The sequence below is a fragment of the Mus caroli genome, unplaced genomic scaffold, assembly GCF_978045245.1.
Source record: "Mus caroli unplaced genomic scaffold, Mus_caroli_1 scaffold_1, whole genome shotgun sequence".
Classification (NCBI taxonomy): Eukaryota; Metazoa; Chordata; class Mammalia; order Rodentia; family Muridae; genus Mus; species Mus caroli.
The window spans coordinates 165,800,064-166,376,779 of record NW_028227256.1 but is presented as its reverse complement, the minus strand read 5'-3'; the positions used below and the strand labels follow the sequence as shown (position 1 = coordinate 166,376,779).

At 42.9% G+C, this 576,716-nt stretch overlaps 1 protein-coding gene across 5 annotated transcripts; it reads left to right on the top strand.

Annotated features, from left to right (window-relative positions):
* Nucleotides 1–211,102: 211,102 nt before the first annotated feature.
* Pbx1 (PBX homeobox 1) lies at nucleotides 211,103–523,316 on the top strand. 5 transcript variants are annotated; one of them, XM_029480163.2, is made up of 9 exons: nucleotides 211,103–211,777; nucleotides 215,114–215,187; nucleotides 434,293–434,537; nucleotides 440,454–440,644; nucleotides 448,314–448,449; nucleotides 452,708–452,867; nucleotides 459,053–459,165; nucleotides 460,481–460,570; nucleotides 522,895–523,316. In XM_029480163.2, exons 1-9 carry the CDS (start codon nucleotides 211,587–211,589, stop codon nucleotides 522,913–522,915), a joined length of 1,221 nt encoding a protein of 406 aa, XP_029336023.1. In that variant the 5' UTR covers nucleotides 211,103–211,586; the 3' UTR covers nucleotides 522,916–523,316. The 5 variants fall into 5 exon arrangements, with proteins under 5 accessions (XP_029336023.1, XP_029336024.1, XP_029336021.1 ...); XM_029480164.2 differs by lacking the exon at nucleotides 522,895–523,316 and adding an exon at nucleotides 485,491–490,796 and having other exon boundaries at nucleotides 452,708–452,756; XM_029480161.2 differs by lacking the exon at nucleotides 522,895–523,316 and adding an exon at nucleotides 485,491–490,796.
* Nucleotides 523,317–576,716: the final 53,400 nt, after the last annotated feature.

Sequence of the window (576,716 nt, the reverse complement as noted above, 5' to 3'; positions counted from 1 at the left end):
AGCTTCTGGGACAGGCAGAAGCCACAGAGCTTCTGGGATAGACCACATTTCTGGCTCCAGACATCCTGGCACCTTCCGTGCCAGAGGAGAGGTGTCCTACTCGTCTGGTAGAGCTTTGCCCCAGCACCTGGGGGAGCCATCTTGGTTCCAGGATCCTGCTGAGACTAGTCTGCACAGGTGAGAGTGTGGACTACAGAAGCTACACAAATTCTGGGACAAGCCGTGTTTCAGGCTTTCATCTTCTGCCAGGAGGCCAGTCCAAACGCCAGATATCTGTCTGTAAGAGGAGAGCTTGCCTGCAGAGAGTACTCTAACCACTGAAACTCAGGAGAGAGGCTAACGGAATCATGAAAGGAACAAGCTCTAACAAGCTCTAACATTGGACTTGCAAACTTTATATGCCCCAGTACAGGGAAATGCCAGGGCCAAAAAAAGGGGAGTGGGTGGGAAAAAAAAAAAGAGAGAGACAACTATAACAACTAACTCCAGAGATTACCAGATGGCGAAAGGCAAACGTAAGAATCTTACTAACAGAAACCAAGACCACTCACCATCATCAGAACCCAGCACTCCCACCTCAGCCAGTCCTGGGCACACCAACACACTAGAAAACTAGACCCAGATTTAAAAGCATATCTCATGATGATGTGGACATCAAGAAGGACTTTAACAACTCACTTAAAGAAATACAGGAGAACACAGCTAAAGAGTTACAAGTCCTTAAAGAAAAACAGGAAAACACAACCAAAGAGGTAGAAGTCCTTAAAGAACAACAGGAAAACACATCGAAACAGGTGATGGAAATGAAAAAAACCATACTAGACCTAAAAAGGAACACAATAAAGAAAACCCAAAGTGAGGCAACACTGGAGATAGAAACCCTAGGAAAGAAATCTGGAACCAGAGATGCAAGGATGAGCAATAGAATACAAGAGATGGAAGAGAGAATCTCAGGTGCAGAAGATTCCATAGAGAACATGGGCACAACAATCAAAGAAAATGCAAAATGCAAAAAGATCCTAACTCAAAACATCCAGGAAATCCAGGACACAATGAGAAGACCAAACCTACAGATAATAGGAGTAGATGAGAATAAAGATTTTCAACTTAAAGGGACAGCAAATATCTTCAAGAAAATTATAGAAGAAAACTTCCCAAACCTAAAGAAAGAGATGCTCTTGAACATACAAGAAGCCTACAGAACTCCAAATAGACTGGACCAGAAAAGAAATTCCTCCGGACACATAATAATCAGAACAACAAATGTCCTAAATAAGGACAGTATATTAAAAGCAGTAAGGGGAAAAGGTCAAGTAACATATAAAGGCAAGCCTATTAGAATTACTCCAGACTTCTCACCGGAGACTATGAAAGCCAGAAGATCCTGGACAGATGTTATACAGACACTAAGAGAACACATGTGCCAGCCCAGGGGTAAACGAGCAAAACTCTCAATTAGCATAGATGGAAAAACCAAAGTAGTCTGTGACAAAACACAATTCACACACTATATTTCCAGGAATCCAGCCCTTCAAAGGATAATAACAGGAAAACACCAATACAAGGAGGGAAATTATGCCCTAGAAAAAGCAAGAAAGTAATCCTTCAACAAACCTAAAAGAAGACAGCCACAAGAACAGAATCCTAACTCTAACAACAAAAATGACAGGAAGCAACTATTACTTTTCCTTAATATCTCTTAATATCAATGGACTCAATACCCCAGTAAAAAGACATAGACTAACAGACTGGCTACACAAACAGTACCCAACATTTTGCTGCTTACAGGAAACCCATCTCAGGGAAAAAGACAAACACTATCTCAGAATGAAAGGCTGGAAAACAATTTTCCAAGCAAATAATCTGAAGAAACAAGCTGGAGTACCCATTCTAATATCGAATAAAATCGACTTCCAACCCAAAGTTACCAAAAAAGACAAGGAGGGGCACTTCATACTCATCAAAGGTAAAAATCTTCCAAGAGGAACTCTCAATTCTGAATATCTATGCTCCAAATGCAAAGGCAGCCACATTCACTAAAGAAACTTTAGTAAATCTCAAAGCACACATTGCACCTCACACAATAATAGTGGGAGACTTCAACACACTACTCTCACCAATGGACAGATCATGGAAACAGAAACTAAACAGGGACACAGAGAAACTAAGAGAAATTATGAATCAAATGGATCTGGCAGATATCTACAGAACATTCTATCCTAAAACAAAAGGATATACCTTCTTCTCAGCACCTCATGGTACCTTCTCCAAAATTGACCACATAATTGGTCACAAAACAGGCCTCAACAGATACAAAAATATTGAAATTGTCCCATGCATCCTATCAGATCACCATGGACTAAGGCTGATCTTCAATAACAAAATAAATAATAGAAACCCAACCTTCACGTGGAAACTGAACAACACTCTTCTCAATGATACCTTGGTCAAGGAAGGAATAAAGAAAGAAATTAAGGACTTTTTAGAGTTCAATGAAAATGAAGCCACAACATACCCAAACTTATGGGACGCAATGAAAGCATTTCTAAGAGGAAAACTCATAGCTCTGAGTGCCTCCAAAAGGAAACTAGAGAGAGCACACATTAGCAGCTTGACAACATACCTAAAAGCACTAGAACAAAAGGAAGCAAATTCACCCAAGAGGAGTAGACGGCAGGAAATAATCAAACTCAGGGGTGAAATCAACCAAGTGGAAACAAGAAAAACTATTCAAAGAATCAACCAATCAAGGAGCTGGTTCTTTGAGAAAATCAACAAGATAGATAAACCCTTAGCCAGACTCACTAGAGGGCACAGGGAAAGCATCCTAATTAACAAAATCAGAAATGAAAAAGGAGACATAACAACAGATCCTGAAGACATCCAAAACACCATCAGATCCTTCTACCAAAGGCTATACTCAACAAAACTGGAGAACCTGGATGAAATGGAGAAGTTCCTAGACAGATACCAGGTACCAAAGTTGAATCAAGATCAGGTCAATGATCTAAACAGCCCTATATCCCCCAAAGAAATAGAAGCAGTCATTAATAGTCTCCCAACTAAAAAAAGCCCAGGACCAGATGGGTTTAGTGCAGAGTTCTATCAGACCTTCAAAGAAGATCTAATCCCAGTTCTTCACAAACTATTCCACAAAATAGAAACAGAAGGTACTCTACCCAACTCATTCTATGAAGCCACAATTACTCTGATACCTAAACCACAAAAAGACCCAACAAAGATAGAAAACTTCAGACCAATATCCCTTATGAATATTGATGCAAAAATCCTCAATAAAGTTCTTGCTAACCGAATCCAAGAACACATCAAAACAATCATCCATCCTGACCAAGTAGGTTTCATCCCAGGGATGCAGGGATGGTTCAATATACGGAAATCCATCAACGTAATCCAGTATATAAACAAACTCAAAGACAAAAACCACATGGTCATCTCCTTAGATGCGGAAAAAGCATTTGACAAGATCCAACACCCATTCATGATAAAAGTCTTGGAAAGATCAGGAATTCAAGGCCCATACCTAAACATGATAAAAGCAATCTACAGCAAACCAGTAGCCAACATCAAAGTAAATGGTCAGAAGCTTGAAGCAATCCCTCTAAAATCAGGGACTAGACAAGGCTGTCCACTTTCTCCATACCTATTCAACATTGTACTTGAAGTCCTAGCCAGAGCAATTCGACAACAAAAGGAGATCAAAGGGATACAAATTGGAAAAGATGAAGTCAAAATATCACTCTTTGCAGATGATATGATAGTATATATAAGTGACCCTAAAAATTCCACCAGAGAACTCCTAAGCCTGATAAACAGCTTCGGTGAAGTAGCTGGATATAAAATTAACTCAAACAAATCAATGGCCTTTCTCTACACAAAGAATAAACAGGCTGAGAAAGAAATTAGGGAAACAACACCCTTCTCAATAGTCACAAATAATATTAAATATCTTGGCGTGACTCTAACTAAGGAAGTGAAAGATCTGTATAATAAGAACTTCAAGTCTCTGAAGAAAGAAATTATAGAAGATCTCAGAAGATGGAAAGATCTCCCATGCTCATGGATTGGCAGGATCAACATTGTAAAAATGGCTATCTTGCCAAAAGCAATCTACAGATTCAATGCAATCCCCATCAAAATTCCAAATCAATTCTTCAACGAATTAGAAAGTGCAATCTGCAAATTCATCTGGAATAACAAAAAACCTAGGATAGCAAAAACTCTTCTCAAGGATAAAAGAACCTCTAGTGGAATCACCATGCCGGACCTAAAGCTCTACTACAGAGCAATTGTGATAAAAACTGCATGGTACTGGTATAGTGACAGACAAATAGACCAATGGAATAGAATTGAAGACCCAGAAATGAACCCACACACCTACGGTCACTTGATCTTCGACAAGGGAGCTAAAAATATCCAGTGGAAGAAAGACAGCATTTTCAACAAATGGTGCTGGCACAACTGGTTGTTAACATGTAGAAGAATGCGAATCGATCCATTCCTATCTCCTTGTACTAAGGTCAAGTCTAAGTGGATCAAGGAACTTCACATAAAACCAGAGACACTGAAACTTATAGAGGAGAAAGTGGGGAAAAGCCTTGAAGATATGGGCACAGGGGAAAAATTCCTGAATAGAACAGTAATGGCTTGTGCTGTAAGATCGAGAATTGACAAGTGGGACCTCATGAAACTACAAAGCTTCTGCAAGGCTAAAGACACCATCAATAAGACAAAAAAACCACCAACAGATTGGGAAAGGATCTTCACCTATCCTAAATCAGATAAGGGACTAATATCCAATATATATAAAGAACTCAAGAAGGTGGACTCCAGAAAGTCAAATAACCCCATTAAAAAATGGGGCTCAGAACTGAACAAAGAATTCTCACCTGAGGAATACCGAATGGCAGAGAGGCACCTGAAAAAATGTTCAACATCCTTAATCATCAGGGAAATGCAAATCAAAACAACCCTGAGATTCCACCTCACACCAGTCAGAATGGCTAAGATCAAAAATTCAGGTGACAGCAGATGCTGGCGAGGATGTGGAGAAAGAGGAACGCTCCTCCATTGTTGGTGGGATTGCAAGCTTGTACAACCACTCTGGAAATCAGTCTGGTGGTTCCTCAGAAAATTGGACATAGTACTACCGGAGGATCCAGCAATACCTCTCCTGGGCATATATCCAGAAGATGTCCCAACCGGTAAAAAGGACACATGCTCCACTATGTTCATAGCAGCCCTATTTATAATAGCCAGAAGCTGGAAAGAACCCAGATGTCCCTCAACGGAGGAATGGATACAGAAATTATGGTACATTTACACAATGGAGTACTACTCAGCTATTAAAAAGAATGAATTTATGAAATTCCTAGCCAAATGGATGGACCTGGAGGGCATCATCTTGAGTGAAGTAACACAATCACAAAGGAACTCACACAATATGTATTCACTGATAAGTGGATATTAGCCCAAAACTTAGAATACCCAAGATATAAGATACAATTTGCTAAACGCATGAAACTCAAGAAGAATGAAGACCAACGTGTGGACACTGTGCACCTTCTTAGAATTGGGAACAAAACACCCAGGGAAGGAGTTACAGAGACAAAGTTCGTAACTGTGATGATAGGATGGACCATTTAGAGACTGATGTATCCAGGGATCCATCCCATAATCAGCTTCTAAACGCTGACACCATTGCATACCCTAGCAAGATTTTGCTGAAAGGACCCAAATATAGCTGTCTCTTGTGAGACAATGCCGGGGCCTAGCAAACACAGGAGTGGATGCTCACAGTCAGCTATTGGATGTATCACAGGGCTCCCAATGGAGAAGCTAGAGAAAGTACCCAAGGAGCTAAAGGGATCTGCAACCCTATTGTTGGAACAACATGATGTACTAACCAGAACCTCGGAGCTCTTGTCTCTAGCTGCATATGTATCGAAAGATGACCTAGTCGTCCATCAATGGAAAGAGAGGCCCATTGGACTTGCAAACTTTATATGCCCCAATATAGGGGAATGCCAGGGCCAAAAGAGTGGGAATGGGTGGGTAGGGAAGTGGGGGGCGCTATGGGGGACTTTTGGGATAGCATTGGAAATGTAATTGAGGAAAATATGTAATAAAATTATTAAAAATAAAAAAATAAATAAAATAAAATAAAAACCAAAAAAAAAAAAAAAAGGAATCACCATGCCGGACCTAAAGCTTTACTACAGAGCAATTGTGATAAAATAGTGATGGTACTGGTATAGTGACAGACAAATAGACCAATGGAATAGAATTGAAGACCCAGAAATGAACCCACACACTTATGGTCACTCGATCTTCGACAAGGGAGCTAAAACCATCCAGTGGAAGAAAGACAGCATTTTCAACAAATGGTGCTGGCACAACTGGTTGTTAACATGTAGAAGAATGCGAATCGATCCATTCCTATCTCCTTGTACTAAGGTCAAGTCTAAGTGGATCAAGGAACTTCACATAAAACCAGAGACACTGAAACTTATAGAGCAGAAAGTGGGGAAAAGCCTTGAAGATATGGGCACAGGGGAAAAATTCTTGAATAGAACAGTAATGGCTTGTGCTGTAAGATCGAGAATTGACAAGTGGGACCTCATGAAACTGCAAAGCTTCTGCAAGGCTAAAGACACCATCAATAAGACAAAAAAACCACCAACAGATTGGGAAAGGATCTTCACCTATCCTAAATCAGATAAGGGACTAATATCCAATATATATATAAAGAACTCAAGAAGGTGGACTCCAGAAATTCAAATAACCCCATTAAAAAATGGGGCTCAGAACTGAACAAAGAATTCTCACCTGAGGAATACCGAATGGCAGAGAAGCACCTGAAAAAATGTTCAACATCCTTAATCATCAGGGAAATGCAAATCAAAACAACCCTGAGATTCCACCTCACACCAGTCAGAATGGCTAAGATCAAAAATTCAGGTGACAGCAGATGCTGGCGAGGATGTGGAGAAAGAGGAACACTCCTCCATTGTTGGTGGGATTGCAAGCTTGTACAACCACTCTGGCAATCAGTCTGGCGGTTCCTCAGAAAATTGGACATAGTACTACCGGAGGATCCAGCAATACCTCTCCTGGGCATATATCCAGAAGATGTCCCAACCGGTAAAAAGGACACATGCTCCACTATGTTCATAGCAGCCCTATTTATAATAGCCAGAAGCTGGAAAGATCCCAGATGTCCCTCAACAGAGGAATGGATACAGAAATTATGGTACATTTACACAATGGAGTATTACTCACCTATTAAAAAGAATGAATTTATGAAATTCCTAGCCAAATGGATGGACCTGGAGGGCATCATCTTGAGTGAAGTAACACAATCACAAAAGAACTCACACAATATGTATTCACTGATAAGTGGATATTAGCCCAAAACTTAGGATACCCAAGATATAAGATACAATTTGATAAACGCATGAAACTCAAGAAGAATGAAGACCAAAGTGTGGACACTGTGCCCCTTCTTAGAATTGGGAACAAAACACCCAAGGAAGGAGTTACAGAGACAAAGTTCGTAGCTGTGATGAAAGGATGGACCATTTAGAGACTGCCGTATCCAGGGATCCTTCCCATAAGCAGCTTCTAAACGCTGACACCATTGCATACACTAGCAAGATTTTGCTGAAAAGACCCAAATATAGCTGTCTCTTGTGAGACGATGCCGGGGCCTAGCAAACACAGGAGTGGATGTTCACAGTCAGCTATTGGATGTATCACAGGGCTCCCTATGCAGAAGCTAGAGAAAGTACCCAAGGAGCTAAAGGGATCTGCAACCCTATTGTCGGAACAACATGATGTACTAACCAGAACCCCGGAGCTCTTGTCTATAGCTGCATATGTATCGAAAGATGGCCTAGTCGGCCATCATTGGAAAGAGAGGCCCATTGGACTTGCAAACTTTATATGCCCCAATATAGGGGAATGCCAGGGCCAAAAGAATGGGAATGGGTGAGTAGGGAAGTGGGGGGCGCTATGGGGGACTTTTGGGATAGCATTGGAAATGTAACTGAGGAAAATATGTAGTAAAAATATTAAAAATTAAAAAAAAAAGTTTTTGACCCACACACACAAAAAAAAAAATTGGAGGAAAAAATATCTACAGCTTCCCACATTACATGTTTTCCGCACATTTTTCAAATGCTATTGTCTGTCATGAATGGCATGGCAGGCACCATTTCCCATATTAATTTGATAAGGAAATTCTGTTTTCAGTTAGTGGGGATTAATATCTTGGAGAGCATTAGCCTATGAGGACTACACCTGGTAATTATCATTTGCCACTTCCTCAATGTCCACTTTCTGTTCCTAAGTGGCCTTTTTGTCTTTCTTTAGCACACTTATCTGCACCTGTATGGGACTATCCTCTGAACCAAATGATGGTCATGTTTCGGGGTTCAGCTGTGCAGTCTTAAAAAAAAAAATCAACCTAGCTCAGGTTGTTGACTGTTTACATTCCCCCACAGGAGGAGAGGCAGTGGTGTCATGGGATTGTCACTAGAGTACCCAGCATTCCATATCATTGGCTCTCTGCACTTCTGCCCTGTTACATATGTGGTTTTGGGCAAGGGCTAGAGTATAAATCTGGGGAAGACCAGGGGAGGGGTTCTATCTATCTGGCTATGGGGAAGGCCCCATAGCAGCCTGGTGAGGGCTTTCTCGTGCAGCCTTTTTGGAGAGGAAGACCCACAGTACTGTAAGTAACCCATTCCAGATGCTTTGTAAGGAAGTCTCTCCCATCCACCTGTCCCACTTGCCCCTAGCCTTCACAGCCAGAGTTGTTGGCGACAAGGAACCTTTATGTTTTGAGAAGCACCATTCCATGCTTGTTCTACACTACTGTACTCATCAGATACTTATTCATTTTTCAGTAGCATTTTCTTTAATCATCTTCCTGATGAATACCATTTAGGTGAATCGCAGCTTCTGGGTTTGGGGACTAAGGTTGCTTTTATTAAAGAAATATCCCATTGGCCTTACTGCCTCGTTATAGAGCTGTCTGTATATTTCAGTTTGTAAGGCTTTCCCAAGTACTTTTACTATTTTATACCTCACTCACAGTATGTGAGAAGTTTCCATTTTCCTAACGTTTTTATTGACATTTCTTTTTAAGTTTTAGTAAATGCGACATGGTATTATATTATTGCCCCTACGTTTTCTTTTGTAAAATGCCTGTTCATGCCTTTCTCCCATTTTTATTGAATTGTTTTTGAATATTATTTACATGCCTTTTCTGTATTCTAGGAAAATTTTGACAGAATTTGTATTGTTGCCTTTTCCGCCAAGGCTGTAGCTTGACTAGCCATCCTTATGTCATGTGCTCATGAACTGAAATTCTGGTTTCTTACAAAGTCTAGTCTACCAAGACTTTCTCTTCCAGTTTTGATTTTAAGACCCAAAGAAACTTTTGTTCTGCTCTGTTCATACTTCCTTCATGTTTTCATCTAAAATCTTTATTGTTCTTGCTCTTAACATTTATATTTGTTTTGATTGCAAGTCAGCTTGTGTTTATCCAGTGGGTAAGGCTTGAGATTCACATAGCTTCCTCGATGGCTAGCAGTCACTCAGAGCTGTTTATTAGAAACTTTTTCTTTTCCATTTAATTTATTTGGTGCCTCTGGCAGTCATGCTGGTGTTATAAGGGTCTGTCTCTAAAGCTTCAACCATCTCAACTGGTGGGACAAATATATACATTATACCAATACAATCCAAACTTTATTTTCAATCAGATCTCTGTAAACACATGGCAAAATGACAGATGACATTTTGGAGAGGGAGGGAGGGAGGGAGGGAGGGAGGGAGGGAGGGAGGGAGGGAGGGAGGGAGAGAGAGATGGGGAGAGAGAGGGAGAGAGAGAGAGAGAGAGAAAGAGAGGAAGAGGGAGAGAGAGAAGGAGAGGAAGAGAGAGAGAAGGAGAGGGAGAGGGAGGGAGAGAGAGGGAGAAGAAGAGAGAGAGGGAGGGGGAGAGGGAGGGGAGAGGGAGAGGGAGGGGGAGAGGGAGAGGGAGGGGGAGAGGGAGGGGGAGAGGGAGGGGGAGAGGGAGAGAGAGAGAAAGGGAGAAAGAGAGGGAGAAGAAGAGAGAGAGGGAGAGAGAGGGGGAGGGGAGAGGGAGAGAGAGGGAGAAGAAGAGAGAGAGGGAGAGAGAGGGGGAGAGAGAGGGGGAGGGGGAGAGAGAGAGAGAGCGAGAGAGAGAGAGAGAGAGAGAGAGAGAGAGAGAGAGAGAGAGAGAGAATGATCTCTGTGGTGTAGTAGATTTAGAGCTTATTAAGGTTTTCTTTCCATAGCATCATCAGGGTCTTGGGGAGAGGGTCTTCATCTCCAAGTGCTTCCATCCACACTCATACTTGTAGCATCTTCTGGATGACAGAAAGATGGTGGTTGCAGTTTCTAGAGTTACCGTACAGAATGATACCCAGAAATAGAAGAGAACTTACTGACTCATCCATAGCATGACTCGTGGGGACTGAGGTTCCTTCCTCAGACTCTCACGCATGCGCTAGTGAGAGAGTTGACTCGTGGGGACTGAGGTTCTTTCCTCAGACTCTCACGCATGCGCTAGTGAGAGAGTTGACTCGTGGGGACTGAGGTTCCTTCCTCAGACTCTCATGCATGCGCTAGTGAGAGAGTTGACTCCTGGGGACTGAGGTTCCTTCCTCAGACTCTCACGTATGCGCTAGTGAGAAAGGTGGAGTTATGTCCCATTCAAGAGCAAAACAATGCTGAGAATTCTAATGTGACTCTGAGATGATCAACCCTTTTCTTGTGACAAAATTTTAAGATGAACAATGAAAAAAAGAAGAAAACCCTCATCTTGGGGCCTGGTCATAGACATTTCAGCTTGTGCTCTCTTGACATCATGACTTTGAGGCTCTGGGGAGGCAAACCATCATAGTGGAATCTCATCCCAAAGCAATGTTGTTCCCCCTCATGACAGTTTAGGGGGAAAAAAGTGACAGACATTTGTAAAATTCCTTTAGGGACATGTCCCTAATGATACAACTTCCTTTTTCAGGTCCTTTTTTTCCAGAGGTCTTTTGAAAGTGCTATAGGTGGGCAAGCAAATGCTTGCTCTTTGTGTACATTTAAGATCGAAACTACTGAGGGTTCTTATACCAGAATGACATCTAGACCTGGATGAGTTTCTGACAGTGCAGCTTGAGGGAGGGTGAGGTAACGGGAACAAATAAGACTCTGATAGTAAATCAGAGCTCTTTGGTGGGAATCTAGCATGGTCATGCTCAATTAAGAAAAATGGATGTTATCCAAGTAAATGAACCAACAGGAAAAGCAACAATTACATTGAGATGACTATTAAAATGGAAATGAAATAAGTAGGGTGTGGTGACGTCTGTAATCCCTCTACTTAAAAGGCTGAGGTAAGAGGGTGGGGCTTGGAGAACAGGCAATGATATATGGTGAGACCCCTCTGGGAAAGAGGAATAAGAAAGAAGTGGAGGAGGAGGAGGAGGAGAGGAAGAAGAAATTAAACAAGGTCCCATGGCAGGGAATATAAGGCATGAATGGTCCAAAAATTCCCATTTAAGGTAGAATATGCAAAGTTTCCTGGAGGCTATAACATTGAAGGGGAGATACATCTGAGAGAATGAGCCAATTATAGCCACATTGTGTGGAAGATTTTTTTTTTTTTTTTGTCAGTGTGAACATTGAGTCCCCAAGGAGATAAAGGACTTACCATTTTATAAAAAAGCAAATGGTAAGTGTGCCAAGAAAAGACAGGAGGGGCATGGTGCAAAGATAGAGAAACAAAAGCCATGTATACAGAGGCTAGGAGGCAGGCTGTATGGAACACACAGTTAATCCAATGCCCACGTTTTCTCCCCTAGGACTTTGAAACACGGAACTACAGAATGTGTTTCAATCAGAACGCTCTCCTGAGTTGGAGGGTTAATATCTGAGGAGTTGGAGGGTTAATAATCAAGGCGCTGAAGGAAGAGCAGGAAGCTGGTGGATAATTTGCCTGCCCTGTGGAATAAGAAGCAAAGACGGCTGCCTGGCAAAGAGAAAGAAAAGCATATGTATAGAAAGAAGAGGAGACAAGGCAGGGAGGAAACCTTGATTGCTTTTTGCTTCTTTGTTCCAGCACTTTTCACGAATCCTTCCCTGCCCCCCATTCTGCCTTTAAATTGCCTGAATGAGCCTGGTCCATTTAGTCAATTCACCTTTCCTGCTTAAGTTAACTTGAATTGGATTTTATTACCCTCCACTAAAAAGCAATTAATCAATACACACAGAATTTCTGTGAGCTGGACATTCTCTGGAGCAGGTTAACTACAATCAAGTCATCTATGAGTCAATCTCTAATAATGGTTTCTCAGGATTCATTTTCTTATTTTGGAGGGGCAGTGAGGATTCTGGGAGAGAGAGCCAGAGTGAGAAGCAGAACACAAAGCCCTCGTGACCACAGTTAATTCCTTTCGCAGAAATATGTCTTTCAGATGTCCATAAAAAAAACTTCTTCTGTTTACATTTTCTTCTCTGCTGTTTACTTTGCTCATAGTTTTGAGACTCAGTCACACTTTGTTTTTGAACATTCCTCTCCCATCTTGACAAGTTATTAATAATTATCAGGGAATTGAGTGCATGGGAGATTAACCATTTCGACTGCTGTGAGCAGACTAAACAGTTCTTAGCGACCATCCACTTCCTTTCACCCCCTGTTATTCTTTTCATCACATTAGCTGTGAGCAGGCTCTTTGGTCACACTTGAAAACCTACACCGTTCTTTCCCTACAGGGATAACACTCACGCATACTCCAGAATTTGTTTTGTTAATTGTTTCCTCCTTTCCATGAGGCATTTCTGCACCCTTTATTGCTCTCCCTCCCTCCTGCCTACCTTCCTCCATCTCTCAACGTGTCTCTGTTTCTGTCTGACTTTGTCTCTGTCTCTTTGTCTTTCTGTCTCTATCTCTGTCTCTGTATCTATCTTTCTATGTCTCTCTGACTCACTCTCTGCCTCTGGTCTCTGTTTCTGTGTCTCTCTCTGACTCATACTCTATCTGTGTCTTTCTGTCTTTGTCTCTGTGTCTGTGTCTGTCTCTCTTCCTCTCTGTATCTCTGCCTCTGCCTCTGTTGCTCTGTCTGTCTCTGTCTGTCTCTGTCTGTCTCTCTGCTTCTCTCTGTCTCTCCCTGTTTCTGTTTCTCTCTGTCTCTTTGTCTCTCTGTTTCTTTCTGTCTGTCTCTGTGTGTGTGCGTGCGTGTGTGTTTGTGTTGCTACTATGTTCGTGCAAAGGTCAGAGGAAAGGTTGAATGTTTTGTTCCATCTTATTCTCTTGAGGCAGATGAGGCAGAGTCTCTCACTGCACCTGAAGCTTGCTCTTTTTGTTAGGCTGGCTGGACAGTGAGTTCCCTAGACTCAGATTTGCCTTTCTATACCCTGTGGTACGGACGTTACAGACACAAAACTATGCCTGACCTTTTCACATGGGTGCGGTAAATTTAAATTCAGATTCTCATGCTTGTGTTGCAAGCAGTCTTATATACTGAGCATCTCTCTGGCCCCTTTGTCTTGTCTTTAATGGCTGTGTTGAGAGTTCCTCCCATTCTTGTCCCCATTTCCATTCCCCTGCTTCATCTAAGGTTTGGCTCAGGTCTCAATTCTTATCTCACCCCTTAGCTAGTAAGACCTGTGCAGATTTTTGCCTTCTTTTTTCTTTCCATGACCAGTGCCAAAGGATTATGTGGCAACTCCATACAGACCTAACAAAGACATGAGAATTGGGACGAGAGACCTTGAAAGATGAAGGTTTCCTGTATCTGCTGAAATGTTAGGGTCGCTCATGCTAGGGGAGATAGTGGCTGTCAGTGACTTCCTTAATAACTAAAACGTGTCCTGTTAACTCTGGTGTTAACTGCATTCAGATACTGGGCTCATTCTTACCATTCAGATAAAGCTCTGGCCTTAATAGTCATTGAGGTGACAGCAGAATAGGCTGTGCTGTACAAAATTCTGTGTACTGTTCAGATCAAATAAGCTGAGTTTTCCTTCTTCATCTCTGCAGCAGCAGCCTGTCCTGTGCAGGTGGAAGTTCACCTTTCTAATTGGAAATATACTGTGTACCTCTTACTTGCATTCCAAAGATTTTGCTGATGCCACAAGCTGGGACATATGCGATACCTACTTGACATTTGTGCCTCTGAAGCTACCCTTGGCAGTGGATACATTTGTCTCCTTACCATATCTGAAGTGGTGAGCATCAAGACTCACTTTTGGGAGAGATCCTTCAGCAGTCTCAGGGGAGTGGATCCTAGATGCCCATTGAAGATGCTGTGGTTGCTTTCTCTCCTTTGTTAATTCTCTCTCCCCCTGCAACTTATTTCCTCCCCAGAGCATCACTTCTCACATAAATTAGCTGGATGTCAGCCTTTTTCTTAGCTTCTGTAGCTGGGGAAATGGGCTACACTGAAACAAAAGTTAACAATTTTTTTTTCCTGCTTGAGGTGAAAATACCTGACAGCATTTTGATGTTACATCGACCAGAATGTTTGCTGTTTAACAGATTTAAGAAAAGATGCTGTGCTTCAAGTACTGACTCTTCCTATGAGTTTTTGGACAGTAGTGACCCCTGATAAGGTGCTTTTGTGGCAGGGAAATCTTTCTTGCGTGTTTATTGAAACCAAGATAGGATCTAGAAGCAGCTAACTGACTTGGATTTCGTCTTGGGCTCTTGGAGGTTTCTGCTTAGGCTTCTAGCCACTAAATCGGAATAAACTCCAATGACTTTTCCTGAAGAGGTCACAGCTTGAGATAAAAATGCCAAAAACCATGTGACTATTAGGCTGCTCCGCTGCCTTTCATAGCATGCTCTAGGAAAATGTACTTATGTTTATCTAGCTGACCCCTGACTTCATCCCACCAGGGTTGCACCCATTTTAGCTCGTATTAGTCCTTCATAGAAAGAGCTAACATGTCCCTGCGGCGACTGCAGCTGTATTCTTGGTGTTATGTTGATTTTATATAGAACTTAAAACACTCCATTAATTTGGTTCATACTGCTTTGAGACCTAATTTACTATATTTTATCTGACTCGCTCCTACGTGTCAGCACAGAGAAATGTACTTAAAAAAACAAAACAAAACAAACAAAACAAAACAAAACAAAACAAAACAAAACAAAACACCCCAATCCAGTCGAAGGAAAGGAATGGCCAGAAGCTCTGGCTTCTCCAGGAGTCAGAAAAGGAAGAGTGTCACAAGGATATCACTAAGAAGACAAGTCACTAGGATGAAAAGGTCATGAAAGACTCAAAACTCCCAAAGGGAGGCACTTACTCAAGCCTCGGGTCAGCCGCGCACCCAAGAAGACACTGAGACCGGTACTTAAGATGTATAGAGTAAGATTTAATACAGCAACGACAAGAAAGCAAACAAAACAAACAACAAGCACATATACCAGATATCTGGGGCCGGACCTCATGCAGCCTGCAAGGTGCAGAGGAGATCCGGCCCCTAGCCCAAATTTTCACAGGCTTTTATAAGAGGAGGGCAAGGGGGGAGCAGGGCAGGGAAAATACAGTTTTTACGTCACTAAGTGATTCAACCAAGGGTTTTTCCAAAGTGCTTTTGCAACCGCGTCCCACACTTTGGCCATGTACTTGATTCATTGGAACTGAGGTTTTTACTCACACCCTTATCTCAAAAATGTCCCTGGCACAGTCCTTAGTTGGGAGGGGTAGGACTGGGTTCGTTCCAGGAAACCCTTATCTCAGAAATGTCCCCGGAACAGTTCTTAGTTGGGAGGGGGTCTGACTCTGGTGTGAGAGTTCAGAATGTACTCTGGGGTGAGAGTTCTGGTGGTCAGTAATTTTCCTCTTTCATTCCCCCCTTCTTTTAGTAAATAATTCTAATCTTAGAATTTCAGATACTGCATAATGCACCAAATGAAAGACTCTATTTTAACATGGGAACAAAAACAGAACAAGAAGCATTAGTAAACAGAACTAGGCAGGGGCCCTTTTAGCGAGGCTTGAGGGTCTGGGCACGATGTAGGTGCACGTAGATCAGATCTCTGGCTGGAACTGGTGAGATGTCCTTGGGGTACCCAGCTCGTTCACTGTCTCAGCTGTTGGGATCCCTGGAGCAATGTCGTCCGCGTACTCAGTCCAATTTTTTCCAGTTGTGACCAGACCACCTGCAAGCCTTTTAACTTAGCATACAGATCATTATTATAACAACATAGGTTTAAACACATCATTTAAGACTATGATGGGCATAGGAGTCTCATAAAGGATTTTAAACAGAGTAAAACTGAATCAAGAGATAGGGCATAGGGAAGGAACACCAAGTCTGTGCCAGTCTCCACGATTAATTTTGTCAAAGTCTGTCATAGAGTTTTAAACTAATTTTTATCTATCCTGAGCTCTGAGGTCTATACACACAATGTAATTTTTATTTGACCTCTAAATGCTTGGCCACACCCTGACTTACCTGGGCAACAAAGCAGGGCTATTATCTGACACTATTGCTTTTGGCACTCTGAACCTTGGAAAAATTTTCTTCAATAATCTTCTTGATGACTATGTGAGCAGTCTCATTTATCCAATTTGAGAACGTTTTTTTCTGCAGATGTCAACAGCTTTCTTTGTCTGTATATTGTTCCATACAGTGGCAAAAGCATACCTGCTGTCAGTGTAGACTTTTATAAAGCTTGTATCAAAGCCACAAGTTTAGCTTTTTGGGCTGAAGTCCCTTTAGGGAGGCTGCTGGCCTAGATCGCTTGTTTTTTGTCCACCGCTGCACTGCTGTCCCCGCCTTTCACTTACTTTTAACACGGATAGCTACTGCCATCCGTGTACCAGCTCAAACTCTCAGGCCAAGGCTGATCTGATCTTTACTTGCCGAGGTAAGTAGCCCCCTCTGTTGGTAGATGGCTCCATGGATATGAGCTGCCTTCCATCTACTACTGCTGCTCCTGTGACAAAGCTGCTGCCATCTGTGTACCAGGCAGGCACACCTGGCCAAGGCTGATCAGTCAGATCTCTCCTTGTTCCAATTTTATCAGCACATTGATGTACAGGAGTGGAGTCATCCACCAAGGGGCAGCAAACTCTGGTAGTGGGTATAGTCACATGCTGACCCAGAGTAAGCTTGTCAGCGTCTTTAACAAGCAGGGCTGCCTTTATGCTGTCAAAGGCTTTTTGGTGTTCCTCAGTCCAGGTGAATGGGACTTTTTCTTTCTGCAAAAGCCCGCCGTCCCCAGAAACTCACGTACTTGGCGCGGGGTGGTGGGGGTTGGGATCAGCATCACAGTCTTTTTTCTGGCCTCGGTGAGCCACCGCTTTTCGTCGTCTCGGCACCTCGGTCTCTGCCTTTAGCCAACCGCAGGGCTTGGGTTAGTGCCAGGAGTTCATGTTTTCCAGAGCATTAGTCAGCCATCGGTCAGGGGGCTGAACCACACTTTTAGGGCATGTGCCAAGTTTTGTCTCAGAGTCAGTTTATCTGCGTCCTTGACCAGAAACCACTATGTGCAGACAAGCAGGTCATCTTACAGTCACCAGGTCTAATTTTCACAAGTATGCCACCGTGGGTCTTTTTCAGGGTCCCAATCTCTGAGTAAGAACCTCTTTGGCAATACTTTTGTTCTCAGTCACATCTAGGAGTCCCAAAGTTAGGGACAACATTAGGGCAGTCTCAATAGCATCTAAGGCCATCCAAGGTTGTTCTTTTATTTTTTATACGAAGGGCTGTTTATCTTTTTAATTCAGCAAAACCTGGAATCCACAGTCTGCAAAGGCCTGCAGTGTCCAGGAACCTTTTAAACTTGCTTTGCACTGGTCAGTGGAGGAATATGAAACACAGTCTCTTTTTAGCTGCTTTTAACAGGTAGGCCACCGGTCTCTTTTTAGCTGCTTCAACAGGTAGACCACCAGTCTCTTTTAAGGACTCAGCTTCTGTGTTAGCACCCCTTCTGCTTTTTCTTTACTTTCAGCCACAAACAGGTGAAGGGTTTGGTCATGAGGGGGGGCTCCTTTTTTTTTTGTTAGGGCAGTCTCTCACTCAGTGCTCTCTTTCTTTAACAGATAACAGTAAACACTTTGATCTTCAGCCAAAAGCTTTCTTTTTTCTGTTGCCAGGTACTAAGTTTTCTAGTCTCCCTGACTTTTGTGACCAGCATTTCAATTTTCTTATCTTTTTAGAAAATTTTCTGGCTCCTTATTTCTTACAGATCATCTCTAAGTGCTAGTATTATTAGCAAGTGTCACTTTGCTAGGTTCTAGTCTTTGTCAGTTATCTCTCTTTACTCCTGTTTCTTAACTGTAATGGAGATCTCATATAATGTCTCTCTTTCTATCTATATCTTTTTGTGTCTCTTCCCTGTCCTTGCTTACTTTGAATGTTATCTAATTATTACATCTATATTCTGTCACTTAACTTTTTTCATAGTTCGACTACCCTGGTTTATTTTTCTGTCTTACAGCACATTTCTGATTCTGACTCTGGTCTCTGTACTTGCCAGCCTCATTTTACTGGTTCCTCTTTTAAATATTTCTCATTTAGAGTATCTTTCTCATTTCAGACCTAATTTTCTTTATCTCTATTTTTACCTCTTTTCACTGTTAACCTATCTCTTCTGAGTCTGCTGAAGCTTTGCTCTCAGCTCTTTTTTTGCAGACCTCTATCCTTTTCTTAACTTTTATAACTTTTTATTACCTATTACCTAGGTCAGATTGATGGGACATTTACTAGCCCCACAGACATGAGACCCTCAACAGAGCCTGGCAGTCAGGTGCTCCTTACCTTGTATGTCTCCCTCACCGGAGCTTAGAACAAACTCACACAGCTCAGGGCAGTGCCTGAGAGGAGAAAACACATGGGGCAGAGAAGGGAGTGTAGCTCTTACATCAGACCACTGATATTTCAAAATGAACACAATTTTTTCTGTTAACAGTTAGCAAGAGACAGGATACAGGGGACAGGAGAATGAGCCTTCCTCCCACCCAGGAGGCAGGCAAAGGCTGAAAACAGATTTTTTGATGTGAAGAGCCCAGCGCCCGAGTCTCCGCTGCGCGCCGGAATGCAGCGTAAACTCCTGGGAGTGGCAAACAAACGCTGGCAGGCAGAGGCTGCAATTTAACTATTTAACTACCTGATAGATTCCTGGTGCTCTCTGCACTGTCTTTGGGGAGGGAGCACGCAGCCAGGCCGGCACAAGGGAGTGCGGGTAGACTCTGGGGGGGGGGGGACCAAAAGAGGGACGCTGTAGTCGGCCCCTCCCCAGCTGTGGCAGGCTTCACGGCCACTCCGGGACTGGCAGGCGGGGGCCGGCAGGCCGCTGCACTCACTATCAGCATTTCACAACTCGGGGCACAGACAGCCTCTGCTTCTGCCGTGTCTGCAGAACTCAGAACCTCAGCACCACTGCTGCTATCAAAGCCCTACCCGCGCTGCCAAAGCCGGAAATTCTTAGCCCAGCTCTGCAATCTCAGAGCTCTTTTGAGCAGTCTGGGACTCACCAGCACTGAGTTTTTTTCCCTTTTTTTCCTTTTTTAAAACTATTGCTGACAAATTTTGTCCTGACGTCAGTCCAAGTCTACAGTCGACAAAGGGTTAACACACACACACACACACAGTCTTGTCACGTGACACAAACACAACCAGCCAAACGCCACTTTTTGACGGGGTCGGATTTCACATTGACTCTTTTTCCTGATAGGGGTGGGATTCCACATCCACTCCCGCTCTGGCAGAGAGAACTCTCTCTCTCTTTCACTCTGCCAGGCAACAGCCAGGTCTTTTTAACTGTTCTGTACCCTGGGCACTCCTTCCAGGGTCTCCCTTGGAACATCTTTTTGGGGTGCAGATAGTGAGGCCATAGACAGTCGTCCTCTCACAGCCACTGCCAGAATAAACCCACAATCTCAGAATACACAAATGCAGCAGTTCCACACCTACACACCCAGCAGATTGTCCCATTTCTAGAATAATAGCAGATACGACAAAAGCAGACACAAGACTTGAGACAAACAGAAAAAACCAAAGCACGAGGTGGGACTCGAACCCACGATCTCGCACCCTGAAGCACGAGGTGGGACTCGAACCCACGATCTCGCACCCTGAAGCACGAGGTGGGACTCGAACCCACGATCTCGCAACCAGAAGCACGAGGTGGGACTCGAACCCACGATCTCGCACCCTGAAGCACGAGGTGGGACTCGAACCCACGATCTCGCAACCAGAAGCACGAGGTGGGACTCGAACCCACGATCTCGCACCCTGAAGCACGAGGTGGGACTCGAACCCACGATCTCGCAACCAGAAGCACGAGGTGGGACTCGAACCCACGATCTCGCACAGAGGGGTCCACTAAGCGTCCTTAGTCCTCCCCTTGTCCTCCTGGGACGTCTCCCAGGGCGCACAGACGGTGGAAACCTGGACACGTCTGTCTATCCACACCCTGCGCTCCTACCCGGAGCGCGGTCTCACTGTGCACATTGCACACTGAGCGTCTGCAAAACCGAAACAGCGATCGCACCAGATACAGAATGGCCTTCAGAAACTAACAGAACACAGACACCAGACCAAAGCAGAACAGTAAATCTTACTTCTGAGCGGGTCCAGGACTTCTGGGTAAACGCGCTGATTCCCGGCCAACGCACCAAATGAAAGACTCAAAACTCCCAAAGGGAGGCACTTACTCAAGCCTCGGGTCAGCCGCGCACCCAAGAAGACACTGAGACCGGTACTTAAGATGTATAGAGTAAGATTTAATACAGCAACGACAAGAAAGCAAACAAAACAAACAACAAGCACATATACCAGATATCTGGGGCCGGACCTCATGCAGCCTGCAAGGTGCAGAGGAGATCCGGCCCCTAGCCCAAATTTTCACAGGCTTTTATAAGAGGAGGGCAAGGGGGGAGCAGGGCAGGGAAAATACAGTTTTTACGTCACTAAGTGATTCAACCAAGGGTTTTTCCAAAGTGCTTTTGCAACCGCGTCCCACACTTTGGCCATGTACTTGATTCATTGGAACTGAGGTTTTTACTCACACCCTTATCTCAAAAATGTCCCTGGCACAGTCCTTAGTTGGGAGGGGTAGGACTGGGTTCGTTCCAGGAAACCCTTATCTCAGAAATGTCCCCGGAACAGTTCTTAGTTGGGAGGGGGTCTGACTCTGGTGTGAGAGTTCAGAATGTACTCTGGGGTGAGAGTTCTGGTGGTCAGTAATTTTCCTCTTTCAGTCACAGGTCCTGGGTTTGAGGAGAACCAGAGCAAACCTGGATTTTTCCTAGCCACGTGATTCTTTAAAAATATTTATTAATTTCATATCTTGTGAGTTTTGATCTTCTCATCACTATCGTTTTGAAATGAAAACAAAAAACAAAAAACCAAAACAAAAACTGAGGCAGCATCAGGAAAAGTTACTATTCCTGCCTCAGTCATAGGAAGAGGACAAACGCGGAATATGAATCTCCAGGCCAATTGTCCCTGGGCCCAAGCAAGTTCACTGGCAGGAATTTGAATCTTCTAGTGTCTTCTCTTTATTCTACAGAGTTTAGAAAGTTTGGATTAAACCTTGTCATATGTATGTATGTATGTATGTATGTATGTATGTATGCATTTTTAGTCTCCTGACCACTTATTCTTAGACTTCTAGCTGCTAAATCAGAATAAGTTCCAGTGACTTTCCCTGAAGGGGTCACAGCTTGAGATAAAAATCTTGAGAACACGTGAATGATTGGATGCTCCACTGCCTCCCACAGCACGCTTTAGGAAAGTGTACATATGCTTAGTTAGCTGACCTCTGACTGCATCCCACCAAGGTCACCAACACACACACACACACACACACACACACTCACACATTTCGGGAGCAGTGATAATATGTTAGAGTTTGAATTCTCTCTGTCCTTATCTTTCCTCCTGGTGCTTTCTCCATCACAGGCGTCCATCATTACTCCTGAAGCACTATGGACTTTGGAGATTTAGCACCCATGGCTGCAAGCCATTTGACACGTGGCTTGGAGGCTGGGGCTGAGCGTTGAGTGTAGTGTCCATTGGATTACAACGGCTGCATATAAAAACAACGGCTATGAAATCTCAATGCATTTTATATTGATTGCACTTGGAAGTGATAATAGGTTGAACCTTTTAGGCAAAATAAATGCTAATTAATGTTGACGCTGTGTGTATGGTAGTCTGCTGTGCTTGGCATGTGTATGTTTACTCTGTGCCCCTGGTGCATGGGTGTGGAGGTTAGAGTAGGGCATGGGTTGTCTTCCTCTGCCAGTCTGTACCTTATTACCTTGAGACAGGGTCCTTCGATGAACCAGAAACTTGCTCTTTCAGCTAGGCTGCCTGGCACGTGAGCTTTTAGGATGTGCTTGTTTCTACTTCATCCTGTGCTCGACTTACAGACACATGGCCATGTGCTTCCTTTCCTATGGGAGTCTGAAGACTCCACTTCTGGTCCCCAGGCTTACAGAGCAAGAGTGTTCTTGCCCATTGCTATCTCTGCAGCCATCCAGTTAAATATGTTTTCTAAAGTAATTTCTACTATTTCACTTTACACTGTTGAAACCGCCAGGCAATGTAAAATCGTTTATATGACTTTCTCTCACAAATTATATTTCCATCAGATAACACTGCTCAATAGCTTGTCAATAAGGAAGAGATATAAGTTAAGACTCTAATGAGCATGGACAGACAGAAGAGCTCTTGTATGTCTTGTATGTCTAAATGATAATATCTCAGAATTCATGTGGACTGTAGTCTACATTGCAGAGTGTAGAAAATCTCCTTTAGCCTGAGAACTTCGTGAAGGGGAAACCAGGAGTAATTTTATTCATGAATATAGCCAGTGGTCATTATGCTTGTGCCTGGCATAGGGGAAATCTCCTGAGTCTGGGGATATTATGGCTAGAAGAAATCCTAGAAAAGCATAATATAGTGCTGTAGTGGATCTTCCTGGTTGTCAACTTGACTATATTTGGAATGAACTACAATCCAGAATTGGAAGGCTCATCAGTGACCTTTATCTGGAGGCTTGGAGATAGAAGTTTCTGATCTGGATCTTGGTATGGAGATCTTGAGGCATAGTGGTTATGGATTCCAGAAGATTAAATCTCCGAGTTCAAGGTCATCTGGGATTAAAGGTGTGGTGGAACACACCTTTAATCTGGGCCACACCTTCTGATGGAGACAATATAAGGACATTGGAAGAAGGGAGTCTCGCTCAGGAGTCTCGCTCTTGCTCTTTTGCCTGCTTGCTGTGTGAGACTGAGTAACTGCTAGACCCTTGAACCTCCATTCACAGCTACTACTGAACCATTGTTGGGAATTGGGCTGCAGACTGTAAGTCATCAATAAATTCCTTTATTATATAGAGACTATCCATAAGTTCTGTAACTCTAGAGAACCCTGACTAAGACAGAAGTTGGTACCGGGAGTGGTTCTAGAGGAACAGAAGTACAAGGATGAATCTTTTAAAATACTGGAATTGGCTTGTTGATCCACCAGCACTTTTAACTACTGAAACCTCTCCAGATTCTCTCCCTCCTGGGAGCTCAGAGAATTTTGAAGACCCATGGTTGAAACTATATTTCAAACTTAAAGAAGCTAATGCCCTTGATTTTCTTGATGAATTAGGTGATTCAGTGTACAAAGCTTTCTACAAGATGGGGAAAAAAATCAGAAAATGATTTTACTGGCTGGTTGATCTTAGTATCTCGGGAAAAAATGATGAATGAAAGGAAGGAGTTGTGTGATAAAATCGAAAGGCTCCAGACACAACTAAACGATCTAAAAGTTGCTAAATGTGTCCTTGAAGAGAATCTTCTCTCCTGCAGCCATAGAGCTCAAGTTGCAGAAAATCAAACTGAAACCCTCATTGTAAGGTTGGCTGAACTACAGCAAAAATTCAAGTCTCGGCCTCAGAGTGTGTTGACAGTTAAAGTAAGGGCACTAATTGGCAAAGAATGGGATCCTATAACTTGGGCCAGGGATGTGTGGGAAGACCATGTTGAAGCTGAGAATTTTGAATCTTCAGATTCTCAAGGGTTTGCCCCACCTGAGGAAGTAGTACCCTCAGCCCCACCTCTTGAAATAATGCCTTCCCCACATGAGGAAATTAATTCTGCAGAGTCTGATAAACCAGCAATGACTTTCACTGAAAAAATGCCAGACAAGACAATACTGATATTTCTCAAGGCCCACCAATAGTTTCTTCTAGACCTGTAACCAGACTCAAAGCATAACAGGCTCCTAGAGGGGAGGTAGAAAGTGTAGTCCATGAGGAAATTCGCTACACTGCTAAGGAGCTTAATGAGTTTGCTAATTCATTCAAGCAGAAACCTGACGAATATGTGTGGGAATGGATTTTAAGGGTGTGGGATAAGGGTGGAAGGAACATAAAACTAGAGCAGGCTGAGTTTATTGACATGGGCCCTCTGAGTGGAGATTCTAGGTTTAATATGGAAGCTTGAATAGTTAAAAAAGGTGTCAAAAGTTTGTTTGAATGGTTGGCTGAAGTGTTTATCAAAAGATGGCCTATTGGAAATGACTTGGAGATGCCTGATATTCCGTGGCTTAGTGTTGATGAAGGGATTTTAAGACTTAGGGAAATTGCAATGCTAGAGTGGATATATTGTGTAAAACCTAATCTTCCACAATGGGAAGGTTCAGAAGATATACCCTTTACCAGCTCTATAAGATGCAAATTGGTGAGAGGGGCACCAGCACATTTGAAGGGTTTTGTTCGTTCCCTTTCCCTTGTGCCAGACCTTAGCATTGGAGATGCTGCTGCTCAATTAGATGAATTAAATTCAATGGGTTTAATTGGATTCCAAGGTAACAAGGGCCAGGTGGCAGCATTGAATCGCCGGAGACAAGGTGATCCTAGTTATTATAATGGACAGCATAGACAAAACAATGTTTATAATAACATACCCAGTAATGGTCAGCACAGGAGAGGTGAAATTTATAATGGCATGACTCGCTTGGACCTTTGGTACTGGCTTTCCAGTACCAATCATGGTGTTTTCAGGAACAAAATACATAAGAAACTTACTGCATGTTTGTTTGATCTATATAAGCAGTAAAATTAGAAAATTCTCAAACAAATGAAAGAAAGGCTACATTAGATCGTGGAAAACGGCAATCTCGGCCAGTGAATCAATTTCCAGATTTGAGCCAGTTTGCAGATCTGGAACCCCTTGAATGAAGGGATGGCTAGATTCTGCTGAGGAAGGATCTTGATAAGACACCCAAAGGTTTTGCTGTTACCCTTTCTCCAGTTCTTCCCCAGAGGGACCTACGGCCTTACTTGATCTATGTTGCTTTTAATATGTGTAGATATGTGTTTTGAGTCCCTGATCTCTCCAATACTTTTAACATGAAGGGATGTTGGATTTTTGTCAAAGCTTTTTCAGCATCCAAGGAGATGATCATGTGATTTTTGTCTTTTAGTTTGTTTATGTAGTGGAATACATTGATGGATTTTCACATAATGGATCATCCCTGCATCCCTGGGATGAAGCCTCCTTGATTGTGATGAGTAATATTATTTTATAAACAATTTTTTATTTTAATTAGGTATTTTCTTTATTTACATTTCCAATGCTAACCCCAAAAACCTCATACCCTCCCCCCCCACTCCACTCCCCCCCCCCACTCCCACTGCTTGGCCCTGGCATTCCCCTGTATCCCCATATAAAGTTTGCAAGACCAATGGGCCTCTCTTTCCACTGATGGCCCACTAGGCCATCTTCTGATACATATGTAGCTAGAGACATGACTCCAGGGGGTACTGGTTAGTTCATATTGTTGTTCCACCTATAGGGTTGCAGACCCCTTTAGCTCTTTAGGTACGTTCTCTAGCTCCTCCATTGGGGGCCCTGTGATCCATCTAATAGCTGACTATGAGCATCCACTTCTGTGATTGCTAGGCCCCGGCATAGCCTCACAAGAGACAGCTATATCAGGGTCCTTTCAGCAAAATCTTGCTAGTGTGTGCAATGGTGTCAGCGTTTGGAGGCTGATAATGGGATGGATCCCCGGGTATGGCAGTCTCTAGATGGTCCATCCTTTCTTCTCAGCTCCAAACTTTGTCTCTATAACTCCTTCCATGGGTGTTTTGTTCCCAATTCTAAGAAGGGGCAAAGTGTCCACACTTTGGTCTTCATTCTTCTTGAGTTTCATGTGTTTTGTATCTTGTATCTTGGGTATTGTAAGTTTCTGGGCTAATATCCACTTATCAGTGAGTACATATCATGTGAATTCTTTTGTGATTGGGTTACCTCACTGAGGATGATGCCCTCTAGGTCCATCCATTTACATAGGGATTTCATACATTCATTCTTTTTAATAGCTGAGTAGTACTCCATTGTGTAAATGTACCCCATTTTTTGTATCCATTCCTCTGATGAGGGGCATCTGGGTTCTTTCCAGCTTCTGGCTATTACAAATAGGGCTGCTATGAACATAGTGGAGCATGTGTCCTTCTTACCGGTTGGGACATCTTCTGGATAAATGCCCAGTAGAAATATTGCAGGATCCTCCTGTAGTACTATGTCCACTTTTCTGAGGAAATGCCAGACTGATTTCCAGAGTGGTTGTACAAGCTTGCAATCCCACCAACAATGGAGGAGTGTTCCTCTTTCTCCACATCCTCGACAGCATCTGCTGTCACCTGAATTTTTGATCTTAGCCATTCTGGGTGGTGTGAGATAGAATCTCAGGGTTGTTTTGATTTGCATTTCCCTGATGATTAAGGATGTTGAACATTTTTTCAGGTGCTTCAGAGCCATTCGGGATTCCTCAGGTGAGAATTCTTTGTTTAGCTCTGAGCCCCAATTTTTAATGGGGTTATTTGATTTTCTGGAGTCCACCTTCTTGAGTTCTTTATGTATATATATATTGGATATTAGTCCCCTATCTGAATTAGGATAGGTAAAGATCCTTTCCCAATCTGTTGGTGGCCTGTTTGTCTTATTGACAGTGTCTTTTGCCTTACAGGAGCTTTGCAATTTTATGAGGTCCCATTTATCGATTCTCGATCTTACAGCACAAGCCATTGCTGTTCTATTCAGGAAATTTTCCCCTGTGCCCATATCTTCAAGGCTTTCCCCCACTTTCTCCTCTATAAGTTTCAGTGTCTCTGGTTTTATGTGAAGTTCTTTGATCCACTTAGATATGACCTTAGTACAAGGAGATTGGATCAATTCCCATTCTTCTATATGGTAACTGCCAGTTGTGTCAGCACCATTTGTTGAAAATGCTGCCTTTTTTCCACTGGATGGTTGTAGCTCCCTTGTCAAAGATCAAGTAACCATAGGTGTTTGTGTTCATTTCTGGGTCTTCAATTCTATTCCATTGGTCTACTTGTCTGTCAATAGACCAGTACCATGCCGTTTTTATTACAATTGCTCTGTAGTAGAGCTTTATGTCAGGCATGGTGATTCCACCAGAAGTTCTTTTATCCTTGAGAAAAGTTTTTGCTATCCTAGGTTTTTTGTTATTCCAGATGAATTTGCAAATTGCCCTTTCTAATTCGTTGAAGAATTGAGTTGTAATTTTGATGGGGATTGCATTGAATCTGTAGATTGCTTTTGGCAAGATAGCTATTTTTACTATATTGATCCTTCCTGTCCATGAGCATGGGAGATCTTTCCATCTTCAGAGATATTCTTTAATTTCTTTCTTCAGAGACTTGAAGTTCTTATCATACAGATCTTTCAGTTCCTTAGTTACAGTCATGCCAAGGTATATTATGTTATTTGTGACTGTTGAGAAGGGTGTTGTTTCCCTAATTTCTCTCTCAGCCTGTTTATCCTTTGTGTAGAGAAAGGCCATTGACTTGCTGGAGTTAATTTTATATCCAGCTACTACACTGAAACTGTTTATCAGGTTTAGGAGTCCTCTGGTGGAATTTTTAGGGTCACTTATATATACTATCATATCATCTGCAAAAAGTGATATTTTGACTTTTTCCTTTCCAATTTGTATCACCTTGATCTCCTTTCATTGTCGAATTGCTCTGGCTAGGACTTCAAGTACAATGTTGAATAGGTAGCGAGAAAGTGGACAGCCCTGTCTACTCCCTGATTTTAGTGGGATTGCTTCCAGCTTCTCACCATTTACTTTGATGTTGGCTACTGGTTTGCTGTAGATTGCTTTTATCATGTTTAGGTAGGGGCCTTGAATTCCTGATCTTTCCAAGACTTTTATCATGACTGTGTGTTGGATTTTTTCAAATGCTTTCTCTGCATCTAAGGAGATGATCATGTGGTTTTTTTAAAAAAATTCTATATGCCCATTTGTTATAATTTTATTCAGTCATAAAAGATAATCATGTCATTTGAGGAAAATGAATAGAATTGTAAATCATCATGTCAAACAAAATAAGAAGCTAAGACATAATATACTAGATCATGTGGTTTTTGTCTTTGAGTTTGTTTATATAATGAATTACATTGACTGATTTCCATATATTAAACCATCCCTGCTTTCCTGGAATGAAACCTACTTGGTCATGATGGATGATCATTTTGATGCGTTCTTGGATTCAGTTAGCAAGGATTTTATTGAGTATTTTTGCATCGTTATTCATAAGGGAAATTGGTCTGAATTTCTCTATCTTTGTTGTGTCTTTCTGTGGTTTAGGTATCAGAGTACTTGTGGCTTCATAGAATGAATTGGGTAGGGTACTTTCTGATTCTATTTCGTGAAATAGTTTGTGAAGAACTGGAATTAGATCTTCTTTGAAGGTCTGATAGAACTGCACTAAACCCATCTGGTACTGGGCTTTTTTTTTGGTTGGGAGACTATTAATGACTGCCTCTATTTCTTTAGGTTATATAGGACTGTTTAGATCATTAACCTGATCCTGATTTAACTTTGTTTTCTGGTATCTGTCTAGAAATTTGTCCATTTCATCCAGGTTTTCCAGTTTTGTTGAGTATAGCCTTTTGTAGAAGGATCTGATGGTGTTTTGGATTTCCTTAGGATCTGTTGTTATGTCTCCCTTTTCATTTCTGATTTTGTTAGGATGCTGTCCCTGTGCCCTCTAGTAAGTCTGGCTAAGGGTTTATCTATCTTGTTGATTTTCTCAAAGAACCACCTCCTGATTTGGTTGATTTTTGAATAGTTCTTCTTGTTTCCACTTGGTTGATTTCACCCCTGAGTTTGATTATTTCCTGCTGTCTACTCCTCTTGGGTGAATTTGCTTCCTTTTGTTCTAGAGCTTTTAGGTGTGTTGTCAAGCTGCTAGTGTGTGCTCTCTCTAGTTCTTTAGTGGAGGCACTCAGAGCTATGAGTTTTCTTGTTATAAATGCTTTCATTGTGTCCCATGAGTTTGGGTATGTTGTGGCTTCATTTTCATTAAACTTAAAAAGTCTTTCATTTCTTTCTTTATTCCTTCCTCTACCAAGTTATCATTGAGAAGAGTGTTGCTCAGTTTCCACGTGAATGTTGGCTTTATTTATGTTGTTATTGAAGATCAGTCTTAGTCCATGGTGATCTGATAGGATGCAATAGGGATAGGGACAATTTCAGTATTTTTGTATCTGTTTAGGCCTTTTTTGTGACTAGTTATGGTCAGTTTTTGAGAAGGTACCACCAGGTGCTGAGAAGAAGTTATATCCTTTTGTTTTAGGATAAAATGTTTTGTAGATATCTGTTAAAACCATTTGTTTCATAAGTTCTGTTAGTTTCACTGTGTCCCTGTTTAGTTTCTGTTTCCAGGATCTGTCCATTGGTGAGAATAGCATGTTGAAGTCTCCCACTATTTTTGTGTGAAGTGCAATGTGTACTTTGAGCTTTACTAAAGTCTCTTTAATGAATGTGGCTGCCCTTGCATTTGGAGCATAGATATTCAGAATTGAGAGTTCCTTTTGGAAGATTTTACCTTTGATGAGTATGAAGTGTCCCTCCTTGTTTTTGTTTTTGTTTTTTTTTTTTTTTTATATAACTTTGGGTTGGAAGTCGATTTTATTTGATATTTGAATGGCTACTCCAGCTTGTTTCTTCAGATTATTTGCTTGCAAAATTGTTTTCCAGCCTTTCATTCTGAGGTAGTGTCTGCCTTTTCCCCTGAGATGGGTTTCCTGTAAGCAGCAAAATGTTGGGTCCTGTTTGTGTAGCCAGTCTGTTAGTCTATGTCTTTTTATTGGGGAATTGAGTCCATTGATATTAAGAGAAAATTAAGGAAAAGGAATTGTTGCTTCCTATTATTTTTGTTTTTAGAGTTGGCATTCTGTTCTTGTGGCTGTCTTCTTTTAGGTTTGTTGAAGGATTACTTTCTTGCTTTTTCTAGGACGTGGTTTCTGTCCTTGTATTAGTTTTTTTCTGTTATTATCCTTTGAAGGGCTGGATTCATGGAAAGATAATGTGTGAATTTTGTTTTGTTGTGGAATACTTTGGTTTCTCCATCTATGGTAATTGAAAGTTTGGCTGAGTATAGTAGCCTGGGCTGGCATTTGTGTTCTCTTAGTGTCTGTATAACATTTGTCCAGGATCTTCTGGCTTTCATAGTGTCTGATGAAAAGTCTGGTGTAATTCTGATAGGCCTGCCTTTTTCCTTTAGTGCTTTTAAATATTCTATCTTTATTTAGTGCATTTGTTGTTTCTATTATTATGTGTCCGGAGGAATTTCTTTTCTGGTCCAGTCTATTTGGAGTTCTGTAGGCTTTTTGTATGTTCATGGGCATTTCTTTCTTTAGTTTTGGGAAGTTTTCTTCTATAATTTTGTTGAAGATATTTGCTGGCCCTTTAAGTTGAAAATCTTCATTCTCATCTACTCCTATTATCTGTAGGTTTGGTCTTCTCATTGTGTCCTGGATTTCCTGGATGTTTTGAGTTAGGATCTTTTTGCATTTTGCCTTTTCTTTGATTGTTGTGCTGATGTTCTCTATGGAATCTTCTGCACCTGAGATTCTCTCTTCCATCTCTTGTATTCTGTTGCTTATGCTCGCATCTATGGTTCCAGATTTTTTTTGCTAGGGTTTCTATCTCCAGAGTTGTCGCCCTTTGGGTTTTCTTTATTGTTTCTACTTTTATTTTTAGATCCTGGAAGGTTTTGTTCAATTCCATCACTTGTTTGGTAGTGTTTTCCTGTAACTCTCTAAGGGATTTTTGTGTTTCCTCTTTAAAGGCTTCTAGCTGTTTACCTGTGTTTTCCTTTATTTCCCTCTTAAAGTCCTCCATCATCATCATGAGAAGTGACTTTAAATCCATGTTTTCTTTTTCTGGTGTGATGGTGTATCCAGGACTTGCTAAGGTGGGAGAGTTTGGTTCTGATGATGCCAAGTTACCTTGGTTTCTGTTGCTTCTGTTCTTATGCTTGCCTTCTGCCATCTGATTATCTCAAGTGCTTGCTGCCCCAATATATTGGATTGGAGCCTGTCCTTCCTACAATCCCAGTTGATTCAGGACTCCTCAGAGTCCAGCTTTCTCTGTGATCCTTTGATTGCGGGCTCCTGTGAACCTGAGATTCTGGGTGTGTCAGAGTTTTAGGCAGTCAAGCTTCCTCTGAGACCCTGAAATACTGGTGTGACCCAGCTCTTGTTATCCTGAGATCCTGTCATCTTAAGATCCTGGGCATGTTACAGTGCCTGGAAGTGGTGTCTCCTTTGAGGACCATAAAACTGTCTGGTCAGTGATCCTAAGATCTGGTGGAGAGTCCTCTGGGGACTATGGGGGTGTCCGCTGTTTCCACGCCCAAGGTGACCAGGTGCTGGTGCCAACCGGAAGGGATTTGTGCCCCTCGTCAAGTCGGTTTTTTGCTTCCCTTTTGCTGTATCAGGTCCTACGCGATTGGATTGGAACAGATGTTTTGTTCCACTCACCAGTGATCCTAAGATTGTGAGGAGAGACCTCTGGAGAACTTGGCAGTGTCCACGGACTCTGGGCCCTAACTGACCCGGTGCTGATGCTGACCGGAAGGGCAAAGCTGTAGATTTTATTTAACCAGATTTTCCCCAAAAGTATTTCATCCTAGTTTTCAATAAGCAGCAGCGTTATCCATTTTAACTCACATTTCTCTACGTCTTGTTTTCCAAGGAATTTTAATAATGAAAGGCGAAGACATTCAAAATTTAGCTGTTAATAAGTCTATTAGATAATTAGCCTGTGGCAACAGAGTTCTTGTTTTATAATAGAACTCAAAAATGCAAGGTAATATTCTACCCTGCTGTCTGCCTTCTTGACTTCCCTACAGATATTTCTGCTGGAAGTGCTAATTCTTATTCGCCGTCTTGAAACTGCCTTCTAATGTTTGCTTACTTCCTCCATGACTTCCATAGTTGATTCTTTAGAATACTGTCCAGAATGCACTTTTTAATATCTCATTTTGCAAGGCCATATGATGGATATTTTAAAAAATATATTGTGTCATAAATATTTTAGTGTATTTTGTGAACTATTTGGGCCATTTATGGTAAAAATATATTGTTTGCCATATTTGTGTCTTAGTTCTTTTTTAATTTCATGAATATTAGTTGGACACCTACTATGTGAGATAATTTGGAACACAGCTTTTCCTGTGTTGTTGTTGTTGTTGCTGTTGCTGTTGCTGCTGCTGCTGCTGCTGCTGCTGCTGCTGCTGCTGCTGCTGCTGCTGCTGCTGCTGCTGCTGCGGCTGTTACTGCTGCTTCTGTATTGGTTCTATTTGAGACACAATCTCACAGACTGGCCTGGAACTTACTCAATACCTAAGGATGACTTTGAGTTCCAGAGGTGTCTCACCAGACTCAGCTTCATTGTCTATTCTGAAAAACTCCTTCAGAAAAATAAACAAGATAAAAATGAGACCTATATCTCTCTACCATCCTTCCATTCACTTTGTTTTGTTTTCTTTAAATCTGTCAAGTTCAATATAAATCTTACATACAGACTTGACCATGTTTGTTTGGGCACATATTGCTCTTCCAGAGGACCCTTGTTCCATTCCCAGCACCTACTTCAGGGGGCTGACAACCACCTGTAACTCACACTCCAGCAATTCTGATGCCCTCCCCTGGCCTCTGAATGCATATATAATCATGTACACATACCTATGTACAGCCTCATACACATACTCACACACAGTCATATACACATACTCACACACAGTCATATGCACATACTCACACACAGTCATATACACATACTCACACACAGTCATATACACATACTCACACACAATCATATACACATACTCACACAGAACCACAAGCACATAATTTAAAAGACAAAATAAATCTTTTTTTATTATCTTTTGAGTACTAAGTTTTAAATGCCTTTTAGACACTCAATGGAGAAGTAGGGTAGACAGATCTCAACCCCACCAGTGCAGACATAAGTGTGAAGAACATTACAAGAGACATTAACTCTAAAGTCATGGAAATAGAGAATAAGAAACAAGAAAAATACCCCAATTCAACCCTGGGTCCCCACAGCAGATAGAAGGGGGGGCATGCATATAGCAATGAAAGTTTATTTGAAATAGAAAACAATATGCATAGTAAGCCTAGAAATATATTCTAAGATACATGTATTTCAAAGGCCAAGAAAATATTTGTTAAAAAGGAAGAAGTGCCATTAATACTGCTCTCTGGACCACTAGATTGGTGCCATTCTCAGACCTCATTGGAAAAGCTTTTTCTTGAAGTAGATGCTGGTTAATCTAGAGACCGACAAGCAGTCAACATGGAAAAAGCAAGAGACTGTGGCATGTGTGGCTCTACTAGGATATCTGCATCATGTCCTATTCCAAGGCTCAGGGGTCATCCCAGAGTGGAGGCAGAAAGGCTGTAGGAAGCAGAAGTAAAGGGAGACTCCTACAAACAGTTCTTTCTGGATATAACAGAGTTGTTTCACACAGGAATCCACAAAAGCTGAGACGCTGGACACAAGTGTAGCCAAACAAAAATCCAGTATAGACGGGATAAGGGGATCATGGAGTTCTGCCCCATGGTTGAGGAGCTATTGGCAATTGATGGTTGTAAGAAGAGAACTCAGGACCCAGAGGCAGGGAAATTAGAAATTCAAGCTCATCCCTGGCTGTATAATTACTTATAGCCTGTCATAATTTCTACATGGGAAGAGACACCATGACCATGGCAACTCTTATAAAAGAACACACTTAATTGGGGCTGGTTTACAGTTCACAAATTCAGTCCATTGCCATTGTGGTGGGAAGCACAGTAAGCTCCCAGACAGACATGATGCTGGAGAGATATCTGAGAGTTCTACGTCTGGATCAGCAGGCTGGCAGCCAGAACAGAATAAGACATTGGACCTGGCTTGACTTTTAAGACCTCAAAGCTGACCCCTAGTTACTTACACACCTCCACCTCCACCTTCACCAACAAAGCCACATCTACTCCAATAAGGCCACACTCTCATTCCCTGGGCACCTATGGAGACCATTTTTATTCAAACCACCACACAGGATAACCTGACACATAAGATACTATCTCAAAATATATAAAATTAAAAATAAAAGAGGGAAAGGAAATAAAAGGAAAATCAGAATTCATCTACCAAATAAAATAGTTGATAGAGAGATGGAGGGCAAACCTAAGTCCATGACAAAGCCAGGCTGTGGTGGTAGGGAGCTTGTGTGAGTCCTTAGCTGAAGATAGCTACTTCTTTCAGAGAACTAGGAAAATGCTCACTCTCTGAGACCAGTGGTCATGGGTACACATTAGTGTCTTGAGACCGGAAGAAGGTATGGGATGCATGTGTGTCAGTGACCTGAAGATGACTGGAGGAGAGGATGGACTGCAACCTGGCAGCCCAGCTTTGCTTAGCTACTGTAAGTCTAAAGGCAGGAGGAATGGTCTATGCTGTTCCCAGATGTTCCGTTACATGTGTTCAGTACAGTGAGAGGGAACACAAATCTAGCTAGGAGATGTTTTTGCCCCAGTGAATAATTGTCAATAATTAAACTTTCAGATCTCAGTTATGTCACTGGGTATGGCAGCCACGGACAAGGAGAGGGTAACATGGGAAAGGGAAAGTAGCATTCGCTACAGTTCCGCCAACAGTTGGGAAACTTCCAATCCCCTGGGACTCCCAAGACAACCATGTGAAGTAGATGTGTTACACATACTTCATATTCAGAAACTGAGGCTGTGAGAGATGCATATCCTCTCCCAGCCTCACCCCTACACCCCCCCCCAAAAAATAAAAGAGAATACATCTAGGAGAAGAGAATGAGTTTTTCTCAGACCCTCACAGGTTGGCCTAGAGAAAAAATTTGGTGTGGCCTTCTGGGGAATATCAGTGCTTCAGGGACCACACTGTGGCTGAGTCAGTTGGCCAGATACCAGGACACAGCTTCCTGCCATCAAAACCCCAGGTGGCAGACACAGTCACCAGTTTGGCTAGGAGTACTCGGCGCCACCACTCAGAAAAGCACTCATTTGCTCCTATAAAACAGTCATCACATAGCAGGATGCCAAGGAAATCAATCATGACTAAACTCCCAATTTGGTTTGATTCACTGACCACGTGTAGACATGATCATAATGTTTGCTTATCATTCTTCATACTAGTCATCTGCAAGTTGGCTGTGGCTGGGGCCTGAGCAAAGCAGAGATTTTTCAGGTGAATCTGCTTGGGAACAAATGTGGCTCTTAAAAGCCAGCCATTCTAGTTAATAAGGGACTCCTAAGCAAACAGGGGTTGCTGATGTCAGAGTGCTAAAGGAAACTTTCAAGAGCATTGGTTCAAGTCTCCTCCTTTGAGGAGTTCCTTGTCAATTGTCAATAATTAAACTTTCAGATCTCAGTTATGTCACTGGGTATGGCAGCCACGGACAAGGAGAGGGTAACATGGGAAAGGCAGATGAATATGTGCATGTTATTTTGGTGTGTGTGTGTGTGTGTGTGTGTGTGTGTGTGTGTGTGTTGCACGTGTATGCCTCTTTTGCATGTGTACCAGTATGCATATGAAAAAGGACATGTAGAGACAGGGGTTCTTGCTGAGAAGAATCCTGGATGGTGCTTCCACCAGAGGTCGTGTCTCTCAGTCAAGCCTGAAGTGCACACATATGGCTACTCTTGTTATCCAGCTTGCTCTGGGGAGCCCCTGTCTATGAAGGCTGCCATTACAAACATGCTGGAACACCCAAAAGGTATCTTCAATAATCCAAACTATGATCTTAACCACTGAGCCCTCTCCCCATCCCTGTTTACTACATTCTTAAAAGAGCCACACAGGGAAGAAAATGTGTACATTCTCCTCATCTAAACACTATGCTATAGAAATAGCATGGCTGTTAATTATTAACTGACGAACAGAACTAGATAGATGAAATGGAGCCATAGAAGGCCTATTGGCTTCAGCAGTCTTCTTTGCCTAGTCTCTTGCACCCAAATAAGGATAGTGTCGGGAAAAACAAACAAGCAAACAAAATGAAAAAAAAAAAAAAACAGTATCAGGTAGTAGATTTCATACAAAAAAAAAAAACAAATAAAAAGCCTGCAAACCCCCCTGTGTCTATGAGACAGACTTACAAATTCCTAACCCCAAGCCAGCTGAGCCTGCAGCCCCAGTCGTGACTGCATATATGTAGCTAAGTCAGAGACAAGAGAAGCTCAGTTGTAGCCATCAGAACAAGATCTGGAAGAGTGGTATGATCTACCTGAACCTCTACCTTAGAAAGGGTAAGACAAGATGATCTGAGGACACATGTGTGCACAAATGCGTGCACACACATACATACATACACACACTCATACACACACACACACACACACAGAGCAAGTGAGAGAGAGAGAGAATATAATTTTTCATTAGAAAACTCACTAAATGTTCACTCATTTATCTCACTTTCCTCATTGCTTTTAAGTTAGTGAAGAATATTAATTAGATGTGCACCTTCATGAGGTTAGAGCATGGAGTCTTGCATAAATAGAATTTATGCAAGCAGGCTTGCTAAAAGTGGCATGTGGTAAATGTCACATGAAGTAGAGTGAAGCAAGTGGCTAAAGGTCTGAAAAGCAGTTTCTCTCCATTTATCCATGCTGACAGTGACTCCTCAAGACAGTGTCATCATCCCTAATCCACAGACAAAGCCACAGGAGAGAGTCAAGTGCCTTGCTTCAAATCCTCTAACTAGAATAGCTGGTGAGTGAAGGGCTGGCTCAGGAGGGAGGCCATCAGTGGAACAGAAGAGGGGGAGGGGAGTGTGAAAGAATGAAGAGTGTCAACCAGATAGACCATAGCAGTGAGGAATGAAGTGATGAGAGGCCTGCAGTTGACCACTGTTCACAGCAATACAAGGGTCAAGCAGTGTGAGATAAGGTCTGAAAAGCACAATGGGTCTGGGACTAAAGCAATAGATGGTCCCTCTGTCCTTTGGAAAACTGGAAAGAAAGGTATTCTGGAGATCAGTGGAGAGTCAGCTCGAGGACATAGAGAACTCTTGTAACAGGATCCCAGATGACTTCCTAAGTCACTCAACCAATCAGCCTCAGTAGATGTGACGAGAGTGCCTTAAAATCTCTCCAGCTCATTTTTCTGGGTTTCCAATATGACAGGTATAGCAGCTCTGTGCCTACCATAATGAGCCACATTACTGTGGGATTCTAGGCTGATGTGGCTACTGTTGTTCTACTCCAATGTTTGTGCTCTCGCCCTCTGAAAGCACAGACTCAAAGTGATGGCAGAAGCACCAAGCAAGCACCAGTGGGAAGATCTGAGTCTGCCCTGCTATTGATCTGTCTTCCCCCCAACAGACACAAGCTATTGCATTTGGTGACCAGAACTATGTCTCTACTCTCCTCCTCAACATTATCATACTCCCCAAATCAAAGCCTGTGGTCAGTAAAAGGTATTTAATAAGTGATACAATATCAGAGAAGGAAATGGATTTACAAATTTATCAAGTGGTTTGGGGGAAAAGATATGCAAGGGGAGTTAAAACCATTTTACCCACAGGAGGTTTTATAGATTGAAAACTTGGAGGATAGAGTAATCAGAACTGAGCAAGTTGAACAACACACAAGGCAGGATGGAGCACACTGGCTCTGGGGTTGGAGGACCTGTCCAAATAGTAGTTTCCAAACAGCTATATGTTTGGAGGCTAAAATCAAAAGAGCGAAAAAAAAATTACCCAACAACCACCCTAGGCTGTAGACTTGGGTACTGACAAGAAACCATGGGCTTCTTTTTGTGTTGCCTGAATTGATTTCTGAGCCCAATCATGAGACAATTAAGATTGAAAATTTTATAATATTTTTAATAAGTATATCATTTCCCGAAATGTGTTCGTTGGTGCTCATTTGGGAACTGCATTTTATCTAGTAATGAAAAAAAAGTTAGACGAATTTCTAAAATTATCCAATGATATGTAAGAAGTAACTATTCTAGATACAGCATAATAAAATTTTGTGAAATTCATAGCACACAATAAAATTCTATCATATGACACCATGACACTAAAATATTTTTAAAACTATTGCATCTGATAAAACAAGTCACTTGATAAACCAATGACCTGATGGCAAACATATTTAGAATTGAAAGATTGATGCAAGTGACCAGCCTTGTCCCTGTGGTTTAACTCAATGCTTCTTAAGAGCTGTGTGTGATCCTCTGTTTAGGGTTGACAGCCACACCTCCCTCCTAGCTTTCTGTGGCAATTAGCAGAAATAACCAATGTTCAAGTGCTATTATGATAACTACTTTAATAAATAGATATCTTTTTAGTTTTCTGACAAATAAAGAAGAAAACAAGAACAGCAAACGGTGACCCAAATTTGGATGGTTGAGAGTCAACTTGGAACCCAAATAGTTCTACGTTTGGGTCCTGGTAAACTCCCTGACAAGGTGAAAGCCAAAGATTCACTACAGTGCATCTTCCATCTGCAAAGCAGAAAGAAAAGGGCCACTTTAAGGCAGATCTCTTCTGAGAAAGGTAACAATGAAATGCCGGAAAGAAACCAGTGCACAGGAGGCAGCCCGCAAAGATGGCTGCTGCCTTGTAACCACCTTCTTCTCAGCATCAGCAATTTGCAGCTCTAGCTTCTGAAATTTCCAAATATCAGTAAACAAAAGGCCTGTTCCTAACCAGGAGCTTACAAGGAAGCTTAGCATTTCCCACAATATGCTCTTGACCTGCTGAGAGGAAGCCCCACTTTAGAACATAAAGAAAGTAGGGGAATGTAGCTTTGAGGTTGATCGCTCCCTTCTATGTATGTGACCCTACATGCAATCCCAAACACCTCTCTCTCTCTCTCTCTCTCTCTCTCTCTCTCTCTCTCTCTCTCTCTCTCTCTCTCTCTCTCTCACACACACACACACACACACACACACACACACACACACACACACACACACAAACAGAGAGAGAGAGAGAGAGAATACAAAAAGAACTTTTCAATTTCTTCATCTTGTTGCAGAAATTCTTCTAAAGTATATAGTCTGAATTCTTTTGTCTTAAAAATAAATAACATGTGCCCATATTAGTCACAGCTTTATGAAAGTGGCCATTTCAGGAATTGTTGCCAACTTATAAAAAAGTCAAAAGATAGCATAAATAAATAAACGTCCAAAAATAAACAACAACAACAACAAAACTCACAAGATTTTAATAATGCAGAGGTAACATCATGGTAAGGGTGATATTTTCAGGGTGTAACAATCAAGTCATAAATTTCTTTGGCACTCAATCTTAAGGCCAATGTTTAATTCAGGATTTGATTTACATACTTAAGATCACTGTGCAGAAGGTGCTAAATAAGTAGGAACTATCATATTGGCAATCCTAATGACTGGTACTTAGTGTTTGAGCACTGAACAATACTCAGAGAGTAAGCAATTTAATAAACTAACAATTGCTCATGCAAGGGCAATTACCCCCATTTTAGTTTAATTATTAATGTGAGGTTTTTTTTTTAATGTTCCCAACTTTAGCAAGCAATCTTTTTGTAATAAAAAAGAAAGTAGGAAGTGGTACATGATATGGTGATATATAATGATAATTTCGTTACTATTATGAGCTTCTAGTAATTTCAGTTAATACTCTGTCTCAAGATCCTGCAATTCTCTGTCTCCATCCACAGGGAAGACCTAATGCTAAAGAAGTCCTATTTATCCTGACAGCATCAATGTGTACCAGAGGCTCTAAGAATGCATATCGGTCTTTCAGAGACCAATATTGCTTTTATAGTGCCAAGGAAGAAATTCTCATGAGCAACTCCATGTTCTAAGCAAAGGAGGACTCTGAGGCTCCTTGGCTATGGGAAACTAAAGACATTTACACCTGTGAGCTGGTGAACGAGGTGAGAGAAACCAAAAGGTGGAGACAACTCTTACAACCACAGCCATATCAAGACGATTCTGTAAGGCATCCACAAAAGACTAAGAAACCAAGTAGCATCTTCCCTGGACAGCACTTTACTATAAACTGGAGCCAGTTTTCCAGCGAACCTCCCTAAGTACCATCCATTTACTAAGGCATCCGTTAAAGCCATAAATCAAAGCCTCTTATGCTATTCTTTCTCCCCAACTTTAGGTAACGTTTTCTGCGAATCTGCTGATCTGACCCAATATTTCACTCTGCTTCTTCTTCTCCTAACCTTCCCCGCCATCACTTGGAAACCCGAGTCTGCACTCAACTTTCCTACATCTCCGAATGTCACGTCACATTCTTTACCAGAAAGTAACTACACCCCAAAGTCCCCAGGCCTCCTACACTTTATGCTGGGGTAAGCTTTACATCCTGAGCCAGAAGGATCCTTCAAGAGGAAGGATGAGGTCCTTTTCCTTGTAACCAACTTCATTTCTGTTTCTCATGGAAACCCCCTCGTGCCCCACCCCCACCCCACCTTCATCTCCCTTCTATCTCCCACTCCTCTCCACCCTTAGCCCAACCCCATCGCCCACCTCTCTACCCAAGAAATTATCAGAAACGAGAGGTAAGCACTAATCCTGACCCTTTAGAGATAAAAGTTATTATAAGGAAATATTATGAGCGATATCATGCTAGCAACTATATAACTTGTATATAGCAGAATATTTTTCTAAAAAGGGAACACAATATAAAACTGACAAAAAATAAGCCATCTGAATATTTATCAAATATATTAAACTGATAGGCACAAAGTCATGCCATCCCCCTAAAAATTAAAAGCTCCAGATAATTTGATGACACATTCCACCAAACATTCAAATAATACCAGTTTTTCATGGGCCTGTAAAATTGAGAAGAGAAAATATTTCCTAGATTTTTTTAAGGGGACATTATTTTGACATAAAATAAAACATATGACAAGAAGACTATGTCTCTTATTTTGGGGTAGGACTTGTTGAGGCAGGGTTTCCCTGTGTAGCTTTGGCTGATCTGGACCTTGTTCTATAGACCACACTGGCCTTGAACTCAGAGATCCACTTGCATTTGCCTCCTGAGTGCTGGGACTAAAGGAATGTTTAACACTGATGGAAGGTTTCAGAGCTTGGAGTCTAGTACAAGGGCCTGAGGTCATCATGGTCATGCCCTCACAGAGAACTGTGGGTTTGCAGCTGCCTCCTTCTTGTCTTTGTTCTCCCCTCACAGCATAAAGAATTTTTCTCTGCCCAGTGTCCCTGATACACAGTGTAGCCCTGCTACAGGCTAACACAAGGAGCCTGATTCACTACCGAATGGAACCTCAAAACAATGAGACAAAATATTTTATTACAAATTAATTACCTCAGATAATTTTTATAGTGATGAAAATGTATTTAACAGGATCATGTGATCATCTCAAAAACATATTTGAAAAAGTTAACCTGATTTCATGATTTCAAAAAATCTTTTTCAACAAACTAAAAATAGAAGTGAATTTCTACAGTCTTATTAAAAACATTGAGGAAAACATTTAAGCTAACATCATATTTAATTAGGAAAGACTAGATACTTCCCCCAGTAGAATCACAAACATAACAATAATTTCCACTCAAAATTCTTCTGTTTAATACTGTACTAACAGATCTAGCCAGAGCAATAAAAAGTCATGAAGAATTCACTAAAAGACTGTTAGACCTAACCAAGAAATAAGAAGGAAAACAGAATAGAAAATCAATACATAAAAACTAATTGTGTTTCCTTATACTTGCAATAAATAATTCAAAACTTAAGAAAACAATGCCAATTAAAATAGCAACAAAGAGAATAATATACTTAGAATAAAATTTCATAAATTATAAGTTTCCATACTGACATTACAAAATGTGTCTGAAATCTCAATGAACAAATGGATAAAATAAAATAAAATCGATTTTTAAAAAATCTCAATAAACCAAATAATAGCTCATGTTCACAGAACGGAAGGACTTTATGCTACCTTAGATTCTAAATACAATTCAGTAAAATCCCTGTCAGTATCTTGGCCCACTTCTCCGTGGGGACGGACAAGCTAGTACTAAAAGGCAGATGAAATTGCAAGGGACAGGAAAGCCAAAAAACACCCTTCGAAAGCAGAGAGGGAGTATCCACACTCCTCCGAATCACAGCTCCCCACAGAGCAATAGCAATCCGAACCCGGCACTGGGGAAGCTGGACATATAAATCAGTGGAATTGAGTTGAGAAATCAGAAATGAAACCATGCGTCTGTGCTCCCACTTTCAGCCTGGACGTGAAGACAATCCAATGATGAAATGACAGGCTTCAAAAGCGGTATGGGCACCACCGACTGATCAGCCATGAGTGAAAACGATACAACAGATGTGAAATGGACAAAATAGAGCGAGACATACATGTGACTTCTCCTAAAACTCCACAGTCCTTTAGGGAAAGTTATATGTAAAAATCTCCATGGCCTTACGCTAAAATGACATCAAGAATTAATGGCAAAAGCATAAGTTATGAAAGAAAAAAAAAAGGTAACTTTAATTTGGATTTCACAGAAAACTTATCAAGACAACAAAAGAAAGAAGACATCTCAAAGAAAAAATAGAATTGATCACCATATACAATAAGGTATTCTTATCAAGAATTTACAAAGATGGTTTAAACATTGTTAATGAAAAGACATAACCCAACTCTAACTCCTCTATGTGGAGGCTCTGAATATAAAGAGAAGATAAACCAATAAACAGCAAGCACCTGAAAAGCTCCCTCATCATCAGTCATGCTGGCATGACACACAGTGATGACTAAATTGAGAAAGTCATAATAATTATCTTGTGACATCAAGAGGTCTTTGTAATGCGTGCATTAATGGCAGGAGAGTAAGTGGTGCAGTCACTTCAACAGTTCGTCATTATTTCAAAAATACTAAACCTAGAGTTACCACAAAACCCAGCAACTATACCCTGTTAGATAGATAATAGCTATATGTTAGGTAAATGGCCAAGAGAAATGAAAACATATGTCCATGTAAGGTTTTATATATAAACATTGAAAGTTTATATATTTAATACATATGGTTATCAAATGATGAACAAATGAATAAAATTTTCTGTAATAAAACTAAGAAATGAATTATTATTCATTCATAAACAGTAAGTAGGTACTAAGAACATGCTAGACTGTGAACAGTGGAAACATCATATTAAATTAAATTAAATTAAATCAGAGTCTTGTCATTCTTTTTCTATTAGATAGCCATATTAGATAAATCTACAGAAGCAGAGAGTAGAACCATGTTTCTCTAGTACCAACAGGATTTGGGAGTATGATTGATGGGTAAAATGTGGAGGAACCCACTTCTATAGCAATGAGCATGTTTTTGCATATGGTGATGATATTTGCCCAGAGCTCTGAAGAGGCTGAAAACCTTCTAATTACGCAGTCTAAAGGGGGATGCTGCATATGAGGATGAGATCACAACAAAGCTGTGACTTTAAAAGTAGTTATTATAAGAAACTTAGTGCAACCAGAGGAACTCTATCCACAGCAGACTCCAGAGAAATAAATAGAGATACATGAAAATAAACAAAGGGCTTTCCCCTAGATATGCCATGATGATACATAATAACTCATCAGGAAGTCATAACAATCCTAAGTATGTTTGTTCTAAACAACATTGCTTCAAGATACGCTTCAATGGCTTGTCAAACAGAAAAGAATAATAGAAAAAGCAATAACTGAAAAATAGCTTCTGTGGATGAAGAGATGGTTCAGTGGTTAATAGAACTTGCTGTTCTTGCAGAAGACCCAGGTTCAATTCCCAGAACCCATATGATTATTCACAACCATCTAGTTGGAACTTTCACTCCAAGGGATACAATGCTCTTTTATTACGTATATGGACAGGAAGCATGAATGCAGTATACACACACACACACACACATGCATGCAGGAAAACAGTTATAGGTAAATAGATAAATAAATAAATAAATAATGTTAAACTTTAACAAATTAAAAGTAGCTTCCTCTTCCTCCTCTTAGCTAGGTTTCATAACACTGAAAGATACTACGAAAGCTGCTGGGAGAAATTAATGGTCTTCTCCAACACTGGACACTGCCTGCTGTAATATCAACCAGCCATGCAAGATGTGCCCACTGCTGCAAGACTGACATCACAGTTATAGAGTCATTAGACACTTTCAGGTTAGACTTGTAGCATGCTCCATAACGTGAAACTACACTCTTGATCCCCTAAACTTGGTCAAAGCTTCATGGACGTGGAGGTCATATATCCTTCTATTGCTATTTTGCTAAAGGACGGTGTTGTCAAATTGCCTTCTTCATGTATCTTCATGTATACATGGATATTCAAGTATAAACCCAGAGAGTTTGGCCTTGGTCAAAGAAGCCTCATTTTTTCAGTGAAAAACAGTCAATGCAGAGATGCACAGTGGGTTAAGATGTTGAAAAGAAACACTTGAGTATGTAGCCCTGAACATCTTTGTCAGCCTGCTGTCCTCCCCACTACCAAAGCTCAGGGAACATTGTAGAAGAGGTGGCAGAAAGAATGTAGAAGCTATGGGACCCATGTCTCCAGCTGCATGTGTATCAGAGGATGGCCTAGTCAGACATCAATGGGAGAAGAGACCCTTGGTCCTGTGAAGGCTCTATGCCCCAGTGTAGGAGAATGCCAAGGCCAGAGAGCCAGAGTGGTTGGGTTGGTGAGCAGGGGAAGGAGGAGAGGATAGAGGGAGGGGGTTTTTGGAGGGGAACCCAGGAAAGGAAAGGGAATAACATTTGAAATGTAAATAAAGAAAATACCCAATAAAGTATTTTAAAAATGCTGAAGGATGGGGAGGAATCTTGAGAAATGTTGTCTTCTCTACATGGCCTGGCTATTGCACGTATGAACTCACAGCAACCGGTGTATCCACAAAAGACCCATTCAAGATCAAGCCACCCAAAGCCTCCGCGTAGATGAGTAGACCATCTCCAGGCTCCACCCATTACTGAGGCACTATTGACAGTTGATATCTGCTGAGAGGGTAGAGAATATACTTTGAGGGTAACCACTGATAAGTTGCCCATGTTCCAGGGGATAGCCCCCATATTTATGCATATGGAGGCAGCATTAATTGGACTTAGTGGGTTATCAGAGTTAGGCACAAAGTTATGAGAGAAGAGATATTGGGAGCAGATAAAAGATTGAAATGGGCAGTATACATGGTATTACTTAATCGTATACATGCATGAAGTTCTAAAAAAGTAAAAAGTAAGTAAAGGGAAAATAAAATAAGATTGGCCTCAAAAGCTGGTGAGATTATTCAGCAGATTACATGTTTGTATAAACACACACACACACACACACAAACACACACACACACACACACACTATGTCCACACATATTCAGCCCTCACAAATAGGCATCATATACACACATATATACACAAATTCCCACATATATTCACATCATGCTCCCATACACAGACATGTGTGTATATGTGTGTGCATTGTATGCACACACACACACACAGAGATGCCGTGCCCCCACAACATGTCCACACACATAAATTTAGAATCTTCAAGTGATTAGCAGTGTTCCTATTTCAACAATGCATAGAACACGAAGACCAAAGGCTGTAAGGTTCTGAAATAATTATTCCTATTAAGTAACCTAAACTGATGACAATTTTTTAGTACACTTTGCCCAACAATAGTAAAGTACATACCGCTTTCAAACACATGTAAAACATCTATCAAGATCGGCTTGATGGTGGGGAATAAAACTTTAAAATCACAAAGGCTTCAAATCATGGAGAATTTGTCCTCAGAGAAAGATCGAATTAGATTATAAATAAAATTTTACCTAGAAAATCTATAAATAATTGGGAATTAAATAAAACAGGTTGAAATAACTGATGCTTATAAAGCTAAGTCACAGGGATTTCAAAACAACATTTGGATATGAATAAGTGAAAAGAGTATGTATCAAAATTAAAAGAAAGATCATATGATCATTTCTTTTATCTGAATCCCCGGATTAAGAAACTGGATAAGGAACAAAGTAACTAGAAAGAAAGAAAGAAAGAAAGAAAGAAAGAAAGAAAGAAAGAAAGAAAGAAAGAAAGAAAGAAAGAAAGAAAGAAAGAAAGAAAGAAAGAAAGAACACAAGAAGGCATCCCCAATCCGGATGTACATGTTAAAATCCTAACACCCTCTATATATAATAGGAAGGCTTCATGTAGGTAGGGCCCTCTAGAATGTGATTAGGGCCTTAGTGAAGGAGACTCAGAAAGTAAGTCAATCCTTTCCACCATATAAAAACTTCACCAATCATCTGCAATCCAGGGAAGATAGCCTTCAGCAAACACTGAATCAACCACTGTCCTTACCTTAGTATCCCAAGCCTTCAGAACTGTGAGCAGTTAAGTTTCTGTTTAGAGGCCACTCACGTGCTGTCTGTAGTGCTTCACTGTGGGAGCCTAAATAGGCTTAGAAAATGAGAATGAAGCCCTGTGAGGTGATCCAAGCTTCTTCTGTGATCCCATCACCCCAGAGGCTGAGAAAGGAAAATCCACTTATCAAGTCCAGGATCGCAGCCAGGGGTCAGTGACACCCACAGTGGGCAGTCGCACCATCTCAATCAAAAAAATCAAGATCAATGCTGAGATCAATACATGTTGACAAATGATAGTACACTATTAAAGGGGATGAAGATATTTCAATATTATGACTTTCTGATATCTGACTTTGCTTAAAACATGAAAATGATATATACATTTAAAGTTGGTTCATTTAGTTTCAATACAGTTAATTTACAAGTTTAAATTATGTGTGTGTGGTGTGCGGTGGGGGATGGGGAGGCCTGTCTCATAGATCCATGAAAGATCCATGCATATTGTTGCTGGGCTTGGGAAGATCTTTGGGAATGTACTTTCTAATAGTTCCCAGGGCTACCTCTCGGCCTTTAGGGCCAAGGTTCCTTTGATCGTCTTAGTAACTAAGTGTCTACAGTAGTAGAAGTTGCTCTTGGATAAACTGTGTCTCTAGATGGAGATGACATGATTCTTGTCTTCAAATCTAGAAATGCTCCCCAGCCATTTCACTTTGAACATTTTTAATCTCCCAGAGTCTTATTTTACTTATCTTCTAACAGAAGCACTGTGACAATTCAGAGGTAAAATCTGTGAAGAATCTAGATTGATATGTGATTAATAGACATTGTGTACCGTTCCATGTCTTGACTCTCTCTCTCTGTTTTGGGATGGTAACTTGCCTTCTGGAGCTTAGTATGGGCCTCCTCTTATATCTGGACCCAGAATCTTGACATTAGAAAAGTGTCTCTCTTTAGAGAAACCCTGCTATTTAAGGTTGCAGTCTATCATGGCTGGATAGCTACCCTAAACTCAATGCAAAATGAAGGGCCTCATTTTCCAGCAGGGATTTCACTTCTCTGCAGACCTCCACACCCTCTACCTGAGAAAGGCCATGTCATCTTTGGCAAACCTACAAGTTCAACTTCTTCTTTCCCCAATAAGAAATCCCCCAACCCAAGTACCTGGGGTTTCTGGAATGCCTCTCCATGCAAATAAGGCATTCCCAATGCTTTATACTCCAGCCAGTGATTTACATTCACCCTGAAAAGTCCTTCCCACTCTCCAAGGTTTATATCTAGCCCTTGTTCACTCCAAATAATGTGTACGTGCACACAAGCTTTAACACTGAAGATCATCTAAGAGAGCCGTTGCACTGGGTGCTTTCTAAGACAGCTATAACACTAAAATTCTCAGAGAAGGCATTCCCCAGTACCCCTGCCCACCACACACTCCTAGCTGGACTCAGATACTGCAGACCCCACCTGGCAGCTCTGCTACATCCTTCCAGCCCCATGTGCAGCAGCATCCGGACACCCTGGGGGCGGAGCATATACTCAGAACCACACTAACCTACATGAGATAGAATCGAATTCCCTTAGGCCTTAGGTCTTAGAATACTCAGTTAAGCAATGTTTTGAAATTGCACTTAAAAAAAAAAGTTTATTTATTTATTTTATGTATATGAGCACACTGTCACTGGCACACCAGAAGAGGTCATTGAATCCCATTACAGATGGTTGTGAACCACCAAGTAGTTGCTGGGAATTGAACTCATGACCTCTGGAAGAGCTGCCAATGCTCTTAACCCCTGAGCCATCTCTGCAGCCCCAATTTAGATAGTATTTTATGCTTTGTATATGAGTTAGTTAAATATATGCACACATCATTGTATGGTTCACATACCTGTGTGCACTTGCAGAGGCTAGAGGAGGGGCATTGGGTGCCCATCACTTTTCTTCACATTCTTTTGAAACTTATTCTCTCACTGAACCTAAAGCCAGACTGGCAGCCAGAAACCCCCAGAGATCCCATTTCTGTGTGCCACAGTACAAGGATTATGGCACCATGGGCTGTGACCAGCTTCTTCCCTCCATGTTGGGATCTGAACTCATGGCATAATGCCTGTGCAACAAATGCTCTCACTCAATGAGCTGAACCACCACCCCCCCCAGCCACCTAGAAGTATATATACATTTATAAAGATTCCTAGAGTCTGACTCTAACAGCTTTAAAATACACAATTGCTCCTGATTTGGAGTTTATATTGTCTTAAAGAATATTCTTTGGTGTGACCCAGAAATCATCACGTCACTGTGATCCCATTAGAGAACAAAGTTTGAGCCTCATGATACATTTCAGTTAAGCCCACAGACTGCATCTAAGCCTGCTGGTGGAGAAAAGCACAGAGCTGACAGCTTTCATCTCAGGAGAAAGGGATCAAAAGACAAGGGGCCTACTAAAGGCGCAAGTTACTAAGGAAAAGTAGGTAAATTGTACATCAAAATTAAGGGCTGTCGTGCTTCAAAGGATCCCATCAAGAAAGTGAAAAGACAAACCAAGAGTCGGGGTAGCACTTAGAAAGCATATAACAAATAGAGGGTTTGTATCCAGACTATGAATAATGCATACAACCCACAGAATAAAGACAAAGAACCTTATTAAAAATGAGTGAAGAGTTTAAGGAGACACTGTTCAAAAGAACATAAACAAATGCCCAGAAAGGACATAGAAGGAGGGTTAGCAATATCAGGCTTTAGGAAAATCCAATCACGATTACAGTGAGGTGTTAGTTCACACCCATCATGAGAACTATGGTTAAGAAGACAATAACAAGTGTTTTCTAGAAGCCGGAGAAGTTTCTAGAGCCTTCACAAACTATCAGTAGAAAGGTAAACGAAGCTGTGGAAAGGGCTCAATGGGTGAAGCACTTGCTACTAAAGTGAGATGACCTGAGTTTGTGTCACCAGAACCCACATAAAGCAGGACAGAGAGCAGCCTGCACCACAATCCCAGCACTCCTACAGTGAGTGGAAAGGTGGAGACAAGAGAACCCCTAAGAGAGTACAGGCCACCTACCCCGGGCTAAGAGGTGGCAAACAACAGAGACCCTTTCTGAAACGACATAAAGAATGAGGACCAACACATTAGGTCATCTTCTAAGTTCAACATGTGTGCCATGATACATGTACAGACACACACACACACAAACAAACATGCATATACATTATATACATGCATACACACAATTTTTTTTTCAAAAAGATAGGATGGTAGCAAATGTACCCAGTTTGGACAACAGTTCAGCAGTTGCTCAAAATATTGAACAAGTTGCCATCCATCACACTAGGGATACATGGGTGATCAGCAATGTCTGTTTATGAGTCATAAACCCAAGAATAATAAAAACACACACACAAAAAAGTGAGTATGAATATTTACAGCAGGATTATTCTTGCGAACCAAAACCTGCACACAATGCAAATATACCACAATGGAGCATTCGATTTTTTTAAAATATATGCTGGAATCTCTACATGCTGGCATCACATTCGGCACAAAAGGAAATAGAATGTTCATGCACAGGGCAGCCCAAACAAGCCTTGAAAGCAGTGTGCTTAGAGACAGGAAGTGATCGTAAAGGTACTAAAAACAATGCACTCTCCCATTCCACCTCTATGAAACGGCAAGATGACACAAATCCATAGATTACTGGCTGCCTTGTTTGCTGTAGCAGCAAGAGGACGATGAATGGCTTGGGAGTTCTGACAGTTTCAGGAGTTTTACTCTAGACTGATGAAAGTCCCCTAAAATGAAATAGTAATGTTTCACTGTTCTATGAATATAACGAAAATACTCTGAATTATACACTTTACCAGGGTGAATTTATGGTATGTGAACTAAATCTCAGTAAACCTGCTGTAAAATGTATTAAGATGGAGGCTGTTGCTCAGAAATGCTGAGACCTCTGATTTAAACAGCTGAATGAGAAAAGAGGATGTTTGGCTGACAGCAGTGTGGGATTCTGAACTTGACTCCCAAGCCCTGCTTTCTTCTAGCCCATGTGTGCTTATGTTCTCTGCTTCTATGTCTAACACTAGATATAGGTCAGTGGGGGAAACAGCTCTGGGAAGTGGAGCGGGGAAGCAAGGAGGGCAACTCAGGAAATGTTGGCTCCACACAGCGCTGCTCATTCTTACAGGCCACTGGGTTTTCAAATAATGAAATCACTTATAAAGAGTTTACCTTAATACCTTCGCTAGTTTCTAGGTGGAAAGAAAGTTACCCTTTTTTCTGCTAGGGTTAATCAAAGGTACACAAGTGAAATGAAGAAGGAAAAATGTGTCCCCAAGAAAGATCCAGAGGTGAACCCCTAGTAGTGGTTCTGCATAATTGTAGAGACCTCCCCCTCTTTACATCCCTCGGCTCATCAACTTCAGTGCAGTGGTTCAAAATGATGCACAGAAGACAATAGACCAAGAAAAGGCCTATCACGCAGAACTTCTCCCCTTAATACTTCATTTATTAGGGCTGGGGAGACTTGGTGGTTAAGAGCGCTGACTTCTTGGTGAAGACCAGATTCCATTCCCAACACCCACTTAGCAGCTCACAGTCATCTTTACCTTCAGTTCCAGGGGATCTGGTGCCCTCTTCCAATGCCCACAGGCTTTGCACATATTTGGTACAAATACATACATGCAGACAAAAGACCTATACACATTAAGTAAAAATATAAAAGAAGAAGAATGTGTCAAGGTCTGCCATGGTTATTCTTGCATGATAAGCACCATGAGTAAAAAGTACAGAGATACTTATTCACAGTGATTAAAAAAAAATACTCTTTTATTCATTTTGGGTCACAGGTGCTTCCTCACTTACCACCTGGAGCTATATTGTTCTCATTTCACAGGTGAAGCCATTGCAAAACAGAGTGACTCTTTTTCGTGTGTTGCTCATGGAACATCAAATCACTTATGAACAGAGATCATTATGTTCTTTCAATCCCAATTGGCTTTTAGTTGGTTTTGGTGATTAATTTTTCTCACTAAACTTTCCAGTTTGTTTTTTCCACTGATGGTGACAGTCTCTAAAGTTTTCCACATAGGGCTTTCAATTTCTACTGAAGTATTAGTTTGAGTCATGAAGAGTTAGGATGAATCATGAAACGGTGCTTGTCTTAGTTAAGGTTTGTATTGCTGTGATAATGCACCTTGACCAAAAGCAACCTGGAAAAGAAAGGGTTTGTTTCATTTTTCACGTAGGGAAGTTGAGGCAGGAATCTGGAGGCAGGAACTGAAGTACAAGTTCTGGAAGAGTGCTTGCTACTTCATAGCCTGTTCCTCCAGACTTGCTCAACCTGCTTTCTTATACATATGACCTGCCTACAGGCCAATCTTACAAAGATATTTTCTCAATTAATATTTCTTCTTCTTCTCCTCCTCTTCCTCCTCCTTCTTCCTTTTCTTCTTCTTCCCAGAAGTCTATGTCTGTTGGCAATAATCAACCGTCACGGTGTTGAATTTTTCATTGTTTTGTATGTATTTGAGTACTCTATCTGCATGTACACCTGCATGCCAGAAGAGAGCATTAGATCCCAGTATAGATGGTTATGAATCACCATGTGGTTGATGAGACTTGAACTCAGTACCTCTGGAAGAGTAGGCAGTGCTCTTAACCACTGAACCATCTCTTCAGCCTCACACTGTTGAATTCTGTGAAGTGCTTTTCCTGGATAAATTCATATGATCAGATACTTTCCCTACCTTGTTCTGATAAGATAGTGATTACACTGCTTTATTGACTGATTCTCTTTGCAGTCCAAACATAAATTTTACTTATTATACATTGCTTTTTAATGTACACTGAATTCAGTTTAGCTGAGACTGTCTTATTAATATCATGAGATTTTTTTATATAGATTTCCTGATTTGGATATCAGGATGAACCTTACACAATGATATAAAATATATTTCTTTCTCTCCCAGTTTTTGGAAATGTTTGGCAGTGATTATCATTTGCCCTTTCAATGTTTGGGTGAATTTGCCAGGAAATCCACAAAGTCCCAGAATTCTTCCATGTATGTTCTTTTTTGCATATTTTATTATAGCTTTAAATTCCTTAGTCATACATCTGTTCAAATTTATTTCTCTTTTGTGATTCTCTATTGGTAGGTTTTGCGATTCTTAGATTGTCCATTTTATCTATCTTATTCACATTTTGGCGAGTTATTGTCTACCATGATCTCTGATAATCCACTGCATTTCTCCATAACTGGTAGCAATGTCCCAAATGTTATTTTCTGATATTAGTGAATTCATTCTCCCATGGTTTTTTATTTATTTTTTTAGGTCTAAAAAAAATTCCCAATCATGCTGATTATTTCAAAGGCCCAAGTGTTGGTTCCACTGATTTTTTTTCTATTTCATTTATTTCTTCTCTAGTCTTTAAATCCCCCATGGTTTCTTCATTAGCCCAATGGTTGTTTCTTAGTTTGTTAGAAATGTCTCACTATCACTTCATAGATCACACTCAAACATTCTTCTGTGACTGAAGAAAATGATGCTCAAGGTAGTTTCTGCTCAAATCTACTGAACTAATTCATGGCTAGAAACTTGATTTGTTCTGTAAAATAGTCCATAAATACTTGAGAAAATGTGTAAGTAGACCATTAGGTATAGTTGGTGAATTATCTTCATTTATCTTCTAATATTTGTATCCATCAATGAGGACAAAGAATTGAAGATTCTCAGCACACTGTTAAAGTATTTCTCACTTTAATTCTGTCTGCTCTTGCTTCATCTATCTAAATGATCTGTGGTTAACTATAAAACATTTATAACTGTTATATCTTTTGCCTGAATTAAGCTTTTCCTTAATATGTGATGTCTTTTGTCTCCAAGGCATTATATGTGACATCTGTTTTTTCTGATGTTAGTATGTTCATACCTGCTGACTCTGATTGCATTTTCATGAAATATATTCCTCTGTTCTTTCAGTTTTAATCTTTCACATATATGTCCTTGGATCTAAAAAGATACTCTCAAGTATTGAACCACATATTTCTATCCAGTGTGTTGATTGTTGTCTTTTGATTGCAATGTCTGATCTAAGAAAATATAAAGGAGCTACTAATAAGGACTTATTTCTGTCCTTTGCTCTTAGTTTTTCATTCACTTTTCCTGTGCTCCTGACTTCTTTTGTGGTTAGCAAAACTGCTAGAGTGAAATATTCAAATCCATTCCCTTTATCTTCTCTATATTCTAAAGCTAATTCTTGTGGTTATAATGGCAATTACACTTAGCATCCTATAGTAATACTTTATTTTTAAATTTGTAAAAAAAAAAAGGTCATTTAAGACATAAAAACATGTCTGCCTCCATCTATCTCATCTATTGAGATTATGAAGTATATTTTGATAATGTATCCACAATACACTAGTCTTCTAAATCATACAAAACAAGAAGATGTAATATAGAAGTTAGTTAAAATAATGCTACATCTCAGAATGATATTTTTATTCTCATGAATTGTATAGAAATCAAACATGGAGATAAAATAGTTATAATAGTGTTGGCCTTTATAACCACTCATATGTCTATCTCATTGTAACTTTACACAGCTTCTTGTTATTGTCCATTGTCTTTGGACATTTTACTCTGAAAAAATTCCCTAAGAATTTTCTAATTATAACACTAGTACCAGACTCCCCAGGTTTTGATCATCTGAGAAATTTAAGAATTTGAGATAAAGTATTTTTGGTACATGATTTTTGGTCCTATTATTTTTGTTTTGCTTTGCTTTGTTTGGTCTTTCTAGCCTTTAGGATGGAACCTAGAACCTGGTACACTGGCACATGTGTTGTACCACTGAGCAACTAACTCAGCCTCACACTGTTATTGCTGCTCCTATTCCTGGTTTAGACATTAGTGCATTGACTATATCAGCATATTGCCTTTTGCTATCAAACTTATTAAGGAATGTTTCTATATGACGTTACTTCTCTCCCACTGCTTTGAAAATATTTTTTTTATCTTTCTAGAATTTGGTTATAATCATTTCTACATGAGTCTTTTCATGGTCTTTCTTGAAGTTTGTTACACTTCTTGGGTGTTAATGTTTATATATTTCATCACATTTTGGAAGTTTTAAGCAATTATTTTCTTAAATGTCTTTCTGTGTTTTTTCTCTCTCTCTCTCTCTCTCTCTCTCTCTTTCTCTCTCTCTCTCTCTCTCTCTCTCCCCTACTTCTAAAATTTTTATAATTAGGAACATACCCCCACAAACTCATGTTTTTACTCTTTGATACCTGTGATGGTTTGTATATTCTTGGGCCAGGGAGTGGTACCATTTGGAGGTGTGGCCTTGCTGGAATAGGTGTGACCTGGTTGGAGTAGGTGTGTCACTGTGGGTGAGGGCTTAAGATCCTCACCTTAGTTGCCTGGAAGTCAATCTTCCACTAGCAGCCTTTGGATGAAGATGTAGAACTCGCAGCTCTGCCTGGATACTACCATGCATTACCTTGATGATAATGAACTGAACCTCTGAATCTGTAAGCCAGCCCCAACTTAAATGTTGTTTTTATAAGACTTGCCTTGGTCATGGTGTCTGATCACAGCAGTAAAACCCTAAGACAATACCGAACTCATGATGCTCATTTGAAGCCTGTGAACCTTGGGAAGTTGGAGCCTGGCTGGTTGAAGCTTGTCACTAGTGGAGAGCCTTTGAATATTATGCTGACGACCTCTGGTTCCAACCCACATTCTCTGCTTCCTGGTCTACTATCACTTAAACACCTGCCATCTTACATTCTCACCACCAAAAGCAATGATGCTCAGCCACGTTTTATGAAAGCCTTCTGAAATGGTGAGAATCAAGATTAACCTTCGCCACCTCAAGTTATCTGTGTGGTGTGCTTTGACCACAAGTGGCACATGAGTTACGAGCACATGGCATCCTTGATATTTTTCTTGGTTACTACTTTTCTTTGCTTTGCCTCCTGTTTCTCATTCTCAACAATTTCTACTGTATTCTTTTCAAATTCACTGTTTCTTCCATATGCTCAGAACTTCTTTTCAATCCTTTCCCAGACATTTGTGACAGTTACTGTACTTCTCAGCTACACAGTTACTTCTGGCTTCTTTTGAAATTTATTTTTTATGTTCATGTTTTGTTCTTCCATCATTCTCCTGGCTTTCTCCATAGGTTCCATTTGCTCTGTGGATATTTAAGACAGACATTTTTAAATTCCTGTCAAATTTATCTATCAAGTCATTTTTGACACATAATTTATTGGTATTTGTGGTAGTTTGAATAAGAGTGGGAGGTACAAAGGCTTATAATTGAATGCTTAGTCATTAAGGAGTGGCACTACTTGCAAGAAATTATGAGGTTTGGCCTTATTTGAGTGGGTGTGGCCTTACTGAAATAAGTGTTGAGGTAGGCTTTGAGATTTGAAAAGGCAAGACAGGCCCAGGATCCTGTGGACCTGGATATAGAATTCTCAACTGCTCTTCCAGGACCATATACACACGCTTCTGTGCTTCCCACCATGAGGAGGATGGACTAAATCTCTGAAAGTGAAGGAAGCCCCAGTGTAATGCTTTTTTTTTTTTTTTTTTTTTTTTTTTTTTTTTTTTTTTTTTTTTGGTTTCTTTGTGTAGCCCTGGCTGCCCTGGAACACTCTGTAGACCAGGCTGGCTTCAAACTCAGGAAGCCACCTGCCTCTACCTCCCAAGTGCTGGGATTAAAGGCATGTGCCACCACTGCCCGGCATGCTTTCTTGTATAAGAGTTGCCATTACATGGTGCCTCTTCACAGCAATAAAACGTTAACTAAAACACTATTTTCTCCTTGGGATGGAACACACCTTCTGCTAACTTAAGCAAGCATTAGGAATAGTTTACTAACACAGAACTTTACTTGATTTGGCCTGTGCACATATTATCTTTCTAATAATACATTTGCCATCCTGAGAACATTACATGCATGCATGATGCACATACAGTCATCTCTGAATAATGCATCTAGAAACCTGTTTGCAATCTAGAACCCCTATCTATGTGGAGTTTCAAGCACACCTCACTCTTAACAATGTTTTTCCTCACCTTACTAACCATTAATCTTAGACAACATACTCCCAATACATCCTGGTCCTAGGGTAACAAAACCAGTGCAACCTGAAATGGCTTTGGATGCATAGGCAATTAGATAACTGTCTCTAAGGAAATATTTAGAGATGATAGTATGTTTATTATCCTTTTGCCTATACCTAATTGGTTATTAATATAATTAAAGTTGGAGATTTTAAAGCTTAAAGCGGAGCATGTACAGTGAGCAAAAACCAATATAATCCAAGCCTGTCAATCAAATTGTCACTCACATTACATCCCTAGTAACCAAATTCCTCTTTTCCTTGAATCCCATAAACTGGAAACCCCAAACAATAATTAAAGCCCCTGAGAGCCCATGAATATGTATCCCTTTATAACCTCCACTGTTGCTTTATTTTTGAGTAAAGTTTCCTGTGATTTTGCAACAAGTGTGGGCTTTTATTTATTCTTGATTAAGATTACTAGAATCTTAAAACACACAGCCTAGACCCGCCACTGGTAACTGTAATGACAATTTTGGAATTTTGGTTTCTTTTTTAAAAAGACACAGAAATATAAGAAAGTGTTTTTGTTTTAATCCCAGGTGTGGGGATATGGGCTGCTTTGGACTGTTCCCAGCAGCTGACTATGATTTGTCTCAGAGTCTAGCAGAAACATAGTTTTGCCACATGCAGATAGTTTCTGCAATTGTTTGAACTTTGGAATTCTGGGGATTTTTCAGAGGGTATATAAATGCTAGGACCCCAAAAGGTAGGGTTTGTGGTTGGTGGTCATTTTGAGAGGTGCAGTCTGGTGGGTAAGGATTGTTGATTTCAGTTTGTTAGTAGTTATGCTCAAAGACTAGACAAATGGAATGAAATTTGATTCAGGGATCTCTATCTCTTTCTCTCCCCCTCTATTATTCTTACTCTACTATCTAGTGATAGAGGGTGAAACATGAGGGCATAAAGGGTAGGGAAAAGAAAAACCCACAATTAGCAAAGACCAGCCCCAGATGACATACTTAATTATTTCATTTAAAACCTTGTGAATTGTTTAAAACATTTAAAATCACTCATGTCACCCAAAACTTTTGAGGTGGAGGCAGGGTGATGCCATGACTTTGAGGCAAACCTGAGTTACATAGTGAATTGGGGGTCAGCCTGTACTAAAAAGTAAAACTATCTAAAACAACAACCAAAAAAACCCTCCTGTACATTTGGACATAATAATTACAAGTATAGATACTAAATTCTTCCTCATACTATCTCATGAGAAGCTGTTGTTGTTATATAATCTTGTTTTGTTTATGTTATAGTTTAATGCTACAATAAGGATCAGCCTGAAGCACACATTGAAAGTCTTTTTAGGTCGTTTCTAAATCTTTCTCTTGGTTGCACATACAAGAGAACATCCTCATTTTCTTGGTTTATGTTTCTGAATACTCTGGTTTTTAATGTCTAGCTATTAAAGTGAAGAAGAAAAAAGTAAATAAAAGCCACTCAGGCAGAGAATGTGGCGCTTTCAACAATACGGGGAACTATCATAGCCATGGCTGTGCACCTTTTCATCTGGGCAGAAGTCACAAGCAGTGACTATGGCACAAGTGCCCCATATTTGGAAGACAGGCTTCTTCTGCACTCTGATTCCCATAAACTAAAACCAAACATCACTAGGAGCATATGTGTAGTTTCCATAGCTTCCTGCCACCAGGGTTGGGAGAGGGGAATGAATTACTACTATTGGACTAAAATTTGAAATTGACCAAAATTAACCATAGTGTAGGTCCAAGCAAAAGCCCATGCATTGGTAGACCACAGAACCCACCTGCCAGTGCAACTATGCAAGTCTGGTCAAAGATCTGTGCTCCCTGTGCTGCCATCATCCTAGCATCCTCAGATGGGTTTTCCTCAAGGGTGAGTTTTTCTCTAGTGATCTGAATTCTAATTCATCACTTGGTGTTTTGTTTCAGAACATCCTTGATGACTTATTTCCTCTTTGTTAAAAACAAACAAACAAGAATAAGATAAAATAATAAAATGTTAGGCGTGTGCAGATGATTGCTGTGGTGAGAAATGTTAGCATTTCTCATTCCTCACAATTCTTATCATCAATGTGATAAGACTAAGATGTATGGACTTTCTGAGGCCATTAAGTACTGAAAGGGCATTCTTCTTAGGAAATTGGAAGCCTAACAAGGAGGCTACAAGACTGAAGAGAATGCTCAGCAGTTAAAAGTGCATATACTTTTTTTATTGAGGACTTGAGTTCAATTCCGAACACCTAGACTTGGCAGCTCAAAACTGCCTACAACTTCAGCTCCAAGGAACCCGAATCTTCTTCTGAACTCCATAGGTGCTTACATTTAGGTTCATACACCCATGCACAGATATATATTTTAATGGTGGATTTTTATCAGCTTGACACAAAACCAGACACATCTGGGGAAATGAAATGTTAATTAAGAAGATGCCTCCACAAGGTGGGTCTGTAGGCAACTTGTGGCCATTTTCTTGATTCGTGATTGATATAGGAAAGCCCAGACAATTGTAGGTCACACACTCCTGAGGAGGTGACCCAGGGATGTATAAAAACTGGGCTAAGCAAACCATTAAGAACAAGACAAACAGTTAGTAATAGGAGTAACCCATGGTTCCTGCCTTGGGTCCCTACCCTAACCTCCATTCATGATAGACAACTGTAAGCTAAAATGAACCCTTTACTCCCTAAGGTACTCTTGACTGTGGTGTTTATTACAACAATAAAGTCCGTAATTTGGACATATACATACATATAATCAAAATAATAAATATTTTTAAAACAAGAAGAGACTTCTATGTAAGAATAAAGAAAGTAGAGACTGCAAGCTCTCACCAGACATTGAATCTGTTGGTAACATGACCTTGGTCTGCTGCTCCAGAACTGTCACAGTAAATATCTAATGTTTATGAGTTACCCAGTCCAAAGGGCATCACAGAACAGGCAAAGATGGTGTTGAGAGTGAAAAATAGGTATTGTTATAACAAATACTTAAAACTGCAAAAGCATCTTTAGAACTGGCCAGAAGGCAGAGACTTGAAATCACAGAAGAAAGAACAACCAAGAAAAGACCTGGACCATAAAAGGTGAGCCTGATGAGGGCTCAGAAGAAGAGCAAACCTGCAAAGAAGATCTCCATTATCTCTGCCATCACCCAAGCCATCAGTATGATAGTCATAGGAAAACTCTGAGTGATAAAGGCATTCTGTCAAGGATCCTGTTGTTGGAATCCGGATGAAAAGCCAGAAAACAGCAAAGAACTTCTATAACCTGTGTCTGTGTCCTGGTGTTTTATGGAAATAGATATTTAAGAACAATGAAATAAAATTTTGAAAGAAATAGTCTCTAAACAGTTGAGAGTATAACACAGCTCCTCTTGATTTCCTTTTAGAAAAAAAAATAGAAGAAAACATAAAATAGAATTTCTCACCAAAAGGTAATCAGAACATGAAGATTTAAAAAGTTAGCTTTCACAGGTTAGCTGTGTTGTGTAGAATGAAATTTTGTTTGGAGAGAACACCAAGGGTTTAGTCAAGTGACTATTTGATACACCATGTTAGTATAGACAGAAGTGAGGCAAATGCTAGCCACCCAGTCAGTAAAGGAGTTATCGTGAAGACATCTCCAATATCAGGGATCCCTGCCCACTGTGCACACAAAAGGTCAGGATCCTGAGAGTGGAAAAACTTCAGAGAAAGAATCTGGATGCCTACCAAGCATGCAGCACTTCAGTGGAGCTCCAGTGCACTCAAGGGCAATGAAGGTCACAACAGCTATCCTAGAGGATCCAAGTGGTCAACTTTGGTGTCATTTGCATAGAGGCTTGTTCTTCAGTTGTATGGGACTTAAAGTCTGTGGGGATGTAGCTGCTTCTATCTAACTTTCAAAAGATTCTGTAGAGAACCTTGAGTTCAGTCAAGCAGCTACTTCATGGGTGTGGCTTCCTTGGATAATATCTACCATTTACAATTTCTACCATCTACAGTGCTTACAGGGCTGTAGGATTGAAACCATTTTAGAGGGTCTCCATGAAGGTAAAGCCCATAATAGACACGGTATTGTCTAAGCTATTCACATACCACCATTGCATCTTGAAATCGTATAATTTATTTGTTTTTGCAAGTTCATGGCTAGACAAAAATGAGCTTCAGGATGGAATTTGCCTTTGATAAATGGTTTAGATACTATATAGATAACATTGTGTACTTTGAGTCAATATTAGAATGAGTTGGGATGTAGGGTGCTATTAGTATATAACTATTATAATTTATATAATAGAAGGACATGAAATTCTAGGACATGGAAACATAATCAAATACTGATGTGCCCTGTCAAATTATTTATTACAATTTAATTCCCAAAGTGATAGGATGAAGTGGGAATTCTGGGAGGTGATTGTCATGAGTATTCTATGAAATGAAATAAGTGTCCATTTAAGTAAATTGAAGGGAATGAGCCTTCCCTTCTATGACATAAGAAGACAAAGGGATGGAATCTAAATAGTGAGTGCAGGCTTTCACCATGGAAGTAAATCTAATGAGTCTTTATTCCACAATTTCTCAGCCTTTGAGAAACTATGAGAAACAAATTGCAATGCTTATGAATTACTCAATCTAAGACATTTTGCTATAGCAATAGGGATAAACTAAAATAATACATTACATCACCCATTGTTTCTGTTAAATATATGCATATTTCTTTTAAACTTCTTTTTAGGATTTATTTTTAATATGCATATGTGTATATGTATATCTGTATCTGTGTATGAGTACCTGCATATGAGTGCAGGTGACTATGGAGTTCAGAAGAGGACATCAGATCCCCTGGAGCTAGAGTTACAAGTGGCTGGAAGCTATCCAAAGGGGGTTCTGGAAACTGAACTTAGGTCCTCTGCAAAAGCAGTCTACACTCTAACTACTGGACCATAACTCCCACTCTCCTTTGATATCTAACACAGCTACAGATGGCCTCATAATTGTGGTTACCATGGTAAAAGCATCATTTCCCAGGGCGTGTTTTGTAAGCTTGCCCATCTAGTGATGGAGGATGAGGTGCAGATTTCCTAACATTCTTTTCTTTTGCCACTAAGTTAGAACTTAGTTACCAAATCTGTTTCTTTTAAAAATGTGTCCTTGAGTCTAGTCCTTTGTAATTCTGCCTACACCTTTCTACATTGTGCAACTATTTTGATTTTTCCATGACAGGAAGAAAAGATACTTCAACTTTCCCACCAGATTCTTATAAGCATTTATGTTCATGTTTCTCTCATGTTTTCTTGATTTCCTTTCTCTTAAGATGCTAAGGCTCCTCCTCCAGAAGGGAGACAACCTTGCCTAATGTTCCATCCTTCCATCACCAATGATCTCCCCATAACAGATCTGGTTACTGGGTTACTGAGTTTTAGAGTCATCTAAAAGCTTAAGAAGATAATAATAATTAATAATAATAATAATAATAATAGCTATTATCATCAACATGATATAGTATATCCCCAATTATATTATTATATTAATATATAATAACATATTGTGTTATTAGTAATTATGTTAATGATTAATTATGTTGATATGTTAGTGTTAAATATATTAATGTCCTAATGTGTTGGATGTAATATTAAATATATTGACATAATTAATGTATTAATATATTATATTAAGTCATATTTTTATCATTAGTGATATAAGAATGTTAATAGCATTAATATATAGTAATATATTATATGTGATATATAATTATATTATATATAATATATAATAATATAATCCTAATTATATTATTATATAATTCTATATCCTTATATAATTTAATTCTATATTATTATATAATATAATTCTATATTATATAAAATAATCCTATGTTATCATATAATTCTAAAACAAGTTCAGGGCCTATCTTCCTTTATATCCATCTTAAACCAATCTGGCCATTCCATTTGTGATTCACCTCTACTTCAAGGCCGTGCCTGGCAAGCTCTGCAACTGGATTTATTTTTCTCATCACTGTAACAAAATGCCCGACAGCATGAAGAAGGAAGGCTTTGCTTTGACTCACAGTTTCAGGGACTACAGTCCATCAAGTCAGAGATGATAGGGAAGAGCAGCTTGGTCCTAGGCCCTGAGCAGATGTGCTTGTCCCTTCTCTCATTGGGATGGACTGAGAAGCAGAACCTATAGACTAAAGTCTGAAGCAATATATCTTTCAAAGGCTAATCTGGTCTGCTAGCTAAACTGCACGTCCCAAAGTTTCCCTAACTTCCCAAAACAGTGCCCCTAGCTGGGACGCAAGTGATAGAACATTTGGAGGGTGTGTGACACCGCGACATTCAAACCATAACACTGGGCTGACCTGCTACTCCAACTTCACTGCCTGAGAGCCAGGCAGGCATCAGAGTGTGCACTCATTTGAAGCAAGACACACAATTTCTGTCGTGTTCACCAATCCAGCCAAACCAATTAAAAAGCTAATATTGCAACTGCTATTTGGCTCCTTGTCTGTTCTTAATTGCTTAGAAGCCAAAACAGAGACCAGTGAGTGATTAGCAGCCCCTGAACACCAGCATCTCCTCCTCTTCTGTTTCTGTCTCTTTGCCTCTTACTCTTAATTAATTCTGCGCAGCATAATACACCCTGACCTTCTTTGAGTGAAAGAAGCCACTTGGAGCTAAATCATGGTTATAAAGAATAATTCACGAATAACTCCTGAATAAGAGTACTCTGACCTTTCTTCCCTAGTGTTAATATATGAAATAAATACAGAACATATTGTGGGTCTAGCATGATGCTTGGCACATAGGAAGTATAAAATAATTATTTCTTGAAATAATACCAACTGCAGCAATACTTTCTTAACAATACAGTCAAGGATCTACACAGAGTGGCGTGTGGGATTATTTATGGATTTTCCATCCAAAAGTACCATGTTTCCTGAATTTTAATAACCAATCTTCAGTTATTTTAAGTATTGGCCATATGAATGCTACAAATGAGTGTGGAAAAAGTCTGCCTTGCTTGTCTGGCTGGAGATCTTCTGGCCAATCAGCTCTCCTTCAAAACTCATGTTCTACCAAACTCAGACAAATGTCAGGGGGAGGGATCTGTAAGTCACCCATTCACTCACTGACTGAAATGACCTCATTGCTGATGTAACCATATCTTGCATAAGAAATTGTTCTGCTTTTGAGACTTTATATCTAATAGTAAAAAGAGTTTGCAGGGATACATGGTTCTCGTATAAGGCAGCACTTGGGGGCACTTCAGATAGATATTAGGAGAGTAGAAACATGGAAAGTTTTGAGAGACCAGCAGGTTTATTCCCAGGAGGACAAATCTAAGCTAAGAGTTAAGAAGTCTTAGGGCAGAGCTGGAGAGGAAGAAAAATCCAAACGGAAAACACAATAAAGAATATCTCAGGCGCAAATGTTCTTATTGAGACATTTTTTTTTTGCATCCCAAGACTCTGAACAATTCACATGTCTATCAACAGAATAATTGATATGCTGTAGCTATATCATGGAGTAAATTACTACCATGGATAATTTTGAGCTAAAGAAACCAGACACAAAAGAGAATATCATAATATAGACACGGGGAGGGGGGTAGAGAGACAGAGAGAAAGAGAGAAGGAGGAGAGAGAGGAAGAGAGAAGGGAGAGAGAGGGAGAGAGAGAGAGAGAGACAGAGAGACAGAGAGACAGAGGGAGTCAGTCTAGTGTTTTATTTGGGCTTCTGTCTTAGAGTTCACAGGGCTATATTTGCTGGAAGATTGGTTAATCTGCATATTCAGGCTGTCTGCTCCTGTATATGTACATCGATCGTACTGCAATTAGAGCTAAGCAAAAGTCTGAACAGGGCTGAAAATCTCACTACATAAGAAGAGACTGAGGATTGGAAACAAGTTAATAAAGGGAGATGTAATTTCTAAACCTGCAAGTATCGTGATCAGAAAATTAAAAAAGGAAAGAAAACACCACACAGTCATGATACCTTTTGAGTCTCATGTACCCACCTGAAGCCTCCCCTAATTCCTAAGTAATCCGAGTCACATTTTCTAGAGTTTATGAGTTTCAGGAAATTCACAGAGAGATTGAGACAAGATGTCGGTAAGGGCTTGGTAGAGTTTAAGGCTGCTTTGTACTGTGGAAGTAATCGAAATCCAGCTTAGCCGTGATACAATTTACCTTGTTTGAACAATTCTCTCTCTCCATCTACAGGCTGATTCCATACAGAGGGACTGAGAGATTTGCTGGGGGGTGGAGGGATGGAAGGGTATTGTTTCCTTTGGCTGAGCTTCCTCAACTATAAAGCAAGCAGAAAAAATAGACAGAAAATTAGCTTGTCCTTAGCATTAGTGAAGTCCCTCTGTCAATACTTTCTCCCTTTAATGACCACTTCAGGAGCACCTACTATGTGCCAGGGCCCATGATGAGTTCCGACAATATAAAGTCAAGGAAAACATCTTTTAAACAAATATGGTAAACTAAGCTATGTTAAACCAAATATGTTAAGCTAGCTCACATGGAAGTGTGATTGTCAGAAAGATAGAAAATATCTCAGGTGTTGTGAGAGTTGGGTGGGGTCTGGGACAGCCCAGCTACTGGAATTGCAGACTCTGCTGCTCTGGACTGTAGTCAGCGAGGCAATAGCCTGTTTCTTAGAACATCCCTAATAGGATTTGCCTGTAATGGCACAGAAAGGATTTGGCAAGCAAATTACAGATGGAAACAAGGGAAGTGTTAGCCTAGTTAAGACTGGGAGCTTTGGAAAGAGCATTTGCATTCAGACAAAGAATATGCTAATTATAACTTAATCTTAGCCACTTGTTAAGGCAGTTACAAGATTTCCCAACATAGATACTGCTGTTCTCCCCTTCCCTATTAGGAGGCAGCGTGACTGTGGGCACCTTTCTTTAATAAAACTGTGCATATATTTTAAATGCTCGTGCTGAGGCTTAGCATCTCTCCGAAAATGTTAACATTCTAAACCAACCAGACATTCCTTGGAAACCTCACCACTTCCATCTGGCCCCACTCTTACACTGCCAGACTCCATTTCTGGCCACTTGATTCCTCAAAGCAGAAATGGAAAACCTCTCTAGATTCTCATTTTTACCTCATACCAAGGTGGTCACCAAAACCAGTGATTCTGTTCTACCCCCTAGCTTTCTTCCTCACCATCCCAAGACTATAATTTCTAGTCCTTGTCATGTCCCACGGACCCATTCATATGAATTCTATTCCTCTTTGTCCTGTTCCTTCCTCCTGGCTTCAATCCACTACCAAGGCCTCTGAAATAAAACTTCTGAAGATACAAATATGGTCACATCATCTCTTCAATAATCCTATGGTTCAAGGAGGAAGAAAATAAAGGTCAGGTCAAAAAGCTTACCAATAAACAACTGGACAAAGAATATGACCAGATGTTTCCTTTGGAGGGAAGGAAAAGAAATCTTCCATGCATATCTCTGATAAGAAAAATGTATTAATACATTAAAAAATGGGGTTCAGAGCTAAACAAAGAATTCTCAACTGAGGAATACTGAATGTCTGAGAAGCATCTGAAAAAATGTTCAACATCCTTAATCATCAGGGAAATGCAAATCAAAACATCCTTGAGATTCCACCTCACACCAGTCAGAATAGCTAAGATCAAAAATTCAGGTTACAGCAGATGCTGGCAAGGATGTAGAGAAAGAGGAACACTTCTCCACTGCCGATGGGATTTCAAGCTTGTACAAGCACTCTGGAAATCAGTCTGGAGGTTCCTCAGAAAATTGGACATAATACTACCTGAAAATCCAGCAATACCTCTCCTGGGCATATACCCAGAAGAAGTTCAAACTGGTAATAAGAACACATGCTCCATTATGTTCATAGCAGCCTTATTTATAATAGCCAGAAGCTAGAAAGAACCCAGATGTCCCTGAACAAAAGAATGGATACAGAAAATGTGGTACACAAGCCTCTTCCGGTCAGAAAAGCACCGGGGCAGCTGGGGCGCAGGGTCGGCTGACACTCGCCAGCTACCCACAACACCCGCCACAGGATCTTAAGACTTCTGGAGAGTGGAACACAGCTTCTGCTCCAATCCAATTGCACGCGGGACCAGAGACTGCATTAGTTAGGGAAGCAGAAAACCGGCCTGAGTAGGACCACAGGCCTCTTCCAGATGGACCAGCACCGGGGTACCGTCAGCTACCCACGACCCCCGCCTCAGGATTTAGAGACTGAGAGTGAGTGGAACACAGCTTCTGCTACAATCTTTAAACAGTGACAACGATAACAACTAACCCCAGAGATTACCAGATGGCGAAAGGTAAACGTAATAATCTTACTAACAGATACCAAGACCACTCACCATCATCAGAATCCAGCACCCCCACTTCGCCCAGTCCAGGGCACCCCAACACACCGGAAAAGCTAAACACGGATCTAAAAGCATATCTCCTGATGATGGTAGAGGACTTCAAGAAGGACTTTAATAACACACTTAAAGAAATACAGGAGAACACTGCTAAACAGGCAGAAGACACTAAAGAGGAAGCACAAAAATCCCTTAAAGAATTGCAGGAGAACACTGCTAAAGAGTTACAAATCCTTAAAGAAAAACAGGATAACATAATCAAACAGGTAGAAGTCCTTACAGAAAAACAGGAAAACACATCCAAACAGATGATGGAAATGAACAAAACCATACTAGACCTAAAAAGGGAAGTAGACACAATAAAGAAAACCCAAAATGAGGCAATACTGGAGATAGAAACCCTAGGAAAGAAATCTGGAACCATAGATACGAGCATCAGCAACAGAATACAAGAGATGGAAGAGAGAATCTCAGGTGCAGAAGATTCCATAGAGAACATCGGCACAACAATCAAGGAAAATGTAAAATGCAAAAAGATCCTAACTCAAAACATCCAAGAATACAGGACACAATGAGAAGACCAAACCTACGGATAATAGGAGTGGATGAGAATGAAGATTTTCAACTCAAAGGACCAGCAAACATCTTCAACAAAATTATAGAAGAAAACTTCCCAAATCTAAAGAAAGAGATGCCCATGAACATACAAGAAGCCTACAGAACTCCAAATAGACTGGACCAGAAAAGAAATACCTCCGGACACATAATAATCAGAACAACAAATGCTCTAAAGACAGAATACTAAAAGAAGTAAGAGAAAAAGGCCAAGTAACATATAAAGGCAAGCCTATCAGAATTACACCAGATTTTTCACCAGAGACTATGAAAGCCAGAAGATCCTGGACGGATGTTATACAGACACAAAAAGAACACAAATTCCAGCCCAGGCTACTATACCCAGCCAAACTCTCAATTAACATAGATGGAGAAACCAAAGTATTCCAGGACAAAACCAAATTCACACATTATCTCTCCACGAATCCAGCCCTTCAAAGGATAATAACAGAAAAAAACCAATACAAGGACAGGAACCACGCCCTAGAAACAACAAGAAGGTAATCCCTCAACAAACCTAAAAGAAGACAGCCACAAGAACAAAATGCCAACTTTAACAAGAAAAATAACAGGAAACAACAATTACTTTTCCTTAATATCTCTTAATATCAATGGACTCAACTCCCCGATAAAAAGACATAGACTAACAAACTGGCTATACAAACAAGACCCAACATTTTGCTGCTTACAGGAAACTCATCTCAGAGAAAAGGATAGACACTACCTCAGAATGAAAAGCTGGAAAACAATTTTCCAAGCAAATGGCATGAAGAAACAAGCTGGAGTAGCCATTCTAATATCTGATAAGATTGACTTCCAACCCAAAGTCATTAAAAAAGACAGGGAGGGACACTTCATACTCATCAAAGGTAAAATCCTCCAAGAGGAACTATCAATCCTGAATATCTATGCTCCAAACACAAAGGCAGCCACATTCATTAAAGAAACTTTAGTAAATCTCAAAGCACACATTGCACCTCATACAATAATAGTGGGAGACTTCAACACACCACTTTCACCAATGGACAGATCATGGAAACAGAAACTAAACAGGAACACAGAGAAACTAAGAGAAATTATGAATCAAATGGATCTGGCAGATATCTACAGAACATTCTATCCTAAAACAAAAGGATATACCTTCTTCTCAGCACCTCATGGTACCTTCTCCAAAATTGACCACATAATTGGTCACAAAACAGGCCTCAACAGATACAAAAATATTGAAATTGTCCCATGCATCCTATCAGATCACCATGGACTAAGGCTGATCTTCAATAACAAAATAAATAATAGAAAGCCAACCTTCACGTGGAAACTGAACAACACTCTTCTCAATGATACCTTGGTCAAGGAAGGAATAAAGAAAGAAATTAAGGACTTTTTAGAGTTCAATGAAAATGAAGCCACAACATACCCAAACTTATGGGACGCAATGAAAGCATTTCTAAGAGGAAAACTCATAGCTATGAGTGCCTCCAAAAGGAAACTAGAGAGAGCACACATTAGCAGCTTGACAACACACCTAAAAGCACTAGAACAAAAGGAAGCAAATTCACCCAAGAGGAGTAGACGGCAGGAAATAATCAAACTCAGGGGTGAAATCAACCAAGTGGAAACAAGAAAAACTATTCAAAGAATCAACCAATCAAGGAGCTGGTTCTTTGAGAAAATCAACAAGATAGATAGACCCTTAGCCAGACTCACTAGAGGGCACAGGGAAAGCATCCTAATTAACAAAATCAGAAATGAAAAAGGAGACATAACAACAGATCCTGAAGACATCCAAAACACCATCAGATCCTTCTACCAAAGGCTATACTCAACAAAACTGGAGAACCTGGATGAAATGGAGAAGTTCCTAGACAGATACCAGGTACCAAAGTTGAATCAAGATCAGGTTAATGATCTAAACAGCCCTATATCCCCCAAAGAAATAGAAGCAGTCATTAATAGTCTCCCAACTAAAAAAAGCCCAGGACCAGATGGGTTTAGTGCAGAGTTCTATCAGACCTTCAAAGAAGATCTAATCCCAGTTCTTCACAAACTATTCCACAAAATAGAAACAGAAGGTACTCTACCCAACTCATTCTATGAAGCCACAATTACTCTGATACCTAAACCACAAAAAGACCCAACAAAGATAGAAAACTTCAGACCAATATCCCTTATGAATATTGATGCAAAAATCCTCAATAAAGTTCTTGCTAACCGAATCCAAGAACACATCAAAACAATCATCCATCCTGACCAAGTAGGTTTCATCCCAGGGATGCAGGGATGGTTCAATATACGGAAATCCATCAACGTAATCCAGTATATAAACAAACTCAAAGACAAAAACCACATGGTCATCTCGTTAGATGCGGAAAAAGCATTTGACAAGATCCAACACCCATTCATGATAAAAGTCTTGGAAAGATCAGGAATTCAAGGCCCATACCTAAACATGATAAAAGCAATCTACAGCAAACCAGTAGCCAACATCAAAGTAAATGGTGAGAAGCTTGAAGCAATCCCTCTAAAATCAGGGACTAGACAAGGCTGTCCACTTTCTCCATACCTATTCAACATTGTACTTGAAGTCCTAGCCAGAGCAATTCGACAACAAAAGGAGATCAAAGGGATACAAATTGGAAAAGATGAAGTCAAAATATCACTTTTTGCAGATGATATGATAGTATATATAAGTGACCCTAAAAATTCCACCAGAGAACTCCTAAGCCTGATAAACAGCTTCGGTGAAGTAGCTGGATATAAAATTAACTCAAACAAATCAATGGCCTTTCTCTACACAAAGAATAAACAGGCTGAGAAAGAAATTAGGGAAACAACACCCTTCTCAATAGTTACAAATAATATAAAATATCTTGGCGTGACTCTAACTAAGGAAGTGAAAGATCTGTATAATAAAAACTTCAAGTCTCTGAAGAAAGAAATTATAGAAGACCTCAGAAGATGGAAAGATCTCCCATGCTCATGGATTGGCAGGATCAACATTGTAAAAATGGCTATCTTGCCAAAAGCAATCTACAGATTCAATGCAATCCCCATCAAAATTCCAAATCAATTCCTCAAAGAATTAGAAAGTGCAATCTGCAAATTCATCTGGAATAACAAAAAACCTAGGATAGCAAAAACTCTTCTCAAGGATAAAAGAACCTCTGGTGGAATCACCATGCCGGACCTAAAGCTCTACTACAGAGCAATTGTGATAAAAACTGCATGGTACTGGTATAGTGACAGACAAATAGACCAATGGAATAGAATTGAAGACCCAGAAATGAACCCACACACCTATGGTCACTTGATCTTCGACAAGGGAGCTAAAAACATCCAGTGGAAGAAAGACAGCATTTTCAACAAATGGTGCTGGCACAACTGGTTGTTAACATGTAGAAGAATGCGAATCGATCCATTCCTATCTCCTTGTACTAAGGTCAAGTCTAAGTGGATCAAGGAACTTCACATAAAACCAGAGACACTGAAACTTATAGAGGAGAAAGTGGGGAAAAGCCTTGAAGATATGGGCACAGGGGAAAAATTCCTGAATAGAACAGTAATGGCTTGTGCTGTAAGATCGAGAATTGACAAGTGGGACCTCATGAAACTACAAAGCTTCTGCAAGGCTAAAGACACCATCAATAAGACAAAAAAACCACCAACAGATTGGGAAAGGATCTTCACCGATCCTAAATCAGATAAGGGACTAATATCCAATATATATAAAGAACTCAAGAAGGTGGACTCCAGAAAGTCAAATAACCCCATTAAAAAATGGGGCTCAGCAATCCCTCTAAAATCAGGGACTAGACAAGGCTGTCCACTTTCTCCATACCTATTCAACATTGTACTTGAAGTCCTAGCCAGAGCAATTCGACAACAAAAGGAGATCAAAGGGATACAAATTGGAAAAGATGAAGTCAAAATATCACTTTTTGCAGATGATATGATAGTATATATAAGTGACCCTAAAAATTCCACCAGAGAACTCCTAAGCCTGATAAACAGCTTCGGTGAAGTAGCTGGATATAAAATTAACTCAAACAAATCAATGGCCTTTCTCTACACAAAGAATAAACAGGCTGAGAAAGAAATTAGGGAAACAACACCCTTCTCAATAGTTACAAATAATATAAAATATCTTGGCGTGACTCTAACTAAGGAAGTGAAAGATCTGTATAATAAAAACTTCAAGTCTCTGAAGAAAGAAATTATAGAAGACCTCAGAAGATGGAAAGATCTCCCATGCTCATGGATTGGCAGGATCAACATTGTAAAAATGGCTATCTTGCCAAAAGCAATCTACAGATTCAATGCAATCCCCATCAAAATTCCAAATCAATTCCTCAAAGAATTAGAAAGTGCAATCTGCAAATTCATCTGGAATAACAAAAAACCTAGGATAGCAAAAACTCTTCTCAAGGATAAAAGAACCTCTGGTGGAATCACCATGCCGGACCTAAAGCTCTACTACAGAGCAATTGTGATAAAAACTGCATGGTACTGGTATAGTGACAGACAAATAGACCAATGGAATAGAATTGAAGACCCAGAAATGAACCCACACACCTATGGTCACTTGATCTTCGACAAGGGAGCTAAAAACATCCAGTGGAAGAAAGACAGCATTTTCAACAAATGGTGCTGGCACAACTGGTTGTTAACATGTAGAAGAATGCGAATCGATCCATTCCTATCTCCTTGTACTAAGGTCAAGTCTAAGTGGATCAAGGAACTTCACATAAAACCAGAGACACTGAAACTTATAGAGGAGAAAGTGGGGAAAAGCCTTGAAGATATGGGCACAGGGGAAAAATTCCTGAATAGAACAGTAATGGCTTGTGCTGTAAGATCGAGAATTGACAAGTGGGACCTCATGAAACTACAAAGCTTCTGCAAGGCTAAAGACACCATCAATAAGACAAAAAAACCACCAACAGATTGGGAAAGGATCTTCACCGATCCTAAATCAGATAAGGGACTAATATCCAATATATATAAAGAACTCAAGAAGGTGGACTCCAGAAAGTCAAATAACCCCATTAAAAAATGGGGCTCAGCAATCCCTCTAAAATCAGGGACTAGACAAGGCTGTCCACTTTCTCCATACCTATTCAACATTGTACTTGAAGTCCTAGCCAGAGCAATTCGACAACAAAAGGAGATCAAAGGGATACAAATTGGAAAAGATGAAGTCAAAATATCACTTTTTGCAGATGATATGATAGTATATATAAGTGACCCTAAAAATTCCACCAGAGAACTCCTAAGCCTGATAAACAGCTTCGGTGAAGTAGCTGGATATAAAATTAACTCAAACAAATCAATGGCCTTTCTCTACACAAAGAATAAACAGGCTGAGAAAGAAATTAGGGAAACAACACCCTTCTCAATAGTTACAAATAATATAAAATATCTTGGCGTGACTCTAACTAAGGAAGTGAAAGATCTGTATAATAAAAACTTCAAGTCTCTGAAGAAAGAAATTATAGAAGACCTCAGAAGATGGAAAGATCTCCCATGCTCATGGATTGGCAGGATCAACATTGTAAAAATGGCTATCTTGCCAAAAGCAATCTACAGATTCAATGCAATCCCCATCAAAATTCCAAATCAATTCCTCAAAGAATTAGAAAGTGCAATCTGCAAATTCATCTGGAATAACAAAAAACCTAGGATAGCAAAAACTCTTCTCAAGGATAAAAGAACCTCTGGTGGAATCACCATGCCGGACCTAAAGCTCTACTACAGAGCAATTGTGATAAAAACTGCATGGTACTGGTATAGTGACAGACAAATAGACCAATGGAATAGAATTGAAGACCCAGAAATGAACCCACACACCTATGGTCACTTGATCTTCGACAAGGGAGCTAAAAACATCCAGTGGAAGAAAGACAGCATTTTCAACAAATGGTGCTGGCACAACTGGTTGTTAACATGTAGAAGAATGCGAATCGATCCATTCCTATCTCCTTGTACTAAGGTCAAGTCTAAGTGGATCAAGGAACTTCACATAAAACCAGAGACACTGAAACTTATAGAGGAGAAAGTGGGGAAAAGCCTTGAAGATATGGGCACAGGGGAAAAATTCCTGAATAGAACAGTAATGGCTTGTGCTGTAAGATCGAGAATTGACAAGTGGGACCTCATGAAACTACAAAGCTTCTGCAAGGCTAAAGACACCATCAATAAGACAAAAAAACCACCAACAGATTGGGAAAGGATCTTCACCGATCCTAAATCAGATAAGGGACTAATATCCAATATATATAAAGAACTCAAGAAGGTGGACTCCAGAAAGTCAAATAACCCCATTAAAAAATGGGGCTCAGCAATCCCTCTAAAATCAGGGACTAGACAAGGCTGTCCACTTTCTCCATACCTATTCAACATTGTACTTGAAGTCCTAGCCAGAGCAATTCGACAACAAAAGGAGATCAAAGGGATACAAATTGGAAAAGATGAAGTCAAAATATCACTTTTTGCAGATGATATGATAGTATATATAAGTGACCCTAAAAATTCCACCAGAGAACTCCTAAGCCTGATAAACAGCTTCGGTGAAGTAGCTGGATATAAAATTAACTCAAACAAATCAATGGCCTTTCTCTACACAAAGAATAAACAGGCTGAGAAAGAAATTAGGGAAACAACACCCTTCTCAATAGTTACAAATAATATAAAATATCTTGGCGTGACTCTAACTAAGGAAGTGAAAGATCTGTATAATAAAAACTTCAAGTCTCTGAAGAAAGAAATTATAGAAGACCTCAGAAGATGGAAAGATCTCCCATGCTCATGGATTGGCAGGATCAACATTGTAAAAATGGCTATCTTGCCAAAAGCAATCTACAGATTCAATGCAATCCCCATCAAAATTCCAAATCAATTCCTCAAAGAATTAGAAAGTGCAATCTGCAAATTCATCTGGAATAACAAAAAACCTAGGATAGCAAAAACTCTTCTCAAGGATAAAAGAACCTCTGGTGGAATCACCATGCCGGACCTAAAGCTCTACTACAGAGCAATTGTGATAAAAACTGCATGGTACTGGTATAGTGACAGACAAATAGACCAATGGAATAGAATTGAAGACCCAGAAATGAACCCACACACCTATGGTCACTTGATCTTCGACAAGGGAGCTAAAAACATCCAGTGGAAGAAAGACAGCATTTTCAACAAATGGTGCTGGCACAACTGGTTGTTAACATGTAGAAGAATGCGAATCGATCCATTCCTATCTCCTTGTACTAAGGTCAAGTCTAAGTGGATCAAGGAACTTCACATAAAACCAGAGACACTGAAACTTATAGAGGAGAAAGTGGGGAAAAGCCTTGAAGATATGGGCACAGGGGAAAAATTCCTGAATAGAACAGTAATGGCTTGTGCTGTAAGATCGAGAATTGACAAGTGGGACCTCATGAAACTACAAAGCTTCTGCAAGGCTAAAGACACCATCAATAAGACAAAAAAACCACCAACAGATTGGGAAAGGATCTTCACCGATCCTAAATCAGATAAGGGACTAATATCCAATATATATAAAGAACTCAAGAAGGTGGACTCCAGAAAGTCAAATAACCCCATTAAAAAATGGGGCTCAGCAATCCCTCTAAAATCAGGGACTAGACAAGGCTGTCCACTTTCTCCATACCTATTCAACATTGTACTTGAAGTCCTAGCCAGAGCAATTCGACAACAAAAGGAGATCAAAGGGATACAAATTGGAAAAGATGAAGTCAAAATATCACTTTTTGCAGATGATATGATAGTATATATAAGTGACCCTAAAAATTCCACCAGAGAACTCCTAAGCCTGATAAACAGCTTCGGTGAAGTAGCTGGATATAAAATTAACTCAAACAAATCAATGGCCTTTCTCTACACAAAGAATAAACAGGCTGAGAAAGAAATTAGGGAAACAACACCCTTCTCAATAGTTACAAATAATATAAAATATCTTGGCGTGACTCTAACTAAGGAAGTGAAAGATCTGTATAATAAAAACTTCAAGTCTCTGAAGAAAGAAATTATAGAAGACCTCAGAAGATGGAAAGATCTCCCATGCTCATGGATTGGCAGGATCAACATTGTAAAAATGGCTATCTTGCCAAAAGCAATCTACAGATTCAATGCAATCCCCATCAAAATTCCAAATCAATTCCTCAAAGAATTAGAAAGTGCAATCTGCAAATTCATCTGGAATAACAAAAAACCTAGGATAGCAAAAACTCTTCTCAAGGATAAAAGAACCTCTGGTGGAATCACCATGCCGGACCTAAAGCTCTACTACAGAGCAATTGTGATAAAAACTGCATGGTACTGGTATAGTGACAGACAAATAGACCAATGGAATAGAATTGAAGACCCAGAAATGAACCCACACACCTATGGTCACTTGATCTTCGACAAGGGAGCTAAAAACATCCAGTGGAAGAAAGACAGCATTTTCAACAAATGGTGCTGGCACAACTGGTTGTTAACATGTAGAAGAATGCGAATCGATCCATTCCTATCTCCTTGTACTAAGGTCAAGTCTAAGTGGATCAAGGAACTTCACATAAAACCAGAGACACTGAAACTTATAGAGGAGAAAGTGGGGAAAAGCCTTGAAGATATGGGCACAGGGGAAAAATTCCTGAATAGAACAGTAATGGCTTGTGCTGTAAGATCGAGAATTGACAAGTGGGACCTCATGAAACTACAAAGCTTCTGCAAGGCTAAAGACACCATCAATAAGACAAAAAAACCACCAACAGATTGGGAAAGGATCTTCACCGATCCTAAATCAGATAAGGGACTAATATCCAATATATATAAAGAACTCAAGAAGGTGGACTCCAGAAAGTCAAATAACCCCATTAAAAAATGGGGCTCAGCAATCCCTCTAAAATCAGGGACTAGACAAGGCTGTCCACTTTCTCCATACCTATTCAACATTGTACTTGAAGTCCTAGCCAGAGCAATTCGACAACAAAAGGAGATCAAAGGGATACAAATTGGAAAAGATGAAGTCAAAATATCACTTTTTGCAGATGATATGATAGTATATATAAGTGACCCTAAAAATTCCACCAGAGAACTCCTAAGCCTGATAAACAGCTTCGGTGAAGTAGCTGGATATAAAATTAACTCAAACAAATCAATGGCCTTTCTCTACACAAAGAATAAACAGGCTGAGAAAGAAATTAGGGAAACAACACCCTTCTCAATAGTTACAAATAATATAAAATATCTTGGCGTGACTCTAACTAAGGAAGTGAAAGATCTGTATAATAAAAACTTCAAGTCTCTGAAGAAAGAAATTATAGAAGACCTCAGAAGATGGAAAGATCTCCCATGCTCATGGATTGGCAGGATCAACATTGTAAAAATGGCTATCTTGCCAAAAGCAATCTACAGATTCAATGCAATCCCCATCAAAATTCCAAATCAATTCCTCAAAGAATTAGAAAGTGCAATCTGCAAATTCATCTGGAATAACAAAAAACCTAGGATAGCAAAAACTCTTCTCAAGGATAAAAGAACCTCTGGTGGAATCACCATGCCGGACCTAAAGCTCTACTACAGAGCAATTGTGATAAAAACTGCATGGTACTGGTATAGTGACAGACAAATAGACCAATGGAATAGAATTGAAGACCCAGAAATGAACCCACACACCTATGGTCACTTGATCTTCGACAAGGGAGCTAAAAACATCCAGTGGAAGAAAGACAGCATTTTCAACAAATGGTGCTGGCACAACTGGTTGTTAACATGTAGAAGAATGCGAATCGATCCATTCCTATCTCCTTGTACTAAGGTCAAGTCTAAGTGGATCAAGGAACTTCACATAAAACCAGAGACACTGAAACTTATAGAGGAGAAAGTGGGGAAAAGCCTTGAAGATATGGGCACAGGGGAAAAATTCCTGAATAGAACAGTAATGGCTTGTGCTGTAAGATCGAGAATTGACAAGTGGGACCTCATGAAACTACAAAGCTTCTGCAAGGCTAAAGACACCATCAATAAGACAAAAAAACCACCAACAGATTGGGAAAGGATCTTCACCGATCCTAAATCAGATAAGGGACTAATATCCAATATATATAAAGAACTCAAGAAGGTAGACTCCAGAAAGTCAAATAACCCCATTAAAAAATGGGGCTCAGAACTGAACAAAGAATTCTCACCTGAGGAATACCGAATGGCAGAGAAACACCTGAAAAAATGTTCAACATCCTTAATCATCAGGGAAATGCAAATCAAAACAACCCTGATATTCCACCTCACACCAGTCAGAATGGCTAAGATCAAAAATTCAGGTGACAGCAGATGCTGGCGAGGATGTGGAGAAAGAGGAACACTCCTCCATTGTTGGTGGGATTGCAAGCTGGTACAACCACTCTGGAAATCAGTCTTGCGGATCCTCAGAAAATTGGACATAGTACTACCGGAGGATCCAGCAATACCTCTCCTGGGCATATATCCAGAAGATGTCCCAACCGGTAAAAAGGACACATGCTCCACTATGTTCATAGCAGCCCTATTTATAATAGCCAGAAGCTGGAAAGAACCCAGATGTCCCTCAACAGAGGAATGGATACAGAAATTATGGTACATTTACACAATGGAGTACTACTCAGCTATTAAAAAGAATGAATTTATGAAATTCCTAGCCAAATGGATGGACCTGGAGGGCATCATCTTGAGTGAAGTAACACAATCACAAAAGAACTCACACAATATGTATTCATTGATAAGTGGATATTAGCCCAAAACTTAGGATACCCAAGATATAAGATACAATTTGATAAACGCATGAAACTCAAGAAGAATGAAGACCAAAGTGTGGACACTGTGCACCTTCTTAGAATTGGGAACAAAACACCCAGGGAAGGAGTTACAGGGACAAAGTTCGTAGCTGTGATAAAAGGATGGACCATTTAGAGACTGCTGTATCCAGGGATCCGTCCCATAATCAGCTTCTAAACGCTGACACCATTGCATACACTAGCAAGATTTTGCTGAAAGGACCCAAATATAGCTGTCTCTTGTGAGACGATGCCGGGGCCTAGCAAACACAGGAGTGGATGTTCACAGTCAGCTATTGGATGTATCACAGGGCTCCCAATGGAGAAGCTAGAGAAAGTACCCAAGGAGCTAAAGGGATCTGCAACCCTATTGTTGGAACAACATGATGTACTAACCAGAACCCCGGAGCTCTTGTCTCTAGCTGCATATGTATCGAAAGATGGCCTAGTCTGCCATCAATGGAAAGAGAGGCCCATTGGACTTGCAAACTTTATATGCCCCAATATAGGGGAATGCCAGGGCCAAAAGAATGGGAATGGGTGGGTAGGGAAGTGGGGGGCACTATGGGGGACTTTTGGGATAGCATTGGAAATGTAATTGAGGAAAATATGTAATAAAAATATTAAAAATCAAAAAAAAAAGGAAAAAAAAAAAGAAAGATGGCCTAGTCGGCCATCAATGGAAAGAGAGGCCCATTGGACTTGCAAACTTTATATACCCCAATATAGGGGAATGCCAGGGCCAAAAGAATGGGAATGGGTGGGTAGGGAAGTGTGGGGCGCTATGGGGGACTTTGGGGATAGCATTGGAAATGTAATTGAGGAAAATATGTAATAAAAATATTAAAAATCAAAAAAAAAAGATAAAAAAAGAAAATGTGGTACATTTACACAATGGAGTACTACTCAGCTATTAAAAACAATGGATTTATTAAATTCTTGGACAAATGGATGTATCTGGAGGATATCATCCTTAGTGAGGTAACCCAATCACAAAAGAAGTCACTAGATATGCACTCACTGAAAAGTGGTTATTAGCCCAGAAACATAGAACACCCAAGATACAATTTGCAAACCACAAGAAAATCAAGAAGAGGGAAGACCAATGAGTGGATACTTCATTCTTCCTTTAGAATAGGGAACAAAATATCCATGAAAGGAGTTACAGAGACAAAGTTTGGAGCTAAGAGAAAAGGATGGACTATCCAGAGAATACCCCACCTGGGGATTCGTCCCATAATCAGCCACCAAACCCAGACACTATTGCATATGCCAGAAAGATTTTGCTGTAGGGACCCTGTTATAGCTGTCTCATATGAGATTATGCCAGTGCCTGGCAAATACAGAAGTGGATGCTCACAGTCATCTATAAGATGGAACACAGGGCCTCCATGGAGAAGCTAGAGAAAGCACCCAAGGAGCTGAAGGGGTCTGCATCCTTATAGGTGGAACAACAATATGAACTAACCAGTACCCCCAGAGCTCATGTCTCTAGCTGCATATGTAGCAGAAGATGGCCTAGTCGGCCATCACTAGGAAGAGAGGCCCTTTGGTATTGCAAATGTTATATGCCCCAGTACAGGGGGATGCCAGGGCCAAGAAGCAGGAGTGGGTGGGTAAGGGAGCAGGGCAGAGGGAGGGTGTAGGGAACTTTCAGCATAGCATTTGAAATGTATGTAAAGAAAATATCTAATTAAAAAATACTGTAAGAACATTTAAAAAAAAGAAAAATGTGTTTAAACTACATAGGTTCACCTATCAGATTTAAACAACAATGACTCAGAATAATTTCTGCTGGGGATGCTCTAAGGGACAGATACTTTCATGAAGCCCCAGTGGGCATGAGACTTAGAGGAATGCAGTAGAGCGCTATGTTACACCACACCTCAAAATCATAAATAGAGCCAGAGTTCTATCTCTAGTGACTTATCATATACATAAAGAAAAGCAAAGTAATTCTCCTAAAATAGGAGAATGACAGAACACTCTATTAAACATCCACATAATGGAATTCAATGGAGCTGTCTTTAAAATGGAGGAGAAAAAGATAAAAGGGGAGAGGAGAGGAAGGGGAGAGGAAACATTAGATCTCTGATTCCTGACCCACCAAGATGGATGGAGCTACAGCCTCACACGCCTACTGTGATGAGCCTAGTCAATCTAGCTGCCATTTGCCCCTCAATGGTGGGCAATAATTTGAAAGGATAAGCTGAAAGGAAGCCTCTCTTCCTTTAAGTTTGTCCTACCAAGTATTTTGTTAACACAATGAGTAAAATGATCAATATGGAAAATTTGTAATACAGGGCAGTGCTGTTGCTGGGGTAACAATGACCATGGAATTCTGAGACCTTCAAAATGGGTTTACAGAACGGCTGGAGGAGACTTTAGGGCTCTGAGCTAGAGAAGCCCAACAATGCTGGGTATAGAGATTAATGGAACTCTATGGAGGAAGTGTACAAGACCAGAATGCTACTAGAAACAAAATCTGTACGTATCACGCTCCTGACATCCACCATAGGAGGAAGACTCTACAGGAAAATGAGATATAGGCCATTTGTAGATATACTCTAGGAAGAGATAGTCTGGCTATATTCTGCCCACATCCTGGACATTGACCAAGGCTGACTTGAGACTTGATAGAAGAGTCCAGGCATTGTGGTGTAGACCTTTAATACTAGAGTTCAAGAGTCAGAGGCAAGGCAGTTTCAACAAGTTTAAGGCCAACCCAATCTCCATAGTGAATTCTAGGTTATCCAGAGATACATGCTGAAACTTTGTCTCAAGAAAGCTGATTAAACAACCAGACATGTTGGCGCATGCATACCTTTAACCCCAGCGCTCCAGATTCAAAGGCAGGGCAATCTGTGGGTTCAAAGCCAGCCTGGTCTACAAAGCAAATCCCAGGGTAGCCAGGGCTACAACACAGATGAACCTTGTCTTGAAAAACAAAAGAGGAAAAAGAAAAAAAGAAAGGAAAAGAAAGCTAATTAAACGCCTTTCAAGATGGCTCAGTGGATAAGGTCACTTACTGCCAAGCCTGATGATATAAGTTCAACCATCAAAACACACACTGTAGAACACAATTAACTTCTTCCACTCATGTGCCATATATATTCATTTGTGTGGGCCTGTACACACACACACAATGTAGTTGACACAATGTAGTTGATTTTTTTAAAAATAAGTAGTGGTATACTGATTTAAATATATTGGACACAGGAAATTTAAGACAGCGTATTATTCAGGCTTCTCTACGGTTGTTATTCATTGTGTTTTGCTGAATTTATAGTGATAATTCTGAGTATCGCATGAAGCATAATGATGCAAATATTGCAATTGGTGAGTGGGCACATTTTGAGTTGCAGAAAGGCAGCTATAGACAAAGAAGCAGTAGTTGCTTAAAAGAGATAATCACGCTTTGCAGTGGGGCGATGGGAATGGTGCGTTGAGGGTAAGACCCATCCAACCAAGGAGCTACAGGGATGCCTGAGCAGGCAACCTAGGGGAATGTTTTATCATGCAGTCACTCAGAGGTGATGACAGCTGTACATCACGCTACATATCAAGCTGGCAGCAGAACTTGGCATCGTCCATGTAATGATGTTTACAGATATATAGAATGTAACAGTTACAGGGTCATAGAAGCTTTGCCAAGTTTCCAGGGGAAAAAAAAATAGAAGTGGAGCAATGTGTAGCAAGGTTTGAATCCTTACAGGGAGGTGGGAGCATGAGACAATAACTTCTTACATTGGTAGATGAGGAAGCAAAGTAACACTTCTTATGTTGGTAGATGGGGAAACAGGCTAAGGCTATCCCTTAAAAAGTGCTATCCCTTCAAAGCACTATCCCTAGTGCTATCTTCCAGCTAAAACCAATGTTTATATTTTCTCAAGTGCACCGATAACTAGAAACCTAGTGTTCAAAACCATGAGCCTATGTGGGGACTCTGCAAACTCAAACCACAGCATTCTGCCTCTGGCTCCCCTAGGCTCACGGACACTCTCATATTGCAGAACAAATTCTGGTTTCTAGAGTGCCTACAGTTTTACCAATCATAACACTATCCAAAAGTCTAAAGGCTCATCTGGGACTCAAGGCAAACTCTTAGCTTGGGGCCTGCAAAACAGGTTAAACTCTTCCCCTATACTCCGGCACAGAGTAAAAATGTCCATTCCAAAACAAGGAGTGGAGATTAGCAGTGGAAGATTAGGTTAAAACAAAATAGAAACCCAGGAAGGCGAATCCTGCACCTTGTGCCTGGCACTTGTCACTTCTGATGGCATCACCTGTGCTCTAGTGGACTTATATAGCACCACGCCTATTGCTGTCCTGACTATAAGACACCCAGGCTGTCTCCTGAGTCAACTCCACTCAGAGCCTGCAGCTTTCCTTGGCAGATGTTCCACATACATTCCAGGAATCTCTCACATCCTGGCATCTACACTGAGACTTCAGACCTCATTGTTTAGTTTTATTCCATTGGGTGTGTCTACCACAATTTGCTTATCTATTCTCCTCGTGACAGACTTTGGACTGTCATGAGTGCATTTTGAAGAAATAATAGAGCTAGCACGATCATTTTCTTTTTTTAAAATATGCAACTTCTTTTGCTAAATAGCTAGCAGTAAGATCTCAGAGACACTGGGAGGTATACATCTGACGTCATGCAAAGCATTCTATCTGATTTCCAAACCCTGCTATTCTACCCTCCAACAATGAATCAGAGCTCTGGTTGTCCCACATCCTTGTTTGATTTTGTTACTATTTTCGCTTTTAGCAACTATGTAATGGTACCTCATGTGGTTTTACTTCCATTTTCTTAATGACCAAAAATGTTGGGTCCTTTTTTGTGTGCTTATAATTCACTTACATATTTTCCTCCTTGGAAACACTATTTTTGACTGTTGCCTGTTTTCCATTGACTTCTTTGTCTTTTTTCCAGGAGCTCTGCGTAGGGTCTGGGAAAAGCCCTTTGTCACAGATGGATCAGGAACATTTCCCAGTCTAATGCTGTCCTATTGATTTCTTCTTTTTTTATTGAATTGCATTTATTTATTCATTTGGTAGTGTTTTCTGCTGATGAATTGAAATGTTAATGATTGTTAATTTTTCAGTCTCCTTTTATAGTGATTATTGTCAGTCCTATCATTGAAATACCTTGCAAAAAAATTCTGTTCCTTTTCTAGATCTCTTAAAGCTTTTATAGTTTACTCTGAGCAAAAAGTGGATCTCTCACTTGTATAAAGTTCTATGATTGACTAAGCATTGAAATATAGTAGTGGTCACAGTATCTGCAGCCAATTTGTTTGTACTGGGAATGGCCTATCTGAGTGTCCCCTTCCCTGATGGCTATAAGGTAGAGTTGGTCAAAGGTGAAGTCTCATTGGAATATGGGAGTAAAGCAGCATCCACTATTTCGCGGGGGGGGGAGTTCCCAGCAAATGCTTGGAAGATGAGAAAGATATAAAGATATAGACAGGTCCCAGCTTCCCTTCTGCTCTCCCTGTTCCAGGTTCAGCCCTTTTTGACAGCTTGCCCATATGACCGGTTCTCACCACAATCCCACAAGACTTATTAGTTCAGAGATACAGTGGCCTATAAGAACAACCAGCTCGAATACATTCTCTGCCAGCATTCTCTAGGCTTTGGATCCCTAACCAGGGTTCTCCCTGCAAGGCCCTGCATTTTCCATGGTGCCATTGCTGACTGGTCATTTCTGTCCTCTCCCTCCTCGCTGGACCTTCATTTCCCACCTCCTTCCCACATGCTACTTGCACTGGTGCATTCCCAGTTTGGCCATGCTCACTGCAGCCCAGCTTCCTAGACAGAGTCCTTCCCAGCACAATGACCAAGTGGCATGCATACACAGCAAGTGGCTAAACAAAGTGACTAAAGAGTCCGATGCTGCAGATTCTGAGACCAGTGTTGCTTAGCTACATCAATTGCTTCTCAGAAGCTACACAGCCACGCTGTAGGTTTGGGTGGTGCTGAGGACAGAGCACTGCATTTCATTCTTACTACTTGTTAGACCAAGTTTTAAAAAAAAATCATTGTCATGTTCATCTGCAGACTCCACATGGATTTTTTTCTATGCTTTTTCTTTCTCCACTGAGTGGTTTTAAGGCTCCCGTTGAACGCAGCTGTAGTGCTCTCTGTGAACTTATGTATATTCTCAACAAAGAAACATTAGTAGCTTCACCATCACCACCATCGACTCATCATTTTTGTGAAGTAAAATAGGACCACAGCTTTATAGAAGCAGATAAAATTGGTTTTAAAGAAAGATACTAGCGTTCAAGCTGCCATGAGGTTTTGAATTCTCTATAGATTTCTATTATTTTTCTTATACCGATTCCCCTTGACCACACAGTCAAGAGCTGGCTGAACCACCCCCTCCCCTGAGAGAATTAATGCATACATGGCTTAGGAAATTTTGTCTGGGTTTTGCTAAGCATCCTGTCTTGGGCACACCGCAAGGTATCCCGTTCGGGATAGTGGTCTGTGAGAGAGTTCTTCTGACGACAGAAGCTCAGTCACGTGGGGCTGCCCCTTTTAAACTAATTGATGTGGCTGTCCACTGCCTTTCATTTGCCTTGTTCGTGGGGAAGGAGAGGAGCAGGGAGTGTGGGGGCAGGGTCGCTGAAACAACTCCAGAACAAGGCCAAAACATGATCAAACTGAAAAGCCTGGCTCATTCGGCAAGTCAAGAGCCCATCCTGGTTGGAGAATTATCTCTAAAGGTTCCGACAAAGTTGAAGGCTTCCTCTGTAAATGGTGCAATTGCGCTGCAATGCTGCTTTTCATCCACTTTACATGCAGATATGAGCTTCTATGTCAGGAGCAGAACTCTGCACCTGCCACCGAAAAGCCAGGGAAATGGCTGGTTGCTGGGCTGGTCCATTTTATACTCATTTACCCCATATTCTATAAAGTTCAAAGTCATATTTTATTAAACTCTGAATGACTTTGCTTTTTACAAAGCAGTAAAGCTTTGAAAGGGACTACTATGCATTCACTAGGATCTATTTATAGCTTAAAATGATGTAAAAATATGCTATTTACAGTTGGTGCTTCATATCCTAAAAGAAGCCATACATGTAAAACCTTATGTATTCATTTATATATTAACCTTGTACCATAGTTAACATTATGAAATATATATATAATCTGAACCTAAGCAGAGTTAGGAAATGAATTTTAAAACTCTTCTTTTATCATTGGCTCTTAAGGGCCTTGGGGTCAGACCAACCAGAGAAAGTGTGATAAATGTCACAACAGAATTTGGGGGAAATTGCTATAGGAATGTAGCAGTGAGTTCTTGCTACACTGCTTTGTGCTCTTGGCAGGCAGTGTTTCCAATCACCCACCCAGGGAAGCGTTGGATCCACAGCTGAAATACACACACACACACACACACACACACACACACACACACACACACACAAGCTTATTTTTAACATGCCTTACTAGCTCAGTGGCTGGGCACTTTTAGGCCTCCCAAGGCTAGCATTATCTTCCCTCCAGTACTCCTGGCTCAAGACCTTCAAAATCTACTTTTAACTTTGGTGCCCTGTTAACCTTCTGTGAAGCCCATTGGTCTTTGCTGCCTGAGCCGCTTCTGGGCAGCCCTTCCTGAGCCACTCCTTTACTTCTGCATTTTAGATGACCTCCCCTCTGCAGATCTAAATCTGTTCCATCTGTCTCTCTTGGTTATGGCAAGTTTCTCTCCTCTCCTCCTTCTGTACCTTCGCCCCACAGCTCTCAGGATCCCGCCCCATGTCCCTCTGCCCAGCCATTGGCTGTATGGCACATTTTTATTGCCAATCAAATCTTTCTGAGGCAGGCTTCCTTTAGCCTGCTGGTGGGACTCTACAAAGGTTTTTGGGGGGTATGGGGGGGGTAATACAATTAGCAAGAGAACAGCAGCCGCTACATAAGAACATAAAAGAATCCATTCCTTCTGCTAGAGGGCTTTGAAAATAAATGCATCATATGATAGTTTTCTTTCTTTCCCCTCTGCAATAGATTGACTTACTTCCATTTTATTTGGGTCCCTATGCAAATTATTTCATCAGGTGTTTTTCCTGTGTGTTTGGGTGTGCTTGTGTTTGTACTGTGTGTGTGTGTGTGTGTGTGTGTGTGTGTGTGTGTTGTGTCATGTATCTTCCTCGATTTTGAGACAGTCCCTTTCCATGAACATAAAACTCATCTATTGAAATAGGATGACTGACTTGTGAACTCCAGGGACCCACCTGTCTCTGCCTCCCAGAACTGGAGTTATAGATGGGAGTTGTAGTACAGTCACCGACTGACTCTTACAGGGTGCTGGGGATTCAAACTGAAGTCCTCGTGCTGTTCAGCAAGTATGTTACCCTCTGAACCATATCTTTAGCCAATTTCTTTATTTTTCAAGCAGGATAGACAGTCCTAGGATGTGCTGAGTAACAGGGTAAGCCATCAGAGTTGGGAACTATGCCACAGAGAATTCACAACAGGGAAACTCCACATATGGACCCTTCTGAAATGGTCATATATCGTTTTCCTGCCAAGTTGAAGAAAATCTTATGAAGATCGTCCAAATGTGTCCTTTCAAGTACTCCATCAGCACATTACTTTAATATAGAAAGTACGTATAAAGCAGGAAAGGCTATGTTTTCCAGGTGCCTAAATCATTGCTTCAAGTTCCTCCTGAACTATGAAAAAGGGTCTCAGTGACTCTCAACACATATTTTACTTGGCTTGTTGACAGTTTATGAAGGACGAGAGGAATTTCTCCCTCTCATGTGTGATCAAGTACACAAAGTGAATGCCAGCAATTAACTTAAAACTTTGGCAGCAGCAGAGCCCCATGCCTCATTTAACAATAGGTCTGCAATTTCTGACCCCTTGATGGTGCTTTTCCTCGGCGTCTTATTCCCTCAGTTACCCTCCGTGCGCTTGTCAGGAGTTCACAGCCTCCAACCCTTTCTTGAGTCCATAAATTTCCCAGAGCTTAAGCCTTCGTGCCATTCCAAACTGTTTTAGTACAAAGCATAAATGTCTCTAGAAAGTTGGCATCCTAATCTACATAGAACTGCATAAAATGTAAACATTCAGCAGTAGGGCAGAGGTTTTTTGGACTAAATAAACTCTCTATGAACAGCAGTCTATAGACACCATTTGTGTTTTAATTAGTTCTGGTGATAATACTAATAGAATTCACTGAATGCAAATTTCATGCAGCTCCGGTGTTTATCTTGTTTCATTTTATAATTTTTATTTATGAAAATGTCACATTAAAACACATTTTATGTACTAACTAAAAAAAATAATAAGTATTTTATTTATATTTAGTTTCCTTTCATTAGCAAACTTTCATCATTTTCCAGTTAGAGTTACTATTTTAGTTCAATGAAAACTGGATAACTCAAAATTTTGTAATCCATTTTAATTGGTGCCAGTTGTCAAGTTTTTATGAATATACTAAACTCCGACTGAATCTTTTAGATACACCTATGTTAAGTACTTTCAGCTTATTTACCCACAATTTGTGTTTTAAATGCATGATGGATAAGGTCTTGGGCCATATGCATAGAACCTTGGGTTTGTTCTTAAACAAAGAAGAAGAAGAAGAGAAGGAAGAGGAGGAGATGAAGAAGAGGAGAAAGAAGAAGAGCAGAAGGAAGAGGAGCAAGATGAGGAAGGGGAACAGGAGGAGGAAGAGAAGGAGGAGGAGCAGGGCATGAAAAGAAGATGAGATTTTAAGGAAATGAAAATAGAGAATATGGTACAGTAAAAGAGAAGCAGAAGGTGGGGTGACTAGGGGAGAAGGGAAGCCAGCTAGACAGGAAAGAGACCGTGAAGCAGGAGAGTACGGAGTTGAACATTTTAGAAACAAAGCATAATGACACATACGTATAAAAAAAGGCCATGAGAAAACCCTTACTTGGTATACTAACCTAAAAAAATATTTTTTTAAGCCTGACTCTGGTTTGGAGAAATTTAATAAAAAAACAAAACAAAACAAAACAAAACAAAAACAGTGCATACCATGTCTTGGCATCATTCATTGCCTGTATTCTTGGGTGATTTCTTCATAGCAAACAGAGCAGCAGCCATCATTCACTCAACCAGCCCTGCACTCCTCTCACAGGTAACCAACGAGCCAGTGCCCCAGCCTCAGGAACATAGAAGAATAGACTAGTGTACGTGTAGAGGGAAACGAGGCAGCAATGGTTATGATGACAGGAGGATATGGAAATCCTTGGGAAAGTTTTCATTGCAATGGCAGCATCCTGAAAGACTTATGGGATAAAGAGTGTATGGACTGTATTTCAGCTAAATGAAAAAGCAATAATCTTTAAAAAGAGAAGATTCAACACTGTACAGATAGATACAGATTATCCAAAAATCCCTTATCAGTGGAACAAGAAAAAGAGAAGAAAAATATAAGTACATTTCACATTTTCTCCATTTTTAAAACCTTCAAAATACATTCAATGTCAAGTTCTCAGTTAAAAATCTTTGGGAAACCATAAACACAAATAAATTAATTGCTAAATGTTGGGTTCATTGCTATAGAGTACAAATAAAACTCTCATTGGGAAAAAAAAAAAAAGCATTGAAGCATTGATCTACCTGAGGCAGCTTGCTAATATAAAGAGCCAACCATCTTTATTTCCAAGGACGAATACCTTTTTCTCAGAAGAGAAGACCTGATTACATCTTTCTCTTCTGGAATCCCTGAGAGCTGGGTCATTCCGTAACGGTGGTATTCTCATTTACTCTACCAACTGTGTCTATGTTCAGGGGGCAGGAGAAAAGGAAGAATCAAGTAAGATACTGAGGACTATACTCAACTAAATAATTGCATTTCTTCCAGGGCTCAGAAATTTCCAGCAAAAGGATTTCCTGAAAGAAACCAACCATCTGAATATGAAACGCCATCCCCTTGTCTTGGTGCAAGCATGTCAGGAAACAGCGGTAGCTGATGGTGATCCTTTCACTGGGACTGAGGAGTCGGTGCAGCAGATAAGAACGTTTGCTGAACAAAAATGAAGAAGTGAGTCTGAATTCTCAGAACTCACGTGAAAGTCTGAGGGCAAGGAGTTGAAGAGGTGGCTCAGCAGGGAAGAGCACTGGCCTCCTTGTAGAGGACCTGAACTTGATTCCCAGCACCCACACAGTGGCTTACACCCATCTGTAACTCCAGGTCCAGGTGATCTAATGCCTTCTGGCTTTGGCAGACACTGCACATACACGGTGAAGAGACATGTGTGGAGACAAAACACCCATACACGTAAAATAAAAATAAATAAGTACTTTTATTTTTGTAATTCCTGTGCCTTCACATACCTAACATCCCCAGTGATGGTTGCCAGGAAATGGTGGTAGAGAAAAGAGAACTTTGGGGGTCTGCTGCTCCCTTGCCTGACCCAGAAAAGGTAACCTCCAGGTCCTGTAAGAGACCCTGTCTCAAAGGAGTAAGGCGAGAGCGAGAACAGTAGAAGAAGACACTCAGTGCCCTCCACTGGTTTTCTCATGTATACACACGTGTACACACATTTGTACCCACACATACATACCCCACACATAGACACATACATGCTTAAATAAATACATTTTTAAAAATAGAAAAATATTAAAAAAAATATTTCATATCTGAAGTCATGCTAAGTCATGATAATTTTTATCACAACAAACCCTAAAGTTAGACATGACTATTATCCAGATATTCAATAAATGCCTTTTTAAAAGAGTAAATAAACACTTCACTTGCCAAATTACTGTTAAAACTACTTGATCCACCTAAGCTGACAACAAAAGTTAATAAACACCATGTGTACCACAGTTAAAACAAAATCTTATATTTTTCTAGTTCTTACAATACAAAACCTACCCATAGAACATGGTGGATATTAATAGCTCCTAAATGTGGAATATATGCATGGATGGGCAAATGAATACACAGCTGTGTGTGTATAAAAGACAAAGGCATTCCAAAAACAATAGATCAGGGAATCTAAGACCGAATAGGGACTTCATGTGAGATCATTCTGAAACAAAAAACTAAAATATGCATCTTTCCCTCAAGGTGTGTTGGGAAAGATGTTCATTCTCCACTTCTGGTCTTTTCCACCCTAAAGCCAAATGGAAGAAAGAATGTAGGGAGGGGAGAGAAGCTGAGCCTTACCAGTCCAAGTCTTCACAATAAAGGAGTTGGGACAAATTCAATGGATTTGATCAATGGATCTAACAAAATAATTTGAGACTTTATGGCTTATTGATCATGGAACTATGCCTGAAAGGTGCCCATCCATCACCTCGGAGGCCAGAGAACTCCCAGAGAAAACACTGTTCCTACCGCAAATCAGTCACCCTTTGGAATTCAAAAGTTCAATGGCTTCATCTACCAGCAAAGCCTCCGCAAGGCCTAACAAGGCATTATTCTTTCTGCAGGAGCAAAGAAAAGAAGGGACAAGTGGCAGAAACAATGCATTAGGAAGCAAATGTATACCACGAGCGTCACCCTCACCCTGACCTTGTCAGTAAGTGATGGAAGCCTTATTCAAGAGATAAGAAGAGTGTCCTGGAACATTTAAGTCACCTGACTCGGAGCCCGATAGTCTGCTCCGCAATTTTCCCATCTCTGCCTCCGTTTTGCTCTCCAGCCAACTAGCTGGACTCCATGAAAAGGTGTCACCTGCATGGTAAGTCAGAAGTCCTCTGTAGGGAAGAATTGTGAAAACGGCTGAAAGAAGCCCAAAGTGTCAGTGTTCTTCTTAGTGGTGGGACACAGCAGTGAACAAACAAAAAACAAATTCTATGGTTTTGGGATGTGCATCTTCTGGTACAAGAGACAGAAAATACCCGATAAATGAGAAGGACAGGAAAGTTCACTTACTAATCTAGACTCAGTGGGGTATGAAGCAAAATCTTGTTTTTGAATCACCACAGCCCCTTTTCAGTTGATTGTGCTGAGGTTTTGTCGTGACCCCGTTTGGAATCTAGGATGCCAGCCACAGACTTTTCTCTTCCTTTTCAGGTATTTTGGATAATCTTCTTTCAAGGAATATTAAATTCTAATCTCATCTAATAATAATGAATTGGGGTTGTTTTATTCAGCTGTTTTATTATTGGGGCTTTAGAGTGTCCCCTAATTTAAGCTAAGAAATCCGGAGTGGGGAAAGGCCAGGGGAGTTTTCTCTGAGTCACTGATTCAGTCCTCACTTGGTTGCCTGATTCCTCCAGGTATCAGAAGCATTGAAGAGAAAGCTGAGAACAGTGAAGCACAGGCCAGGACTTACTTAGGGAGAAATGTAATCCGGGTCTTTCTTTTGTTCAGGAGTTTATAGATCTTCTGTGACCTCTTCTCTGTGGTGACCTCTTTTAGAAGCAACCTTTGGTAAGAGTTCTGCCTGCAATCAGATCATTCATGACCCCACTTGCCCAACCATTCATCCTCCTAACCCCCAGCCCTGATGCCAGTCAACAAGAGAGCTCCCGCCTCCTGCCCAGTGCAGATTCCTGCCAGTGCCAATCTACAGGCAGGAAATGTGGGCCAGCAAGGTCTTCTACAAGACTAAAGGTTATAACGTTGTGTCTACCTAACCCTTTGGAAAGCACAACCATCCCTGTGTACCAGGAGTGGATGAGTTTGCTCTCACTCTAGCTGTTTTGGATCCAAATAGGATCCAGCCAGCCTTTGTCTGTCTAACAGCAGCAATCTCCTATCAATTTTTATGTTTTACAACTTTCCAAGGGTGTCTCAAGTATTTGCTGAGAATTTTTCTTTTTCTTTTTTTTTTTTTTTTTGTTTTTTTGTTTTTTTGAGACAGGGTTTCTCCGTATAGCCCTGGCTGTCCTGGCACTCACTTTGTAGACCAGGCTGGCCTCGAACTCAGAAATCCACCTGCCTCTGCCTCCCGAGTGCTGGGATTAAAGGCGTGCGCCACCACACCCGGCTGAGAATTTTTCTAATAAGCCTTTTACTTGGTTTGTGTTAGAATAGTTTCTTCCATGGGTGGAAGTTCAGCATCAGCAGCACTTCTGAGCTGTTTCTTCTCCTGCCGCTCTTCCATCCACTGTCTTGACTCTGCTTTTCTATCTGCCTTGGGGGTGAACAAAGGGCTAAGGGTCACTTCACATGTTTTTATCTTTCCCATGGATACACTTAGAAAACCTAGACCTCCCTTTATAATAGATAAGCAATTAATATGCCTTGTCTTCACCTTTTTAGCCTCAGATTAACTTTAGACATCAGAATAACTTTCATTGCATGACCTGTAGCATACATAATGTGACTTCATTTAGCAGTCAGTGTTTAAAAAAATATATCCAGGGAGCATGTTGTAGGCACAACTCCAAATAATAAGGGTAGGACACTAAAATGAAACAATAACGTAGAAACCTGAATGGGTCTTGAAGACAGGTCTTGAAGGGATACGGAGAAAACATGAAGCCACAGTACACAGCAAAGGCACAAAGGGGAAATGAGTTATTGACATTTAAGAAATAAATATGCAGCCAGTGCAGTCAGAATTCAGTAGAGGAATGGAATAGTATCAGCAATATGAGAGAGGGAAGTGGGGATTAAATCAGGTAGGCCTCCGAGCCCATAGAAAGGCTTGAATGGGATCAGAGTAGCAGAAGATACCGGAGCACTTAGAACTGATGTTTCAGGGATCACTTTGATCACTGTGTGATTTGTCAATACTGGAGTTATAATCATACATATGAAGTAGTATGGGTATGTTGAAGACCTACTAAGAGTATCATGCTTGATGTGTATATTCTGTGTAGTTATAAAAACTCTTGCACTCAGAGCAATGAGAGAGCAACACGGAATTCTATGCAGTGCCTTTCCCACTCTTCTTTGTCATCTACTGCAGAGTGTAGGTTCCTGGGGCTAAATGTAGAGCAGATGCATTGGAGAGCACACAGTCTCATAGGATGCAGTAAGGTTAGTAAGGAGAAAGACCTTAAAGATAATGATTGGGCACTTTGGTTGTATAACAAGCTATTCCAAATAAGAAAGCCCAAGCCTCATTTTCTGATATCTAGCTGCTTCGATGGGTCAAGATTTCAAGTTGAACTTAGATCAGGTTCTGGTTCAGGTCTTACTAGAGTGATAACTTTGTCTACTCATGTTGTATAAGAATCACTCCATGTGTATTCTTAGACTGGATCACTTTGACTTCCACCATAGCATGGTGACCTCACAGCAGTTAAAATACTCCCATGAAACCTTATGACCTTTGCTGAAAATACGAGCTAAACCTTCAGACTCTGGTAACTTCCATCATATTCTTCTAGCCATAGGAAACCACAGTCCCTTCCAGATTCCAGAAGAAGGCATGTAGACATTACCCAATCTTCAAATGGGAAAAAAACCAAAGTCATATCGCAAGAAGAGCAAGTTGGAGCCAATGTCAGAGAGTACAATTTGCTTCGCAGCAACTAACATGGAAGCAGTATTTCAGGAAAATCTTAGTGTGTAAGAATAAAGAGAGAGGACACAGAAAATAGCTTCAATAGTCAGCAGTATTCGGTGGTAAATGAAATCTTTAATGAGGCTAGGATCAATGCACTTCTTTCTCAAGCCATAGAGACAAAAAAAATCCCTGCTTGTGTTAGATGCATCCGGTCACCCACACACATTCAGGCACAAACAAACATGCAAGTGTACCTCTAGAACACTTGCATAAGTTGTGTTTCTATTGCTGTGACAAAATACCATGACCAAAAGCAATTTATGGAAGGAAGGGTTTGTTTGGGTTTACAGTTCCAGAGACTGAGCATGGAGAAAGGGTTTGACAACAGCCAGGGGAAACACAATGACAAGAACAGAAAGCTGACTGCTTGTGTTCTCATACACACAGGGGAAACTAAAAGACCAGGAAGTTGGGAGAGGCTACAAACCCTCAATGTCTGCCACATTCTACCCCGGTGATATACTTTGCCAGCAAGGCTCCAACTTCCTAAGGATCCATAACTTTTCCAAACAGCGCCACTAAGCCAGGACCAAGTGGTTTAATGCATGAATGAAAATGATATGTTTATTCAAACCACTACCACACTCTACCCTGAAACCATGATTGTGTCCACCGTGACCAGCACTCTACCCAGCGCTAGTGCAGAGGCAGCAATGGTATGCGGCGGCAGCTGCTCTGCACATCCATGTATTCTTAAAGAACTACCACTGAACTGCCAGGGAAGATTGTTGGTGATGGTCCTCTCAAGTCAGGGCAGAATAATTTCTTTGCAATCCTGTTGTCATCTATCCTCCTCACACAAGCAGCCTGGAGATGCAAAGTTGCAATGAACAAGGCTTTGATCCCGGGATTGGACAGGCTCCAGCTTCTTTCTCTTTGAAACCTTGCTCTGCCATTTGATGTTAAATATAAAATGTATACACACAAAGCGGGGTGAAAACTCTGGAGTCCTGGACAAATTCTAATCCTTCCTGTCTCCCCCATCTATCACCATCTGTTTATCATCTATTTTATGGTGTTAACACCATAGTATTTAATTATTTCTAGTTCCTTTCTTCTGCTGCAAATACATCCACCCTTTCACTGTCAGATATTATGCTTTGGAACATCACAGCTACTAATGATACAAGAAAATTCCAGAATTCACCTTACTAGAATCCCTAGGAAGCCAGGAAGTAAAGTTAAAAACAAAAACAAACATACAAAAATCACATTGCAGAAAGCGTCATATAACTTTGAGAAGATGGAGAGGAAAGAGTATAAGAACCAGAAGACAAAGAGAGAGGCTGCAAAATGGTCTCTTTGGGACATGACACAATCATTGCAACCATGATCTCACCTGCACCAGGACTGCACAGGACTGGGCCTGTCAACAGCCAACCGTGGGCCTGGGAGGGGCTCTGAAGGCCTTGGCTTTACCTGTAAACTATTGGCAAAGGATGAATTCTAGCGGAAGGGCAGGCATTGCCTTCATTTGTGTGCCAAATCATGAGCTCATCAGGCTCCAAAGGAGAGTTGCAAAAGCAGTGGATCCCAAAACCAAACGAAATGAATACAGGAAGGGGGCCTGTGGGGAGGAGGCATAACAGGATGGAAGAGATGAAAGAGGGCAGGGGGGAAGAGCAAACAATGCGCTAAGTGCATGTATGAAGTTGTCAAAGAACAAATGTAGTTAATACAAAAGAGGGTTGTCCCAAAGAGAAAGCTCCTGGGGTTGGGGAAGAACGCATACACTCTGTTCAACTTCCTGTGTCCTTCATATCTTTAGATGCTTGGCAACAATATAATTCTCAACAGATTTGACAAGTAAGCGCTAGACGAAGAGCTGTATCAAACCTGGGAGATTCTGCATGGAAATGTGTCTCGTCCATCACTCCTTTGACAGCAAGGCCACTGAAGCTAGCTCTGCAATCTTCGCCAATCAGCATAGGCCTCAGTTGCCTGGTCTGTTAACAGAGAGACTGAAGTAAGATGTTCTCTGTTTCTTTGTAATTTGTATGATTTAGAACTCCCAAATCCTATGAGTGTTATAACTAAGTTAAATAGATGATTTGGTCACTGAGGGTAAAGTGGACATCCTTTTACAGTAGACTTAAGTGAGGCCTACTGTAAGCATAATAGATGTTCTTCTAAAATGCCTTGTTTCTTTGATCTGGGTATTATTACACTTCCTATGGATTTTCATACCAGTGCTCTCATTGTAACTTGAATTTTTATCCAAAACAATTAAGTGTATGCATTTCTATGCTATATTAAGTAGATAAGACTGATGATATAGATATAATTGACTGATAGGCAAATAGGTTCTAGTTGGAACAGTTTATATCATTATTTTTTTCTTGATTAAGAAAACATCTCACATCATTGAGTAAAGAAAAACTACAAAAGCAAGTTATTCATTATGTTCTTTCACTGAATGATTGTAATAATTACCCAAGTAAATGTAGAAAAAAATGTCTAAGTTCAACTACAGGCTACATCAAGACAGTTGGGAAATCTAAAATTAATACCTCAAACCACGAGAAAACTTTTACACTTAGAAATACTTCACGCACTATTTCGCCCCTCACCCTCCCGGTGTCGTCCCAAGTCATTGCTATATGATGTAGAACAGCTCCCTCCATGTATAAATGAAGCGACTGAGGACCAGAGAACAATCCAGAAGCATGGAAGGAGTTTTGTGCTGGCAGCACTTGTTTCTGGAGTTGAATTGCCAGCTCCTTTGCAAACCTTGCTTCATTGATGTGACATGCATCCCCACTCCTCCCCCCAGCCCCGGATATACAAATGCAATCCGAATGAACCATGCGAGATAAGTTCCTGTGACCCCTGAGTCAGACTACCATGGACCTGGGACAAACAGATCTATGTAGTTGATCAGATTCTGAAGGGTGCTCATAAGAGTGGGTGAAAGTGCTAGAACTCTTCAAGCAAGCAGCCATAATCCTGCCTCAGTCATTTGACGCTTGTGTTTTGTGTTCTTACACACAAAATGCAGGCATTGGGTTCAATACTCGGTAGCTTTTTGAGCTGACATCGACAGTACAGGTGAGCTTCGTTGCAGGCAAGAAAGATAAAAGGCAATAGAATTAGAGAGGCATTATCCAAGCCTTAGCCATAGATAAGGGGCTGTGAACTCTCCGTTGTGGTCTGAGAAATGGATTCCAGAATTTATTGTCGACTTCTGAGAACATCAGCCCAATGTGTTGTGGCTTCCAAAGGTCAATAAAATGATAAGTATTATCCAAAAGGGTATTGTAAAACACAAAGAAGAACACTTTCACCGTTTACTAGGAAACAGGCCGGCGTATTCCCTTCTGAAATGCCTCGTTCTCTCGGTTGCTGCCCCTCTCAAAACAGACTGCAGGATCTGAGCACACGTAGATAGGGGGAAATCCAAATTGCTTTCAGCATGGGAAGCAGTAATCACTGAAGGACAGCCTAAAATGGTTTAAATTACACTACAATTATGAAAAAGCAATTCTGTGCCATTAGCCCTCCATATAATATTTAATAACATCCTTTAATTTAGTTATGCATACATATTTAAAGTCTCAGATTAAATAAATTAAAGTGTTACATTAGGAAGAATGCGTCTTCTAGTGCTCACGGTTCACGAAACAATTATCCTCCAACTCTGCACGCGCACCTTGAGTGTAGAGAGGTTTCCATCGTGAAAGTCGAGTTCTGAGTCATCGGACACAGTTTTGCCTAGTACACCCTACTGCCAGCAAAATCTTTTGAGGTGCAATGGTTTTAAATCCATGCATCATGCCTCATCACAAATTACTTTCCAACTCACAAGTGCCCATTCAACAGCACTTGGAAAATGGACCATTTCATTCATCTTATAATTATACTTAAGATAATTATGACAGTATTTGATATGCTTCCCACAGCATATCCACTTATCTGAGCTGCTTTTTAAATGTGTCCATAATAACATCAAATACTTGAAATTCTGTTATTATACCCCCAGAAAAAAAGTGACTATACCCAATGTCTTTGACTTCTCATATTTTCCCTAAATGTTTTCTCACAACAAAATCCAGCATTGATTGAAGTGAATTAAGGATAGTTTATCTAGATTTTAAAAGATAGAATTATTTTTAATTTCAGAGTGTTTGCCTTTCACATGAAGAAATGAAGATTTGAAGGCAAAAGCCACACCTTCTTCTCCAAGAGATAGAAGATAGCTAAAATTTTAGCTAATTTTATAAATTTATATTTACATATTTATTATGAATGCTGACATGATAGTTAAGGCTAACCTTTGATTATATCTTTTAAATATTGTTACACAGCACACTAACTGTGAAACAGGTTGAACAGTATTCCACATATAGATATATGATAAGCAACCATATTTTAGTCAATGCCAGAACACAAATATAGCAATGGTCCTATATGACAAAGAGCCTGAAGTTGTCTTACTGACTGGAGGCTTGCAAGCTGCTGTAACACCACAAATGGCACAGACTTTTGCAGTCCCATATCACCAACTGTATACACATTTAGCACTTAGGATTATGTCTCTAAGATACTACTTGACAATGATAAATTATATCATCGCTTTACTTATATATACTACTGTGGTGGTTAATCTCAGTTGCTAACTTGATGAAATATAGAGTCATCTATAAGATGGACCTCTGAGCATTCCTGTGGGGAACATCTTATGCTAATCAAGATGGGAAGACAGGCCTACCATAGGTGACACCTCCCCTAGGAAGGAACCTTGACAATGGATCAACATTAGCTTCATCATTCACTGCTTCCTTCTCATGGGTATGAGAATGCCAGCTACTTCAAACACCGGCCATCTTGCTATACCTACCATAATGGACTGTACCCTGGAACTGTAACCCAAGCTAAACTCTCCCTTCCTCAAGTTTCTTTTGTAAGGATATTTCATGGCAGAAGCATGAAAAGAAACTACCACAGTTATCATTTTTATAATTACTCTTGGTGATACACATTATTTTTCAAAACAGTTTGCTATAAAATGTTTGTCATATGGTCCTGGTAGCCACTTGGTTTTCAGTTCATTATCTGACTTATTTGTATTATATCTTTGTTTTTTACTTAATCATATTTTGCTTTGCTTCTCAAAACCCTAGAAAGTTTAAGACACACACACATTATACAACCTATATTTAGTAAAATCATATAGGTTTGTGTAATATAAGCTATTATCTTCTTACATTGATGAAGTTGCCTAATAAGTCTCTCAGAATGAACCCCCATTATTGAGCATTCCTAGTCAGGCAGGCAGTTCCAACCTGAACTAAGGGCCTAGCAACCAGAAAGTTAATAGTGTAAGCCTTAGGCAGAGAAAGAAAATTCTTCCTTCATTTTTAAACTCTATTAACAATCTCAACAGATTATATAATGCTCACCCGTACTAGTCAGTCCAACCTGCTAACTCACTCTAGAGATCCAAGTGTTAATTCCATCCAAAAATACTCTCTCTAGTCTTTCTGTTTTTGTTTTTCTTTTTAGAAAATTCTCTTGAAAATGTTGTCCAACTATAATACTACTTCTTTTATTCCTGTCTCTCTCTTTTTGAAACTGTATAGGTGGCATATTCTCTGTCTTTGTTCCTTGAAATCCCTATTTATTTTGTGAGGAAATTAATTATATTTTGAAAGTGTTTATCCCCTTATCTACATGTTTCTGTTTCCTCTGGGTCTTCTTTTTTTTCCTTTTGTTAGCTCCTTTCTTTCATATTGGACTATTTCCCCAACTGTCTGACAATATTTGGCTTTCACATGTAAGAATGATCACAGGTTTGTGTGCAAAGGTTGAACTCGCCCTCAGAGGTTTGTTTGTAAGATGATAGGAAAGTAAGGTTGACATTCAAGGAAGAAATAAATTTCAATGTCTGAAGAGCCTTTCTCCAGAGGCAAATCTTCCATTTACTGTGAGCTTAACCCAGACAAAATAAAGGGATAGGGTGCCTGCTTCTGGCGCCTATCATCTACACAGTGACTATCACACACAAAACATATGGATCTATTGTAGTTTATACTGTATATGTTTAATTCCTTGGTTTTAGCCCGCATCTGTCCCATCCCTTAATATAGAGTCTTGTCTGAGAGACTGATATGGCTGCTGTGTGATTTCTCCACAGTATATACCTTTGTTCTGCCAGGAAATAAAGAGGGATGCCACCCAGCCCCTAATGAATGGGCAGGATGTGGACCTATGAGTCCAGTTACTCCATCTACAGATTCTCAACTCTGTGATTAATAGGATGTCTCAAGCCCATCTTCAAAATATGCTTCCAAAAGCTGTGTGTCGCAGGGTGTCCCTGATATTTACTCTATATCAGTGTCCCAATTAACAGACATTGGTTTCAACTTCACACAGTCCATACAGCCCATCAACACTTGGCTTTCTACTTCCTTCTTCCAAAAATGTGCTGAGTTCTACCACCTAGTGTTTGCTACCGTCTCTTCTATTTTTTCCTGTGGGTAAATAATTTTAATTACATTTTACTTTAAAAAAAAAAAGATTTCTGTTAGGGGCTAGAGGGATGGCTCTGTGGTTAAGAGCACAGGCTGCTCTTACAGAGGACCTGTGTCTGATTCCTAGCATCCACATAGCAGCTCAGCTGATACAACCATCTCTAACTCCAGTTCCAGAGGATCTGATGCCTTCTTCTGGCCTCGTTGGCTCACTGCATAGATACACAGAGTGCATTGGCATATATGTGTGTAAAACACCCATATACATAACATTAAAATAATCAAAATCTTTAAGATTTATTTTAAGACTGGAAAGGTGACTCCGTTGATAAAGAACAAGCTCACAATGAAAATTATAAGAGTTCAGTAGCCAACATCAACTGTTGTCTCTCCAGCCACTAAATAATAGTTTCTTGTTGTTGTTGTTGTTGTAGTTAGTTAGTTAGTTACTTAGTTAGTTAGTTATATAAATATGTGTGTGGGGGTTAGACAGATGGAAGTGGGAGTTATGTGCATATGTCAGTAGAAACTTGAGATGTCTCTGTAACTGGAGTCACAGGTGTTCACGTTTGGCCCAACAAGGGTGCTGGAAATTAAGCGTAGATCCTCAGAAGAACAATGTGAACTCTTCACTGCTAAGCCATCTCTTCAGTCCCACCTTTTACCTTTCTAATGGAGTTTAAGTTGTAGGTGTGTCTATATCCATATTGTGTAAGTACATATTGTGCACTTGATGTGTAAGTACATATTGTGCACTTGATGTTTGACTGGGCCGGTTGCTTAATTCTAGCCTACTTCACAATTTTTCTGCCAAAAAATTAGGGTTTAAAGTCAGGGCTCAGGCGCTTTAAGCATGTTATTTTATCAGGTACAGATGAATAGGTACAAAGAGGAAGAAAATAAAAAGAATAGTATGAAATTATTATTTAGAATTAAGAAACTGCCTGATTTGAGGAGTTTACAATTTAATGTAAGCTTGCTAATTTGTCTTGATTTTTGGTAACCACACAAATCAGGGGAGATAAATAGACAGACAGATCCAGAAAAGACAGAGAGAGAGAGAGAAGTGCACCTCTGTTACCCTATCAACAGCGGCTGGAGACCACACTGTAATACTGAGTCTGAGAGGAGCGTGCTACTCTCACACTTTAGCAATCACCATGCTTTGCCCAGATGCCACACCGCCAGGGCACACAGTGCACCCCCTTGTACTCAGCACTTCCCTGGACAATAGCATTTTGAGAATAACAGGGAAGAAGAGTAGTGAGAGGGCAATATTCAGAATCCTGTACGTTTTGCAGGGGAGTACTTAGATGCTCTCAGTGGCCAGAAGTTTGGGCCCCTACAACCGCCCAAGTGATATACAGGACAGACAACTGGAAATAGTTCTGACTTGGGAAAGAAATGTGCTCCAAGCCTGCCACCAGACACTACAAGGCTGAAAAGAGCCATTTCTGGGGTCTCCAGTTTCTGCCCACAAATGTGGCATATACTGAGCCATTAGTATATTTGATTCTAGCCACAGACTATTTCCCTACCGTAGGGTCATAGATGGTTAAGCTCTACTCAAAAGCAGGCACTTTGCAGCTTCTCAGTGGCCTTTAATTTTCTGAACCGTTATCCAGGAAATGCTTAAAGAATCTGTTCTGCTCCCATCTGAAAGTGTGCTGTCATGTAAACACAGTCTGTCTAATAGTCAGAAAGTGTTGCTTACCTTTGGTGTGCCATTCACTTTTAAATTAAAGTGTCAGGTGATGGCAGATAAAGCTCCTTGCTTCTTCAGTGTCCTTGTCACTTGGGCTAGTGCAAGCTCTCATTCCTGCCAGTTTACAAGAGCAGCCTTCTGTCTACCCTCCGCAGCAACCTTCTCCCTGATGCAAATCTTGTCTGTCTGACTTGAAGCTTGCGCTCTTTTCATTACACAGCACTGTCTTCCTCTGCCTTGCTGGTCAGCTCCTCTGATGTCATACTGGAGAGAGTACACCTCAGGGTGAAACCCACTGCCGCCAATCCATCCATGTTCTCTAAGAATTAACCCCCCACCACACACACATACATACACAAAGGAGGAGAGAGGGAGAGGGAGAGGAGGGAGAGGGAGAGGCAGAGGGAGAGAGAGAGAGAGAGAAAGAGAGAGAGAGAGAGAGAGAGAGAGAGAGAGAGAGATTCCTTCCCTCTGTAAGCCATGCTGAACACAGACCATAGAAGTCCTTTTGGCTTATGTTTGTGTGCTTCCTATAGGATCTGGCACACAGCAAATGCTCAACCAATGTGTGCTTTATAAAAGCAAAATACAACTTTTTAGATGCCATAATTTATAAATATATTATTCTCTTGAATATCCATGGGACAGAGAGGGCAACTGGAGTGGGTCTTGGTGGACCCATGCATGTGAGGAAGATTAAGAAACAAGGTAGCCAACAGTGCTCGTGAAGAACAGCGGACTAGGTAAGGCATGACCTAGTCAACTACTGATTTAGAAGAAAGATGAGTTGGAAGCTACTTGGGTTTGAAGCAAATGGAATACACAAAAGCATGGACAGCAGATACATGGTGCTTCCTGTGAGGTCCTGCCATCAAAGGGACATAAATAATTTACTGTTTCTGTTCACTTCTCACTGCCTGCTCGTTCAGACTGTCCATGTGCTGTGGCTTCTTGAGAGCAATCTTGCATTTTTAGTTGCAAATGTTTAACTTGGGGATGTTATTAGAAAGCCCTTTTTGAAGGTCAACTGTGAACGGCTAAGTCCTGTTAATGCAATCTCTGGGGGGGAGAAAAGGAGATGGTCTTAATATGTTCTTGGATTTGGTTTGCAAGTATTGTATTGAGTATTTTTGCCTCAATGTTCACAAAGGAAATTAGTCTGAGATTCTCTTTTCTTGTTGAGTCTTTTCATGGTTTAAGTATCAGGGTGACTGTGGCCTCGTAGAATGAGTTTGACAATGTTCTGTTTCTGTTTTGTGGGATAGTTTGAGTAGTATTGGTATAAGCTCTTCTTTGAAAGACTGGTAGAATTCTGCATTAAAACCATCTGGCTCTGGGAATTTTGGGTTGGGAGACTTGTAATGACTGATTTTATTTCCTTAGGAGTTATAGGACTATTTAAATAGTTTACATGATCTCGATTTAACTTTGACAAATGGTATCTATGTAGATAATCATCCATTTTATTTTGGTTTTTCAAGTTTGTGGGGTACAGGCCTTTGAAGTGAGACTCAATGATTCTTTGAATTTCCTCAGTGTCTGTTTTTATGTCTCTCTTTTCATTTCTGATTTTGTTAATTTGGATACTGCCTCTCTGCCTTTTAGTTAGTTTGGATTAGGGTTTGTCTATCTTGTTGATTTTCTCAAAGAACCAGCTCTTTGTTCTTTGTTTCTAATCTACTGACTTCAGCCCTGAGTTTCATTATTTCCTGCCATCTACTCCTCTTGGAGGTAGTTCCCCCCTGCTCTGGAGCTTTTGGGTATACTTTGAAACTGCCAGTATGAGAATCTTCTAATTTCTGTAGGAAAGCACTATTAACTTTCCTCTTATTACTGCTTTATTGTGCTCCATAACTTTGTGTATGCTGTGCCTCTAGAAAGTCTTTAATTTCTTTTTTTTTTTTATTTCTTCCTTAAGGCACTGATCATTGAGTAGAGAGTTGTTCAGTTTTCATGAGTGTGTATGCTTTCTGTTGTTTCTGTTATTGTTTTAGCCCATGCTTTAATGTTTATGTTGTTGTTACAGCTTTAATCCATGATGGTTTGCTAGGATAGAGGGAGTTACTTCAATTTTCATGTATCTGTAGAGGGTTCCTTTGTGACAGAATATATGGTCAGTTTGGGAGAAAGTTCAGTGAATTGCTGGGAAGATATATTCTTTTGTGTTTGGGTGAAATGTTCTGTAGACAACTGTTAGGTACAATTGATTCATAGCCTCTCTTCCATCTAACACCCATCAGAATGGCTAAGATCAAAAATTCCAGTGACAGTACATGCTGATGGTGATGTGGAGCAAGGGGAACACTCCTCCATTGCTTGGGGAAGTTCAAACTTGTACAAAAACTTTCAAAACCAATTTTTTGGTTTCTCAAAAAACTAGGAACAGTTCTACCCCAAGACCCAGCTATACCACCCCTGGAAATATACCCAAAAGATGCCCCACTATGCCACAAGGACATGTATTCAACTATGTTCATAATAGTTGTATAATAGCAGCTTTATTCATAATAGCCAGAAACTGAAAACAACCTAGATGTCCCTCAACTGAAGAATGGATAAAGAAAATGTGGAACATCTACACAATGGAATACTATACAGCTACTGAAAACAAAGACATCATGAAATTTTCAGGCAAGTGGACAGCACTTGAGAATATCATCCTGAATGAGGTAACCCAGACCCAAGAGGATATGCATGGTATGTACTCACTTCTATGTGGACATTAGACATAAGGTACAGGATAACCATGCACAGACCCAAAGAAACTAAGTAATAAGGTGGGCTCATGGGAGGATGTGTTAATCTCACTCAGAAGTGGAAAGAAAATAATCACTGGAGGTGGATGAAGACAGGGAATTGGTGGGTGAAGAGGTGAGGAGGGGAACAAGGATGAGGATCGGGTGTGGGAGAGGGAGCAGGAGAGGGAGCAGAAGAGGGCTGGGACTGAGAATGGAGATGCACGTGTCCATCACTGAGACTGTCTGTCTACGTGAGATAGAAGAGGTTCCCAGAAGTCTGTGGGGATGACCCTAGCTGAGACTCCTGGCAACCAGGGATATGGAGACTGAAGTGGCCAACTCCTGTAGTCAAGCAGGACTTCCTGTGGAGGGAGGAGGTATCAACCCACCCACAAAATCTTCAACCCCAAATTTGTCCTGCCTACAAGATATATGGGGATTTTAAAAAATAGAGCATAAATTGAGGGACTGGCCAGCCAAGGACTTTCCCAACTTGAGACCCATTCCATGGGAGAGAGCCAACCCCTGAAACTATTAATAATACTCTGCTTTGCATGCAGACAGGAAACGAGTTTGTCTTCTGAGAAGCTTCATCCAATAGCTCATGGAAACTGGTGCAGAGACACACAGCCAAACAGCAGGCAGTCCTCAAGAAGTCCTGTGGAAGAGTGTGGAATAGGATTGAGAGAGCCAGAAGGGTCAAGGACACCACAAGAAGACCTACATAGTCAACTAACCTGGGCCCATGCAGGCTTACAAAGACTGAATGACCAACCAAAGAGTATGCAGGGGCTGGACGTACACACACACACACACACACACACACACACTTATAGCAGATATGCAGTTTGATCATCATGTAGGTTTCCCTAACAATTGGAGCAGGGCCTATCTGCAACAGTTACCTGTCATTGGATCCCCTTCTTTAACTGGACTGCCTGGTTGGGCCTCAGTGAAAGAGGATGCACTTAGCCCTGCTAAGAGCAGAGTGGTACCCAAGGGTTGCTTCCCCTTCTCTGAGGAGAAGGAGAGGAGGAAATGGGGGGAGGGGGATTTGTAAGGGTGGGACTGGGCAGAGCTGAGATTGAGATGTAAATTAATTAAGCTTCCCTGACCCACTATGGCACACAGTGAAGAATGATGACAGCAAGCTGAAGATAGGAAACTACTTCACAAGGTCTTCTGGGACCAGTGAGATTCAGAGAAAGACAAGATCAGAGTAGGCTCCTCTGTGCTCGGTGTCACTGGGGCCTATGGTGCTTATTCTTCTCAATGACTTGTGCACTAAGCATGCGGGCTCATCCCCCACTACAAACAGAAGACCGTGGTTTTCTTTTGTCCTGATGACTTCATCCGCTGAACTCACAACAACAACAACAACAGAAAGAGAAGCCAAAGTGAGTAGCAAGATGAAGTTATACAAGTACTTCCCACTTAGCATGAATGCTGGCCAATGTCAAAATTCTCTGTTATAAAGTTAATTGTAATGTTTATATTGTCCACCCTGGCTTTTGCTAGACTTGCTCTTAACCAAAAGGCTGAAAAGCACTACCTTTCTTACCAGTCTCTATCTTTATCATTCCAGTTTTCTCATACTTGGATTTAAGGTAAGGTTTATTTAGGTGTAATGCATACACAATACGTCCACTTTAAGTGTGGACTTTGACAAGTTTGGACAAGTATGGACCAATTGACACTACAACAATCACATCAAGATAAACCACTTACCAGTAAATCATACTCCAATCATCCTCAAAAGCCTTGTACCCATTCCCAGGAAGTCCCTGTATCTCTGACACAGGTAACTATGAATATATCTTTTGTCATTATAGATTGTATTGGCCCTCTCTATCTTTTCCTGTACCTGGGATCAAAAGAGATCTTCATTTGCTTTTGCTCCCTTACACTGGACATAATACAACTTTAGACTCATTAAATGAGCCTTCACATGTCAGTTTCTATCTTTTCTACAGAATAATATTTTGTGATATGAATTTATAGATTACATGGTAAGTTTGTGTTTACAAGAAATGTCCAACCTGTTTCAAAATGAGAACACACTTTGACTTCCTCTAGTACAGTATAAACATTCCATTTACGTCTTACCTTTGTAAGTTCTCCATATGCTAGTATCTGCTCAGATTTCAGAAAAAAAGTCTTCAAAGCCTTTGACAGGTTTAGAGTCTATAACAGTCCCTTCCTTGAATAGGTGATTCGTGAATCTATGATGGAAAAACCTAACCAGAAATAGAGACCCCCTCCCCCATAATACTGAAAATATGACAGGTAGGAGATGTCTACCAAGAAAAACTGAAGGCACCAAGCAAGCCAGCTGTATCAGCTATATACAGCAAAGGTCTAGATATAAAAATGGCCCAAGCAGATCTGCAACCCTATAGGTGGAACAACAATATGAACTAACCAGTACCCCAGAGCTCTTGTCTCTAGCTGCATCTGTATCAAAAGATGGCCTAGTCGGCCATCAGTGGAAAGAGAGGCCCATTGGTCGTGCAAACTTTATATGCCTCAGTACAGGGGAACACCAGGGCCAAAAAGTGGGAGTGGGTGGGTAGGAGAGTCAGGGGGGGGGGAGGGCACGGGGGACTTTTGGAATAGCATTGGAAATGTAAATGAGGAAAATATCTAATAAAAAATATTTTTAAAAAATGGCCCAAGCAAGCCTATGTGCATGTGGAAGCCCTGAGGATTTAAAGATTGAACTGTTAGTTACTTTTGCAAAGCTGTGACTAAAATTCCTGACATAAACACTGTAAGGGAAGAAGTATTTAGTTTGACTTGTGCCTTCAGAAGATTCAGTCCAGGATGGCCAACTCTGTAATTTCCTAAATCTATGCTGAGAGAAAGTATCATGGTAGGGCAGTGTGTCCTGGAACCCACTCACCTCCTATTAGACAAGAGGAAAAGAGTCATGGGGGAGCTAAAGCTATCCCCAAGGTCTCAAAAGCCTTAGAACGATACTTCCTATCCAAATCACCAAAATGTACCCACATTCTACTGTTTTCTTACTGACCTATTTCTAGTTTATTACTACAAACCTTTGCCAGGTATTTATTTTTATAAGATTTAGTTTCAATTAAACCAGTAACTTTAAAACTAGTATCATTAATATAAAGCCTAAAATTTTTAAATAAATGTCTCAATAAACATTGGCTTTAAGGAAATAAGAGTTTAAAAAAAATTACTCATTTTCTTAGAATCAGATTTTTCTGTTTCATCTTTTGTGCTTAATATTTTTACAGGAAAATGTGTTTAAATACATTGTGTACTAAATAATAAAATCTTGCTTCAAACAGTTTGTTTTATAAGAAAATCACCTGTAAGGTAGTTTTGTATATCATACCTGCAATGTAAGGATCCTTATTTTTTCCATGAAGGGCTTGTTATATCAGTCAAGATTTTCTTAGCATTTAACATCCTAAGCTTCCTATTGTAACTACTCAAGTATACCATTTAGGACAAATTATATTGTCATGAACAATAAATAGGCAATATGTAAATGAATAGATTGGGTAGGTTAAAAACAAAACATATTTTTAAGGAAAATAAGTGAGCTGTGTTCAAAATCCTGGCCCAAACTGTAGTACACATACACAGAGACAGAGAGAGGCAGAGAGAGAGACAGAGACAGAGACAGAGACAGAGACAGAGACAGAGACAGAGACAGAGACAGAGACAGAGACAGAGACAGAGACATGCTGTAAAAAATAACATTAATAGCTTTTTTTTTTTTTACAAATTTTATTCCCATCACTTTACTTACAAAAATGATTGAATTTTGTTGCTCTTTGAGTCAATTTTCATGTGTAATTTCAGTGTCCTTCAGTTAAATTTACAGAGGAAAAGAAAAAAGAGAAGAGTAAGAAAGAATTTTATCAATAAAAAAATATATATTCTATTATTATTTATTTATTTTTCTGTTTGTTTTTTTTTTACACTCCAGATTTTATTCCCCTCCCAGTCCACCCTCTGACTGTTCCACATCCTATACCTCTTCCCTGCCCCACTGTTCACAAGGATGTCCCCACACCACCCCAACCCCACCAGATTTCTAAACAATATATTTTAAGGCCCAAACTGTGGTTAACTCTCATCAGATACAATATCAATCCTAGTCAACTGTCATAATGGAAACTGGGTGGATCAATTCAACCTTGTCAGTCCCATCAGAATGATCATTCTAAATGTGTGCGAGTCAAAAAGCAAAATTAAGACCTCTGTATGTAAAGAGCATCCCAACATCTATAAAAATGCTACTTTGATTTAAAAAAAAAAAAAACCTGCTATTAAGAACATGTCTATAAGCTTGCAAACAAATTTCTCTTTGGGGCTAACCTTAATGTGATATAACACCTGCAGGTATTTAATGACTAATCATTATTAATCCTTGAATGTAAAAATATCTAACATTCATAGCGCTGAACATATGATGAAGAATTTTACTAATTTCATGTTAGCACCCCAAATTAGTGGCCCTTAATTTTCTCAATTCTACCACTATTCTTTCAAACTCTTCACAGAAAGCTTAGCTATTTCTAGAGCTCAATAGGCATGGTGGGGCATGCCTGTAGTCACAGGACTTGAGAATCAGAGGGAGAATAATTGCAAGTTAGAGACCAGCCTGGGCTATGCTGGCCAACCTATGGCACATGTTGAAACACTGCTTCAAACACCAAAGCAGTAGAAAAAAATGTTTAAGTGAAAAAATAGAATAAACTAGGTATGGTGGTACACATCTTTAATCCCAGCAGACACAAGCAGGATTTGTGTGAGTTCAAAGCCACCCTGATCTATACAGGAAGTCCAGCCCACCCAGAGCTACACAGATTCTGCGCACGCCGCGCGCGCACGCACGCACACACACACACACACACACACACACACACACTGTTGAAAAACTGAGATTGAGGCTTATTGGAGCAACTCATTAGCTTACTGGTCTGGAAACATCAGTCTAACTAGAGGCATCTCTTCCCACTATCAGTTTTTTCTTCACCTCTGACTTAGATTCGATGTCTGCTTTTCCTTCTCATGACAAACATCAGTGATATTTCTGACAGTGAATCGCTTGTTTTTATAAGCTTTATCTCCTTTGATCTTTACAACATAAAGACTTTGCCCAATGAAATATCTAACTTGGATTCTAAATTTCACATAAGGAACATGAAGTTCAGGACAGTGAAAGGCTGTGCTCACATTTATGCAGGTTTTCTGAGTCACGCTTCTAAGTGTGGAATGGCAATGCACAACAACATAAAAAATCCATAGTCTTATATAAAGATGCAGACATGTGAATTCAAACAGGAAGATGGAATCCACACCATCAGTGATGCATCCAGAGAACAGTGAGCACCAAACAAAAGAAGCTGAAGGACTAAGGTCTCAGTTTGCCCTTTATGTCAACATAATTTCCAGGACAAAATTCAGCTTGGTTTTTGCCCTGATGTAGGTGCTGAACATTCAGGCACTATGAGTGCATATCAGGAAAAGCAGTTCAAAGGGAGGATGAGAGAGAGAGGCCTGTCACAGCATATCAAAGGAGAGGGGACAGCTAAGGACAGCACACAGGTGAGCCAGGCAACCCTTTGCAGTGTCAAACTGCATCTAGTATGGTCACCATGCTATTTCCCTCTTTCACACAAGTTCACTAAGATGCATGTAATATATGAAAGAAAGAAAAAAAAAAAGGTCCGAATTACATTAGGGGACAGCCTTCCTGTTCCTGTTCATTATGTCTTGGTTTTGATGTTTTTACAAATATGTTTAAAACAGGCACAAGAAACTGTTTGAACTACTCAAAATGAAAGAGCTGTGGGACACAAACACCAGGACCTTGGGCGTCACTAGACCATACCTTGAAACTGACCACACCACAGCAGCCGGTTTCTGCCAGTTCCTCTCCGAGCCTCCTTGTGCAGCCTCTTCACCCTGCAGTGGCACCTTCTGTCAAATGCTTCCCACGTTTGTCATCAAAATGTTTTGGCAGGAGCATCATCTTTAGGTTTTGACATAATTCCGAAGAGAGACTTTTTCAATTATTACTAATGGAACATTATGCTCCTCTTTGGGAACTTCTGCATGAATAAAAAGGGTCATTAATGACAGCTACTCTCAGGCGGAAATATGAGTCAGTACTTGGTGCAAGGTGCTTTTTTAAGAGCACCTGGTAATTTCCCACTCCTTCACCACCTCTGCAACTCAAACAGTAAGTTATTGAGGTGACTATTATAAAGTCAGCGGTATTGATTCTCTGCAGGTGAGTGCTATTTATTCTCCAGTGTTTTGTTTCTCATATTACATAATAATGTGTCACACACTTAGAACCCTTTTCATTCTTAAGTGTTTTACCAGTTTGGATACTTTTTGGCATGAGGTAGAAGGAACAGCTTTTGTAATTCCTCTGTGACTCACTTTCAAATGGACAAAAGACGCAGGCTATTGCAACAGCGTGTGAGGAAGGTTCACCTATTCATGGTGACCTGAGAGGTGACCATTGAACAGTACTTATGCCTCTGAAGTTGTCAAGTGAACATCCAAGCTCAAGTCAGAGAAAGAAAAATAATTTTTAAGGACATGCTTAGTATAGCTATATAAGGATTCCCACCTCTGAGCTAACACTAAGTTGAACCTATGAAACTATAAAGTGTTCATCTGGCTGTCATGTCCCTGAGACAGATGAGCTGTGGCCCACTGCTTACACCAATGACTCATAATCTCCTTTTCCTAATGTGATGAAGAATGCAAAAAAGGAAAAATTAATATGTACATATAATACATATAAAATATGTACATATTCATTTTCCTTTTGCATATATTTATGTATTATATGTACATATAATATGTATATATACATATGCATATATATATTAATGTGTGTTAAGTACATATCCTGATAGTCGTAACCACTTACATTATAAGTTAATTACAGCTTATAAAGTATATGTGAATAAGGAAGATATAATAGGATAATGCTACACCAACAATAATCTATAGAAAAAGGATACCAGTTGGCCACACACCACTAGTAACAGATTGTGTTTGATACAACTCTTAAAGCGCCAATCAAAAAATAACATTTTGCCAAAATTGTCTAGTGATCTTGAAAATGGTGGGCATGTTTAGTTCATTGCTAAGAAAACTCATGGGTCTCTTCCCCCTACTGGCTTTAGTAAAGAGTTTTGTATAAGAGAACAAAAAGATAATTTGATGCACCTACAGTTCAGCCGCAATTTGGGCAGATAAAAACAGTCTAGGTAGTTGTGACTTTCTTAATAAATATTAAAAAGACATAAATATTCTGGAAAGAACTACAGAGGATGAAAGACAAGTCATGTCGAGAGGACATAGAGTGGTATAGTCGATAACAACACAGACTGGAACAAATCACTGTGGATTTTGAAGATTAACTTTGACACTGAATAGCTGTGTGGTCTTACTTAACCTTCTGTGCATCTTCCTCCTCCCTATGGAGCAGGCTGGTAATAGTTCAGATCATACATATTTGATGTATGTTCTGCATGTAGAGCACTAAGCTACTGGTCCATACAAAGCAGACAAGCACCCAGTGCTGACTACTTCCATTGTTGTGCCATGTTGAAATTAACTGCAAAAGATGAGCAATGTTAACAGTTTAGTGTCTTCATTAACCTTAGTTGACAATCTTAAATACCTGTGAACTGAGACTTCTTTAAAAGACACTGAAAAATATTAAAGCTGAAAGTCACATTTTTCATTCCTGAATTTATCCTCCACCTAATAACTAAAGAGAAGCTCTACAGATAAACGTAATCGCTAGGGATTGAAGAGACAGGGTAAAACAGTGGGTATCTGTGTGTACTTGGTTTCTTCTCTGTGTTGCACCATTTCTGGAAGCTGTTATATATATACTATGAAAAGGCTGAGGAAAACAAAGACTGAGGAAAACAAAGACTCCATGGCATGCTACAGACATAGTACATATGAATAAAACCTTGAAATGCAGAAGACATTCCCCGTCAGTTAAGGACATCTACCACTTACTAACAGTGATTGAAAATATGTGGTGCAAATAAGGTAAAAGCTTGTTTTCCGCCTATCTATTGGATCCAGGTCAGCAAAGAAGCCCAAAATGTGAAAGTCATGCTTTGGATCCCCAGGTCTTTCTAGCTTTCCATTCCATCTCACTTAACATGCATCCTTTCATGATGACTTCCTAGACAGAAATGGCAGCTGATGTTAAAGCCATTGTTCTCAACAGGAAACACAGAAGTGGGTGGAAGAAGCAAAAACACCAACCCAGTCATTTCTCTTGGAATAACTTTCTCACTGTTCCAACATCTCTGGACAGACCTTAGCTGTATCGTCAGGTCACAGCCAACTCCAAGAGAAGCCAGGAAATATAGTTCATTGTCTTTGGAAGCACAATGATACCTAGAACTTTGGACTCTCTTGCAGAGGAAAAGACAAAATAAGATCTGAAACACAAAATGCATAACCTCTGCTCCAGTAAGAATTGTCAAAGAAATTGTCTACACTAAAAATGTTTGTTTATCAAATGTTACATTTATAATCTGGGGTCTGTGACAATATATTCCAACCATAGATATAAATATAGAGATGATAGTTTTGACAAAATATAACCAACAAATGTTAATAGAATAATATATATTATATATTACACTATGTTAGAAAGGAGTAGACTAATTTGTTTGGCAGAGGAGATTTCAAGACAGGGTAGCATGAATACAAAGGTAATAAAGATTCATTGAATCAGCTTAGAATTTGAAGAATCATGTGGGAAAATCAACTATTAATCAAAATTTCTAAATGTTAAAAAAAATGAGAGTTCTGCTTCTGCACAACACTAGGAATTTCATGACTATAGAACTGTCCCATAGGTTCATATATTTGCAGGGTTAGTCCCCAGTGGATGAACTGTCAGGGAAAGTTTAGGAGGTGTGGCCTCGTTGGAGTAGGCATGGACTTGTCAGTGAAACTGTGTCACTAGCTGTAGGCTTTGTGGTTTCAGAAGCTCACAGTAGGCCCCGTGTGTCTCTCTCTGCCTTCTGCTTACAGATTGGGATGTAGTTCTCATCTATACATGGCTGCCTTTGTGCCACCATGAGTGCTGCTATGATGATGAAACTAAGCCAGCCCCCACCTAAATGCTTTCTTTTGTAAGAGTGGCTTTGTTCATGGCATCTCTCCACTGCAACAGAACACTGATTAAGATAATTGGTAAAAGTAACTTGAATTATAACAGAAAATATAAATGTCCTTCCTTACTTTCTTCCTTACTTTCTCTTAACTGACTACACAAAGCAACTCTAAAACAAAACACAGAAAATATTTCATGATTACTAAAATACATATAAAGGTGATGCATACAAATTTCTCACAAAGGAGAAGGTGGAGGCTAGGTCATAGTACACTAAGAAAATTATCACAGTAGTATCGTGAATCCATAGAAACCAGTGAAAAGAAGCAGAAAGAAAAACTAGGGGAAAATATTTGAAAAACATGGGGTATCCTTGCTTTCATTTCTTCTTTCATCTTAAGGCCAAAGAATTTTATATATATATATATATATATATATATATATATATATATTATCAAATTTATAATATTCATTGAAAATGCACATATAAATCTAATTATAGTAATAGCTAAATTGAATTTGAATGGATTAAATGATCCAATCTACAGACAGAAATTGTCAGGGGAAAAATTACATGTACATTATATTTAAAAATTCAAATAGACTTGAAGAAAAGGGATGGGAAAATATTACCCAAAAAGAGACCACAAAAATCTGAAATGATTATAATAACAAAGTAAGAAAATTTTAAGTTATTAAGAATTTAAAAGGCTATTTTAAAATAATTAAGAATTCAATCCACTAGGGAAATATGACAATTAAAAGCATATTGACATATAGTAAGAAAGTACCCAAGTAAATGAAAAAAATTGGGCAGATGAGAGAAGAAATCACTCCATTGACTGATACATCTGCACATAAGATCAAAACAGAAATGGAAGACAGACACAACACTGCAAGAAATAGATCTGCAAAACAAGCCTTCAAAAATGGCAAGGTAGATATCTCCTTCCAAACAAAAATCAGAAAATATCTTCTTATAAATGAGAACAAAGACTCAGCATACCAAGTGTAGACCAGTTGGGGGGGGGTGTCTTTAAAGGAAATGTACCCTTTTAAATGCCTCTATTAAAGCAGAAAAACTGAACCCTAACATTCACCTTAAAACACAAGGGAGAAAAGAGTAATCTGTACTTAAAGCAAATGCAAACGAAAGAATTAATAAATATTGGACCAAAAATAATAAAAGTGCATAGCGAAAACAGAAAAGAAAATAGTAAGTGAAAGTTGGTGTAAACTAAACATGTTTAGCTAGATGAAGGAGGAAGAGAAAACAGAGAAGAGCCCAATTGCTCAAATCAGAACTAGTGAAAGGGTCATCACTACCAACACTACAGAAATAAAACTTGTATAAAAAATATACATAATTGCATATTAATGAGTTAAGTAACTCAGCTGAAATGGATGAATTCTTAAAAACACCCAAATTACCAAACTGGTTCAAGAAGTAACTTATTTAAATAAGGCTTTTAACAGTTAAAAGATTTAATCATTAAAAATTATGTGCGCACACACACCACCCTGGAGCCAGATAGCCTCACAGTTGTTATCTATTATACATTTACAGAAAAGGTCACAGAAATTTTTCTCCAGATCTTCCAAAATATGTGAGAGAAGTCACTAAGTACTTTGTTCAATAATAGAGTATTACTGAAACCAAAACTAGACAAAAGACTAGAAAACCGTAGGCTCAGGCTCGAAATGCATGTGAGCATGCTCAATAAAGTATTAGCAAACCAAATACAGAAACATACAAAGAGAAGTATACATAGTGACTGAGTGGAACTTATCCAAGGAATCCACTTTGGCAAGTTTCACATATGGAATAATGTTAACACAGTAACATTATTTCAGACTGCCAAAACTCTGAGTGATAGTCCTGTACCCATGCACACACCAACAGTGTTGTGTGAACTCAGTAAGTTTTACAAAATGAGCTTAGATGAAAAGGTAGTGAAGGGGTGAGAAGAATTAGAGGGATGGAGGGTGGATTTGGTCTATCTTAGTCAGGGTTTCTATCCTGCACAAACATCATGACCAAGAAGCAATTTGGGGAGGAAAGGGTTATTTCGGCTTACACTTCCATACTGCTGTTCATCACCAAAAGCAGAAGCTGATGCAGAGGCCATGGAGGGGTGCTGCTTACTGGCTTGCTTCCCCTGGCTTGTTCAGCTTGCTCTCTTATAGAACTCCAGACTACCAACCAGCCCAAGGAGGACACCACCCACACGGGGCCTTTCCCCCTTGATCACTAATTGAGAAAATGCCTTACAGCTGGATCTCATGGAGGCATTTCCTCAACTAAAACTCCTTTCTCTGTGATAACTCCAGCTGTGTCAAGTTGACACAAAACTAGCCAGTACATGGTCAAAACACATTGTACAAATGTATGAATTTTTCAAATGATTAAAACTATATTAAAATTTCATTTTAAAATAAAAATGTAATCTCTACAGATAGGGGAAAGATAGTTTGCTGAAAGCTCAACATCCTTTTGGGATTAAAAATTATTCAATAACCAAAAAACAGAACTTGTTCAACCTGGAAAAGAAAATCTAAAAGTCCACAGTTCACAGCACACATGATGAGAGGGTTGATTCCTTCATCAGAAACCAGACAGACATCTCTGCTCTTGCTAATCTACATTTACTGTGGGTTCCAGTGAGAAAAATTGAGCAAAAATGAGAAACAAAGACATTCACATTGAACATTTCAAAACATGAAAGTTATTGCTATTTCTAGACAATAAAGTATTACTTAAAGAAAACCCTAAGACATATATACACATTATTGCAATCGCTTTGTGAAGCAGGGAGGCAATATGCAATCCTGCTGTATGAAAAACAATTATATTCCAATACATCTGGAGCCAGAAACCTCAAACAGAAACTAAGAAGATAATTCTATTTATCATAACATCCAGACAGAATAAAATATTTTCAAATCTGCTTAACATAGTGATTGTGACTCTTACACTCTGCAAAGTACAGGGCACTGTTGAAGGAGACTAAGGAATAAGTCAATGAAAATCACCCCAAGTTTGTGGAGCTGAAGAATGCATACTATTTAAATGAGTGGACTCTCTCCATTACTATACAGACTCAAAGGAATGTCTATCAAAAGCCCAGATAAACACAGAAGAGCCAATTCTACAACTCAAGAGAACTGTTAAGGACTTATGCAGGTCACTTCTGACAAAGAACATAGCTAGAGACGTCACATAGTTCAGTATCAAATTCAATACAAAGTTTTATAGCACTACTGGGAAGCAATAACCCATCAGGAGCTGTTTTGCTACATACAAATAAATTAAATGAATAAACAAACAATAAATAGATAACAATCTATCAGAAACTGTTTCTCTGAGTATAAATAAATGATATGGATGATGGATGGATGGATGGATGGATGGATGGATGGATGGATGGATGGATACATGATAAATAAAATTCTCCAGTTTGTGTAAGAAATGGATGTTAAAGTATAGCAACACCATGATCCTCATTACTGAGACTTACTAAAAACTTTATATTGTACCTGTTTCTACCACAGGCACCTCTAGTATCATTGACTGCATCTGTTGCAGAACTCTTTCCTAGCCCAAGCCACTCCCATCTGTCAGTCTTCTGTATCAGAGTCTATAGGACCAGAAAAGTCTTTCTAAATATGGAATGTGATATAATTCAAAGGCCTGTAAAATACTGCAGAAGACAATACATTTATTATTTCAATTTTGATCATGGAGGAAAGGCTGTGTCTGAAGTTCTTACCACTGTCCCTTAAGGACAATTTTATTTTTTTTATTAGATATTTTCTTTATTTACATTTCAAATGTTATGCCCTTTCCTAGTTTCCCCTTTGAAAATCCCCTATTCCCTCCCTCCTCCCCCTCCTCTCCAACCCACCTACTCCCATTCCTGGTCCTGGCATTCCCCTATTTTGGGGCATAGAGTCTTCACAGGACCAAGTGCCTCTCCTCCCACTGATGACTGTTTAAGCCATCCTCTGCTACAAATAGCTAGAGCCACAAGTTCCACCATGTGTTTTCTTTGCTTGGTGGTAGAGTGCCAAGGAGCTCTGAGGGTACTGGTTAGTTCATCTTGATGTTCCTTCTATGGAGCTTCAGACCCCTTCAGCTTACTAGGTATTTCTCTAGTTCCTTCATTGGGGACCTTGTGCTCCATTAAGGACAACTTTAATTCCACAGGCCAAAGACCCAATATGAGAGTTATCTCTGCTGCCAAATAAGTCTTTCTCAGTCACAAGCAAGGACATTTGAGGATGACCATTGGGTGGAGCCATAGTCATGGCAGTTTACTGGGTAAAGGAACTTTTCTAGAACTCTATTTGTAAGTTCTTGACCTAATAGGAGGTCGTGGTGATTCTTTGGATGCCTTGGGACTAAAAGCACATCCTGAATTCAGTAGTCTTAGAAACATCTTCACAGATGATGATTCCATGGGTTCCCTCATCTTAGTTGATGGCTGTGGGACCATTCCTGAGGGAGGATGTGGAACCAAGACAACATTGCCTTGTGTAGTGTCTTCAAGGCTTTCAACTAGAAAGCCAGCTTCCTTGCTCCCAGTAGCTCTGAGATCTGAAAGCTGACTTTGACACAGAAGCTGAATAGGAAATAGGTACTTTTTAAAATTATATTTATTTTCTTATCTTATTTATATATATGTGCCAGCCTCTGTGTATGTGTGTGTATGTGTGTGTGTGTGTGTGTGTGTGTGTGTGTGTGTAAGAGAGAGAGAGAGAGATTCCTGCAGATGCCTGTAGAAAATAAGGCTTCAAATACACTAGAGCTGCAGTTACAGATAGTCGTGAGCTTCCTGATGTTGGTAGTAGGAACCAAACTTGTATCCTCTAGAAGAGCAGCAGGGGCTCTTAATCACCCTCCAGCCACCCTTCCAGCCCTGAAATTGGTACTTTCTACTGAGGCGAACATTCTCACTACTCCATTCCTGTTTCATTCCCATTGAAGATGTTGCTGAGCGGGGAATTTGTGGGTTGACCATCTATTTTGCCTCTAGCTATGCTATGCTTTAACAACCATCTCAGCTCACTGATGAGTAAGGTATCTTGGCTGTCCTTCCAATGTCATTATGGTCCTTACAGTCTCTGAGTATATAGAAGTTAAGCACCTCCACTTTATCTCTAGTTCTGCAGCTCAGCTTGACATCATGATGGTCAATAATGAACCTAGATATGTGTTCATTTTCCAACCATGAGCTCAAGATATCTGGGAGAGTCATCACCCAGCTTCTTGGCAATGTGAGAATCCTCACCTCTGCTTTCCTGATATCCCCAATAAATGATAGGTCAGTCAGTCTTCATTGCCAGCTTGATGGGATTTGGAATCACCATAGGAATACACCTCTGGTCGTAGAGATAGGGGTGATTGTAGAATGGTTTAATTGATCAGGAAAGACCTATACCCACTATAGTTGGCCCCATTTCATTAAGCTGTGGGAGGGTTGAAAACAGACTAAAAAATGAGAATCCAGGCTTAACAATAATATTTCTCTGCTTCCTGACTGCAGATGCCCTGTGTTCCTGCCTTCACAATGTTCTCACTATAGTGAAACATTGAAGTGAAAAATTCTAGATTTTGGAAAGTTAGTTATATCAAATGATGTTTTGCTGGGGCACACAGGTTAAAGAAAACAAATAAAAGACTGTTTTCCTGAAGTAGACACAACTGAAAGGATATTTGAATATAGTAAACACATGAAAGGATTTTTGATAAAGGAGTTAAAATAAGACCCCACCAGAGAGTGGAAGAATACCACTGAGCCTTGGTTTGGTTAGGTTTGCTCCACCTTGCTATTCTTCACTAAAGACATGCATGTATTGGTTCACAGCATTGCTGAGCTCAACTTGTGATAACTCCAACATTGACAGAAACTCACCTTTCTGTGAAGTTCCTGTAGCAGCTTGCTGCTTCAGTGGCCTTGTCTCAGGCCAGTTGGTGAGCCTGGCAGTTTCTTCAGGATTGAACTGCAGCTGCCTGGTGTCTGCTTCCTAAAAGAACTGGACTGTAGCTGCCAGTTCGTGCCTGGTGTCTGCCTTACTCCAGGACTGGTCTATAGCTGCTGAATCATATTTGGTGTTTGCTATGGGACTGAACTGCTGCCCAAGAAGATGGAACTGGCTCCCAAAGAACTATTGCTGAACAGGTTCACTTCCCCACATCCTAATAACTTTCCTCTTCCACTACCTCTGCTGGGTGGTGGCCTAGAGGAGAAGTTGAACCCTTATTAAAAGTAAGTTGCAAAAATTTTATGCCTACAGACCATACTCTCAAACTGTTAGCCAAAGCTAGCCTTCCTTGCTTCCTTAAGTTGCTGTTATAAAATGTTGTGTCAGTGCAATAAGATAAATAACTAATACCAGCAAGATGTCAATCATGGGTGAAAGTACACACTGATGTGTCCCCTGGATTTACCTAATATATTCATGGCAGAATCCCACCTTCCCACAGTCTATTTCTTCCTCTACCAACAGCTGATGTCACACTTCTTTCTCAGGCCTTCAGAGGGGCATTTTACCTTTAGTTTTTCTTTTTCTTGGGTTTTCATCAAGAATTAAATGGAACATCCTAAAAATTAACTCCCAGAAGTCATCAGTTGATGGTGGCACATGCCTTTAATCCCAGAATTTGGGAAGCAGAGGCAAGCAGGTCTCTGAGTTCCAGGCTAGTTTAGTCCAGGATAGCCAGGGCTACACAGAGAAACCCTATCTCAAAAAAAAAAAAATTTCTACAAGTCAATTAATTCTTTCTCATCTATCCTACATGGTCAATTCGATTGTGAGAATTCCTCTCAGTGCCTGTGCACCTCCTGATTAATCCCATGGGGTTCTTCAAATTGTAATCTCTTTCCTCACTTATTAAGGCCAGCAGGTTGCATTGGCAGATAGCCTAAGCTTAGACTCTGGTGCTCAAGAGAGGATGGGTTTAGCTCTGAAGAGGAAGATTTATCCTTCAGAATGGGGAAGTCTCTGCAATCACATGGCAGAGGTATTACTACTTGATTCTAAGGATAGGGATATCATTTTAAGAATAAAGGTCCTCAGAAATGTCTACTCAAACATCCGCATCCCATGTCTTGGTGTCTCAGGTCATCCAAAAGCAGGTCCCAACATCAGCAGAACAGATCTGTTTAGTCCATTCTTCAGATCTCTCTGCACAACACCAGATCCTGACTCCATCATCTTGCTTTGTAAGGTAAGGGCATCTTCATAAATCATTCCCAGCCTTTTAACGCTATGCCCTATCTACTTACTATTCACTTTCAAGAACTTAGTCACAACCAGTCAGTATTATTACTTTCCTTACATTTTTTGCTTTCTTCACAACTTTCAAAAAAATAAGTTGACAAGTGCAAGAAGTACTTTCATTTTTAGATATACAGAAGAAAGATGTATTAGTTGGGCTGCACATTAACCTAACACTGCCCTCACCTACACAGAGTGGGTTTTTCCTCGATACCTAAGCAGAGAATAGACCTGTCCTTAATTCTCTAGAGCACCCATACTCAACTCCCTAATGCTGTAACCCTTTAATACTCATGTTGTAGTGACCTCCCCCAACCATAAAATTATTTTCATTGCTACTTCATAACTATAATTTTGCTGCAGTTATGTTGCTGTTTTCTGATGGTCTTGGACAACCCCTGTGAAATGGTCATGTGACCCTTCAGGGGAGGCCACGGCCCACAGGTTGAGAACCACTCCTCTAGAGCATCTCCATTCCTGCTTTGATCCATCAGGGGCCCTGCAAGAAGCAGATGTCAAAATGAGATGGGAGGTTTAAAACCTTTATCAGAGGAAGCAACTATGGAAGATGGAGGAAGAAGGGAAGCTCATACATGGCACAAGATACCTACAGAGGAAGTGAGAGGAGCTGGTAAGAAAGACATGGGCAGTAAAGAGGTTCTTCAGAGTATAATGCAGAGTATCATGTTGTCTATTAGGGGAATCCCAGGTCCGGAAGGAATGGGCTGGTTGTAGCATCACGTCTCTGCTCAGTCAGAGGCTGGGGCCACTTCTGACATGATATTCCAGTGGTTGCAAAGGAGCAGGAAGTGAAGGAAGTCAACCAGCTGTGCCCCTTGCAGCTAGTTCTTTTAGGAGATCCAACAGGGCATTCCCATTGCTTACCACATTGTAATTTTCTCTATTGTAAAAATGCTACAATTCCATTAGTAAACCTATTGAACTGCTACCCATTGCTTTCTCCTTAAAGTCAGTTACACGCCAAAGTCATAGTCAATCAGCATTTGGAAAGTCCATCCTGGGTTTATAACAAATGAAGAAAATGACAGTTCATTCAAGTGCCTATGAGGATTTGAGCTAAGCTCAGGACAGTTGATCCAAAAGAGACAGAGTATGGTGCCAGGATCAGACAGACATGAATGCCCTGTGAGAAAGTCAGTGGCTATCTCACTAATACATGCCCTTGGTCAAAAGAATGAATGGCAAGGGGTTATTCTATTGTAAATCTTGCTAGTGCCAAACCAGTAGCAAAAATTGAGTCTATTGGTGGCTAATGTTATCAGTCTTTCTCTGGTTTCTGTTCTCAAACATGAATGCAGATAGAGTACCCCACACCCAAGCTCTTTCCCTTTCAATGACTGACTGTGTGAGCCTATTAATAGCTACCAACAAGCAATCATACGGGGTGAAAGTATATTTTATGGTAATCCTCCATCAGTTGAGTGTCTTTCATCATTACTGTGCATCTTAAGTTCACAGGATGTTACTCTGTGTGCAGCACGCAGGTCCCATTCTCACAGAAGGAAAATGGCTCCTTATTCCAGGATGGCATTAGGCAGCCCTGATAGCGTTATGTGTTAATGACCTCATTAGATTAGAATCTGTGCTAAGGGGCTTAATTTAAAATGACTCTGATTGTCTTCCAAGTCCTTATTATGAAGAACTCTCAAGGGAATGGCCAAAGTCAGTTTGCCTGATGGAAGAGTGAGCAGAAGGAAATGGCAGCCCTCTCTTACCAGTCCCATGAGGCCACAGACACCATGGAGACTCCAGGTTTAAAGTCAGCTCTTAAAGTTACCACACTGACATAGTCTCCACAACGCTTTGAGTACGAGTGATAAAAATAATAATATATTAACTAGAAAAGAGAAATCCAGGGACACAGCTGACTTCAGACATGGCTGGATTACAGAAATTATTTTAAGCCCTTTCCTTTCCTCATGCTTGTTTCCCCTCCTTTTCCTCCCCCCCCCCTTCCCTCTTACACCTTTTCCTCTTCATCCTGCCTCAAACCCCCAACTCTTGCATGGAATGAATGCAGCAGTCTTAACACAACATCATCTCCACTTAAGCCAGTGATGGCAGCCAGGAAAAAGAAGTAGGAAGTTCTTGGTACTTAGGAGCCTAGCCTGAGTTACATTCTCACCACCTGCTAGAGATGCTTGAAATGAAACATGTCGTAAAAGAATCCTGGCTAAACCACTCAGAAGAAAAGTGAATGGGAATGAAACTGTGAAAGAATGAATGAATGAATGAATGAAGTCATAAAGAAGGTCATTCGAGAAAAAAAGATGACGTGAAAGAAAATGTTTGCTGCTCTCTAAAGTAGTCATGGGAGGCAAAAGGAGTCTTGCTTCTCAGGGAGTTTGGGTCTCATAAGGGAAAACTTAGCACATTTAAATAACAATAGAATTCAGTAAGCTCTAGAAAGCTAAAGATATTGCTTTCGGCTCAGCAAAGGCTGGTGGGCTCTGTTTGAAAAAGGAATCCTGTCTGAGAGGTAATCCCCAATTGTAACCTAGGGGATTGGAGCTGTGCATTATAAATTTGTTCAAAAAGTATCTTTTAAAAGGATAAACTTGTGCTAATAAGTTAGAACATGAGAGGCTGAGACAAGTGATAGCAACAAACTCAAGGTAACCTGGACTATCTGGCAAGACCCTATCTCAAAAACATAAAATAAACATACATTTCAGCCCTAAAATCCTAGTTCCATTCCAGTAACTTCTTCTTTGAATTAACACAAACTTAAATACAATAAGCTAGCCTTTGTTCAATTCTTCCTTTGAGCCCAGATCTGGACATCATAGTTTCCACACATTTACTCATGAAATAAATATTCCATAAATATGTCAATTCTTAGAGTCAGGTATTCTTATTGTCAGTTGCTTACAAATGAAGAGAGAAAATTTCCAGCTATTAAGTAAAGAGGCAAATACCCTAAAGCAGATGAGGGACATTCGAGCACATGCTGGCTGACTAGACAAGCCCTTTGGTCTTCTTGCATATAGCTGTTCTCAGGCTCGTTTGCATATATAAATGGAAAGAATAATGCTGTATTCACCCCACAGGAATTTTATGAGAATTAGATAATCCCTATGACACATGGAAGGTATCCAATGAATAAACAAGACATGAATATGTGTGAAGGAATTATAGTGTCCTTTTGTGTGATGAGTAAAGACAATGAATTTTAATTAAAAGGGTTTGGTTCCACCACATATGTGCTCGCTTTATTAGTTGTGTAACCACGGACAATTCATTTGACTTCTTGAACCTTGTCTGCCTTTTATCTGCAAAGTTGAAGTTATGACAATGTGAAAAACTTAGGATACCCAAGATATAAGATACAATTTGCTAAACGCATGAAAGAATGAAGACCAAAGTGTGGACACTGTGCCCCTCCTTAGAATTGGGAACAAAACACCCATGGAAGGAGTTACAGAGACAAAGTTTGGAGCTGTGACGAAAGGATGGACCATCTAGAGACTGCCGTATCCAGGGATCCATCCCATAATCAGCTTCCAAACGCCGACACCAGTGCATACATTAGCAAGATTTTGCTGAAAGGACCCAGATATAGCTGTCTCTTGTGAGACTATGCCGGGGCCTAGCAAACACAGAAGTGAATGCTCACAATCAGCTAGTGGATGGATCACAGGGCTCCCAATGGAGGAGCTAGAGAAAGTACCCAAGGAGCTTAAGGGATCTGCAACCCTATAGGTGGAACAACATTATGCACTAACCAGTACCCCGGAGCTCTTGACTCTAGCTTTATATGTATCAAAAGATGGCCTAGTCGGCCATCACTGGAAAGAGAGGCCCATTGGACACACAAACTTTATAGACCCCAGTACAGGGGAATTCCAGGGCCAAAAAAAATGGGAATGGGTGGGTAGGGAAGAGGGGGGAGGGTATGGAGGACTTTTGGGATAGCATTGGAAATGTAATTGAGGAAAATACGTAATAAAAAAAATTAAAATTAAAAAAAACTGATTGAGAGATAATAGAGTTTTTAGACTTGTATTTTATTACTTATAATAATGTTACTTAAATAAAAAAGACAACTTTTAAAGTCAAAAAAAAAGAAAGAAAAATGTATATGGTTTGTCTTAGGAAACGTTATCTAAAATAAAATCTAAGGTAAAGCCTTTTAAACTCAAAAATAATACACATATGAAATGCTGATGTGACTGTACAAAACAATGTAGGACTTGAGGGTCATGTGATGACACTTGTACTCCAAATCAAAGTATGTTTGGTTGAGAACTCTGCTCTCATCCATTGCTGTGCAAGCCTCTAAGTCTAGCCCATTCGTTCAGCACGCAAAGCTAAAACTATAGCGCTTGATTGTGGTTTCTTTATCTTGGTTGGTTCAGGTAAGTTAACTATGCTTAAAAATGGTGTCCTGCTTGGCCTGAATCTATTTGGACTCTGTGGTAGAATTTGAAGGGGCTGGGCTGAGAAGAAAATTAGGTTAATACCCAGCCTTAGAGCAATGGTTCTCCATCTTCCTAATGCTGCAACCCTTTCATACAGTTCCTCATGTTGTGGTGACTGACTCCCCCCACCCCCAACCATAAACTTATTTGGCTGCTACTTCATAACTATAGTTTTGCTAGTTATAAATGATAATGTAGATGTCTGATGAGGAATCATGACCCACAGGTTGAGAACTGCTCTCTTAGGACCTTAAAGACGGGGAGGGACAACTCACCTTTTCCTATCTTGTGACTGTGCAGTGAGACCCAAAAGAATCACAATGTTTTATCTGGGGTAAGTGTGGGGCCATAGACTTACTCTTTTGTGTACTGTCCCCATACAATACTGAAGGCATATTTATCTAGAAGAAAACATATACAGGGCTTATTTGAAATACAAATTTAAATGGGTAGGTGGTATTTTTATTTGATAAGCCTGGCAACCATAATGTACACGCAGCACAGAAGCCACTGGGACAGCTTGTGTATAAAAGAGCCATGTTGAGTAAAATATATGAAAATAGTTCCTTGTTTAGAGAGTACCCATGTCACCATTACATGGACCCAAGCCATCAGACCAGGACTGCTTATGTGATGAAGGAAGTCACTGCCACACTCAGCTGTGTGAGGTGGCCTAAAATGGGAACTCTTCTACCATTTATGCCAGAAATGAATGGGTAAGAACTTATACTCATCTAAAAAAATTCTGAAACTGTCCACAACACAGCTGTCAAGGACATTGAGAGATGAAAAACTGCAAACCAATGGTGTGGAGATTTAGAAAACATGAGTAAGCAAAAGCCAAGGAGAGATAAGGAAAGGAAAAGCTGGATAGTCATCTACATTGAGTAAAAAGAGGCAGAAGCTAGGCCCTTAAATGGCATTGTCCAGGCTCACTTCCAGCAAAGGCTGAAGTTTATACAACAAACATTACAGAATGCTTTTGATCGTCTGGTTGCAATTGCTGATATATGAACCCCACTCAAAATCAATGGAGTTTAGCTTTGATAGCCAAGAGACACATTTTAGTGTGTTTCACTGTGTGTCTCAGGAATAAGTCTATAGACAGAGATTACCTAAGTGCATCACTATTTCTTGTAATCAGAGATAACAGTATATCCATATGACTCTCTTAGAGAAAAATATCTTTCAACAGATACTACAGGTTGCATCAGCAGAAAAGGTGGTGTTGATAATAATGGTGGTATTGATGGTAACAGTGATGATATAGTGATGATGGTAACCATGGTAGTGATAGTAGAGACAGTGATGGTAAGAACTTTGGTAGTAGTGGTGGTGGTAACTGTGGCCATGATGGTGGTTATGGTGGTGATGATGAATCTGGTGTTCATGATGAGAGTGTTGGTTAGGAGATGATGCACATGGTGACATGGATGCAGCAATGGTAGTGATGTTACTGGTGGTGGCAGTGATATTGTAGGAGTGGTCATAGGTAGAGGTAGATGATGTTGGACAGTGATAGTAATCACAGAGATGATTGTGGTGCTGATGGTTGTGATGGTGCAGATAGAGATGGTGTTTTTCACAATGATGGTTACCATAATCATAGTAGTGGTAGTGATCATGTGGTACTGACTTGAGTACTGGCCCCTGCAAACTGAAAGAAGCCCAAGCTCAGATGACAAGATGACCTCCCCAGTTGAACATTTACAGAAGTAGCAAAAGTGAGTGTCCCCCTCATCTTACTCTGTGCATTGCATCCATGCCCAGCAGCACAATCATACAAAGGAATAGGGGAATCAGTCCACTAATGTGGTTTGAGGAAGCAGAAGCTACTTTGTGGGGAATAAAAGAAACCAACCCAGCACCAGAGCATAGAAATGTTCCCTGGAACAATACAGTATAGCCATTATGAAAAAGGAAATTAAATTTCTAGTGGAAAAAAATGTGGCCAGATTTTAATTATTAACAAGTCTGTTACTCCGTATGCCCAGACATACAACATGAACATAAGTATAGAAAATATCATCCACATAGTGCATCATGGTCTGCCGTGAGTCCCTTGAAGCCAGTGTCCTGCAGTGTTCTTTGTGTACAAAATCTTCCAGGGTTGTTTAGAATCCAGGATTGTCCTTGTGTGGCAATCTCATCCCTGCCTCCCTAGCTTATCCGAATTGAGGTAGAACCAATTAAATCTCCTCCGAGAGCTGATTTCCAACAGATATTTGGACAGGTAGGACAATATTACGCCTGGATTTGACACCAAAGAAATGTCATCCACGTTCCAGCTGCAGCCTAGTGGCAGGAAAGATCATGGCCTGTAGCCTGGCATCAGCATTTCTCCTAATGACCCCACGTGTTCTGTGGAGAGGAGGATGACAGCCCAGAGCTCTGTGGAATCGAGGGCCTTAAGGGCAAAAGAGCCGTTAGTCTTGTCAGGAAGGAATGACTTCAGCCATGTTAGGCCTGAGGCCATATCGTTATCTGCCTTGCTCTGCTATATCTGGCTCACTTAACTGGCTCGGCAATGCACACCTTTATCCAATCTACCTTTCATAGCGGAAATATAGATGGCTGCGATCCACACACACTGGGAAGCTTGTAATTGCTCTCCAGACCATAACCGGTATGGCTGCAGGGAAGAGAAAAGGGAAGTTCAGAAAGAAAAAGAAAAAAAATGGAAGTTTACACTCTCATCCACATCATAATGTCGCAGCAGAACTCAAGTAAGTCATAATTGATTATGAAGTTTATTCAAAACAGTCTGCAACTGAAAAGGAAGTGCAAGGGACTAGGGAGATGGCACAGTCAATAAAGTGTTTATTGCTCAACAGGTCATGAGGATCTGAGCCTGGATCTCTAGAAGCTCCGTAAAAGCCAGTGTAGTGCTGGAGCTGGTGTACTGCTGTAAGCCTCTAACTCCACCATGGAGCTAGCTGGGTCCCTAAAGCTCATTTGCCGGCATTTGCCGGCATTTGCCGGCATGTGTAGCAAATCGATCAACTTCAGATTCACTGAAAGACCCCGTCTCAAAACTTAGAGGTAGAAAGCATACCAGTCGTTCACTGCTAAGCAATCAGCCCTGAAAAGCATTCATATAAGTAACATATGAACTGAAAAGTTTATATTTAAGAATATACATGCATAAACATATAAACAGATGCATGAAATATCAATTAGTGAGAAAAATTTATTAATTTAAAAGAGAATGAGGAGAGGTGTTATAATTGTTTTTACAGGGAAAAGGAGAAGTGTTATAATTGAGTTTTCATTTCAAAAATTAGAGGTAGAGAAAAATTAAGGAACGGCATCCCATGTTGACTTCTGACCTACTGTTTACATGAACACATACATTCACATCCACCAGGGCACACATCTACCTATACACATGCCATGCAACACATACACAAAGCAACACATACACACATACACATCAAAAATATAAAATAAAATAAATTGAGGATAGGCATGTGCAAGTCATTTATTGAAAAGAATACCTGCAAAGTTATCACAGTCACTGTGTGAACTTAATCCATTTTATTCTGATAATTAATCCTAAAATGAAGAGAGAAGAGTAGAAATTGGAGAAAACCTGAAAATGTATATAAATCATGCCCTGTTCTTACCTGTGTAGCTGCTTCAAAACAAAAAACAAAAACAAAACAAATAAGCAAACAAAAACCACAAAGAGGCGAAAATCACAGATCATGTTTCTCAGAGGAAAAAGCCGTGATTGGAGGTCCCAGTTACTTTAGGCATATAATCTACAGCTTACCAATGAGTCACCATCTAAATATACATTTGTAATTCTGATATTTGCATGGTGGAAGCTAATTTTCCACAGGTCAATGATATTTATGGTCACTAAATTCAAACTTCAGTTAAGTATATCTTAGGTTTTGAATTGATAGAACCATACAAGGTTGTCTTGCTTTGAAGATCAAAATAGAATATGGAGGAGACAAAGAACAAGGGACTGATGTTTCTAGCTTTTGTATCTCCACAGTTCTGGTGCCAACCTCATCAAGGCATTGCCAATTGCTTATGGAACAAGGTGAAAAGATTTGTGTGTGTGTGTGTTCCATGAAAAGTACTCACATGAGAAGTGGGATAATAGGAAATCAGTCAACAAGGATGATACAGTGCATGCATAGAGTGCCCTGACAGTGCACATGGCAGAAAGAGGAGTATTTATTCTGAGCTGGAGAAATACCTCACCAGTTTACAAATGGAAGCAGGAGGGGAAAGCAGGCTGGTGGGTTAGAGCTGTGTTAAAGATAAGAAGGATTTTCAGTAACTCATCTGTATAGAACTTAAGAAGAAAACGCAACACACAAATTCTTTTCTGAGAGGTGTGTGTGTGTGTGTGTGTGTGTGTGTGTGTGTCTGTGTCTGTGTCTGTGTCTGTGTCTGTGTCTGTGTCTGTGTAAAACAATAACTAAAGAAGAGATCAGGGACTTGGTGAACAGTAACATGGAAAGAACTGGGGGGGAGGAGGGATAGAAATTATATGGAATTCTCAAATTTATAAAAATCTAAACAAAAAACAAATACAATAGAAAGGTAAAATAACAATAGTAATACTAGGTAGCCACTCTTCCTAGGAAGCTTGCCTCATGGTACATTGGCTAAAGTCCTGGGTCAATCCCTTGCAAAAAGAAATTGTCAGTAAAGCTTGATGTCACTCTTCAAAGTTTTTAGAGCTGGAGTTGTGCCTTTATATCCCCTGACTACAGAGGTCAGGCCACTCTGGCCATTGGCCACAATGAGATCACAGAGAATTGATTCATGAGCCCACTTATTACAAGAAATAAAATAGTTTCCACTTGAATAAGCGAAACCTCCTTGGACGTCTCTTTATTGCTGGACCCTGGCAGTGTTACAGGCTTTGTCTTATCAGACGTGCCTGAACTTGGAATTAATTACTAAGGAAAAAGGAATGTACCGTTCATAGGACTTGGTACGTATGAAGCAACAGTGCAGGTTCCACAAGGTTGGCGGCACTGTCCCAGCCTGTGCCTCTGCGGCAGCATGAGCTTTCAGGAATAGTTTTATCTATGTTGTCTTTGGAAACCTGGGTATAGGTAAGGTCAGGGTCACAGGAAGAAAACACTTAAAATATGCAAGGGATATGGCTTGCCAGATTCACTGTAATAGGGTGGAGAGCTGGGATAAAGTCCATTGTTATTTACTCCAGACATGAGAGAGAGAGAGAGAGAGAGAGAGAGAGAGAGAGAGAGAGAGAGAGAGAGAGAGAGAGAGAATGAATCACAAATGGGAAAATTTAACCTAGGAGCTGAGGGAGGTAGGCAGCTGTTGTGGACAGTAATTTAGCACAGACACTGGCTAGTACTGTGCTTTATCACACATTACTATTGAGACAGTATCAGCCCAAATAGACAAAACAGTCCACTACTGTAATAAAAAAAACAGGCGGGAGGGACTTATGAGAGGGAAACCAGGAGGAGAAGGGCACAGCAATCAGGATGTAAAATGAATAAATAGATTGAGAAAAAAAAACTTTCTATAGAGCTCAAAGAAAGAAAAAGGAGAGGGAGAGAGAGAGAGAGAGAGAGAGAGAGAGAGAGAGAGAGAGAGAGAGAGAGAGAGAGAGAGAGAGAACAGTTCTGCTCAGCATGGGGAACACTCATGGTTCCTCTGCCTTACACACTCAGGATCATGTGTCTGATAGGTATCTCTTCCTAATCCCTCCAGGGGAATGGAAAACGATCTTTAAATAACTGAGTTAAGAGTTAGGAATTTTGCTCAGTTACAGAGCACTTGCCTAGCAAGCACTAGACCCTAGGTTAGGTCCCCAACATGGAAATAAGAGAGGGGAGGGACAGAATTTACACAGTGAAATTCCTAATGTGATCTAGAAAATCATATTTGATCAAGATTGAATGTGAAAGTAATGTCACACTGATAATGAGCAAATGTCTTAAGCATGGGTGTGCTGTTTAACATATCTGAATGTCTTTTAGAATAAAACTCAAAACTGTAATTTACTGAGTTCATATATATAGTCTTACATAGATCAGAAGCCCAAGATTTTCCTAGGTAAATCTCCAAAGGCCTGTGGGTTTCAGTTTCTCCATATATTAGCAACACAGTAGCCAGCCAGCTTGAAAGTTCACATATACTTTACTGAACTCATATTTATAAGGCTTCTAAGACTGAAATATATATATCCTGATTCAGGATATATAGAAAAATGTGACATAGGTAAGATGAGGTAGATACTGTACCACACTTCTTATATGTATGTATTATGTATGTGCATATGCTTGTGTGTATATACATATATATGCATATATATATGTGTATATGTATATATGTATATATATAGAGAGAGAGAGGAGAGAGAGAGAGAGAGAGAGAGAGAGAGAGAGAGAAAGAAAGAGAGAGGAGAGAGGTCTTACTATGTAGCTCTAGCTTTCCTAGACCTTGCCTTGAGACCAGGCTACCTCAAACACACAAAGATCTGCCTGCCTTTGCCTCCAAAGTGCTGAGATTACCATATCCAGCCCTAGATTTTCCTCAAGACTGAGGAACTGATTATTTCTGACTTAGGAAGAAATGACTGATATGTTTGACAACTGAGGCCCTCCTTGGGAACTGTCACCTTTCACAGAATGTACTCGATTTTCACTTTAATCCTGAAGTTGTATATCAGTGGTTAGTCAGCTTCTTTTCTAGGAATGACATGATGGTAAATACTAGATACTCTACAGAGAGTATGGGTACTGTCACAATTGCTCAACATTCCCACTGTGGTGGAAGAGTAATCATGTACATATATATGCAAATGTCCATGGCAATGAACCAATAAATCTTTATTCCAAAAACTGCGTAGTAAAAAGTTTTAGTCCTTAAGCTATAGCTTTCTAATTTTTTTAATTTGGATATTTTCTTTCTTTATTTTTCAAATGCTATCCCCTTTCCCGGTTTCCCCCCTCCTGGAAACCCCCTTTTACATCCCTCCTCCCCCTGCTTCTATGAGGGTGCTCCTCCACCCACCCACCCACCAACTCTTGCCTCCCCGCCCTCAGTTCCCCTACGCTGGGGCATCTATCGAGCCTTCATAGAACCAAGGACCTCTCCTCCCATTGATGCCTGACAAGGCCATCCTCTGCTACATATGCAGCTGGAGCCATGTGTACTCCTTGGTTGGTGGTTTAGTCCCTGGGAGCTCTGGAACGTCTGGTTGGTTGATATTGTTTTTTCCAATGGCATTGCACACCCCTTCAAGCTATAGTTTTCTAGCTGTTTTTTTTTTTCTGTTTTTTTAAAAACTTAATGCTTACATAATTAATTTGATATTGCATCAATAATAATAATCATCTTACCCTCACTGTCCTCTTTACTCACCTAAGAACTGGCTGAGTAACTGTTTATCACTATGAGTTTCTGAAGGACAAGTTAAGAAATTCTACAAATGTTAAGCTAGGTCGAATTGAGGGTATTTACTCAGTTACAGGGGATCTGCCTAGTGTTCAATCTCTAGCACACAAAGAAGCTAGATCGTATTTATTAGGCTTGTTTAATTAACCAGACCTAGAAGCATGGTGATAGAAGGATGTTCGAGTCCTATAAATTAAAATTTCAGTCAGAATGGCAAATATCAAGAAAACAAATGTTAACACAAGTTAGTGAAGATGTGAACGGAAAGGAGCCTTTCTTGGCTGTAGATAGGTATACTTACTGTGGAAATCACTTTGGATGAGCCTCAAAACTAGAAGGAGAGCTTGCATAACACCAACTACACCACTCCTGTGCATATACACAAAAGATCCCACATTCTACCACAGTGACAATTGCTCTTACTCACAATAGCCAGGAAATGTAACCAGCCTAGGTGTCAATAGGCTGATGAATAATGAAAATACAGTGTGTGTGTGTGTGTCTGTGTGTGTGTATGTGTGTGTGTGTGTGTGTGTGTGTGTCTGTGTGTGTCTGTGTGTGTGTGTGTGTCTGTGTGTCTGTGTGTGTCTGTGTCTGTGTGTGTCTGTGTCTGTGTGTGTCTGTGTCTGTGTGTGTCTGTGTCTGTGTGCACATGTACACACATGTGTGTAAAACTTACTCAACTGTAAGCAAAACTGAAATGTGTGGGAAAATTGTTGGAACTGAAAATTATACTGAATGAGGTAACTCAGGATCAGACAAAGAAAAACTATGTTCACTTCTAATATGCAGACTAACATCTAATGGTACCCTGTTTAACTTGGAATGTGTATAGAGACCAAGAAGATAAAAAATGGCCATTAGAGTGGATAGAGGGGAAAAGACCTTAAGGGAGGAAGGATAGTAGAACAGAGATAAGATGAGAATAGAAAAGATTTAAGTGTGTTGGGATTATAGGGTATGACACAGAAAGAGATTGTGGAGGGACCAACACTAACCATGTCTGAAAAAAAAAAAGCCATATGGAGATATACTTTGTAAGCTTATTATAAACATAATTTAAAAAAAAAACTGAACATGACTACCCTGCCTAGGTGGATGATGCTCCACTCTAAAGACATAAAGCTATTTAACAAAAATCCCAGTGCCATCCGTGAGATAGCTACCTAGGAGTTGTTGGTCAAAGAGGCCCCGGAGATACCCAAAGCAATACAGCCTGCTGCCACTGCTCTGAATTTCACACCAGAACTTTACGGCAAGACTCTATGACTGAAGCCACCATACATTCCTGTCACGGGAAAAGCTGGACTTGAACTGAACTGGAAGCGTTCTCCATGGTGTCTCCATTTCATGGTGCCAGAAGGTTGCTATGCAGGCTGCTGGGAGAGAAAACCCATCGACAATTTTACTAAGTTGTGAACCCTGGAAGCCACAATAACAACCTACCAGGTATGATATACTCATCTGGTACGATTTGGGCATGAATGTTATAGAGGCAACCAATCACTTTGTATTTGAGGCCTGCTCTACAAAAGAAAATGCATAACTGATTCTGTGGAGCTCATAAAGAGCTAAGAGCTGGGAAGGTCGTTAGTCTTAAGAACTTATTACTATTCTTTTGCTAAATGGGTTTATGTTCAGACTCGCTTCTAAATGCTCATGTTTATACCCAATAGGAAAACACTGCTCTAGGCCTTCTTCAGAGACTCTTAGCTACAGTGGACAGCAGCTCTGCAGAGACACATAACTGGTCAAAGGTTCTAAAGAAAAAGAACTGGGGAGTGCTCATCTCCAAATGATGCATCCATATTATCCCCTCCAAAGCTCAGGGGACATTGTAGTAGAGGAGCCAGAAAGAATGTTGCAGCTAGAACACTGGGCGGTGTGCCACAAAGCACATCTTCCAGACATAACAAGACCTTTAAACTCATGAACTTACTGCAACTACAGACGCCTACACAAGATTTGCTTAGTATTGGGCCTGTCAATATTTCACTGTGGAAGCAGAATGGTTTCATGTGGCCCTATCCTTCCCTGAAGAGTCTAATAGTTAATGGTTAGTCAGGCAGACAGTGTCATTTTCTTCTTTGGTTTAGCCACTATTATGTGGCCCAGTTCCAGAAAATAACCCCGACCTATCTGTGTAAAAGCAAATAAAATCAACCCCAATAGGTCACACAAACAAATAGAAACAAAAGTAGGAATTATTATTAAAAAAAAGAAAAGAAACTTTCAGCTGATTGATAGCGGATGAGAGGAGGATAGTATGGAGTGAAATAGCAAACATTCATTCTATGTATGGAGGAAACTGTTAGAAATTGTTAGGAAGTAAAACATGAACCCCTGTATTAAAATACAATTAGATATACAAGTTAAAATGTAGAAATCAGGTCATAGATATTTGATAGATATAGATTGTTAATAGAGAGATGAAAGATAATTGATAGAAAAATAGATTATATAATAGGTGATAGAAAGATAGATAGATAGATAGATAGATAGATAGATAGATAGATAGATAGATAGATGATATACACATTCATAGGTCTTCTGTTACAGGAGGTTTGTATTCCAGGAAAAGGAAAACAAGCTATTCTTGTTTCCACATATCAATTTGCTTGTTCTACTTGACAACATCTGCAGAGACTAACTCCTACTGGCGTCCCCTTTTCAATAAAAGGGCTGAGTCCAGCCTACTGTGCATACCTTGGAGGAGCTTATGCAGCACTGAGCCACTGTCTTGCTCCCCCTGTCTCCCAGTGCTTCATGTACTCTTCACAGACAGAATGAGTGACAGAGTTTAAATGAAGAAGATCACAGCAGTTATTACTCAGTACATGGACTTCTTCTAAAGATCCCAAATACCCTTTGTCTTTTCCAAGAATGTTTAATTGTTGAGACCCCCCAACAAAACAACTGTATTGTGTCTACATGAGCTCTTTCAACTCTTGTCCCAGAGAAATAAATGCTGAAAATAAGAAGACTCAGCCTTGGCTGAAATCTTATGAGATCTGTGTTCTCTTCTTAGCTATGCTGTTTGGTTACATGACATTGGCTATGTTTTTTATGTTCTGACTTAGTTTCCTCATTTATAAAATACATTTGCAGAAACACAGTGTCTGCAGAGTGCCTTGTAGGTGTTTGGCAGGGTCACCAGCAAAGACCAGGCATCAATCTTTCTTTCAATGACCTCTGCCCAAGCACCAGAATTGGCTTGGGACCCTGAAAGGACATGGCCACTAAAGCCTGACCACTCTTTCCCATCTCCAGAAGTCCAGCTCTCTCTTTAGGCTGGGAGCCTTCGAGCAGCAATGGGTTTAGAAGTCAGACGCTTAGAGAGTCTGTGGGACTCCTCTACAGTATGAGGTCCTTGCTCTGAGAAGGAAGCATCCTCCGCACTGGTGTCCTGGGCAGCAAAAGCCCATCAGTCATTTCCATCTATCTCCCTGGGAGAAATGGGCCAACTTCTGGGGCTGAAGTGAATCTCCATGGGGCCAAAATAAGAAACTGTTAGCTTTTTTTTTTTTTTTTTTTTTTTTTTTTTTTTTTTTTTTTAGTCACAGGGACATACAAGAAAAGAGCTGCGGCAGAATAACTCGGAAGCTAGATAGGGGGTGGGTGGCAAAAAATGGAAACACGGAGAGTAGTAGCTGGGGAATACAAAAGACTTAATAGAGCAATGATTTAAAACTATATGCCTTTTTAGGGAAAGCAGATTGAAATTCCACAGAGCTTCAATTTTCCTCTAAATGCTTGTGATTTCAGAGACTCCCTGGGGTACACGCTTCCTCTGGAGAACTTGCAGCACGAAGGAAGCCATGCCCCCACTTGCTGCAGAGGGAGATGATTTGTATGCTGGGACAGACTAGGGCAACCCCACAGTATTGTGGAGGAAAGTGAACCCATGCTTCTAAAAGGCAAGACAGAGCCACAGAACCTCAAGCCGTCTCCACAGGAGGTTTCTACACAGAACCTTCTGTGTTCCAGACAGTCCCCCTTTCACGGCAGTTGTCAAGGTAACAGCACAAAGTAAGAATCAAAGGACACTGGATGTGTCAACCTTTACCTATCAGCCACGTGCACTAACAGTCTCTTCTCCTGCCTGGCAACGGCATCCCAATCTAACCCCAGGTGCACAGACTGCAGGGTGCACACACAAGCACAGACCTCCCATGGCTTCTACAGCCAGAGCCTCTCCATAGGCTGATAAGGAATTTGGAACCCCCTAAGGTATTCTCAAGTAGAACAACCTTTAAAAATAATCTGCTATTTTTACCCATTCCTGCAATTTGAGTGTAGGTACCAGTTGAAGTAAATGCCAGCCAAAGAGCCTCAGAAAATGAAGTTTTCTTTGTTTCTAAAATAGACGGATCATCCCTAACATTTTTTTTTCTTATTCCTAACTTTTGAACATTATGAACATTTAAATTAAAGTGGACCCAATATCACGGACCCATGTCCAGAACAAAGCAGATGGCTTCAAGTTTACCAAACTGTGTAGAAGGAAAAAAAATATTATACAGTTTGCTTCCCGGGAGACTAGTTCCAAGACCCTAGCAGAAAAGCAAAGCCACAGATGTTCCCACTCCTTCAGGAAAATTGCATAGCAATTGGTTCTATCTATGACTCTCTTCCCATATACACTAAAGCACCTCTAGATTGACTTCAAGTACTTGATACGAAATAAATGCTAAGGACAAATTATCTGTACTATTATTTAGGTAATAACAGTAAAGGTATCTATACATATTCATTATGGATATGATTTTGTTTTCAAATAGTTTTCACCCAGTGACTGGTGGCCCTGCATTCCTCTGTGGGCGAACTCACAGAAAGAGGGCTGGCATAGTATGGTACCTATAGTGTGGTGCAGCTCTTGAGTGGAGAGCTTGAGTGAAGAGCTCTGTAGCCTAGGTAAAGGGATTTGTGTGCTTTTGTGGATGCTAGAAGGTGCCACAAGATGCATCCCATTCGTTGTCTTTGTAGTGAAGAAAGGCCTGAGGAAATCGTACAATTGATTAAATACTAAAGTAAATAATTTGCTTTTAATTCATCTATGTGATCTAAGCACTTACTAAGAAATACCATAAAATTTATAGGTTTGCTTTTTAGGTTCAGTGACAAAGACCATCAGAGGCCTGGCCAGATGTGCTAAGAGACTGGCCCCTCTCCTCTGCAGACTGATGACCACCACATTCTAAGTCATCATAATATTTTATTTTTTAATTAGGTATTTATTTCATTTACATTTCCAATGCTATTCCAAAAGTCCCACACACACTCCCCGACCCACTCCCCCACCCACCCACTCCCACTTCTTGGCCCTGGCGTTCCCCTGTACTGAGGCATATAAAGTTTGCACGACCAATGGGCCTTTCCACTGATGGCCCATCATTTTAAAGCATCATCTGTATTCTACCAAACTGTCAGCTGCTTTTTGAGACAGTTTTAACTCTCTGCTAGATCACACATTTCTAAGAGGCAGGGACAATGTATAAACCATTTTTGAAGCCCTCAACTATATAGTTTCTTGTGGATATTCTTCATGAATTTATTCACCAACCTCCGATGTGGCACATACTAGTGATACTGATACCTGAGATGGGAGGATGAGTGTGGTACAGACTCTGTTTCACCACTGTACTTTCTAATGAGACAAACAAATCAATGAATGATTGACATTTGGATGAAAACAAGGCATGATAACAACAGCATGAAGGAAGTTATTGGATGAGAAGGTTTGTCATAGAGAGCTTCAAATAATAGCCCTGGAGATAGAACTTTTTAGGCCAGGCTTTAGCATACCTACCTTCCTGGTGTCCATGTTTCCTATCCATGAAAGGTAATTACTAATATCCATGTACCTCTCTAACTGATAGGCCCATGCTTCAGTGGAGAATTTCTCATCAAATCAGCCTCTGTCAGAACTAAGTTTGATGTTGTGAGATTCAGTTCTCCAATCATGATGTGGCCATTATCATCTTGAATTAAGAATAGATCCAATTACTCATGCAAGACCCTCACAAGACTGGGCCCAGTAACATCATCCTCTTGTGGAAATGAGAGAGAGTATGCAAGCCCCAATACCTGTCTTAGTCAGGGTTTCTATTCCTGCACAAACATGATGACAAAGAAGCAAGTTGGGGAGGAAAGGGTTTATTCGGCTTACACTTCCATACTGCTGTTCATCACCAAAGGAAGTCAGGTCTGGAGCTCAGACAGGTCAGGGAGCAGGAGCTGATGCAGAGGCCATGGAGGGATGTTCTTTACTGGCTTGCTCCCACTGGCTTGCTCAGCCTGCTCTCTTATAGAACCCAAGACTACCAGCCCAGAGATGGTCCCACCTACAAGGGGCCTTTCCCCCTTGATCACTAATTGAGAAAATGCCTTACAGTTGGATCTCATGGAGGCATCTCCTCAACTGAAGCTCCTTTCTCAGTGATAACTCCAGCTGTGTCAAGTTGACACAAAACTAGCCAGTACAATTGACCCCTTGTCAACTTGACACACAAACGCATCACTAGTAAGCCTCAACCCTTACATTCTTACTCATCCCCAAGATCTAAATAACTTTAAAAGTCCCACAGTCTTTACATATTCTTAAATTTTCAATCTCTTTAAAATATCCATCTCTTTTAAAATTCAAAGTCTTTTTACAATTAAAAGTCTCTTAACTGTGGGCTCCACTAAAATAGTTTCTTCCATCAAGAGGGAAAATATCAGGTCACAGTCACAATCAAAAGCAAAAATCAATCTCCAACCATCCAATGTCTGGGATCCAACTCATGATCTTCTGGCTCCTCCAAGGGCTTGGGTCACTTCTCCAGCCATGCCCTTTGTAGCACACGTGCTGTCCTCTAGGCTCCAGATGCCTGTACTCCACTGCTGCTGCTGCTCTTGGTGGTCATCTCATGGTACTGGCATCTCCAAAACACTGCGTGACCCCTTCAGTCCTGGGCCTTCAATTGCAACTGAGGCTACACCTTCACCAATGGCCTTCCATGGCCTCTCACAGTGCAGAGCCTCAGCTGCTCTGTGTGACCCCTTCATGCCTTCAAAACCAGTACCACCTGGGTGACCCTTACACATTACCAAGTCCCGCTGCAGCAGGAGTACAACCTTGGCCGTCTCTGGAACACAGCCTCTTTGTGCTTTCAGAAAACACTTCCCAGAAGATGTCACCTCAATGATGCTGGTCTCTTCTTAATCACCGCTAATTTCTTAGCTCCATCTAACCAGCATCAATAGTCCCAGTAATGCAAAGTTTTTGCTTTAGTAGTTCTGGTATCTTGTTAATCACAGCTGATTCTTCAGACCCAGCTAACCAGAACCACAGAATCTTCACAACCAAAGTAACAATGGCCCTGAAAAGAGTCTTTAATTTTCTCTCTGAAATTTCACAAACCAGGCCTCCATCTTCTGCACTGTTCTCAACATTATCTTCCAAGCTCCTACACAACATCTGACGTAGCTCTTAACAACAAATGGATCTTCAAGTCCAAAGTTCCAAAGTCCTTCCACAGTCCTCCCCAAAACATGGTCAGGTTGTCACAGGAATACCCCACTCCTGGTACCAATTTGTCTTAGTCAGGGTTTCTATTCCTGCACAAACATGATGACAAAGAAGCAAGTTGGGGAGGAAAGGGTTTATTCGGCTTACACTTCCATACTGCTGTTCATCACCAAAGGAAGTCAGGTCTGGAGCTCAGACAGGTCAGGGAGCAGGAGCTGATGCAGAGGCCATGGAGGGATGTTCTTTACTGGCTTGCTCCCACTGGCTTGCTCAGCCTGCTCTCTTATAGAACCCAAGACTACCAGCCCAGAGATGGTCCCACCTACAAGGGGCCTTTCCCCCTTGATCACTAATTGAGAAAAATGCCCTACAGTTGGATCTCATGGAGGCATCTCCTCAACTGAAGCTCCTTTCTCAGTGATAACTCCAGCTGTGTCAAGTTGACACAAAACTAGCCAGTACACTCCCCCATGTTGGATAAGCAGTTGAATTGCCAAGAGGGAGTGTGGCATGTTAAGGTAGAAAGACTCTCTGCTCCAGTGGCTCAGCTGCTGGGACGTTCCTGCTAAATAAGCCCTCATCTGTGTTTCTACAAGTCACACCAATGAAATCATTGGTTAGCCAAGGTATACATAGGTGGATTTGTTTCCTTGTTCTGTTGCTGTCCTCTCCATCTGCAGTGCAGAGAAACAGTGTCCCCAGGAAAAGCCAAGCAACTGTTGCTCCAACAGAACACACATGAACTATGTTTGGCATGTTTGTCTCACTTGGAAAAACACCATGGTGAGTGCCATTAGTACACTGAAGATGGCACAGTGGGGGGGGGATGATAGATAGATTAGATAGATAGATAGATAGATAGATAGATAGATAGATAGATAGATAGATAGATAGGATAGATAAATAGATAGATAGATAGATAGATAGATAGATAGATAGATAGATAGATAGATAGATAGATAGATATGACAGGTAGATATGACAGATAGATGATAGAGAGAGAGATGAATTGGATTGATGGATAGATAGACAGACAGATAGACAGACAGGCAGAGGTAGATTAATTGGATGGATGGGTGGGTAGGTAGGTAGACAGATACATGGAGATAGTGCAAAAGAGTATGGTTTGAATACAGAGGACATTTAAATGAACTGGGTTCCCTACTCTGGCCCCTGCCATCTGAAGATCAATGAACATGTATATCTCAATGAATGCAATCACAAGTGACTGTAGAGGCCACTAAGGAGAACAGCAGAACAAAGCTGATTTGCAGACTTGGTCTTTTATATTTTCTGTGAAATACATGGGCAACCCAGTCATTTGTGCTCTCATTTCAGAACCTCCAAAAAGTCCCACAAAGCTCTCCAGGCTTTTCTCCTATCCAACGGCCCTGTGGTGTGGCCACCAGGTCTCATCAATTATACATACTTTATTGTATATGTCTCTCAACAACCAAGTAAGAGTGGTCCAACTATTCTCGATGCTGGAGGAATATTGTTTAGGTTAATTGTAAACTTTGTATAAAGTTAAAAATACAACCCTGTTGTATTGAACCATGGAGCAGCTATGGCTGCTTACTCTGCAGTGTGGTCTGACTTACTTTGGTTGCTCTGTTGCCATTTTGCAAATAAAGATACAGGAACCCAGGTCTGAGATTCTTCCTATCTGAGCCCCAAACCTACGCTTCCTCACCTGTAATAATGTGTGAGTGAGATGTCCATTGCTGTGACAAAGTACCTGAGACAATGCACTGGCTCAAGGAAAGCTTTCCTGTGGCTCAGAGTCTCAGACATTTCCCTTTGCAGTCATTTGGCTTTGCTTGCCCGGGGCAACTCAGTATGTCACCATGTTGGCAAATGACAGAAGAGGCCCATTCATTTCTCAGAAGCCAGAAAGAAAAAAGGAAAGAGGAGATAAGATCAGGGTCCCAATATCTATTTTAAGGACATATCCCCAATGACCTAACTTCCTCTCAATTGGCCAGCTTTCTCAAAAGTTCAATATTGTCACAGGTTATAACCAAACCTTGAATCTATGGACCCTTGGAGTTCTCTTATCCCAACCCTAGCAAATTCTATATTTGTATTAAGGAAAAGTATTGATGAAAACCATTGTGGGGCTTATAGGTATGGATCTCCAATCCCAATAGGTCAACAACTTCAACAGATTAGGACCCTAACTGGTCCCTGAGAAAGTCATGAATTATCTCCAGGAAGGGGTGGCTCTATTGAACCTCCCCTCTCACAGCATTAAAGGAGTGCTGGAGGCAGAAAGATAGTGGCTGAAGCCAGAGGACTGACAGGTGGTAGGGTTCAGTACAGCATCAGCAATGTCAAGAGGGCTTCTGTGGGGAGTTCTCAGAGTCGTCCTAAAACACATCCCACTTTCCCTGCCTAGTTTGGAATCAATGGAAAGGTAGCTGGGCAAATGGGGACTGAAACATCAACTTTCCAAAAATCTGGATAGGAAGTTGTCAGCTGGTCCACAAGAACAATAGACTGGGTAGCAATTTATACAAGAATTAAGCATTCTCATCAAATCACAAGTAGACAGACAGCTTCAGGCTCCCCGCTTCACTTCCTGAGAAGGAGAGATTTATCCAAGGACCCCACCCAAGGCAGCCAGAATACACACACCTTATAAAGGCTGAGTGAAGTACATCTAGTTCCTCTGCTACCATCAGGTGGCCTGTTCCTTCTACACAAAGCCCAGGACTAGAATGTACAAACCACCTTTCCTTTTGTGCCTCAGCTAATCAGAGAGAGATTAAAAGAACTATTCGGATCTTTCTAGTTCTGTAAATCTATAGATACTTAACATTATCACTAAGAGAAGTGGTATCCTTGTTGGGCTGCCAGGGTATTTCCTGAGCATTGACAGAAGTCAAAAATAGGAAGGCTCTGTCGTTCTTTGCTGATTCCAGTGATGCATAAGTGGAGGCAAGGATGGTTATAACAAGCTCTGCAGAGCCTTTGGCTCCAGAGGTTAAGGAAAGGATTTGACCCAGAGAGTCACAAGGCCTGGTTTATGAACCAACCCTAAAGAAAAGCTCTTAGCCAGAACACAGCCCAGTGGAACAAACAGAAAAGAAAGACGTTTTGAAATCTTTTTGATTTATGAGCCACTGCAAGACATTGAGACATTATTTACGATCGATATATGTGCCTGCTGGCATCCCACGGGAGCTGTGGATGCTGCCTTACGTTGTGGAGGTGGTCAGCCCTACCCAAACACATACTATCTGTATCCTGTTGGTGCAGGCAATAAAGCTAGGAGTAGCCATCTATCTCCCTGAAAATGGTGATGGTTACTCCAGCCCTTCGGAAGCTGACCCAAGGAGAAGGATGTAAGAAAAGGATGGACTTAACAAGCTAGTCTCTATGGTTCCCATTTGAAATACCTTGTGGCACCATCGCTCTCCAATTCACCTTCTTTATGGATTAATGCACAATAGCTTTGGGTCATTTGCACATTCACTATAAACCTTCTTCAACATATTTCTAATGCTGAAACAGTTGGAATGCCTATAAAGGCAAACTCAAGTCTAGACTGGTGTTCAGTCAGTCAACATCTGCAAACTTATACCATGATAAGTGATATGTGAAATGTAATGGGGGAAGGATAAAACACTAAAAATGTTCTTTGTATAAAATGTGAAACTGGAATTTCCTTGTCCTCAAAGGGCTCCCTCCTTCCTAGGGGTATAAGAAAGACATCATCTGCCTAGACATTTACACCCCAGTCATATTTCTCTTCTTCCTTTCAATCTAATGCATAGGCCATAAACCTCTCAGGTTTATGACTTTGAGCATCCTACCCAATTCCTGAGTCACTAGCATTGCATAAATATATGCTTCTTTTCAAAATGACCACACACACACACACACACACACACACACAATGGCATCCCCTTGCCTTCCTAAGGACAACTTTTATGCAAATCTCAACTTAAATACTAATTTTTAAAAAGGGCTTCCTGAAGCCTAAACAAATTCAGGTTTCCCTACAATACGATATTGTATACCCTCTTTTCCCAAGCATTGCACTCATGTCTATCTTTTTTTTTTCTTTGATGGTTAAATTATAAGCCCTATGAGATGGGGGCTAATACTGTCTTAGTCAGACCACGAAGTCCCACATGACAACTATTTCCCGCATCCTCTAGTACAGGTACAAGTGCAGGTGTAGCCTTTTAGCTTCATGAAAGTTGTCTGGGTTTGTCAGTCTCTTGGCAGGTTGACCCAGAGATTTGGGTTGAGTAGGAAGAAGATTGTGTTCATGTCCTGTGACTAATACTCTCCCATGTTGAAGGCATTCTATAAAAATATTTATTAAAGAATCAACTGGGCAATGAATGAATGAGTAAACTGATCATGAAATAATCAAGTACTTGACAGAGAAGTGGCCCTGAATGCAATGGTATGTACAAAAAAAAAAAAATGAAGCTTCAATGAGACTTTACATTCTTATTCTTGCTCTGTTAGACAGAAAAGTTGCCGATATGCCCATAGGTACAACAGTGGCACAAGCATTAAAGGAGCAACGAATTACTTTCTGATTAGATTTGAGGCCCACTCTACAAGACAGAACTAATTCATAGTACTCTTAACTAAGCTCAAAACTCATAGCCAACTTTATCATAGCCCATCAAGGAGAACCTCACACTGTTATTCTGCTAAATGTACAGGTATTAAAATACTTCCCTAAGTCCGTATCTTTATATGTAATGATTAGTGCTTCCTTCAACTCTTATCAGAAAAGCTTCTTTTTGTAATATATGGTGATTATGACAGAGACTCACAACTGGTCAATGTGCAAAATAGTAAATTGTAAAGTACTCGGCTCTATAGAGAATATTTGAAACTCATGCATTCATATATATGTATATATGTGTATATATATATATATATGCATACATACATACATACATACATACATAATTTTTTTTGAAGTTTTGGACAGGGAAAACTGACCTAAGATCACTCTGGCGGCTTGAGAATAGATTGTAGAAATGGGAATGGGTGCAAGGAATCTAGTCAGGATTTTGCTGTGTAGATAAGGTTACAGGTTTGTCAGCAACTGGACTCAGGCTAGAGGCTATTGAGGCCAAAGGGAGTCAACATGAAGATGCTATGTGGAGGCTGGACTGATAGATTCCCTCAGACACCATTTCCCCCATCTCCCAAGAGTTACAGGGTCTGCTTAAGTAATAGATGCCATCATTCAAATAAACTGTTTCAAGGGAAATCGCCTCACAAGGCTGTCCAACAAGCATCTCAACTCTCCAGCAGTCTGGTTAGTTTGCACAGGAGAGTGGGGGGCATAGCCTAAGTCTCATTCTAACTGTAGACTGAATGTCAAAGCTGGCTTACATTGGACCAGATTTTCTTCTCCCTATTTCGGTGTGTAGGAGTTCTCTCCTTAGGAAGCAGTACAGAGAGAAAACTCTGACCATATGTAAATAAAGTTGGGTATGTAAGGACAAAATACAAGATTCTTAAACTGAGAATTCTATGGTTGGTTTCTAATTAATTTGTGAAGCTTTCTTTCCAGGCAGACCCAGTTGGCTAAGACCCTGAAGTGAGCGAATCGCTTGCTTCGTGCAGGCATCATGTCCATTTCAGAATGTTTGCTATGGATTTTCCCCACGTCATCTATTAATTACCTAATTACATCGTCTAATTATGGGATTCTTCATGTATTTACACTGATTACGTAATTGAGTGCAATTACACTAATTAGGTTAATGATACAGGATAACAGACTACAAATTGCTTTAAAGGGACAGTGGGAAGGCTGGTAGGCCAAAAACCCTTTGGAGGTAGGTCAGAATTTGTCTGTTTGCAGCTCAGAGGTTCTCTCAGACTCACCCTCATGCTGACCTCCCAGGTCCACTCAAGGCAGCAACAGAGAAGCTTCACCACAACTGTACCATCCAAGGTCACACTTCACTGAAACAAGGACAGTTGAGGGGAACCAGAAGGCTGCCCTCTTTATGAAGAAGTCATAATAATGCCTCCCCACAAAGATTCTCATCTCCAAATGTCCTGAACTTTAAAAAATATACTGCCTTCTATTGAGAAAGGATTCTGCAGACATGACTAATGGAAAGGGCCTTGGGATGAGAAGAGAATCCCTGAGAACAGAATCACAGGAGCCTCTAGAAGTGAAGGTTCTTTTCTATTGGATCCACAGAAAGCACAGGACTCTAAGACAGAAGCTGGAGAAAGAGCCAATGGCCTGTTGTTACTGTTTCTGAGAAGGGGAATTCGTAAAGATCAGAAAGGTTCTCTGGACATTATCCCCAGCAAACAACCAATAAGGAAACCTGCTTCAGTCCAACAGACTCAAGAGAACCCAACTGAACCACGTGAGTAAGAAAGTAGACTCTACAGTTAAGCCTAAGGAAAGGAACCAGCCCAGCCAAGACCTTCACTTAGTCTGGTGAGACTTCTTGTTTCTGATCTACAGAAATGTAATTGGATAAAAGTGTGTCCTTTAAGCCACTAGGTTCCTGGTCATTTCTTACAGTAATAGTGGGAAATGCATCTACATATTGCTCCTCCTTCTCCCCATCCCTTCTCACATTCTTACATCACTGCCATGTAGTCATGATTCAATCGCTTTCTTACCAAGGCCTGTTTCTAAGCGAAGGTTTGATGGTCTTATCCCCCTAAAAACACAAGTCATCATCATCCCTCCCAGTGACATTTGCATTTTCTGTTTCGATCTCACTTTGTAATAAAACAACATTTTGACCACAAAAGTAGTGAGAACTTGATACTTGGAGCTAGATCACAGTCGTGTCAAATCTCAGCTGACTTGCATGCTGGTTCTGCCAGTGTAGTGCGTGGCAGAATCATCATAAGATGAATTTAATGACCTTATAATCAAGTATGGATCATAGTAGCCATTACATATGGCTGTTGCAGAAATGCAGCAAGAAATAATGCAGAAATGCGGTATGTATGTTAATTACCTAGAAGAACCTTTGACAATGCATTTCCACACTTTTTCCGAAGAAGCTAATCCACCAATGACCAATTTAGAGAAATAACAGGAGTGCAAAGGAACATTTAATTTTTGGACACAGGGTTTCACTATGCAACCTTGGCTGTCCTGGAACTCATTCTGAAGACCCAGCTTGTTGCCGTAAATCTCCTACCAAATATGCCCCGGCAATGAAAACACAACACAGTTAATATGATTACATGCTGTGCACCTAGATTGGGCAGATCTACTGCTACACTACCATCTTCCACAGTTTATGAGACCCTTTAGAACTTGCGGTTTCTCCAGGCCATGAGCTTCTGCTCCACTCTTCTCCCTCTTCCTCCTCCTCTGCATCCTCTCCCTCTTCCATTTTCTCCATCTTCTCCCTCCTCCTTCCACTCCACCTTCCCTTTTTTCTGCCCAATCATCAGCTCTCCTTTATTTAACAAATTAAGGTGAGAAGCAGGTTTACAGGAAGTCACCTGAGTGCTGATGCATTCCTTGTTCACAACCACTCACCGGAGAACAGAATTAACCTCAAATATAATTAGCCCCAGGGCTCTCCACAACACCAGCTAGACTCACAGAGATTTTCCTGCCTCTAGCTCCCAAGTGCTAGGATGAAAGGTGTGTGCCATCACCACCCACTTTACAAAAGAACAGTCTTATGTCTAAGGAAACACAGGTCCCAGGACCCAAAATAAAACACTAGGTGATTTATTTCACGTAACTTTGGAATTATCAGTAAGACTACAAAAAAAGAAAAATTAGTAAGATCATTGTGTAAAGGAAACTGGCTAGTAGAAGTCACCCCAAAACATTCGCTACACCAGAGGTGCATGAGAGATTGGGTCTGAGCCAAGGGAACAGGTATGAGTGAAGGCACAGAGGTAGACTTAACCCCTGTTTGTTTTGTCCATGGAAGGCACACTGTTCATGACAGAGGTGAGGGGAAAACAGATCAGCATGTAGATTCATCCCTGTGGCTCCTGCCCATTTTTAAACATGTGACCCTCAGTGGTCTCAGAAAAGGCTTTTGCAGATGCTATGGAAAGAAGAGCGGGAAGTGCCTGAGGAAATGACTCTCTTTTCCATAAGTTCTGGGGAAAGCCTCATCTAAGCATGCTATAAGCATGAAGTCATTAAATCCATCCTCCCAATAACTGGGGGTGGTGGTGTGCATTTCTTATTTGTATTTATGGAACACATGGGAAGTAATTATTCTGAGCTTAGGTTGCAAAGCTGGGTGCATTTAAGCCTCCTGGTTCAAGAGATGATGTTGATGATAGTAAGTACTTTGTGCCCAGACAATGACAGGGCACCCAGCATCACAAGAAGGAGCCAGTTTTTCTTTTTTTTTTTTTTTAATTAGGTATTTTCCTCATTTACATTTCCAATGCTATCCAAAAAGTCCCCAATACACCGCCCCCCCAACTCCCCTACCCACCCACTCCCACTTTTTGGCCCTGGCGTTCCCCTATACTGGGGCATATAAAGTTTGCAAGTCCAATGGGTCTCTCTTTCCAGTGATGGCCAACTAGGCCATCTTTTGATACATATGCAGCTAGAGACAAGAGCTCCTGGGTACTGGTTAGTTCATATTGTTGTTCTACCTATAGGGTTGCAGATCCCTTTAGCTCCTTGGGTACTTTCTCTAGCTCCTCCATTGGGGGCCCTGTGATCCATCCAATAGCTGACTGTGAGCATCCACTTCTGTGTTTGCTGGGCCCTGGCATTGTCTCACAAGAGACAGCTATATCTGGGTCCTTTCAGCAAAATCTTGCCTGGTGCTGGTCCAGGAGCCAGTTTTTCATTGGAAGCTTTAAGATGTATTCTTCCAATTCATACTGGTGTCATCAAAGGGCTCTTTGTAGTCAGATAATCAAGCCCAGAACCCCAGAGGGAATCTGTACATTTGGTGCAGATTGAGCAGGGAGAAACACATGAAGACCTCCTCTCGTCCTAGCTTAGTTACCGACTAGCTACAGGGTTTTGGGGGAGACCATTTAACCCAATTACCACAGGTAAAACACAGCTAGCAGTGTCTTAAAGGTGACAAGGGATAGTGGTGCTCACATACCCTTAGGATACTGCAAATTATGTCTGTTAAATATTGCCTATGACTACTGAGCATCCTAATTTGAGAGATGCCAGGCAATCATCACCACAAAAACCCTGGTTTGTGGCTGATGCTCTATCTGCAATTCAGATTGGATTCAGATCGCTGAGTCAAAATACTGACCAGTGTTAAAACACATTGACTTCTGGACTGGCTATAGATCACATGTCCTTGCTGGCTACGGACATCATACTGTGAACTACCTGGTTCACTTTATTTCCTTCTTAATATTATTCCGAGTGTGAAAACTGGCATTGGGTTATTCAGTAATGTCTATTTTGAGGGTTTCCCTCAAAAACTTTCAAAATTGTGTCTGTGGAAACGAGTACTTGAAAACAGCTATCTAATTTTAACTTTAGCACTTACAGGGCACTGTTTATATGCCAAGAACATGAGGGAGAATTGTCACTTATTTAAACTGAGTTGCCTCCAATTCTCTTTTGGGAGTATTACACAATAAATATAAAAAATATAGTAAGTATTAAAGTATAGAATTTGAGGAAGCACATGTACACATTGCCATCATTGAAGTGATCCTGGTGTTTTACAATTGCCAGCTTCAGTTTTACTTTCAACTCACTGGCTATTTGACTCCTAAGGACAAAGACTATGTCTTCTCCATTTTCTTGGCGGATAATAAGTCGTGTGACAGAGAATAGGTGTTCGATAAGCATTCACTGAGCAGATGAATGAATGAATGAGCCCAGTCACCAACCAGAATTTCTCCAGAGATCCTTTGATATCATCTGTGTTCTCTCCGGTTTGCAGACAGCAGGCTTGTGAGACTCTCTCCCCCAGACTCTAACACTCTCCTCAGCTCCAGAGTGGCTGTGCAACCCTCCCCCACACCTAGCTGTATCCATATCTGTCTCAGCCAGGAGCCGCCCTCCTTACTTCTCTTGGCCCTCTGGGCAGCATCCTGTGCTTCCTGGCGTCAGAGCTCAGACACCAGTGACATCACTTACCCACCGCCTCATCAGCTGCGGCTGCTACCTGGAATCCCGCACATAGCATCGTCCAGCAGCTATTGATCGGCCTTTTCAGGACCTCAGCAGAGCAATTTCACTTTCAACTAACTAATTGTGTAGGGAAGAGGTTTTAAAACAAGAAACAGAAAGAAAAAAAAATCCATTAAAGTCTCTAAGAGAAAGCCTAGGTCATCCTGCTAAGTATTGCATCCATACAGATGTGCTATTAAAACAGATGTTTGTGCAGGCAAGCCTAAACTGCTAACAAGATTGCATCTCCCCAAGGACAACTTGCTTTGTAAATGACATTGTTTTGTATGTTGCTTTTAATGGTTTTGTTTGTTTGTTTGTTTGTTTGTTTTTAAAGGTATGGAAAAAAGGCTGGGACATGAGGCAGACTGTTCCACTCATTTCCTCCTTGACTGTTGTCACACTGTCAAGGGACATAGCCAGTGAGCTCAGAGGGAAGGAGCTAGAGGGCCCTGAAGTTCACGATTATGGAGTCCCACCACTTTAAAGATAAAAAAGATTAGCTAAACCACATCTTTCATTCTATTTTCCTGGGAGAGGGATGGGGTCTCAGATCTGAGCATGGGGCCAGAAAGAGTGTTATCAGCATGAATATTTAAGGCCCAGTCCCAAAATCGTATGTTGCATTCTATTCCCGGTTGTGAGGATCTGAAAAGATGGGGCCTTTTGGTGGCTTTAGGTTCTGAAGACAGAGACCCTTATCTCCTGAGAGTCTTGAATTCACTTCACAGAAACTGTTGTTACAAAGTTTCTTTCAGTCACAGTTTTCAAAAAAGAAAAAGGAAAAAAAAAAAAAAAAGAGCTCAGGGTACACACACTGTTTTTTAGACCCATGTTTCAGCTAGATAGCTACAACCTTAGGGTCCTTTCTAACCACCAAGCTACAATGTTACAGGTAGAATTTCTGCTTAGTAGACATGAATCAATTTGACCTGATCCAACCTTAGCTCCTCCCCTCTGATCATGTGTCCTCAGTATCTCTCCCAATGCTTATCCTCAGATTCCTGCTGGACACAGTAGGAAAGTCAACTAGCTCTTGAAGAAAATGTTGCACATTTCCTCGTGATCCACAATGTGTGTCTCACCTCAGTGGCTCATTGAGACTGGAATCTAGCTAAAGATCTAGAAGCAAATGAGTAGGTAGCATGGTGGCTGGGTCCTAAGGTCAATCAACGCCATCTTGCTTGGCGCCTGCCTCGGAGGAAGCAAATAGGATTTTCTCAAACAATACAGTCAAGTTCCCTCCAACTACTACCGCTGTGAGACCTTGTTGTCACCAACATTTTGTCTGGGCAGCTCTTAACTCCAATTGGCCAGCCCTCAGGGCCACGTTTTCATGACTCACCTACCCATGGCAGTTTCTCCTCTTCTCCTTTCCTCCTTCACCTTCTTTCCCCTTGTGGTTCTCCTCCGACCCCAAGCCTAGGAATCCTAAACCCTACCTATCTCTTCTGCTCTGCTATCAGCATCTTTATCTATCAGTCAGACATAACTTGAGGCAAGGTTACAGTGTCACTTGGGTCTACCTGCAGACTATAACTCAGGGTTATCAATAGGAAAGTAGATTCTAATAGTATAGAGGGTAGATATGGCTTATTGTAAATAATAAAAGTTGAGTGTCTTTTATCTGGGAGCTGATCACAATGGGGTAGAAATCCTGGTTGGGATTAAAATTTTCTACAACAGATAGTGGGAAGGTCACTTACCCAGGTTTAAGGGTACAAGATGCTTGCTTTCCCTGGACTCTTCACAGGTGTCCATTCTGATTTGCCACAGCCCAGCCTTTCCCAACCACTATCATCAGCTTAACAGTAGGTACCTGCTGCCATGTCTACCCCACCGTGATGAACTGCACTGTCAAATTCTAACCCACAATAAACCTTTCTTCCCTCACATTTCTCCAGTATTTGGTCTCAGAAATTAGAAAAGTATTGTTCTGGCTCATTTTGTGTGTGAACTTGACACAAGCTAGGGTCATCAGAGAGAAGGGGGCCTTAGTTGAAGAAGTACCTCCATGAAATCCAGCTGTAGGGCATTTTCTTAAAAGCGATTCATGCAGGAGGACCCAGCCTATTGTGGCGGTGCCCTGACTAAGCTGGGGGTCCTGGGTTCTGTAAGAAAGCAGGCTGAGCAAGCCAGTAAGCATCGCCCCTCCATAACCTCTACAGCAGCTCCTGCCTCCAGATTCCAGCCCTGTTTGAGTTCCTGTCCTGCCGTCCTCCAAGTGTAAGCTGAATCAACCCTTTTCTCCCCAGTTTTCTTTTTGGTCATGGTGTTTTCATCACAACAATAGAAACCCTAAGACAAGGAACGAAGACAACATTTGAAGTAACCACTGGCTCATGCCAATGGCTTCTGCAACTCCATAGGCCTGGTTTTGAAGTCAGGTTGCTTTCTTGCTCCAAGTACATACACTTCTTCAAATCTTTCCTCCAATAGGGGATAGAGCTCAATCCAAAGCTGTAGACCCAGCTACTTCTCATTATCCACCTTAATATTAACTCCAAGCCACTCTATCCCTCACATGCACTATGACCACAGCTTTGCTCTCATCTCTTCCCTTCACTTTTCGGTTCCATGTTGCCCACCTGATCCCAATCTGTCGGTGAGGTCCAAGTGACAGGACTCCAAATCCAGAATCCTAGCGTCACTTATGACATGTCCCTTTGGGAAAGCCTAACCCTCAGATTTATCTTCTAGAATTTTCTTCTTTCTCCTCTGCATATCTGTAAGCTTTCATGCTCACCTGCCAAACCGCTCATCTCTGAAGAAGGCTGGCCCTTGTGCAGCCCAGACAAACTGACCCTCGAGATGAGCCAAACATGGAATAAACGCATCTGCTCTGAGCCCTGATATGACGAAGAAGCTTGATCCTCATCTTGGTGAATAGTTTTAAGTGTGACCAATGCCACCCTTAAGGCAGATCAGAGATGGCTCTATGCCTCAGCTGCAGGGCACAGAGGTTTCATGGAAGACTGACTTTTCCATGCAGCGATCATAAGAATTGTCTTCGTCAGCAGTGTTTCTTACATATTCTCTCTGCTCTGGTTTTACAGAGTGTGGTCTTATCTGTATTGCCATAGACACCTGATGTAGTCCTGTTTCTTTGATCCCTTCTCCTTAGCTGATAGGTGGTGACTCTCGGGGAAGAAAAAATGCTATCATAGCTTAGGATTCCGGACTTCAGAAAATCACAGTGTGATTCTGTCAGTCTTCCCACCAGACCTTGAGAGTTGTTACCTCAAGGTTCAGGGGAAATAACGATGCCTGTAGAATAGAGCAAGTACTGGATTCAAGAACTCAGATTCAAGCTCAGACCTACATGTTGTCCCCAAAAAGAAAAATCACTCTTAACCTTTTGGGCACGTATACATTTTTATCTGTTTATTTACTGCCACTGAAAACCTTTCAGAGAAGAACTCAAGTTTGGTCAATCAATCCAAGTTAATCACTTTGACACAGAATCCTGGGAATCAAGCAAGCAGTTGTTAAATTAGAAGACTGTGGTAAAGAAAATCTAGAAGAGCCCATAACTATTGCAATATAAATTAAAACAAACCTTTCCCGGCGCTGATCTCAGAGTGGCGTTTTGAGGATGAAGTCATTGAACTTCACAAGCTTCACCTTTCTTGAACGTGAATCATCTCCACACGTCTCTAAGCACCTGCCACGTACCATTATTTCCACACAGCAGAGAAAGAAATCTAGGTATCTTACAGAGGTAGGGTGCCTAACTTGCAGCCACACAGCACATTGTGGGAAAAATTAGAATCAGAATCCCAGCCAACTAATCTGTGGTTATGGAATCAATCTGCCAAATGAAGCAAGATGTAATTAAATAAACGCCTATGCACATGGCACGGTGCATTTAGTAGGCGCTCAATAAATTTCACAGAATGAGTGGAAACAAAACGCAAAACAAATATGCTACTATATGATCCCAACCTGTGCACCACAGTGAGGCCCTAAAGAAAGCCGGTCAAAAAAGCACACACAGGAAAAAGCAAGAAGGCTGTGATCTATATCTATGTCAGTTCTGTTTCCTTTCCTGAGGACAGGATCAGATTGCCCGTCAATCTGAGTGGACGCCTCATCTGCTCAGCTATTCAACAAAACTTAGACAACTGAGCCTTTCTTATGACATGTTAAGGGCTAGTTACCGCTCTCTCGAGAAATTTCAGGACAGTAAGAGGGGATAGTTATCAGACAGGAAGGAATAGGACCTGGTAAACCCAGGTGTCACACACAGATTGTGTCTTTTGGGATTTTTAGTAGCCAGTTTGGTGTTTTGCTATATTTTAATGGCTGCTTGAACCTATACAGCGATTGCTATTAGTTGTATTTAAAATAGTCAGTTCGTTGTGGAACAGACAGAAAATAATGCACTCTGTGTATTTCCTGGGGATATATGATGGTGACACATGCCACACGCCCATAAAAAAACTTCTTACTAATACCATGAAATTTGGGGACCATCTTATAATAATCTTTAAACAAACATTGGGGATAATCTCTTTTTGGACATGGCTATGGGGTGAAAATGAACTGTTCTTTCTGTCTAGTGTTTTGAATGATTGGTCCCCAGTAGGTGGCACAATTTGGGGAGGTTGTTGAAATGTCAGTAGTTTGGCTTAAATTGAGGAAGTTGATCTCACAAGGGGCAGGCCCTTGGAGATGTAGATTATGCCTGGCTGTTTCCTGCCTGGTCTCTACTTCACAGTCAGTCATGAGTGACCAGCGGTCCTCCCCTGCACGCCCCTGCCTCCATGACATTTAGCACAAGCACATAGAACCAAGCAACTGTGGTCCAAATCCTCTGAAACTGAATGAAAATAAATGTCTACTTCCTTGAGCTTTCTGTCAGGTATTGGTGACTGTGCTAGAGAAGTAACAAATAGGCCCATTTTCAACTTCCTGTCCCCCTTTCATAGGAAACATGGTCTTTGAGGGCTTCCACAGCATAATATAGAATGGTGCTCACTTCTTCAGCCAGGAAGAGGGCAGTTGACCAGAAAACATAGAGCTGTGGAACTAAAACATGTTCAGTGAGCCATGGGGAAAGACGTACTCAGCTGCTCTTCTCTGAGGACAAACTTGACTCTCTCTTGCTGAATTCTGGGGAACATTCTACAGCAAGCACTTCCCCTTAGAGCTGCATGAAGACAAAAAATAACAGTCATTAAAAATATGTATATAGTCAGGCAATGGTGGCGCATGCGTTTAATCCCAACACTCAGGAAGCAGAGACAGGAGGATCTGTGGGAGTTCGAGGCCAGCCTCAGCTATAGAGCAAGTTCCAGGACAGCCAAGGATATCCAGAGAAATCCTATCTCAAAAAGCAACCACAAAACAAAAACAAACAAAAATTTATTTACCCAACTATTCCAACTATTTTTCTCTGGGTATGGTGTTTGCATATGTGTATATATAGTGGGTGGGTATATAAGGTGGGTATGTGGTTTGCATATGTGTATATACAGTTGCATGTGGGTGTTTGTGCAAGCATGTAGAATTCTGCCAGAGGTCAGTATCAGATCTTTCTTAATCTTCCATTTTTGTTGTTGTTGTTATTTAAGACAACGTTTTTCATGTAGCCTTGGCTGTCCTGGAACTCTCTCTGTGGAGACTAGGTTGGCCTTGCATTTACAGAGATTTGCCACTGCTTCCCTCATGCTGGACTTGAAGATGTGTGCTACCATGGCCTGGCTCCTTGTTTGTTGTTTGTTTGTTTGTTTAGTTTGTTTTATATTGTTCGTTGTTACTGTTGTTTTCACACAGGGTCTCCCAAAGGACCTGGAGCTCACCAGCTAGGCTGACTGACTTTGAAGTACTATCTGCCTCCGCCTCCCCCGCCCCGACATTACATGCCACCATGCTGATTTTTTATATGGCTTCTCGGGTCTTCACGATTACACAACAGGTACTTTACCAACTCTCTCTCTCTCTCTCTCTCTCTCTCTCTCTCTCTCTCTCTCTCTAGTCCTGATAACAATAACAACATTTATAAAACCATTCATTTGGCTGTTAAACAGAAAATTCTTACTTTGTTGGGTGCTTATTGGAAGATTTGAGGAGATTTTTCTATCTGGTTTTACACTTTCATAATCAAACCCATGGCTGTTAGTTGATTTGGGATGTATTGGGTGAGCAGGAAACACACATCAGGAAGCATTAAACACAGCGTGGACAGTCTGAAAACACAACCACGACAAAAACCCTGTTTCTCGACTGAAGGTTGGCATTCTGTGATCTTTTGAAATCTCATTTCAAGAAGATTAATTTCTTGGGGGACTTCCTGACTCTTTTTTTTTTTTTTTTTTTTGGTTTTTAGAGACAGGGTTTCTCTGTGTAGCCCTGGCTGTCCTGGCACTCACTTTGTAGCCCAGGCTGGCCTCGAACTCAGAAATTCCCCTGCCTCTGCCTCCCGAGTGCTGGGATTAAAGGCATGCGCCACCATGCCTGGCTACTTCCTGACTCTTAAAGAGAAGCCATAATGTCTTCAGAGACATGTTGTCTTTCAGGCCTCTCCCTGCCAAGCAGGTGCCTGAAACCTGTCCTTCATGAGAGTAGCCAGCAAAGCAAAGGCCTGGGAGCCCCACAGAAGGACACAGAGCCCAGGCATGCATGGCTCAAGTCCATGTAGACAGCAGCCTATTTTTAATCAGGCAGCAAGGGGCTAAGGACTGTGTGATTCTGATTCTATTTATGGAAATGTGCTATGTCAGCCTGAAAAGGAGGCTAAGATTGCTGCTCTGGTCCTGTCCCACCCTTGGTACTCCAGGGGCTGGATAACCTATTCAGTCTCCCCTTCCGGGTTTCCTCAGCCACTTCAGCAACTGCCTTCCCAACCCATGAGACTCTCTCCAGGCCCCAACTACAGAGAAATTGGGGAGATGAAAGAGAGCTATAAATGGAGTCTGTGGTGACTTCCAGAAGGCCATGCTTTGTAAAAACCATAAAGGAAAGAACGGTATAACAGTCGCTGTCCAGGAAGACAATTTTTGTAACCGCTGTATGCAAAATCAGCCTTTCATGAAACCTCTGGGTCCTGCAGGTGGGGGTTGTGCAAAGCCATCCCTGAAAGTCATTTGATCTGCCTTAAAAAATGGAGCTGGTCACAGTTACAATTGTGCCATTTACCATGGAGAGGATTAAGCTGCCCCGATGTACCAGGGCCGAGAGGGGACGTATTTATTCTTTTGTTGGCTCGTTCTGAGGGTGAGTTTTTGTATGCAGAGTGAGGGCCAGCCTTCTTTGGAGGTGAGCTAATGGGCTCTGTGGCCGGAGAGCATGTTGTCGTGAGGCCTCACATGACACTGAGGACTCAAAGCCGTGCCCACTCACAGGGGAAAAAAAAAAAGCCGGAGCCCCTGACCTACTGGGAAAGCTTCCAGGAAGGCTAATGACATCTGATCCTCGCCCTTGCTCGGCTATTCCATCTCAGTTGCATTATCTTGGCAACCAGGCCTGGTGAAAAAAACAGTTCCCCGGCCCAGTGCTGCAGGAGACTCCAGCATTCAGAGGGACCAATCCGGGATACACAGAAAGAACCTATGAATTTCAGACTCTTACCAGTCAGACACATGCATGTAGGCATTGCACAGAAGTCGCTCCAGTCAGCTGTTCTCTGTGGGTGGATGGGAACCCTTTGCTGGACCTTGGTTTTGTCTTTGCAGATTGAGGAAGTGCCTGTAAAGTCCTTGAGGAGAGGCCCGCTGCAAGCATGTTTACTGCTGCGTTATTACAGACAGTGCTGCGGAGCCCCCCACACGGCATCAAGCCATTTGCTAGATTGGATGCCACTTTCGGTGACAGGTCAGGGAAAGACACTGGATTTGATGCAGACTGACAGGTCCGTAAATTTGGTTTCTAATTTTATGTATTTATTTCTTTTAAAGAAAAGAGGGAGAGAGGGAATACTCAGAGCCATGAAATCATTAAAACCAATTCCCTTCCTCTCCCCCAGCCCTCCCTCTCTGGAGAATGTGTGTGAAACAATCTTCGCAGCTCCTGAGCCCTCCGATGGTATCGATCCAGATGTGGAAATTGGTATTGACTGCAGCTGCTGCTCAGCGCACTTCCCCGGCTTTTAAAGACACAGCGTATAGGTGATTTCACTTTGCACAGGACACAGCTCGGGAGACATTTGCTGATCCAAACTAAATAATACAAATTAAAAAATTGGGTTCTGCGTCTTGCATTCTCCATTAAGCCGCATGGGAACCGGAAGAGCTCTGGAGCAGCTGGCAAGGCAAAGGACCCACGGGCGGGCGGGCGGGCGGGCAGGCTCTTTCCCAGGCAAGGAAGGAAGGTTTCCTTCGCACTCTGCGTCCATCCTGATTCCTGGGCAAGGCCTAAGTGCAAAGAACCTGGACATGTGATGAGCAGTGCTGGTTGGAGATGCTGTGTTAATTCTCTATTGCCACCCTTAACAATTATCACAGACAATGGTGTCAAGACAGGCATATCTATGGTGTTTGTATCCAGAAGTGTAGGATGAGGCACACCAGATGAAAATACAGCATCAACAGCTTTTGCTCGCTGCTCTTCCAGATTCTTAGCAGAATTCAGTTCCTCACCACTTGGGTCTGGTATCCCAGCCTTAGGAGACGACTTAAACTTCTTGGCTTATAGCAGCTTTGTCCATCTTCAAAGCCAGCATGTCATATCACTCCCAACCACTCTTTTACCTTAATTTACATTTTTAAAGATTCATATGGTTAGGCAGGAGTACGCAGAATAATCCAGAACTTGTCCCCCCATCAAGGACTTTCAATTTAGCCAAGTCCTAAAAGTCACTTGGAAGGTGACATAGTCAAAGGCTCTGGCAGTTAGAACGTGGGCATGCTTATGGAAGCAGTCCTCTATTCTGTCATCCCAGTCCCCACACAGTTTGGCATCATTTAAAGATTAAAAAGTGGGCATTTGCTTTTGCCTATGTGTGTGTACATGCTCATGTGTGTACATGTTCATGTGTGTGCTCATGAGCACACATGCACCTATGTGTACATGAAGGACAGAAGATGGTGCATACTCTACCTCAATCATGTTCATCCTAGTGTTGGAAGGAGGGCCTCTCACTGAGCCTGGATCTCAGTGCTTGTCTAGGCTACTGTCCAGCAAGTCATGGGCACATCTCCTGTCCTTAACCCCCCCTGGGACTACAAGTGCATCCTCCTGAACTTAGACTTTATTCCTGAGGGAACCAGAGATCAACCTCAGACCCTCGTGCTTGGACAGCATACACATTGCTGAATATGCCATCTCTCCAGCACTGGATATTTGATTTTCAGCAATGGACAAGAAAGTCCCTCATGTACTTTCAACCTTCATGGTAGATAAACATTCCCACCATGATTCAACTGTCTAGCCATTTATGATACCATCCAGCAGGCTGGGTGCTCCAGAGACAAGCCCTTTAGAAAAAAAGTTACGGAATGCTAACACAGGGTTAATTCAGGTAGCCATGATGGTCTGCATGAAAGAGCCTGAGACCTCAGAAAAGAGTTGTGCTGAATAAGTAATTGCCATCCCCGGAATTACTGACTCCACCCCTGCCCCACCCCCATCTGGTCCTTCAAGAGAAGACACTTTCAGTCTTATTTTCTAGACTAATACATCTATATTTGAAACCAGCTCAGCCATTGCCTAGCCTCACCATGGCAGCTAAGAAACCTGACAGAGGTGTCAAGAATCCTCATTCTAGTTCTGTCCACACCTCACTGTTGCTTCCTACAGGAGACTGCGTGCCCTTGGCAGATGTTTCTTGCACCTATATCTACTGCTCCACTCCTGAAAGCCATCCTGTCTGCATTCTTGAAGGGTCAGCCAAGACGGCAGCCTCAGCTGGACCGTAAGCCCAGTCTAGGGCACCTCTGTTTCCCTGTTGCTTCTGCCTACAGACAAGCTCGTCTGCTTGCGGCCCATCGCAGGGGAAGGGGCCCCTTTGCTGAGAGGCTGTCAGCCTGAATGGCTAATTGAGACCTCCCTTGTGCTGAGCTGGTGCAGATGGTCATGAATGAAGCACTGTTAGACAAGGAAGGAGGCAAGGCATCATGAATATTTAATCAGATATAAGTAAATATTAATGAAACAATTGTACCTTTAAATGGTTAAAGGACTTTCCATGTTCCAGTTCATTTTTATTCCAATGTGCCTACACATGCATACACACACACACAAATGCACACACACACACACAAACAAATGCACACACACACACACACACACACATACAAATGCACACACACAAATGCACACACACACACAATATACATTTTTGCCTCTGAGCTAGTAAGTTCCAGTTTGGCCTTCTAAATGTAAGAATCCCCATTATGCTAAAGCTAAGCCTCCCTGAATTCATTCCTGAAGTTGAAAAAGCCGATTCCGCCCTGAAATGTAGACTTCACAACTTTCTGGAATTCCAATGACACGCCTGAGTCTTGTCTACTCTGATTTCATGGCACGAAGCCACGCATGCCATAGGGAGGCAGGGAACCTTCACTTGAGCTCATGTGTGGTAATTGCTTTATTCTGCATGAACTCGCTCTAATTCTCCCCCAAAACAAGAGAGAGGCTTAATCTTGCAATATTAATGACTGAATCATTTACTCCTCTGCCTGGATGTTTTCAGGAACATTTTCCTCTGGTTACCCTCCTTACTCTGTATCAAAACCTCAGTGAGTTCCCTGCCTGTATTGCTCAATACCGTCTGCATAGCCTCTCTTTGGAAAAGGGAATGTTAAGAGGGAAGATTCCTTAACACTTTTAGTTTACTCCGTACAAATTATGAGACGTATTAATCCCTGAGACTTATTTTGTCTATTCTTCCTCTTGATTGCCTCACAGTGGATTTTTGTCTTCTTTGGTTAATGTCCAGTTTTTCCTTTTGTAATTGGTTCTTTAATTGCTGAATATTAACTTTTTTAACCCCTCTTTTCCAGTCCCATGTTGAACCACAGCATCATCATGCCCTTCGCATGATTGAGGTACCCAGCATCTCCTGCCTGACCTCAGAAACGAGGTCTCCCGTTTCCCTCTCGGTCCTGATGGCCTCAGCAGGGTCTTTGTCCACAGCTGAAATGTTCTGCTCTTTCACCTAAATTTCATGATCATGGTTGTCTGGGCTGTCTTCAGACTGCTCACCCCAGCTCGTGTGCTAACGACCACACCCTGTTTCATAATCGAGATAAAATAATTCAGAGAAGCAAATGGACCCTTTCCACAGGCAAAGCCAATGGATTCTGAACCTAATGTTTTAATAAATTCAAGTAAAACATCTTTGAATCCTTTTTGCAAACAAGAAATCTCAGAATTCCACAATCATGCTTTATAAGACATATAAACTTCATGTCTTTCCAACTGAATTTAAAAACCAACATTTAGTAAGTCTTTGAATCTTGTTTGCAAACAAGGAATCTCTGAATCCCATAATTGTGTTTCACAAGTCATATAAACTTCATGTCTGTCTTTCCAAGGCCTTGGCACAACTTCTCTTCATCTTTTTATTTTTCTTTTTTTGAAATTATAATATAATTACATCATTTATCTCCTCCCTTTTTTTTCTCTCTGAACCACCTTCCATGGCTCTTTCAAATTCATGACTTCTTTTCCTTGAACTGTTGTTAAAATGTGTGCCTCTAAATATATAAATACCCACTGTTCTGTCTATAGAGTCTTACTTGTATACCTGTTTTCAAAGCTGACCACTTAGTTCTAGATATCCAATCGGTCAGCTCTTCCCTGAGGAAGACCATTTCTCCCCCTCTCAGAATTCCTTCCTTACCTGTAAATCTTTGTTTAGGGTTGAGGCCTCAAAAGCTCCCCACTTCCAGTTATTAGCATGTCTATTGGTGTGCTTTTGCTACAGGTTATATTTAGGCAGCCATGTTGGTCAGAGTTCATAGTAAGATTCTCTTTCTACAAAAAACATAATTTAAAAGAAGAAAAGAAGGGAGGAAGGGAGGGATAGTTATAATAATCATCAGATCAAGAACCTTTGTAAAATTGTTTTTAGGCTTGTTGTATACACACCTTTGGCTCCAGCACTTGGGAGGCAGAGGCAGGCAAATCTCTTGAGTTCAAGGCCAGCCTGATGTATAGAGCAAGTTCTAGTTCAGCCAGGGTTACACAGAGAAACCCTGTCTCAAAAAAAAAAAAAAAAACAAAAAACAAAAAACAAAAACTAAAACAACAAAATTTGTTTTACTTTTTCTTTTTTAATTTATATGTGTGAATGAGCACATGAGTGCAATTGCTCTCTGAGGCCAAAGGAAGCCATCACTTCCCTTGTAGCTACAGATGGTTATGAGCCTCCCAGCACAGATGCTGGGAAATAAGCCCTGGGCCTCTGCTAGAGCAGTGTCTTAGGGTTTCTATCCCTGCACAAACATCATGACCAAGAAGCAAATTCGGGAGGAAAGGGTTTATTCAGCTTACACTTCCATACTGTTGTTCATCACCAAGGAAGTCAGGACTGCAACTCAAGCAGGTAAGATGTTCTTTACTGGCTTGCTTCCCCTGGCTTGCTCAGCCTGCTCTCTTATAGAACCCCAGACTGCCAGCCCAGACAAGGTCCCACCCACAAGGGGCCTTTCCCCCTTGATCACTAATTGAGAAAATGCCCCACAGCTGGATCTCATGGAGGCACTTCCCCAACTGAAGCTCCTTTCTCTGTGATAACCCCAGCCGTGTCAAGTTGACACATAAAACCAGCCAGTACAAGCAGTATTGTGCTTGTAAGTACTGAGCCATCTCCACTGCCCACTAGATCTAGGACCTTATTAACCCTAAAGTGAGAAAACTCTCCTCAAACAAACTTAGACAACAAAACCTCCATTAGAAGATAAAGTTCAGCAACTGTACATTGCAGGACAGATGTGCCATGAGCTGTCAAGCAGACTCTTGCACATCCCATAGGGGTCCCCTACTAAGGGAGTTCCTCAGGTCAGGGTCTATAAAACAGACAGTACCAGGGGCCAGTTTTGACAACATGTGTTTCTATGCAAACTGTGGCACGTGGCAATCACACAGGAACATTCACATAGTTTTCTTTCTTCTGTTCTTTGTTGTTGGTGTTGCTGAGGTTGTTTGGTCTTTGTTTAGGTTTTCGTTGGTGACAGAGACTGACCAGAGCACAACCTGGTTTCCTCATCCTCCTACCTCACCACTCTCCTGCCTCAGCCTTGTGATACTAAGACTGTAGTGTGCATCACTGCTCTCAGGTTGAGTTTTCCTTCTGGAGTAGACTACCTGGTGCATTCTTTCAAGAAGATCTGTATCTTGCTTATTGGACCATACAGAGCTGAGAGTTGTGTTGCTTTCAGTTCAATAGCTCTTCGGGTGATGGCAGCGTCTCAGATAGTATTTCTCCAAGATGTGTTCAGCAAGAAAAACTTGGAGTCCCAAAGAATAAAGCTTAATTGTTCATTTAGGCCCATGGTCAAGTCAAACAATTCATAGAATAAAATGTGAAAAATTATGAAAAAAAATGTTATGGGTGGATTATAATGACTTGTCTTATTTTCACCTATTCTACTACAGAAGACTTTCCATGATGGAAAATGCACAGTCAAAGCTAGATTTTAGGGGCTGGAGAGATGGCTCAGTTGTTAAAAAGCACTTACAGCTCTTCTGAAGGTCCTGAGTTCAATTCCCAGCACCCACATGGCAACTCACAACTACCTGATGCCATCTTCTGATATACAGATGTACCTGCAGACAAAGTACCCAAATCCATAAAGTAAATAAAAAAGAAAATTTTGAGAAGAGGTATTTTTAAGCTGTATTTATAAAAGCCATGCACTGTGAAGAACAGGTAGATTTCAGCCTAAGGAGTTGAGGTTGAAAAGTCAGAAGTTACATTTAGCAGCATCATGCACAGTACTGAGACAGAACATGTACTGATTCCATTGAAGACTGGGAAGGAAAAGTGGCGAAAGCAAACACTGGTAATAACGGGGTCCAAAAGAGTAGAACAGTTTGCAGAGGTGGCTGTGAAGAATGACGTAGAGAAAATGTAAAAAACACTGTAAATTAATCATCTTTAATATAAATGCTGCAGTGAATTAACCCAGAAACGGTATTTATTTGTCTCATGTTCACCCAATAACTTCACAGAAAAACCAAGATTTGTTCAAACTACATCTCAATACCTGAGCAGTTAAATGATGTACCTTAAACATCTATGTGAATCTGGCTACCCCCAGCCCCATCCCATGACACTTGCATATTATTATTGACCTGGCTCTTCAGACTTGAGGTATGTTCCCATGATTCCATGATCTCTCTCCAACCCCTTCTTCATGACTCCAATTCCTCCACCCAGCCTCTTTCCTGATCTGACTCTCCTCTCTCCCTCTCTCCTTCCTCTGGCTGGTGGACATCCCACCATATTCTTAATTCTGCACAGCCATTGTGTAATCAGCAGTTATTGACAAGGCAGAGAATAAATGGTAAAAACTGTTTGCACAAACTTGAGACAGGAGATTCTTAGTATAAGCATTACAATGCTGTGTTCGGATTAAAACAAGATACGAGGGCAGAGAAATCAGCATTTGCATGGCACAAGAGTAAACTTTACACAGTGTATAAAAACATTATGCCTACAAAACATAGTGGGTTTTCCTTTTAATATATTTTCTTGGAAATGCTTTCAGTTATTAAAACTGAGATGTGCAGAAGTCTTGGACGTACCTTACTGGATAGTGTGAACATTGCCCTAAGGGGATAGGATCAAGAGTTAGAGAGATGGAGCTATTGTTTGGTACTAATAGCTAAGTTGGTTACACAGACAACAGGGAATTCAGAATTTGGTAAGTTGGATCATGCATGAAAGACAAAGGAGATGGGGTAAGGCCAAGAGACTGATAGATGGGGTGAGAAACTGTAACTACTGCACAGGACCATGGTGAGAATTATGAGGTAAGTCAGGCGTTCAGCATATGGCTGCTCCAGAACAAGGCTGAGTCCTGCACTGTAATTATACACAGTAGCCTCAAAGGACTCACAGACCTAATGTCATCTCTGGCATGAGAGAGCCTGAACTTTCTACTCACTAGGAATACACCTCACATAACTCCTGATAAAATTACTCATGCAGTTGTAGATACGTCCTTGGAGGCCACACCGTCAAATATGGTCCATGTGATGTGATCATCGTGGTAGTGCCAATCACTTCATTGTCAATCTCCCCAATTCATCCTTCTTCACTCTAAGAAGAAAACATTTCTATTGTACTGCCTGGCATTTATTCTTTTGACATATAATTTATTGCAAAATCTCTTATTCTTGAGATTTGCTTGAAGTATCATTTGAAATTCTTCTTCTTCCTCCTCCTCCTTCTTTCTTCTTTCTTCTTCCTTCTTCTTCTTCTTCTTCTTCTTCTTCTTCTTCTTCTTCTTCTTCTTCTTCTTCTTCTTCTTCTTCTTCTTCTTCTTCTTCTTCTCCTTCTCCTTCTCCTTCTCCTTCTCCTTCTCCTTCTCCTTCTCCTTCTCCTTCTCTTCCTCCTTCTCCTCCTCCTCCTCCTCCTCTTCCTTCTCCTCCTTCTAAATTTTTAATTTAGATGTATGCCTGTGTTGCGTGCATGTATGTCTATGCAACATGTGTGTGCCTATTGCCTATCAAGGTCTAGAGACGGCACTAAATTCTCCTGGGCTGGAGTGAGGCAGTTGTGAGCTGTTGTGTAGTAGCTGGGAATGGAACTTGGGGACAGCTGCTAGCATTCTTAAGCACTGAGCCATCTCTCTAGCCCCTAAATTACTTTCAACCATATGCAGAATATAAAAACAAGCCAGATGTTGTAGTACAAACATGTAATCCCTGCACTAGAGAAACTGAAGTCAGGGGACTGGAAGTTCAAAGCCAGTCTGGAATACATAGCTAGATTGTGTGTGTGTGTGTGTGTGTGTGTGTGTGTGTGTGTGTGTAATACATAACTAGATTGTATGTTGTTGTTGTTATTGATGATGATGATGATGATGATGATGAGAATAAGGAAATTCAAGAACATATGCCAAAAAAAGAGTAAAGACGCCCTTTAAAAGTATTTTAACTAAAGAAACAAATAAAATCAAAACATACAGGACTCCTTAAGGAAGTCATAAATATAAATCTTTTATTTCTGAATACAGGTAACTTGAAAAACTTCTTTCTTTCCTGTTCAGAATTCCTGTTGATTTCAGATGAATCTTTAATTTGGTTTGCTTTTACGTTCATCTGGAAGCATACTTTTAAAAGGATGACATTGAGTCCAATGAGAAACACATAATAGGAGGAAGGAAGGGAGGGAGGAAGGAAGGAAGGAAGGAAGGAAGGAAGGAAGGAAGGAAGGAAGGAAGGAAGGAAGGAAAATGAAAGAAAGGAAGAAAGGAAAGAAAAAAAGGGAAGGACGGGACAGAAGCAGATTTTCTTTGCTGTTGTAATCCACTTGCAGATGTATGTCTTGGCTACATAACAAACAGTTCGTTGGTGCACACCAGCTTGGCCTCCTTTTATTCAATTCCATTAAAAGGAATCTTAATTCCTTTACCTATCTACCTGAAAGGGTCACATCCTGTAGGTCACACTCTCTGTTCCAAAATCCTCTCCCCTATTTCAGATGCCAACCGGAAATAATGGGTTGTCACCTAGATTTCTGAAAGAATGTCTATAAACTGATACCCCCGCTCACACCTCTCCTTGGGTCTGATTAATTTGCTATAGAGGCTCACAGGACACAGGGGGAAACATTTACTAGCTCACTATAAAGTATACAGATGAGCAGCATTATGGAAGATATGTTTAGATTCATGTATGGAGTCTTCCCTACTCTCCCCAGGCCAATCACCTGCCCAGCCTCTCTATGTGCTTAACAACCTGGAAGCTGATGAACAAATTGCCCAAGACTTTCTTAGAAAGGTTGTTCCAACCAAATATCTTTCACATTATACCACATATGCAAAACATGCCTGGGAATGTAGTTCATTGCTGCAGAACTTACCAAGCAAGCCAAAGGATCTAGGATTCAATCCCTAGTACTAATATATATATATATATATATATATATATATATATATATAGAGAGAGAGAGAGAGAGAGAGAGAGAGAGAGAGAGAGAGCTACCAGGTCTCCTCTGGGTTTCTTGTTTTTTGTTATTGCTGTTGAGGTTGTTTTGGGGTGCTTATGGAAAAATGGTCATTCCGAAAATTGAAAGAAGATCTCTATAAAGCTTGGTGTTCTTGTACCTTACCCACTCTGAGAAGAGAACCAAAGTCTTTGGACCAAGGATATCACAGGGTGGTAGAATTGCTTGCCCAGAATATACATAGCTCTGAGTTTGATCCACAGCACTGAAAATACAAAAGGAGAATTTTTTTAAATAAGTTTAGCATTTAAGATACACGGCAAGATTATGATGTTTATCATCATGAACAATAAATTCACAAGCCTAGGATAATCAAAAGGTCAAATTAAAGATTCGATTATTATTTGAATTGACCTTGAAAGAAGATTGAGCATGAAAATAAAAATCCAGCTGCGGAGGTGGAGTGTGATCGATGGTGTGTAACCAGAGCTGGAAGAAGAAATGTCAGGGACGTGGGAAGGATGTTGCTGGTTGCAGACCTGAGAGCTACTGGGATGCTCTAACACCATGCAGGTCACTAAAGGATCGTAGATGGTCAAGTGTAACAGAGGGGGAGGGAGAAAGAGAGAATGAAGAACGAGAGAGGCTCTGGGAGTCAAATGGTCAAGAACAGACTTTACCTGGACTTAGTAGGTCAGAGACAGGAAACTACCAAAGATGACTAAATGTTTTAGGATTCAAGAAAGACCTATAACATATTGTTTGAGACCAGGCCACATCCTCAGTTCTTCTTTGGCAAGCTTATAATATCAAGATTAAATCTAAGCTCTAAGAGTTTAGGAAATTGGTGCACTTCACAACAGCCAAACATCAATGACAGAGCTTCAGACTCAACATACCTTATCAGAGGCTGGAGTGGAAAGGAAAAGGGGGAAACCCAGTCTATGAGAGAGTATACAATTAATATCATTATAATATGGATCATATTCCCGCAAAGCTTTACAAGTTAAAGACTAGGGTACCAGCTAGAGACAGACACTATTGGAATCAGACAGGAACTAGGAAGGAAATGTCCTGTGTGAAGTATGTTTTTAAAAGTACTTTTTATGGTTTTATTTATTATTATTTTACTATTTTGCCTGCATGTATGTCAGTGTAACACATTTGCCTGGTTCTTAGTAGGCCAAAAGAGGGCACTAAATCCCATGGAACTGGAGTTAAGAATGGTTGTGAGCTACCATGTGGCTGCCAGGGATTAAACCTGTCCCCTGTCCCCTTTTCTCTCTCTCTCTCTCTCTCTCTCTCTCTCTCTCTCTCTCTCTCTCTCTCTCTCTCTCTCTCTCTCTCTCTCTCTCCTTCCCACCACCATGAGGTAAGTTTCTTTGCTTTATAACATGGCCCCAATACAGTGTCCTGCCTCACCAGAGCCTGAAAACAACCGTGAAGTTTTCTCAGGTCTCCAAAGTCACAGACCAAAATGAATCTTTCCTTCATTAAGTAATTTTCCTCCACTACTTTGACACAGGAAGTAAGAGCTGCCTAACACAAATAACAAAGCTGAAGATAGTAACAACCACCACAAATATAACAATTTCATTCAATGTCCCTCTACAGCGCACCACGTAGGCTGTCAGAGCTACATACAAATGCTCATCCCTCTGACTGGGTCACATTCATGTCATATACACTTTTATCCTCTGCATTTCACTGATGGGGAAACTTAAATTGTCAGAGCCTAAATGGCTCTCCTCAAATCACAGAACTGATGAAGGACTAGTCCCAGTTCAAACTTCACATGAGGCAAAAATCCCAAATGTAGATCTGAAGTTACACTGGGACCCTACAAAAAGGCAAAGCCTAAAAATCATTTAGTCAGTACCATACCTAGTATAAAGAGCAAGGCTGAAGACAGAGACAAGGTCAACACTGGAGACACAGAAACTCATGAGATTATAAAAGTAAGACTCAAAGAAGAGGAGACATGGGAGAGAAAGTCAGCTGGTATGGAATCTTCCTGAAACAGGACTACATCACAGAGACAAGGAAAAAGAGTAGGAGGAGTGATCACCAGATTGAGAGAACCCAAGAGTGATGGAGGTCTACAAGTACCCCGGTCAGTTATTTCTTACATCATCTTTGCTTTCATTTTCCCTATTGAAGACTCTAAACCAACCTGATGATAAGGTCAAGGGGAAGATCTGAAGTTTGAGAGAAAGCAAGGGTCGGGATTAATGGAAAGTTTGGAAGTGGAAAGGGAAATGACGTCGTTATATTTTAATTTCAAACATAAAAACAGAAGAAAAAAGGGAAGCTCTAAGAACAGTACAAAGAAGCATGGCCTGCTCAGGACCACGCCCATCTGGAAAGGACTTGGCTGAGCAGTGTTAGCATCTTTGATGCCTCTGTTTGCCCTGTTCCTATTTTCTAACGCTTCACCTCATCTTTGGATTCCAATTTCTCTCTCATCTTTGAGGTCAACCTGACTTGATCTGGTGTTGTCTCTCAGCTGCAATTCCCAGGACTCAGCAGCATACAATGATCTATCGGGTTCTGATTCTTGATGTCACCTGTCAAGGGCTGTTTGATTTCAAGAAACAAAAACCATCGAAATGTAGCTGAAACAAAAAGAATGTTCTTTCATTGAGTGGTACCTCACTAACTGAGGCCAGGGACAGTGACCAATGAACAGATACTCTGTTAAGCAGATACTCCTCCCTCCCCCCTCTCCCTCCCCCTCCCCCTCTCCCTTTCTCCCTCTCTCCCCTTCCCTTCTTCCCTCCTCTTCCCCCCTCCCCTTCCCTCCCCTCTCCTTCCCTCCCCTCCTCTCTTTCCCCTCTCCTCTCTTCTTTACTCTCCCCTCAGCTTTGTATGTTTACATGGTGATCCTCCCACCTACAATATCTACATTATTTTTCTGTTGAGAAAGTCTTCTCTCATCACCCAAGAGCCGCAGAAGCATCCCAAGCTTGTGCCCTTACTCTTTTGGAGACCATGTATTTTCTGGTCTCTTGCTTCAGATTCTCAAAACAACAGAATCAGATGACGACAACTTGATTCATTAGTTCACTTCAGTCTTCAGCTGTGACCAATGAAGAGCTTTACAAGGTAAATTGTGGCTGCTTCAGCCCATACTTTCTATAACAACAGCAAGACAATCTAAAACCAAAGAACTGGACAGTGGCTCCCAGACAGCGGACTTCTGCCTTCATCCCTGTGGTCCACTGATCTTACAGTCTATTGAACACAACTTAAGGCTGAAGAGGGAATGTTTAAGGCATGGTGTACCCAGGCAAGGCCTGCCAGAAGAGTTGAGACACACACTGTGCATTTCGGCTATCTGGACTTTGTCAAGATGGAGATACTGAAGAGGAGAAAGACAAGTGGCAGCAAGGACAGCAGTACGATACTGTGGTGGCCATACTCATGAAAGAAGAGAAAAGTCCACATAATGTTCACCTTCTCCTTCATTCAAACTCGCATCCCATTGCAGTCCCTGTGGCATCAGCACCTAGCAGGCTCCAATTTCCCTTTTTTCACACAAAAGCAAAATAGAACCAACAGCCTGGAAGAAAGTTTTTGCCCCAGATAGTTCTTGGTACCTTATACCTCTCTTCCCAAGGCAAGCACAATGAAAGAGTTCTCTCTACATAACATCTCCAACTTCTTCTTGGTTTTCTTCTGCAAGCCATTCTAGTCTGACTTCTTCCTCCCTGCTCCTTGACGCTGTTTGCTAGAGACACTAGTACTCTCTACCCCTGAGACCAGTGGACTCTTTCTAGCCATTGTCTCCTCTGATCTCATAGCTGTATTCGATTCTTTTTTTTTAATTAGGTATTTTCCTCATTTACATTTCCAATGCTATCCCAAAAGTCCCCCATACCTTCCCCCCCACTACCCTACCCACCCACTCCCACTTTTTGGCCCTGGCGTTCCCCTGTACTGGGGCATATAAAGTTTGCAAGTCCAATGGGCCTCTTTCCAGTGAAAAACCAAAGAACTGGACAGTGGCTCCCAGACAGCAGACTTCTGCCTTCATCCCTGTGGTCCACTGATCTTACAGTCTATTGAACACAACTTAAGGCTGAAGGGTATGGCATACCCAGGCAAGGCCTGACAGAAGATTGAGACATACACTGTGCGTTTCGGATATCTGGACTTTGATACATATGCAGCTAGAGTCAAGAGCTCCAGGGTACTGCTTAGTTCATAATGTTGTCCCAACTATAGGGTTGCAGATCCCTTTAGCTCCTTGGGTATTTTCTCTAGCTCCTCCATTGGGGGCCCTGTGATCCATCCAATTCCTGACTGTGATCATCCACTTATGTGTTTGATAGGGCCTGGCATAGACTCACTAGAGACAGCTATATCAGGGTCCTATCAGCAAAATCTTGCTAGTGTATGCAATGGTGTCAGCATTTGGAGGCTGATTATGGGATGGATCCCCGGGTATGGCAGTCTCTAGATGGTCCATCCTTTTGTCTCAGCTCCAAACTTTCTCTCTGTAAATCCTTCCATGGGTGTTTTGTTCCCAATTCTAAGAAAGGGCAAAGTGTCCACACTTTGGTCTTCATTCTTCTTGAGTTTCATGTGTTTTGCAAATTGTAACTTACATCTTGGGAATTCTCAGTTTCTGGGCTAATATTCACTTATCAGTGAGTACATATCATTGAGTTCTTTTGTGATTGGGTTACCTCACTCAGGATAATACCCTCCAGGTCCAACCATTTGCCTAGAAATTTCATAAATTCATTCCTTTTAATAGCTGAGTAGTACTCCATTGTGTAAATGTATCACATTTTTTGTATCCATTCCTCTGTTGAGGGGCATCTGGGTTCTTTCCAGCTTCTGGCTATTATAAATAAGGCTGCTATGAACATAGTGGAGCATTTTTCTTTCTTACTAGTTGGAACATCTTCTGGATAGATGCCCAGGAGAGGTATTGCGGGATCCTCCGGTAGTACCATGTCCAATTTTCTGAGAAACCGCCAGACTGATTTCCAGAGTGGTTGTACAAGCTTGCAATCCCACCAACAATGGAGGAGTGTTCCTCTTTCTCCACATCCTCTCCAGCATCTGCTGTCACCCAAATTTTTGATCTTAGCCATTCTGACTGGTGTGAGATGGAATCTCAGGGTTGTTTTGATTTGCATTTTCCTGATGATTAAGGATACTGAACATTTTTCAGGTGTTTCTCAGCCATTCAGTATTCCTCAGGTGACAATTCTTTGTTTAGCTCTGAGCCACATTTTTTAATGGGGTTATTTGATTTTCTGGAGTCCACCTTCTTGAGTTCTTTATATATATTGGATATTAGTCCTCTATCTGATTTAGGATAGGTAAAGATCCTTTCCCAATCTGTTGGTGGCCTTTTTGTCTTATTGACGGTGTCTTTTGCCTTACAGAAGCTCTGCAGTTTCATGAGCTCCCATTTGTCAATTCTCGATCTTACAGCACAAGCCATTGCTGTTCTATTCAGGAATTTTTCCCCTGTGCTGATATCTTCAAGGCTTTTCCCCACTTTCTCCTCTATAAGTTTCAGTGTCTCTGGTTTTATGTGGAGCTCCGTGATCCACTTAGATTTGACCTTAGTACAAAGAGATAGGAATGGATCAATTCCCATTCTTCTACATGATAACCACCAGTTGTGCTAGCACCATTTGTTGAAAATGCTGTCTTTTTTCCACTGGATGGCTTTAGCTCCCTTGTTGAAGATCAAGTGACCATAGGTGTGTGGGTTCATTTCTGGGTCTTCAATTCTATTCCATTGGTCTACTTTTCTGTCGTTATACCAGTACCATGCCGTTTTTATCACAATTGCTCTGTAGTAAAGCTTTAAGTCAGACATGGTGATTCCACCAGAGGTTCTTTTATCCTTGAGAAGAGTTTTTGCTATCCTAGGTTTTTTGTTATTCCAGATGAATTTGCAGATTGTTCTTTCTAATTCGTTGAAGAATTGAGTTGGAATTTTGATGGGGATTGCATTGAATCTGTAGATTGCTTTTGGCAAGATAGACATTTTTAATATATTGATCCTGCCAATCCATGAGCATGGGAGATCTTTCCATCTTCTGAGATCTTCTTTAATTTCTTTCTTCAGAGATTTGAAGTTCTTATCATACAGATCTTTCACTTCCTTAGTTAGAGTCACGCGAAGATATTTTATATTGTTTGTGACTATTGAAAAGGGTGTTTTTACCTAATTTCTTCCTCAGCCTGTTTATCCTTTGTGTACAGGAAGGCCATTGACTTGTTTGAGTTAATTTTATATCCAGCTACTTCACCGAAGCTGTTTATCAGGCTTAGGAGTTCTCTGGTGGAATTTTTAGGGTCACTTATAAAAACTATCATATCATCTGCAAAAAGTGATATTTTGACTTCATCTTTTCCAATTTGTATCCCCTTGATCTCCTTTTGTTGTCGAATTGCTCTGGCTAGGACTTCAAGTACAATGTTGAACAGGTAGGGAGAAAGTGGGCAGCCTTGTCTAGTCCCTGATTTTAGTGGGATTGGTTCCAGCTTCTCACCATTTGCTCTGATGTTGGCTACTGGTTTGCTGTAGATTGCTTTTATCATGTTTAGGTATGGGCCTTGAGTTCCTGATCTTTCCAAGACTTTTATCATGAATGGGTGTTGGATTTTGTCAAATGCTTTCTCCGCATCTAACGAGATGATGTTCAATAACAACATAAATAATGGCCACATTCATGTAGAAAATAAACAACACTCTTCTCAATGATACCTTGGTCAAGGAAGGAATAAAGAAAGAAATTAAAGACTTTTTAGAGTTTAATGAAAATGAAGTCACAACATACCCAAACTTATGGGACACTATGAAAGCATTTCTAAGAGGAAAACTCATAACTCTGAGTGCCTCCAAAAAGAAACTAGAGAGAGCACACACTAGCAGCTTGACAACACACCTAAAAGCTCTAGAACAAAAGGAAGCAAATTCACCCAAGAGGAGTAGACAGCAGGAAATAATCAAACTCAGGGGTGAAATCAAGGAAGTGGAAACAAGAAGAACTACTCAAAGAATCAACCAAATGAGGAGCTGGTTCTTTGAGAAAATCAACAAGATAGATAAACCCTTAGCCAGACTCACTAGAGGGCACAGGGACAGCATCCTAATTAACAAAATCAGAAATGAAAAGGGAGACATAACAACAAACCCTGAAGAAATCCAAAACACCATCAGATCCTTCTACAAAAGGCTATACTCAACAAAACTGGAAAACCTGGACGAAATGGACACATTTCTAGACAGATACCAGGTACCAAAGTTAAATCAGGATCAAGTTAACGATCTAAACAGTCCCATATCCCCTAAAGAAATAGAAGCAGTCATTAATCGTCTCCCAACCACAAAAAGCCCAGGACCAGATGGGTTTAGTGCAGAGTTCTATCAGACCTTCAAAGAAGATCTAATTCTAGTTCTGCACAAACTATTCCACAAAATAGAAGCAGAAGGTACTCTACCCAACTCATTCTATGAAGCCACAATTACTCTGATACCTAAACCATAGAAAGATCCAACAAAGATAGAGAACTTCAGACCAATTTCTCTTATGAATATCGATGCAAAAATACTCAATAAAATTCTCACTATCTGAATCCAAGAACACATTAAAACAATCATCCATCCTGACCAAGTAGGTTTTATTCCAGGGATGCAGGGATGGTTTAATATACAGAAATCCATCAATGTAATCCATTATGTATTCTATTCTGTTGGGTGAACACTTTGTCGGAGCTCATTCCTATCAGGGATCATAGACTGTGTGCACTCTGAGAATCACTCCTCCTCTGTGGTCTCCCTCTAATGAACTTGATGATCTTGGCTTCACAAACCTCAAAACTACCATCTCTTTCCCTTACCATTCTGACAACACTTTCATCTACATAGTTATCATCCATCTATCAGTGGCTCCAAACCCCAACCTGGATGTTGCTTTGAGTCCAATACTAGTATGTCTAACCATCTACCTAGACAGGTGTTACTGTTATGTACATCATACCACGGATGTACATTAGTCAGGGATGTGCTGACACAAGGTGATCTATAAGATCCCATGCAATGGATCTTTGCAGCACTACCATATACCTCCACCACTATTTCTTCTTCTTCTTCTTCTTCTTCTTCTTCTTCTTCTTCTTCTTCTTCTTCTTCTTCTTCTTCTTCTTCTCTCTCTCTCTCTCTCTCTCTCTCTCTCTCTCTCTCTCTCTCTCTCTCTCTCTCTCTCTCTCTCTCGCATGTGCACATGCACTCTCTCTCTCCCAATCTTTTTAGAGAGACTGTCATAATCATTGACAAAACTCTGTTGCTAATGTTCAATTGAAAATGGAAGACACACTCCCCTCCTCCCCTCCCCATCTTGGCTCTCCCCCAGTGAGTGCTACCTGATGTGACCTCACAGGCCCAGGTCATGGGGAAGCTGACGGTATCAGTCTTCTAGCCTCTCAGTAGCACATAATATTTATTAGTATTTCAGTTCTCAACCCTCGAGTCTCCCTCAAGTATTTCAATTTATATTTATAGCCCCCTTGTCAATATCACCATTCCAAACATACTGAAACAGTTTTTAAAATGCTTTCCTTTGTCAAGCTCTCTGTCTCTCTTCCATGCCTTCTCCATATAACAGCCAGTGCTTTTAAAAATTCAGCTCTGATCATTTAACCTTTCTTGAGTTCACAGTGCGTTTTGGTTTGTTGGTGAGAGGGTTTTTTTGTTTTTGTTTTTGTTTTTGTTTTTGTTTTTGAGGAGCAGGTAGCATTGAGACAGAAACTCACTATGTAGCCCTGGTCAGCCTGGAACTTGTTATATAGACCAGGCTAGCCTCACACTCACAGAGATCTGCCTCCCTGTACCTCCCAAGTGCTGGGATTAAAAGGATGTGCCACCAAGTCAGGGCCAGGTTTTCACTGTTTTGAGGTAAAGATCAAATCTGAATTTGTGGCCTTCAGTCTTCACTAGGCAAAACATCCTTTCTTTCCCTAGTCTCAGACCCAGTTCCCCTCCCCTTTGCAGTCAAGCAACATGTTCTTTCTTTCATGGCATCAAAACACACTGCCTCCTCAACCTCAGGACCCGTGCAAGGAAATTCCTTCCACCTAGAACTATCTCTCCCTGGTTGACTGCTTTGAAGTCCTAGGTATCCTTCAAAGTTTGGCCCAATGGTCCTTCTTCAAGAAGCCTCTTGAGCCTTCTCAGAGTAGCTCTGACACATTAGTTCCATATTCACAGAACTGTCTGTGTCTCTCCTTTCCTATTCATAAGTGGGATTAAATAGGAATCATAGATTAATTATTAAATCTCTGTCTCTCCCATTAGAATGGGCCCATGTGCATGGATACTTGGTCCAAATCAATGAACTTGTCAGTGAGCAAACTTCATTGATGTGTGCACATCCTAGTAATGAGTATGTTCAATGATAAGGCCAGGCATGGTGGCACATGCCAATCCCAGCACTCAGGAGTCAGAGACACATCGATCTCTGTGAGTTTGAGATCAGCCAAGCCTACAAACAGAGTTTCAGGCCAGCCAGGGATACAGAGATAGATCCTGTTACAAACACATAAGGTGCATGTTCGGTGAGTAAGGACTGTCTGCTCATCTTTCTGATTTCCTGATAGTGATCAGAATAACAAAATAACCCAGTGAGCTCCTGAGGCCAGCTTTGGGGAAAATATTGGTCACAAGAATTTAGGTAGATAGATAGATAGATAGATGATAGATAGATAGATAGAGATAGATAGATAGAGATAGAGATAGATATATGTGTGTTTATTTGTGTGTATATACATATATATATATATGTGTGTGTTTATTTGTGTGTATATACATATACATATACATATACATATACATATACATATACATATACATATACATATACATATACATATACATATACATATATATATATATACATATTTCTCACATCTGAAGCAAACACAATACAAAATCTAAAATATAGACACTCTACTGCCTACAGAATTAGAAGAAGATCGTGAGGTAGATAATTCAGTTAGTGGAAACTTGACAGTCTAAGTGGGAGAAACATCAGTGAACTCCGGAACAAAAACACCATCACAGGATGTGGCAGAAATGATCCATGAGTCCACCCCACCTGACCTACACCCAAAGATCTGTAAATGGGGCCACTCCTAGCATCCGTTCCAAAGGAGCCAACTCAGACTGCAATGCCACGAAGCAATTCTAAAATATTCTGCTTTACAATCTAGATAACTGTTTTACAATCACACTTTTGGTATCTTTCTGAAAAAATAAAAGCCTAAGAGATTCTGGGAGGACTTGGCCAGTCTCTCAGAGATCTGAGCTCCCCTGCGTGTATGTTCAAAAGGGGAGAGCACCCACCCCTGATTGCTGGCTGTCTTTGTTTGTTTGTTTGCTCCAGGATTTACTCAGAGTCAACCTGCCCTCAATTCTTTAGAACCCTTGACAATTCTTTAGAATACAAAACAATGATGACAATTCTAATAAGCACTGCATCCCTAATGGCTTTCTTTTTCCCACAGGACAGGTGGGCCCTTTGTAGGTGCCTTCACATGCCACCATGTCTCTCTTGCAGTAGCTCCAGCACTGTGTTTTACCATCATCTAGATAGGTGGATAGCCATACATGCGCACAGAGTGAGCAAGACAGTGGCTGAAGTTCACTCAGACTCCCCAAATGTGTGCAAGTCCAGACAGAGCTGAGAATTGACCCCATGCTTGCTAGCTGCCGTGCATGCATTCCTCGGTACACTGAAAGATTCTAGTTCTGTCACCAGAGTTTGTGTTGGATAGAATCTAGAGTTATTTTTTTTAAGTGGTATGTGTCTATAATTCTAGTGATTTAAAGACCGAGGCAGGGAGATGGTTGGGAGTTCAAGGCTAGCTGAAGTTACAGAGTGTTTGAAGCCAGACTGGGCTACATACACAGCAAGACGTTATCTTAAAGGGGAGGGGGATAGGAAAGTGAGAATGAGAGAATATTCATAGCAAGAATGAGAGGGGGAAGAAAAGGAGGAGGAGGAGGAGGAAGAGAGCAGGGAAGGGAAGGGAAGGGAAGGGAAGGGAAGGGAAGGGAAGGGAAGGGAAGGGAAGGGAAGGGAAGGGAAGGGAAGGGAAGGGAAGGGAAGGGAGGGGAGGGGAGGGGAGGGGAGGGGAGGGGAGGGGAGGGGAGGGGAGGGGAGAAGAGAAGAGAAGAGAAGAGAAGAGAAGAGAAGAGAAGAGAAGAGAAGAGAAGAGAAGAGAAGAGAAGAGAAGAGAAGAGAAGAGAAGAGAAGAGAAGAGAGCATGGGCTGATCATTTAGAGAGTTCTGATCTCCAAGTCATTAGCCTGAACATGTAAGATCCCTGGCATCACTCGCCTGCTCAGCCTGTTTGTTTGAACATTATCAGTCCCAAGATCTGTCCTTTCTCTTTCTTTCTGCATACCCTGTTCTCCATCACCCTGATGTGACAGTTAATAGCTTAAGTGTGGAATCTAATGCTCAGATGCCCAGAAAGGGCTGGGCAGGCTATCCAGAGGGTGCCAGGCAAATGTCAGGAAGGGCAGGTGCCAGGGCTGGTCACAGAATTCCTCTCCTGACACCTCATGGCAGTGGGAGGCAAGTATATGCAGTCCTTGAAGCCCTTTCCTTGCTTAGTTTAATCATTCAGGAGTGAACTGCATGTATTGTTAAAATACCCAGTGATGGGTTAAAAGAATAGCACAGTCTCCAGGGAGTCTGAAAGGTCTCTGCTTTCACGTGCTTTTAAAGTGGAGCAGGCTGGGGCTGTCTGGTGTAGTGCTTTTGTAGTCCGAAGTGTTTATGTGTTTTGAAGAAAATGATGTGTGTTCTGCTTTGTAGTTTTGCTAAACATTTAAAAGCACAACAGAGAGTCTTCTAAAAATGTAACTGCGAAAGAAATACCTGGAGAACAGAAGAGGCGAAGACAGCAGGCTCAGGCAGAGTCCAAAGCTTTGAGAGTGATGTTCAGGCTGTGGGGTTGGGGGTGGGGGGCTTCAGCAGAGCCTGCTGGGGGTACCAAAGCACAAAGCATCATTCCAAGATGCAGCAAGCTGTGAGCCAGTCATATGCATGCTGGTGCTTTAGTACAGTATTTGCTGATTCTTCACATACTTTTTTTTTTAACTGATGAATATGGCTACAGTGGACATTACACACTAGATCTGAGGTCATTAGCAGTTTGAAAGCCTGTGTGTATACATGCATCATCAGATACATGTGTGGGCTAAGTACATCAGAATTCCTGCTCAACAGTCCTGGAATCACATCCATGAAATAGTCCCACACTTTCAATCATGTCCATGGGCATATTCAAATGCACATGGCTCATGGATAGAGTGATTGCAGCACAAACACGAGGACCTGAGTTCAGATCCCCGGCACCCTTGTGATAGCTGAGCAGAGTGGGTACATGCCTGTGACTCCAGCACACTAGGGCAGGCTAAAGAGATGCACATAGACCCTGGAATCTCACTGGCCAGCAATTATAGCTGAAATGGGGACCCTCAGGTTTACAGAGATAACCTACCTTAAAAATAAATGATATCAACCTGTGTCTTCTACCCATGCCTGCATGGGCAAGAGCATCACTACATACACACACACACACACACACACACACTAAACACAAGTTTACCAAAAGAAATACAGGTATAAGGGAAAATTTTCTCATCTTTTTTTTCTCAACTTTTTCATTTATTATTTAATTTTTTTAATTGTATATCTGGGGTTTGGGAACACGGCATGCCCCACTGTGCATGGAGAAGGGAAAATCTGTGGGAATCAGCATTTGCCTTCCATTGTGTGAGTACTGGAAACCTAATTCAATTCATCAGGCCCAGACCCACTAAGCCATCTCAAGAACCCCTTCTCATCTTCTCATTCAACGATCGAAGATTTGGAGGGCAGACCAAACTATAAGACCTGGGCCCGAGATCACAACTGTGTCAAGAATGCGAGTTTTTTCATTTCACGTGCCCGTTATGTTTGGGCATCGTCTCCCATCCCTCGAGCCTCACCCACCCAGTTTCTTCTCGTTTGCTGTGTTGGTTATGAGAAGGATAGATGCGTATCACCCTCTCTCTTTCCCGAACTGCCTCTGTCTACCTCCCTTGTCTGTCTTGGGTTTTCTCAGCCTCTTCCTCTACACTGCATCTCTTTTAGTTCCAAAATTAGAACATTCAATTTAGAAAGAACAATTAAGTGTGCGGGGGGGGGGGGGGGGGCGCGGGGGGCAGGGTGTATCTGAAATAAGGAAAGTCATTTCAACTTCTCTGTTGGGCACAGGATCACTGGCAGTGCCAACAGCATCTTCACTGGAGATTCAGTCCCATTCTTAAATATCAGCTTCAGGAAAATGCAGGTCTCAGAAAGGTCTACAAGTTCCCCAAACTCCCCTGTCAGCGCGAAACGGCCCCAGAACGCCGACCCCAGAGGCTGATCTCACTAGCGCGTGTGCAAGATGTGCTCCATAAAGCAGTGGTTGGTGTTTTACGTGATTTCTCACCCAGTAAATATTTATTATCTCCTCAGTACTTTGACCTGTCTCTTGAAACCTCGTATACCTGGAGCCCTCTAACTGCTCCAAGGAGCTTTTCCTTCGAGACGACAGTCCCTTTAAAAGTGATCTTTTCAAACTGGGGAATCAGAACCACCTGGGATCCTGTCCAGAAGGCACACTGCTGACCTACTTTTCTTCCAGAGGAGCTCCGTGAAGCGAATGAGTCTGAGAACCGCTAACATAAGGATTCTTCAGGAAGGCATGGCCTAGTTTATAAAGTTAAAGACCCTCCAAAGCAGTAGGTCTCTGCAGTGATTTTATCATCTGGGCAGTATCTGCGGGTTCTTTGGCTTATTCTAACTGAAAGGAATGGTGGGTATTACAGGCTTATATAGGTAGAGGCCAGAGACATTGAAGACGCGGTACAGTGGACAGGAAATCTATCCATTGCAAAGAATCGTGTCACTAGTACCAAGACTGAGGGATTCTTCTGAAAAACAGACACTTGTGGTCCCAGCCTAAAATTCCCAGTCTCTTCCGCACAGGAACCCCAGTGGGTGTTTGTTTATTTGGTTTGGTTTGGTTTCATTTGCAGATATCCTCTACACATAGCCATCAGTTTCATGAAGATATTTACAGTGAGGTAGGTCACATATGGGCTATTCCCAGACAGGACACCATTCCCAGATAAGAGTTTGTGCTTTCATGTTATATGTGTGTGTGTGATTTTATGTATATATATATATATATATATATATATATATATATATATATACACTTTATATGTATATAATCTAGGATCCACATATGAGAGAAGACATATGATATTCCTTTATGGTCTGGCTTATTTTATTTAATATTATCATCATCAGTTCCATCTATGTTCCTCTAATGAGATAATTTTATTCTTCTTTATGGCTGATGGCAACAGCATTGTGCACATCTTAGCTGATTCCATAGTGGTAGGTAGTAGTGGACCAATGAATATCCTTTAGCTATGGACAGAGATCCCAAAGTAATTCTGTTTTTAGGTTTTTGAGGCGCCCCCCCCCCCCCCCCGCCGCCATAGTAACTGGACTCAAGCATTTGTTTTCTAATGGCTTGGAATAATGCTTTTCATACTGAATCATTTATTCAGCTTATTGATTTATGGTCAGCATATTTTAATGGAATTAGATAGGGTGGAAGATAATAGAATGAGAGAAAAGGAATCTATGTCAGGGCCTGCTTTGCGTCAGGGGGACAAGTGTTCATGAAATTTTCATTTCGGTTTCATAGGTGAGCTTAATCGTGGTGGAATAGATACAAAGGAATGTAAGATGTGTTTCTCTTGCATATTGTTTTATTATGAAGTCCGATAAATATCCAGACGTGGGTGGTACCTCCTAAATGTGAAAAAAATAAAATGACCAAAGTCCTGAAAGATGGTGCTGGAACACAGTGTCCTGACCTGGGTGTCCCCATGTGGAATATGCGAGTGGTAGCAAAGGTGCAAGATGTGCTCTAGGTTTCCAGTAGCAATGGGAAATCGTGATTTAAAACTGTAATGTGACATATGTTTAAAAATCCCAGAATGTCTGAAAAAGACAGACAATGTCAAGTGTAATGAGAACAGGAAGTGTAGGATGCTTTACACATTCCTAGTTGAAAGTGCACATTAATATACATATTTTTGGAAAGCATGATATGCTGAAACTAAGTGTTCAATTATTTTAAAATTCACCAGTCCTACTTCCACTCTGATTTTCCTAACAGGGCTGCCCATGTACCAATAAATGCAGAAGAATGACCACTTGCCACAAGTTACAGCCTCGTGTTAAAAAATGATCCAAATGTCCAAATAATAGGACAGATAGATTATTAATGTATTCATACACCAAATGTTGGATCATGCCTTTAATCCCAGCATTCAGGAGGCAGAGGCAGGAGAATCTCTGAGTTTGAGGCCAGCTTGGTCTAGAGGGTGAGGTCTGAGACAGCCAGATCTACACAGAGAAACTGTATCTCAATAATAATAATAATAATAATAATAATCCAAAGATAAAGTTGAATTAAATAAATCAGACACATAAAATACCATTTGTATAAATGTTAATCTGTGAAAAACTAATTAGACTCATACTTAAAAGACTATAAGAGCCAGGTGTGGTGTTGGATACCTTTAATTTCAGTCATTGATGGGGCAGAGACAGACAGATCTCTGTGAGTTCAGGACCAGCCTGTTCAACAAAGAGAGTTCCAGAACAATCATAGCTACAAAGAGAGACTCTGTCAAAAAAAAGGGGGAAGGATAAAAAATATGATATTATTATTTAAAATATGCTATTATTATTATTAATTGTTAGATTTTAGAGAGATAACTAGCATTATGGCTGTAAAAAAAACCTTGAGGAGGAAACATTTAGGATGTAAATAAATAAAATAATTAATTAATTTAAAAATGCCTTGAATGGGCTGGGAAAAAGGCTCAGCAGTTAAGAGCACTGACTGCTCTTCTATAGGTCCTGAGTTCAATTCCCAACATCCACATGGTGGCTCACAACCATCTGTAGTGGGTTCCGATGCCCTCTTCTGGTGGAGACAGCTACAGTGAACTCAAATAAATAAATAAATTTTTTAAAAGATGCCTTGTAGCTCAGGGATGTTAGCTCAGGGCTAATTTATAGCAATCAACTGTGTAGCATCACTGAGGGAAGTCAGGAAGGGGTTAAATGTAGCAACTTGAAGGCAGGAACTGAAGCAGAGACCAAAGAATAAGGTTTCTTCTTGGCTTGTTTCCCCATGACTTGCTTAGCTTGCTTTCTTATACAGCCCAGGTCCACCTGCCTAGATAGGCTGGGCTCTTCTACATCAAATAACAGTTAAGAAAATGCCCACACAGACATACCCACAGGTCAATCTGATTGAGGCAATTTTTCAATTAAGTTTTTTTTTTCCAGGTAGGTCAGGCTGACAACCAAAATTAACCATCACAAGTCCACTCCTTGTCACCCTGACACACAAATACATCTGTAAAACCAAAACGCTCCTTGTCTCACTTACCCCCACATTCTCACGCCAACTTTAAATTTTAAATTTTCTACCACCTTATAAAAATTCCAGTGACTTAAATGTACAGATACTAAGGAATCTGTCAGTCTGTCTATCTGTGTGTGTGTGTGTGTGTGTTAATCTGAATATGTAAAATACCATGGTACATATACAGAGGTCAGAGGACAACCTTAGGTGTCAGCCCTTGCTTTTCAGCTTCTTGTGTTTGTGTTGTCTACCCCCAGGATTACCGGTCCTCAAGTTCTCAAGGATTCTCCCGTCTCTGTCTTCTATCTCCCCATATGTGTATGGGGATTGTAGACACCCATGCTATAGGTCCAGCTTTTGTTTGGACTCAAGGGATCTGAACTCAGCTTCTAACAGCTACATGGCAAATTCTTTTAGTCCCTGAGTCATCTTCCAAGCCTAACTTTTAAAATACATTTTTGTACTTTACTTCTGAATAATGGTGGTCATAAACCCCACCCCCTGAGGATTACCACCACCCAGAAATGTGAAACATACTAAGATAGGAGATATTGTGGGTCTAACTTTGAGAATATTCTGGCCACTGTTTGCTGTACAAACTGGTTTGGAGACAGGATCTCACAGTTCTCTTCTACACACCGGAGTAAAGATTTCTGGAGCCAGCACTGAATTTAAACTGATAGTGAAGCTGAGACAAAGCAAGTTCTTAAGAAGAGCAAACTCAATTGGAAGGCTACAGCTGTCTCTCCATGCTAACCTGACTCCAAGGGCATGGTAGAAAGAAAGGTTACTGACAAGGACAAAGACACAGTATCCAAGAGAAGAGGACAGCAGATGAGACATGTGGACCTCGGTGAAGGAACAAAACCGGCATGAACCTGGGCGATGGGGAGCTCAGGTAAATCTGCTTTGAAACAGTGAGTTTGACTGTCAGGGAAGAAGTCACGGAAGGTTCTAGAATGGGAGGTACCCCACAAGGCTGAAGACAGACATGTTTAAAATTTTGTAGAGTTATACCATGCACATCTTTGCAGTTCATGATGGTATCCACTAGCCACATATGGTGACTTAAATTTGAATTAATTCAAATTTAATAGAACTTATAACTTGATGCCCAGTTGTGTTAACCACATTTCCAAAGCTCATGGTTGCTTTAATGGATGCAGGGATAAGAACTTACATCATCACAGAGCATTGGACAGGATAGTACTGCATCCTTCTCCATCTCCAGAGAAGAGACCCAGGTGCAGTGTCTCAATGGACACAAAAGAGAGGCGACCACCTGAGGAAAGAAAGGGGTACTCGAAAGCCAAGGGTGTTGTCCCCAGAGTTCTTCATGCGGAATCAGAAGCCCACAGTTTCCTTCTTAACCTCTTTTCTAGAATGTCAGCTTGAAAGATTACACACTCCGTTTGAAACTTGAAAAATCAGAACTTTAATTGATTCACTCATAGCCCAGGAAAAAAAAAGGGAATGTAGCTTGTGAGGGTTCCTAGCAAGAGGCCCTGGGAGCTTGATCATTGTCTAAAACTAATCAAGCAATGAGCCAGTCCCAAGCATTTTTGAATCAACCTCTTAGTGCCTCATGAATAGCTGTGAGCAGCAGATGAGTTCCAGAAGTATAGAAAAATCTAATATGCACAGAAGTTTCCAGCGGGAAAAAAATACGAGAAGGAAAGCTATAGAAAGGGTCTATAAAGAAAGCATAAGTTATAAACATTTAATAGGAGCTATCATACTTGATACCTTGAGAGATGAGAAATTGATGAGTGGAACCACACAGTTAAAAAGTAAAATAAGTTATCAGAAAATTAAAATATGATAAACGTAAAAACACAGATTTAATGTTCACAAAAGTATGTTGAGGAAATCTTCCAAACAGCTCAAGCAAGCAAATAAACAGGCAAGATGCCACTGCTACTAACAACGACATCATGAATAGATTTTCTTCTTGTAGTTCAAGGACTCACTCCTTGCTTCTATTTCATGATCTGTTGAATTCAGTGCTGACTCCAGAATTTCTGTTTGTGATATTATTATGACTATCATTATTATTGTTGTTGTTACTATTATTATATTGGGGGCATTGTGAGGAAAGACATCCAAAGAATCAATTTGAGGAGAATAACTTCAAATGCATAAAAGTTCCATAAAAGAGAATATATGTGGGCAGGGGTTCAAAGAAACAATAGAGGAAAATTCCGCAGACCTGAAAGCTGTAAGATTTCAGCTGTAAGAACTTTGTGAATCCTCGAGACTGCCCGTGTAAACCACATAGGTGTGCCAGAAGTAAAGTCAGTATTTGAAAGGGAAATAGAGAAAAAGACAGAAGGGGAGGAAGGAAGAAAAAGAAGGGGGAGAGGAAGGAGTGGGGGTGGGGGTGAGCGAAGAGAATCATAAACCGATGTGCTATATCGAAACCTGAGAGACATTACACAAAAGGGTAGGATAATCACCCAGAAGGCATTGCATATGTCAGCTTTGTGATAAAACAAAAACAAAAGGAAGAGGCAAACAGAAATCTTCAGCATCAGAGAGAGAATATCAAATGTGAAGCTGGGCCTTAGCTAGGAAGCAGGGCTGTGTGTGCAGCTTGAGTTTGTTTCTTCCACAGCTGGAAGAAACAAATTCTGTTGGAGCCCAACCAGCTTGAGTTGCTTTCTTCAAGACAGTCCTTGGGACAGAAAACCAGGGGCTGAAGAAATCTCTCTAGCCCTCACAACTAAGATAGATAGATAGATAGATAGATAGATAGATAGATAGATAGATAGATAGATAGATAAAGTGTGACCACCATTAAACACTCCAAACTTCAGCATCAAAAAGCCATCAATTTCATCCAGACAGTGATTAACAATTAATGAATGATTCAGCACCTTCAAGTTATTTGTATTACCAAAGTCTTTTTAAAAATATTTAACTTTTTATTTGTGTGTATGAAATGTACATACACAGAAATATGTGTGTCTGAGTGTATGTGCTTGTGGGTGCAGTGAGAGAGGAGGCCAGAAGAGGGCGCTGGATCTGGACAGACAGGCAGTGGTGAGCTGCCCAGAGATCAAACTCAGTCCTCAACAAAAACAGGAAGAGTTCTTGACCACTGATCTATTTCTTGAGGTCTGTACCAGAGTCTTTTAAATGCTGATCTCCTCCAGGAAGCCAAGAGGGTCGGGATATAGTTTCTGCTTTCAAGAAGCTCTCTGACTTCATGTGTTTCCGGAGATCATTCTAGGTACCATTTTCCCTACTGTGGTCTGCATTTGTTGGGCCCAAAGATGATTTCTTTTCTTGGTGGAGAAGCCTAGTTAAGTCTCTGATTTCTTTCAGTGGTTTACAATCACCATGACTGTCTTCTGGTTTAAAATGTTGCTATGAAGAAGTTGGCTATCGTCTTACTTTTGAAAGAACTTAGGAGGCAAAAGCAGGTGGATTTGTGAATTCTTGGCCAGCCTGGTCTGCAGAGCAAGTTTTCAGGACAGCCAGAGTGTCACACACACACACACACACACACACACACACACACAAACCCTGTCTCAGATGGGAAGGGAAAAAGAAAGAAATGAGAGAAAGAGGCAGAGACACTCAGAGAGAGACACAGAGAGAGACAGAGAGACAAAGAGACAGAGGCAGAGGCAGACAGAGATAGAGAGATAGACAGAGACAGAGAGGCATATATTTCTCCTAACTGAACTTTAGCTCTTGCCATCAGTTTTCAGAAGAGATGTGATCAGGTCGGTGCCCAGTGATGGCTTCCATTTAACTGAAGAAGTTCAGAGGTTATCATTGATATTCTCAAAGTGTGGCTGTCTGCTTTTCGATGGCTTTCTGGAAATTTTAGCCAGGTTCTTTACAAATCTGCCTCTTGCCCTAACTCCCCCTCTTCTCCCCATTCTCCCTGCTGTCTGTGTGTGTCATCCTGGATAATCAGGCCTCTCTTGAACTCTATCTGCTTTGCTGGTCAACTTGTCTATGTCATGTACAATTGTAGTTATTTCAATATTCAGCTCAAATGTTTCTCTTTCTGCAGTTTGCTTATGGACTACAAATATCTGTTGAAGTTGTAGAGTGTTTTCTATTTTTCTTGAACATACAAACCATGGTTACTGTGATGTCCATGTGTAGTGATTCACACTTGAACCCCTTGTGTACAGGTTTCATACGCAATATTTCCCTTGCATCTTCCATTTTTGGACCTATTTATTAGCATGCCTACTAATATTTTTAATAATTGGGAGTGTTGCACATACAAAAATCATGTAAATTGAGACTCAGTTGATAGTATTTACTTCTAGGGAAGGTCTTAATTAGCATTTCCATTGCTGTGAAGAGACACCAAGACCAAGGCAAGTCTTATAAAGGACATTTAACTAGGGCCAGCTTGCAATTAAGAGTTTCAGTCTGGGCGCGCAGGATCTGCTGACACTTGCCAGCTACCCACAACACCCACCACAGGATCTTAAGACTTCTGGAGAGTGGAGCACAGCTTCTGCTCCAATCCAATTGCGCGGGACCTGAGACTGCATTAGTTAGGGAAGCAGAAACCGGCCTGAGTAGGACCACAGGCCTCACCCGGCTGGATCAGCGCCGGGGTAGCGGGAGCGCAGGGTTGCCTGACACCCGCCAGCTACCCACGACCCCCGCCGCAGGATTTTGGGACTGCTGGTGAGTGGAACACAGCTTCAGCTCCAATCCAATTGCGCAGGACCTGAGACTGCATTAGTTAGGGAAGCAGAAACCGGCCTGAGTAGGGCCACAGGCCTCATCCGGCCGGATCAGTGCCGGGGTAGCGGGAGCGCAGGGTTGCCTGACACCCGCCAGCTACCCACGACCCCCGCCGCAGGATTTTGGGACTGCTGGTGAGTGGAACACAGCTTCTGCTCCAATCCAATTGCGCGGGACCTGAGACTGCATTAGTTAGGGAAGCAGAAACCAGCCTGAGTAGGGCCACAGGCCTCATCCAGCCGGATCAGCGCCGGGGTAGCGGGAGCGCAGGGTTGCCTGACACCCGCCAGCTACCCACGACCCCCGCCGCAGGATTTTGGGACTGCTGGTGAGTGGAACACAGCTTCTGTTCCAGTCCAATCACGCGGGACCTGAGACTGCTCTGGTTGGGGAGAGAGAAATCCGGCCTACATAGGGCCACAACCCTCTTCCGGTCAGAAAAGCACCGGGGCAGCTGGGGCGCAGGGTCGGCTGACACTCACCAGCTACCCACAACACCCACCACAGGATCTTAAGACTTCTGGAGAGTGGAACACAGCTTCTGCTCCAATCCAATTGCACGCGGGACCAGAGACTGCATTAGTTAGGGAAGCAGAAAAACGGCCTGTGTAGGACCACAGGCCTCTTCCGGCTGGACCAGCACCGGGGTACTGTCAGCTACCCAAGACCCCCGCCGCAGGATTTAGAGACTGCTGGTGAGTGGAACACAGCTTCTGCTCCAATCTTTAAACAGTGACAACGATAACAACTAACCCCAGAGATTACCAGATGGCGAAAGGTAAACGTGATAATCTTACTAACAGAAACCAAGACCACTCACCATCATCAGAACCCAGCACCCCCACTTCGCCCAGTCCAGGGCACCCCAACACACCGGAAAAGCTAGACACGGATTTAAAAGCATATCTCCTGATGATGATAGAGAACTTCAAGAAGGACTTTAATAACACACTTAAAGAAATGCAGGAGAACACTGCTAAACAGGCAGAAGACAATAAAGAGAAAGCACAAAAATCCCTTAAAGAATTGCAGGAGAACACTGCTAAAGAGTTACAAATCCTTAAAGAAAAACAGGATAACATAATCAAACAGGTAGAAGTCCTTACAGAAAAACAGGAAAACACATCCAAACAGATGATGGAAATGAACAAAACCATACTAGACCTAAAAAGGGAAGTAGACACAATAAAGAAAACCCAAAATGAGGCAACACTGGAGATAGAAACCCTAGGAAAGAAATCTGGAACCATAGATACGAGCATCAGCAACAGAATACAAGAGATGGAAGAGAGAATCTCAGGTGCAGAAGATTCCATAGAGAACATCGGCACAACAATCAAGGAAAATGTAAAATGCAAAAAGATCCTAACTCAAAACATCCAAGAAATACAGGACGCAATGAGAAGACCAAACCTACGGATAATAGGAGTGGATGAGAATGAAGATTTTCAACTCAAAGGACCAGCAAACATCTTCAACAAAATTATAGAAGAAAACTTCCCAAATCTAAAGAAAGAGATGCCCATGAACATACAAGAAGCCTACAGAACTCCAAATAGACTGGACCAGAAAAGAAATACCTCCCGACACATAATAATCAGAGCAACAAATGCTCTAAATAAAGATAGAATACTAAAAGCAGTAAGAGAAAAAGGCCAAGTAACATATAAAGGCAAGCCTATCAGAATTACACCAGATTTTTCACCAGAGACTATGAAAGCCAGAAGATCCTGGACGGATGTTATACAGACACTAAAAGAACACAAATTCCAGCCCAGGCTACTATACCCAGCCAAACTCTCAATTAACATAGATGGAGAAACCAAAGTATTCCACGACAAAACCAAATTCACACATTATCTCTCCACGAATCCAGCCCTTCAAAGGATAATAACAGAAAAAAACCAATACAAGGACAGGAACCACGCCCTAGAAACAACAAGAAGGTAATCCCTCAACAAACCTAAAAGAAGACAGCCACAAGAACAAAATGCCAACTTTAACAACAAAAATAACAGGAAACAACAATTACTTTTCCTTAATATCTCTTAATATCAATGGACTCAACTCCCCGATAAAAAGACATAGACTAACAAACTGGCTACACAAACAAGACCCAACATTTTGCTGCTTACAGGAAACTCATCTCAGAGAAAAGGATAGACACTACCTCAGAATGAAAGGCTGGAAAACAATTTTCCAAGCAAATGGCATGAAGAAACAAGCTGGAGTAGCCATTCTAATATCTGATAATATTGACTTCCAACCCAAAGTCATTAAAAAAGACAGGGAGGGACACTTCATACTCATCAAAGGTAAAATCCTCCAAGAGGAACTACCAATCCTGAATATCTATGCTCCAAATACAAAGGCAGCCACATTCATTAAAGAAACTTTAGTAAAGCTCAAAGCACACATTGCACCTCATACAATAATAGTGGGAGACTTCAACACACCACTTTCACCAATGGACAGATCATGGAAACAGAAACTAAACAGGGACACAGTGAAACTAAGAGAAATTATGAATCAAATGGATCTGGCAGATATCTACAGAACATTCTATCCTAAAACAAAAGGATATACCTTCTTCTCAGCACCTCATGGTACCTTCTCCAAAATTGACCACATAATTGGTCACAAAGCAGGCCTCAACAGATATAAAAATATTGAAATTGTCCCATGCATCCTATCAGATCACCATGGCCTAAGGCTGATCTTCAATAACAAAATAAATAATAGAAAGCCAACCTTCACGTGGAAACTGAACAACACTCTTCTCAATGATACCTTGGTCAAGGAAGGAATAAAGAAAGAAATTAAGGACTTTTTAGAGTTCAATGAAAATGAAGCCACAACATACCCAAACTTATGGGACGCAATGAAAGCATTTCTAAGAGGAAAACTCATAGCTCTGAGTGCCTCCAAAAGGAAACTAGAGAGAGCACACATTAGCAGCTTGACAACACACCTAAAAGCACTAGAACAAAAGGAAGCAAATTCACCCAAGAGGAGTAGACAGCAGGAAATAATCAAACTCAGGGGTGAAATCAACCAAGTGGAAACAAGAAAAACTATTCAAAGAATCAACCAATCAAGGAGCTGGTTCTTTGAGAAAATCAACAAGATTGATAAACCCTTAGCCAGACTCACTAGAGGGCACAGGGAAAGCATCCTAATTAACAAAATCAGAAATGAAAAAGGAGACATAACAACAGATCCTGAAGACATCCAAAACACCATCAGATCCTTCTACCAAAGGCTATACTCAACAAAACTGGAGAACCTGGATGAAATGGAGAAGTTCCTAGACAGATACCAGGTACCAAAGTTGAATCAAGATCAGGTTAATGATCTAAACAGCCCTATATCCCCCAAAGAAATAGAAGCAGTCATTAATAGTCTCCCAACTAAAAAAAGCCCAGGACCAGATGGGTTTAGTGCAGAGTTCTATCAGACCTTCAAAGAAGATCTAATCCCAGTTCTTCACAAACTATTCCACAAAATAGAAACAGAAGGTACTCTACCCAACTCATTCTATGAAGCCACAATTACTCTGATACCTAAACCACAAAAAGACCCAACAAAGATAGAAAACTTCAGACCAATATCCCTTATGAATATTGATGCAAAAATCCTCAATAAAGTTCTTGCTAACCGAATCCAAGAACACATCAAAACAATCATCCATCCTGACCAAGTAGGTTTCATCCCAGGGATGCAGGGATGGTTCAATATACGGAAATCCATCAACGTAATCCAGTATATAAACAAACTCAAAGACAAAAACCACATGGTCATCTCCTTAGATGCGGAAAAAGCATTTGACAAGATCCAACACCCATTCATGATAAAAGTCTTGGAAAGATCAGGAATTCAAGGCCCATACCTAAACATGATAAAAGCAATCTACAGCAAACCAGTAGCCAACATCAAAGTAAATGGTGAGAAGCTTGAAGCAATCCCTCTAAAATCAGGGACTAGACAAGGCTGTCCACTTTCTCCATACCTATTCAACATTGGACTTGAAGTCCTAGCCAGAGCAATTCGACAACAAAAGGAGATCAAAGGGATACAAATTGGAAAAGATGAAGTCAAAATATCACTTTTTGCAGATGATATGATAGTATATATAAGGGACCCTAAAAATTCCACCAGAGAACTCCTAAGCCTGATAAACAGCTTCGGTGAAGTAGCTGGATATAAAATTAACTCAAACAAATCAATGGCCTTTCTCTACACAAAGAATAAACAGGCTGAGAAAGAAATTAGGGAAACAACACCCTTCTCAATAGTCACAAATAATATAAAATATCTTGGCGTGACTCTAACTAAGGAAGTGAAAGATCTGTATAATAAAAACTTCAAGTCTCTGAAGAAAGAAATTATAGAAGATCTCAGAAGATGGAAAGATCTCCCATGCTCATGGATTGGCAGGATCAACATTGTAATAATGGCTATCTTGCCAAAAGCAATCTACAGATTCAATGCAATCCCCATCAAAATTCCAAATCAATTCTTCAACGAATTAGAAAGTGCAATCTGCAAATTCATCTGGAATAACAAAAAACCTAGGATAGCAAAAACTCTTCTCAAGGATAAAAGAACCTCTGGTGGAATCACCATGCCGGACCTAAAGCTCTACTACAGAGCAATTGTGATAAAAACTGCATGGTACTGGTATAGTGACAGACAAATAGACCAATGGAATAGAATTGAAGACCCAGAAATGAACCCACACACCTACGGTCACTTGATCTTCGACAAGGGAGCTAAAAACATCCAGTGGAAGAAAGACAGCATTTTCAACAAATGGTGCTGGCACAACTGGTTGTTAACATGTAGAAGAATGCGAATCGATCCATTCCTATCTCCTTGTACTAAGGTCAAGTCTAAGTGGATCAAGGAACTTCACATAAAACCAGAGACACTGAAACTTATAGAGGAGAAAGTGGGGAAAAGCCTTGAAGATATGGGCACAGGGGAAAAATTCCTGAATAGAACAGTAATGGCTTGTGCTGTAAGATCGAGAATTGACAAGTGGGACCTCATGAAACTACAAAGCTTCTGCAAGGCTAAAGACACCATCAATAAGACAAAAAAACCACCAACAGATTGGGAAAGGATCTTCACCTATCCTAAATCAGATAAGGGACTAATATCCAATATATATAAAGAACTCAAGAAGGTGGACTCCAGAAAGTCAAATAACCCCATTAAAAAATGGGGCTCAGAACTGAACAAAGAATTCTCACCTGAGGAATACCGAATGGCAGAGAAGCACCTGAAAAAATGTTCAACATCCTTAATCATCAGGGAAATGCAAATCAAAACAACCCTGAGATTCCACCTCACACCAGTCAGAATGGCTAAGATCAAAAATTCAGGTGACAGCAGTTGCTGGCGAGGATGTGGAGAAAGAGGAACACTCCTCCATTGTTGGTGGGATTGCAAGCTTGTACAACCACTCTGGAAATCAGTCTGGCGGTTCCTCAGAAAATTGGACATAGTACTACCGGAGGATCCAGCAATACCTCTCCTGGGCATATATCCAGAAGATGTCCCAACCGGTAAAAAGACACATGCTGCACTATGTTCATAGCAGCCCTATTTATAATAGCCAGAAGGTGGAAAGAACCCAGATGTCCCTCAACAGAGGAATGGATACAGAAATTATGGTACATTTACACAATGGAGTACTACTCAGCTATTAAAAAGAATGAATTTATGAAATTCCTAGCCAAATGGATGGACCTGGAGGGCATCATCTTGAGTGAAGTAACACAATCACAAAGGAACTCACACAATATGTATTCATTGATAAGTGGATATTAGCCCAAAACTTAGGATACCCAAGATATAAGATACAATTTGATAAACGCATGAAACTCAAGAAGAATGAAGACCAAAGTGTGGACACTGTGCACCTTCTTAGAATTGGTAACAAAACACCCAGGGAAGGAGTTACAGAGACAAAGTTCGTAGCTGTGATGAAAGGATGGACCATTTAGAGACTGCTGTATCCAGGGATCCGTCCCATAATCAGCTTCTAAACGCTGACACCATTGCATACACTAGCAAGATTTTGCTGAAAGGACCCAAATATAGCTGTCTCATGTGAGACGATGCCGGGGCCTAGCAAACACAGGAGTGGATGTTCACAGTCAGCTATTGGATGTATCACAGGGCTCCCAATGGAGAAGCTAGAGAAAGTACCCAAGGAGCTAAAGGGATCTGCAACCCTATTGTTGGAACAACATGATGTACTAACCAGAACCCTGGAGCTCTTGTCTCTAGCTGCATATGTATCGAAAGATGGCCTAGTCGGCCATCAATGGAAAGAGAGGCCCATTGGACTTGCAAACTTTATATGCCCCAATATAGGGGAATGCCAGGGCCAAAAGAATGGGAATGGGTGGGTAGGGAAGTGGGGGGCGCTATGGGGGACTTTTGGGATAGTATTGGAAATGTAATTGAGGAAAATATGTAATAAAAATATTTAAAAAAAAAAAAAAAAAAAAGAGTTTCAGTCCATTATCATCAAGGCGGGAAGCATGGCAGCGTGCAGGCAGACATGGTTCTGAAGGAGTCAAGATTTCTGAATTTTGATCTGACTGCAGCCCGGAGAGAGTGTTCATGGGCAGCTAGGAGCGGAGTCTCTTCTGCGCAGGGCAGAGCCTGAGCACAACACCTCAAAGCCCACCTACACCGTGACACACTTCCTCCAACAAAGCCACACCTCCTAATAGTGCCATTTCACAGAAGCCAAGCTTATTCCAACCTCCACAGGGGAGGGTGTGCTTTCTTGTGAAAACAGGGCAAGCTGACCTAGTCTAGAACTGTGCTAAGTAGAACCTGGAGTTTAGACTTTGTGCGGCTGGCCTACTTTTTGGTGTGCCTCAATTCCTCATGTAGTCCTGACAGGAGTCAAGGAGCTCACCTCTTCAAAGGTCCTGAAAGAACCTCGCCCAGCCCTGGGAGAATAGTTACTCGGTCTCTTAGCTTCTGGATTGTGACTTAAAAGTAAGCAGATGACAGAAAGGAAAAACACAGTAGGGAAAAGGCAAATGCTGGGCTAGCCTTCTATCTCCAGGCTCTCGGCTTGTAGGGCCTGGGGTCAGCCCTGATTCAGCTCTCAAATGCTTCAAGCATAAATACATTTATTTTTAAGAAGCCCTTTCTAGTGTTTTCTCACAAGTTCAAATCTCAAACTGTTTTTTTTGTTTGTTGGTTGGCATTTGTTCTGTTTGTTTGTTTGTTTGGTTGGTTTGGTTTTTTTACTTCTTAGGGGCAGGGGTCTCACTCTGTAACCCGGGCTGACCTGGATCTTCCTGTGTATCCCACACTGGCCCCAGTCTCATAATGATCTTCCTCTTGAGCTTGCCAACAGCAAGGATTAGTGGAGCAAGCCAGGACACCCAGATCAGAACTGTTTTCCTTTTGGGTTTCAGAGTTTGCTCAGTGGTTAAGCACACCCACGGTAACGCAGATCACAACTGTATGTAACTCCAGATACAACAGACCTGATGCCTTTGGCCTCCGTGTATGTCTGTGCCCATGAGTGTGTGCACACACCACACACACAGAGACATACACAGACACACACAGACATACGCACACACTCAGACATACATGCACACACATACACACACAGACATACACACATATGCACACACAGACATACACACACACCACACACACATACACAAACACACAGACATACACACACAGAGAGACACACACACAGACACACACAGACATACATACACACACATATACATACACACACACATTAAAATAATAATAATAAAAAAATAGTTTGGAGTGGTAGAACAAACTTTTCATGCCAGCACTCTGGCACAAGAGGCCAGCCTGGTCTATATAGTAAGCCACAGGGCAGACAGAGTGACAGTGAGATCTTGTCTAAAGATAATATTGTTACTACTAATACATTTTTAACTACTTTATTTTTTATTTATTTTTATTTTTATTTTTTATTTTTTTTGGTAACCTTGGAGAATCAAGCCCAACCTAACTTTCTGGTTTTGCTGTTGTTTGTTTGTTTGTTTGTTTGAAACGTCTAAGTAGTCAAGGTTTATCTCAGCAGGTAAGAAGACAAAAAGTAGAAAGCAGACACCTGTGCAGTGCAGAGAGGACCTAGTTCAGCCACAATGGGCAAGGCCTTGCTTTTCCAAGAGAAAAAAAACAAGTTTCATTTCTTACATTCATAATAAAGCCTCCACCATGGAGTGCTTCGGCTGGTTGAAGCAGGGTGACCAGAGAGACTTGTGCATGAGCATCGGGTGCTGTGAGTTCACAAGGCTTTGTCTACACAGGAAGAACCCCATCTAACCCAAATCCCAGCCCAGCCTTCCTTTGCTAGCCTCTGCTCTGAGAAGTCGCATCTAGCTGTCAACTGCATCATAATTTGGGAAAGTGTCAGATAAAATAATCTTTTAATCCCAACTAATGGGCGCACTTAATATTGATTTACAAAAGACGGTTGCTATTAACTTATATATTTAATATTGACTTTATGAAATGTGACGCAATGAAGAGAAACATAAAAATTTTCCATCATTTTGTCATCATTACTTAGTCTATTAAACTGTTTTATGCTGCTGTGAGATTTGTTGAAAATCAGAGTGCCAATTCAGAAATGCAAAGTTCATTGATTTCTCTTCACTTTTATCTATGTATAAATTCAACGTAAGGGGAAGGTTACAGGCAACTAATTGTGTAATTGAATTCTACTAATTTTTATCTTAAAATATTTTGAGGCAGCAATTTTGAAAAAGGGAGGCATTAAATTTTAAAGCTAGAACAAATCTTAGTTAACTTTCTCTTGAAACATTAATTTCTTTCTTAAAACAAAATTGTATAAAAATACTTCACTTTGCATATGAAAACATAGACCCAACTTAATGTTAATGAGAAGTAATAAGCAAAAAAAAGAAAAAAGATACTTTAAAAACTATAGTGTGAGCCAATTGTGGCAGTGCACACCATTAGTCTCAGTACTTGGGAGGTAGAGGAAGGAAGATCTTTGAGTTCAAGGCCAGCCTGGTCTACAGAGTAAGTTCTAAGATAGCCTGAGCTACACAGAGAAACTCTCTTTAAGCATTCCCTCCCTCCCACCAAAAGAAAACCTACAATGTAAAGCCACTCTTCTGTCCCTGTCTTAGATACACTGAGATGTTGCCATATGCCAGGCAAACAAACACCCATCACCCATCAGACAAACACTCAAGGTACCTGCTTCCTGAGGTAAATACACAGCCAGAAACAGAGAGTAATGAGAAGTGTACTGGAGACCAAAAGAATAATTTTATCTAAAAAACTCAGAAAGGAATAAAAAAAAAAAAAAAGCACCTTGGGGGCTGGAGAGATGAGTTAAGAGCACTGGCTGCTCTTCCAGAGGTTCTGAGTTCAATTCCCAGGAACCTCACGGTTTACAACCATATGGGGTCTGATGCCCTCTTCTGGCACGCAGGTGTACATGCACATAGAGCCCTCAGATACATTAAATAAATTTTTAAAAAGGGAGTGGGGGGGCTGGTGAGATAGCTCAGTGGTTAAGAGTACTGACTGCTCTTCCAAAGGTCCAAAGTTCAGTTCTCAGCAACCACATGGTAGCTCACAACCATCTGTAATGGGATCCGATCCACTCTTATGGTGTATACAGTGTTCTCATATAAATAAAAATAAGTAAATCTTTTTTTAAAGGAACTCAGAAAAGAATTTGTGTTGGAGTTAGCCAATGAGAGGAGAAAGGTTGAAATTACTGGGGCTAAGTTCAATGTAAAAACAGAGGGCTGGAGATTTAGCCTGGAGATAGCGTTGGAAATTAAGAATATACTAAACAAAGGGTCTGGACATTATGTGACAGAGAGCTGCAGATGTACCAAGTGAGAAGAAACATGATCTGCTTGGTTTTTCAGAACACATCCATGGGGGGCTGGAGGGATGGCTCCGCATGCGGATCAGGAGAGTACTACCTAATTCCAGTACCAAGGAGGTTGGAACCAGGAAATTCCTCCAGCTTGCTGGCCAGTCAGTCCAGCTGAGTCAGTGAGCTCCTGGTCTAGTGAGAGAGAGTGTCTGTGTCAAAAGAGAGATGGAGGGTAATTGAGAAAGATATCCCAAGCCAATTTAGCCTACACATGCACCCTTGCACATGTATGTGCATGAGCGTACACACACACACACATGAAAGATACAATTATGCCAACATATTATATTGGTGATAGAATATGGATATTCTGGTGGCTGGAAGCAATACAATTGTCTAGATAAGATAGTCTGAAACAGTGGCATCATTATCTGTGTGCACCTATCTTTCTCCACTGATACACACATGAAGGCTCTAATTTAAAGATGGATGGTGAAGAAAAAAAAAAAGTAAGTTAAATAAAATGGGTAGCTGGTGCATCCCTTACTACAGATAAGAGATGAGGCGGACTTACGAAGGGAAGGGGAAGTGATAAGTCCCAGATGGGTCCTCTGAGTGACATTCAGAGAAAAAGTTTTGATCTGGACATCTGTGAAATGGCTGACCAACACTTCCTTTCTCCAGAGATCGCTTTAGCCCCCTCCCTTGACTACTGAAAGACTTTCCCAGTTGTATGTGAGTGTTTATGTGATTCCCAGGCACTGGCCTTTCTGAGCAGCCTGAATACCTAGGGAGATGCAGGGGAATCGTGATGGTAGCTCATTTGGAGAAGGAAATGACTTCATTTCTTCTTCGGAGTCCCCGACGTCTCTAGGTCTGTGAAGGAATTCAGGGGCTGTGCTGATTAAAATAGAGTTTGTAGCAGTGAAACATTGGGCATCACTTCAGAAAACGCGGGGTTACTTTCTTCACATACTAAGTCTAGAATTAGATGTTCAAGGATTGATATGCTTTTCAAGGGAACGGCCACAAAGTCAAAGCATTTCATTGCCATTTCTATCTGTAACAATCCTTTTTATCCCCACGGTGCAAAGATGACTCTGTTATCACCAGACATTACATCCTTATTACTCCATCCCAGCCAGTAATAAGAATGTAAAGGGAATGGACATCAGCGTTCTGTCTGTCTGCTTCTGAGCTATGAAGCAACAACAATACACAGCCCCCATTCCACAAACCCTACACAAGAAACTTCTTTTTGTTCAGAATTACGACAAATGACCATGCACGCATGCAAAATAGTCTGGGATATTAAGTGATTTAGCCCAGGTACATTGGAGTCAGAATAAATTGTGATTTGTAGGAAAGAATGAATGTTATGGGTACAGAACTAGCTGAGCCTGCCAGTCAATTTTCCAATGAAATACAGGGAGTAGAGTATGTCGTCTGTATGTACTATAGTTTATTGATCATTTTGATATAGAGGTACTAACAAAGAAAGATACAAAGGCTAAAGAATTCCAAGGGCAGGGGAATCTCCTGAGAACAGAGGTTAGCATACCACCACCGGCGCCTTTACTCCACCAGCACACACCCCATTTTAATTTCTCTCTTTCACCGGTGGGATGAAGTACTTAAGATTCCAAGACAATATTGATCCACAAGTCCAGATTTGAGGAGGACATTGCAAGCGACACAAGTTTTACTGCTAAAAATAGTGGAGATGAAGCTTTCTTACTGACAGAATACAGAGGTGATACAGTTTATCTAGGTTTAGTGGAGACTATAAGAACACTCCAGGTAGCCAGGTGGTGGTGGCGCACGCCTTTAATCCCAGCACTTGGGAGGCAGAGGCAGGTGGATCTCTGCGTTTGAGGCCAGCCTGGTCTACAGAGTGAGTTCCAGGATAGCCAGAGCTAAAAGAGAAACCCTGTCTCAAAAAACAAAAAAAAAAAAAAAATATTAAAAAAAAAAAAACAACACCTCAAGGACCTATCTTGATTCTTCATTACAAAAGTGTTCGCATATGCCAACTACATCCTTTGTAAGGGAACTTCATAGCTTCTGCAGTCAAGTCCTGGAGTACGGTGTCCATTTCCCACACTTTGAATCTAAGTTGGCCGTGGGAACAGTTGGTTGTGCTTGATAAAACATTGTAAATGTGCTCCTAACGTAGAAGACATTCTACACAGTCCCTCTTGTACATATGTCTCCTCTGTGTGAATCAAATAAATGACAAGAAAGCCAAGACCCAGTCACTTTCATTGGCCTAGCCCATACCAGTCTGTGATTAAGGCCATCTTTACCACATAGGTTCCAGGTGTCATGACCCCCGTGTGGATGTCGGAGGGGTTGTCTGCAGTAGGAAGTTTTCTCCTCCCATGATGTGCATTCTGGGGATATAACTCAAGAAATCAAGCTTTGCAGAAGAGTTTTTTTTTCCCCTTCTGAATCACCTCATTAGCTCTCCTAAGTCCCCATGAACCCTTATCAGGTCTTCTAAACAGACCTGGGCCAGAAGAACTGCCTCCATAGCTTGTGGAGTTAGGAGCAATAAAATTTGTTGTGGATTGGAGCCAATAATCTGGGAATTGTGTATGATGAAATATGAATTCCCTAAAAATAAAGCTCACTTTGGACCACACAACTATCTACAATTATTAGGGGATTACACTGATGTTTTAGCTGTACCTTAAGCTGAATTGCTTTAGTCAGCTCAACTGATGACGTTTGATTAAGAAGATAGAAAGGAGACACTGCAAACAGGTGAATTCCTAGGAGACCGCTGTGATTTAGGAACTGCCAATGACATGGCAAAGTGTCTCTCAAGTCCCTCCAAGGACCCTCAAGCTAAGGGCTCGTCTCCCACATCTTTGCACCATTGGGAGTCATGGAAACTTTAAGAGGCAGGAACTAATCAGAGGAAGTTCAATTGTTATGGATGTAGGTGTTTTTAAGCTATTTCCTGTGAATTGAAACTTTCCCTCAAAGTTGATCAGAATTTTCTAGCCCAGGAAATTTGCAAGACTTGAGGCGTTCAGAAAATGTGTCACCTAGGCAGATGCCAACAAGAGCCTGCTGACAGGAGCCTGATATAGCTGTCTCCTGCGAGGCTCTGCCAGTGCCTGGTAAATACAGAAGTGGATGCTCATAGTCATCCATTGGACGGAGCACAAGGTCCCCAATGAAAGAGCCAGAGAAATACCCAGGGAGCTGAAGGGGACTGAAGCCCCATAGAAAGAACATCAATATGAACTAACCAGTACCCTCAGAGCTTTTTGGAGCTATATCACCAATCAAGGTAAACACATGGTGGAACTTGTGGCTCTAGCTATATATGTAGCAGAGATGGCCTAGTCGTTCATCAATGCGAGGAGAGGCCCTTGGTCCTGTGAAGGCTCTCTGCCCCAGTATAGGGGAATGCCAGGACCAGGAATGGGAGTGGGTGGGTTGGGGAGCAGGGGGAGGAGGGAGGGATATAGGGGATTTTCAGAGGGGAAACTAGGAAAGGAAATAACATTTGAAATGTAAATAAAGAAAATAGATAATTAAAAAAAGTGTGTCCCTATTCATAAATCTCTTCTGCGAGGCAGCAAACAATTGCTAGGGAGGAGGTGACTTTCCAGTTGAAGTGTCCACAGGTTGGGCAGGAGAGCTCCAACTGTCATGAGTTCCACAAATACTTCCCTAAGATTGGGCTGTAGGTTAGCCTGTAGAACATTTTCTTAATTAGTGATTAATTTGAGGGGGGTCAGTTTGTTGTGGGTAGGGACACCTACTGTGGTCATTGAGAGAGTGATGAGCTTTTTTTGGTGACTTGCTCCCCTTTGGGTCACCAAAGTTCTCCCTGCAAATCACCTCTCATTCATGCTATTCTAAAGCTCACTGTTTCGCCAAGCTGGACCTGGTACAATCTTTTCTTCTGTCTGTATTCAGTGCCTTATCTAGAGGTAATACAACACAACTGATACCCAAATAGGTCTCCAACAAGAACCATAGATAATTTAGAGAGAAGTAGTTAAACAGACCTTGCAACGGGCAGTAAGCAATCTCAATATGGATGCCATTTTCCATATGATAAGAGATGGTGTGCTGGCTGGTTTTGTGTCAATTTGACACAAGGCAGAGTCATCAGAGAGGAGGGATCTTCGATTGAGAAAATATTTTCATAAGATTGAGTTGTAGGCAAGCCTGTGGGGCATTTTCTTAATTAGTAATTGGTTTGAGAGGGTCCAGCCCATTGTGGGTGGAGACAGACACCCCTGGAATAGAGGTCCTGGGAGCTATAATAAAGGAGAAAGGGCAAGCCATGAGGATCAAGTATGTAAGCAGCATTCATCCACGGCCTTTGCATCAGCTCCTGCCTCCAGATTCCTGCCCTGCTTGGGTTCCTGTTCTTACTCCAATGATGATGTGGACGTACAAGACAAACAAATTCTGTCTTCCCCAGTTTGCTTTTGACCATGGTGTTTCATCACAGCAATAATAACCCTAACTGATACTGATGGCTTTCCTTCTTAGTGTATTGGCAGCTGCATGCACCCCGATATGGATGAGAAGACATGCCAACTAGGTAAAGCTCTGTGCTGGAGAAAAATCTTTATGAGGAATCCCAGAGTGGCCATCTTCCTCTATGTCATTTGAGATGACATTCCTCCTTAATAAGTGGGGCCTGCCAAATGAGTACCAGGACAACCCCTGAAAGGCCAAAGAATTAGAAAATATATTGTAATTCCAAAAGGCAGTACATGCATAGAGTTAGAAGGTCTCTGCAACCAGTTGAGTGGCCTCTCTGCTCTAGATGGTAAAAAAAGTTGAGCTGTCTCTCTAGAAAGGATTTGCTTTTGTAAGGCAGGAGCTACCAAGAGATGTGGCTGATAGCTCCTGCTTTACCTTCTCATTTGCCAGGGGAAATGGGGATTATAGGGGAGAAAGGAGGATGAGATGAAGTTGCTGTTTTGCTGGTTTTGTTTCTCACTGTGGGCAGTGCGTAAGAGGAAAGGCATATAAAATAGGTCTGTGCTAAGGAGCCCTTGCAAGGATCCAAAAGCAGTGAGGAGGGAGAGAGCAGTCACCCCTGAAATTCAACTCTATCACAGAGGAAGGGAAAATTCTGGATTCATCATGGAGGTAAAGGCTTTGATAGTGGCTCAGCACAGGGAAGGAGGATACTCAAGGGATACTTTGCGTTGGGACTGCTAAACTTGGGGATAACTTTAAAGCAACAGATGAAAGGACCCTCACAGCTGGGCTTGTGAGGCTGTGGAACATGGGAGTGAGTAGATGAGACTGGCTGCTATGGAAATTAACAAATGTGGTAGTATAGGCACCCACTCCTCCTAGGACAAGGCTGAGTAACCTGGAACAATGCAATGGAAACCAGTCATGATACACTGGTTCATGTGAGCCATTGCAGATACTTGGTTATCGCTGGGGGGGGGGGTGCAATAAGGAGAGGAGGAGGAAGAAGAAGTGGAAGAGGAGGAGGAAGAGGAAGGGAAAGGGGAAGAAGAGGAAGGGGAAGGATAGGAAGGGGAAGAAGAAGGAGAGGAAGAAGAAGGAAGAGGAGGAAGAAGAGGGAAGAGGAAGAAGAAGAAGGAAGAGGAGGAAGAAGAAGGAAGAGGAGAAGAAGAGGAGGAGGAGGAGGAGGAGGAGGAAGGAGGAGGAGGAAGGAGGAGGAGGAGGAGGAGGAGGAGGAGAAGAAGAAGAAGAAGAAGAAGAAGAAGAAGAAGAAGAAGAAGAAGAAGAAGAAGAAGAAGAAGAAGAAGAAGAAGAAGAAGAAGAAGAAGAAGATTAAAGAGACTGGTGGGATGGGGGGGTAGGGGGGCAGTGCTTTAAGCCCTGCGGTGAGATAAGAAATAAAGAGGATCTGGCCAATCTGAACAACTTAGAGCAACATGTAAATATTTGTTGACCACATGCTAATGAAATCAGCAGTGGATGAGAGAAGGGGTAAGTTGATGCTGGCCCATCCAGGTTACTCAAAAGCAAATGTGCCAAGATTGGCGTTGAGTTGAAGTTTCTAGGGGAATGTGTTGCAAGAGGCAAAATTCAACACTTGGAAGTCTTTCAACCCTGAACAACAAACAGTTCACCCAAGAGGTGAAGCAGTGAACAGAAGAGCAGGTCAGCTGAACAAGAGTAAAAGCTCATGGGCACTGGCAGCCTTGCCCCCAGAGTATGCTGCTCACCTTTCTCCCCTGCAAGAATGTATGCTAAGAATAGAGGAGTTTTTCATTTGTTTTTTTTTTTTTTTCTAGAACTGGTGCCTCTTAGAATCCAAGGGTGGTTGATGGAGAAACAATAGGTACTGTGCCACCTCAGACCCTTTCCTATACAGGGAGCAGGCTTGAGCAGCAGGTGAAGCAAGGAAAACCATGGTCCCATTCCTCCTTGGCCCTGGATAGGGTGAACTACCCCGGTATCCTGTCATGGGTGAGAAGAATTGGGACATCCCACAGCAGCACCTGGGAAGGAGGAAGCAAGGTCTCATAGAGAGCTGGCTGTAGTTTACAGAGAGCTAAAGAAGATGGCACCTCCTCATCCATGTCCCTGTATACAGCATTATTTCTGTAATGAAATCGCTAGTTGATGTGCCGTTATCTCTTTGTACTGTCTGGGCCTTCCCGATGTGTAGCTTTTAGTGTTCCCCCAGCTGCTGGATCTCAAGATTGGTGCCTGTTGGAAAAGATGGAAGTGGCTCTTCAGAGCTCCTTCCCACCCTCTGTAAAAAGTTTTTGTCGTATGGACAGTAGATGGTTGAACTCTATGTGTCTTGGGGATGTGGAAAAAACACCCTAAGAACAGTAAAAACAGCAGTTAGGGGCCAAATGAAAGCACCGTGCATAGGTGAAGCAGCCCTTCCCAGAAGCATAAATGAAGGTAATGAAGATCCCACTGCCAAGGATGGCTTTTCTTCAGGAGAGCAGAAAGAGTGCCCAGGGTGTCTGAAACCAGCATATTCTCTGCTGACTAGACAGTGCCTAGTCCGATGCAGGATGCTGTCATAAAACATTTGTCAGGTCAAAGTTGGATGTCAGATCCCTGGTTAGCATCCTCTGTGAACTTCAAAAGCAGTTAGAATAAAATCCTAACTCTATCACGTGGCTCAGCACCGAATTCTGTATGCTGTCTCATCTCAAAAGCCACATTCCTGCTTCCTTTTCACTCTCCTTCCTTCAGCTCATCCCAGAAGAGGTTCTTAGCAGTAGCTGTTTCCTGGTTCCACATCTCCTATCCCCAGCATCTCTGCATCATCTCATCTCTGCATAATTGTCTCTGCATCATCTCATTGTTCAAAACCAAATCCGCGGATAGCTTGGAAAAAGACTTTATGTAAAAATTCCTATTTAATTCTTTGAGAATTTCATATGGTATTGTTTTAATCATATTCTGTTGCCATCTCCAACTTTTTCCTAGCTCTTCTCCTCTGCTATCCAACCAGCTTCATGTTCTTTCTCTCTCTAACAACAACAGAAAAGACACTAAAAACATACAGGCCAATTTGTGCTGGGCAATTTCTGAGCACGGGTCCTGCCCTGGCATATTGTTGATACACCCAGTGTTACTCCATGAATAAAACTGATTTCCCCCCTCCCAGCAGATATTATTTTCAAAAAACTTCTTGTCTAAGGGTGGGACTTTGTGCCCACTTACCAGCCTTTGTTCTGGGAGGAACTCTATCTGCTTTGGGCTTGTACTGGTCTTCTTCATACTGTCATATCCTCTATGAGTGCATACATGTACTGTTTCCAGATGCTGTTCTCTCAAAGCCGTTCACCACCTCTGGATCTTACAGTCTTTGCATCCAACTCTCTTCCTATTCAAAGTTGAGCTCTGAAGGTGGCTCTACTTCCCTGATCATTAGACTGAGTCATATTATCCACAAAATGTTTGCGTCTCTGGGCTTGTGTGCTTCCTTACTCATACATTAGAGTGCAAGTAAAAGAATCCAGTCTGTCTCTTCATTACTATGTTCTCAATGCCTTAAAGAATATGGCAATGACCATGATGATGTAAAACATCAATGCTTCCCTACACCTTTGATTGGCATTCCAGGGTCTGAACTGTTGGCCGTTTAGTCCTAACATTGATAGTATATTGACTATCATTCAGTAGCTACTCCTAATGAGCCATTGACAGTCTGGGAACTAATCCTGAATAAAAAAAAAATTAAAAAGTTATTTCTTAGAAAATAGAACCATGTGTGCGGTTCTGAATCTGTCTCTGAACATGCCAACAGATTCAAGTCCTCGTTTGCCAGGAAATGGAGTGGGATCCTTTCACTCATGCCCCACACCATGTTCTTTTCCCTTCAGTGAAGAGAACTGTGTCCTGCTAGGTTTGAAGAAGTTTGAAAGAGAACCCATAGTGTCACCTAGTCTTGCCACAGAGGTCAGCATGGTGGGGTGACTCTGTGGCGCGTTAGAATTAGGTTAGATGAAGAGAAAGCTGCTTTGTTACTTGGTAAAATTTTGATAGTGACTCACATCCGGAAAGCAGGACTCAGCAGGCCTCAGCTCCTCTGATGTTCAGCATGGTCACCAGAGTTATTAATTCTTCCAGCACAATTTATAGAACAGCGAGATTATAAGGAAAATGTTGTCCAGATAAGAAAGGAATAAAAACCAGTATCCATCTTCTGTTATGCTTCATAAAGTTGAGAAATTGCACGTAGGATTTTTTTTTCCCTCAGAACCTACTTTTATAACTTCCCTAATGTAAGCCTAGACATTTTATTTCACCTAAGGTGTTTTCTCCCTTTGACTTCCTTTATTTGCATTAAAAAATAAGGTCAGAAGGCAGGATATAGTGATGTTCACACAAAATCGTACAATCTAGTGACAGAACAGTTTCGTATGTTCAGTACAATCTATGTCCATACAACAAAACATCCACAGAAGGATGGACTAAATCCTAGCCAGTCACTGAGTGATGCTAGTCTGTACTTGTCTAGGAATTTAAGGAAGTTTGCTTCTTTACCATAGACTAGGAAGGTGTTTAAATTGGGTGTTAAATGAGTCAATTGAAGTGCTAGTGTATCTGCACTGGATACATTGTATCCACAGCTCTAATTATGACTGTATCAATGCTGCAATATTCCACACTGGAAGCCATTGCCTTTATCTTTCTCCATCACACCAAGTCGGCTCTCACAGTGGTACCTGATACCATCTCAACCTTGTCCTTGCCTTCCTGTTTCTATTGCCTTTTGGCTGATGGGATTTAACCTGGTCTCCCCTTCTCAGACGATTTGTGCAGCCTGAGTCATTGACCTGCTAGTTTTGGACAACTGTATAACTAGCCATGTCTCCTGCTCCCATGCTTGAAGCAGTCACTCATGTGACCTCAGTTTTCCACGGGAGAAAGCACAACGCTGCCTGGGCAGTCACACCTCCTTAAAGTTAGTTCCACTGTGTCCACACCCTGAAGCCTCTGTGAACCCCGCCCGCCTTCCAGATCCAATCTGTCCTTCAAACCGCCTCAAAGCCCACTTGGGCTTACTCTAAGTGGATCTTCACTTTCTTTCATCTCTTCTGCAGTGTGTGCTTTTTCCAGTGTATCGATGATTTAGATTGAAATGTATTTGGGCAACAGTATAGACTCACAGTTTAAAGCATAAGAATTGAGACCAGTGAGTTATAGTGACCTAAGTACCCTGAACAGGAAAAATAGCATGGTAAGCAATAAATATTAGTTATTTGTTCTATTAATATTGTACACATCCTTAATTCCCATAGCAAAAATGAGCCTCGATGATAATGATCTTATGGTATTAATGATACGTCTCTCAATACTTGACCTGGCAACACTTTATGAGATTCACGACTCAGAATCAATTGCTTCAAAACTGATTTCTTTATAGGCTCTGCTCCTACCTCATGTTGTAAGAGACAAGGGATTTATGTCTCGGCCCACATGGGCCGAGATTGACATGTGACTTAAGTACATAGTTTTACTCAACTTCTGATAAGTGTTGATTAAACCAAGAGTTTACAAGTTGAGATATGTGTGTGAATAAAGCCATTTTTATTAAGTAATATGGATTTGTCAGTACAGTTAATACGCACTATTGCACGCCCTTGTACCAGTGGTGCCAATGCGCATGCTAAGAGCTGCTTTGAGGTGCTTCCCTAAGGGCCCTTCCTTATCTTGCCAAATGATTGCATAATGATTGATGAAAAAGATAAAATTCTATTTGAGGATCTCCAAGTGCTTGGCTAGGTGGCTGCTTCCCATTCTGCTGATTGGTGCCACTGAGGCTGGCAGTGGCTCCTTTGGCAGTATATCTACGCCAGAAAAGGGATGATGGCTACACAGAAGAATATTCCCAAGAAGTCCAGAATTTTTCTAAATGACTAGAGTGTTATTTTATCTTATGCGTATTCAGACCACGTGCCCAATCAGGTTCTCCTGTTGGCTGGAATAAAGGAAAATAAAGGTAAAAATGTGGATTTACCCCGGCTCTAATTCCTTATTGGCTTCTCTTAATTCATTTACTTCCTGTTTACTTCTAATCCCAGCCTTCTTGTTTTCAGACCTGTTCTTCTAAGTCTTAACCCTGTTTTCAAGCTAGACAAACAACAGACATGCAAGTAACTTTTATCACATTCACGTGGAGCTGTTAAGTGTGAGGCCTGCTAAGAATCCACCCAAACTTGGGTATGAATTCTAGCTTCGATACTTTATAACTATGGACTTGGAACAAATTCTTTAACCTTTTTTGAGTTTCCTCTCTGTGAAATGAGAATAATAATCCATAATTCACAGAGATGTCTTGGGGATTAAATACAATAACTCAAGTAAATTACTTTGTGCGTAGTAGGCATTCAATAAATGTCAGTTTCCTTCTTCTCCCTGTTATTAATGCTTATTAGACTATATTAAAAACTAGAACCAGACTGTGATAATGCAATCTCTTATTAAGTGTTTAAGCCAAATAACCAACTTCCCTCAGGGGGAAGAGAAATGTTGAATTCGTTTTTTTTGGGGGGGGGGTAAACTTATTTATTAGTATTTTTCTCGAGTTTTATTCTTCAAAGTCCACACTTCAGCTACTGTTTATGCCACAAAAATGACAATTTATATTCTCCTTGCTGGCATAGAGTTGAAGATTTGCAAATTACCCACTACCTAGACTTTGATCTATTATTCATTATCTTAGCAGCCCGATTTTATTTACTAACTACGTCATATAACAAAGTTTTGCTTTCAACAGTTTCCCTGAGGTCTAAGGATTTCAGAGAATCAAGTTTACTACCGCAGCGTCAACGCGTAGACGAATGAGGGGTGGGGCGGAGGGATCCACACCGTCTGTGTGCTTTCGTGTTAATTTTACAGTCTTGCATTTAAGTGGAGCCACGTTTCCCTCAAGGACGCAGCCTAAGAGAAGCAGACAAGAGCCGAAGCTAAGGTCTCTCTGCACCTTTAAGAACTGGAGACTGGGTCATAGCTCCGCCTACTTCCCGGCCCACCTCTGAACTCTGATTGACAAGACTCCCGGGCTAGGAGGAGCTGAAGGAGGCCGAGGAGGAGGCGCTGGGTGGAAAGTAGGGGAAGGAGGAGCCCACTTTCAGGACTAGCCAATCATGGAAGGGGGCGGGGCTCAGGAGCCCGCCTCCCTCCTCTGACCCCCGCCTCCTGGCCTCTCCGCCCCCTCCCCCCTTCCCTCGGCCCCCTCCCCTCTCCTCCTTCTCCTCCTCCTCCTCCTTCTCCTCCTCCTCCTCCTTCTCCTCCTCCACCTCCTCCTCCTTCTCCTCCTCCTCCTCCTCCTCCTCTCAGGCTGTGGTTTTTCTGTATATGTTTCTGGAGTCCTGAGCCTGGGCTAAACAAAAGCAGGAGGCTGACGGGGCTGCTGGAGTTTGCAGAGACACGGAGGAGGAAAGAGCTCGGGCTTTGCCTGCCGCCACGGCTGGGGGTGATCTGGCTTCTGCTACAGCCCACCCCCTTTGAGATCACTCTGGCCCGGAGTGGGGGTGGGGGGCAGCGGGGGGTGGGGGGGAAAGTTTGCATTGCAATCCCCCTGCCTTCCTCTCCTTTCTCCCGATCAATGCATATTTGCAAAAGGATTAAGCCACAGATTTAAGCGCCGGGAGCCCATTTCTGCCTTGCAAAGGAGATCGGACTGAAAAACCCAAAGGCGGCTCTGATTTCTTTTCGCCAAGTGGGAAGGTGGTTTATTTTTCTTGCTTTTTTGGAGTCAACACCCTTCCCCACCAGCCCTTATCCCCACCCTCACCCCGCAACCCCTTCACGCCCCCCTCCCCCTCCCCATCCTCCCACCATCCTCTAAAGAGGCAAAGAGATTTTTTTTTCCCTTTTGGTCTTCTTCTTCTTTTTTTAAAACCCTGGTCCCTGTTTATCCTGAAAAGGATTTGAAGACAGCTTGAAGGATAAAAAGCCTCGGTGCTTCCCAGGCGCCGAGCCGAGGAGCCGAAGAGGAAGAGCCGGGGCTACCGGAGCCTTCAGAGATGGAGGAGCAGCCGAGGCTGATGCATTCCCACGCTGGGGTCGGGATGGCCGGACACCCCGGCCTGTCCCAGCACTTGCAGGATGGGGCCGGAGGGACCGAGGGGGAGGGCGGGAGGAAGCAGGACATCGGGGACATTTTACAGCAAATTATGACCATCACAGACCAGAGTTTGGATGAAGCGCAGGCCAGGTGAGATGGAGGCTTTTCTTTGCCTTTCTTGTTTTTTTTTTTTTTCCCTCCCTCTCGCAGGGGGAAACAATGGGAACCGAATCACCACAGCGCTTTCTTCTAAAATGTTGTTTCTTTTCTCATTTTGACAAACAACTCTATGGCGGAGGAGTAAAATTTAAAGAAGCGTTGTTATCGAAAGTGTGATCGCCCGTGCTGAGATATGGCTGTGTGTAGATAGATATTGTGCGTGTGTGTCTGTTAGAGGTATTTGTATGAATGCACAGAAACACGCAGCCACGCCGAAAATACTGCCAACTAATCCGAAAGCGGCCCTCGGCACTTTTTTTACAGCTTTAAAAAAGTGTATGAAGGAGGCAGAATTGTCAAGTTCCGAGCCGCATTCCATGCCTTCGGTAGTTGAGGGACTTCGGAACATGACAAAATAAAAAAAATGTCCCAAGAACACTATTTGCAGATCCCGCTGACTCCTAAGCTAATTCAGCAAGTTTGATTTTTTTTCCTTCTTCACTTACCTTTCCGTAATAATAATTATTTGGTCTTTTCTTTTCTTTTTTCCCTCACTCCCCACTCAAAACAAACAAACAAACAAACACAAAAAGCAAGGTAGCTCTGTGTTAGTAGATGTCAGATAGTAAGAAAATACCTTGCCGTCACTCCATTCTGTTTTTAGAAAAAGGAAATGGGAAGAAAGGAAAGACAATTTTGCTTTTGAGGGCTGTTTGTTAGTTTTAAGAGACTCCGATTTTTAGTTTAACTTTATTGTCTCTTATTTGACTTGCTGTTCTCACAGGACAGAGGCGCCTATGTGTGGTCCTTTATAAAGGGGTGGGAACAAATACCAACCATATTTTCTGCCCCATGCCTCTTCCAGGATCACTAAGAGTACTCCTAAATTGAAATGGAAGCTGGTGGCTTTTATGTATTTCAGTAGGACAGGGTATGAAGAAACATAATTATGAAACTGGGACTTCCTTAACTGAACCCACCACCAGGTATACATAGTTCTCAACTCTAGGATTTTTACAGCAAGTCCTCTTTCAAAATGAAAACACAGGTTAAGTGGCAAAGCCACTAACAGCTTGCCCAAGGCCCAACTCAGTTAGGAAGGATTTAAAAAAAAAAAATCTAATGGCCACATATGTCCACACAATCGCTCAGCTTTGTTAAATCTCTGAGTACTTTTCTCTTTTGCTTTGGAATTCTTTTAAACATATTACAGAGTGACCTGACCTTATGTGACTTAGTTATATGGTTAACAAGCAATGTGGATTTTATGTAAGAGAAACACAGCCTTGAGAAAGTAAGAGGAAGCAGCTAAGAGCACGCATGCTATGAATTACATTCATTTTAGCTGCGGACACATGGAACATGTAAACTTAAATGCTAAGGCTTAGGATGCCTGAAAAACTTGAGACTGTTAAGGACCCCCCCCCCAACTATTTTCATGCTTTTAATGGCGGGGGGAGATTTTTTGAAAAATTAATTGGTCCTCTTTTCCAATGTTATTATCTGAAGAAAAGCTAATGGGTATGACAAACGAGAGGCTCCCCACTGGCAACTCTCTCTTGAATTGGAACAGATTTCTCCATAACATTGTTCCAGAAAAATACACTCAGACAGACACCACTGATCAACTGGCTTGATCACAAGTTCTTGAAGTGGAAGAGGCCAGGGAGCGTGGGTCCTCACCACTTTTCTGCTCTCTCTTTTTGTGAAACTGACGACAAACTCTTCCCAGCGGGTATCCCCTTTAATGGCCTAGATGCTGAGAAAGATCAGATGCAGTTTGGGGATGGGGAAAAATCCAGTTGTCTCTCTCTAACCCCATTTGTGTAGCGTGGGGAGGCAAAGCTTCTAGATGAGCTGCCAATTCTTTGCATTTGGGCCTGTGGGTGAAAAAAAAAAAGACTAGTGGGAAGTATTTTTAAAGACCCATAAAAGATCTTAAATACATTGAACATTCTGTTTTTTAACCCCTTCTGAGAACTAGGTTGCTAACCCCCCACCTTTTTTTTTTCTTGAAACAATGTAACTACTTAGACTATTAAGCTCTTTTTCTTTCTTACTAGTTCTACATTTGTAGTGCATATTTGTTAATTCAGAAAGTAAGCCATAACTATTTTAGATGCTGTGTGTATGTGCATTTTGAATTTCGAGTTTACTATTCCCCTGTTACATTGTATAGAGCATGTTTGTGATGTGATCCCTGCTTCTCTGGAAGATGTGGGGTTTTGTTTTTGTTTTTGTTTTGTTTTGTTTTTTTCTTTTGGTTTGTTTTGTTTTTTAACTTTAAAACTGATTGTAAAAGAATTGAATGTGTTTTGAGTGCCCGGGGTTTCTGCTTATCTTTACACATACATTTAGTTAGTAAACAGAATTCCCTTAGCTAGTAGCTGATAACATCAGTATTTTGTTTCCAAAACAATATCATTCTGCTAAGTGAGTCTATAGTAAACTAGAAGGAAGGGCATTGTTCTGTCCCTCAAGTGCATTCCCAGTACATACATGCACAACCACAGGAACCAGGTAAATCACTAATCTAAAAGGCAAAATTGTATTTATTTTTTCCCCAGTGGGTGCAAGGTCCTAATTGTAAATAATTGAATTTCAACACCTGCAAATAAGCCGTGTGCGCACAAGAGCCATAATGTGAACACAGAGAAATGAATTTATTCCCCATCTGGGTATGTTTGCCCCCTGGCAATGCATTTCCATACTCTTTAACTTGGGGACTGAAATTTTATAAATTGACAGTTCTACTCACAAGGCCTTTCAAGTACCTCACGTTTATGAGAAGACAGGGGCGTCTGCAGAATGAATTCGAACACATGGATGAATTAAATTTGAAAACACACGCGCACACACAGACACACAGAGGGAGAGGCACAGCTCCTAGGCTATGGCCCTTACAGAGATTATACAGAACTGTTAACCTAGGCATTTGGCCTTGATGCATTCATTGTCTTGGGTAGGATTCTTGGTTGAAGAATTCCACTTTGGTTTTAACCACTTACTAAGGGGTGGAGGGGAGAAAGAAAGAAAGATGAAAAGAAAAACCCTTTCCCTAATGGGCATAATTTAGGTTATTTCTGCTCTGTAGTTAAATCCCTACCCTCACTGCTAATTACCATTGCTTCTTTTGCTATGGTGGGACTTTGTATATTAAGTCATAAAAACAACTGAAGCATGCCATAGAGTTAGGCTTAGTGTATAATTTTTTTTTTCTTTTTTGGCTAAGTGTTGAGGTCCCCTCTGTACCTTATCAGTTTGATCTTGAGTGCCCACCTAAGCTGTTGTGTTTGTTTTTTGTTTTTGTTTTGTTTTTTCTTGCAGAAAACATGCTTTAAACTGCCACAGAATGAAGCCTGCCTTGTTTAATGTGTTGTGTGAAATCAAAGAAAAAACAGGTAGGAATGAAAACTCCAACCTTTGGGCCTTTTTCTTTGGCTAGTTAAACCCGCTGAGCCTGCAGCTCTCCTGCTCTTCTTGGGACCTTAGTGTTTTTAGAATGCCAGCGCTACCAGGGAAGTCCATGGCTGCTTTCTCTAAAGGGAAGCAGCTTTGACAGACGCTTTCATGCACTATGTTGTCTTTAAATCTGGCCCCAACTCTTTGAAATTGGGGCTAAGGCAGAGGTTTGGACGGGAAATTTATAGAATGATATGCCTTTGGGGGAAAATACAGACGTAAAATTCCATTTCCTGAAGGGATAGATTTTTGTCTACAATGACTGACCCCCATCTCTCACCCCTGCTGTTGGGCAGGGGAGTAAGAGCTAAGCTGTTGTTTCCTTTCTTTTTTGGCCACTTTGTTCTTTGTATTTACACAGAGTAACCAACTTGAGGTTCTCAAAAGAGTGTCTTGGAATACCTTTGTGGAAGGTCCAATTCAATATTAGGTGAACGGGCTTTTGAATGGCCACTGATTTTTCTAGCAGGGACACTCTTTAGATTTAGGGCACTATATTATCCAGAGATCATTCCCTCTGTTGTTTTGCTACTTTCTGAACCTCATATCATAGACTAACACACTTATAACACATCCCAGGAGGGCATTTAAATTTTAAAGCAACAATTAAAAAATCGCAGTCATCAATCAGAGGTGTTCTTAAACAACAGATGTGCGGAGAAAGGCCACTTAGCAACTGTCCTCTTGTTTCTTTATCTTGGTCTTTAATTTTCCAAAGTGGGTTAAATCGCTCCCTTGTAAGAAGAAAGGGTGGGGAAGGCGATCTAACGCTAGGGCATAAAGAGGGACTGAGGGGGTGCATGCAAACAGGGAGCGGCTGCTGGTCTCTGACTTTCTCGCCCACTTTAAAGCCGGGCAAAGTACCTGCCATCCCGTATATTTATTTATTTTTTACAACAAGGTGTATAACAGTCAATAATTCATATCTAAACCATATAAGCAAGGGCATGACATAAATGAAAGTGACAATAGATATGATTGCATGCTCGGTTGATATACATTGATAGTTACACATGGGAAGGGGGGAGGCCACGGATGGTGGCTTTCCTTACGTCTCTCCTTTTAAAGGTCTCTCTAAATGTCTCTCTGGATTTCTCTGTTAAGGAAGAAAAAAAAAAGAACCTTTTCAAGAGGTCACTGTTGATTGAATATGCAATTACTCAGGTCTTTCAAATGTCTGTGAAATTAGTAAATAGTTCCTTTGTTGGATGGTGCTTGTGGGGTATGGAACACGAAGACAAAGCACCTGAGACAGGCTGCCCAGACCTCTGAATCATCCAGGTGCCTGTGCCAGCACCTAACCTTATTGCAGAGCTGATAATTGCGTCGTTTTAGCCATGAGAGGCGCCTTTTGAGAGATGTATTGATTGTGCATACCGATATCAAAGGAGCTCTTCCTCAGTGTGCCTCTTAGGTTTTTGTTGTTGTTATTTTGTCTTGTTATTTTCTTTCTTTCTTTCTTTCTTTCTATTAGCTCAGAGAAGGAAGCCGTGGGCTTGTGTGCCTATGTGTCTCCTTCTCTCTCCTAATTTTCCTTCTCGTTTGAAGTCTTCTGTGGTTATTCACTTTGAATGGCGGATTTTGTTTCTCATCCAGTTGGAGTTTTGTTTTGTTTTCTAATCTCGGTTCATGAAATGTAGAGTCACAATAAGAAGGAATCAGAACTAAAGGGACCGAAGGAGAGTTTCTCTTTAAAGATACTGTATTCTGTATTTTTATTGGGAAGGGTACCACTGAGGTCACCGACTTGTACATCATGGCCCAAGTGTTCAATTCTCATCTCCTAATTAAAACCTGCTGAGGTAGTGTAGATCAAACTGGGTGGGTGTGAAAAGAGGTCCAATTCAGATGCGCAGTGAAGACTTCGCCCCTGATTAATATTGGCTACAGTGCCGGGGGTGGGGTGGAAGTGGGGGGAAATTGTGGAATTGGCCAAAATGATGTTCTTATGGTTGGGAGATAGTAATCTGTTTGTTGGTTTTTTTTTTTTTAATTACTGTCAATATGAATATGGTTGGCGTCTTAAAAATAATCTTATTTGAAGTTTTGTGTTATTGATACAGGATGCCTTAAAGGATGGTTTATGAAATAATGTAATTGGTGATTGTTCCGGTGTGAAGAGGGGTACAAAACAAGATTCTATGGAGAGGATACTGACTCGGAGGAGCAGGAACTCACTTTTATTCTTCCAGTTGAGTGTTGGGAGACTGGAGAGAGGGAACAGACCGAGGTGTCAGTGGTAGAGCAGACAGTACTGTGTTTAAAATAAGCTTTTATTACTAAGAACCGTGTGATGTCTGTGTTCAGGATCTGGACTGCCTGTGCATCTTCATGCCTTTGATACCCTGGGGGAATGCAGTGTCTGTAAAGTTGCACAAGTCTTTCATTTCAGTGCCCGTTTCTGTCTGTCTGTCTGTTTCCCTCTCTTTTTCCAAAACTAGTAAAAAGAAAAAAAAAAAAAAAGGTGGTCTAAAAGACCAGGTCACACGCTTCTGTGCTGTCTGGGAACTTTTCTTATTAGGACTATCAAGGCCCACAGCACTGAACAAGTGGCCTTGCTGAGGCCATTCAAGGTAGAGCAGATCTGTGTTCTCTGGCCAAGAGCTGGTGTGTGTGTGTGTGTGTGTGTGTGTGTGTGTGTGTGTGTGTGGTGTGGTGTGTTGGCTTGCTGCTTTTGTTTCTTGGGTTTTATTGATTTAGTTGGAAGATTGAGGTAAATAGGGAAACTTGCAGAGATGCCTGATCAACCTTTTTGGTATTTAAAAAACAAAAACAAAAAACACGTGCATGATACCTAAGGAAGGCTGCACGGACTGAATTATAGTTGATTGATGGGTATTTAAGTCAGAAATTACTTTGGGATTTTTGAAAAGTAGATGAACTTGAGTGTTTTGCTTTTGAGTGTGGGGAAGTGTTTATTTTGATACTTTATGCTTTTAAAATATAAACGCTAAGGTAAAAAATAAAATGCCAACAAAATATTCAGGTTACAGCTTGCACTCAGCCTCATGCAGACCCTGTTGAGAGCCACGGCAACAAACTTTACAGATGTGCCTTCCAGCCGTATGGTCAGCCTGGGACCATAGCTGCTTTAAATGCAGAATTTGGGTCATTTACAATCAAATTTCCTTTTAAAGAACTGTCACTTGTCCTTTGACATGTTAGCGATAGGCTGCATTTTGCCTGTGTCTACGTGGGCTGGAAAATGGGTTTCTTGGGACTGAAGAATAGGAGAAAAAAAGTCAAACATATTGACTTTCTGAGGGAGGAAAAAAGACCTGCAATATTTAATAAATACTTAAAATTTTTCTTTTTAAAAAATGTTTACACTTCTCTGTCCAAAAAAAAAAAATCACATAAGTTTAAAAGTCAGAAAAGGTGAAAACGGAGCCTTATTTACTAAAGAGAGGAGTCAGAGACACCTGTGAACAAGCTGCAATTGTGAGTGAATTTGAATTTTAGCACCTAATAGCTTTCTCTGGCACTCCTCAGCTAAGTTTATACCGGAGTGTAATCTGCTCTTGAGTTCAAACAAATAATTGGAGGAAGGTTTAAAAACCGATCCCCCCCTTTTTAATCCTCTTTTGTCTCTCTGTCTGTCTGTATCCAATTAACACCCCCATCATGGCACTGCCGGTTGGCTTTTTACCCTTCCCCTTATTTCCCTTTTCACTCCCACCCTTCTCCATCCTGCCTGCCGCCGCCACAGCAGTTATAGGATGGGACACTTATTTCTCTCCCTGCCCTATGAAGAGCTAGAGAGGTGTGTGTGTGTGTGTGTGTGTGTGTGTGTGTGTGTGTGTGTGTGTGTGAGAGAGAGAGAGAGAGAGAGAGAGAGAGAGAGAGAGAGAGAGAGAGAGGACTGACCGTGGAAGGAAGCTGTGTGTGACTTCAAAAGACACAGGTGACCTTGCTCCTTGAGCAGAACTGGACTGAAATAGCTGTAGACAGTCTGGAAAGGCCTCCGATCGGGTCCCTTTCCGAGCTGGGTGGGAGTATTGGAGATGCTAGCGTTCAAGGCCTGGCAACTGCAAAACCTTTTATTAATTTTTGTTTTTTGAAAAGACATCTAAGGAGTGGAGAATTTGGTCCTTTCAGGCTGCATGCCAGGGAGAATGAGCTAAGGAAAGGAAGGAGCAGCCACCATCCCTCCCCTCCCTTACAAGATACTGGCTTTCCATGTGAGGCACACGTGCTGTAGACTCTGAGAGTGTCGGGCTGTATGTGTGTGTGTGACTCTGAGAGGGTGTCGGGTGGACTGGAGGGAAGTCAAGTCTCGTCTCCAGGCATTTCACTGCCTTTCCATTCCTTGAAAGTGGGTTTCCAGACAGCTGAGCTCCCGAGAAGTGTGAAGAGGGGGTAGCGTATGATTTGCTCGTAGCTTCTCAAAAGAGATCGAGGGCAATAGTGTGTTACTTGTTTCCTCACCTGGATAGAACTTGAGAGACAGTTTGCGTGGAGACTCTGCAAGAGGCCGTGTGCAAGGGAGAACACTAGACCTAGAACTGCGGGAGATGCAGACTAGGGGCTGTGTGAGTAGTTCCAGAGGGGCTGAGACCAACCGGAGATTCCAGGACTCCACTCTCAACCGGGGCTTGGCCTTTTAAAGGCTTTGCCTCTGTGTTCTGTTGATATCCAAAAATGTTCTCTCATTCTTGGCAAAATTACAAAAATACCCTTGAACCAGTAAACAAACCCAAACCTAGATATTGGCCATACGTAAACACGAAATCATGGGAATTTTTAAAGTAGAGCTCTGGCACCTTTAAAACATTTTATTTTTAGTTATACTTCTGTATTTATTTGTGAGGGTGCAGGGTGGGGGAGGTGAGGGAGGAGTGCCATGACAGATGTGTGGAGGTTAGAAAACAACTTTCAGGAACTGGTTCTCGACTTTCAACGATGCAGACCCTGGGGATCGAACTCAGGTGTCAGGCTCAGCTGCGAGCACCTTTACTGTCAGAGGTATCTCACAGGCCCCTGGCTTCTATTGTGACCTACCTTATGTGTGTCCCTTAGGAAAGCCAAACCTCAAGTTTTGTTCTGAATATCTTTTAGATGGAAGTGGTAATGTCTGAACACACACACTCACACACACACACACACACACACACACATATGTTATATGTATGTATGTATGTATGTATGTATGTATGTATGTATGTATTTACCCAGGCTAGTCACAGACTTGCTATATAATCAAGGATGACTTTTTTCCCCCTTGAGACAGGGTCTCACTATGTAGCCCTGGAACATGGTATGTGTTATGTATACCAGGCTGGCCTTGAACTCACAGAGATGGACCTGCCTCTGCCTCTGAATTCCACTGCTGGGATTAAGGGTACAGACAACCCCCCCTTTTTTTTCTTTCATCCAGAGCATCCACTCCTTTCTCTTGCCTTCCTCACCTGGGTCAAGGGAAGCCGCTGGTTCTCACGCCATCCTGCTCCTTCACTGAGGTTGTGCGGAGGGGTCTGGGAACACAAGAGTGGGTAAAGATAAACATGGGGTTCCTGAGCTTCCTGTCAGCAACTCTCTCAGGGTGCCTTTTCATCAATCCCTGTACACGCAGAAACACATACCTGAGGCCCTCTAAAGATGGTGGAGGAGGCTTAGTGTTCCAGGGAATGGAGGTGGGCACGGGAGTGTCTGGGTTTTGCTCGCTTGGCATCTCAAAGACAGCAGTTCTTAGCAGTTTGGAAAATGGCTCTCTGGGCATAAAAAGTACAGGTGTAGATTGTCATGGGACTGGAAAGCCTGCCCCTGGGATGACAGAGGAAGGTCACTAGTGCCTAAAGGCTCTGTGGGGTCAGAGTCCATCCTTTTTTGCATATGATTTATAGTTTTACCTACATCTGCCCCTGAAAGTTTTGTCAATAAGTGGGTATTGGGGTGGGTGCCTCATGCTTTTTGCTCTTTGTATACTTCCAACTGAGCAACTTTCAGACTACAGATAGATTTCTTAATTTTAGGAGAAACTGTAACAGTAGCTGGTAGGTAACTACTTGGTTTCTATAGCCAGCCCCCTTGATCTACTACTCTTTGCTGTGTGACCTTCTTTAGGTTGCTAAACTTCTCTGAGGCCAATTTTCCTTTTCTATAAAATGAAGGTCACAGTGATATTTATCTGAAAGTGTTGCTATGGTGACTCTCTCTTGAGATGCTGATACCCACACTTGGGTGTGTGTCATCCTTTTCCTGAGTACCTTCCCAAGCTTGACTGTATGGTGAAGGGTCACTGGGAGGACTAAATGATGTAGTATATGCCTAGTGGAAACAGACATGGCTGGTGGGTTTTATGGTTTCTGGCCCTGATTTCTTACACGAAAGAGAGAGACCTCCACCAGATGGTCCCTAAGGGTGAGCCAGTTCCAAGGCTTGAAAGAGAAAAATTGCTGAATTTAAGGTTAGCTTCTTTTGTTTCTCATGTGTTTTCTGCAAGTGAGAATTAGATGTGTTTCATCAGAAGATGGGCATGGAGCAGAGTGATGACGAGGAAGGTCAGGGCCTTTTAATTACGTTCTTCCTGGACAACCGCCGCCTAGCCAGCTAGAATTGCCTGCACGGTGGATAATGTTTGCCCAGCAACACCAACCGGAAACAAGGCATCCTCAGGGTTAAAATGTTTTCTCTGAGCATGCCCAGTTGGTGCCTGTCAATCTACTGAGCTTCAAGGTGGGAACTTGTTAAAAAAAAAAAAAAAGAAGAAGAAGAAGAAGAAGCCAGAGTCACGTGACCTCTCCCCAAATGCCCAATATGTTCTGTATTTAGGAGAAATACTATCTTTGTCATAGAGATGGGCTTCATGACACACAGCAGGCTACTGTTTCTTCATGTTATTTTTTTTAAACATATGTTTGAAATGTATTTTATATACCATGAAATTCACCCCTTTGCAAAATACAGCTCAGTGATTTTTAGTGTATTCAGGGAGTTCTCAGTGCCACAATCTAGGTCCGCCCCTGACCTAATATTTATCACCAGTCCGGCCATGTCCCTCTCTCCCAGGCCTGGACCCTATCAGCCCTTCATCTCACAGTCTGCCTCTCTGCATAGGGCCATTCTACAGGAATATAACCATACCCCATGCCATGCTTTGTGACTAAGCTCTCCCACTTAACGTGTTTTCAAGGTTGGTCTACCTGTTCAACACACATATGAGAACTCTTCCTATCTTTTCTCAGCCAAATACTATTTCGCTGAGTGGATCTCTACATTTGTTTCATCCACCGCCAGCTGCTAGACACTTGGGTTCTTTCCCCCTCTTGGCTGTTGTGGATACTGTTGCTATTCTGTGGATACTGTTGCTGTTCTGTGGATACTGTTATTGCTATTCTGTAGATACTGTTGCTGTTCTGTGGATACTGTTGTTGCTGTTCTGTGGATACTGTTGCTGTTCTGTGGATACTGTTGTTGCTGTTCTGTGGATACTGTTGCTGTTCTGTGGATACTGTTGTTGCTGTTCTGTGGATACTGTTGCTGTTCTGTAGATACTGTTGCTGCTCTGTGGATACTTACTTACATTACAGTGTTTGCTGTTCGTGTCTTCTGTACACATAGGAGGGGAAGTACTGGGTCACTTGGTAACTCTATGGCTAGATTTTGAGGGCATGCTAAAATAATTTCCAGAGTTCCTGCAGTGGATACAGTATTTGAAAATAAACAATAATAATAATAAATCAACAACTCCAGGTATACTTCATGGACTGTTGCTGTAGACATATTCTTGAGTCCTTGTTATGCTTGGTGCTGGGTTTTGTCCTCAGCGCTCCTGGGCATCCACTTGTGCTACCCTACCCCCTTCTCTAATTGGAGCTCTTTCTTTTCCAAGTTTAGGATCCTGTTCCACTTGTGCTACCCCCCCGCCCCGCCCCGTTCCTGGGGTCAGTCAGTCTTTAAGCTCAGTGAAAAGACATACTGTGAAAAGTTTATTTCACCTGAAAATATGCACAATCAGGAATTCTGTGGCTATCCTCTCAGGACAGTTAGCACGCTAAAGAGTTAGAAGGGAAAGCCAAAGCAATGAATCTCGAACTCTGGAGTAAGGTGTGCCACATCCTTGGGGAGGAAGACATTTGGCAAACAACCATTGGTGGTAACCTAGGATGCTAGACCATGGGCTTGCAGTCAAACCAACCGGGTCAAATAGCATTGGTTATTTGATTTCACAGGGCATCAGTTTCCTCATCTGGAGTGAAAACAATACCCAGGACCCAGGCTCTCTTGACAGACTAAACAAGACAACACCAGGAAGCACGGCGTGCAGGGTTTAATGCCTGTGCTCAAGGAACTGCCGCTTGTCCCTCTGGCCCTTTCATACCCTCTGCACCCAGTCCTAGAGTTCTCAGACGGAGCACTGCTGTATATATAATTTTAAATTTCTCCATCTAGATTGGCTAGGCACCCCATTAAAAGAACAAACAATAAAAAAAAAAAGCAAGCAAAAGGAAACAAGGAAACTAAACATCAGGATTGCATCTCATTTAACCCAAATGTACCTGAGTAGTTCAACTAGCAATTGTCTTAAATGTTAGGGCGGTATTTGGTGCTCTGCTGTGTTGTACAGCTTAGATATTGAGCATGTGTGTTCCGTGTGGGATGTGTCTTAATTCACCAGGTTGTGTTTCTCAAGCTTGCTGGCTACGTGTTACTACCATATTGGTTGGACAGCCAAGCCACTAAATGGCTATCTAGAAGGAATACTTCCTTCTCTGTTTTGGCAAATTAAGACACGTGTGGCTATTGCCTTTTCAAAGAGGATCTGGTGGATCTGTAGCTGGCTGCCCACATATGGACAGGCTTGTGAGAGCATTCTTGTACCCTGAACCCTCTAGAGGGTGGCACGATGAGCAAGAACGAAGCCAGCCCCCACACCACCTCCTCTGTCTTTCTAAATCACTTCCCTCCTTAACTGCTCATCTGTGGTTCTCTACCCCTAACAAAATCTCAGAGGTTCCCTAAAATAACCGAGTGGGCCGAACAGCCATCTCGCTATCTTTAGCTGCAAGAGAGTGGGAACTAGTCGGCGGACTCCATATTTGATATAATCGCTAGACTAAACTGCTAGACTGCACTTGAAGCCTGGTGCTCTCACTGTCTCTGTGTCGGCATGTCATTTCGAGAATACCAGTTTCTCCTTTGGCTCTCAGCCTTCCTGGTCTGGGTGGATATAGAGACTCACTAGTCTGACCCTACATTCTGCAGGCTATGAGACCCTACATAACCCACTGTCAAGCATAGGCACACACACTTGGAGGCAGGCGGAGCTGAGTGTTTATGAGAGAATTCTCTCTCATTAAGATGGCAGTTCTAATTTAGCCTGGGAATCCCTGTATCTTTTCTAGGCGGTCACGTAAATCTGGTTATGGTGGTGCTACGGCTACTTCCATCAATCAAGCTGAATTGGATAAGACAAACTGAGAAGGGGGGAAAGTGGTGGAATTTGAAGCAAAAAAAATGTTTATGACGGAAGCCTTCGGCTGGGGGCCAGTGTGCCGTCATCTACCTGTTGGCTTGGCAACGGCAGCAAATAATGTTGCGTGTGTACTATGTATTTGTAACTGTGGGATCCTAGATTGGAAATCTCATGGAATGTATTAGGAAACATGCTCTACCTTTCTGTTGCTCATGAAGTCAAGCCCAGAAAGTTTGGAAGTCTTGAGTTTGCTTCCACAATAGACCTGTAGACCTGTAGTGTGACTTGGTGATCTTCTGCCGTTCCTTGTAACTGTCAGTGAAACTTTTTGGAAATGTTATTAAAGTGAATTTTGTTTTTTGGGTTTTTTTGTTTGTTTGTTTGTTTGTTTGTTTGTTTTGTTTTTTGATTATTTTTTTTTTAAAGAAAGATGCTTGGTTTTGCCTGCAAATGCGTGGACAGCCAGAGGAAAAAGGAAAGTTGACATTTTTGTCTTGCTTTCAGACCAGTTGAATCTGCCAGCAGCAGCTCAAAGGAATACATTTACCTGGTGGTCTGGGCTAAACTAAACCTGGAAAAGAGTAGCAGGTTTTTTTTCCACTGAAGGTTTTGGGTGATTTGAGATCTCAAGTGTTGCCACTCTCAGGAGATTTCTAATAATTACCACTGTTAATAGGGCTGAAACTTGGCATTTATATTTCGTCCCTAACAAAGAAAGCCTCCTTGAGAGAACCCGGCTGAGCCCAGCTGGCATCCTTCTGGAAGGCGGGAGCAGCTAGCTCTGAGAGCCCAGAGCTAATTCTTTGCCACACAGGGCAAGCAGAGGCTGGAGCCTCCTCCTAGCAGCCCACATGAACACACAGTTAAAACAAAGAGCAGGCACCTGGTCTCAGCTCGCCTTTGTGTGGCCCTCTTGCTAGGGAGTCTGTAATCATCTCCAAGGCCTTAGGAGGATAAATCCTGAGTAGGTACCGGTCGGTGGTGATGCTGGCCAGATAGGAGTAAGAAGTCATGGTGTGGTTTGGGGAGCTGAATCCTTTGCAGGGGTTGGGGGGAAGAATAAAGAACGGGGGGGGAGAGAGAGAGAATATGCACCCAACAATAAATAAGAATATTCAAGTCATAAGAAAGTGTGTTTTGCCTTAATCAGGTAGAAATGAGAAATTGAGGGTGTTGGGGGAAGTTGGGGTGGTAAAGGAGTTTGATGAAGAGCCTGGTGTTCAGGGGACAGATCCTCCCAAGACACAATCTCACATGAGGATCTGAGCCTAACAGAGGCACCAGGGTGTAGTGGCTGAGTCATCACAGATCCACAACAGACTAGCCCTGGTACAGCCCTGCAGCAGCTGGGAATGTACAGGGAGACTGTTAGGCAGACACTCAGGGTCACTCGTGGGGTCTTGTCTCAAGTCCCCAGTGCAGATCTGCAAGGCTTGAGCTGAACTTTGCTACCCCGGTGCTTGGCCCTGGAGGCAGAGGATCAGCTGGGAGCACTGCAGGCCAGGCTCCTCTCATTCCTCCAGGCTGACCCCAAGGGTGACAGGAGAACGGCCTCCACGGAAAGCATCCTCTTGCTCTGGAGTCTTGCTTCCTTTACCGAACACTTTCAGTGTGGGGCTGGATTCCCCATGAAGCCTGCAGGGCCCCCAGGCTTCCTATTCAGGGCTGTGCCTGTGTTGTTTGTGCTTCCAGCAGTGGGGGCTGCTTTCTCAAATGCACGATGCAACCCTGGAGGTTTTGCATAAAGAAGTGAGAGTCGGTAGGGGGTGGGGTAGGTGCAGCTCTTTCCTTAGTTGCCTCTGTTTCATCTCTGATCAACAAATAGCCCAGTTGTTGCTTCATCTATGGAATTGGATTAAATCGCAGAACATGGAGTTACTCTGAAATCCCTCCCATCCTGCCTTCTTTATCTCTCAGCTATTATGGGGAGTGCAGCACCTTCCCCTGGGGAAATTTTTAACCCAAAGAACCTTGATGTACTTTAAACAGCTTTGACATTTGTTAAGCTTGGTGTGATTTCTTGAACACTCAGAGAAGGCTCCAGGCCTTCTATGCTACCTAGTTTCTTGTATGTCCCCTTGCCTTGTTTCAGAGACTTGTGTGAAGAGGCCTCTAGCCACCTGATTTTTGCCAGCTTTTAGAAACCGGACAACTTCTTTGGGGTACTGTGAACACAGTTGTGTCTCCTCCTCCACCAAGCTGGCTGGAGCCAGGGCAGGAAGGGGCTGTCATCAGGCTTCTGCTGAAAGTCCCCGGACTTTATTTTTCTTCTTCGAAAGTTACACTTGGACAGATGCACTTGATGTGAAGTTGTTATTCTTCAATGGATCTGTGTGCTTTTCTGTGATTGCCCAAGTACAGCATGGTGGAGTGGCACCCCCTTACCCCTGAAACTTAGCATTGCATTGTTGTGGGCAGGCAGAAGCCAGCCACGTTGGAGTGCCTCACAACTAGGAAACATATCTGTGACTTAGTTCTCTCCATAAATTTTCAAGAGCCTAGTGTCTGACCAGTCCACAGAAGAACTAGGCTCATTGTCAGCTCCATAGGATCTTTCTCTTCCTTGTGCCCCTGGGGTAGAGGATGGAAGGGTTCTTTCTAGTGCAGGTCAGGCGTTCCCTGTGTAATGTGAATTGGCACAGGTGCAGCTAAGATAGAAGGAGAGCAACACTAACAGCTGTCTAGTGACAGTGAAAGAGACAGGGAGGCAGTTGCTTATCCTTACCTCCTCTCCTGGGTGTCTCTGTCCTGGCTGGGATGTTTTGGTAGCATCGTTGATTGTTTTTATCAGTACAAAGGAAATCTCGCTGGCTCTGGTTTGGCCTAAGTATGCATAGGCTAGTTGACATGCTAAGATCCCCGTGTCATCTACCCCTTCACCTGTAATGCCACCTCATGAATACTGCTTGTGTGGAGGGCATACGAGGTTATATTATTTACAAGCAAACTTTACCAAATATCTATAGACATCATCTGTTGGGGAACTACCGGCTGAGTCGAGAAAAAGCTCAACTCTCCTCTGGTTGGATTGATGTATTCAGTGTAGAAGTATATGTGTTGTGGGGTCTTTGTGTGGCTTGACATGGCCAAAGAAGAATCCCATATTCTGTCTCCACCTTCTTACTGCTTTAGTCATGGACAAATATGTATGTCTCTTGCCTGCTGGCCAGATCACTGTGAAGGAGGAAGAACAAGGCTGTGCCAACCACAGCGCTTACATTTAAGAAGCTCACCGTCCCACAGGGTGCCTGAGTCACGGTCATAGTCACTGTACCATGGGACACTGACTCAAGCCTGTAGACAAGAGTGGAACATGTTTCTTAGGACCAGGAACGTGGCTATAAAAGTCTTTAGAACCAGGTTTCATGGCCACCCTGGCCGCCCCATGGAGAAAGAAGCATGCTGGTTCTTTTGAAGCAAATGGTTCTAATTTTATGCTTAGGCAGTCTGAGAAATTACTATGTTTGAGGCCTTGCCTGTTGTTTAAGTAACCTCTTTCATTTCCGCCTTGCCTTTCCCTCTTCAGACGCTCTTGTTCTCTTCCTCCCCTGGGCCAGCCCCTCCCCCCCACCCCCTTCCAAATTGCTATTTGCCAAACTTGTGACCTGAGACCACTTGGCATTTCCCTGGGATGGCTGGAATTTACCACCCTCCGAATAGGTATTCCGTGACATTTGTTCACCTGGGCAGCTTAAGCTTCGTGGCCTCCATCTGCCAGGGAGGAAGCTTGAAATTTGCCTCTGTGCTCCAGGGTTCTTGCTAGCAGGGAGACAAACAATGGTGTGCCCTGGAAGGTGGAATTAATTTTTATCATGGTGAACACGCACGTATAATATGTATATACTCATATGCACATTTATTATGTGTTTCATAAATGCATGTAGACAATTGGCGCATTATCTGTCATTCTCTAGTCATTATTTTAACAAATTCAATTTTCATGGTTAGCTTCATCTTGCACATTCATCCCCTCCCCTCCACTGCTCTTCTGTTTCTTCATCCCCTTCCATGCTAGGAGAAGACTTAGGATTCACTTATGGCTCCTTGACGCCTCCTACTTTAGACCACCTGTTTATGATCCCTGTTTATAAGGTTTATAATACTTGGAGTGATGGCTTTCCCACTGTGGCCTGCCCTTCTGCTGGTAAGGAAATAGCTACCTGTCTCTTTACATCAAACTGGTCTGGGAACCTGTTCAATGCAGTTACCAGGACAGACTAGCCCTGGAGGCTTCTCTGACCCCAAGAATGTGAAAACTCACCGTCCGTCTGTCTGTCTGTCAACCAAGGTAGAGAAGTGGGCTGTGTAGCTAGAGAAACTGTTGTGCTTGTGTCCTCTAAGTGATCCCGGGAAGTGAGGGATGGGGCAAGATGGCAGGCAGACAGGCTGACATGGCTCATCTCTGAGTGAGACTGGGTAGAATACATCAGCAGAAACAGAGTCCTCCCTTTTCAGTGGGACGGAAACTTCTGTCCACACGTCAGTGACTGGATGTGCCAAAGCCTTTGCTTTACCTGGAGCTACTGTCACTATTCCAGTGTTTGGAGACAGGGGATTGAGGCTCACAGTTTAAGGAGGGTCCCTCAATGCACAGTGCCTGAGAAGCTGAGGCAGGACCTGTTTTACCCAATGGAAATTGTTCTCCACAAGCATCCATCTTTAGGAAGTGGCCCTTCAGGTAGGAATTCTTCTGGGAGGCTCAGGAATCCACACCCAGTTGTATAAATCTCAGATGACTTCCTTGAACTCTTTTCTGGTCCTGTTTCTTGACTCAAAACAATTGAGCTGCCCCAGGACTGTCCTCGCAGACACAAGTGCATAGAAAGAGGGTTAAGGTAAATGCAAAAAAAAAAAAAAAATGTAAGTCTAAATTCTTCATAGGGCCCACTGCCCATTTTCATTAGGCCTTTGGCCATTTCCATTCAGGCAATGAGTGTGACTTTTAACAAGTGGTCTCTGTCTGGCTTGACCATCCTAGCTGTGTGTACTACCTATTGGCTCCTCAGAAACGTACCATTTGGACAGAAACCCATCCTCAGGAGGCCCAGGGCATTATTCATACAAACGTTTCTGGCCTTGCCTTCTTCCTGCTCTCTTAGCCTTCTGCATAAGGGCCCTTCCATCATCCCTTGGCACCACTGAAGAGCCCTGATTCCTCAGTTCCACAGCCACCCTTGTCTCGAGACTAAAACTCTCTTTTTCCCACATGGCATGTGTGTGGTTTGTGTGTCTGAGTTTTGGAGATGGAAAATCTGTTTCCCAAGAAGTCCGAGTGGTCCAGAGAGCAGCCTGCTAGACACTGTGGAGGGAGGTGCAACTTTGTCATGGTGTCACCTCCTTCATCTCAGGTGTAGTAGGAAGGGGGCAGATTAGTAACAATAATAATAAATCAACGCATCTATGTGTAACGTTATTGTATAATAAATCAAGTCATCTCTGTGTAATGCTATTGTTCAGAAGACCTTCAGAAGGGACATGAAATAAATTCACTTTTAGTCAAACTACCCAAGCTCAGAACCCAAGCTCCATTTGGGGTTTCCTTGTCTTTACACCTGTTTCCTGTCATTTTCTGATGCTAGGCTCAGGGACCAGATTCTCTTCTTTTTCTGAGCACGCATGCATCTTGTTTATTCATTGCTCACCTCACATCAACGAAGGCCTCGAGCAGCTAAGTAAGATGTCCGAGTGGTCCAAGGGACTTGGCCTGATAGAGGTGAAAAGCATTTAAAATAAATGCAAGGGATAGTTAGTAGGTGAAACGGTGTGTTGGCCATCCTTCCTCTTTACCAACTTCCCAGGCTGTCCTTTAGATGAACTTAGCAGCTTCTTCACTTTAGATTCTAGAGACATTGGCTATGGTTTTGACTTAGCCTTTCTAAGCAACAATAGCAATGGAAAAAACAAAAAAGATTTACTTCAAATTTTTAAAAAGTTAGAATCGAATATATGAATAAGTTGTGTAGGGAAAGCAGAATCTTTTTTTTTTTCTTCTGCAAAATTTCTTTCTTATTGTATAGCAGAAAGGATTCCAGAAGTGGCACAATGGGTGTCATTCTTGAAGATATAATAAACTATTACATTTTACTGAAGCCCTTAATACAGACTTCCATTATAATTATTGGTTTACGATCCATTTTCCTCATTAGACTGTGGATTTCTTAAAAATAATTTGTGTAGATTTTAATGTCCACAAACCAGAAGCTACTCAATATTCTTGGCCCAGATACCATTAAGAAACTTATGATCTGCTACAAACAAACACAGGGATAGATCTATTGGGTCAAAAAGTGCCATACAGAGATATAAACATTTTATCTTTTGTAAAATAGTTTGTAAGATTGCTTAAAATACTTGCTCAGTTCATCTTGCCGTAGCTTGTGGGTTGAATCCTTTTGGTCATGAGAGATGGGGAACAAACCACCAAAATGAAGTTACCTCTAACAGGACATGTGACTATCATAGATTCTTTTTTTCCTTTCACATCAGTCCTATTATAGGACGTCCGTCCCATGCCTGAGGGATGAGAGTGGGTGGGGACATTTTTCCAGTCTGCTGTTAACCTAGCATATTTGAGTATTTGACGAGGAGACCTATGGTTCAAGGCATCTTGAACAGCAAGGTGCTTCTACCTCTACCTCCTCCCCATAGATAAATATGAATTCCAAGACCAGGAAAGCCGTTTGACTTGAACATACATATGAAAGAGAAACGTGAGAAGCAAACGACGACTATCGTAAACATGTAATTTTTAGTTGTTTGTTCATACTTTTACAGCAGAGAGTTTTCACCTTATTTCCTTTTCTCCTCCTTTTCTCTTCTTCGCCTTTTCATCTCATTGCAGTGGTCAGCCAAGCATATGCAAGACTGGACCTTGTCCTTAAATTGCTTACTTTTGGGAGAAAAGCATTTGGGGCAGCTTTGGTCAAGTGTGCTCTTAAGGTGTGACCTGAACCAGTCTCTCCTGAGATTGTGAGCTTCACCTTGGAGATGCTGGACTAGCTAGTCAGGCTGTAGTCCATTGCTTGTCTGAAATGGTGCATTATGTATAGAATCTCTGTCTCTCTCTGTCTCTGTTTCTCTCTCTCTCTGTATATGTGTGTCTGTTTAAATTATTTGATTTTGTTATATGTGTATGGGTGTTTTGTCTGCATCTTTACACCAGTTATGTGCTTGGTGCCCTTGGAAGCTAGAAGAGAGAGCATCATATCTTCTGAAACTGTATTCACAGATGGCTGTGAGCCCCCATGTGGTTGCTGGGAATGGAACGGGTATCCTCTGGAAGAACAGCCAGTGCCCTTAACCGCTGATCCATCTCTCTAGACTCCCAGTAAATGTTTTTTGATATTCAGCAAACGTTCCTAGAGGAAGCAGAGAAGGGGGGGGGGGAGTCACAGATAGTTTATCTCTATCTACTTTGGGTTTAATTATTTTAGACTGAGTGAGCATCTTACGAAGTTGTTTTTAAAGTCAGTGTTCTCTGCCCTAAGGGTGCCAGCTTCGAAATTTTGCGTAGGGTTTGCACATGATGAGTGGAAGCGAGCCATGGGATGGAAATGCCTCTTAGACTGGTTGGATCCCTTCAGTGAAGTGCACACCCAGAGAGGTTTGTGGTTCAATCAACCTGTTAGTGAATGGCGGGTGGGTGGGGGAGTTCATGAATAGCGTCTCTGTTTTCTGAGCTGTGATCTTGGACTTTGGGATTAGGAAGTGTGAGAGGGTTTCTGTGGAGGAGATGATGGGGTGGGAGGTATGCACACGGGGACACATGAGAACCGTGTAAAGACAAGTGATAATCAGATTTAGGAAGCCGGCTAGACAGACCCTTTCAGTTGAGAGGCGGAGGTGGGAGGGAAAGCTGCTTCTCTAATGAGGGGCTCGAGTTTCAGTGCCTTCTCCTTTATCCCCATTCACAAATGGTCTGTCTTTCCCCTTCTGTAAAACCTATTCCTGCTCCACAGATTACACTAACTTTCTGTCTGCTTCTGCTAATTTTGTTTACTTTTCTTTCCTGTGCAGTGCATCAAACTGGAATGGTGGAAAAGGACTCCTCTGTCTTGTAATAATACTTAAAAAAGAAACCCAAAAAAAAACCCCAAAAACCAAACCCTAAGAAGTGGAAGTAGGAATTTATTTATTTAAGGTACAGCAAACACAGAACCTTATGCTAGGGGAATATTGTAACAGAACAGGGGACTCTCATCAGCAGCCCACACACCCCACTCTGCTGTGAGCATGTGTAATTTAAACTTCTCCCTGGGGATGAGTCAAGGAAAGATTGACCCCCACCTTCCCTGCAGTCCCCCAACCCCCCACCACTGAGGAAATTCCTAGCAGGGACAGAGTCTGTGATATCTCAAAGCTGGCTGTCACTTGTCAGGGTCAGGTCCCGGGGACACCCTTCCCCCAGTCCTGGGGTAGTTCTAATGATTCTGAGAGGTAGGAAGCAGCTCTGTGTGCCCCACTAACCTCCCTTCTCAGCCCTCTTCAATGTTGACTCCTACATTCCTTTGTGGGGTCATTGTAGAGTCTTGTCCTAGGGAGGATCTTGAGCAAAGATCTTTTGGGGAAGGCTTTGAGAAGGTCGTGTCCTTTGGCTGGCTTTGGAGACAACTAGAAGCAGGTCTCTTCCGGGATTCTTTGTAGTGCTAGGGGCGGGGGGGGGGGAGGGGGTTCAGTTTCTTATTCCTCAGAACCACAGGCTCTTGAGATTCCTCCTCCTCGTTCTCCACTGCTATGAAATGCACCTTAATTTTGCAATTCCAGGAGCTAACATCTGTACATGTCTATCTGTAGATATTTATATATGGAAGGAGTTTTTATATATGTCTCTGTGGCCTTTCAGTTTGCTCATGTAACTAAATACATTTCAGCACCTAGGCTCTTCTCTCTAGCATCCTTTGGAATAATGGCGATACAGCGATACATTCTTTCAAACACCCAACACAAGGATCCTTGTGGGGTATAAAGTGGAATGGGAAGCAGGCAGTCTAACTTGATGGGTACATGGGAGGCATGTGCTGCCCTCAAACTCTAGGGGATTATAGGGTCTGTTGATATGTCTGAAGAACCCTGATTCCCTCATTGTTTTGCTGCCTAAACCAGACCAGATAGGAAAATGTATGCACTCTACAGTTTCTAAGGATTCCATCTCTTATGTTTATATTGGTGGAATGAGTTCTCGGATGGATTAAGAGAAGCAGGCAGGAGACAAAGCGGGTGTGCTACCTACAGAAGGAAGGCGTGCATTTCATTGATGTTTAGGAGGCTGTGCGTGGTTGGAAATGCTGACGTTCCCCCCCTTACAAGAAGCAGTCAACACAGTAGTATTAGCATAATGAATGTTCAACAAATGAACGTCTTCCCCTTTTCATTCCCAAGGAAGAGTGGAAACACAGAAGCCCATTTAGAGCACCCTCATGAAGCCTGCTCTGCAGAGTTCGTAAATAACAAGGGTCACCCCGCTCAGGACAGTTTCTTGTATGCCACACGAGTACCGACTGTATTCTTTATTCAGTCATTTTTCACCTTGGGGAGCTGTGAATCTCCTCAGAGCTGTGCTTGTAATGTGCTTTGTAAATTACAAAGCACCACACGACGTTAAAGTTTCTCTTCTAGCCCGTGCTGTCACAGCTGCCTGTGACTCTTGAGGGAGAGAAAGAAGTCGCAGGGTGGCAGGCATGTGGAGGGCGCAGATGTAGAAACCTTGCAAAACAGGGAGTTGGTGGAGCATACAGAGGATATGGAGCTGGGGATCCCGGGAGAATCAGGCAGAGAGGCGTGATTGAGGGTTAGCTGATGGGAATGGAGTTCGTTCCCCGTGGCAGAAACTTGAATGTAGTGCTTACCTGTTCATAGGGAGGCCTCTACAGCAGTCCACGTGGATTCTGTAGAGAATGAAACAGTTTTAATCTCACACCTGATTTAAAAAGAGAGAGACAGAGACAGAGACAGATTTATAGAAGAATTGAATGATGAGGTACTGGGGCAAAGGGAAATTCTTTGCCGGAGGTTAGGCAGCTATGCTCTGCTTGTAAGTGTCCCCACGCCACGGTCTCTGGGCTCATGTAGTTAGAACATCAGATGCATGCATGCTCCAATGTCATTTCTTTGGGTAAAGTATACTAGTGTCTTTCCTATTTTTCCTCTTAGTAGAATGTTTAAACAGTATGAGCCATAGTTCATGACGGTGAAAGCCAAAGAGAACCTGCAGGGTTGGTTCTCTCTTTCCATCATGTGGGTGGGTTCTGAGGACCAAGCTCAGGCCAGCAGGCTTTGGTAGCAAGGCCTTTACCTCCTGAGCCACTTCTCCAGCCCTGTACTGGCTGGCGTCTGACTGTTTTTTTGTTCCAGAAATGTGTGGGCCTGATTTTGGTAACTTGTATGGCATGTGCTAAGAACACTCCTTCGTTATAATGTGTGGTGCTGCCAGGAGCCCTGGAGGAGGTGCTTGCATTCCCACTCTGAGGAATTGATCTCATTTCTAAGGGACCAGGCTCTGCCGCATGCTTTGTAAGATCCTTTCCAGACCTATACTCCTGGAACTCCCCTTTCCAGGGTGAGGAGCCCTTTGTAATGTGAGTTCGAGACCTGCTTTCTGTCTGTCTTTTCTGTTGCTTGTTAAGGGACCTTGGGGTATCCAGTTTTTGTAGGGCTAGGACATCATGAATTCTCCTGTGTGTTCAGTTGGTTCTCTTGCTTAAAAGAATGCAATGGTAGAGGTTTTAATGTGTAGGACTCACTACCTAATTGTTTCTCAGGGCACTTAGTGAATGGTCATCTCACTGGCCTACTGATCCGTCTTTATAGGTGTGTGCCCTTGAGGATGTGTGTGCCTATGCGTGCATATATGTGCCCCAGTGTGTGTGTGTGTGTGTGTGTGTGTGTGTGTGAAGCTGAGGAACTAAGGCTGCACTCTCGTGCAGCAGGTCACATGGGAAGCAGCCTTGCCCACACTGCCCCACAGTGTTCTCAGGAGAGGCAGGGTGACAGGTGACAGGTGTTGGAAGCACCATTTCTTCCAGCTTCCCCTTCCTACCTTTCTCTGACTCCCCTACTTCTATGCAAGAACAGAGGGAAAAGAGCTCTGGGGACACAAGGGTGCCATGCCACCAGTCCCTGTCCTGCTTGGATGGATGGGCACCTGGGTATCTTGAAAATTGAAATCTGAAGACCAAAAGAAAGAGAGAAGACAGACAACAAACATCTTCCCCGCTACCACCACCACCAAACAACAAAACACTTAGCAGTGAAGACACAACCGCAGGCCTTGCTCATGGGCCCAGAGTGCTTGAGCTAAGACGGCCTGTCATCCCTAGAAGCTGGAAACCCTCCTGGCCACATGTGGTCCGAGAGGTTCCAGACTGAAAGGCCAGCAGGTGAATGGGTGAGACACAGGCCTGTAGTGCACAGTACAGAAAGCAGTAGTTTGTAGAGGTGAAAATTTTAGCCCCTGTTCTACCAAGCACAACAAAGACAAACTGGCTTTCCCTATGGTTTCTGCTCTGTGCTGGTGACTTTCATTATTATTATTGTTGTTATTATTTTAAGAAAATATAGTTTGGGATTCTTGGGATCAAACCCACCATCATAATTACACACAGGTACTGAGGAAAAGGTAGACTTAGGATTAAACACCCTGAGCTTCCAGGCCAAGGGTGGCGGGTGCTGTGATTTGTAACTCTCAATGTTATGCAGGGTACTTTTTTTAAATTTAGTTTTTGACTTTTAGAAAGCAGTAAGTATGATCTGCCTCCTGCTGCCCCTTACCCCCACCCCCACCCCAGCTCCTTGCTCTTTTTGTCCTTCTCTTTGTCTACAAGTCTACTATGGCTTTATTAGGAATTCCCTTTGGTTTATGAATGAATGAACGAACAAACGAAGGAACGAGGGAGGGAGGGAATGGGAGATGGAGGGAAAGACTGACTGAAAGGACAAAACAAAACTAGCTCTTGTCTGGCAGTCTGTAGTCACCTTAAGGAACTCAGTCCCTACCTTCTGTTTCCTTGAGCGGACCCCCCAGTTTTTTCCTTTTGCTCCCATGGAGCAGAAGCTGCCGGCCCGCCCGCCCGCCCGCCCGCCTGCCTGCCCATTTCTACCCTCTAACTTCACTTTTGCCTTTCCTGTTGTTTAAGGAGAATCTTGCTCTCTAGATTTTTTGTGTGTGTGTGTGATTGATACTGGAGCCTCCAGAGCTGACTATTTCTCCCTGCTGGCGCCTGCCCCCCCCTCTCTCTCTCTCTCTCTCTCTCTCTCTCTCTCTCTCCTCCCCCCCAACCCCCTCCCTCATGGAGGGTTCATCCAAAGTTCGAATCCAGACTCTGAACAAAGTGGCGCAGACCTTTTCCTGACTCCTCACCCTTTGTCCTCGTCACCCTGTGACAGACAGGAATCAAATGCTCAGGACCCAGCAGTGAGAGGGGCAGTGGGGGAGGGAGGAGGGAAGTTCGCTTAACTGGCTGGGCCTTTAACTTCTCTGGAAGGGGGGTGGTGGGAGAGGGAAAGAGGAGGAGGAGGAGAAGGAAGAGGAGGAGGAGGAGGAGGAGGCTGGCAGCAGGAGTAGAGGCCCCAGAAAGGATTTTTTTTCCTGTTGTTTAAGTTTCCCCAGGCGCGTACTGAGCATTCCCAACCTTGCAGACAGTTTCATCTGGTTTCTGTTTGAGGAGAAGGGAGAGAGGGTGAACAGCTAAACGAAGGGCCGGGGAGGGGAAAAGAACAGACCTGAAAATGGTACCTGTGCGGCTGTCTTCAGACATCTGGATTCTACAGTGAGGGAAAAAAACAAGTCTCTGAGATCTCAGGGTTCCCGTTTTGGAGGTGGATTACACATTTCAGGACACCAGAGGACTATAGAGCAAATTACTTCTTCCACAGTGCTAAATGGTCCCCTGGTGCCCTGGGAAGAGCCCGTTTACCTCCAAAAGGTGAGTTGTTTATTGCCAGAGAGTAGAATATTGGCTGTAATGCAGGTCCATCCATCCTCCCTCATCCCTGCGAGGTATTTAGGGTGTAGGTGATATTAGCCACCTGTCACCACCAGGAAGGGGGCTGACAGATAAGTTCTGATTTTCCTTCCTCAGACTGAGGTGCAGGGGTGGGGGTGTGGGGGTGGGGGTGTGTAAGTGACTTTCCCAAGGTCTTAGAGTGAGAGGGGACCGAGGTGGATGCCATTCCTGTGTGTTGTTTTGGTGTTTGTGCACACGTTTGTGTGTGGGTAGGTACATGTGTGAACCAGCTACTTCGGCTGCCATTTCTTTAGATGCCCTTCCTCTGTTGGAGACAGGGTTTCACACTGGCCTGGGGCTCACTAAGGAGCATAGGCTGGTCAGAGAGCCCCGAAATCCTTCTTCCTCCCGCCTCCACTTCTTGAAGGCTGTGCTTACAAGCATTGGCTACCATACCTGCCTTTTTTTTTTCCTTTTAATTTTTAAATAATAGGAGTTCTGGGGCTCAAATCCAGGTCTGCCTGCTCTCACGACAAGCGCATCAACTGAGTTGTCTCTCCGGCCTTTGGATTCAATTTCCATTCCACTTGCAATGACTTGTTTCTTGGATTAAAAATAAAAACAAAACAAAACAAAACAAAAAACAGTACCCTAAGCCACTTGTTGGCTTGAGCCTTCCCTGCAAAGAGTGGGAGGATAAAAAGATGGGGACACTGTTATAGCTGTCTCTTGTGAGGCTATGCCAGTGCCTGGCAAATACAGAAGTTGATGCTCACAGTCATCTATTGGATGGAACACAGGGCCCCCAATGGAGAAGCTAGAGAAAGTACCCAAGGAGCTAAAGGGATCTGCAACCCTATAGGTGGAACAACAATATGAACTAACCAGAGCTTGTGTCTCTAGCTGCATATGTAGCAGAAGATGGCCTAGTCGGCCATCATTGGGAGGAGAGGCCCTTGGTATTGAAAACTTTTTATGCCCCAGTCCAGGGGAATGCCAGGGCCAGGAAGTGGGAGTGAGTAGGTTTGGGGAGCAGGACAGAGGGAGGGTACAGGGGACTTCAGGATAGCATTTGAAATGTAAATAAAGAAAATATCTAATAAAAAAAATTGTTAAAAAAAAAAAGGTGGGGACCGACCAGTGAGCCCAGAAGCAGAGTATTGTCCTGATTCTGCTGGACCATCTGAGAGTGTCACAGGGGCCCATCTCTGAGCTCAAGCAGGCCCTGAGCTCACCTACTTGAACTGCTGGCTTTATAGACTCTTCCCACTGCCCTTCCCACTGTGCCTCTGAGGTCAGGACTGCTGGGCCCCCATAAACAAGCTGCTAGTGGAAAGTGAATAATGGGGCCTAAATTGGCGAGGAGGAAGTTAAATTGAAAGGTGCTGTTTCTGGTGAGCAGTAATGGGGAGAACAGCCACGTGAACTACCTCTCTCTCTCTCTCTCTCTCTCTCTCTCTCTCTCTGGAAGTTGGGACCAGGAGAGCTATTGCCTTTCCTCATCTGATGCTAAACATCACTGGGAGGAATAGAGACTCCTGGAATGTGGGGGGTGGGGAAGGTATGGCTTTCATATGGCCCTGGACCATGGGATGGTGGAGGAGGTTGGGAGTGTCAGTGGATGGGGAATTGATTTATCATGTCAGGACTCCTGGGCCCCATTTCTTCTTCTGATCACAGATGTCCAAACTAAACAAAGAAGGTTAGCGATAGTGACTGTTTGGATGTGTGATTACATTCCTAAGTGCTTGCTGAGGTTTTCTGTATCACTGACAAGGTATTGCATTTCACTGGAATAATCTCATAATAATATCCCGAGGTGAGAATTACTACTCTTTTAGCATGGGAGGAAACGGAAGCATAGAGCGATTAAATGAGTCTGTTCAGTGAGGAGTGATGTCCCCTTGTCCTACCAGTGAGAGACTCACCAAAATGGTTGCAATCAAAGGAACATCTTATTCATAAGGGTGCTAGGTGGATTACTTCTTGAGCATTTCATGCAAATAAGCATAAAAAAAAAATGAGTCCGGCCTGCCTGGTGGAAGTGATAGCCAAGCCAAGGCAGATCCTGGTTAAGAAAGTTGGCTTCTCAGAGGTAGGAGGTCCCATTTGCATACAATAAATGTTTTAATTACTAATGATCCTTTCCAATTAATTAAAAAGTATGTCTGTCATGGCACTGCTTTCTTGGCAGCGTTTTTATTGGTGATGAGTTTGTACGCATATTTAAGCGGTACGGTGACATGTCTCCTCAGTGTTTCCTAACCCAGGTTCTGTGTAGCTGAACATCTTAGCAGACTTGTGGGTGTTTTCCTATCCTAGAGGTTAAGAAAGGAGAGAGCTCCGTGCCCCACCCTGGGCCTGGGAGTAACTTGCTGAGCCTGCCCACATTCTAACCATGGCGGCTACCTTCCCCTGGATCTGTGCATCCTGTGATATGGAAGAGACAATTTGCAAAGGTGGGGCCCTCTGTGAACAGGGGTACGGTGTTGCTGCTGTTAGATGCAGTCTAGACTTTCCACCTCCCCTGTGGCACTTTTGGCAACTTGACAGGTATAATTGATGAGTTATTCTAAGAATGTGATTCCTGAGTAACTCAGAGTGGGGTGACTATGTTTCTGAGGAGTTAATGCGGCTGGGGTGGAGGTGGGGGCCTGGGGGGGGTGGGGGGGTGGAAGGCGGATGGAGGGTGGGGGCTGGGAGGATGGAGGGAGAAGGGAAGGAGGGTCTTTGTTCAAACCAAGTGAGGTACTAATTCAGATTCAGAGACTGGGAATCCTCACAAAGATGATTGTGACTGAGCTATGGGCATTGGGAAGTGACTTTGCCAGCTCACTCCAGCATCCTGGGAAAGGGAATGTGAGTAGCTTGGACTGCTGAGCCTTTGTGCCCACTCTTCATGGGTGTCTCATGAGAATTCCCAAAGCCGCTTCCACTGGGTCAAGAGTGTGCGGCCCTGTCTCCCTCTCTCTTTCCCTGACAGCTATTTCTATCCCAAGGGTGTGCAGATTTGAAAAGGAGGAAGCAGCTGAGGTCCTGTTCTTGAGCCTGTTTTCTTTCTCACTGCACTGCCAGAGGGCACAGGGGGTGGCAGCCAAGGCTCTGGGGCATGACCTCCTCAGCTCCTAGGAGCAAGAAAGGATTTGCAGTTGTTTAAGCTTCTGGTCTGTAAGGTCTGTTTCTCAGCCCTCTTCACACACCCATGTCAAATCTCTGTTTCCTCCAACAGTCCCTTCCCCCCAATCCTCCACAGCCTTTCTGATTATGAGCACTGTCCTCTGCTCCTAGAACGTTCTCCCCTGAACATTCAACTCAACTATGGCGGGTTCTGCCATCCTCCACTTCACAGAGGAAACTTGGAATTCCTAAACCTAACACTTATTTCTTGATCCAGATACCATTATACTATTGGTTTTTTGAATATCAGTAGATTACTGGATCATCCAAACTTATTCAATTTTCAAATGATGGATGGACCCCCTAGATATCAAGGTTACTCCAAAATAATTAACTTGTGACCCCCCAAAAGGCTAAGGGTGCTATGTCTGTCCCAATACTCTCTCCCCTTTCCTTTTGGGAAGAGTTTATCGGAATCTCTGTACATTCCAGTTCAGTGGCTACCTGAGAGGTGCTTTAGTTTGTGTGAAACTTTGTTTTCATCCAAAAAAAAAAAAAATTGGCAAATCTGTAAATGTAGTTCTGAGGTCTACAAGATGGGCTAAGTAAGAGACCAAACATCTTTATAAAGAACTGCTGTTTCTTTCCTTTCTTTTAAAGGTTATTTTATGATTTTATGTGTATGGGTGTTTGGCCCATATTTATATCTGTGCACCTCTTGCGTACCTGGTGCCTTTCAGGGCCAGAAGAGGGCATCAGAATACCTGAAACTGGAGTTATCGCCAGCTGTAAGCCACCATGTGGGTGCTGGGAATTGAACCCCTAGAATAATTGCCAGTGCTCTTAACAGCTAACCTGTCTCTCCAGCTCCTTGTCCTTTTTTCCTCTTAGCTTTTTCCTGTAAACTATACCTTTGTGCTTTGGGGAGAAAGATGACCCCTACCTACCTTGGTGCAGGCGCTTGCTTCCCTTGTCCTTAGTGTCCCTCTGGGCTTTCTGGGGCTCTCGGGGTCTCCATTGCTCTTACTTTCCTCAGTGTTGTGCGTGTGGGATTGCTGCTTCCTTCCTTGGGACACCTTGTTCTTCTCACCTTCCTCCTGTTCTCTCTCCCCTGCTGTTCCAGGTACTGGATCTCCTGGGAGCTCATGGCACAGTGTTCTATCTATACTAACTCAGTTTGCACAGCAAGTGGTTATTTCAAGTTACTTCTGCTTGTCACCACACATCAAAGGTGACTTGAGCCCCATGTAGATATGCGGATCCTAGGTCTGCAGAGGTGTAAATCCCCCTTACACCTCTGCTTCCGCTGGGGAAAATCACTGCAGAAAGGACAGCAGGTTTCTTGAAACTTAAGTTGAAACTGCAAACTTGGAAAACTTTAATTGCTGTATTCCCAAAATGAAGGCAACGTGGGAAATCAATTTTAATATATATTACAATACATCTAACATATTATTAACCTTTAACTATGATAGAAGTCATTCAAGAATATTTGTGTTCTTTTCTGGATTAGGATTTTAAAATTTGGTGTGTATTTTTACATAATCTCAGCTATTTTAAGTACTTAATAGTCACAAGTGGCTAGAAATTCTTTTACTGGACTTTATAGTATTTAGACACTGACTCTCAGAAGTATGGTGAACTCACAAAAACTTTTATTGTCTTGAGTCATGCTGTAGTTCTTTATTTTTTGTATGCATTCACTCATCCTTTGTCAGGAAGACCAAGAAGCCAGGCCTGCCCGTCATTTTTTGCAGGGCTCTGAGTGTGTGATACTCTGGCTCAGGCTAGGGGAGGGCTTCACTCTTAGTCAGTCTTGTAACAGCCCTATGTCTGTGCCCAGGATTCTGTTTTATTCTTTGCAGTGACTGAGAGAGCTTGCTGATTCCTCACCATACCAGTGATGTCGGGTTGTAGGAGGCCATGAATTTTCTGTCTTGCAGAAAGCCACAGAATGGAATCATCACGGCCCTGAACTTCTCTTGCACGTTGCTATGGATTTAAGTCTTTTTTTTTTTAACCCCAAATCTCTGGAAACCATGAGAAGTGCCCTTGGGAAGTTATTCTAGTATGCCAAGTGGGCAGTGCCAGGAGAGCGATTTTCAATAATGGTCCCATGGTGATAAACTGGCCATAAAGCAATTGAGGATGACATGAACAATGCTTCTTCCAGCTAAGATGAGCATGGAAAACAAGGTCAGTTACCTGGCTGGATGATGACGGTGGGCACCTTTTTTTCCCTAAAGAGATGATTAGCCCTTCGCTCATCCCCATCTTTGCTGTGCTGCTGTTGATTATTTGGTTCAGGGTCACCACCCAGCTGAGCTGAGCTGAGCTGAGCTTCGCCTAGGAGATCTCCAAACCCATCCAATCGTAGTTAGTGTCTGCACTGTGCTGGCTTCGGGAAAACTCCAGTGGGAAGTCTTATTTATGACAATGATGGTCAAGGTTATGATTATTGACAGCCATTATTATAACCATCATTATTATTTAGTGTTAATCAACAGCTGGATGAAAGGTGCACTAAAGAACACAGAGTTAGTCCTTGTCCCTCCAAATGGCCTCATAAGAAAAGGATGACAGGAAGAGATACCCGGCCTGGCCTAGCTAGGAAAAATACATCCTAGGGAAATACAGCTGACAAAATCAGTCCAAAGGTTATAATTTTTAGGGCTTTGGTAGAGCACCCTGAACATAGATTAGCAAAATGCAAAGTACAGTTTCCCAAGAAAGAAAGTCTGTTGCTTCTGCCCAGTTAGAAGGAGTTATAAAGAACAAATACAGGAAGAAATTGGTCACAATGTTATGTTTTGGTGTGTAGGTAATTTTAGACTTGAAACTCATGGGTACATCCCATATCTTTAATGGCTACAGTAGTCCCTGAAATTTTTTCCTGTGTAGAAAGGTCAAGGCAGAGAGAACAGAAGGGTTTCAAATTGACCCACAAATCCAGGTTGTTACCTGATAAAACTGGGCTACATTCCTGCATGATGAAAATGTGCCCAGTCAGTCAATAGGACTGATTTTTTTCCACAAATAGACTATTTGACAGTGTCTGGGGACATTATGTTTTGGTGAATATGCTGACCTATTTCTATGACATGTGTATTCTTTGCATTTTTTAATAGACTGAATATTATCAGTATCATCAATCTAGACTCACAATAAGCTAGGTTCTTTGAGTCAGCAGAAAGAGTACCAGTTTAAGGAGCAAATGTTTCATTTGCCTTGATTTTAACAACTGAGTTAACATTTGATCTTCGGTGTCTGCATTATAATATAGGAACAGTAGTGATCACCTTCATAGAATATTAAGAATTACAGTGTTCTTTCTGTCATTATAGGCTGCCACATTCTGTCACTGCATTAATCTCTCTCTCTCCCTTAACTTATGTTGCTCAACTTTTCTAAAAAATTAAAAGAAATATATTATCTAAGAGGAACACAGGGCTGAAAGAAAGTGTGTTGGCCAAGACAGCACTGTGCAGGTGGATAGTGTAGCTAGGGTATGAGACCAAAATGCCTTGTGTGCATTGTTTCTGTGTGTGTGCATCAGGCCTTTGATTCCATGCCATTCATTGTTATAGGAAGGCAGTTAAGTCTTGTTCTGGGGTTTAGGCCTTGAGCTGGACTTCTCTTCTCTTCTCTTCTCTTCTCTTCTCTTCTCTTCTCTTCTCTTCTCTTCTCTTCTCTTCTCTTCTCCTCTCCTCTCCTCTCCTCTCCTCTCCTCTCCTCTCCTCTCCTCTCCTCTCCTCTCCTCTCCTCTCCTCTCCTCTCCTCTCCTCTCCTCTCCTCTCCTCTCCTCTCCTCTCCTCTCCTCTCCTCTCCTCTCCTCTCCTCTCCTCTCCTCTCCTCTCCTCTCCTCTCCTCTCCTCTCCTCTCCTCTCCTCTCCTCTCCTCTCCTCTCCTCTCCTCTCTTCTCTTCTCTTCTCTTCTCTTCTCTTCTCCTCTCTTCTCCTCTCTTCTCCCCTCCCCTCCCCTCCCCTCCCCTCCCCTCCCCTCCCCTCCCCTCCCCTCCCCTCCCCTCCCCTCCCCTCCCCTCCCCTCCCCTCCTCTCCTCTCCTCTTCTCTTCTTTTCCTTTCTCCTCCTCCTTCTTCTTTCTTCATCTAAGTTTTCGGGTTTTTTTGAGACAGGGTTTCTCTGTATATCCCTGGCTGTCCTGGAACTCACTCTGTAGACCAGGCTGGCCTCAAGCTCAGAAATCCGCCTGCCTCTGCTGGGATTAAAGGCGTGCACTATCACTGCCCAGCTGAGCTGGAGTTCTTGTTGGTTGTGCTCTCTTTGTTTGCTTCTATAGATGGCCTGCGTCACATTTCTTTCAAGGAGTGATTCTTTATGTGAAAAGTGGTCTTTGTCACCTCTACTGCTTCTAGTAACATACCCAGGCTTTCCAGGATGAGGTCTCCAAGAACCTTCTAGGTTTTATCTTCTCTCAACTTGTCTTACATGGAAGGAATGGAGCTGGTGGCTTTCTCATTGAAAGGAGCTACTTGCAAAAAGACCAGTGTAGTTTCCTTTGTCTGATGGTTTCACAGAAGAGCATTTTGGGAGTTACAGAGCTCATTTTCTTTTCTTTTTTGGTTATATATATATATATATATATATATATATATATATATATATATATGCATGCCTTGGTGTTTTGCCTGCATGTATGTCTATGTAAGGGTATCAAATCACTTAGTGTTGGATTGCTAAAGTTGTGAGCTGCTATGTGTGTGCTCAAAATTGAACTCCCAACCTCAGGAAAAACAACTATGAGTGCTTTTAACCGCTGAACTATCTTTCCAGCCCCAGAGATAATTTTCTACCACACTTCCTGATTTTAACCAAAGAATAAGAATTTGCCTAATCTTCCACTGGCCTTCGGAGTGTCTGTGCACTCTTGTTGTTTCCTCCACCTGTAATGACTCTGGTGCCATTTCCATTTTTCTTCCTTCCTTCATTTCTCCCTTCCTTCCTTCCTTTTTGGAGAAAGGGTCTCATGAGGCTCAAGTTGGCTTCAAACTCTTTATATAGCCTAAAATAACTTGGCCTTTCTGATCCTCCTGCCTCCATCTCCTGAGTGACATAGGTGCATACTCTGTGCTGTGTTTCTGAAGTGCTGGGGACTGAGCCCAGATCTTATGTATGCCTAGAGTCTACCAGCCAAACTAAATCCCTAGGCCTCTGAATGTTGCTTTCTTGAAAAGAGGCCATGGTGTCTGCTTTCCCCTCTTGAATTCTTTAAGTATTTTCTGTTGCTGTGAAGCGACATCATGACTAAGACAACTTACAAAAGAGAACATTTAACAGGGGGCTTGCTTATAGTTTAAGAGGGTGAGTTCATGTGCACCATGGCAGGAAGAGTGGCAGCTGGCAGGCAGGGGTGGCATTGGAGCAGTAGCTGAGAGCTTACATCATCTTATCTGCAAAGTGAAGGCAGAGAAAGAGAGACTGGGCCAGGCATGGGCTTTTGGAATCTCTAGGCCTACCCCCAGTGACATACCTCCTCCAACAAGGCCACACCTCCTAATCCTTCCCCATTCTAGTTCTAACAACTAGAGAAACAAGCATTCAGGAGCCTAGTGGGGTCCATTTTCATTCAAAGGACCTCAAGGATCTTCCACGTTTTAGGACTTTATTTTTCAGAATTTCAAATTTTAGCTGAGTACAGTAACACAGGTTTCTAATTCCAGTATTCTAAGGCTGAAGTACTCAGGTGGATGAGAGTGGCTATCCTTGGCTACAAAAACAGCAAGGGAACAAAACATACCAACTTTGTGTGGTCTTTGTTTTGGGGTCTTTCACCATGTTGTAAAATGTTATGCTTGAGTTGAATTTGTGGCTTATAAACTCTGGAAATCATCTTTGGGTGTGTATGTGTGTTTTCACGTGTTCTTGCATGTGTGTATTGATGCACGTGTGTGTGTGTGTGTGTGTGTGTGTGTGTGTGTGTGTGTGCCTGTAGAGGCCAGAGATTAAGATCTGCTGGCTTCCCCAGTCACTCTCCAATTTATTGGCTTTTTGAGAGAGTCACTTACTGAACCTGGAGCTAGCAAGGAATCTTTCTATTTCTGCCTCTCCAGGATTGGAATTACAGATATCAGTTGTCACACATGGCTTTTTATATAGGTGCTGGGATCTGGAGGGGCTAAACCATTGCCTTCAATAATTGTAAGATTCTGGTATGCATCTCTCTGCTCCAACACATAAAGATGGTCACTGGACACTCTCTGAGCTCATCCTTAGAGGTCTGTCTCAGGAGCATAGAAATGTCCCATGACCTTTCTAAAGACTTGGAGCCTACCACAGTCTGTGGTAAACTCTTGGAAAAAGCTGATCCCATTTGGCCATGGCATTCATTCCTACCCTTTCTAGGCAGTGAGCTCCACCCTTACCCACAATGCTCTGCTGCTTTTATCCTCCCCACTTTTGAAGGGCTACCTGGGCAGCCACATTTTTCATCAAGAGCCTCGTGCCTGAAATAGCTTGACATTTGTGTGGTGCCTTGAACTACACAGCACATTTCATTTATATGCTTGGATTTGACCTTTAAAGCCACCTGGAGGTTGGAAGGAGAGGTCTCATTATCCCCTTTACATAAAAGGAACTCAGCTGGATTGCCTGGGGTTAGCCACAGGGACATGCCCCTGCTTGTCTTTGAATACTGGTTTGTCCTGGCTCTAGCCTGTCCCACCTACCCCTCTTAATGGGCCATTTGTCCCTCCAATCCCCATATACATTCCTTTTTTTTTTTTTAACTTTTGATTTTTTTTTTGAAAGGTATTTTTGCAGGTAGCCAAGCCAGTCTGATTTCTTTTCCAAGATTCCTATAGAGACCATATTTAACCTCACTGCATACCTTTGCTCCTCTTTGATGCTACTATGAACCAGTTCTAGTTCCTTGTTGGTGGATCCACAGTCTCCTTTTCTTTAGGCCTCCTCAAGTGAGTTTGTCTCTCTTCTCTTTCTTTCAGGAGAGCTCACAAGTGCTGGGCATATTTTTATCATGGTATTCCTATGTGAATATTTTGTCAGTGGCTTCTTTTTATTTTCAGTCCTTTCTGAAGAAGAGCTAATAGTTCAAACCCTTTATATTATTATTATTATTATTATTATTATTATTATTATTATTATCATTATTATTTTGGAGGGTTCAGTCTTATAGAAGCTGCCTTGAGTGGCTCTGTCCCTCTATATCTGAGGAAGGCAGGAGGGGACAAGTAAGGATGAGGACAAGTAGGAATGGAGTTCAGACAAGGTGACTCACTTTCTAGACCTGTTAAATAGTAGCAATACTTGGGAAACTCGGACCCAGTGAGCACAACCGTTCCGAAGGCCTGCTGCCCAGGTTGAGAGGCTAGGAAGTACATTCTGAATGTCTCTTCTTTGTTGTTTCATTTTTCCTGCTGCTTTGCTAGCCTTGGACGCTCCTCCCTAGCCCATTTTCTCTCTTTTCTTAACAAGCTTCTGTATTCTTTTGATACCAGTCGACAAAAGTTGAAGGCAGTTATGTACGCAGCTTCAACTCCAGGAAGAAATTCTTTTCCAAAGCAAATTTTAACTCCCAGCTGCCAGATAAAGGGCACTGCCAAGCCTGCCGTCATCTGAGCAGTGTGGGCAGCCTTTCCCAAGGTGAACGGCTCCCGGTGTTCTTGCTTCCTAGAGCTCCAGAGCTGTTTGACCTGATGACCCTAGGTATAATCGGGAACACTTTTACATCCAATACACAAGTCAGGACTTCCCTAAGTGAGGAAGAAGGACTCTAAAGGTAGGGCTAGGGAGAAGTTCACTTGATAAAGTACTTGCCTGGCAAGCACGAGTTTAGTCTCCAAGACCTACGTAAGCAGCTGATCTCAGTCAGTAGCCTTAGCCAGGCAGTCCTGGGAGGGTAGACACTGAAGATCATAGAGCTTTGGGTAACTAGTTTTGCTGCCTTTGTGAGCTTCAGAATCAATGGGAGATCCTGTCTCAGAGTGACTGGGGGGACATCAACTGTCTAGATTCCAGGGTACACACACATGTGCATATACACACAAGTACCCACTGTCTTACTATTAAGAACCTAACTGGTCTGCTAAATAGCAACAGCAACAACAACTCAGCCAGTAATCCTTCTCTTCTTTGGCTATGCAGGGCAAACAGGGCTGAAAGGCCTTTGCTTTGCTGAGGTACCACAGGCCTTCTTTTCCCAGCATCACTCAACCATGGTTAAGGGCTTGCTATATGTAGGACCCTTTGCTTGTATTTCTTGACTCTCAATTTCTCCTCTAAGGTGGGGTGGCAATCTCCTACACGTTCCCCTCCAGTCTCAGGATAAAGGACAGCCCAGGTATGAACCAAACCACACAGCTAACATGTATGCAGTTGATCCTGCAGAACTTTCACATTCTTTAAAATTGGATCTTTCTGCTCATGGGACAGACTTGGAGGTGAATATCTGTGGGTTAAGACTGCTTTTTAACTGGGTCAGATTTGGAGTTCAGCAGCTGGCCCTAGGCTAGTAAAAGCCCTGTGGTTGCTATGAAAGATAATGAAAGGGGAAAGTAACAGGGCTCTACTGAGGCCCTGAATAACCACTAGAGATTTCACGAAGTCCCAGTTTACTCTCAGCTAAGCCAGTACTAAAAGGCACAGTGACTTTGCCAAGCCTTTGTCTTATCTACTGGAAAAGGACATCAGTTGCAGCTGGGAGCCATCTCTCAAGAGCAGAGTACACACAGGCTTTCTTGGAGACGAGTTGGGAAAGAGGGAGACCGTGCGTGATCCTACTGCTGTAGAAGGACGGTTTGGAGTCATTTGGAATCAGATATGGTGTTGCCTGGCTCCAGGTGGTAGTCAAACCAGGCTACTTGCTTCACTCTAAGCTATTTTTTACATATTTCCTAGTTGCTCTAGAAAAGACATGGGTTTACACACTGTATACTCAGAAGATTAGCATTCTAGAGGGACTGGAAACAGCTCCTTCCTCCTGAGGGGCTGAAATCATGTCCTTCCTTGACTGGCTGAGACCTGCCTGACTCCATTCAGCTGCCCCAAGGATGGTGATGTAGCCCTCAGCCTTTAGAATACTAATCCACAGACCCATTTAGGAAAGCTGTTAGTTGAAAGGTAATCTGGCTAGCTTCCCTTTCCCCCATCCTCCTGTTGCTGTCAGAGGAGAGGGACTCCAGTCTGTTTTCCCAAACTCCTGAGTCTTTGCGGAGATCCTTTGGTCCTTCACTTTTTGGCCTTGGCAGAGAAAGCCACCTGACCTGATCTAGGTCCTGCTTCATTACATGCTGTGATGTGCACCATGCACATAGGCAGGACGGATGAGGAGGAAACTTGAGAGAATGATAGAAATGATTACTGAGGTTGGCCTTGGTGGGTACCACCCTGCCTCTCCCTTCACCGGATTTCAGGATCTGAGTTTACTTCTGGATCCCACTTTTTTCCCCCTCATTTCTTTTTTTCTTTAAAAATAATAAAAAAAAAAAAATGGTCTCAACACTCAAGGAAAGCATCCTCTTAATTTTGTTTGTGTCCTTTTTTGTTTAAATTACTTTTAAAAGTTTGGTCACATGGCCAGAAACCCCTGCCTACAGCTACATATATATATATATATATATATATATATATATATATATATATGTGTGTTCCTTCACATAGACACATTCCTTGCCCCACTCACGAACAACTCTCACAGACAGAGAGCTTCTGTCCACCTGTCCTGTGTCCCACATCTCCAGGCTTCCCCTACAGCTATCACTCCCCACTGGCTCTGTGTCTGTTGCAAGTCCCCAACAGACACCATAAAAAAAAATGCAACTAAATTGTTGCCTTGCACAGGAGGGCTTTCGCCTTGGAGAGAGCTCCCTGGGCATGTAATTTCTCTTAGATTTCTTCTGTCCTCAGAGGTCCCCGAAGGTACTTGTAGAATGTCTGCCGTTAAACGGCCGTAAATTAGGGACCGGGTATATGAAGCGTTAATGAAGGCTGGGATTGGAACCATTCCACATCCCTCAGGCTGGCAGGTTTTCAGTCCATGAAGTTGCTTGCTAGAGGCCTGAGTTCCTGAGTGTCAGGTTTCAGCTCTCTTTGCTTCTTTCTTTTTCTTGCCCCTCCCCCTCTGGTTTGTTCCACAGCCATTAGGGTTCTTTTTTTTTTTTTTTTCCCCTCTTACCTTCTTTATTGCTCACCTCATTCTGTCTTCTAAACCTCCTCCTCCCCCATCCTTTTGGGTTTTTCGAAAAGCAGCTAGGAGGAACACAGTGTTTAATGAGGCCAGGAAAGCAGCCTTTCATTCTTTTCCTGCATGAGACAGAGCCAAAAGAGTTTATTCTATTTTTCCTTTCTTTTAAACTTTCTTCTTTGTGTATGTTTGTCTCATTTCTTTCTCTTTAAGCCAGGGCTGGAATTAATGCACGTAAAAGACAGTCATTCTGAGTAAATGCTTCAGCTAACCGCAGCAGAGACCTTGCAGCTCTGGTGCGTGGAGTGGAAATTAATAGGAGAGAACAGTGTAGCTGTGTCCTGGCGTCTGTCCAGATGTAAGACCGTCAGAGGGCTGATACATTTATACCATTAAATGAAAATAGAAACTCAAAGCAAGATATGAAGGAAACGTAGGCACGTATTTCTCAGAGAGCGTGTGAGTCACTCTGGCATGGTTTTAAAGCTGCAGTGTATGGGGCACACACAGCACTACATACTTTAAAGGATAAACTTCCAAGTTAAAATATGAGCGTTACTGAAAATTCTTTTATAACCAAGAATAGGCTTGTGATGATGAATCGTATGAAGAATATCTACATGTGGCTTCATTGGGTTCGGAGTATTTTCTAGAAGCCTCAACTCTGTACGTGTTGAGTTTTAATCTGGATATGCCATGTGCCTTGTCATTTAGGAAACATGCAGCTGTACCTGTACAGGTGATGTTATGACGACACTATTTACTAGTGACTGTGCAGGACACTTTGGGCACCCTTTGCTCCCATGATACTCCCATTTTACAGTGAGAGAGGCTGGATCGCACATGCTGCCTGATGCGGAGGGCCACACTATGTGTGCTCTTTGCCTATGGGCTTACCTGTTTTATCTGCACTGCGCCATGCAGATAAATCCATTTCCATCGAAACCCTGCCGTGCTCTCATTCCTCCACATTTTCCGTATGACATCTGATGTACCTTTCACTCTGATAATAATTCATTCACTCGTTTAGTAGTAGTATGTATTGAGTGCCTGTTATATGTATACTAGGCTGTCCAGCTATTCAAGAAAGGACTCCATGACAGCGGCTTGCCACGGGAGCTAACAATTCAGTCCTCCAAGAATCAGGAATGGAAGTGGCATCCTTCTCTGTCCTGTAAGGCATTGCTTAAGCAATCCACTTATGACTGGAATAAATAACTTATCAAAAAGGACTTGGCAAACAAAATGAGCTGCCAGAGAAGACTGCATTAAGTTTTAATAGGAAGAAGTCTTAGCAGTAAGTAGGAAACAGGTCTTGGCACAGAGCTGAGTCATTCCTTTGAGACTTTTCCTATGACCCCCCTCCCCCTATGAAAAAGGACTGAGGTGGCTTTTTTTTCCTCCCCCATTTGTGAGATACTGCATTTCCAGAGGAAGCATGGTTGCTTCCCACCTAAAGAATGAAAAGCACTAACCAAGGGAGATTGATGAGAGATGCACCCTCCTGCATTCCACAGTGGTAAAAGGCCTGTTAGCACTTGAAGTGCCATGTGGGAACACACATGTGCACACATAAGGACACAGGTCTCAGGCATCTGAGGGTGAACAGGGGTTTAGCCCAGTATAGGGATAAGAGTTGGAGAGGGGCAGAGAGGCAAAACATTTGCTGAAACGCCTTTGTTTTATAGTAGGATGGCATTTCATCCTCTCGGAATCACCAGCCGGGTCCTGGACCATCATATGGATAATTTGGGCAGGCTGGATTGTGACCTTAGCTTCTGCTTCTCTCTTCAGAACAAAATAGAAACACCTGTAGCAAGGAAGGACAGGTCTCTCGCTCAAGGGGATGTGCTGGGATGGCAAGCACAGGCACTACCAGGTCTGACCTTTTCAAATCTCGTTTTGAATGTGGATTCTCAGGCTTGAACTCAGGTCCCAAGGCTTGCAAGTTGTCCCTCTAGCGTGCTTCCTCTTCTCTCAACAAATTGTTTATTTGCCTATGTGTCCCTCCTCCCATCCATCTCGTGTGCATGGCCTTTTATTCTTTGATTATTCTTATTACAGATATACATCCATAAAAACTTGGAAGTGCAACCTGCTGGGTCTGTTTAGTATGGCGTCTATGAATCTGACCACTTGGTATTGGATAACCAATTATGAGGTTCATCCTTGGGAAAGACTGATTCTCTCTCTCTCTCAGCAGTCATCACTGTCTGTAAATTTCCATTTAGGTGTGGGGCCTTGTGAGAGTTCCCCATCCGTGGACGAGTCAACAGCTATTGTCATAGTTCCGGTTTTCTTTAGGCAGCCATATTGATGAGATTATATGGGTGTGGACTTCCTGTCATATATAGGAGATACAACCTTACAGCAGATGTTCTGGTCCTCCAGCTCTTACAGTCTTTCCACCTCCTCTTCCACAGTGTTCCTTGAGCCTTGTGGGTAGAGTTCTGTTGTAAGTGATTCACTTGTGGCCGGTTACTATATTCTCTGAACCTATGTGGATTTCTCTAATGATCTCAGTTGGCTTCAAAAAGGAATTTCTTTGATAAGAGGTGAGAGCTGCACCTGTGGCTATAAGAAGAATTAGTATTTAGAATGCTGTTAGAAATTATACTGGTTTGGGAAAGAGGCAATGGTGTGTTCTCTGCTGGCCTTACTTGCTACAGGTAGCTGGCTAGCTTTACAAGACCAGACCTGAATTCCTTTCTGTTAAGTGTGTCTCCAGTCCAAATAAGCAGCTATTGGCGACTGTCAAGATATACGTGCTGCTGTTGAACATTTAGGAATGTCTTGCTGTGCTGGTCGTTGCTGCAATTCATAGGCATCATAGCCACGGCTGATTGTGTTTCGCTGTTGGCAGCTTGCATAGTACCTTGAGGTTCTATGAGAAGTCAGAAAGGAGCCTTCTAGGTCAGACTCAGCTAGGATGCTTGCAAGTCCTGATGTCTTCAAGAACATGGGTACCTTCAAATTCTGGGGGGACAGGGGGGCAGCCAAGGGCAATGGCAATTGTGTGGGTCTCTAGGACTTTACTGGCCAACAATTCCGAAGGAGGTTTTTCATGCCTGGGGCTGTTGTTTCTGTTAGACAGTTTCCTGTTCTGAGGGGGAGCATTAGCACCCGGAGTGGATGGTGTAAAGTTCATAGATCCTTGCTTAGCCATGTTCACTGCTGCTTCCTTCACAATAGCTAGGAAATGGAAACAGCCTGGGTGTCCTTCAGCTGACGAACGGGTAATGAAAACGTGGTGTGCACATAGAAGGAATTCTGTTCAGCCGGAAAGAAAAAAAAAATGGAATCATGAGATTGGCATTTAAATGGCTAGAAATAGAAAATATTGCATTGAGCAAGGTAGTTCAGAACGACAAACATGGTGTGTTCTTTCTTGTTTGTGGGTCCTAGTTCCAAATCTTTAGATATGTGTATGGAACCTGAAGTAACTGCCGAAACCAGGAAAGGAAGTATGAACCACGGGGATGAAGAAGGAACTCTAAAGAAGGGACTAGCAGGACCCAGGTCCTATGAAGGGGATAATATGGAAATGAAGGTGGGGAGGTAGAGGAAAACGTCTTTAACTGAATAAGGAGGGTAATACAGAGGGAGAGAAGAAATATAAATAACAGTAAGGATGCATGAAAGCATTTGTGAAAACATTATTTTATGTTTACCTAAAATTAATATAATATGTAAGTATATATTATATATGCACATATATATATTATATGTTATGCTTTTCTCTTTTTTTAAAGTAGGCACCATATAATCCCATCAATTCAAGCCCCTAGGTTTAAAATGTTGGTGATTAATAAAGCCTTTTTATAAAAAGCAGTTGACTAGGTCTATAAATAATACAATGATTAAATTATTAAATAAATATTGAGCATTTAAATGTGTAGGGTGCTGGGTTTATGTACTCGAGGTAGCTCCAGGGTGTATAGAGCCAGTTGAAAGAAATAAACTTCAAAGGCTTTCTAAAGTAAAGAGCATCTATTTACATACCAAGTCTAATTTATACCCTGAACTGAAAAGCAGGTCTTGATGGTGCCTCTTTGTAGATGCGGTTTATTAGTGATTAGTGTTCATGTCTCATAAAGTTTTAAGATTTTATTTTTCACTGAATTTCTATAAACATAGACCCCTTTGGTAATTCACGCCATTCTCCTAATGTCCCTAAATTGTTTAGGTTTTATTGCCCCTGTCTTTTTTATAGCAATAAACAAATTGCTGACTGCAAACATGAAGACTTGTGTGTAGGGTCAAACCAATCCCTTGCAGCTTTAAAGGGTTTAAAGATTGTCTTTATTATTCAAGAGTTATAACTCCTTTTTTAAAGAATATGTAAAATGTTTTTTTAATCTTCCAGTCCCTGTAGCAAATCAGTGGACCTATCGAGCCTTGTAGTCATACATTACATTGCCTGTTGTCTGCCATTCCCACTGTGACAGCAGGGACTTCGTGGTGTTGCTCCAACCTTGCCCCATGACAAGGACTTCATATTTATTGAATGAAGGTTACTGTTTTATTTGCACACAGAAACTCAAGATACTTGTGAATTTTATAAGACAACTTGTGTACATATCAACTTTGACATATATCTGGAACAACCTTTTTTATTATTTTTTAATTGTAAAGTAATCTGTATACAGAGATGGGGTAGCTCATTCTGCCATGGGGTATCAGAAAAGAATTCCAGGGGGACATGGAATGGGGTTTCTGGATTATGAAGGTTGTTATAGAAAGGGGAACTAAAGGATGGGTAGGTAGCACATTAACCTGAGTATACAGCATGGACAAAGGCAGTCACATGACTGACAGCTCCAGGGAATGACAGGCACAAGTTGATTGGAGTCACATTGTGCCAGTCTTAGCATGCCATTTTGAAGGAAACGGGATATTGAATGAGAGGCTTGCGGGAAGAAGGTGGTAGGGCCAACACAAGTCGGGTTTGTGCTTTAAGGTAATTTTGGGGTCTCCATGTAAGACAGATTGAAGTAGGGGGTGATACTGGGGTATGGAGAAATCAGTTAGAAGTGAGATGGTATGGGGCAGTAAAACAAATGAATTACAGAAGCTGTTTTAGAGGCTCTACTTAGAAGGTTTGCTGGTGGGGGGGTTGTTGAGGGGGAAGAAAGCTGAAAGTTTTGAATGCTAGTGCTTTGCAGGGTATAAATGAAGGTTGTCAGGGGCTGAGGAGAAGCTGCAGAGAAAGGGCAAAGGGCTTCTATGAGTCTGCTGTTGAGTGGCTTGTGAGATGCCCATGTGGACATGTTTTATAAAGAGCTGGTAATGACTGCATTTGTATTCTTGTGGAGGTGAGAGTCAAGGCTCTGATATTGTCTGTGTACGTGGCCACTGAGTGCTTCATGGGGACTCTGATGATCCAAGAGTGTCTATTCCAAGAAGACAAGGACAGAACAGGTCCCCAACAATGTAGAAATAGCAAGGAGGGTAGTGGAGTGAATGAAAAAAGGATTCTCAGAGATGCAGGAGAGATACTTGAGGAGCCAGCACAAACAGAGTTAGAGAGCTGTGGCCTCAGCCACATTTTACTAGAGAGGCCACAGGCTTTCACAGGGCTCCTCTGTGTCTCTCATAACACCTATTACAACCGCCAATTTACAGCCTTTCTCCCAGTAATCTATAAGCTCCTGAGAACAGGGGCAAAATGTACTTGATCTTTGTGTCAGGAAGGGCAGGTTAGATTTCATGCTATGCATCAAATCTACGTATTCTGAGTCCAGAGTCTTCAGAGAAGCATATTTGAATCCATTAGTGGATTCTGATGTGGATTCAGGATCTGGGGCGGTGGCAGCTCGCCATGCACTTTTTCTTCTCTGTGATGGGTACCCGTTCATTCATTATTCACTAGATATTTACTGAGCACACGGAGGGTGCCAAGGACTGTGCCAGTCGCTCAGTAAATGTTGATTGAATAAATACTGAATGATTAAAGGCTTTGATATCTTTTATGCAGAATGGAAAAGGACCTCACATAGGTTGAGAGGGCTTTGAGAATATAGCTCAGGCTAGCTTAGTGTGGTGCACCACTAATGTTGACCTTCACATGCGAGGCAGTCTAATGGTTACCACAAAGGCTTGTTAGTACAACGGGCAGCTGTGAATGATTTTAATTGAATGGCCTTTATAGTTCTGGAGGTAGCTAGCTCACTAGTGGGCACTTGCGTCTCTGCTTGGGTACAAGAGAGATGGTTAAATAGTCTTGTGTCACGTGGGTGAGGTCCTGGAGATAAACTAGCCAGGAGAGCAAAAGATGGAACCCAGCTTAGAACTCCGGCTGACTCCTGCTTCCAGCTCTTGGAAATTATGGCCCAGGGTTGGCATCTCCGCTATGAAATATGGTGAAACTCCCGGGTAGCTGCAAGAGCTGCCTGCCTGCACTGGGTTTTTTTTCCCCATGGAGCCCACTGGGCGGCAGGCAGAGGACCTGCCTCGGCAGTGAAAACTTGCTGGGGGGATGACAGAAGCCATCGGCTCCCAGAGGCACTGTAGGCTCCTAATTCACAATTATTTTTTTTTCTCTGTAGCTAATTTTTGTTAAGTATAGGAATTTCAGGAATCTTTCAGGAATTGGGGGAGAGTGCTCTTTCCTGAAATATGAAACATCTGCTCTTGGTCTCCTCGGACAGCCACTGTCTAGAGCAGGGGGAAAAAAAACCCCACCCCCACCCCCAAAAAAGAGGAGAAAAGAGTTGATATAAAGCAGACAGACATTGCTTCCAACAACACCCTGCTCCCACTGCATTTATTAATGAGAAAATAAATTTAGGGCCCAAGGTGTCAGACTGGTCACCAGGCATCTCTTACCATTGGCTTTTGCTTCTTGGCCCTCTGAGAGAGGAGAGAAAAAAAATTCAATCTTTCAGAGTGTGAAGGCTACTCCCTGCCATTTACCATGCTCCAGAAAGTTAGGAGATATTTCTTACTCTTCTTTGTTTGTTTGTTTGTTTTTTATCTGTTGCATCAGTGTCTGTCTTCCTATTAGCCATAGGCACGAGCACCTAGGGAATAGGTTGCAGACAGCTTGTCCACTCTAGGTATACAAATTCTGAAAGTACTATTTACAAGTCCTGCCAGCCTTCTCTCCCCTCTCATTGGAGCCTTGCCATCCTCTACCACACATTATTTCTCTCAGCGCTTACATACACGCACCTATGCACGCACGCACACACTTGCGCACGCGCACCTCCAGTGCCCTGGATTCCCTGAGGTCCTGAGCTCCTCCAATTGTCTGGGGACTGCTCTTTGGTTACATCAGTGAGAATCTTGTGAATTTCGTGAGACCCTCCATGGCCTCTTGACTGGGCTTGGCGAGCGTTTGGGGCCAGGCAGGAAAAGGAAGCCACAGAGACTCTCCCTATTTGGTTTTGGTACACCCTAACAGCTAATGCAGTGTCTGACACACATTGGACACTCAGTTTGTTCAGAGAAACATCGTGAGCAGCTGGAAGATCCTGTGAAGGAGAAGGAAGGAAAGACGGCCTTTGGGCATTTAGAGCAGAGAAAGACAGCTCATGGTTGGTCAGGGCAAAGGCTTCCAATCTGGTGGTAGAGACACCGGACACTTTCCACTCCTGAAACTCTTTGAACCAGAGGCTTGGCACAAATTCCTGGATCCAAGTTCAAGGGTCCAGCCTTGCTCCCCTGGACAGCTCCCTTCGTCTGTGAGATTTGGTATTAAGGCTGTGGCTGCCTCCTCTTCTGTTTGCCTTCCTGCTCCTCTCTAATGAGCATACTCTGGCGCCAAGAAAGCTCCCAGCCACAGAGAAAAAGACTCAGGGGACTGGATTGTGAGGGACAAGCAAGCTCTGAGCTTGGAGGGTGGTCCGGGTGGGGGGGGGGCTCCCTTGTCTTCTTTGAAGCATGGAGGGGCTGGTTCCAGGGCTCTGTGGGAAAGCCTTTTGAAGACTGGTACTCTTGGGCCATGGGGCGCCACTATCCTTTAAGTTGAGGGGGTCCCTGTTTTGTTCCAAAGGAGATGTGGTAGGGTTAACATAAAAGCTGCAGTTAACTAGGAACCCAGTGGTCTATGTGGCTGCTCTGTTAATTGCTTGGTGAATTAAGCCCAGGAGGCACGAGGGGTGGGTGGAGAGAGCTGTTTTGAGAGGTTAAGGTCCTTGTAGACAGACTGATGCTAGGGTTATACTTGGGTGGAAACAAGCAAGCTGAATACCAGGAGAGCTACCCACAACCAGCTGACATGCTGAGCCCCTGTGACCTCAGTCAAGGCCTGCCCTGAGGATCACAAAAGTGGTCTCTCCCCTGAGCAAGACTAGCTGGCAGGCTATACCCGCCTGGCTCCCAGGCCACAAGTATCTGGGCACATTTTGCCCTGGAGGGTCTGTTTGTATGCTTTTATTTCCTTCAAGCCTGAGCTGAGAGATGGGGAAGAAAGAAAAGAGAAAAATCAGATTAAATGTGTATCCAGGACAATGAACTGTATCTCCAGTCAGGCTAGCTTCTATTGTCTAGCTTTTTGTTTTCTGAACTTTCGCTCATCATAAATCCTTTCCCGTCTCCTTTTGTGTGTTAAAATTTCTTTTTATTATTATTATTTGTGCCAACTCTTTGTCCTTTGGCCAGTCCATGTCTGTCCCTCCTGACTCTGTAATACACACCACATTTTATCACTTGGGTCCTGATCATAGCCCCAGCCCGGAAACTTCGTATCTTTAAGTTTTCAAAATATTGTTTCTTCGGAATATTGTTGTGGGTAAGAGGTCCACTTGACTCTTTCTGAGGTGGTCTGTCTGTCTAGCTTTGAAACAGGCTTCCATTTCTGTCTTTCATATAAAAATCTCAACCCTGTGTGCTTATAACCCTCTTCGTTCCCTCTCTGGTTGTCTGCTTAGGAAAACAGTCTTGCTCCAGAAATTTAAAAAAAAAAATGCCCCTGGACTTTCTTGTTTTTGGGTTAAACATTCCTTTACTTTGAGGTACAGAATAAAAATTACTTAGGAGAATAAAACCTGGGGTGACATACCCCACAGGAAGTGGGGACCTGGGCCTGCCTGATTCCTTAGCAGACAAGGGAGTGGGGGGGGGGGGGGGCTGCACAGCGGCTGGCCTCCTGCTAATGTTTCTTGAATCTCACTTTACCTCCAGCTAGAAGAGAGCTGACAGCCTCCAACAATGGCCTTCTTTCTTCCAGCAGGGCCCGTGTTTTGATAGTGTCAGGTTACACCCCTGCCTCCCCCTGGCCCATTTATAAACCTGACACAGGCAACATGATGTCATGTTACTTTTTTCAGAGTCTCAATGAGGGAATTTTTAACCCCCCAGGTCAGGAGGATGATACTTGGTTCTTGCTGAAATGAACCATGGCATGGTATAATTAATATGTGGGCTCCTAGTTCAAGCTGGTGGGAATGAGGAGTGGGGGTGGGAGCTGGGTGGGGTCTTGATCTCTCTAGTGTGGGTGAAGGGTGAGGTGTTTTCCTTCTTGGCTCTTAAGGCTCCCAGCCACCTACTGTTTGCAAATGCAGCCTTGGGAGCTGCCCCGGATTGGGCTGTCTTGCTGAGATCCTAATTTCCAGCTCTTTGCCTCAGTGGCTTTAGGAGTTGAACTGAACAGGGAATGAAAGGGGTCCCTGGGGAGGTTTCCCTGTAGTGGGTCTGAGGGGACTGCATTTCTGGCCTGGCCTATGGTCTCCTCCTTCTGCCTCCCCTCTACCTTTCTGTGCTCAGTACCTGTGACTATGAAAGCACTCAGCATAGCTCCGTGTCTTTGAGCTTACCATTTGTTTCTTTGGAATCAAAAGGCACAGCATGTTCTATAATGAATGTCTGCATGGCATTCCCCAGGAGCACCCCCCCTCCACCCACCCCCACCCCCTCCTCAGGGGGTGGAAGAGACGAAAGGTGATGGAGCTTCCGTCTCTGTCAGGGTCTCCCTTCCAGGAGTGACCTTGGCACCAGGGTCTCCTGAGAGGTGGGTGAACGTAGTGGCGAGGAACACTGGCCACAGAGTCTTCATTTTCTAGTCCTGACCCCGATATTAACTGGCTGATTAACTCTGGCAAGTTATTTGATACTTCTCTGCCTGATGGGTTAGGTATGAGGAACAAGAAAGACTTTACCTTACTGGATTACTGGGGAGATCAAATGTATCTAATAAACACAGTGTGTTTATAGCAGTGCCTGCCATGTAGGAAATACCACATGAGACTTTCCTTAAAGAAACCTTTCAATGTAGATATCCAGGCATACATGTGTATGTAGATATATATAGATAATATTTCAAGCATTTTTTTTCTTTCTACCTTAAAGAAATGCAAATTGGTAAAACAAAGCAAAGCAAACAACAGGAATCCTGTGCGCTAGTTTCTCAGCATCTAGAAGATGTAGGTGGGGCCCTCATTCAAGCCTTATGCTCCACATTTCAAAGCATAATGTTTTATAACCATATGTGTAGGCACGCTGTAAGGGCCATCTCTTAGACGTGTATTTCAAACACCAGGCTGGACTGAATCCAAAACCCAACAACTTTTGAACTTGTCCTTCTTCTGGAAGCAGGTCACACCCTTGGTGGACTCTCAGCCTTTGCACAGTGTCCTTTGCTTCATGTGCATTCCCGCGGCTCCGTGCAGCCTAGCGAGCTTCTTTAAGCCACCTGCTCAAATGTCAGGATTGCAGTAAAGCTATTCTTAACTCCCTCCAGGATCATCCTGGGATCCCCAGAGCAGGGTCTGTGTGTCTGTGTCCTAAGGTGTGCACACTCTGTTTTTATGATCTCCGTGTAGGCCAGCTCTGACTCTCCCCTGGGGAAGGGGGCAGGGACGAGACACAGCTGTCAGCACAGTGCTAGTTACCTAGTCCATGCTATGCATGGGTTTTGTTGTTTGTTTGTTTGTTTAAATAAATAAACTAGTATGCATAATTAGTGGATACAATGCAAATATCTTCCCCGTCTCCATCTCTAGGGAAAGCAGGGAAGAAATGCAGAACTCAAACCCCACTTTAGGACTTGACCAATTTTGAGTGAAAGGCAGGCTTTCCCTAAAGCACACTCCATTTAAGCCTGCCACAAGATAGACCCCTTAAAGCACTTGGAACCAGAGAGGTGATTTCTAGGGGATCTGTCAGGCCTTGGTGTCTTGCTGATAAAGTAGGATCTGACTAGAAGACCCCTATATACTCAAGAGATAGCTGTCTGGGTGGGATGACCGATCTGAAGCCAAGCACAGTCCAGCCCATGCCCAGCAGTACATAGGCATTTGATTCCTAGAGTTGAGGTGCTCCCTGTTGAGAGGTGTGGTCCCGTCCCTTCTCTGTGTGTGTGTGTATGTATGTGTGTGTGTGTGCGTGTAGATTTGTAAAAGCCCTGTGGGGCTGCTTTTGTTGTTTTATGGACCAGTGGTTCAACTGTTCTCATTTTACAGTGCATTACATGTCCTAACCAAGGACACACCTCCTTTTATGGCAGAGGCTCAAGGAGTCTAAAATGAGGACACTGATGGCAGCTCTTCCCTAACTGGCTGTGATTCCTTCTGTGCTCAGGGTTCACAGGCAGCAGCAGGTCAGCCCACAGATACCTCCCTTTGCTTCCTATGTGGTCGGGTTGTCCTGTCTGTCCCCCAATCTCTCTTTCTCACTCCTTCCCCCTGTGCTCACCCCACCCCCACCCCATTCCCTCACTTCTTTTGACATGTGACTTGTAGCATTGGCTGACTTCCTGCCTGCATCTTGATGTCTGCCAACTGGCCGATGATGGGTCTGCGATCCCGCTTCCCTCTGCCTGTTTTCACCCTCTGAACTGTGGAGGCAGCTCATAAAACATGGGCTCCACACATTTTACAGCACTCGGCCGGGCTTCTCACAGCACACATGGTAATGACAAGCAGGTTTCCAGGGGGCAGAGCCAACTGGAGGCTCAGGCTTCCTTTGCATGACATGTCAGGTGGACTGTGAGCATCTCCCGAGATGTCTCAACAGTTTTCACTTCTCAGGAGGTCAAAGGACATGTGTGGACACGGTTCTTTTCAACCGGTGGCCCCTTTCTGACTATAATAAAAATGTGTGGAGTTTGATCCTGTTCCTTTTATTGGCCGGCAAGTGTTACCTTGGTCGTGTTGAATGCAGTATTATATACACACACAACCACGGGGAATTTTTAAAACAGTGAGTGCGCTATCTTTGCCCCTCATTCAGCTTTCTTCATGCAAGTAAATATAAGAACATTAAAGCCATGACTTTTTTTTCAGGATCAATATTTCCTTCTTTCAGGTAAGGAATTCTGCTCCGGAGTAAGATTCCTGACCTTATGTGGCACTGGTCCCCAACAGATGCCAAATGCTCAGGTCCCTACATTCTAAATGTTAGGTACCAAATTGACCTTTCTGTAATCGATTTGTTTAATCCAGTGTTATTAAGAGCCAGCTGTTCCAGCATTGATTGGATTGATGCGATGGCCCTGGGAAGCAGTCACTAGACATGGCCAAAGTCACTAGACTAAAGTGTGTGTGTATGTGTGTGTGTGTGTGTGTGTGTGTGTGTGTGTGTGTGTTCTGGGCAAGGACTCAGTTAGTAGCAGCATTGGATTGTGTACATCACCAATAAGTCAGACCAAAGAGACAATTACAAGTGGCCTGTCACCAGAGGAGGGGGTCAAGTAGGAGAGGGAGGGAGGGAGGCATGTCTAGCACTGTTGGCTTTGGAATTTGGCTACCTTTGACCCCACATGCCTAAAAGAGCTCCTAATCTCGGAGCTTAAGAGCCAGGCGTCTGGAAAGGCAAAGAATATGGGTATTGGTTTCTAAGATGCCTTCTAGGTGGTCACCATGGCAATCTCCAAAGATGAGAGCCCAGGGGGGAAGGATGAGAAAGAGAATTTCTGACTCCATTCAGGCCTTAGAGCTGCTGCGGAGAGTTTCCTAGTAGCCTTTAAATGGCTCCCCTACAAATTTGGGCTGCTACCATGTATGAACAGGTCGGGCAGCAGCAATGCCAAGGGCAGTAGGCATACTATTCCTGTCAGTGTCCTTGGGGTCCTCATGTATTATCTCCTGTACCTCGTGAGATTTTTCTCTGCCTCCAAGACTTCTTCTCCACTCTTCATCTGTCTCCTCTGATGTGTGGTCGGGAACCCCATCTTCCGATCTGTATTTTGGTTTTGATAGGAAAAAATTAGGCTACATAATAACACCTTGCAAGGATTAAGCGCCGTGTTGGGTGTATCTCCTCTGAGAAAGGTATTCCTGGGAGTGTACCAATAAAATGAGTTTAGTTAGTTGAATCATGTTTTGCAGACATTGAAGTTCTCAACTTAGAAATCTCTGTTAAGGATGGAAACCTGACCAAAGTCGTTGCAGCCTCACACTGAGATTTTTCAGTAAGGTTTAAGAAGCATATGTTTTTTTCATGAATTACAAAATGAAAAATAAGAGAGAGAGAGAGAGAGAGAGAGAGAGAGAGAGAGAGAGAGAAGAAAAAAAAATCACATTTTGCTAATGCTAGCTACTATATTCTTGACATGATTCGGTTCCTTTAAATATAGCAATATAGTCAGTCCTGGTACACAGACTGATAATCCTTGCTACTTGGGAAGTGGAGGCAGGGGGATTGTTGAATTCAAGGACTACCTGAGATACAGAGCAAAGGCTAGTTTAAGCAGCTCAGTTAAGATCTTGTCTCAAAATAACAAATTGAAAGAAGACTAGGAGTGGAGGTCAGTGGGAGAAATCTTTGGGAAGCATGCGGAAGGCCCTTAAATCCAAGTCCCAGCCCTCCCCCCAAATAAGTAACTAACTACATACATAAATAAGTAAACAGGTCAATAAATGGGTAATTATGAGTGTTATTGGTTCTTATCCTGGGGTAGGCACAGTGCTAAGTTCATTGGCAAACATCATTTCCTTGCATCCTCATCAAAGCCTTTGAGGAATGGGGTCTCTTTATTGTTATTGATAGATTTTTGAGACTGAGACTCAGGTAAGTAATCTGTTAAATTCAAGACCGTATAGCTGTTAAAAGATGGACTTGGAACTTGATCTCTTGGAGGCCGGATCCCTAGGCCTTGATTATAAAACCTCCTGAGAGTCCAGCTTTCCTGATAGGATAAAATAGTTGACCTTCATTAATTCATTAATTTTTTTTTGTGTGTGTGTGACTTCTTCAACATATGAGGTAGAGCCCACGGGTTCTGTGTTGGTGAAGATATAGTTCCAGTTCCCTTTGTGATGGTAACTAAGGCTCTTTTCTGTGGCTCCTAAGCTCACTTGGGTAGAGCTAATGAGAACGAGGTGATGAGGTCCAGCCCCCATTGGCGTCTGTTCACTGGACTGAGATTCAAGGCCACGAAATTAACCTTTCACCTTAGCCAGCTGCCTCTCAAACACGTGCTGCTGCTAATCAGAGAGAATAAGGAGGGTATTGTAGCTAAAATGCTATAGTCCCCCAAGACCTTGACCAGTGGTTCAATGACATTAACTTTCCAAATCAAAACTAGTCATTATTGCCATTCAAATAAATAATTTTAAATGCCATCTACTTGGTGTGTGTGTGTGTGTTTATTTGTTTGTGTGAAAGGAGAGAGCATTGTCAAGTGAGTTTGTAAGTTAGACTCTTCTTTACCACAAGCATTTTCTGAGTGTTAATATAATGTCTGTTGTATATCTGCCAGAAGGGTGTGTATAGTGTAGTAGCGTTTTTCAGAATTAATTCGACCCGAGGACCATCTTCCTTTACTACAATCCTTAGAAACATCCTTTAAAGACTGGTGATCATGATACATCTCTTTAATCCGAGAGCTCAGGAGGCAGAGATCTCTGTGAGTTCAAGGCCATCCAGGTCTACAGAGTGAGTTCCAGAACAGCCAGGGATTTGCAGAGAGATCCTATTTCTAAAATCCAAGGAAAGGAAAGGAAAGGAAAGGAAAGGAAAGGAAAGGAAAGGAAAGGAAAGGAAAGGAAAGGAAAGGAAAGGAAAGGAAAGGAAAGGAGCATACTGCATTTAGTGTGCCATTATACCTCAGTACTGATTCCAAGAGCTCCAGACTTTTCCATGATACCCAATCCAAGGATGCCCAAGTTCTTTTATACATAATGGCATAAGTATTTGCATATCACCATATGATCCTCATATATTTTAAATAATCTCAATCTGAATTTTATTATGCAAAAAAACCCAATGGCGATGTTCTGCATATTAATAGCTGTTTAGAAAGCAATGACAAACAAACAAACAACAACAGCAAAAGCCCCAAACTATATTTGGCAGCCATGATTTTCATTCTACAGTGGATAATTCAGTTCCAAATCTGCAAATGTGGATGCGCAACTGTATTTGCTTTGTTCTAGTCTCATTGACTATCTGGTAGAGGTGTCTTTCACACTGGGGGAAAGTTAAAAAGTTCAAATTTCTGTTATGTGTGTGTATCTTCTTCCTACAGCTTCTATCTTTACCACCTAAGTGCTTCGTCATCTCTTGTTTAATTTTCTCTTTTTTTTTCTGCCCTAAGTTTTAAGCAGGATTCTATGGCTGGCCATAGTACACTTGCCAAGATACTTACTAAGATAAAGATACTGCAGGGACTAGAACCCAGGTCTCCAAGCTCGGGCCCATTTCTCTTTCTGGCAGCCTTTGCTGCCTCCCAGTGGACAGAGCACTTTCTGGGAGCAGGAATCTTGATTTGATTGTTCTCTGGAAGCCCTGTGCTAGGTGAGCTGTAACCACTTCCTGTCATTGCTGTCCATTTATAAAGTGACCTTGTCTTAACTCTTTGAGAAAGATTAAACACTCCTCCCCCACAAATAGAGTCGAGCACATTATTAACCAACATTTAAAAGCACCACTTATGGGTTCTAAGAACAGACTTTAAAGTTGACTTTTTCTAGAGACAGTAATCCCGTTGCTGGCAGGAGAAACCCTTTTCTTGGGAGCACTGAGGGCTGAGTAGGTTCACGTGCCTGAACCTTGAAAAGAACTGTGTCCAGCCTTACCGCCTTACTGCACATTTTTTTCCTCTCTCGTTTCTCTTTCGTTCTATAGGTCTAGTGCCGAATCTGATGATCTTATAATTTGGAAAAAGAAATGTAGGAATGGGAGATAAATCTTCACTTTCTCTTTTCTCAAAAAAATTATACCCAAGTGAACAATCTTTACGCTTTCTCCTTCAGTACTACTTAGATGCTGCTCCAAAGAACAGTAGGGCTGCCAAATTCAGCTGGGGTTTTTAACTAAGCTCTGCTTCGGTGATCCTCTCCGTTGCCTGAAGAATTCATTATAAGGAAATAAACACATTAGCAACTCTTTGGTCTTTTACATCTCTAATATTTATAAAGTGCCAAGTCTGCTGAGGAGAGAGCAGGTGGTTCCCACCCGTCAACTGAATAGGTGTTTGGTTATGTTACAAAACGAGGTGCCCCATTAGCCTTGACTATAGATTGTATTGCCCTTCCTCCATTTCGAAAGCTACCTAGTTATGAATATTGAATGGCCTGGCTTTTAACATAAGGCACTTACCTTTTAATTGGCCATTGGTTTGTCTTTAGCTCCTAGGTATCTTCACTGAGATTCAGATGAAATAGAGAGGTACCGAGCAGGATGGAGGGTAGGCAAAGAGTAAAATGATCAGGGATAATTAAGTGGAAGCTGGCTAAGTTAGGGGTAGGCCAGAGCTAGAGAAAGAGGTGGCTTCATGGCACTGTGCATAGCTTTTGGTCTGTGCTTGGTACTGACCTCCCCCAAAGCTCGTTTTAACTCTCTCCCTGGCTTCGTACATATGCACACATGTTGACTTCTATCAGCCCAATCACCATCATGACTCCCGTGTTCCCAAACCCAGAGCCAAACAGCAGGCGGGGGCTTGGGGCTCTCACTGCACAAACTTGGCAGGGAGAAAAAGACTGTTAAGTGAGAGCTAATTGGAAGCTGCCTGAACTGTACTCTCTCAGAGCTATTTACAATATCTTTTGGGCAGCAGCTTACTGGTTATTCGGCTCTTGGGGGAGTGAGTGTGGAGAATCAGAGGACAGTGTTCCAGGCGACAAGGCAGTGGCAGTTTGTGAGGCTCCTGACTCGTGGACTGTATTCAGTGTTCATCCTTGGTATGAATTCTCGGCTCTCCCTTTTGTGGAAAGAACAGGTCACTTCCTGTGTATGACACATCCCTTCCTGTTCTCATGTAAGCCATGCCCTCCCTCCGGAGAAGCACTTAGATGCTCATTCTTGGCCCATGTCATTCCCATAAGCAAAAGGAATACCGGAAGGTGTTCTATGGGCATGATAGGTGTTTTGTGTTAAAACAAAACCAAACATCCTTACCTGGGATCCCAAAGTAGGGCAAGGGAGTTTTCTCAATTAGAAAAGTCGTATTGTTGGGACCTGGGATGCCTCTGTGAGAGCTCGGTAGCACTGGGGCTGTTTGGCTTGTTCTGTGTTCTAATCTTTCCCTCCTACTCCACAGACATTGGTTTTAAGCTTCCCCCCATGCATCCATTTGTAAGTGACAAGCCTCTCCCCTTCTTTCTTGAGGCAGGTTCTCACTGTATACCCTTGACTGGCCTGGAACTCATTATGTAGACTAGGCTGGCCTTGAACTCAGAAAGAAAGATCCATCATCTCCTGTATTATCTGAGTACTGGGATTATAGGCATCTATCACCACATGTAGCTAGGTCATTTTATAAAACGTGTGTGTGTGTGTGTGTGTGTGTGTGTATGTGTGAGTGCAGGTATGTACATGCCACAGGACATATGACATATGTGGAGATTCGTGGATAGCCTTTAGAAATCAATTCTCTCCTTCCATAGTGGGATCCAGGAATCAAATACAGATGGTCAGGTTGACATAGCAAGTACTTTGACCCACTGAGCTATTTTCCCACCAGCCTGCAGGTCACTTCAAAATTGTCCTGTTTAGCTGCTGCTCCCAATCCATGAGGTAGATTAAGATCATCTTCTCCTCTCCGTCAGTAATTGCATTCTGGATCATCTCCACCATCCTTCTGTGTGCTGGGTTCAGAGCAGGGCAGGATGAGGGTGGACAGAGCGGAGGGAGCAGTAGGCTCCAAACAAGTAAAGCTGGGCAGGTTGAACCACTACCATGACTCAGAGATGTAGGGCCACTTCTGCTTCTCAGCAAGATGAGAACCAGCCTTACAAAAAACCCAACTTAAATAGAATATCGCTATCTATTTACAGATGTTGAATTTGTGGCCATCGTTACAGGGACACTGTTAAAGTTTACTTTTTGTTTCATTTCTAAGTCAGGGCTTGTGGAATAAGAAAACGCATTGTTGCCTTAGGCAAACAGCTGCATTGAACTCCTTCTAAAACACCCAGTGTTTTATAAAAAGCCACACTGCACAGACCCACTGTGTTTATTTGAAGAGGGTGTCCGAGAGGTGCTGCTTTGAGGCTATTCTTTGTCAGGGTCGTTCTCCTGAGTTCTGAGTTTTGCATGCTTCCAAACACTAGGACATTCTGTCACTTTACAAGTAACCCTACTAACTAAGCCTTTGTCTGTATGACTTTGTATCCAGGCAACACTGTGCATTTATATTTATCTCTTCGTCCTGTCCCATTGCCTTGCCCACCAGCTTGAGTTAAAGAATTGCCTCTAAGTGCATCCCCAGAGCCTGGGTACAGAGTGAGATAATGAATGTATGATTACTTTTGTCATTACCAACTGAAGGTTTTGAGATTCAATTTTTTCCCGGTTTTTAATTTTTTTTTTAAATATACCTTCTCCTTGTATTTTGCTTTTTCTTTCTTTTCTCCAGTGGGAAAAGAGCTAGCTTCTGAGAATCTATCTATGAGGAACTTCATCTGTCTAACAGGGCCGAGAAAGCTTTGTAAGGGATCACTCAGGGGTGTTCTGTGGGACTAGGCTGTGGGTATAGCTTCTTGCAGGTTCTGCAGTAGGGGCTGAGCTACCCCATCCTTCAGACCATCTGAATGCAAATAATGGTGAAAAAACCATCTTTTCTGGTGCCCATTCTGTTTCCTGCCACGATGAATCCATTCAGACTTCACCTCAGGCCTTGGGAGTTTCTTAACTCCTTTGACACATAGGTGGAGAACCATACCTGACCAGAAAAGGTTCTGTGGCGCTGAAATATAAGAATTGTACTTGAGGTTCACAGAGGGCGTCTCCTGATTCTGCTAATAGGAAAGGCTCTTAAGGTGACACTTTCTGTCATTGTCCTCCATGTGCCCTAATAGTGAGAGATCAGTTTTTCCCACCCACTCTGATCCAGAGAAACAACTGCTTAGATTCATCCTCCCTGAAAATGAGCCCTGGTGGCATATCCTTACATTGTCAAGTCATAGACTGGATTCTTAACCATTGGCCATTGGGACCATTCATTCAGATATTAAATGAGCTGCATACTCTGGAAAACTTCCATTTAGGGGCCACCTAAGTTTACTAAGTCTGTCTTCTGTGATGTTTCTGGCCTTGATACTTGAGGGTGCACAGATTTTTTTCTTCCACTATGGACCTGGGAGACAAGGCCAGCCTGGAAAGGATCCCCCAACAGGAGGAGACAACATACGAGGAAGTGCTAGACACCTGTGTCTAGTGGGATTTTTGCTCAAGTCATTCCAGGAGAGCCACACACTTTTCTTTCTGTGCTGCTCTGTGAGTCCACTGGGTGCTTCCAACTATCTGTCTGAGATTCCAAGTCTCGGAGATTAGCCTAGAATAGCTGTGCTGAGCAAAACCGGTCAGATTGTAAACTCTCAAGTTCTCAGTTGATCATCTCACAAAGGCAGACTAGGAGTGACATCCTCTTGCTTGTTTCTGGAGCTGCTCTCTTATGCCCTCAACCTGTAACTATGACACTGTCCAGTAGGACTTAGCCCTTCCTTCTTGAGGGTGAAATAAAGACAACGGTGTGCACATGCAATAACGTTGTCTCTCCTGACTTCTTCAAATTCCCCACCCATCACAAGCTCACAACGTGGCCAAACCAAACACTTTCTTTTCTTCTTGCCCTGGGAATCCTATCAAGCACAGTTAGATACCTTTCTGTGAATTGGGAAATGTAGTCTTAGGTGGCAATTTGAAACCGCACCCTTCAGTCCACATGCCTGGTGTGCTCAATGGCATCTGACATGGTATATACCAGTTGCCACCTTATTCTATTTCTTTAATGGCCTCCATCCTCTCTTCCCTGCATATATACAGCCATGCTCTCTCTTCAGGTAAGCTCTGTCCTACTACATATGTCACCATCATCAGTGATACAGGTATGTGCACACATACACACACACACACACACACACACACACACACACACACACACACACACAAGAGGAAGTAGGGGAGAGGTCTCAGAGACAGTGTTAATAAAGGCCCTCCTGAGGGTTAGACGAGAGTTACCCTGAGTAGTTCTAATCTCGTGCAGCAGTGATTGCCTGTTGCCCCCTGTACTTGGGAATGAAGAGGAGATGGACCAGAAAAGAACCTATGTTCATCTATGATTTTAGTCTCTGGGAAGATTTCTCTATATTATTTTCTTCTTGTCTGGGAAACTTTAAGGATTTCTATTTAGGCTAGATGAGAACCTTGGGCTAGGTTCCAGGTGCCTTAAAGGTAGGAAGAAGCCTTAAGGGTCACCGTATGCTAAGCACCTATGTAGATGCCAGCTTCATTGGCTTGCTCATGTCCCTTTGGCATGGACTGTGTGTGCTCTTCACATTTCGTTTTTTTATTTCTGTGTTTGCCTTTGTCACAGTCATCCTCTGTACCTTTGTCGAGTGGAGCCTTGGTGCCTCTGTGTTCCCCACTTCTCCATGCCTCTCTGCGGAGCCTGCCTTGTGCCTCTCATTACCACGTTAACAAACTCGAGTCGTGCCTAACGAGGACGCCTCATACGTTATGCTAATGATCAAGAGACATGTTAATGATATTTTAGAAGCCTAATTAGTGGAATATATAACTATATGCAATTTGGTAATGGACTGTGACAACAAGTTGCTAAGAGGGGACTTGACAAATCCAGTTGCATGTGGCCTCAGACAAACAGGAGTTCAGAATGGATGAGTGGAAATCAGACAGGAAGGTGGAGGGAGGAGGTGTGGACTGGGAATATGGATGTCCATGAGCACATTTAGGTCAGGGTCAATAGTTCTTCAGGGTAAGGCCTTTTTCTTATCATCCTTCAACTGTCCTAAAACCACAAGGCTGTCTGTATCCAAAGAATTATTTTCCAATGTTTCTTAAGCAATTGCTTTCCTGTCCCATTGATCATACTCATGTACCTTTGTTCCAAATGTTATTTTGATTATGTTATCCTCCACAATATCTGTACTTGCGATTTGTAATGGAAGATATACACACAGAAGATAGGTTCTTGTGCCCGAAGGAGATTTTATTGTGTTATAAACCAACAATCAAGACTGTGTGAACTGGGAAATAATCAGGATTGTGTCTATCAACGTGTTGATCTTGTTGGTGGGAATAATACAAGGGGTGGTGTGTGTAAAATCAGTCAGCTGTGGGAATGTCATTTTCTCTTCATGAATGAGTTGGTGGAGACATAGATTTCTTCACTCTGAGTCTTTATCTCTCACAGTGATTCCCAATCTAGATCCCAGGAGGACCATGGATTGCTGAAAAGATTTGGGGAAGCTGTGCATACACCAAACATTGTCATTACACCGTACACATGTGCAGTCATACGTGCACATGCATGCAAATATACGGATAAATAGCCTTTGGATGTATGAAGCGTTTTTTGGTTGACCAAAAGCACCTTCACATCTAAAAAGGAGTTTTCACCTTTCTTATTCCCTCTCCTGTTTTCTTATGTATCATCGGTCCATTGGTAAAAGCTAGTTACAATGATTTCTTCCAAGCTGCTTCTAAAACTGTAAGCACATAGCTTTTACTTTTGACTATGGTTTTAATTCTAAATTGTATGTTTCTGAGACTTTCCATGATGGCATCTGTTAATTACTTTACTCTCTCTCTCTCTTTTTAGGAAAAAAAAAAACAAACAAACTTGGAGCTATATTTTCACAGAGTAGGAACACCACCCCGACCTTGCCCTCAGAATCGAGCAGTCTTTTTTTTTTTTTTTTTTTTTTGGTTTTTTGAGACAGGGTTTCTCTGTGTAGCCCTGGCTTGTCCTGGAACTCACTTTGTAGACCAGGCTGGCCTCGAACTCAGAAATCCGCCTGCCTCTGCCTCCCAAGTGCTGGGATTAAAGGCGTGCGCCACCACGCCCGGCTCGAGCAGTCTTTATAGAAAGTATGCTAACCCTAGGACTCATCATGAAGAAACTAGGGCCCTGGGGTACCTTGATGGTACCTGCTTAGAGGCTTCAAATGCCAGCAACGGGCTTGCTTTGGTTTATTTATTTATTTTTCTATGATTAAAGTGACCTAGAGAGGTAGGCTCACAGCATCACACTTGAGCACCCAGCAAAGCTTTCAGAAGCACGCACTCGGTTAGAAAATGTCTCAAGTCTTCAGCTCCTTGATGGATAAAGACAGTTACAGACACAAGGAGAGTGTTTTGTGCTCTTGAAATGTATTTTATCAGGTTATTGGCAGCAGGGCATATTTGTCATGTCTTCCCAGCAGTGTACCCCATCCCCATCACAGACACCTCTGCTTTGGTTTAAATGTTTATAGAGCTCTAAGCCTATGTCTACCATAGTTCTGGAGTGCTGAGTAACTGTCCCTTGCAGTTTCCTTTTTTATTTTTATTTTTTAAATATCACTCCTAGTATAGTCCTAGGCCATGAACCTGGGGGGCAGAGGTCCCTCCCCAGCTGCGACCTGAGCCCTCCTTCTTTTGCCTTGCTGTGGTACCTTAAAGGATTCATTTTGAAAGTAAAGAAGAACAACTATACATCACTCCACTTATTAAATAATGCCCTCTTGACATCCAAGACCTTTCGTAGTCTTTATTTAGATATGGCCGCCAGCCATGCCTGTGCTAACCTCTTGGATGGGGAGGAAATTCATCTTCTAACGGGCAGCCACAGGTGTCTCTTGGAGAATGTGCCAAGGAGATCTGCCCGAAAGCCCCATTTAAATGAACAGATTTTGGGAAAAAAAATGGCCTTGTTCTGTGGCATTTTGTCTACATCTTGTCCTTCTCTCTCCTTAACCCCCCTAATGGGCACTTTCTAGACATGACTAAGACTTGGCTTCAAAAACTTTGTGAAGTTTCTCTATGTAGCCTTTAATTTTAAAAAATCACTCTTTATAATGCATATAGGTGTTTTTCTGTCAAGTGAATGTGGATTGCCCAGTGAGGTCAGAGGAGGGTGTCAGACCCTCTGGACGTAGAGTTACAGTTGTGAGCCATCATGTTAGTACTAGGAATTGAACTCGGGAAGAGGATCCTTCTACACAGTATGCCTTCCACTCCCACATCCTCAGGCTTCCTATAACCATCATAGTCCATTTCCTCTCTGGTCTCTTTCCTGGGCGATTGTACTGATAAAGCTCTCAAGGCAGAGTCCTGTTGGGATTCGAGATTCTTCTGTTCTGTCTGCTCCTTGTCCCTAAATAAAAATGAGAACCTGTTTTGTGGAGGAAGACGGGAAGGGGGAAGTTTTATCAGAGAGCCTGTGGAAAAAGCACATTCATTATCAATGTCTTCCTCACTGAGTTGTTTGAAGCCAGGAAAATTAGCAGTCACTTTGAAGCTCAACAGACCTTTCATCTTTGTGTGTGTGTGTGTGTGTTAATATTAAGTTGAGATTCTTTTTCTTGCCACTTATTTGGTTTTTCTGCTAATAATGAAATTATAATGAGATCCCTGATGGAATTAAATTAAAAAAAAATTTAAAAAAACCACCTCACAAGGATTCCCCCCACCCCCCCTTCTCCCTCTCTAGGAATCTACTCTGCATAATAGGCCTTTGTTTCTGTGTTTCAGACATAAGTGAGAGAGGCCTGGAGCTGGAAATTTACTCCTGTTGTTCTCTTTTAAGGAATAGGACATAACATTCTCTTAGGCAGAAAGTCTTGTCTTTCCTATCCACTTATCCCTAGGCCAATATCTCCAGACCTCTGTTGTCCCTGTCCCTGCCACTCCCGAGTGTGGTAGGGAGACAAAGCTAAGTACTCGATGTTTTACAGCGTCAATGATGACTGTATTTCAGATGTGTCAACCCTTCTACTTTGAGGATTCATGATAGATGACAGCCCTTTGTTAGAAACGTGTGTGTGTGTGTGTGTGTGTGTGTGTTTTCCTGAAGGTCTCCAGGAGACAGCATCTGGAGTTTGAACCCTTCCCACTGCCTTTACCCACTGTGACTACCAGGGTATTGATTGAGGTAGCCAGACTAGCTGTGTAGTTAAAGATAACCTTGAACTTCTGGTTTTCCTACCCCTACCTCCCAAGTGCTGCAATTACGGGTATACACAACCATGCTCAGTTTATGCAGTGCTGGACCATCCATCCAATCTAGAGCCGCGGGCACGCTAGGCAAACACTCTCCCAACCCACTCACATCCTGAGTCCTCTGAACAAAAACATTTGGATAGCTGTTTCCCTCTGTGTTAACTGAGACTCCCTCCCTCTCTCCCTCACTACTCCTTCCTTACCAATGCTAGCTTTTGACAGTACCATTGGTTGGTTGAAGAGAGGCCTATTCCCCAGGCCCGAGCTGTCATTATTTAGACCTGGGTTTCTTCACATGGTCGAAGCTATGCAGGGGTTCTTAGAAGAACGATCATCATACAGGGTGCTCAGGGCAGATGCACACTCAAATTTCAAAAACTCTGAGTTCTACTATGTTCCACACTACAGGCCTTGACTAGCCTCAGATTTAGAAAATTCTTTCATCATCCAGCCGAAATCTCTTCCACTTTAGTATTTTGTGTTAGGCAAAAGATGGCCTCCCACAGTTTGTTCTTAATACTAGAAACGTGGGTATAAAGAACAAGCAAGGCCGTGGTATATGCACCAAGACAAGGGCTGGTTTCTGCACCTGGCTTGCTCAGCTTTTCGAATCGATGCTAGTGACCAGTATCAGAGTCCAACTCCCCACCAAGTCTTGTGTTCCCCCTCTCCTCCTTCCATCTCACCATTAAACAGGTGTGATAAAGCTGCGGAATCTTTACAGTTGGTGATTTTATATCATAGATCAAAGATCAAAGCAGAAGAATACACAGCAACCATAAAATTAACTGCTTTTTCAATTTTACAATGCTTTCAGTGATAGAGAATCTTATAAATTTAATATTAATTAAACACTTAGCTTTTAACCTCCTCCTGCATCTACTTTTGGCTGGTGGCTGGAAAAAATTAATTGGGCATCTTAAATCTTGCATTACTAACGCCTTGACAGGAGGGGTTTCAAAAGCACTTAGAACTCCAGCAGAACGCACTCAGCGTATGCGTCCTTCCACTCACCTAATTGAAAATGCCTTTTTTTCCCCTTCAGGAAAAATGAACCATTTGCTAATTTTTTTAAAGGAAGTGTAACTTACAGTCCCTTTTCATAGCCCGAGCTTTAACTCTGTCCCTTGGCACATTTAACACTTCACAAATGAAAGCCGTTGAACTTCGATTATTATAAGAGCCCTATTGATTTCTGAGAGCTCTGGTACAGATGTGTGGCTGGCAATCACTTGGCCTGACCACTGTGTCATCTGCAACCCTTGTGTGCTCCAGTCAGCAGGAGTTGTGTAAGTCTCACTGAGTTTGGTAGGAGCTAGGATTCATCTTGACCTTGAAGCATCAGAAATGGTGACCTTTGAGAACAGACCCTGGTCATCACATACAATGCAGATTGGCAGGGAAAAGAAATCACATATCTCTTAATGGAAGTTTTAATAGCTAGGAAACCAGGGCTGGGAAGATGTTTCAGTTGGTAAAGTGATGGCCATAAAGCATTAGGACCTGACTTCAGTTCTCCAGCAACTGTGTAAAATCCAGATGAGATAGTGTGCCTCCGTAAGCCCAGTTCTGAGGCATCAAGGTAGGGACAGGAGGATATCCAGGATTGCTGGGTAGCCAGTCTAGCCTGGCCGTGAGCTTTAGGTTCAGTGATAGATCAAAAACCAAAGTGGAGAGCAACTGAAAAAGATACCCAACATTAACATTTGGCCCCCAAATACATATGCACACGTACATAGGCCCATACATATATGCACACAGAAACGTGTGTATATATATACACACACACATAAAAGGTAGGAAGTCAGTGTGATGGAGAAGCAATGCTATTCACATATTCTGATCTCTGAAAGGGGACTCCCATGACCATTTGTAGCTGGACAGATATCTCTCTAGTAACCAGGCAGACATGTATCTATGCTTAGGCTTTAGATTGGCTGAACAGGAGCAGTCATACCAATGCATTGTGTTTTGAGAGCCTTGCCACCTCCCCGATGAGCTTTGGACACCTCTCCAGGCAATTTCATTTTCCCCCCTCCCATTTCATTCTGAAGTATTTAGAGACGTCCAGAACCAGGCCTCGGAATGGACCCAAGCTGGTTCCCTGCTGGGACCACAAATTGGAAATAAGTGGCTGGGAACCACAGTAAATAGAGCGTGGACTCCTGCAAGACACCACTCTGCACCTGTTCTGACTCAGGTGACTCTGAGAAGAGTGTGCATTGCTTTTCGGGGTGGGGGAAGGGGAGGTAGGGGGCGGGGGTGGGTACATACTCCTAGCCCTGTGCCAATGAGTTTACCTGGCTTGTGATTGCCAACACTTGGAAAATTTTACTCCCAGTGTTTAACTCCCTTGCTTCTGTTCTGGGCTCTAACCATCTCTCTGTTCGGGCCTCTGGCAGTCACCTTGACGGTCCCTAATAGCAGCAGGGACCGTTTAATCCAGCCGTGAAATCATAAATGACCTGTGGAATCCCCACTCGAACCTGGAATTCTAGCTCTCTGCACCTGGTCTGCCTGTACTCCCTGGGAAACCCTCCCGTTCCCTTTCATTACAGCTGAGCTTCTGAACCTTTTAAGAACTGAATTGATAGGATGTGGAATTTGATAGCCGATAAATTGAGGATATTGGTAAATTTAACGACTCTATTAGAAGGCAGCATGGCTAGGATAGGGCCCAACATTTGTTTGTGTTTGTGAGTGTATCTGTGGAAGTCCTTTATGTATGTATCTTGCTGTTTCCCTATCTATCTGGATATATTTGATATGTGGGGTGCTATAAAATTTTTAGTGCCTGAGTTTGGGTTGACCGCCTTATTACTCACGAGTGAGCTATACAGGTCTTCCTTAACAAGTGGCAATAAAGGCTTTACAGCACCCCTTGCGCAGTCACATTTTTGTTTAGGCCACATATTGTCTTTTTCTTTTTAAGTCTCCCTTTGCTCATGTCCCTCTCAAGTACCTTTGTTGCCATGGCAACGGCTCCATCCTTTCTTAGGGTGGAGTGGAATGACATCCTCACTCAAGATCCTCTTGGTCAGGCGCCTGTTTGAGCTGGCCACAAATACTCAGTTAGGGGTCATGGCTGTGGCCCCTACTTTGGCCATATGTGGCATTTCTCCCTCTCTTTGATGCCAGGCATCCTGTTTATCAGACTGCTGTGGCTGTTCCTACATTAATCATTTGCCATGTCTCTGTGACCCAATCCTCCAAAGACTGGGAAGAAGCTGGCACCCGTGTTCTAAATATTAGGGGAAAATAGGTTTGTGTTAATCATTTTGGGTTCAGGTCGGAACTGTGTGTGACTGGCAAGGATACAGCCTGTGCTGTGTCCATGGGAGTGAGGAGGGAAGAAGTTGTTTGGTTTGTCTAGGTTTGGTTTGGTAGGAACTACAAGGCAGATTCTGAGTTTTCCAAGTAATTTGTTTTGGGTCTATCTCTGTATTCCTAGGTTTGTCCCTGGCGTGGACTTCCCATTCTTTGATGCATGCAATGTTATTTTGCAAGAGAAACATAAATCCGGTCTAGTCCACTGACTACATCTATAAGGAGACTGAGGCCCAAAGATCATGTGGCTTGCTGAGGCCACATGTCATTTTGTCCTGCAGATCAGAAAGCACATCCCCCTGCCTCTGCTGAGACTTCCACTGTACCATGATTAGTTATTTCTTTAGAACAGAAATTACTATCAAGTTAATTTTTTCTTGTGCCCGTCAGCATTTCTGTAAGACATAGATGGAGACTTTGGGAAGGGCCCATTAGGCAAATGTTGACAGGAGGTGAGGTTGTACCACGTAAATTTCCAGTTCGTTTTCAGGAAGAGGTCTGAGACACTTGCCAACTGCTAGGTAAGAAGAAGTGGACCTAGGGATGTGTTAGTCATTTTGATGCTATTATGTGAAAGTACATCTCTTTATCTATTTTTTTTCCGAGCAATATTTTGATTGCTTCTTTTATGAAAGGCGGTATGAATGACTGTGCCCAAGCCCACAGATGACACGAGAAATATTACAATCAATGCACGTTTTTCTGGAAGGTGACTAAAAACAACTCCGAAACAATGTACATTTTTGTTCTGTTTTGCAAACGTCACTGAACTAGCTAGTGTGTGCGACCGACACGGCTGTATGGCTGCCATGAGTGGATTCAGATGGGAGAGTGCACCTGTACAGATGGAGACGGAAAGAATGTGTGCTTCTTTCTTGGATGGTGTGAATGAGGATCCTGAACAGTTTTCTCCCCCCCCCCCAAGTGTCCTAAATCTGAGTGGGAGGTTTTTGGTGGATGAGTAATACAACATTTGAGGAGCTGGAGCAAGCCCTGCTTCGCCATTGCTTGGTCTTTTCCACTCTCCGGCTCTGATGTGCTTGTTCTCAAGTCTGCTGGTTTCATATATGGGTTGCCTGCAGCCATAAGCAATTTGCCATTCATACTCCTCTCAGCCTGGGAAATAGAAACCATGTGCTGAGTGTCTCTCTTCTGTTACCCGAACACAGAGGAAAGAGAAAGCCAATAGCCACTGGGTCCCCACCAAGCAGGTGACATGAAATAATATGTGTAAAGGGCAGAGAATGACTCTGACAAAGGTTCTTGTTCCCACTTGACAGATGGGGAAACTAAACCTTAAAGATATTAAATGAATTGCCCAATCTCCTACGACTAGTAAATGACATCCAGGCGTCTCTGATTTCGTAGTCCATATTCTTTCCTGTGAGTCACATTGCCCCACTGGGTACTGGGCAATTATTCTCTTGTGCAATCTTTGAATCTTTGCTTTGATAATGGGCTTAATCATCCCTCTACAGCTCGTATCGAAATGAGAGTGACGTGCATTTGGCATCATCTCGGGAAAGTCGCACTTGGCAAGACTCTAAAGCCACCTTTATCAGCTCCAGCAGCTTTCCTAGTAGTTCCCTGTCCCTCCCTGACAGTGTGGATTATGAAATAGCACTCAGGCTGGGTCAGGGCTCTGAGGACCTGGCAGAAGTTATAGCTGTGGGCTAGAAGGAAGAGAAATGGGAAGAAACAGAAAATACCCTTCCTAATACACAAAATGGATAGTTCTGTATCTTGCAGGTTGATGTGTGTGTGTGTGTGTGTGTGTGTGTGTAAGTAAGTAAGTGTGGGTGAGGATGCATGTGTATGTGTGTAAGTGTATGTGTATATATGTGAGTGTGTGTGTAAGTGTGGGTGAAGGTGCATGTGTGTATTCACATGGGTACACATTTGTCCTTTCATGGAGAAGTCAGAGGACAGCCTTGTGGTCATTCGTCATTAGCTGTCCATCTTGTTTTTATGAGACGCATCTGTCACTGGCTTGGAGTTCACCAAGTAGTCTAGTCTGGCTGGCCAATCAAGCCCCACGAATCCATCTGTCTCTGCCTCCCCATCTCTGAGATTACAATCTGTGTCATCATGCCCAGCTTTTCTGTACATAGGTTTTGCAGATGGAACTCAGATTCTGAGGTTAGCCAAGCAAGTAGTTTCTCAACCCAATGAGTACAATTCCTCTCCCCTCCCCTCCCCCCTCCCTTTCCCTCCCCTCTCCTTCCCCCCCTTTCCTTTCCTCCCCCCCCCCTTTTCTTTTTCTTGCTATTCTAGATACCTTTAAAAAGCCACCATCTGGCTAGAGTGCTTAAAGAAAGTTCGGGTTTAAAAAAAATAGTTTTATAAATGTAGGCAGAAGAACAAATTATTCTTTCTTCAATATTCAAAGTGTTTTTTGGAACAAGCCGCATTGTTTGGATACAAACACCACAGAGGTACCAAAAAGCAAAGCTCTCAGATTCATCTGACAAAGGCATGCGGGGGTGGGGGGGTGGGGGGAACAGAGTAGGCAAAAATTTAAGTAAGAGAGGAAGGTAAAAGCTGTCATTCTGCTGTGACCCTTTTACAGAGATAAATCCCCCACCACGGAGAGGGCCAAGTTCACTTACTTAATTCATTATTTATTTTAGTTATTGGAGAAGCTCATTGCTACTTAGCCTCGGGGCATATTTGCAAGTGTGATAGGAAAAAGACAGCCCCTGCCATTACTGTTTACAGTCGACCATAGATAATATATAAACAAGACATATTGTTTTAGTAGAAAGACACTTGCATCTGGGTATTCCTTTAAACAAACAAGAATAAAACAACGTGGACGTAAAGTCAGTAACTTAATAAAGCCTTTGTAGCAAATCAAGGTGGGAAAATCAAATGAAAGCATTGAAAATGTGTCTGGTCCACATTTGATCCTTTTCATGTATTTAAAAAAAGAAAGAAAGAAAGAAAGAAAGAAAGAAAGAAAGAAAGAAAGAAAGAAAGAAAGAAAGAAAGAAAGAAAGAAAGATCCTTTGAAGGGCGATCCACTGTAGCAGAGTCGGGGACCAAGCCAGCGATGCTGTGACTTGCTTGTACTATGAGCCAAGCCCGGGTAACAGTCAATAACACCCCTCACCTTCATGGGCCATCAGCCGTAGAGAGGCAAATTAGAGCAGCGGCATGGCCACAAATCACAGACTGTTGTTAGATTCGGTCTGACCCTTAGCATCATTTTATCTGAGTCCTCTTGGATTTAATGTGATTCCCTTCACGCCATCCGGTCGTCTCTGGACAAATACAGATACTGTTATTGTTATCATCATGATTACTCGGCCTGACCTATGACCGTTCTGCCCCGAAACCATAGGACCTTGCCATAGCCAAAGCATTCATATCCCTCTCAGCACCTTCCTGACATGGCTGGACTAGGGTAGATGTTGTCAAGAAAAGGAACACGTGGCCCTGCTCCTCCTGATCTAGCTCCTTCCTCTTAGATCTGCATCTTGCCTCTGGGGATGCTACCCATTTTCCCTAGGGGCTAGGAGGCTCTTGTGATTCCAGTGGTGGAATGGGGGGGAAGCCAAGCTCTGAATGAAGATGGGTAAGAGCTGGTGCACCAGCCCTAACCTTCTTCCTCCTGGATATGGAGTTGACAGAAAGCCATCTTCACTGACCTTTCTTATAGATATTTCCATCATCTATGAAGAAATGTCATATTAAGGTGGAACATGCACTTTGACCACCATGGGCTTGACAGTGTCAACCTCCTTCTTTTCCCTTCTCTCAATCTATAACTTAAACCCCCATCCAAAACCCAAAACTGAAATAACAGACAAGGCGGAATCTGTAGCATGGACGCTTTGAACACACGTGGGATTCCTGGACTGGAGAGAATCACCCTCATAAGCTCATTGGTACTGGCTCCAAGCTTGGCGGTAGTAGAAGAGGGAAACTTGATGACATCAGAAGATACCATTAGGGTGATTCTGGAAATCATCTGGGGAGTCACTGAAAGTCTCGGGCTTGGCCTACTTATATGGGAATTAAAACTGGGGAGAGACTTAAAAATCCTCCAATCTTCTAGAGTCAAAGAGTTGACCAGTAATGTGTTGTGATTCAGACTTAGTATCTCTAGTGCTCTGGGTACATTTCCAATGTAGGGCGTCATGTTCAAATGATTGGTGTCACTTCCTCTTTCTTCAAGACCTTCCTGCCTTTGCCTTCAAGCGTGCTCTGCATAATCCCATCATTTCTTATTGCCAGCATTTTCAACACCCATTTCTTCCCTCTTATCAAGGGTCTCATCATAGCTGTTTCCTGGAACTGGTAGAACTTGAGTGAAGTGCCACAATGTGCCACCTGGGTACCTCCCCACATGTGTCACACAGCCCAAGGGACAATGGTGTACAGTGCACAGACCCTGCAGTCTGCCCGGATTTGAATCCCAAGTCTTTCCTTCGCATGTGGGGTGACTTGGGTGTGCTATGGCTTCAAATCCCTAATCCCCATAGAATAATGTTGGAGTCTTCTGTATAGGTGCACACCTCATGGTGAGGCACTTCTTACAGTGACTGTCACTGTCCCTTCCCCTAAGCACCCATCAGTTTATTGAAACACATACAAAGCAACTTAGATGGTATCTGACCCATGTTCAACTTCATAATGGATTTGCTTTTATGATTTATTTTCTTTACCCTTAGCAGTGACTTGGAGGTGCCTTAAATGGCATGTTAGTTACTTCATTCCCCATTGCACTAAGGATGGGACTTCTTGGAACTGTTCGGGGAGACATTACCCGTTTCTTTATAGTGTGGCCTTAGGTGGATTTTTTTCTCTTTTTCCTTGAAAACTCCTTCTTTATCGTGTGAGCACTCCATTGGTCCCAGTCTTGTCTTCTGCAGTGTGCACAGAATAAATGTTTCTTTTCTTATTTGGGGGCAGCTCCTAGGCTGCTCACCGAGTGTCTCTTTTCTTGGGTTCCTGATCTAGGACTGGGACTTTCTGAGGTAAAAGGGACTTCCTTGGGACTCACTTACTCTCACAGATGGAGCCTGTGCTAGTGGCTTTCTGCAGAATCCTTCCCAGTCCATGGCAGTTGAGCTGCCCAAGACAATAGGATGGCTATAGTAATGAAATCCACAGGGAAAAGCTATGGAAAGCCAAATCCACACTTCGATACCTAAGCATTTCCCAAGGCTCTGTGGAAACAGTGCATCCTGAGTTTGAGTTGGAACTGTCAGGACCAGCCTTACAGGGCAGCCCTGAAAGTCTGTTGCTTCTCTCTGCTCTCTCAGAATTCTGGTCAAGTTCCATTTCTGGAATTGTCCAAGTCCACTGACTTAATGCATGGGAGGACCAGAAACTCCCAAGAGAAGAAATATCAGCTCTCTGTCTATACACCAACACCACCCCGTGATGCAAGGTTTTTTGTTTGCTTGTTGTTTTTTTGTTTTGTTGTGTTTGTGTGTGTGTGTGTGTGTGTAACACACCTATGGGAAGCTAGTTATCCTCATTCTATCACTGACATTGAAGAACAGTTCTGTGGAGAGAATATCTCTCATTTATTTCCTAGCCTGCCAGGGCTTGAAAAGACCCAAGCTTGGGGCTAGGGCATGCTGCTGGCAATATCTCTCGCTTGGTGCCCTGTCCAACGAAGAACAGGCATGGGTTTCTTCATGGATCTGTCTGCTGGTCCCACTGCCCGCTGACAGCATCCTAAGTGACCAGAGGCCTTGCTGTAGGTCTGTAGAGACAGCAGTCATGGGCTGGCGCAAACTCACAAGCTGTGTCAGCTCCTCTTCTTTCCTTCCCCTACACTGAGGCAAGAGATGCAGCTTAGAGAAGGGTGAAGTGTGTATGGGGGAGGGGGGTTTATTGTGAAGGTGGGGGTGGGGAGAAATGGAGGAACAACTGTAAAAAATGTTAATTTATTAATCACTGAATATATAGCAGTTCATCTGCAATGCTGTTGCCATGCCAACACCCTGGGAGTTTACTTTCTTAATCCAAGAGAGGAGCTCTCAGTCCCCTGCTCCCCTGCTGTGCCATTTGAATTTGCTGCTGCCACCGCTGCCACTGTGGTATCTGTTTTAGAAAACGGGGGTGGGGTTGGGGGGGGAGGGGAGGGGGATTAAGGCTCAACCACCAAAGCAGTCAGATGCAAAGCAGCGAGAGGCCTTTCTCAGCGCGACTTAGTAAAAATGACACAAATTAATATACTCTACTTAAACCAGACCAAGATTAATGGTTCTCTTTCAGTGCAGCTTAGCCCAACTGTCACTCGACAGGCGTTTGTCGGACAAAATCAACACTAATCAACATTTATTCGTCTCTTGCCCTTGGGTCTGAGGAGCGCAAGCGGGCTGCGCCATTCTCCCGCTCATCTCGCCACGCTTTTCACCCTCCATCCAGCTCCGCCATATATCACCCTTCCTCCGGGTGCCTCTGCTCGTCCGGATCCACAGACTCAGCTATCAGGGTACATTAGAGGCATGATAGATTTTCTGTTTTAATTTACATCTATTATATTACAACATAACAGAATTTTGATTCAGAAGAGACCTGTGTCTCCTATAGCCAGACTCCTTGGGAGGCTTTTTGCATTAACTTATTAAGGCTTGTTATGGTACAGCTTCAAATAGAGTCAGTGTTTCTCTCTCTCTCTCTCTCTCTCTCTCTCTCTCTCTCTCTCTTTCTCTGCCTGCCATGCTTAGTAAAGATGTCTTGGTGCGCCTTATTCACAAACACAGCTCATTTTCTGTACACTTGGCTTCCTGTACAGATCACATGAGGCTGGCGGAGTTCCTCCCTTACTTTCTGATTGGACTTTGATCAGCCAACAATGGCAGCCGCGAGGGAGCTCCCCCTTCCCAGCCTGGCCTAGGGAAACGGCCTCCACAAACCAGCAGCTACCCCCTCCACCCAGAGCTGGTCTCCAGCATCTTCTTTTCCTCTTCCTTTCCTCTTTGATCTCAGTTACAGTTAGCTTTTATTTGTGTTGAAACACGTGTGTATGTCCACGTGTGTATGTGTGTATTGTGTGTGTGTGAGCGCTCGTGTGGTGGTAGGGGGAGGGGTGCAGAGAGGAGGGAGAAAGGGAAGTGGCTGGGTTAGCCACAGATGATCCTGTTGAAAGGATGACTGAGAGGTGTGCCTGGAAGGGGCTGCTTGCTTTCTCTGTGGCCTCCCTAAATGAAGCTTCTTTCAGCTTGGAGTAAGGTGTCTGTGTGTGCCTAGCTAGCGCACAGTGTGTGTGCTGCTCCACCTCGGTAGTGTTTATCCTGCTTACAAAGTTGGATTTTTAAATTCATTTTAAACAATGCGTTCGTTAATGTAAGATGTGTGTAGCAATGGGTTTGGTGTTGACCCTTCCCGCTTTCATCCATTTCCCCAGGATTGGGGATTGTGGCTTTGGGCACACGTTTTATTTTTTGACATAGTATTCTTTGAAGTGTTTGGTAGAATTGCTTTCTGGCTTTTGACTGTCAGTGGAGACGGATTACACTTCAGCTATCGGATCACCTGGGGCCACTCCGCACACCTGTGGGGGACAAAAACCCTCCTCTCCGCTTGTACCTTTTAACCTTATAACCTATTTCCTGCGAACACCATGACTTTGTCCGGCACTCAGAGTGACCCCGCCTTCCTCTGAGTTCTGCATTTCTTCCACTAAGCTGTCCCTTCTAAAGAGCAGTGAGCTTATCTTGTGGCCAAAAGACAGAGAAGCCTGGGGGCTGAGTTGGGGGATGTGTGGTCTGTGTATGTTTGCATGTGGTTGCTGAAGTGTAGGATGTGTTAGGAGGGTGGCTTAGGCCTTCCATTTTGGTTTCTTATTACATAGCAATAAAGTAAATGACGCTTAGTATAACTCTGCACTTAGAGAGCTGTAGCTCAATTTAAGAAACAAAACCCCACCACCCGGAGTTGCTTAGTATCTTGAGCTTGGGAAACTGACCTTGTTAATTTTAATGAGGGGAAAAATTCTCCAGCTGGGGCTGAGGAGAAAAAAACGAAATACCAATGAGGTTATCACGTTGGGTGATCTCACTGAATTCAGCGTGTAATCAGAATGGGTGCTTAGAGAATTTTCTAGAGTTTACAAGAAACTGCAGATGCCCTCCCTAGTATTGAAGGTTGCTTGTCCCAGGAGGCCAAGCCGAGCCGTATATGGTTTCTTCCTTGTGGAGCTATTTGAGAAACTAACATTAAAAAGTTGGGTGCAAATAAAACTGAAGTTGAAAATGCATCAGTGTGTTGCTTTTGTGGCTCTGGCAGGAAGGCAGCGAGGCTGATAGCAACTACAGTCAGTTAGAAGCAAAGGCCTCCCAAGTTCAAGTGCTTGCAGATGCCCGGTGGGACCCAGGCATCTGGCTCTTTATCCCCCAAGCCAGAAGGTGAGTTGAGGGAGTCCCATTATGCAGTAGGCAGCTCTTCAGTCCAAGCAGCAAGTTGATGGCTTTGACCTGCTCTTGGGGAACTGACAGATTGTGACCAAGGAGATTCAAGATGACTAGAGGACAATTTTGCCCTCAGTTATGAGACGTGTACTAAACTCTAGTGACATTTTGTTGGGGACAACAGAAAGAAACATCACCCATTAAGGTGTTTGACTGACCCTTTACTTTATCCTTGTCTACCAGATGGCAGATTCTTGGGAGACCACTGTATTAACAGGCTTTTCAGGAGTCCAGGGCACGTAGAGCAGCTTTGCTATCCTCCAAAGTTTCAGCCTGCTGATTCAGGCACTTTCCACATCTCTCTGGCATGTCCCTGAACTCCGCAGATTTGTGCAATTCTCAGGTACAAGATGTTCACAGGGACACTTTCTGATTAAATGGGAACATCTCACTCTAGGGACCATCTAAGCATCAGTGGATTATTGATGAGAGAGGTGTTTGTCCATGAATGTGCATAAGTTCCCTTGAAATTCAACCCCTTCCTTCGAAAGCTATAAGATAGCAGTTAAGGGCACTTGGCTGTGTGTGTATGGGATGGGAAATGCTGGTTGCCAAGCAGCAGGGAATGGACATAATCACGCTGCCTAGCAACAGCGGCAGCGTGGTCACTTGCACAGATTTCTGGGCTTCTTCCTGTTTGATCTGTAGGAAAATGTAGATGGCTTCTGTGGGTTGCTCTCTGCCCTAGCTATAGTGAGATGCAGGGAAAACGTGCTGGATCACAGAAGGCAGATATTCAAACGTGATGACTTGCCAGACCATCTAAGGCTGAGTGCTAACATTTGCATGACCTCCCTTCCTCAGTTTCCCCTCCTTTAAATTAGTGTGGCACTTGCAGCTTGACTTCTGAGCCTTGAGGGAATCTTGGAGACATGCCAGACTCCTGTGGGTGTTGCCTCTGTTGACCCTGGTGGGATTGAAGTCTACAAGTATGAATATGAAACAGCCAGCTTTACACGTGCATGCTTGTGCACGCATGCACACACACACACACACACACACAAGCCGTCAAGTGAGAGAGGCAAGTGGAGCAGGATCAGAACAAAGCACCAGGCAGAGTATGATCAAGGCGGGTGATCCTTGCTGGTCTGCCCTTTATCTTGGCTCTGACTATCACTCCTAAAATTTGACACCCAACCGTGAGGCTACCTGCTCAGTGCAGAGTCTGAAGAGGTGTGGTCTGCAGAGGCTTCCTGGGTCAGAGTGTTGGACTTCCTGGGTTGTGGTGGTTCTATTTATGGAGAATTGGGAAAGCTTGGAACGGAAGGCTGATGGGAGATAGATGGCAGTGACTGAGAGGGACTGAGCATCTCCCCACTACCAGCCCTTTCCTCTTGTCACGGGGTGGTGACAGCCAAAGTACATACAGGCTTGGCCTAGGAAGGCAGTCTAGTCTAGCATGTGGCTTTTCCCAAGTGCCTTGTTCCACCTGAGCATTGGTGCTCTTGACTATGATGGGTGGCAACATCAGCCACACCGAGTGGGTTCAAAGGCAGAAGATTGTAAGTGTAATTGTCCACAATTCCTGTAAAATGATAGTTTCTCCCAAGCTGCTTCCTCCATGCAGCGTTATAGAGCAGGACCTCAGAAGAGAGGTGGGTTGCCTCAGCTACACTTATTACAGACGTCACCTTCCTAAGTTTCCTCTCCCATCTTTGATGTAAAGTTGGTTCCCTGGCTGCCAGGGAAACATTTGTTTATTTTTAGTTGATTCTTTGTGTGTATCTCTCTCCATACATGTTCATATATGTATTTCTATGTATATGGGTGCACGTTGAGTATAAGTGCAAAACAGGCCAGTGGTGCACCCTGGTCGACTTTCTTAATCATTCTCCACCTTAATTTTTTGAGACCTGGCCAGCTACTCACTGAACCTGGTGCTCAGTAGTTCAGCTAGTCTGGTTAGCTCGTGACCACCAGGTATCCACCTCTCTCTGTCTTCCAAGTGCTGGGATTACATGTGTGCCCTGCATAGCCAGCCTGAGTGCCCGGCTTGTCATACTTACTTGAGTTCAGGATATCTGAATCAAGTTCTCTCAGGCTTCTGAGACAACCTCTTAACAGGCTGAGTTATCTCTCCAGCCCTTCAGTGGTTTCTTTACCTTTATTTTTTTTTCCTTTTCAGAGTCCATTAGACTGGGGGCCTCTGTCATTTCATGGGTGATGGAACAGTTATAAAGAACAGTGATAGTTGCTTTGATTCCTAGATACTCTTGTTTTTTAAGATTGGACCAGAATCCCGTGGTCTGTAGGTAAAAATGAAGCCCTTGGTAAAATCGGAAGGGGTTGGGCAGAGTGCCACTGTGGAGTCAAAACTTTTTGGACTTTAGAGTGTTAAGCTCAGTGTTGAAAACTCTCTGAATGATTCACAACATGGCCTCTGCTGAGTCTGCAGAGGTGAAGCACAGCCCTTAAGGCACTTGTAGTATACCTGTTGTGTACTAGTATGAAGAATGACAGATGGATGCAAAGGGGAACAGCCTGGTTTCAAACAGCCTCTTTCACTGAAGTCCTGCTATGAGCCCTCAGTCTGCAGGTTCCCCAGGGAAGCTTTCCTGACCTATGTATTTCCCTGAGTAGGGTAGGTTTACAATTCAGAATTGTCAGAGCTGGAGAGATGGCTCAGCTGTTAAGAGCATTGGTTGATTTTTCAGAGGATGCAGGTTCAATTCCTAGCACCCTGATGGTGGCTCAAAACTATCCATAATTCCTCCAGTGGATATGATGTTGTTGTCTGGCCTCCTGGGCACACAGGCGCTTTATAGATATACATGCAAGCGAAATATCTATACGCATAAAAATTAAACTTCAAACAAACAGAATTGCTAGTCTTGGCCACTGGAAAGGTTCTTCTTTCACAACACAGATTATTGGAAATGATATGGCAGGAGTGTCATGAAAGCTAGGGTTCACTCACTTGCAGCAGTCTTAAACATAGGTCTTAAACATAGGTATGGTGTTCTTTGGGCCAGCATATGTCAGTAGCTTATTCTCTATATCAAAGGAAGGGACCTGAACACTCAAAGCTATAACCTCTCTAAGACAACTCACACCCTGAACCACTCCTCATTGTCTGTGCAGGGAGGGAGTAGTCTTAATAGTTCCTTCCTAGCAGCCGTTCTGGGGCTTAGCATGGAGCAGTGTGGTTCTAAAATTCTACACCACCTGTTCCTTCATTCCGCCTACCCCCCCCCCCCCGGGTTTCACATTCCATGCTACTGCAGACTTGTGATTCTGATCCTCGGAAGGAAGAAAGGAAGGAGGGAGGAGAAAGGGAGGGAGGGAGTGATGGAGGGAGGGGGAAGGAGAGGAAAAAGGAGGAAAGGAGAAGAAGAAAGAAGAAGAGGAGGAGATTGAGAAGAAGAGATAGAAGAGGAGAGAGAGCAGGAGGAGTGGGAAGCAGAGGGGACAGGAAATGGAGGAGAGGAGACATAAAGGGTGTGATCTTCTCTGCCCATCTCCTTGTCTTTGAAGATACTGTGGCACCTCAGAAACTACATCTCTAGACCAGTAGAGGAGTGAAGGTCTGTCTCAGTCTTGCTTCCTCAGTCGCTCCACTCCTTAGCAAGGGAGGAGGTGAGCTGACTCCTGGCTCTTGCTCCACACAGCTCTTCTGTTGCCATTCTGAGGTTTGGCTGTCACCAGGAGTGGTTTATGGTGAGGGCTCAGTTCTGGCTTGACTCCATGATGGTTCTTCGGCTGTCTATAGGAAGAAAGGAGGCAGCAGACATGAGGGGTAGGTTTAATGTCTCTGGGCTGTCCTGGTGGTTCTTCCTGTGACGCTGGAGAATCCCAACGTTTATGGAAAGTTGTGGACAACCAAAGGAGAAGGTTTTATTGCCTGGCAAATTTCCAAGTGTCCAAATGGTAAGAGAGCCTTGAGTGTATTTACAGCCTTTCTATGACAGAGTTTCCAAATTGGCTTTGATTTCACATGGTCAGCATGACTTGCTATTCAGGTAACACCCTTCCTTTAAGGAAGGCAGACACTTGACACATTTTAAGCCTTTCATCCTCACAAATATCCCTGAAAATGGAGGTCCAGGGATGTCAGAGCCTTGATTATTGTGTAACCTGCTTATTAGTTTGGGGTTATACTCTCTATCTCAACAAAAACCATCTGAAGATTGGAAATCTATAGCTCAGTAGGTAGATTCTTTTTGCCTGGCATTCATGAGGCCTTGGTCTCTCTATTCCCAGTAAGTACGACATAAATTTTGGTGGTGGAATCCTAATGTCCTAGCACCCTGGCACAGAAAGTCAGAAGAATTAGAACCTGAAGGCCATCCTTGGCTGCATAGCAGATCAGAGCTAGCTCTGGCTACAGGAGACATTGTCTCAAACAAACAAACAAACAACCATCTCAAACTCCAAATAACAGGAAGTAGGAAATTAACAAGTACAAAACCTCATTTGAATGTGTAAGTTGGTAATAGTCAGCCTTCCAATGAAAAGCCCCATAGCTCTATCTGCTCCTGTCCATTGTGCTTGTTTTCTATGGCATTTCCATGCCATAGCCACCACTCTCTCCCCGAAAGGGAAAGCCTGAGAAATTGAACATAGCCACCCTTTAGAACATAGGGAACCTAGGACAGGCAAAGTCAGTCTTGACAGACTCATTACTATGAAGTGAATGTGCCTTGCCAAGAGGCTGTGACTACTAATAAGAAACATCACTAACAGCTGCCCAGGTATGTGGCCATGCTGTTTGACACCCTTCCTCCCTCCACACCCTCCCCCCCCCCCCCCCCCCCCCCCCCGCCAACACCACATTTCTTCTTGTGTGTGCTGCAGTTGGGGATTATCACAGAATAGGATATCCAGGGCATGTTTCCTCTCCCCCCACCCCCACCCCAGTCTGAGCAGAATCCAAGCATTTCTGTGGCTGATTAGGGGATCAGGGCTTTTACGAATGATCCCTGAACCTGCCAGAGCTGTTCCTCGGGATAAGGCCTGGAAGCTTGTCCTAGACAGTCTTTGGCAGATAACAAGTGTTTGGTCTGCATTTATCGATCTGATCAGGTGTCTGGACCATCAGGACTCTAGGATGGACTTAGCGAAGATAAACTGTTTACCCCACAAGTTCCGATATTGAGAGGAAAGGTAACCAAAGCTACCTGTGCTTGAAAGTGCAAGCTGTCTACTTGCAGAGACAGGACCCACAAGTCCACTGCTCCATGCTTGGACTGTCAGTGCTGTGATGATTCCAAGGCAACAGCCCACCCCTTGCTCTTTTCCCAGTCTGGCTGGTTCAGATGAAAAGACAGAGAGGCAGACGTCTGCTGTAGTGACGGTGGTGTTTTATTTTAAGATAAAGTATGGAAGCCGCTGATTGATGGATTATAAACTGGGAGGTCCAGAATAAAGCTTCATTCTGGGGGCATCGGTATATTTCACAGGGAGCCTCCTGGGCATTAATTTTGCCGTTAATTTTGTTATTAGAGACCTAGGCAAACAAAGGGAGGTGGTGAAGCTAGGGGCTGATTTAACCTTGATGAAACAGTGATCTCACCAAGGATGATGTTCCCCATCTATCTTCATCCATCAAGGCGATGCTGAAATATGCTAATGAATCCCGAAGATAGGAACACAGAGCAGTGAAATGGGGCGTTGCAGATGCTCTCTGGACCCCCATGACAGGGTGATACCACTGACTGTCCAGATTGAGCAGAAGATCCAGAGCCACACGGACATGCTCCTATGGAGCAAGAAAGAGCATCGGATGAGGTTTTCCTTGGAGACGGGAAGGGCACACATCATAGAATCGGTGGGAAAGCCTGGCTTTTGGTAAAAGGGCTTGTTTCCTGAATTCTTCAACTTGTTTTCAAGCCAGCCCATTGGGGAACCAAGTAGATGGTGTACTGCACCTGGGCAAGGAGGTTTATTTGTAAATTCCAACCTAACTTAATGCCAAATCAAGTTATCAGTTACCATGTCAGTTCGCAGTTCTGAGTTTGTTTCCAAGGAAAAATAAGCTAATACTAGTTTGTGATTTTTAAGCTACAACCTGTTGGGTACTTACTACATGCTGAGCAAACTATCAAATTATATACCCTCAAATTATATGAGGAAGTAACATAGCATATGATTTGCACATGGGGCTTGAGGACTTTTCATATTTAGAGTTGTATATTGTTAAGTGGCAGGATTCTGGTACAGACCCATGTCCATCAGACCTCTAAGCCCTGACACAGACAGTAGTGGTCCAAGGACTATTATGTAGGGGGTATCCAGGATCCCTCCATGACTGTCAGGAGTGTTTTTGCCTACCGTTTATCTGTGGCTTGGCGATAGTTCAAGTTTAACCTCAGGATTCCTTGTCCATTTACTTTCTAAATACACAGATCTCTGGGGACAGAACAGGGTCCTCTATAGATCCCTAGATGATATTCCTCCCATTTATTAGTGCCGTTACTGAGCTGTTTTCTGGTTTTCACATAGTAGATGACAGACGCTGGGTGTTTTGTTTCTCTAAGTTAATCTTACAGGGATCACAATAAAACGTCTGTCAGTTTAAATTTATTGGTAGATACACCTGTTTCCTCCTTGTTCATCCACTCCAGCCTATCTGGCCACTCAGAGAAAAGAAAACAAAGTCAAAGAGTAAATGAAATTTCCTTCTTCTTGATTTGATGGCAATTCAGACAAGCTGATATTAGGAGCTGTGTTCCCCAAGCCTGATAATCCCAGGAGACTTGACAATACCTCTACTGAAGTTGAACCTACTTCAAGGATGGGGACCCTGAAATGTGGGGTGGGATATTAACAATACAGTTTAAGTTGCTATTCAGGCAAACCAGGCATAAGGATCCCCAAATCTAAAATGTTTGCCATCTGTTTATCTTGTTCTGCTTCTTTTGGGAATAGAGAAGTAGACACTAACATGAGAAAAGGAGCCTGTATAGAAGACAGTGACATGGGATGCTAAGTCACACAAGCTCCCTGAGATGCACTGGGCCATGCACAAGTGCCACATTGGCTTTAGAGTCTGTTGGCCATTTCTGAAGCAGGCAGGCCTGCAGTTGGCTGTTATTAAAGAGTTAATCTCCTAAGACCAGGCCTGTGGAGGAGGTTGTACTAGTCTTTGCATCTTGCCCAAAGGTGGCATTAGCCAGTGAGCTCAGCCCTGGCCTTCTGTCTGGTTAGTCCGTCTCTCAGCTGCCCCTTTCTAGGCTTTCTAGACTTGGAGTTCATACACAGTAAATCTTTCTCTTAATAAAGCCGTTTTTCAAATCTGACTTTGGACCAGGGACTGCTTTTTCTCCGAATGCAACAGCTGTTAAACATGGCGCCTTGGGCATGGTGTAGATTTCTTTGTTTAGTTTTGGGTTTTCAATATGAGCAGAGACATGAAGGAGCAAGAGGACTCAATTTTTTTCTTTTTTTCTCCTACCTATGAGGCAGCCAGTACATTTGGAAGCTAGGCTTCCCTCCCCATCAGCCTTCGGGGCTCTCTTAAGGATGAAGCCTATTGTCTCTTAATAGCCAGAGCAGGGTGCCCCTCATTCTGGTGAGACAGAATGGTGGAGCCTGAGGTGCTGGCCAGCAGAGGTCCAGGCCTAACCTTTGGCCTTGGTCTGTCCTGGCCAAATGGGGAAGGTATTTCTATACCCTTGCTCTTTGGCCTTCTGTCAATAGCTCTGTTCCCAATGCGCAGGGAGCATGCTCCCTGCAGGGGAAAAAAGTTCACAAAAGAAATGAATTATGCATATGGATTTCATTTCCTTGATGAATAGGGAATCTGAAGGCTTAGGGAAGAAGGGGGGTTAGGGATAGGGGAGTTGAGGCAGGGGAATCAAAAAGACTTTGGTGCAAAGAAGGTTTGGAGGGAAAAGAAGACAGAAAGACTTGGGGTGGGATATTAAAGAATAAACCAGTGGCCCTTTAACGTATTGATGGCCCATTATTCCTACCTACATATAGGAATACATATTCCAGTCCTGACTGACAGGCAGATTTGCCCCCTGAGAAATCGGGAGTGGTGCTGTAGTGATCTGACCCTCTTGTGTTCCAGTTTTGGGAAAAATCCCTGCTTATCCTTGAAGTGGGAAGAATCTTACCTTTGGAAGTAGAAGGCTTGGCTCTAGGCTCCCTGCTACACTGGCTGCCAGACCTTGGGCAAACTGTTTCACCTTTCTCAACCTCGATGATCTCATCTGCAAATGGGGACTATGACAACTGCCCTGTGGGAATGTCACAGGGACCGACCACATCAAAATGCTTTGATAAATAACTCAAAATGGGAATCTAAAGGTGTTTTAGATTTTTTTTTTCCTATCAGAACTTTTTTCCTTTTTTTTTTAATAGTTCCCCTCCTTTTTTTTTTACTTATTCATTATTTGTAAAAAGAAGTTATTTTTTTATTCACTTCTAAAAAATTGTTTTAATGTGTATGAGTGTTTTGCCTATGTGCATATATGTGTACCACCTGCATTCCTGGTACCCACGAAGGCTGCAAGAGTGCATTGGCTCTCCTAGAGCTGGAATTATAGTGGCCAAAGGCACTTGCTGCTCTTCCAGAGGACCTGAAGTCAGTTCCTAGACCCCACATTGTGTGGCTGGCACACAAAAACCTGTGACTTCAGCTCCAAGACTGATCGGAAACCTTTGGCTTCAGTGGGTATTTCCACATTTATATACCAGTGCACAGACCCATACAGTTCATTAAAAAAAGGTGGGGGGGAGTCTTTTGACAAATCTGACTACTCGGTCCTTGGTCAGTAGTTGCACATAGCTGGTTTGATTAGCAGTAGGAAAAGCCTGACATTGTCAACCACTCAAAGAGTAGACTGGAAAGATTTCCTGTGTACGCTCGCTCACTACTGTTACTTCTGGTTGCTGAGAGCCTATGATAGGAAATGTGACCAAAATGACTTCTTGCTCCCCACAGTGTTCTCCATAATTCCTTGCTTCTAGGTGGGAGGAGTTATACGTGCATACACACTGATTGGGAATAGCCCCCTGTTTGCTAAGAAGATGTCTCTTCTGACACAAGGCTTTATTCTGCAGCCTACGCTGGCCTAGACCTCACAGGCATGCTCCCTCCGGTATGAGCCTCCAGAGTACTGAGTTTGTAGGTATCAGCTCTACACCCAGCTCAGCTTGAGAGAGAAGTTTTTCCTAAAGATTTAGTCATAAAATAAATACTGTAACAGTATACTGTTGCTGTCTTCAGACACACCAGAAGAGAGATCAGATCCCATTACAGATGGTTGTGAGCCACCATGTGGTTGCTGGGAATCGAACTCAGGACCTCTGGAAGAGCAGTCAGCACTCTTAATCGCTTTGCCATCTCTCCAGCCATACGTTATCCCTCCAAAGATAAGTTTTGATAATTTTAGGAGACCTAAATCTTACCTGAGGATGGAGTTGCTTCAGCAGGGCCAACTGCTGCCATGTTTCTTGCGTTTTTCAACAGCCGATTGTACAGCCTGCTCTTTTCTCTAGAGTGTCCGCCTTCTTTCACACCTTACCCTTCTGGAGGTGAGTGTGCTCAAAGTGATGGTTTTGCTTCAGGGGGTGGGGTGGGAGCTGCCCTCCCTCCACAGCCTCCGTACCACCAAGTATTCCATGGAACCATTTTGTATTTTTGAGTCTGTTTCCCACTGGGCCCTGGGACAGGTGTGGAGGTGCTCAGTCTTAACTTCCAGCCACTGAGATGGTTCTGCCTTGGAGGCTCTGGGCCTCTGCCACCCCAACTTCAATCCTTATACTGCCGTTTCATGGATTTTATTGGTTTGGCTTTATGGGTAAGAGTCTGCTTTTAAGAAATGTTTAAAACCCAGTGGTGCAGAGAACAAACCAATACCTACTATGAATTATTTATTTGTTTATTAAGATTTTCCACGGTACCTTTTTCTCTCAAAGCTCACAGTACTGTATAGAAAACTTCAAATAGCATTTAGTACCAGAGGAGAGAAGAGGATGAGGAGACCCTGAGAGGATAAGAATGGAGGAAGAAGAGAGACAGGGGGAGCCCTCGAGGTCACAGAGCTGACACTGTATCCAAAGGAGGCAGGCTGGGAAGACCCGAGGCCTGGGTCAGCACTATGCTGGCTTTCTTTCTGAGCCTCCTGGGTGCTATGGAGGTGACCTGGTGACCTAGGAAACCCCTCCTAGGTATGATATTCTAGGGAGGCCAAAGAAGCTTTTCTTTGTAGGTGAGTCGGCCTAACCCTCCCACTAAGTTGTTGTTGCGGCAGTAAAAATGGCAATAAAGATGTTTTTTTTTAAATGTTATACATAAACCTTTCAATAACAAGTATATTTGGTATAGAGTGCTTTTCAACCCCGGCTGCACATTAAAATCACCTAGGGAACTTTTACAAAATACCACCAACGCTTGGGTTTTACCTTGGCACAATGAAATCAGAACCTCTAGGGGCTGATGCTGAACGTAAGTATTTTCTCAGAGCAGACCAGCTTATTGTGTTATGCACCAGAGTGGGTGAAATACTGCTCAGGGGACTCGGGGAGGGCGATGAGAGGAGGTGAGGCTGAGGATGTCTGAGGAGAGAGATTATGACTGGGGCTGGGATAGAGAGTAGGAGAAGGATCTACGCTTCACGGTTACCAAGTCATAGGTTATTTGTGTGGTGCTCAGAGTCCATTTGGCTCGTGCTGTTTTTTTTTTTTTTTTCCCACAGACTGCAAGGCTGGGAGAATTGTTGCAGTGTCCTTTGACTGCCTCCTCCCTACCTGGCTTGCATCCCAGCAGCGCTTCTCAATCTGTGGGTCACCACCCCCCCCCCCCAGGAGTCACACATCAGATATCCACATTACGATTCATAGCAGTAACAAGGTTATAGTTATGAAGTAGCAAGGAAAATGATTTTATGGTTGGGGGGGGGTCACCACACCATGAGGAGCTGTATGTAGAGTGTTAGGAAGGTTGAGAACCACTTCACTGGAGCCTTGATAGCAGGCCAGGCATGTTCTAGGGATGGCACACTTAGGCTAGTTTCACAAAGCAGAGGTCTGTTTCTCCTCCCTTTAAGGAGGGGGAAACCAAGGCCTAGAGGGACAGGGACGACGTAGTCTGAGAAAAGTCTGCAGGCTTATCAATAGTGGAGTAGACCTGGAGGCAGTTATCTCCCTCAAAATCTCCTTTTCTTGGCTCACACTGTCTTTCTCAGAAAGACAAGGGTCTTGTTAGTCCACACCCTCTCTGATGGGAAAGACTTTGACTTTTTTTTTTTTTTCAAATGCCCCAGAAAAGATGAGAAAAGAAAGCTAGTTCTGCAGTGATTACCACAGAGAGGGAGAGAGCCTCAGGGCAAGCTTGTAATTAGACCCGGGCCAAAAGAAATAAAATCCTGTGAAGAGCTTGGGAAACATGATTTTTGTGACAGTAACTGCTATGCCTTTGGAGTCACAGATATGCTGCTTTCCTTTTGGTGTGTCAGGCTTAAGTAAAGTCATCATTGTGTTCCTCATGGTCTCCTGGACGCTTCTTCAGGTAGTGCTAGAATGTTCTAGAATGTGCTAGAATGTGATATCCATAGCTAGCCTGCAGGTCTTACATAGCCCTGTCATATATCTGTAATCAATTTACCTTCTGTCTTCCCGAATAAATGAACTCTCTCTCTCTCTCTCTCTCTCTCTCTCTCTCTCTCTGTGTGTGTGTGTGTGTGTGTGTGTGTGTGTATGTGTGTGTGTTTCCCTTAACAAAGTGTAATATGATCACATTTTTAATTAGTCTTTTAAATGTAGAATACTTTTATAAATGGACGGCTTTCCTTCTGGGATCACAGTGCTTAGGATGGGAAATCAATTTATTTGTGTACATACTGTCTAGAGAAGGAAGTGGACACAGGGCAGAACTAGGCCTTAAACTTGGGACTTCCTTGACAAAGTCGACAGGCCCCTGGGTTGATAGCGACTGTCTCCCAGTCTGTCAAGTCTATCTAATTTGTGAAACAAATGGGCAGCTTTCTTGTGTTAGCTTTTTATATCCGTGGCTTGGAGGTGTTGTATGTGACCATCTCTTGGTGGGAGGGTGAAATCTCAACCAACATCCCTGTGGCAGACCCTATATCCAGCTTTCAGTTTGGCTTCCTTTGCCCCTACAACAGAGTAGACTTACCATCTGCAGCTCAGATTGACCACCCTGGGTCTATGCTGTGTTTGCATTGTGACCTCTATCCAGACTTCATATTTTTTTTGTTTGTTTTTGTTTTTTTGTTTGTTTTTTTTCGAGACAGGGTTTCTCTGTATAGTCCTGGCTGTCCTGGAACTCACTTTGTAGACCAGGCTAGCCTCGAACTCAGAAATCCGCCTGCCTCTGCCTCCCGAGTGCTGGGATTAAAGGCGTGTGCCACCACGCCCGGCCGACTTCATATTTTTTTTTTCCCTTTATGAATTCCCTCATTATGGCCAGTCATACTCCTTCAAAAATTAGCAGGGCTTCCTTTCTCTTCCTAGTGGTCACATGGCTAGCGGCAGAGGAAACTCTGATATTTGCTTTTTTTTTTTTAAAGATTTATTTATTTATTATATATAAGTACACTGCAGCTGTCTTCAGACACTCCCGAAGAGGGCGCCAGATCTCGTTACGGATGGTTGTGAGCCACCATGTGGTTGCTGGGATTTGAACTCTTGTCCTTCGGAAGAGCAGTCGGGTGCACTGAGCCATCTCACCAGCCCCCGATATTTGCTTTTAAATTTGGAACTGGTCTTGTTCGCCAAAGTCTTTCCTAGAAGTAGGATCAAGAGTTACGAGATTCGGGGAAAAGGCCTAGAAGACCTAGTCTCGGGTGTGAGTCTGCACACCAAATGTGAGGAGATGTGGCTTTAGGGAGTGCAGAACGGCTTTCACACAGATGCCAGTGCATGCTCGGGGGATGGATGGAGATACGTGGGAGCAACCAGAGTCTTAGGTAAGTAGAAGAAAGGGCAGCTTTATCTTGACTCCTACGGAGAGACTATTTCTATTGGAAGGGAAGGTAGCCCTGATTTAGGTTGCAGAGAGCCATTTTATTCTCTCTGCATTATGTGGAGAAGAGGCCATCTCAGTCACCACACCCTTCCATGCCAGGTAGCCAGCCTGTGGTACAAACTGGCTTTGTGTCTCGACAACTGGTTACTGGATACAGGACCACATATACACTGAGGGCCTTGCTCAGCACGTATGTAACTTCTGCCTCCGTTTCTATTACATGTCTACTACACGATGATGGACTTTTCTTCAACATACCTACTACATTGTCTATGTCATGGTGCTGCCCTTTCTACTACAGGTCTACTACTATATGACTACTACTGCACAGTTTTTGAATTTTCTTCCCAAGCCTCCTCTCCTTCTGTCACTACGTCAAATACACACACACACACACACACACACACACACACACACACACACACACACACACACAGAAAGAAAGAGAGAGAGAGAGAAAGAATGTATTCCCCTCCATTGCCCATTTGTTGTTGCGTTTCTTTTTTTTCCTTTCTCCGTTCGTTGCCTCTGCCCTTTCTCTCTTCTCCTCCGCCCAGGATTTCCTTTAGTAACAATCCAGGAGCAATGGAGTTATAGTGGTTGAATGAAGGTGAGGGAAATGCTGCTGCTCAGGAAAAAAAAAATCAGTCAAGAGAGCATCATGGTGTGGGAGGGAGGGAAGTCGCCTGTAAGCATCACCAGGCCCGGGCATGTCAGCCCCCAAAGCACCTCCTTGTACCTTGCCATGGTGGAGGAGGGTGATGAATTTGGTTTCCGCCAACATTAAGCTGATAAATGAAATTTGTATGTTAAAACAATGATAATTTAATTGTGTTTTCTTTTCTTCTTTCTCATCCACACTTCTGTCTCTCTACTCCACCACTCCCCCCCCCCACCGCCTTCTCAGCTTTAGGGAAAGGAGGGGGTGAAGACTGTGGGGAGGGGGGGGGCTCTGCAAGCTGTCGGTTTGCATTGTGCGGACGGGAAAGGTCTCTACCTGGCTCATTTTGTCCCCTTTGCTTAGGCTGTCACTGCTGACAGTCCTCATGTTTATTTCATCTCGCGTGGTGGCTGTCTCGTTTCCCTACCCTCCGATGTCATTAACGCACAGAGAGCGGGCCCTGCAGTGTTGAGCCTAATGAATTCCGCTGTGGCTGCTCTGCTCCCCACCTTGTTACCAAAGCTCAAGGTGTCAAATTAAACCAGCCCAGAGAGAAAGAGAAAGTGCGGGAGAGAACTGAGCAGGGGAAGAGGGAGGCGCTGAGAACACAAAAACAACCTTCCCAACAGTTGACTGTGGGGAGAGAAGCAGAGGGAGAAAGAAGTGGGGTAGACAGGGACCCCAGGAATGGGTGACTTCCTGCTGCCAAATCCAGTCTCTGCATACCCCAGGACTCTCAGCAGGATCTAATGACCTGGTCCTCATGGGTGGGGTGTTTGGCCTTGGCTGGGTCTGGTTGCCTTTTTTCTCTTCCGTGGTTGATTTATTTTCATGGTTTATGCAGATTGGACGCCTTGCAAAGCTGAATTGAGGAGCTGAAGCAAGGGAAAGCAGTGTGTGTGTGTGTGTGTGTGTGTGTGTGTGTGTGTGTGTGTGGCACACGCGAATGCCGGTGAGGAAAAGTGGAGACCATCTATGAGCTCCTGTGTTCACTGTCTCCGATCAGCTCCAAGGAGCCGGCAGTCATGACAGGCAGCTGAACTGTCCTGCTGGTGTGTTCCAGAAGCTCCTTGGTCTGGGACACCTTTTTTATACAGAGCCTTATGCCACTGCCGGAGGAACCTTTGTGTATATCTAGGTTAGTGATTGAATGAAGCATTTTATTTGAGATGCCCATTAGTAGAGTTTTTCTATTTTACAGATAGGGAAAAAGGAGGGGGAGGATGAGGAGAAGGAAGAAGAGGAGTGGGAGGAGGGAGGAAGGGGAAGGAGGAGGAGGAGAAAGAGGTAGAAGGTGGAGAATAGGGCTGCATTTCAGGTCTGTTGTTTCCGTAATTTGATGACTTTTACTCAGACTGCTGAACTTTAGATTTTAAAAGGTGATGATGATGCTTATGATGAAGAAGAAGAACAAGCAATGGGTTTAAACAATGCAAGTAATATATGCACAACTGAATTTTTTTTTCAAAGTGATACACCCTTATAACCAAGACTTTAGTTAATATCCAGAGCTCTTCTACAGTTGTTCTCCTTTGGCCTTTCCTATTTCTGTTGACAGCCACTTCCCCATATGCACTCAAAACCACCACTCCGTTTTATAGCTCCGTTCATTGTGCCCGTTTAAGCATTCTGGGAATGGAATCATATAAGTATTAATTACTTCTTTTGTCTCTATAACCAAATGCTTGGAAAGGAGCAACTTAAAGATGTCTCCAGTCAGTAACCCACTTCCTCCAACTACGCCTATCACCCAAAGGTTCATTCTATAAAGTCCCAAACATTGCCACCAGTTGGGGACATTGTATTTACATTCAGACCATATTGTGAAGTGTATAATCTTTGGTTTCTAGGTTTCTTGAGAATTTTCCAAATTTATACTACTATAATAATATTTATAATAATGTAATAAATTTATGCTAATATAATATCAGTAACTTCGTTTTTTTTTACTTTCAAGTACATGTTCTATTGTCTCTATAACATAATGTGTTTATTCAGACATATTTGTAATATTTTTCAGAAAAAAACTTTAAAATAATACTTTGATATTTAAAATACAAAGTTTCAAACATGCTCTGAAGCACTGCTGTGAACTTAGCTAGGCTCCTGTGGGTTCAGTGGCACCAGGAGGGAATGGCTAGGTCAGAAGCAGGGTTAAACAAGGCTTTCTGGTCACACTGTGTAAACCTCAGTCCACAAATTGGTACTTGCAGTGGTTTGGGACCTATGTTCTCTTTGCTTAGAGTACATTCCCCAGTTCTCTGTCCTCTGCTGCTTATGACAATGGAACAGCATTTCCCTCTTTTATTTTATTTTATTTTATTTTATTTTATTTTATTTTATTTTTGAGAATTTCATTGATTATTTGATTTCTAAAAATTCTCCTTAGTCTCCTCAGGATGAAAGTAGAATTTATTTTATTTTTGAGAGATCTACATCATTTCCTTTCCAACTAGTAGAGTCAATTCGAGGATGTAGACATTTCTGGCAAAGTCGCTATAAACACGTTGACGTAGGGGAAGAGTCCAGCATGATATCCTCATTTGCAGATAGGAAAAACCAGTAGAACTCTCACGACACTGAGACTTTTTGACATTTAAGTAGGCAGAAAAAAAAATATCCAATTTCCTGACTTACAACCCAGTATAGTAACCTGAAAGAAGTGTGTGTGTGTGTGTGTGTGTGTGTGTGTGTGTGTGTGCGTTCACTTGTGCTGACAGGAGAGACCTAGTCTTTGACATTCTGGTGAGGCTTGACATCATAACACAACATCCATCCTCCATCTTTGTTGATCTCAAACATTCTGTGTCTTGTGCTTATTTCCCTCCTGTTGCCCTCCCTCCAGATTCAAGTTACTGATCATCACGCTCTAGTTGGAGTGGGATTGAGAAGCGTTGGAAAGATAGAGGCAAGAGAAAGAGCAGAATGTAAATTCTGCCTATAGACCTTCCCGGGGGCATTCATGTTTCCTAAAGAGTCAAAAGGGGAAGAAGGGCAAGAGATTTGGAGGCAGCACCAACAGCTCTGTTTACTTCTTCGTCCACGTGCATAAAATCTACCTGAAAAGAAGCTCAGTCATGTAGGTGTCACCCCCCCCTTTCCCGCCTACCCACACCCCCACCCTCATGAAACAAGGATTCAGTTATGGTATGTCAATGGAAGAATGAAAGAAGTTAACCAAATCTCATTCATTTCACTTTGTGACATCGTTGGATTGGATATAAGAAAAAACTGAAGCCTCCTCTGTTCTCAGTGCTCACAGGAGGGACATGGTATATTATAGGAGTTACCATTGAAGGCACTATGGGGTGATAGGGAATAGAGTCCTTAGCATGGTCTTCATGGGTTACAGATGTGAACCTTTATCCAAAGGTATCGTTTGCTAGTTCAAGGTGTCTTCTCTGCCAATCCAATCTGTGGTTTTATGTTTGTTTGTTTGGTTGGTTGGTTTGTTTTGTTTTCCTTACCTGTCTGTTTTGGGGTACGTGCTGTAAGAGATTGGCCTGTTTAGGTCAGGGAGCAGAGAAGTCCTGTGTTGAATGAAGAGACATTGATGAGAGGGTGTGGCTGCTCTCTACTCTTGATCACCCATAGATGAGCTTCTCTGGTGTCATCCCATAGGATTAATCAAGAAGATATGAACGTTTCTGATAATGATCAGTAGGTTCTTCTGGATATTGACCTAGTGTTCGTGTGCTGCCTTGGTGCATTGGTTAACTGTCTTGATGGTCATCTGTTTCTGTTTTGCTTGTTGGCCCTGGGCCTTGGGTTTGTAACTCTATACGCAGTGTGCCATGTAACTGCCCGCTCTGTTAGTACACATGATCTTACATAAAATGGACATATTGGTTTTATAATAAATGTATATTATTATTATAATAAAATATAAGGGTTTGTTGAAGTAGATTTTTTAATATTTATCAATTTACCTATTTATTTATTATTTACTTATTTATGATACACAAGTCCATGGTTGTCTTAAGAGTCAGCAGATAATTTGGAATAAGAAGCAATATAGTTATTTACCATAGTACTTTCACTATTGAGGGTCATACACTGCTAGTTAACCACCAACTACAGGTGAAGAATGAAACTGCTCCTTTAAGAGAATCAAAACAAGACGTATTTATCTGATTATCTGATTAACTGGCCAGAAACGGGTCTGTTTAGTTTATTGCATTATTTTTGGGGTCTGTTGGTAGAGGAACTCAATGCTGAAATAGGTCCCAAAAATACTGGTCTCGTACCTATGTAACTATGTAACTGGCCAATAGCTGAGACTCATATGGAAACTGCAGAATGTCCAGGGAAGTACAGCATCTGGATGAAATCTCCGACTTCAGTAGTTACAAGAATCAAGGATCTTTTTAAGGTACCCATAATTCAGAAGGGAAATATACTTAGTACATCTGTGAGGAATTCTTGTCCTCACCATACTTGCCTGTTAGAACTGGTTTCTTCTGGTGCATTTAACTAGTGATTTACTGAGTCAGAAAGCTCAGGTTGTAGTCATTCATTTCACTTAAGATAGCCTTGATCAGTCTCCTGCTAATAATGGGCACGTTTCTTTCTTTCCCATCATTGTAACCACATAATAAAAGTGCTCCTCCTTCGTAGATATTCAAGGGTAAGGAGGTGGGAGCTGAATTGATGGTCAGGGAGCAAGAGTGTTTGCTGCAGGAACGTGAGCTTCTGAGTTTGGATCGCATAACTCAAGAAAAGAGCCAGTGCGGCTGTGCAGGCACCTATAACCCCAGCGCCAAGCAAGGCAGAGACAAGGGAGTTGCTAGGCATGACTGGCTTCCAGCATGGCTCTAGCTCAGGAGAGACCCTTCTCAATGGAATAAGGTAGGCAGTGACAGAGGGGACAGTCCATTTGAGAATGTGCATAGAGGTACTCTGTGCACATAGACACAGGCAAACACACAGATGCATGTGCGTATACAGCATACATCCAGCATACACACCGTACCCCTAGACAGAAGGGTAAATAGACTCCCGAGACTGACAAATGACGAAGCGAAAACTGTCTAGAATTCAGCTGAAGTATGACTTGCCCTTTGATGTGACTGGAAGATTTGCTGTGTCAGTTTAAGATGGAGAAATGAGCACAGAGGAAGTGATGACGAGTGGGGCAAGAACCCTTGAAGTTAAAAAGTAAGAAACAGTTATAATATGGAGGGCGTTCTTATAAATGGACTAACTGTTTGAGATTTGTAGAGTTCACTTCTGTTGCTGATCCTATTATGTCTGTGATTTGTTATCATTATTCTTCCCATTACATCATGTTACGTCTATGCTGCTGTTGGATATGGAGCACAGGCAGTAGGATTTTTTTTTCCAGCTAGTAAGCAGAGTATGAGTTTGTGAGTGGGTCAGCTTTGGATTATGGGGTTCATGGTGGCAGGCTTTTGTTAAAAGAAAATAAAATGAGATTCCTCTTGAGGTATTTGATGAGAGAGATAAAACTAAGACAACACACTCTAATTCCAAGGAAGGTTGATCTTCTCTTTGATAAGACAAGGTAGCAATGAATGTATTGGCAGCTTTTTCTCGGAGTCGAGAAATCACAGGCATGCATATAAAAGAGCTTGTAAAGCCAGTGGCTCTGAAAGACATGTCACATCTGTAGGACATCATAGTGAGTCCTTGTTTCCATTACTGGGGTACATCCACTGCTGCAGTTAAACATCTCAGGACTGAGAAGATGTTTCACACACTGGTATCTGTTCGGAAGGTGGGGACATCTGCTGTCTGTCATGCAATTGGGAGATGTTTTGCTCAACAGTAGGCAATAATAATATAGTAAGCCAAACCTCATATTATCATGATGCATTAAAACTAGATTAATGAAAGCTATAAAATCAAAGAAACAGTGAATGCTTATGCAACACATTAAGTAATATTTACTCCAATATTGGAATGAAGCAATCATTTCACAATTAGAGCATATTTCGAGATACCTGTTCCAAGAAGGAAGAGACAAGATTCAAAATTGGTTCAAGATACCACTAACAAGTGAGCTGGGCAGAGATGAGCGCATCGGTTGTGGAGCACACAATACACTGCTTCTTCTTGTGTGGGTTGCTTGAGCTAAGTGGTCCCGACATTTCTTTTGCCATCCCAGCTTTTACATTTGGAAGAAATGTTCTCTCCTACGGTGTTAGAAGTCGCTGTCTCCTGTTCATTTCCTCTTCTGATGTGTGTGGCTTTATGCCCTGCTGGTGGAAGCCACTGTATCCCACATGCTGTGTGAGGAGGAAAGGTGATGGACAGATCATCCCAGACTGAAGCAACCTCCCGGTGTCCCTGCCACTGCATGGCTGGCCATCTTGTCATCCTGGTAGCTTTTAGGATGGCCTCCTGCTACGACACCTCTGGAGTGGTGCATCCTGGCAGCTTGGATGTTATGGGGGGCATTTGTGTCCCACTGTTAGGTGGATTCCGGGATAGGCGAAGAGCAGGTGGGTGGTATGTGAGGAAACATGAAATTCAAAGGCTGGATGCTTTGTGTGCTTGGACTCTATAAAACTCAAGTTATCATTGTGTCACAGGTAGCAAATAGAAAAGAAGAGGGGGCCCAGAGCTCCCAGGTAAACAACTGGGGTACATGATGAAATCCTAACATTGGGGAACCTGAGACTGGAAGACCCTAGCTGAGTTGAAGTTCAATAAGAAACCAACCCTACCCCCCCGCCCCCCCCCCCCCACACACACACAAATAAGGTTAGAAGTGATAGAAGAAAACACCAGACACCAACCTCTGGTGTTGGGCACACACACACACACACACACACACAAATAGGTAAATGGTAGTTGAGATTTGTGTGATGAAGAACTGAGCAGTCTGGAAAAGTGCATCCTCCTGTCCTTTCAGAGGACCTAAGCATTTTGAGGACACTGGCCAGCTGCAAAGCCACGGCCGGCCATTGGTCCTCACTTCTCTATCAGCTTGGATGAATCCTTAGCATTTGGCTAGTTGGGGGGGTCTTCCCAGCCTTGAAATTTAAAGGAGATAAACAGAGCAGCTGGCTCCAGATGCTTTGGAGGTGGCAACAGAGGTGGCATCTCCAAGGCTTCTGAGGTGGCCTAGGCCTGCTGACAGGCTTCCTGTAGCAGCACCTTGGCTGTATCCTTCTTGCCTGTGCTTATTTTCCTGAATCTGACTCTCAGGCCTTCCTGTTGACTCTGAGGCTCTGCCTATCTGTCCCATAAATCCCTTTCCTGGGTAGGTGAGCCAGAGTCCATCTGGGTTGTTTGCAACCCCCAAACCCCTTGACTGATGGAAAAAGTTAGGACAGAACAAAGGCGCTCTCAGAAACTGCTGCCCAGAGGAAAAACGAAGAAGGGAATTTTCTTCAGGATGGGTTTTGGGACAGGCTTTTCGGGTGAACTAAATATTTCTGTTAGAAAATCAGTTTGGGGCAAACTGGAGAGGGATTGCACTTGGCTTTGAAACAGAGGAGAATGTTGTCTAAACCTGAAATACTGGTTTTGGCTTTGACTGGAGCCTAGTGGGGATCTTGCCTAGCTGGGACATGCTGGGGCCTGGAGCTTTGGGGAACTAGCACCAGGCTTGCAAAGCAGCTACCAGGAGGCCAGGAGACTTAGCTGAGTTTTAGCTCAGACTCAAAACACTTGTGTAGGGAAACCTATGAAAGACCAAGAACACTTCAAGGACCTCATCCAGGAACAAAAACTCTAGCATCTCTGCCTGTACCCTGTACTTAAGTTTCCTTTGCATTAGCCCTGCTGCTCTTGACTGGTCTGTTTGCCAGATAGAAATGGAGTCAGTTTTAGGGACATCAGCAGAGGAAGGAGGAAGTGGTCTTGTCTTCCTGGTCGACATCCATGCTTTGTGGGTGGAGCGGCACTTGCCACAGTTGCTATGCCTTTGTTGGTTAATTGATTTTTTAAAAATCATCATCTTCATCTTTTTAGATTCCTTCACTTATATTTCATGTGTAGAAGCTGCTTTGCCTGCGTTTCTGTCTGTGCATCCTATGTGGGTCATGGAGACTAGAAGAGGGCAGATCCCCTGAACCTGTTGTGGATGCTTGTGATCTACCGTGTGGGTGCTGGGAACTGAAGCAGAGTCCTCTCTGCCAGAAACAAGTGCTCTTAACTTCTGAGCCATCGCTCCAGCCTACTTTACTTGGTGGTTTGTTAAGGGAGCAGGGTGGCTTATATGTACTTGGAACAGTTCTCTACTACCTGTTCAGTTCATTCGGCTTGGAAAACAGTTCACTTGGCTTGGAAAAACCAAACAAACACAGATTGATGGGATAGGGGCACAAACGAGGGTATAAACATAACTGTAGTGCGTACACATGTGGAGGCCAGAGGTCACTGACACACTCCTTCCTCAGTCTCTCTCCCCAGTTTCTTGTGGAACCTGGACCTCCTAGATTTGGCCAAGCTGGTTGACCAGCAGGCTCAAGCTCCTGTCTTGTGTGGTTCCTTCCACCTTCTCCCACCCCTCCCCACCTCCATCCCCAGTACTTGGATTACAAGACCAGGCCACTGTGCCTGGTCTCTATGTGAATGCCAGAGACCCAAACTCAAGCTTCCACAACTGAATTTCTGGACCAAGCCACCCCCAGCCCTGGATGATTAGATTTGTTTGTTTGTTTTGTTGTGTTCCCCTACCCCCCCTAATGTGTTTAATCTGAGTTCTAACTATAATGCAGTCTGTGGTTTGCACCTACAACTATAAACACAGAGCCATGGGTTTTGCTAATTGTCTTTCTAGAGACATGTACTGCTCCCCACAAAAATCTTTTCAGAACCGGCTTCCCCCGTGGGTACCGCACACCTTGATGAATATCTCCTTTGTCCTCAGGCAGGGGAAGGAACTCCTGTCACACTCAGACACGAAGGCACCATGCTAGTTGCTTGACTAGATGCCTCATGGTCTTACTGTATTTAAGCAATTTTAGTTTCTTGCATATGGATTTGTCCTTGTGAACGTGCCGTGGTACAAATGTAGAATTCGGAGTGTGTGCCAACTTTGTGGGATCAGTTCTCTCCTTCGAGCCTTACATGGGTTCCAGAGATAGCACTCGGGTTGCCAGTCTTCCGTTGCAAGTGTCTTCACCTGCGGAGCCACCTTGGTGGCCTCCAGGAGCCTTAAGTTAACATTGACTGTGAGCCGCCAGGAAGAGAAAGAAGATCTGGCTTTCATGTTTCTACCAACTCTTCCTCACTGGATAGTGTTTCTCCTTTGCTTCTTTAGCATCCATAAGGATGAAGAGGGAAAGGGATGCCAGTGTGCCAAACATCCATCTTTATCCGAATCCCTCTAGTCCAGGTATCTGAAGGACATGCTGTCTGATGGTACAGGCACTTTCTGTCAGAGAGGCCTCCACATCCTCAGGAACAGAGCTCTGATACTGTCTTTTCAGTAGGGTTTAGAAGGTGCTAGAAGTTTCACCCTAAACTGCTCCTGGCCAATATTGGGCATTGTAATATGTTTGGGTACCAGCTGGTATAAACATAGACGTTATCAATTCATCAATGCTGGCACCTTTGTTAGTCCTATTGCCAGGCAGGGATGGCTAGATTGCTTGCAGAGTGAAAGGGGCAGTGAGCACAACTAACTACCCCGAATACCTGAATCTGGGGTACACAGAGAGCATCAGTTGTCTGAATGTTTCCTCCTGAGCACTCTCCAATTCCTAGGAATTAGGTTGTTCCCAGAGTTGAAAGAATCTTTCAGGAAACAGCTTCCTTAGCCTGCTTTTGTAAATTTCGCCCTGACCAGACTTCAGGACTTGTAGGAGACAGAGGTTAGGACCTGTGCATCTCCTGGTTCCTTATAGACTTACCATTTTGTTCCTGCAGGCTGTAGACATGCATGTGTATTTGTTCCGTTTGGTTTTGTGTGTGTGTGTGTGACTGTATGGGGTTGGTTGGGGGGACTCATATGCAGATGTTTAATCAGCAATGGTTTTTCTTCCTCTTAGTCTGGAAATACCTCCCTCCCGCCTTTGTACTCTTGTGAGCATCTCTACCAAGCTCTACATCTCTGGAACACAAATGTTTTAAAGTTCACTGCAGTGTGGCAGCCATGCATGGACACTTAGTGAGCCCAGCTTGCGGAAACGAGTTCCGCCCAGCTTTGCAGCTTCCTTGTGGTTTCCCAAATCCCACAGCATTATACCTGTGCCAGCCCAAGGAATGCAGAGGCAAAATTCTATTCCCATCCCTTTCTTCTCCCCTCCCTCCGGTCTTCCCTCTTCTCAGCTTCCTCTCTCCAGGAAGTGTTTCATTTTAAGATTTAGTTAGAGAAGACAGTACCTTTGTGGACACTTCTCCCTGTGCTTGCACTATGGCCTGGGGTAATGCTGGTTCAGCATTAATGTGCTTTGGGCTCTGGCCTGTAAGCCGGCCTGTTCCAGATCTCGGATGTAAGATACTTACCACCGACATGCTGTGTGTTCTTTAACAGTACAGCTATATCAAAGATACTTACATTTAATGAGATGATTGCACCTGTCTGTCATTGCAATTAAAACATTTATGAGCTCCTCAAACACCTTTCCGAGGGCTCCTGGATGTATTGCTCTTGGTATGAAATCCTATTCATCACAGCGCTCTACAAATAATTGTATTAGCAAAGCATGGTGAAGTATGTTGGCACCTGAAGTAAAATATCAATTGCCAGGTAAGTTTGGGGTGAACCCTAGGCCACCTGTCATAGTACAGTTATGACTAATCGGGGGGGTTTAAGTTAATTACTCTTCCCAGAGGTGGAATCCTGAGGAAGGTAGGGATGCTGGTCCACAGTGTGGAAATTCATACACTTGCTGAGCTGTGCCAGAGCGATATGCTGAGAGCTTTCAACAGGCTTCCATGTGTGACAGGCAGAGCCAAGGCGGTGCGTTGTTACCAGAGACTGAAGAACCACTTGCTTGTGTGTGTTAGGTCGCCAGAGGTGGTGGTGATGTGACAAAGAAATAGATGCAGACGTCTGACGTGGAACAGATCAGTGGAGGTCAGGTGACCCCTGTGGTGAAGTCTCTCTTTCTCACTATCATCTGACATGAAATGAGAGGGATCTGGTCTGCTGTAGTTGTTTGTAAGTTGAAGAGGTTTGTCAGCTGGTGGCTGCCCTTCTATTCAGATATCCATACTGGCTTTGGCGTCAGGTGGTGGCAGTGTCAAGGGCAGCCATACTCTGAACTAGTCAGTGGGGAGGCTTTGGGCTCCAGTTGAATCTCCCTCACAGGACAGAGGTCTGGACATTTTTCTGAGTGTTCTGTGGTTTCTGGTGGCCTTAGAATCTTTAAAAAGAGACTGGTGATGTTTGAAGATTTAGAGTGAATTTGTGGTCAGCTTCATCCTAGGATTTTTGTCTGCGCAGAACGAAATGGATTTCTTGGACACTGGACATTTGTCCCATAGACATGTTGCTCAGGAATTTTAGTTCACCCAAAAATAACCCATGCTGGATAGGTGAAGCAGAAGAACAAGTTTTATTAAAAGACAGAGAGTGTAAAACTTTTTCAAAGGTAAAATACATGGGCCACTGATAATCCTGTAGACTATTTGGAGGCCCTGATGGTTTATGTCTAGAATAATGAGTTTTACCATGGAGACATTTAAGTGCAAGGGCCCAAGTGTAACCGCTAGAACTCATGTTAAAAAGACCCAAGCCTGGTGATGCATGCATGTAAACTCACCCCTAAGAAATGGGGACAAGAAGAGCCCCGGCAATTGTGGCCACTCTTGACTCTCTGTCTAAGTAGCTAGCTCCAGCCCATTGAGAGACCTTGTCTCAAAAATAGAAAGTAGATGGTGTCTAAGGTTGCCTTCTGTTTGCCACACACATATTTACATATGTGTATGTGCACAAAAACATACATACATACCCTCACACTCATGAACTCATACATGTGAGAACAGACACAAGGACTGTATGTCTGGTCATTGTGGCTACCTGAAGGAGCCTCTGCCATTTGACCACTGCTCTTTGTGAATACACATCTTATGGGGCCTTGTCAGATTGGTGAGCTCCATCTTCTCTGACTGAACTTAGTTGCAGGAGTGTCTTTGGTTTTAAATTTTGTTGCTGGGGATGCAGGAGATTTCTAAATATGTAATGTCTTAAAGACATGGGACGGCTATAAAATTTAAGGCACAGCATGGGATTCTCATTTAGTTAGGGTAACTGCAGTAGCGGTGCGCAAGGACAGGCAGAGTTAAGGAGACATGGGTGCAGGACTCCTGAGTACAGTTACGATTCCCATGAATCCCACACCTCCCAGAGGGTGTTCCCACTTGGCATACTCTTGGGGTATATGTCTCACTTAGTGGTCTCTCCTGGGGCTTTATCAGCTGCCATGTGGCATCTCAGCTCTCCTTTTCCGAAGCTTGCTCAAGCTGGGTGAAGATTAGAGAGACTGGCTATTCATTTCCGTTTTCAATGGACACACCATGAAGTGCTAAGGGGAGGCTGAGGCACATTGTTATCATCATTCTTATTTGATGCTTTTGCATATGAATATGCCTAAGGTTTCAGAGACTCGGTGATGTATTTAGCTAATGCTTATGTTGTTGTTATAATAATGCACTAGTGTGTTCGTTTCTTGGATTAGTCTGAGAAAGAAAAATGAAGTAATGATAGCTCCTTCAAAAAGCCCGATAACAGATAGACTGGCTGAGGGAGCAGATACTCAGCAGCTTGATAAACTCAGGGGACAGTGGGCCTTTTGTTACTGCCATCGGAGAAATGGAAATAGCCCCAGACAGTAACTAATGCGTGTGAGTCTAGGAGAGGAACTGCAATAACCACAGAAGGGGGCGGGGGTTGGTAGAGGATGGACCACCTCAGAGCTACTGAGCTTCAGATTTAAGAAAGACTTCAAAGGTCCTGGCAATTGTCAAAAGAAGCAAAACCCAGTAATAGAAATGAATAATCACTTAATACTTGCCTCCTTGTGTATGCTCGTATATGTGTGTGTGTGTGTGTGTGTGTAAGACAGAGATATCTGTCTTCCTTCCTTCCTTCCTTCCTTCCTTCCTTCCTTCCTTCCTTCCTTCCTTCCTTCCTTCCTTCCTTCCTCCCTCCCTCCCTCCCTCCCTCCCTCCCTCCCTCCCTCCCTCCCTCCCTCCCTCCCTTCCTTCCTTGTGTTTTGCATTTTGCTTTTGTTTATCCAAACAGGGTCTCTCTGTATAGCCCTGGCTGGCCTGGATTTGTAGACCAGGCTGGTCTCCAGTCTGCAGAGATCCGTCTGCTTCTGCCTTCCAAGTACACATGGGGATGAGCTAAGTAGAAAGCAGAGTGGTCATTTTAGTTAAGGTCTGCACTTCACAGAAGTTTAAATATTGGAGGAGCACATCCGCTGGGTACAGAGAGAAGCAGAGGACATTTGGGTTGAGACCAGGAGTGTCTTGTATTATGGGTCCTGGGTTGTGCTTTAGCCTCAGGGTATGGTGTGCAGGAGGCCCCAGTCACGATTTGATAGGTAGCTTCAAGGGATCACAGTAGGCCATTGGTATTCAAGGATGTAATAGTCTTCCTTTCATGTGTTAAAAAATGACTGTGGACGGTAGTATGCATTCAGCTGTAATTTTGCTAAGGCACCAATGGGAAATACTTGTACCAGAGTAAGTCACTCAGCTAGCAAGGAAACCTAACTGGCCGCCATCAGCCCATGTCACTGAGTGGGATTCTTAAGAAGTGTGGAGTATAGATGACTTAGGACAACGCAGTTTACGTGCCTTTTGTCTTTGTTCTCTACCCTGTCCTAGCCTTGGAATGTTTAAGCCAGTAGGCCCTCTTTCTGTTCCCAAATGGCTGCCCGTTCCTCTCTTCACCAGAGTGGGCAGAGCTTATTTTCTGGTCTCTTCCTGACTGGTAGGATTTGTCTGTGGGTAGAGAGTGATGGATGCCCACCTCTAAGTGCATTTCCTAGGTGAGCTCCACCTTCTCTATTAGACAAGAACCACCATGTGATCCTCCTCCTATTACCGATTCCCAACAGTCAACCCATTGCTTCAAGGTCCTGTCCCAAGCCTGCCTTTGCAAGACGCTGCAGAAAACAACCAGAGCCTCACCCAGGAGAGTCAAGTTTCCTGGGAAGTCTTTTGTTGTTCACCTAGGCCACTAGTAAGGAAATTGGTGGACTATAGTCAGTGCTTCTCCCCAAAGCTAATTAGATCTTGATTTGGGGAGATGATTTTGCTGCTGCTCAGAAAATCTCCAGTTCCGAGGCAGATCTCAGACAAGTGTACACAAATCCTCTCTCCTCTCCCAGGCCAGCGTCTTCCTCCACCCAGCCTACCTCCATCATGACTCACTCTTCAGAGTGAGAAACTGATGGGTTTCTGAGCCAGGACTCAGCTGGGCTGGGCCCTTAGGGATCTTCAGATAGGCGTCAATAGTTGGGGGGCCCCTAAGCCCTGCCAAAATCACTTGGCTGCAACCCCAAGATAATATTTGAAGCCCCTGTGCTTGGTAAGTGTCAAGGTATGAGGTATTCTTCCCCCTCCCCGGTTACCTTCCCTAGGCACAGCCAACACTTGACATCTTTTTATCAGATGAGCTTGGCACTGCCAGGAAGGGCTCCTCGCGCCAATGTGGCAGCAGCCACAGCCCCTCAGCTTGTTAGACTGAAAGAATGTGCCGTTTTAATTAATGATATGTAAATATCCTTGAATGGGCCGCATTTGCATATTAAGAGAGATTTGCGGAATCTGCGGAGTAATATATTTTAATTAAGGATTAATTAAAAATAATGGGAATTTCATTTCGCCTGGCAGAATCCGTTTAGATTTTAGCACACGTCTGCTTGGGAGTCTGGTAGGAAGGCCCTGTGTTACGATTCCCGCAGATGAGAGAGGCACTCCTGTGTTTATCATCCTGGAGCCCCTGCTCTGGGGAGCGAGGGGAATGTAAAGGGGCAGAATGTTCCTCTCGCCTCCCCATCACCCACCCCTCATCTTCCCTCCTCTTTGTGATTTTAGGGCTGTTTTGGTATTCTTTATGGTGAAGTAAGTAAATGGTTCTGAGACACGGAACACTAGTTGTGTTGGCAATTATGTTAATGGGATGCTATTAGGCTATGATTCTATATGAGCAATTGGGGAGAAGAAATGCCTTACTGAGAGAGACTGATACAACAGACGTCTGTCTTATTGATATAGCTCCAATGGTGCTTTCTGCATAATTACACTCGGCCACTTTCTTTAGGTGGGGGAGAGGCCGCTGCATTAGGAGTTAGGAGGGAGAGGTTGGGGGGTAAGGGGTCCCCCCCCAATAAATACCAGGAGTGGGGTAGACTTTCCCAACAGACCTGGGTATTGCAGGTGAGCAAATTTTATTCCTTAGAAAGACTAGTCTCTTCCTTTTCCTCCGTCTGCTTCCTGGAAGTTTCCTCAAAGTTCCAGCACCAACAGTTGTGTCCAGAAGTTGAATGTTCTGGAAGAGCTGCACCTGATCTGCTTTTCTATCCCCCGGCCCCCACGCAGCAAACCCACATGTTCTTAGGACTTTCACTGTCTTACACATTTGCTCCAAACACATGTTCAAGCCTCCTAGGACCTCCAGTCTCTCCACTTGGTTTGCATGTGTGCCCACTGGGGGCTTGTTCTGGGGATTCACCAACTCCTACCATTATTGCACTGTTGGCTGCTTCCCCCTACAGCTATAATAGTATTTGCTTTATGTATTAAGTAAGAGGCTCTATATCTGCATCTTTATCTCTATCTATCTATCTATCTATCTATCTATCTATCTATCTATCTATGGGTGTGTATGCTTCCAGTTCTTAACTCGCTCTGATGGATTTTCCCAGATGCCCATGATCTGAGCCGTTTCTCCCCTCCCAGTTCCAAAGGTGCCAGCCACACAGAGTTGTGGTGATCCTTGTCCTGTTTGGACTGCTGTGGGGTGACTAGTCCCCCAGGAAGGCAGACTCTGCCCTCAAGTGACCAAGTGCTTCTACAAACTGTAAAGACTGTATCTGGTTTTCTTCCCTCTGGTCACTTACTCTTTGAGGGGGATGCAGGGAAATTGCCATTGTTCTTGTTTTGAGGGTATGGCCCAAGGCTTGCCTCTTTAAAGCAAGTTTCCCCATTGTTTGATAACTGCTGAGGAGGAGAGAGGCTGGGGGCCAGCATTTAGCAATTATGCTTCCACACCAAGTCCCTTTCCAGGAGGATCCATCCCCTGGTGTAAAATTTCAGCACTTCCACTGGCAATCCTAACCCTGTTTTCCCATCCTCTCATTAAGAAATATGGATGTCAGCTACCCGCTTCTCCTCCCCACCCCGTATGACTGCTGATCCACACACAAATTCAGGGCACACAGACCTCCAGGCTCTGCTAGGTGTCCTTTCCTTGTGGGCATTCTGACTCTTCTCTAGCCAGCTTTCTGCTGGGGCTGGTGTATGAGCATGGTGTGTGTGTGTGTGTGTGTGTGTGTGTGTGTGTGTAGGTTAGGTTTGAAAAGACAGTAGGAGGTAGAAAGGAGAGCCTTTGTAGCAAAGTGTTCTGAGACTGCTGGGAAGGAAAGGGGACTTTTGAGGCTTTTATAACCACAGAGCAGCTCTGAGCTACCAGGGAGGGGAGGGCTGGGGAGGTAGGGGAGGTATGGGGAGTTATGGAGTGCTGAAGTAGCCTGGGAGAGAGGGAAAGTGGTAGGGAGAACTGTCATCGTGTAAGCCAGTCTCCAAGCTACGAAGATTAAGGGGACAGCAGAGAGAGAGCGCGGGGGAGGATCTGAGGCCTGTCCCCTCCTGCGTGTGTCTCTGCCTGTGTGCACTTTGCAAAGGCAGCCTTGCCTTATCCAATGCAAATGGAGAAAATGCAGTTTCTGGTAAGTGTTCCCTAATAAATAACATCATTCCCTATCAGCTGGTGACATCCCGCATTCCTCTTCCCTATGCACCAGCCCAAGACATTTAATGATGTGGTGCTCCTTCTGGGATGTGAGGTCCATGCTAATATGTTTCAGCACTCACAAAATGGTGGGGACAGCTTCCAGCTCGGCTCAGTTATTTTACACTGAGAGAAACCGTAAAGGAACATATACATGTAAACGTGTGTGTGCCAAATATGAAGGTAGTCCTCTTTTTTCCTCTTCCTTTTTTTAAAAAGAGAAGTCACTCATTCCCCCTCATTTCATTATGTAGAAATTTGTTCAGGCTTAGTTTTTGGTTGCTGGAGGATTTCATTAACGAAATGAAGTAAAAATAATCAATTTCAGATGTTCCCAGTGTTTGTGGTAATGGTTTCTGTAACAATTCTGATTAGCTGTGTGAGATGGAATTTTTCTTCCAAATTACTGCATGTTGACATTAAATATTGGCCAACATTGTATGTGTCCATGCCTGAGTGTGTGTGTGTGTGTGTGTGTGTGTGTGTGTGTGTGTGTGTGTGTGCATGTGCCTGAGAGTGTGTCCCTGTCCATGTGTATGCCTGAGTGTGTGTCCCTGTGTGACTGTGTGTGTCCGTGTCCGTGTGTGTGTGTCCCCGTGTCCGTGTGTGTGTGCATGCGCGCATGCCTGAGTGTGCCCACTTCTCTGCAGGTATCTGAGCCTGTGTGAAGCTGCGCAGGAGGCATACATTATCCCCACACTTTTCACCCTGCCTCTCTTCATTTTCCCTGTAGTAACCCCTTCTCTCCACGAGCTGTTGGCCGTGCTTCACTCGGTCTCTAAGTCTAGGCCATTTCTGGGAACATGTGTAGAAGACTGATTTTTTTTTTTTAATTGGTGGGGGGAGGGTAGGCAAAGCTGGCTGACTACCTTCAAATCAATAGGAGACTGTGCCACTTGAAGTCAGGTCTTGTGACAGTGGGGTGGCTTGCTTATTGGTGTCTGTTACCCTGACTTCTCTGCCAGCCCATGGGAAAGTGCCTGCCTGCTTGCCTGTGTACCCCAATCACTGCTCAGTCTCCCTGGTCTCCCCTTGAGCTTGGAAAGGAGAAATAAATTAAATTGAAAAGTTCGTAGTGGGTTTACCATCATTCACTTGTTTCTTTTGACTTATTTTCCATGCATTTTGGATTTCCCCCTCCCCTCCCCTGTCCCCTGTGACATGCTATCCTCAGTCCCACTGTCCATCTGCAAGTACAGTCACAGCCATTGATTTTCTGCAGCGTGAGTGTGACTCTACACAGATACCCACAGATGTAAACATACCAGAGAGGGTCACTGTGTGTATTTTATTTGTACCGGTCCTCTTTGATAAGCTGTCATCTATGGGCACTGCTCAGGGATTTGATCCTAGTAATCTTCAGGCCCTTTGGAAGACATTAAACAGTCTCCCAGACCCTCTGCTCTGCCTCTGTCTCTGAACCTTTCACTCTCCTTTAATGAGAATTTCTCCTAATTATTTCAGTGTCTGCAGCAGAGGGACTGCAGTGTACTTAGATCTCGATACTGGGACGTGAGTGTTATGCTGATAGAGGCAAGAGATCAATAATTTAGGCCCTGCTTTAATGGCAAAGCTGAGAGTTTTAGTGTCTGTATTCCGGCTTACTCTTCGTTCTAAGGTATTAGTAATTTCTGTTGGATTTTCTCTCCTTTCTTCTTGAGCCGTGGTCATTCTACATGCTTTTCTTGCTTAAATGTGTTTATGAAAAGGTCTTTGCCTCCAAGGCTCAAACCTAGGTCTGACACACTCTTGACTGTGCAGGGCTATGTTTGTGCATCTCCTGTGTACGTGTGGTCACTCATATGTATGCACATGTCAGTGCTTGGAGATTTCTGTAGTCACTCTACCGGGAGCGGCCTTAGTCATATCATCTTTGGCCTTGGGACTGCCCCTAATTCTTCCTTTCGGAACTCAGCTAGTAAATCTGCAGCCCCTTCAGAGACAAGGGTAAAATGTCACCCCTTTCTTCCTGTCATTTATCATTTTCCCCTCTTTTTTTTTTTCCTCTTCGTTCTTTTGTCCTTCTGTCTGTCACAATGCAACCATTGTTATCAGTCCCCCAAAGTCAGCACTGGATCCTTGGCCTCACGCAGGAGTGGGTGGACACATGCATAGGGCTTACCTGGAGCCCTTTTTTTTTTAAATTAGGTATTTTCCTCATTTACATTTCCAACGCTATCCAAAAAGTCCCCAATACACTCCCCCCCACACTCCCCTACCTACCCACTCCCACTTTTTGGCCCTGGCGTTCCCCTGTACTGGGGCATATAAAGTTTGCAAGTCCAATGGGCCCCTCTTTCCAGTGATGGCCGACTAGGCCATCTTTTGATACATATGCAGCTAGAGACAAGAGCTCTGGGGTACTGGTTAGTTCATAATGTTGTTCCACCTATAGGGTTGCAGATCCCTTTAGCTCCTTGGGTACTTTCTCTAGCTCCTCCATTGGGGGCCCTGTGATCCATCCAATAGCTGACTGTGAGCATCCACTTCTGTGTTTGCTAGGCCCCGGCATTGTCTCACAAGAGACAGCTATATCTGGGTCCTTTCAGCAAAATCTTGCTAGTGTATGCAATGGTGTCAGCGTTTGGAAGCTGATTATGGGATGGATCCCTGGATATGGCAGTCTTTAGATGGTCCATCCTTTCGTCACAGCTCCAAACTTTATCTCTGTAACTCTTTCCATGGGTGTTTTGTTCCTAATTCTAAGAAAGGGCACAGTGTCCACACTTTGGTCTTCGTTCTTCTTGAGTTTCATGCGTTTAACAAATTGTATCTTATATCTTGGGTATCCTAAGAGCCCTTCTTGGAGGGATTACAGTAAACCCAGTGAGTGCCAGCCAGTGTTGTGTGCGTCCTACTCAGATAGTGTGTCCTACTCAGACAGGACGGGGTCTATGATGTGTTTCAGATTAAGCTTAAAAAGAAAAAGAAAAGAAAGGAAAACAAAACAAAACAAAGAAACATTGCCCAGCGACTGGGTGTCCTCAGAGAGTTAGCCTTGGAATGTTCGAACAGTGTAGGGCTGCAGGGAATAATCATGGCTGTCCTTCAGAGGCTAGGGGGAAGCTGAAAGCACCCAGGTTCCCCAGTCTAGAGTCTCCATTTCTCCCCATTTTTCTCAGATCAACCTCTGCCTTCTTCTTCTTTTTTTTTTCTTTTTTTTGAGAGATAGTGATATTATAAAGTTCCTTTATACATGTAACTCCTATGACTCTGCTTGTATTTTGATATCATAAAATCAGTAAAGATAACTTTGTTTTCCTGGGTAAATCTCCAAACTGGGAGGAACTTGCCCAATGTGTCATTCCTTACAGATATCAGCATGTACCACCTTGAGCCACTAGGGGGCAGAGCGGCAGGATTATGGTTTGCATGGACCAGTGGGGAGACCTGTGGACCCCCAAAACCCAGTGTTATTTGTTTTTCATTGTAGGGGAACACAGAGGGTCACCAGGAGTAGCTTCCAGTGTTTTACATGGTAGGGAAAAGAAATGGAATGTGCTGGACACAAGACACCAGTTTGTGTAGTTCCAAACATGACTCCGTTTCCCCATCCAGTTGACTTTCTCTCGAGGCTAAGGGTTTGTTTGTCCCCTTATGCAGCAGTCTTTTTCATGTCTCTGCCTCAAGTGTTCATTCTAACTTCACAGGAGATGGCATTGCTTGTGTTTTGAGGAAAGTGATTCCTGTACTTGCATTGTCTGGCATCAAGTCTGGCTACGTCCGAGGCATGGTTTACAGGAACAGGTGGAGGGAGGTTAATTAGCACCAGGCTAAAGAGCTGTGGCATCTTTGTGTCTGTCCTGTAGTTCTACTTAGTAGTTTAGGTGTCCCTGTCATTTTCTTTGGTTCTCTACGCCAAGGTCACCATTCCATTGCTAGTTTGGAAAGTCAAACCCAGTTGTTGGTAATTTTCACCAATGCCCATTTTCCAGTAAGGAACAGCCTAGGGATCCATGTTGAAAGCGAAGAGGCATGGAAGCCTTGGGAAAACTAAATGGCAGAGAAATCAATTCCAGACCACTAAGTACCATGAAGAACTTGTTGCCAAATAATAAACAGGCAGCCATTTTTACAGATCCTACCACAGCTGGATAGCCATGCAGTTTGCCATATTATCTTCAGAAGGGCAAAAACCACAGCTAATAAGAGAAAAATGGAGAAAAACTTCCCAATCTCAGTCTGCTTGGTCCTGGAAGTGAAGCGGCCTGGCCTCATGGAGACAGAGAGATAATAGATTGGAAATTGTTTAGAAAAGGAACCACAGTCCATCCCACAAGAAAGGATCCTTAACTTGACAGAATGATGCTATGATTTCAAGGTACCAATGTAAACAGCCATTCCTTTAGCATAGGGATTTATAGTTTACCAAATACTTCCATGTGTATATATCTAAGCAACTGTCAAAGCAACCCTGTGGGATTAGCAAGAGAAATGTATTTCATCTCATTGAAGGTAGGGAAACTGAGGCTTAGAGTCTAATATAATGTCATTACATTAACCTAATCTACCTATGTTACATTAAACTAATTAACTAACCTATGTAACCTAATGTCAAACAGCTGGTGTGATGGAGCCTTTCCGTCTTCATCCTTGAATGACAAATGGCATCATCAGATCTATGCCCTAGGAATTTCACTTGATAGAGTATAAACCCATTTAACCTACAGAAATGGAATAGAATAAAGCCTTCTGGGCCTAAGATACCAACTCTTCAAATGGAGTATATTGATGTGTTTAAGAGGAAGGCTTCAGGAGTGGGATAGCCTGGTTCAAAAGCCTGCATCCAAACTTGCTAGTTAAGTGATGCTGTTGCTGTTGGGTGCCTTATTCTTTGGAGAACCCAACTTTTTCACTCCCCAGCTATCAAGAATTCCTTTCCTTAAAGTGTAAACCCTGATTCTAAGCACAGGGCTGGGAGGGCTGTCTATAAATGGTCAGGCTGTTCACCATGGCGCTTTCAACCCAGAAGCACATAAAATTTGGATGTTTTTATTTTTGCATAGTACAACTGGGACAGCCACTTTTGCGGATGCCTCTGATCACTCTCGTCCATTTTGATGATTCAGTTAAGATTCTTGCCCTAGTTTCCATTTCTTTCCCAACTGGGAGTAACACTAAGGTCTCAGCATGACTTACAGCCACATCCTCATGGTTCTGACAGGTCAGGATATCTTCCATGCATAAATTGCTTTAGAATTTACAGAGCGCTTTTATCTATACCACCAGATGATGTGTTGAAGGTGCTGTCTACTCAAAAAAAAAAAAAAAAAAAAAAAAGAACTGATTTTTGCCTTTGGCAAGGTTCTGATTTTTTATTTTGTTCTCTCTCTCCTCACCCCCGCACCCTCTTTTGTGTGTGTGTGTGTGGGGGGATGCACACAAGAGGTTAAAGGAAGACATCCATTGTCTTCTTCTGTCATTCTCTGCCTTGTTACCTTGAGTGAGGGTATCCTACTGAACCAGAAGCTTGTGGGTTTGGCAAGATTGGCTGGTCAAGGAGCTCCTAGGGGATACATATCTCTACCTTTTAATGTTGGGGTTATAGGCCCTTGTGGCCATGTCTGGCTTTTATGTAGGTGCAAGATGTTGGAACCCAGGTCCCTACACTTGCACAGCAAATACTCTTACCGACAGAGCTAACTCCCCAGCCCCAAGTTCCCAGTTTTGAAATACTAAAATCCATAAACCATAGATAATATTCAATGAAGTTGCTAATGGCATGGTATGCCTTAAAAGTGCAGTAATGCTTCAGAAACTGGAGCAGTGGCTTACAAAGCAGGATAGCTAGGTTGGTTTCATAGGGAGGCGGCTGCTGGAGGGTAAGGATGAGCAGGGTCAGATAAACAAAGAGAAGAGAAAGAAGTGGTAGTCAGTACCCAGGAGATGGGGACATAGAATTTATTGGGCAAGGGAAAGGAATGGCCACAAGGAGACAGACCCGCCAACTATGTAGGGTTTGGTTTGAATAGTGATGGAGTAGGACAGTGTAAGTTAGGTTCATGTTATGGAGAGGAGACTATAAAGTGGGTAATTTATTCATTCTCAGAAAACCCTGTGCATTCAGTATCGCTGGCCCCATGTCTCAGAAAATATGTCTGATGGTGAACACACCCATGTCTGTCTAAAGCAGAACTTCTTGAATGCCAGGTGGGATTCTCAGGTTGGGGATGGTGAACCTTCTCAGACTTGAGAAAGACAAAATATAAGTGAAAGGCGGTAGCCAATACAATTGTTCACCTCATGCAAAATCATCTGTTTATAGAGGTGCTTGTAGAATTAACCCACAAGGCAAGGTGGAACATCCCTAGCTCGAGTAATCTCCTGGCGTCTGCATTCTCCCTATTGATGCCCAGCAGTGGGAGCCTCGTTCTAGCGACACTGGGTTTTCTGTTGCTGCAGCCAGCCTCAGAGGCGTTGTCTTTGTCTCTATAATTTGTTACGTTTTCAGATTACCAAGCACAATTCATTTGCCAGAGAAAGAAAATAGTTCTGTGTGGTTTCCATTTGGAGGAACTGCATTCCTGACGAACAAAAGTGTTGGCTTTCTTCATGTGACCACTTGGGAGCTTGAGCTGGTAGCTAGGGCCTCTTTGGAACTGCTCATTCTCTTGCCATGAGCCCTTTCGGGAGAAGCCAACCCCATCCCCATGGTACTCTGAATTGTAGTTTATATATATATATATATATATATATATATATATATTTTTTTTGCTTTTACTGGACAATTTGTACACTAATAATTATCTGAGCCAAGTATGTATGACAGATTTTTTTTTCTATGTAAGATTATGCTGTCTGGAAATCCGCTAATACCAACACAGTGTTGATGGACAATAAACATCCCCTCTACACAAGCTCTGACCTAGGTCTGCAGGGTCATTTTTATGGACTTCTTTTTTTCTTCTGAGGGAATGACAGGCATTGCAAATTTCAGAGGAAACCTGTCTGGAAGTGTCAGAAGAAGAGCTATAAGTATATTTTCCTTCCAGTCTTCCTGAAACTACAAAGAAGACAGTGTGGGGGCAAACGTCTTTACATAGTCAGTGTAGGGAGAAACTAAATTCAAATTCTGCGTCTATCTTCTTATATCAAAGCCAATGTTTTGAGAAATGGCTTGCCAATAAGTGCAGAAACCACGCATAGATTTCCCTCCCACCGTTCACCCTCCTCCTGAAGTTTACACAGGTCTTCACACTCTTAATTAACCACATCAAATAATTTGTTTCCTAGGCAGGGCTAGCAGGGCGATGTCTTTTTATTTGGGTGATGAATGATGAACGATGATTCAGCAGGAGATGATTCCAGTGGGGAGACGGAGGGCTACAAAGCCCTTGCCAAACGCTGTGCTTTCTGTTTGTTTGCACTTTGGAAGGGCTAAGGTAGTTAATGAGACCGTTAATGAGACAGTCTGCTGCTCTGGACACTGGAAGAAGATGTCTAAAGCAGGGGTTGGGGACCTCGGGAGACTTGGGAGATGGTGATAGGGTGCAAAGGCTCCTTGCAAAACTGGTCATGGGACACGGTGTGTACAGTCCTCTGGACACTCAATGCAGGGGGACAACTCCCTTTGGTCTTTTTCTTTATAAAGTCCCAACCAGAGTCCAGCAGATTATCAAGAAAAGGCCAAGCCGGGCGTGGTGGCGCACGCCTTTAATCCCAGCACTCGGGAGGCAGAGGCAGGCGGATTTCTGAGTTCGAGGCCAGCCTGGTCTACAAAGTGAGTTCCAGGACAGCCAAGGCTACACAGAGAAACCCTGTCTCGAAAAACCAAAAAAAAAAAAAAAAAAAAAAAAGAAAAGGCCAAATGCAAAGCCCTTGTACCTGACACATACTGTGTTTTGTCTGTATTAAGACAGTTTGATATGGTCTTGTGTTTTACAGTTATTTTCTAAAGTTACTTGGAATGGATCTTCCTTCGTAGCCCTGGAGGCCTTCTTATGTTCTCATTGATCTTCACCCCGGAAATAGTCTCTTAGGGAAGTGCTGATCTCCCCTCATTTTAAAGATGGCTCTGTTGAGGCTTGGGAGAGGTGGTTGGTACCTGATTCCAGAAATTCTTGTCTTTGACTCCCTGCTCTCCTGGGTGCTGGTGTTTTTAATCCACTGTTCTGATCTGTGATCTGATATGTTAGAAATACCAATGGCCATGTGATGTCAATTAATGGCTCTTCTTTCTGAATGTGAGACCACATGGTATAAGGAGGATTTATTAATCCTTCCCTAGTGTAAGTCTGGTCTCTGCCAGATGGTGCTGTTTGAGTCAACCTGGATGCGGGATAAACAGATCAAACTGTTTTGTAGGAATCTAGGACTTTTTTGCTTTTAAAAAAAAAATTAAAATTTGAAATCGAAGATCATAAGGCAAATAGTTGTAACCTTTGTATTTATATTTTTACAAAATTATTTTTATTTTATGTGTATAATGTATGTGGGTACACACACTTGTGCTGTGGTACTTGTGTGGAGGTAAAGTGACAAACTTTGTGGCTTTCCTTTCATGTTTACATGGGCTTCAGAAATCGAATGCAGATCTTTAAACTTACTCGGTAAGAATTTTATCTGCTGACCTATTTCTCTGATTCCTCATATTCATTTTTTTCTTAAAGCCATATCTATACCTAGGGATTTGGATGATATCTGAAAGGACTGAAATTTAGAAGTACAGGTTCTATTTGCTGTTTTTGAAATTCCCTTTACATTAATTTTATTTCAGTGTATGTGTGTGCATTTGCTTGTCTGTATATGCACCACATGCACGCAGAGCCTGAGGGCATCAGATCCCTTGGAGCTGAGTGGTTAGGAGCTCATCATTTTGGATGTTAGGAACTAAACCGGAGTCCTCTGGAAGAGCTGCAAGTGCTGTTAGCCACCGAGCCATCTCTCTTGCCCCCAATTTATAGCTAGTACTGTTGCTGCTGCTGTCTCCTCCTCCTCCTCCTCCTCCTCCTCTTCCTCTTGGTCCTCCTCCTCCTCCTCCTCCTCCTCCTCAAGACAGGGTTTCTTTGTAACCCTGTCTTCTCTCCTCGAACTTGCTCTGTTAACAAGGCTGGCCTTGAACTTAAAAAGATTTGTCTGCCTCTGCCTCTCAAGTCCTGGCATTATAGGCATGTGCCACTGCTATCTGGCAAATTATAGGTTCTTAAGGGATACTGGTACTGGTACTAAACCAGTCTTGGTGGTCCTACCACTGTCTGTGCACACTGGCTGATGCTCTTTGGATAGTGTCTAACAATAGATCATCCAAGTGTATGGATGATGTAGCTCAGTAACAGAGTGTCCACCTAATGAATTTGAGGCCCTAGGTTTGATGTCTAGCACCACCTTAAACACACACACACACACACACACACACACACACACACACACAGAGAGAGACAGACAGAGACAGAGAGAGACAGAGACAGGGAGACACAGAGACAGAGAGAGATAATACTTTTTTATCTTTAAAGAAGTCTTCAAGATTATTAATTAACAGAAACAACCACTAAGCTATTATATACACCAGACAAGCTGTCCTAGTCATGATCAACTGAGTCTGTGCCTTTAAGTTTTCCCATCAGTCTGAGGTCTCCCTTTGGACCTAGCAGAGAACAGGTCCATTGCTTTTCTCTGCAAAAGCCACTCAAGAATTTGCAGACCATTATTTTTAGTATTTCTTCTTCTTTTCCTTAGGCTGAACACTCCATATTCCTCGTGTTTCTCTGTGCTGTTCATGCGTCATTCTCGATTTGTAATTCTGCAGACATTTATAGAGTGCCTACTGTGTGTGAGCTTGGCGTTTTAAATCTATGCCTTTTTCTTGCAAGATGAATCACAACCCAAGGAGAAGGGAATGGGAAGTTGATAGCATTGGTTTTCTTTCTGTTCTCATAGTAGAACATGAATACATGTGTGCACGTGAATGCACCCTAGTCACATATATAGCACATACTGATATAAGCAGATGTATTTATGTTTAACCATAAAGAAGTGAGCACTAGGAAGTGAAACCAGTGAGGACAATATTGATAAAGTAATTAACAACAGTTCAAGCCTATTTATTTTTATATGTGTGAGTATTTTGCATGTGCACACTGCTTGCATGTGTGACAAAGGTCAGAGGAGGATGTTGGATCCCCTGGAATGAGAGGTACAAGAGGTTATGAGATACCCTGTTGGTTGTTGGGAGTGTATCCTGAGCCCTCTGCAGGGACAGTCGGTCTTAGGAGGAGTCTTCACAGCAGCCCCAAGGAGGCACTTTAAGTAAGTCCTTTGACTTTGGGTGATTTAAGGCTGTAATTCTAAGGTGAGTGGTTGCTGCCTCTTGAGTCCCGGTTGCCTGAGACACATTGCAGCTCATCCCCAGGCCTAAACACCTGTGAGCAGAGAAACTCACTCAGCAGCTGCAACATGGACTGTGAATGACACCCTACTGCAAAAACAACACATGCTTTTAATCCCAGCAATCAGGAGGCAGAGGCAAGCAGATCACTGTGAGTTCCAGTCCTGCCTAGTCGACATTGTAAGTGCCTGGGCTACCTAGAGAGACTTTGCCTCCAAAAAGCCAAAACTCAACCCAGCCCAAGCCAACCCAGCCCAAGCCAACCCAACATAAACCAACCCAACCCAAAACAAAGCAACAATGGCAATGCAAACTCATACCCCTTGTGCCGAGGACCTCACGTCTACCTTTCCATTCATTGGTGAAAGTCTTTACCAAGAGGTGAAGAAACCACCTAAATAGATGAATAACGTGATGGCATCAGAAGGGTGGATCCCAAAATTTTGGGATGCAAAACAGCATTCTAAGAATTTCCATAGCACATGCTTTTATTACTTAAAAACTGCATTTCTGGTTAACACAGAATTCACAGGTAATGAAAATATAATATGATTTTGTAACTTTTATACCGGTTTTTAAACATGATATACCATATATATTGTAGAGCTTGTCTGAAGAATTAAAGTGAGATGATTCTAGCTTTCCTTTAATGTACTTTGTAATCATCCCTAATTTTGAAAGATCTGTTTACTCTGAGGTAGAAAGACAGGAGTAGATTTGGGAGTCTTCCTCTTTTCTTGGTGGCATTTTGAAATTAGTGTAGGCTTTTGTCTTGATTTTTGGAATTTTGTTTATTCATTTGGGGCATGAGGCCTGTCTGTGATGCTCAAGTGGTCTTGGATTCATGAGATCTACTGATCTTCCTGCTTCTTCTGCCTTCCCAATAGGGGTTGCTTTTGTTCCTTCATCCATCCACCCATCCACCCATCCATCCATCCATCCATCCACTGTTTACATTCACATTTCTTGTGTATATATGCCTATTAAGTATATACTAGATGCCAGCACTATTCTTCATTCTTAGGATACATATATAAACAGCAAAAGAAAGATCTTGACTTTAAGGAACTTTTACTTCAGGAATGCTGACTTCAGTCATTTCATTGTTGTTCAATTTGTCAACAATTAAATTTACCCACGAGCCAGATATTTTGTAACTTAAATCTATTAAGCAACCATATGCCCCGGGGATAGTGTTATGTCCTCCCACAAGTCTTTTTTTCTCCTCCTATTAATTCTTTACATCTTTCTTTGAGCTCCTACTGGGGTCAGGATGAGTGAAGTGCAACCAGTATGATCCAGGATATCTATGCTTAAGCAGCCTCTAATGACTGGTCTGTACTGGGTCAGAAACAGTCACTGGGAACAAATGGATTGAAGGCAGAGATTCCCATTTTGCCTGCCTCATATCCTTCTTCCTTATAGGTGGCACCATTGCTAGAGCATAGCGGTTCTTGGAGATGCCAGCTCTTATCTTTCTTTGTACTTGGTTTCCCATAGGCCCGTGCTGCTCAGAGCCCAGGCTCTCAGTTCTATCACGGGGAACTGTTCCCTAAGGATGTCTGAAAGAAGGTGGATGGAACAGAAGCTTCCAGAGCCATGGTGATTTTGGGATCATCGTAAAATTTGTTGTTGTGTGTCAGCAAACCCATAATAGGACATTTTGCTTGATCCTAACTGAGTTATTAGCATTAACACTAGGGCAGTGTTATACAGCTTTTCATGTGTTATAGTGAGAATGGTGCTGTTTGATTAGTTATGAAGCCCTAAAGCAGAAGAGGTAACACCACTTAGAGAAGAGGAAACCAGAATTTCAAGAAGTCTGCCCCAAAGTCAAGTGTGTGAGATACTGTGAATGGTGGCAGGCTAGGACTCCAACCCAGGTCATCTGAACTGCATCCACCTCTTTCTGCTGCTTTGCTTTATTGCCGTGTTAGGAGCCACCACTCTCCTGCCCACGTTCACATGCACCCTGGTGTTTACTCTGGGAGGACTTGGGGACCTGGTGCAAAACCCACTCTGATGCTTCTGCCATTGCTTAGGTTGTCGTCTTCACCTCTTCCTTGGGGAATCACTTTTGAAAAAAGACTAATTGCAGGGCACGGTGGTATATGCCTTTAGTCTCAGCACTTGGGAGGCAGAGGCCAGTCTGCTCTACATAGCTAGTTCTAGGACAGCAAGGGCAATACAGGGAAACCCTGTCTCAAACCTATTTGTTTATTTATTTATTTATTGTTTGTTTGTTTAATGTATATGTACATTTTGACTATGTGGGTTTATTAGTGTATCACGTACAAGCAGGAGTTCTGTGGGGGCCAGAAGAGGGAGTTGGATTCTCTTATCATTGAAGTTAGAGGTAATTGTGAGTCACCACATAGTGCTAGGTTTGGGTCCAGCTTAAGAGAGGCAAGTGCTCTTAACTGCTGAGTCATCTCTCCCTTTCAAGATGTATACTTCATCTCCAGATTCTGTTGCTGTTGTTTGTTATTGTTGTTTGTTGTTGTTGTTCTGTACAGAATAGCTTCAGCTTGACCTACATTTAATAGCACTTTAAAAATCCACTTTAAAATCTATGTTTGTGTGAGCCATCGTGCTCTAGCATGCTCTGCCCTTTGCCCAGGTCTCTGAAGGTAGATCTTACCTATCTCTGGCAAATTATGGTTTCCTTGTTTCTTAATACTTTGCAAAATCATTGCTTCATTCTTTTGATTTTTTTTTTATGGTCTGTGAATTATGAAACATTGAGGAAGAGAAAAAGAAAGCCATGTTTTACTATTTTTTTCCCTATATTTTGAGAAACAATCTCAAAATGTCTTTAAAAGTTTAGAAGTTGTAATAGGTGAAGATTGAAAATAAGGATCCTGGGCTGGTGAGATGGCTCAGTGGGTAAGAGAACCCGACTGCTCTTCCAAAGGTCCGAGGTTCAAATCCCAGCAACCACGTGGTGGCTCACAACCATCTGTAACGAGATCTGGCGCCCTCTTCTGGAGTGTCTGAAGACAGCTGCAGTGTACTTACATATAATAAAAATAAATAAATCTTTAAAAAAAAAAATGAAAATAAGGATCCTATCACTACAGACCTGGCTTTTGCTCTGACCCCCACCACTTGATTGACAAAATGTGTTTAGACACTTCTCCATGATTTTTGATTGTATTAGGAGTCCTTTTGCAAGGACTCACATAGTTCTTTAGCCCACAAACTTGAGGCTTCTCCTGGAGTTGCAGATGGGAGGGGCTTATCATATCTTATCTTCCAGGGATGGAAGGAATGGAAGGTCAGCTTCCTCTGCTAAACACCTAATGTGGGTGGAGCCTCTTATCTCCGCTCCCACACTCTACTCTCTCCATTTACCTCTCAGAGCCGAGAGATGATAGGATAGCTTTTCTGTTTTGCCTCAAAAGGAAAGGGATTCAGGGAGCAAGAGGGGAATTCATATTCATCAAAAGTGACAAAGGCAAGACTTCATAATCATCTCCTCAGCGGCCACAGTTCTAGGAATATATCGATATTTGCATTTCTCAGATGGAGACACTGAGCCCTAAGCAATGTTTCCAACAACGCTGTGAGAGTCAGATCATGGCCAGAAGCAGTGAATGGTGTGATTCAGAGGCCATGCGCATTCACTATGTACTCGCTATTCACTCTATTGGTATGGACCACACCCTCTCTTCCTCCAAGGCCATAATACAAACACTGCAGGAAATCTCAGTCCTCGGATATTGGAAAGCCTTGGGTGCCTATCGCCTGTGGTGAACACTACTAAGTACGTACCTCAAAAGAACCTGGATGATTTCCTCTGATCTGAGTTCAAATCCTGCCTCAGACATTGGCCATTCGTAGCTTCAGTATTATTATTATTTTTTCAATACTCCAGTTATTCACTTATAAAAGATGAGATCAGAGGCTTTGTAAGCACCAACCAGTCTTTATGTGTTGTTCAGTGCTATTCGATGTTCTTAGTTTAACTCTCACTTAGTGTACTTGCTTTAGGTAGGCATGTTAGCTCACCTGCAGCCTGTGTGTGCTGTTCAACACTTAAGCCTTTTGACTCGTGAATGAACTGTTTGTTAGTTTCCTGGTGCCTTGCCCCGTTTTCTGTTGCTATACTGGAATACTAGAGACAGTGTAATTTATACATGAAAGAGGTGTATTGACTCTGTGCACACAGTATTAACACTTCACCTGCTGGATGTATGTGAAGTGTGGAGGAGAGGCAAAGCAGGGGCTTGTGGGTAGCACTTGCCCACAGGGATGATGATACAGACTGATCTTGGAATTTGAGTATGGCTGGCAGGGTTTGCATTGTGACTTTAAATGCATCCAAAAACATGGGCACGGTATTTTATACTTTACAGTGGCAACATGAGACAGGACAGCCAGATAGTAACCATAGCCAGAATTGGCTCCTGGTCCTTAGCTCTGAGTTCATTTTGAGAAACTTATAGAGAGAAATTATAGACTTGTCATCAGGGCTTCTATTCCTGCACAATACATCATGACCAAGAAGCAAGTTGGGGAGGAAAGGGTTTATTCAGCTTACACTCTCCACATGGCTGTTGATTACCAAAGGATGTCAGGACTGGAACTCAAGCAGGTCAGGAAGCAGGAGCTGATGTAGAGACCATGGAGGGATGTTACTTACTGGCTTGCTTCCCCTGGCTTGCTCAGCTTGCTTTCTTATAAAACCCAGACTACCAGCCTAGGGATGGCACTACTCCCAATGGGCCCTCCCCTCTGGATCACTAATTGAGAAAATGCCTTACAGCTGGATCTCATGGAGGCCTTCCCTCAAAGGAGGCTCCTTCTTCTGTGATAACTCCAGCTTTTGTCAAGTTGGCACACAGAACCAGCCAGTACACACTGGCTTCAAATAAGTCCTCTTGATAAGAACTAATCAGGGCGTACTTTTTATTGATGTAATTTTTTTCATATCTTACTAATTCTACTTGTGTTCTGCTTTGGGGACCTGCTTGCTAGAATATTCCTGAATTACTGTCTGGGCCCTGTGGCTTTTCTCCTTTGGAATCCCCCCATGGTTGTTTATAGGAACAAATCTTTGGGTGAGGACACCTGCCTGTCAGGTCCTTAGCCCCACAGTCCAAGGCCAGGCATCCCAGGTCATCTTTGCATTTTTATTTTCTCAACCGAAGTCACGTCTGCATTGGTTTGTTGTTTGTTTGTTTTTGAGATAAGATCTCTCTGTCACTATGGGGACCAGACTAGCCTCAAATTCATAGAGGTCCGCCTGCTTCTGCCCTGCCAAGTGCTGGGATTAAGGCCTGAGCCCCCATACCAGGTTAGAGTTTCATTACTTTTAGAGAATTTGTTATTGATTAGAAATTGCTCTTCACATAATTATTCATATCCTCAAAAAGGCTCCTAGGTTTGGATGAGTGTTTACTAGCTGCTCCTGTAAGTGCGGGGACTCTTTGTTGTCAGGTATGGACATCAGTAATGGGTTTATAGTCCAGCATTGAACATCACTTCAAACTTTTCCATAGCAGTGTAAGTACCATCAAAAGTGAAGTATCAATGAATACTGTTTACCAAAATCCCCATCCTCCTCCAGACTTGCAGATCTCATCCTGCATACAGGAGCTCCATAGACATAGGAAGTGTCTGTGTGTCTAGTGACTGATGGATGGGTACCTGCATGGCACTTTCATGTGTTGCAGCTCTGTCAAGGTCAAGTTCTCTTAGAGATCTCTTTAAAACATATTCATCAAAAGACATGGTGGTGCACACCTATGGTCCCAGTCCTGGCGTGACTGACTCACGATGATCATATGTTGAAGTCCAGCCTGGGCTACACAGGAGATCCTGACTATAAAACAGTGTAACTGTGGCGAGTGTTCCTAAAGAGGCATAGCCATTCTATCACCCCTCCCACTTCCAAGGCCGTGCTTGCTCTTCCTTCCTCCTTAATGGTTGGAGTCATCATATGTAGTTAGGAAAATCTATTGAATTTAGTTTCCCGAACTCGTGTTTGTACACAGCTCTTCACAGGGATGGCTGTAATGTAAAGCTTGTAATCTGCTGAAGTGGCCCTTGCATGTCTCGTATTTGTCTAGCTGAGGACTAGAAAAGGGACAGTCCCATCTTACAGCCCAGTGGAGCTAGCTGCACTGGCTGGAGGGTGGAACCCAGTCTCCCCCTGGCTTGGTGGGCAGCACGGAGAGCCAGCGACCTTCCTCTGGGGCTCCAGATATTGAGCTGGGGGATGAGTAATTGGGACTCGCCAAAGTGTTTAAACACCAGAATTGAAATTAATGTCCCCTCATTGCTGGGTACGCTGACAATACATTACAGCAAACACCTTCCCAAAGTGAAATGAATGTTTGTTTATCCTCATGAAATATACATCAAAACATGTTGGTAGAAGAAGGCGCTAATGAGGGAAGTGGCTGAGTTTCCTGTTAATTCCGGACAAAGTTAACTGAGATAGAGGTTTGCTAAGGTTGGCTCTATGCTCCTGTTCTGTGCTTCTGTTCTGTTTTCTTTATCCTTCTTCTCTTTCTTTTTTCTTTTCTTTTCTTGCTCTTTTTTTTCTTTTGAGTGTAACCTGTCCACAGCTGTGTAACTAGGACATTAATATGGGTTTAATGAAAACTCCAGTTGATCTGTCCAAAGATATTGATGAGCAGGGCCCAGCCATATTAATCATCTCCTTGTGGGAGGAAATGAAGGGAATGGGTGAGCAGGTTTCTGTCAGATGCCAATCCTGACCAAAGAGATGTAGGGGAGGAAAAATATTTTCTAACCGTCCATAGCTACATCCATTTCCTGTGCCAAGGGCTGGCTGGGCCAAGTGGGAGTGGGAAGGACCTGGGACAGCACAGGAAATTCTGGGACACACTTAACGTGAGGTCATTAAGTGTCTGCCAATAAATCCATTACTGTTAATTATATTGAGATGGCCAACGATCCGCTGACAATATTCCGTCATTGATTTTCATTCACCAGGGATCGATGTGTTGGCTGGAAAGTCTTTGGCATTTTCAATTTTTCCTTTCTTCTTCTCATTCCTCCTCCTCTCTCCCCATGGCTGCTTCCCTCCCCTCCAGTGTCTGCAGTAATGCAGTTCTCCTCTCTGGAGATACAGTTCTCTCCCTAAGTGCCAAATGTTTCTTGATAGGAACAAGCTACATTTCTTTATGGCTTATGGCAAACTGCCTTGATTACTTCTACTGCCGTACCCATTATGTGAATTAAATATGTATTCAGTTGCATGCTGCTTGCGATGTTATTGCAGGGTGACATATGGTACCGACTCAATTAGAATGAAGCAGCATTAGATAACCCTGTGATTACATGCCTCCTGACCGGCTCCTCCTCGGCCTCCCCTCTGTGTGCCCGCTCCCAGTGTCTATGGGGCCGCAGGTTTTCATTATGGGTTATCATCTCTGCAACCTCACATGTGGGCTGGGGCCCGGAGGGGGAGGGGCCTGTGGGCATATGGGGAAAAAAAACCAAGGCATATTTGGTAGACAGATCATATGAAAGAGTCATGGGGAAGGGTCTCTCTCTCTCTCTCTCTCTCTCTCTCTCTCTCTTTCTCAAGATGGCTGTCTGTCCTGCTATGAAACAAGCCCCAAGGCCTTTCTGCCATTGTTTAGTAGTGTCTTCCTTATCTTGAAGATGACTTTTTTTTTCCTTGCATGCTGATACCCTTGTCCCACTTTATAGGTAAAGCTGTGAATACTGCACTAGGTCACACACAGTTCAAGGTCACAAAGTCACTTATTGTCTAAATGAGAAGGAATGACCTGGAGGCAGATTGGAGATACGTTGTAGAGTGACTGAAAATACGCAGCTCTTAAAGAAAGGGGCTTCCGGTGGGCTCCAGATGTCCAGAGAGGCACTGGCTATGCAGGAAAATGATGAAAGCAAGTTACATCTCTCTCAAGTCGTCTCTCTTTGCTAGTTTTCACTGTCTTAAGTTGTTCTAACCTCCTTTCCTTGGCTCTTTACCTCCACTTCACTAAGAGAGCCTGAAATTCATTCTCCTTGGTCCCACCTAGCCACAATCTGGGGCTGACACAGCTGGAAATGGCAGGGACTCCTTTCGAGCTGGATAGGCATCAAAGAGTCTTCAGGGAGCCCAGTGTTCTCCAGGACTATAGAAAGCCAGCTGATGATGAGCTAAGATTGCAGCATCCACCATTCATGGGACTCCTTGCACAGGGCCAACTCAGGTCGTCCGGCGTGAGCATCTGCAATATATATTTGTGTGCACAGACATTATGGTTAGGAAATGTTAGCATTTGTGAAGCCACCAACCCACAGACAGCTCAAACTCAGACTTGGCTAGAGGCAGATGCCATCAAGGCTGGGGTTAGTGTGCCTGAGGACAGCATGAACCCAGATGGCTCTTAGTGTTCCTCCAGGTTGCCACTCAGGCTGCCTTTTGAGGCCAGCCACACTTAGCAAATACAGATACAATAGATGAATAAAGGATTCAATGAAAGAGCAGTGTGAGGCGCGGCGATAATGAGGCGGGTTTGCTTGGAGGAAATGGGGCCCCTTACAGATAACAGCCCCCTCCGCCCTCCGACCCCCTTCCTCTGACTTTCCCATTACAATAATGATAACACACTTTATATTTAAAGCCAACCTTTCAAGAACCACTGAAAAGATAAACAAGAAATGAACAAAAGTGCTTATCTGTAGAGGCCAGGTGCAAGAGTGGGAACCGGGTAAATGGGGACAGGGGTGGGAACAAGACTTGATGGCCAGTGGGAACCACAATGGATTTATTATAAATATATCTTCTATCAGAAATGTATTACCTGTTTGAAAATAATATTAGAATGAAAAAGACTTCAGGCTCGCCTAATCTTCACAGCTATGCGAAGGGGAGCATTTTATTAGATTCTAGTTTTACATAAGGAAGCAAAGGCACAGAGTTCCAACCCCTCACTTAAGCAGTGAAGTCAGCGAACTCATGGTGAGACAGAATTCAGGTTGGGTTCTTTCTCCTTATAGCGTGGTTTCTGTGATCACAGCCCAAAGGTGTTAATCCTGGCTGATTTCTGCTGACTCAGGGATCTAAATGGGGCAAGTGTGTGTGTGTGTGTGTGTGTGTGTGTACGTGTGTTTGTAGAAGACAGCACTTGAAGTCTGGACTCTCCTCACCTCCTTTGCCCCAGCCCTACCAAGGTCAAGCCGGAAGCTGTCTGCTCTGGGCCTGCAGATCCTGCTGGCTGTTTCTGGAAGGAGGAAGCTAAAACAGATGGCCTATACCTTGTCCTGAGTGTGGGCCTGAGTTACTCTGGGGACTTGCTGGGCAGCAGGGGGCTATTACCATTATTGTCGTGCCACAGTCAGCCCAAGGAGAAATCTGGCATTGAAATAATGCCAAAAATTGTTGTCCTTGTAAATGCTGCATACAAATGACCTTGAGGGCAAAGAGTGACATTTTAATGACCTGCTTTGGGTGATTGTCTCCCTTGACTTTGCAGGTACTCCCTCCTGAAGCTACATTTAAGTTCTCTTCTTGCCCCCCTGCTCACACCTTCCCTATTTGTTTTTGACCCCACTGGGCAGAGCAGGACAGGGCCCATGTTGGTGATTCTGAAGTATCATATCACCTGACACACCTGTTCCTCTAGCTACACCTGTGTTCTCACTTGGCACACCTGTTCCTCTGGCTACACCTGTGTTCTCACTTGGCACACCTGTTTCTCTAGCTACACCTGTGTTCTCACTTGGCACACCTGTTCCTCTAGCTACACCTGTGTTCTCACTTGGCACACCTGTTTCTCTAGCTACACCTGTGTTCTCACTTGGCACACCTGTTCCTCTAGCTACACCTGTGTTCTCACTTGGCACACCTGTTCCTCTAGCTACACCTGTGTTCTCACTTGGCACACCTGTTTCTCTAGCTACACCTATGTTCTCACTTGGCACACCTGTTTCTCAGGCCCCAGCTTCCATGTACTCCTGTTCTCCAAGCCCAGTTAGTTTATAGCAAGGGCTTTGTTGGTCCAGCCAATGAGGATAGACCCCCAGAAGGCAATCGGCTTCTTTAGTAACTATGGACTCTGCTCGCCAGTGGGACAGTCTTGGGTATTCTTGTGTTCATATTTGTTTCTGGGAAGAGTGCAAGTCTCCCAGTCCAAGCTCCATGGGTCATGTCCTGCTTTGATTTCATACATTGCTCTCCCCTGCATCTTCTGCCTTTCTGTTCTAGGCCCCATCTCCATAGAACCTTTGGAACTCCTTCAGACTTCCCCATCCTTCCCATGTGAACTCTTAAGAATTCTTGTGTTCTACAAAGCTTTGTTTTTACTGAGTTCAGAGCTCCCTATTTTCTGATGATCAATGACAATTTAGCCCTCACTCAGTGGCCTTGCTGCTTGTGATGCTGAAGACCTTATACTTCCTGTCTCTTTATTTCCATCTTTCCCTCGTCTGGTCCCCAAGGATCCCTGGATGGGTCTTCTCAGTTGATGTCAGTGCCAATTTTTCCTTAACCCACCACTAAATCATCATCCAGCATCCACATGCCTCCATTTGTCATTTCTGTCCCAAGTACATGGGTAAATATACCCAAGTATCATCTCACCAAGCTCAAGGGCCTTTTTCTTCCCTGACAACTTCTATAAGCCCAGCAAATGCACAGTGTTTGGATTAAAGCAAGTAGCCAATGTATACGTAAATTCAAACTTGTGTTTTTATCCTCAATTGACTTTTGTGAATTTCTGATTTGTAATATAACTGGCTGGCATCTCCCTCTGTAGGTTCAACTAACTCCAGACTCAGCATAACGGCAAGGACCCTCCTGGTCAGACCTTCTTCCTATAGATGGTTCTCTCCCCTGTGTTCTTTCCTTCTGTCTTATTCCTAATGTGGATGTGTCATGTTTGTACCAGACTTAATTTTTCCACACACCCCCTCCCCCACCATCAATAATTAACCAATTTGTATTGATCCTACCAGCAAGCATTTATTGAATGCTTCATGCCTGGTTGTGTACCAAGTTAAGAGATCAGAAAGGCAAACATACTCTGTCTCTCATTCTGCCCTCTCTCCATCTGCTACACTCCCAGGTCAGACTCTCACTGTCTCTCACCCAGACAGCTCTGTTGACCTCTTCACTAAGATCTCTGCCCTTGAAGTAGTTCATCTCTCCCGAAGCCCATCAAGATAGTCAAACCAGGCAAAACCCACTTGACTTTAACCCCGACTCAGAATTCATGGCCTGCCATCTCACTTTCCAACGCTGTGATCCTCCATCTCAAACTGGCATGCCACAATCAGTTATGCTGTATCTCACAAGAAATTCTGATACTCACAATGGTCCAAAACCTGAGTTATTTGAAATTTTAAGCTAACTCTAATTATAAACACAGACCGTCACTTTCATTCACTTGAATTGCCATGAGTAGAGTTTGCATTCAGCTGGGTAGGGGCTGTGAATTCTTCTAGGGTGTGTCTCAAGTCTGGTCATCACCATTACATGTGTCTGTGCAATGAGTGGATGCAGGTGGAAAGTCTACAGGCTGAGGTCTAAATTCCTTACTATAACCTATGCTAACTTTGTTGTCTAGTTCTCAATGACCTAGTTCCCAGCATTCTCTTCTACCCCCTTATACACTACAGACAGTTACCTGCAGTACCTTAAACATGCTACATTTAAAAAAAGAATGCTTTTGGAGATTGTCTGTTCTGCAGTAATTCCCACACCTACCATCCCCATAGGAAATCACTACTAGTCATGTTGATCTTAGCAGAGGCCCTGTCTCAGCATTCTGCCCAAATCACAGTTATGTATTTGTTCCTGTCCCTTAGTGTCGCTTTTTTTCTTATCTATGCCTTCATTTTAATGTATGCAACATGGCATTTCTTGTACATTTATTTTTTCATTATTGAGTGTATTTTGGGGTTAACAACTTTGCAGTATCTTACACATTTCTAGGACAGGCTCAGACACATGACAGGTACCTTATAATCTTGTCTGATGAAGCCAACCATCTTCAGAGGCAAGAGCTGCAGTGCCATGTAAAGTGATGGGCCCGAGGATGGGCCTGTCAGGAAGATGATGGAGTCAGGCCTAGTACATCCATGGTGGCTTGTGGCCTTTGATGCGTTACAAAAAACACAGACACACTTTGGGTGTTTTGTTTTTGAGCATAAATTACACACTGAAATCACATTTAAGGACTTTTGGTCTGGCAAAAAATATATATATAGAATGTATTAGATGGGAGACTTAATGAAAATGGAGGTTTCATCTTGGACAGAAAAGTACACAGGTCCCAACAGAACAGGATTGTTTGGGAATGGAAAGACATTAGACCATTTTGATATTAGTTCTTCTCTTCTTCTTCATGTGTGCATATATAAGCACAGAGCATACGTGAAGATCAGAGGGTAGCTTATAGGAGTTGATCTCTCTGTCTACCACCCGGGTCAAGGGAATTGAATTCTGGTCATTAATTAGGCTTGGCAGCCAGTGCCTTTACCCGCTAAGCTGTCTTGCCAGACCTAAGAAAGTTATCTTAAAGAATAGCAGAGCCTGGTGAGATCTGAGTTTAGACATGATCTGGGGAAAATTTTGAACGGGGGAGGCTAGACCACTTAATACATTTACTAATTTAGATTCCATAAAAGAGGGAGGTGACTCAGTACAACATTAAGCTGAATGACAGCATCTGTCTGCAGATGGTAGAGGATGTGGTCGAGATGTTTGCTACACTGTATGCAGCCTTGAACTGGACTCCGAGATGTGGTCCAGCTCTGTGTGTCAAAGCCTATAGGTTCTCTTCTCTGGTTACCTGGGAAGGATGGGTTGGTATTAATAGGAATAAAGAAATGAGGTTTGAGCAGTTTTGTTCATTTCAAAATGTGGGAGATCAGTGACTGGTTTCATATTATCTGGATGCTTTTATTTGGTTTATTTCATTCTTCTAACTTTTATTTTTAATGTTCCTGAGGGTAGAACCCAGGGCCTCATGCATACCTCTGGGCAGACCCAACTCTAATTGTTGATTTTCTCCTTGGCCTTGCCTCTCTGACAATCACCTGATATTATCTCTAGAGACTTCTGTCTCCTAGAATCGGGCGGTGTTTTGAAGAGGTTCCTAGGTTTCCAGGCTGAGTTCAGTCAATCAAGGGCTTTTCTTTTGGTAAGAGGTTAGAGTGCAGTGACTAGTAGTGAATCGGAATCTAAGGACAGGGCAAACTTTATATTTTGGGTCTTTCATATGTTTGTCGGGTTACCTAACTTTTCTAATATCTGCTCTTTTAATCGAGTGGAGACTATATTACCCACCTCACATGGTTGGTTCAGGGATAGGTTATGATAACAATCCTGAATGCTAATTCAGGATTTATGTTCTAGGCCTTGGTTTCTTATTCCCTGAGAAACCTGTGCACTTTATTCTACTATTTTCCCCAATACATTAACCAGCATTATAATGGGAATGTCTGCATTCTTGACAGTAGATAAACTAGGAGTTAGCAGTATAGAGCTCAGAGTCTGGTTAGAATGGCCACACTTGTTGAGCTTTTAATGTCATTGTAAAAACGTGGTGGTGTCCCAGATCTGCCCCTCCTTAGGCAAGCCACACTCAACCACTTCCTCAGATTAGTCATATCTTCCACTCTGTCCCTCTAACAAAACACCTGAAGCACTAGTTAGCATCCTTTGTTTTCAACTCTGTGTGTATGTGTGTGTGTGTTTATGTCTTGGCACTTCTTTGGAGGTCAGAGGACAGCTCTCAGGTGTCAGTTTTCTCCCTCTACTTCATGGGGTCTAGGATTCAGACTCAGGCTCTCAGGCTTTGCAGCATGCCCTTACTGGCAGGACCATCCCACAGACTCATTTGGGTGTTCCCCGCACCCCCTTTGTTTTTCTTTTTGACCTTTTGTTAACCCCTTAATTTCAGTCATGAATTCATATGGTCTTCTCTCTTCAGTAATTGCAAACTTTTGAGGACATGAACTTGTGCCGGCCCATGTAGTTTCCCTCTGATGCATTCCTTACACACAGGAGTCCTAAATGTCAGTTTCAAGGAAAGAAATATGAAACACTCATTTCTACCCAGGGGACACCTTTAGCCATTTAATGCTCTAAGGTCACCTTTGCCTTCTGTCACCAGAATAGACAAATGAAGGTGTTAAGGAGAACTATTGGCAGTGGTTGTGAAATAGGACGTTTAGAGTAATTAAATAATATCATATAGCCTGGTTGTGGTCTTTAAAATCTGACTGCCCCCAAATACACATACCTGAAAGAAGTCAAAAAACAAAAATGATCTTTGATTCAATAGGTTAGATGGTTTGTGGCATTTGGAAGTGAACCAGGCCAGAAAGGAAGTGTTGGGAGTGAGTTGATTTTGCTTCCAGGTATCAGACTTGCTATGTCCCATTCTCTCTTAAGGCTCTGTCATTTATAGTTTTATTGGTGTTAGGGTATTACTCCCAATTTTTGTAGTAACTGGCTTGAATCTGCAGGAGACCTCCCCTGCTTAGGGATGGGAGAAACAGACAAGTGTAGGGAATCTATGCCATGGCCCCAAGTATAGTCTTTGCTCTGTCTCACTCTAGAAGAAAAGGAAGAAGAAAACGACAAAGGCAAAACAAAAATCCAACACAAAACTGTGGCCTCGAGTTAACAGTGGCAGGTGAGAGCAAGATGTTCCCAAGCTGATCCTCAAGACACAGAGAGGAACCGTTTAACTCTAGGGTACGGGTCCTGTTGGCAAATGTAATAATACACAGAATAGTTCTTATTTACCAAAGTATGTTCTACACATAGAACCTCCCCGTGTCCTCTGAGAGCAGCGAAGTGAACTGACAGGAGTTCCTGATTTCTGTTTGGCAGTGGTGGATGAGAGCCTGTTTCTTTCCCTCCTTTCCCCGCCTTGCCCTCTGTTTCTCCATACTTGTGTCTTAACCATTCAGAAGCAGGTGTTGACAGGATCGCCATGTTTGAAGCCGCTGAGCACGGGCCAGTCACACAGTGAAGGCCCAGGCTCCTAACCCTGGGCTACCGACTTATCAGAGTATCTGAAGCAGACTCTGCAGATCTTTCTTTTAGGTTCGCTTCTATTGTTTCGATGTTTTATTTTCCTATTTTCTGGAGTATGCGCATGATAACCTCTAATAGTCTCTGAATTCTTACTGACCAGAGATAGCATCCTAAACTTTTAATACATGCCATATGGCCAAGGGTCTACTCTGTTCTCCTCAGGAAAGATAAGAGCAACACAGAGTGTTCCCAAACAGGGACCTAGGATAGTGTGAACCATCAGACATGCCTTCCGTGTGTCCTTAACTGTGGTCAGAACTGAGGGAAACTTAGGAACCCAACAAATTAGGAAGAGGAAACTTTACAAAGCCTGGCGAACCAGGTGTGGCTAGACTAGGCCTGAACATTTCCCGTAGTGCTCCTGACTGCTAGGGCCTGAGTGGTAACTGACATTCATTCTGTTAAGTGACTCCAGCCATGAAAAAGAGGCCAAATCATATCCAGGACTCTCTCCATCTCTCCCATCTAGGTGTTTTTAAAAGAAGATAGATAGAAACAAAACCCATTTTTAAAAGATAGCCATCCAGCCTGATGGAAATAGAGCTCGTTTTGACAAAGCCCCAGGAACAGGAAACAAATCTTCCAGAATGTTTTATTTCCTAGTAGTGAAGATTGTCTCACGTTCTGACCAGCTCCTGGGTGCCAGGGTGTTCCTTCCTTCCTTGCTGTCTTCCCCCAGAACAAAGGCAGAAGACCAAGGACTGCCTCCAGCTTCTCTTAGGACCCCAGCTCTAGAAAAGACCACAGTCAATAATCCCCCTCTAGGTAAGCAGGCTGCTGCTTGCTAGCTCTGCTCTGGGCTGCTTTGCGTCCCCGTGCAGGTAGATTGAGAGCAGTGTAGTAAATATCAGTCTTTTGCAAGGCACGGAGGCGCGGGGCATCAGCCACAGGACGAGAGAGAGCGAAGAGGGGAAATCGCTCCTTTGAATGGGAAATAAATGCCTGGATGGAGCCTTCAGTTCTCTTAAGCATCTATGGTATGAGAAGGGAAATTTCTCTCTCCTCTGCTCAAACTGTTCCTCATTCCTTCTCTCTCTCTCTCTCTCTCTCTCCTTTCTCTTTGTAGAATAATATTAAAAAAAAGGGGGGGGGGAGGAGGCCCAGCAGGACGGGAGCTGTGATGCTGTCGTCGCTGGCGTTGATGTTATTTATTTTCCTCAGTTGCTGCTCTGGAAGCCTGGAGTTGACAGAGCGGTTTTGTAGAATAGAAACATTATAGACTGTTACTGTCAGAGTGTTAAATGTGATGGATAGAGAAATAGAGGCGAAGGAGGGGACTTAATACTGAGAGCCAGGGTGCTCATGGGAAAATAAACCATCCGCATATAAGAAATGAATGAGGTAATGTGGCGGGAGGTAATGGGCTTTCGCAACACGCCAGAACAGAGATGCTTATTACAGGGTGTGCTTAACCCCTGGCATGCTGATTTCCCTTTGTGGGTTCCAGGGCACTTTGCTGGGTCCCTCTGTGGGAACGTGTATGGGGCTTTCCTTCAGGCAGGGAAGCCGCGTGCTTAGAGGAGTAGAGACAAACGTGTTCTTAATAATGCTGCATTAGCAGCCCGTATATCAGAGAGCTTGGCAGCTCTTGAGGGGGCCTTGCATCCCTGTGGCGGTGTGAGAGAGAGTGTGCCAGCATGGCTGGGTTAGGAAGAAGTGGGGTGGGCATGTCACGGGAGCTCCAGCCTCTGCTGGCTTCTCCATGGCAGACTTGAGATGAGTGTTCTGGTCACTCAGGAGTGTCGCCTGGATCCCTGGTGATTCACTTGATAGAGCAAGTGTCTAGTGATGGGAGTGAGATGGTCTCAGTGGTGAGCTAGGGCCTAGGACCCCCTGCGGTCTTCTCTCCATTCCCAGTTTAGTACTTTGCCTGCCATACTGGTGTCATAGGTGACCATTTTGGGGTGACCTGTAGCCAATGGCATGATGCAGGGGCCCAGACAGTCTGGGTGGCACGAATGGAGCACATCAGAAGGCTGTCAACAGGGGACTGGAGCAGCAATATTCATTCTGTCTGGTTGTGAATTTCTTCATCAATGACACAAATATAAAAGCATTTGATAAAATTATTAGCAAGAGTAAACATATGGGTCAAAATGTGGCAAGCCATGAGGGGTGCAGAGATGTTATTTGTGTGCATTGCCGCAGAAGCAAGGCTTTCTAACCTACGGTCTGGCTGCTTTCTTTCAAAGGCAGTTGTCCTCTGATGTCAAAGGTGCCCATAGCAGAGTGTGCTCTGTTCTCTCCACTCAGGAGGTGAGGTGTGGGAGTCACCATTATTAGTATCTCAGCTCTATGCCGGCCTAGGCTACGTATAGCAAGTTCCATTCTGGGTCATGCCAGGCTATAGGGTGAGATGCCACTTCAAAGCCAGAGCAGCTACAATCAATGAATGATCAAAAATGAAACTCCTCAGTTTTGCCCTGCTGTATGTAACAGCTATGTAGAGGTTTTTGATGGCCTCGGTGTTTCATATTTAAGTGTACTTATGTTCCTATATTCAAGTTCAAGGGATTTTTTTAGAGAATATAATACTTTTATTAATTCTTTCAAATTTTTATGAAATGTATTTTGATTATATTTGTGCCTCCCAGGTGCTTCCTAGACCTCCATATCTACTTCCAGCCTCGTGTCCTTACTATTTATATTTAAGAGGTGTTTATTTTATTTATGTGAGTTCCTCGTGCATGGATATTTGCATAGCACATGTGTGCCTGGTGTCTGTGAAGTCAGAGTAGAGCATCAGATTCCTTGGAGCTAGAGGAATAGATGAGTTTGAGCTGCCATATGGATTTGGGGAAGGAATTCCCAGTCTTCTGCAAGAACAGGAAGCGCTCTTAACCACTGAGCCCCACTGAGCGGTCTTTCCAACTCTGTTTATTTATGTATTTGTCCTTTTTAATAACTTACTGAGTCTAGTTTGAGCTTCCCACATACATGTAGGTGTGGGCTTGTTCACTGGAACCTGGTAGCTCTACCAGGGGCCACATCCTTCAAATAAGCTGACACTTGCCCTCCCAGAAGCCGTGAATTGCTAGTGGTTCCTCAATTTGGGGAGGAGGAATATAGGAACCTCTCATTCTCCAGGCTAGAATGTTTACAAATTTGATCTTCTTTTGATAGGCAGCAGTAGTTGCTGGGAGTTCACAGGTACGGCGGCCTGGTCCTTTCCAGAGGACACAGTTTCCCCCGGTGGGCCTGTCTACTTGACTGGCCCTTACGCTCTTTCTGCAGTAATTCCTGAGTATTTCGAACCAAGTGATGTCTACATCTTATTTGTAGTCGACATTTATTCTGTGCACTTTGATCAGGTGTGAGTTTCTACGTGAGCTATTGCCTATTGCACAAAGAAATTTCTCTGATAAGGACTGAGAGCGGCATGTGTTCAAAAGTGTAGGGTTACACATTTAAAAGATTGTCTGATAATATGTTCATTTAATAAAGTATTAATAGGTTCGCCCCTGGACTTGTGAACTCCCTAGTGTGAGTTCTTGGTTAGATTTGCAGTTGTGGGCATGTGTTTTCTCTTGTGGAATGGGCCTTCAATCCAGTGAGAAAGTGTTTGGTTACTGCCATGTCTGTGCCACTATTGCATCTGTCAGCCTATCTTTCTGCAAATATTTGTTGATAATTTGAAAATAGGCATATGTTCTGTGGATCCCTGATAGCCCACTGCTTTCTGCCATCATCTTCCACAATGCTTCTTGATGCTTCTTTCTGGCTTCCCTCATGAAATCTTTAGATCTAGTCAAGAACCTATTGGATGGCAAACACTTAGTAAAAGTGCATGGAGCAGACATAGAGAAAAGCTGAAGTTTATGATCATGGAACCTTACATTTCCAATTGCAGCTGGAATTTAAGACCCGTTAAGGTTGACTAGAGTGTGCTTTTGCTAGAAGGTACAGTTTATATGGCTCTTGTGTTTTGAGGGCTGTGGAGAGTGTTAAGGGGAGCAAGGTATGCCTTTCCACCATAACATGATTGATTGATTGATTGATTGATCGATCGATTGATTGATTGTTGGGCTGATCTGAAAAAGTGCAGTGTGTTTTTGTGACCCTGAAGCCATGGAGGGGGAACATTTAAGAGGATGGTGTCCCAAGTTCACGAGCATAAGTCTGAAGCTCAGGCTGAAGGATGAATGCGTTTGCTCCATTACACTTGGCACCAACTGATTCTGTGCAGTTGCTCTGTTCATAGATGCGTTTTAACATGTAGTCTTCATACCAGAGCTGTCATATGGGTGAAGTTGTATTTGAGTGTTTGTATGCACATGGATGTGGATACACACACACACACATGTAAGTATATATACTGTGTATGCATGTGTATATGAATACATATTCATATAACTAACCTTGTGATCTCAGAGAGAGCTTGCCTATTTGTTGCAAGGAAAGAACTAATGTACTGTGATGTCTGTATTGGTATCTAGCCATATATTTGTCTTCTGATTTTATGAATTCTGATGTTTGCAAATACTCATTCTTAGTCTTTCCCAAAGAATCCCCCCCGCCCTAGTCTTTTGGCTGAAATCAAAGGCAAAGGGAAGAAAACAGGAAGCATCAGACTCTTGGTGTGGGAGTGTGAGATTAGGGTGGATGTATTCAGCATGTTTGCTTCAGGGAAATGGGTTCCTGGGAACAGGTCTATGTATCTGCTGTTGAACCGTCGTAGAGAGGGACTACAGAGTAAGGTCCATGCTTCCCCGCCAACACCCCCCCCCCCCCCCGCCCAGCTCCCAAACATACACATACAGCATGGTGATTTATTAACATAAACCTAAATTTCTTCCAGCCATAATGACTGGTTAGCCAAGAGTCCAAGTATATGGATGACAACTTTATTACTTTTCATACTGATTGCACCCAGCCCCCTCCCACTGGTTATTAATCGGAGCCCAGGAAATACCCATTTAGTTCTATGTAGTAGCAATGCTCTTAGATCTGGGAGAGGTCTTGAGGAGGGGGGTGAGCCCTCCCTCCTCCTACCTCCCCTCCCTCCTCCACACAGATCCAATGGCACCCGAGAGGACTGAAGCACCATGTTCCACTGGCTCTGCCATTCAGTGCAACTTTCCTACAAATCTCTTTTTATTGGCATTTCCTCCAATTTAACCAGCCCTGAATTGCATTTGAATCAGTTGAGAGAAAAAGGGGTGGGGGGGAGGAGAAGGGAGGAGCCCCACCCCCCCTCCTGGAAAAGCAGTCACAACCAGCTTTATTTGGTAAAATGCTGCAATAGATGCTTGTCAGAAATAATTTATTCCTGTTAGCTGTAATCTGAAGGAAAACAGATACAAGTCCTATAGTTTAAAAAAAAAAAGGCAAGTAGACTTGCTTTCGCTGACAGTACAAAGGTGTCATATACAAGAAGGATTGACACAGACCAAGGGGTCTTGTGGGAAATATGATAATAACTATAAAGAAGACAGATTATTCCCCAGTTGCCAACATTCAAACCTTTTTACAGTCAGTTCAAACATATAAAACTTTATTGCTGTAGCAGAAAGGGGAACAATTTCTGGTCGCACAGCTTTCCCAGGGCTGGGTTTATACTGTCTGTGTTATTGCTCTATAGTGGCATTTTAAAGTTTATTGAACAAGACTTTTACAATTGAAGGAAGTATATAAAACTGTAAATTTATTAGATTTTTCAGGATAAGTGCCCTTTCTACTTGTGCTCAAGAATTCGGAGCTACGAGAAACTGCTAGTTACAAAACTTATTAATATTAAAGACAGAGCACGCACGATTTAGACCCTAACTGATCTCAGAAATAATATTATTGGGTTACTGAGTGCCAGAGATCTAGTGCTATAGGATTGGATGGGCACACACATATAGGACTGGGTAAGCCAGACATTTTTTATTTTTTCATTAGCTACAAAGTTAACGTTTGCATATCTTAACTTTATTAGATTTCAATGCATTTGGTCAGGATGCCCCTCTTTTCAGCCAGGGCTGTCTCCAGGTAAACATTCCTCCTCCTTAGGCTCCTGCCAACTGGCCAACATATCTGAATGTGTGGTACAAGGCCAGTCCAAGCGGAAGGCTTTAAAGCACATTGGATAATGTAGTAGTAGAATTGAAGCTTCTACAAATAGCAGCTATACCTTTTGTTTTAGATATTTATTTATGTTTATTTTATGTGTATTAGTGTTTGCCTGAATGTGCGTCTGTGTCCTATGTACATGCAATGCACACAGTGGCCAGAAGAAGGTGTCATCCTAGAATCACAGGTATTGATGAGCCCCCTTGTGGGTGCTGGGAATTGAACTCTGGTCCTCTGGAAGAGCAATCAGTACTCATAACTGCTATAAGCCATCTCTCCAGGCCTCCAACTATACTTTTGATAAGCAAAATGATATTAAAAGAGTTCTTTGAATCTGTTCCTTAACCCCCCTCTTTCTTCCTCCCCCTTCGTTCCTTCGTTCCTTTCTTTCTTTCTTTCTTTCTTTCTTTCTTTCTTTCTTTCTTTCTTTCTTTCTTTCTTTCTTTCTTTCTTTCTTTCTTTCTTTCTTTCTTTCTTCTCCTTCTCCATTTCAATGGGGACCATGAATGACTTGAGATATCTTTAATGCTGATGATAGTCTATATAAGTATTTTGTAACTTCAGCAGGATTAGTGTTTGAGGTCACCCCGTTTCTTGTGGTTCTGTACACTATAGGTTGTTCAGCTGCATTCCTAGGTGCTATCTACAGATGGAAGCAGCATCCCAGGACCCCCAGATACCACCTGCTGTCCCCCTAGGAGACACAGTCTTCCCAGTCCTAGTTGAGAACCACTCACCTATATAGTACTAACTGCCCCCCCCCTATAAAAAATAACCTCCTGTAAATAGGTAATATGGACTGTGTTTAATAATAATAAAAATTAATCAACACTCCAAAACTAGAGTTACCATAACTTAGATGAGTAATTACTTCCAGATATATCTGACCATACTTTTCTTTTTATGACTGTTCCCTGGGGAATACAGTATACCTGTCTCCAAAAGACTGTGTGTAGCCTTTCAGTACTATGTTAAAGTATACGAAGAAATAAAATGTCCTGCTGACCCGCTTCAGTCTGCAGACTTTGTGGGCATATCTCCTTTCGAAGGCACAGTTCATATTATCTGATGACTAAGCAGTGATATGCTTTCCTTTCTGATTTTCATGTCTATGCAGAGCGGCGTGTGCATATCATGTGACTAAACACAGTCAAAGACTTGAGAAGCACAGAGATGATTTTGATTATAATTTTCTTATGTGACAAGTTTAATTTTGAGATACCATCTACTTGCCTTTAATTTTCAATTTGTATTCTAAGATTTTTTTTTTCAACCTCTTCAGAAGGTTTTAGAAGCAGATAGATTAAAAACACCCAAATACATTGCCGACAGTGCCCCATCACCCTCTTGTCACCTGACTTGCCAGTACCTGTGTGTGAGAGGGATCTGGCATTCAGTGATAATGGGTCTAATGGCCACAGGTAGCATCTTCTGAGATAATTATGCGAATATGTTGTCAAAAGAGATTAAGTTATAATAGGCCTTTGGCTTTTGATTGCCTGGTTTTTGGAGTTTTGCTTTTGTTTTTAGAAAATACAAGACCCTCATGGGTTTACTGAAGGCCATCTCTGAAATATTTTTGTGGAGTCCCCATGCCTCTTTTTTTTGTTTGTTTTTTTGTTTTGTTTGTTTGTTTGTTTTTGGTTTTTCGAGACAGGGTTTCTCCGTATAGCCCTGGCTGTCCTAGAACTCACTTTGTAGACCAGGCTGGCCTCGAACTCAGTAATCCGCCTCCTCTGCCTCCCAAGTGCTGGGATTAAAGGTGGCCCTGCTCTTTTTTTTTTAAAATCTATCCCTCCTCCTTTGATTGCTTGTGTTGTTAACCTTGTGACCATGTGTCCGTTTTCTTCTTACCATCCATGTAGGTCACTGGGCTCTTAACTTGTAGATGTAGCTCAAGTTTCCTTTTGTGAATTCCACAATGGGTGCCACCCCTTAGAAATATGATATAATCCCTTTACTTACTGTCTTTCTGATAAGACAGGCATGTGTTATATGACTGAAAAGCAAACCTGTACAGCCTGCTGCTGGGTTGGACTATCACACCCATGGTGAGCCTCACAGTGGGTCAGAACATGTGCTCTCTCAAGTACTTCTGGTTTTCTTTGATTATAATACACCTTGCATGACTCTTGCTACTGTATTTGTGGTTGCCCTGATGCCCATCTACAAACAGCAGAGTGGATTCTCAGGGGTGCACACACATTTTTAATACACTCAGTTTTGACCACAGGTCATTGGAGAGTGTATTAGTCAGGGTTTTACTGCTGTGAACAGACACCATGACCAAGGCAAGTTTTATAAAAAACGACGTTTAATTGGGGCTGGCTTACAGGTTCAGAGGTTCAGTCCATTATCATCAAGGTGGGAACATGGCAGTATCCAGGCAGGCATGGTGCAGGAGGAGCTGAGAGTTCTATGTCTTCATCCAAAGGCTGCTAGTGGAAGACTGACTTTCAGGCAACTAGGGTGAGGATCTTATACCCACACCCACAGTGACACACCCATTCCAACAAGGTCACACCTATTCCAACAAGGCCACACCTTCAGATGGTGCCACTCCCTGGTCCAAGGATATACAAACCATCACAGAGAGTGTCCTTAGATTGCATTTTTTGAACTGTCATCCATATAGATTATGGTCTCTAAACTTCATAAGGTTAAATAAGGCACCCCCAGATTTAAGTAATAAGGAGTAGGAAGATTTGAGCACACTGAGTTGAGGTCAGACTACTCAGCCTTGAGTAGCATTCTGGAGAAGGAGTCTTTATTAAGACTGTTTACTGCTGCGTGCGGTGGCACACTCCTTTAATCCCAGCACTTGGGAGGCAGAAGCTGGTGGATTTCTGAGTTCGAGGCCAGCCTGATCTACAGAGTGAGTTCCAGGACAGCCAGGGCTACACAGAGAAACCCTGCTCGAAAATCCAAAAAAAAAAAAAAAAAAAAAAAAGATTGTTTACCCTCCCTCATCAGTAAGTCCCACTTCCATGTAGTATGTAGCAGGAATGGAATCTTATAAAACCACTCAAGAAAAAGAAAGACTCTACTTCACAAAAATAAAAACCTTAACCCTAGACTCGGATTCAAGGGGTGAGCTGAGTCCTGTCCTTCCTTGTCCGGAGTTCTCCCTTCTACCGTTTGACATCTGCAAAGGTGAGCTGGAAGAGGCTGCAGGGTCTTTGGAGGCTGAAAGGGAAGGCACTTGGGCAACATGAAGCAGCAAAATGTCAGGGAAGTCAGTAAGCACGGGATTTTTTATGCGACCTTGGATATTCTGCTCACAGCTCTGCCAGTGCCGAGATTGGAATACAGATTACAGAAGGGAGCGTCTGTGACATGAGGCCGAGGTTTAAATCTTCCCAAGGTTTTAACTTGCCTTACCAAAAGAGTATTTTGTTATTTTATTTGGCAATATTCCCACAGGAAGCCAGGAAAGATAACGTCGACTAAGCTGGGGTTGGGCACACCGATAGAGCACAGATCTCAAAGTAGTAGTGTATTGATGAGACTAATACCTGTGTGTATATGCACAGGTGTATGTGTGTGCGAGAGTGTGTGTATGTGTGCAAACGTGTGTGTGTTTGTGTTTTGTGTGTGATGGGGGAAGGCGCCATCTCCTGTAATCCTGTCTCATGTTCAACTCCAGTGCTAAAACAGTAGAGCTACTTATGAATTCACCCCAGCTTCTTGGCGAGAGGATAGAGAGAGAATAGAGGACCCCCACGCTGAAATGAATTTATGCCTAAGAGCTTGTCTTGGGAATGCAAATGGGTTTAAGAATCTCTTTCTCCAGGAAAGGAATAGCTAAGCAGACCCCGAGACTGCAAGGACAGGCGGGGAAGTGTAGATTCGCCCAGCAACTCCCAGAGAGAGGAGCTGTGTGTCCTGCTAAGACACTGCCACAGGCAAGACCAAGTTTCTGGGTGTCAGTCATCACATAACTCGGCTTAATGTCTAGCCCAGCCAAAGCTGAGGAGACAACAAACCAAAGTTATGCTTTGGATGGCGATCAGAGCAGGGACACTGGAGTGGCCGCAGACACGGAGGTCCATGCAGTGACAGCACAAGCTACAGTGGCTCTCCCAGCGTGTCTAGGTTTTGCTTTGTCACATTTGATAGTTCACATGGCTCATAGCCAGGCGAAGCAGCGTGACCTCAGCCTGACGCAGGCCAGAGACTCAAGCAACAACAGTAGCTGTAACAAAGCCACAGTCCAAACCAGGGGCTTCCAAGGCTGCCAAGGCTTCCTCACTCAGGGCAGCTGGGCTGGCTATAAAGTGGCAGGAGTAGATGAACAAGAGCTACGTGTTCATAAACTACTATTTATCAGGTGGCTGTCATGTGTCAGGAGTCAGGCTGAGTAATTTGAGCATATATAACCTCCACAACAAATCTCTGGCACCATTCCAGAGGTGGGAAAACTGAGACTCATAAGAGAAATGGCCAAGGCAGATCTAGAGCGTTGTCTGGGCCTTCGTTTTAAATGTGGACTCCCTCCAAGTCTTTCTTGACCTTGGTCATCCATCTGGGTAGATTTAGGTTACCTTTGGTCTTTCTCTTCACCCAGTATCTCCTGTATCTGAGCACCACTCTGAGTGTTGGGGATGCTTACAGCCTGGAGGAAGTTAGTCCTTCAGGTGCTTCGCTTTATGAGGATCCCCAAGAGGATCAAGGATAGCACTGAGGCGTAGGTGCTCTGAGAAGGCCGGACACAGCCCTCACGGACCTGTCAACCCACAGCATCAGTTACATGGCAGAAGCATGATGGCAGCAGGCCAGCAGATAGTCACTCTCAATTTTGCTACCATCTCTACCTTGAAAAAGCTCCATCAGATCCTACTCTGTGGCCCTGAATAAGCCAGTCCTGTTTCTAAGAAAGCGGATGTCAATCAGCACAAATGAGTTATGAATGAAACTGAGAAGCTGGCCCCAGAGAAGCAGGCCTGGCTGCCCGCTTTGGAGGGGGAAAAAAAACCCACCAAAACAACAACAACAGCCAATAAACAACAACAAAAAAACCCTTCTGTGAAGGAGCAAATCTGGGTTCACTGAAACAGAAAGTAGACTAGAAAAAGGAAGGGAAACACTGTAGTTTGAATCAGCTGCTGCTGAGCCCCACCTGCTATCTGACAAGGGGCTCCCATGTTCCTCGGATAGTTTCAGATACTAGTGACAATTTAGGAAAGACCTTCATAACCTTGAGAAGCTGTCAGGGCACTGAGCTAAGACCACCAGGATGGCGTGTGTGGAGCACTGCCTCAGCTTGCATGGTCCACTGGCCAGCCCCTTAGCGAGTTTGCAAAGCCATCTGAGCTCTAATTTGTCGGGAAAGTGGTAGCACAAATGCAGGTGTTCAACAGCCATGGGAAAAATAAAAAAAAGAATTAAAACAAAAACGTGCCTCGGGCTCACTTCAATCGTTACTAGTATGCCTTCTTTCCCGTTTGAATGTGATGTTATTGCAAGAACATTATCAGCAACTCAACTTTCACTTGACACTGAAAGGCCACTAGTGTCTCAGGGCTAGAGTGTTCCATGTGTCCTGAGGGACTGAGTGGATATGGAGTGGGTAGATGAGTTGGTCACATACCTCTAGAAGCATGGCATAAGGGTGGTGCCTGGATGTGGGGTGTAAGGGAACAGAGACACTCTGGAATTACAGGGATTCAGCAGCCATTGGGCTGCCTCCAAATGAATCCCAAAATTATTTTGAGGATCACACGAGTACGTTTATATCATGGCTAAAACAACATGGCTCATTCGTCAATGCTCAGAGCTTGCTGGGTCTTGCTCATATTTCTTCCAGGGCAAAGTAATATCATCCTATCTCAGCAGATTGGGAAACAGAAACCCAGATAAGAGACAGGAAGCCTGTGCTGGCTTTTGGGAATTCTTCATGAACACACAGCTTTGTCTTTATGGCCTCTGCGATTCTTACCTGTTTATACTTCTTAGAAAGCCACCAGGAGCTGAGCTTCATCTGGGGAAAACTTCTCCAGTCTACTGAATGCACCGAGTCTGTGAACTGTTAGTGAGAGGTGCCGCTTGCTTTTTCTGATAAGATGGACAAGATACTTGGGGAGGTGGAGAGGAAACTGGGAAAGTATGTGAGCATAGGAAAAGCCACTGGAAGATCTTTAGTTACTTGAGGTTTGAATGCAGGAAAAAGAACCAACGTGGCCAGCTGGTACAAGGTAGGGTGCTTATCTGCCTTAGAGCCCCACCTGTTCTCAGTGACCCCATCTGGCCAGCCAGGTGTGAGATGTAGCACAATAACAGTGAGGCCCTGAAGGGAGCCTAGTGGCGAGGCGAGGTGCACCTGCTCTCTGGACCCTTTAGCCATGGCCTGTGCTTCCATGTTCTTCAGCCCCCTGCTCACCACTTTGCGTCAAATGTCATGCAAAGGGGGAGTAAAAAAACTCATCACTCCAGGGAAGAGCACGGTGGCTGCTGGCTTCGTGCAAGAGCTGAGGTCTCTGCCATCAAGAATTCTGTGCAGGCCTGGAGACAGACAGTGCGACCGACCTTTGACCCCAGCCTTCCAGACGCAACACTTCCACTTCACACTCGGCCTTGGCTAATAAATGTCTGCACCGGGAAGGCAGAGGGAAGGCTGTGAATTCTTCAGAGACATTCAGGTTTAGCCCATGAAGGCCCTGGTGTTTAAAAACAGGGAGGTGGAAGTGGGCTGAGCAGAGGGTCGCCTTATGGACACCTGGTGTGAGGGGGGTCAGAGGAGGTGAGCCAGGTTGAAGTGTGCCACCAAATTGGGAGGCTGAGGAACAGAGAGCTGTATGGGTTCCCTTGTGACAAATTTGTTTTTTCTTCTTCTTCTATAGAGTAAAATCAGAAACGCCCCATCTGCCTTTTAGGGAAAGGTCATTCTTGGTGACTGGTAACATCTGGGGTAGGGGCCAGTTCATTATGCCACCCAGAATATCAGTAGCTTGGGCATTGGGACCTAGGGAAAGAAGAAGGGATAAAAAAAAAAAGAAAGAAAGAGAAGAGGAGACCCCTGCTGCCAATCGGGCAGCTCTGCCTGTCTGCAGGCTGCTGCGACCCACTCGTTACAATTAAAATGAAGTGTCCGTCAGCGGCTATCTTCTCTGTGTGGTCCATATGTTTCTGAGCTGATACTGTCCGGATTATTCTGTTCGGGAAAACGATAACGGCTGTTTATAACCTTGGCAAAGACTAAGGCCTAATCAGGCTGGAGCACATTTTCACCGACTGGCTGATAACAGGCTGTTAGCGGCCTTATCGCTGGGGAGAGATAGGCCAAAATAAGCAGAGCTGTGAACACAGGAGCCCAATCGAGTGGTACACACTCTGGCCCCGGCTTTATTTTTAGATTCCCTTTTCCCGGTTGATAGCAGAAGGCACAGAGGAAGGAGGTGGGGTGGGTGGTAATGTGTGCCCCGATGGGGGTCGGTGTGAGGTGGAGGGGATGTTAATCAACACAGGGAGGCAGAGGGTCAGCCTGGCTCCTGGTGCTCTGGGCTCTCTTCAAATGAGGGAAAAGGCAAGCAGGTCTTTGGAGACAAAGGAAGGGAAGCGGCTGTGTTTCCTGGCCTGGTGTGTGGGCTCTTTGCCTGTTCAGCTCACCGGCTTCTGCTGTGGTTGGAGTTTCCATCCTGGCAGACAAACCTAGGTGCTGAGGTTCTGCGAGTCTATTCTTCCAGACTCTCCCCAGTGGCGGGATCTGATGTGGCTTTTCTGTCTCAATCCACACTGCCTGGAAATCTTCATGGCATCTCTCTAGAGGGACTTTTCTTTGAAAGTCACACACATCCCCACTCATGCAAAGACCAGACAAGGAAGTAGGATTTAGAAGTAGGGACACAGACATTCTCAGCTCGTTCGTTCTGATACTCAGTGCGGCTCAAGGCATCCCGCTCATTCCATATTCATAACCTCAGGGAGGGGTTGTAAGTTCTCTGAGAGGAGCCAATTTCAGATTCTTACTAAATCTTTCATGGAAAAGCCCCCTTGAATTTGCCCCTACAAGCCAAATCTGTAGCTAGCTTTGCCTTCCAGATTAAAGCAAAAAGAGGAAATACAGTGTGGTGAGCTATACATAAAGCAGGAATCCTGGTAGGTGTTATATATGTTCTATTATTGTTGCTTCGGTAATTGCAGTGCTGAGACTCAAAGCCAGAGCCTCGTGTACGTTAGACCAACACACTACTACTTAGCTATATTCCCAGCCCCAAACAGTGAGGTCTGGCATTTTCTTTGTCCTTACCCTGTTTGCAAATGCCCTCATCTTTAAATGAAACAGATTTTTAAGTATTCTCCATTCTCCATTGTGTCTGTCTGATTCCTTCCATCTCTGTCCTCCCCATTCCTTCTTCTCTCTCTCTCTCTCTCTCTCTCTCTCTCTCTCTCTCTCTCTCTCTCTCTCCAGCTGCCTGTTTCAGAAGTCACTTTGTCTTTCTAGGATTCAAATAGGAGAACTGAGTGGTGGGAAAGAGGGGAAAGGGGTCCCGAGCTTGGGGGAGGGGAGGCAGTTTCAGGGCACGCAGACCAAAGTAGGCACAGAAGGCAGCAGAGAGTATTATGACCATTATCATGCTAATCTATTTACAAGGCTCTCTTTATTCATTAATCTTTCAATAGCAGAATCTCTCCTACAGCTTGGAATAAGAACCACCTGTGTCTCTTGGACCCAAAAATAAAAGTAGAGAGGACAAATGACAGTGTCAGAGCAGGAAGGGGAAGAAAAAAAATCAGATAAATACAAAAGGATTCAGTCCCAGGCCTTCTGTCGGATCTCTGCATGGATGATCTTGCATCTCACAGGCTACAAAATGACCCCATCACTTGGCAGTTTAGGGGCCAGCATCCTCCATTATCTTAGTTCAGAGTCAATGGGATGGAGTCATTAAATGGTCTGGTTTTAAAAGTCCAAACTCTTTTTTTTTTCCTGTATTACTCTGTATTGTTCTCTTTGGAAATTAGTGCTACTATTGATATAAGTGATTTTTATTAGCAATTCAGCATCACCAGTTAGCTCAATACAGGGAACTTAGGTTCTCAGAGAAAATTCATAGTAACAGAAAGCAAAGCTGGGAGAGAATTTCCATGCTATCTGTGGAGAGCCTGTTGTCGAATACACCCATAATGAAGAGGTGTTTACAGCCCTATCTGTTGCATCAGCATAGATGGGTTACCCTACCTACATAGCCTTGGCAGGTCCTTATTACCCTGTGTTATGGTACTGAGTAGAAGACTTAGGACCTGGAGATAGGACACCAACTTTCCTTGTCATTATTGCTAAGGTGGCAGAAGTGGCAGTTGTCATATGTACAGAGGATGACATGCTCAGGTTGGACCTGAGTATTATACATGAAGAAAGACCTCGGGACTCTCGGAATGGAACAGCTTTCCTAAAGCTCTCCACAGGCCTTACATTCTCCAAATAATAATTCTAACTCAGGCCTATGATCCGGAGTCTTCAGTTCTAGTTAGCAAACCTTCTTGCTCACAAAGCGATGGAATTTCGCCATCCTAGAGATGGAAGGATGAAGAGGCTCAGCCTCATGGCAGGGGCCTGGACTGGCCCAGGTGAATCTCAACCCAAACTAACATATTTTACGTTCTAGTTCTCTGCTTTCTCATCTTTTTGATGATTTTATATTATGATTTCGTAATAGGACGAAGCCTTTAAAATGAATCCCTTGACTGTGCCCATGACACTTTTTGTTCGTCTGTAAAGTAAGCATTGTAATTTCCCCCTTGAATTTTTTTTCAGTTTCTCCTGAGATGGGACTATACCAACCATCTCCATATTTCCCGAGGCACCTAGCTTACCCAGTTCTGCATACAGAACTATCCGGTAAACATTGACTGTAGAGGCTGTGAACCAATGAGTGGATATATGACTTTTAATTAGGCTTCACAAGTGGTGACTCTTTTCCTATAAGGTTTTCCTAAGTCACATGCAAGTGCACAGCCATCCAATCCTTGTGTCTTCAGTAGAAACAGGAGAAAAAGATGAGGGTTTTGGTAGTAGCAGTGGAAGGAGACAGTCCTAAACTGCAGAGGGCTGGTTCCCAGCATCAGATTGTGTCATTTGTTTTTGTTGGGGTGTCTTGATCATGATGACTTGGGAGAGCCTAGTGGCCTTATGGGTCTGCAAACCTTGAGGTTGAAGCTATCCCTTGCAGAGGTCAAGGCTTCTTTAGCTGCTCCAAGAATCTGTTCTCGGTGTTGGAGTTGTACCCTCTGTCTGGAACAGGAAGTAACCTCTCTAGGACCATGGGGGCTATTTGATAAGTATTTGTCAAACGATGAATGTGTAACTGTAGCTTATACACAACTGGTCCATGCTTTCAAAGTACAGTAGTGGAGTGGCCAACTTCTGGTTTCCCTTTCAAAATATATGGTTCTTTGAATTGTTTGAGACGTATTTTGACTCAAGAATGTTAGCCAGGATAGCTCTTGGCCACTCCGTGCCTACATTCTGCCTTGAAGACACTGGGTCTGTAGATCTATGGCTTCAACTGCCATTTGTATCTGTATTCCAAGCCTCTTCTAATCTTTACAGCATGACATGATTATCCACTAAGGCCTACGCTGACTCCAGTCTCTCAAAGCAGCCATTCAGAGAGGTCAGAGGCCACAGCACAGATTATTTTGGTGGGCGGAGGAGGAAGGTTAAGGAAATTGCTGTTTTGTTCAATCCAACTTGCTTCACAGAGGCACGTGCATGGCATATTTGGGTCATTAAATACAAAGACAGTCTGCTTAAGAATTATGCCAGCAAGACGTTTTCAGATCATACCTAAATGGGGGTGTGTAGCGACTGCCAAGTAGTGTTTTTATGTGTGTGTGTCTTTGTGCTCGCCACCCACTGTTCTATGTTAGGCAGAGGTGCTCTGCAGTAAATGCAACATCGTTCATTCTGGGATCGCAGACCCTTTCATAAACACTCAGTCACTTAAGACTCTTGTGAGTTAAATAAATAATAAGCTCCTTACCCTTTGAACAGAACATGAAGCCTAAATATTGAAAAATTAGGCAATTTAGCCCAAGGCAGACTGTGCAGAGAAAGCATGACCTGGTGAGACAGACCTAAGTGCCAGCAGCAAGGGTTTTGATCTGTAAACATTTCACTAATGGCAGATTGCGGAAGAATTGAAAGGGGTCTTTCAGCCAGTCTGTTAGCTTTTACTCAGCACCTGGTGCGTGCCCAGTACGAAGTTAGGAACCAGTGAATGGGTCCAAAAGGGCTAATAGATGCCCCGTTTCTTTCTTACAAGACCCACAAAGCATTCTTTCAATTTGCTGAGCACACTCTGGGTACCAGACGGATCAATGTGAGCTATATATAAAATATTAAATACTGAAACGCAGACAGCGTGTGATCCTAGAGGCCGAGAACAATTGCTCTGGGGGTAGTGATGGTAGAGACTGATAGTAAGGGACAAAAATTGAGGCCAGGAGTTGTGATCAGAAGTGTAGTCAGCAGAAGGTCACAGGGTGTCACATTTGAGGAGAATCAAGTGAGCCCGCAGACAGAGGATGCCATTTCTGTAGTGCCCCCCTCCCCCTTCTCTCTGTGTGACTTTTTCTACTGGCAACAATAAAGGAAACCATATTGGGTGACAATATGCCACCGCCGGAAATACAGCGGAGGGTGACTAATACGTCAGTAGCCTCCAGGCTGAGGTGTTCTTTGGTCATGTGCGGTGGCAGGGCATCTCTCTCTCTCTCTCTCTCTCTCTCTCTCTCTCTCTCTCTCTCTCTCTCCTCTGCCCTTCTTTCCATCTCTCTTTCCTTAAAAACTTTATTTTCTTTTTTTTCCTCAATGAGTTTATTTTTTTTACTCACTTTATATCCTGATCACAGCCCTTCCCTCCCTCCCTCCTCTCCCCTGACACTTACAAGTCCCCCCCCCCCATACTTGTTTGAGATTATAATATAATTACATCACTTCCTTTTCCCCTCCCTCCAAGCACTAGTGTTTCTTGAGAGTTTCTGTGTGAGACAAAGCTTCCAGCACATTTCTTTGGAGGTTTCTATCTACTGTTCAGGGCCAGTCTTTGGAAAGAGTGAGGCCCTTATATGTCATGGCAAAAATAATGGTTAACAATGCTTAGGTCCCTTATATGTCACGGCATTGATAAAGACTAGCAATGTTTAGGTGTCCCCACTACCCCTCCTCTCTCAGACTGAGCTCTGTCTAGAATTTTCAGGCAGGTGTTCCCATAAATAATGCAGCTAAAAATATTTCAAGCAGCAGCTGGGGCCTTCTTAGCTCTGGGATGGTGGGACTACAGCATCCCAGCTCCTTGGGCAGGTGTGTGTCATCCCTAGAAAGTAGGGACTAAAGGACTCCAGTTGCATTCTTATGTAGACTGAGATCTCCTTCCTGTTGGAGGGAAGAAACAAAACATTTATTTCATCTAGCATTGCCTAGACACAGGTGCTCTTGACTTGAAGGCACGAGAGTTTAAAGGCAGGTAAACTACTAGGCCTCTGCTAGGGCAGGCTTGTGGCTTCAGAGTTCGTGTTGTTGCTGTTCTGTCCAGATTTTGTCCATTATACACCAGAAGCCCAGCAGAACTTCAAAGAAATGAATTTGTATTGGTGATCCTGTTGATAACTGTTAGCACACTAGCAGTCTTTTATTAAGTAACTACTGTATGTCAGATACCAGGAATGTTTATTGTTTTATGTGGCCCTTAAAAGAGAATTGATATAGAGAATAGACATTCAATTTGATTAGAGTCGGAAACCAACATTTGAAGAAGCATGCATTGCCTGAGTGCATACATGCTTGTTGGAGCTAGAGACACGGATACCTTATTATAAATGATATTTGTGTTCCCATTAGAATTTACATATGCTTTACTTTTTCTCCCTTGCTCTAATCTTGCCATATACATCAATGTATGATATATAATAATTAATCTGTGTTATTGGCATCATAGTACATCCAAGGTGTAATTTGAGGACACTTAAAATTTTTGTTTGTTTTGTTTTGTTTTAAGCAAGAAAACATATCATCTCAGCATATATAAAATCATCCCAGGGTGAATGTCTTCAGCTTTTCACCCATTCACATTTAGAAACTCTGAGGATGTAATTCTGGGGTGAGATGCTGAGGGTAACATTCTTATTGGGCATTCTTATATTCTTAGCTATGATCCATATAAGTAAGAGACTATTGGACACCCAGGAAACATTTAGGATGTGGGTGACAAATACAGTTTCCAATACAAATCTGTGTTCTTTGTTTCTGTCACTGCCACATGATGAGGCTCTGAATGGCATTTGACCTCAGAAATTGAGCAGCCAAATTCTGAGTTGCCTAGGCTTTGAGGGTGAGCCCAGTCTATCCCTTTGGCTTTGTGAGATCAAAGCTAATGCCAGAATTTACAGGGGATTGAAACCAATTTAGACTCCTCGACCTTCATATGGGTGTGGTGGAGGTGGAGACACTGTATCAGGATGTAGTTTAGAGGGTAGGGTTAGTTTCCTGATTTCCACTTATAAAAGTGAATCTACTGGGCTTTGCAAGGGAGGCAGAGTTTGAGTCTTTTGCACCTGAGATTGTAGCCCAATTTTCCCAGTCTTCATAGTTCATCACCCAGCCCCAAGGTGCTTCACACTTGGTCTTACTGAAAGAGGAGGAGCTTGCCCCAAGGATTCAGCCATGTGACATTTTTGGTTGGCAACAAAAGTGTTTCAGAATTGGACTCTCTTGCCCATGGGCAATGACCACATCAGATCTGATAAACTGAACAAGCTGGGGGTGGGGGAGGGGGCTGGTAGCAAGAGCTGTGAAGGCTCTTGCCCCTGAACGCTAGGCTGGGAGAGTCACCAAATAGGCTGGTGTCCCAGGAGCAAGCACTGCCTGATGAGCTGTTTGTTTCCCCATGCCTTCTCATTGCTGTTGAAATCTCAGGGAGGAAGGAGAGCGAGCAGTTCTGCTGTTTGCTCTTCTCTCTTCTGCAGTGAAGGCTAGGAAACTCCAGTTTGGTCTCTAGCACAAAAGGTAGAATCCAGAGCACGATTTCGAAAACTATCGAAGTTCCCGGACAGTTAGAGAACACAAAAGTAGCCATCAAAACGAGTTTGCCATTTTTACTTGGCTTGAATATATGAGAACTTTAAGCTTTAATCCCACATTGAAAACACTGTGTTTGAAGAACAGGGAGTTAGTTTGTAGAGTATTGGAATCACTGGGGGACATTTTTAAATTTTGTTCGTGCTTTGGGTCAGAATTTCAGGATGTGGAGAAACCTCTGCGCATGCCTCATTGCTCCTCCAGCAACACTATGCTATCTCCTACTAAACCACAACCCTCCTGCCATAGAGAGCACTATTATTTTTGTTTTCAACCAGAGCACATCCCAGCAAAGTACACCATTCTTGTCACTGGAATTGCAAGTGTGTGAGTTTCAGGAAGCTCACCTGGTCTGTGAACGTCTAAAGAGTGTATATGTTCCCACGTATGCACACATGTGTCTGGTTTTCTGTGTTCACGGTAGGCTTTTCTGCTGCTGGCCCAGTGGCATGTGGTCAGAGGAGATTGTCCATGGTAAGCCTGGGCAAACTGACTCTCCTATGTCACCCTGTCTGCACACAGAGTTAACGTCCTCGAGGTATAGCTCCGAGTCCCCACGATGACCTTTTCGTGAAACATTATAATCAAGTTGAACATTTCCAGTTTTACCACAAATGTTTGCCCCGTGGGAAAATACTTCCCTACATTTTTTGACAATTGATTCTGAGTTTAAGGAACTAACTTGTATTGAATGCGAAATGTCCAGCTTCACATGGAAACTGGAAAGTCCCTAAGTCCAGACTAGTCCAACACTGAGTGTTTATTGTAAAGACAAAGGAAACAATGAAAGATTATAATTTCACTTTTGTTCATTTTTTTTTTCTTTTTCACCAGCCTGGTGATTTTAATGACCACAGGCTATTATGCAGATATCTGGGCACATAGGAAATGCCACCCTGTCTGGATTCTATGCTCCTAGATGGCTAGAAAAGCTTGCTAACCTTGTACTGGATGTGAGATGCTCCTCACAGCCCCCACTCCATTCTGAATTGTACACACTGACATCTTATTGGAACTCGTGGAATCATGATATCAACTCTATGATGTCAATGTCAGCATTTCTTTAGTCTCTAGAGTTTGTCCCACAAAGGATGAGATGCTTCAGAGCCTCTTTGGTGTGCCTAAGAGCCCCAGAGACTTCTAACTTCATTTGGGAGAAGTCACCTACACAAAAGCTGCCCTTTCTCAGCCCCTCAGGGATGATATCTTCTGCTACTGCCCCAATAGAGGGCTTACCTGGATATATACTGTCATTAACCAATGAAATCTGCCTGTAGGAGTAAGCTAATCTCCCTTCAGTAAACTAACTGGTCTGTGGGAAAGTGGGTGTTGAGATGCCTATTAAGGCAGTAGAGATGCCCAGTGAATTACTGTAGCCACCATGGGTTCCTGGGTTCCTGACAGGAAAGCTGGGGATGGATGGGAAGGATGGTGAGAGAAATAATGAGCCAAGACAAAGTTCTCTGATCAAGACTTTAATTCTAGGGTCTGATTTTAAAGGGGGAACCCATCCCCCACTATGCCAGGATCTCATCAGGAAAACAAGCTCAGCTGCTCAGCAGGTAGCTTCTTGCAGGAAGCTGCAGATGTGGCACACAATAGACTTTACCTAGGTCAGAAGACTCCACCCTAGATGGGCAAGGATTGTGGCAGAAATAGGTCTGACTCAGCCCACTCTAGGCTGGGAGGAAGAGCACAAATTACTGGTGGTGCTTTGACCACTCGTTCCTGGGAGGTAACTCTGTTGCCTTGGATGTAGGTTGGCATCAGCTCTATGTACTTTCCCTGCTGAGGTATATACAGTCTTTTTTTTTTAATTAAATATTTTCTTTATATACATTTCAAATTTTAAATGCTATCCCAAAAGTTCACTATACCCTCCCCCACCCTGCTGCCTTACCCACCCACTCCCGCTTCTTGGTCCTGGTGTTCCCCTGTACTGAGGCATATAAAGTTTGCAATACCAAGGAGCCTCTCTTCCCAGTGGTGGCCGACTAGGCCATCTTCTGCTACATATGCAGCTAGAGACACGAGCTCTGGGGTTACTGGTTAGTTCATATTGTTGTTCTACATACTCTTAAGGACTGCATGTGATTGCCACAAAGGACACATTATGAGTCACCTCTGGCATATTGATGGTGCGGATTGTGTCCACTGTCTGCAAAGGACCATCAGGACGGACATCTTTGGTAGCGTCATGTCCTGTTTACCTAAGTGGGTAAGAAGGGTGGTTGGATAGGCAAAGTCAAGGTCAGATGTATATAAAGCATCTTCTAGTCCAATAATCTGGATGGATTCTGAAGTTCCTGGTGACTGTCTTCTTCCGTGTCTGCAGTTGGCCTCTTGGTATTGTCACTCATGTGGTTTTCCCATTCTACCATGTTGTGGAAAGATGAGCCAAGCACAGAGGAATTCCTGGTTCACTACTCTTCTCCCTCTACAGCCCTTTTGCAGGCATCTGACAGTTGACTGTGGACTTGGGAGCAAGAGGGCCTTAAGTCTTTACACTTGATTCTCAATGCGCTTAGAATCTGGTGAGGGCACTCTTTCTAAGACTCAGTGACTGTAAAATTGGCTGGCAGAGTGTTTTTCCCATGGCGCAGGGCTGGGATGAATGGGGGCGGAAGAAGGATATGGACTTAAAAGCAAAGCCAGTTGAGTTGAATGCTTGAAGCTACGGTGCATTGTTCTTGGAAATGCAGTCATTCTAACCTGTTATGCCTTCTCTAACATTTGATGTGGGGCCCCTCACTTCCTCATTTGCTGGCATTATTGTTATTTAGGGAAAAAAACCATTTGCTAAAGGATTATCCACATTCCACAGGTATGAATGATGACGTTTTTATATTTAGTGACTCATTAAGAGGCAGCCAAGGCTCCTTTTTCTCTCTGGATTTGGCTTCCCCAGTCCCACCCAGGGACTGGCAAATGGGTGCATATCTTTTTTTTTTTTTTTTTAAAGACAGACTTATTTATCTTATGAATACTGTAGCTATATACTGAACACAGTAGCAGTCTTCAGACACACTAGAAGGCGGCATCAGATCTCATTACAGATGGTTGTCAGCCACCATGTGGTTGCTGGGAATTGAACTCAGGACCTCTGGAGGAGCAGTCGTTACTCTTAACTGCTGAGCCATCTCTCCAGGCCCCATGGGTGCATATGTTTAGAATGTGGCAAATAGGTCTCACCACTTTCCTATTCCCTGCATGCAAGTTTATGCATCCTCTCTTCATGATGACAAGCTGTATTCCAGGAACCAAAGATATATCAGTGAAGACACTAGACAGGAGCCTTGCCTCCTGGTGCTTCCATTTTAGTGAAGGAAATAGGTAATAAATATGATATAGCACAATATAAAATGATAAACTGCCTTCTAAGGTACTTACATAATTTTTAATTTTTATTTTTCATCTCAGTTTTTTTTTTTAATTCATTTTACTGGACTTTGACTCTTCAGCTTTAGGCTTGCTGGCTTGTGGTTCCCTGTCTGGCTGTGCCTTCCTGTCACTGATTATAGATGTGTGCAGGGTTTAGACTCTTGCTCTGTAGCCATTCCTGTTACAGAATCTTCTTGCCGCTCACCCAAGCCTTAATCTCTTATGCCTCAATCAATGGGCTGTGTGCTTTTCCCATTCGGATGCTCATTTTTTAATTCCTCTGCCTCCCTCAATGTCATCCCATCCCATTTTTCCTTATAGACATTTGGGTCTACTGTACCTGCTGATTACTTAGTGGAGGGCACTGGACATCTCCCTTAATTAATTCCATCGATCTGAAATCCCACAAGGTTCAAGGTCCTTAGATTTCTGCAGTAGCTAAATGGAATGTCTAAATTCCAGCCTTTTCCCTCTACAAATTGTTTTGCCACAAGTAACTGGGAGGAAGTGCTGTGGTTCTATTTGTTGGAAGGAGTATATCAATCTACAGAGGATTCTGCAGGGTGTGTGTGTGTGTGTGTGTGTGTGTGTGTGTGTGTTTGTGTGTGTGTGCAGATACACACAGCTGTGGAAGAGGGAGAAGAATATCCCAGGCATCCTGCTTTATCAGTGGCCACTTTATTTCCTTGAGACAGGATCTCTCATTGAGCCTGGAATTCACTACTTTTCAACTAGGCTGGCTCAGAGACCTACCTGTCTCCATACCACCACCCTTATCTCTAGGAGCACAAGTATGCATGACCGCATCCAGCTTTTACATGTGTGCTAGGGATCCAATTTCAAGTCTTTATGAAACTATCTTACCTACCAAATCATCTCTCTAATGTAGCTTCTGCCCTCGGGCAGGATCAGGCCTGTGTACACAAGATGGACAAAGAAAAAAAAATACATTTGAATCAGTTTTCTTCTATCCTCCTTCCTCGGCCCCATTAGGAATCTATGCACAATTCTCTGCTTTTGGTCATATTACTGCTTTGTCCTTTATTTGCACACTGCTTCCTGGCTCTAGTGGATGTGTATCTTAGTCCCGGGTGACTCCTTCGTTTCCTTGAAGATGAATGTGGCCATCACAAAGGGTGTACAGCCTCTGCCCAGGTCTTCTTTCTTTGGACCGGAGGTCCATAATCTATACCTAATGGCTACAGCCCAACACAGTGGCATGGACCTTGAAGAGTTATACATTGATGGCTTTCTAGTGACCCTGTAAGTAGTGAGCAGAGAATTTCTATGGGAAAAACCATCCAGTCTGTCTCAAGGGCCTGTGATATGCAGGAATAGTGAGCCTTCCTTGAAGAGGCTCATAAATCTGTGCTGGAAATAATTTAAGATGTTATGAGCTCACTTGTTTCATTGTATAAATGTGAAGGTGAAATTTGTGAACTGGTACCAGTGAGCTCTGGCTTTGTACCAGGTCTAAGGCTAGACTTTACACATGTATGTTCTCAGAGTGGGAAAGTATTTATGGTGACCATGGTAAAAGCTGCTACTAAATCCCGGCCTCATCCCGAACCCCACACTCTCCTTTCTTAAGCCAAATGGCTTAACAAAGGAAAGAGCAATTGACTTGTTACCAATGGTTCTTGGCCTCACTCTTTCCAGACCTAAGATCTACTCTGCTGCTGTTGAGCCTGCAGCTTGTGTAGACCCTTGCCAGAAGATGCTTCTCTGGAAAATGTCTGGAGTAGCTGATCTGGTTGTTATTGGTACGTTGGCAGTCATCAGAGAGTTAACGTTGAGTGAATATGGATGTAGGTGGATGGAAGGTGTCGGAGAGAAAGACAGACAGACAAATATTATTCTTTCTCACAAGACATTACATTTGACCACCTGAAGTTGTGTATGTGGTAGAAGACCAAGAATCACGTTCTGAGAAAGGAATGGGTGTCTCTAAAAGGACTTTTATCTTTCTGCCTGGATCAGCCCAGCCGCAGAGCTTCACGGCGCCTGCGGCTGAGGAAGACTCTGTTGCTATGCGCCGGAAGCTTAATTTTATTATTGCTCTCCCCTATTTAATGTCTGTCTCTCAGGCAGCTGGTGATGTTTTAATGAACCTGGAATTGTATAGTCTGTAGCACTGGATAATCATAAGCTGCCGAGTCAGAATCAAATTAATAATTCATGAAATTAAAGTGTATAATTAATTTGAACCGTGCAGATGAGAAGAAGGGCCAGAGCCCAGAACCTGCAAGGAGCTGAAGTGTGAGGCGTGTTTATTTACTGAACTCAGCTTCTAGTCTCGAGCAGTATGAATCTGCACACAGGTCAGATGGAACATTCTGTGGGTCTCCTTGGACTTGTGCGTCCCCAAAACAAGGTGCTTTCACATAAAACTGGAAAGGATTTTTTTTAGAGGCTTGGCAGCATTTTAATTAGTTTTAGGTTACACTGTGCAAAGTGACACTCCCCCCCCCCCAAAAAAAAAAATCATGTTTAAGGAGGAATGAGATGGCCAGGGTTTTATGGGTTTATGTAAATTCCTACACACTGTGAGGCCTACAGAAAGTTCGTTTAAGAACTCCAGATTTTTGCAGGACTGAGGGACATAAATGGAAATTTAAAACCCAGTCTGTTAACAGACTCAATAATTCCCCACTATCACTACCACATATACATGCCAAGAAGGGGGAAAGCTGCGTAAAGCAAAAAGATGCCAATACCTTCATTCCTCTGGACAACGTAGTGATATGTTTTATACCAAGTAACTTTGTGTGTGTGTGGTATATGACGTGCACATGTGCATGCAGAGGGCTATTTCGTGCAGCACACACACATTTTAGTGCTATTATAAATGCATCCAAATGAAAGATAAGCAAGGTGCTCATGGAATAGAAGTGCACACTGCTGAAGTACTTTACCCTTCTTGTAGTAATCCTTTCGGCCACCATGCAGTGTTTGTCTCTGTTGTATCTCTTAAAGTGAGATGAGGGCCTTCTCCTTAGTAATGGGGTTTGTAAAACTTGCTGGAGGCTCTGGCTCATGACAGATGCCTATGTAGGTGGGTCCACTTTGGCTTTTGGATGATGAGTTTGGCGGTTCCTTGGGTTCGGCTATTTATTTGAGAAGCCAGACTAGAATTTAAGCCTCCTAATGAAGTCAGCTTCTCCCAGAAGAGACCTACAGACAGAGAGAGCGGTAAGACTGGAGTCTGTGGTTGTCCACTCCTCCTTGTCAGGCCTTTGAGAGTTCTTGCTCTAAAGGGACAAGTGACAGGAAGCTATGATACAGACTAATGATGCATAAGCCCCCAAAGGACTGGACAGAATGGAGGCTCGATTGGCTTCATACACTTAGGTCTTAAGAATGTTTATTTCAGAATGTTATTTGTCCCTCACATAGGGGCCTTTGCTTTCTGCCTTTCTGTTGACATGTTTAATCAGGAACACAGCCTCACTTCCAGCAGTGTGCGTCACACAATTTCTCTTCAATTCTTTATCTTTATGGTTTTCCCATCCTTGTTTGAGTTGATATCACTTTGACCTCCACAGTGACATTCAGACATTGGTGCTTTGCCAGACAGCCTGGTGACCCAGGAAGGCATCACGAACATCTCTCTTGTAGGGCTGCTTCCTCTTGTGTGTTCTCAGGCCTGTGCCCAAAGCAAAACGCTGCCCACATACAACTGATATCAAATGCTATTCAAGATCTAAATAATGGCCCTCTAATATGGTCTTGTCTTCAAACCTCTTTGCTTATGTGATCAAATTCTCATTGGGAAGTTGATACTCATCATTTGGGACAAGAAAGTCAAGGCACAGGAAAGCAAAACAAGCAAACAAACAAACAAACAAACAAACAAACAAACAAACAAAGCATGGTTTGCCCTAAGCAGTGAGGTATTTGACATGATAGTGATGGTAATATTTGTTGTCCTACTTTGCACTGGGTAGATGGAGTCTTTGGTGACCCCAAGATCTAGAAATAAAATGTCGCCACCTAGAAGCTTCTGGAATTTATTTCTCTTCTCTGTCTCTCTTCTTAATGGAAAGTTGCTTATTGTCTTGAGTGAATTAGATGCTGCCTCAGTGGAAAAGAGCTATGCTACATGGTTGTTTTGTTTGGCCATTTTAACCTTCAAAGGTTAATCTGCTTTGGATGAAATTTAGAGGTTATTGAGATTATTCTAATCACAATTGCAAGTTGGTGGGATGTTAACCTGTGAGCTTTTCCTTTCTACATAAAGACAGGTCAACTCTTAGTTGCCTAACCTCTGGAAATAGTATATTTGTTATTCAGATTGTGTTTTTCTCCTGCTATGGGGATTCCGGAATAAAGACCAGAGATAAAACAGAACAGTGATTAGCTCTGATTGGCGTGTGGTCAATTTCCTCACCCACGTGCCATTTAGCTGTAAACATGGCTAGAGCCAATGAGCTCACCAATAAATAAGCAAACAAACAAAATCTCCAAACCTGGTCAAGTCAGGATGGATGAATGAAGCCAGAGAATTATATGACATAGTTAAAATGGCCACTTATGTCATTTCCAAGTCAACACCATGTGTGACATTAGTATGCACAAGATAGAGGATATTAGATATAAAATGGTCTTTAGAGTGTTTGGTGTGGAGAGAAATACCTACTAAAATCTGTAAGGACCAGATAAAATAGTGTTGATAAAAACAGCCCCTACAACTTACACTCATGAAACAGGTCTACAAGTTGTCAGAGGGGAATTGGAGTGGGTAGAGAGTCTGTTCTGCGACTATGGCCTTCTCAAAACTCTCTGTACTAGAAGTAGAGTAGAACTCCTATTCCAGGAACCATTTATACTTCTACAACACTGAGTGAAGCCACACTCCAATCTGTGGACCTCGGCTTTGGGTCACTTCTTTTGATCACATGCTCACACACACAGACGCTTACTAGCTTACTCTAGCAATGCAAAATGCTATGCTTGCTTTTTAAGAACTCAACACTAAGGTTAGGCTTAGGTAAGTTCCAGGGAAGAGGACTGAACCCTTAAGCAGCTCCTGAATGAGTTATAACAATCACCTCTGGGCATGCACATATGGAGCATATTATGAAATCTAGTAATTAACATACTTAATTTATGTATTTGTTTAATGTGTACCCTTAATGTTTATCTTATAGTCTCCAGAAAATCTGTAGTCGGTCACGTTTTTATCTTTAAAACTTTTAAACAGTATTTATTTATTGCATTGTGTTCACACATATGAATGCCAGTGTGCATGCTGTTATGTGCATGCGAAAGTTCAGAGGACAAGTTGTGAAAGTAGATTCTCTGCTTCCATTAGGCAGGTCTTGGGGTATCCAATTCAAATCATCAGGCTTGGTAGCCTGAGCTATCTTGAAAGCCTAGTATTCTGCCTGTATAGTTTTATTTACTGTTCATTGTGTTCTACTAATAACGTTTGATTGACATTCAGAATTATACAGCTCTTATATTGGGCATTTAAATAAAGTAGTTTTTGCAGTCATGTACTTTAGGAAGTAAAGAGGGAAATAACCTTTATTGAGTAGTCTGTGTCTTAAAACATGTACAGTTGCAATTATCTTCTGCTCTTAAGTGTTAGGGATCATTTAGTGTTATACTTAAGCACATACACACATACACATCATAGTAAGGGAGCTTGGGCCTAGTAGGACAAAGACTTCTCATACACTGGAGATGACTCATGACCTCTTTGCAACCTGAAGTGGTGGCTTCTGCCCTTGTCTTTGTCAGCTACTAGAATTGGGATATGGTTCACAGCAGATAGGCTTTTTGTTGGAATGCCAAGGTCTTCATGCCAACATCCATGTAAGGAATGGGTACCACCTTCTCCCAACCTTTATGGACAACTTGTGATGAGGGTCTGTTTCTGGTCTGACTCAGAGGCCCATTCCTCCCCAATATTTCTAGTATGACTCATCTACATTTGATTTCTTCTTGTGTTCTTCTTCTGAGGGTAGAAGGAAAGAGACAGATTGACAATGGCAATAACAAAAATAGAGGATACTTCTTCCTGTTCATCCTGGTGGGAACTGGCATGGCTGTGGCCAAACTAGGCAAACTTGCAGAGCACGTTAATCAGGAACACAAACCAGAAACCCACAGAAGAGGTTTTATTTCAAATGCACTTTCCCTTCCTTACAAATCCACAATTTACATGTTTTCCAAAAGGCTGGAATTAATTCCTAGCTTTCAGAAATTATTTATTATCATTATAACCATTTCACCACAGGCGGCAGATAACACATTATTCAGAATTATAACACATTTTGATTTAGACAAGGACAGAATAATGAAATTGAAAGAAGTGTAGCAAATGTTGAGTATTAATGCTAGCTGAACATATTTCCCTCAACACACAGGGGAAGGGAGCATTCTCAACCAAGAATTGTTCATTTCCCTCAAAGGGCACTTTTTGTTTTTGTTATTGGTTTTCCTTGGCTTCGTGGTCTCACATCACCATGACTGGTCAAAAATATTGAGTAATTTTTAACTGTAGGACATGTCTATATCCTTATAGGCCTCCCCACCTACCACAGCATAGCCTTGTCTATGCAGGGGTGGGAACTGCAAAACCAGTCAGAGGAACTGGATAAGCCAAGTTGGTCAGTTCCTTAGAACTTCTAGGAAACCACAAGATAATTGAAGGGTTGCTGCTGGTAGGCGCCTTGGCCTTGTGTGAGCCATTGGTGTTCCTCAGTGCTCAGCTGACCGTGGCTGCTTCTCCTTTTGGTTCATTTTATATGAAAACTGGGTAACAGTGACTGACATACATTTTCCAGTTGAATTTTCAGGTAACATCCAGGAACACATGGGAACTAATCTTAGAGAGTTAAAACGCATATGTAGCTGAATTCTCACAATGAACAGGAAATAAATCTTAAATAATCTGCGTCAAGGCACTGGGATGCAGCTATTGATTAAAAAGTGAATCTTCCCTAAATGATAGCATATTGATGGATTCATGCACCATGAAATGCACAGTTTTGACCTACTGAGTCATATTTTGTCATTTGTCTGTGTGATTTTATTTATGCCTTCATCTTTTCCTCCTTCTTTTTCTCATCTTTATCATCAAAAGTATTTATTAAGAACTCACCTGTGAGGGTAGTAGTAGGCTGGCCCTGCTCTCTAGGGACACACCAGTTATTATGCATACTGTTAACGTGCTCATAAACACATCAGCATTATATAAAATGCTCAGGTTTCTACGCGGGTGTGCATATAGTTTAATAATAATGGAAAACACTTATTCAACATTTCCTGTGTCTGGGTCTGTTTCAGCACTTTCAGGCAACTCATTTAACCTTTTAAAAGAAGTAGATGAGCCAGGTACAATTATTACCCTTCTTTTACAGTTAAGGAACCCCAGGGCCTAGAGAGGTTAACTAACTTGCCCAAGGTCACATGTCTCGGAATGGTATACTTAGTCAACTGACACAGGCATTCTGACTCGTGAGTCTGTGCCTTACATCAATACACTGTGCTACCTTCCCAATATAAGTGTAATAACTAACTGGGAGATAAAAGAACCAATGCTAATAATTGTAATTATAATTGTAATAAGTAATTATTACCAAGTGTTCCCTCTACAGGAGTCCCTGAAGCAAGCATCCAACATCCACTGTCTCATCTAAGACTCTTGGTAACCCAAGGATGCAAATGCCAACACTATCACACATCAAATGTTTAAAAGTGGTCCTAGTTTTATTTCTTGCCTAGGTGAGAGGCCTTTGTCTATCCAAATGAGATCAGAGAAACAAAGAGATCTGGATTTTTAATTTTTGCTAGTGTGTATGTTCGTTGCTCATGCGTGTGTTTGTGTGTGTGTGCATATGATATGAACAATGGGTCTTCTGGAATCTGGGCTCCTTTTGGCGTGCGATGGGACTCCTGTACAAGATGGCCCACGTGACCTATTTTTGTAAGCTTTCTGCTGCTTCCCTTCCTCATCAGACGTGATGATCGCTCATAGCATCTTCTCTTTTCATCAGCCAAAAAAAAAAAAAAAAAAAAAGCCCAACTCTCTTGGCTTCTTTGATTTCAGCCTGTCACTTGATGAGGTCTCTGCTATTTATATTTTTGTTTGTCAGGAGGGAGGGGGGAAGCAGATAAACAAAGCCCAGGCAAACCAGCAGTTCTGCTGGATATGAAGGGACTTGCTCACCCCAGAGGCAGCAGGACTGCCTAACTGGTATTTAAGAGAGGACCAAGAGGTCCACACTGTGAATGCCAATGAAAGGGTTACTGGGAAATGCAAACAAAAACAACATGCAAATGAGGCTGCCAGCAACAGGTAGACTTAATCAGATGCTGTCAGATGAATTCAGCATCTCCCCGATTGTCGCCTCTCTTTGCCTCCCATTCGGAAGCCCTCATCTGCTCCAGATGTGGTTTAATTTACTGCGACTTGGCTAATTACTGTAATTAAGGATTAATTACTGTTAATTACTTTCACATAAACTCAACGCCAGTCAAAGAGCGGAGCCTTATGAAGTCTGCCACAGAAGTGAGCTCGGTTCCAGGGCCTATGTGAGCTCTGCAGGTCTCCATGTGTTGCCCGAACCACCACTGCCTGGAAGCAGTCTGCCCCTCCTATATCACCAGTGGGATTAGAGGCCAAAGGTACACACAGGGTCAGTGCTCAGGCCTGCACAGTGTGCCAGGGAGCAGGCACTTATGTGCACAGTGGGCAACCTGAAGGCTAGGGCCATGTTGGGGAGAAGGCCTGGGTGATCTGCATAGACACCAGCCTTCGGCAGAGAGCCTGAGAGCCAGCCTTGTGTTCTCGTCCTGTGATTACACTGCAGGCCCTGGGAGCTGGTAAGATGCCAGAAGTCCATGTAGGTGTTGAGGCACAGGAGATATCCACCATAGGCAACTGGAACAAAGAGAAAGCAGGATGAAAAGTATCCCTCTTCTATCTCTCTGACTGCTGACTTCTGTTCTTCAAGAATGCTCTTAGATTTGAAGTTAGAAACAGGTTTTGTTGTTGTTGTTGCTGCTGCTGTTGCTGCTGCTGCTGTTTTGTTTTAAAGGTCGTGCCTGCCACATATCCCTAAACATACAATCAAGTGGTCCAAGAACACTTCCTCTCCAACTCCAGTGCACACCAGCCTGCTGGTGCATGCTTGCACTTGCCCATGTGTCTGCAAATCTTCCACTGTCAAATTCTGAATTCCACCTCCTCCCGGCAGAAGATATGGTGCAGCAGTTCTTGGAAGAAATGAAGTCTTCTGTGTCAAACTCCCTCCCTCACCCCTGCACTGTCTCTTACTTTATTGGCATTCTTTCTTCTTCTCACTGAGAGAAACTTTTTGAGACTCTTCCACTTGGGCCCCACACTAGTTTCTTCTGTCTCCTTGTCCTTCGCTTTATCTGTCATCCTGCCCTCGAGACCCATGGGCATCCTCTTCTAGGCACAGAACCTATGGAAACCTTCCGTAGACTTCCTCCTCCTTAGCTCCATACCATCTTTTTGTTTTTGTTTTTGTTTTTCGAGACAGGGTTTCTCTGTGTAGCCCTGGCTTTCCTGGAACTCACTCTGTAGACCAGGCTGGCCTCAAACTCAGAAATCCGCCTGCTTCTGCCTCCCGAGTGCTGGGATTAAAGGCGTACACCACCACGCCCAGCGCTCCATACCATCTTAACCTTCCTGCATTCATTGCAATTCTCAAAGGCAAACTTCCCCTTCGTAATCCACCCAAGTCTTCCTTTGACGCCTTTGATGGTTTTCCGTCTCGTGTTCCTGTGGCTTCCCAATAGCTTAATACAGTGTGCTTTCTTTCTGTCCTTGACTTATTGGACCACCTTCTTAACTGCTTTCCACAGTTCTACATTTAACTTTTCCCAAGTTTTGCTTTCTTAGCCTCTGCAGCTCTGGGTACTTTTGTTCCCCGACCGGGCAGGCACCTGTGCCCTCAGGTCCTGAGACATTGGTGTTTATGAACAGTTCGAATCTCAGGTCAGCTATGCCTGGATATTTCATTCATCTCCTCTTTCACACCCCTGGTGTCTAATTTAGCCCTAGACTGAGAACTTCTTGAGGTGAGACCTTAGGCTTCATTCTTTGTTTCATCTGTTAGGGACCACATGCCATCAACAGCAGAATGGGTGTCATCTGGACACAGGGCCATAGCACCCAGGGTTCGCCAAGGGAGGTTTAAGTGACCATGCCTGTTTTGTGTACTGCTTTTGCCTTTACCTGGGGCATTTTTGTCTGTTGGGGTAGAGCAGATCTTTGTTATTTAAAGAGAAACCTAATATTTTAGACTGTTGCAAAAAAAAAAAAAGAAAAAGAAAAAAAAAAAAGGCCCAAGAAAGATGCTTTTTGACAGTAATCCCAAGCATTGTGGATACAGAGAAGGAGTAGTAGGAAGAGTGTGCAGTGTGTGCTTGCATAATATGGTATCGCCCGTTTACCAAAAGAACCACATGCACATCAAGGTCGCTCTCTTCACATCGAGTGGGTGAAACCACTCACGTGGAAAGGGAACTTTCATTAGGTCTAAAGGAACGCCACAATATCTCATCTGATGAAATCAACGAATCAACAAAATTCACCTTGAATAAATGATGTTTAGTAGAGAGACTTTTATTAAATCTTGACACTAACTTTATTGACCAACTAAAGGAAGATATCTTTTGTAGAGCTGTTTTGTGCGTAGGCCCTTCCTGTGTTTTTTTCTCACTGAGTCCACAAATGTCTTTTGGAATGAATATCAGTAGTTCACTTAGCAAGCATTTACTGAATGCCTGTTGTATACCACACACAGTAAAAGACCAGAAGCATAACATGGCATTAAATTGTTTGTACAGGAGACAGAATGATCATATCAATAAAGCACCATCACCCTCAGTAACAATATGGTTATTAGATGTTTCCCTCCCTTTTAGCTCATATTTACTTAAGTTCTTGAACAACGTGTAAAAGGAAAGAACTGAAAGATATTTTTTATAAGATACTGTCCTTTGGCCAATAAAGTCAACTTTGATGGGCCTATCTTTGAAGGAAAGAGATGTGGAATGGAGAGATAATATTATGCTAGTGTTTTGATGAGCTGGATAACAGGGGCATCTATGAAGCAAAAGGTGGGCAGAGGACATTTCACGTATTAATGTAATTCATTATCCAATACATGTCTCTGCTAAGCGTTACTAGAAATGCTCCTTTGATATTTTGAAGTATTCACATTATATATTTCATAAGCTATACATATTTATAGACATAGGTATATATATATATATATACACACACACACACACAAATACACACACATATATACACTCTAGGTAAGAGCACATATATTTCAGTTATAGTCCAAATGTAATCCATATTCTATTGCCATAATTATTGGAAAAAAATGCAGTATTTAGATACAGTTTTCCTTTCAACTTTTGGTGGAATTCAAATGTATTGACTCCTTAAAGAGCCTGAAAACAAGTATGGGTAGATCAGCATAGCCCATATATGCAATTATAGACGTGTAATCCACCACCAACTACACATTTCTGAGGCTTGCGTCTATATGGATTTGCTCATGTGTGTGCTTCTGTCTACACACACTTATGGAATTATGCACGGAGTAGTTCATGCCTCAGGCATCATTGGTGTGAGTGGGAACACGGCTGAGGAGAGGGAGAGTGTGGGGGGGGGGGAGAAAAAGAGAGAGAGAGGGGAGGGGGAGGAAGTGCAAAAGGGAGAGGAAGGGAATGGCAGTGATTAAGCCAGTATTGTTCAGTACTGATCACCGGCTGCCTGCGATTGTTTTTCAGCATTTGAAGATGAAACATATTCATTTAGCTTTCAGAAAGAATGGCTTTAATAAGGGCAGAGCGGAGAGGTGGGGTAGCACTGATGACTAGCGAGACCCATCAAGGCTCCCCCTAAGGCCATTCCTTCAGTGCGGAGGACCACATGACCATTAACTCCGCAATCAGGACAAGTTTTCAACATTCCTGGATATCCTTCAATGGCAGAAAGAGTCATTTGGAGTCAAGGGAAGATGTATATCAGCAGTAATTGGATTCTGGCCAAGGCTTTTAGGACAGTATTATCTATGGTGAGGGAATAGGGAGGGGCCGGACAGAGCCAAAGGGAATACCATTCAGGCCTCAGCCAAGAGAGCAGCAGCCACTGCAGGCCACAGGCTGCATGAGGCTCTGGCTGCACAGAGCCTGCCTACAAGTCAGCCTTGCCTGTCTCTGGCTTGAAGACATCCATCCACCTCCCTGTCCCCAGTGGAAGTGGGTTTTTGAATCTCCTGCTGGACTAAACTTTGGAGTCCACGCGGAAGCTGCCTCCGCTGTACTAGACTTGACCAAGCCATTTAAGGCCTCAAAAAGCTCCAACCAGCCCGTTCCTACCATGGCCTCTCTCCTCCCCTTGGTCCTGACTACTTCATTACAGTCTGCCTCCAGGCCGCAATTGCCCTGCTTAAGCCTCAAATCATTATAATTACCATTATTAGAAATAGCTGCGGGGGAGGCATTGGGACACCAAGAGAAAATCTATGAGTGTGCCCACTGTCCCTAGAATTACTCCTTTGGAGCTCAGGGGACCACAAGGCATGAAGGTTCTACCAAAGCCAGTGAATGCGACGGCTGTCAGGTCCACTCACCCCACCTGTCAAGAAGGGGATGCAGTGGGGTTCATTTTTTTAATTGACACCTTCCCCTCTCGTTCCACACTCTCCCATCTCAACCTAATTCTCCCTTTCATCTTTCTTTTTTTTTTTTTTTCTCTGAGGGGGGGAAAAAAACCAACCTAACCCTCTGCTACTTGAATAGAGCAAAGGAAAAAAGCCACGCGGGGAACAATGATATATACATTAACCTCTAGAAAGTACACAGATCGGAACAAAGACACCCATCAGCAAATGCACCAGAAGTCAGAAAAATAATTGTCAGCCAAGCACATGACAGAGAAAATAAACCAAGGGGCCACTCTATGGAAAGAAAGTGCAGCAAAGCAGGATGCTCAGAGAGGTGGGAAGAGAGAAAAACTTGTCTAAAAATCAGCCGGAGAATGAGCCGGCAGTTAGGGAGTGGTAAAGTCAGCCGTTTCTGAGCTTTGTTGAAACGCCTAAACGGAGCCTAGAGTTCTGTTCACTTGAAAGAAAAGAAACCTGGAGTACGGATGAGCCAGAAAGTAGATGAACCCCTTTGGTTGTTGGCAATTGAGAAGCATTTTCTGCAGGTGTTCTAGGAGGGAGCTTCCAGGTTAATGGCAGGTGTATCTGTGCTCTCATTGACAGAGATCCCAGAAGACATGGAAAAGAAGGCTATGTCTAAGTAGATGTACCCACTATGTGCCTGGGCACTCCCACCCTGACTTGAGCAGTCTTGAGAAATCTGCCCAAACTGTTCAGAGCACATGAGGCCCCCCGGGGAAAGCTGCTTCCCTGAAGGACTCTTTGGTAACTTTTCATTGGTCATTTATTTGAGTAAGCTTGAACGGGATCCCATAGGACCTTTGAATAATTTTATAATGAGTTGGATCAATTCCTGAATCAGGGTGCTGGAGAGGTGTCTCTGCGGTTAAGAGTACACTTTCTTGAAGAAGTCCCAGGTTTAGTTCTCAGCACCCACATGGTGGCTCACAAACACCAGTAACTTCAGTTCCAGGGTATCCAGTGCCTTCTCCTGATCTCCTTGGGTTTCAAGCCTGTACATGGTACACAGACACACGCAGGCAAAACATTCATATACATAAAATAAATCTAGACTTTAAAAAAATAGTAAATCAGGATAAAATGGTGGAAATGCATCTGGTTTTGGTATTGATGCTTGATTTTGATCAGTTGAAGGTGTCATTTACATAGGCAAGCATCCCAGTTTTATGCACATGATTTGATGAGTCTTAATAAGTATTTATTTATTGGCCTCTTCTTTACCACCATCCTCATCTCCATCTTAGATCTCAAATGTCCCTCAAAGTCTTTGTCCCTAGATCGTGTTTTTAGTGATGGTGAGATGGATCCAGCAAGAGGTTTTTGGGGGGATGTTCTTTCAAAGCAAATGATGGGAGGCCAGTCTCATGTCCTTTTTGTCTTCCTGACTGCTACACAGTGAGGTATTGTGTACAGACAATACCCATCCCAATATTCTATCTCGAGAAGTCAACAGATCATGGCCTGGACCAGCCAGCCACCTGAGCTCCAGCAGTCCATTATGATAACACAAAGCTGACTAATGCAGAAAAATTCATGTTTCACATTTGATGAGTTTTCACAAATACGCCTCTCGATCCTTACCAGCCACGCTGATCAAATGGAGGCATTTCCTTGAACACCACAACATTCTCTCCTGACTTCACTTAATTATCGCCCACCTCTTCTGTACCCATTAGTCTCCGAGTAAAATGTGGGCAAAGCTAAGACTCTTCTGTTGCTATAGAGGAGCTTTTCTAGCACTTTATTCAATAAATGAAATTATGCAGAGTGTAGGTTTCGTGTCCTGACTACTCTGAGTGTCTGATTTGTGTGTATCTTATCATCCAAATAGTATTTTGAGATGTTTTCCCTTGCTGTCTGGCTTAGCAATTTGTTGCCTTTTCTGGGCGAGTATTATTTTATTGTCTTGGCACTTCAGAACTTATCTATCTGCTCATCTATTTTTTTCAAGATTTATTTATCATTTATTTTATATGTAAGTACGCTGTAGCTGTCTTCAGACACACCAGGAGAGGGCATCAGATGTCATTAAGGATGGTTGTAAGCCACCACGTGGTTGCTGGGATCCGAACTCAGGACCTTTGGGAGAGCAGTCAGTGCTCGTAACCGCTGAGCCATCTCTCCAGCGGCCTCTGCTCATCTATTGATAGACATTTGGATATCTGTGGCTTAAGGTTCTTACATGCACACCTGTATAGAAGGTTGTAAGACTGTTTGCTTTCACTTCTCTTAGATAAATACCCAGGTTTTATGGTAGCTATTTATTTAACTGCATATGAACCTGCTGTACTATTTTCCAAAATGTCTTATCCCTAGATGTTTGTTGTGATTATTCTTCCAGTTTTATGTATACGGTGGACTTCAGTCATTTTCTCCTCCTACTCTCCCACTCCTCCCTCTCACTGAAACCCGTCTTCCCAGCAAGACCCCATCCTATTTTCCTGTCTCTTTTGTGGGTGTGGCCCCCTGAGTTCTATTATAGTGACTTACAGGAAGTGGCCTGTGGTGGGAACTGAAGGTCCTCTGTATGATCAGTGCCTGCTTCTAGCCACTGAGCCGTCTCTCCTGTACCAGGTAAAATGCCTTAAATGTCACAAAGATTCTGGTGCAGGCTGGTTCTGCATACACTTACACACAGACAGGCTGCAAATCCTCTGTCAAGGACCAATCACCTGTCTGCTGCTCCTGTGGCCGGAATGAGCCCCACCTTCAGCTGTCTGCCTCTGAGTAAATAGCACCATATAAAGTGAGAGAAACATTTGGTTGTGGGTTTTATTTTATTTTTTGATGTTGGCTGCTGATGTGTTTCTGAGCAGGCTGTATTCGACAATGCTTGATGCTCCATTCCTTCTCGTAGCTTACTCTGAGATCCAGAGAGCACCTGCTGATGCGTGTGCTTCCTTAACTACCAAAGCACTCTGGTGTTCGTGGTTATTGAGAGCATTGAGCCGGGAATTGACCTAGTCCGTTTTATTTCAAAACACACAAGCATTTTCCTACCTTGTCATTTTTAAAAGCAGATACAGTGATTTGCTTACACTTGCTGTCTTTAAAATTAGTTTAGATGGTTCTCCCCCACCCCCGTTTTCCGCCAGTTGTTCTGTTGTTTGTTTGTTTTGTTTTTTGTTTTTCTTCTCTTGAAAGCAGCCAGTTCAGTGTGTTTCCTCTTTCTGGGATTGGGCAGAGTCCTCCTGGATGTAGTGTTTGTGCAATGACTGTGATGTCTGTGTGTGTGTGTGTGTGTGTCTGTGTTTACATATTAGCAAGGTTCTGAGTGGCAAAATATGATACATTAAGCTCTTACCATCTTATATTTTAACTCCAGGGTCCATTTACTTGCTAGGCCCAAGTGACAGCTATTCATGGTAAATAAATATATAAATAATAAACAAAATTCAAATGATCTAAATGTAAAGTATCTGGTTTTGTGAAAGAAGACATACATGATAGCAGCTAGCCTTGCAGACTCGGGAAGAGGCAAGACAGGTTGCAGTTAGAGAAAGAATGAAATTTGATATAAATGTGGGGAGAGGAAATAAAAGGTGACGTCAGAGGAGAAGAGACTGGAGTTTAGGAAATAGCAAGACAGTGAAAAAAAACCTGTGGCCAGGTGAACTAGACCTTTAGAGCTTACTGCTCCTGGATCCATCACAGCAGGTCCAGTGCCCCTGGACCACAGTTATTATTATTGTGATCTGTGACCATGGCAACAGAACATGCTAAGCCATCACTTGATGCCGTGTGCTTCATATGTGATGACTATACGATGAAGCAAAATCATTTAAAATTAAAATTTACCTCTGAAACATTATCAAAGACTCAGTTGTTCTTTTCAGGTTGCTGCAATTTAATTAATGAAGGGTTCACTTCTCTTTTTCTCCTCCGTATCCTTCTTTCCTTCCTTCCTTCCTTCCTTCCTTCCTTCCTTCCTTCCTTCCTTCCTTCCTTCCTTCCTTCCTTCCTTCCACAGAGTAGCCTAGGCTGGCCAGTGAGCCCTAGGGTTCCTGAGATTGTGAGCACATGCCTCCATACCCAGCTTTTTGTTGCTGTTGGAGGGGGTTCTAGAGATCAAACTCCTAGCCCCTATGCTTGCATGGCCAAACCCTTGACTAACTAAGCCATCTCTCCAGCCTGAGTTATATTTTGTAAGGCAGAGATGCTGGTCCAGTTTAACACATCCTTCTCTGAGGGTGTGAGGTTGGTGACAACATCCATGGGGTGTGAAAGAGATCTCTAGCTCTGTTGGCCAGGACCACTTTTTGGGTAAAATTCTTTTGAGTGACTCAGAACTCATATGACTTAGATGTATTATTCAGTATTCTTTATTACTGAAAACAGGCTGGGACAGACTTTTCAAGATTATAAATTACAATTTCTATTACGAAGCCACCATCTCTGAGCAGTCATAAAGAGGCTTGTGCATGAAATGCCCTCTAGCTCCAACAGTGCTAGAACACTGCTATACTGAAGCACATGGCCCCTCGCCCCTGTCATTTGCATACAAGGGACTGTAGATAAGGAAGGAATTGCAGAAAGGCCCGTGGGCCCCACTGGTTGTGCTGGTGGGATAGAAGCCAATCTTTTATTTATTTATTTATTTATTTATTTATTTATTTATTTATTTATTTTCATTTTGACAGTGCCACTCCAATAAATGGTGAGAGTATTTTAATACATCCCCTGGCCTTCACTGTAGTTACAGTGTCTAGATGAAGACAAGTATGTGTGTGTGCTATCCTAGGAGGCTAGTGTGTGTGTGTGTGTGTGTGAGAGTGTGTATGTGAGTGTGTATGTAAGTGAGTGTGTGGGGTGTGTGTGTGTGTGTGTGTGTGTGTGTGTGTGTGTGATTTCTGGACTGTTGAGCTACAATGGAGTGGCATGATTGAATCCACCTACATTAACAGGAAAAAAAAAAAAGAAAGTCACCATCAATTCTAATAGGAACTGTAAACCTGAAGCTAACAGCCTATGGTTTAATTCTTTTACTCTAGAAATTTCTTTAACCTTTTTAGGTGAAATTATATCCCATCTGGAGATACACAGATTTATAGGCAAGAGGAAAAGCTGAGAGTTGTAGTTTTCATCTAAATGCAAAATTTAAAAAAAATATATCTGTCTTCAAAAGACTGTTTTCCGGTGGTTCCTGAAGAGAAGAATTCCTTTGGTCTGCATGCTGCAGAGGCAGTTCTGGAGAAACCTAAGCCAGGAAACCCATGGGTACTCTGTTCTGTCTCAGGTGAAGAGAAGACTTCAAGGCCTTCAACTTTAGGGTATCCGCACTACTTGTGGATTGGAGGACTCTGCCTGCATCAAAGGTCAGAGGCACACAGCCAGATTGACAGTTCCATAGCAGGCCCATTTTGGATCTGTGATACAGATAGATAGATGACAAACAGACAGACAATAGGATGAACACATTGAGGACAGTAGTACCTATATTAGAATTTGTGTATCTATCTAAGGACACTCCTAGATAATAGTCTCTTCTTAAGCAACTTTGTCCTAAGCTCTGACTTCAAAAAAAGAAAGAGGGAAAAAAAATCAGGTAGTTACAACTTCATCCCAAAAGGACCCCATGGAGATCAATTTGACTAAAGTTGAGCTTTTGTTTAGCTATCTACAGAACAGCAGTTAATGGTTCCAGGCCAGCGTGCTGCTTGAAAAGACCAGAGGCATGGCTTCTGAAAGTGACTTGGAGCGAATGACAGTGACGAATGTGCAATGGTAATGAGTGACTTTATAATGGGAGCTGAGACGGCTCGGCTTGCATACTAGTCAGTGAGCTAAGGACTGGCACAAAGCTTTGACTCCCGTAGGGTCTCTGGCAAATAGCAATGGAAGGCAGTGAGGAAGCCCCCTACTCCAGGGCATTGCTGCTAGCTCAAAGTTAGTGCCAGGTCAGGAGTCAGGGGGCAGAGGGAGTCCACAGGCTTTCTACACAACTGGTCATCAACAGGCAGCATGCAGGCTATGGTAACTGTTATTTATTGTCCTGTTCACCTGTTCGTTCACCTACTTTTTTGAATTCACATTCTTAGAGTTGGTTGATTCTGACACACAGAGTTGCTGCTTAACACCCCAACCCCCCTTCAAGGAATCCTTGGGACTCCAGGAGCCAACTCTCCTAGCCATCTACTCTTTTGATATTTTTCATCCAATCCTACTTCTCTCTGCTACTGTTGGAGGTGATGTATGTCCAGCCTTTGCTTATGCGTGGACCTATATGCTCTATCCCTTACAATTTATGAGGTACTGGCTAAGAGATTGCGTGTCATCTTTCATTTATCTGTCATGTATGTTTCTTGAATTGACTCCCAGGAAATCTAGGATTTTGCTCAGGCAGTGGGATAGGACTTACTGAAGCTTAGGTCTGTCTGCTGTAAAATGTTTGAAAAGGTGAATTAAGCGATGCCTTGTGGGATAGAATTAAATAAGCCATCAGCAAAACTAAGGCATTAGGGTGTATTTAAGGTTCATTTGGAAGCCTACCCCCTAGTTAGCATTGTTCTTCAGTGTACAGACTTTATATTCATAGGCAAGCAGAAGGACGATGGGGCTAAAGTGAGCACATTTGTGTGAACTGCCCCCTTTAAAAGAATTTTCTTAAAACAACTCTACAACAAATCTATTTGTGTATAATTATACAGTACATAGGCCCTTGGCCACTCCTTGCTACAATGGGGACTGAGAAATGTCACCATGCATCTGACATATTCTTTGAGCAAATTGGATTCCTGTTGCTAGGAAAGGAAAGGCAGAATGGCCATTGGCTAAGAAATTGGAAGTCTGATGGGATCTTATGGCTGCATTTACTTCATCTTAATGATTTCACTTCTTTATTTGTCCCACCCCAAAGAAAGCATCAGAAAATGAAGGCAGACTTCAGGAATGGCAGGGGACACGAACCAACTGTGGCCACGTCCCATGAGCTTGATGCCAGGAAGGGATGGTTAGAAATTCAGAAGCCTGTGTCTGCCTCAGCAGCAGATGGTCCCTGGGCTTATTTCTTGTCTAATCTTACACCTTCGCAAGCATCTCTTTTTCTTCCCATAGTTCCTTACCGTGTTGTGTTCTGATTAAGATATTAAAAATTCCCTGTGATTATTAAAGTATGAACGAATTCCCAACTATGATACCTTGCATATGTCTATTAAGCAAGCACCACAGGAACAGAGTTCCTCTTATATGAAATGTCACTACTTAGGGTAACACTGGCATCTCACAGAGCCTCTGCTGGTTACCCAATATCCTCAGGTCCATTACCTTGTTAGAGCTGAAAAGAACCTTCCTATAAGCAGGTCGTATATTCCAATGGAGACTATGCACCCAGCTACAACCCATAGCCACCCTCTATGGCTAGATGGTACCTGGCTTATAGTTGTTACCCTATGACCTTGTGTGCTTAGAGAACTGTGAGTTATTTATACAAAATGCCATCGCCATGGCCTCTGTCCTCGGGGAGCATGGTCAGAGGCTAGGAGATGGGTAACTAATCCGAGGGCGTTTTATTGGACATAGGCCCAAAATGTTGGCCGAGCTATGTCCCTTCACGTCTAACTCAACAACACAAGGGGAAATGGGACAGGGGCAAGAAGATTGTGTTTTGACTGAGTATGTGTCATCTGACACACTGTCCCATGGGATATAGCAAATGTGCAAATGTCTCTTGCATCAAACTTGCAAGGCAGTATTTCTATTCTTATTTAGAAGACGGGGAAACTGAGTCTAGGAGATGCAGAATCCAGTTGCAAAGCTGTTAGTAAAATTCATATTTTTCCATGATACCACTTTGCCTCTCCAAGAGAAGAAAAAAAATAGCAAATCAGGAAACTTGAACTTTATAGTGAAAAATAGAAGGAACCCATGGGCCACAGATTGAGCAATGGGCTGGAAATTAGAATTACTGAATTCCATCTCTCTCCGATGCCGCCTTGCAACTTTGCTTTATCATTGAGGGCAGGGTGTTCAAAGTGCTGTATAAAGGATGGAGCTCAATAGAAATGACATTTCATCTTCACAGTGAGAGCCCCATCCCCGCTTCTGCCCTTAGAAAATCGGGTTGATCGTACTGTTTCTTCACCAAAGTGCTCTAATAATTGCTAGGTTGGAAAGGGCCAAGAGAACCACAAATAAGGTGCCTTTTAAGCAGCACAGCTTGTCAACACAGTCACTTGGAGAAGTGATTTTTGTATCTTCTAATTGAGCAGCATCATCGAAATGTAAAGAGCCCAGAGAAGGTAGTGGTAATGGTAACAATAGAAGTTCAACAGTAATTAGTAATAAACGTGTCGAGGCAATGAAAACTAAGGTCAAAGCTTATAATCATTTTCTACCAAAGAGAATGTACTCCCACTATGAAGTGTCTGATAGGGACATTAACAGAGTGGAAGCCCATATGTAGGAGAGACTTCTCCAGGTGCCACCAGAGAAACTCTGAATTCCTTCCCTTGCTTTATTTTTATACATGTGACTGAGAATAAGCCATGTCCTGTTCCAGAGATCTAGGCTCTGTCAAGTGTGTTGACTTCCCAAGGTAGTCAGCTCACATCTGTGAGACATGTGCTTACAAGGGTCCTCTAATGACCTCCCTCATGCATTGACTGGAAAAGAATCAGAATGAGCCAGTCACCTGTCTGTGATCACACTGATCGAGTGGCTCTGGAATTACCAGGACTCACTTGATTATTTTGTAATAAAAGACCATTCACTTTAAGTACCTTGAAATTAAGTGTTAATTTTTCTATTCCTTTTATAAAACTCAACTTGTATGCATGTATGTATATGTGAATGTATGTATGTGCACATACATGTATGTGTGTGTATGTATGTATGCATGTATGTACATGTACTTGAGAGGTGTACATATAGGACCATGTACAGGAGTTTGTTCTTTCTTTCTGTGTGGGTTCTGGGAATTGAATTCAGGTCAACAGCCTTGGAGTAATCACGTGTAATCACTGGGTACCCACCAAGACCCTCTTTTCTATTCCTTGTTAGCTAAAGGAAAGCAAGGTCAGCTTGTAGGTATCAGAAGTATGCAGAACTCCTTTGTATCCAGAACTGTCTGGTACTTAGATGCATGAGAGACTCCAGGTAGAAGTGCAGTGCTAGGCGTGGCGCACGGTATCTGTAGGTAAGACTGATGCCAGGAAGAGCCATGTGAGAATGTTGCGGCACTTTAATGTCTTTCTCAGCCGTTCTTACCAGCCTCCTCTTGACAGCAGCAGCTTTATGGTGTACATGTGTGAACCACTGCAAGAGTGTTTTTAATGTTTCAGTTCTGTGGGATTGTGGGAGGTGGGAGGTGGGGAATTGGCTGTGGCCAGCTATGATCCAATTTTTTCCCCCCAGAGTTGTGTCATTTCCTACTATTCTAGCTCTTGACCTTTGTAGTCATCTTAAAAGATTCCTGTAAAACAACCCACTGTGTTCTCTCTGATCCTTCCTTCCTTCTCTCTCTTTCCTTGCTCAAGTACTTGATGCAATACTTATGCTCCAGATAGGCAGATGGTGTACTGGCTGGTTTTGTGTGTCAACTTGACACAAACCTGGAGTCATCACAGAGAAAGGAGTCTCTCTTGAGGAAATGCCATCATGAGACCCAGTTGTAAGGCATATTCTGAATTAGTGATCAAGGTGGGAGGGCCCATCATGGGCGGTGCCATGCCTAGGCTGGTAGTCTGGGTTCTATAAGAAAGCAAGCTCAGCAAGCCAGGGGAAGCAAGCCAGTAAGCAGCATTCCTCCATGGCTTCTGCATCCACTTCTGCCTCCACGTGTCTATCCTGAGTGAGTTCCTGTCCTGACTTCCTTTGGTAATGAACAGCAATGTGGAAGTGTAAGCCAAATAAACCCTTTCCTCCCCTACTTGCTTCTTGGTCATGATATTTGTGCAGGAATAGAAACCCCGACTAAGACAGATGGGAAAGCTGAAACAAATGGAGGGCATTCCCAGAGAACAACAAACTCTAAAGCACCAAGTTCTGTGTTCCGGTTCTAACTCTCTGATTCGAAATCTTCTTCCCATCCCACCAAATACTGCAGACACCTTATTCCAGATATAAGGTCTATCTAGACTTTCTTCCTTTTCTGTACCTCTTCCCCTAAGGTATGTTCAGCACTGATACATGTATGAGCTGTATATGTTTGTATGTGATTCTTATTTCAAAAGACAGATAAGAAGGACCATTGGCTACAGATAAGATTGCTTATATTTATATTTTTGGTCTACTGCAGAGTAATATGGCAGAGCATGGTTCGTCTATTTTTTGGTCTCCTAGCTATACCTCAGCATAGAACAGCCATGACTTAGTGTGACTTTAAAGTCTCTGTGCCTGTCTATGTCATGTGTGGCCCTCTTCATGCTGGGAGCGAAGGCATTTGGCAATTGCCACCTGGATAATGAGCAAAACAGCAATTTGTTTGTGACATTTTTGGATCTAAGATTAAAGCAGCTTTAAGTTAATTAATCAAGCTTTTGAATAGGAACATTAGCTAGCATTGCTGATGTCTTACACTGGAGGTGCAGTGATATGGCTGTTAATATGCCTACTGTGTGTTTGCTATACCCAAGAGTAGACAGACTTAGAATTCTTTTAAAATTCTTTTTTTTCCCTTTTATATTAGAGAGTGAGATCTTAGAGATATGACTTTTTCAAATGAGAATAGCAATATTTCTTCTTCCATCTCCTGATAAAGACAGGAGTATGTGGTATTAAAATATTTCTTCCTCCATCTCCTGATAAAGACACGGGGATGTGGTATTAAAATATTTCTTCTTCCATCTCCTGATAAAGACATGGGGATGTGGTATTAAAATGATACACATCCAGCTGCCCAGGAAGCATCAGCTAAGTCCAGAATGAAGACATCTAGCCATGGTGATCAACAACATAGGCAAAATTTAATCTCTTTTTAAAATCTTTTGTCAAGCAAACTATATTATTAGATATTCTGCTAATTAGACAAACCGACTAATTTCCAGTGTGCATGTTTTCAGTTTCAGGTATATGTTAAAAATTCAGAACATTAAATTCTCTATTAAAAATACAAATTATTGACAGATCATATCACTTCATAAAAATTAATTTAGAATGCAAAGAGATTTGTGCGTGTGTACACATGCCCATGTGCATATATGTGAGCGCCTGCCTGCATGCCTGCCTGCTGTGTTTCTACGTGTCTCCAAGGTGAGCCAGCTTCTTGAGGCTTCTGTAGCTTCCCATTTTCTGCTGGCTACTAAAAGTGATAACGTGGATCAGAGAGCAGGTCAAGAGATAATTAAGTAGAAATGAGAACTCTATATCTAGCCTACTTGGAAAGAGGGAGCGAATCCTCCTAATCAATTTTGATTGTGTTGGCTTTGTTGCCTAAGGTCAGCTTCAGTCATTAGAAGAGGTTGCCCAAAGCTCCAGGATCTCTATCAGCTAAGGTTAAATAATGAGCCATTGAGAAGATCCAAGAGAGGCATATTACCCATAGTAGCCTCCTGCTTCTTACAATTCCTGTCACAAATTTTGACTCCCATGATGGTAGGCTGGCTACATTTTGTGGGAGCTTTCCTTGTTCCCTGGTAAGAATGAGAATTGTCATGGGGAGCAAACACCCATGGCATGATTCTCTCCCTCCTTATAAGATGCAAAGGACTAATATATTGCATTGGATTTTCTATCGTCTGCCCAGCCACCCATGCAGGGACTTCAACAGGATGGTGTAACGTTTGGGCCATGGTGGGCTGTAGGGAAGACTGGAAGAAATCTTCCTTTGTTTCAAAAAGTGATCTCAAAAGAATAATCTATAAACAAATACTATCAAACAAACAACAACCAACAAAAAAAAAACCCTTTATGGTCCTACAGGAGGTTTGCCATTAATGCCCCATTTGCTCTCCAATGCTGAATAAGCTTTACACTCAATGGAATACTTCACAAATTCCCCAGAGCAGGAAAATGAAAGTACATCCAAAGCCCTTTAAGATGCCACATTAGTTACTTTCCCATCACCAAGATACAATACCTCGTGCAAACATGTTGCAGGAAGAGAGATTTATCTTGGCTCCAAGTTTCAGAGGGACAGTCCGTCATGATGTAGAAGGTGTGACAGAGCATCTTCCATAGTGGCAGGAGCGTGAGGAGCTCATGTGTTTTGGTGGATCAGGAAGCAGAGAAAGGGTCAGAGATTGAGAGGTCCTCCTACAATGTGCCACTGCCAGCTAGGCTGTTTCAGAGGTGCAGCAACCTCTCGGAATAATGCCAGACTCAAACCATACTGATGTGTTCGCATCTCATCTGGATCCACCCAGTGCTAAAAACATTACAAAAGAGCATGTCACATATGAGAAAAGTCGTGTTAATGCTGCCCCCCAATGAAACTTTTAAATATCCCCTTATGTTTTTATCCCTTTGCACACACTTAGATAGTTTGACATTAGTTATTAGATATTACATAGTTTTAATGGAAACAGACCCAGCAAACTCATTAAAACAGGATAAGAATTTTGTATGTTGCTGTTACTTTCAATAATTATTTTTAACAGCTACTCAATGTTCCTCAGTTATAAGTGCCATTGCCCTAGACGAGGAACTTGTTAATAAGTAGTATTTATTCTGATAGCTGGTGTTGGGAAGACACAGGGAGGAAATGATGTATTTTTGGCTTTTTTCCCCTTTTCCTTCAAACCCTTGTCAACAGAACAGCAGTTGACTAACATGTTCAAGTATTAGGTTTTTAATTGCTAAAGGTTTTCAGCAGGTTTGAGTAACTTCCAGCTTTTAGCCAAGTTCTTCCATATTGGGACTTTACAGAAGGAGTGTAGCTGGGGGCAGCTATGGAGATGCATCTGGAAAGAGAAAGAGGAAGCCTGTCATTGATAAAGTGTGTGGGCACATCCTAGGAAAGTCATGGGCCAACAGGCCAGTGTATGAGGTCAGCTGTCTGGTGATGAGTCCCATTATTTGATGGATAAAGAGTCTCAGTATGTGGGAATGACCTCGAATGAATAGATGCAAACCATTCTTACTCTAAAAAAAATGTTTATAATTTAAACAAACTTGAATAAGGGAAATGTATATTGCCTTTCATGGTGTTTTACTCCTTCCTTAAAAAAAATACTTCAAATGTAATAAACATTTATGATAGAGCCACTGGCTGTGCTCTTAATTTCCTTAAAGGAGAGTTCTTGTTGGGGGCTAGAAGTGGTGGAAGTGTGTGACACTCTCTCTCTCTCTCTCTCTCTCTCTCTCTCTCTCTCTCTCTCTCTCTCTGTGTGTGTGTTTGATTTCCTGAATACTCACACCTAACCATGTGGTGACCTTTCTTATTAAAATGCATATATATGTGTCTTTGTATATGTAGAAAATATCGGAGAATGCAGTATTTAGACCACATTAGTGAGGGTAAAAATCTACAGATAAACTATATCATTTATGGTTATGATATGGCTACTGTCAAAATAACATGCTATTTTGACAGTTGCTTTATCTTTGCTCTCACTGAGTCTACAATAAGAAACTAGTTTCTTAGCAACTAAAATATAGTCTCAAACAGAAGCATTAAAAAAAAAACTATAAAAGAGGGGGGAAAAAAAAACAATCTCCATCGCTGGTGCCTGGGCAAGCTTTTCCTGTTGCGGGGGAATGAGATGAAATTGATCTGAAGCAGTAGGGTATCCCCCTGCTGGTCCTCCGCCCTTGGATAGCATCCTCAGTGGAGGCAGCTGCTTTTTAGAGCACCTGGATGCTAAAACGAAATGTAGCTTGCCGAAGATTTAGGAAAAGACTATCATTATCTTTCTTTTCTTTCCTTCTTTTAAATGTCTTTTTATTAAGCAATTGTTTCTTATTTTTCAGACTAGAAAGTTACTAATATATAAGGAATGGAAACCCTATATTCACATTAATTTCCACGGTGACTGCTAGCTAGTGTCTTGTGTAGCCCCTGTTTTTTAAAATGGTAGCCCAAGGAAGCAAGGGATTGGTAGGGGAAGAGGAATTACCTGCATCATGACTATTGTGTTGTGTCTTTATTTAAAGCTCTAGTAAAACAGTCCTCAAAACATAGTCTCAGGATCTCCTGAGCCTTTCCTGTGGAGACCACAAGGTCAACACTGTACTGATGATAATGTTAAGAAGAGTATTGGCTTTTCTCCTGTGTGTTTATGTGTGTGTGTGTGTGTGTGTGTGTGTGTGTGTGTGTGTGTGAGAGAGAGAGAGAGAGAGAGAGAGAGAGAGAGAGAGAGAGAGAGAGGGGACGAGAGAGACAGAGACTTTTCTAGTGACCAGGGATTGGTTAAAGAGACAGAAATGAGAACCCAGCTGTCTTCTATTAAGTCAGAAAACAGAGACTTGCAAAACTGTAAAACAATTCCACCATTACTGCTGGTTTTTATAAATACCTTTTTTATAAAAATGTATTGTGTATGTTAAAATGATATTTTATTTTGGATGTACCAATAACTATTCAAAAATTTCTTACTCCCCAATTTTTAACAAAGCGAGTATTAATAGGCCTAGCCTGTGTAAACATTCTCTCAATATTGAAGTCTCATCTTCTTAATATTTAAGTATCAATTTTTAAATTTCTTGGTTTTTTCTTTATGTTTATGAGTGTTCTGCCTGCACATATCTATGTGTACCACATGAATGCCTGGTGCCCGAGGAAGTTGGCAGTCAATGTTGGATCTCCGGAACTTGGAGTAACAAATCGTTAGGAGCCATCATAAGGGACTGACCTTAAGTCTTCTGCAAAAGCCACAAGTCCTCTTACATGCTGAGGCAAACTTCCTGCCCCTAAGGATTGATTTTTAAACCTGTAAATGGATCCCCAGGCCAAAATATTTAGAATACTGTCTAAAACCGGGATGCCCATACCTGTGCATGACTCGGGGCTGCTTTATGCCTTTCAGATCTGTGAGGACTTCCAACGTGACTCTCCATAAAGTCAGGAGTTCTAGAAGCCAGTAGGACGTTTGTCTGTTAGGATTCTTCCAGAACTTTCTATGCTGTCCACACTAGATTATTCTAAGAGACTCTCCCCTCCCCCCCAAATGTGACCCATCTCGCCCCATGATTTTCACAGCATCTCCAAGAAGCAGCGAGTGAGTGGTCTCTGCCACCTAGTGCCCCTCCCTCTGTAAAGTCTGAGATAGGGATTGCCATTCCAGAGCAAAGATAGGAGAAATAAGACATTAGGGGAGAATGCAGAATGTGGGTGGAGGAGAGGGGGGAATTGCTAATTAAGCTCTATTAAATATTAATTGAAATATAAATTCAAAACCTCACCAATTCATGACAGTTATACAATCTAATTAAGTGCTAGGGCCTGTTGCCCCACAGTGTGTCACTCTGTGGATTAGGGAACACAGTGATTTTCTGCTCATAAGCACCATGAGGACTTTATTAATCCAAGGTATTTGCTAGTAAAGTAGATGGGGAAGTTGGCAATAATCAAGGTTTTTATGGACCATGAAAGAACTTGAGTGTCATTGTTGACACGGTGGAGATTTGGTAAATGGCTATGGTCCGATGAGTGGTGTTTGCCATGTCCTGCGGTTGAAGAGAAGAGATCCTTCCCCACCCAGACACATTTCTGTGGGTATTTTCTGTTAAGAGAATATATGGGCCTGGAAGAAATGGCTCCCTGGGGTAAGGTTCTACATGTACAGGTATGAGGACCTAAGATCAAGTCCTCAACAAACATGGTCATATGTGCATGTGTAACCTCAGTGCTGTGAGGAGGCGGGCAGAGAGCTCAGGGTTGCAGCCCAGTTCCTGGTTCAGTGACGGACCCTATTTCTAAGGAATAAAGCAGAGACTGATAGACCCTGTTCTCCTCTGGCCTGCCTACAGGTATCTACCCTGCTGCATATGTGCACATGACCACACACACACACACACACACACACACACACACACACGGTGGGGGGGGGGTGGAGGTGAGAGGGAGGGAGAAAATGTGTCTTCAACCCCCTAGAAGCAATTCTATAAACTGAAAAATAAATTTCAACTTTATAAATTACTCTTCAAGAGGAGAGGGAAAGACTCGTCCATATGTATATTTTGCCCTGGAATTTGCAAAGAAACCTTCTTTAAAATGGACTCAGAAGATGGGTGTAGGGGCGTTGCCAATGTGGCTGAGTTTTGTGTTTGGAAATGTGTTGCTGATGCACATGATGAAAGAACAGCCCAGATGACCCTAACTCTTTAGGAAACGCAACCATCTATATCAGTTTTATCTCTGCTCTCAAAATGTTCTCAGAGAATAAAACAAAAATGGCCCTTGGTATACTCTCTCCGTTTTGTTTTATAAAGATTGCCTAGTAATTTTTAAAAAGTGCAGAAGATGTGTCTGAGATTTCTTTTTCAATTCTGGGTGTCAGTGTGTGTGTGTTTGTGCGTGCATATTTGATTGTGTGCATGTGTGAGTGAGTGTGTGCATGCATATCTGTGTACAGGTGAGCCAGAATGACATTGAATGCCCTTTCTTCTGTCACTCTCCACCTTGTTTTATGGAACAGAATCTCTTGGTAAGTGTGGAGTTGGCTGATTGACTAAACTGGCTGACCAGTGAACATGGATGAACAGTGAACATCTCCCCACCCCACCTCTTTAACCCCACCTTCAGTGCAAGGATTGTGGGTGCATACTGTCACATCAGTAATAGATATGTGGGTGCTGGGGATCCAAATTTAAGATTTTTGTTTGGGGCGATGCAACTCAATTTAACACATCCAGTATAATGATCCATGAGAATAGATGCACCCAGTGCTGCTTATTCTATTTAACACATCCAGTCCAACTCAATGTAACACATCCAGTATAATGCTCCACAGGAATTGGTCCTCCCATGGTCTGCTTATTCTATTTGTCGTTTCAGTTGCTTTCTGAGGGACTGTGTTGGTGAATGGCTCTTCTCCTTTCTTGAGACCTCTTTATCATTGTTTCTAGTGCATTATTTCCCAAGTTCAGAAGATGACATTTCAGTAGAAATGAGTTTTGTAGGACCACATTGGTCCCTTGACATGCACGCAGACCCATTCCTAAGTGCCAACAGCCCTTGCCTGGTTGGTGCTGGCCTCTGTGAACGTTGGAAATGATCATGGATCCTTGTCCACAGGCCTCAGTGGCTGCCCAGCTGTCCTTGAAGGGAAAGGGAAACATGAAGCAGAATTGTGTCACAGATCACTCTGTTACTCCGTATGTTAGCAATTTTATTGTGGTCTCTTTTATTTCCTTTTCAATTTGAGCCTGGGCCATTTTGTGAAGGAATGGGAATAGAGGCTCAGGGTCAGGAGCTGCCAGGAATGTACTGAGAGCAGTTTTCTGGCTCTCAGAAGGTGGCCCCCAGGCAGCCTGCAAGAGCCCAAGACAGGAGGGATTACCCTGACCATGTTGGGGACCAGGTCATTGCTCTTCGTCTTGTTTGGTGTGCAAATGGAAAAAGGGAGTCCCTTGGTTACTGGGTGGCCAGGCCTCTGGACACACTGACCTCTGCCAGAGGAGACTGAGCAAGGGCTGGGGGTCCAGGGCACAGGTGCCTGCGGCTGTCAATCCTGCTGCCCTGCTGGCCTGTGGACAGGAACATGGGTCCTAGCAAACAGGCAGAGAAGGCACCTTTCGGGAACTTGGCAAAGGCCTCCCTGTTCACTTTGGAGTGTTTCTTTCCTTGAAGCCAGTGCCGGATCTTGGGTCTGTGCTGCTGACGTTTTAGAACATGAGAAAGAGCCGCGGCAGGAGCCAAGTATCTGCCAGACTGTGTCGGGAGAGCCTTTATCATTTCTGTCAGATACATCACAACTCGCTTGTCTTACCATACATCTTCCTAAATGTGACAGAATATTCAGCTGTTATTAATTGAATACTCTCTAATTTAACTGCTTAGCGGGAGAAAGAGTGACTGGTTTGTTTCAACACGTAAAACTGGCATCAACCTGTATGTGGCTTTCAGTTCAGTTGCATTGCAGGGACTGGAAGAGTTCTTATTGTCTATTCACATGGCATGGCTACCCAGTTTTGCTAGAGTGGCTAAAATTCAATTTATTGTTCTAAAATAAATAGAGGGTGCTGTGGGAAAGAGGGAGGAAAAGAAGGAGAGATTACAAATGAACACGTGAGCTTATGGGCTGTTGTTATTATTGTTATCATCATCATGATTATTTCAGCCTGGTGTAGCTCATATGTTACAACCTCTGAAATAGCTCAACACACCTGGATGGTGACATACTAGGGAGCTCTCTCTCTCACTCTCTCTTGCTCTCTCTCAAGCTTAAAAGACTGTACTTGGATATTCTGCCTTTGCCTTTCTAACAACTGAAATACACAGAGCCTCACATTACATCACTGTCCAGCTACTATGATGTTAAAATGTCAAAACCATCCCGACAAGGCTAAGATTTTTAGAGATTTTAAGAGACAAAAGGTGGATTTGGGAATAGGGGATACAGCTTGCCTCTCTCCAGATCTTTGGTAAAAGAACAAGAAATTTGTCTATCTACCCTCTTTCTCTCAGCTACCCTAAGAAACTGACTGAAGATCCCTCGTCATCCAAATTATGCGAGCCAGAAATCCTACAGAACTTGGGTAAATTTAAACAATACATTTATGGATACACAATTCTATTCCTTTAAAGATAAAAGGTGCACTCTGCTTCAAACTACATTAACATTTATTATCTTTTTCCTCAACAAAATGGGTTTGAAGCATGGTAATAAGTAGAAGCCAGCCTAGATAGGGCTTAGATAGAGCACAGTAAATGAAACAAAACAAAGGGCGGTGTCCCTAACTCTGCCACAGAGGTCGCAGGGCATGCTTCAGCACTTTGCAGAGATGGATGAGAACTCTAAGGCTGAGGACAGGAAAGAGCATACCTACAGTCCTTTCAATCGCCCATCATGGGACTATTAGCTTGAGCGTTCTGGAAAATATTATTACCCCCAGGGCGCCATGTAACTCCCCGGCTCCTGACAAGCTGCCAACATGGCTTTCTCTGGGCTGCAAAGTTGGAGCTCCTCTGGCAGGCTGCCAGGGTTTTAAGAAGGCTCTGGGGGCCCAAGGTGCCTCCTGGTGCCAGTCAGCATTCATTGAAAAACCCAATTCAGAGGGGAAAAGGCTCCCTTGCTTCATCCATTGCACAGAGGCGAGCTGGCATCTAAGGAGCGTGTATGCTGGCACACTGCCCCTGGTTTTAGGGGCTGGCTTTTGCTGTGGATGGCATGGAGAAGGGGATTATTTGCACTGTGGCTTTTGATGTAAGCCATCATTGTCATATCATATGAATGGCAGTGCACAGGGATGACTGATCACAAAGCCTGGTCTGCTGTCCCTTTGCACATTGTCCTATGAACCCCAAGTCATAAAAAGTCACAAAAGACTTTTCTAGATTTTTTTCTCCCTTTGTAATCTTATGGAAAATAGGGGCCTGAGATAGAAGCTTAATTTTTCTGTTAAGGAAAAGCTCATTTTAATTTGAGCACCGCAAAACATGTTAAAAATTGTAAGTTTTCTTTCTTTCTTTTTTTCTTTTCTGAGAGATAATTTACAGGTTTGTGTTTAGAGAGGCTGTGCACATATGCTCACAATCTAACTTGCAGTTTCTTGCTCTCTGCTGCGATTTTTAAAAAGATGCACTTGGCTTTAAGATCTCAAGATAGCCTAATGTCACCTACAGGGTTATGGTAGTGTATGACATCAATTGTATAGTTCAAGATAGAAGCTTATGTAGTGGGAAAATCACCGCTGTAGATTTGACTCACGAGAGGGAAACAGATTGGATAATTCCTGGTGTATTTCTTGGCTCACTAAGTTCAGGGCTTAAGGGGAAATGGAGGACGGAAATGTGGGTAACATACATTATGATTCTGTGTACAAAGATACGTCTGCGTTTAGGCTTTTGTTATGTAAACCAAAAGGATGCACTGTGGGGTTGAGAGAATTTCTAATACAGTCAACAGCAACATCAAAGTCATATGATCCAAGCGTCATCATTTAAACCTGGATAACGACCGTCTAGGTGAGAATCAAGCTTTGAGATTATATGCCAGAAACTTATTGGTGTGTTCAGCTATCTTAGCTCTGCTACACAGTGCGAAATGTAGGTAATTTGAAGCTCAGGGTGTAGAGGATTACTTAGCAGTCAAGGCGAACAATTCTTTCTAGGATCCTGTCTGAGATGGTAGATTCCACTGCCCCCATGCCCCCCTCCCCCCGAACCAAGATTTTTGTAGAGGAACATATATAAAATATATTGGTTCAGGAACACAGAACATGGTAGAAGGTGTGTGCCATCATGTTGATGGGATGGCCGAGACTTTGAAAGGTCAGGTTCACAAAGGATAGAGAAGAAAAGCCAGGAAATACTGTAATTTTCACACAGTTCTCACAACGGGAAAGTTCTGAAGTAAAAAGCCTTTCGGAAGATAATGTTTGAGCCCCAATATCGAAGCCTGAACTTATTCATTGAAGATTCATATTTCTAATTAATGACTGAAGTTTGACCAAATAAGGAATACTCAAGGGCTGATCAAAAGAAGATAAATAGCAGCCAACCACCCTGAAGTCACCTTTGAACTTTGAAAATCTTCTGTTATCTTACCGGCCCTTTTAATCATAGAAACTATATTACCGTTTAACGTGTTTGGCCAGTGAAGTCAGCACGTCCCACCTGTTGTCGATTGAGAGTGTCGAGGGGGAGAGAAAGGTTTCTGAGAGGTGTTTGCCAAGCTCATTGAAGCCTTGTTTTTGTAACCTCTAAGTCATGCTCTTACTATTCCATAACCCAGCACATTTCCATTAGGGTGACCACACTAGGTTGCGTTGACCCAGGAAGACTTGCTGGGCTTTGTCAAGCACCAGGCTGATTCACACTGCAATGCAAGGCCATAGTTAGCTTCTCTGTGGGCTGCCCATGGTAAACCTTCCAATCTGATAGGATCCAGTAAATATTCTGAGCTTTTTTAAGTGTTTCTCACTAAAACATTTTTACTGTTGTGATTGAAAGCTGTATGCCATGGCTTTGGAGATAATTAGACTTCAGGGGAGGCAGAACAATGGAAAGTATCTGAATTTTCACTTAAATTAGACGAGTGTTCTCCAAACCTTCTAGTGGTCCTTGAGCATCCTTGACCATCTCCAGCTCCTGTTCGCATAGCACTGTATATCTTATAACAGTTTTTCTTGGGTCCTCTCATTTTACCATCTCAAACCTTCATCATTTTCTTCCCTCACGAGTCTCTGATCTGTGAGTTGCAGCCTTGCATTCACAAAACACTGTTGGTTATTTTTACCACTTCGGTGGCCGCTTCAGACAACTGCCGTTTTCCTTGTTCATTATTGCTTAAATATATCAATGCATGGTGTCACAGCTTATGGCTAATAAAACTCCCACTCTGAGCGACTGCAGTGTGGCTTCGTGGGAACTGACATCCTGAGCTGCAGGTGGGCTCTGGAGAGGCAGGTTTCCTATGTGACCTGATGCCAGGAATTGATTCTGGCTACACTGAGAGAGGAGGCCATAGGAGAGATGATGCAAGGGTCCCTGCTTAATTGTCCCTGCCACAGGCTGGGAGGAAGGTGATTGCCGGTGCTAGTGGTTGCATGGAAGCCTGCTTGCTCATACTGCCTGCCTTTTTTCTCTATCGATATACCACAACCTTGCTGGAACTTCTATACTTGGCCAGTCAAGGGACTATGCATGACAGTCAAGGGAGTTCTAATATATAATTAGACAGTGCTTTCTAAAGTGTGGTGGTAGATCATGTCCCTACCCCTTAATACCAGTAAGCAGGAAGCTTGAAACGAAGATCTTTTTGCAGGCAGTCAATCCTATAGGAATATATTAAGTGCCTACTGTGTTCTCTGGGCACTGTACCTAGCATACAGTAGGTACTCAGTCGGGGCCAGGCCTAATGCAAGTGAAGAGAAAATAAAGTTTTAAAGCGGAGCAGCTCTGCTCAGCAGCAGCTAGGATAATGGAGACTGGATGTGAAAGCGACGGCAGGCCCAGTCTCTCCGTTCTGAGTAATTGACTATATGCATTTAAAAAAAAAAAAAACTAAAACAAAAACAACCCATGTGGCTTATAGGCTTTTGTTTAACGTTTTTCATACCACAATACATTAATTTTCATAGAGAGCATCAGTTCAGTGTAACTTGCCGTATAACTTCACAGGGGAGAGGATGGTGACAGAGGATGGCCATTATGCAGGCCACCAGTTATAGCCTGATTTGGCTGAGCCCAAATACCAGAACCATCTAGTAAAAACCACACCTAAGATGGTCCATGCCAAGCCCTGCCTTGATATGTGGCACTGAGACAGGGTTGGTTGGTTGGTTTTGCTTTGTTTTTTAAGGTAGAGGGAAGGAAGCCACTTTCTCCTTTCTCTGATGTCACCAAGTCTAATGCACAAGAAACTCACTACCAGGTGCCTTGCTGGTTAGTGTGGACTCCTGGGTGGCTGGTTCGGGAGCTTCGTCTGCTGGCTCCCATTTAGGATCTTTCTCTCTCTTTTTTTTTCCTTTCTCCTTTTTAAAAGAAAGAAACATAAGGAAAACATTTGCTTTGACATTGAATCCACCCCCACAAGTCACAGTAATTGCAGGGCCCAGAGGAGGGGAAAAAAACCTATCCTTCCAATTTGGGGCCAAGCAGCCTTGACAACATTGGATGGGGCGAAGCCAGGCTGCAGCAGGGCAGCCCTGGATCAGGTGGACTGGGAGAGGGCGCAGAGCCTGTGGCCATGAAGGAGTTCTCTAGTCAGGAGATTGTGGGTAATAAACCGACTTTCCTGGGGCTATCTGGGAAGATGATACCCAGGCATGACTCTTTGTGTAGCCCTTGATATCGTAGGGCATTTTGGCCAAAACGTAAAGAAGGAGGCTGATGCCCAGTTTGCACAATAGATAGGACCTCGTTGCCTCCCCGTGGGCCTGGCCAGATCCCCGTTTTGATCAGCAGCCTGAGAATCCCCGTGGAAACAGAGCTCCCGGAGACTCCCACCACCCTGGCTTCCTCCTGCAGGCTCCGCGTGTCTGTGAAAGTTCAAATACTGAGTCAAGTTTATTGTTTCTATCTCGTTTATTTTAAGTATAGTTTTACACTTTATTATGTGCAGTGACATCTTAAATGGAGCCTGTCACTCCATCTTGACTGCTGCTAGGGGCTAGAGCCACTTACCGTGTCACCATTTCAGCAGCCCTGATTAACGGTATCAGAGCGAGCAGCTCCAACTTCGCCCTCCCCAAAAAATAGCACCCCTTATTTACATGAAGCAAAGCACTGGAGGAGCAGCATCCCGGATCTGAAGTTGGAGGGCTTCCAAATGAGTGAAGTTTGGGGTGAAATCATATTCTCTTTTTCTCCTTTCCTCTCTTCCTTTCTCTTTCCCTCCCTCCTTCTCCCTCCCCTTTCTTCCCTCCCTCCTTTCTTGTCTCCTCTTTCATCTACCCTTCTGCCCTCCCCCCTTTCCTGTGCTCTTCAGATGTGAACTCTGTTCCATGGTCTTTTCTCTCTAACATGTTTTAATGCACTCTCTGGGTTCTCGACAACACCAATTTGTTTGTGTTTTTTTCCAGTATTTTTTTTTTTTTAAAGAAGCGAACCAAACTCAAAGAACTTTCTTTTCTTGCTCTCTCCTTGCTGGTTGCAAGTCAGTGTTTGAGCCCTGTCACCATGTGAGGTAGCCTAGAGTAATTTGAATATTTCATTCTCCCGGCTGCTAATGCAGCCTGTGTTGCAGATGGCGCGGGCTTCATCCTTCTGGACTTGGTTCAATTATAAATGAAAGTAGGGAGCTGAGATTTTTTTTTTGTCTTTGCGTACTTGGGATAATACAATAAAGCTTGCTGGGTAGGAATGTCTCAAATCACTATGAATGCTTCCCAGTTATCTCCCTTCTCAGTTCCTAGGGGCAGCACTAAGGAGCCAGCACTGTTTCTTAGATATTCTTTTCCCTCTCCCTTGAACTAAGGCAGTATCCCTAAAATAAGAGCAAAGCTTCCCACCTTAACCGCCTGCCTTTTTCTTCCACCAGTCTCCTTCCACAGTCTTCTTCCGTTTCTTTCTCAGAGCTAGTCAGGATGACCACGTGACTTCTTGCATAAAGAAGGTTTCTGAAGTAAAACCTTCAGAGTCCTGAGTCCCTCACTTAGGGACACACTGGTGACCAGAGAACAGACTCTCTCCTCAGTGTAGCACATACACCCAGCCTGCCACATCAGTGGATAAAAATAGAACACACGTATATGGCAAATTATGCAAACTTGTGAATGTAATTTTGTATGCACAGAACTCATTAGAAACTCATGGTATTTCAGATGTGTGTGTGTGTGTGAACACACGCCCAAAGGCTTGAGAGTTTGATGTATTAAAGGGATGTTCTAGACACACCCACTCTGTATTCTTATATTGGGACACTATTTTATGGGCAGTTTAGTGACCACTAAGACACGGTGCTTATCTGAAACTTTATTTTGTGAAATTCCAAGTGAGAGGTTTTTTTTTTTTTTCTCTAAACCTCCAAATCATAGCCATGGGGTATTACAGATGTTCTCAAATAAAAAGTTGATTCGCATATCTGCCAGTAACTTCAAAGAATTCAGAGATCACTGACCATGCTTCTCTTAGATTGACAGCTGGCCTGGCAGTAGGCTATCCAGACAATCCATGACAAGTATCAGATTTATTTAGCTCTTTCCTCTAAACGGATTTGCAACACCCCACTTCTGGGTTTTGTTTTCTTTCTGTGTGTGTTAAAATCTTTGTAAAGTTAAACAGGGCTGTAGATTTTTAGTGTATACTAGCCACACATCTTTATAAGTTTATGCGATCATGGTGAAAGATCATGGGACCTACAGAATAACGGCTGATGTAAGAGAGAAAGTCAGAGCTGGCGAATGTGACTCAGGGATGGGGCATTTGACTAGCTAGCATGCATGAGACCCTGACTTCAACCATACAACCAACAAAACAGAAGATTGTCCAAGGATAGGAAGGTGGCTCAGTGGGTAGAGTTATTGTTTATGTGTGCTTGAGCACCTAAGATCCCCATCACGCACATAGAACCTGGATACAGTGGCTTCCGTCTACAACCCCTGCCCTGGAAGTGAGTGTGGAGAGAGAGAAGAATCTTTAGGGATTGCTGGCCAGCCACTCTAGAGAATGGGTGAATTTCAGTTTAGTGAGTGACGTCTCAAAACATAAGGTGGAGAATGATGACTGAAGATGCCCAACCAACGGCATCCTTTGAGCTCTATATGCAAGCACACACACATTTGGGTGAGCTGATCCTCGAGTGCACATATGCACTCGTACACACACACACATACACGGGGGCAAGGAGGTGGAGGGGGGGGAATGAGAATGCTCCTTTCAACAGTGGTTTGTGATATCCCATCTCTTCATGGTACCCTGGTTGCTGGGGATTTGTTTCTGCAGTCTGCTATGTACATCAATCCCTCCTCTTCCCCAATCCACACAGACGCTTGGCTCCTCTTCCCTCATTCTAGACATGGTACCAAAACAGTGAGTGGGTAAACTTTTGGAACCTGAGGAGAATTAAAAGCATCTCCACACAAACCTCTCAGATAGCTAACCTAACAGCTCTGTAGCAGATTTTTCTGGGAACACAACAATGAGAAATGGTTAATAACCCCTGGTCACCTTCTCCCAACTAATTACCTTGGACTCATTTTCTGCTGATATAAAATCCTGCCAGAGTAATGAAACTGGAGTTCCTAGTCTCAGCTAGTTTCAATTTGTCAATCACTGACCTACTTTTCTCTGTGAATTGGGAATACAATGAAAAATAATCACAAGAGTATTAATATTGGGGTAATAATTTTCAACACATAAAGCAGTTTTGAAGGGTTTTGTCTCAGTTTTGACTTTCACAGTTATTTTGAAGGAAAAGAAAAAGATTTCATTTTCTTCTTAGGATCCACATCAGAAGACAAGCTTGGGGAAGCAAAACAACTTATTACTGAAATCTAGCGTAAATGTGTTAGGATTGGGTTTAATGGTAAGTCACAGGCATTATATCCACAGCCTTGCAATATGTCTAAAAGAAGAGATGGGCTTTTCAAAGTGGTGCTACCGCTGACAAAAACATAGACTTCCTTCCTCTCTTTCCTCCATCGTCTAAGAAGTGTACTTCCTTGTTGTCTTCAGGACAGCAAGCTCCTAGAGATCTAGACGTCGCATATGCTACCCAGGCACCAGAACAGATAGGTAGGCTTAAAACCCTTCAAAATAAGACTTCCCATGTAAACTGCTTACACTTCTGCTTGGACCACACTGACCACACTGACATACTCACACTTAGTTCTAAGGGAGCCTGAGACGTGCTGCTGTGTGCAACTGTCTTTTAGAAACAAAGCAAGTTCCTTAAATGAGATTATACATGGTCTTAGCCTTAAACCCCAAGTTTCCCTGAACAGATTAGCCAGGCTAGGTAGTTACTATTGTTGTTGAGATCGGACGTGAATCAGAGCTTTGATGTCACCATGTAGAATGTGCCAGTGGCAAGCACAGATCTTGTCACAATAAATGTGGATGAAGAGGCCATGACTAGACATCTGTATGGCAGGTTATACCAGCACACAGGAAGCATGCCTGCTTCCCACAGCACAACAGCACTGGCAGGATCATTCCTGGTAGCCAGTTGTGGAGACAGGCAGATGACGTACAGGCCCTGCTGTAATCCTTAGATTGCCTGCCCCTAGCATAGCTTGTTCCTTGATGGCTTGGTAAATCCATATTCTTCCTACCTGTTATTTCCCACCTAAGTCAGAGTAGGGTATACAATTTTGAAGAATCAACTTCTTATTTATTCGATAGCTAGAGGTCAGGGGACCGGCACGCCCCCTATGATCTCAGCAGAGAACTTCTCTTATTATTCATTCTATTTATACAGGACAAAAACTCAAGCTTCTAAGTACTTGGGCATGTATTTATGCACTGTAGCCCAGAGATGCCATAAATCTTTGTCAGTGAACCCTCACTACCTTGCTACTGCATCATCTGCCCCAGTGGCTTAGGTTAGGGAGACATGGTCCACACCCAGATCACCCACAGGGGTCTTTACTTGTGTGTGTGTGTGTGTGTGTGTGTGTGTGTGTGCGCGCGCGCATATGTGTTTGTGTATTAAATGAAGTAAAGAGAGTGTTTATCTGTTCATGACAGGAAGCAGTTTGTGTGTGGCTATGTATGGTGCTTCACATTATATATTAGTTTAGCCTCTTAATGTGATTTTCCTAGGTCACAAATCCATACAGAATGTCTGACAGCATAGTGTGCCCTGACACTTGTGTTGCAGGATTGTGAGGACGACCACATTACTCATAGGTGAGCCCGCTAGTGTCTCCGGAATGTCAGGAGCAGCTTTACGGCGCTGCCCACACAACCACATATTTTATTCAGACCACAGATGTTTGCCCTTATAATTTAGTTGTCTTTGTTTGTTATGGCATGATTCTTTCTTCCCCTGCTTTCCTTGCCTTTATAGTTTGATTGGAATATGTCTAAATAGCTATAGTCCTCCTACATGAAAGAGACTATTGGTTGTGGCAACTTTGGCGGAGGTCTGTACGTGGTATTCAGAGGCACAGTGAAAAGTTACCAGGTAGGAAGCATTTTTTGTATCTACAGGAGATACTTAGGTGAGTCGGTTTCTTTATGATTTCTGAAATTCCTGTCCGTGTTTATTATAGCAACATTAACGGTGAGATCTGAAGCCACCGATGTACTCATTCGAGGGTTTCTTTCAATCTTGGAAATTGTCGTCACTGTAATTCTCTCCTGAATTAGTCTTCTTCCGTCGGGAGAAGTTCCTTCCTGTCCAGTTCCCGATTCAAATCCTCTTTCGGCCCCGCAGCCTTACCAGCCCAGTGACTTCAACTAGCGTTGCATATGTGGCCACCAGCCATACAGGAACATATGACTGCACTCTCAGTATCAGAGGGATGCCGCTGCAGAGGATTCCTTTACGAAAGATGGAAATAGAGTAAAAGGTGCACATATGGTCCCATTATTAATTCTAGCCTGGCAACATTAAATGTTATATTTTTAAATTTGATTTTGTGTGTGTGCGCATGTGCGTGTGTGTATGTGTGTGTAGGTGAATGTATTGATCACTTAAGCATTAGAGCAAGCATCACTTGTTCCCTATTAAGAAAAATGAGTATTGCTCCAGTTTGTTTTGGAAGCTTGGACCAGGAAGTGAGGACTCTGCTTCATCGATGCAGCTGATTGGCTCAGCTACATGGCTCTTCTCTGATGCCAGATACAAGAGAGGAAATGGCAGGTAGTTGTTCAGCACGAGTCACCTAGCGGAGCAGAGGCAGACAGTGGGCACTTGTGATGCCCTGTGTGTCCAGATCTCTTCTCATGACTTGGCACATGTCAGCTCAAGATGGCAATCCTGGAAGACAGATGAGGTGCACCCACATTTGCAGCCCAGGAAACAGATGGGGCTCTGAAGGGTGAACCGATATACCTACAGTCAGGTGGCTGACAGGGCAGAGGCACCGGAATGTAACTCAGCTCTGTCTAGTGATAAAACCATCAAGTGTCTCCAGGGTATCATGGGAACTCTCACTCTGTCAAGCTGGGAAATGCTTCTAGAAATGTCACCATGTGCTAACAGAGCTAGTGGCTGCCTTCTGTCCTCTTGGATGCTTCTAACTTGTTTGAATAAATCAAAAGACATTTCTAGGTGTATTTTGTGCCCTTAGCAAAGTTCTGAATGTGTTGGGAGGGACAGAAGACAGTAAACTATGGTCCTGGCCTTTGGATGTCTGACTGTCCACAAGCAGTAACAAAGCCATGTGTGGAAGAACCATTGGCCATTGTCGAGTGTCAATAAAAAGCAGGGACCAGTGTTATAACATTCACACAAGCTATCTAGAAACAGAATGGGGAGCAGAGTCTGTGAGAAGCTGCGGAGAGCCTCCAGGATGGCTCTGTTTTGGCCAAGAGGATGGCTGAAAACAGGAGCTCAGAGGGACAGCTGGACAGAGAGGCAGCTGGAGAAGTTGAGGTGTCCGCCCACACTCCCAAACATCTGCGTTTCCTCACTTCCTGTCTTATCCAGGTGCAGCCATTATCATTGCCCCTTCATGTTTCACAGATAAAGGGTACCTACTGTGGCCCACGAGGGGCTCTTGAGAAAATGAGACATTAGAGCTAAATGTAACCGAGCAGAACATCTTCAAGGTCACACAGCTAGTGAAAACCCACCTTCCAGGTTCCATGTTTGGATACCAATAATTTAAGAGCTTTCAGAATTTGGTCTTCCCCATTAGTGTGTTCTAGTTTATAAACAGGCTGAATTCCCAATAATGTCTTTTGATTTCTTTTCTTTTAACCTCCACCCCCAACTGTAACCAGTTTTCTGTAAAAGTCATAAAGCTAGATTCTAAGTTCCAACCATAGATAGATGCCTATTGTAAAATAGAAATTAGTTTCATTGTGATGTGCTTAAACTGTGGTCACAAAATAGTTCCCAATGGCTGCAGTATATCCTGAAGCAGGGCTGCCCAGAGAAGTTGTGCATTCCAGGAAAAAGAAACTGGGGACACCTTTGTTCAAATCACACTGGGCCAATGAGATGACTTGGCAAATAAAAAATAAAAACACTTGCTGTCAAGTCTGACCAGGGTTTGATCCCCAGATTATATGATGGAAGGAATGGACTGACTCCTATAAGTCACCCCCTGACTTTCACACAAGGGTTGTGTTTGATGTGCATACACATGTGCATGTGTGTATGCACGTATGTGCTCACACGAATGCACGCATACAAATATATACGTGCATGCATTTATTTTTAAATAGCAAGTATTTCTTCAGCGTGGTCATGTTAGAGATTTAGTGTTGAGTACACACTGGTTGTGAGTGGGGCTTTGAGATACTGTACAGGTCTCACATACACAAAGCCAGTCCTGGTAGAGGCTTGGCTCTGGAATATAGGGAGTAGCTTTTACAAGCCACATGCTCTCAGTGTCTCTGTGAGTGGAGAATGGGAAGGAGAAAGAGGCATGGAACGGGATGGGTCTGGAAAGGCCCAGCACGGCAGCTGGGGTGAGGTTCTTGGCGTGTGCACATCTCTGATGGATGCGCAGGACCGCTAGAACATGGTGATTCTCTGTGGCTTATGAAAGTTATCTCTTTGTTAGTCACTCCCAAGGAATTCCCATCTGGAGCAAAGGGGAGCATGGGGAAGAGGTGGGCAGTGCAGGCGGTAAGAAACAGGCCTTCTGAGCACACCAGGAGCTCAGCTCAGCTCCTTGTGTAGCCTCTATGGTTCTGACAGTAAGTCTAGATAAGGCCATCCTTTGGAGAAGCCCCAGCACCTTCTGCTTGTCTTTCTGGTACAGAAAAACAGATGGATAGAAAGTTACATGAAAATCACAGCTGCCACTCTGGACAATTAAGCAAAACATGAAATTGCAACAACAACAACAACAAAACAAAAAACAAACAAAACAAAACAAAACAAAAAAACCCACAGGGTATTGAAATAGAACAGATTTCCCAGGAAGGAATCCTGCTGTTGAGCCAGAATGAGGCTTAACTCCCCATCTTCTGAAGGGGAGTGCTAGTGTTTGGTACTCCTGCAGAGACACCTCAGTAACTGTGCTTCCTCTCAAAGTGACTTTCATTCAAGAAGCGGCAGTTAAGCTAAACTGCGATACGTTTGAGTCATGCTTTCAAGATTGGTTTTGATTATTTTTATATTAACTATATTATCTTTAGTTGTTTTTTTTAAAGGTGTGTGTATGCACAAGAATATGTGTGAAGTCACCCTTGGAAGGCAGGTGGCATAAGATATCCTAGCTGAAGTTATAGGTTGCCTCCCATGGGTGTGGAAACCAACTCAGCTCTCTCTGAGCACAGCATGTGTGTTTGGCACTGAACCACCATTTCTAAGCCCTGTCAGAGGGGGCTTGAAAAGGGAGCAAGTGTTAACATTTTGTTTGTGTCATTCAGGTACGTTGGGACAAGCAGGGCTCTATAGTTAATGCCAGTTTTGCTGTACAGTGAAGGGCACAAGCTTTGTGATGTTGTCCGGAACTTCTGGGGCTAAGAGTCGTAGAGATAGAACTTGGAATCTGAGTTCAAAACCCTGGCCCCCTGCACCCACTGTCTTGACACCAATAAAGAGAATACCCACTCTGTCTCATTTCCAACACTAAAAAAAGGGGGGGGGCCTACATTGCTACACTGCTTGCAGTCACCCAGCTCCCCAACCTTGCCAAGACTCTCGGAGGTCCTTGCTATGAACATTGTCTGAAGAGAAGCTAGTGACTGCTTCATGAGTTTGCATTTTTCTCTCCTCCATTTCCTATTGTGTAAGACCCAACAGTTACCTGATAGATGGCCCCAATCCCCAAGAACCATTGCTTGGGCCTGCAGGAACCATAGAGCCAACAGAAAAGCAGCTCACTGCTTTCACAAAAGGAACAGCTCTCTTGCCACTCCAAGCCAGCCCGCTCTGTCTCACCTGTCCCCACCTAGGGCCAAGAACCCATTCACTGACAAAGCCACTCATGTCCATGGGAGTGGATCTGTTCGCCTAGACTTGTACATGTTTGGCTTCCTTCCCCATTGGATGCTTTGCCTAAAGGCTTTAAAGGGGCTCCTGAAAAACCTCACGGATGAGTTGTGGGCCTCAGACCACAGACCTGTTCTCTGATTTTATGTCATTTTCTGGTCTACACACAGCTGAGCAGACCTGAGGTAGCTTCATATTTGACTCTGACCCTGCAGAAAAACATGTATGTCAGGGAATAATTAGGAACAGGAGATACTACATACAGGAGAGGATGAAGAGGCCTTCCACCTGCTTGAGAAACCTGGGTGCAACTCCCTTCCCCTCTTTTTCTGTGTTATTTATTTAATGGAGCTAGTAGAACAAGTTCTTTTGTCACGAGCCCCTGTAAGATCGGATTAGGTTATTGTGTGTGCCTTGCCAATGGAAGTGACATCATAAGCAGGAAGCTTGACTGTGAGAATCTCCGGCCTAGGTACCAAACGGGAACCTTAGATCTGTGACCGTGATTGTATCACAAACTGTTTAGGAATGACTGGTCTGTGAGTGACAGGAAAAGCTTTTATGATATTACTACTACCACCGGGGACTAGCGTCCAGTTCCTGCCTCTTTCAACCTGCTCTGTGAAACAGTCCAGACCATGGCCAACTCTGCACTTTGTCTCTGCATGCCTGCACTTCCTTGCTTCCCTGCCATCTGACTCTCCCGTCTCTGGTCACAAAATGGTGGTTGACTCCTAGACAGTGCCAGGCTGTCCACGGGGCTCTGAATTACAACAAGCAAGCCAGGGCCATGCTGAGCTCTTGGGTCATGGAGAATTCTATTTGGAGCGCTCCATCACTTTGAGCTGGTTTCAACTTTTCTGAGCAACTTTCTTAAAATATGAGACTTGGAACTCTGCCTCTGAAGCCTGGTGTGGGTGTGGGTCAGGTTGCACAATGTGGATGAGATCATGTGAGATCTTTTGGGTCAAGGAAAAGAAAAACCATCTCGACATGCTTTTAGAAGGCTGCCCAGCTCTCAGTGCCTTTTCAGAGAATGCTGGCGCTTCAGTTATATGTTTTAATAAACATAGAGCAGTTGACCCATGAGGCCCTATGAGTCCCACTTTTGCTATTTAATGGATACTTTAGAGTGATTTGCCCAGGACCAGAGGTCAAGAGTAGCAGACCAAGGGCGTGAACTTCTATCGGAACCATTGTTATATGCACATGACCAGGGTCATGTGGCGCTCCACCACAAGTGGTCCCTTCCTGTGCTCTGTGTGCCTTGACCTCCTTGCTCCTTCTAGTCAGACCTGCCAGGGCAAAGCCATTTTCCCTCCCCACCATGTTTCCTTCCTAGACTGTCCTCTAGGGCGCACTGCACCTGTCTAGGCTACCACACTCTCTTGATGGATCTTCTCCCATAGAGTGTGGTTATGCAGTCATTCTGCTTCCACCCCACCCTTCTCTGCTGCGACTCCCATTCTAACTGACAGACACAATTGTACGTATCCATCATATACCACATAATGTTTTGATGTAGATGCATTGTCTACTGTCACAATGGAAACTTGTCACCCTCTCTATTTACACTGGAGGTTCAGAGGATTTTTCTTGAACAAGTGCAATTCTAAAGCCAAGACCCAGCATCTCTGTGTCTTTCCATCTCTTGCTGTCTTCCCCTTAGATACACAGTAAATGTTTTGCTGTTTGTGCTTGTGAGCTTGAGAGATACAGAAAGGAGAAGAGGGCAATGAACTCTGAGGGAGAGCCAGAGGCTGCCACACACGAAGCACCTGTACCTTCATTTGTTCTGAGTAGTGCTGCTTGGGTGTTTTTTGGCCAGTCCTTGTCAGCAAAGTGATTGAGAAAATTGCCTTCTCCTAGTCTGTTGCTCTAAGAGCTCCCCTTCCTCAGGATGGCCACACTTCATTCCCAGGCCTCCTGGGAGACCTCTTCCTTTCTCTGTCACTTTCCTCATTCTCCCTGAACACCGTAAGGATTTGAAATACTTCCTGCCCACAGTTTCAACCAAGGGATTGCCAAGGGATTTCAATGTTTATTGCTTTCTTCTCTGGGAATGGAACAGTTCCAACCAGCTACTATTTGAGAGACAGACAACAGGATGGTTTTTGCTTATTATCAAACTGAGAGCAGGGTTTGCTTGCAATAAAAGGAGAATTTGAGTCTTTCTGCACAATTAGGTAGGGCTGTGTGTGTATCTGTCTGTCTGTCTGTGTGTGTGTGTGGGGGGGAGAGGTGATTGGGAGATTCTTCAGGCTAATATCTCTGAATCTGTTCCCTGGTAGCCAGACCTGATGTTCTGACCACAAAAAGGAGGGGAGACTGCCTTGTTTGTAATAATAAATGGCCTTTCTTTCATACCTGCCTCTCTCCTCCTGACTTAGAGCTTCCCTTGTTGTTGCTCTGTCTGTTGTCTTGAACACAAGACTCCCTGCACTTGACATTCGCTACAGTCTTTCTGGATTTTCTCCTAAAACAGCTTTCTTAAAGCCCCCAGAGACCCTTAAAAAAAAAGGAATGCAAATGGAAATGCTTTGGAAGCTGAAATGAGAGTCATTGGGATTCTTGAGCTCCTGGCCACACTGGGACAAACTATTTTTTATTTTGGGTAATATTTCTTCTTTGGCATTTATTACACCTCTGTTAAACACAGCTCATGTGACACAGTGTTACTCACAGGCAATCAGAGGAAAAGCTGAAAGTTGAGCCATTAGTAGGGCAGGGCAACTTATTGTTAATAGCAGCCATTAAAGCTGAAAGGGAAAATTACCCATCTGCCCCCGCCAGCCCTGTCTGCCTGAGATGGGGATTGGGCCTCCAGGCCGGAAGGGGGGCTGGGAGACCATGAGGGAAGAAGAATGGAATGCAGAAATCAGAGCTCTTGGTAAGAGAAGATAGAGCTGGATTCCTGTCTGGATCATTTCCTAAGAGTATGGGGTGCAGGATCTCCTCGCCAGACTTCAAAAGGCCATTTAATACATCCCCAGGAAATCACCTGATCCCTCTCATCCAAAAATCTGTGAAATCCATTTTATCCACAGGTAGGAAACTCAACAGCAACATTCTTTCTCAGCAAGGCTCCCACCACAGTGGATAACTGAAACAGAATTTTCCCTGCCTGGTTCTTTGCCATGAGCCTTGGGGTTAAACAACACATTTCATTTTAGTCTGTATTGAAAACACACACACACACACACACACACACACACACACACACACACACACACACACACACACAGTTTAAAGCCTCTTAAATACCTTAAGTTCTAGTCAAAGAGGTGATGTCAATTACCCACTTTATCTAGCCACTTTATACCCTTGTTTGATGTGATCTCATAAGATGTCAGCTAGGAGGATAAATTTCAGAGGACTTCTAAGGGCAGTGGTCCTCAACCTTCCCAGTGTTGTAACCCTTTAATACCTCATGTGACCCCAACCATAGAATTATTTTTGTTGCTACCTCATAACTGTAATTTTGCTACTATTCTGAATCATGATGTAAATATCTATGGGTTAATTTTTTTAATGGTCTTAGGCAACCCTTATAAAAGGGTCATTTGCTACCCTTAAGAGGTCTTGACCCATAGGCTGAGAACTGGTATTCTAGAGCAGGGCTATAAACCTCACTAGATGCCTTGAAGGCAAGGTCTATGGCTGATTTTACAGAGTCCACATACTTACTCCATTGCAGAGTGACCCCTGCTGCCGCAATGACAGATCAACGTACAAAACTTTGACTGGGGCTTGGCACTGAACTCTGAGCACTTGTGTTCACTCCCTGGACCACATGTCTGCAACTTCAGAAGAGATAGAGCGGTAGGGGTGGGGGAATTTCGTAGCCTTGCCCAAATGCTTTTGTGTAGACATCATTGACTAAAGCCTGAAACGTAAGGCTCTGTGATGTCTGCCATGGCTGGTTGGTGGTCTGAGCAAGCACACACACAGACACAAAGACAGACAGACAAAGTCTCTCCTCTCTCTCTCTCTCTCTCTCTCTCTCTCTCTCTCTCTCTCTCTCTCTCTCTCTCTCACACACACACACACACACACACACACACACACACACACACACACACACACAGTGCCAGGATGATGATGATAAGTGGTTGAGCCCATCAGGAGAAGGAGTGGCCTGCTGGCTCAGGACCAGGAAGTGTCTCCTAGGCAGGCTCAGATTTCTCAGATGTGATCACATCTACTTCAGAGCACCAGCCTTAGCCCGCTCTCTCTATTGAAGCCATTGCATGGCCAGATTAGTTTAACTTATCATGAAGGCAGTTCTTGGTTGTTCTTGGCTTCTTTTCACATTCTGTGGCTTTTTAAGAGCTGCCGTACCCTCTGAGCCTGTGCTGATGACATAATTTTGATGCTGGAGTTATTGAGTTGCAATTTAAAATGAGCTTGAAGTTCCTTCTGTACTCTGACACTCCTGGAATAAATTCTTCTTGAACTGAGCATTCTGTGTCACCTGCAGTCAACACCACACAGTGCGATGATTGATATCGTGCTTGATACTATAGTTGTTTGTTTGTTTGTTTGGTTGGTTGGTTGGTTTTGTCTTCTGCGGCTCAGAGGTTGCACCCTGATGTGCTGAAAGGGGTCACCTGCTCTACTTAACTTCCTTCTCATGGATATAACAGACTCAGGATATATCTTCATCTGTGCCCTCGAGAAGACTATACTTTACTCAGTTGTTTAAAAATTTAGTATCGCCCCCCACCCAGGGATCCATCCCATAATCAGCCACCAAATGCAGACACTATTGCATATGCCAGCAAGATTTAGCTGAAAGAACCCTGATATAGCTGTCTCTTGTGAGGCTATGCCAGTGCTTGGCAAACACAGAAGTGGATGCTCACAGTCAGCTATTGGATGGAACACAGGGCCCCCAATGGAGGAGCTAAAGTACCCAAGGAGCTGAAGGTGTCTGCAACCCTATAGGTGGAACAACAATATGAACTAACTAGTACCCCCCAGAGCTCATGTCTCTAGCTGCATATGTAGGAGAAGATGGCCTAGTTGGCCTTCATTGGGAAGAGAGGGCCCTTGGTCTTTCAAACTTTATATGCCCCAGTACAGGGGAACACCAGAGCCAAGAAGTGGGAGTGGGTGGGTAGGGGAGGGGGGTACAGGGGACTTTCAGGATAGCATTTGAAATGTAAATGAAGAAAATACCTAATAAAAAATTTGGGAAAAAAAGATATAAAAATTTAGTAACAATTGTTTGGATATGACAGCTTGAACTTCTATATTCCCATTAAAGGCCATGGAGTTAGCACTCACAGTGTGGTACTTCCATGTTGTTTAAGCATGGACAGTGGTTTGGGGGAGTTGGAGCTTTGAGAATGGGCTACTGAGAGATGGGTTGTCACTAGCAGGGCAAGTGGCAGTGGCATATTATCAGAAGGGATGCCTTGGTAGTCAGAGCTTTTTTCTTATCATGGATTGTCTCTAGTGGAGTGCTACACGGCCACTCCAGTCACTCCCTTTTCTAAGTGTAAGGGAAGGAGCTACCTGTTGGAGACTGGTCGGGACCTCCTGGTAGAGTACTCACTTAACATGCATGCAGCTCGGTCCTTAGCACCACTAGGTCTGGTAGAACTCGTTTGTAATCCCAGTCCTCAAAGGGATGCAGGAAAATCAGAAGTTCAAGGTCATATTGGGCTGCATAGAAAGTTAAAGGCTAGTGTTATATATTGAAGAGAACCTGTCTGAAGAATAAATAAATGTCAGATGTTGGAAGGGTGTTAAAAGAGCAGCTGTTGGGAAAAAAATGGTTAAAGAAAGATTTAAGATGTGCAGATGTGGTGGGGACCGCATGGGAAAATGAGCACCAAGATTGCACTCTAAGAGTCACACTTAGGGAATGCTGGGAAACCCACAGTGGCCCATCAGTTTCCTTGGGAAGATTCTGTGATCTTTAAAGAAATATAAACAGAAGAACAGAATAGATGGCAAGAGAGATGTAGAGTGTCTGAAAGAGGGTGACTGCTTTTTCATTAGGAGACCAAGACAAGAGCCTCTTTGCTTTAGAGGATGGGCAATCACCATGAAGACAATGATTTAAAACGTTATAAGCAAGTGACAGAGCTATGAAAACGTTTCCCTTCTCAAGTATCCAGGAGGCCATTTAGAACCACTTCAGAGGTTGTGGTGCATGCTGTCATGGAATTTGCTAAGTATAGAAGAACTTCTACCCCAGACACAGTGTGAGATCCTAGAAACTCTAGTGAGATGGGATGCTTCCACCTGGGAGATAGAAAAGGCAAGTGTCGTGTGCTTTGGTTTGAGGTTTGACATTTTCAAGGTGAAGATTGGATTTATGAATTCTATTTACTTCTCTCTGAACCCTGATACCCATTCCTTTGTAACTCCTTGTCAGCTGGGCTGCACTCAGTCCATCCTCATCACACCATAGACATCACCATGGTTGGAGGCTGTGGGTTCCACTCTACAGACCACACTGCAGATGTGTCAATGGCCAAGTGAGGGAGAGAATCTCTCTCCCCTTCCCTATGGCTTAGAGGAATATTCTGTTTATAATGGGCAAGAAAAAAATCTGCTCAAACGCAGTAACTGCAAGACCTTCCAAAGTCTGCAAGGAGTCTAGGGAGTGGGCATCAGCTGGCACCTCGTTTCACTCCCATAACGCTTGCTTTCCCCACTTCTCAATTGCTACCTCCCGGCATAATTACCATGGCAAGCATTTCCTGTTCATCCCCTGTAGGTACACCATGTTGCGCCAACAACTCTCGGCCCAGCAGGAATATACAGTATCCTTTGCCAGTGTCGAGCTGGGCTTGATTACACTTCACGGTTGTAATTCAAGCCCCACTAATCCTCCTCTGTGGTAGGAAGAGAGGCCTGTTCTATTAGATAAGCTGATTACTGTCTGGTGTGTGCTTCATGCCTAGCAAGAGTTGTTTATATGTAGAATTATTGCTGGTTGGGGTCTGGGCCTCACCATGCTGAGGAAGCTCCCTTTGGGGTCAGGGTGTGTGGCTTCAACATGGCTTGGGATGGGTAAGGAATGGAGTGTTTGTGGCAGCTACTTTTTTTTTTCTCAGTCTGTCTGCCAGAAGCTTAAATATTTACTTCCCTATGAATAGAAGGAGCCAGCTATTCAAAGGCTGAGACTTCTACCTCCAGTAGCCCTTTGCAAAGACCACTGCCCCAGAGTTGGCAGCCCCTGGTGAGGTTTGCAGTGCACTGTGAGAGCCGAATTAGCAAGGACGATGGTGGGTCAAGTTGAGTATGTGGTGAACTTGCCAGCCACAGACTCCAGCCAGCCCAACCACAGGGGGAGAATGTCTGCCTAGACTGAGTGAATGCTTTCTCACATGCAAAGAAGTCTGCTCCGAGGCCTCAGAAGCCTGGAATCCACTTTGCCAGCCCACACTGCTTTGGTGGGTGGCTTGTGGCCTGCGTGTAAGACTCTACAACCTTTGCTTTTCCACAAAGAGGAAGTATGTGGGGGACACCTGTCTGAGAAGCGAGTTTGATCTGGTTCCTAGCTACTGTACCCAGGATTCTCATCTCTATTTGAGGTACCTCATCCCCAGGTGCAACCCCAAGATTTTGCTCATTTGTGGCTCTTTACTGTTGAGATGCTAGGCTGAGGTAGGGTAAGTGGATGGTGAGAAGTTGCCGGGAATCTCCAGCAGCCTCTGTCAAGGTCTACATCACCGTGTGCTGGGTTCTCTGTTGGCTTCCTTGGACATGTGACAGCCTGCTCTGGAGTATGGCATTGTGATGAATGGGGCCTTTCTTAGCTGTGAGGTGATTGGGTGAGGCAACTTCACCCACCACACTACCTTCTATGAGTTGCATTCTAACAGTAATCTGATTGGTCTGCCTTTCCCGGGTCATCATTTGTCCTTCTCAGGAATACCTTTTTTTTTTTTTTTTTTTTTGATTTATTTATTATACATAAGTACACTGTAGCTGTTTTCAGACATTCCAGAAGAGGGCATCAGACCTCATTACGGATGGTTGTGAGCTACCATGTGGTTGCTGGGATTTGAACTCAGGACCTTTGGAAGAGCAGTCAGTGCTTTTACCCACTGAGCCATCTCCCCAGCCCAGGAATACCTTTCTTTAGTCTTTGCATTTGTGGGCCCTCAGTATCTGTCTAGGATAAAGTACTCACCCAGGGAATGATTTGTGTGCATGTATGTAACACACATGCATGTGGAGGCCGAAGCACCATCTTGGATGTCATTCTTCAGGAACATTCCCTTCCTCCCTCTACTGTCTTCACCTTGGTTGTTGTCATTGTCGCTGTTTTTAAGTCAGGGTCTTTAACTGTCAGGCTTACCAGCCAGAAACCCTCTAGGGTCTCATCTGTCTCTGCCTACCTTCCCAGGACTAAGATAACAAGAATGTGCCACCATGCCTGGCTCTCCCCTCCTCCTCCTCCTAATGTGGATCCTTAAGAATTGAACTAGGATCTTAATGCTAATAAGGCAAGCACTTTACCAACTTAGCAACCAACCTACCTCCAAGGGTGATTTTTTTCTTTTAGTTTAATGGGTAAACAAATTAAGTGTATTGCATAAAAGAAGAGGCCCGTGAGCGAATTGCTATAAATTGCCTACTTTGGGCACAGTTCACCTAAGCTGGGCCCTCTCCCGTCTTCCATTCCCAGCTTTCTTTCTGGAAGGCAGGGAATGCCAATCCCCAAGAACCTGGCTGTGGCTTGGGTGTAAAGGGCACGGTCACCCCTGCAGAAGCAGGCATGATGCCGAAGGGACATGGTGTGGTGCTCTGTCCTCAATACTGGGACATGTGACCCTGTCATGCTTCTTGATCCAGAAACATTCTGTGAATTATTGTATCTCCCTCCCTCCCCTAAGAACCTCCCCCTCCTCTTTACCTCCTTAAATGCTTTCCTCTCTCTAACTTTGATCTTTGATTTCTAGGGAAATCATGGTTTCTTCTAAATCAGCATACTCTTCAAATGGATGAATCCTACCCACAGGGGTTTCTTCTCCTTGTAAACTTAAATTAATTTGTAGTTGGAAAAAACACCCGAAAGGAACCACAGTGAATTTTATGCACCAAAACAAAGCCATAGAAGTGACTACAAAGTTTTAAACCCAATTTGAGCACTGGACAGTCTTTCACATATAAGGATCAAGTGTCCCTTCTTTCATTGTGAAGAATTAATGAATCCATGAGCTCACCTTGTCTGTCCGTTTGTACATGAGCTGTATGTAACTTTGACATCTGGGCTATTGTTTAAGACTTGACTGGACGGCTGTGTTAGATCTGTGGTCTTATATTTCTGTACACTCCGAGTGCACTGTGTATATTCTGGAAGTGAGGGAAGGAAGGAGAGAGGAGAAGGAGGTCTGCAAACCTCAGATAGTAGGCATCTTTTATTCCCCACATCAATTGAGAAAATGCTTAGCAATCAGAAAAAAACCGTGGGGAAACCATTCCTTGATATTTACTTTAGCATCTCTGAAACAGTCCCAGGGATCCCTGTAAGAGTCATGAGATCAACGGCAGGGCTTCAATTCATAGAGCCAAACTGAGTAGTGAGTCAAGGGACACCTGCACCTACCTCAGGTTTCTGGAACCTAGAGGCTGGCCAAACACAGGACCATAGGGGTGGCCTGCAGAAAGGAAAGAGTTAAGAAATACCTGCTTCTTGTTTTCTATGCACCTTGTCGTCTATCTCGGATTTTTCTTGCATCCCTACATCTTAACTTCTAGGCAACTCTCTGCTCTCCCACATGTATGGTGATCCCGATCCCAAGTTTACAAGCCAGAACTTAACGATTCATTTGCCTAAAGTAGATGTTTCTAGGTCTGTCTCTGCGTCTCTGTTTCTTGGGATTCTGGCTGGAACAGGAGGAAGAGTCACATACTCTGTGTGAATTCTTAAGGAATCTCAAGCTAGCTGGTTTATTTTCTAATGTTGCCGTGGCTCGGGTACCCATTTAGAGGTCACTGTTAAAGATGAGGTGGTTCATAACATTTTAACTTTTCCGTAGGGAGGAATATATATATATTTGCCTACAAACATTGTAAGATCCCTACACAAGGGCTAGGTGTTTCTTTCCTTGGAGCCTTCAAGGTGCCTTTCTCTGTACTATTTCTGAGGGCTCATGGGTCATCTTGGCAGAGAGGTGGTGACGAAGTTCTGGTTTGCAAAGTGGAAAGAGAGCCAGGAACCAGAAGATCATCACAGTGGGTGATGCTGACCCGAAAACCAAGGGGTAGTACCAGCTGGTCACCACCGTCCTTTACCAAGAAGAGCAGCATCCATCTCTCTGTCTCCTGGCATTGAACGCAAATGCAAATCCACCTTTTGAAAGAACCGGTGGCCTCGCCATAACTTTTGGGAGTGTGGTGTGCAAGGTATTCTGTGAGTTCTCTGCTTCTCTTAGGACAGAAAAGGGGCAATTTTGAAACTGGAAATGTTAGCAGCTTTACTGGTGTAGGCTACTTTCGGAAGAATAGAAAGAATTTCTGTAAAAGACAGCATAGACCCCTGCCCTGGGAGCATTTTGATCAAGCTGAGAAAATCCCATCTTGAGGTGGATATTGTGGTGTGCACCCTGTAATCCCTGCCCTTGCGGGATGGGGGATGGAGGCAGGAGAATTAGGAGTTTACCATCTTTCCTCTGCATAGTGAGTTTGATGCCAGTCTACTTTACCTCAGGCCTTGTCCCAAAGAAGAAATTTTAGCTGATCTGGGAAGCTGACTCTAGATGTAATGGGCATGGCCCAGTGCTAGCTGCATCACCAAGCAGCAATATAGAAACAGAAGCGAATTTGTCTTCTGAAATGGCAGTCTGTGTTTCAAACCAGAAAACTCAGTCCCCTGCCCAAGTTTCCTAGCTACAGTGATGTCTTCTCCCAGAGCTATAGGGGACTTCCTGCTTAAGCACGAGAGCTGAGAGCTTGAGTTCACATTCCCAGTATGGACATGAAAACTGAGGTGTGACTGCACATCTCTGTACCCACAAGGTTATATAGATGGCATCGGGAGGACAGCTGTATCTTGATGGCTGTGAGGCTGGATCCAGGTTCTTAAATAAATAAGACAGAGAGAGATAGGGACAGTTGTCTGCATTTCTCCATGCAGGTACACACATGAATACCATACACACACACACACACACACACACCCCAAACACACACAGACACCTATCAAAAAAGCATCTCTCTCTCTCTCTCTCTCTCTCTCTCTCTCTCTCTCTCTCTCTCTCTCTCTCTCTCTCTCTCTCTCGTGTGTGTGTGTGTGTGTGTGTGTAAACAGGGACAGCTTGCTATTGGCTTGGCTCTCTTCGAGTTTAGAGAGGCTCATAAAGTGCCATCCCTAAGCCAGGCTGGGGTTGGGTCTAATGGAAAAGCTCTGGAACTTTTGAAGCCACTATTATTATATGTTTGGGGAGATGTTGACTCACTAGGTGAATGAGAAAACAAGACGCTTCTTTGGGGGGGGGCGGGGAATATGGTAGGAACGGAAGTAAGTAAGGCCCAGCCTCAGCGAGGTGAATCTTTAAAGGGAAACAAAGCTAGCGCCTCGCCCGTCTCTCTGCCAGCCACTGATGTATTTTAGCCAGAGCCTGATGATACAAACACACTTTAATGATGATCGTGATGCCACTGTACCTCCCCTCAGGGTGGGTGCTTCTAGTGTGAGTGTGCAGGTAGGGAGCTGTATCTCAGGGCACAGAGGGAAGGACTGGGAGCTCTCCCTGAGTTTCCAATGTCACAAGTGTTCAGAAAGAAGCAGAGGCAGCAACAACAGAAAAGCCATCTGAAAATCGGAGCCTAATCACGCCCATCTGCTCCGGCGCTGCTTCCCCTCGCTGCCTGCCAGGATGTCTGCTGCAGACGCTAAGTAGCACATTATTTTCGATAAGTTGCAATCATTTGCTTGAAATCTACTTCTCCTTTAAAATGTCCCCTGGAAACCAGAATCGGCGTTTGAGAAGGCCTGTTCAGGATAAAGCGTAAATGCCTGTGCGCGCCTTCAGGATAAGTACCACCCACTTGGCCAGCAGGTGTCCTTGTGTTCATGAGTCAGACACTTAGCTGTGTTGGGTGGAGAGGGAGAGGCACATGGAGGAGAGCCCAGGAAGACAATGCTATCACAGTGGGCTGAGTCCCCAGGGAAAGGTACAGGTTCTGGAATTAGAAAGACAGCCGATGGATAACCTACTGAGACAGAATCACCACTCTCTCCTAAAGGCAGGAAGCCAGCTCTCTTGGTCTCTATGAGATGTTTGTCTCTTTTAAGTAGAGACTAAACAAGGGAATGTGACAGGCTTGCCTTGCAACCTAGAGCTCCCGTTTCCTAATGCCATGACCACATTCCATCCACCAACACCACCAGGATTCCTCAGCTCATGTGTGTGTGTGTCTGTCTGTCTGTGTGTACCTGTGTGTCTGTGTGTATCTGTGTGCCTGTGATGAGACTCCAGACAGTCAGCTTACAGTGTTCCTAGCTGATCTTTGATCCTCAGTGACTGGGGGTTTCTGTAGAATGCTGGAAAGTGCTGAGACGCAGGAAAAGCCTCCTGTTTGTCGCTGTGCTGCTATGTTCCGTCTCCTTCGTATGGATGGTGACTTGTTAGCAGTGAAGTTTGGGGAGCAGGTGGCTTTTGAGATGGGCTAAGGACTGGAGCCACTGTCTTCTTGAGATGACTGTCTTGGCATGACAGGTATATGCTATGCTGCTTTAGAAAACAGAAAGTTAATGTGTATGTGCAACAATGTGTGGATGTCATAATGAATGGTAGCTCCTCCTCCTGTAAGTAGAGCAGCCTGGGGCCTCCCTCCCAGTCCTCTGCACCTGACCCCGTATGCAGGCAGCCTTGGCTCTAACCCTTATTTGACTGTTGGGTTGGGAAGCATCAGCTGTATACTTGTACATAGGTTTCTAGCTCTTGGTCTAAAATGATGTTAGAACTTCTCCTCCCATTGCTACATCTCTTCTGTTTGCCTCCAGCTCTTTGGTCAGTTGAGTTTAACTTTCCATTGAGCATGGTGCGACCATATCTTCATCTTGGTGGGAGCAAGGCACGCTTAGCAGGTTTGTGTGCACTGCCTCCTCTCCCAGCCCCTGCATCCCTGGTCAAGGCCAATGACTCTTTTAGACCACTTAGTACACTACCCAGGTAAAATCTGCTTCCCAGGCCCACTCACCAAGATGTGTGGCTTCTCCAACCTCCACCCATGGCTTTGGGGGAATCCAGGAGAGGCCCCCTAGTGGTCCAGCCCCCTTCTGTCTGTTTAGGAGAAACTCCTGTCATGGCTTGGCTTTTGCTGTCAGCTGCCCCTTAAATCCGCCCAGTCCTAATTTTCTGTAACTCCCTAACCACCATGAAATCGCTCTGCTTTCTAGATTCCTATCCTCTTAACAGTTTGTATCAGCTTGAATTAATTAAGCTGCCAAAAGTAAACAAAACTCTGGAAAATTCCAAAGTGTGTCTTAAACAAAACACAGCTTTATTATTTTCTTATTCTCCAGAGGCAAGAGAGCCCGAGCTGATCTCCAAGTCCAACCCCATCTATGTCTCTTCTATGTAGCCTCCTCCGTGCGACTTATAGTGCTGGGTCCATCTAGTGATGTGAGGAGACTGCTAGGGTGCAGTCACGAGAAGGAAAGGACAATGCCACAAGAAGGGTGTTTTCCCTTTCCAGGGAGTTCCCAAAGAGTCCCACCCCTCCTTCCTTTTACCTCTCATTGGTTGGGGCTCTGTCATATGGTGTATGAGCTGGAGGGAAAGCTACAAAGTGCCTTCTTCCAGACACTGGGGAAAAAATCAAGTTGCCAAAGTTGAAACAAGCAGAGCAGGCCTTTCCTGCATCTTTGTGCCAGCCAGGCAGATCAGGCCTTACTGTGACCTCTGGGCCAGCCTTCTGTCTGGTCCGTTTCAAGGTGGTCTCTTGTCCAGGTCCTATCTTCACAGTCACACATCCCCATGCATGTTAATATGGTTGGCATGCACATTTACAAAGGATGCCCTCGGTGGGGGGTGGGGATTGAAGTGATAATGGTTGTCATTGGTCCCAAGAAGTCCTTTCTCTTTGCTCTCTACAAGCAAAAATGTGCTCTTCGTTTCTTTCCTGCACTTTGGCTTCTGTTCTCTTATTCAGTGAGGTCACAGGTCTGATGGACAGGCAGAGACAGGTAGAAGTATACAGGCCAAGGGCAGATGGGATGAGGGCAGCTAGAGAGCAGCATCTGTGTCCAGATCCTGACATCAAGCCCTTGTCTGTCTGTCTGTCCTTGCTCTTCTCACCTCCTCATGGCTGCTACCTGTAGAGGTTTACATTTCCGTCTTGCTGAAGGGGATGGGGGTGGGGCGCTACTCCAGCAAGTGAGGAAACACCACAGCATGTGTGTTGTCTTCTATAAAGTAGGCAATTGATACACAGATTGTATTGATACACAAACTTTTGGGCTGGGAGATAGATAACTTGTAGAGTGCTTATTTAGCATGCAGGGGGCTCTAGGTACAACTCCTAGCCCCACAAAACAAGCAAGTGAACAACTTAGTAATGATGACACCGTTAAGAAAATTGCAGAGAGGCCAGCCTGGTCTACAGAGTGAGTTCCAGGACAACCAGGGCTATATAGAGAAACCCTGTCTCGAAAAAACAAAAACAACAACAAAAACAAACAAACAACAACAACAACAACAAAAGTTGGAGAAAAAATATCCCTGCTACTATTTAGTTTGTGAATATGGTCAGGAAAGTTTCCTTGACTCCAGGCGGTTATTTGTTATCCTAAGCATTGACATCCATAAGGTGAGACTGCACGTGCCACATGCCCAGCAACAGCAGCTGGTTTTAATGTTTTAAATATGGAGTTCCTCCATGCCCTAGCAGAGGAGGGCCGAATCCTACCCAAATTTCAAACTGAAGCCTGCTTTCCTAAACCTCGGCATATGAATAGAGTCTTTGCTCTCTTCTAACTGGAATTTATGTATTTTTAATGGAACTTTGAAAGCAACCACTAAAGGAGAGACTTCCAGGCTAGCTTGTCTGACATAAGGTGAGGTTACTTCCGAGTTGAATGGTTCCCGAGGGTCTCCCAGCCTTTGGCCGTGGAGGAGGCATCCAGTGTGAGCCCTGGCGGGCTGGGAGCACACAGATGCTTCCCGGCTCTGGGAGAAAAGTGTATGGAGAGTTCATGTAAAAAGCAGACACACAAAACCTAGGCTTCATGGGGAGGAGGAGATGGGTGGATAGATACCTGTGGCATCTCCTGCGGCCAGTTTAGACCAGTCGGCAAGTCTGAAGGCAACAGAGAAACCATCTCAAAAGAAAAACTGATGGATGGCATCCAAAGAAAAATACTCAAGGTGGCCCTCTTCTCCTCCTCCTCAAATAAATAACACATAAGATTTTTAAAGCAGTGGGGACCTTACAGTGCTTAGGAGAATGGTAACACAGGAGCCTAAGTGACAGGAAGGGGGAGAAAACGCAGACACTTCACTGGAATGTATTTGATGCACTGAAGAATGAGTGGTTTGTGGGATATGATATCATCACTGACCAGGCCTTGCTCAGAAGCACAGGAGTTGTATGCATATGTATTCATATATAGATATCCGTGCCTGTGTATGTGGTGCACTCACTGGCTTATGCTGGTTCTTTCGTTGTTACAGATTTCTAACATACAGGAACCAGACACCAGACTCTTAAGACGATCATTTCTAGTTCTTTACCAGCATACCAGCCTCCTGAAGGCAGTGTCTCACGCAGTGCAGGGGAGCCTCCTACTTGCTTTGTAGCTGAGGGTGATATTGAACTTATGATCTTCCAGCCTTCACCTTAGGAGTGATGTAATAACAGGTCTGAGCCTCAGAGGAACTCTCCTTGTACCAAACACTGGATTATGCTTTAGTAAATAATAGTCACGTGTTGGACGAGGTGATAATATGTCTTTAATTCCAGGAAGAGGTGAGTTCAAGGTCCTCCTGATCTACATAGTGAGTTCCAGGACAGCCAGGGCTATGTAGAGGGACTCTGTCTCAAAAGAACAAACAATCGTCACCATCATCATCATAAATAACAATAATAACTTTATTTCATTTATAATCAGAATGGTGGCAAAGTAGTATTATCACTACTTATTTGTTGATGAGGAAAATGAAACTAAGAGGCAAAGTCACACAGTGAGAGTCTGTAATGTGGGTTAGCATGGAGATATCCCCCTTCTATCTCAGTGTACTTTCTCATGGTTCCTCATGCCGTGTTATAGACCTGAGGGAAGAGAAGCCTGAATGTACACTTCTGTTCTCTTGGCTGTTAGAACTTGGTGGTGGGGTTGAGGAGTGTATCATGCCCTAGCAAGAACCAGGCAATGCTCTGGGCATCTTATGAAGACTTTAATCCACAAAACGTATTCAGTTTAAGGCAAGAGAACATCAAGAAACCCCTCCTGCTTTCAGTAGCGAGTTGGTGTAGGAGATGCTGTTGTAGAAAGAAGTCTTCCTCTCCATGGGGTGTGCAGTATCCTCCAGCCACTGGCTCCACACTTCCCATGCTTCTTATGTATATTAAGTAGGGATGCTTTCCCACGTCATGAGTTCCCATGTGCAGTCCAGGCCTTACACACCCTACCCTGGCCCTCTCCGGGGCCTCATTCCCTTTCCTTAGATGTCTTGAGTACATGGATCCGAAGGCAGAGGCAGTATGAAGTCATGCCCCAACCCCCCAACTTCTGCAGCTTTTCTTGGGACAAAGGGGGTTTCCCAAGCCACCATATAAGCTTTAGCTATTAAGATCTATAAGTCCGTCACTCAGACAGCCGGCACCCATCCAGAAATGCAGGCGCCTGTTGCCCAGTGCATTCACTTTCTCCCTGCCAGCTGGCCCGGGGAGACTCGGTGTGCCAAGCAGGGAACGTGTGAATAGGATCCATGCCCGCACATCCCCTGAGAAGTACAAGCCCTGTGACCAGAAGGGCCAAAAGCTAGCCCATAGAAAAGAAAAACTTGCTGTGTCTCTAAAGAAAAATCCCTAAACAGAAACGCTCAAAATAGTAAAACCATCCCAAGAGTGTCCTGTGTTTTTGTTGTCATCCCCTGCCTTAGAACTTCACCCACAGCTCCACGTGCTGTGGCTCTGAGCCAAGTGGGAAGAAATGACTGCATTTTCCAGTTCCTGGCTAGAGCGCCCTTTGAAAATCAGTGCGGCCTTGATACCTTAAGAAACACTCCATAAAGATGCTTGCACTGAAATCCTTAAAGATCTTACTGTCTCGTTGTTGGAAGGAAGTTTACAAGTCCCTTTCTGATATCATATGCTGTTTATGCATACCTGATTATTAATAAGCCAAGAAAAATATTGGAAGGATTGAAAGATATCTTGTCTTCACACCAAGAGGTAACACTTTAGGAGACTTTTGACCCTGAACAAAGCCCTGTGTGAGTCTAAGGGGACAATACTGAGTATCAGAGTGAGTCCCAGATTTACAGATTCTGTGCACTGAAACCCTCTGAAGAGGCCATTCTAGGCTAGCAGCCAGGAAGATTCCCGCTTGGTCCTCTAAGGTCTGAGTTCCGTCAGTACTGGGCTCTCTGGAGCCTATCCATCAACCGTTGTCTGGCAGCTGCCTGTAATGCTGGATTGTGAAACTGGGGGAATCAAATGGTTAATCATTTCCATTTACTTGATAGACGACTCTTTAAAATAACTCACCCAGACAGCTTTTCCATCAAAGACGGAAGAGGCTTGAGCGAGGGAAGAGGGCCTATAAGTACAACCCCCAAGCTTCAGGCTACTAAGTAATGGAAGATGTGGGTCCCGACACGGTTTAGAAGAATCAGTTCATAGCACAGTCATTTTCCAGCTGGAGAAGTGCCCACCGGTTTGTGGATGGTTATGCCTGTAGGGAAATGACAGAACCTGAAAGGTCGGGGTGGAGGAGTAAGGGGTTGGGGAGGGGGGGAGGTGTTCTACAAAGCTTAAAGCAGTTTGGTGTACTCTCAGGCCTTGGAGGAACCCTTCACAGATACCAGTCCTGTGCTTGGGTGACTCTCCCTCACACAGAGAGCCATTGCCTTAATGTCAGCATAGTATTGCTTGTTTAGAATGGCCACTTATGAAAGGCAGATCTGAGTTTTGGGAAATGGGTATTGGAAGAGATGGGAGAGCAAACACATTCTCTCTGTACAACTTACAACCGGAGGGTGGGGCACGTGCCAGGAACTAGCTGTGACAGGACACAGATGCCTAAGACGCCATAGTCCTACATCCTACTTGGCTGCTGTGCACAAAGCGCTGAAAAGACCCGAAGAGGTGCATAATACATGATCCGTGAGATCATGGAAGATCACCATGTCACCACTGGCTTCCAGGAGCTCTCGATCTTGGTGGCAGGAGCCTGCCTTGTTTTAGCCAAGTTTCTTTACCTTTATAATCTGTAAGTGTGCTAGCAGAGCATGTGTTTTCTGTTACCAGGTGATGCAATTCAATGTGCACAAAGGGTCCCAGCAGATGAACAGTTTCAGTTTCTAGAAGTCCAAGGGCAGATTACTCCTTTCTCCACTGGCTTCAGAGCCCTGCCTGGCTTGGGGTTGGCACCTTGTCTTGCTACAACACAATTACTTACAAGACCTGGAGACTGTCAAATTCAGCTTCTGCTTTGGTACCTTAAAACCATGAAGAGACTTCCTCAAGCCTTCCCTAAGCCTATGTCCCTTCTCCAACCATCTCTTTCTCTTGCTCAGCTGAGTTTCAAGCTTCACTCCATAGCCTGAAACAATGCCTTCTGCTAATATGCCCTCTTCCCTGTCTGCCCACATTTGGGAATCTCAAATCGGAGTAGATCCCAATTCCCCAGCTCCATGGAGATGTTGGTAGCTATGGGACCCTTCTTTAAACAAGTCCTCGGTGGGGAGAGAGTGCCCTCTAGTGGGCACCAGCTGGGAGCGACTCTGGAGCTGTGTTGCTCAGCCAAGGACAAAACAATCCTTAGCACAGACCTCCCACTGGCTCTCTTGAATGTGCCTTTGGGTTTGGTTTGTTTATCTCCTTGTGTGATGAAAATAAATAAAGAATGAACAGCAGGAGGCCAGTTGTGAGGGCTGCTCCAATCAGGCTGTGACAGTCTCCTTATCGCTGGAGTTTTAGCACGGGATTAACCCTAGGGCAAGTGATAGCAGCTGATGTGACTTCAGGTGTTTTCTAAAGGCTGTGACAACCTCTGTATAAATCACTTACCTGTCGTGACTGGTCTCTGTCTTGATTGGAATGGGAGGGGGTGATTCGTGGGTAGGAAACTCCTTTAAGAATTATTAGCTAGCAAGGATAAACATCTTGGTGTTCTGTACAGCCAGTGGGGCTGTTAGGACCCTGTATTACCAGCATGCACAGGCAAGGGGACCCTTTTAAGCTCAGTTTCAGGGAAAGCTGTTGGGCAGGAGATGGAAAGGGAGGGAGGGAGGGGCTGCTGGGCACCCATCAGGGAGGCGGGAACCTGATCATATGTGATGGCTGCAGGATTAGGTAACAGCTCGGCTGGTTGAAATTGGATCTTGGAGGACGAGTGTTAACATCTCTGGTGTCCCAGTGAAAGGTTCATTTGAGTCGTGCATGGTGCTGGAGAGATAAAAAGGAGCTTTTAAATACGCATTTTGTATCCAGCTCACCAGAGTACTGACTTCAAGCCATAAATAGGAAGTGTCACTTCTGTTAGCCGTATCGCTTATTTCTTTAAAGCTGGCGGCATTTTTTTTAAAAACTGACTAGCTGAACAATTTCCGGGTCAGTGAATCCAAATACCTGAGTTTGTTTGTTTGTTTTGTTGTTGTTGTTGTTGTTCTTATTGTTGTACTAGTATCTTGAAATCTTGTCCTGGGAAGAAATATGGACCTGCAAGATTCTCTGCCTTCTTCAAACACACATGTGCACCCCAAGACCATCAGAGCAATCACCTCCTATGTACTATAGCACAACAAAGTGCTCCCCTATTTGTGCCTACTTCCTGCATATTGCCCAGTGTAGTTTACTTTCATGAGTAGAGTATACTTGAAATGGTGCAATGTGTGTGTGGACCGAGGAGGGTTCTTCTTCTTCTTCTTCTTCTTCTTCTTCTTCTTCTTCTTCTTCTCCTCCTCCTCCTCCTCCTCCTCCTCCTCCTCCTCCTCCTCCTCTTCCTCCTCCTCCTCCTCCTTCTCCTTCTTCTTTTTCTTTTCATTCTCTTATTTTCAAATCTCTGGTAGAACATTTCTTTACATGTCTGTAAAACAATTGTCATGAGTCTTGGCAAACCCAATTTCCTCTGAATGAGTATTCAATTAAAGCATTTACCACGTAAATATTAAGCTCCTTGATTGTTGCCCGCCCCACTTCTACCTGGGAAAATCTTTACCCACCCAGGAATCAGTGCATCCCAATGCACTGTCCGCAGAAACTTGCAGTTTGGGTAGGCAAGGACTGTTAAACAATAGGCCACTATTGTCCTCTGCATTGCCCCTGCAGCACCCTGAGGGAGTTCCCTGCCTTATTAAAAATATCAAAAAAAAAAAATTCAAGGATAAGCACGCTCTTCATTAGGTTGAGGAGAGTTGATAAAAAGGAACTTGGTTGTTTAAAAGCACCAAGGCACAGGCATGACTGAAACCCAGAGAGGTAGAAAGAAAGAAAGAAAGAAAGAAAGAAAGAAAGAAAGAAAGAAAGAAAGAAAGAAAGAAAGAAAGAAAGAAAGAAAGAAAGAAAGAAAGAAAGATCAGGTATATGGGAACCAGCAGTATGAACCTGTTCATGGTCACTTGCCTGAGTACCAGTCAGTCTATCTTTCTTCTTCCTCACAATTGCTTTTGCTACATCTGGGAGTTTAGGAGGCCATCTTTGGCACCTGCTCTGTCGGAGGAGAGGCGTACCTAACATTGCTTTGGGCAGGCATTGCCTGGGCGGGCAGCCGCCTACTGATGGGTAACATGTTCTTTTTGACTGTGCTGCCGTGGATGAGAAAGGATGATGGATATCTATCATCATGCCTTCGTGACGGGCCATGTACAAGGACCATAGGCTTCAGAGTCACCAGGAGACATCCTTGGTCGCATTACTGTCTTATTAAGCATCATGGGAAAAATTTTTTATCCCAGGGAGTTTGATTTGGTTTCTTCTGAAGAAAGTACATTGGATCTCTGAGTAAGAAAACTGGATTTAGAGACTGGTACAGAGAGACATATTTATAATCCTAGCATACAGTAGAGGCCAAGTAGGGGTTTTATGAGCTTGAGGCCAGCATGGATGTGTAGACTAAGACCTTGTTGAATGAACAAATAAATGAATGAATGGGGATTCAAATATTGCCTCAGAATGGTATTAGATTGATCATCTTAAATAATCAATCTAAAACAACGTATTCGTTTTCTAATAGCTCAGAGGTAATTTCTTTTTTAAAATTTGTGAAAGGCTCATAAATATCTTTTTGATAAAGTGATTAAAATTCACCAAGCAAAGAGTCACACCTATAAACCCTACAAGTGATGCCTTCATACCTACCTACCTTGGATGTGATGACAGCCAGACTTAGAGGCCCAACGTGTGGAAGGGTAGATGCTCAGTGTCTTCAGAGCCTGGCATGTAGGTCATGCTGGAAGTCCACCTAGTCCCTATCGTAAGGAGCCTTTGTTGGTGTTAGTTTGTCAGAGGATTTTGTTGATCTGAGTAAAAATGTGCATCATACAGAAGAGCATGGCTCTGTTGTCCATAGTCATTCCAAGGGCTGTTTCTATAGAAAGTTCTGAGCCTACCAGAATAAGATTTCATTGAAGGAGATCCTGCAAGTACACCAGCACAATTGCTTCATCTTACAGTTATCCCTACTGTATCAACTCGATTTGTACATGGAAGAACCTTGGTATGAAAGGGAAAATCTAATAGCTACCGAGATGTCATGGTGTGTATGTAGATAGCTTTCTTTTCTCGTCTATGTCTTCCCTTCCTTCTTTCCTTTCTGTCTTCATCAAGCAGTACCCTTGATAACCTTTACTGCCAACTTTTGACATTCCTCCTGTGTTGGAAGAAAGCCATGATGTAGTTTTTCTTCTGGACCAGGAACTGGAGTTTCCTTCAGAATGAAGTGACAAGGATGCTATCTGTTGGGAGCCAGGAGCATGTGGGCACAGCCAGCAGTGATACTGGCATTACCCGAGAAGGTTTGGCCTTATCTCCACGTCCTCTTATGTTGGGCTCATCCCTATCTTCCCCATCACAGCCCCTGGAGTAGGGAGGGCTGCCTAGGAAGCAGTTAGCTCTGGTCTGTTCTCTTGGTACCCTAAAAAGGAAGATAGACTTCTCTGGTCTGCTCTCTTGATACCCTAAACAGGTCTTGACTCTCAAAGTTCTTGTTCATCCACTAGGATCTAGATCCCATCTCTTCCATCATTGTCCTTCCCTCCTCTTCTGTTCTCAGAATTCTCTCCTTTTTTGTTATTTGTTTGTGTTTTCCAACATTGAAAATGTTCTTCTTGTTCTCTTCCAACAAAAACTTGGTGGCTGATGACATAACTGGATTTAGTTGAGTGGTTTGTTTATTGTAAGGCAGGTTGTGTGCAAGGGGGACATAAGCATCTCTCTTGTTAGCTGGTCTGCATAATCACTTTATCTCTTTCTGTTCAAGTCACCCCCACCCACAAAGTTGTGATGCTTCCCTAAAAAGTACCCTGGTTTTGATCTGAAACTTTTTTTCTACCAGAACCCAGGGTTTGGTGAATCAAAGAAAGCATCTTCTTACAAAAACCACGCCCTTGCTTTGCACAAAGACCACACCCTTGCTCTGCACAGAACAGAGCACTTACCACCCAGCCTAGATGGATGGAGCTTAGTTTTGAAACCAGTGCATCCCTACACTGGGGTCAGTTTGTCTTTGTGTTTTTCTAGACTAATCTTTCAGCTAGTTCAGGGAAAAGCTCTCAAGATTTAATTCCATCGACTGGGTTTACCTTGCTGAAGTTATTTTGGAAATGACAATACAAGTTAATTCAATATTACAAAGAAAGTTAACAGAGTAAAAGCCACAAACAGAAACCTAAAGGAAGAAATAAAGAAATGCTTTTTTGTTTGAAACCTGGCAGTTTGAAGATTAAAGTGAAAAAAATCACATTCTCTTATAATTAATGTTTGTAGTCTAACATTGCTTGTAGTAAAACACATATAATGAGAATTTTGTTGATTTTGTAGTGTGCAGGTTAGTGGCATTAACTAAATGTACATGGTTGTATGACTGTTACCATCATCCATCTCTTTAGGAGGTGGGTAGAGACAAGGCCTCAGATGGCCCAGGCTGGCATATAACACACATGCTTGTGAGCAAACACATACACACACCCACACACATATACCAACACATGGACACAGTGATGACCTTGAACTCCCGACCCTCCCAGATTCACTAAGTCCTGAGATTATAGGTGTGACCCACACCTTACATCTTCCTCAAGAGAAACCCCACGTATGACACACTAACTCCCCATGCCCTTCTCTTGGTCCCAGCCCCACTGTTCTCTTTTTCTGGGTACTTCATATAAGTAGTTTCTTTCGAGCAAAGCAGGTGTCTCCTTCCATATTCCCATCCTCTTAGTTGGTGGCCTGCCTGTCCTCTGTTCTCCACATGCCATATGACACTTGATCTGGAAGCTGGCTTGACTGAGAGACGCAGTTGGGTTCTTCTATTTTGTGTTTGGTAAATGATTTTCCTGAGTTGCTGCTGCTAATGTTTTTCCCCTTTGTCTTTCTCTGTAGTTTTGAGTATTCGGGGAGCCCAAGAAGAGGAGCCCACAGACCCCCAGCTCATGCGACTGGACAACATGCTGCTAGCAGAAGGGGTGGCGGGGCCTGAGAAGGGCGGAGGCTCAGCAGCGGCGGCAGCAGCAGCGGCAGCTTCTGGGGGTGCAGGCTCAGACAACTCAGTGGAGCATTCCGATTACAGAGCCAAACTCTCACAGATCAGACAAATCTACCACACAGAGCTGGAGAAGTATGAGCAGGTAACCTCACCCCTACAGACTGGGCATCATGGTGGCCATTGGCCAAGGAAGGGCAGAACAAACCACAACCTCACAGCCTGAGAACTTGAGTTGTCCGGGCTTATCAGCTTAGAGTCTTGAATCCCTTCAAGACCCTGGCCTCAACTATTGAAAGCCTAGGCCTTACATGGGGCAAGATACTAAAAAACATAACATTGTAAATTATGACTATAAGAAATATCAATAGTCAGTGTAAGGAATATCCTGTGCTGAGAACTCTAGAACATTTGTAGACTGTAGAATGCATTTGGGCTCTCCCTAGAGCACACAGACCATTGTCAGAGTTGCAACCTGATTGCAGGGATTGCTGACTTTCTTCGGCTGCTGTTTGCTGTTTAGTTAAAGAGCAGTATTCTTCTGTTGCTCAGAGAATTCCATGGGACACTTGAACCTGACCTTTCCATGCTGGGATCAACTGAGACAAGCATACCCTCTTCTTTATGTGTGCTATGTGGTGTGATGTACAGTTCTCCACAAAGATAACAGGTCATCTTAAGAGATACTCTGGGGTCACACCATTCTCAAGGAGATATTCTAGGGCCACACCATCCTCAAGTCCAGTCCTAGCATTCTTCTGATAATGTCCTGAACCTGCTTACTATACTCCAAAGGAGTGGGTATTTGATAGAAAACTGTAGAGTTATGAAGGGTCATAAGTCCTCTGGAAATAATAGAATTGCTTTAAGACACAAAGCAGCATAAAAAAAAATGAGATGCCATATTGTAACAGAGCTACCCCTGTTAGGGAAAGCCCCACCTGTCCCCATACCCTTGGACTTCTATATCAGTGCCATTTCTCCAGCCATCATGACCAGTAGTGTTCTATCAGGAGTCCTTTAACACCCAGCTCTTCTCCATTTATTTAACCGACAGATATATTCATCGTCACTGCTGAATTCTAAGCTGAACTCGGGTTCTATAAGAATGTCTTTTCCTTGAATTAGATTTTCTTTTACTATTTTTGTGTACCAAAAAAGAAAAGGGAGGGAAAAAAAAGCAGTCTACTTATGACTACCCAGGTAGCCGGCAAATGTGAATGTAATAGAAAATTTAAATTTTAAAATAGAAATGGGCATTTTAAAATTTAAAGTGGAGAAAGTTTCATGATTGTACTCCTGTCCACCTTTGGAATGGATACCCACAGAATACACTCGCTTACGCAGGAGGAAATGCTGTGCCTCCTTAAGTTAGGCACAGTGAAATTCATCCATCAGACAAGGTATAGCGGTATACGGTATAGCGGGAACTGAAGGAAGGAAAAAAATGTCAACATGTTAAGAACTGTGAGGACATTACCCTGTATGTTCTTGGAAAAGAACATATGTTCCTGACACACTCTTGGCTTCTGGAGATGTGTCTCAGCAGAGTCTGGGATAAGTTGGCCTGCCTACTAATGGTGTTTTTCCCACCTGGATAATCCAAACCAGGACTCAGTTCTAATTCAGTGGGGTGACTTTAGACGATGCATATACAGACTTTGCTTACAAAGATCTCTGGATGGCCTCTTGGTTTATCCCCTCTGCAATACTCTCACTTTACCTTCTCCAGGAAGCATGGCCTCTTCCCAGCAACCTGCCTAGACCTGACATCTTGGGTAATTCATGCCAGTTAAGCAAACCATGAAAGAACCTTAGAATAAATGCAGCTTCCTCCAATCATGCAACTGAAGTGCATGTTGGGCTTGGAGGTGCTGAAAGATGGCTTCATTGTTAGTTTGAGATGTAGATAGGACAGAACTGATTTCTCCATTGAAGCTCCCTTCTTCCTCTCCCTCTCCCATCTCCATGGAAAATTTGACCTCTCAGGCAGTAGTAGCCTATTTCAGTAACATACTCACTAGTGCAAAAGTCTGGACCAGTGCAATTGTACTTGATCTTCAAGCCATTTTGATGTTGGATGCCTAGGGCCTTTCAACACAGATGAGGAAGGTGAGGTGAAAAACGGTAAACATGATGCTGAGGTCGCACATCCAGTGAGGAATAGAGGTTGACATAGAGCCCTGTTGTGACCCTTAGGCCAAGCAGTCTTGTTGAAACAAGGCCTGCCTCCATTTAGTAAATGTAAGGTGGAGACACGGGTCAACACTGACTAAGAAGCATGCCCTGTTATCTCTTTGGGTTGGGCTACTGACATCAAGCTAGTGATGAAAGTGCTCTCTCTAGAAAGTTCTCATGGATTCCTGCCTATGCTAAATCATAAAGATGTTGGACGTGAAGAACTCAGGAGAAACCCCACGAGTACAGCGCAGATTATGCAAATGTAGCAGTGGCCAACTTGTCTCGTGTATTTATTAGATTTGGGGAGTAAAGCGTCATGTCTCCTTATTTATGTGGACAGTTTTGGGGGTGAGAAGTGAACTCTGCTTATCGCATTCTGCATGCTTAATAATTTACTAAAATTAGTTGGTTAATTACAATAAATAGCAGCTTGCACAGCGATGGCACTGTTGACCTTTTAGCTGGCGTGTGTGAGAGCTCCATCTTTCTCATTCTCCTGCAACAGTTCCTCATGGGGGCTTTGTTAAAAGTAGGGAGCCTCAGTCAAGTAAAATGTCATCCTCCATGTTAGTAGTTGTCACTGTCAATTCTGCTACCTTTGTTTCGTTCTTTGTATATTGATAACAGATAACCACATGATAATTAACTTCTAACTTATCCCTCATCCCCAGCCCTCCAAATAGACCCACCCGAACAAGCTACTATTTTATCCCAAGGTTATTAAATAAAGAAACTTCTAGAAACCATCATTACTATTAAATGACATTAATAAGACACTTCTGTAGCAGACGATGTTGGTGGCTAAGGGAGTGAAGAGCTAACATACTCATACAAACTCCTTTGAGGAGTTTGTCAGCTTTTGTAAATGATGCCACTGGAGTATTAACTGAGCTAAATCTCCAGCGCTAACCTGAGGTAGGGTAACTCAGTTCACAGCAAAGGGAGCTCTGGGATTCCCACTTATCTCTGCGAATAAGACTGGTGCCACATTTCAGTCTGAAGGAGTCAGGAAGAAGATGAGTTGACGTGCAGGATGTCGGCCAAAATCTAGAACCTTGTGAGGTCCCTGATGTGGGCTTCTCTTTAGTTTGCTGTGTTTCCAGCTACCCCGGGGAGCTTCTTTGTAGAAGCTCTGCTCCACAAGGCAGCTCGAGCTCTCCATCATGGCTCCCTTAGTTGTCCACAGCAAAGACCATTGGACCTTGAGGAATCTATTACGTTTTATCCTCAAATACATACCTTACTGGTACAGTCTGAGCAGTTGAGTGAACAGAAGCAGCCAAGCTTCTAGCACTGTCATGGCGGGGAGCTGAGGGGTTGTGGTAGGCAGTTCAGGTCCTAGAAGAATCAGGATCATTTTGCCCTGTCCATCTAAGGCAGGCTTAGAGATCTTGAACCTCGGTTGCGTGTTCTCCCAGCTGCTTAGCAGCTGCTTTGCTCCACCTCAGCAGTGGGTGGAAGGACTCCACTGTCTGCTCATTGCAGAGCATAAAAGGCTCTGGAATAAAATGCCCTGACTAAACACCAGACATTGTGAGTATTTTGATTCACTGTAATGTAACACGTTATTATTAGCCAAGCACTGTGGCTTTCCAGCCGAGAGCTGGTAAATTTGACAACCCCTCCTAGCCTGTAGCTCCTGCCCCCTGACAGTCCCCTAAAGGTAGGGATGCTGCAGCCCAGGAGATTGCTTTGTTCCCTCAGAAAGATGGCTGTGGCTTGCCATGAGCCTAGTCCTCTCTACTCTATATCATGAGAGCCTCAGAATCTCTGCTAGCTCACTGCCAGATTTCACTTCCACTTCTTTATGATACAGTTCCAGAGCCTAGGTTTGGCTTGGGAATAAGACTGTAACAGATCCATGCCCCTTTAACACTTTTCTGAATGGAGAATACTATGTAGACCCATCTGTGGCTCTTTCTTCAGCATATTCCTGCAGAATTGAAAAGGAGACATTTATTGTCATATTTGTTTTACCAAGACTGAAATGAAGTCTGCAGATGTTTACTCTGGTCGGGATAGTATGGTGGATTTCTAAGTCACCTCTATAGTTATTTTCTTTATTTTATGTATAACTGTTTTGCCTGAATGTTTCTAAGTATACCACATGTGTGCACTGCTCAAGGAGGCCAGAAAAATGCATCAGGTTACCTAGAGCTAGAGCTACAGATGGTTGTGATCTGCTATGTGGGTGCTGAGAACAAAACCCATGTCCTCTGCAAGAAATCCTGCATGCGTTAAATGTGGTTAACTTTGGAGCCTTCTCTTCTAGGGTATCTTGTATGTTATGAAGCCATAATGAAGACAAGCATTTGTCGGCCCATATTAGCATTGCACACATAGTAACTGCAGATCTCTGCTGTGCCTTCTTACATAGCATGTTATCATCCCCAGTTTACAAAGGGAAAAGAAACACAGTACATTAAAGAACCTTCGTCAAATGCCACTACTGCCAAAGTCTACAGGCAGGGACCCAGGCAGCCTGTCACTTGTCCCACTTCCTGGTCCACACAAGAGATCTTCTTTACATTTAGGTCCCTCTGCACAAGATCATGAGTACCGTTTAGTGTGTTAGAGGGTTCAAGAAGAATTAAATCTCTCGGATGAATAAAATGTGCCTTTTGGTAATGCAAGAATTCACATCAATGTTCACAGGGTTTCCACTGTGGCGTTCAGATGGTCTTTTGGGCATCCAAACGCAAAGGATTCTTCAATAAATAGTCTGTGAGCTCCTGTTATCACTGCTGCATTGTTGACGCATATGAAGAGCTTTATGCTATTAAAAACAAAAAAACAGCGATGCAATAATGTCAATGATGAGCAAGTTTCTGCTCTTTGTATTAAATTCAGAGTCCTTTGAGTCCTAAGTATGAAGTTCTCAAAGTACCATCTTGCTCTTTTCATTACAAATCTAATTCAGTCTTATAGCAGTGTTGTGAGTTAATCTGTGAATAGATATTGTATTGAGTGTTCACCTAACGAAATCAGACCACAGATGTTAAGTATTAATAACTGAAAGAGAGGGTAGTGGTTTCCCACAGAGTGAGTTCAGGCTTTGAATTTCCAAGCCCATAACGATAGGAAGCTTTTGGGTCTCATTTTAGCCCTTTCATGCCTCCTGTATACCTTTGGAAAAAAATCCCCTTTTCCCTTTGGAGCATGGTTGTCCCGACTGGAAAAGAAAGAAGTAGAGATGGTAAATTTCTCCTTTGACTTCCATGACTAGCTGATAGTATGTTCCTACAAGAGTGCTTTGTGAACCCTCTAAGTCACACTGGATGCCCTTTTTTATAAGGTTTATGAGGGTACACCCTCTGTGTTCTAGACAAGGCACAAAAGGGCTTCTTTAGATAAAACTCAAAGCCAAGTAATGAGAAATCTCCGGGAAGAGCTACAGAGCTTTTTATTTTTGGATTCCACTTAAACTCTTTTGGCTGTTTATGTATCTCAAAATTGAATATTTGGAAGTCCTACCATATCAGGAATAATGAGAAAGACAGAGAAAGCTCGTAATGTATTTGACCCCAAGTCACTCTGCTCTTAACATATGGGCAAAAGGCAGGGATGGATGTTAAGTAGCTCCCCTTTCAATGTCATAAGTCACAAGGGAAAAGAGTGATGTTAAAATGATCCAGAATTTTATTTTCTGTTAAGCAGTTGAAGCCAGTGCCAAACTGTAGAGCTCGAGTCACTGGAGAGAAAAGGATTTTCTACACTATCATTTATTCTAGCTATCACACTTGACAAAATATCATAAAGCCTTCTAGTTTTCTTCACTTACACCAGCATCTAGAAAAAGTACCCCGGCCCCATATTGTGGACTCTGTTTGCCAAGCAAGGTATTTCAGTTCACCCCATGTTCACCGTGTTACCACTGCAGGCATGCAATGAATTCACCACCCACGTGATGAACCTCCTTCGAGAGCAAAGCCGGACCAGGCCCATCTCTCCGAAGGAGATCGAGCGGATGGTGAGCATCATCCACCGCAAGTTCAGCTCCATCCAGATGCAGCTGAAACAGAGCACATGCGAGGCCGTCATGATCCTGCGCTCCCGGTTCCTGGATGCGAGGTGAGTCCTACGTGTTGTTGTCTAGAAAGGCTGTCAGGTCCTTTAAAGAGAATTCAGCAGGCTCTGGGTTCATGGGTTGGCTCTCTCCAAAGCTTCAATTCTTCTGCATTGAATGCTGTGCCATATGCTAGCTTGTGTGAAGGTCTAAGGTCCGAGAACAACCACAGACTGAGAGACAGGATAACCCCTTGGTTTCATGTAGTGCTGACAGAATCCATGGTTGCAGGAGATAATGTTTATTCCTGCTCTTCCTCTGGGTGAGCAGCATAGGTGACAGGGAGCGGCCTGGAAGGGGGGTTGTTGTCGTTGTTGTTGTTGTTGTTGTTGATGATGATGATGTTGTTGTTGTTGTTGTTGTTACGCAGCACTGTTTCCTTGTCTTACAGGGATATATCCTAACGAAGTACTCACTGCCACTTTATTAGCACACCATAGTGACAGTTTTCCTCCAAGAAGGCTTCTAACTGTGTGAAAGCCAGGATCTTTCCCATACAGTAGAGATAGAGAACTCCATTAAATTCAAGAACAATTCTGTAGTGGATTACCATGCACAATACTGCGGGCCACTTAAGAAGTTCATAGTTGAGCAACCCATGCTTCCCTGAGCATAGAGAGTCAAGAAAGTGGCTTGATAAGAGACCCAGTGGCTTGGTTTGATGTTTTCTATCTGGCTTCAGTTTGGCCTTACTTATAAGTTAATATTTTTTTTGACCAAAAAAAAAAAAAAGAGGTCTTGAATAGCCCTTTTAAAAAAAAGGAGCCGGGCGTGGTGGCGCACGCCTTTAATCCCAGCACTCGGGAGGCAGAGGCAGGCGGATTTCTGAGTTCGAGGCCAGCCTGGTCTACAAAGTGAGTTCCAGGACAGCCAGGGCTACACAGAGAAACCCTGTCTCGAAAAACCAAAAAAAAAAAAAAAAAAAAAAAAAAGGAGAATTTAAAGCAAAAGACGAAGAACCAATTCTTAATTTTTCTACTCTGTGGGCCAGTGGATTAGAACCTGTGGCTTCTTCTCTTCTCCAGCCTCTGAGATAGTACTAACCAGAGTTTGCCTTTACTGTAGAAGTAGATTTTGATAACCGATCTACAAATATGTCTCATAGTTTAGGTATGCCTTGTAATCCCCAATTCATCTTGAATTAGTCATCTGCACAACTCTGGAAAATATTCTCTGCCTAAAGCTTTTATTATCAAATGTTAGAATGTCATGGTCTGTATACCATTTCATGGCGTATATAGTTTTGTTCCTTTTGGATTAGACTGAAAGATTCATGGCTCGTCCAGGATTGCTTTCCTCTCTGATGTCATGCATCATTCAGTTCCACTGGCATCTTCTCTTTCTCTTCACAGTGATAGTCTTTAGTGGTCGGTGGACCTATTTAAAACTCCCCAGCATCTTCTCCTACCTCCCTTTCTTCAGCATGTTTTTGGGTTGCATGAGATACAAAATGAGAATGCCAGACAGCAAGATACACCTGGAGGCCAAAAGAATCCTGTAGTCAAAGGAAGGTTAAAAGGGGGATAAGACAGAAGAGATGGCTCAGCAATTAAGATCACAAACTGTCTTGGCAGAGAACCTGAGTTCAGTTCCCAGTAAGAACATAGGGAGCAGCTTGCAACTGCCTGGAACTTCAGGGGAACTGAAGCTCTTCCCTGACCTCCACAGGTAGACAGGCACCATAGCCATATGCCCCAAGTGTATACATATAATGAAAAATACAAATAAAATCTTAAATGAAAGTGAGACAGCTTGCCCATCTGGGTGAAGGTATATGGGTATTGGTAAAAATCGGTCCTTCAGCAGGACTCTGTCTCTCTTGCCCGGTGGCCTACAGCCAGCCTGGTTTCTTTAAGGCAGCCATTCTACACAATGTGAGCGACTGGTGGCTTCTATCTTGGTCCTTCCTCTAGGCTGCAGCCGCCACTGTACAGCATGTGTTGCTTACATCCCCATGGTAACTCCCTTAATTAAGATGCTGGAGTTGCGTTTTACACTGGCAGATCCTTGATGGGTTAGTGGGGGGGGGGGGGGGGGACGAAAAGAAATGTCAGGTCTAGACTTTTTCTTGTGGTGGTAGTTGTTCAGTTGGTTGGTGGTTTTGGTTGGTTGGTTTTGTTTTGTTGTTGTTTCTCAAGAGAGAAACTGGAGAAATGAACAGAAGAGGACCATTGTGTTTATGGGTTTCTCTTAGCATCAATCCCACTGCACCTGGCTGAAGGTCCAATTCTAAAAAGATACCACTAGATATGTTTTGTTCACATTCGTTCCTTCCTCTGGCCTCTGTCTAGGTGATTCTAGGTCACTCTAAGGCAGGCTCTCTTTCCTACTTAGGTAAGAAACCTTCAGATCACCACACTAGAACCTTAGAAGCAGCCAGCCTCTTGTCATTGACTGTCTCCTTTTTTTGTATGGCTAGACTTGCCAGCAGAACACCAGCTGAAATGCCCGCCCAGGGTAGAGCAAAGCCTGGCTCACAAATAACAGCTTGCCCAAATGTCGTGCTTAGTGAACTTAACAAAGTAAGCGGACAAGAGAGCTAGGCCAACCCTGGGGAGAGAGAGATTCTGCATTCACTGTGGATATTCATATCCCATCCTGTACACCCCTTCCCCCAACCCTGCACCGTGCATCTGATGGGCAGGGCCTCATCAGAAAAGATTTCATGGAAGATAAACTAAATACAAAGAGGACTTGATTTAGTAATGGGATTAGTCTTTGTGATCTAATAGGTGTGTAGAAGGGACTGTTACACTCCTTAGTGAAGGGACATGCCTTGTAGCAGCTTTCAATTGCTCTGTGGCAGATTAGCACAAATGTAGCAGCTTAAGACCATTCGAGTTTATACCCTTGCAGTTTCGTCAGCTTCAGTTTCAGGATAGCTCTGCTGGGTCCCCAGCAAAAGCTTCAGCCAAGCTATCAAGGGTCAGGGACTACATCTGAACTTTAGGTGCAATAAGCCCTCTTGTTCCCTGCTAGACTTACAGAGCTTTGGTTTGTGGAGGCAAGCCCTCTCTAGAAGCATTTCATAATCAGACTGCTTGCTTGCTTTCTAGTGGCCTGCAAGAGAAACTTCTCTGATTCAAACTTTAACCTAATTGCAAGGTGAAACCCCATTGTGGCCACCATCTCAGTCTTGAGAGAGAGAAGGTATCATATATGCCAGGGTCAGGGACCTTAGAATCCCGGTCCTCATACTTTTAAGCTGAGCTCTTGGCCTGGGTTTCTCCAACTCGGGTTCCAGCATTTCTTTGTACCTTTGTAAGGATGTGGCAACACTGAACTTAAAATTTCATTCACCCTTTTATCACCTTATACTGTGTGCTGTCCATTATGGTTAGTTTATTCGGCATTACAAATTGTGCCTTCTTAAAGCAAATAAAGGGAAGAAAAATAATTTAAGCATCTAGTGGTTTTGAAGCAAAAGCTTATAGGATTTTCTTGGAGTCCAGCATTGGAGTTTGCAATAGTAATACGGAAGCTTATAGGTGTACTCTTGGCCGGTGCTCTGAATCACCAAAGAACAGGACCAAAGCAAAGGAAAAGAGATCAATATGGTACAGGGAGACTGACCCTATATTCTGAATTAGCTATAAATCTAATTAGTCTCCTGGTATCAGCCAAATGGTGTTTTAGCTACTAGAATAGCAAATATAATATATAGATATGGGTCCATAGCTCATGATCTCATGGGCACACCCATACAGATCAGCATAGAACTGCATGTTATATTTTAGAACATTCACCTACAAACTCTGTCAAATGGAAAGCGATCCCGGAAGCTGAAGACATCTTACAAGCAGTGCAGACCATCCTCGTTCGCCTTTAGCAGCATTGCCTAACCAAGCGCTTGCTATGTGTTAGACACAAGATTTCCAAATATGAGTGAGCCATGGGCCCTGCCCTTAAAGGAGTTCTCTTTTTAGCTGCAGACGTGTGTCAGCTGTGGCAGACACTGTGGTAGAGAAAATGAAGAGATAGAGGAACCTGGGGGCCACCAGGATCTTTGGTTAACAAGAACATATGTTGTTGCTAGACACAATGGTCTAACAATGTGTATAGAACTGGAGAGATCAGGAGGAGGATGGACCCAATAGGCACCTTAGCTGTACCAGGGGGGATTTTAAATCCCTACTTTTAAGGAGCAGAACTCTCAGAGAGGTGTTTAGGGAATGGTTGTGAGAAAATAGTACACAAACACTGGAATGCCACTGGATTCAAATTCTCACTGAGGCATCAGTGGTCCCTGTGATCGGAGACAAGTGGTTTATTCTCCGAAAGACTCAGTTTTTGTATCTATAAAATGGGAATGGCTCCTTACATAAGAACGTGTAAGGTTAATTTGAAAAACAAACATAGTGTCTGACACATAATGCTCATTCTGTAATCCCACTATAGTGCTCATAGTAATTCCTAGGCCACCCATTGTGTATATTATATTTAACACATTTAAATATTAATATCTTTAATATAGAAATACAACTTATATAACTTTATAATATGTTTATATGTAAGCATATATTATCCATTTTATAGCTTAGTGGTAGGAGTAGCGGTTATGTTGGTTTAAGAAGGTTTCTATAGTGATTCTAATGAGGATGTTCTAAACTGGAAGAGTCTGAAGTGAACCACTGCTGACCTCTCTGTCCCTCAGACTGGGCCAGCACAGCCAGTGGAGGAAAGACTGTCTGCACCTTATAGAATACTCACTGGAAATGTTTCTTGTTTGAAGGGAAACATGGCTACTATCTTATGGAAAAAAAAATCAGTGGGTTCTATAGTCATCTGGTGTTTCTGGGTTGTTCTAAATTGGGCTCTCTTCCATGATGGTTGCTTGAGCGTGGCTTCTGGAAACATCAGTCTAAAGGTGCATGTCGTTAGAATGCTAATATGTTTTAAGAAGTAGTTTGTTCACTCCACTAGCCACATTTCAGCTACGTGGTAGCCTCAAGTCACTATGGCTACTCTATTGGCTAACACAAACATGGGACATTCCCTCATCACAGAAACACCACTTGACACCATTAGTCAGCAGTACTGTGAAACATAGTGGCTCATCTAAAACCATTCAAAGGTAGCAGTGACATCGGGAGTGGAACAAAGGGACAGGTTAGCACTGTGTGGACTTTGCTTTGAGGCCATGGTCAGAGGAGGGTAAGTAAACAGCAAGAGGGGATCTGTGCCTATCATTATCATGACTCTTTTAGAAAAGGGAAAAAAATGAAGTCTCCCATAGGCCCAAATCAGACAGGCTTCTGTCTTTAAAATGCGGTAATAGTCCATGAGCATCCATGCTTTCTTACATCAAAAGCCAAGATCCTGGTGGGGAGAAATAGCAAAGCAATTTTAAAAACTTGGTGCTCTTCTATAGGACTGGGCCTCAGCACCACTTCTACACTTATAACTGTCTGTAGCAGGCCTGACACCTTCTAGCAGTGCATATACATGGTGCACAGACATGCAAACAGCCTGCCTACACACTATACAAATTGTACACACACACACACACACCACACAGTGATCACTGCTCTAATTGGCTGGCGATCACAAACATTAATCTACAAGTCAGGAATGGTAAAGCAAGGAAGGCAGTTGTCCAGTTGTCTCATCGCTCAGCCTTAACCCTCAGACACAAGTTATTTTCACTACATTTCTGAAAAGTCCTGACCATGGGATTTCAGAGACAGATTAAGACAGCTACTGAGCGAAGTGATAAGCGAGTCCGTTGGAGTAGATGAGACCACCTAGGGTAGATCATATCCTGGACGCCAAGAGAGCCAGCAACAGCTGTCTGCACCCTCCCCACACCACTAGCTCATTCCAGAGAGGTTTCCTTTGAGCTCAATTGGAAGACTCCCAAAAAATACTCTGTAATGCTAATTGCAGATAATGGGCTGAAGGACTGGGGGTTCTCCCAGAGACAGAGGCGGTTCCTGGTCCAGTTCCCCAGACCCAAAACAACTATCTGTAGGAAAACCAGCAAAAGGTTCTTTGAAGGCAAACCCAGAGGGTGCGTTGACCACTAGGCTATCTCCCTTGAATTTCCATTAAGCAAGAACTTTCCACACAAGCCTCTCTTTTTTCTCTGGGCTTTTAAATCCAATCTGTCCAATTTCCGATGCTGGATGACCCAGAAACTCCGCATGGTTTGGGAGAGTGACTCGAGCTTGCCGTAGCCCAGACAGATGTGCTTGATACCTATGGGCAGATGGTGTTCATCCGGTAAAATCAGGTACTTTATTGTGTTAATTAATGCAAGAGGGACCCTGAAAATACAATATTAGCTAAATTTCCAGTCTAGCAAGGCCACCGGTGCTTTCTGTTGGCTAAATTTGGAAGTTTTATCCTGATATAACCAGAGATGTTCTGGAATTCTTTTCCTTGAGGAATAACTTGGACAAAAAGCAAGGCAGGTAAATGTGCTATTAGAGAGAATTTAAAAAGGAAGGCTTCCCCCACTTCAAGGAAGGAAACCAGGCCTACACAGAGCCCAGAGTCCTCTTTGAGACCTTCCCACCACCCACAGGCCTTAGCATTGAGGAAGCAATAAAGTAATTCTCACTTGAGATTTGTTCAATTAGCACCCCTGTGATTTTTAAAGGCAGAAAAATGCTTTTATGAAGAGAAAAAATGGTCTTCTTTTTGGCAACCTGTGTATGAGGAAGAATTCTGTGAGCCTTTGTTTTACCATTTAGTGGCTTCTCCTGCTGCAAAATAACCTTTCTCTGTCTGTTCAAGGGAGGCCAGGCAGTCAGGGGTTAATTCCAGTCAGTTTCCTGACCTCTTGCCCAGATGACTTTTTAAAATGTTGGATGCATTTGCATGGGGATAGAATAGAGAGAAAATGATAACTTAGTTTTAATTCAGGGCTTAACAGAATCTCTGTGTCACTGCCCGGACACAGTTTGTATAGAAGCAAGAAGCTGGGTTAGATGCCAGGCAGACCTGAACTATCTCCATAGCATACCTGACTTAGAACACAGTATTTAATCTTAGAATAGGGCCAGGCTGTGGTAACAGTGGCAGTGGAGGTGGTGATAGTGATGGTGCATGCCTTAATCCTAACACTTTGGAGGCAGAGGCAGGTGGATTTCTGAGTTTGAGGCCAGCCTGGTCTACAGACTGAGTTCCAGGACAGCCAGGGGTACACAGAGAAACCTGTCTTGAAAAACAAAACAAGCAAACAAACAAACTAACAAAAAAATGATGTGTGGATAAGAATAGCTCCAGCTACGTCACAGGTGGAATGAACGACTCCTTCATGCTCATGTAGGAAGGGCCTGGAATGCAGCCACTGAGTTTGGCTTTTGTCTGGTGCTAAATGCTCTACCGAGTCCTTCTTGTACATGGTCCTTGCATACTACCTTGGAACTCTATACATTCAGTTGAAGAAACTGATGCTTAGGTGACATTCAGTCACCACCCAGTAGGTATCTAGCTGGTCTAGGATTTAAACCCAAGGTGACCTGAATGTACAGTTGTATTTGATTCTCTTCTCCACTTCATGCGAACTACAGAACAAATGTGCTTAGAAGTTTGGGCATTTGGCCCTTTTGCAGATTAACTTGAACTCAGCCTTTGTTCAAAGCTGTTTTCTTCTTCTAGAAGCCAGCCTGCTCTCGGTTTGCCTAATTTGACCTTCTTCCTCATCCCTCTCCCTTTCTTGTTCTGAAGGCGGAAGAGACGGAATTTCAACAAGCAAGCCACAGAAATTCTGAATGAATATTTCTATTCCCATCTCAGCAACCCTTACCCCAGTGAGGAAGCCAAAGAGGAGTTAGCCAAGAAGTGCGGCATCACAGTCTCCCAGGTGAGAAACCCCTTGAAGAGCCAGCTTGTAGCCTTGCCTGATGTAGCCTGGGGGGGTGGGGGGGGGTCTTGAGGGTTTTTCTTGGGCCTTTGGGCCTTGTAAGATCCACCAGGGGGAGCCTTGAAAGAGGAAGGCAAGCTCTTAGTGCTTGTGAGACAGTTTTCAGGTGAGTTTAAAAGCCCAACCAAGGGAAACAATCAAAGGAAGAGAAAAATTAGAATACAGTGTGCAAAGAGAGACAGGCTCCGCCTGGATGGAAGTGTTTATTATATAATACCCGTACATTCCGTGTTGATTCCTTCTAATTCCATAGCAATTTTTTTTCTCCCAAACCAGGAACTTTAATAAGAGTTGGTGACCCAGACTTCTTGAATGAAAAGGATGTCAATGCTTTCTCTTAGTGTTCTGACTCTACAAGGAATAACTGATTTGGAGAAGGAATTGAGAATGCCACTGGTTCCAGTGGAATGGCACTGAGTGTCCCTTCCTCCAGAATGCATTAACTATAACAGGTCTCCACTGACGTGGAAAGATGCATGATGCAATAGTTGTATACACATGGAATCTCTTAACATGAGCATAATAATAATAATAATAATAATAATAATAATAATAATAATAATAATAAAAAGAAGCAGTAAAAGGAAGCAGTATTGAGCCCCTACTTCAGTCTAGAAAAAAAGTATAAGAAAAATTATATACTCCCCTAGCTTTGAGAAGTAGACTTCCTTAACAGTAGTGACTGTCATTGGAAACACCCACTTAGGTAAGGCAGCATGCATATAGGCCTTCAGTGGCTTCTGTGATCTGGCTGAAGGTCATTTCCAGTCGCATCACTTAAAGAAAGCAGAACCTCAGTCTTCAGACTCAACTAGTCCAGTCTCCTGTTTTTCTAGAACTGTTCCCATTTTAGTCTAGGTTTAGATTTCTTGTCTATATAACGGGAAGACATGATGTTCCTTGCTCCTGGTGGTGGATCTGACCAGTGAGTTTACATCGGGAACCACACACCTCAGTAAATTCCCATGGTAGAGTCCTCTAAACTACTCCATGGACTCAATCCAAAGTCCATAATTCCAGATTTTAAATTTATCTAGAAATGAGGAAGAAGCCTTCTGGAGTCAGGTTGTAGCTAACGATATTGGCATTAGCTCTAGCAACCTCTACCTCCTTCATGGTGGAAAGCCAAGTGCTGAATACTTTGTTCATCAAAAGAATTATTTATGTGCTGTGTCTCCTTTCATCTGTCTCCTGTCTATTCCAAGGCCATGCAATTCTTGCCTCCCCCCACCCCCAACACACACCCCATCACCACCACCATCACAGTAACAATCACAACAGGTAGGCTAAGCTGCTCCACGTTGTGAGGCAAAATCTGCTGAGAAACAGCGTGATGCTATTCATAGACTAATAGGCTGGGGGCTTGTTTTTTGGCACGGGTCAATGTGGGATTCTAGAGGACTCTGACTTTTGGAGAGTCTTTATTACACCATTTACCAAGCATGGCTGGTTGGAAGATACATGTTAAAGCTGTCTATGTTTCTCAAATTTAGTGATGTATACTATTTTTCTTAAGTTTCCTCATGTGGTAGAAGTTCACTAGCCACCCTTTTTAATATTCACCTCATGGGAGCCGTCAGCCATCCTCTATTTCTTGGTGCTGCTATTGCATTTCCTCTCTTCCCCTGGGACAGCCCCATTCAGTCCTTTGAAGTCCCCTCTCTCCCTCTCCCTCTCCCTTCCACCCTCCACCTTCCAACTGTTTTTTCTTTCCTTAGCTTTCATCAGTCCATGCTCCAGCCAGTGAACCTTGCTCACCTTTTTTTTTTTTTCAGTCACAAATTTTTTTTGACATGTGCTAAAAAGCTATTGGTTTCTCCCGTGACCCCCAACAAAAATAGTCTCATATACCTGAATCCATCTGAAATGCCTCTGATAACTGTCTTCTCCCCCATGCTCCCCAAAGAGCCCTGCATCCCTATGAGTGCTGCTCTGAGTGTGGTCCTCAGAAAGCAGCATCAGTAATACCAGCAGCACGTCACCTGTGACCTATGAGAAATATGGACTCTTGAGTCTTATACCGGCTCTGTATCTAAATCTTTGCAAGCAGGTTCTGGAATCAGCTCTCACAAGCCATCTGTGAATGCTTAACTCGGAAAAGCACCGTTCTACACACTCACAGCTACAAATGTAACTCCATTTGAAGATCCAGATGGGGCTTCTGTCCCGGAACACTAACTCATGTATCTTACTTCCCACTGGATTTTGCCGCGGCTCTGCCCATAGGCTCTTGAAACATAACATGTTTGAGATGGAAATCAAACAGTCCCCAGAAAAACCTATTATTCTTTCTACGTTGTCTGACTCATGCTACCTCATCCGTAATGCATCCCTAGAGCCCGTCACATATTAGGCCTTTAGTCTATGACAGTTGAGTATTAATTAATGAAATGTGAACTCTACGTATTATCTGAGGTAGAAGATACTGCTATGTAGACACTATAGGAAATGCCCTGACCTATCGAACATCGAAATCAGGTCTCTTCTCATTTAAACAGGAAATCCTTCCTGCAGTCCCTCCCCCACCGCATCTTCCTTTCTTGTTTGTCCACATACAGCCTGGGTCATTCCCTTTCCTCCTGGAAGGGTCCCCTAAATTACCTGCATCTTTTCTGTCTTTTTTTCCAGTTACTTTTGAAACATGTACCTACTTTTTCCCTGCCTCCCTGTTGCACATATAAATCAATAACCAGTGATAATTATGATTGATTCCTATGCACGGTGAAACTTGGATCAAGAGAAATTTGAATTTCAAAGTGCAGTTAGAAGTGGCGTCGTCCTGACCCGCGCTCAGAGGCGCACCTCCTCCCCCAGCTTAACTCTGTTTCTCTGCATTTGCAACAAATAAAGCAGTTTATTATTGAATTTTGTTCTCTCTTGTTTACTAATATTGCACTGGTACAGTTTGATTTTTGTAACAAAGGCTTGGCATTTCTGCTATTGCGTCAGCCACATAGGCCTTTGAAGGATAGCGAAGCCTTTGAAGTTTCAGCTTTTTTGAATGCATTCAAAACTAAGTGTAGTGTTTTTTTTTTTGTAACCTTACATTTTCTTTATCTGCCATTGTTGATGGAGGATAGAGTGGGAGTTATAAGTGAGGTGTGTTATATGTGGGGTCAATTTGTTCTTCCCGTTTCTGTTTTCATAGGTTGTTGTGTAACTAAATAAAAGCCACAACAGTGTTGTCCAGAATCACTGCTAGAACATAGGGCGCTATTAGACATTCCTCCCCAAGGCAAGACTCCGGGGGTAAATGTCAATGTATGTCCTGACTCCTTTCTGGTAAGAGTCTTTGTATAAACGAAGAAGAAGTACCAACTGGAGCCAAGACAGCTGCTGTGAGCCACAGGAAGGAAATAAATTAACAAAAGAAAGTAAATTAGGTTTATCGTGTTCATTGGCTTTGAACATTTAAAAGCAGGAATTCAAAGTAATAATTAGCTGTATGAGTCAGTTGTTTGGTCTTTTTTTTTTTTTTCATACATAAGATCAAGCTTTGTACAGCACAATACAGTTAAGACTCAAAAGTCCATATTAAGGTCATTTAACTTCTAAAATTTTGAATTAATGAATTCATGGAAGCATCCATATGTTGTTAGAGAGTTATGTGGACATTTTAAAGGTCTGTGCATTTTGATTGCATAGTGTCAGTGTTAGCATTGCTTTAAAAAGAACAGTGGGCAGTGGGCAGTGGTGGCGCCAGCCTTTAATCCCAGCACTTGGGAGGCAGAGGCAGGCGAATTTCTGACTTCAAGGCCAGCCTGGTCTACTTAGTGAGTTCCAGGACAGCCAGGTCTACACTGAGAAACCCTTTCTCTAAATAAATAAATAAATAAATAAATAAATAAATAAATAAATAAATAAATAAGAACAAGCATTTCTCCTAATACATTTATTTAAATGTCATAAATAAATGTAGATTTATTTAAAGATTTAAAATACTTGTTCTAAATCGGGAATCCTAGCATTGGTGAGCAAGTCTTGCACGGGGGCATTGTATTCACAGTGGTCTTGTGGAATTTTAGCGAGCCCATAGTAGGTAGTTGGTCCTCTTTAAACTCTCACTTTTGCTTCCTCAAGGGTGAGATCACATTATCCTGCCCCATCTCTCCATCCCTTCGGGGACCCTTCTGTTTCTCCATAACGTCTTCTGATAGCTGAAGAGCTAATTCTCCCTTCTTCTCTCCTGCTGCTCTAGGTATCAAACTGGTTTGGAAATAAGCGAATCCGGTACAAGAAGAACATAGGTAAATTTCAAGAGGAAGCCAATATTTATGCTGCCAAAACGGCTGTCACAGCCACCAATGTGTCAGCCCATGGAAGCCAAGCTAACTCGCCCTCTACTCCCAACTCAGCGGGTTAGTTTCCTCTTTGATTTGGGGGAATTATTTTCCATTTGTGTATTTGTTTTCCCTACTTTGAGATTTTGTTTTGATGCTTATGCGTTTTGACTCATCGATTTATAGTGCAATTATTATTTGTTGTCAGTGACAATTTGGGTTTTTTATCTTTTCATATCCAAAGGACAGTGTGCTTTTTAAGGTGGGGCTGTCTGCAATGTATATGTTTAACTTAAAATGGAGGTACATTGTTTGGATTTAATGAGACCTCTAAAATCACTGATCAAATTTAACATGTAGGCAGTTCCTTTGGATTTTCCTATGATGTTTTCATCCTTGTTTATCTTGCTGTCCCCATCGTGTCTGGGTCATGTGCTGGCGTGCCTCCTGGGCAGGAATATTCTTCTAGCAAAGGTCTCATTGGCAAATTCCAATCTCCAGGGCCAGGCTACAATATATCCTAGAAGCTGATTAGAGATATTATTCTTTATCGTTTTCTTTGATTGGTTTTCCTTATGTAAACTATCAGGAAAAATTACAAGCTATTAAGCCAAACTTTTCTGATTCTAGTGTTCATACTGGAACCTCAATCATATGCCCTGGGTCTAAGATTTATTTCCATGAACATGCATTGTACATTAAATTCAGACTATAAGCTGGCATAGAAGTACATTTTTAGAAATGCCCTGTTCTGTTACTTCTGAACCTCCATGGTGCCAATAAAAAGTCAGTAATATATGGAGTATAACCTCTATGGGTGTTTGCTGCAGAAAACATGTGCATACTTCTGGAGGGGAGAAAGGGGAAACAAAAGTTTCCTTATTTAATATGTTTAGTATCAGAAGTCATCCTACTCTATAACAGACAAAACACATTTATTTGGAATGTGGAGTGTCCTTCTAAGTCCAGTGATACCAATAATATACTAGCAAATCCAAATATATTGATTCATAATGTGGTTGCATATCTGATGTCTGAGGTTTCTATCGAGTATATATGATGATGTCGACCTCACAGTCTGGTTGTTTATGATGGGGCTTCTTTGTGCCGTATGCTGCCTTTGTAACTGGATACCTTAGGGCACCACACACTTTTCTTCTGTGAGCTGCTCCATGCATTAATTTGTTATCTTTGGGGTCTCCAATGGGGGCTATACTACCATGACCTTCTTTTGTTTAATTGGAATCAGGCATGAGGAGAGCCCTTGGCTTTAAACATTTGGCATCATAAGACACTATTTAATTTGATCCAGTTTTATGTTTCTCAGCTATTAAGGTCAGGATGCCCTGAAGAGAATGCTTTTGAAGGTTCTGTTGTTGTTGTTGTTGGCCATTGTTGCTCTTCCTCATTGTGGTATGATTGATAAAAGGTCCAGGCTAACAGGTCCAATAACCACAGTTCCTCTTTCCCTAGCTGGTTGATTATTGAAGATTTCAAACACAGCATCACAAGGTGAACTGCGGTGCTAGGCAGACATTCTCACTTATCTCTTTGGAAGAAGTATAATTCTGTCAATATTAGCAAAAATGCACTCAACAGTCCTGCAGAGGTTATCATAATGCAAAACAGATATCAAAATGACTTTTTCCCTGTCCCAGCTATATCTGCATCACAGATGGCTTAGCATGATTTATGACTAGTCCTTAGAAGGGCCCTGTGGGCTCCCTTCATTACTAAATCCATAACTATTTTTCTTTCCTAAAGCCCTTAAAAAGAGAAAAGTAAGCATTTTAATCCCCACTCTGTGTTTAAGAATTGTGTTGGCTCTTACGGAATGTCAGTCTGATTACAGTTTTCTAAGGAATTTTCTGGTAGCTTAAACTTCATATAACTATTCTGAGCACAAAGTACATTATTATGGAAAACTTGAGCTAAGCCTTCCAGTTGTGCCTAAGTTATTGGAAATAATTTGCAGGGGAACCCTTTGAAATGTTCCCTTTCTAATACGGAGAGCAAAGAAAACACTATTGTCGATGTGCAATAGCATGGAATTTTAAAAGATAAATGTCTTAACGGGAAAAAGTTATAAATGGGCTTTTCTGTATTTTCTTCAGCTTTTAACAGCCTAAATCACGGTGCAGATTTGAGGATAAGTGCTCAAACTTTTACATAGAGTGTTTATTACATTGTGTGCCATCTCCTCAGTAATTTCAAAGGAGAAGTGGTAATGGAAAGAGATTGTAAATAAAAGGTTAATATATGAAAAGGTATTTGGGGTAGATTTTGAAGTCCAGAATTCTGGCACCCATGACAGTTTTATATTTTCAATATGAAAATGGAAATTCTCCCAGAATCTTTGCTTACTTGACATGCTCATTTCCACTGCAGGAAAGGCAACACTACAAATAAGCCCTCTCCCCTCCCCTGGCTTTTGTGCAGTGAATAGCACTTGAGTGATTAGCAACCCATACCTAAGCAGCTCTCCTTTTTCAGTAGACTTCCCTCCCTTCCATTCACATGACCCCACTTCATAAAAATCACCTAGGACTAGGTGCTAGGGCTTTCTAAGTATGGAGAGATTTTCAGCATCATTTATTGTGTCTTCTAGCAGAGGCAGACAAAGCTGATGCAGTAATGAGGAAGGATAAAAAGAATGAAGTTGGGGGTGTGAGAAATGAGAGAACTGAACTACAAAATTGTAAAAAAAAAACATTGGCTATAGCTCACTGGGAGACTCCAAATAATGAGCTCTCGATTTCTCATGTTTAAACAAAAAGACTCTAGAAGCATGAGTTGAGGACTCAAAACGAGGCAGACGCTTGGAAGCAAGAGTGAAACATGATTACGTTCATATCTAATACGATCTGCCCTCTTCTGTATCCCCAGATGACATGGAAGTCTGGCTGAGTCAGGCTGGTCACCTCACCCATGGGAAACTTGGCTTTTTAGACTAGAGAAATTAAAGCAATATTTGCCCAGTAGCTTCTCATAAAACCTATATATCCAGTGAGAATCCATGAGCTCATGCTTTCAAATACTTTGAGTTTCTTAAGACAAACACATACCCTATCTTTGTTGAGTCATTAGTTCTCAACTAGGGGTAAGTATGCACCCCAGCAGGCATTCAGGAATAGCTTGGAGATGGTTTTCATTGTCGTCGGCTTCAATGGTGTTACTGACATGAATAGATAGAAATGGAGATCCTTGTAACCATCCCACCAGTCATAAGTTGCTCCCTACGCAGAGACTATCTAGCTGAAAGTGTCAAGCCTGCCAAGACTGGGAAGTCATGCTTTCTGTTTAGATATTATTACATTTTATTATTAAGTTAATTGGGGTTTATTGCATATTTGGGTGTTATTTGTTTTGTATTGTTTTTCGGGAGTAGTTTAGACTCCTAAAGACCATTTGAAATGAAAAGACTATCTTCGGGAACTTGCCTTATGAAAATGCATGTTAACACATTTCCAAGTCACAGTATTTGCCCAAGCAAATGCATTAGATTCCTGGGTGATCCATTACTTCTTCTTGCTCTAATTGAGTGCAGATGTCACTCCGTACACACCCCAAGTATCTGGGTGGCACTTGCCTTCATTCCTTAGCCAAATTCAGAACCTTTCAACTGCCAGGCACATCTTGATGTATGCTGGTTACTCCCCAGCACCCTGCAGATAAAGTGACTGGGTGGTCTCAGCAAGTCAGCTAATATACAGCTGTTCATTGGGGATTCTACCACTTCTAAGAAAACACATTCACTTTCTGTCTGGGATGTATACCCTGCTTGAAAGGCTCTCCATTCTTTCCAACTTTCAATGCTGGGCAAAGGAGTGCCCCCCCCCGCCCCCGCCCGCACACAAACACACCTTGATGCTTGTATAGACTTTATTGTGGTACTAGGAGCACCTGCTCTCTTCCATCCACACCATCACTTCGTCAAGATTCTCAGCAGACAGTCAGAAGCCACGACATGGCTGCACAGAGACCATGGAATGCTGAAACAGCACAGCCAAGAGCGCGGGGGACTATTTCTGCAATTACTGCTCTGATACAAATGCATTTGTACACGAAGTGCATTTGTATGCGCATATTTATCCCTGTGTATATTACACAGTCAGACATATTTACAATTTATCTTTGCACATATATTTTTTTAAATCATCTGTGTCAATTGCAGTGTACATCTTGTAGATGGCACGCTCCACATCTGCATGCTTCCATGGATGCCATGATCCTTGGCATCAGGGTAGCTCTTTGGGAATTTCTACTGTGGCACAGTTTGGGTAATGATTACCAATAGACCCTCAGCCAGGCATACAATATGTGTGACTAGTACATGCTATCTGAGAATGGGCGAGAAATAAAGTACCCAGGCTTCAGACTCAGCACTTTGGGGTCAAGGAGCTTAGGAAGTCTGATAATATGAGAACAGCTATTGTGTAGGTTCTTGGTTCTGATGCCCACAGAACAAGATGCAGATATTGCATTGGCTTTATTGTTTAGGCTTTGCGCCTGTGACTACAGACATGATCCGAGGGGACTACAACTCATATATCGAAGTCTAGGTTGACTATACAAGTGCAAGAATGGGAGCTACAATTCATGCTGTTTCTTCCATAGTTGGGAGGAGGGGGGGCGTTTCCAAAACAAAGTGCCTTAATAATGGAAGGAAGTTCAGACCAAAGTCTAAACTGCACATGATGAAATCTTATGCCTGTTTTTGCTAAGATTGAACATTTCCAATTCCTTCCAGATAAATTATATAGAAAAATACGTGCCAGACAAGTTACAGTCTGTTAGTAGATATTTCAGTCCCCCCTCAACCCATAAAGATAGCACTTCCTTTGCATGGAAAAGCAGGAATGAGAAGTGGGCTAGAGGGAGCAGCAGCATATATAGAAATATAGTTACAGAGCTTTTTGCATGAGGATGCAAACTCCCCAGAACACAGGAAAATGGAGACAGTTCTTAACTTGGGGTTGTTGCCAAGATTATAAACACCTGGTTCCTCTAAATGGCTCCTGCCGTTGACATGTGATGACACAGTAGACAGTTGTATATCAAGTTCCACGGCAGGGTGGAGAATACACTGCCTATTAAGTGGCTGTTCTCTGGGTGAAAAGAAAAGGTCTTCTCCTTTTCCTGGCTGCAGATAGACAGTTCTCTTGTGGAGCTCAGATCCCTGTCTTGGGAGAAGAGATAGAAAGCATCAAACAGGAGGCTGGGTGACTCTCTGTTGGTGGTGGCTGTCAGAAGAAACTCAGAGCAAGAAAGATCACAGGGTTAGAAGTCACAGAGTGCAACTGACCTGGGTCCCTGAGGTCTCTCCTTTACCAGGCTAACGTCATGTTTTTAACCAAACCTTGCACGCCGAGCTTTCTTTCCTATGCGCTGAGCTGCCCGCCGATTTCAGAGCTCTAATTAGTTTCATAAGCCCTGGTATTCAGGGTAAGCTTGGGCTAGGTTCATCCCATGGGAGCCTGTGTAGATGGATCTAAGGCCAACCAGATGGAACTTCCATCTCTGGCAGGTGAAAGCCCATGTTAAACTCTCCTTCTGGAGGCTAATTTTAAAAATTCCTAGAGGCACTTCATGCATGCTTGAAAATTCTGGGCCAGGGTTCTGCTTCGTCTTTCTGTGCTCTGGCAACTGGTAGGAAGACTGGGCTATTCTCACATAATCCTGCAGTCTTTGAGGTTTCCTGAGCTATTGCCACATAGCAAAGTTTACCTTGTTTCTAGAAATGGAGAGTATCTATACACCGCAGGAGTCGTTGCCTCTATGTACTCTCCTCCTGTGTGATGCCCCCAATGTGCAAGATGAATTCAGCAAAGCATATTTAGAATCCAGAAAAGGTACCCAGATGCTCTATGGTGGTAGCAGAAATATCATTGGCCAACCAGTATCGGTGACCATATTCTTCATCCTTTTGGCCTCATGGTCAACCCTAGACTATTAGAGGCATGAAGGAAAACTCCTAAGTAGATGGCACTAGAATACAGCTTCCCCACTTTCAGCTTAAAATCATTAGCCAAAAGCAGTCTTCATGACAACTTGGAACGAGGGATCACTTCATGTAACAGCAACAGTGTGCACCTTCTTGCTTGCTCTGTTCTTCATGCTACTAACCAGGCTCTGTGGATGCTGTTTTTGTCTTACATTTGATTTGGGGGGTTGCTTTGCATGTCGTTCTCCTCTTGGCTGTTGGTTGCAGGGTTGATCCTTTTCCTTTCTGTGATTCAGGTGCCTCACTCTTTCCTTTCCAGGTTCTTCCAGTTCTTTTAACATGTCAAACTCTGGAGATTTGTTCATGAGCGTGCAGTCACTCAATGGGGATTCTTACCAAGGGGCCCAGGTTGGAGCCAACGTGCAATCACAGGTAGGGACCCAGCCAATATGCCACCAGGTGGATTCAGTAGAGTGTACGAGCCTTCAGTTTTCTCAGCATCCTGCTCCTGTCTGGACAGAGAGAAGGAAAAAGAAAGGAAGGGAAAGGCAGACAGGGAGTAGTCAAACCAAATCAGAGTAAACTGAAACAGAACAAAGACAACCATTATCATAGGGGATGGTGCCCATGCTTCGGCTCTGGCTTGTCAGCTACACGAGGAAGGTAGGAAAGGAACAAATACAGAATGAGGTGAAGGAGGCCTGTGAGATGGGGGGAACTGGAGTCTCCGTTATTCATCAGAGGAAAAGGAATTTCAGCCCATTATCTCTTCCACGTTTCCCTCTCATCTGTTGATGTCCCATCTTCAGGATTTGCTAACATCAAGAAGTCATCGAGGGTCAGGCAGATGCATTAGTCCCCCCTGCTTTCATCTTAAGCTTTAAAATTACCGAAGCCATCTTGACTTAACACATACACTTAGTCATCCTTGAGGTCAATGGACTCGAGTTTCTGATGATAAAACCATAAATGGAGCCAAAAATCAAATCATGTGCCAAACCTCTGTGCTTCTTAGTGTAACCATCTACCTTCAAGACAGATACCTCAGGAAGCCATCCTGCTATCTCAGCATGAAGCATGGTCTGAGAGATTGAAGTCATATGCTCTGGGTCACAATGACTTGGGAAGATAGGAGTCACATCTACCTATCTGACACATGGAACAGAAAACATTACATGCCTGGAATAGACAGCTGGCTGGTGACTCAGCCCCTTGTATAGGAAGCACTGCCTAGAATCAAATTTGAGGTGATACAGGCAGGCTCTGGTCATGTGACTAAATGACTTACCATCATCAAAATACTGATTTAAAAAACAAAAAACAAAAAAACTTGGATCTTTATCCCAGTTCCCTCTCTCTATGACATGGCTGTCCAAGAGTAAAAAAATACCTTGACTCAAGTTGCATGAGATAATCTATAGGGAAGAAAAGTGGGGAAGGAGACGCTTCTGTCCTCTTCCCTCCATTCCCTATAGCTCCACATCTCCCTGTCCCCTCACACAGCATTGTACAATCTGTCTCAGTTTCAAGTGTCTTTTATTACTTTTAACTAAACTCATAAGTGACAATGGATTTGGCATCCAGGGGAGTCCCAGCCTCGTGCTTAGGACTTTCCCCCAGGAAGAGCATCTTCAAAATGATTGCTTCACTGTGTGGCATATCCTATCCGTAGCCTGTAAGAAGATGATGTGCTGTGTGCCTTTCTCTCTCTGACTAATTGCCTTTCTGTTGTTGTTCCTCTGTCTAGGTGGATACCCTTCGCCATGTTATCAGCCAGACAGGAGGATACAGTGACGGACTCGCAGCCAGTCAGATGTACAGTCCGCAGGGCATCAGTGTAAGCAAACAAGGTTCCCCCAACCCTTTGTTTCTATTCTATCACTGTCAATTATTTCAAAGCCACAGGGCCCAGAATGCCACTTAGTAGGACTTGTCTTAGCTTTACAGTCACCTAGTTTCTTGTTTCTTTATCGGTCATGCCATCGGCAGCATCCTCCCCAAGAAAGAACGTAGCGATTGGGCAGGCTTCATGCAGGCAGCTGGCGTCTAGGGCTGTCACACGCAATCAGTGTTTGCATGGCACCTGCGGCCACATGCATTCAGCTGAGAGGAGCTGCTAAACAGGTGACACCTAGTACAACAGTGGTAGGAAATGTCACCACAGGCTGGGACCAGGGCACCTGGAGAAGAAAACCAGTGGCCCAAATCCATTGCATCCAGGTCTATGACCATAAGAATAAAACACCCCTCTCCCAATCTGCCAATAGATGATTTTAAAAAATTGACACCAAGGCCTAGTATGTTGAAGGGACAGGGAGGGGGTGCAGACCATCTTCCACTTGTTCTTGGGTGCGCTGGCGGCTCCTGACTAGCATGAAAATTCATAGCGACAAGCTATGTCGCATAGAGTGAAATCGATCAGACAGACACAAGGAGAACCAAGTGTAGATTCGGGACAGCAATCCAACTTGATTTCTCAGATCAGCCGTCTGCTATCTCAGTGGCGATGACAGCAAGCTGGGACATGAGGGAAGCCTGGAAAAGGAGGTTGTTCTTTAGTTCAGGGGTGTTTTCCAGGCTTTTAGGGGTCATAGGAGACTCCGGTAGGATGACCGGCTTGGCATGGCTGAAGAAAGCGGAGCTTCGTTTGGTTCATGGAGAGCCATGCTATTGTTTGTTGCTGTTGGTATTGTTAAAATAAGTTAGGGAGTAGAAGGAAGGCAATATAGTCATGATTTAATAATGAGACCTCAATCTATTCTAATTAAAGCACAATGTCTGCAAGGATGTGGGAGGTGGCCCCTTCGACTCCACATTGAGTCTTGTCCTACCCAATTATGACAGATCTGGAAGGACTCAAGAGAAGAACAACTATCTCATCAGGTGAAGAATAATTATTTTAGAAATGAGGAAGGTAGGACTCATGGCTCCATCAGGAAAGTGCCTGCTATATGGGCACGAACATCTAAGGTTGTATCCATAGTGCCCATGTAAAAACGTCATCCAGCCACACATCCGTAAACCCATCCCTTGGGGAAGCAGAGTCAGGGAGGAGGCCCCTAGAGCTCTTTAGCCAGTGTGAGAGACTTAGTCGTAAGAAACGAAGGGCAAAGCAATGGAGGAAGGTACCAGACTTTAACCTTTGGCCTCTCCAGACACAGACACTTGTGTACATACCAACATGCACATCCCACACCATACACAAACTGCACACACACATAAAGAAGAATTCTTATCCCATAAAAGAGAAAGAGTAGGTGATACGTAACAGTTTTGATGTGGCCCTCACAGAGAGGAATCTGCTTCATCAGGAACAGTCTGAATAGGACAGGAATTGTTCACTGAGTAGAAGCATCAGAGAAGTGGTCTTCTGGTCCCACTCTAAATCTGAAGGTTTCACGTCATTAGAGAGCCTCATACATGGCTTGGCTAGTACCTTGGTAAGGACATGGTAAAAGTAAGTCAGTCACTAGGTAGGAGTTTTGGGGGGTGACATCTATTGCTACTTACAGTTAAGAATTCTCTCTCTCCTATTTTCAGGCAGAATCACGCCTGAGTTCATATCTTAACTACCGTTCTGTCTTTGCGAAGGAAGGCAAGGTCAGCCTGTCTTGTTGAACATACTTACAACAGTCATGCCATTTTTCTAGAAAGGTCCAGAGAGGGGATTCTCTCCATACTGTGCCTATGATCACAGTCATCATTGTTATTATTGTATTAGTGTTGGCATGCTGGGCACCCTGCTTAGGAGAGCACAAGGCCCTCTCAACAAGTCCGAGTGAAGGAAGAAGCTGGCTGGCTAGAGATGTAAGTGCACTTGCATCTGTGTATGGCTGAGCGTTTCTGAGATACTAGACTTCTCCAGAAAGGATTTTGTGCATTAAATGAAAGAGAAGAACATGAAGAATGTATAAGAAGTGGGAACAAAAATACAGATGTCTGGGGGAAAAAAAAACCTGAAGGAAGTCCTTATGAGTCAGTACAAAGTGGGTCTGACAGTTTCTTACTTGGCATATTTTTAATCCCTAACTGCAGTACTATAGTAAGCAGTGCTTGATGGGGGCGAGAGGAGTCTTCCACTATTGACCCTTCTGCATCTGGTGGGCTGGAAATCATTTCTGAGATAGTGTAACAAACATGTGCAGACAATTATGTCTGATTACATAACCTTAGCAACCCACCCCCCCCCCAAAAAAAGACTAGAAACACCATTTGAGCCACTCGTGTATATTTATTTTTTTTTTCCTGTAAATTGTAATAACTTTATTTCTGAGTCTTTAATATTCAGGCTGAGTGCATCAAAGGACAGTGGTCATATGATACGTTAATTCGGTGTCAATTTTTAAATGGGCCACCTACAGGAGATGAAGCATGTTGTGGCAAGATGTATTTTTAGATGGTGGTATTAGAAGCTAAGGCCTAGGCATATACAGAGTAGGTTTCTAACTGCCAAGATAGAGAAAGAGAAAAGGGAGGAGACTCAAGAGGAGACAGGGACAGGAATGAAAGATCTGAGCCAAAAAGCAAAAATAAACAATCCCTACACCCAAAGCAGCCATGGAACTCCCAGCTGGGATCTGGGTAGCCTCTCATTTGATGGAGGACATTTTCTGGGCACGACGCAGCCGCATCCTGGCTGGGTTTCCACAGCACTGATGTCTGATCCAGCTGCTGTCTATTTTTAAGTCGTGTAAAGTGTGGACCTTGAGCTGAGCTCAGAGCAATGGGATTATAAAGTTCTGGAGGTAGGGTCCTATGATGGGGTGCTAGAGAGATGACGGCCTGTCTCAGTAATCCCAGGCATGCTTTGGGGGAAATGAGGAGACAAGTAGAAAAAGGATGGGCTCAGCGTATGTTATTTCACATGAATATGTGAGAAGTGCTTCAGGTGTTAACTTTCTAGTTTGATCTTTGTTCTCCTCTTTATGAACAGTTTTCCCAGGGAGTATTTCTCATTGATGGTAGGATAGGGCACTGTTCTGATGCAAAGACATGGATTTGAAATGGACTCAGAGTTATACAAGACCTCAAGACCCCCTGTTACCCACCATGAATGGTAAATGTCACTTCTTCAAACACTTTGTGTTTTCATATGACCACAGACAATTCTTGATACACATAGAGAGATTCTAAGTAGCGCAGAGAGATTATTTCATTTCTCTGCCAGTCAGACATTCTTGAAGAAGGCCTAACTACGAGAGTCCTTCTTCCCGTCGCCCCTGCTACCATCCTGATTCTGGAAGTCATTCATTAACTAGGGCTCTGCACCAGGCTCCCGCTGCTGCTGTCTTCTGTTCATCTCCTCTCTTGCAAATCCCCACAGAAGCCTTCCAGTGCCATTCTTTGCTGGGAAATCATTAGCAGTCTTGATTCCCTGCCTAAGCAGCCCGAACTCTGAGGCCACATACAAGAGTTTGCATATCTGTTGGCCCAGCCTACCCGTCCTTAAACTCTGGCTTCCAAATCCAGTGACCTTTAATTGGTTACATCTTTAATCCTCCCCTCCTATGTCCGTGCTCCATGTGAATGCCTGGTGCCCCTGAAGACAGTGCTTCTCAGTGGCCTCAGTTGTCCCTCTAACCCCTTCTCTCTGTTGCCCACATGGGCATCCCTTCATTCCCACACTACCTTCCCTACGCCATTCCTGTGTGGGACATTGCTGAGCCTCATCTCAGTAGGTCCTGTCAGATATAGCCTCGGAGCCCCTTTCTTATATAGAGACTCTCCGGGAGAGCACCTGTTTGTTGGGTGGCCATGTCTCTAATGATTCTCCACACTCTCCTCACTCGATGTGGAGCTAGAGCCTGCACACTCTGATTGGAAGAAAATGGAAGCAACCCAAAAGGATGAAAGTTATAATCTCGGATCACAACAAACTGCCCTGAGAGTCTCTTTCAGAATTCACACTGTAGAATCCCTACAGTCTGACAGTTGATTTCCTTAGCTAAAGGGGCACCACATCAACTTTCTTGCGCCCCATCTCCTCCCCTCTCTCCATCTCCCCAGATTGTATCTCGAGTTCAAATGTGCAGAAGGAAGAAGTCTGACTCCAAGAAATCCCTCCCTTTGGAGTTAGAGATTTGTAAAAACAGAACCGTTACCCTGTAGGGTGAGATTATTTATTTTAAATTGTTTTGAAATGTGAGTTAAGGGAGTGGATTTGCTGCAGCCAGCCTGGAATGTCAATCCGCCTGTAGATTTTGCTTACTTAAAGGTTTTAGTGAACGTGTGAGTGTTTGTTATTATCTCTGGAGAGGCAGCCTGCCAATGACATCCAGTCATCAGGGGGAAAAACATTAATTTTTGGTTTGTGATAATTATAGAAATGGAAAAATAGAAGAGATGAGGCTTTTATCTTGAAAAATTGTAATGCAGGTGTTTTGTTGGAGTTTTCTTCTTTTTTTTTTCCCCTCATGTTAGGTGGACAAGGAAAAGAGTGAACACTGCTTAAGTAAATAAATAGAATGTAAATCATTAGGACAGAAATATCCTACCAGTTCAGTAAACATGTGACAAGCACTTAGATACCACAAGGTTTATTTAGCAACACTCAGCCACATGCCAGGCTTTATGGTTCTTAGCTGCTTCTGAGAGACCTTTCAGTTGCGCGTATTAAGATGGGGTGGCCATGTATGAAGTTGGAGGGCTGGGGTGGAGGTGAGGGGGTTGAGTAATCATTAAATTCATATGCAAATTGAATGTTAACAATCTCATTTTAGTCATAGCGAGCTTAATTCCCTCATAAATTAAATTTGAATGTGACTTTTGAAAGGGTTAAATTGTGTCCAGAAATGCTTCTGGTTTGCTGCCTTTGGATGACATTCAGGTCCTAGGACCTGGGATGAGGGCAGAGCCCCAGGCTAGTTATGTGAAGGGGCTGAGACAAAATGGAGAGGAACACACATGCATGGCCAGACTCTGATGAGTTCCCTTCATGACAGAACTCTTTGAATAAATAGATCAGAAGACCTTTAAAAGTTAATACAGTGTCTACACCTGCATGAAAGACTTAAAAAAACAGTTTTTTTTTCCTCTGCTCAAAGTTGTTAATGAATCAAAAAAAAAAATCACAGTGTTTTAATGTTATATACATCCGTCATTTCTCCTGGCTGCCAGCTTAAATGCTCTGGAAGCAAATACGGGCAGACCATTCATTGACTTGTTCGTTCATTTTCATTGGCCTGGACACTCGCCCATTCAATAATCATAAGCACATTTTTTTTAATCTTTGGGGAAATGTACATATGTCACATATGTCACATGTAGGTCAAGTGACAAAAGTGACCTGGACCTGGAATAATTCAAACCTCTGATGATGGTACTAGAGAGAAGTCTCTGCAGTTAAGACAACCCAAGATTGTTTCTTACAACTATCTGATTCTACTCCCAGGGATTCCCCTTTTCTGGACTCTATGGGCATCAGGCAAGCACATGGTGCATAAACACACATTGGGGAGGTGGGCAACCATAGACATTTAAAAAAAAAAAGAAGAACCAAAAACAAAACAAATCCCTCTGATGCCAATCAACTCAGGAACAACCAATAATATCTTTAGAAGAGTGTACTTCCCACCTCCCAGACACCCATACCCTGGGCTTCAGCACAACAGCAAGCATCTTTTCCTGCATGCTCCTTACCTCTTTGTAGATTCACAGTGAACTTATTTGTCCTCAAAGCCAGTGATATTTACACTCCAAGGGCACTACACTACATCCATACTCTGTGTGCACGCGCATGGTCTCTGTCTCAGTTCTGCCCATGTGACTATGGACAGCTTATTTTCCTTTGAGAGGATTCCATTTCCCAAACTCCAGAAAGGACAATTGAGATGAATGTTATATAAGCCATTGTCCACTTAATATTTTATATTATCTATGAATAGTGATTATTTTCCTATCCCCACAAATCAATAAGTATAGCATGAGGAGAGATGCTCAGATACACAAATAAGAATAAATTGTATTGCTGGGAAAATTCTAGGCTGGGAAGTTACCAATGTCCTCCATGTTCTTTTCATTGAAATTGTGTTTCTAGCATCCTGTACAGCTCAGGCCACTCTCAGGTTCTGAGAAATTATTCCAGACTCATGTGGCTCCTGCCTTCTACACTGTGAATAAAAAACACAACTTCAAAAGGGAATTCACTTTTGTGGTTGCTCTGAAAGGGCCATGTCCCCGTAGACCTCAGTAAACACTTAGTATAATAAATTAAGCAAAGCCTAGTTATGGGAAACAGCATAGGTTTCTGAAGAGGACCACTCTCTACTGGGTCTAGCCTGGTCTACTCTTTCTTTCTGAAGAAGTCTATGTTCAGAGACAAGCTTGTCTTGTGTATACTATTATTCTGTTCTTGTTATTATTGTTGTTCCTCCTCTTCTTCTATCTCCTCCTCCACCTGCTCCTCCTCCTCCTCCTCTTCTTCTTCTTCTTCAAAAAAAATCCCATTGTTTTGATACAAAAGTAAAAGTGGGTAAGTTTTTGAAGTTTCTGCTTCTCTGGTTATATTTTAGTCTGAGGAGATTCTTTTCCAGATCTCTAAATATTAAATATTTAGAAATCTTCATATCTAAATCTGCTTCAGTTTTACAGTATGGATAGCAAATGAAGAAATGATTCATTCAACAAATATTTTGTGAGAACCTTCTAATATCCCATATCAATAAGAGAAACATTAATAGGATGTAGCTCTAGCAATCCATAACATTACCGGAAGCTGAAAGGAATGGAGATTATCTGCCTTAGTCATCTGGTTCTTGGACAGAGAGCTATACCACCTAATACAATCAATATAATACATTATCTTAAAGGCATCTTGGAACTAGATGTCAAAAGAGGCATTTATATATGTCATCCAACCATCTAAAATATTTGAATTACTTATAAATATGATTGGCCTTTGCTGTGTATTCTTTTATATTTATTACAAGTCGTTACAGCAATGGGATTTTTGTCTTGGTAAGAATCGTCTATTTTAATCTTGTTTAGTAAGTTAACACACAACTATGTAGTACTTGGTATGTGACTAGTGTTTAAAAAAGGGGGGTTAATCTTACCTAATTTCAATTAATTTAAAAATAGTCACTTGTACGTACTGGCTGCCATCTTGGGCAGTGAGACCTATGTGTTCTGCCAGTCATTTGACAGACACCCAAAGTCATTCAGTAGTGTGAGAGGCATGGCGATGCTGTGAAAGAAGGATAAACACTCTTAAAAAAAATACAGAAAACAATGATTTTTGCTGTTCTAAGATAAATAAAACCCTTATTTAAAATTAGCCACGTATGGGAAGCTAAAACACATTAGCATAAGGATAAACTTTAAGCAAGGAAATAATATGGAGGCATATTTAAAATATAAATATAGAATTACCTACATTTATTATAGTCCTTACTTGCAGTAATTTTCAGCTACTTAATTCCCCTAATTATAATTTTTCTAGCCTGCCCAGGTCATGTTCATGTTGAACCCTTTGGCTAAGACTTAAGCATTCCACGCTTCTACAAAGTGCAGGCTCTATTTCAGTTCCCTCTGCTGACCTCTGCAATCCTCTCTCACAGCCTTTGCCTTGCCACCTCCTTCCTGCCCTCTTAGTCTGTGCAGTGTGGCTGGCACCTCAGCAGTATCACCCGGGGGGCCAGTGAACAGTGAAGAACTTTGGTCCCCATCCAGACCTGTTAATTTGGTTTCTAAGATTTCACTTGATCCCCTTGTAAGTTCTAAGCTTGTGAAAGTCATCTTGAGGGCATCAAGTCTTTAAATCCTTCTTAACATAAGACTTCTCTAAAATAAGGAAGTAATATATTGGTTTCTTCTTAAAATTCTTTAATTTTTCAAGAATTTTCTTTAAGCATTGGTGGATATGCCCTACCCCCAAAGGAAGAATTTAATGTGTAAGGGACTGGGGAGATAGCTCAGTTATCCTTGCAAACATGAGAATTTTGGTTCCGTTCCCCAGAACCCATGTAAGAAGTCAGCGCATTTATACAATCCTAGAATCCTGGGGCTGGCAAGGTGAGGTGGGAGACAGAGACACGTGGATCCCTGGAAATGCTCACCACAGTAAATCTAGCTCATGTAGCAAAATCCCAGGCTAATGAGGGACTGACTCTCCAAGCACGTAAGTGCCCAAGACTCCTGAGGACTGACACCCAAGTTTGAATTGACCTCCACTTGTGTCCCATGCATGTGCACACAAACCCACACACGTGCACTTGCACACATGATTTTTTTTATAGTACAACCAAACTGGCTAGATTCTGCCATTGTATCTGCCGGTGTCGTCATGCACACGTATGTGCACCCTTCAAACCTTCATCAGTTCATAGAACATTCCACAGAACATAGTATGCTTCCCCTTACATAAATATGGCTGTTATGCGTATCATGACCAGAGTCAGTGCTTACACATACTGTTTTCATTCTGAGGCCACATTTTCTACAACTTGATGTGCAAATTGTGAGTGCACATTCTCAGCATTTTGGTGGGTACAGTAAGGACACGTGTGCTTTGGTTTCTGTGCTATATCTCCATACACCTGCCCGGTTCTCATAATTTATAAAGACAAACAAAAGGGCAGGTAGAGGAAGAAGGGCAAAGCCCATAGGTATGCACAGAACAGTCTGGACTTTTCCAGGCTGTCTAAGGTTCCTTTCCTTCCCCTTCCCCAGCCTACCTCACCCTTATACTTGTCTTGGAGCCAAGGAGTGCTAGAAAAGCCATTTAAACTCAAGTAGGGTGATTTATTCTATATTTGCCTATGGTTTTGATCTGGTATACTTTCTTTTAAAGGGAATTATAAACTGCCCTTTTCATATGAAATGCTTTTGAAATCTGTATAAACAGAAACATCAGAAGGACTCCCTCATGTGTAGGATATTAAAGCTTCCCTTTTTTTTTTTTTTTTGGCATTTTTCCCCATTTTAATCTGGTGTCCTTGAACTACAACTCTACTCTGTCTTCCTTGACTCCCCAAACTCAGACAAAACTTTTGCCCTCGTAGTTAGGACTTGCATGAGACTTACATCTATCTACTCAAGGAAACAATCATGGCCACACCTGAGCTTCCCCCAAAGGGACACTGCCAGGGAATGATGCTCTGACACAGGAAGTATTTGGTCCTTCCCTCATCCACTGAGACATTCTGGAAAGACCTCCCATGAGTTTGAAGGCTCTGTGCATCTTCTGGATGGGGAAAAGGACAGCAGACATGCCTCACTACCTCACTCTGTGTTTACAGTTCTAGTGCTAAGCTTGGTTTCCACTGATTATGCCAGGAGCAGTAGCTCATTATATTTATTGAGATCCTACTAGAGCCTTGTCAACTGAGGCCAGAGTGATTATGTGTTTTGCCCAAGGTCAAGTAGCATGTAACAGAGCCAGGTGTGGATCCAGTAGTCATAGTCCTTAAACTGCTTAAATGTGGGCATTGTCAAGATCCTTGTACTATGAGCATCTGATAAGTTGCCCTGCAATGCATCTTTTTTTTTTTTACCTTGTGATTTTTTTTATTACATCTTTTCCTCAATTACATTTCCAATGCTATCCCAAAAGTCCCTATACCCTCCCCCCTACTTCCTGCAATGCATCTTTTGTAACTTAAAGGGTATGAGAAAGGACTCTGAGAACGGATTCCCTCTTCAATTGGGTACCCTCTCTGAAGTCTTACATTTCGTCAATTCTGTCATCAAAATTAAAGCTGGACAATTATAAGAACAGTCCTATCCTGCATATGCCTACCCTCTACCTTGGTCGTGATGTTTTGCCCAGAGGCCTCATGAAACCCAGAAGTGATAAGAGATCACAAACCAAGCATCTCTTGTAAAAAGACTGGGTGGTTCATTGTGACAGAAGGGAAACTTTGTGTCTGGAATATGGAGTACTCATATCACTTAGAAGTGGCTTTGTTGCTGTTGCTTATTTTTCTAATCTGGAGGACAGTAAGAGGGGGAAAGGGGATGTGGCTTTTGCCTGTGAATATTTTAATAGCTTTTGCATGTTAAATGATGGTGTTAGGAGCTGAAAGGTTCACAGGGAAGAAACTGGAACAGCATCTACTTAACAGGCATTTCTCGGAGACAAAGGGTAAGAAAACCCCCTCACCTTGCTGGCCCAGGACCTTCATAGAGTTTCCTTCCTCCTTGTGCACATAACACTTAAAATATAAGTTAAAAGGAGTAAATGCATGGGGATATGAATATGAATATCACTTGGATAAAATTAAGAAAGATAAATAGGGAAAATATAGAGCAAGAGTTAATAATTTTTTAAAACATGAGACAGTGAGAAACAGAAGTATGAAATAGAAATACACTATTCACTTGTAAAGTGACAACCGGACAAAATTGGCAACAGAGGGATAAAACTGTATATGGAATACAAAGTGAGGGTTAAAAACAATTAAGATACATAAGTACTAAAGGAGGACAATAAAAGCAAGTATGCTGGGACACGTGGTTAAATAGACCCCATCCGCAAGGACACAGAGGCTCAAAACAACAAGCCAAAATCATATAAAATAGCGACTTAAAGGACAATTAAAAAGCAATAATGATAGAGGATTAACGGGCTAGATTGACACTTGTAATTGTATTCATTGCTAGCACTGACTTGCTTTTTGATGTGAGGCACTTCATATGCCTTAGCTTACTTAACTCACATGTACTCCTAAAATGCCAATACTTAAGAAAGTGCAAGCAAAATAGATGAACATCAGAATAATTCACCAGAAAAGTGGTGAAAGCTAGCAAGATGGACCTGCAGGTGACACGTTCCCATTATTTAATCCTTTTGTTAAATTTTCATGGGTACTTCCCGAGGAGTTCTCTTTCTCTTCCTCTCGTGAAGTGTCTGGGGCTATCTATATCCATCCTCTTAGTGGCATCAGTAAGGTGGTCCTTTTCTAGAAGGAATCCTCAGTGGTGAAAACTCCCAATACTATTCGGACCTTGTGGCAGTTGACAAGCCTGTGATGGGGTTCCGCCTCGGAACTTGGCTCAGGTTCCTCGGATGTATTCTAAGGCATCCTAAAGTTGGGATGAAGTCCTTTGCTGATCTGTACTTGTCCTCTCTCTTGGACCATGGACTTCTGAAAAAGGATCCTTTTTCTTGTGCCCAGAACAAAGTACTTCAGCTTGAGCCTGATACTTAGCATACAGTGAATGCTTCTTTAAAATGAAGCCAGATCAGTGGTCCCCAACCTTCCTAATGCTGCTACCCGTTAATACAGTTCCTCATGTTGTAGTGACCCCAACCATACAATTATTTTGTTTCTACTTCATAATTGTGATTTTACTGCCATTATGAATTATAATGTAAATATCTGGTATGAAAGATCTCATGATATAGGACCCTAAGAGGGTTGCAACCCACAAGTTTACAATCGCAGGTCTAGATGAAGTTGCTACCACTGTGGGGTTGTGTTGTCGATGTTATTGTAGGGATAGGTTGGGTTTGATTTGATTGGGTTGAGTTGTTGGGTTGGGTTGGGTTTGGTTTGGTTTGGTTTGGTTTGGTTTGGTTTGGTTTGGTTTGGTTTGGTAGACGTGGTCACCTGGCATCAGATTGTTGAGACTGGTTTTTTTGTTTTTTGGTTTTTTTCCTGCCTGAAACCTACACAGACATTCATTTGTGTAGTCTCGAATGTTTCTCTACCAGAGCGACCTGAGCAAGGCCTTTTCCCCTGACCTTTTCTATTTATTATAGATTTGCCATCTTTGACCTCCTCCTTGTTTCTATAATTCTATCTCTGCATGCCGGAAATATCTCACAGGGGGTAGATAACAGTAGCTTCCCTTCCCCCATCTTCCCTGTGCAGGAGGTGATGTCAAAGTGGTTTGAATTTGATCCAGAATTCCTCCCTTCATCCATGCTTTGCTCAGTAGACATACTCCTATGGTCTCTCACTAATCAGTTTTTATGTTGGGTGGGCATGATGGAAGAAAAGACAAAAAGAGTCCCGGTGCCTCTTCTCTAAGTAGGCTGCCATTCTGTCTTGGTGGATTTCTGTGTTTGAAGTTATTTTTCAAAGGAAGGGAGTTTCTCTAAGTCTTAAGTTTTCATAGGTAAACTCACTTAAAAGAACTCAGAAATGACTTGGTAACACTCTCCTTGGAAGCCAGACCCCCTCCACACACAGCCCCTTCATGCAGTCTCTTCCAGGTTGGTCACAATCTGATCTCTTCTCATCCCCCAGGCTTTCAGAGATCTACTTGGGGGTGTAGATTTTCTTTTATACGCTTTGTTTAAATCTTCAATGTATTTTTTTCTTTTTCTTCTTTATTCTTTTTGACGACAAATGAATAGTTAGTACTGAAAATTAGAGAAAACAAAAAAATAACCCAGAATAAAATTACCACTTACTTTCAGCACTTCGGTCTGCCGGTACTTTGTGTGTATGTTTTTATGTGGGTGTACAAGAGTTACCTGTCATTTTGTAGCCTACTTATTTTCCCAAAAATATGTTATGCATACTTTTCCATATTATTAAACATTCTTCTCAAACATAACTTTAAATAGTTGCGTAGGAGCATGTTATAGGGCAGGTCCATAATTTTTTAGTATTATTAATAACGCAGCAGTAGACTTCCTGGTTTAGAAAATACAACACATGTTTTCTGTTATTTCCTTGGATAAATTTCTAGAAAAAAAATGGTGACATCAAAGGATAGGAACGTGTCTAAGGCCTTTGTAATAATGTATTGTAAACTTTCCTTCTGGAAAGTTCTATTATGTTGTAGTTCCTACTAGCAGTTTATAACTAGAATTTCCCCCACACCCTCAATAATAATGCCCGACAGCATTTCAGATTTTGTGAACTGTTTTGCTTTAATTTTACTTTTTTTTTAATTAGTGGTGATGTTGGATTTTTTTTTCATGTTCATTTTTTATCCCTCACCAACTTCAAAGGACTTCCATGCTGTAAGGATACTAACTTCTGAACTTAGCTAACACTTCAAGGATAAAGTACTGTTTCCAAATGAAAGAGGCAGGTTCAGAGTGAGTCACTATGTCTTTTTCTGTCTCTTTGGGATCTTGAGAGAGAAAAGCTGGGTAGAATACTTGACTCCCAGAGGTCTGAGGTAACTTGACATCTTCAGTACGTCTGACCTGTTTAAAAAAAAAAATCTACTCAGTATTGTAAGATGGAACTTAAAAATTATCCATAGGAACCTAAAGATACGTTATTAAATATAGGTTAAGTATCTTCAAGGATATTTCTTTGAAGATATACCTTATACCTATTTGACTAAGTCAAATAAATTAAGTCTTTCCTTGCCTAGTTCATAACCTGGTTGAAGAAATAGACACTGCATATGTTTAAGGTCCCTTTTTGTTATGACCTTGGCTAGACTGAGGTCAAGGAAGTTCTCCTTTGAGAGACTTGCAGCTTTTCTTATGCCTGTTTCTAGATCAGCTGCCATATGTATTCTTTGACCATCAGTAAGCAGCACACTTTTCTAGACTCCTGAATTCAGACCGTTTGCCTTCTCGTTCCATAGTACAGCATCTAGAAAGGCCAAGGCAGATTCCTCATCCATCAGGACAGCTGGAAATTTTCCACTGCAGAAATTGCTGTAATTAACTAAAGGGGGTGGCGGGGGATGTGATTTAAGAAGCTCGACCATCTTATGCTTAGATGGGAACCTCAGAATACAAGTAGGTACCTGCTAACATCCATGGACTATCGACTGAATAAAGCTCCTGAACTTTAAATTGTTGAGTCCATAGATTATTCCAAGCCCTCACTCTCATTTCAACAGAAAACGGAATTTTCTTATAACGACAACAACATCCACTGTAAGTGCATTGGGCACAATAGTGCCTAATGTCCCTCCACACTGTCTGCCTGCTTCTTCCCCCTCGGCTTCCCACTATATCCCGCCCCCACCCCTCTGTTAGCTGTAATGACCCTGCAAACACTAAATGGCATTTGAGTGCATTAAGCAGCAGACTCTCCAGTGACATAGCAATTACGGCTCTGAAATAGATTTGGTGCGTCACAGAAGATAAGGGTTTTGAAAGTTTCTGTTGTGATTATAGCCTGTAACTCCCACAAATAATAGGCTTCAAAATAAGAGGCTGCCAGCGAAGCCTTTGTGGCTTTGTCTCAGTGATGGCACGTAAATTGCTATTAATGTCCTAAGTGTACTTGAATATGCCAGTCTTTGGGATGTGGAGTTGGCTCCATGTCTCTCTTTACGCGGCATGTCATTGTTGGTCTGATAATCTGGGGTAATTGCTGTCTCTTGGATGGTCAGAAAAGTGTAAGAGGTTTAGCTTCCTGCGTGACAGTAAATAGCCTCAAGATTTACAGGGCCAGGGCATGTTCACAGTCCAGGCTGTGTGTGTTCCCAGCTTAGCCACCATCATCACAGCAATGTGGACATTATATCTGTGTGTACCCTGAGTCAACGATACACTTGGCAGCCAAAGCCAAGCAAAATCAAAGGTTATGAAAATGAAATGAAGAAGTCAGTTCAATGTGGGATCAGCCAATTGGATCATTTATCCCAAGAGTTTTAAAAATGTATGTTTTGCTTGACTTATCTAGATTTGGCTATATCAGTAAACATTTTCTTACATACTATACCTATTGCTTTCCATTATAGCCGTGTGTGTGTGTGTGTGTGTGTGTGTGAGCGCACACGTGTGCCTGTGTCTGGTATTTGTGTGTGTATGTGTGAAGTCTTGGGCTGTCATGAGTAATTTCTAAACCTATTTTAGTGGCCCTCGAACTTCAGGAATTGTGGAACAAATATATGATTTTTGACTACTGTATTGATTTGTGTGGGGACAGGGGAGGTTCTTTGAATGTCGTGAGTAATTTCTGAACCTGTGGCACTTAAAACTTAAACATGAGGAAATGTCAAAAGTGTATATGGGTTTGTTTTTTTTTTTTGACTGCTGTATTGATGTGTGTGTGTGTGTGTGTGTTGGTTTGTGCACCTCTGAGGATAAAGGATGTTTATTCAGCTATAAATAGAATTCTCTTCACCAAAACATCTCTATTTGGCTGAATCAAGCTGAGCCTATTTTTCTTGGCCAGAAGATCAGGATAATCTTTGAAAAGTTAAATAAGAACTGACTTTTCAGTTTTAACCCTCTGCTTATTATGTAGTTCGACTCAGGAGCCCTGTGCATATGTGGCATAGAAACATTTTGTAAAATCGTTTTACTTGTACTTTTAATAGGAGTGAGAAAGCAATCCTACACCTGAAACAGTACAGTGTCTCACATTCTGTGCGAGCCTCAGAGTACTACAGCTGCCTTCAGCCTCTGTCTTCTATGCCTTATGTAGCACTGTTAATTCCAGGTCTTCATGGTAGATGAAGGTAGGAAAAAAGGTGCTCACTAGGGAGCAGCAAAGCAGGTCACCTCTGAGTGCCAACTCGAAATGATGACTGTACATTGCCACCTAGCCCCAGTGCCCCTTGTCTGAAGCACTCAGAGTATTATCCCATGATGGGGACTAAGTTTGGTCAATTTAGTGTCCTCTCCTGAGGAGTTAGAATGAGTTCTCATTGATCTCTATGTCAATGCCAATATGTATTTATCATCCAGGGTAAGCAAATGACCTATCCCACATAGTTTTGCAACCAGGGCCCCATCTTCCTAGGGTCAGGATACTGGCGCAGCTTTCAAAGCACCAGTTCTTCATTCATGTAACAAAGGTGTTTCTCTGAGAAGCTGCTTCGTTAGACAGGTTCCTCGCCTTCATGTGCCTTCTTGTTGTATTATTTACCGCCTCACTAAGGAGAAATGTCAAAGCAAGATCTTCCTGGGCTCTTCAAGTCCAGCGATCAAGTTTCCTGTGTCCTCGGCCCTATTTCTAACACCTGCCCCATGGCCACGTTTGGATTCCACAGAGCCTTTAGCTAGAGTTCTCTTTCTGTTTGGAAGCCTCTTTGCTCCACTCTTTTACTTCTCTGTGTTCTATTCACCTTTAGACTGACAGTCCAGAGTGTCTATGACATTCTTATATACTATTCTGACCTGGCACTTAGAATAATCTAATATATATATAATATATAAACAAATGTCTATTTTCCACAAAACTATAAAATCCTTGATACTAGATACTAGATTTTTTTTCTCCTTCATTTTTCTATCTATCCCCCATATCTCATATCTCTAGTAAGTGGCACACAAGATAGAACTAAAAAAGACAGTGTTCCCATGGAGATCTGAAAAGCTGGGCATGGTAGAAGGTCAAAAGGTCAGTGGAGTCCAATCTAGAGAAATGCATGATAGTGCATCTTGAAGAACCCTGCAAGGGGATAGCTATCAAGCCTGACCTTGAAAGATGATGTGGATTCCATAAGACGAGGAGACCTAGACAAGCAAAGCCAAAAGAAGTCCCCACTGGACTTCTCTTTAGAGCAATAAGACATCTCACTTTGCCTACATAGGATCTGCTACTTCATTGCAACATCTTAAGCTGCCCGAGTCGTTATAGCAAGAATATGATTTCCCAGTAATGTTGACTGCCCTGTGTGCCCTTCTGAAAGACCTGCCCAGCAAGATCATAGAGTTCCCGAGTTTATGGTAGTATGCCCGTGGTAAGACAGTCCCAGTGTCGCCTAGGGCTAGGTAGCAATCAGAGAGGAATCCTCAGCTGTCAAGAAGGTTGTCGAATCCTAGAGCCAGCATTAGAAGATCCAGGCAGATCACTGATTTTCGGGACCTATGAGGGAAAGTAGCACTAGGTGAGATTTCATATAAGATTTCGTCTCAGAGGGAGACCCAATTCTAAGATCAAGTGGGGGTCCTAATCTTTAAGGAACTGTGGGACACTAAGCAGATCTGAGGCAGAGAGGAAGAGATCTTCTCATCCACAAGGGAGTTTCTGTTTAATAAGAACGTTTCTGTATAAGGGTCCTCAGATGCAAGGTCAGGGTAAGGTGGTTAACACAACTGATGCCGAGACAAGTATATCTGCAAGAAATCCCCAAAAGAGGCTACCTCACTTAGCCAATAAAAGTATTACCAAACAATAGCAATAACAAAACAGGATTTGTTTTGGCAAAAATCTGTATTTGGTGTGTATAAGTGCATTCTGTATTAGACATGTCACCTTCATTGCCATAGCCTAAGATGGAAGATGGATTGGGGTCCCATCTCTGGAAAGAGAAAAGATAGGGAAGCATGCCCTGGAGGGGGAACATTAGGGCAGTGTCTGCACATTTCAGAGTCTTCACAATACTCACAGTGGTGACATAGAAACTGTCCGGATTCCAGGTAAGAAATGTACCTTCTCCTTGACTCTTTCTGGACACTGCCACTTCTTGAGATGCTGTGTGAAGCCCTGTGCAACATCCTCAACTTTTCTCCCTGGAAACAAAGTACCATCATGTAAATGTTAATCATAGCAAACTGTTTAGAATAAGCTGTCTTCCTGGTGACAATTTAGGAAGTAAGGGAAAGGTTACAGCCTGCATTCAGAGTTAACCCAGACACTAGACCCACTTCTGCTTGGTGTTTTGAATAAATTTTAAATGTACTTCACTGCTTCCAAATACTCAGACTGTGCTGTCGAGCTCAGAAACCTGATCTTCCTGTATCTTCCCTTGATGGGGACTGGATGCTATGGAGTCCCCCATGTGTCTATTTCATGTTCCCTTCAAGATACGTCTATCAAAATTTGTGATGTGTCAGACACTGTGGTAGGCTCTTTGGACTCAGAGACATTACACAGCCTTGCTGCTGGGCTTTGGGTCTTGTGAGAGAACAAATGTGATGTGGTGGTGTAGGTGGGGTGACCAGATGTGCACAGAGCCTTGAGGAGCCTGGTGCAGAAATGGACATGGCCAGGGAACCAAGTTGCAAGGACAATTAAACTCAGCCTTGCAAAGAGCTTCTACATAAGCGGATATCACTGGATGCTTGAGAGCATTGTATTCAAGGAGAAAGAAGTAGAGCTGCTCTGTTATGGGAATCCCTAAGTAGCCTGAGACGGTTGAAGTAGTAAATGAGAGTGTTGGCTTGGGAATAAACACAATCAAAGATGCTATAGACTGGATGAGGACAGTGACCCTCATCTTGAAGCCAATGGAAAGTCTCAAAAGGTTTACCCTGGGCAGTGATATGATCAAAATTACATTTTCGAGAGATCCCTTTGGGGCAGCTAGAGATAAGCTTGGAGGAGTGCCAGGCTAAGCCCAGATCTGTTTCCCATTGTAAATTTTCCTGGGAAATTTTAAACTAGAGGATGACCCCTGGGGGACTTTCCAATCACATTTGTACCACAATTTGACATTCCGAAGCCTCCCTTGGTAAGCACTCACAAGGTTATCTTGGGAAAGCACATTAGGAAAACAGTTCTTCTAGCTTGATAGAAAAACAACAAATGAGGTCACACATAGTGGCACATACCTATAATACCAGCACTTGAGAACCAGAGACTGAAGGATCACAATGTCAAAGCCAGGCTGGGATACAGAGTGGGACTCTGTCCACATTTGAGAGGAGGAGGAGGAAGAAAAAGCAGTAGAAGAGGCAAAGAAAGGGATGGAGGGAACAAGAGGGAATGGGACCTTGGGTCTAAGGTGTAGCTTCCATGTGAACTGATGTGTCTAAGACACAGAGAAAGTGTGTGTGTGTGTGTGTGTGTGTGTGTGTGTGTGTGTGTGTTTAACCCACATGTGCCCAGAGGGAAAGACAGGATACATCCATGTTCTTTGTTTTGCTTCCTCGTTGACCCACCAGCCTGGCTGATTGAGGGCCTGCGGCACGTACACCTCGTCGTCCATGCTGAAGGCATCTCTGATAATGGCATCTGGCCCGTATGCAGATCTAGCTCAACTTGGTGCTGACATCAGCCAGTTTGTGGCACCTCAGCGTATTTCTGGGTTGCAAATGAGAGTTTCTTAGTGCCAGGCTCGCTTGGGCTGTCAAATCAGGTGATGAATTCTCTGTATCAACAGTGCGCTGCTAAGGTAAGCGCAGAGGAAGAGCGGGAAGGAAAGGAGATGGGACAGGAACTGCTTATAGCCCACCCACCAGCCTAAAGGCCCCACAAAAGCCAGGGAGAGGCAGCTGCCTGTCGGCCCCTGTTCTGGTTTGAGAAAAGTGGCAGAGAAGAAAGAAATTTTCCAGTCTGCCATTGCCTAAGGCTTGCTCTGGGAGCTCATTCCTCTCCCTTTCTCTCTCTCTCTCTCTCTCTCTCTCTCTCTCTCTCTCTCTCTCTCTCTCTCTCTCTCTCTCTCTCTTCAGACCACCATGCTCAGTCTTTAGGTATACTTCTAGCAAAATCTGTCCCAGAGTGGCCTATAGACTAGAGAGTCACTTTTGTTTCAAGCATTTGCATCCCTGTCCCCTAATATCTTTCATCTGGGTTTTGAAGATTTCTATTTCTTTTCCTTACCTTGGAACCCTGATGCGTTTAGTTCCAGTTTTTATCCTGTTACCTTTCCCCTCTATAAGGTTCTAGCCTATCCGGTTGCCTTTAGCTTCGCCAGGTGAAACTAAAGGTAAGATAGGGTCTTGCTTCTCCACCCTATGCAAATGACTCTTCTATGAGGAATGGTTTCAGAAATGAAAAAGACTAAGTCCTTAAGGGTGGTTCCTGGGTTGAGCACTGTGAAGTGTTGTCCATTATGAAGGACAGCGTGAATCAGACAGGAAAGTCGGGGTGCAGAGAAAAACATATTCTTAGCTTCCACCTCCCTCCCGCAGCTGCTAATGAAAGCATCCTTTCCTCTCACTACGCCCAGATAATAAATACACAAAGGCAGAGCTTTCTGCTTAATATTCACCCGCAGTCAGGGAAGAGGGAAAGAATTGCTCCCGAGGGTTAATGTGGCAGTAAGTGAGGTCAGCTGTTTCCCAAGATGGCACGGCCTCTGAAGGTCTTACGTTAAAGCTGGGGAGCGTTACCTCGGAAGCAGCTTGAGTGATTTACGGGAAAGACAGTGCAGTTGGGTTCGGTTTGCTTGCAGTTTCTGAGCTAGCCATTTCCAGCCGCCACAGCAGCGGGCGGCCCTCCACTGTACAAAACACTTCTAGGGAAGGGAATTCTCCCAGGTCTCTTGGCACCATGTGAAAGTGTCTTATAAAGTGCTTCTCCCTGTCTGACTTGAACCTCCTGTGCGAGTGTCTCCTCAATTTGGCAAGAAGTAGGGGATCCTGGTTGGTATATCTTTGGGTAAGGTGATCCGCTACACAATTTGACTCAAGCCACTAGTGCTTTCCTGGAATACGGACTTGGGACTAATGTGGAAGAATTTTGCCCTGGGATGGTGATTGCCAAATCTAAGGGGTGTGTGTATGTGTGTGTACCCATTCTTTGGGCTTCCCGATGGAAGAGGAGGTGGTGGGGTTGTTTGTTTGGCTTGGTTTGTTATAAAGCTAGAAGATTTACTATATGTATTTATAAATTTCATACACTCTCTTCAACTGGTCCAATTAGCATATGCAAAACGTTCATTTTGATGTTTGATTGAACTAAACTTATGAGTTCCCTGTACCCCTGATATCTTGTACTGGTTTGAGAAAGTCAAATTTTTTTTTAAAAAAAAAAAGAAGTTAAATTCTAGTTCTTTGCTAAATTTCACTTCAGAGATAATCCGGAGAAGTCTCCCAGTATTTTTGTGCATTATGGAATGCCAGATCTTCCTGGAAAGATCCAGCGTGGCTAATGTTCTCTCCTGAACACTCTATCAGGGGTCCCACTTAGGGCTGTTTTGATGGAATAATAGCATGGTTAAGTGAGGTGGTCGCGGTCATCTCAAACTCCCCTGTGCCATGTGCCATGAGAAAGTTGCTAGCTTTCCTGGGATTCCTTTCTCTACCTAACATGCACCAGATTACTCTGAAGGTAGCTTTTCCTCCCTAGCACTTTCCTCTATCTTGTGGAGTTGTACTTAAATATCTTTTTATCACTTTCTCCTAAGATGTCATACTGCTCAGTCAGCACACACACAAATGCCTGCCTACTCCCCTCTAGCCCCATGCACACCACAACATATTTGCCTGCCTGTCTGCCCATCTGTCTGTCTGTCTGTCTGTCTATCCATCCATCCATTTATCTATCAACTATCTATCAAAATATCAAGGAAACATACACATATGAAATTACTAAGATAGACAGCTATCAAAGTGCTAACACTAATTACCTCAGAGTAATAGATTATGGGTGTTAAATACTTTGCTTTTTAAGCTTGTCTATTTTTAAAATATTATTGATAAGCTTACCCTTTTATTCCAAGGCAAAAGATAAATACCCACTAGAAGATTTTCTTGTAGAAAAAGCAACACATATAGTCACTGTGCCTAGCAAGCCCCAAACGACAGCAAAATATATGTGCCCTTCGTTGGGTGGGAAAGCAGAAGCAACGTCTCCCCATGACAACCTGGGCTGAGAATTAATTCTATTTCTGATTTGGATTAGGCTGCCGAGTCTTTACCCCTAGAACATGAAGACCCTCACATTCTGGTATTCTCATTGTGCCTGCACTATTCTCAATAAGATGTCCTAAATATATACAAGTGGAAGAAGTCTCCTAGCAGAGAAGGCAATGAAAAGAACCATCTGATAGATTAGGGAACTGAAGGCTGGAGCTCAGGGCAGTTGTTCATGGACCAGAAGTTGGGGAGGCATGTTCTTCTTGGAATAAGCCACTTGGCACTTTCCTTCTTAGGGATTTGATAAAACCTACTCTATGCTAAAAATCACTGGAGGACACGGTTTTGAATGAAAAATATGGCTTTGCTGGGAAAGTTGAATCATCACTCAGTGAGCCAATCAATGGCAGAGGAAGCCAAGTCAAGGAAGGGGGACAGAGAACGAGCTGGCTTCAAAAGTCAGGAGGCCTGTGTTCCATCTTGGCCATGGTCCTGGAGGCTTTTCTTCTGCGTCTCGGCCACTTTGTGAATGAGATGTAACCTGGCACCTGTTCGCATAGAGTGTGCAGATACCCTCTCTTCTACTTACTGTGGATTCTCCGATAGTAGTGTGAATCATAATGAACCCTGAATAATAATGCCCAGAATTTTTCAAGAATAAAACGAGAGAGCAGATGATAGAAACTGTTTTTACCAGGGATCCCTAAGACATGGTCTGTTTGACCTTACCATTCAGAGTTGAGATAAATTACTTCCAAGAACACAGTGATTGGGACAGGAGATACATTTTAGTGCAGTGACCTTAGCGATCTTAAACATATCAATCATGAATTAACTGTTGTAGAAAAATCACTCCTAAACTCTCTCAGATCTGGGATGTTAAATGCAAAGACTGTCCACTCTACAAGCCCTGCAGAACAGTCCCTTTGTTTGGGGCCTCCTGCCTGGTACAAATGGCCTCCAGAGGCCCCATCAAGCTCTCAGTCTCCCAACTACCACAGTGATAGCCATAATGTTTCATTTGAATCACCTTCTCAATATTCACATCAAAGTTCATCTTCTCTACAGTGTACATTAGTTCCTGATGCACCAACAAGACACAATATTGTCATCATGGAAGCCCTCATCTTCTATTTTTTTGTTTGTTTGTTTTCAGTTGAAAACAATTATATACTATATTCTGATCATGCTTTTCCCTCTCCCAACTCCTCTCCCAGATCTTCCCCACCTTCTGATAAACAAACAGGAACCCCCCCCACACACACACATACACACACATACACACAACTAGAAGCCAAAATACAAGCAAAAGACCAATATATCAAAAAATATATATGAGTCAAAAAGTGTTGACCATCTACTGCTAAGAATGCTGTCTACCAGCTGGGTGTCATGGTGCACACCTTTAATCCCAGCACTTGGTGGGCAGAGGCAGGCGGATTTCTGAGTTCGAGGCCAGCCTGGTCTACAGAGTGAGTTCCAGGACAGCCAGGGCTATACAGAGAAACCCTGTCTCAAAACAAAACAAACAAACAAAACAGAATGCTGTCTACCCTTAAGTGGGTTAGCCTTCCCAGGTAAGCCTCCACTGAAGAAGACTAATCTTTCCTTTGCAAGTAGGTATCAATTACAGATAGTTTCTGTTAAGGATGAGGACCTGTGTCCTTTGTCCCCCTCTCAGTACTGGGGCCCTCTCTGGCTTGAACCTGTGCAGCCCTGTGGGGACTGCATTGTCTCTGTTCATTTATATTTGCATGAGTCTTGCTGTTTCTGGAGGACTCTGCTTCCTTGATGCCACCACATCTGCTCTTTACAATCTTTCCATCTCGTCTTTCACATAAGGGCTCAGAGCCGTGAGGTGGAGCATCACTGTCCAAGTTGTGGCTGTGTGTGATAGTTCCCATCTTCTGCAAGAAGAAGCCTCTCTGATGGTGAATGGGCAAGGCACTGATCTATGGGTATAGAAGAATGTCATTAGGAGTCATTCTGTTGCTATGTTTCTTTAGCAAAACAATAGTATTTGCTTCTCCCCTAGGCCCATGGTTTATCCAGTCTCAGATGGTTGGCAACCCTAACAGTGTCAGGCCTGGGTTCCATTTCATGGAGTAGACCCTAAATCTAATCAGAGTGATTGGTTACTCTCACATTTTTGCTCCGCTATTGTACCAGCATATCCTGTAGGCAGGCCACTAATGTAAACTGCAGGTTTTGTCGCAGGATTGATAATTTTCTTTCTCCTCTGGTAACATGCACAGTACCTTCCAGTACTGTGAACTCCCACTACGTAGTGAGGGTAAAGCCCCTAGTTTAACACCAGCTCAATTTCTCTGCATTCAATGAAGTATGTAAGGGTTGTCTTTATCTACAGGGTCTCATCATCAGCTTGTGGAGAGCAATCAATTTCCTTGGCAACAGCCTGAGATGTTTGGGTTTTTTTAATGGGGTCCCTTTGGCCAATGACTCAAATAGATATAATCCAACCACTTGAGGTTTTCCCTGGTGGCATAGATGTCTAGCTGGGGCATTGTCTCCGCCATTATTTGGTGGCTCCATTTATAATTTTTATATGTGTAAACATGTTAGGAAGCTTCTTTAGTTTCAGGTTTCCATATGGTCCCTCAAATGGCCCTAATATTAGTTGTCCCTTCCCATAATCCCTCCCTTTCTCCTCTCTTCCATCCCTCTCCAATTCAGTCCTCCCTCTCTAGTCCTCCCTCTTCTCTCTTCATAACAATATATTCTGCTAAGTATGTTAGCTCCCGATTTTCCCACAAGACACAGTATTGCCCTATGGAAGCTCTGGCCTTCTTAACAACAGGCTCAACAGTTGATCAGGATCTGTCTTGAATTATAAGACATTTATGGTCTTGTCTTATCCCCTTCCTTGAATACATCAAATATACTCACTCATCACCATGTACCAAAGAGATTCTAGACCCTGGCATAGAAGGGAACCTAGTATCCCATAAACACTCAGGACACACAGTGCTTGATTGAACTTCAGAAAAAACTTAAGCCGGTCTTCTTATTCTTCCCAGGGGAAACCGAAGCCAGCCATAATTGGGTACTTTACCATATCAATGGCTCACTTGTTGCCAAGATCAGTTTCTCATGTCTCCTGACTAAAAGGCAGCTATCACTTCATAGATGGCTGGGACTGAACTATAGAATCTTGGAGAAATACAAGCACATCACATAAGTGGGAGGTATCAGCTTTGGATCCAAAGGCTCACTGGAAAATGAACTCATCTGAGTGTGGGGGGAAGTATTATCATCTACAACCCTAGGAGCCCATTTTCTGGGTGTCCCCATGTGCCAGGTGCCAGTCCCATCCACAAGTTGCATCATTGTCATTGTCTGCTCAAAAAGGCCACCTGATCACAGAGGACTGACTTCTCTCCCTTTTTCCCTTCTAGGCTAATGGAGGTTGGCAGGATGCTACTACCCCTTCATCAGTGACCTCCCCTACAGAAGGCCCTGGCAGTGTTCACTCTGATACCTCCAACTGATCTCCCAGCAATCGCATCCCGGCTGACCCTGTGCCGCAGTTGGGGCAGGGGCAGGAGGGAGGGTTTCTCTCCCAACGCTGAAGCGGTCAGACTGGAGGTCGAAGCAATCAGCAAACACAATAAGAGTCTCCTTCTCTTCTCTTCTTTGGGATGCTATTTCAGCCAATCTGGACACTTCTTTATACTCTCTTCCCTTTTTTTCTGGGTAGAAGCCACCCTTCCCTGCCTCCAGCTGTCAGACTGGTTTCTGTCATCTTCCCTGGCCCCTGCTCTCTGTTGTAGACTCCCCGGTCCCTGCCCTCTATGACTTCACTGAAGGATTTTTTTTTCTTCCACAATTAGAGGAATTTAAAAAGGAAAAACAAATTACAAAGAAAACAATAAACGCATTTGTATGTTTTCATGCTGGTGGTTTGAGGAGGCAAATTTACCTCACTAGGAGCCCTCATCCCTATGTTGACAGGCAATCCTCCTGTCTCCCTTGTTACTCTCACTACCTCTTAGCAGGAATACACCACACTGCCCTACTCATTCCAAGCCACTCTGTCTCCATTTTCCCCTTCTTTCTGGGAACAATCCTGATTTCTTCCTCTTCTTTCTGGCCCCAGGTGTTTGTTAGGGATGGCCATAACTGGGCTTCTAAAGGTGCCACATGTCCCAATGTAGTTCCATCAGGTTGAGTCCTAGGCAGGAAGTCTGGCAGGTAAGGGCACAAAGAACAGCAAAGGCAGAGCTTCCGATCAGCTTTCTCATCCTCTTAGAAACAGCTCTTGGTCTTAGAGGCACAGTCTATGAAATCTAACCATTCAATGTTCAGAACCTCAGGCAAGCCAGGTCTAAGAGAGGCATTCTGATGAGGGTGTCTATAAAGAGTGAAGGATCTCATCCTGAAAGGCTGCACTGTCTCTTCATAGACACGCACACACATATGTAACACACAGGTGGACACATGCACAACCTTATAGCTTTGCTTGGCAGGATGCTACTAACCTTTTATCAGTGACCTCTGCTACAGAAGGCCCTGGCAGCATTCACTCTGATACCTCCCAGATGGTCTCCCAGCAGTCAAATCCTGTACGAATATGTACATTAGCAAGCATAGTGCTCTACCTGGTGAGCCCTAAGAGAGGAGCAGTATGTGGCTAGGGCTTCTAGGACCCACTAACATGTACTTACCACAGTAGGATGTGCAGGACTTCATTAACATGGGTCAGGATTCAAGAGTAAACTGCCTTCATTCCTACCACCTCTGAAGCTCTCAGGGAGCCACACATAGGACTTCCTATATCTATAATGGATTTGGATGCTTTGTTTATGTTTTTTTATTATATTATCTTTTCAAAATATTATAGTAAACCATGGTCTTCGCTCTGGATTTTTCCTCCAGCGAAGAGAATCATATAAGTATATGGTTAACATTTACTAATTAATTTGAAGACATTAAGAATCATGGAGTAAGGATGATGAATTTGTTGTTGTTTTGTTATTGTTGAGATATCAACAGTGATCTATCTATAATGCCAAGGGATCGACAGAAAATCAGTTACTAGGAAGGTAGTCTTGCTTTTGACATGAGCTAAAATTCTCCAGATGGTTCTGCCAGCCATAAAGATGGCAGCTTTGCCAGTAGATTAAGTAGCAAGTGGTCAGATATCTTTGGGGCCTCATGCACTTCCTCTGTAAAATGGGAATTGTTATCCTCGGCTCACCAAGGGTCTTGTAAGAGGCCCAAGAGACTGATCTTGCTTGTATTTAATCTCCAGGTCTGATGGTCAGGGAAAGCAGTGTCCCTATAATGAGCATGTCATGCTAGGTCAGAATAAGACATGGTTTTGTTGTTCTAATTTCTGCTTGTTCTCGGTACCTTGATGCCATCACCATCATGAGAGTGTTTCAGAGGCTTTCTGCTCTGATTTGGTTTTGGTCTGTTTGTCTTCTTAGGATAGAGAAGAGATTCAAAACTAGGGCAGTAGAACCTGGTCTTATTAGTTTCAACTTGAATCCAATTATGAAGCCTTGCAGGTCCTTGTCCCTATGACAACTCTTCTGCTTCAGGGACTCCCAGGAAGAAGTACAAGAGCTTGAGGGCTGAGAGACAAGCCCACAGCACCAATCACATTCCACATGCAGTGATAAATAGGAGACATGCTTCATGTGTGTTTAGAGGAGCTGGGCCTGTATACCTGGAACCTGGGGGGGGGGGGGACTGGGTATTTGAAGATAATGCAGAAAGGAATTATTTGGCAAATGTAAATTTGTCCAGCTGACCCCGGTCACTAGAAAGACTGTCATCTAACCTGTGCCATGCTCAGAACGGGTGCCTAGAAGAGACAATACAAGTGTGTGTGTGTGTGTGTGTGTGTGTGTGTGTGTGTGTGTGTGTGGTGTTAGTGATGAGAACTGGTGGTTTTTGTCTTTGTGGCAGGAATACATTGAAACCACTCTCAGAATGGTTGGATTGCATCATTTTCCATAAAGCACATTATAAGATTTGCAGAAGGGTTCTCTTGGAAACAAGAGTGACCCCAGCTCTGGATGGAACACATGAAGGGACATGAGTGGATCAGGCCACAGCAGTGCCACCCTCACAGAATGCCTCTCTCTAGGTAGTGGTTGTGCTGAGAATCCCACCCACCCAGCACTTCATTAGGCCTCCTAAAGGTTCAACATGTAGCCAGCCATCTGTTCTCCATGCCCACTGTCACCTCCAACGTGGCAGCCACCAGATCTCTGTGGTCAAGCAAGGCTAGGGAAACTGGCAGCCTCCAGATAGAAGTGGAAAGAGTGTGCCTCTAAAAACTTGGCTCCCTATGATTTCAGGTCAGGTCAACTCTCTAGATCCCCCCAAAAAAACTGTGCCCGAGAATTCTTCATAGTCTTTAAGTACAAGTGGGACTTCTCTGTCTCCCACAATATCAATTCTCTCTCCCCAAGAGATGGTAGCAGACCTTGGGGTTGCTACCATATAGCTTGTTTATCATCGCCTCTTCCCCTTAGAGTAGAATGGACTTCTGGGTAGCTGTTGAGCCCACAGGCACCTTCTCTCCACTTCCTTCCCTGTGGTAGTAGTATTAATTATTTTTTATTATTATTTTGATTGCTTTTGCTCACACCTATCTTCACTTCTTTCTTCCTCCTCTTTATTTTTTTCTGCCCAGAAAAACCTGACTTCGATACCAAAAAAAGATAAAACTACAGAAACTCAAATTAAAAAAAAAAAAAGAAAAAACTCTTAGGAAAAAAGAAAAAAAAAGAAAAAAAAAACCTCAACAATTCTTTCAGCTTTATTAACATTTTCCATTGTTTCTTGCGAATTGTGTCTCGTTCTTTGTAGTATTGATGATGAACATTTGATAATGAATGTTCTTGTATATTCAGATAAAGAAAAAAAAAAACCAAAAAAGCGGTCTGAATTTAATAGTGTTTATAATAAAAAAAAATTTAAAAATGACCCTCATAGCACGCAAAACAGGAAGGGAAGTGTCCCTTCTCTCTGTGACAATACACATCATTCCTGCATACTTTTTTTTTAACACCAAACTACCTATGTTCCTCATTTCTCCCGTTTTTCTTTTTTATTTTCTTGCATTTGTGAATTAGTTCAAGAATGCTAGAAAAGTGTCAAGGTGTGTACATCCATTTCTTCTTTCACGATGTTTAAAAGTGACCGTAATTCATTTTGTAAACTAAGAAAAAAAAGGAAAAAAAAAAAGAAAAAAGGAAAAAAAAAAAAGGTTGGAATAGTGTAAACATAATAGGTTCAACCTAACACATTATGTTTATTAATTTTGAGACCCAGAAATGAATTCTTCTCTTTATTCCTGCTCTTAAAAATACAAAAAAAAGAGAAAGTTTTGTTTTGTGTTTTTTTTTGGTTTTGTTTATTTGAGGGGGGGTGCTCCTTTTCCGCTGTTGGGTTTGTGGGTCTTGCTGGGTTTGTTCTTACGTATGTATACAGGGTGATGTGAAAAGAGGTACCTGGGAGAGAAGGCTGCTTCCATGCTCTGCTTTGCTTCAGTCCATGTCAAAACCATCGAGAAAGCTCATGGCCTCATGTCCCTGCTTTCTTGCATGCCCAGGGTGTGTGGCACTCTGGTAGTCCCTGAGATAACAAGACAGGGACTTCCTTCCTTAAATACTCATCAAGTCTGTCCAGGGGATTTCTTACATTGAAAAGAAAGGCTTTTGTTGATTCTGATTGTCCCAACCAAGGGTTTTCTTTCTCCCTGATTAACATCAACAGTCCACAAGTTTGCTTCCAACAAGACAGAATCTTTCTCCAGGCAGAACTCCACAGGAAGCACTGCTGTGGAGGGCACCATTACCCAGTAGAGTAGATCTGTGAAGCAGGCCCTGGGCCCATGTTCTTGGGATCCAGAGTCTCATATTCTGTGTGCAGTGTGGGTGAAGTGAGGAGCCTGGGTCAAGGCTGCAATTTGAATGCTAAGAAGCTATCTTTCGATTGGTGCCACTTGTTGCTAACCTCTAGTGAGGTTAACTCTTTAAATTGCCAGGTGGGCCTCATCAGAAAATCTGTATTAGTCATAGGGAAAAAGAAAGCCATGTGGTTGGACAGACTGTCAGTTTCGGACATTGCTCATTCAAACACTCAGGTGTTCAGAAAGCAGACAGAATTCCAACCAGATATGTAAAGAACACAAGCTTGAGTAGTGGAGCTCTGCTGTAGGAAGCCGTCCGCCTGGAGACGGTTTAGCTCTTGTTTCTGTGTCCTAAGAGATGAAAGGCACCCTTTTCACGTCACCTTTGTGGTTTTCAGCCTAGCTCAAAGCTTTCTGGAAACTTTTATTATTTTATTATTTTTTTTTTTGTAAGCTACTTCTTTCCCTTTCGTTAAAATAAATAAAACATTGAATGTTTTGCCCTCTTTCTCTTTCTTTCTTCTTCCCTTTGGGGGTTTCATTTTGAAGTGTGTTCCTTTGGTTGTTGGTTTTATCTCCCCCTCACTTTTTCTCCTTATTATTGAGAGTATAAACCTGCAAAGCTCAGCTCTCCTTTGGTTTTGAAAGTTTAAGCTTTTCTGCTTCTGTGCGAGCACAGGCCTCTGTCCCCTTTGATTGCAGCTGAACGAACGTTTGTGTTCTCTAATGATACTAACACGATGTAGGTTTTACAGTCTCCTAATTTGTACTGGTAATGCAGATTCCAAATAAATAGTTTCTTTTGTTGCAAAAATATATATATACACACTTGTATTTTGTGCAGACTTCTTCTTATGTGCTGGCAACTTCTCTTCCCTAAATGGGCCAGGGTTACTATCACTTGTGCTTTAAATTATTACCCTAATCAGGCAAAGTCTGGGCTACCAGCTTCATGGAGGGAGGGAGGGAGGGAGGGAGGGAGGGAGGGAGGGAGGGAGGGAGGGAGGGAGGGAAAGAGGCATAAAAATATCAATTGGACTGAAGAGGAGAGTTACTCATTTGCTCCCTAAGTCATGGCTATTTACCCAGTGGGCTGTTGAGGTTTGTTTGTTTGTTTGTTTGTTTGTTTGTTTGTTTGTTTTAACTGGAATGGTCTGGTCATAAGGGAAATTGTCATTCTCAAGAGATGTTTCAAGGGAAAGAATCCAGGTTATGAATAATACTTGTGGACTCTCCAAAATATTCTAGATGTCACTCCAGCAGTCTGCTCAGCTGCAGTCGGTTATGTCTTCTGCCCCATTGAAGCATTCAGCCTGATAGTTTGTCTGTATTCACTGGGCCTCTGGCCTAGGTCAGAATTTCCAGTGTTTTAAGTACATGTCCCTGCTTTCAACACGGTGGTTCTCTCTTTGGAGTGGGATGCATTTACTTGCCTATCTTCCCCTGACAGATTGTCCCACCAACAGCACAGTTCTAAGCAAGGATTCCTGTTTCCAGTTTTAGGCTTTACATCTCCAAGGAAGGCAGTTGAAAGCTGAGGTAGCACCACATGCCCACCCCACCCCACCCCAATCCCAATTCCAATCAACAAATCCAGACCAACAGAGAAGTAGCAGGAATTAAGTTTTCACTTTTTTTCTATTGCACAAACTGTCAATGACCTTGGAAGAATAAAGCTATCCATAAATGATTTTAAAAATCTTTCCAGAGGCCAAAAGTCTCAGGTTCTTTCTTCAAATTTAAGCATAGAAACACATTTGTGTGTGTGTGTGTGTGTGTGTGTGTGTGTGTGTGTGTGTGTGTGTGAAAAGCAGGCTCAGACTTTCCCAATTATTTGGAGAAATAATTTGTCTGAGATTCACCCACACAGTACATTTATTGGAATTCACTGGAGCCATACAGAACTACAGGAAGGAATAAGCCAAAAATGTGTAATGCCAAAAATATTAATCAAATATATTTCCCGCTATGCAATAATTTGACATGTTCCCGTCATGGTACCTCCTCCCAGTATTGTGACCTAGGGATCCAGATCTTTGTTGTTCATCACCCACACATGTCATCTACCATACTTAGCCAGCAGGAAGAAGGGGTGTGAAGGAGGCTTACTCACTTCTTGAAAATCTTGACCAAGACTTGCATTTAGATTTCTGAGTCTAAGGACTAGGGATAATAGTGGAAGCCTAGAAAACTATTCCCTAGCTAGGCAACCACTTCCTCATAGTAACTCCACATGATACCTTTTTAAATGACTGGCCAAGTGACCAAGAGTAAAAACAAAAGACAAATCTATATGCCTGTGTCATTGAGTAGACACATGCCAAGTGAATCTATGGCTAGCCACCATTCTAGACAAGGTTACATTATGCCTCAGTTGTAAAGGTTGAGAAATGGGCATGCTAGCATATAGGATATGTACGCCAATATTGCTCTTTCAAAGGAGAGGAAACAGAAGTACTTTTGCTATGAAAATGTGAGAATGCAAAAGAGAAAACAAAACAAGCAAGCATGCTCTCCAACATCTTCCAATGAATCAGATGTGAATATTTTATTAATAAGTACCCAGAGAGAAATTAAAGTTTAAAATAAAGTCCTCCTTCTCTTATAAATTAAAATTGTCTTTAACCTTAAACCTCGGCACCAAACCTGGGGTCTCTGGGAGGAGGGAGCTACTGAGAGTGGCAAAAGCCTTGCCCGCATCTTCAGGACGGCACACCTTTTTGTTCATATAGCTGCCTCAAAGAGTCATGGCTGGCAACCAGGAGTCATCTAAGAGACTGTATGTAGGCTATGCCCTAGTTCATTCATTCTGGGACTGAACATCTTACACTATATAATTTATAAATAACAATATGGTACTGTTCATGGTTCTGAATGGGCAGGAGCTAGCAGATCTTATAGGGGCTGCTTATGGACAGCACCTTCGTCATGGATTCCCCCAGGCCTCTTCTAGAAAAGCAACAGTATCATTTTAGATGCTTTTCACTCTTGATTGAACCACACCTCAAATACCTTGCCTCACATAAAAGGCAGACTTCCAGCATAGCATACAGAGTCGACAGACACCACTTAGCAGATCTAAACTGGGAAGTCAGACATGCTCACTCTCACAGTGCATACATTCCTACATATCCTACATTTCTACCAACTTCCACCTTGGAAGAAGAAATGCAGCTAAAATATTAATGGTATCTCTCTTTGGTGGCCAAAATATAGCCTCTGCCTTAGAGTCATTTTGTAAGACGTGATGCAAGGCTCAGTTCTATGGAGTTGCCCACTGAATGAGTCCCTAAAGCTTGGGCTTACACTTGCCCTCTGAGCACAAGACCAGAGGAAGAAAGGCACTGTGGAGCAAGAGTTTCTTTGTTACTCCTGCACAAAAGCTTAAGCTGTGTACATCCACATAAAAGTGCCGTCAGGGGCTTACTATGCCTAGCGGGTTGTAATCTGTGGCTTCTCACCCAGGTAGACTTCCTTAATCTTCAGCAGTGCTGGGAGGCGGAGGGAGAAAAGTCACAAATGGTTGCGACAAAAGTACTGGCCAGGGCCTCCTGCTTTGGAGAACCACTGTCTGTCCTGTCTTCCTGGAACCCAGTCAAGGCCTAATTCAGATGGCTTTGTGTAGATCTGGTAGACCAAACATTAATGTTTGATTTTCATCGTGCCCTAAGTCAAAGTCACTGCCTGAGTCCTCACTACCCAGCCAAACTTCTAATGGATCTCAATAGTTATCAACATGCATACTTTCAGAGCAGAAGAGGCCCGAAGTGCCGGCATGTATTCAAAGATGAATATTTTATTAATAAGTACCCAGAGAGAAATTAAAGTTCAAAATAAAGTCTTCCTCCTCTTATAAATTAAAACCCAAAAGGATATTAATCGGCAGCTCCATCCTCTCTGAATTCCTATTGTGTTCATTGTGCACAACTGAGTTCATATTCCACTGCAACAACTGGGGTCTAGGACCTTCCTTCCTCCAATGCTCAGTTAATCTAACCTTGAATACCTCTAGTATCCCCCCTTTCCTCCCCTAGAAATCAACTTGCAAAGCATAGGAACTGTATCCTTAGACCAGCTCCAACGGCAAAATGAAGTAACCAGGACTTAGAGTGTCACCTGACTATGATCTGAGTGGCGCTTTGATAGTTTGATGAGAAAGCAAGAGAGAGAGAGAGAGAGAGAGAGAGAGAGAGAGAGAGAGAGAGAGAGAGTAGAAAGTAAAAGTAAGACTTTCTTAAGTCTTGCAGTACCAGTAGCTTGGTATCACCTGTCATGTTGAGAAAAAAGCCACCAACAAGAGGTTAATCTTGCACTTTGCTTCCTGGATCCTCAGGGAAACAACCCGACCTAAGCATTCTGCACCTTCTCTCTGAGAGAACGACCTTTGAAATATTCATGCCTTTATGAAAAATTCAGCAATGTAAAAGTGGGTCCTCTCCAGTCCATGGGCTGACTTGAGGTTCCCTTTCACCCCCAGCATTCATACACATATTTAAAATTTCACACAATTTCCATTTCCCGTTAAGCCCTGCAACCCGAACCTCAGGTCACTATACCTCTGTGACTTCTGCTTCTTTCTTTTCTGCAAGACTGTCCAGCCTGCGACCCCTCTGCCCTTCCCCCTGGCTCAGCCAGAATCGGCTGCTAATTGCTGAGCACAAGCTCTACATACACTGCAGGGCAGTGGGATGTACCCTGCGCACACACCCCCAAACACACACACAGAGCCTCACCTTCACTCAGCATTGTGGGCCTAAGCCAGAGTGACAGGGCTTGCTCCATGTCCACAGAAACAAACTGTCCTGACATTTGCTCTTAACAATCCTTTCCTGGTCTTCCCTGCTCCTTGGAAGCAAGCTGGAACTGTTTCACCTAACTGTTTTACTCTAGCCACCTCCTTTGCCACCTCCTTTGCCTGGTTCCTTTTCTTCTATCTCTTGTATAGTGCTCATTCTCTCAGCTCTTGGGCCTAGACATTTGCTTCCCTACCATAGTTTCCTAAACTCTAGCTTTAACTCCCCCACCCAAATCCTGACTCCATTCAAAGCTTCTGCTGCATCAAATGTGTCTTGCTCAGCTTTACTTCCTCAAATTCCACAATACTCAGACTCATACAAATTCCCAGACTCAGCCACCTATGCCCCAGCAGGATTCCTGCAATCGCTTCTTCTCCATCAGGATCTCTCCAAAGAGAACCATCTCCAGGCTTATGCCTTGAGAACACATCAATTCCCCTTCACACAGAAATGACAACAGTTGAATTCACTAATCCCCTTGAATGTCTCACTCTGGTTTCCTCAGTTATTCCTCTCAAGTGCACCCACATTTTCTGCCAATGCCTAGGCCCCCTTCCTGAGTCACTCAGGAGACCATCTCTGGTTGCACTCCCCAACATCTTCCTACCTGCTGCTTTGGTGCATTCTGGATTCCTTCCCGTAAGGTCTCCACAGTGTTTGCTCACTGAGCATCTAACAGCCACATCATCCTCACTTAAGTGCCAGGTCCACCACTGTCATTCAGGACCTTCCATGAACCCACTTCTCAAACCAAATGAGAGCTTATCTACCCCAACCGTCACTCCAGCATCAGGGAGGTGTCTTAAAACTCACACCAAGGCTGACGCTAGTTATTTGGAAGAGGGTTAGGGCTCAATAGGGCTCAATCCCACAGACTATCCTCATAACAGGTTTTGTATGCAACCATTAGGTCTGATCAGGAGATATAACTAGGCTGCAATTGCCTCTTTAAATTGGGTAATTTGCTGAAACAGCGATGGGACTCGGGTACCATCTCTATGTCCTCCATTGCCGTTAAAGGGTATAAATGAGCAGCTAGGTGAGAGGTGCATGGGTTAAGCAGAAGGGACCCGAAGGTAGAACATTTGGTTCTCATAGAGTTAGCATGCACCTCCCCTGCACGTGGCTGTGTTCATCAGCTCAGTCCCCATTGTTCGGGGTGGTGGAGGTTCAGTTGCAGAGGCATGAATGACTAAATCACAGGTCACTGGTGATAAACACGGAGGTGGGAGGGACAAGGCTGGAAGTTGCAAGCTTCAAGTCCACCTTGGTCTTTTATGACCCGCTCCATTCTGAAGCTGGTTCTTTTCTTAGAAGAAAGCACTGCTGGCCACTCATCACTCAGGAATCCTCCAGGAATCCAGTTGCCCTGAGTGATGGGAGATACAAGTGGAGTGCCTCTGACCCGAAGATCTGGCTATTGTGAGCATCAATATGACACCTCCGTGGGAAGCTCCACAGCGGGCCTGTACTAAAGCACTGTATACTTTTAGCACTAAAAGTATACAGGATTATTTACAGGCGTTGAGTGTACAATGTATCTGAAACATAAATGGGTTATATGTGTAGAATTTGATCCCCTTCCAAATGTATCTCGTGGTACTAAATTTTTTAAAAAGTATTTCAGAATCTGAAAAAAAAATACAAAGTACAAAACCACAGCTGATCCTGAGCATATCAGACAAGGGATTTTCACCCTGTGCGCATTTCCCGTTTTATCACGAGGGTCTATGGCCTTTGATAGATTGTTTAATCTCTCTGTGTCTCCATTTCCTTCACAATGAGATATCGTTAAACCCAGCATCTACCTCATAGTGCTCCTGGAAGGATTAAATGAGTTAATACATGAAAAGCACTCAGAGCAATACCTGTCAAACACTAAAGGTGAAAGATGCGTTCTTTATTAGTGCCATTCCTCCAATATATTTCACAGCACATTGTCATCCTTGAACTATTACCAATTAGAATAGCCTCCTCGTTCCAGCTTCTCCTGAAAAGAAATATTAGCTATGATTATCGCCTCTCCTTCTTCCCCTCCTCCCACATGTGCCTTTCTCCTCCCCTTCCTCCCCTCTCTGCCCTCCTCTTTCTCCTTCTGTCTCTTTTCACAATCTTTCTAGCTGACTGCTAAAATATTCCCACTATCATTTCTCTGCTCGGTATGTTCTCCCTCATTTCTCCTTGACTTCCTCGTGACTTCTATTTTGATCACAAAATTACAATTCTTTTTTAAATTATTGATCCCATTTCCTCTTGAAAAATCTAGGTGAATCTGATTTTTAGTCCCAGCGTGTGCCTTTTAGAGGCCTTTCGTAGCCCTGAATTTGTAGAAATACACTAAAATGTTTCCTCCTGTTAACCATAGGGTAGGTGAGCATATAGGATATAGAGAAGCCTTCATTGTTTTGCATCAGGAAATGCCCTTCCACCACTATCTACCCATCCACTCCCATCCCCATACACACCCCCAGATGGCAATGTTGAAAACAAATCTATGTTCCCGGGATGCACACCCCTTCTACAACGCTGACAACATTCCCTTGTTAAGAGTTGCCGGTCTCACGTTTTCTACATAGATCCTATGTTTCTTTCAAAGAAACTGGGAGAATCTACCATGAGTGAAACATTTGACACACCCATGCTTTGGACAGTCTAAAAGGCAACATGAATAACTACATGAAGTAAACAAAACAACAACAACAACAACAAAACCTTATATGTTCTAACCAAATGATAGCACCAAATATTCTGACCCACCAATATGTCAAGCTTTTATATTTTAAGAAAATGTTATATTCTTCAAGCGAGTAACTGACGTCATGCGTCTGAGTTGCACAGGCAGAGTTGGTCCAGTATAAAACTACAAAGTCACTAAAGTATACTCTGCAGAATAAGAATCCCTGTTTCCTCTTTCTGCTCATTTCTGGGCCTTCTTATTACTAAGGTGGCAGAGATTTCACTACAGGGAGAAAAGATACACACAACATCTCAAAACGTAAACTCTCCCCTCAGGTGAAACTGTTCTCCAAGTGCTAGCATTCAGGTTGCTTTGCAAACCCTCCAAGGCCCATCGACCTTACCTGAAAGGCTGGGGATCTGTAGCTTCTTACAAGTCCCTATGAGGAGCGGCAGCTCCATGGGAATCACATCTCCAAACAAAGCAAGTATTGAGGTCTTCTGTGGAAGCCAGATCTGAACCAGCCTCCAGGAACTTCTAAGGGCAGGCCGGGGTACAGGCTCCGGGAGGCTCTGATTTCCTTCATGTTCACACTGCTAACTCTGCAGGACCCTCTGCACCTGATTCCACTTCATTAACCACCCATCCTCCACACTCAACTTTATTACAGTTGTACCGCTGCACCCTGGCCTTCAGTGGTATAAAACCAAATCTTTTATTCTTAGATCTACTGCTCTGCTTCTTCATATGCTCCTACTTTATTTTGAATTTCGATAGTCCCAACTCAAGACTTTCCTTATCAATAGCAGTATCTCTGCTGAGGATTTGGAGTTCCCTGGGCTGGTACCTCAGGGATTGTTGCTTAAGACATTGTGGTCGTCAGACAAACACCAGTCTTATAAACCTACCTTGCACTTCTTCATTGAGCAAGCCTGCAGCAGTCACATCTCATGTACCAAGAGATGCATTCCATTCCCAGAAGATAGAAGATTAGATCAAAGCATGCCGAAGACAGAACAAAAGTCAACTGTTACTTCTGAAGTCTTAAAATGAATGCAACTCTACTTGTCCAAGAGAAATTTGAGGAAGAATTTAAAACCTTACATCCATTAACAAAGACATAAACTAAGAGGAAACAGAATTAGGTTGAAATTATGAGAACATCTCTGGGTTTAAATAAGAGCATTCTTACAGTTGGAGAGCTTGAAATAATCTATTAAGGGACAGAGAAAATGCTAGATTAGAATATCTGAAATGAACAAGTGCCAGGGAAAGTTGGAAGGATCCGAGACTAGAATCTACAATATTCAAAAGTAATACAAAGTAACGATAATGCTGAATGGTCCCAAACTGAACTCTCTCTACACTGCAAATACAATTATGCCACCTTCTCCCAAGTCACAGAGGAATTCATTTCCATCCGTTTCCAACTCTGCTGACTGGCAACTGGCTGATAGGAAAACACCAGGACCTGAGATCACTAAAATCCGCCAGCAATAAACATCTTCAACCAGGTGTTGCTCTGGAGTGATGAAGAAAACAATATGAGGATGAATGAAAAAGAAATATGGAGAATTCTCAGGGCCCTTTGCTACCCACCACTACAAGTGTAGTTCAGGAATTATCTTTTTTTAGCACCCACAGAAAGCCCAGATCTAGCTCCCTTTTTTTGCCTTTCTTATTTGTTCTCAATGCCATGATGTCAAACCCTTGCCACACCACCACCCTCTCAAGTGCAGCCATGCTGATTCTTCAGGGAGGTGTCTGTGTCCTGGGAAGGCCTCATGCTTCTCGGGCTCACCATTCCCTCCACCATGCTCTCCCCCTGTATTTGGATCTGCCATGATTTCTCTTAAGTGTCTCATCTTCCATCAATAAGCAGACCCCCAAGGGACCACATGACTCCTACAAAGAAAAGCAGAGCAAAGTGCCACATTGGTCACTTAGTAGGTATCCATCAACAGAAAGAAAGGAGGGAGAGAGAGAACGAAGGGAGAAAGAAAGGAGACAATGGGGGAACGTAAGAAAAATGGGAAAGATGAGGAAATGAAGTGCAGGCAGAAGAAGGAAGAGCAAGGAGAGAGGAAAGAAGGAGGAGGACTGAAAGAACGGGAGAAGGGGGATATGGAGGAACAAAGCATTATGGGAGAGGTGTTAAGGAGAGAAAGAAAAGTCATGAGAGAGATTCAGAGGTACTAAAATAAGGCTCAGAGACTTCCTTATTCCTCTAAAGGGAGACCTGGGCACTTTGGCAGTCCAAAAGCAAAAGGAGTGCTAAGAGAGACAAGGGGTTCAGAGAAAGCATGAAGCAAGCGTGAAATCAATTACCATAGTCTGACCTCAGAGTTCTTTAAGAGCAGTTCCACGTACACACTTCTAAAGGTTAAGTGTATAATTTCTTTAAAATATTTAGGTTACTGAGAGGATGGGGCAGTAGCTCAGTTGGTAAAGGGCTTGTCAAACAAGCACTAGAGGCTGAGTTCAGTTACCCAAAGAAGCCATGTATATAGAAGCCAGGCACAATGGTGTTATTTGTAGTATTGCTACTAGGGAGGGAGACAAATAGATCCCTGGGGTCAGTGCCCAGTCATCCTACCGCATCAGTAAGTTACAGGTTAAACAACACCCTGGATAAAAGTATGAGGCAGACAGCAATTGAAGAAGACACCCAACATCAACCTTTGTCTCCGTGTGCATGGGTAGATGTGCAGTTACATCCATACATTCACACATACATACATATTCACACACACATACACGTTCACAGTTGCAAAAAGATCTCATAATGTCATGAGTAATTTATGATTTTGTGTTCGGCGGCATTCACAGCTGTCCTTGCCACAGACCTGACACTGTTAGAACACTTGATTCAATTTTCTGTTGCGATGGAGCTTCGACTATGGTGGGAAAGGAAACATATAAGAAAGAAGCCAGTGATACAAGCAGGCAGAAGGATAAGAAAGGCAGGCCGGGGCAGCGTGATGAGCCAAGGCAAGGACATCCTGAACACTGGATGATGGTGGTTTTAAACAGATCCTGCAAGACACCAAGGCAACCCACTAATATAACTAAGACTGTTCCAGAGCCCTTTAATAACAGGCATGGGGGTACAAGGTTGGAATTTTCCTTCTGGGTTTCAATCTTGCTTTAGTCTGGCATTTCATCATTCTGCCATTTTTTTAAATTGTTAATATATATTCTGTGCCATTGTACAGAACTAATATAATTTGCTTTTTGATATCACAGGGGGTTACAATTAAGAGACTGCCTTGAGTCTCATTTGGGACTTTGGACTTTTAAGTCATGTTGGGACTGCAAGACTATGGGGACCTTTGAAGTTGGACTAAATGTATTTTGCATTATGAGGTGGCCATAGCAGATGAGGGGCCAGGGAGTAAAATGTGGTGATTTACATGAGAAATTCCTCCCATAGCCTCATATGTTTGAGTAACTGATCCCTAACTGGTGGAACTGTTTGGGAAGGATTAGTGGGTGAGCCTTTGTGGAGAAGATGTGTTGCTAGACATAGATGCTGAGGTTTCAAAAGCTCATACCATTCCCAACTAGCACTCTCTGCCTCCTGCCTGTGGAGCAAGACATAAGCTCTCAGGTACTGGTCCAGTGTCATGCCTGCCTCTCTGTTATCATGTCCCCCACCATAAAGGTTATGACTTTAATTAATCCTCTGAAACTGTAATACACACAAACACACCCCCCCAAAAAAATTCTTACTTTCATAAGTTGCCTTGATCATGGTATCTTGTCACAGCAATATAAAGTAACTAAGATGGGTGCTATGGTCAGAAAATTAATGGTGGACTGCGGGCAGACCTGAGAGGAACATGAGTTTGTAGGCCTTGGGGAAGTGGAAACAGAGAACTGATAGTGTGGTGGGATTTAAGTTTAAGAGTATGACTCTGTCAACTATTGCAAATAGACTACAAGCATGCCAGTTTGGAAATAAAGAGCCACTGAAGAGATGGTGACAGTATTTGGGGTCAAAGATGATGGTGGTGTGGCCTCAGAGAGTTCCTGATATGATAATATATATATATATATATATATATATATATATATATATATATATACCTTTCAGGGACTGGGAAGATGGCTTATCTGTACAAGTCTGTGATATGTGATTATAACCCCAGAACTCATATAAAAATAGCCACAGTGATACATGCTCACATGCCCATGCTGGCGACATGAAAACAGGTGGCTCCCTGGGGTTTGTTGGCCATCCTGCCTAACTGGATTGATGAGAGGCTCAAGCTAATGAAAGACTGCTTCAAGAACCGAGGTAGACAGTTTCTGAGAAAGGACACCTCGAGTTGGCTTGTGCTCTCACACATGTGTCTGCTGCACACACGTGTATACTGCTGCACACACAGGTATACTCACACACATGCGCCACACCCACCATTGGTATACTTGGGAATACATGCACACATAGCACTTTGCTTTTGGGGGAAAAATACAAATATCTTTAGCCCAGAAGGAGGCTCTCCCTGCAAGATCCCCTCCCTGGATTTCACTGCTCAATGTGTCTGACGACTTCTCGTGAGGCCTGACGGTATTCTGGTTTTCCTGTTCATCTAACACTGATGGGCCTCTATTGGAATTACCTACCATCTCTCTGCTCCCTTGTGAACTGAGATCCCTTGCCCGCCCCAATTTGAGCTTTATTTCCTTTACTCTCAGTGGAAATGAAAAGGTGAATAAGACCTTATCCCAATTCCAACCTCGAATGGACGAGGACTGAACAATGACTCCCACACTTACCACTAAGTGTGGTTCACCGCTGTCCAATGAATAAACAAACAAAGAAATATAACATAGCCAAACCACTGTGGGCTGGAGCCATAGTGTTCTTATTAGCAATGCTGTTTAAAGTATATATTAGCCTTGCTGTGCAGCTCCTACAAATTCCCTACATGGCCCCCAAACACTCATCTCAGGCAGCACCCTATCCCATAGATAACGTAATGCTGAGAGCTAAGGATTGTGTCAAAGCATGAGAGGGGGGTTTCTGGAATATTCTAGAAAGCAGGCAGTCAGGATACTCACGGGTCTCCGTGGGTATATTCTTTCTTTCTGCACTCATGGTTGTTTATACAAAGCTGTCTCCCTGGTGTCTCAGGGTGACATTTGTTACTTAGCTTCCCTGTCCTTAAATAGAACTCCTGTCTTTTTGGCTGGATTGTTCCTCCTCTGCTAATGCTCTGTCTCCCCAAAGTCCCAGGAAGAACACTTGACATTTGTTAGTGGTACAAGAGCATCATTTGCTGAATGTGAATAGAAAACAAAGTTCCCCCAAGGGGTAGAAATGAGTGATGACCTCGGAGCTCCTTACCCTTCCCTCTCCTTCACGTACAGCAGTGATCCCCAGCCATGCTGGGTCCTAGAGGAGAGCGTCCCCAGCCTTTCTAGGCTCCAGCTCTATGGAGCTCCGTGTTTGCAATCACCATGTATATTTCGATGGGCAAAGATGATAGGTCAGAGAGTGTCAGGATAGGGGAGGGGAGAGCTGCAGAGATGTCTTTTCAATGGAAATGAGAAGACCCCATGGAGATGTAACATTCCACTAAGCACCGACCTTTTCCTGTGGTCTCCATTGAGATGTGCCGTTCAGAGTGCTAGGGTGGCAAGTAAAGAAGGCTAAGACTGTGATGATGTCTTTGGTACAGTGCTTACCACGCAAGCATCAGGACCTGAGTTTGAGCCTCAGAAACCATTTAAAATGTGATGCTGCACACTTATAATCCTAGAACTGGGGAAGTGGAGACAGACAGACCCATCGGGACTTATTGGCCAGCCAGCCTAGTTCTATGCCTGTGACGGACCCAGTATCAGAGCACAAAGTAGACAACAAACAGCCTGAGGAATGACATGGGTAGTTGACCGGTGGCTCCATGCCTGTTCGTGTACACCCACACACTCATGTCCATATGTACACACATAGGTACACACACACATACACACACTACGTAGTTCTTCCTGTGATGATGGTCACCATCTATTGAGAATGCCTGTATAACACCTACCTGGTATTCATATGGATAGGTAAGATAGATAGAATCCTATGAGCTTCTTTAATAATAAAACAAAACTAGGCTGCTGAGGCAGGAGTGGGTGGGCAGGTGGGGGAGCACCCTTATAGAGTCAGGGGGAGTGAGGAGGGGATGGGGGGGTTGTGGAGGGAAGACTGGGAAGGGGGAAAACAGTTGAAATGTAAATAAATAAAACAACCAATTAAAAAATGGGAGACAAAAGAATACTGAATTAGTCAAGAGGGCCAGCAACATCTTCTTAAGTAACTCCTTCTGAAGCTCAAACTGTCAAATTAGCTAAATATGTAATAACAGACAGCAAAGAGAATGTTGAGCAGAGGGACAGCAGGGACAGGGATTATGCTGCAAGAGAGAAACTGGCAGGGAGTAGACCTGCAGGCCAGGAACATCAAAGGACAGTTCCAGGAGAAATCAAAGGCCAAAGAGGCAAAGGCTTGCCTTGATGTCCTTTTCCCACCTTTTCTTCACTAAATGAGAATGCCTACCCCGCAGCACAGCTAGCCTGTCACACCTGCAGGCTCTATAGCTGTGAACTCAACAAAGGGTCAAAACTATTTCTAAATTACTTGTACATTGAACAGATATAGACTTTTTGATCATTAGTCCCTAAAAGCCCAAGAACAACAGTTTGGGGACTGATGTGAAAGCTTCAAGGTTAAGAGTGAGTCTTGCTCGTCACAGAGAACTGAGTCCCCGACATCCACACAAGGTGACTCACAATTGCCTGTAATTGCAGCTCCAGGGGGTCTGATACCTCTGACCTACTTAGACACCTGCAAACTTGTGCAGATCCCTGACCACAAAAACACAGACAGACAGACAGACACACACACACACACAGTTAAAAATAATAAAAAATGACAGCCAACTTTTACATTGCAGTACATAGTAGGAATTATCCAGCAATAACTAAAGGCATAATAAGGTGTTTGCAGGTTATATGATGAGAACACTATACCATTTTATGCAGTCTTGGATTTTGGCATCTCCTTGGATACCAAAGAGTACCAGTTCCTGTTAGATACTTATGGGCTGTAACTCCCCCCCTGAGTCACACAGATCCCAACACATAGTGCTCATTCATGCATTCGCTCATTGAACAGTGGCTCAAAGTTATACCTGAAATTAAGAGGAACAAAAGAATACTACTTTCCCTACCCTTAGAAAACAGGCTAGTCTGTTAAGACACAGAGATAGAAAATGGAGCCTCCATTTCAATAAGTGGCATTATGACCTTGGGTTCATTTGCCATGAGGAGGAGTGATTTAATCCTGGTGAACAACATAGGGGTCAGGGAGAACTCAGAAGAGGAAGGGAATGTGGACCTCTGTTGTCGGACTGGTCAGTGTAGAACCTGTTTGTTTCCCAAATCCTCTGCTCCTGGCCCCTAGCCCTTCAGCCTCCAGTGGCAGTCAGTGTAAATCTTTCTTAGAGAGTTGTTTCCCCTTGTGGTCATACAGTAACAGCCTACTAAACCTGCCGATGGGGTGAATTACGAGCTGGTCCCTGGAGCCCCAGCCTCTCTTGCCCACAGAATGAATTGTGGAGCTCCGGGCTGCTGGGATCTTTATTTATTTATTTGTTTGCTTTAGCATATTTTAATCTGGTCATTAAATTGCAATCTGCCACCCATCCCCAACCCGGACGGTCTTGAGATGGAACAGATTTTTCACAGGTAATGATACCTATAAACTTCAGGGATGGCAGGCACCAGAACAAACTGGAAGAAGGGGACGTGACAGGTTGTATAGACACATCCCACCTGGCTGGACCTTGGCTGACCTGTTTCTGCCCTGGCTCATCTCTACCTTTTCCAGAGCAGCTAGAATGGCCAGTGGTTTCCTGACCAGTACATGTGGCCAGGCACAGTGTAGAAACCTGTGGAGAGGGGCAGAGGTGAGCCTCCACACCTTGTCCCTGTATGCATGAGATCATGCTGTTTCGAGTTGTGCCAGACAGTAAAGGTGTCACACAACCTGCCTTTATGGTATCGCACAGGGAGAGGCGGGCAACTCATAAATCAAAGGCAAAGAGGATGCCAGATGGCGCCACAGAGATTGTATTCTCCAGGTCATCCTTCTCATCTGTACTCACTCTGTAATGGAGGGGGTGGGGGGTGGGGGGTGGGGGGGATTGCCATCTGACAACTGGGCCACCAACTTACAGAGGTGACACTTGTCATGGTTAGAATATTGGTACCACAGATGTGTCAAGCATTTCAAAAAGTTGTGCTGACATATTCCTTTGGAGCATCACAACCATTGTGTGAACCCAAAGGGGCAGGTGGCACAGCTCCATTTCTGCAAGAAATAAAACCCAGACACAGGGACTATGGAACAAACTGCTAATGGAGGTGCATGACTCATAGAGGTGTGCAATAAAACTATTTGGAGTCAGAGAGTCAGTTCATGCTGCCCTGAAACAGACTAAAAGCTCATTCCAAGGTTGGTTTGTGGAATCACATCCAGGTCTTGGGAGCCTGATTCTTCATTGCAGAAGTCAGGTCAGAAACCAGTTGCCTCCTAATTAATCTGTGTGCATACCAGAGGTCTTGGCATTCCAATGGTGCTTTTTCAAATGCAACTGCTTAGCAAGGCCGAAGAAGTACATGTCCACATCTTTGTGCTTATGGTGAAATAGGTGGAGTTCTAAGGGTTTGCACATGCCCATGTCTTTAATTTTCTCAACAGCTTTACGTAGGTGCTGTAACCACGCATCACAAATGGAACTCTGAAGCTCAGAGACGTTGTGCAACTTTCTCTAAGGCACAAAGTAAAAAAGTAGGGGAGCTGAGAGTCTCGTTTCAGAGTTCAAGCCACTAACTCTCTGGGAATCCTGCCACTTCCTGGGCACACAGGCTCCTGCTCTGTGTATCAGCTCTTCCTCTCACTACCCTAACCCACGCACAGCTGCACTGACAAAGGCTAGCAGCCATCTTCCTGCACTAAACAACTCGAGGCTTGGAAAAGATAAACTCTCAAAGCCAGTGAACAACCTTGTGGTTTGTAGCTTTAGGATACAGATGCAAGGCACAGAGAAAGGAGAGTCCATATGGTTGGGACTCCAAGGTCCTGGTTGGTAGCACCACCAGAGCATGGCTTTTAAACACTTTGGCTGCATTAAAACCCCTGTTAATTCCCAGCGATGTTTGTAGTCATTACTAAATACCTGGTTTGGTAACAGGAATCGTCACACTGCGTCTCAGTTTAGGAGCTGAATCTGTATAAAGCAGATGACTTGGCAATCTAATTTTGCTCGCTGTCTCTGTCAGCTAAGGAAGACATGAGTCTAAGATCTGGTCTCCCTATGGCCCAACCTGTTATATAGGGTCCTCCTTTCAATCCAGGTCTGGAGTTATGTAAAGCATGAGAAGTGTCACCAGATGCCAGAACACTCTGATGACATGAAACCTCAACAGACAGGACAGTGTGTGTCAAAGCCACTGTGCAAAGAGGTCATCTCATTACGTGTCGATACCTGTGCCTAGATTAGAAGAGACCCAGACAGAGCATTCTGATCCTGACCTTATAACCCTCCACCTTTCCTTATTCTCAGAATCACGAGCTCTGGCCCTTACCTGACAGTACTCTTGGTCCTTAGAAGGACTTTCACCATAACCTAGGTGCCAACTCACAATTCATGATAGATGATTTGCTGGCTGCTTTATTATTTGTACCTATACCATTGACAAATTAAGCAAGATGACCTCTAGCTTTAAGGAATCATTCCAGTACCTAACTTTGTCTTTATCCACTTGTGTCTTTGTGTGTGTGTGTGTGTGTGTGTGTGTGTGTGTGCACATATGTGCACACGAGTTTTGAGATAGAATCTCATTCCGTAATCCAGACTGTTTTCACATACATGACACTCCCCCTGCCTGAATCCCCAGGTGCTAGGATTATTGGTATGAGCTACTCATGTCCAAACTTGGGTTTTTTTGGGGGGGAGGGGGGGTGTCGGGGTCTTACTATGTAGTCCAGGCTAGCCAGGCTAGTTGAACTTGCTGTTTATCTCAGTCTGGCCTCAGACTCCCAGTCTTCTTGTTGCAGTTCATATTAAATAAAGAATTTCAAAATAAATAAACTATGTGGCATCTAAAATTCAGAAGGGATGCCAGCATTCCTCTTGCCCGTCCAGATTCTTCACAAATGGGACACAAGTCTACGCCATCTTATTTAGCTAATGATAATAATACAATACAAGAAAGAAACTCTTGTATGAAATAAGAACAAGGAACCTCTTAGGGAGACTGGATAAACGGGAAGAGGCTGGCACCAGAGAAGGTCCCCAGTGAGACTGGGATCCTTGAGACATGCAATGGGCTTAGTACCCAGAGATCCCCAGCTTTCATACCCTCACACTGCTGTGTATTAACTGAGAAGTCTTGAGCAAGCCATCCACCTTCTCTATGCCTTCCAGATCAGTAAAGTGGGGCTTGTGTGGGTGCCAGAATTCATAAACTACCCCAGCCTCACACACAACATGTGTTCCATTCATGGGATTCTCCTCTGTGCTTCTCAAAGGCTGATATGTGGCTCCAGACACAGGGAAGGCTTTAAACAGGGCCACACGGAGGATAACTCAGACACCATGCACTCAAAGAAAGCATCCTGTTTAGGGACAGGATGCTTCAAACTATTAAGAAGAAAACCCACCATATATGGTCAGAAAATTCATACACAGGTATCCAAGGCCAATGGCCCAAAATAGATACAGCCAGTCTATAAGACTGAACATCCCATCTCCATTGATGGCTCGGAAGCGGTCCTCTCTTTGTCTCAACACACATCTCCTACCAGCTACAAATTTGGCAAACAGTTGCGAAAAGAATATTAAACAAGCCCCAGAATCAACAGATACCCAGGAATGAAGGGAGGTGGGCGGGCGGGGGGGAGAGAAATGAGTCAGTGACTGCTCACCAACTGCTTCCTTTGCCCTGTGGATTTCTTGTCAATGATTATTCAATCTCAGGCCTGACCTTTCTATTCTAAATAACACTGCAATATCAGCACGGCCCAGCCCGCAGCTTTTGCAGGAAATTAACTGTATCTGGTTCTCACAGGAGACCCAAGAAATCCCCTCAGTAACTAAGCCCAGGCTGGTTTACAGACAAAAAGACCCAGCATTATCCTCTCCTCATACATTCCTCCTAATACCCGTCTAAATATCACGGGGCTCCCAGCTGTTTAATTCTAATAAATACTCATCTATTCTCAAAACAGACAAATGTTAGGTCTCAGGTGGGTCTCGGGCGTTTTGTGTGGTAGGAAGAGAATGGGGGAAAGAGAAAGAATAGAACAGCTCCCAGCCAAATGGAGATTTCCAGACCGGTACAGAACTAGCCTAAGAATTTGGCTAATGGTTTCTGGCAGAGTCAGAGTCCAAGGTGACTTCTAAATGGCTGTGTTTATAGCCAGTGTCCATGTTGAAATGTCCTTTGTTCCTTTGGTGTAGCCTTGGGTTTCAGAGCAGCCATAAATGGCAGCGGTGTAGTGAAGGATACTGACCCAGCTGGTGTTGCTCGCATCTTGCTAGTGGGTGAAGGGAGTGTGGAAGGTGGCAGAGGCAGGCTTCACAGGCAAGCAGCAGGCTTCTGTCCTAATGTCAGCTTCCCCCTCTGAGTCAGGATCTACCCCTGAGTTTAGATGCTTGTCTCAGCCACCAGAGCTCTACACAGAAGAGACCATGAAAGGACCTAGACTTCTGTGACCTTAGGAGCCAGTTTGATTTGCAAACAACACTGTCCAAATGATGGAAGGGGCCAGAAGAACTAGCATTCTGAGGGTGGGGAATGCCTAGGTCGGGGTCAGTGATGTAAAGAAATTCTCTGTGCTTGGGCTCTTTGGTTTCTCATGAATACTAGCTAGGTTTAAACCCGCATCAGGGCTTGGACTTAGAGAGAGGCCCTCAGAGAAGACATGGTTTATACCCAAACATTTGCTCATAATCTGAGCCTGGCAGCTTATATCTGAGTAACACCCAGCTGGAGACAGGATATTTCCCCTAAGAAGTTAGATGTGGGTGTCTATTCAGACTTTTGGTCCCACTAAGAACCACTTACAATGTTCCAAGTTGGATAATTGTAGACAGTAAGTTGTTTCACTTTTAAAGCAGCTATAGATTTCAATTATGTCAAACATCTCCATTTCCTCATCTAAGTCAGTGACTCTCTCCGTTTGAATCTGACTGACGGGGAGAAAGTTCTTTTGGGCTGCTGAGAGTTTGAAGGTCTGTTCTTGTGTCTCTGGCAGAACATAAAGATGCCAAGACATGGTCGGCCTGAGAATCAGAGTTTGGTTGTAGAGACTCTGTATTCGCCACTCATCAAAACTCTACCTGACTTCCAGAGCCTGAATGTCACCTTACATTCTCCAGATCTCTCCCCAGGTGTTCTATTCATGGAGAACATGCTATTCTCTGAACAGCTGCATTTATTGTGTACATCTCTTATTAAACGCCAACTATTTACCCCTCTGGTTGCATGCTCTGAACAAGCCAGATGGCATGCACATGTAATCTCTAGCACATGGGAGGAAGAGGCAGTCAGATCTCTGTGATTTCAAGGCTTGTTTGGTACAGATAGCATATTTCAAGACAACTAGGGCTACATAATGAGACTGTCTCAAAAATCCAGGCCAGAACTATAGTGTTCTTTAGACTATGGAAAAATCTAAAAGCCATGATGTCAAGTCTTCAATGTAAAAACCCATAGGATCCATCTCCCTCTTTCTGCTCTTTCCAGGGAGACTGGGTGAATCCACGGGCCAGGGCAAAACAGACTGCCTTTCTGAGTTTGGCTCTATCTGGCTCTAACAGTTTTCTTTAAAAGACCCAAAGATAGGTATATGACTCCCTACTTAGCAACTGGCTCACATGCCTCTAAATCTCACATCAGTCATGAGCTTTGGCTCCACCCCAGTAAGCAAGAATTAATGACCTCATCAGGCAAGACTTCACCTAGCTAAGAACTAGAAACTCCAGCTAAGTAAAAGAATCCAGAGAAGTAACAACCTATTGCTTAATAAGAGGCATACACAGTAGATGCTTTATCTGTTCAGAGAATAGCATGTTCTCTGTGTGCAGAGTACCTGGGGAGACGTCTCAAGAATGTAAGGTGACAGCCAGGCCCTGGAAGACAGGTAGGGTTTTGATGAGTGGATATTACTGCCTCCAATTTATTAGCCCAATAAACAGGCAGTACATGGAGGGTAAATAAATGTAAAGGAGCTTGGCAGTTTAATGTAGGTGTGCATACAGGCGCCAGCAGCTGCTGATTTGGGTTTTCAAGAACTAAGTGAACGTATTTTCTTGCAGCTCCCAGGAAATCTCATTTTAGAACATTTTAGTTCATACACCTACCCCATCATAGCCAGGCGGCATAGGATCTTAGAAAGGTCAGGACCAGAGATACACAGTTCCCAGGGTCTTGGCATGGGTTTGCAGAATGTCTGTGGCTTTGTTGTCTCAGCCCCTTGGAGTCCTTGGTGACCCTGGAGTACAGCCTAGGTACGTTGACTGTTGTCTCTGACAGAGTCCCCAGTCCCCAAGCTGCAGGGACAGGCCCCGGGAAGAACAGCATACTGTCACTCACATGTGTCATTCTATTGTACGACACCACCACAGCACAGAATGGACTTTTCATACATTTAACAGAATGCGTCACATTCCAGCTCTCCCTTTCCAGGGACAGAGACAGCATCTCTTATTCAACTCTTGTGTTCCCACCCCCTGGTCCAATAGCCAATAGTGTTACATACATGTTGAACAAAGAATGTGCCAACTCAATTCATCTTCATCATGGGGGAGGAGAGGATGTGAGGTTCTATAAATGATCTAAAGAGGGCTACGAACCTTCTCCCCATGACTTCTAAGGCAGGCAGACAGATCCTTGAGCTAGGAAACAGCATAGTTATCACACAGCATCCTTTGCAGGTGATTCTTCAGCCTCTTTCTCCCTGGGCTTTCCCAGTGCTGGGAGAGTCACTGTGTCCCCACTTGGTGACAGTGTTAATGATTGGAGGTGTGTTCTTTGTAGAGTAAGCAGCAACCTTCCTTCCTAGAACTTATACCCCATCCTTCTTGCTCTCCTGAGCAGTTTGAAGCAGAAAAGGAGCTAGAAATTTGCTACAAGGGATTTTATTCCCCACGTATGTACGTACTGCGGTTTGAATGTCTGGGAACACAGATCTAGAGCCTTCATGGGCTTTTCTCTGACCTCCTTCTGTTTTGCTCCAATTGGATTTTCCTGTTCCTAGCCTCATTTAGCACCACCCTTGGTAACCTGTGAGGCCCAGGGAATGGCAGAGGGCACGGCTACTATTTCTTCCTTTGTTCCAAATAAAGCGCTGGCCTTATGTTGCCTAAGTAGCGATTGCTTCTTGGTGGACTTCTCACACCATTGACCCTTAATTAGCAAAGAGTCAGTGATGCGCCCAAGCCTTTGTGCAGGTGTGCAGTTGATAATGCCCATCTCCCCACCAGGCGTCTGCCACTTGCTGTTTAGATCGAATCGCACTACTTATACATTTATCCTTGTTAAAGGCCACCCTATTAGATTTGCTCCTTGAGCCCAGCCTAGTGAGACCTTTCTGGGTCCTGATTGTAAGCATCCCACATATTAGCTCATTACTCTCAGACAATGCGTTTAATGTGTAATAAAGAGCTACCATTTCCAGACTCTTTCTCTGACCAGATGCTACACTGTACGTAGCCTGCTATCTCATTCCAATTTTTTAAAGTGTGCACCATGACACTGGTTCTGTTTCATTATTTGTTTTCTTTCATTTTATTGAGACAAAAATCTTTCTACAGATCCCGGATGGTCTGGAACTCTCTGTGGAGACCAGGCTGTCTTTGAACTTCAGGATATCTTTCTGAGTTAGCCCCCTGACATGCATCACCATGAGCTGCTGACACACATCTCATATAAAATAAATTTGTGAAAATCTCCAGAAAAGTTTGTTTTTAAGGTATATAGAGACACCCAAATATATTTAGGAGAGTCAGGATGTGAACCCACAGTGTGACCCTGAAGATGGCATGCAGTGCCACCAGGCTATGTTGGCTGTCAGCACAACCCTGTTATAGACTGGACCAGTAAGAGCCAGTGCCTGTGGCAAACACTGTGGACAACTGCAGGCTGAGGGCAGACTCCTTCCCCTTTATTGGCATATTGTTGTTCTCCTTACCCACTTTTATCCCAATCGAGGGCAAAAGGAATCCTGTTCACTATGTTGAAAAAATTGGATCAGGGATTCTGTGCTGTTGTCATATCTTTCTTCCTAGGAGTAAGTGATGGTAATAGGATGTGTCTTGTTTGGGTCAATTCCTGCTGACGTCTGTAAGTCACAAATTATTCTACTTCGTGCTTTGAAGTCATTATTGAAGTCAAGCCTAGATTCTTACCTGAGACAACTTCTGAACTCTACCGGTTTGCTGTTTTAAGGGGTGTGGTACACTTTTCTGTTATCTATCCTCTAAAAGCTGATGAAAGCAGATGAAAAGTCCAAGATAATCTCATTATTGTTCTCTTAAATTTGCTACATTTCCCCCTAATTAATGACAGTTACGCCTTCTAAGACTTTACACAAAAGACTCGGGAATATGCTTTAACTTCTCAGCCAGTTTGAGCGTGTCTCTCAGAGTCAATCACCAACGTCCTCATGTAGGACCCTTGTCCATGCTTAGCTTTTATTCCTGGTAGACTTCATTTTCCAAACTACTAGTTACATTTCTTAATAGTTTTCTCACGGGTGTCTTTGACCTGAGACCACTGTGAGATAAAGAAAAAGGATAAAAGGTGTAAAAGAAGGAAAGACCTGATTTCTTCCAGAAATGGTTTAGAAAAATAAAAAAAGAAACAAAACAAAACAAACAAACAAACAAAACCCTCGATTGGTGATAAACAGGACCCCCTAACGAGGACCTTGGCATTCCCAGAATTCTGAGCATACCTCAAGAGATGTTCCCTGTTGGAGCAGTTCACTTACGTTTTCCTTTCCCATCTGAGTATATAACTGGATAGGTAAATAGTGGGGCTCTCTGGCTTAGGAATTAGCCTCTTTTCAAACGTAATTGTGTTCCCACCCTCTGTCAGCATGACCTCTCCTCCCCATTTCTCTCTTTGGACACCCCTGTTTGACTGGAATTTTAGGTGTGCCTACGTGCTAGTTCATTTATGCCCTCATTTATTTACTTTATTATATTGTATATTATATAATGTTAAATATATACCTTCCTATTTCATAATGTTCACACGTCGGTCTGTGCTCATAACTTTTAACATGAGTAAGATCAATGCAGACCATTGTAGATATAGAGATGGTGCTATCAGAAGCTATGAGCTTTCCCTGCAGAGCCTTCCTCCGTGAGCTTCTGTCCTGGATGGTATAAAAAGGAGGACGCTGAACATCGCCACTCTCTGCTTCTTGGCTGAGGGTTCCATTTGACCATCTGTATCCTCTGGGCTGAGGGGGCCGTGTGACTACCTACATGCTTAAGATCATGCTTCCATGACCTTTCATGATGGACTGTACCCTTGAAATACACGCTAAAATAAACTCTCTCCCCTGCCCCAAATTGCCTTTTTTTAAGAGCAGGTTTTTCAGGGTGTTAATAAAACCTTTTTCTACGGAGGCGAAAGATCCAGAATAGTGAATCTCCTCCCATAGAATAAAGGAGGGGAAAGATCTTTGAAAGCATCCAAGCCACCTCCCATCCGATCTACAGACGTGTCTAACAGAGCAAGGCTTAGCTTCAGCATGGGGTTGGGGAAGCCTGGCAGCTGGGGAAGCAGGCTATATCTGAGGTTAAGCCAGGACTGCAAAATGTGCGGAGGTCTTTATAACTGTGGAGGAAAAGGACGTGAGTGGGCAGGAAAGCTGTCAGATAGAAATGGAGGCCCCAGAAAGTCTCTGCCAATCCAAGACAGCTCTGCAACAAAATCCCTGTTTAATTGAACCCCACCGTGGGCAGATAGCCACTGCACCCTACTGCCATGCTCAGTCACTGCCTGAGATGGGTCTCAAAAAAGCTAACTGACAAGGCTGTCAATCACCCACAAGACTCTAAACCCTTTGGTTTGGTTTTTCTGTCTGCTTATTTATTTGTTTTTTTGTTTGTTTGTTTTGGTTTTATGTTGTTTTTTGTGGTTTTGGTTTTGGTTTTGGTTTTGGTTTTGGTTTTGGTTTTGGTTTTGAGGCAGAGTCTCAGTATGTATACAGGCTGGCTTTAAACTCTTGACCTTCCTGCTTCAGCCTCCTGCATCCTGGGATAGACCTGAGAATCACTTTTGTCCACGTCTACACCCTTCTAGAAGCAGGATGCAAAGAATGCATGTATGGTTTCCATGTCTTCTACACAATAAGAACTGAATCTTGGGTCAATTTTAAGTTCTAAATATATGTTTCTAGTGACTTTTTAATAATAGTAGTGGATATTTTTCCCCATTGTAAAGTAAAAATATTTTTAACACATTACAACTGCCAAAAAAGGAAAGCATAAACACACATTTATATAAATATATATGTATATGTATGTATATATGTATGTGTGTGTACCTGTATGTGTGTGTGTATACCTGTATGTGTATATATATGTGTATGTGTGTATATATATATATCAAATGGTTTTTCATTAAAACATTTTACGGCAGGCATTTGGGCAGCAATTGAAAATGGCCTGAGGTGTCTCCAGAGCTGAGGTCAGTGAACTCAAAACAACCTCTTGAATTTTCCATTAGTGCATAGTTAGATGAAGTAATAAATAAATTATTATTAAGCACTTTGCAAATAGAGTGTTATGTAAATGCTAAATAATCATAATAATACAGTAGTATGCTGATCTTGATAAACGGGTCGACTTCTATGTCATTTAAAATGGATGGCGCAGCAGTGTCTGTGAAGATGAATGAGGCCCACACTCATGAAGCTCAATAACACACACACAGACTCTTCTGCTGGGAGGCTTTGGCCTCTTCCGGAGTGGCTGCCTTCTCTTCCCCTGGTCTCTGTGGGACAATTAGCAGAGGAGAGGGATTCTGGCCCAGCTTTAAGGGGTAGTAAAAGGCTCCTATGCAGGGATATTGAAAGGAGACCTAGGTGAGCTGAGTGTGCAGGGATTTGCATTTCTGAGAAGTCAGGGCTAATCTATACCAGGCTGGGGGCAGGGAATTAACATTTATTGAGCGCCTCCTGTGACCCAGACTCTGTGCTCGCTCAGTGCTCCGTGTTTATTATCTCATTCATCCTCCAGGCCAGCACATTAAGGTAATAGAGGAATGGAATAAAGCAGAAAGCATGGCTATTTGCTGTGGAAAGGCAGAGACCGACCCAGTGCAAGAGCTGCTGCTTGCATTCTGTTTTCCTGGTAGGGTATGAGAAGGGAAAAAGCCCCCGGGAATCAGTAGACACCAGACCCAATGATCTGTCACTGCCCCCAGGTGCTACTGGCACCTTTCAGAAAAGAACATTTGCGTGATGATGACCTATGTCTTTCTCTGGAACCACACCTAAGGACTGTCCCTTCTCACCCCTGCCAGATTTAATGCACACACACACCACAGCCCACTACACCCTGATTCAGGCCTTCTATAACCCTTATCAATATTTAGCAGGTGTTCCTATATGCATAGGCATGAGGGCAACACCTCATCAGTGGACTATGTATGTTATGCCAGCTCTTAGGGCAGTCCTTGATTCACATTGTGTGGCTTCTTTGATGAAAACACTTAAAGGTTTGTTATGCACTTCACCAGATTTCCCTCAAGTGCAAGGCAGAGGAGGGGAGAACCAGGTAGGCCCACCAATCCTGGGACGTTTAGCTGTCAGATGATCTTGTCCCACTACCTGTTGACTCTGAGATCTAGGTGTTTGGGGACTGGCTCTACCTTCACCCATCCCTGGGTGATGCTCTTGATTCATTGCCCTTTGTTTAATATGTGGGATTTTAGAAATATGAACGTAGCTCAATTGTCTATGTATGTCTCTCTATTGGTGTAAGTACACACTGGACCGTATATTGGAAGGATACAGTTTGATAAGTTTTGAACATGTTCACATTTAACCAAACTCTCCTTGCTTACAATCCAGTCTTTCCACCTTGTCCTTTTTCCCTAGGCAACCATTGACCTAGTTCCATCACCACGTCTAGCTTGCATTTTCTAGAGTTTTGTGTATGAGGAATCTCACGGCATGCAATCTGCCTCATCTGGCTTCTTGCACTTGGTGTAATTATTTTGAGATTCATCTGGGTGCTTTGCTTTTTCTTTGTTTTATTTACAGAGATAAGGACTTTGAATATATCTATCTTACATAGTGTTTACATTGCACCCAACCCAGACTCCAAATTCAACTTCTATCACTTATGATCTGTGTAAGAAGGGAAAAGTTTCATAACCTGTCAGAGTCTTGATTGTTTTGTTTTTCTGTTTGGCTGTCATCAATGAACTAGGTAAACCGCATAGCATACGATCTATACACGGAAGGCATTTGGTTTCACTACTAAAAAATAAATTGATATACACTAGAGTAAGAAAACCCATCTACATCTTTGTATTCAGCCAAGTACTTGGTATTCACTAAAGATTTAGAATTCGATGGGACAGTGGGAGGGAAATGTTAATTCACTTCAGAAAACAGAGTGCCTCCTATTTGTCTGACATTGAGACAGCTCAGACTTTGAGAAATTCCTGTTTTGATGGGAGGGATAGGGGATGAAAGATATAAATAAAGTCATTTTGATATTAAGAATGACCTGGATTTAAAAGACATTTGGAAGACAAAAATCAATAGACTAGGTGATTGTTTAAAGCAGGAGTGAAGAGAGGCAGGTTGGGTTGGGTTGGGTTGTTCACAAAAGCAGGGAATTAAGACAAATAGATTTCTGTAAACAGGTAATAAGGACGGTTTTTGGTGTCTTGGCTTAGGATGTAATGGAAGATCCAGGTGGAAAACTCCAACAGTCCGTTACATTTCTGCACAACTGAGTTAGGGAGTTCAGGGTAGAAGACAAAGACCTCTGTATTTTCAGCACATAGAATGCCGATGTCACGGAGTGGGTAAGTGGGAAAGAGTATGTGGAATGAAAATAGATGACCAAAGATTGTTAGACACGGGCACGCAGCAGAATCAGGAGACATATTGAAGTACTCTCCCATGGACCAGTCCTACTGGGAAGGTTTCCAACCTGCTCATTTCAATCATACACCATTTAACCCATGTGATTACGTGCATGTTCATTTGTGTGCTGTTGAAGTGCCATTCCAAAATGGGGAAAGCCCTTCTAAGCAAAAGGTGTGGCCCTTTATCTAGAAAGAACATGGCTGGGGGATGATAGACAGAAATTACAGTGGGACAAAGAGATTTTGCAATGCTAAAAAATATGTCTCACGGAACAACTGAGTCTTTTCTCCTATTTTTTAAATGAAAATAGATTCCTTTATAAAATATATTCTGATTATGTTTCCTTAATCAGAATATATTTTATAAAGGTCCTCCACTCCTTCTGTCCTATCCAATCCACACCCTTTCTATAACTCTTAGAGAACAAAAAGGCATCTAAAGAATAATAATAAAAATAAGATAAAACAAAACCCAAAATAGCACAAAACAAGCAAACAGAAGAAAAAGATCCAAAGAAAAGCACAAGCGACACATCTAAATGCAGAGACACTGCCATTCATACACACTGAAAAACACAAAGCCAAGAGCCATGTAGGACATACATGTAAGATTAAAAAAAAAATTCCTGACAACATATTAATGAGACCAGGAACTTCCAAAGATGTCATTGAGTTTATTTTGTGTTGCCTATCTAAGGCTAAGATGGTAAGAGCCAGAGGGGATGGGGGACTCCAAGGAAACAAGGCCCTCTAAACACAGAGGACCAGTGCACATATGAACTCACAAAGACTGGAGTAGCATAGCCAGGACCTGCATGGATTATGCCAGATGGGGTCTTGGAGTTGAAAGGAGAAGTGGCCCCATACTCCATCCCTAACCTAGAAGCTATCTCCAATTGATAATCATACATCAATGAAAACTTAGTTCTCTGCAATGGAGTCTCACTGGGGATACAAAACAATTGTGGTTTTCTGGTAACTTTTCCCTCCAAGGATGAGAGGGTTGAAATATTGACCTGAAAAGGAATTAGTTTCATGATATTCAGTTGCGTGTTGCCTGAAACTATCCTGAAACTGTGTGCTTCCATACTCCCTTTCCTGTATCATTCAGTCACCTAACATGTTACGTACTTTTCGTGCATACACATCCTATTAGGACCTAGAGACACAAGGAGTAATGGTGTTTAGTTCCTATCAAGGAGAACCGGCGAATCAGGAGAATGAATACTCTCAGGGTAATCAGCTCATTGTCACAGCATCCTCCACTGACTTGGTGTGCGTGCGTGTGTGTGTGTGTGTGTGTGTGTGTGTGTGTGTGTGTGTGTGTGTGCGTGCGTGCTTGAGCCCTTATCTACACTGCACTGATGTGCTGAGACACAGCTGTGGAAGAAGTGGCCACTGATCACCTGACACATCAGGTGACTGGCCTACAGAATTGGGATGACCGAGGGATGGTCAGTCCATGGATGAGATCCAGACGTCCCAGCCAACCATTCTTTCTGCTAAAGGGAATGTTTTTGTCCCAGCTCCCATCACCCTCATCCTGGGCAATTTGCCTTTGCAATTTTCTGGTTGTCTATTTTATCTCTTTCAGCTGACACATTTGACAGGTCCTTGCAGGGGGTGGGGGCGGGAGAATACTGACTTTAGAATAACTTGCCTTTGGTCAAGCACTGTGTCCCCCAGGAAATAGAGGGGCTTTGGGAGAGCTATCCTCATTCATATACCGGCCCCTAGACCCCACTGTTCATCTGGAGTGAAATATGCTTATCAGCTTTGCATGTGCCAGGGAGCACTATCAAAACCAAATTAGCCCGAACTGGCCACCATTCAGGTCAGCTAATTAAATTAGCTATTGTTGCATTACTGATAAGGACAATTTGGAAATGGAAAAAGACTGCTCATCCCAACAGCCATAAAGAGAAAGCCAAGAAAATGTGTTAATGGGAACACTGTGAAAAGAAACCCCTCAGACTAGCAGCAGTACCCCTGGGGGGGCGGCTTTGGTGGACTGTTCTATGAGCCATCTGCTCCAAGATCACTGCTCATAGCCCTCCCTGGCTCTAGTCTGTAAAAATACTGCTGCTTTCTGGCTTTCTGATCCCCAGCTTTAGCTGGGCCAACTGTCTCCTCTCCTCACCACGATCCTAATCCTTCTAATAGTATGAGGAGAAGTGAGGACTGGAACCTACTCTAATGTACTAAAATATAGCCTCCCCCAAATAGAAAAGACAGCTGGTAACTAGAAAAGCCTTAAGAAGATAGGAGAGAAGAGAGGGGAGAGAGAGGGAGAGGGAGAGGGAGAGGGAGAGGGAGAGGGAGAGGGAGAGGGAGAGGGAGAGGGAGAGGGAGAGGGAGAGGGAGAGGGAGAGGGAGAGGGAGAGGGAGAGGGAGAGAACAGGAAAGAAAAAGGAGGGGTACAGGAGGAAGCAAGTAGATGCCCACTGAGATCTAGCCCATTATGCAGCAACAGTCTTTCCACTACAGAACGCTGTGTTGCTAAGGGTGCAAAGGAAGTTGTCTGCTCTCTAGGTAAGCTGCACATACAGCCTCACTCTAGACCAAAGACTCAGTGTCCTGGGACTCCAGGCTTGAGTAGAGAGATGCAAAGGTAGAGAATGTTAGGGAAGTCATTCTCTCTGACTGTACAGTGTCTCTGTACAGCAGCGACACTGCTACTTGCACTCTGACTCTTCTCTCATCAGCTCCAACACTCTCAGAGCTTCACACTGACCTGTCCCGATTCCATCTCACCAACGCAGGTGATCTAGGCTTCCTAAAGTCTGTGAGATGCAGCCATGATGTACTCTCTTGAGCTTAAATTAATCCACCTTGTGAAACCCCAGGGACTCAGAGTTTGTAGTTCAACTCACTTCTCTGACAAGATGTGACCTCAGACCTGGAAATATTGCCTGATTTCTGGAAACCATACAGGCAAGAATTAGCAGATTTGAAGTTCTCATAGCACCTCCAAGTCTATGTAACCTTGCTGCCTGGGAATGAGAGCCACTCGCCATCCCTCTGTGAAAGCAAAGACAGCACTAGGGGACGCACCTTGAGAGTCCAAAAGGGAGAGCCAGCAAAGTCTAGATCCATGCCCTTCATTCTCATGGCTGCTTTCTCTACTGACTTTAGAGACTCCATTGAAGGTTTCAAGTTTTATTCAACCACGAGAAAACAAGCAAATTATAAGCTTCTTTAAAAATAGTATCCATGTGTCTCTTCATATATGTTTAGTGTCTTTCACTATTAAGAATGGAAACTCTATATTCCCAGTATATTCAGAGTCCCCAGTAACATAGGCTAGAGTACTTTCTAATGAACAAATTGCTGCATAGTACAATGAAGGGCAGCAGTAATATTGAGAACTTACTTGCTTGCTTGGGTTGTGGGGTACGGATGCTGATGTTACGGAGTGGGTAAGTGGGGAAAAGTATATGGAATGAAAATAGATGACCAAGGATTGTTAGACATGGGCATGCAGCAGAATCAGGAGACATATTGAAGTACTCTCCCATGGACCAGTCCTACTGGGAAGGTTCCCAACCTGCTCATTTCAATCATACACCATTTAACTCATGTGATTACGTGCATGTATTTCTAACTAGGTAACCTATGATGTGTGCTTGCCTGTGAACTTTAACCTTGAAAGCTCCTTCTCCAAGCCTCACTCTCTTCCTGTACAAAGAAGTGAACTGCTTGTCCTAAAGAAAAATGGCATGGCTAGGCTAAATAAGAAATTCCAAAGGTGAATGAATTAGGATATTTACAAGGATATCTGATTATTAAAAATCGGCCACACCTATAAAATGAGAGAAAAAAGAAAAAAAATTACTGGAGAAGCTATTCTAAGGAAAATAACCCAAAACTCTGGTTCTGTTTCCATGTTCATTATGACTACCAGGCAAAGTTGAGTCACCCATCTTGAAATGCAAAGATGCTAAGTCCATGAGACCCAGTGGTTCCTGTTAGTTTATCACTGAAGGAGCATCATCAGTGCCTCCATCCCAGAAGACATCTGTCTTCCTGGTGTCAATTTAATCAACTGTAAAATTGGGAATTTGATAGAGAGAGAACTCCTAGCTCTGGGCAAATGGATATCTACAGAGTCTCCAATAGAGTCACAGAATTATCATGTTATATCTGCTAATATAAATACTATACAATCATAGCATAAAAGGGGGGAAATGTCATTATGATCCTACCATCCCAATACAATGGTGCTCACTGTCCATGAATCTTTCTGACGTACACACATACACAATTAATAGTTTAATAGTTTGATTTATTTTAACAAGTACTTTAAAGCTTGTTAAGCTCAACCTGACCAGTGTTACAGTTCAGAAGGTACAGTTGATGATTTTCTTCCGAACTGTGCTGAACATTTTCTTTGTTTTCCCTTGACCCTCAGCCGCAAAATAATACCCCTCTTTCTTCATCTTGTCAGGAGGTGAGGCTTCATGGTCTTCTCGCCTATGTAGAGAGAAGTATTCATTCTTAGAGGCATTATTAACTCTTGGGGGAACATCAGGATGTTTTCTGTGATGTTTTTGCATCACTACAGGACTCTATTCGTGTTTCACCAGAGAAAAGGAGATAGTTGCTTGTTTGGTCCCCGTTGGTTGACAGCCTTTACTGACCTCCAAGAGGATCAGGAGGCAATATTTGTCATCCATCCTTTTAGCAATGGAGGCAACAAACAATCAAACAGACAAACAAAACAAGATGCAGAGGAATGAATTTGGACTCAAGAATGTGTAGATAGTGTCCTGGGCTTGAGACTCACAAGCTGTGAGTCTGGAACAAGTTAATGTCCTTAGGCTCCATTTGTAGGTCTTCATCTCTAAGGCATGGACCATAATAATTAATTCATAGAGTGGTCATAAGGATTAAAGAATCTAATGTAAGAGGCTGCTATAAAATTAGCTACCTTTTTCCTTAAACAGTGGTATTCTAAACAAGTTACACCATTAAACTCTTGCTAATATTTACAGTAGAGAGTTTTTTTTTCCCTACATTACATGAATGAAAAACTAACTTCAATTTTTGGTGCCTGATGAGCCATCTCTGGAGTCATTGAAGTCCAGTCCTTTCTCTTCTCTTCCTATTTTCAGCTGGTTAGCTGCTCACTGAGATCTTGCCAGAGGGTGGGGAAAAGAAATAAAAATGGAAATTGGTCAATTTGACTCTTTGATAGCAGTCCTGATGAACGATCTGAGTGGAAGATGCTAACATTGCGAATTAAACTGGAGTTTTGTCTTCTTTCCAGGATATGTCAAGAACCTACTGATCCTCACAAGAACCTACTGTCTCTCTTCTCTTGACTGAAAACAAAAGTCTTCTTCTACCTGAACCGTGGCCTGACTTCTGGAAGAATGCATATGGACTTTCGAAGAAGTCAGAGGATATCTGCTGGCCACTTGTATCAGACAAAACAAGCCTGGTGAGCAGGGAGCTAGCAGATGTTGTAACCAGATGATTGGTACATCGACAGAGTCCCAAAGCAATAACCACTATTCTTTCTCTTCTCCACTAATCCAGCAATCAAATAATCACTCTTAAGCATTTACTGTGTACCACAATATAATATAAAATGTGGTGAGTAGCTAGATATATAAGGTAATCTCTCAACTCTCAAAAGAAGTAATGCATTTACAAAGTAAGAGTTATGCATGTGACAAGACAACTAATCACCTAGGGGAGAGAACATGGTTGCAGGTATTGCATCTCCCACATGTCAGTCACTGTGGGAGGGGTTGCACATGTATTATTTTTGACTAATCCCTACCACATCTCCAAGAGGAATTCCTATCCTCTAATAAATGATGAAAATTGAGAGTCCGAAATATTTAGTAACTTGCCCATGGCCACATAGATAAAAAAGCCTAGAGCCTATTTTCAGGCTTAGATGTACCTAACTAACTCCATAGTCTATGCTTCGTTACTAACCCAGACCTGCCAGTGAGAGAAGACAGAGCTCAAAGACATCATTTAGTGCAGCTAAGCCAAGACAGAACTCTAAAATGTTTATCAGCAAAATTTGTTTTACCTGGCCCATTGATTGGTTTGGAAACTAGTTCTAGCCAGAAGATAAATGCCTAGCTACTACAGACAGAAATGAGGGACTAGAAGTGACCACATGGTAGTCTCAGTGCCGCCACCATTTATGTGTGTTCATCTGAGCAAGTTGCTTCCCTCTTCTAGGATCTTGTGCCATCTTTGGTGACATAGGGCATTTCCCCCTTGTCTAATGTCACACTCTGTCACTAGGCATCTCTATGGTAATAACAAGGTCTACAATAAAGCAGGCCCGAGTTTGAATCCTGGCTCCATCCTCAAGCCTTGGGCTGTTGGGCAAGTCATGTATACAACAGAGATAATAATACTACCTCAGGGTCTCTGCCCTTATTGTTCATTCTCCTTGGAACAGTTCCCAGTTGTCCATAAGGTCACCTGTAGATCTCCTTCCAGTCTTACTCAAGTTACCCACTAGCTAGGGCTCCCTCGGTCTCTAACCTTGCAAATGACATTTGCCATTTCCTATTTTCTTTCCTCATGCTCTTATTTTCCTTAATGCTGAACACCTAACATTCTATATAGAGCACTCGATTATCTTATTTATTGCCTGTGCCCATCTTCTTACTTCTAGAATGTAAGCTCTATATGGGCAGGATTTTTTTGTATTCTTTACTGCTGTACCCCCAGTTTCTAGAATGAATTAGGTGCTTAATAAATATTTCTTGCATAAATGAATGCTCATTGTGAGGATCATTTGAGTCAAGGGTTTTGCATGGGACCTGTCACACGGTAGACACATGGATGTTATCTATGTGGCTGGCAGTTGTCGTTTTATTATTCTACCTAATCTCAATACCATGTGTTCTCTTTCCCTTCCAGATGACCCAAGGTTAATTAGCCTTCTGACTTCTTTAGTGAATTTTAAAGTCCATTTCTGAGATTTTTTCAAATAAAAGAGGCTATAGTCTTTGTGACAGAAATAAGGAGAAAGGCTTGCAAGGCAGAGTACCTTCCCTTCCCAGACACAAAGGCACGTCACATGAGTAGAAATTCCAGAAAGCATATTTCTGGTGCACAAGAAAGAATTTTCATAGAATTGAATGTTAACAGAGGGAGTAAGTTATTTCAAGAGAGAGGAAGCTGCTTACACCTGGAGGTCTCCTTAGAAGCTAGGAAATTGTATCTTACAGATCTAGAGTACAATTATAGTGGGTGACAAGGTTGGAGTTCAGCCAAAGGAAAGCACTCTCTGAGATCAATGGAGATGGCTAGTAAAATGTGGCATCCCTAGGAAACAAGACAAATGGGTAGCCAATAAAAGTTTGTTCAATGTACATAATCAAATAAATCAAAGATAGATGATCAAGAGGCTAAGACTATCATTGCAATGAAAAATCAAGACATATTCCTCAGCTCCTAGACTCTAATCATAAAGGTCTCCAGTGGAAAAGCCCTTCATGTCTTAGAGATTAGAAACCATGTCCCATGATGGTTCAAAAAAGTTTTTGGGCATTTACTCAGATGGCTATCGACTTGGAGAAAGAAGATGGCTTAAATATTTGAAGGATTGATTAGCACACGCCTAATGTTGACACGCACATCTGGAACACAGAGAGTTAGTTATCATAGTCTTGTTCTTAGGGAAGGATCGTACTATGCCCGTTGTGTGCATTTTTTTCACAGTGAATCCACAGGCTTCCCAGATACACATCATAAGAGAGATCCCTGGATGGTGGAATAAAAACTACTATGTGTAGCTAAGTAGACCAAGTGCAAGCTTCTGAAACCTTTCTTTCTCCAACCTCCACCTCTCTACCAAAAGAGTAAATTAAAGGCATTCTAGAATAAACCAAACAAACCACTACTTACAAACCTGAGCAATGTCAGGGTGGCCATTTCCAGTACATTTTCATTTATCTCACCAGTGTGGTGCCTAGAGAATGCTAGTTGTACACTACTGCAGAGACATGAATCTTTGCTCAAGCAAGTGATAATAGGCCTAGTTGCAACCGCTGTGATGAGTTTAGAATCTTTGCAAAGGCATATAACACAGCCCCAGTGTGTACGAGGCCGCCTCTCACATCCTAAATTACTTATTTTCTGTGGTATGAAGAAGGATAAGAGTTTGTATTCCCATGGCATAGACAAAATGTGTATTTGTGATCTTGCCCTGAGCCATGTGAATTCTTCTACTTTTTTAGTTTCTTGGAGGCTAAAGAGACTGAGACTGGCCATTCCAAAGAATGTTACACTCATCCATGACATTAATAAAGTTGTGTTAAGAAGTACCGGGCATGAGCAAATACGCTGGGGATTTTTCATATAATAAATGCACTTTCAGAGGCAGGAGATGAAATTTATGAATATCCAAAACCCTAGAACAGCACCGAAGTGTGGTGGTGTTGGGGCGTGTTAAGGCTTCCCTTCCAAAGATAGTAGCTGATTATGTCAAATCCTGCTTCCTGCCACTGGGAAGAAATAGCAATGCCTAACAACTTTCCCTGAGTCCTGGAAGTCGGTTCCACAGGGAATACTGCTCTGACTGTCACCGAGTAACATGGAAGACTGCAGCTTTGAGTGAACCCTAGAACTATAAAGGGCTGCATAAAGGTTTTGAATTACTATGAAAAGAACTCTGCAAATTGGACCATGTGACACAGCAGTCCCTGTGATGTAATAGGCACCTCTGGTGGGGAAAGATGCTCTGTGGGGCTATGGTATGCCACAACAAAAGTGTCATAATGTAAACCCAGTGTTTTTGGAACAGAAGCATGCCATTCATACCAGAGAATTGTATTCCACTTGAAAAAAAGACTAACTACCACAGGAACCTGAGAGATGGAGTGACTGACCAAGGGATACCAAATGACCATGAGGCCAGACATTCCATTATAAGTTACGTTAATTCAGAATCACCAAATTTTAAAGTACAGTAGACTTGTGTGGTGGACCTATTGTCAATTTCTAAGGCAGAGTGTTATAAACAAGATTAGCAAAGGCTCTCCGGACACAGTCTGCTGCATGACTGGGTAACTCAGCCAATTTATTCTCCTAGTGCCACAGTAGTGTGTCTCCATTAGCTCATACATCTGAATACTTGAAGGATCCCTAACGATGAGCTGAGTGGGAAGGCTGAGCTTTGTATATGGTTGCAGATCTCAAGTGGCTAACACTGGTACTGCTCTCGCTTAGTGCTCTGCAACACACTGATGAGGGGAACTCCTCCCAATAAACAGAGCACGGAGGAATCCAGAGCTCCTATTTTGTGTGGTAATAGAAGTGAACAGAAGAGAAAGGAAAGAAGAGATGGATAGAGAGGAGGAGGAAGAAGAAGAAGAGAAGAAAGACAGAGAGATGGAGAGACAGAAAGAGGCACAGAGACAGATGGACAGAGAACCTGCTTCTTGGCATTGGCTCTGTTGGGAATGTGAAAATAAAGACACTTAAAAGCAAAAAGCGAAGACAGGCTCTGGAAAAGATGTGTGTGTGTGTGAGTGTATGTGTGTGTATGTATATGCACATATGTATGTGTGAGCACATGTGTGTATATGTATGAGTGCATGTATGTATGTGTATGAGTGCAATGTGTGTGTGTATGCATGTGTGTGTGTGTGTGTAGACACAAAGTAAAGATCTTAGCATCACTTAACCAGTTCCCTAAGAGTTTCCACCATAGACAATGCACGAAACAATCAGGTAGACAAAACAACCCAGAAGCCTGCTCTTTGGTTGGCTGTCTGGGTGCTGATACAATGGGTACATCAATGGAATAAAGGGCCCACTTACCTCACTCAGCAAAAATGACATATTTATTTCCATTGAGCAAAGAGAAAAACTTCATCCTCCCCTCAGGTGATCCCAATGGGGTACCATCCCTGAAGGAAACACAGCTGCTGGTAGCAACCTGGCATCCTGAGATCCCTTCTACCTTGGAAGAAAAAGCAACCAGATGAAATGGGATCTGCAGACAGTCCACATTTGAATTTGTCATCCCATGCCTGTAAGTCTTCAGCTATAGTCACTCTGAGGGCTTCAAGTGGCAAGGCTTCTACATGATATTTTATTGGACCAAAACTCATGTTATATTGTAGCAAAGAAGAGTTAACAGCAAGCAAACAACTGTGGAATTTGTTTTTCCTAGCACATTCAGATAGTCAGTAGGGAAAGGCTCTCTCTCTCTCTCTCTCTCTCTCTCTCTCTCTTTCTCGCCGTGTGTGTGTGTGTGTGTGTGTGTGTGTTGCATTCACATGAGTGTACAGGTGTGCTTGCATGCCTATGCACACTTGGGGAGGCCAGAGCCCAGCATCACATATCATATACATCCAGTGTCTTCCTCTATTGTTCTCTGCTATATCACCTTGAGATTGGGCTTTTTTTTTTTTCGGTTAATAGGGATGTGTTCTCAGGTTCTCTTGTTTCCAGAGCAAGTACTTGCACCTGATGTCACTGCCAAGGGTAAAAGGAGTCCTGGAAGTCAACGTCAGCTTAGAAATGATACCTTGCAGTAATAGAGCACTGTTTCTAGGCTCCTGCATATTTTATAAAGCAGTAATTCTCAGTCTGTGGGTTGCAACCCTTTGGGGATCAAACGACTTTCCACGGGTGTTGCCTAAGGCCACTGGAAAACACAGGTATTTGCAGTACAATTCCTATCAGTAGCAAAATTACATATTTGAGGTAGCAACAAAAATAATGTTGTGGTTAGGGGTCACCACAACAATGAGGAACTATATTAAAGGGTCACAGCATGGTAAAGGCTGAGAACCACTGTTATAAAGCAATAGCTTTGTATGATACGGTGTCCTTGATGTATAGAGTACATGAATTAAAAACCACAGCATAGGGGGCAGAGTAGCCCCATTTCTGTTACTCCAAGGGACCTATTTTAGGGATTTGGACACCCTATTCCCATGATGCTAGTCTGTGTTCATGTGGAAGACCATTTCCATATGAAATGGATGTGGAAGAAAGGATGTCTTCAATAGAAGATACAGAAAGGCCCCTTGAACAACCAGCTATGGGTGCTGTTGGAGTCTTTTTGACTCATGACTACAGGAATCCAGAAATCAAGGTAGTGAGACAGGGTTTCTGACCTAGATTAAAAGCCAGTGCTGCTGCTACTGGTTGGAGCAAACCAGAAAATGGGTGACCTCCTGGTGGTTCTGGTCACTTTGTCCTTCTCAAACACAGATGCAGCACGTACTCTCTTACTCACAAAACATAGCCATAACCACAAACACCCCAGAAAATCACATTTCTTTCACGTCAAAAGGATGAGGACACTGGAGGAGGGGAGCGGAACTTACTGTAACCAGAATGAAATCGTTTATACAGAACCTCCAATTAGCTGGTGTTCTCCTCCAGGGTCCCTTAGGGCTCTCTCACAGATGGGCTCTTGTGATGATCTCATGTCAGCTTGGCTAGGTTACAGACTGCCCATACATTCGGTTCATCATTTCTGAGTGCACCTGTGAGGGTTTTCAGAAAAGACATGTGTTCGGCAGTAGTCTGGGTAAAACAGAAAGCCTTCTCCAGGATGGGTGGGTCGCAGCTCACCCATTGGAGATTCGAGAAGGGCAGAATGTCTCTGCTGTGAGCTGGAGCTGAGATGTAAGTCTTATTTTGCTCTGCCCCGGTGTTGGAATTGGCATCATCAAGAAACCTTGGCTGTTAGGGTTTAAATGGGCTGAGAGCTTGTATCATCCATTCCTTAAGTTTCACACCATCAGATCTAACTGAAACTATACCTTTGAGTGTCTTGAAACTCAGGCTTGCAGAAAAAGGCTCAAACAATTCATTATAACAAATGCTTGCTACAATGGAATCCATTGGTTTTATTTCACTGGAGAATCTGCCTAGTGTACGAGGCAAAGACTATAGGATCAGCCTCAGTAAAAGCTACACATACTACATATTTATGTGTGTGTGCATATTCATGTCAGTGTATTGGTCCATGTAGGTGTGCACATGTGCATGCACATGTGCTTGAACACACATGTCAAGGCCACGAGGCACGCTTGAGCATCTTCCTCAGCTGCCCTCAACCTTGGGTTTTTTTGAGACAGGCTCTCTCACTGAATCCAGAGCTCATGGACTCAACTAAAACTGACTGGACAGTGAGCGCTAGGGATCTGTCTGTCTCTGCCTGCCCCACATCCCCAGAGTGGAGTTACAGATGCAGGTTCCCACACCCAGATTTCCATGAGTGCTGGAGATCTGAACTCAGGGCCAATGAATGCTTATGCAACAAACTGTAGTCATCTGAGAGGAGAGAACCTCAGCTGAGAAAATGCACCACTTAAGATCAGGCTGTAGGCAAGCCTGTAGAGTATTTTCTTAGTTAGTGATTGATTGGAGAAGGCCCAGCCCACTGTGGGTGGTACCACTCCTTGGCCTTACTCTCCTAGGAGATGTGTCAGCACAGTACAGCGTGTCTGGTGATGCTTGCCCTGTTGCTGTTTCTTTCTCTTTTTATATGAACTGTCATTCTTTCCAACAGCAGGTGTCCCTTCTGGCCTCAAGGTGAGCAAGCATAGAGTAGACCCTATTAAATTTCATTCCTGCATCTTCAGTGGGTTCCCGAAGTCTTTTTAAAAAAAGTCTTCCTCAGAGGAGGTGGGAACAGGACGTAAAGGGATGAATGGGGTGCTTGCCATTTGAATCATTTCATCCTTTTGATTATTCAGCTGCTATACAGATGCCTCTTTGGGCGCTATTATGGAAGTTATCTCTGCTGTCCATAAGAAAGGAATGAAACTTTCAGGTTCAGAATAAAAGCTTCTATTTTACATGTTCAAATAATAAAAAAAACAGGGAGTCCCACAAATGACAAGAGATCAGAAACCTATACCATGGACTTCTTGGATATACATTAAGCTTGCCTTAGAGGAACAGATTAAAAAGCTGAGATTGACAGCTACAAACTTCCTCCGTGTCGGCCTCAATAAAACCCCAACCACTGTCCACATCTAAGTCCCACACAGTCCTGAACCACCGGACACATATTTCCAAGTACTGGGATATGAGAGCTGGGTGTGACTTTCTCTGCCTGGTTAATTGGTGTGGGGTACAATAATGGTGAGGCTGTGAGATCTGCCTGGCTCCAGCATTCCTTCCCCGTGGGAGCTGATAAAGCCCCTCCCTTGGTGGATGTTCATTGTCAGCTGCACTTTTATTTTGGAAAGATGACCTTTACAACACTATAGGGCCTTGTTGGCTCCTTAGCATATGGGTTATTGTCACTCTTCACTGAAGAGAAACACACACAGGGACAGGGACAGACACAGGCAGACAGACAGACAGACAGACACACACACACACACACACACACACACACACACGCACACACAGTGTTACTCACACAATTGTCAGCCTTCCAGAATCTCTTGGGGCTGACAGAATTAACTATAAACGTGCTTTTCGGGAACAGTTGAACTGGGATTCTAGAAATCGGGTGAAGGCCAAGAGTTGGGCAAAACAGGTGCTGCAGGTGCATCTGCAGCCATCCTGGGGTTCACTGCATCGAGCCTGCTGTGCTTGCAAATCATACTTTGAACTTCAAAAAAATGTTTCTTCTGACTAAACTATCTCTGGCTTATATACCTAATGTGAAAGTCAATTTGCATATAAGGGAGAGCCAGGGAGCTTAAGTCAAAGGTGACAGCCCATTAATAAGTTGGGGGAGTATGGGTCTACCACTCCCAGAAGATCTCCATCAGATGAGACTCAGAGTCAGAAGAAAGGTGGGGGGAGGGGAGAAATGAAAACATCCACAAAAACTGCAGAATGAATGAATGAATGATTGGATGGATGGATGAATAGATGATAGATAGATAGATAGATAGATAGATAGATAGATAGATAGATAGGATAGGGAATTTGCCAGGGTTTAACCCCAAATCTGATCTATCCCAGGTCTTGTAGGGTTCTGTCTAGTTAAAAGACATTCTGTCTTCAAGGAAGAATTTTCTCTCTCAGCACTTGGAAGGCTGAGGCTAGACAATTTCCTTGAGTTTGGGGCCAGCCTGGGCTACTGTCAGACCATGCTTCGAGAAGGGAAGGGAAGAGAAAGGAAGGAAAAAGAAGAGAGGATGAGGCAAAGAGGGAAGTGAAAGGAGAGAAATGTCTATCAACGCATGTTTGTGTGTTTGTTTGTTTGTGATTTGGGCTACTTTCCTGTGAAAACAGAATTGAATGGGACACCAGCTCATTTCATCCAGTCCTCTTATGTAAAGGATGAATGGCTTGGTATTTCTTTGTCTATGTTTTGCACTCAGGACCTTGTTCAATCCTCACAACCTTCTGGTGGTCCTGTTACTCTGTCCCGTGGAGGAGGCCGCAGAATACTCCAGAGAGGCTGTAACTTTCTGAGTAGTGGTTTCAAGCTTGTGTCTTGGGTAGCCCAACTTTTAATCTAAGGTCTTTACATCCTAATCAGGGCTCCCCACCAACCACTGCATCATTGGGATAAAGGCTCTTACAGGTGATTGATGCTATCTATCTTTATGCATTTGTGATGACAGATGAGCTATGTAAAGATAGCCCTATAACCTTTTATATCTATATATAACCTATACTAACTTTTATTCTTGAAAAACTCTGCTATTGTACATAAAAATGTCTTCTTTATAATGCGGTAATGATAGCAAAGTGGGTATTTTATATGATTACTTGATGAAATGTAACATCGATGACTACATGACAGCCCTAAATAGTTCCTTAAAATTCTAAAGTCTGGGAACTGCCATGTATATTGTTTCTGGCAGCCCACAAAGATAAACGGGAGATTCCTGTAGCCATTCCACTCGTCACCCCATCATGCAGTCACCAACCCCAGGTCACTCAGCACCATCGTGGTAAGACCCTGCCCTCATAGAACCCATGACCAGTGTGGCTCAGCCAGAAACCTGCATACTCTTAGAATTCCCATAGAATACAGTGAAGGGCATCCCATGCAGGCTCAGGAAGTAGGAGAGCTTACTTGTCTCTGCATTTGTCCTGATATGTCAGGAGAGATTAAGGCAAGGGACTGAAAAGGTACCTAAGGTGCCCAAGTCTGTGCTCTGTGCTCTGTGCCCAAGTCTGTGGCTCCAGGTGAGAAGTGTCATGAAAAGAAAGATTTGGAGCCAGCAAGATGGCTCATAAGGCGAAGCCACTTGTTGCCAAACCTGACAACCTGAGTTGGATCTCAAAGACACATACAGTGAGAGAACAAAACCAACTTATGAACACACACATAGATAGATAGATAGATAGATAGATAGATAGATAGATAGATAGATAGATAGAATGCCATAAAAGGAACAGAAAGGTTGCCATAGCATTTATCAGACAAAATTCCAGGGCCACAACCTGGATGTTCGGTTTAATTAGTGGATATATAGTCGTAAGCAGGTTCCTATGTGAACCTGGCACTATTGTAACAATAAAATCATATACTATAGTACTATAGTCCTTCCTTGCCAGGGTTTTAGTTACCAGTGATCCCCTTCAGTTTGAAAATGTGCAACAAGACATTCCTACGCCACATTTAAAACTGTGCATCATTCTGAGTAGATCTGATACTATCAGGACATGAATCATCCCTTTGTCCAGTGTATCTGCCCTGTATATACTACCTGCCCGTTAGTACTCAGCTGTTTCAGTTGTCAGACTAACATGGCATCATAGAGCTTATACTTTAGTAGCATTTCTTCACTAAGCGATGGACTCAAAGTTCAAACACAGTGAGGAGCCCTTTCAGATATGCCAAAGAAGAGCATTGTCTACTCGAACTGTGAAAATTCTGCTTTTCATAAAAAGTGTAATTCTGGGGATGCAAGAATATTCAGGGAATTGTTGTTAATGTCTTATTCTGACTAACTTTTAAGTTCAACTGTAATAGGTGTAGACAACCAGAGAACGATGGCTGGTTAGACGGCTCAGTGGATAAAGTGTATGTACTGTGCCAAGGCTGATGAGCTGAGTTACATCAATGGAACCCAAAATGGCAGGGAGGGAGAGAGAGAAACAGAGACAGAGATATAGAAAGAGAGAGATAGAGATGACTTCTAAAAGTTGTCCTCTGACCTTCACATGGGCATGGTAGCATCTGTGCACCTGTGCATATGTATACATACACACACACACACACACACACTAATGAGCAAATAAACAGAAAGCTGAAGTGCAGGAAATACAGGCATCTACTTACAGTCTTGAAATACACCCCTCCCCACTGAGGAGAAACTGTTGCAAGATACACAAAGCACTTCAGCTTGCACACACCAAAAACTCACTGTTGGCTTCTGATTAATTTTCCTGCTTTGAGTCTAGGGCAGTAGTTCTCAACCTTCCTAATGCTGAGACCCTTAAATACAGTTCCTAATGTTGTCGTGATCCCCAACTATAAAAAATATTTTCATTGCTACTTCTTAACTGTAATTTTGCTACTGTTATGAATCGTAATGTAAATATCTGATATGCAGGATATCTTATATGTGACTCCTGTGAACGAGTTGTTCAACCTCCCTATCTGGGAAGGGTTCACTACCCACAGTTTGAGAACCACTGGTCAAGGGCTCCTGATTTTCGAAGTCTTTTTGGTAATGTTGTATCTTCCAGACAGGGAAAATGCTGCTTGTTGTCAAAGTCATAGTGACTAACTCAGAGTTTTCTAGGAGAGGACCCAAGGAGAGAACGATGGTTAAGCAATGGACATTCCAGACTCCACCGCACCCAGCCCGACTGGTGCTCTCCCAGCCTCTCTGACGTGCAGTTGGTGTATTCCTCTCGGGCAGAAGTCCATTCCTGGTGCCAGGCGTGGAGTAGGCATCAAAGCCTTTGCTGTCAGTGTTCATCTTTTCCCCACGAGCTGCACATCCAGTGTCACAGCTGACACCTGGGATGTCACATTGTGACATATGAGGCCGTGGGGTCAAGTGGGGCAGGGGTAGAGGCAGGGACTTGGTTATCACAGCCAGGTACATGTCAAAGCAAATTCTGCTCATGATTGGGCGTTGAGCCTGAACCTGGACCCAATCGGGATCAGAGTGATGGGCTGAAGTTAAGTGACAATGTTTGTCTGGCGAGGGCTTATCTGACAGGACATGCTCCCTGGCAGGGCTGGGGACGAGGGTGGGTATGAGGCAGCAGAGGTGTGTTATCTGCCTTTGGCTTGTTTCCACGTTTGTTGCTAGTGTGTGCTTGCTGACATTCGAGTGGATTCTATTTATGCAAATAGCCGACTTCGCTTTATTTTCCCCGTCCCCTACATGAGCACAGACCACTAACTGTCACAAAGGTTTCCTTCCACCGCGGTGACTAACAGCACGGTCACTCACCCAGCAACAAGGGAAAGGCCTGGCTGGGGAGGAAGACTGTTTAATATTGATGTGAGTCCTGAATAAATGTGGATTTGCTAGGCACCCACGGTGTTCCACAGTGAGGCTTTGAATCAGACCGACCCAGATCCACATTTCTGCACTAATACATAGTTTCATGGCCCTGGGCGACTTCGCTGAGCTTCTCTTGGCTCCTGTTTCTCCAGTCCCTAAAGTACTGGTGGAATACTATCTTTGATGTGGGAGAATTTTGATAATCAAATGGAAATGTGTCCAAAACAGTTTGTGGGAGGCCTAGTAAAATGTAATCTATGCTCTCCTCCCCACTGCCTTACCCCCCCAAACCTAATGCAGACTATGGGAGGAAGAGGAGGGGCATAGAAATTGATGGTGACAGTTTGTGTGTTTTGAAGAGTGTTCTTCCATTATCTTTTGGATGGCCTAGCTTTCTAGAACTTTCAAGCATTCCTAAGCTACAGATTGCAGCTGTTCATCAGTCAGGGTGAGTGGTTTCCTCCTGAATCTTTAACTTGCATTTAAAATTTACATAGCATTTGTACTGGCTGGTTTTGTGTGTCAGCTTGACACAAGCTGGAGTTATCACAGAGAAAGGAGCCTCCCTTGAGAAAATGCCTCCATTAGATCCAGCTGTAAGGCATTTTCTCAATTAGTGATCAAGGATGGGAGGGTCCATTGTGGGTGGTGCTATCCCTGGGTTGGTAGTCTTGGGTTCTATAAGAAAGCAAGCTGAACAAGCCAGGGGGAAGCAAGCCAGTAAGTAACATCATTCCATGGCCTCTGCATCAGCTCCTGCCTCCAGGTTCCTACCCTGTGTGAGTTCCACTCCTGACTTCCATTGGTGATGAACAGCAATGTGGATGTGTAAGCTGGATAAACCCTTTCCTCACCAACTTGCTTCTTGGTAATGATGTTTTGTGCAGGAATAGAAACCCTAAGATAGCATTTATTTTGTTTTTGCTTTTCTTTCTTTTATTCTTCCCTTCTTCTCTCCCTCCCTCCCTCCCTCCCTCCCTCCCTCCCTCCCTCCCTCCCTCCATCTCTTCCTTCCTCATTTGTCTTTTTTGTTAAGAGAAAGTAGGGCCTGCCCAGTACCTTCTATCCAACCTTGGCCTTGTACTTAGAAAATCTGATCCATCCTTATCTTTTTACCTAACCTTCATTCTTCTGAAAATTATCATGAAATTTTCCTTTTAAAACAAATGATTTCACCCGGCTGTAAATGATCATGCTGGCTCCTTATGTCTGTGTCTGTTCTTGAATGTTCATTCTCAAGTGGTAGGACAGGAATTCTTTTGTTGAGAAATAGTTAACTTCAGTAGATGTTGAGAATGATATTCTGGTTGTAAAAAGAATTAAGATACAGACTAAAGTATATGAAAGCTTTAGCAATATGTGTTGACCAACTTAAAGGATGGTAAGGAGAATCCTACCAGCCTGCCAGCAGGACTCTGGGATCAGAGAGTTTCAGGCCTTGGGGACACTGTGAGACACCACAACTCTTGAAGGATTTTGAGGGAAGAGGAGGCCCTGCCCTATAAGGAAATAGATTCCATCAATATGTGGCCTATGCTGTGTGACAGAGGTAGGGGATTGTCACTACATAACAGGAGTTACCTATATGCTGGATACAGAATGAAACTTTGTTAAGCTGCCTTGGGTTCCAGCTGGTAGGTGCCTGGTATTGCTTGAAGCTTTATCTGCATAGGGCGTGGTTTCCTGTCCTGAGCTTTCCAACAGTCCACAGGATAACTTCCTTGACAAAGACATTTGGGGATGTGTGTAGATTACTTATGGCTTAATTTGGGTACTTGGTTTTCCCATGACCTGTTACCTTAGCCCAGACTTAGAATTACAATGCTAATGCATGAGTCTGTGATTTTCCCAATCAGACATGGCATGATTACCTGTCACCATTTTGAGGTTAGCCATTACCTTGGCTGATGGCTACTCTAACTGTTGAGCAGTGCAGAGGTATGCAGGTGCATAACAACAGCTGTGAATATTGCCACACCTTAATAGGAGGAGGAAGAGTAGGGTCCCCTAAAGTCCTAAAAGGACTTTACTCCTTCTTGATCCACCCCCCTCCCCAGATGCAAGTGATCTTGAGAAACACTAGTGTTTATAGGAAGCAGGAGACATGCAGCTTGAAGCTGCACTGATTTCGTAAGCAAGAACTCCATGGACAAAGACAGTAGTGGTCATCACCTCGACAAGCCATGTCATCTGCACAAAGCCACTTTATCTCCCCTGTCTCTTCCTTCAGTGAAAGTTAGTAACTGATTGAGTCAAATATGGGTTCCATTTGGGGGAAAAAAAGAAAAAGGATAGAAAAGTGGAAAAGCACTAGCAATTGTTGTGAAAGCTGAGTGGCATCTGTGACATCCCACATCTCCCCAAATGTCATTTGGTTGGATTTGGATAGCTGAGCACTGCCAATGTTTGTGCCCTTCAGCAAATTCTATATTTGATTCTCTTATCCCAAGGGCTTTTGTGAAGCAGGGAGTATTGTGCTGGGAACAGAGCTGCAGTCAGTTTCCTTGTCATTATGCTGCAAAGTATGGCAAAACCCATGACGTACAGCAATGAACAGCAAAATGCATATCATACCGGAATAAAAAGAACCGGGATGCAAGAAGAGGGTGGGACTCAGAAGAAGAGGGTGGGGCTCAGTTTCTCACAACCCATCTAGTTCCTTTCAGTGTGTGAATTTAAAGAATCTTTATTTATTTATTTATTTATTTTTAACATTTCAGATATTGAGACTATCTTCAGGTTCTAACAATGCCACAGGAAAGGAACATTGGCTTTTTGTAATGTTAGGAGCTCTGGGGCAAATATAGGAGGAGAGAAAGGAGAATAAGAGGGAGGGAGGAAGGAAGGAAGGGGGAGAGTGAAAGAGGGAGAGGAGGAGGGGGAGGGGGAGAGGGAGCAGACATTTGGTATAATAAGCAGTTTATCAGTGTTTTTTTACTTACTTGAAATTTAGCGCATCTATAATCTCATGCTGGAGCAATGACTGAGGAGACTAGGGCCAATCTGAAGGATGCTTTTTGAAGGTTAATTCAAGATTTTGTTTCTCAACATGGTCTCATTATACAGCCCCGACTGGCCTGGAACTTAAATGTGTAGAGTAGGCTGGCCTCAAAGTCACACAGATTCATCTGCAAGCCTCTGCCTCCCAAGTGCTGGGATTTTACAAGGAGAATTTTTCAGGGATAAGACTAAACCTTGTCTTCTTTCCCCTATCTTTACCTCATGTACAAGATGCCTGTGGTAGAAACCAGGGGCTTTATCCTCTACATCTTCCAACCTCTATCAATACCACATCCAAGTTGTCAACAAATCCTGTTAACCAAAACTGCAAAATAGTAATGGTATTGATTTCTGTGTGTCTTCATTAATGGGCCCCTCCTCATAGTCTCCTATCAGACTCTGAAAATTCCTCAATGACTTCCTTTGTCTTCGACATAAAATTCATAGTCCTTATCATGGGGTATACATTTCCAGTCTTGGATCTGACCCTCTGTCAGTATCCTTTACCCACATCCTCAACACATGAAGACATATATGAAGCTTGACATGCTTGCTAGCAACCTGGATGGTTTCCTCCCTTTTATCTTCTCCTGTGCTGTTCCTTAACTGCCAGACTTATTTCTTTCTGTCAAGAGCAAACCAAATGTCATTTTCCCTTGTACCTAGTTAAATGTCCTCTCCCTCCAAATCAGGCCCCTCCTCCATGCTTCTGTATTAACTGGCACATAGCACTTTTAAAGCAGCGTGGGCATTCTACTCTAGTTGTGCATTTACATATCTGATACCTCATCTCTGTCATGTGAAGCAGAAATCCCCTTCGCCAGTGAGTTCCAAACAGATGATCTGTGACACATTTCGAAGAAGTGGAGCAAAGAATTGGAATGAAGGACTTAAAGAGAAAAACAAAATAAACATTAAAGACTTCTTGTGTCTCTTTTACTTTTGAATATTGAAAATTTTCAAGTCCCAATTTTTGAATAGATGCTCAAATTCCTTCAAAGAAATCAGAGAAGAATGCTAAGATGATGTGATGCACTAGACACTTTTTTGGTTGCTGTCATAAAACAACCTGACCCAAAGCAGCTTAGAGGAGAAAGGGTTTATTTTGGCTTGCAGTTCTTGAAGAACAGTCCATTAAGGCAAGGAAGACACAGCAATGTTGGGAGCTATTAAGACAACACAATTGTCCTGATCTCTGAATTGGGCCTCTCCCCCCCCACCCCGAGAAGAAAAGGGGGTCAAAAGTGGGCCACTGATGCACCGCTCCAAGAACAACCACAGATTGTTCCAGCCCTAAATCAGTGCTGGTTGTCCTGACCTCAAGATGTACCTGATACCTCCAAGTTCCTGCTCCCCCCACCCCCTGTAGTCTCCAAAAGAAAAATTTCCAGTGCCCCATCCCTCCTGCTGAGAAGTATTTCCTCTTTTTCTGCTGCCCCATCCCTCCTGCAGAGGTGCATTTCAGCTGCCCCATCCCTCCTGCTGAGGTGCATTTCCACTGCCCCATTCCTCCTGCTGAGAAGTACTTCCCCTTTTGCTTGTGCATTTAAACCTTGGGCCTGGCTAATACAGTGGGACCTTGATGCCACTCAGAATGTTTCTGTGTCGTTCCTGCACTTGGTCCTTGTCTCTCTCTATCCCCCCCATTTGGTTCTTAGGAGAAGGTCCCCTTGAGACCCTTAAATAACTGGACCTGCTGGATGGGTCACAGCAAGAGGCACACATGATGGCAGAAGCATGAGTCTAGCTGATCATATTTCATCCATGCAGAAAGCAGAGAGAAAGAGAACAGGAAGTGATGAGGTATTAAAAACCCTCAAAGCCCATCCAAGTGACAAGTCTCTGGCAAGGCTCTACCTCCTGATGGTTCCAGAACCTCCCCAGATAGCAACATCCACTGGGGACCAAGTGAACGCAAGGTATCTTTCTTATTCAAACCACCACACATAGTTGTACCATACAAAACACTTCATTGCCTTTACAATTGATTGTCTCTCAATAGGCTACATGAAACATATTGACTACACCTGCATCCTTCCTTAGACAACATGCTTACTCAACCATGTTCTGGAAGAAAGTTCACGATACCCTTGGATTAAGGATTTGGGAAGCCCAGAATGATTGCCATCTCCCTGCATGACATATGATCAGGACATTTTCTTTTTCTTTTTTTTTTTTTAATATTGGGTTATTTGGCTTGAGGACATTTTCTTTTACTTGATAAAACTAAGGTCAGATTAGAACACAAGATCCAGAGGAGGATGGTTCTAGGTTAAAATTCAACTTTGCCACTACAAAGGTGATACTTTCCAAAGTCAGCTAACATGCATGGCCATCATTTTCTTCACCCAGAAATGATTATTGCAAGGATCGAATAAAACTAAATGTGTAGGAAATTCTCCAAATAGAATTTGGTCCAGCAGATGCATGCATAATACTGTTGTCATTATTGTTCTAACACGGGAAACCAGAAGACATCATTTCATAGACATCAAGTCCCAATCTGTGCAAAAAACCAAAGGGGATGGTGGCTTTTGATGATCTTTGGAATATAACACGCCAGCTTCCATGACTAAGATCTCACTGTATTTTATTCTAAATCAAATGCAGGTGTAGATTTTTTTTTCTATCTCATTGATTCTGATGTCATCAATATTATAATTCAGGGTTGTAAAATTTTGGCTGAGACCAACAATTCTGAAACTCACCAAACAACACTTCTTTAGAAGACATTAGCAAAGAAGGATGGATTTGGAAACAGAAAGAGAAGAAGAAAGCAAACCTGCCTGGGACCCAGCCTCTGGGAGATAAAGATGTTGGGAACTTGGCAAACACCCGTATGTAATAAGGAGTGATGGGGGAGAAAAGCTGACAGTTTCTGACATGTGACTTTCTACTGACCCAAACACTGCACTCGTCCTGAACATGAAGAGCTCTCAAGGTGACATCATGAACAGTCTCCAGTCCAGCAAGTAGCTCTCTTTCTTGTCCCACTTGCAAAGCCAGCTGCCCAGAGGGAAAGAAATTATTTAGAAGACCAGAGTTTTGCCTTGGAATGGAAATTGACAATACATTATTAAAGTCCCCTAACACCACTCACCACACCCATTCTGGCAACGAAAGTTGCCTCCAACGAAGCAAAGGCAATTTTCAGAGTAATGAAGAAAAGATGCTGTCCAAGTGAAGAGAAAGTATGAGAAAGAGTCCTCCACTAAAATGTCCCCGCAAAATGCTAATGATGGATCTATTAGGATAGTGGGACTGGACATAGTAACATAATTTATACTCCTCTTTAATTTATATGGAATTATATATTTTTTATTAAAAACCCAATTAAGTAAAATGTATATGCATTTTATGCATATTTTAAAAACTATATATAACAAGAATGATAAAAATCAGATAAATTTGTATTTAAGACCAAGAGTAATAAGAAGAAATTAGGAATTTACTGACTGTCCTTTAGTCATGCCACAGTGTACGGCTCCAGATAATCTCATGCATCTTATTTGCCCCGGGTGACAAATGGGAGGCCTGGGAATTTAACCCAGGTCTGTCTTGCTTTCAAAGGCCATGATTTTTCAGGGACAAAATTTTATCAAGTCATTTTTTTTGAAAAGTGTAGGTTCCTTTTTACATGGTTTCTTTAGGAAATACCCTATCAATTTCATGGTTGAAACACATCACAATCTATAGTTAAATTTTTCTCATTACCTTACCACAAACTGCCCTCCCATTGTATATGACATCATCTCTTGGTACATACAGGAGAGAGGGACAAGGATGTTCTGAGAAGACTCAAATCCACAGATGCTGGAGTCCCTTAGATAAAATGACATAATGTAGTTGTTGTTCTTTTTTTTTACATATATATTTTATTTGTCTGGTGTACGTGTATGTATGCTTCTGTGTTTAGATGTGTGTGAGTGCATGTCGGTGTCCACATGTATATAGAGAGCTGTGGTTGATCCTCAGAATCTTTCTCGATTGCCTCTCCATCACATTTTTTCTCAGTCAAACCCAGTGTGCTGAGCCTGGGTGCTGAGCCTACTTGATCCTGGTACCTCCTGTCTCTGCTTTCCCATGTTGGAAATATATATGGGTTATCAATCCTGTCTAGCATTTCTATGCATTCAAAAATTGGAACTGTGGTGGTCTTGTTTGGAAAACCATGGATTGAACCACTGAGCAACCTGGTAGGCCAGACTTCAGACAATCTCCTGATCACTTGGAGCACCTAATATAGCATAAATGCTGAGTAAATTGTTGTGCTGTACTGTTCAGAGAATAGGGGTGCAAAAAGTGCTCAGTACCGATGGGATGCTTTTCTGAAGGCTTGATATTTCAACTTGTTGAGTCCTCACCTGTAGAGCCCACCAACAAAGAGGGGCATCTCCATATCTAGTGAAGAAGTGATATTTACTCATTTTGTTGCTGCCTCTGTTTCCTCGGCTATAAACACACAGACAAAATAACAAGTACCTATAGAAAAAGGAGGTCCAGAACCCCTCTAGGCGACCACCTTTTCTGTTTCTGCATATCCTAGGATCCAGGCACAGGGAAAGGACAAGATGAAGAGAAGATATTCAGGTCATGGGTGCCACTGTACTTCTCATTGGCTACCTGGGCTGTTCACCTCATATCTCATCTGCCAAACTGCTGCCCTGTTACAGCCCTTCTTGTATGGTGACCCTAGCCCAGGACCTTCCTGAAGGACCCCCTATCTACAGAAATCACATTAATCCTTTTCAGACCACAGTATCAGTATAGATGAGTGCAACTGTTTTATTCTGTCTTTTTACTCCACCACTGGGCCTGGCCACAGCTGGTCACCAGCCCCCAGTTCTAGGGAAGAATAGACAATAGTAATCAATTTCATGTAAATCTTAAGAGAATCTTTCTCAGGATTTTTATGTTCCATGGAGATATAGTCCATGAGATTCCTCAATCCTGGAGCCTCCCCCAGCCTTGAGTGGGCTGAATCAGATCTTGTTTTTGCCACAGCCGGGTGGCTAGCCCACCTAGGGTGGAGTCCTCCAACCTAGGAAAAGTCTATTGTCTGCCACATCTGCAGCTTCCTGCAAGATGCTACTACCTGCTGAGCAGCCTGAACTTGTCCTGAAGAGATCCTGACAAGCCGCAAGATCCTGGCATAGTGGGGGATTGGTTCCCCCCTTTAAGTTCAGATTCAAAAAGTAAACATTGAGCCTTGATCAGAGAACTTTGTCTTGGCTTTTTATTTCTCTCACCATCCTTCCCATCCATCCCCAGCTTTCCAGGGACCCAGGAACCCATAGCTGCTGGTGGCTACATTGGAGTCCACCCACAGCTCCACACACACTAAATTCCAGTTGCATAGGGAAAGGCCCTTCAAATACCATCAGCCCCCTCAATCTTTCTTTCTCTTGAGTCCCAAATGACTTGGTTTGGGGAAGGACACTGACAGAATAGTCCTCCCACTTCCAGTCTGAAGACCTTTCAGATTACCTCTTCTTTTCATTACATAAACTATTTTATTAAGTCTTTGAGAATTTTACATATACAACTTATGTATTTTGATCATCTTTACCTCCCTAACTCTTCCTCCTAACTTCCCCCTAACCCGTGTCTCACCTCCTTCCTCCACCACCTTTATCTTTCTTTTTTTTAAATAACCCAGAGAGTACAATATGTTCTGCTCATATACTTAAGAACTTGGGGCTACCCACCAGAGTGTGGTCAGCTCACCAGGGACCATTCTCTTAAAGAAAACTACCTCTCTCTGACCAAGAGGCCACCAACTGCAATAGTGTCTCAGCTAGGAGTGGGGGCTCATGAGTGCCTCTCCTTCCCAGACTGGGATACTTATTAGTTTGGTGTTCTTTAGGTCTTCAGCAGGCAACCACAGTGTGAGTTCATGAGTAAAGTAGTCCTGTCATATCCAGAAGACAGTTTTTCCTAGTCCTTCCTGATCTCTGGCTCCTTATTTTTCTGCTCTGTCTTCCTGAGTTCTGGGAAGAAGAGTGTAATAGAAATGTCCCATTTCTGACTGAGCACCCTTCATTCATGTTCTCTTCACTTTGACCAGTTGTGGGTTTCAGCATTAGCCACCACACTTGATCTAAATCTTAAGTCACCAGTGCCATGCTCCAAAGCTAGTGCCTACTCTAGGGATACTGATTGTGTTGAGGGTGCAGATGGTTGCTGTCTTCTTTCAGTATGTTCGCTAGGAGCTCTGGGCCCTTTAAAGTGAGAGATACCTCCCAATCCTTGTTCTCAACAGAGCTAACATCCCAGATGATGAAAAAAGTCTCACTCTACATCATTTTACTTCAGAAATATAGTTTCTTTTAGCTCAAGAACTTTTCAAGAAAATGAAACAACATAATTTCAAAAACGGGGGCCAAGGCATAAAAACCATAGAAATTTTAGGCCTTAAAGGGATTTTAAAAATGACTGCTTTTTCATCATCTATGAGGAAAACAGGTTTCAGAAAGGGTAATTGACTTTCCCAAGGCAATGGACGTCTGTAAGAGCCCTTCAGGAACAGCGCTGGGTCCATCTCCAGATTCCACCATCCCTAAATTCATAGAAGCAGAGAACTTTTGTTCATTGTGAAGAAAATGCTTTCATGTTATCACTAGCCTTGTTTTTATTGTTGACGCATACTGAGAGACTTAGAACTGAACACTGTGATACTAAAATTACAGTATATTCACTAGGAACACCTTCAAATATGGAAACAGGAACTTTTACATATTTTGTTGTTTCTTGTTGTTGTTGTTGTTGTATTTGTTCTTAGTGTTTTGAGACAGTTTCACTGTGTACCTCTGTCTGTCCTAAACACAGTCTTCAGACCAGGCTGGCCTCAAACTCAGAGCTCCTCCGGCCTCTGCCGATCTAGTGCTGGCATTACAGGCATGTGCTGCCATGCTTGGCTTAATATTCTTGATTTTGCTTTCATGAGGAAGAGGTAAATGACATATAAATGAGTTGTTGTTACATACTACCCCAAAAAAGAACTTTCAGGATATGGCATGTCTTGATAAATTTGGCCAATGCAGTTTCTTCTCATCAAAAACCAGAAACACTGCAACTCCACATGTCCACAGTTCTTTGCCACTTACAAAGGGCTTCCTCACACAGCCCCTGAAGCTCTGCATTGAGAAGTAGGATTATGATAATGACCCTGAAGAACTGTGAATGCCTTTGAAATTCTCAAAGGAAAATGGGATTATGCTTGGTGTAATTTGGTGTTAAGTGATAACGCGTTTATCCCATATGTAATGTTGGCAGATGGACAACATTTCTCAGCTATGAAGAACATTCCAGTAACTGAGGTACTCAATTCCCAAGCCAATTCAGCCATTGACCTTTTTTTTTTCTAGTGGGACGACACTGTTGTGGAAGGGACAACTCTAGAAACTTTAGTACTTCCTTCCCCAGAGGACGCTGATAGACCAGAAGTAGATGTAAAGAATGAGTGCATTGTAACATGGTGGTTCCCATGACTATGGAGGCTGAGAAGTTCCGTGATCTTCCATCTGCAGAGTAATACGCTCTTTACTTTTACAGACTATTTGAGTCTGGGGTATCATTCTTTGGCAAATCATGAACCCTCACAACAGCCAGGAAACCAATAATAATACAGAGCCCAGACTAGTCTGAAGATGGAGATGTGGAGAAGATAAATATCCCAGCTCATACAGGCAGACAGAGCATATTCCACTGCTCTCCAGCCTCTTGACCTGCTCAGCCCTCACATCATCTGCTCTACACAGCCCACCTGTACAGATTGTAATTTCTTCTGGAAACATCTTTGTAGACATGGGTATAATAATGTTTAGTCAACTATCCAGGTAGCTCATGATCTGCTCAAGATGATATATAAAAGCAGCCATTCTGCCTTTCATCTATGATTAAAACAAAACCAGCAACAACAAAAACAAAAATAGACCTTGATTTCTGATGGTTCTCCATACAATCTTTAAATGTGAAATGGCTGAAGGTGGCCTGCTGCAGTGTTCCATAGCTCCTGTCAGTCATGTGAACAGCAGAGGAAAGTCCTGATGGTGCCTTACAGAGTGCTGGACTGTTGATCAAGGATGTTTGTGAGGCTGTGGGCCCAAGGAGGAGAGAAATGGGGGATATAATGACCCCATTTGTTTGTTTGTTTGTTTGTTGGTTGGTTGGTTGGTTGGTTGGTTGGTTGGTTAGTTGGTTTCTATTGTATGGCTTTTGTCTCTAGCAGAAAATTTCTATTTTCCTGAAAAGTAGGTCATTTCTGTTTTCTACATCATTTCCATTCCTGCGTCATTTCCCATTCCTGCGATGAGTCTTTTCCTGGTTCTACCACAAAGAAAGAGACAAATCTAGGCAACATCTGTTCCTGTGCCTATGCACCATGGTGAGGGATCCTGTTACTACACTGCCTTCTTACTCCGAGGCAGGGGAGGGGGTCCTATTGCAATTATTTCCATGTGTATGGCTAGAAAGACCCGACCCTTTCCATAGAGGGCCACACAGACACCTTTAGGACAGTACAAAACAAGATAGGAGGGGACACTGGGAGGGATACCTCAAATGCAGTATAAACCAAAATGCCTTCAGAGACAATGTCTCCCAGCTTTTGAACCACCCTTCTACACACAGAGTCTACAGAGCTTGCCAATAAGCAATGAAACCTTTGCTTGCTTTGCTCCAAACACTTTATCTTTTAACACCTTAACTGATTTAAAAAAAAAAAATTCCAATAGCCCAGCCGATGTCTTTGGTGGGTTAGTATATTTAAGGAAAACTTCTTCACTTATAATATTTTCAACTTGTGATGGGTATAATGGAGGAGTGTGATCCCTTGTAATTCACAAAATATTACTGTATCAAAAATTCTTAAGCTATATTCTAGAAAGTTATGCTAAGAAAATAACTCCATAAGCATGGAAGCCGCTGCACAAGGAGAGCAAGCGGTACTTGGTTTTCAATTTGAAGGAAGAACCTCAATGTCTAACAAAACAGGAAAGAATCCCAGAATATTATAAAACAATAAGATGGAATTCTCTGTAGTCAATAACGCTGAGATGCAGAAGACAGCTGAGTGACCTCTGATTGCATCTGTGCCTCTTGGTTTATTGAGGGATTCAAGACTTGATGGTAAAATCATCATATTGGTTTTCAAAGCTGCATTTCTGTAAGTTTGTATAAACTGGAAAGAATATTGCTTCACTTGTGCAACTCGGAAAGACCATCCAGTGCACATTAAGTCTATATGATCTTGGTTGAAGGAAGACATTTTGACAATGGAGACCACTGAGATGATGCAGGGGAAGGGAGAAGAGTTGATTTGGATGCCATGGGTTACAAGACCCAGCTAGATTTTTTTCCACCAGAAGATACTTTAGGGCAAGAACATGAAGATGCATGGTGTTAAAAAGACTGTCACCAAGTGTGCACTTTAAGATCTTCATGAAATTTGCATTCAAGATTGACAGTGGTCCGGCCTACCCTCCCTAGCTCCACCCACAGCCTCACCAATGCAGGATACTTATGCTTCCAAAGGGGTCATCTTATGAATGGAGGCAGCACATAATGAAGAAACTGGAGTGGAAGAGATTTGTGTTTCTAAGCTTATATAAGACACGCCAACATTTCAGGACACACCTAGAGCTGAATCCAGGGTGAGTAACTGGGCAAGAATCTGTCTCAAGTTGCATACACAAATCTGTTGCAGAGATTTCAGCCTCCTCCCTTGATATTTCAGAATTCTTTGCAATCAAGAGCAAGGATGTATGATATGACCATCAGCTACAATGGGCCCCCGATGCTGAAGTGGCAGCCAAAAGCACTGCCAAGAGGTGTAGGTTCATCTCTAGGCTCAAAATACCACAGAGAGAGGAAGCAGCATTAGGTTGGAACTGCAATTGAGGCCAAAGACAGGGTGGAAAATGGTGTACAACAAGACTTAAATATTTATTATTTATGGTGTGCTTGGCTTCATGGTGTGTGTGTGTGTGCGTGCACGTGCATGTGTGTGTGTGTGTGTGTGTTTGTGTGTGCATGACATGCATGTTTCTGTGGGCATGGGCGTGTGCTCAAGCCTGTGGAGGTCAGCAGTCAACCTTTGGTGTTGTTCATAGATGTCAACCAACATACACCTTATTATTTGAGATTCTCACTGAAATTCTTCAATTAAGTAGGCTGTGTTAAATGGTGAGCAAGCCCTAGGGACATGTCTCCAGTTTGGGGTTTACAAGCATATGATTGTCACCATGCCCAACTTATTTTTTCCCCTGCATGAGGCCCTGGGGTTCTTCGTGATTATACAGCAAACAATTTAGAGAGTGAGCTATCCTCCAGCCTGAGTTTTATATTTCAAACTCATTTAATGTTCACAGTAACTCCAGGAAGGAGGTCCTGTACTTGATTTTTAAAGCTGTAGACATGAAATCGCAGGAAGGTTAAGTGACTCTCTCCAGGTCACACAGATAAGATGTGGCAAAGCTGGAGAAGGAACCAATAAACATTAGAAGTCACTGCACTTAGGAGAAACTGTAAATTTCAACTGTGGACTTACTGTGCGATAGCAATTTGTGTGTGTGTGTGTGTGGGCTTCTATTTGAATATTTTTCCAGAAACTTCCAATGGTAAAAGTTACCTTAATAAATTTTCTCACAATTGTAAGGCATGTTGATGTGTCTGTAGTCCCAGGACTCTGAAGATGGAGGTATGAACATTACAAGTTCCAGGTTATCCTGGGCTGCACAGTTAAACCTTGTGGATGATGATGGTGATGATGATGATGGTTTTCCAAAAGAAAATGTTTAGCAGGTTAGGTACCTGCTGTTACCTCCATGCTCTAGAGCATCTACCTTTACCAAGTTGTATGCTGGCATATCTCAACAAATGGACGGCCTCGTACCCAGGCTCAAGAAAAGACATGACAATCAACACAATTCTGTACTCACAGGAGAGACAGGCTAAGAGAGAGACCTGACAGTCTAAGCATTCTCTATGACTTGAGTTCAATCTTCACACTCTCAGCTACACAGTGAGAGAATCGGAGCTCCATAGTCCATGGCTTGCTACCCGCAGGCACTGACCTGAAAGCAGGCAGAAGATAGGGTCTCATTTTGCAGGCAGGAGTCCCCTCTTTCCAGGTGGTTACAGATGATGTCCCTGATGGAGTGTGGGTGGCTGTTCTCAGAGGCTGAGGCTGTGGGAATAATGGACGGAGGTCCTGTAGGCTTGGCCTGGGCCCTGCCTGTTTGTCAAGCACTAGCTAGGGACAGCATTCACGTTAGTGATTCAGCTGGAGCCAGGCTGGCAGCTGAGCATTTTGGAGAGCCTGCCTGTCAGTCAAGGCTTACACTCAGCCCTTAATGGCTCTTCCCTTGTCGTTTGCCTGGTGTCGCTTTTATCTTAAGTGAATTTAACAATGGTGAAAGGTGCCAGTCTGAGGTCCCCAGAGAGGAGCTTTGCTGGGAGAACAGTTGCAATGAAAAGTCCCTTCCATCAAATCATCCCTGCTGCTCCACCTGGAGAGTAAGTCACCCCGTGGCTGCAGGGACACCCTGGAGGCTGGGCTGAGCCCCACTCAGCTTTTCCCCTGCTCAGAGGGCATCCTTCAGGAAAGCCAGCTACATGCAGGTCTGCAAAACTGGAGACATCTTGCAACTGCTTTTCCCCTAACATTTACACCCAGAAGCGGTTCTGAAGGACTTTAATCACAGTATTTTGGGTTAATTTATATTTACCCCATCACAGAATTCTTTCCAATGATTGCCCGAGCGAACTTGATAGATTTGTAAACACAGTTACATCTTTAAGGACTTTTCCCCCCTACTGATCAGGTTCAAAATAATAACTAAGCCACCTATGAACAAGAGACAGATTTAGCGGGGCATGGTGGCGCACGCCTTTAATCCCAGCACTCGGGAGGCAGAGGCAGGCAGATTTCTGAGTTCGAGGCCAGCCTGGTCTACAAAGTGAGCTCCAGGACAGCCAGAGCTATACAGAGAAACCCTGTCTCAAAAAACAAACAAACAAACAAACAAACAAACAAACAAACAAGAGACAGATTTAAGTTTTGAATCTAGTGAAGTTCAGGAGATGGTTCTGAGAGGCACAGTCCTCCCAAATGAGTCACGCAAGGGTGAAAGAGGGCTTCAGTTTACCCAGTTGGGCCTGAGAATAAAGGTGGTGGTGTAAAGTGAGCTAGCAGGAAAGAGAACAAGGGGAATGGAGGCAATGGGATAATAAAGAACACCTGCAGGCACAATGTGTGCAGCTGCAGACATGATGTGTTCAACTGCAGGCACAATGAATGCAACTTCAGGCTTCGCCTCATCCCCAGATCGGTCACTCTGTGTTCTTGCAATTAGAATGGGAGTTTGAAGATACTAGGGAAGGAGTTTCCCATATAATCAGTGACTAAAGCTCAAAGTTAAGATTATCCAGTTCACAGAGATAATAGCTGTGTATCTAGACTGAACCGCTCTGCATCGAAATCCAAGCCAGCAATAGTCAAATGAAGTGGGGCCAGAATGAAGCCAATAGCCACACACACTAGTGTATGTGGTATGTTAGATGTGTGTGGTGTGTGTATAGTGTATGTAGTATGAACGATATGTATATATGTGGTGTGTGTGTGTATGTGTGTGTGGTGAGTGGTGTATGTGTGGTGTGTGTGTGTTGTATGCATGTTTTCTTATATATGTGGGTGGTATACATATGTGAATGGTGTGTATATATGTATGTGGTGTATATATGTATGTATGTATGTGAGCATGTGTAATATATATGTTTGTGTGTGTATGTAGTATTGTATGGTGTGGTATGTGTGGTATGGTATGTATGTTTAGTGTGTGTATGTGTGTATGTGGTATGTGTGACAGTGTGTATTGAATGTTGTGCTGTGTGTAGTTTATGTGGTATGTGTATGTGTTGTGCTTTGATATATGTGTATATATGTATGGAATGTATATATGTGGTAAGGTGTGTGTGTGTGTGTGTGTGTTGACTGAACACATCTCCAGGAACATCCTATTGCTTACCACTTGAAACAGTAGGCCCTGCCTGCTGGAGGCTGACTTCCCTTGTGTTCAGTTCATGAAGTGCTGAGGACCTCTGATGGCAGGACTGATGTACTTGATATGAAGCAAGGAAGGCAGTGTCAGCAGTCTATGCGGAGTGTGCTATATCCAGCAGTGTTGCTCTCAGTGCGGCTTTTTACAGATAACTATAGTCATTGCCAGGATTTAAGGGCACTCCCAGGGACCAGAGTACTTCTTTCTTATTTATTTAAATGTACGCACATTTGCCACTCAAGGTTTTTGAAATAAGGCCTTTCTCTGAGTTGCAATGTCTAAGTTCCAAAAGGAAGACACAGAGTTCCAAAACAATGCTTAAATGGTGCAATCAGGTTGCGTGGAGTCTGTAAGGACCTTGACCTCAAACCCCATGGCTCTAGGGAAAAGCAGTTCACAGGTCATCTTGAGGAAAGAGATGCCAAAGGTGACAGAAGCCAGAGGGACTGTGACGGAGGCCAGACAGGAGCTTTCCCATGGATTAGTACTATCTCCAGGCACTGAGGTCTAGAAAGACTCCTGGGAACCAGGGCTGGTATATAGATCAGGACCAAAGGATCAGAGGGAGGGGATGACTCCAAGGGGGCAGTAGCAGAGGACCATGAACAGATGAGTCCAGACCTGACTAGCTACCCTGACATCCACAGCCAGTAATGCACCCCTGTGTTTCCCGTCTGCTTTGTGCCTGTGCTTCATCCCCTTTCTAAAACCCTCAGTCTTCCAAGCCCATTTCCACAGACTGAAAATGCCTTTTGTCTATGCTGTCAGAGTATCCTCCATAATATAAACAGATACTGTGTTCTCTTCTCTTTGCTGATCCACTTACCACATAGGTGCAGCTCCCTTTTCTATTCACATCACAGTTACCTAGCAGTTCTCGGGAGGCTAGGGATTCTCGAGGTGAGCCAGAGCCTTTAGTTAAAGCCTTCTCTATGTATCAATATCATTACCTTTTCAGAAACCCTGATTCAGTGTCCTCTACTTTAGCCCCCAAATCTTCTTCCACTCTTAGTATAGGACTTAGAACTAAGTACAATAAGTCCCTTGTTTGTACTGAGTTCAGGCCATGGAAAGCATCGATCAGGACCCCAGCATTTCCTAAGCTCTTTAAAATAAAATCCTCATGCCTCTAAGCCCTTTCATGAAAGATCCTTGCCATCCACGTGTTGGCTTCCTGAGAGCATCTAGCAATTATATAGTCTGGATGAATCTTGGTGAGCACCCAGGCATACAATGTGTGGTGGCAGAGACCTGCACTCTTCCAGGATCCCCACAAACAAGAGATTAAAAGGCAGAAGATGAATGGCCTCTGCCTCAGAAACAGCTGCTGCTGCTCCGGCATCTGCATGGCCAGTTGATTTAGAGATTTGTGAAGAGAGCCTCTGAGCCCCAGGCTCCTGCCAAGTGGCTCACCAGGAGCATCCCTGTGGCAGGAATTATCGCTCCACACCAGGTGCTGCAGGACAAATACCTTGGAGCTAAGAGATGAAATACACCTGCTGCTGGAGAGTCCTGCAGATGAGACCTGGGCACAGCCCCGAATGGGAAGGTCATCCTGCCCTGAATGTCATGCATAGTGACTCCAAGATAAGTCAGTAGCACTCATCAAAGACTCTTCCAGAGGGATGTGCCAGGGCCCTGCTTTTGATGAAAGGTCCTGATGGTATCGCCAGTTCTCTATTATTGATGTCACGATGCCTGCAGATGCAGGTGGGTACCAGTCAATCCAAACAATAGAAAATATAACCATGTCCTCCTAACCATGAATGATGGCAGGAGCCTTTCCCCTAAGCACGGCTTCGCAGATATTTTAAGTACTAACTTACTAGCTATAGGTCAGCCCCCTACCACCACCCCTCCAATAAAAATTAATGTCCGAGGCACTAGGGAGATATCGTAAAGGGTAAAATGCTTACCTCATAAGAACCAGGTACTGAGTTTGATTCTTAGCACTGATATAAAGAGCCACCTGTAGTGTCGTGTGTGCTTGTTGATCATAATGTGGGGAACTCTAGGTCTCAGTGAGAAGCCCTATTTCAAGAAACGAGGTGGGTGTCTCCTGAGGAACATTCCATAGGGTTGACCCTAGTCTCCAAATGCATGTCCATTAACTCCCTCACACAAGCAAATAGGCACATACACACACACACATGCATGCATGTTTAGGCACATATACACACAAACCAGTGTTTTAAAAATCTGATATGATCACATATATTTGGGAAATTCTGGGTTTTGAAACCATGAAACACATCTCTTTGTGCAAGACTGTTCAAAACTTTTACTCTGCTGAAATTTTACTATGCACTGGAATTTTCCAAAGGGGAAGAATGCACGCAGCAATATTTGAACACAAGGACCTCTTTACCAGAAGTACCTATTAAGGCAAGTGTTCCTCTAATCACACTTTGGGAAATGCTTCCTCAGGCTAACATTAGAACGGTCTGCATTCTCTGAGACCAAATGATGCTTGAGGATGAGCCCAGGGGGGTGCTGAGGCCTAGGTTTTAAAAGTGCCACAGGAGGTTTAGAAAGAAGGAAGGAGGAGGGCGAACTCATCAGCCCATGGCGGGAGGGGGAAGCTAAGACTCCTGCCTTGCCTTTGCTGACTCTGGAGCTTCTGCTGTATTGGAAGGGCTTTGCCTCGATGCTCCAAACAGGGCATTTGCTTTAAAATTTAGCTGGTGCTATATAGTATTAAGGGAAGAAAAACTGAATGAAGGTCCAAAGCTTCCTTTCTTTAAGGGCAAAGGTGATTATATCAAATGTTTTCCTTAAAAGGCAAGGTTTCAGACTAGAGAGGTGGCTCAGGGATGAAGTGATAACCACACAAGTATGAGAACCCAAGTCCGGATTCCCAGAACCACATAAAGCCCGATGTGGAAGAGTGTGTTTGTAACTCCAGTTTAGTTGAATTCCTGAAAGCTCACAAGCCAGCTAGTCTGGACTGCGCGTTGGAGAACAATACAAGAGGACTGTCTCAAAGTGAAAGGTGAAGACTGATGTCTTAGGTTTCCTATGACCTCTATTCATAGGCTGTGGCATGTTCGTGCCTGCACTCATGCATGTGTGACACGCACACACCACACACATACCACACATACCACACATACACACTTCATACACACACACACCATACACACACATGCCACACACACACCCACCACACACATCATACATATACATGCCCCATATACAACTCACACTATACACACACCACACATGCACCACACACACAAACCCCATACACAAACACACATCATACACACAGCACATACTCCATGCACACACCATACACACAAACACACATACAGACCACAACCCTTTCATATAGTGAAAGTCTCACAGCTGACAGGAAGTATAGAGATTTACTCTACCATACAACTCTATCAGTTCTCCTAGCCACACTGGATGCAGCATCTTGTCACTTGCACCCCTCCAGGGACAGGCACCTAACTACCTTATCCCACCATCAGAAAGCTCAGAGTATAGGGACCTAGGACCAGACCAAGCATGACAAACATCAACTGATTTTAGTCTTGGGTAACAACGAAGTCATCCTGAATCTCTCATTAAAACGCAAAAGAGCTGAGGGAAGGAGGTAGAGTGAACTAAGGACTCACACCTTAGTAGCCAGATCACAAGCTTCCAGGTTTGCCCGTGCTTGCTGTTTTGAGTATAGCATTGTGCATTAGCCTCTGCCGGTAAGTAATGCAGACTTTAAAATATGCATCAATAAGGAAGGCAGACTGCGTGTCTAGAAAAAGCACAAATAAAGCAGTCATGCCAAGGTCTTCCAAGTTTACTACCAGAGGGAAGGCAATTCTGTGCATGTGTACCTTGTGGGCTAAGAAGGTTGTGTACAGGAAAGAGATGATACCTGGGAAAGGGGCTTTGGAAGAATTTGAGCCTTCTTTCACATAAATGTTGAGTCTTATTAGTCACAGCAGCAATGGTGAGAACCACAGTAGGGCAGAGAGAGAAGACTGGTGAGAAAAACGCTATCAGGCTACTAAGAAACTGAGAGGAAAGAAAGCACCATACATTTGAGGAGGCAGGGGAGTGTGTGGCTCAGAGGATCTGTCTGGAAGGTCAGAGCCACTCAGTCAGAGAGGAAAGGTACTGAAGACCACTGTCCTGCTCATAATAATGCTACCCCAGTTACTGAACACCTTCTGCTATGTTAGGTAAATCTGGGCATCACCCTTCATTTTGTCCCCGCTCTGGCCCTCCCTCCCCATCTGTTGTCGAGGCGGGAAAGCCTCTCTCTTAAATCCCAGGAGGCTCTAGGAGGTGAACAGTTCTCACAATTTTTTTAATTAAAATGAACTAAGAGGCTTTTAACAGGTAAAGCGATGCGAAACCTTTGCCGTGAAGGTCTCTCTGTGTCACTGGGCATCATTTAGCAATTCAAGGGGAGATGTATTCCTGGACAAATGAGGCATTAAGACTCGGTTTCTGGATCACTGCTGGCATCAGGAATGGACTAAAAGGGAGACATATCCTTTGTTGTAAGGACCTCATGTCTTCCTGTGTCTCTGAAGGACAGCTATACACCCACCCCCAAATGTGTCCTTTACCCTTGAACTCCTATTCATCTGGTCCTTGATGCCCCAATGAAGCCACCAAGCATGACAAACATCAACTGATTTTAGTCTTGGGTAACAACGAAGTCATCCTGAATCTCTCATTAAAACGCAAAAGAGCTGAGGGAAGGAGGTAGAGTGAACATACAGGAGATAGGGATCTGGCTGGGTGAGGGCGTGTGCTTAGAGTGTGTGAAGGTGCTTGGATATGCCTGCCTATATTTGTTGCATGTCCACATATGTATGTTAACATGTTTGTGTCTGTGTGTGTGCATGCCCTTATTCATGTTTGTGCATGCTTAAATATGGTTTTGTTTGCATATATATATGCATATTCAAGCATGCACAAACATGAATATGGGCATGCACATATTTGTGTGTGTATATATATATATATACATATATATATATATGCAAACAAGTGTGTGTGTGTGTATGTGTGTGTGTGTGTGTGAATTACTTGTGTATGCCTGGGAATGTGTACAAGGCAGAAATTGGACAACTAAACTCTAACTTGTCACCTCCTGAAACCTCTCATCCCTGGGATCTAAATGTGGAAAACAGGGTTCTCTGACCCTCCAGTCACAGACAGCATTGTTGCGAGGCTTGGGTGCAGCATTCAGAGCACATTGTCCATTTGCCCACAGACCTTTAATGACTGACAGTCTTTTGTCTCCAGTGCCCATCACAGCAGCGCCATTCCCCTCCTGGAGTAGCTCCTTTAATTGAGCCTGGAGCCTTATTCGCTGCCCTTTGCCCCCTCCCAGACATGTCAGGGGGTCTGCATCAGTCTACCTGAGAGTCTATGCATATTCCAGGAATCTGAATACAAATGTCAGCTTTCTATGCAAATCAGTATGTGTGGCCTATGGCGAACTGTGAAATGCTATTTGTGGCCAGTAAGATCATTGTGCCTTACATGGGAACAGTGGGTGAAATACTTTTAAAGCCAGTCTAATGACTGACATTCTATCCTGGAAAACCACAGAGGAAGGAAAGAATTGACTTTGCTGAGTTGTGTTCTGGCTTCCCTAATATCATGGCAATGTCCCTGCCAGTATCATATGCACACCTAGAATAGCAATACGTAATATATTAGCTAGTATGTCTTATGAATCACTAAGGGTAAAATGGCTCTGGGTGAGTGGCGAGCAGCATGTTCCCACAATTCCTTGCCTTCTGGGTTCCAGTCTGGTTCCTTTCTCCCCTCAGCGCGCTTCCTCCCGGCCCTTCACAGGCGGCATACTTTTCTCCGTTCCTGCTCGGTCCTGGTCTGAGACCCTATGTATGTCCACAAGATAATGAGAGATGAAAGCTTAAAACTCAGAATGTACCTATTTGGAGCCAACTAAACATTTCCAGTTGCCATGCAGGCATCTGCCTAATACTGGGCTGTCTTCCCTTGATCTTATATGCCTGGCTAGTCATTTCGTATGTCCAACAAGGACAGCAAGTGTTTGAGACTCAGGAATGAAAGGGGTGCTGTTCTTTCCTGGGGCTACAATCCATACATTACAAATGTGTGTATGTAGAGGTTGGGATGTAAAATAAACGTAAGTTTTAGAATAACACCCAGGCTCCAGGCTTTCGACTGGAGCAGCGTTTCCCAGCCTCTTTGGGGGTCAAGCAACCCTTTGACAGGGATTGCCTGAGACCATCCTGATTAGCGGGTACTTACATTATAATTCATAATAGTAGCAAAAATCACAATTATGAAGTGGTAATGAAATAATTTTATGGTTGGAGGTCACCACAACACAATAAACTGTACTAAAGGGTTGCAGCATTAAGACCGTTGAGAACCGCTGCTCTATAGGAAGGCTAAGTCTCCCTAGATGTGATGTGGGTGGCTGCCTTTTGTGAGAATGGCATGAAATAGTGTGTGTCCATATCCAGTGTATCACTTACATATAATAGGTACTCAATAATGGCAAGTTTTAATTATGATTTATGAGTCCCCCTGAGATGTGAGGTGCTAGGTTAGGTATGACATCTATAAAAATTTATTTCACATTTGGGTCCAGAATTCAGACTCTTAATCACCATGCCAACGGCTCTCAGCCTTAGCTGACTCAAAAAAAAAAATTATCCAGAGCCTTTAGTTTTCCCTAATTACAGACTTCAGATATGACTTTAAAGAATTCCAGTCTAATAATTTGAGACAAGACCTGGGAATCTGAATTTTGTAAAAGCTTCACAAATGACCCCAATGGTCAAGCAGAGACAAGAAAGGATTGTCTACCCAGCCACTTGTATTCACCAACTAAGTCAGTCATTCCAGAGGACATGATAATAGCAAAGTCATTAGTAGGGTTGAGGAGGTGGCTCAGAAGTTAAGAGTACTTGTTGCTTTTCAGAGAAAGGGGATCTGTTCCAGGACCTAAATGGTGGCCCCTAACCATTGATAGATAACTCCAGCTCTGGGGATCCAACAGTCTCTTCTGGTCCCTGAGGGCACCAGACACTCAAGTGGTGGCATGCAGACAACACACTCATGTACATAAATAAATATAAAACATCACTAGTGCAGTGGTTGATGAAGTAAGTAAAGGTTTCCAAAATAAATATGCAACACATGTTCAACCACGGTCTAATACAAGTGTGGAGGATGTGGAAACATCCTTGCAAAGACTCCAGGTCTCTCTCTGGAACATCTTCTCCCCCGAATCTGCTGAGAACCACGGACCAAGGATGTTTTAGAACTTGAAGGCCAGATCTTAGAAGTGCTTAGGCACCAATCCTGGCTGAGATTTATAAGTCCACATTCACACCCAGAATCCTATTTAATTCAGTAGCAAACAGACTTTTAGGAAATACTTTGACGTCAAGAAGGGAACCATACAGGGCAGAGGACTTGTCCTGAATTGGGAGATGTTATCATCAATGATAATGAGAGCTAGGGGTTGAAAGATGGACATTTATCTTTTTATGATTCCTTAGCAGGAAAATGGAAGTTATTAATTAGCTGTCAAGTCCTGAAGATGAGGTGCTTCAAAGAGTGAGTGTTTAGGCAAGGGAACAATTTCATGTTGAGATTATGCAACTGGGGGGGGGTGTCAGAGTGTATCTTGTGAGTGCCCAGCTGAGAGGTAATTGCCTCAAGGGACAGAAGACAGATGCAGCCTCTCTCTTAAGCGACAGACCTACTGGTAGATGCAGTCACTTACTTCTGACAGCAGCCCTTGTGGGTCTGGGGGACTTGGGAGGTAGAAAAGGTCTTGGTTAGAGGTGTGTTTCATGGAGGATGGGGAGGGAAGAAGAGAAAAGAGATTGAAGGCAAGTTTGTATACTGATTCGAGAGAGCAGCAGACTGCAGATCCATAGGAACTGGACAAGTCTAAACATGGATGAATAAATACAAGAAAAGTGTTTCTATAAAAAAAAACTTCTTTATAGGCATGTCAGCCCCATATGAGCAAAGATTATTATATTTTCAAGCCATCAGTTCCTACCAGAATGATCCAACCTGTTCAACCCAGACATAAAAATAAAACAAAACAAAAACAAAAAAACCAGAGTGCCATATTTAGACATTCTGAGAAACTGTCAGATGCTGTATCATAGAAGAGAAAGCCAAGAAGAAAAGCCAATAGTTACCAGATACTAACTAACTCTGGAGTTAGTATTGTAATGATGCTCTTGTTTCCAAACCTTGTTGTACCTTTCAGTTACCTGAGATGCTCCAAGCTCCTTAAAAGACTTGACAGTTTATGAGGTAGGAGGTAGGCATGAACAGTTTTAGAAGACTGATTCCACAGAGTGGCCAACCTGGGAAACAACCGATTTCACACCTTATTCCTTTAATCTGAAAAGCAATCCTGTGAGACAGGCATAATAAAATTTAAAAGCCTTGTTTTACAAATGAAGTGACTTGGATTGTAAGAAAATAGTCATTTGTCTAAGGCCAACCAACAATTAGGAGCTCAGCTCTTGATTTAAGTGCAGCGGTGTGATCCAATGTCAGTGCCTACTCTATGGTGTATTGGTCTGCTCAGGCTGCTGAAACAAGAGACCACAAACTGGATGGGGTGCAGAAGGAAGGTATATCTCACAGTCCTAGAGGATGAAAGTCCAGACCAAAGTCTGACAGCCTGGCTCTCTTGTTAGGGTTCCCATCCTAGCTTCCAGAACACTGCCTTTGTGCTAAGTACTACACGATGTATTACAGAGAGATGAGAACAAAGGCATAGCAGTAGGGGGAAGGGGGAAAGAGAGGGAAAGGAGGGAAGAAGACCCATCAGACCACAGCCCTATCCTCACAATCTCATTTAACATTATCACTTCTTTATAGTCTGTGTCTCTCAGCACAGTCCTGCTGGACAGTCTTCAATATAAGCTTTTGAGGGATATGTGGTTCAGTGTGTAGCATACAAAGTCTGGATGGTCCTAACTGTACCAGTAGCAACCCTTTACTTATAAGAAAATATTCATGTCACACAATAGCGGATCAACCTGTACAAAGATATCACCACCCCAATGAAGAAAGGATAAGAAGACAGACCGAAAACTCTACTTGTACGATAGAGATTTAGGCTGAGAAGGTAGAACACATTTCATGAAAGAAACTGTTTAAGCATATTTAAATGTTAAAAATCAAAACAACAACAACAAAAACCTTCACGTATTATTTCAGCCTGTTTTTTATAGGAACAAACAGGAGATTACAGAAGATAAAATGATTTCCCTGAATTCAAATGTATTCCAGGGAAGCCACGCTGAGACTAAGAAACAGGTAAGTCATCTGCCCCATTCCATGTCAAGGACCTTGGCACTGTCAAGGGCAGATTTCTCATGTACTTTACCAGAAATGAAGGGTAAGTCTTAATTCTTTATTTTTTTCTGGGATCAAGAAAGAAAGAAGAAAGGAGATAAGCAGAAAGAAGCCGTAGTCCAAATTAGCTGTGGATGTGGTAAGAGAATGAATGCCCCCTAATAGGAGCTCAGCCCCCAGAAGCAGATGGAAGTACCTTGTTTTCATTTTCAGATAGGGCCATAGAACTATGATCTTTAGGAAACATATCAAACCACTAGATCCAATTTCAGATTATAGCAGACAGTGTCTGGTAGAGGGATGTAATGGTTAATTCAGGAACAACCCTAACAAAATAAGTATGCCTAGCTTAGGAAAAGTTTACAGCAGAGAATTAACAAATAACGAGTATTTTCAAAAGTAATATCTAGAATTAGTACAGATTTGCTATGAGTAATTTTTGTACTTTGAAAATAGAGTCAGAATGATAGGTCAATAAAATACAATTTATCTATTTTGGCAACACCTTTGACATCTTAAGTGATATTGAGCTAAAGAAATAAGAATATGCTAGGAATTCAGAGGTATGAACTTCTTTTAAAAATTCTAATAAAATGTGTATTAACTCTACTGATATTAACAATGAGAATGTCTCCAGCCATCATAGCGATAAATGTAACTAATATTTGTCTACCAACATAGTCCTTTTTCACTACACACACACACTTTTTAAATATCAATTGTCCATTGGTTAGTCCCATCTCATTACATATATTTTTGGCAATTATTTGGTTAGCATCGAGTAAATGTTTCTGGTGACAGAAAACTATGAGGCCCAATGCTATGTTGGATGAATTATGCCACAGGCACTGTGAAGGGATCAAGGGGCCTTCAAGCCTTCCCTACAGCCCCAGAAATTCCTCCTCAAGAAAAATTTTGGAAGACAAAGTCAAGGTAAAGGAAGAGAGTTTCCACAACTGGTAAAGTGCAGAGAATTAGTGTCCATGAAGCACTCAGAAACAAAGAGGGCAATCATATCTCATGCCTTCCCAAAGGCTCAGGGACCATCTTGGAAGATGGAGCAGGAAGAATGTAAGAGGCAGAGGTCAGGAGGGATAGTGTGAAATTGTGTCTTTTAGACAATGAGAGGACCACTATACTCATGAACTTCTGTCTGCACAAGGACTACACAAGACCAAGCCTGTCAGCATCCTAGCATGGAGTAGGAACACGTTCACAACCTCTTGACCTCAACTGAAGAGTTATGGGCACTTGCTCTCTGCTTCTGGAGAAGAACTGCCTCTCAGTGTGTAAGATAGCTTCTCCTTTGTCTGTCTCACTCTACTGTAGGAAGAGGATGTAGAGTCTGCCTTCTTCAGTTCACACCTCCACTGTCTGAAGAGGTCAAGCATCAAGATACTGGAGCTGAGCTGGGACCTAGGACTGCACTGAGAGCCCCAAATCTTGGAGTGGAGAAGAAGCAGCCAGTCGATAATTTCAGGAACCAGAGATAAAGCCTTATTACAGTGTACTGAGTGAGAGGGTCCGTTTTCAGAGGAGAAATGGGAGTTCTAAGTCAGTCAGATGGTTGTGCACTGTGAAGAAATGGAGACCGGGCTTCTAAGCTGCCCCCTTCCAGGGGGATTTCGGTTTCTTTGAGAGCTGATTCAGGAGCTTGGTTCTCGGTTGAAAGTGCTCTTAAAAGCAGGGATTGGAGAAACAGAATATATGATAATTTGAAGAGGGGCTAGAGCAGGCTATACAAAGCAGATAAGAAGTGCAACTCAGAGAGCCTCAAGGGAGAACTCGTCTGCATCCACTGTGAATGAAGAAACCAACGCCCCAGAGTCACACTGGATGCACAGTCCCACACAAATGAGGCTGTGTGCAGGCAGTAACTCTCGCTTCCCCTCCTGATAACACCTCTCCGAGGTTTCTTCCATGGCCAGGTCTTCCAGCACAGCTTCCATTAATTAGCCCCTCTGCCGACTATCGGCAGCCATTTAAACGCCTCTCTCAGAGCCCAGAGCTGAGGCTCTTGGGCACTTAGGAGAGCTTGAGAATAGCAGACTTTGATGAGTAAGGCCCTCTCTGAATCCTGAGATAGATTAATGTCTTCCTAAAGATGACACCCCCACCTTGTCCTTCAGTTTACTTCCTCCAAACGGATAGGAGGATGCACACGGGGTTTTCAAGGGCAGTCTAAGCCACAGTCTGAAGATTTTTGCAGGGCTCTTCTTTCCTCTTTCCATGAGCCCATTACCCAAGGGCCGTGAGGACTTTTCACCCAATAAGGCTTGGACTCTATCCTGCTTAGATGCCTTCCCCAGAACTCCACTCCACCACGGACTGCCTCGCGGTCAGGCGACGTTTCTGGCTGAAACACTAAGATAAAATGAAGACTGTTGCGAGCAGGCAGGAGAGAGAGAGAGAGAAGGCCTAGGCCTGGAAACAGCTCAGCATCTTGCCCTTGTTACTAATAATCCTCCCAAAATCACCAAATGGTTTCTAGGCATTAAAGTTATCGTTTGCCATAAACCCCTTGTCTGTTTTCTGGAGAGTTTAATATATTGCAGGAAGTTTCACCCATAAAAGGTGATGGCTGTGCTCCTGTGAGTGAGCCAGGCGTCGGTAACTTATGACCTTCATAAATGTGAGTGGGTCTCGCGAGCGAGTCCATCAGTCTTTGGAGTAATTCTGCCTCGTAGTAAAATATTTTACTGTGCTCGCTCCTGTCAGCGTTTGCCTCAGTGATGCGGAGACTTCTCTCTGCCTCTTGTTTGCTGTTCTTGCTCCATTTTCAATTACCTCACTTTCAGGCTCCAGACCCCAAGAACAATCTAAGCAGAGGTCCAGTTCAGTCCATTGTACTTACAGGGTTTGAAAAGCAGCAGCCCAATGTATCATTATCTATCACTGTGACCTGGGTGCTCTTCCCATTCTAGAGGGAGAGGGCACCTACCAAGAAAGCCATCTCTTTACCCAGGGCAAGGCTTTCCTTATCAAATGGGACTGTGTCTGAGGGTAGTTCCCAGGCTATAGAACATTCTAGAAATGTCAGCCACCTTTATTGCCCTGATGTACTATTAGCATAGCAATGAATGCCCACCTTATAATCCCAGAGATTTAAATTGAATTTATCAGAGTCGTTGGCTTAAAATTAGACCAGAAAAAAAGGACTAAATATTTAGGCGTTTTGGAGCAGTGAAGAAAAATCTCTGCCAGCAAGTTCAAGTCTCAGCTCCTCCTCCAGCTATTCATATGGTACTGGCTAAATTATTCACTTTCTGTATCTCAGTTTCCAACGGAATACATGCTTCTATAATATTGCATCTCAATGTCACAGTAATATGCAAATTTAGTATGCTACACCCAGCAAAGTCTATAATGTATGCATAGGTCCAAGAGGCACATCGTGCCCCAGAAACAAGCACAGTTATTACTTGTCAACTAAAGATAAAATTTAAAGTGCTAAAAAAAAATTAAACTGGCACCCCTCCTCACCTTCAAGAAGTGCTGGAAATGTTTTCATGGTCAGGAATAGTGTGGTGATGAAGACTTGGAGTAAAGCAAAGTGAGAAATGAGAATTAATACAGGACTCTCAGAATGTAGAAAGAGCTGGGTCTCAGTAAAGCACATGTCTACTGCTCAGGATTGTTACTGTTATCCTGAGAAGGGAGCTGGGAGCTGGGAGTTGCTGGGAGCTGGGAGCTGGGAGTTGCTGGGAGCTGGGAGCTGGGAGTTGCTGGGAGCTGGGAGCTGGGAGCTGGGAGCTGGGAGCTGGGAGCTGGGAGCTGGGAGCTGGGAGCTGGGAGCTGGGAGCTGGGAGCTGGGAGCTGGGAGCTGCTCTGTGCCGCTTGTGTCAGACAAGCATGGTGAAGGTGAAGGCAGAGATTGTTTGTGTGTCCAGCAAACCACTACTTTTAGAAACTACCTGAGGCTCTGGGAGATTATGTTTTTCATTCAACAAATAAGTGTTGAATGTCTAGAATGTTTCAGGCATGGCTGTGAGATACTTCAGAGAACAAGGCAAAGATCTCTGTCCTTGAGGAGTTACAGCCTAGGGGAGAAAGTTGTCTGCTGGGATAATTAGTTCTTCTGATACAATATGGAACCTAAGATAGGAGAGGCTCTGCTTCTGGCTTGATCTCTAGAACTGAGGCCGTGTGTCACTGAATTGAAATGCTATAGACTCCCTGAACAATGGAAGTCCATACTTCTTCCCTCCCACCTCCCTCCTGTTTCTCTGTCTCATCATCTTTGTATTATAGGATGGGGCATGCCTTAAAGACACTCAGCCACACCAGTCCCTCCACCAGTCAATAGCATAGCTTGACTTAAAATTCACTTTCAGATTTTTTGGGACATTTTGAGTTAAAGCAGGAAAAGAGTAATGAAAAATTGAAGGAGAGAGAAATGAGAACAATGTGAGTGGCAGGGAATTGTTCTGAGAGAAAATTATGGTTCTGTGGAATTTTGAAGACACTCAGAGCTCCCCTCACATCTCTTCAGAACTTGGAGCTTGCCTCTGGCCTCCCTCCAGAAAGCCAGGTCACTGGAACACAATCATACATTGCATAATTTATAATCTGACTGAACATTTACTTACACCAGTCAACCACTGCTATGTAGTAAGCGCACATTTTCAGCGGTGTCTAGAAATAAGCATTTGCTTTATAAATACACACTACATCCCTGGGCGCTGTAGAGGTTGGCTGAGACAGGCTGAGCTCTGGTGGGCAGGTATAAGGCAGGACTCCCCTTGGCTCTCTTCTCTAGCCCTCTACGCTCAGTATTGATGTTTCTAGAAACTCTTTAAAGTGATTCTCAGAAACACACTCTAAAAATGTATGTTCGGCTTACTCCCGCGGCTCACCGAAGGAACAAACTACAAATTCTTCTGTTTTAGCACGCAAGAATGGTGCATTCACTGAAAGTGGTTGGGGAGGGGCAAAAGAACCGGGGACTAGAGGATGGGAGGCAGCAAGGATTAAAAGGAGAACAGATGGACGGACATCATCAACAGCCCTGGGGGACTCACTAAAATACAACTGACTTACTGAATGGGTTTTCTGGGGCTAGTCTTGGGTTTTAATGATACTGAAGTTGCAGGTATACTCTCTAAGTTCTCATCCTCGATTCCTCCATCAGCTAGCTGGGAACCTTCTCATAACGATGGCAGAGATGAAGGAGGGAGGACAGACACACATGGTGCCTTTGAGAGAACAGGAGTGGAACTGCCAGCTGATGACAGTCTGCCCAGATTCCATTGCCAGAGCCAGTCCTATGGCAAGGATTGGGAATCAAGAGAAATTTACAGAACTGGGACCAGCATCTCAGTTAAGGCTCACAGCTAACTTTGAGGTGGGTGTCTTCAAGTATTAGATGAAGGCGAGGAGCTTCCTGGGTGTTGAGGTCAGGGTCATATAGTTACTAAACAGCTTGTTTTCCAAAATCGAAGCTAATATGCTTTCTACTGCCTCAGAGTCTAGCCTCTAGCTTGGTAAAGTGGATTCTTGGAATTTTTTCATGACACAAACCATTTCCATGCAGAGTGCACTATAGAGCCTGCAGGCCTTAGGAACCTATGCAGAATGACAAAGAGCAAAAGTTAATTTGCCCTATTAAACCTCCTCACATAGACAGTGGACTCTTATTTTCTGGTCTCTTCTAATGTTTCTATGTGCCTGAATTTTGAAGTCCACAAGCCTTGCTTTTAATAGCAGCTGTCCTCAGAGTTCCATACAAGGGATCTTTCTGCAAGAAACTTCCTTAAGCTGATGTATAAGTGGTAGTATCTTTTCTGGAGTGTTACAAGCTGGCAAGGTGGGCACTGGGGTTTTCCTGTGAAGCTGAAGATACAAGCAGAGTTGGGAACAAAGGTGAAGAATGGAAGTAAGAAGAAGATTCCAGAAATACAAGCTAGATGGCGAGGTGTTTCTCAGAGTGCACTGAGACACATAGGCTATAGCACTATTATTATATATTGTAATCACCTGATGTTGAAGGACAATTTTAGTGTCTTTGATGACTTTAAAACTCATATTGGAAAAATTAAATCAGACCAGCCAGTTACTCATTTTAAGCATTTCCAGGTTAAATGCAAGATGAGTGTTCTAGGATAATTTAAAAGAGAAAGTGGCTTTAAGAGAAAGATGGTTTGGGTTAGACAGATGTCTATATCAGTATGTGCTTGCTATGTCAGCGTAGAGACTTGAGTTTGGATCTCTAGCATCCACATATAAAGGCAGGTACAGCAGCATGCACCTATAATCCCAACACTGGGGAGGCAGTCAGGAAGATCCCTTACTGGTATCTTCTGGGACTTACCTCAAGGCATTCTAGCCAAGTTGCTGAGCCCCAAGACAATGAGACTCTGCCTCAAAAATTAAGGTAGAGAACAATTAAGGAAGAAACCCAGTGTAAACTTTTAGCCTTTATTCTTACATGTACACATGTGCATATACATTCACACACACACACACACACACACACACACACACACACACACACCAAGAAAATTTAAAGAAGAAAAAACAAAAGACATCCTGCAAACTAGTATCTCCCTTCCCTTTCTCCTTCCTTGCCTACATCCATTTTTGCCACCCCTCCCTTCACTATTTGTTAATTTAAGACACATGAGGAGCTATAGGAGAGAAATATGACCCTGACTCCAACTGTGATCTATAGGGAGCCCTGGCTGAACACCTTAATTATTGTTAACAAAGTAACATTTTAATAGCTTTAGGTTGAAATTGATGAGCCCTCCTGTTCCTGTAAGCCTTACAAGGATGAAGCCTCCCATCTCGTAGGAGAAAAGCAAAGGGCACGGTGTGCTCGAGGACCTGACTGAGTGTGGAATACTCATTCAGCACTCATGAAGAACACTATCTCTCTCTCCCCACCCACCCTGCCCGAGTTTAGCAACTCTCCCCAAAGATCTCATCCACTGCTGTCCATAGCCATCTAGTACCTTTCTCTCTTTCTTTAAACGGGATGAAAATATTATTTTCCTCCTTGCCAGAAAAAGCAAAGTGAAGAGAAGCGTTATGAACAGGCAGACGCCTTATAACAAGGGAATGGTGAGCAGCTGAAGATGGCAGTGTGTTCTTTGGAGGCAGTGGTAGCTTTTGCTGTTTTTAAAATTAACAGCCCTGATTGGAAATGGTGAGTGGAGAATGAGAGGCTGAAGGGTTGGTGGGGCTTCAATGAAGGTAGAAAAGAGAACCTGTTCTCTACACTCCTAGCTATCTCTATTGATAAAGAATCTATTATATACAGTGACATTGACTATCTGAGCTCAGACAAAGCTTGGACACAATAGTAGGTCTTCAATCCATCATGAACTTTGGGGGATTTTAAATTAATAGTGCAATTCATGTAGAGAGCATTTTGCGATTTCTCAAGGCAAATGAGTAGTTTGTATCATACTCCACCCTCTCTAGCAGCCATAAGGATGTTTCAGCTTGATCATTCGCCACACTACAGACCTCATAACCCAGCTACAAGGACACTGAAGGTCTCTTGAGGTTACTTTTATCCAATAATAACTAAGATAGTATGAATTTTCTCCAGCATCACTATGGAGAAAGATTGGTCAGGCTACTACAGATCTTCTCTGTGTGGGTCACAAATGCTGTTATTGTTAATCTCCTAAGAGCATACCAGAATGTTTCTGGAAGTTCCTCCACAGAGTGTGACTGGAACTGGGGTGGGGTAGGACAGAATGCAGATGCCCTCTTAAAGGTATACCTATGGGGTCTCCTCTGCCTTTCCTGAGAATTTAATTTTCTTCTCACAGGAGAGAGGATAGGCCTAGCATTTTCTTCAAGTCAACACAGTCATTTTAGTCCCTTTGTCCTTAAAGGTCATATTTTCATTACTCAAAAGTCACATTTTGTGGCTTAAAACAGCCTACTTTTCATTCCCCTTCCCCAAATGTTGAGGTGGAATGGTCCATTTAAAGTGCAGCAAGGAGATTGCTCAGTGGGTAAGAAGACTTACTATGCAAACATGAAGATCTGAGTTCAAGTCCCCAACACTCATGTGAAAAGATTGGTGACATCATTTACAAGCCTGTAACCCCAGCGTAGTATCAGGAAGATTACTTGAGTATTGCTGGCTGCCAGCCTAGCTCTGGGTTAAATGTGAGACCCTGTTTCAGGGGAATCAGATGAAGAGTGATGGAGTAGAACACCTAGTCTTCCTTGGGCCTCCATGACTGTACAGGCACACACAGACACAATACACACATACAAATCCAAAATTTGTTTTTTGTGGACTTTTATCTCCTTGCAGTTTTTACATCTTGGGTGGTGACAGGGGACTGAGGTGTCAGGTTAATACTTGAATGATTTTTTTTCCACATGACAGATTATTCACATCATTTTAAAGAAGGTAGAACAAACCCAGATAGAGTAGAAGCAGGGTCACCATCTGTCTCAGAATTAGCCACCAGGCAAGAGAAGAGAAAAAGGGGGGAAGGGCTTCTTGAGTTAGCAGAGGAGAAAGAATAGAAAGTAAATAGGTATTAAAATATGCTGGGTCTTTAAGTACATATTATTTCCATATAGACATAAAATCATAATCATAACTCAATAGTAAATAGCATCCTCATGAATAACATTGAGCTAAGACTTATTTAAGGAGACACAATACACCGGAGTCAAATGCACATCATATCTTGTTACATGTCACATTCAGTCTGTATAAATAAACAGAGTACAAATGCTAAAGGTATTATGTGACAGCAGCTGACAGAGGTCCTAGAATTCATTACCAGAAGTGGGGGTAAGAGTGTCACCATAGGCAGATCAAAGAAAGGCTCATCATCTTACAAGATAAGAGGGTAAAGAGGGCCAGAATGGTGACAAGGAGCCTTGAGGAGCGAATATTGGCTAGTTTAGGGAGAATTAGGGCTGGCAATGCTTTAGAGATAACCTCTCCCAGATTCCCAGTTATATTGATCTGAAAGAGGAAGGCAGTTTTTTAAATCTAAGATTTCTTCTGATTCTTCAGAGAAACAAATGTTGAAGAAAACACTGAATTAGTAAATTGAAATTTTATCCCCCCAAAATGTATTGGTGCGCACATTCAAACCATGGTCAAGAATCAAGTCATCATACAAGGAAAAAACTTTGAATATGCAAACACAAATATGTGAAGAAAAGCCAACCTTGGTTAAAATGGAAAACTGTAGATTTGCTTGTAAGCTGAATTCCCCACAAAGCAGGACTGAGGCAAAAGCCTGGTGATGCTAGTTCATTGAGGATTGCAGATCAAAAGAGGTAGAATCAAGGAGAAATGGGATTAAGGCAGAAAAGATGGGCAGGCAACCAGAAGCTGTACTTCAAGCCCTTCTTTCTGGATGTCTCCTGTAACTGATGGCTTGATCTCATGGAAGCATCTCAGGATTGTCCATCCAGGGAGAAGAGCAGAAAAGCTGTTTTCCTGATGGCCTCTGTGGTGATTTGAAAGGGAAATGTCCCCCATGGGACATGTATTTCAGCACTTTGTCCTCTAGTAAGGATGGTGTTTGGGGAGCTTATGGAATCTTTAGAAGGTATGGCCTTGCTGGAAAAGGTGAATTCCTGAGGAAGGACTTGGAGTGTTTATAGACTCTCTCTGTTGTTTTTTTTTTTTTTTTTTTGTCTCTGTCTCTGTCTTTCTCCCTATCTGTCTTTCTGTCTCTCTTTGTCTCTGTCTCTCTGTTTCTATGTGTCTCTGTTTCTCTGTCTCTCTCTTTCTCGTGTGTGTGTGTGTGTGTGTGTTTCCTGTGTGTGAGTGGATCTTTAATATTGATGATGCTGTTCCTGCCTCCTACCGTGTCTTTCCCATCAGTATGAACTCTATTCCTCTGGAATAGTGAGAAAGAATAACCTTTTCTTCTCTAAGTTGCTTTTGTCAGAGTGTTTTATCAGTGATGGGAGCGTAGCTAATGCAGCCTCTTCTCATCCAAGGCTCATCTCTTGGAGGAATGTGATAGCCCATTCTTGTTGATCATCTGTGCTTTCACAGCAGAGGGTTGGATGATGATGGCCATGGACTCAGATATTTAATGCTTGGTCCCCAGGGAGTGAAAAGCTGAGAACGATTAGGAAGTGTGGCGTCTTGGAGGAGATGTGTCCCTGGGGTGGAGCTTTGTGTTTCAAAAGCCTACATCATTCCCAATTACACCTTCTCTCTGTCTTGTCCTTGTGGGTCAAGATTTAGGCAATCACCTCCTGCTCCAGGGTCGTGCCTACCTGTCTGTGCCATGCTTCCCACTGCGATGGTCATGAAATCTAACCCACCGCAAACTGTGAGCCCCGAATTAAACTCTTTTTCTCCTACAAGTTGTCTTGGTCATGGGTGTCTTATCACAGCAATAAAAAAATAACTAAGACAGGTGTTGTCCTTGGGAGGATGGTGAAAGGGGGAAGAACAGATGTGAGGAAAAATGAGGAGGCATTGAGAGATGGCCTTTCAGCTTTAAGGCAGGAAGCCAATGTGGTCTACCATGACAGGTCACTGCAAGAGCATGAGGACCAGAGGAACCGAAAACTATTCAAATCTTTGAAGTAAAGGATTAGCTCCATGTAGTCCCATGTTTGGTTTGTCTGAATAGTCACTGAAAATAGAAAGTTTCACCCAAGAGTTCGTATACTTTTGGTTGTAAGCCTGTAACGGTGGAGACATCTCTCCAGCCCTACCCAAGAATTCATAACAGTAAGTGAGGCGCATGTGGATAAGATGCCCATCATTATCCAAACAGGTTGAGAAAAGAAACTGTTTTACCTGTTAAGAATTCGCTTTCTTAAAATCACAGAGAATGTTGAGAAAGGCATTGCATTAAGTAGCAATAGGCATTCTGCTCATTTATAATTGCCCGCATTGATAGAAATCCTACAAGGTGCTGATGTAGATGTAAGAATTCTGCTTTGACCTTAATCTATGTGGCAACTGGGCCACTGTGAAGCCAAGTATCTTCCCCACAGACATACAGCACTTAAAATGCTGTTCAGTTAAACAAGGATCAAATTCTACAGAATCTAGCTTAAACATTACATTGTTCACTTTGTCTTTTGTTAAAAAATAAAATTGGAATTATTTCTCTTTTTAAAATCCTCTCTCTCTCTCTCTCTCTCTCTCTCTCTCTCTCTCTCTCTCTCTCCCTCCCTCCCTCCCTCCCTCTCCCTCTCCTTTCTCTCTTTCCTTCTCTCTTTCTGTCTTTTTTTTCTTTTGTTTTCGCTTTTGAGGAGTCCTGAAGTAACCTATGAAGTGAAATTAAAATATGCAGATTTGGAGGCTGAAGATAAGGTTTAACAGTTAAGAGCACTTAGGGCTCTTCCAGACTTGAGTTTGGCTCATCACAAGGGGCAGTGTACAACTGCCTTGAACTCCAACGTCAAGGGATCTTATGCCCTCTTTTGGCATCCTTGAGCACATGTATATACTTATATAAAGACACACATACACATAAATAAAAATAAAATATATCATGTTTTATAAAAAGAATATGCATATTTTCCAAATGATATTCAAATGCTATAGCCTCAACTAGTCTACTGGAGTTTCAATTTTTAAGAGAGGAAGCTACATCATAACTTAAATCATGATAGCAAGGTTACCAGCCATCCACAGCACCCCACTGAGTGGCATGAGGACAAACCCCAAGAGAAGGGATCTTGGTGACTAGAAGACATCTTAAGTGGGTTAGGAAATAATGCCTTTCTCTGACACAGTGCAGACATCGGTCCATGAGTTCCTAGAGATGGATATGATGGGAAAATTCTAGGATTTGAACAATGTATAGAAAGGTCCCAATGCAAACCTAGAACAAGTCTCAATTTCTAGTCAGAAAACACCCAAAAGCAGATCTCTTTGCCCTCTTTGAATGCATTTCCTTTGCAGGCTCCACAGATGTCCTTTCTCATAAATTCAAAAGTATGTGCACGTTCCAAGGTGATTTGGGATCTTCCTTTTACTGCCAGCAGTTTGCTGGCAGATTCGACATTAAAAAAATATATACAGCGCTCTCTTTCAAGAGGGTGACCCTCCTTCCCTCTCTTCCAGCTCCATTTGCTCTCCTCACCTCCATGTTTATGGTTACTGTTCCCATGGGCTCTGAAGACCCTTCTACACGTTAGGACTTCTCGTTCAGAAGCGAAAGGACACAGCCTTCCACTCGGATTGCCTCATAGAGAGACTGCATCTGTCTAAGACTAAAGAGCCCCTAGAGAACTTATTTTAGCTGTGTGCCAACTATCCCATTTTGCATGCTTCCTGGAAAAACACAATACACCCCATCTCTGCAGGAGGAAGCAAGAGAGAGACTGGTTCCACAGACACATCTCAAAGGAAATTTATAATGCTGCCGGGAAATTTTAGCCCTTACAACAAGCTGCCTTGTGAATCCAGGAAGCAAATTTTTATTGCTTCACGTCTGTGTCAGGCATCGTGCTTTTTTGGGGAGGGAAGATCAGCAGTTACACAGGTCCAGTGGTCTCTCTCTCCCTCCTTATTGGAACATGTGGGGGAGTATTTTGAAAGAACAGTAGTCCCTGACCTTGAACAAAATATGTGCTCTCCAGGAGAAAGCCCTTGCTTGTGTGGGGGCATACATACATGTTCTATGTGACTCACAGAGACCATTGGTTCTCTATTAAGCCTTCCTCCATTTTCTCATTTGTCTTTGTAAGAGAACTTCTATATCACTGAGGCCAGAGCCAAAAAAATGCCCTGGTAACAAGGCATGCCTCCTCCTATCTGATAGCAGTTAGGAATGACTAATTAAGCTCTGAGCATGTAAATGGGATCTGGCAGGAGCAGCTAATCTTTAACATTGAGAACCATGCAATCCATCTCCCCCCAAAAGCTTCAAAAAATCTCATAATGTTCTAAATAGGTTTACAACTTTGTCTTGGGTATATTCATAGCTACCCTGGCATGCATGTGGCCCATAGGCCACTAGTTGGATACATTTGACAGAAATGGATGGAGATCACCCTTTGCTGTGTTTCTCTTCTACCTTTGGACCTGCAGGCTGGAACTCCAGCTGTTCTATTGAATGGTCCATGAGCCAGTGTTATGCCCTTCCTTTTAGCTAAGGATAGCAAGGAACAATAGAAAGGTTTGTTTCTTAATTGCAAAGAGCTGTCACGTCAGCCTTTGACCCACACACCTCCAGGCTTCCTTTGAGAGGGGAGAGCATCCTGCTTTGATTTAGCTAAGGTTGTCTTATTTCTCTGTCCTCTGCAGTAGTCTCTAACCTTAGCAGATACATTTCAGAATGTATCTCTTCCTCCTGGGATGAAAATGAGCCACATGGCTAAGGATTGATCAGGTTTCTACTGCTACATACTTTTAGTGATTTTTCTGGTGGTAACTAACAAAAGTCAACTAGATTTAGCTTACACAGGAAAGGAAAGCAGACTATGAATGGTAGATACACATTGGTCCAGCCCCACCAATTCACTCTCTGCTAGACTCTTATAGTCATCATAAATGGTATCTCGAGTACTGACTAGTCTGGCTTATTTCACTCAGCTTGATCTGCTCCAGATTAAGATCTGCTGTTGAGACTGGTACCATCTCCTTCCTTTTCTGTTGAGTCACACTTTTCTCCACTCACCTCCCTGTGGACTGAGCTTGGTGGTTATAACTATTGACACAGTGAATATTGCTGCAGTGACCGGGGCGGAGCTCAGCAATGTTTCTAGGTCTTGCCCTCAGTGCCCTCAGATACATACCTGGTACAAAGGTACTGCATCCCACAGTGTTTTCATCAGTGGCCACTTCACATTCCCAGCAGCCCAGCATACAATAGTTCTCTTTTCCAGCATCCGCACCAGCATCTCTCAGTTCTTCTATGGAGTAGACACACTGAGAGGCACCAGATGATACCTCCTTATGGCATTGATCTACATTCTTCTTTAGGATTGGTGAGGTTGCGCTCCTTACATGCGTCTGTTGGCCATTGTGTTTATTCTCTGGAAAACTATCTATTTGGCTCCTTGCATAGATTTTAAATGTTTATTTAAAAAATATATATATATTCTTCTGTTGTGTTTTTAATGAATATTCATTTATGTCAGTTTCACAATGTTTCTTTCTTCTTCTGATGTTAAACTTTCTCTGTTGAATTTTCCAGCTCAATTATTTTGTTTTTCTGCCTCAAAATTTGTCTCCTTTGTTCTGCTTTTGTCTCTGTTAACCATCCCAGCTTCACTCACTTCTTGTTTTCTGAACATATTTGGTCTTTATCTCTGTTTACTTGAAGAGAGCTGGTCTCCTTACCATGATTGTTTTGAATTTTTTGCCAGTCAGCTGGCAGGTCTCCAAAGCAAGAGACCCTGCATGTGTTGATTGGTGCTGGAGACAGCAAGTTAGTAGACTTGCCGATGTGTCTACAGATAGACAGCTCAACTGGGCCCTGTACTGGTGTTCACAGAGAAGCCATATGGTGTGGAAAACAGGAGTTCCTCTTGGTGCTGTGCTGCACAGGCTTTGGAGAGAAGTAATAGGGACAAAGTAAAAGGGTTCTTTACCTCTCTGATTTCTGTGTTCTCTCTGGGAACTGTAACACCAATTCTAGGGCTCTCCTGATGGATGGCAATTTTATCAAGTTAATGCTGTGTTCTTAAGTCTTGAATAGTGTGCTGTGTGTCACACCCTTGTTGTTTGAGTCATCCCAAATCCACATTTAAAGGACACAAATGAATGTGTGAATGGGGCTATAATTACAATAATTATTTGGGACTGAAATTCATTTAGTGAACTTAACTTTATTTACTGAAACACCAGTGCTGGATAATGTGTAGTATAAGACTATGAAGTAGAAGGTTAAGGCAAAATTGAGAAATTGGTCAGCTTGTTTCCATGTCACTCCTTGTCTACCACCCCGGCCATAAACTTCTAGTCAGCAGGCCAAGGTCCCATCAGCCTCCTTCCAGCCCTCATTCTGCCTCAGCTGCTCTGTGTAGACAGCCTCCTTGACCCCAAATCTGCTTCTTCAATGTCCTGCTTTTGGCTTTAACTAACAAACTAATTCAGGTCCAAGAATTAAGAACTGGTAATGACTAAATGCCTTATTTATCCCTGAAGACAATTTTACTTTAATTTTGAATTTCTCTGTCTTACACTATAGCAATGAAAGATGGGAGACTGGCGTGCCCTTGGCCGGCCATTAGAGGCTGTGGTTTTGGAAAGCCAGCCATGGCTGGCATTCTTTAAATCACAAGGCACAGACAACTAACCATACATAAGCTAGTCCTGAATGTTCTGTGACCTCTCTAAGGATTTTCTTAGAAACACACACACACACACACACACACACAAGTTTAGATTCCTTTTCTCCTAGAGATGACTATAGCTTCTAAGTCACACTCTTGTATCTGTCTTGAAAGTCCCTGATTTAATAATATGGTGATTCTGTTTAGCTCAAACATTCAACATTTGAAGCCCAGAAATTGAGAGGAGGACTGGTTTTTATCACATTCTCCAACGTAGTCCAAATGGCAATGAGACATATTTTGGCCAGTCCTGGTTTGACGTTTCTGTGTAAACAAGGCATCTGAAGCAAGGTGGACTTAGTAGCACTTTGTTCTTCATCGAAGTACAGTACTGAATAAATGTCCTTTTCCCATTGGAAAAACAAAAAAAGATCCTATGAGTAACCATAGCGATAATAATTCCATCTCCAAGTAAAAATTATTATTGTTATCTTTGTTGGCAGCTCTGTTTCTTTTTTGTCCCAAGGAGACAGAAGGCAGACAGCGTCTTGAAGTCTGTAAAAGGCTCACCTAAGCAGGATGAGAAGCAGCTGCACGCTCTCTCAGCGGAGCACAGAACAAGGGAACACTGGCTTACCCATAGAACGAGGAAATGGTTCCTGGCAGGGTGCTCGGTGGGTTGTCATGGGAGTTTACAGAGTTGTCTTCTTTAGGCATCTTTGAAAATAGCTTAGCTGATCTGTGCCTAGAATGGCAGATGCTTGTCCTGCTTTGCCTGTGTCCACTGCACATTTAGCATGCTCTTGCTGGGGCAGTTGTGTCCATGCATACTGTGACCACAGAAGCAATGAGCCATGTCTGTTATGCACACCAGGCTTAGAGTGCAGAGTGTGGGCTCTGAAACCATGAGGAAATAAGCAGGGTTGAGGGTTGGAAAACTAACCCTACAATGATTGTTTCAGCTTACCCATTTGTGGTTAGTTAGATACCACCCTGTTGCTGTTTTCTAACATTCGAACAAGATTCAAGGACTGAAGAAATGGTTCAGAACCTATGTACATATATTTCTCTTGCAGAGGACCCATGTT

Coding starts and splice junctions, on each gene's coding strand:
- Pbx1 (XM_029480161.2), top strand. CDS start 211,587: ATGGAGGAGCAGCCGAGGCTGATGCATTCCCACGCTGGGGTCGGGATG. Junction 215,188..434,292: donor TGAAATCAAAGAAAAAACAG/GTAGGAATGAAA, acceptor CTTTCTCTGTAG/TTTTGAGTATTCGGGGAGCC. Junction 459,166..460,480: donor GAGCCAACGTGCAATCACAG/GTAGGGACCCAG, acceptor TCCTCTGTCTAG/GTGGATACCCTTCGCCATGT.